Below are 576,716 nucleotides of genomic sequence, written 5' to 3'. Positions count from 1 at the left end.
TTTAAGCATCAGTTGTCAGAGCACCTTACCGATCACTGCACCTGTACACAGCCCATCTGAAATTAGCCCACCCAACTACCTCATCCCTATATTGTTATTTATTTTGCTCTTTTGCACCCCAGTATCTCTATTTGCACATAATCTCTTGCACATCTAGCATTCCAGTGTTAATACTATTGTAATTATTCTGCACTATAGCCTATTTATTGCCTTACCTCCATAACTTGCTACATTTGCACACACTGTATATATATTTTCTGTTGTATTTCTGACTTTATGTTTTTTTACCCCATATGTAACTCTGTGTTGTTTTGATTGCACTACTTTGCTTTATCTTGGCCAGGTCGCAGTTGTAAATGAGAACCTGTTCTCAACTGGCTTACCTGGTTAAATAAAGGTGAAAGTGCGGGTATGTGTGTTTCGTACAGAGGGAGAGAGTTTAGTGAAAAGTAGCAGTAAACCTGTCTGTTTATTGTGATGGAGGTGACAGGTGTGGGAAAGGGACACTAAACAGCTGCAATATCCAGACTCAGTTCCTTCCAGCAGGCCCTCCCTTATACACAGACACACACATGCACACACACACACACACACACACACACACACAAGCATTATATAAACAAAATCATGGGAAACTGAAGGCTTGACCTGCTGGACAGCATTGAAACACACACACACACACAGAGACAGACAGGAACAACACACTGGCCAAACACATTCCTATCTGCACAATAGCTAGTAGCACCAAACATCTGCAGCCTTATTCAAGTCAGCTGAAATCAAAACCAATAGTGTTTTCTAGGAGGACAGCAAGAAGGGGGCACATACACACAGGTCCAAAAGATAGTAAATATACCACTGACTACTTCCAGACAAACTAACTAATACATAGGAATGTAACGATTCACCGATACGATTCGGTCCCCGATTCAAATGTTTAAGATACTACTGCGTCGTTCCAAGGACCCCAAACTGATCCAAATGTAGCAAGCATCGGTCAGAAAATCGATTCAACCGTTACGAATCGCAAATTCATGATTTTTTGTTGTTGCTCATATTACTTTATTTCTACTTTCCGAAAATACCTCATATTTTGTGACAACTGATGCGTCCTCTCCTTCAGTGTCAAACTAAGCATTTAACTGTGTTGACAGTCATTGATCTACAAGCGTGGCGGAGGTGTTACTGGCCTCCGCCCAATACCCTGCCCTGAACCTTAGTCACTGTTACTAGTCAACTATCACCCGGTACTCTACCCTGCACCTTAGAGACTGCTGCCCTATGTACATAGTCATTGAACACTGGTCACTTTAATCATGTTTACATATTGTTTTACCCACTTCACATGTATATACTGTATTCTTTTCAAGGCTCATCCTATATAACTACTGCTGTACATACCTTTCCTATTCATATACTGTCCATACTGTCTATATACACCATTATATACACCATTATATTCAATATACACAGAGTGTACAAAACATTAATAAATACCATGGTTGAACATGCCCAATGGCATAACTACCTGGGACCAAAAATCAGTGTCTCTGGTGGATTTGGTCTGGCAGTGAACGCACTAAAAGAAAAGGGTTGCAAAGCATTTTACTCCATAAAAAGACAATTCTCAAAAATAAATATTACTATCCAAATCTGGTGCAAAATATTCAATTTAAAAAAAGCAAAAAACAAATTGGCTTTCTACCCAAACACAGAACAACAGAACACATACACACATTACACATACTAATAAACCAGCATGCTCATCAGAAAAGCAAAGAAAAAGTATTTACATGTTTTGTTGATTTTAAGAATGCTTTTGATTCCACATGGCATGATGGATTATATTACAAAACCCTCCAAAGCGGCGTTGCGGGTAAAGTAAAACATCATAAAATCTATTTACTCGAACAACACATGTAGTATTAAACAGAACAATAAAATAACAGAGTTTTTTGCACAAGGGCGGGGGGTGAGACAAGGGTGCAGTTTAAGTCCAACCCTGCTCAAAGTCTACATCAATGAACTAGCAGTGTTGTTGGACCGATCTGCAGCCTCTGGACTCACCCTCAAAGATGAGGAGGTCAGATTCCTGCTCTACGCAGATGACCTTGTCCTACTGTCACCAACAGAGCAAGGTCTACAGGAACAACTTAACATTCTTTGTGAATACAGCATTAACTGGGCAATCAAAATAAACTTTCAGAAAACCAAAGTCTTGATTTTCCAGAAAAAAGCCAGGAATCAGCAGCAGACACTCCTTAAAATGAGGAAATACCATGGTTGAACATGCTCAATGGTACAACTACCTGGGACCAAAAAATCTGTGTCTCTGGTGGATTTGTTCTGGCAGTGAATGCACTAAAAGAAAAAGCCTGGAAAGAATTTTGCTCCATAAAAATAAACATCTTAAAAATCAATATTCCTATCCAAATCCGGTGCAAAATATTAAATAGTGTAATTTTACCAATTGCACTGTATGGAAGAGAGGTTTGGGGTCCAATCTGTAATTACGATTATAACCATTGGGAGAAAAACCCAATAGAAAATCTACATACAGAATTCTGTAGATATATCCTAAATATCCAAAAGAAAGTACCAAATAATGCATGCAGAGCGGAACTCGGAAGATTCCCTTTAATTGTAAATAGAAAGAAAAGGATACTAAAATTTTGGCACCATTTGAAATTAAGCCCCAAAACATCCTTACAATTCAAAGCACTGGAAACCAAAGAGCTGAACCCTGAAAAGAGTCCCCAATGTCAGCTGTTAAAAACACTAAACAACCCTATTATCCAAACACACAGGGAAATCAATCAAATTGTTGCAGAAATGAAAACCTCCTATATTAAAATTTTTGAAAATGAAACAAAAACAAAGAATAAACTAAATTGCTATTTGGCCCTCAAAAGAGAATATAAATTGGCAGAATTTCTCTACTCCGTCAGAGATACAAAACGGAGACAGATCCTGACTAAATACAGGCTCAGCGACCAGCAATTGGCTATAGAAAAAGGGAGACACAAAAATACATGGCTACCCAAAGAGGAGCGTCTATGTAGTCATTGCATGACATGGGAGGTAGAAACAGAGATGTACTTTTTCCTCTACTTTGAGAAATACTACCAAATAAGAGAATATTCTTTCAAGAAAATATCTAAATCAATTCCCAACTTCTGGGCATTTACTAATGACATAAAACTGGGAATTATTCTGGGTGAGGGAGAACCCGCAAATATTACTGCCAGATATGTATATGATTGCCAGAGCCTGAGGGAAATCCCATGACCATTAATTCCCTGAAGTATTTACATTGTATGTAACTTACAAGTAACCATCATCCGTATACATTTTGTTGTTTATTTATTAGCCATTCTTTATTTTTATTTTTATAATCATATTTTTATTTAATTAAATGTATCGACTGAAGATTAGACAATACAACTGAATTAGGAAGGTGTTCTTAATGTTTTGTACACTCAGTGTATATAGGCTATATTGGTTCTGATATTTCTTAATTTTATTTTTTGGGATTTGTGTGTATTGTTAGGTATTACTGCACTGTTGGAGCGAGAAACATAAGCACTTCGCTGCACCTGCGATAACATCTGCAAAATACTGTATGTGTATGCGACCAATAACAGGTATACGGCCTGTTACTGTACGTTTCGACCAGAAGTGGTGCCTCCTTCTCTTCGCTCTGCAATTCCATGCCATTGAGCTTATGATTTTGTCTCTGTATTCTACCAAAGCAAAATCATATAGAATTGGAAAACCAGACACAGCGATGATTGGCTTTCCTCCATCTTTTTTGGTTGTGCTTGCCTGGATCTAATGACAGGCAGAACTATAGTATGTTCTCACCTGATTAGTTAACGGCAGCGGTGGCCTCGTGCAATTTGCATAAAGTGCTCTACTCTAGAGCTGAACTTTTTCTATTGCTCCCCTAGCAGGGTTCGCGCCGCTCACCTTCCCACAATCCCCTGCGCATTGCTCCGCATGCTCCCGTTGAAAATTGATGGGGGCGAAACTTCGTCTGGTGAATTCGGAAGTGGTGGAAATCCTACGTTACTGATCTTGCACATCTGCGCGGCTTGTGTGATATTAGGCTTTATTAGTTGAATGACAACCTATGTAATTTGCTAGGTTATTCTTATCTACAGTGGGGAGAACAAGTATTTGATACACTGCCAATTTTGCAGGTTTTCTTATTTACAAAGCATGTAGAGGTCTGTAATTTTTTATCATAGGTACACTTCAACTGTGAGAGACGGAATCTAAAACAGAAATCCAGAAAATCACATTGTATGATTTTTAAGTCATTAATTTGCATTTTATTGCATGACATAAGTATTTGATACATCAGAAAAGCAGAACTTAATATTTGGTACAGAAACCTTTGTTTGCAATTACAAAGATCATACGTTTCCTGTAGGTCTTGACCAGGTTTGCACACACTGCAGCAGGGATTTTGGCCCACTCCTCCATACAGAACTTCTCCAGATCCTTCCGGTTTCGGGGCTGTCGCTGGGCAATACGGACATTCAGCTCCCTCCAAAGATGTTCTATTGGGTTCAGGTCTGGAGACTGGCTAGGCCACTCCAGGACCTTGAGATGCTTCTTACGGAGCCACTCCTTAGTTGCCCTGGCTGTGTGTTTCGGGTCATTGTCATGCTGGAAGACCCAGCCACGACCCATCTTCAATGCTCTTACTGAGGGAAGGAGGTTGTTGGCCAAGATCTCGCGATACATGGCCCCATCCATCCTCCCCTCAATACGGTACAGTCGTCCTGTCCCCTTTGCAGAAAAGCATCCCCAAAGAATGATGTTTCCACCTCCATGCTTCACGGTTGGGATGGTGTTCTTGGGGTTGTACTCATCCTTCTTCTTCCTCCAAACACGGCGAGTGGAGTTTAGACCAAGAAGCTCTATTTTTGTCTCATTAGACCACATGACCTTCTCCCATTCCTCCTCTGGATCATCCAGATGGTCATTGGCAAACTTCAGACGGGCCTGGACATGCGCTGGCTTGAGCAGGGGAACCTTGCGTGCGCTGCAGGATTTTAATCCATGACGGCGTAGTGTGTTACTAATGGTTTTCTTTGAGACTGTGGTCCCAGCTCTCTTCAGGTCATTGACCAGGTCCTGCCGTGTAGTTCTGGGCTGATCCCTCACCTTCCTCATGATCATTGATGCCCCACGAGGTGAGATCTTGCATGGAGCCCCAGACCGAGGGTGATTGACCGTCATCTTGAACTTCTTCCATTTTCTAATAATTGCGCCAACAGTTGTTGCCTTCTCACCAAGCTGCTTGCCTATTGTCATGTAGCCCATCCCAGCCTTGTGCAGGTCTACAATTGTATCCCTGATGTCCTTATACAGCTCTCTGGTCTTGGCCATTGTGGAGAGGTTGGAGTCTGTTTGATTGAGTGTGTGGACAGGTGTCTTTTATACAGTTAACGAGTTCAAACAGGTGCAGTTAATACAGGTAATGAGTGGAGAGCAGGAGGGCTTCTTAAAGAAAAACTAACAGGTCTGTGAGAGCCGGAATTCTTACTGGTTGGTAGGTGATCAAATACTTATGTCATGCAATAAAATGCAAATTAATTACTTAAAAATCATACAATGTGATTTTCTGGATTTTTGTTTTAGATTCCGTCTCTCACAGTTGAAGTGTACCTATGATAAAAATTACAGACCTCTACATGCTTTGTAAGTAGGAAAACCTGTAAAATCGGCAGTGTATCAAATACTTGTTCTCCCCACTGTATGTGCTGTTGAAAATTGTGCTTTAGGGTTACCGGAATAAAAGTAAGCTTTCAGACACAACTCTCATCTGGCTATACCTGCTGAATGGGGCTTACAATAGATGTTATTTTGATGTTTTAGGTTCACCATCAGCAATAGTTTTGGTAGTTAGGCTTTAAACAATCAGTGTATATGGTCATTTTTAGATATACAGGGTAAAGTTCATAATTTCACAACGAGGAATCCCTTTTTCTAGGCACACCGCATGGCCTTAGTGGGAGGAAAAAAGAAGCTCACGGTCATAACCATTTGATTTTGAGATGGGGTGAAATCCAAAGTTGTGCTATTTAGTCATTATTTACGTCATACCTAATTTGTAAATGGTAAATATTGATACATTACTAGCTCAAGCAAAAATGACAAGTTAATTAGTGGGTGATGGTGATTTCAGAACCAAAGTGGGGGGACAAAAAACATATGCTAATCTGATAGTGATAGTGGGGTGGTAGATGCCTAGTCTCCTTTATGGCTCAGATCAGGTGCCTACATAGCATGCGCCATAGACATACATCATTTACACACACACATAATACATACACCATAGACATACATCATTTACACACACTCATGAGCTCCATCAGATTGAAAAATGAATATGTTTATGCAACAAATGTTAGTTAGTGCATTGAATCGTATCGCATCAAACCGAATCGATTCGTTCTCTAATCAAACCGAATCGCACCAACTTGTTTCAAACTATGATGCATCGTTTCTGTATCATATCGCAGCCCATGTATCGAATCGCCTAGAAAAGGAAAGATGCAGATCCCTACTAATACACGACAGCAACAAATAGATTTACAGCAAATCCTGTTTCTGTCTGAGATTTACAACGCAACACAGGCTGTATATCTAGACGTAGTCAGAGGATATATTGAGACTATAACCCAGAGATTCAGGAGGTGACTGATGACGTTTTAGCCAACATAAAATCTATTTTGAGGCCTTCTGAGGTAAGGCATGACTCCCCATACAGTGGGTTTGGGGTTTACAGTGGTGTGATCTGCGGTCTGCAGTAGACAGTAGAGTTCCCTTTTATCTTAACCACAGGCTAAATGGGAGAGCTCTTAAATAAGATAAGATAGAACTTTACTAATCCCCCAAAGGGGACGTTTTATTGCATTTTGGGTCATATTCAATGAAGAGGTGTACATAGGTCCTATGAATGACTCAATCCATATCTAAATCATACACATTCACCTCAACATTGAAAGATGAATACCACAAAGTACTAGACTAGCAAGTCTTAAGTAAACAAAAAGAGGACGGAAGGTAATGCACTTACTTTCCCTTGGTTCCAACTACATTCAAACTCAGCATGTGATTGATATTGTGGCGCAACACCACAATAGTGAAGTCCACCTGTCCTGAAAAAAATAAAATAATTCAGGGTTTTGAAGCCAAGGAAGGAAAAAAGTCTTATTAATCCCGGGAGGCCAGTAGTCTGTTCAGTGGTGAGGAGGCTGGAGGTGGTACAGGTGTGACAGGGTTAGGGTTAGGGTCCACACCTTCCCAAAGGAGGAGCAGGATTCAGCCTCATCCACGATAGAGAAGATAGCTTCAGCAGCCGACAAATATAGAACGGTGCTTTCCAGAGCACTCTGGAGAAAGCTGGGCCAAATAAATCAGTCCAGGAATGAGATACAGCAGAGAAAAGACGAGAGGGGAAGAGAGGGGTACGGAGAGGTGGGCAGGAAATGGGGTTAGGGAGGGAGTGAAAGAGGAGGAGAGGGGAGACAAAAAATAAACAGGGGTAGTAAAAAAGAAGCAATAGTCCACAGGTGGTTCTTCTTCAAACTATTCCAAAAGTTCTCAATTCTAACTTCCTTCAAATCTACTGTAAAATAGTCCAACATTCCATCAACCGGTCCGCTGTCACTGCCTGCCGGATTTTCAAAATGTCCATCCTAACAACTAACATTAGGCCTCTGACAGTCTCACGCTAAGAAGCAGTGAGATGCCGGCCTTGCACGTTTCCGCGACTGTGCTGAGGAGGACTGTGTGCCAAAAGCGTCGTGGTGGTAACTTCATACAGGAGCAACCATGTATGGGCTGAAGAGAGGAGCTTTGATAGCGGGGAATCTGCCATAAATAGCCAGGGAGACGGCTAGCTCGGAGGGAGAGAGGGATCGAATCAGCTGTTGGAACAACAATCTAGTCTACCCCTGCAGCTCCAGCAGTTCACACAAACAGGGCTCCACTTTCACCATGCTGGGAAGAGCAGGGCTAACTAACGCCATAGATCTATAACACAAAGGAGGGCAGCATAGCAGACACATAAGGTGTTTCTCGACCAGGGTTGGGGTCAATTTGAATTGAATGCAGTCAATTCAGGAAGTAAACTCAATAATTCAATAATTGAAAAAATGATATGTATTTTCAATTACTTAATAATAAAAATGTATTTTCAATTACTCAATAAACTGAAAAGAAGAAGGTTTTAAAGTTTTTTAATTCAAATCTCTTCTTAAATTGACTCCCTTCAATTCGAATTGACCCCAACTCTGTTCTCGACAGAACAATACAAAGCATGAGCTGACTCACACCCCTTAATAGATACAGAGGTGCTGACTAACGGAAAGGTAAACTTATAACACTTTGTAGAGTTGCACCCTCTATACAGGTAACTGCCAAAATAAAGGAAACACTAGAATAAATGAGGGATACAAAGTATAATGAAAGCAGGTGCTCCACACAGGTGTGGTTCCTGAGTTAATTAAGCAATTAACATCCCATAATGCTTTAAACATGTGCATGTATTTATCTTCTGACAAAACAAAAGCTGATTCAAAGGGGGTGTGGCGGATTTCAAAACTCTTCCATGGTTGGATACACATGAGTGTCCTCGACGAAAGGTGGCTATCGAGGAGGGGAGGACACTCTTCCTTTTGCCTACTAATGAATTGACACACTCCTCGACCACTCAACCACTTATTGGTTTCCGGGTCACGGAAGAGAGAGGACTGAGGAGAGAGGACAGAGGGCAGACTTTTGCCTAAACGAGAAAACCCTTTTGATGCTCATGTGTATCCTACCGTGGAATTGTTTTGAAATCTGCCACACCCCCTTTGTTGGCTAATCACCACTGTCCTGAAGCTAACCCCAGTTAGCCTTGAGCTAGCCTCGAGCCAAGCCCATCTCCCGGCTATCTACCTCTCTGTCAACTGGACAGGACCTCCTGGTGTTGACACGGAGCCCCGCCGATCCATCACGACTGGTCTGCCGACGTAATCGTCTGATGTGGTTTCAACAGGCTTCCCGTTGCGACGACCATGAAGATCCATCTGCTAGCCCTGGCCCGCTAGCACACGCAATCAACAGCCGTGCCTCCAGCTCGCCTGTAGCATAGCAGCCACTGAACTGCTCCCGGACTTACTTATTGCTGTTCACAGGACCTTATGATCACTCAGCTACACAGCTGATGCCTGCTGGACTGTTCCTTTTCTACGGTACCCCATCCTGTTTAGCCTCAGCTCAAACTTTCGTTGCCATTACCAGCTGTTGTCTTAGCTCTCTCGAATAGCACCTGTGACTGCTTTATGCCTCTCTCCCATGTCAATATGCCTTGCCTATTGCTGTTTCGGTTAGTTCTAACTGTACTTTTTCAATGTAGAGCCCCCAGTCCTGCTCAACCTGTCTCAGATAGCTCCTTTGTCCCACCCCCCATACACGTGGAGACCGGCTCAATTGGTGCCTCCAGTGATGCTATCTCTTTCATCTTTACCCAACGCTTAGGTTTACCTCCACTGTACTCATATCCTTCCATATCCTTGTCTGTACATAATGCCCTGTATCTATTCTACAACGCCCGGAAATCTGCCCCTTTTTTTCTCTGTACCCAACACACTAGAAGACCAGTTCTTAAAGCCTTTAGCTGTATCCTTATTCTACTCCTCCTCTGTTCCTCTGGTGATGTAGAGGTTAACCCAGGCCCTGTAGCCCCCAGTATCACTCCTGCTCCCCAGGCGCTATCATTTGTTGACTTCTGTAACCGCAAAAGCCTTGGTTTCTTGCATGTTAACATCAGAAGCCTCCTCCCTAAGTTTGGTGGCTTAGGAAGGCCACCAAAGATTCTGAAATGTCCATTCCCAACTACATTTTCCGTCTAGATAGAACTGCCAAAGGGGGCGGGGTTGCAATCTACTGTAGAGATAGCCTGCAGAGCTCTATCATACTATCCAGGTCTATGCCCAAACAGCTTGAGCTTCTACTTCTAAAAATCCACCTTTCCAGAAATAAGTCGCTCACTGTTGCCACTTGCTACAGACACCCCTCAGCCCCCAGCTGTGCCCTGAACACCATATGTGAATTGATTGCTCCCCATCTATCCTCAGAGTTCGTATTGCTTGGTGACCTAAACTAGATGCCCTCAATCTCACACAAATTATCAAGGAACCTACCAGGTACAACCCTAAATCCGTTAACATGGGCACCCTCATAGATATCATCCTGACTGATTTACCCTCTAAATACACCTCCGCTGTCTTCAACCAGGATCTCAGCGATCACTGCCTCATTGCCTGCGTCCGTAATGGGTCCGCGGTCAAATGACCACCCCTCATCACTGTCAAACGCTCCCTAACACTTCAGCGAGCAGGCCTTTCTAACTGACCCGGCCCGGGTATCCTGGATGGATATTGACCTCATTCCGTCAGTAGAGGATGCCTGGTTGTTCTTAAAAAGTGCTTTCCTATCCATCTTAAATAAGCATGCCCCATTCAAAAAATGCAGAACTAAGAACAGATATAGCCCCTGGTTCACCCCAGACTTGACTGCCCTTGACCAGCACAAAATCATCCTGTGGCGTACTGCATTAGCTTCGAACAGCCCCCACGATATGCAATTTTTCAGGGAAGTCAGGAACCAATATACACAATCAGTTAGGAAAGCAAAGGCTAACTTTTTCAAACAGAAATTTGCATCCTGTAGCACTAACTCCAAAAAGTTTTGGGACACTGTAAATCCATGGAGAATAAGAGCACCTCCTCCCAGCTGCCCACTGCACTGAGGCTAGGAAACACTGTCACTACCGATAAATCTACAATAATCTAAAATTTCAACATGCATTTTGCTACGGCTGGCCATGCTTTCCACCTGGCTACCCCTACCCCGGCCACCAGCTCTGCACCCTCCGCTGCAACTTGCCCATGGGTGTACCTCAGCCACGCTCAAGGTCCTAAACGATATAATAACCACGATCGATAAAAGACAGTACTGTGCAGCCGTCTTCATTGACCTGGCCAAGGCTTTTGACTCTGTCAATCACCGCATTCTTATTGGCAGACTAAATAGCCTTGGTTTCTCAAATGACTGCCTCGCCTGGTTCACCAACTACTTCTCAGATAGAGTTCAATGTGTCAAATCGGAGGGCTTGTTGTCTGGACCTCTGGCAGTCTCTATGGGGGGTGCCACAGGGTTCAATTCTCGGGCCGACTCTATTCTCTGTGTATATCAATGATGTCGCTCTTGCTGCTGGTGACTCTCAGATCCACCTCTACGCAGACGACACCATTTTGTATACATCTGCCCCTTCATTGGACACTGTGTTAACAAACCTCCAAACGAGTTTCAATGCCATACAACACTCCTTCCGTGGCCCCCAACTGCTCTTAAACGCTAGTAAAACTAAATGCATGCTCTTCAATCGAACACTGCTTGCACCCGCCTGCCCGACTAGAATCACTACTCTCGGCGGGTCTGACGTAGAATATGTGGACAACTACAAATACCTAGGTGTCTGGTTAGACCGTAAACTCTCCTTCCAGACTCACATTAAGCATCTCCATTCCAAAGTTAAATCTAGAATTGGCTTCCTATTTCGCAACAAAGCCTCCTTCACTCATGCTGCTAAACATGCCCTCGTAAAACTGACTATCCTACCGATCCTTGACTTCGGCGATGTCATTTACAAAATAGCTTCCAACACTCTACTCAGCAAATTGGATGTAGTCTATCACAGTGCCATCCGTTTTGTCACCAAAGCCCCATATACTACCCACCTTTGTGACCTGTACGCTCTCGTTGGCTGGTCCTCACTACATATTCGTCGCCAAACCCACTGGCTCCATGTCATCTATAAATCACTTCTAGGCAAATCCCTGCCTTATCTTAGCTCATTGGTTACCATAGCAACACCCACCCGTAGTATGCGTTCCAGCAGGTATATGTCACTGGTCATCCCCAAAGCCAACACCTCCATTGGTCGCCATTCCTTCCAGTTCTCTGCTGCAAATGACTGGAACGAACTGCAAAAATCTCTGAAGCTGGAGACACTTATCTCCCTCACTATCTTTAAGCATCAGTTGTCAGAGCAGCTTACCGATCACTGCACCTGTACACAGCCCATCTGTAATTAGCCCACACAACTACCTCATCCCCATATTGTTATTTACATTGTTATTTATTTTGCTCATTTGCATCATCTTCTGCACATCTATCACTCCAGTGTTAATATTAAATTATAACTGTAATTATTTTGCACTATGGCCTATTTATTGCCTTACCTCCATAACTTACTACATTTGCACACACTGTATATAGATTTTATATTGTGTTATTGACTGTACGTTTTGTTTATTCTATATGTAACTCTGTGTTGTTGTTGTTTTTACCGCACTGCTTTGCTTTATCTTGGCCAGGTCGCCGTTGTAAATGAGAACTTGTTCTCAACTGGCTTACCTGGTTAAATAAAGGTTAAATAAAAAATAAATAAATACAAAAATCAGCTTTTGTTTTGTCAGAGGAGAAAAACATGCACAAGTTTAAAAACAATATGCTATGTTTTATCTATGAAATGTCTTGCACAACTAACTTAATTTGTTTTGAGCACTTCACACATTTATTTTGGGATCCACCCCTGTAAACATAATTTGCCTAATGACATGCAAGTGGAGAAGGACCGTCTCATTTCAAGCAAGTGCATTTCCACCCACGTTTACTCTCCTTGCCGACTCTCCTCGATTAACTTTGACCTTTTTCAAAAGAGGCGAGAGGACGGAGGAGAGAAGACGCAGCAGGTGAGCAAATCTACAGTGCCTTCAAAAAGTATTCACACCCCTTGACTTTTTCCACATTTTGTTGTGTCACAGCCTGAATTTAAAATTGATTAGATATATTTTAAAAAATTGTCACTGGCTTACACACAATACCCCATAATGTCAAAGTGGAATTAAGTTTTTAGAAATGTTTACAAATTAATTAAAAATGAAAAGCTGAAATGTCTTCAGTCAATAAGTATTCAACCCCTTTGTCATGACTTGCCCTCATGGGTTGAGGATCAAACATTCCTGCTAGGCAAAGGTTTGAACACCCCCATTCCTGGGGGCCAGTTTTATGACTTAACAGCCGGTCATAAATAGTTTGCAGAAAATGACTCCTTTTGGTCTCTAGTATGGGAAAAAATAATTTCCCTGTGAGACAAAGGAAGTCTTCCCGCCAAGACTCCAACATCCAAAAGTGGATAGTGAAACAATATTCCTACTTAAAAGAATGTGGGAAATGGTCAGTGGGGATCTAAAGAATAATCATGTCATATTGTTTATTATTTTGTGATGTCATTAAGGATGGTATCAATTAATAACTGTAACTCGGAAAGTGTACATATTCTATCTACAGTGAGGGAAAAAAGTATTTGATCCCCTGCTGATTTTGTACGTTTGCCCACTGACAAAGACATGATCAGTCTATAATTTTAATGGTAGGTTTATTTGAACAGTGAGAGACAGAATAACAACAAAAAAATCCAGAAAAACGCATGTCAAAAATGTTATTCATTGATTTGCATTTTAATGAGGGAAATAAGTATTTGACCCCTCTGCAAAACATGACTTAGTACTTGGTGGCAAAACCCTTGTTGGCAATCACAGAGGTCAGACATTTCTTGTAGTTGGCCACCAGGTTTGCACACATCTCAGGAGGGATTTTGTTCCACTCCTCTTTGCAGATCTTCTCCAAGTTAATAAGGTTTCCAGGCTGACGTTTGGCAACTCGAACCTTCAGCTCCCTCCACAGATTTTCTATGGGATTAAGGTCTGGAGACTGGCTAGGCCACTCCAGGACCTTAATGTGCTTCTTCTTGAGCCACTCCTTTGTTGCCTTGGCCGTGTGTTTTGGGTCATTGTCATGCTGGAATACCCATCCACGACCCATTTTCAATGCCCTGGCTGAGGGATCTCACCCAAAATGTGATGGTACATGGCCCCGTCCATCGTCCCTTTGATGCGGTGAAGTTGTCCTGTCCCCTTAGCAGAAAAACACCCCCAAAGAATAATGTTTCCACCTCCATGTTTGACGGTGGGGATGGTGTTCTTGGGGTCATAGGCAGCATTCCTCCTCCTCCAAACACGGTGAGTTGAGTTGATGCCAAAGAGCTCGATTTTGGTCTCATCTGACCACAACACTTTCACCCAGTTCTCCTCTGAATCATTCAGATGTTCATTGGCAAACTTCAGACGGCCAGGTATATGTGCTTTCTTGAGCAGGGGGACCTTGCGGGCGCTGCAGGATTTCAGTCCTTCACGGCGTAGTGTGTTACCAATTGTTTTCTTGGTGGCTATGGTCCCAGCTGCCTTGAGATCATTGACAAGATCCTCCCGTGTAGTTCTGGGCTGATTCCTCACCGTTCTCATGATCATTGCAACTCCACGAGGTGAGATCTTGCATGCAGCCCCAGGCCGAGGGAGATTGACAGTTATTTTGTGTTTCTTCCATTTGCGAATAATCACACCAACTGTTGTCACCTTCTCACCAAGCTGCTTGGCGATGGTCTTGTAGCCCATTCCAGCCCTGTGTAGGTCTACAATCTTGTCCCTTGACATCCTTGGAGAGCTCTTTGGTCTTGGCCATGGTGGAGAGTTTGGAATCTGATTGATTGATTGCTTGTGTGGACAGGTATCTTTTATACAGGTAACAAACTGAGATTAGGAGCACTCCCTTTAAGAGTGTGCTCCTAATCTCAGCTCGTTACCTGTATAAAAGACACCTGGGAGCCAGAAATCTTTCTGATTGAGAGGGGGTCAAATACTTATTTCCCTCATTAAAATGCAAATACATTTATATCATTTTTGACATGCGTTTTTCAGGATTTTTTTGTTGTTATTCTGTCTCTCACTGTTCAAATAAACCTACCATTAAAATTATAGACTGATCATTTCTTTGTCAGTGGGCAAACGTACAAAATCAGCAGGGGATCAAATACTTTTTTCCCTCACTGTATCAAGTTTACATCTAAATGTTGTATAAAATATATGATTAAGTATGAGAGTATTTTGGTGAAGATATGAATGTGATTTTAGTCTTCTAATGAGATAATAGTTTTTCATATAAACTATGCACAGCGACTAGCCATGCCCCGAGTGACATCAGAGATCGTGTAAACATGATGGAACGCCCCTTTTACCCCGAGTGCATAAAAAGCCTTGAAAAGCAAATCAAACTTTAGACCAGCAGACGTGAAGCGTGAGCTAAAAGTTGCAAAATGGTTTAAAACTACAACTCCATTACCAAAGGAAGACCAGCAGACGTGAAGCCTGAGCTAAACGTTACAAAATGGTTTAAAACTACAACTCCATTACCAAAGGAAGACAAGCAGACGTGAAGCGTGAGCTAAACGTTGCAAATGGTTGAATTTCTACCAGACCAGCAAGACCAGAAAACGTGAGACGTTAGTCCACACGTTTGAAATGGAGAAACTCTGAAACTCTCAACCTCTACACGAGGTGAAGAAGAAGACAATGCACTAGACCTTATCATTTCAGTCTGCAGCTGACATGTATAGTCGTCTAGAGAACTTTCACTCAAGACACAAGATAGAGGACAATCCCTCTCAGACAACCGCTGGTACATCTGATGTATCCATTCTAACCACTACTACGACCAGAAACTCTACCAAGGACATTGGCATCTCCGGTGGGCAAACCAGAGTCCTACATCATCAACTCAACTCTCGAGGACAGCTACACGTAAATACATGTTGCATTTCTAATCCGAATGAGCGTTATTAGGGTGCATAAGTATTATGATTACTGTGAGCATAGTCTCCAAAGTAACTACGATAGTTTGAATCTCTGTCTCTCCCTTCCATTCTGACCCCTCCACTACTCAAGCTTTCATGCTAATGTTAGTCCAGTCCACTAGGGACCAGTTTTCGTTGTATTATATTAGTAATCAATAACCTATGTGTGTTTGTATTGTTATTATTTAGTTAGTTAGTAAATAAATAATTAAGCCAATTTGTGTATTGCTGATTCATCAATAAGGTTAGGGTTCTTGCAGGTTCAAGGATTATGCGACGTTCAGAATGAGACTGATAAGAGGTAATTATTTAATAAGTGACTGTTATCGATGTATATAACATACAGTTGAAGTCGGAAGTTTACATACACCTTAGCCAAATACATTTAAACTCAGTTTTTCACAATTCCTGACATTTAATCCTAGTAAAAATTCCCTGTTTTAGGTCAGTTAGGATCACCACTTTATTTTAAGAATGTGAAATGTCAGAATAATAGTAGAGAGAATGATTTATTTAAGATTTTATTTCTTTCATCACATTCCCAGTGTGTCAGAAGTTTACATACACTCAATTAGTATTTGGTATCATTGCCTTTAAATTGTTTAACTTGGGTCAAACGTTTCGGGAAGCCTTCCACAAACTTCCCACAATAAGTTGGGTGAATTTTGGCCCATTCCTCCTGACAGAGCGGGTGTAACTGAGTCAGGTTTGTAGGCCTCCTTGCTCGGACACGCTTTTTCAGTTCTGCCCACACATTTCCTATAGGATTGAGGTCAGGGCTTTGTGATGGCCACTCCAATACCTTGACTTTGTTGTCCTAAGCCATTTTGCCACAACTTTGGAAGTATGCTTGGGGTCATTGTCCATTTGGAAGACCCATTTGCGACCAAGCTTTAACTTCCTGACTGATGTCTTGAGATGTTGCTTCAATATATCCACATAATTTTCCTTCCTCATGATGCCATCTATTTTGTGAAGTGCACCAGTCCCTCCTGCAGCAAAGCACCCCCACAGCATGATGCTGCCACCCCCGTGCTTCACGGTTGGGATGGTGTTCTTCGGCTTGCAAGGTACCCCCTTTTTCCTCCAAACATAACGATGGTCATTATGGCCAAACAGATCTATTTTTGTTTCATCAGACCAGAGGACATTTCTCCAAAAAGTACGATCTTTGTCCCCATTTGCAGTTGCAAACCGTAGTCTGGCTTTTTTATGGCGGTTTTGGAGCAGTGGCTTCTTCCTTGCTGAGCGGCCTTTCAGGTTATGTCGATATTGGACTGGTTTTACTGTGAATATAGATACTTTTGTACCTGTTTTCTCCAGCATCTTCACAAGGTCCTTTGCTTTTGTTCTGGGATTGATTTGCACTTTTCGCATCAAAGTACGTTCATCTCTAGGAGACAGAACGCATCTCCTTCCTGAGCGGTATGACGGCTGCGTGGTCCCATGGTGTTTATACTTGAGTACTATTGTTTGTACAGATGAATTTGGTACCTTCAGGCGTTTGGAAATTGCCCCCAAGGATGAACCAGACTTGTGGAGGTCTACTATTTTTTTCTGAGGTCTTGGCTGATTTATTTTGATTTTCCCATGATGTCAAGCAAAGAGGCACTGAGTTTGAAGGTAGGCCTTGAAATACATCCACAGGTACACCTCCAATTGACTCAAATGATGTCAATTAGCCTATCAGAAGCTTCTGAAGCCATGACATCATTTTCTGGAATTTTCCAAGCTGTTTAAAGGCACAGTCAACTTAGTGTATGTAAACTTCTGACCCACTGGAATTGTGATACAGTGAATTATAAGTGAAATAATCTGTCAGTAAACAATTGTTGGAAAAATTACTTGTGTCATGCACAAAGTAGATGTCCTTACCGACTTGCCAAAACTATAGTTTGTTAACAAGACATTTGTGGAGTGGTTGAAAAACAAGTTTTAATGACTCCAACCTAAGTGTATGTAAACTTCCGACTTCAACTGTATATCTTCTAATAGTTTAATTCGGGAGATGGTAACTCATTAAACAACTTCTTCCGTGGTGCCCCAAATTCCTAATGAGTTAATTGTTACATTATTAATTTAATTGAGTGACAATTAAACATAGTTAGGTGATTCGATAAATAACAGTCATACATTAATGTAAGTCACGTCACGACACCTTTGTAATGGCAAGCCTAAATAAGCTCAGGAGTAAAAATGTCCTTAACAAGTCACATAAAAAGTTGCACGGACTCTCTGTGTGCAATAATATTGTTTAATATTATTTTTGAATGACTACCTCATCTCTGTACCCCACACATACAATTATCTGTAAGGTCCCTCAGTCGAGCAGTGAATTTCAAACACAGATTCAACCACAAAGACCAGTGAGGTTTTCCAATGCCTCACAAAGAAGGGTACCTATTGGTAGATGGGTAAAAGTAAAAAAAAAAGCAGACATTGAATATCCCTTTGAGCATGGTGAAGTTATTCATTACACTTTGGATGGTGTATCAATACACCCAGTCACTACAAAGATACAGGCGTCCTTCCTAACAGTTCCTGGAGAGGAAGGAAACCACTCAGGGAATTCACCATGAGGCCAATGGTGACTTTAAAACAGTTACAGAGTTTAATGGCTGTGATTGAAGAAAACTGAGAATGGATCAACAACATTGCAGTTACTCCACAATACTAACCTAATTGACAGTGTGAAAAGAAGGAAGCTTGTACAGAATACAAATATTCAAAAACATGCACTAAAGTAATACTGCAAAAACTGTGGAAAAGCAATTAACATTTTGTCCTGTGTCAAGAGTAGTAGGCTAAAGCCCAGTTTTCTGTGACATTTTAGTGACAGAGGTCATGGGTAAGAAGGCCCCACTTGCATACACCCACACACATATGGAGCACAAAGAAGAAGGAACATTGAGAGAGAATTGACATTGATTAAAGAGAAGAAGAAAAATAATACGAAATTAATTCGGACTGGAATTTATTAAAATAATAATTAAAGGTTAAATATGTTAAATGTTAAAGGTAGAAATCATAGGGAAATATACAGTGGGAGACATTAAAGGATGATTAAAGTAATTTCAGTAAAATGGTTAAGAATGTTATAATGTTGTTTGCTTTAAGGTATGATGCATATAGACTATGTTTGTTAGGCTTCGAGGACAAGGCCTTAGGGCCTGTAGGAGGTTGATAATGAGATGTTATAGTGATGAAATGTTATAATGTTGAAGTGTTTAAAATGTTGGATGTTTAGGATGTAATGGGAGTAATAAATTAGGTTGGAGTGAGATTAGAATTGAGTGGAGTAAGAAAGGTTAATGTTTAAAAATAAATGTTTTAAAAGTTAATAATAACTTTTGGGGCGGCAGGTAGCTTAGTGGATAAGAGCGTTGTGCCAGTAACTGAAAGGTCGCTGGTTCTAATCTCCGAGCTGACTAGGTGAAAAATCTGTCGATGTGCCCTTAAGCAAGGCACTTAACCCTAATTGCTCCTGTAAGTCACTCTGGATAAGAGCGTCTGCTAAATGACTAAAATGTTAATGTAATAATGGAGTGTACTAAGGGTGCTAGCTTGCCCTAGAAATCCCCAGCTCAGAGCGGCTAGGAGGAGGCATCCTGTCGAGGCAAACGTCCTGCCTAGGCGAGAAAAGGTGGGTGCTAGTGAGTGCTGAAAAAGCACCTTTTGAGAAATGGTGTCAACCACTGAATACGTCATCGGGGCAGGTGTTAGCCACAATGAGTTAGCAGAAGATGAGGATTAGGGTATAAAAGAGGCAGGAATTTTGGGAGAGGTGGGACTCTCTTTGAGTTTGCTGGAAGAACCTGTCGTCTGCTGAAGGAAGATTGATTTGTGACTGATTGATCTGGGATTTTTTTATGCCTGTTTCTGGAATTGTTCTGAAAACCTGTGTCATCAAAGAGTCATGCAACCAATGTTCCCTCTAAGCTGCACGGGTGCGCGCGTGCAGTAGCCCCGAGACTGTGGCGTAGCTCCCCCTGGACTGCCACACAGAAATATCAGCCCACAGAGCACGAGTTTGAACTTCACTCAACTTTCTAGAGCAGTGGTCACCAACCAATTCAGCTGCACTGTGCCGGGTAGAACTGTTGCCATTTTGAACCATTTCATGTGTCTGAAGGTACAACCTCTGCCTTCCCAGTGGGCCCAGAGAGCAAATCAAGTGCACTATAGGCCTACCGCTGGCCAATCGGATGGCTCAGATGACCGTGTCTGCTGTAACATAGCAGGCATAAAAGAAAAGCTACAGCAAAGTTGATACTGTGAGATTTCAAAACATTTAAATCCATGACTAGAGAGAGACTGTCAACGAATACAGCAAAGAGATGCTTACTCAGCACTGTCGACACTTTGTATTCATAAAATGCGTGTTCTTCCTGTTTTCACTCAGCGCTACAACAAGCACTGCAGCAGTAATGAATGAGTAGGAAAGTGTATCTATAGGCTCGCGTTGTTGTTAATATTAGCGGCTTGGGTCTTTTTTAATATTGAGGAATATTTCACTTTCTCTGTTCATAGGAGTAACAACATGAATTTGTGCAGAAATAATGCGCTGTGACTCGAGTTTTGCCATCAGCTGGAAGATGCTGTCCCTTTTTGGTAATTGTCAGCGGAGGAAAGGGAGAGCAGAGGGATGTTGAGAGGCGGACCCTCAGTCTGCTGCTCTCTCCCTCCGCTGAGACTGACCATCAGATGAAGCCACCATCAGCACAGTAAAACAAAAATAAAAAAGCATATTATTTAAATGTATGCTCACTCAGCTGTGCTTCATAAGTAATACAAAAACAGATCTATTACCGGTGTGATCATATAGCCTACCTCAGATAAAAATGGCCCGAACAACAATGCATTGGCAGGGCAAATCAAGCAAAGCCAATATGCAGTGATAATGTATTGAGCCTATAGCTTACTGCACAAACCTCATTGCTACAGTACTGTTTTTAATTGGTTAATGTTGCATAGGTTTACGTTTTTTTTATAATGTTTCAATATGAGGGGTTAGATCTCTGACCACTGCTCTAGAGTCTTCCCTGTTAACACTATCAACGTTTCCCTTTACTGTGGCAATTGTGATCGAATCAACGCAATATTAGCAACTTTCAATGCAACATACCGAAACAAAACGAACTATGCAAGAGATTTTGTTGTAGGCAGAACGCATCAGAGTAGGATTATAATGCATTGACACACTACTCAGCCCGTACTCTACACAGACCGGTGTGGCATAAACAATCAGAGCTGCAGTAGGCCTATATGCAAATAGACCATTGCCATATATGGATCTGTGCCATTTACTTTAAACTGGACTGTGTCAACAGCATGAGCGGTTGTGAGTAGATGCGCTTGTTTTGAGATCAAAGCGAGAGCTGCATGTAGCCACGTGTGCACATTTTGTTCATATCCTTTGCTAGTTAGTGCGTTATTAGCCCAGTTATTGATCATTTGTAGTCAGCAATAGGGGAGTGATTGCTTCCTACAAGAGCACAACATGTGTACATTTCTAGACATCTTTGAAAAGCGAGTCAGGTAAAGAGCTTTTTTTTTGTATTAAAGCGGCAGTGTTGTATTTTGAGACAGGCTTGAATAAGCTAAGTAGCCAATAGGCAGACGGTAGCATCATTTGTCTGATTCTCTGTAATAATGGTATGGGAACAATAATGCATTTTATTTTGTAAAGTGGTTTCTTGCATCAAGCAACACAACAACATTTTCAGTCACCTTGTCTGAAGGACAAGTGGATAAACAGGTTAATGTTAAGCCCTGCATGTATATTTTCAAAAGTCTCTTGGAATGTAGGCCTACATTGAACACCACACATTGGCTTCTACTGTAGGCTGACTGATAGAACAGCTATTTCCATGTTAAAATGTTATGGGATGTATTTCCTCCATTGTTTTTTATGGTAGGCCACTCTGGTAGGCCTACATTATGATCAAATAGCCACAGTAGCCTACTTGACCACTGTCTGAAACTGTAACTTAAAGCGGGTACAGCCTCAGTGTTCACAGTAAACACGCACTGGAAGTTGCACAGAATTTTCACAACTGTTGAAGTTTGGCCCCCAGCAGACCTGAAATTTGCTCAGTGCCTAATTTTTTTTACAGAGAACATTGCATACAATTGCATGTCGTTTTACTCTAGGTGTCTGAAATTGACTTGATTAATTTAGGATTTTTTAACATCTGGTTAATTAGTCTATCGGGAACCCGAGTTGCTGATATAATGGAACCTGAGACCCGACTATAGGTACTGAGTGCGTTGGTAGGAGTCGTTGTGAGAGGCGTCTCTGGGCTAAGCCAACCCAGAGGAGTGCAGCCCACTCATGGTGTTCTACGGTTGAAGCTCTGGTCTGCACGATCCTGAGAAGGCAGCGGGTTTATAGAGGTGAGGGAGCATAGGCACTAGACTCCGGGGATAGACCACTTTACTGTAAGGCCCTTACTGTTGAGTTTGACGAACAGTCCCTTGCTGTATACTAGCTCAGTGGTAAGGCAGAGCGGCATTCATCAGACCTGTAGGGATTAGGGACAAGGAATAACTGAACTGCCATTGGGTAGGCAGGGCCTAGTTGAGTTGTTAATCTTGCAGGGGTGGTATTTTAGCTTTGACACCTGAATACAAAGTGTTTTGTTTTGGGCAAATCCAATAAAACACATTACTGAGTACCACTCTCCATATTTTCAAGCATAGTGGTGGCTGCATCATGTCATGGGTATGCTTGTAATTGTTAAGGACTGGGGAGTTTTTCAGGATAAAAAAGAAACAGAATGGAGCTAAGCACAGACAAAATCTTAGAGGAAAACCTGGTCCAGTCTGCTTTCCATCAGACACTTGGAGATTAATTCACCTTTCAGCAGGGTAATAACCTAAAACACAAGGCCAAATCTACACTGGAGTTGCTTACCAAGAAGACAGTGAATGTTCCTGAGTGGCCGAGTTACAGTTTTGACTTAAATCTATTTGAAAATCTGTGGCAAGACCCCCCCCCCATTTAATCAATTTTGAATTCAAGCTGTTACACAACAAAATCTGGAATAAGTCATAGGGTATGAATACTCTGAAGGCACTGTAATTGATAAAAGGCCTCTGCCTTCCTCTACAGAACACTGGTCAGTGTACTAACACAAGGTAATCTCTCCTTAAACCATCAATACGCGCTAATATCACCCGCACAGCTGATCTCAATTGCAACCATCACTGGCCACAGATTTACCCCTCCTTAAAGCGGATGTCGATGTTATCTTTAAGTCCTGATTGCTGCCAACATTTTTCAATAATATTTTACCCTCTGGTGGGTATTATCATTTCAACAAATTGATCCTGCTTTTTTAGTAGACTAAGGGTGATTTATATATTGGACAATCATTCCTTACAACTGAAATAAAGTATTTCCTCGCTTACCACGGCAAATCTACTGTGGCAATTTACCCGACATCTTGTATGAATGGAAACGACTGTTGGTTTAGGAGCCTATTCTTATAATTTTTTCATTTCCAATTTATGTAATCCATTAATTACAACTTGTCTTTAAACGCCCACACCAGTAGAAATGCCCTTTGTCTTTTCCTATGATGTGACATCATAATTATTTTCAGCCTATGTTTCGTTTCAGGGTTGGGTTTTATTTGAACGTTACCACTAACCAGCCTGGCGTTGTTTTTCAATCAGAAACAACTGCAAAAATATTCCTCTTCGTGACTGAGATGAGCCAAACAGCCTTGTCTCAACTTGGCCACCTGAGCCATGGAACAAAAAAAAATAAGGGGTGCAAACTTATGTTTTTGCACATCCACTTTTTTTACCATAAAATTGTCATAATCCATTGGATAATTTGTACATTTCCACTTATTTTATATATATATATATATATACAGTACCAGTCAAAAGTTTGGACACAACTCATTCCAGGACTTTTCTATATTTGTACTATTTTCTACATTGTAGAATAATAGTGAAGACATCAAAACTATGAAATAACACCTATGGAATCATGTAGTAACCAAAAAGGGTTTAAACGAATCAAAATATATTTGAGATTTGAGATTCTTCAAATAACCACCCTTTGCTTTGATGACAGCTTTGCACACTCTTGGCATTCTCTCAACCAGCTTCATGAGGTAGTCACCTGGAATGCATTTAAATTAACAGGCGTGCCTTGTTCAAAGTTAATTTGTGGAATTTCTTTCCTTCTTAATGCTTTTGAGCCAATCAGTTGTGTTGTGACAAGGTAGGGGGGTATACAGAAGATAGCCCTATTTGGTAAAATACCAAGTCCATATTATGGCAAGAATAGCTCAAATAAGCAAACAGAAACGACAGTCCATCATTACTTTAAGACATGAAGGTCAGTCAATCCGGAACATTTCAAGAACTTTGAAAGTTTCTTCAAGTGCAGTCGCAAAAACCATCAAGTGCTATGATGAAACTGGCTCTCTTTTTTTTTTTTTTTTTTTTTGGTCATTTAGCAGACGCTCTTATCCAGAGCGACTTACAGGAGCAATTAGGGTTAAGTGCCTTGCTCAAGGGCACATCGACAGATTTTTCACCTAGTCGGCTCGGGGATTAGAACCAGCGACCTTTCGGTTACTGGCACAACGCTCTTACCCACTAAGCTACCTGCCGCCCTTTCCTGAGGACTGCCACAGGAAAGGAAGACCCAGAGTTACCTCTGCTGCTGTTTTTCAACAGGACAATAACCCAACACACCTCCAGGCTGTGTAAGGGCTATTTTACCAAGAAGGAGAGTGATGGAGTGCTGCATCAGATGACCTGGCCTCCACAATCCCCCGACCTCAACCAAATTGAGATGGTTTGGAATGAGTCGGACCGCAGAGTGAAGGAAAAGCAGCCAACAAGTGCTAAGCATATGTGGGAACTCCTTCAAGACAGTTGGAAAGGCATTCCAGGTGAAGCTGGTTGAGAGAATGCCAAGAATGTGCAAAGCTGTCATCAAGGCAAAGGGTGGCTATATTTTGATTTGTTTAACACTTTTTTGGTTACTACATGATTCCATATGTGTTATTTCATAGTTTTGATGTCTTCACTATTATTCTATAATGTAGAAAATAGTAAAGATAAAGAAAAACCCTTGAATGAGTAGGTGTTCTAAAACTTTTGACCAGTAATGTATATATATATATACCTTGTTTTGCATGAAAATGTGTGTTCGCTCTCTCATGAGGCAGGCAACGTTGCAGGTAGGTAGGAGAGGAGGGTTTACACTAGATATCACAACCACAAAGTCAGATTCCACAGACCGGAGAGGAGCGTCAGCGAAGAAAGAAACCAAGCACAGAGTGCAGAGTCAAACAATGAGGTGCTGGTGCAAGTTGTTGAGAGGCGTGGTTGATAAGGCTCTGTAGGTTGTAGCTAGGAGACCACTGTGACTGACAGGTGAATCCACCTGTCGCAGTAAGCGTGAAATCCCAGGGACAGGGTTGTATTCCTTAAACAAAACAGAGGCAAACGGGCTGAAATTGGGGGAAGTACTATATGGAGCAGTGGAGGCTGCTGAGGGGAGGACGGCTCATAATAATAGCTGGAACGGCGTTATTGGAATGGCATCAAACACATAGAAACCATGGAAACCATGTGTTTGATACCATTCCACCTATTTCGCTCCAGCCATTACCACAAGCCCGTCCTCCCCAATTAAGGTGCCACCAACCTCCTGTGATATGGACGTACTATCTCAACTTGTCCAATAAGAAACGCCTGCTTTTTCTTTTCCGTTGCAAAGGTTTTTCTATGATGTGAAATAATGAATATGTCTGGTAAACGCGTTCGGTGCTGCTGCTTTGAAAGTGGTGTGGCACCTCCACACCAGATTGAAAAGTACTGGGGAAAATGCTGTCTCGCCACACGTTTTCCCGGCGGCTCTGGACTATGAATAGTGAGTTATACTGAAAAATTGTGAAGTTCACTTAACTATCTTCTATTAGTCAAAGTAAATTTGGTGTAAGTTAAGACATCTTGACATGTTAAGTTGACAGAGCTTGAAAAAGGCCATGCAACGGGAAATAATACGTTGAAACAACAAATAATCTTGACAGTGCAGTAATGAGGATCATGTGGATAACTGGCATGAAATAAAGTATTATACACTGACTACATGAATATTGTTGACTTTGCACGGGAGCCCATCTGAGACATGTTTGCCTTCCTTAGACATTGTGTGTGTACACAGCTGAGGTTTGAACACAGAGCAGTAGTTGGCACCTGGCCAACTTACCGACTGGAAGCCTGCAGATTTCTTGAACCCACACAGGGAATACCACAGTGGTGATGACACTCTCCTATGGCCATGGATGTCCTGCGGAGGATGTTGTTTGGAAATCCTTCTGTGAAGACTAGACTACAATAGATAAGGTGTGTGTGTGTGTGTGTGTGTGTGTGTGTGTGTGTGTGTGTGTGTGTGTGTGTGTGTGTGTGTGTGTGTGTGTGTGTGTGTGTGTGTGTGTGTCAGAGAGAATGGTGTTTGTCAGTGTGCATGGAGACTTATAATACATATGTAGCCTATTGACTGCATACTAGTAAGTAGTACACTCTCAGAAAAAAAGGGTTTAGATTTGTTCCTAAAATAGTATAAACCCTGGGGTGGTACCCTGTAAGGTACGTCCTTTGTAACTTTAGTTATATTGGTACATAATTGTACCCCAGTTCATACCTCAGATAGTACCTTTCTTACATAGTATATATAATTTCCCAGTGTACCTTGCCTTTTCGAGTGAATTGTAGAGTTACCACCCATTTCTGTATTTATTAGTGACAGAGACATGGTTGTCCAATTCGTTCGTTTTCAGTCCTGTGACCTTCACCAAGGGAGTTCCTAGGCGATTGTTATCATTAAAATGTAACTCTTTAAGACAATACATTACATATCTCGAGCCCTAATTTTATCAGAATACAGTGGCCTGAACCTCATGGTTTACAGGCCACATCAGGCCTGCAAGTAGGGTTGCAAAATTCCAGTAACTTTCCCCAAATTCCCAGAAATCCTGGTTGAAAGATTCCAGATTTCCTGCTTATTCCCTCCTGTTTCCAGGAATCTTCCAACCGGGATTTCTGGAAACCCTGGGGATTTTGGGAAAGTTACATCGAGGCCTGATATAGCCTGTATACCTGGGAGAGTTACTAGAATTTTGCAAACCTAATTGCAAATCACATTTTGCTGGCTTGCAAAGTGACATGTAATTCCTATCAGAATCCAGCCAGAGTTAGGATATCCAACAGTTGGAATTTGTATTCACCCGCAACCTGCATTCAGAATGACAGCCAGGGTTAGGAACATTGTGAGGAAAATACCTAAGCTATTTAAAGTGGAACAACCATTTCAGTAACGGGTACAAAAAATCGAACTGGATTAGTTTAGAAAAATGAATGTTATTTATGACATGATACCCCTAACAGGGATTTTTCTACCTGTATGTGGGTGTCATGTGCACAGTGCTATTGCATTGCTATTGTAGTTCCCGTTTGGAATGGGTGTCAAGAGTGTCTGAGTGGGCTCAGGGGGCAGGTCAGAGCTCACTAAGCTATCCCCAATATTGCGACCACGCTTATAGACCACATGTTGGGGTTCCTTGAAGAGGTGTTCAATTTTTTTGTCTGATTGCAGAATATGCCAGTGCTTTTTCAGGATTGCTTTCATTTTCTCCGAACACTTTTCTCCGAACACGTTGTTTTTCTTCTTTGGTTTAGTTTTTAGCAATTCCTCTCTTGGCTTTTGGGATATTTTCATCATTGCAGCATCAATACTTTTATCCTTGTAGCCTCTCATTTTGAATTTATCTGTCATTTACTTAGCATTGCTGTCAAAATCTGACTGGCCACAGATGCGTTTAACCCTTCATAACTGGCTATATGGTAGACCATTCTTGAGGGGAAGGGGATGCATACTATCCGCACGTAGCAGGGTATTGTGGTCTGTGGGCTTTGTGCATAAGTCTGTGTGTAATGCATCATTCTCTTTGTTGATCCATAAATCCTGGTAGTTTATTTTTCTTTCATCAGTCTGCATGGTGAATCTGAGATATTCAGAGCTCTCGTTTAGCAGAGTTAGGAATTAATTTAGTTCCTGCTGACTTCCTTCCCAGAGCACAAATACATCATCTATGTATCTCTTCCATAGGAGGATTTTTGAAAGTAGGGGGTGTGTCTCTGTTTTGTAAATGAGTGCTTCCTCAAATTGTCCCACATACAGGTTCGCATAGTTGGGGGCAAAGGGGGAGCCCATGGCTACACCCCGAATTTAAAGGAAAAAGTCTGACTCAAAGACACAGTAGTTATTGGATAAAACCAGTTTAGTGAGTTGTAAGATGCAATCATTGGATGCTGAAGGAAGTGTTGCAACTCCTACAGTATGCGACATTGGTCCCTAATTGACAGTCCTAGTCGTTACACTATCTGACATAAGACAATCTTTAAATCTCTTCGACTAGCTCAGCTGCTTAAATTCCATCACTGCAGCCTGTCCAGGGCTGCAGTCAGTAAGAAAACACAACACTACCTGATTATTGTACAGCACATCTGTTAATCCCCTCTTGATGCTGGGGAATTAAAGAATCTTGTCAGTCAGACAGACAGACAGTTGCCCCTAGCTCTCCGTTCAGAGACAGGGGCTTGGAATGTGCCACACCCCATACTCATCCCTTTTCTCTACATAATGCACTACAGGACTCTATAGGCCCTGGTCAAAAGTAGTGTACTATATGGGGAATAGGGTGCAATTTGGGATGCAGACTCAGACCCCATTCCAATTCACTGACGTGTCATCCACAGTCCCTGATCAGGGCTTGTGTCCTCAAAGGCTCTCAGAGTAGGAGTGCTGATCTAGAATCAGTTTAGCCTTTTAGATCATAATGAAGAAGAGTATGACATCACGGTACAGTATCTGAACTAACACTCTAGAACAAAAATGTCTGATTGATCACAAAGACAACCTTCATGCAAGGAGTTTATTTATGAATCAGACAGCAGTGTCATACAACAGTAGCACAATCATATGACTATGTATTATGCTTATATTCATCAATACAAAGGTAAAGGTATGTCTTCAAATAAAATAAAATAAACAAATGATTTTCCTTTTGATTTTACTCAAAAAATAGCATTTAAATACTAGTTTCGTAAATAAAATTATGAAAGGTAATGGTTGCCCATTGGTTCGTTTGACTACTGGAGAGTACCAAATGCAAATATACTGTATGCAACAACAAAAAAATCCTCCTCTCTCTTGCATTTCATGTAAGAAAGAAAAAAACATGTCAGTGAGTACAAAAAGCACTTAATTAAATCTCATATGAAAATACAAAATATTACAAGTGTGCATAATTATTCATGTTGCACATAACCTGCAGTACAAAACGTCAAATGACACTAAGTTCCAGCTTCATCTGGCATGCCAATTCATTGGGCCTAGCTATGCTCTGTAATGGACATTTTAGTGGCGTGTTCGAGGGGCAGTTTACTTCTTAAGACTGAGGCCAGCAACAACTGTGGGTAATCTATCCACCTGGTTGCTTTTCATGTGATATTGATCAATTATATTTATCAATGGACTCAATAGATCAACAAACTACTGAATTTTCTTGCTCTGCCTATAGTTGTTTTGTTTGAGAGTTTGTGCATTTTAGGAAGTCTGTATTATGTTGGACTAACTGCACTGTTCTCCTGATTTTTGAATGACCCAGGCAGAGAAAAGAAAGTGAAGGCCAGTCACTATGTAAGTATGCAGTCAACATTGCTACATTTCAGGCATAAGAAGTGGCAGAACCAGAATAAGTTGTTTGTAAAACCTAAAATGATGAAACAGTGTGCAATTAGTAATTATTTGGCATTGCCTTAAGTATAACGTAATGCACACAATTGCCTTAGATGACATGATTATTCAAAAAATGTAAATATGTTGGTCAGAAACATTAAGCGTAGCTAAGACAAAGTTCTAAGTCAATTAAATACTACAACCGCAATAATGCTACATTACAGTATACGTTATAAAACTATGTGATTGAACAGTAGATGTATTCACCTTCGACAAATAGGAAAACAACATTAATGTGTGCCTTTAGCAATGCATTATACACCCTTCCCTAACCTTGTATCATTGACAGCTGTCTAAAACTCAAAAGTCGCTCAATGTAGAAAGAAAGAAATGTTAAGTTGCATGAATAAAATAATGGATTTTTTATTTTTAAACGTGTTGCTATGAATCAGCAACAAAACAACAGTACGTGATTTGGCTTGGAAGACATACAAAGACCAAAATAAGACAGGTCAGCAGGGTTGGGGTCAATTCCGGAAGTGAACTGAAACTACGATTGTAATTCCACATTTTTCCTATACAGCAGCATTGAGCATTAGGTTCCTGGATTAAAATGGAATTGACCACAACACCGCATGTCACAGCTGCCATAAACATAAGAACACAGCTGAGATGGATCGATGTATTAAATATAATAAAGAGCGCCCAACATCAAATGTTCAACTTTTTTTCTGACAGCATGTGAAAATGCATTACAAATAGGAACTCATGGCACAATCAGAATTCCCCATCAAGTCAAGACTCAGAAAGAAGATAAATCCTCCTCTTGTCACTAAACAGAACAACCGTGTGATCAAGGCACACTGCAGACCGCTTTGTTTGTAAGGTCATCCTTTATGTCAATCTTTTTGTCTTATTTTTTTTGCACTAGAAAATTATATACTATCATTATGGTACTGTACAGACATTATGATACTTTCAACTTGTGATCAAAGTATGCAGAAATAAAATATATTGGTTAAATACAAAATATCTCTTAAAATATTTAAAATATACTTTATTTTGTACATTATGCAAACTGATTAACAATTCAATGATAACAAAAATAAATATTCAGTGAAATGTAGGCTGCGTCTAAAATGGCACCATATTCCGTATATTTTGCACTACTTTTGACCAGAGCCCTATAGGCCCTGGTCAAAAGTAGTGCACTATATAGTGAATAGAGTGCCATTTCAGATAGGGTCGTAGTCTCTTCATATGATACACAAGTATGGCCACTGATATTTTCTATGAAATAAGCACCCGCCCACACCCAGTATACTCTGACACATTTCCATTTAGAAGATTCAAATGATAACTTGTTAAAATGTGACATCCCAAATGGCACCCCATTGACTATTTTGTGCACTACTTTTGACCAGGGCCCATGGGGCTCTGGTCAAAAGTATTGCACTATATAGGGAATAGGGTGCCATTTTGGACGTATACAATGAGATTCCTGACAATGGTTCCCAGCTCCACTGACTAAACCACAGCTGTTTGTATGACAATATTGCTCTATCTTGTCCATATAATTCTTGTTAACAACTCAAACTGGCACACTCCATGCCATTATTGCTTCCTGAAATTACCTGGGAAATAGAGCTATACACCAGAATTTTTACATTTAAGTTAACTACCCAGAATGGTCTTATATATCCTGATCCAGCCTATACATCTAAATACAGACGGCAACTCCTAGCCTGCTCCTAGATTTGATTGTGCTCTTGACAACTCCAATGCTCATTGTCAATCCAACAGGGTTGGGGTCAATTCTATTTCAATTCCAGTCAAATCAGGAAGTACACTGAAATTATTTTCAATTAGGAAAACTTGGAATTGGAATTTGGTTTACTTTCTGAATAGACTGGAATTGAAATGGAATTGACCCCAACCCTGCAACCCAATGAGTGACAAGGAGTTGACATGATAGCACAAACAGACTGACACTCAGGCTAGGCAACTCCCTTCCCCCCATAATGTAGAACCAATGCCTCAGAATACATATCACTGATTTACCATTATGCCACATAGGTAGGTATAGAGTGACTCTTCATAGAAGAGCTTTATGGGTTATGATTTCAGTGTGCGGGAAAGCGACGAGACGGACAGGCCACAGTGTATCAAAATAATAATAGACTGATTGATTGATCTATTAATCTGAAAATGAAAACAGTTCTCGAGCCAAAGACATTGATGTCCAATATAATATATTTATTCTCAACTCTCCATAATAACAATAAAATGTAACTATTTTGGTGTAATCGACTCTGATTGTAACAGAACAGCTTTGATGATGCAAATATTCTCCCTATGTTGTTGCTACTTGTTGTGTAAAACATAAGTACTTACATTTATATCTAAACAACTCGCCCATAAACAAACAGAATCATACAGCGTGTGAACAGAGTCTACTAACTGTATTCACTATCGACATTATTTTTGCATAATGTCTACCAATGAAAAGCATCTGGGAACGTAGAATAAGAAAGGAGAAAGGACAAGCCGCTACAAGAAAACTAGGAATTCAGTCCGAAATGGCACCCTATTCCCTATGTAGTGCACTACTTTCTGGGCTCTGGTCAAAAAGGGCCCTGGTCAAAAGTCGTGCACTACATAGGAAGTAGGGTGGCATTTGGGCCGCATCCAAGTAGAGGATGGGTTGAGGAGAGGTGAAGGGGAGGAGGGGGGTTAGTTGGAAGCTGCCCCTAGGTGGGGGAACACCTCCCTTTTGGCAGTGGAACACTTGGTACTCTTAGTACTCAGCGATGCCGAGGGTGAGGGGGTACACAATGCTCTTGTCGGAGAAGAAGGCCATTTCTGTGTTGGGATGAGATGAAGGCATTCTAGTGGGCAGCCAGGTCACAGTGTTGGAGGGAGCTAAACCTCTGATGGAGAAAGATGACGGGCGTCTCAGTCTCTCTACACTTTCTCCACTCGGCTTGGGTCGTAGGCCTCTGGTATAATACAAAGAAAGAAGGGATACATTTAATCATTTATAGTAATGTATAGTGCACTACATTTGACCAAAGCCCTCTGGGCCCTGGTCAAAGGTAGTACACAACATAGTGAATTGGGTGCCATTTGGGATGCACCCTATATTATGGGCAGTGGCATGGCCAGAACATTTAGAATGGGGTGGCCAACGTGGGGCACAGACCAAGTTTAGGGGGGCCATAAAATGTTGAACCTTAATCGATGCAAGGTGGATTTTTTCAATATAATTATGATTATCAATGCATTAAATGCTTCAGCTTAGGTTTCCCTGTTAAAATAAATCAATTACAAAAATAATGTTACAGTGTTTGCATTCAAGGTCCGAATTATACCGTGACATTCAGGGGTCTCTGTTTATTTGTTAAATATTTTTTTTGTTACCCCTTTTTCTCCCCAATTGGTAGTTACAGTCTTGTCCCATCGCGGCAACTCCCGTGCGGACTCGGGAAAGGCATGCATCCTCCGAAACACGACCCCGCCAAGCCGCACTGCTTCTTGAACACTGCTCGCTTAACCCAGAAGCCAGCTGCACCAATGTGTTGGAGGAAACACATGCATGCGCCCGGCCGCCACAAGGAGTCGCTAGAGCGTGATGTGACAAGGACATCCCAGCCGGCCAAACCCTCCCCTAACCCGGACGATGCTGGGCCAACTGTGCGCCGCCTCATGCGTCTCACGGTCACGGCCGGCTGCGACATAGCCCGGGATCAGTAATGACGCCTCTAGCACTGATCAGTGCCTTAGACCGCTGCGTCACTCTGGAGGCACCGGGTCTCCATTTTTTTTATGGGACCTCCTATGTGTGCACGCGAGTTTTAGTAAAGACATGTAATTTAACTATAAAAATGTATTACCATTTAATGTGTCATGAACACAACCAGTCATTATGTTTTAATCTGATTGCCAAACAAATCATTTCAAAAGTAGGTTAAGTAGGTTCCCTGCGCACGTTCAGAATTTTGTTTCAATTCGCAAGAGGCTGAATCTATTTCACCGGAGAAAGCATCCGAGCGAGGCAAACAGCGCCCCTCTGTGTTAGTATCTGTAGCCCATGATATGACACTGTCTGGCCAAAAAGATATGACATGTCATACTGTTTTTGGCCAGACAGCATCAGATACATGGGCTACACATACTAAGACAGAGGGGTGCTGTTTCGCTCGTGTGGATGATTTTTCCGGTGAGATTGATCAGTCTTGGTCAAAATTAGCAATATATTCAGAGACGACCTATCAGATCTCAGAATTTCTGTGGGGGGCCACTGGGGTGGCCAATCAAATTTCAGGGTGGGCCGTGGCCACCCTGGACACGCCACTGATCATGTGACAGTCATCATAACATATTCAAAATATATTTCACACACATAAAAATGTATTGAAAATGAATTAAAATAATTGTATATCAGTTGTGTGTGGTGGTAGGTTTGAAGTAGAGTCCTGCATCGGGTTGGATACCCATGGTTACGCGCGGTTGACCCTAAAAAAAATCAGCTGGCGGGTGGAATGAAAACATTATTTCAACCCAAGGGTCGGCTCGTGTTTCAGAACAATTATATTGTGGGTCGGAAACATTTTAAATAAAGATCAGTGGGGAACCATCAGGGCCTTCTAGGCCATCAGAGAATGCCTAAGGATTTATAAAAATGTATAAATCCCTTTAAAAAAAAATCTAATTACGTTTTAATTGCTATTTCATCTTTACAATAATTGTAATAATTTTCTGATTTCATCTCTTCAGTTTGTGTTGGAAAGAGAAGGGTTAATACAGAATATAAAAAATTATCCAATCAGAAAAACCTCTGCCATTCAACTGTATTAGAGCAGAATTTTAGAGTGACAGTGGAATGAACCAATCACATTTTGACTTGAGTGGGACCGTATTTTTTTCTCCAAGGCCTAGACACCTCACTAGTCAGAGCGCAAGAGGTAATGAATTCATAATACAGAATAGCAGGCTGATAAACAGCCAATACAGTAGGTGGCGGCAATACACTAATAGGTTGTAGTCTACCATAAAACCTGAGTGCATACAATAATGTATGCACTCACTACTGCAAGTCACTCTGTATAAGAGCGTCTGCTAAATTACAAAATTGTAAAATGTAAGAATGTAAGAGCGTGCAAGAGAACATGATCAGTGTCACAAGCAGTAGTTTTCCCACGCTAACATGCTGACTACACCGGGCACGCATGCTGATTTTGTCCTTCCACACCAGACGCGATCCGGGACACGCAGGTTGAAATATCAAAACGAATTCTGAACCAACTATATTAATTTGGTGACAGGTCGAAACACATATGAAACATTCATGGACATTCAGCTAGCTAGCTTGCTGTTGCTAGCTAATTTGTCCTGGGATATAAACATTTTGTTGTTATTTTACCTTGAAATCTACAAGGTACTATTTTCTGGGAGAATATCGACCCATTTTGAGTCACACAAAATAATGTGTTCTCTACTCCGACAATTAATCCACAGATTAATGGGGAAACGTATTTAGTTTCTGGTCTTCTTCTTCTTCTGTGGACTTTATATGGAGGTTGGCAACCAACTTTAAGCTACATTACCACCAACAACTGGACTGGAGTGTGGACCTCAGTTCATCTTTCAATCACCCATGTGGGTATATGCTCCTAAAAACCAAGATGGGAGAGGTGGGACTTGCAGCGCATCAATGGTAATAAATAGAACCAAGTTCTATTTTAGCGCCAGGCTACGCAGGCGCTCATTGATGCGTGAGAGCAGTTTGGCTGTAATTATTGAATAACATTTATGTGTACATTTATTTTGCAGCGCAAGCAACGTGGCCAGTGTGGTCAGCATGTAACACTAGTAACGTTAACTAGCTTGTGTTGTAGTAGTGAGACAATGGCGATGGCGGCTGCAGCAGCTGTTATCAACTTCAAGGTGGATGTTGTTGCTAAGTTGTTAGCATCACCTATTTCAAGACTAACTTTCAAACTTTTTTTTGACAAATTATCATAATCTGGTGAGTGGCACTGTTTTTTGTTGCAGATTACTTGCTGTTAGCTATCTCTTTGAAAATAATGACTGTGAAACATTGTTGCAATTCAACTTTAGATCATGGGCTAGTGTGATGAACGTGATAAAATATATTTGCAATGGGAAGTAATAGCTGGTTTGTTAATTAAATGCTTTTGTATTGGTATGATTTCATGGGGCCTACTGGAGTGAATGGGATGCTTAATCTTTAACATTATTTGATGCTGTTGTAACAGATGTTAATCGTACTCTCCTTGCGTTGTGTTTAGTTTAAAGAAATCACCCCAGTCAGTGGTCCCAGTTGATCGTTATTTATTATCTGTGATTAAATAGGAAACGGCATGTTAGTTGTGCAGGGCTTAATGATGTTGATGGCTGTCGATGGTAGAATCCCTTGCATCACATTTTCATACTGGGGAGACCTAACGTTTGCGATCTCCCTATCTGCAAGCGCGGCCAATAACAACACGCCTTATTTTCATCGGAATTGAACCAACCAATAAAAGTGCTTGAACATTAAATACACATTTCTTTAGAGGCAAGTGGAAACATAACCAACCCTGTTACATTCTCCCCTGCTGAATTCCACTTGAATACTATAAAGAAATAATAAAAACAAAATGAGGTATGCAATACCTTGCAATATATATGTCACCAAATATTCCAGTGCAAAGACTATTCTCTAAAGAGAATTAGGGGAATTTAAAGACCCCGTAGGAAAACATGCCTGTTACATGTTCAGTACACTCTGTGACAATAAGAACCTCAGACAGAAAAACCTTGGCCTACTTGACCTCTGACCCATTACCTCCATAGGGCCTCTTGAAAGTAAAACAAAAAATGGGCTAAAGACCTTGATATCTACAGGCCAACTTGGATTCTAATCCTACACCCGTGCAGGTATTCTAATGAACTCTGTATGAAAAACCCTCTGTGTCTGCATAGTCTCTATGAGTCTCACTGGGTGTTTCACGACCAGCCCCTGACCTGACAGGCCTATCTGAGTTATCATTACGGTTAACCTGTTCAACTACAACCACCATTGGTGGGTCACTGCCCACAGTCGGCGGATAGTCAAGGTCAAGGGTTCTGTAACTGTTGCTGGAGCTTGTGCTACCAGCGGCATCTTCAGAATGTGATGAGTTCTGAGGGTCCCTCGCCAGTGACCCATCTTCCAGCACATCTGGGGCATCTTCTTCAGAGGGCTCTGACTGTGTTCCACCAGAGGTCTGTTCTGATACCCACACACTAGTCATCTCACCCATGTCCATTTCTGGTATATCGTTCATGGATGAGGCCTCCATCTCCTCCCTCTGATCCTCACTGTCTCCCGTATTAGGTGTCTCCAAGGCAGTGTCCGGGAGAGGCAAGAAGTTTACAGGCATCATCAGATTACAGTGGACTGTTTTCTCCTGGCTGGTCGACATGTTCTGTATCTTGACGATGTGGATGTCACTATTCTTCTCCGTAACAATATAGAGGTTTGTTCTCCCAATGATCAGCCAGCTTCCTCTTTCCACGTTCACCCTTATTCGCCAGCAGCACCCAATCACTGACCTCCACAGGAGCTCCTCTGATCTTCCTGTTGTAGAGACCTGCATGCCTCTTCAGCTGTTTGGTTTCTGACACCTGTACCGTCTCCATGGCCTCCCTCAGGTCTCTCGTCAGGGACTTGATGTACCCGTCATAGTCTACAACCTCTGAGTCTTACAGCACGGTACCAAACATCATGTCAACAGGCAGACGTGGGGTTCTCCCAAACATCAACTGGAAAGGGGCGTGGCCCGTGGTTTCATGGACTGTACAGTTATAGGCGAAGGTCAACGACTTCAGCTTCTGGGGCCACCTGTGCTTCGCTCTCGTAGGTAAGGCCCTGATCATGTTTCCCCGCGGTCTGTTGAACCTTTCGACTCCCCCGCTCCACATCGGATGGTAAGGAGTCATGTGCGACTTCTGGACTCCTGCAGCACAAAACAACTCAGCAATCAATTTACTTTCAAAGTTGGCCCCTTGGTCGGAATGGATACGACGAGGAAAACCATACACACAGAAGATGTTGTTCCACAGCTGAAGGGCCACTGCTTTAGCTGAATGGTTCGGACACAAGAAGGCATGGGCCATCTTAGTAAAATGGTCAGTGACGACCAGAACATCCAAGGACTTGTTGTTGGAGTCTTCAGCAGACCAGAAGTCCACACACACCAACTCGAGGGGCTCAGTCGTGATGATGTTCTCTAATGGAGCTCTGGACTCTGGCTCGGAGCCTTACTGAACACACACCCCTTGCAGCTCTTGACGTACTCTCTCAAATCAGACTCCAGACCTTGCCAGAAGAACCTCTGTCTCGTCAGGTACAACGTCCGCTGTTGCCCCTGATGACCGGCGTCATCGTGGACACCCTTCAAGACTGTCGCCCTCATGGAGGTGGGTACTACATACTGGTACGTCTTCTTCTTTGACAGTGAACTTTTGGTAACACGATATAGTACACCCATTTTCAGAGTGAGCTTCTCCCAGGTCTTCAGAATCCGCAGAGCCTCGATTGGTTCCTCCTAGAAGGTCTCCGGCCCCTGTCGACGTAGTGCGTCATCCTGACGCTGCTTTGATATCAGGTCATCACGGGATGGCACTCTCACATCTGACATCTCAGATGGCACCAGTGACTGAGTGATCTGAGGCAGTAGCAGCGCACAGTTCTGTAGACCAGCCTCCCCTTGTGACTTCAGGACTGCTGACACCACTTCCTTTGACAGAGAACCAGGAGAGGGATAGGAGGTAGTTTGACAGTTCATGGCAATTTCACAGGCATCTGCCTTAATTGACGGTGAGCAGTGGTTCGACCAGCGGAACACACCTTGCACCTTCTCAGCATGTACTCCCGCAGCTTCTTCCAGCAACGCCTTGTATGGAAACCTTGTGATGCGGTGGAGAGCGCTCGGCTGCACAAATGGCAGTCTACTGAGTGCATCAGCAATGACATTCTTGGGACCGGGGATGTACTTGATGTCAAACTCGAATGGAACGAGCTTAGCAACCCATCTCTGTTCACAGGCGTCCAATTTGGGCTTGGACAGGATGTACGTTAATGGGTTGTTGTCTGTCCATACAGTAAAAGGCTTGCCCCTTAGCCATTGACTAAACTTCTCACAGACAGCCCAGCGTAAAGCAAAAAACTATAACCTATGGGCAGGATACTTTGACTGTGCATAAGTAAGTGATTTGCTAGCGAATGCTACGGGTCTGGCCGCGGACCCATCCTCTGGCACCTGGGAGAGGAGAGCACCTAAGCCATTACTAGATGCATCTACAGACAGCAAGAAAGGTCTACTAAAATCAGGGTGGGCTAGCATGACCTGATCGATGAGAGCTTGTTTCAACTGACTGAAGGCCTGTTTGCACTCACCAGTCCAGTTTGCTGCTGTGAGTTTCCTATGTATTCCTTGTCTCTTCTTGCCCTTTTACATGGCGTGGTGCCTTCGTCCCAGTTGTCAGCCCATGCAGCGGCTTAGCGATGGTGGAGCACCCCTCAATGAACTGCTGGTAATAGACTATCATTCCGAGAAAGGACCGAATCTTCTCCTGGGAGGGCACTTCCGTGTTATCCTCCATGAGATCCTCCTCTGTCATCACTGCAATAGCCTTCACTTTTTCTGGGTCTGTGGCGACACCTCCTTCACTGATGACATGCCCCAAGAACCGCACTGACCTCTTCATGAAATGGCATTTCTTTGGAGCCAATTTCAGATTATGGGCTTTGAGACGCTCAAAAATGGATCCAAGTTCTTCAGTCGGGGCAAAAACTAGCACATCGTCCAGGTAACAGAGAAGGCTAGAAAGATTTGGATCCCCAAAAACGCTCAACATCATCCTCATGAATGTGGCTGGACTATGTTGCAAAGCCCTTGTGGAAGATGGTTATATTCATATAAACCAAAAGGAGAAGTGAAGGCTGTAAACTTCTTGTCGTCTTCATGCACCTCCACATTGTAGTAGCCTGAGGTCAAATCCATAGTAGAGAAGGCATTGCCACCCAGGGCCGCCAGAGCATCAGCTTGGTGAGGTAGAGGTTGAGCATCCTTTACGGTGCGAGCATCGAGCCATCGGAAGTCTGTACACAGTCTCAGATCACCAGACTTCTTCCAGACCAGCACGAGCGGGGAGGCACACTCACTGCTGGATTCCCTGATTTATCTCTCGCTCTTCCATCTCATCCGAGGCCTGCCTGAGCTTGTCATAATGGTTAGGGGAGAGCCTACTGTAAGGTAGCCTAGAAAGCTTGGTGTCACTGAGTCTGATGCGATGGACAGTAGCCTTCCCGAAATCTAGTTTTGTGCTGGGAGAAGATACTCGTAGCGGGCTATAAGCTGAACTAGCTTGGCCTTACACTGTTGCGACATCTGAGTGGACTCAATGTCACCTAGCCCTAACTCGTGCAAACACTTCACTTGTCACTCTGTGCGGTTTGACGTCACTGTCAATGGTTAAGCTATCTGCACTACCATTGTCAAAGTCTGGATTGTCATCTATTTTGTGTACCTGCTGCACCAGGGAGACTGGCGGCACAGTGGGCCCATCTATATAGTCAGTGTCAAAGTCCTCTAATGCCATGCAAGGAAAAACGTCCGCTATCTTGGCATTGCGTATCACTGTTACTGGCTTTGGTGAGGGATTGATAACTTTGACAGGGACCCAGCCATCGCTCCACAATGTCGCTACTGTTCTCCCCACTAGAATGTTTTTCGGTCTTGAGCGTGCCCTCGTAGGCTCAATAACAACAGCACTGCCCGCGGATACATTGAGGGTACACAGCCGGCCCCAGACCAAATGCTCCTGCATAGGCTCCAATGTGACTGCCCGCTTCAGCCTTACCGTGCCCACTCTTTCTGGCACTTCGGTTCCTTTCCATCTCTCTACATTAGCCAGCAGAGCAGACAGAACAGTTTGTCATCTCCCTTGTGTTCAGATGATGACATCTTCTCCCAGAAGTCACCAGTCGTCTTCAGCTCCCTGATGAGGTGTTTTATCACGCTGCTGCCTAGGATGAGCTCATCACGTTGACCATCCACTACTAGAACAGGGACAGAGACACTGCTGCCATACACAGACAGATTCAATTCGCACACACCTACAGGGTTGGTCTTCAACCCCTGCAGCCAACCAACACCACTTCGGTCGGACTGAGGGAGCCACTCTTAAGCACACCTGCTTTCTCAAGGCGTGGCACCACCGTTGAGCTCAATGTGCATACCATAGACCCGCTTTCAATCATAGCGCTCACCTCTATAACATCCCCCAGTAACACACTAGTATAGAAAAGTTCATTGTTGTGGACCACTCTCTGTGTATTCTGCATAATTACTTTTTAGTTTGACTTAATTTCATCACAAATCTACACCACTATCTGATTGGGGCACCTCACAAGGCCCAGCACTTCCCCCCACCCCGTGCGGGCCAGCTAGTTTTTCTGCCACTGAGCCGTGTTGCTGTTTGATGGAGCGAAGGGAGTTACCGATGAAGCGCATGGACATTCTTGACGTGTGTGCCCAGCTGCATAACAGAGGAAGCAGAGGTGGTGTGAATAACAATGATCTATTGTGCTGTGATTTGCGTCCCCACACACTTTGCATTGCAAAAATGAGTTCTCCCTTCTCCTGGGCCTCCTCTGGAAACGGTTATCATAGCCGCCTACAGGTTGCTGTGGCCTAGACCCGTTCAAGCATGGCAATCACACGATCCAATGCCTCGGATGAGCCATTTGTGGGCTGTGGCAAGGGGTCCAGGCAGTTTACAACAGCCGACACTGGCCTACTCACTTCCTGCGTCAGTGTGGTGACCAGTGGGGGCAGCCGCAAGGGACGTGGAGCCTAGCACTTCCTCTGGTACTCCTCCAGCCTGCCTTGGACCTCCGCAGCCGTCCACTCATGCAATGGTTTGCACATGAATATGAATGACAGCTCTGGGTTCGGACAGTGCTTGATGAACATGACAGTCAGAACACGTGACGGATTGTCTAGCTCCTTGTTCTGGCTCTTCAAACAGTCCTCTGCCACCTCTATGGCCCTGTTCAGTCTAATCCAGTAGTCAAATGGGGTCTCCCCTTCCATTGGCAACATAGAATAAACATCAGCTAGGGGCATGTCAGAGTTGATTGTGTCGCTAAAGTGATGCTTCAAAATGTCAAAAACCGGTCTAGGGCCCTGGTTTAAGTCAACTGGGTTACTGCGTAGGCTTACTCTGACCACATCCTGTGCCCGACCAGTCAGCTTGCCCAAAACTTCATCTGACCTCTCCTGCCCACTATAGCCCTTCTTCTGCATGTAGGCTAACATGAACTCCTCCTACTCATACACTGTGCATTTCTCTGAACCATCCCCCCTAAAACACACTGGTTCCCTGACATCATTTTTTACCACTACATCTAGACTACAAGCTGTCCCCAACCTTGGTACCACCAACATTATCATCCTTCTGAAGTCCCACCCCATTTCCCATAACCTTTGATTCTAAACAAGAGGCAATAGGTCACTCCATAGGTGAAAATATCTGCTTAACAATGCCCGCCAGGAAATCCATAGGACTAGGTGAAACTGGCTCGAATGCACTGAGTTGAGGTAGCTCTAAATCATGTGGAAGGCGCACACTTGCCTGTGCAGTTGACCTGGCCAGAGGTGTGGAAGTGAGTGGAGAAATCGCTGCCCTCCTACCCACTGACAGTGAAGGGTTAAACATGAGAACTCCTCTCCCAAAACCAAAACTCTCCATGTATTTTTATTTTTTTGGGGGGGGGAAATTAAGAAAATAAAAATCAATATCAATATCAACACACTTTTAAAATCAGCTTGAATATAATGCACTCAAAATAAAAGTTCAGTGGTAGTTGCACCAGTCTCTAACAAGACTAAGAATCGACACAGAATCGAGTGGCGCAGCGGTCTAAGGCACTGCATCTCAGTGCTTGAGGCGTCACTACAGACACCCTGGGTCGATTCCAGGCTGTATCACACCCGGCCGTGATTGGGAGTCCCATAGGGCGGCGCACAATTGGCCCAGCGTCGTCCGGGTTTGGCTGGTGTAGGCCGTCATTGTAAATAAGAATTTGTTCTTAACTGACTTGCCTAGTTAAATAAAAATGTTAAAACACAGAAAAGTAACAAAATGCTCTCATAAATAGCCCTGTCGCCACCGTGTGGCGAAAAGTGGCATCGCACTCACGTTAATTGGCGTCGTTAAGTATATTATATTTCCCCCAGTCACTTATGCTACCAGGAGCTTCCTGAGAATTCCGCTCGTGCGGAACGCGAAACAGTTCATATGCACACGCTAGGCCTCCGGTGTGCATTAGCAGCCATGGTACTTCTTGAAGCCGGCTCGCGGATCCCTCCACGCGACATCCAGCGAAGACAAGACGACGAGTCTCTGCACCAGTGTAACAGATGTTAATCGTACTCTCCTTGTGTTATGTTTAGTTTAATGAATTCACCCCAGTCAGTTGATCGTTATTTATTATCTGTGATTAAACAGCACGTTAGTTCTGCAGGGCTTAATGATATTGATGGTAAAATCCCTTGCGTCACATTTTCATACTGAGGAGCCTAACGTTCGCGATCTCCCCTATCTGCAAGCGGGGCCAATAACAACACGCCTTATTGTCATCGGAATTGAACAAACCAATAAGAGTGCTTGAACATTAAATACACATTTCTTTAGAGGCAAGTGGAAACATAACCAACCCTGTTACACTGTGTGTGACTGCTGTCCCCTGTGTGTCAGCCATGTCTATGTGTTTGACCAAAATTGTCTATCCTTCAGCGCCATGGAGTGCACAAGTATTACGGTGGCTGGCCTTTCAGCACCATGAGCCTGTCACCTTTGATGTGTTTGATTCATTCATAATGTTTTATTCATTAATTCACCAGAACTAGAATGGTCCGACTACAGAAGATATCATGTCTGGCGCATTAAGTGATACTATGTTTTCTGTTATTTACTAGATTATAAAAAAAATTATACAACAGAAGATTTTTGGTCCCTCTGAAGACCTAGGTTTGCCACTGATCAAAATAATATTACTTTTTTTACAAACCCAGGAGCTTGTTGTGTTGGATTGTATTGTGAATTCCATTAGGCTATGTGATTACTAAGTGTCATTCCAGTTTAAAGATGCACTATGTAGAAATCGCTCTGCCATTTCCTGGTTGCTAAAATTCTAATAGTTTGCCTAATTTCATGTTATGTACAAAATAAGCAAGTATAGTGTAGAGAATCATTGTACCATCTAAACTGCTGTGAAATATATTTTCAATAACCAAAAATATTGTATTTTCAGCTGTTTGAAGCTGGTGTACAAAACCAAAAGACGCAAAGGAATTGTGCACATAGAACAGATGTACCGCTTCTTAGACTTGCTTTCAATGAGAATGACAGATCTATAACACACATTTCTATGTTATTTTGGTCAGGTCGCCCAAAAAGTAACATATTGCAGCTAAGTGTTCTGTTGTGTGAAAGTTTGATGCCGATTAAAAAAAAATAAAAAAACCTTGTACAATGATGAAGTCTTTAAAAATACCTAAATAAGTGCATGAGAAACAGAAGTTTCTCTTGAAAAAATATATGTATGATAGTAAAAACTGATACAATGTATCACATTAACCAAGTACCTTAAAGGCTTGAAAAGTATGCAATTTATGCATTGAATTGTAATTAATAAATTATAAATAAATACATTCCTATTAAATAGAAAAAGTGCATTGGCCCAATGTTGGCAGCCTACATGGGGCCAATAATGTGGATATGTTTACTGGGAGCCTATTTGTGTGGTGCTGTCCACGTGCAGAGCTTATGTTCCCTTCCGCCACGCGACAATAAGTAGCCAAGTTTATTTTACCTGACTCCTTGCTTATGCGAAAATGGCTAACGTAACAGGATAAATAAAAATAAAGATTATAAACAGGTCGTGGAAACAGGTGCTGTCCGAGTGAAATCCCCGGTTTGGAAGGATTTTGGAGTCATTGTGGACAAGGAGGAGATTCAAAGATGTCTGCAGAAAGAATGGTGTGTCAACTATGACATGACACCTTAAGTTTGAAAAATATTTGGATTATTGAACTACAGTAGGTGTGAAGTGGATTTACATCCGGTAACGGAATTACGGTAACGGAATTACATCATGGTTCTCTGATCTGTACTATACAGAAATGCATAATTATGGATATGAATATCATTCTATTCATATAGATGTATCCTGAATAGGCACACAAAGGTAGAAATATGCAATATCCTTTTTTAGCATATGTGGGCATTATTCTACACACTGTGTAGAGAATTCCCCCTGCTGAGGGCGCTGCAGAACACTTTAATTTACTGTTTTTTTTGTGCACAATTGTTTATGTTTGGCTCTGCTGAGTCTGGCTCTCATGTGAGGAGATATCTTCAGAGCACAGCCCACAATCAGCTGGTGCCCACTTGCCCCACACTCCATACATGAGCTGATCATGCAACCTCTGATAGGCAAAGGACATTAGCTGTTCCTGCACTGGCTAATCAGGCCCGACGCATGCTCTTTCATCCCAATAAATGGACCCAGTCGGATGGTCCTGCCTTCAGCACAGATAAGAGGTGGATTTACAGCAGTGTGTTCATGGAGTGCGTGGATAGAAGTGAGTAGTGTTTATTGTTGTTATGGCTGAGATTTCTGTGTGTTTACTATTACTGTTAGTAGCCGTTGCTATTATATATTCCCTGTAATGTTATTACTGAGTTATTTATGTTGCATGTTCAGGTAACATGTTTATGTTTCCATTTATACAGTCCTTTGTTCTATTTATCGTTATCACTACTTGAGCTATTGTGGTCATTACTCTAGTCATTACTTTGCACTGTTGCACTGCTTATATCCATGTTATTACATGTATAGTATTCATTATTTATCTTTCTCTGTACTTTCAGACCATTTCCATGTCCATACCCCTGTTCGGCAATAAAGTTCCCTGTGTGTGTGTGTGTGTGTTAACTCTCTGTGAGGTTGCCTTATTCCTCTGACTGGGAAAGGATTTACGTGGGCCACAGACCATTCAAACAGGAGGGGAGTCCCTCACACACTGGCTATTATTCTAATGAGGTCCGCCACCAGAAAATACCACATTTGGTTGGTCCGGACCGGACCATATCTGAACCAATCATAGACGTCTATGTTTCACAAGTTTGGACATCACAGTACAGCACGGTTGAGTAGAGTTCAGTACAGTAAGTGTTCAGTACAGTACATTATACTGTACTCTACTGTACTGTGCTCTACTGTACTGTGCTGTCCAAACTTGTGAAACATAGACATCTTTGATTTGTTCAGATTTGGTCCGGCCAGGGCAGACTGACCAAATTTCAACTACTTTATAACATCCATGGAAGTCCTGTCTCGGAGTATGCTTGTTACAGTAAATGGAAAGAGGGTAGGTGGTACAGTGAGGGAAAAAAGTATTTGATCCCTTGCTGATTTTGTACGTTTGCCCACTGACAAAGACATGATCAGTCTATAATTTTAATGGTAGGTTTATTTGAACAGTGAGAGACAGAATAACAACAAAAAAATCCAGAAAAACGCATGTCAAAAATGTTATAAATTGATTTGCATTTTAATGAGGGAAATAAGTATTTGACCCCTCTGCAAAACATGACTTAGTACTTGGTGGCAAAACCCTTGTTGGCAATCACAGAGGTCAGACGTTTCTTGTAGTTGGCCACCAGGTTTGCACACATCACAGGAGGGATTTTGTCCCACACCTATTTGCAGATCTTCTCCAAGTCATTAAGGTTTCGAGCCTGACGTTTGGCAACTCGAACCTTCAGCTCCCTCCACAGATTTTCTATGGGATTAAGGTCTGGAGACTGGCTAGGCCACTCCAGGACCTTAATGTGCTTCTACTTGAGCCACTCCTTTGTTGCCTTGGCCGTGTGTTTTGGGTCATTGTCATGCTGGAATACCCATCCACGACCCATTTTCAATGCCCTGGCTGAGGGAAATCACCCAAGATTTGACGGTACATGGCCCCATCCATCGTCCCTTTGATGCGGTGAAATTGTCCTGTCCCCTTAGCAGAAAAACACCCCCAAAGCATAATGTTTCCACCTCCATGTTTGATGGTGGGGATGGATGGTGTTCTTGGGGTCATAGGCAGCATTCCTCCTCCTCCAAACACGGCAAGTTGAGTTGATGCCAAAGAGCTCGATTTTGGTCTCATCTGACCACAACACTTTCACCCAGTTCTCCTCCATCATTCAGATGTTCATTGGCAAACTTCATACGGCCCTGTATATGTGCTTTCTTGAGCAGGGGGACCTTGCGGGCGCTGCAGGATTTCAGTCCTTCACGGCGTAGTGTTTTACCAATTGTTTTCTTGGTGACTATGGTCCCAGCTGCCTTGAGATCATTGACAAGATCCTCCCGTGTAGTTCTGGGCTGATTCCTCACCGTTCTCATGATCATTGCAACTCCACGAGGTGAGATCTTGCATGGAGCCCCAGGCCGAGGGAGATTGATAGTTATTTTGTGTTTCTTCCATTTACGAATAATCGCACCAGCTGTTGTCACCTTCTCACTAAGCTGCTTGGCGATGGTCTTGTAGCCCATTCCAGCCTTGTGTAGGTCTACAATCTTGTCCCTGACATCCTTGGAGAGCTCTTTGGTCTTGGCCATGGTGGAGAGTTTGGAATCTGATTGATTGATTGCTTCTGTGGACAGGTGTCTTTTATACAGGTAACAAACTGAGATTAGGAGCACTCCCTTTAAGAGTGTGCTCCTAATCTCAGCTCGTTACCTGTATAAAAGACACCTGGGAGCCAGAAATCTTTCTGATTGAGAGGGGGTCAATTACTTATTTCCCTCATTAAAATGCATTTTTGACATGCGTTTTTCTGGATTTTTTTGTTGTTATTCTGTCTCTCACTGTTCAAATAAACCTACCATTAAAATTATAGACTGATCATTTCTTTGTCAGTGGGCAAACGTACAAAATCAGCAGGGGATCAAATAATTTTTTCCCCTCACTGTAGGTGTCAGGGTAGGTGTCAGTAAGAGCTGGGAAAGGTGGAGAGAGAGAGAGAGAGAGAGAGAGAGAGAGAGAGAGAGAGAGAGAGAGAGAGAGAGAGAGAGAGAGAGAGAGAGAGAGAGAGAGAGAGAGAGAGAGAGAGAGAGAGAGAGAGAGAGAGAGAGAGAGAGAGAGAGAGAGAGAGAGAGAGAGAGAGAGAGAGAGAGAGAGAGAGAGAGAGAGAGAGAGTTTTCACAGTCTTGCTTTGACCACCAGATGACAGAAAGAGAAAGAAAACAGTTATGAGCTGAACATAACAGTATGCGAGTGGAAGGGAGAACCATAGCAGGTGACCAAACTGTGGTTTGTGACTACATTTTAGTCATTTAGCAGACGCTCTTATCCAGAGCGACTTACAGTTAGTGAGTGCATACATTTTTCATACTGGCCCCCCGTGGGAAACGAACCCACAACCCTGGCGTTGCAAGCTCCATGCTCTACCAACTGAGCTATGGGGGACCATGACTACTATGATTTCCCATTGTATCTAAATCAATTGCAGTAATTCTGTTACAGATTTTTCTGTAACCGATTTGGTAACAGAATTACGAGTTTTAATCACTCAATAACTCATAAGCAAACTTGATATAACATCTTTAGGATGGAAATTTATATATGCCTTAATTTAAAAAAAAAATATAGACTCTTAGCTTTTATTTGACATGCTCCTATGAACTTCATATGTTGGTGCTCATGGGTCCTTTTAGATGCAAATGCCCCTATTAAATACATCTAGGCTATCTGCAGCCTATAGCCTATTAGATTCTGGGAATTGTTTAATTAAGTTAACTATTTGAGTTAACTATTTGATTATCTAAACAATATTGAATATAAAGGTATTGTTATGTTCTGTCAGTTATAGGCTTTCATTAGGTAAGAAGAGGGCTAATTAGAAGGCTTTTTTTCAAAAATAAGAAAGATAATATAAGAAAATAGGCTTATGGTTCTTAATTCATGGCATGGTTTCCTTTTATCCAAATGTTGAATTGACATGCAGACAAATTAATTCATGAAGGGAATGGGAATAGCCTTAAATCCTACTACTCTGTTGTCATAAAATCAATAAAATAAATGTATGTTATTTGGCGGATCACGGATCGGCTCTCAGAACAATACTATTTGGGTGGATCGGATTGCAGAGAAAAATCTGTCCTGATGTCAGATGGGCCTCGGAATTGATGTGGCCGGCACAGGGTGGAGGCGGCTCTAAAAAACTGACCCCTGCAGGACTCTAGTTTGAAGTGTTATATCTAGGTACAATAGTCCTCTCTTGTGGAAAGACTCCATAGTAACAGCCACAGTTTCACTGCTTGAAATGCTTGCCTCATAAAATAACACTAGATAATACTAAACACAAAAATAACAATAACAAAACATTAGGTCAGAGCCAAACCATGTTTGCGTTGCTATACACTATATATGCAAATATATGTGGACACCCCTTCAAATTAGTGGATTCGGCTATTTCAGCCACACCCGTTGCTGACAGGTGTATAAAATCGAGCACACAATCATTCAATCACCATAGACAAACATTGGCAGTAGAATGGCCTTACTGAAGAGCTCAGTGACTTTCAACATGGCACCGTCATAGGATGCCACCTTTCCAACAAGTCAGTTTGTCAAATTTCTGCCCTGCTAGAGCTGCCCCAGTCAACTATAAGTGCTGTTATTGTGAAGTGGAAACATCTAGGAGCAACAACGGCTCAGCCGCAAAGTGGTAGGCCACACAAGCTCACAGAGCGGGACCGGCGAGTGCTGAAGCGCGTAGCACGTAAAAATAATCTGTCCTCGGTTGCTATACTCACTACAGAGTTCCAAACTGCCTCTGGAAGCAACATCAGCACAATAACTGTTTGTCAGGAGCTAAATGAAATGGGATTCCATGGACGAGCAGCCACACACAAGCCTAAGATTACCATGCGCAATGCCAAGCGTTGGCCAGTGGTGTCAAGCTCGCCGCCATGGGACTCTGGAGCAGTGGAAACGCGTTCTCTGGAGTGATGAATCACGCTTCACCATCTGGCAGTCCGACGGACAAATCTGGGTTTGGCAGATGCCAGGAGAACACTACCTGCCCGAATGCATAGTGCCAACTGTAAAGATTGGTGGAGGAGGAATAATGGTCTGAGGCTGTTTTTCATGGTTCAGGCTCCTTAGTTCCAGTGAAGGGAAATCTTAACGCTACAGCAAACAATGACATTCTAGACGATTCTGTGCTTCCAACTTTGTGGCAACAGTTTGGGGAAGGCCCTTTCCTGTTTCAGCATGACAATGCCCCCGTGCACACAGCGAGGTCCATACAGAAATGGTTTGTCGAGATCGGTGTGGAAGAACTTGAATGACCTGCACAGAGCCCTGACCTCAACCCCATCGAACACCTTTGGGATGAATTGGAACGCCGACTGCGAGCCAGGCCTAATCACCCAACATTAGTGCCCAACCTCACTAATGCTCTTGTGACTAAATGGAAGCAAGTCCCCGCAGAAATGTTCCAACATCTAGTGGAAAGCCTTCCCAGAAGAGTGGAGGCTGTTATAGCAGCAAAGGGGGGACCAACTCCATATTAATGCCAATGATTTTGGAATTAGATGTTCGACAAGCAGGTGTCCACATACTTTTGGTCATGTACTGTATTTGGCAGTGAAAATGATGCACAAATGTGTAACAAAACATTACATTATTAACCCCTGGTGAAACACTCTTATATTCAGAATAAAATGTAACACAGTTCAACATAAAAATAATTGAATAAATTGAACAAAACACAAATGTATGAAGTAGCTACCTGAGAGAGATGACACCTCATCTTGCAACACTGTATCTTCAGAGGCCTCTCTATCTTCCACTGTATCACTCTGGTAGGAAGCAGGTAGGGTGAGCACGTCCACTTGCCCACCGCCACGCTTGGCCTCCGTCTCTGCCTCCCCCTCCCCAGAGTCTGTGCTCCTGATGCTGAGGCATCTCATGCGCGACACTGAGTCCACCTCCTTCATCCGTGCCAGGCACTCTACCGCCACCCGGTGGCTGGGTGAGGCAGCCAGCTTGTCCTGCAGGGCCTCTATGCGCTGTGAGGGTCCTCTGCACCTCCTTTCTCCCTCCAGACTGTGGGACAGCTTAAGGTCAGGGTTGATGGGGACCGAAAGCGGTAGTCTGTCTGGTGGAAACTCCTGCATACCTGGAGTTTCTCGACCCAGATGGGTCCATTTCACACTCCTGATGTGCTCTGGGTTATCCTGTGGTGGCTCCTTTTCTTTTGCCTCCTTTTCTTTTGCCTCCTGCCCATCAGGAGGAACTGTAGATACCGTTCCAGAGTCCAGTTCCTCAGAATCTGGATCTCTCACATGCTTTTGTACTGTCTGTTCGTTTGCACTCCTGCTTTCTGGATCTTCTCTAGCAGCGGGATTACTCTCTGTAAATTCAATCTCCTCTGTTGCCGTCTCGCTAACCCTCTGCTCCCCTGTGACTAAAGACTCTGCAGGTATATCAATCCCTAATATCCTGGCTGCCCTCTCCTCTATGGACTCGTTCTCTGGAATGCCCTCAGCACATTTAAGTTTGAATAGATTGCCAAGGTCCTCTGCCGCTGCCAGAGCTTGGTTGGTCTTCTCAGCAGCGACACTCCCCTGCACGTTCTTATCTATGAGTGACAGCTGCTTCCTCCAATCGCAACATATAGTCTGAGCCTCTGAACGATTTGAGCCAGAGTCAGAGGAAACCTTTGTGTCTCCTTCGCCTTCAGCTGGTTCTTCAGATGTTTCAGCTCCTTGTGGACTGTCACTGTCGCCAACAATCGTCGCACTACTTTGATCGGATAAATCTGGGCTTGACTCCTCATGGAGCGGAGACATTGGACTTGGTCTGGAAATCTGGCTCTCGCTCTCTTTTTTACAAATGGGGCATTCCTCTACAGAGTCTAAACAGGCACCCCCTGGAGGCTCTGTATCGCAGCTACCACCACCAGGTTTAGATATGGCAGTCAACGTTTTGTTAACCTCTGAGTCTCGGGTCTTTTGTAAAGACTGACATATGTCCTCATAGTCAGGGGGACTCGTAAGTGTAGAGGCGTCCTGCATCGGCTGCCTATCTGCCCAGGGGACTTCGGCTGCAGTATACGTTGTTGGCGTCATTGGGCTGAAGTCTCTGGTCTCGCTGGGATCACTAGGAGAGTCAGTAAAGTCACTAGGGCCAGTGAAGTCACATGGTGGTGGTGTCTCCGAAGGCGAAGGGAGGTCTAGCTTCACTGTCCTGCCACTGCAGCTACTTCTCCTCTGCGACAAGTTCGAAACAACCCTGTATTCTCTGAATCCTGTAGGCTTGCGTGGTGGGACAGGGAGCTCTTCTCTTAGCTGCTTGCTGAAAGTCACAGATTTTCTTTCAGCGGGTCTGGAGAAGGCGCTCTTAACCTCCCTGTACTCCGGGTCGACAGACACAGACCAGCTCTCGATACTGTGCCTAAGGCTGCTGGGCTTGCTGAGCCCCGCCTCCCCTGCCAGCCTTATCTTGATCCGCTCAGGGATCTGCACAGCGCCGCTATTGTTGGAAATGTTATTGCTGGCAGTGCCTAGCTCTAGGATGTCTTTGTAGGCCTCGTTGAGGTCCTTAATGCACTGGTCAACACTGGGTCTCTTGCTGCTCTGCTGCTGATCCTGGAACTCTTTGTTGATAGTCTCCAGCTCCTCGATGGCGTCCCATGGCCGCCTGCTGACGGGCTTCAGAAGGAACTGACCGAAGGCTTCCTTCCCACTGCAGGTCGCTGCTGGTTTGGCCTCCTCCGTCGTGTTTCCTGAGGGTGGTGGTGGTGCTGCTGCTGCTGGTGGCTGAGCTGTGCTCTTGTTCAGCTGGCTGGAAATTGAGAAAGTAGCCATCCTGGAAAAGGCGCTGTTGCTGGATGGTTTCAGGCTCTTCACCCCTTTTATAGGATAGCTGAATGCAGTACTGCCCACACCGCTGGGATCTGGGGTGATGATGTCAGAGGAGCCTGGGGCAGGGACTTGAGGGTCTTGTGCTTCCTTGTTTTCAGGGCCTGGAAGAAGGGGAGGCTGAGGTTTTCGGGCTTCTGGGCTAGTTTGGGTCTCCTGGTCCCGGTATTGGTTCCCAGGCCAGGCACCCGAGAGTTTCAGCTCCTTGTGATGGTTTATTTTGGGGGGCTTAATAGGGAGTTTTCTCACTATTTTGCTGCTTGATCTGCTGCTCGCTATGCTACCGGTTAGTGCTTGCAGCTCAGCCTCTGCTGAAGATGTGCTTTGGAGACTTTGGTTTGTTAAGTGGCCCGTTTTGTTCTCACTCAGACTGTCCACTGGGCTTGATGGCCGGACTGGGCTTGGTGGCTTCTCGTCGTTGTTGTTGTTTTGATCACGGGACGTACCACCCGGCGTTGGAGGGATGGGAACAGACACCAAACAGAATATGGTCTCACTAAGTTTCTTTTTTACACTCTTTTTCTCTGTTTTTTCTGTTTTCTCTGAGTCAGTCTTTCTTGGTTTCTCTTTCTCTGTGGAGTCAGGCTCATTGACTGACTTTTTCACTTGAGTCACAGTTTCTGACACACCTTGACCTTGGTCCACATGCCTGATCAGCTGCTGAGGCGGTCTAATCTGAAAAGCTATTGGATAGTTACCACAGCTCTGATCAGGAGCTACATGGTCTACACTTCCTTTGTTTATTAAACCCCTGTTGCACCATCTAGTACTACTACTGTCGTTGTTATTGAGAGATGTCTTGCGGCAGTCTGTATTGAGAGATAGCCCCTGTGGAGGGGGAAAGGCACTATCATGTGTAGATTGTCCTAAAACCTTAGCGCAGAGAGTCTCTTTGTTCATGTTTCGGATCAACTTGTCAGTGTCAGTGAGAGAATTTCCGCCAGACCCTCCTGAGATATGTCTCACTCGCAGATCATCAAAGGGTAAATGGTGAACATGCCCCAGATGTTCCTTGGTGTGTCCAGGGTTAAGGTTCGGGTTAGCGTTAACCTGTTTTCTGTAGGGTATACCTCGATCCCCGTAGTGTTCCAGCCACGACCCTCCAGTCTGTCCGGAAAACCACTTTCCCGCCTCTGAGCTCATAGGCATGTGCATCTGTATCTGCATCTCCCCACTCCACTTATAGTTTGCCACTTCATTGCGGTTGATTGGTCCTCCCCTGATTGGGGGCAGGGCTCTCTTATAAGACGGGGGCGGGATATAACCGGGGGGCTCCATACCAAAGATAGCAGAGTGTTGTGCGAAATAGTCTTGTCTTTGCAATTCTCCACCCCTTGGGTAATAGATAGGCCTGTTGTCTTTCTGTTGTTTGGAACCTCCCTGCTGGTCTAGTACAGCTACAGCGAGCATCTCTTGGCTACCCCTAGTCTGCTGGTGTATTTCGTATGATGGAGGCTTGACAGGCCTGCTGAACCTGGGCTTTGGTAAAAGTGCAACATGTCCGACGCTTTGCCAACTGTTCCTGGCCCACCGGTCCCTGCCGACTGCGGCACTGTGGTAATACCGACTATAAGGCCCGGAAAAGACGGTGCTGTTCACGCGCTGTCTATCAACCTGGCCTGGTCGAAGCTGGATACTGACCAAACTGGACTGTGTGTTTGTGTGTTCAGTAGTTCCATCAGGCGACAGCACTCTGGGGAGGGACTGGGACATCCCTCTGGTTCTGGGGAGGATAGAACCAGCGCTCTCTGGAGTCCTCAGGCGGTGCTGCTGCTCCTGAGCCCACCTCTCGCCCTCACCATCCGACAGCTGCCTCCCCAGCCCCACCGCAGGCTTCCACTCCTCTGTGCCCAGGCTCTGGCACTTCCGCTCCCCAGTCACCCCAGTCATTACCCTCAACTGTCCAGGAGCCGCATCGGCCTCTCTTAGCCAGGAGATGGAGGTGTCTTCCCATAGCTGCTTCTGCTGCTTCTGCGTCTTCTCCCTCTCTCCCCAATGGTCCTCTGCGATCAGGGCCTGAGGTCGCCATGCCCCCTCAGAGGCCTTCAGAAATCCAGTGGACGCTCTCAGCTCCCGGCCGTCTGTGTAATCCAGGAGGAAGCTGAAGTCCTGACCTCTCCTCCTCCAGTAGGACACATCCCTCTCCTCCAGCTGCTCTCTTCTCTCGATCTGCTCAGAATAGGTTAAGCTGGGCACGTCGTAGAACCTGGAAAGAGAAGAAAGCACAATTGAGTGGTAGGGTACTGAAGTTATTAATTCATTAATATAAAACATTTAATATTTACAATAAAATCTAAACATATTATAACCTGTAAACATGTAACACTAAAAACCTGGATGTACAGTGAGGGAAAAAAGTATTTGATCCCCTGCTGATTTTGTACGTTTGCCCACTGACAAAGACATGATCAGTCTATAATTTTAATGGTAGGTTTATTTGAACCGTGAGAGACAGAATAACAACAAAAAAATCCAGAGAAACGCATGTCAAAAATGTTATAAATTTATTCGCATTTTAATAAGGGAAATAAGTATTTGACCCCTCTGCAAAACATTATTTAGTACTTGGTGGCAAAACCCTTATTGGCAATCACAGAGGTCAGACGTTTCTTGTAGTTGGCCACCAGGTTTGCACATATCACAGGAGGGATTTTGTCCCACTCCTCTTTGCAGATCTTCTCCAAGTCATTAAGGTTTCGAGCCTGACGTTTGGCAACTCGAACCTTCAGCTCCCTCCACAGATTTTCTATGGGATTAAGGTCTGGAGACTGGCTAGGCCACTCCAGGACCTTAATGTGCTTCTTCTTGAGCCACTCCTTTGTTGCCTTGGCCGTGTGTTTTGGGTCATTGTCATGCTGGAATACCCATCCATGACCCATTTTCAATGCCCTGGCTGAGGGAAGGAGGTTCTCACCCAAGATTTGACGGTACATGGCGCCGTCCATCGTCTCTTTGATACGGTGAAGTTGTCCTGTCCCCTTAGCAGAAAAACACCCCCAAAGCATAATGTTTCCACCTCCATGTTTGACGGTGGGGATGGTTGTTCTTGGGGTCATAGGCAGCATTCCTCCTCCTCCAAAGACGGCGAGTTGAGTTGATGCCAAAGAGCTCGATTTTGGTCTCATCTGACCACAACACTTTCACCCAGTTCTCCTCTGAATCATTCAGATGTTCATTGGCAAACTTCAGACGGGCCTGTATATGTGCTTTCTTGAGCAGGGGGACCTTGCGGGCGCTGCAGGATTTCAATCCTTCACGGCGTAGTGTGTTACCAATTGTTTTCTTGGTGACTATGGTCCCAGCTGCCTTGAGATCATTGACAAGATCCTCCCGTGTAGTTCTGGGCTGTTTCCTCACCGTTCTCATGATCATTGCAACTCCACAAGGTGAGATCTTGCATGGAGCCCCAGGCCGAGGGAGATTGACAGTTATTTTGTGTTTCTTCCATTTGCGAATAATCGCACCAACTGTTGTCATCTTCTCACCAAGCTGCTTGGCGATGGTCTTGTAGCCCATTCCAGCATGGTGTAGGTCTACAATCTTGTCCCTGATATCCTTGGAGAGCTCTTTGGTCTTGGCCATGGTGGTGAGTTTGGAATCTGATTGATGAATTGCTTCTGTGGACAGGTGTCTTTCATACAGGTAACAAGCTGAGATTAGGAGCACTCCCTTTAAGAGTGTGCTCCTAATCTCAGCTCGTTACCTGTATAAAAGACACCTGGGAGCCAGAAATCTTTCTGATTGAGAGGGGGTAAAATACTTATTTCCCTCATTAAAATGCAAATCAATTTATAACATTTTTGACATGCGTTTTTCTGGATTTTTTTGTTGTTATTCTGTCTCTCACTGTTCAAATAAACCTACCATTACAATTATAGACTGATCATTTCTTTGTCAGTGGGCAAACGTACAAAATCAGCAGGGGATCAAATACTTTTTTCCCTCACTGTAGATCTATAGTAGCCTATCTGAACAACCATACTGTAGGTACTAAAGACTGGGAAGAGGCCATTGATGACAACTAAATCCATTGGAGGATAACACTGTATACAGTATCATCCATCATGGTGTCATTACAAATGGCACCCTACATCAGTGGTCACCAACCGGTCAAGGCATTCCTAGTCGATTACCAAACATTTCTGTAGAAAAGCCAATGATAAAGGCTTGCACTCCTTTTTGTGTGTGTGTGTGTGTGCGTGTGTGTGTGTGTGTGTGTTTTGCACTGTTAGCGATAGGTGCACTTCATTCAGAAGCCCTGCGCTCCGGGTAGGCAAAGTGTTCCTATTTTGAACCATTTAAATTGTCTGAAAAGACAAACGGGAGATCTGTGGCTAAATCGAGTGCCCCTACTGCCTACTGCGCTCAAATCATTGTGCCTACAGCTTCCACGACACCGGCCACAGCAAAGTTTGATACTAGCCTATGTGAGATTTCATAACTTTTAAAACCAGAGAGAGACTGTCAAAGAATACTGCAAAGAGCTGCTGTTTTTAGGAATGAGTTCATGTCTACGTTTTTATTCAGCACTGTCAACACTGTTTTTATTCAACACTATTACAAAACATAAAACGAGCTTCTCCCTACTTCCACTTGCGCTGCAGCTGCAATGAATGAGTAGCCAAGTGTATCGATAGCCCTGTGTTTTTATTTCTCTGGTCATAGGAACAACATGAATTTGAGCATGAGGTAGATGCGGTGCGACTCGAGTTTTGCCATCAGGTGGAAGACGATTTCCCCTCTCTCTGGTCAGTCTCACCGGAGGAAAGGAAGGAGAGAGCAGGTACCATGAGAGACAGACCCTCTGCTGCTCTCCCCCTCCCTCCGCTGAGACTAATGCTGTGTTCAAAACAAATGGAAATCTCCAACTTCAGTGCGTTCAAGACAACTGGGAACTCTGGGGAAAAAAACGAGATCTGACTGGGAAAAATAGTTTTGAACGATCATCCAACTCGGAAATTGAAGTCGGAAAATCTGGCATCTTTCTAGAGCGCCGACAGTTCCAACCTGATGATTTGACCTCGTTTTTTTTTCAAGTTCCCAGTGTCTTGAAAGCACCATGACCATCAGATGCAGGTACCATCAGTCCAGTGAAATAAACAAGCAAATCATTTGCAAATTATTTCAATTTCTGCTCAGCTGTGCCTCGCAAGTGCTACACCAAAATATCTATTTTGTTATCAAAGCTCGATTTTTGAAATATAATATGGTATGAGAAGAACAATATTGGCTGGACAGGCATACAGCCTATATGCTGTGATAATGTATTAGGCCTACTGCACAAACCTCATTCCTAGTTTTTAGTAGGTTAATGTAAAACATTTTAAGTAATGTTTTTTTTATTTTTTTTATCTGAGTGGTAGATCTCGGCTTGCTTTTTGACTGTGAAAGTGATATTGACTCAAAAAAAATGTTGTTGACCACTGCCCTATATAGTGCACTTATTTTGACCAAATGGCACCCTATTCCCTATATAGTGCATTACTTTTGACCAGAGCCCATTTCAATGGAAAGTGCTCTCTTTAAGCATCGATTCACATCGCAACGTAAACAACCCAACAGTGCAGAAGAAGAAACCTTTACATGATAAGAATTCCTCATCATATCACTGCATAAGGCACCCTATTCCCTATATAGTGCACTACTTTTACCCAGGGCCCATTGGGCTTTGGTCGAAAATAGTGCACTATATAGGGAATAGTGTGCCATTTGGAGCACAAACCTCATCGTATCGCAGCATCTGGCAAGACAAGGCAGTGGTGCAGCAGCCTCAGTGTTCGTTCTGCAGCTCTAGAAGGAAGGAAACGAGGAGAAAAAGAAAAAAACCACCCTCCTGCGCAGTGCAGACAGGGTGGCTCGGCTTTGCATGCAATGCCGAAGGGCCCGGCAAAAAAAAAAGGGAGGGAAGGTATTGTGGGGATCTCAAAAGAGAGAAAAATATATTTTTTTAACTCACCCGCTATCCGTGGCGAGAGAATCGCCCAGGGGCTGTGCTAGGCTGTCACCTAGGTTACCGCTGCCAGCTTCTTTTCGCCTTTGGTTCCTTTCCCCGCAGCTCTCATTGTCGCAGCTGCCGGGGTAGCCCTTCGCCAGTAGTGCCTGCCTGCTGCTGCTGAAGATGCAAGCCCCCCTGTCTCCCGCCTGTTCATACCCGTTCAGTGATCCACCACGACCAGACCTCTGGTTCTCTGCTGCTGGGATTTCACGGTGGCAAGCGACGACGGCGTGGCGCTGCTTCTCGTAAGGCGCGGTGATGGATGAAGTTGAAGAGGGGCAGGGGATGCTTGTCTTGGGCAGATTGTATCCGTGAGAAATGAGGAGGTCCTCCACACTGTACATTGTGGTGTGTGTCTCTCTGTCTTGGCAGCAGTGTTTATTTTGTTCCTTATGCGCAGTGCTGCTGGTAGAAACTGGAGCACAACTTCTCAGCAGAGGCCATCCCTATGGGGAGAAGAAAGGTAACATTTAGCTAGCTTCAAAAGCGTAACTACCAATTATTTATATATACACTAGATGACTAACAGGGGGCACTGTTTTGAAGCCACCCCGCTTCCATATTGGCACTCCCCCACCATTATAAAAAATATTTTGGAAGCTATAGAAATGTATTAATGTCTACATTTGTTTTTGCCACGTTTATTCTATTACAGACACCTTAATGCATACTTTTAAATTATATGTGAGCTAAACATAAAAATGAAATGACTTTTTTGAAAGTACTAATGTTACTGTCCACACTACAACAAAAACATATTTAAATACCTGTTATTTTGTTCTTGAAACATTTAATAACCCTATAGAGCAGGGTTTCCCAAACTCGGTCCTGGAGCCCACCCTGGGTGCACGTTTTCAACCAACACATCATCAAGCTTTGATTATTTTCATCAGCTGTGTAGTGTTAGGGCAAAAACCAAAACGTGCACCCAGGTTTGGGAAACCCTGCTGTGGAGGACTGCTCCTTCTGGGGAGTGCCAATATGGCCTTATGGTAGCTTCAGGGCCTCTCATTGGCCAATACATAGCATCAGCAATACATTTTAAATTTTAGTCATTTAGCAGACGCTCTTATCCAGAGCGACTTACAGTTAGTGAGTGCATACATTTTCATACTGGCACCCCGTGGGAAACGAACCCACAAACCTGGTGTTGCAAGCGCCGTGCTCTACCAACTGAGCTACAGGGGACTGTAATACATGGTTATATACACTACCGTTCAAAAGTTTGTGGTCACTTAGAAATGTCCTTAGAAATGTTCTTTTTTTGTCCATTAAAATAACATCAAATTGATCAGAAATACAGTGTAGACATTGTTAATGTTGTAAATGGCTATTGTAGCTGGAAACGGCTGATTTTTAATGGAATATCTACATAGGCGTACAGAGGCCCATTATCAGCAACCATCAGTCCTGTCTTTCAATGGCACGTTGTATTTGCTAATCCAAGTTTATCGTTTCAAAAGGCTAATTGATCATTAGAAAACCCTTTTGCAATTATGTTAGCACAGCTGAAAACTGTTGTGCTGATTAAAGAAGCAATAAAACTGGCCTTCTTGAGACTAGTTGAGTATCAGCAATTGTGGGTTCAATTACAGGCTCAAAATGGCCAGACACAAATAACTTTCTTCTGAAACTCGTCAGTCTATTCTTGTTCTGAGAAATGAAAGCTATTCCATGCGAGAAACTGCCAATAAACTGAAGATCTCGTACAACGGTGTGTACTACTCCCTTCACAGAACAGCACAAACTGGCTCTAACCAGAATAGAAAGAGGAGTGGGAGGCCCCGGTGCACAACTGAGCAAGAGGACAAATACATTAGAGTGTCTAGTTTGAGAAACAGATGCCTCACAGGTCCCCAACTGGCAGCTTCATTAAATAGTACCCGCAAAACACCAGTCTCAACGTCAACAGTGAAGAGGCGACTCCGGGATGCTGACCTTCTAGGCAGAGTTGCAAAGAAAAAGCCATATCTCAGACTGGCCAATAAAAATAAAATATTAAGATGGGCAAAAGAACACAGAAACTGGACAGAGGAAGATTGGAAAAAAGTGTTATGGACAGACGATTCTAAGTTTGAGGTGTTCGGATCACAAAGAAGAACATTTGTGAGACGCAGACCAAATTAAAAGATGCTGGAGGAGTGCTTGATGCCATCTGTCAAGCATGGTGGAGTCAATGTGATGGTCTGAGGGTGCTTTGGTGGTAGTAAAGTGGGAGATTTGTACAGGGTAAAAGGGATCTTGAAGACGGAAGGCTATCACTCCATTTTGCAACGCCATGCCATACCCTGTGGACGGCGCTTGATTGGAGTCAATTTCCTCCTACAACAGGACAATGACCCAAAGCACAGCTCCAAACTATGCAAGAACTATTTAGGGAAGAAGCAGTCAGCTGGCATTCTGTCTATAATGGAGTGGCCAGCACAGTCACCGGATCTCAACCCTATTGAGCTGTTGTGGGAGCAGCTTGACCATATGGTACGTAAGAAGTGCCCATCAAGCCAATCCAACTTGTGGGAGGTGCTTCAGGAAGCATGGGGTTACCTCAACAAATTGACAACTAGAATGCCAAAGGTCTGCAAGGCTGTAATTGCTGCAAATTGAGGATTCTTTGACGAAAGCAGCGTTTGAAGGACACAATTATTATTTCAATTCAAAATCATTATTTCTAACCTTGTCAATGACTACATTTCCTATGCATTTTGCTATATTTCCTATTCAAACTCATTTCATGTATATTTTCATGGAAAACAAGGACATTTCTAAGTGACCCCAAACTTTTGAACGGTAGTGTACATCATTGATAGTTACCTACTGATTGTGTGGAGTGGAACACTAATGTATGTACACTACAGTGCATTCGGAAAGTATTCAGACCCCTTGACTTTTTCCACATTTTGTTATGTTAGTCTTATTCTAAAATTGATTAAATTGTTTTTTTCCCCCCTCATCAATCTATACACAATACCCCATAATGACAAAGCAAAAACAGTTTTTTTGACATTTTTGTACATTTATTAAAAAGAAAGTAATATCAGATTTACATAAGTATTCAGACCCTTTACTCAGTACTTTGTTGAAGCACCTTTGGCAGCGATTACAGCCTTGAGTCTTCTAGGGTATGACAGTACAAGCTTGGCACACCTGTATTTGAGGAGTTTCCCATTCTTCTCTGTCGGGTTGGATGGGGAGCATCGCTACACAGCTATTTTCAGGTCTCTCCAGAGATGTTTGATCGGGTTCAAGTCCGGGCTCTGGCTGGGCCACTCAAGGACATTCAGAGACTTGTCCCAAAGCAACTCCTGCATTATCTTGGCTGTGTGCTTAGGGTCGTTGTCCTGTTGGAAGGTGAACCTTCGCCCCAGTCTGAGGTCCTGAGCGCTCTGGAGCAGGTTTTCATCAATGATCTCTCTGTACTTTTCTCCGTTCATCTTTGCCTCAATCCTGACTAGTCTCCCAGTCCCTGCCGCTGAAAAACATCCCCACAGCATGATGCTGCCACCACCAGGCTTCACCGTAGGGATGGCATTGGCCAGGTGATGAGCGGTGCCTGGTTTCCTCCAGACATGATGCTTGGCATTCAGGCCAAAGAGTTCAATCTTGGTTTCATTAGACCAGAGAATCTTGTTTCTCATGGTCTGAGAGTCCTTTAGGTGCCTTTTGGCAAACTCCAAGCGGGCTGTCATGTGCCTTTTACTGAGGAGTGGCTTCCGTCTGTCCATTCTACCATAAAGGCCTGATTGGTGGAGTGCTGCAGAGATGGTTGTCCTTCTGGAAAGTTCTCCCATCTCCATAAAGGGACTGGAGCTCTGTCATAGTGACCATCGGGTTCTTGGTCACCTCCCTGACCAATGCCCTTCTCCCCCGCTTGCTCAGTTTGGCCAGGCGGCCAGCTCTAGGAAGAGTCTTGGTGGTTCCAAACTTCCATTTAAGAATGATTGAGGCCACTGTGTTCTTGGGGACCTTCAATGCTGCAGAAATGTTTTAGTACCCTTCCCCTGATCTGTGCCTCGACACAATCCTGTCTCGGAACTCTACGGACAATTCCTACGACCTCATGGCTTGGTTTTTGCTCTGACATGCACTGTGAACTGTGGGACCTTATATAGACAGGTGTGTGTCTTTCCAAATCATGTCCAATCAATTGAATGTACCACAGGTGGACTCCAATCAAGTTGTAGAAACATCTCAAGGATGATAAATATAAACAGGATGCACCTGAGCTCAATTTCGAGTCTCTTCGCAAAGAGTCTGAATACTTATGTAAATAAGGTATTTCTGTTTTATTTTTCATAAATTTGCAAAAATGTATAAAACCCTGTTTTCACTTTGTGATTATGGGGTATTGTGTGTAGATTAAGAAAAACATTAATTTAATCAATTTTAGAATAAGGCTGTAACCTAACAAAATATGGAAAACGTGAAGGGGTCTGAATACTTTCCGAATGCACTGTATATGTAGGGGAGAACCAACAGGGGGAGAGTGAAACAGGAAAAAGGTAACATTCTGTCAAGACTGTCCCAAATGGTACAACCTTTCGGTTACTGTCCCAACACTCTAACCGCTAGGCTACCTGCCGCCCACTTCTTAGGGAATAGGGTGCCATTTGGTTAGGCTATAGGGTGCCATTTGGGACACACACAGTTAGTTTCAGAGCTTGTTGTATCTGATTAGGTCACTGGAGGGTGGACATTAGACTATTTGTATTTTGTACATGTTCCTGTTAAGGCCCAGTTACACCAGGCACTACCTCTAGTGATCAAACTACCGGAGGTCAATAATTTTATAGAACTTAGAGGTAATTCTTGGTTAGTCTCTTCTAAAAAAAATAATAATAAATAGAATTAAGTATATTACGTGCAAATGTATTTCCTATAATAGATTGAACCCTGAATAGTTTAGTATGTTTTCAGTGGGTGCATGGGTTTTGTCCCAAATGGCACCCTATTCTCTACATACTGCACTACTTTTAACCAGAGACTATGGGCCCTCGTCAAAAGTAGTGCACTAAATATGGAATAGGGTGCCATTTGAGACGCAAACCTATAACACATTCCTTTCAGTATTTACTGAATGGCTGTGTATTTTTTCTCTGTCTTTGACTGACTCAGACAAAATCAATCTGTTTCCAGATTAGCACAGCAGGGGGGTTGCTATAAACAGATGCTGTTGAAGAACAAAGTTAAAAATATATATTTTATGATTTGAATACTTGTTGCTCTTTTTTCTGACAATAATTGCAGTGCCAATCATTTTAGAAACAGAAAAAAAATTGCCAGCTAAAAAAACGCATCAATGCCTCATTACTAAACATTTACATTACATTTTACATTTTAGTCATTTAGCAGACGCTCTTATCCAGAGCGACTTACAGTTAGTGAATACATATTTAATTTTTTTATACTGGCCCCCCGTGGGAAACGAACCCACAACCCTGGCGTTGCAAACGCCATGCTCTATCAACTGAGCTACATCCCTGCCGGCCGTTCCCTCCCCTACCCTGGACGACGCTGGGCCAATTGTGCGCCGCCCATGAGTCTCCCGGTCGCGGCCGGCTGCGACAGAGCAATTATATTGATAATGATTGATGTTTGACATGAAAGAAACATATAAACTGAAAAGTGGTATTGTACAGTAAGAAAACTTTTGAATTACAACCCAAAACATTGTGTTTGTTCAGGTTGAGTGACTTGATACATTGTTCAGGAGCAGTGTTGGGGAAGCTACGCTGAAAATATAGTTTACAAAGCTACCAATTATAGTTAAGCTACACTAAAGCTCCCCTTAAGAAAAATATAGTTAACTAAAGTAACTTTAAAAAAGTAGATCACTACATCCAAACTACTTCATGAAATATTATCATATCTAAATATGAAATGTCATAGACTACAAATTGCAAGAAAAGAGTCAGATTTTAACAGAATGTGTAATATAGCCTTGTATTTTACCCCAAATTTCAATCTTGTCTAATCGCTGCAACTCCCCAACGGGCTCAAGTCATGCGTCCTCCGAAACATGACCCACCAAACCACCCTTCTGCTTAACCCGGAAGCCAGCCGCACCAATGTGCTGTTCGTTCACCTGACGTCAGCCTGCAGGCGCCCGGCCCGCCACAAGGAGTCGCTAGAGCACGATGAGCTAAGTAAAACCTCCCGGCCAAACCCTCACGACGCTGGGCCAATTGTGCGCCACCCCTATGGGACTCCTGATCATGGCCGGTTGTGATAGAGCCCGGGATCGAACCCGGGTCTGTAGTGACACCTCTAGTACTGCGATGCATGCAGTGTCTTAGACCGCTGCGCCACACGGGAGGCCCCAAAAACAATGCTTCAAGTGAGAATTCGGCAGGTCTGATGCTGAAAAAGAAAGGAAATTCTTGCCTACCCATATTTTATTTTTGCAAAAGAAGTTGTGTGTGGACAAACCCGTTTTGGTGATTTCTGGTATATCATCAAAATAAATAAATCATGGCATGTTTTTTGACTCATTTAGGTACAATACCGTTGGAAATTAATGTTGAAAGTTCAATTTATATTCCTAAAACTTAAGTTTAAAATAATACTGTCACTGCTTCCTGTTGACAAAACATATTGATAAATAGCCCAATGTCAAGACACAGTTTTAAAGTGTCCAAATCAATAACCAATATGCAGAAACAGTTTGTGATATATTGAAAAAATCTAATGTACCATCTACACATACATGTGCAACAATAGTAATCATATTGTTTGTATTTTTTTTTACGATCACCTTATAAACTGCACATGCACCCAAAAGCCTGTCGTTTTGTCAAGTGGCAATAAATCACTCATCGAAAATGATAGCTGCGTTCTAAGTCCTGTGACCCCCAGTGCGTATGACAAAATCAACAGTACAAAACCAAAGATATTGATCTGTTTTAAGCAATTGATCTTGTGTCATCGTGTTGACTGTAAAGCTAGCCCACCCAGACTAGCCCACCCAACTACCTCATCCCCATATTGTTATTTATTTTGCTCATTTGCACATTTGCTCATGATCCCAGTATCTCTATTTGCACATCATCTCTTGCACATCTATCATTCCAGTGTTAATACTAATTGTAATTATTTTGCACTATGGCCTATTTATTGCCTTACCTCCATAACTTGCTACATTTGTACACACTGTATATATACATATTTTCTGTTGTATTTTTGACTTTATGTTTTGTTTTACCCCATATGTAACTCTGTGTTGTTGTTTTTATCGCACTGCTTTGCTTTATCTTGGCCAGGTCGCAGTTGTAAATGAGAACTTGTTCTCAACTGGCTTACCTGGTTAAATAAAGGAGAAAAAAAAAATGTATACTAACATCACCAATCTGAGGTAAAAAGGATGTGTAATTCTCCCCAATTCGATATGGTCAAAACTTCAGCTTGTGTAATGTAGTAACACATACTGTCCACATCATGGAAAGTAGCGTAATATACACTGCTCAAAAAAATAAAGGGAACACTTAAACAACACAATGTAACTCCAAGTCAATCACACTTCTGTGAAATCAAACTGTCCACTTAGGAAGCAACACTGATTGACAATACATTTCACATGCTGTTGTGCAAATGGAATAGACAACAGGTGGAAATTATAGGCAATTAGCAAGACACCCCCCAATAAAGGACTGGTTTTGCAGGTGGTGACCACAGACCACTTCTCAGTTCCTATGCTTCCTGGCTGATGTTTTGGTCACTTTTCGGTGCTTTCACTCTAGTGGTAGCATGAGACGAAGTCTACAACCCACACAAGTGGCTCAGGTAGTGCAGCTCATCCAGGATGGCACATCAATGCGAGCTGTGGCAAGAAGGTTTGCTGTGTCTGTCAGCGTAGTGTCCAGAGCATGGAGGCGCTACCAGGAGACAGGCCAGTACATCAGGAGACGTGGAGGAGGCCGTAGGAGGGCAACAACCCAGCAGCAGGACTGCTACCTCCACCTTTGTGCAAGGAGGAGCAGGAGGAGCACTGCCAGAGCCCTGCAAAATGACCTTCAGCAGGCCACAAATGTGCATGTGTCTGCTCAAACGGTCAGAAACAGACTCCATGAGGGTGGTATGAGGGCCGACGTCCACAGGTGGGGGTTGTGATTACAGCCCAACACCGTGCAGGACGTTTGGCATTTGCCAGAGAACACCAAGATTGGCAAATTCGCCACTGGCGCCCTGTGCTCTTCACAGATGAAAGCAGGTTCACACTGAGCACATGTGACAGACGTGACAGAGTCTGGAGACGCCGTGGAGAACGTTCTGCTGCCTGCAACATCCTCCAGCATGACCGGTTTGGCAGTGGGTCAGTCATGGTGTGGGGTGGCATTTCTTTGGGGGGCCGCACAGCCCTCCATGTGCTCGCCAGAGGTAGCCTGACTGCCATTAGGTACCGAGATGAGATCCTCAGACCCCTTGTGAGACCATATGCTGGTGCGGTTGGCCCTGGGTTCCTCCTAATGCAAGACAATGCTAGACCTCATGTGGCTGGAGTGTGTCAGCAGTTCCTGCAAGAGGAAGGCATTGATGCTATGGACTGGGCAGTCCGTTCCCCAGACCTGAATCCAATTGAGCACATCTGGGACATCATGTCTCGCTCCATCCACCAACGCCACGTTGCACCACAGACTGTCCAGGAGTTGGCGGATGCTTTAGTCCAGGTCTGGGAGGAGATCCCTCAGGAGACCATCCGCCACCTCATCAGGAGCATGCCCAGGCTTTGTAGGGAGGTCATACAGGCACGTGGAGGCCACACACACTACTGAGCCTCATTTTGACTTGTTTTAAGGACATTACATCAAAGTTGGATCAGCCTGTAGTGTGGTTTTCCACTTTAATTTTGAGGGTGACTCCAAATCCAGACCTCCATGGGTTGATACATTTGATTTCCATTGATCATTTTTGTGTGATTTTCACATTCAACTATGTAAAGAAAAAAGTATTTAATAAGATTATTTCATTCATTCAGATCTAGGATGTGTTATTTTAGTGTTCCCTTTATTTTTTTGAGCAGTGTACATTAATTAGATATGGCAAAATAATTAAATATACAAATTAAGCAAACTCACAGATTTTTTTAATAATCACATATTTCGAACTAGTTAACTAACCATTTAGACATCAAAAAATGCTCCTGAGCACAATTTAACCAGGCGCTCTAGACTAGACCATCCATAGGGTCTGTGCAGCAGGTTGAACGTTTGACGTCCCTATAAAGAGCCTAGCTTGTCTGATGAATTATTTAGTGCCTATTGCAGACTCAGCCAGCCTGGAGATGTCAGTGGCATGGCTTATGAAGCAAAAATGCTGTGATCAAAGGCTTTGCACACATTAGCATTCTGATAATCAGGGTTGGACGTAAATGGTGGCTTGCCATTCAGTTTTCATAAAAATGTTGGTATTCAAGGGACAAATTTCGAGTCAAAAGCAATATGAGTGCTTGGACAGACCAATAATTACAATCCACTTTGAATCTAGCACATAGGGCTCTGGTTCGAAAGTAGTGCACTAAATAGAGAATAGGGTGCACTTTGGGATGCAGCCTAGGTAAACTCTTTCCACTGACTCTCCAGGCTGATAGAATAGTTTCTAGGTACCCAGAAGATGTACAAAAACAAGTTACTCTGTGCGCTGTGATTACTACTAACAACACTGATGCTAAATGTTGTTACTGGTGTAATTACATTGTTGCTACACAGGTATAAGTGCAACATAAAGGGGTAGTTCACCCAAATTACAAAATGACACGTTGGTTTAAGTTAGCCTTTGGAGACAGTCTCCAGGTAAACCAAACCAAAGCATGGATTGCTGTCTTACCTTGTCCGTAGACTGCTTACAGGAAAACATGTTATTTTTTAGTTTGGGTGACCAAAATGTGGATAATTAAGTTGAACTATCCCTTTAACAGGACTACACACCCTTTTTCAATAACAAAAATATGAAATGATATTTTAACCAGTCCTACATGGCAACAGGTTACTGAACCTTATTCTGTGTTCCTCAATTCATTCCCTCCAAGGGTTAGCACATTTACTAACTAACACACCTGATTCAACTAATAAGGGTTTGGTGATTACCACAATCAGGTGTGTTAGTGCAGGGCTGGAACAAAAATGTGCACACCCTGTGGGTCCTACAGGAATGGATTGAGAAACACTGTTCTAACAAGATCAACACTGCAAAGCACTCAGGGATTCAAACAAAAACAAAGTGAACACCCTGCCACTTATTTGGTTAACAGATAAGGGATGGCACTGGAGAAATGTAGCAATGTAGCAATTCCAGATTGCTCGTTTAAGCTGCTTGTTCTAAACAGATGGCTTAGGCCAAAAACAAATGCACACAATTTCAAATCCAAAGCAGTACAGAAGTCAGCAACAGATGTCCATGGAGCACTTTTGGTAGGACATCAAAACAACTCAAAGCCTGCGTCCCAAATGGCACCCTAGTCCCTATATACTACACTACTTTTGATCAGAGCCCTATGTGCCCTTCCCCCGGTCAAAAGTAGTGCACTATATAAGGAAAAGGGTGCCATTTGGGACACAGATAAAGTCTAGTTGCTCGTTATAAACAAGACTCCAAGTAGGTGGCATAGTTTGTGGGGCAAAAGGTAGCAAGGTGTGTGTTTAGTATTTAATAATATAGTCATAGAATGGAGAAACATTTAACCTTCAAACTGTGTGGTTAGCGGGGAAGATTCATATCTACATTTTCCTGATAGAAGTTATTACAGTTATTATTGTGCAGGAATAATTCTGTGCATACATCCCAAATGGCACCCTTTTCCCCATATAGTACACTACTTTTGACAAGACCCCTATGGGCCCTGGTCAAAAGTAGTGCACTATAAAGGGAATAGGATGCCATTTGTGAAGAATGCTTTCACTTTAACTTCAACTTGAACCAGGGGGACCACTAAAGGACATGGGTAATATCACTGTACATTATGTACATCCACATAATGTCACACTTGCCATGTACTATTTACATTAAGTTGTTATTTATTTTTCTCAGTTTCAGCCTACTTATATTCCAGCAAATTCTCATGACCTCAAATTGACCTTGGCATGTTCATAATTTAAAAACCTTGTATATGTCCCAAATGGCACCTCATTCCCTACCCTTTAAGGAAAAAAACACATGCATTCACGCGATCACATGTGATCTTATGTGACGTTAATGTAATAATGTGACAACATGTAAAGCAACATGTGATAACCTGAAACTACATGTGAAAACGTTCCAAAAACACGTTTTGCACATTTTCCACATGTGAAATCATGTATTTTCTTCTGTAAGGCAGTGGTCACCAACCGGTCGTTTGTGATCGACTGGTCGATCTTCTAGGCATTCCTAGTCAGTCACCAAACATTTCTGCAGAAAAGACAACGATAAAGGCTTGCGCTTTTGGCGGAAGGTGCACATGATTCAGAAACCCTGCGCAAGGGGTAGGCAAAGTGTTCCCATTGTGAACCATTTCACTTGTCTGAAGGGACAAACCCTGCCTACCCGGTGGACCAGGAGAGCTGTGGCTAGATCAAGTGCGCCTACTGCGCTGGCCAATCTGATAGCTCAAATCACCGTGCCTAGTACAGCTTCCACGACCCCACAGCAAAGTTTGATACCAGGCTACGTGAGATTTCTCTGGTCATAGGAACAACATGAATTTGTGCATGAGGCAGAAATAATGCGGTGGGACTCGAGTTTCGCCATCAGTGGGAGGACGGTGTCCCCTCTGGTCAGTCTCACCGGAGGAAAGGACAGAGCAGGGACAGTGAGAGGCGGACCCTCTGCTGCTCTCTCCCTCCCTCCGCTGAGACAGACCAACAGATGGCAGCTACCGTACCATTAGTCCAGTAAAATAAAAAAGCAAATTATTTCAATTTATGTTCAGCTATGCCTCACAAGTGATACAACAACTGATCTATTTTGCTATCAAAGCTTGAGTTTTGAAATATAATATGGTCTGAGAAGAACAATATTTGCAGGCCAAGCTTATAGCCAATATGCTGTGATAATGTATTAGCCCTACTGTACAAACTTCATTCCTAGACTGTTTTTATGAATGTTGCATAGGCTTACATTTTTCATGTTGTTCTTTTTTATCTGAGCGGTAGAGCTCGGCTTGCTTTTTGACTGCGAAAGTGATCTTGACTCAGAAAAGGTTGGTGGCCACTGCTGTAAGGGTATTTAGTGCACATAGGGCTCTGGTCAAAAGTAGTGCACTATACAGGAAATATGGTGCCATTTGGGACCAGTCTATGAGTCTCTAGTAAACACCCAAAGGTGGCACTTGAGGTAGAACTTTGAGTAAATAACCTCTTCAAATCATCTCTAACATCTAGAATAGCCTACATGCCCTTTGATGACGCCAGGCTCCTTGTGTGTGGTGTCAAAACAGTTGAAGCACCTGCTGCCTGCCTGCTTCTCTACAATAACACACTAAATATCTCAAGGGTTTCCATTGGAAACCAGCACACACACCAGGCACAATGTAGAAGAGTAAATATGGCAAGTCTAAATTGACACAGTGGAAAGTAGATGCTCAATTACTCTCTTTCTGCTGCCATGGACAAACAAACCAGCAGACCAAACAAAGTGTAGCCTACAGACAGAAACTCATTTTGAGGAGCTGAAGGAGAGATGTGGCTATTGAAACCATTCAGTACCTGCATCCCAAATGGCACCCTATTCCTTATATAGTGCACTACTTTTAACCAGGCCCTTGGGCTCTGGTCAAAAATAGTGCACTAAGAGGCCTCCCGAGTGGCGCAGTGGTCTTAGGCACTGCATCGCAGTGCTAGCTGTGCCACTAGAGATCCTGGTTCGAGCCGGCAGGGATGTTCTTGTTCCATCGCGCACTAGCGACTCCTGTGGCGGGCTGGGTGCAGTGTCGGTGTTTCCTCCGATACATTGGTGCGGCTGGCTTCCGGGTTAAGCAGGCATTGTGTCAAGAAGCAGTGCGGCTCGGTTGGGTTGTGTTTCGGAGGACGCACGGCTCTCGACCTTCGCCTCTCCCGAGTTGCAGCGATGGGACAACTCCATGCGGGAGTTGCAGCGATGGGAAAAGACTGTAACTACTAATTGGATACCACGAAATTGGGGCGAACAGTGCCTCATTGAGCAAGAACTCAATGTATACTCCAGCAGAAAACGCAATGACATACAGTAAAGGCTGATACCCTGACTGATTCAATGCATGCAGGGTAAAATGGCAATGTTGTTGGCTCACACTGAAGCTAGTTGAGAGAATGTGCAAAGCTGTCATCAAGGCAAAGGGTGGCTATTTGAAGAATCTCAAATATATTTTGATTTGTTAATTTCATAGTTTGGTGTCTTCACAATTATTCTACAATGTAGAATAAACTTTTGACTGGTAATGTATGTTCTGTATACCGGACCTATGGCTTAGGCTAGTTTATGAACTTTGCTATCTAAGTTGAACCATAAGTTGAATACTAGTATTTATGTTTGGACCTTTTCCTAGATCTTTTTATTAAACATTTTTACATATGCATTATGCTTATTTCCATATATGATTCAACCTGCCTCTATGCAGGCATAATCATTTGAAACAGATAGGCCTACTATATGCCACCACTGCCTTTCAATAACAGATTATTCCTGCTACTATGTAGACTAGATAGATACAGTACGCTATGGTTATGGTATGACCTACTGTATCTATAGAGCCTTGCTATACTGCAGTGTTAGCTGATACAGCCTACACATAAAATTGACTGTTAAGAATGATTTCTCAAGTCAGCTTTGCACTCCATACAAAACACATTGCTTTACGCAGTAGGCTATAGGTTACTGCAGGTAGGCTATATAGGCTACTAGCGCCTATGAAAAAAATATCTATACTTGCACACACTAAGTTGGAAATGTTGTGAGGTCGTACATTGACGAACAGTCGTTAGCCAAATCATAACCCCATTACAATTTTACATGCTCCCCCGAAATACACCCGTCATAAAATACACATTCACATCTCGCCATCAACCGTTGATAAACGTTGATCAATCAAAGGGTGAACATTTTCCGTGAGTGCAAGTTTAAAGCGCCGTTAATTTGTGTGTGTGTTTACCAAGACTCAAACAGCCACCCTGCGATACCGTGTACGTGAAGCCAAAATAGACAGCCCCTCCCCTGAAAAATTATACCTGCATGGTAAAGAATATTCCTAGTATACAAAAACGCATACATATTTGCGAGGACGTTATAAACGCGTAATGACATAGATACGCATCCTACCTGGAAGATGCTTGGCGCGGCGGTTGCAGTTTCCCTGCGCCCAGCTTCAGTCGCTGAGGGCACTGCACAGCCCTTCTGCTGAGCATGCCTATTACGATAGGGGAGGAAAGACGCGCTGCCTGGGTGGAGTGGGTTCTTCTCAGCGGCTAAACCAGCCTGATACAATGTGCGTTCGTTGTTCGTTAAAAATGGATTTCAAAATGGTTTCTTCCAAACTGTGTAATAACTTCTTTTTTTCTTGCCAGAGGCAGCAATAAATGTTTTCCATATAATTGTTTGTGTATGTTGAAACATGTATCCATACATTCAGAGCCATATAAAGTAGTGGACTATATGAGGAATAGGGTTCCATTTGAGATGCACCCTTTGTTTCTATCTCCCTTCAGAGCTTGTGCTTCACAGTAACACTTTGTTTGTCTGTAATAAAACAAATATCTCCGAGAGCGGTGAGGTGGTCACGGCACATACGGGTTCCCTCTGAGCGCAGTGTATCACAGTTGGCAGAGGAAGGAAGGCCTGAACAGAGTGCATTTAATTAACCAAGCTGTCTTGGCATTGGACGGGAGAGGGGACACTCACTGACGAGTCATCACCATCCGCCATGAACCACCAAGGGCATGTTTCAGCTCTCTGACTGCCATACAGTTAAAACTTAACACTGAGGGAACATGCTGCTGTGCTGTCTGTGGGAAACTGGGCTCTGATAGTACAGTGCCTTGCAAAAGTATTCATCCCCCTTGGCGTTTTTCCTATTTTGTTGCATTACAACCTGTAATTTAAATGGATTTTTTATTTGGATTTCATGTAATGGACATACACAAAATAGTCAAAATTGGTGAAGTGAAATGAAAAAAATAACTTGTTAAAAAAAATTCTAAAAAATAAATAACGGAAAAGTGGTGCTTGCATATGTATTCACCCCCTTTGCTATGAAGCAACTAAATAAGATCTGGTGCAACCAATTACCTTCAGAAGTCACATAATTAGTTAAATAAAGTCCACCAGTGTGCAATCTAAGTGTCACATGATCTGTCACATGATCTCAGTATATATACACACCTGTTCTGAAAGGCCCCAGAGTCTGCAACACCACTAAGCAAGGGTCACCACCATGCAAGAAGCACCATGAAGACCAAGGAGCTCTCCAAACAGGTCAGGGACAAAGTTGTGGAGAAGTACAGATCAGGGTTGGGATATAAAAAAATATCCGAAACTTTGAACATCCCACGGAGCACCATTAAATCCATTATTTAAAAATGGAAAGAATATGGCACCACAACAAACCTGCCAAGAGAGGGCCGCCCACCAAAACTCACGGATCAGGCAAGGAGGGCATTAATCAGAGAGGCAACAAAGAGACCAAAGATAATCCTGAAGGAGCTGCAAAACTCCACAGCGGAGATTGGAGTATCTGTCCATAGGACCACTTTAAGCCGTACACTCCACAGAGCTGGGCTTTATGGAAGAGTGGCCATTGCTTTATGGAAGAGTGGCCATTGCTTGAAGGAAAAAATAAGCAAACATGTTTGGTGTTCCCCAAACATATGGAAGAAGGTACTCTGGTCAGATGAGATTAAATTTGAGCTTTTTGGCCATCAAGGAAAACGCTATGCCTGGCGCAAACCCAACACCTCTCATCACCCCGAGAACACCATTGTGGTGTGGAAGCATTGTGGTGGCAGCATCATGCTGTGGGGATGTTTTTCATCGGCAGGGACTGGGAAACTGGTCAGAATTGAAGGAATGATGGATGGCACTAAATACAGGGAAATTATTGAGGGAAACTTGTTTCAGTCTTCCAGAGATTTGAAACTGGGACAGAGGTTCACCTTCCAACAGGACAATGACCCTAAGCATACTGCTAAAGCAACACTCGAGTGGTTTAAGGGGAAACATTTAAATGTCTTGGAATGGCCTAATCAAAGCCCAGACCTCAACCCAATTGAGAATCTGTGGTATGACTTAAAGATTGCTGTACATCAGCGGAACCCATCCAACTTGAAGGAGCTGGAGCAGTTTTGCCTTGAAGAATGTGCAAAAATCCCAGTGGCTAGATGTGCCAAGCTTATAGAGACATACCCCAAGAGACTTGTAGCTGTAATTGCTGCAAAAGGTGGCTCTACAAAGTATCGACTTTGGGGGGGGGGGGGGTGAATAGTTATGCACGCTCAAGTTCTTGTTTGTTGCACAAGAAAAAATATTTTGCATCTTCAAAGTCATAGGCATGTTGTGTAAATCAAATGATACAACCCCCCCAAAATCCATTTTAATTCCAGGTTGTAAGGCAACAAAATAGGAAAAATGCCCAACGGGGTGAATACTTTTGCAAGCCACTGTACATGGTGATTTTTTAATGAATGTTGTCAGTAATAGTACAGTGACAGTCAGTAGTACCGTACCAGTACTGTTCTCAGAGGAGAGGAAGAGAATGTACTGTAGAGCGTATATTAGTCTCTTCTCTTGCTGTAGAGCGCGTCTAGTAGTCTCTTTTTTTACCGTAGAGAGGGTATATTAGTCTTTCATTTTTATATTTGGACTAATTTACTCCATGATGAAAGATGTGGACTAATTTATTCCCTATATCATGCACTACTTTTAACCAGCGCCCTATGGTTCCTGGTCAAAAGTAGTGCACTACAAAGGAAATAGAGTGCCATCATCTCTTCCAGCACTTTCAAATACTTTGAGTTTTTGATTTTTGGTTTTTGGGGGGTTTGTATCATTTGATTTACACAATATTCCTACCACTTTGAAGATGCAACATACTTTTTATTGTGCAACAAACAAGAACTTGAGCGTGCATAACTATTCACCTCCCCAAAGCCAATACTTTGTAGAGCCACCTTTTGCACCAATTACAGCTGAAAGTCTCTTGGGGTATGTCTCTATAAGCTTGGCACATCTAGTCACTGGGATTTTTGCACATTCTTCAAGGCAAAACTGCTCCAGCTCCTTCAAGTTGGATGGGTTCCGCTGGTGTACAGCAATCTTTAAGTCATACCACAGATTCTCAATTGGATTGAGGTATGGCCTTTGACTAGGCCATTCCAAGATATTTAAATGTTTCCCCTTAAACCACTCAAGTGTTGCTTTAGCAGTATGCTTAGGGTCATTGTCCTGCTGGAAGGTGAACCTCCGTCCCAGTCTCAAATCTCTGGAAGACTGAAACAGGTTTATTTCAAGAATTTCCCTGTATTTAGCGCCATCCATCATTCCTTCAATTCTAACCCGTTTCCAGCCGATGAAAAACATCCCCACAGCATGATGCTGCCACCACCATGCTTCACTGTGGGGATGGTGTTCTCGGGGTGATGAGAGGTGTTGGGTTTGCGCCAGACATAGCGTTTTCCTTGATGGCCAAAAAGCTCAATTTTTGTCTCATCTGACCAGAGTACCTTCTTCCATATGTTTGGGGAGTTTCCCACATGCCTTTTGGCAAACACCAAACGTGTTTGCTTATTTTTTTCTTTAAGCAATGGCTTTTTTCTGGCCACTCTTCTATAAAGCCCAGCTCTGTGGAGTGTACGGCTTGAAGTGGTCCTATGGACAGATACTCCAATCTCCGCTGTGGAGCTTCAGGGTTATCTTTGGTCTCTTTGTTGCCTCTCTGATTAATGCCCTCCTTGCCTGGTCCGTGAGTTTTGGTGGGCGGCCCTCTCTTAGCAGGTTTGTTGTGGTGCCATATTCTTTCCATTTTTTAATAATGGATTTACTGGTGCTCCGTGCGATGTTCAAAGTTTCGGATATTTCTTTATAACCCTACCCTGATCTGTACTTCTTTACAACTTTGTCCATGACCTGTTTGGAGAGCTCCTTGGTCTTCATGGTGCCGCTTGCTTGGTGGTGCCCCCTTGCTTAGTGGTGTTGCAGACTCTGGGGCCTTTCAGAACAGGTGTATATATACACTGAGATCATGTGACACTTAGATTGCACACAGGTGGACTTTAACTAATTATGTGACTTCTGAAGGTAATTGGTTGCACCAGATCTTTATTTTAGGGGCATAGCAAAGGGGGTGAATACATACGCACGCACCACTTTACCGTTATTTATTTTTTATACTTTCTTTCCATTTTCAAAGTCTATTTAAATTACAGGTTGTAATGCAACAAAATAGGAAAAAGACCAAGGGGGATGAATACCTTTGCAAGGCACTGTAGGTGCCATTTGGGTCAGGACACAGTCAGTGATTGAGGTTGAAGTGTCAGTGAAAACATGAATTCATCCATTTCCCCAGAAGAGATACATTTGCACTCACAACTGGCACAACTAAAATAAAGCAAAGGGAGCAACAGCGACAATCTCAGATTCAAACAGACTTTCATTACTTCATTCCACAAACAGAAGCATACATTTCCATTGCTCTTATAACTTTGGCTTGGCAGGGTTTACACACAATGGCCTCTCATTATAAAATGTAATTAGTGCCTGTGAATGCCAAATATGTGGTTCAACTGTGGAGCACACATGGGGAAAAACACTAGAAACTAGACTACTGGCACTTTGGCTTTATTTTCTAAATGGAATTGGGCTGAGAGCTCTTTTTATTGTGGCATTATCTAAAGAGCAGGAAGACTAAATATCGTACATGATGGGTCCTCACACTTGTGTGATGCTTCACCAACCCTGATAGAGGGCAAATTGCAAAGACCCAGAGTTAGGCCTACTGTAGGTAATATTTACTTTAGACCTGTGATAAAGTTTACCAAAGTTAAGCTTTTTTGTGGGTTTCATGAGTATGTGCTCAAGGCTCACTGAGACAGTAACTGAAGGATCCCAAATTGCACCCTTTTCCCTTTATAGTGCACTACTTTTTACAAGGGCCCATAGGGTGCCTTTTAGGACACACAGTATGTATGCACACTGGTCGCTATGACCAAACGAATGAGTTTAAAGCGGTATGAAGACACATGGCCCTGGTGTTCTTGTGTTAGTCCAATTCCCTTTCAAAGCTCCACAAAAGGACAGTCTCCATGGAGAAATGCAGAAGTCCTTTAGTTGTTACTTACTGTCCATAACTATGCGATTCTACTACTGCTGACTACCCAGACACTCTATCCCCTTCAAGCTCCCACTAAGGATACATTCCAAATGGCACCCTATTTCCTACAGCCATAGGGCTCTGGTCAACAGTAATGCACTATATAGGGAATAGGCTTGCCTTTTTGGACGCTCTCAAACTTAGTGAACCCCACTTCCTCAGATCATAATATTGTACTCAATTTTTTATTAGATAATGATTTGGCGGATGCCTTTCATGGTACTCAAGGACATAAGAGGCTCAAAGTAGTTTGTTACAGTATATAATTATATTAGTCTCTTTACAACACAGCTGCATTTATCCCACTAGGATGAGAATGTCAACGCTTGTTAAATGTACTCCTGTTGCCCCTCGATACTAACTCAATTCATGGTAATGATGGGGAAAGGACTGAACTGTTTGTGTACTTCAGCAAACTATTTTAGATTCAAAGAAATGAATGCATGCATGAACTAGGTTTCATTGATGTTGATCTCAGACATAGGGAGAAATCTTACTTAAAAAGGAGGGTCTTTTGACAAATATGGTGTACATAAAAACAGATAGAAGATACAAAAGTTAACTATTATATTAAAATATGTGCATCCCAAATAGTTATTGGGAATTCAGCAGACCCCTCTTTGACCCTCGTAATTCATTGATCTTCTCCTCTGCCATATTCTGTCCTCTCCCTGGCCATGACCCCTGTTGCCTAGGAAACAGCGTGGACCCCTCACCATGCAAGGCAACAGTACTGAGCTCTTTAATGCCACCCTGTGGACAAGATACATTTCATCCTAGGGACCGGTGAAGTGGCAACTAATCCGCATACAGTATGAGCCATATTTGTATTTCTTGTGACAACACCCATAGGAGGAAATATAATTATCTCAAGCAAAGGTATCTGACCTTTTGCCTATATTTACTATTTTTACAGAAATTAAAAAATTATGCTACTACTAGTCATGTATTATCCTATTCAGGACATTGTGGAATCTGTAAATAGTTGGAAAATATTACTTCAGTTATAAAAGCAACCATAGCAATTAGGTACTGTTATAACACCTTTATTAATTTGAGCTTAAGAATATAGACCCAAAAATTAAATACCACTCCAAAAAAAATTCAGAAATAAACAACCCAAATCCCTCAATGCTCAGAGTACCACAATTTTTTCATTCAGGGCGATCTGTGCTTGAGTCAGATTCGATAGATAGGTCACCATCAACAGGTCCTGCAAATAGGAAACAGTATACATTTACACAAATGTCATGAGGGCAAGGGACAAATACAGTATGTACTATAGCTGTTCAACTGAATCAATTCTACAGTTCAGGGGCTGTATCGAGTGTCTCAGAGTAGGAGTGCCGATTTAGGATCAGCTCCCCGCAGTGCATGTAATCGTATTCATTCATTGTGATCTAAAAGGCTAAACTGATGCTAAAATCAGCAATCCTACTCTGAGACACTTGATAAATACGGGCCCAAATTCAAAGGAGGCATACTCACATTGATGTTGGAGTTGAGCATGGTCTCAAAGTCCTCTGCTGAGATCTTAGGAACCTTGTTGACAAGATCCATCAGGTAACGTCCAACACTGTTATCCGCTGTCTGCTTACCAGACTGAGACATCCACAGAGAGAAAAGTATTTAAGAAAACTAAGCTATGTAATCTTCTCGCTGTAAACACTACCCAGAGCTGTTTATAACATATCATGCAGCTGGCATCTACACACAGATCACTCCAATAGCAACGCAAACAGAGACTACTGACTGAGAACCCGAGCCCTATGGGACCCTGGTCAAAAGTAGTGCACTACATAGGGAGCCATGTGGCAAGCAGCCATTTATAGGCTCTGTGTATGTACTCACCAACACATCCTCGATGTAGGTCAGTACCGTGGCCAGCATGTCCTGAACCCGGCCAGCAGCCCCGCCCACCTGGCAGAGGTCAGAGGTCAGCCCGTTGGTGGTGTTAGGAGCATCTCTCGTCCTCTGGAGAAGGTCAACTGGAATATTAAAAAATGACATTATTTTACCATTTTTATCAAGGAGTCCCCCCCAAAGTAACATATGACGTACAGTGGGGAAAAAAAGTATCTAGTCAGCCACCAATTGTGCAAGTTCTCCCACTTAAAAAGATGAGAGAGGTCTGTAATTTTCATCATAGGTACACGTCAACTATGACAGACAAAATGAGAAAAAAAATCCAGAAAATCACATTGTAGGATTTTTTATGAATTTATTTGCAAATTATGGTGGAAAATAAGTATTTGGTCAATAACAAAAGTTTCTCAATACTTTGTTATATACCCTTTGTTGGCAATGACACAGGTCAAACGTTTTCTGTAAGTCTTCACAAGGTTTTCACACACTGTTGCTGGTATTTTGGCCCATTCCTCCATGCAGATCTCCTCTAGAGCAGTGATGTTTTGGGGCTGTCGCTGGGCAACACGGACTTTCAACTCCCTCCAAATATTTTCTATAGGGTTGAGATCGGGAGACTGGCTAGGCTACTCCAGGACCTTGAAATGCTTCTTACGAAGCCACTCCTTCGTTGCCCGGGCGGTGTGTTTGGGATCATTGTCATGCTGAAAGACCCAGCCACGTTTCATCTTCAATGCCCTTGCTGATGGAAGGAGGTTTTCACTCAAAATCTCACGATAGATGGCCCCATTCATTCTTTCCTTTACACGGATCAGTCGTCCTGGTCCCTTTGCAGAAAAACAGCCCCAAAGCATGATGTTTCCACCCCCATGCTTCACAGTAGGTATGGTGTTCTTTGGATGCAACTCAGCATTCTTTGTCCTCCAAACACGACGAGTTGAGTTTTTACCAAAAAGTTATATTTTGGTTTCATCTGACCATATGACATTCTCCCAATCCTCTTCTGGATCATCCAAATGCACTCTAGCAAACTTCAGACGGGCCTGGACATGTACTGGTTTAAGCAGGGGGACACATCTGGCACTGCAGTATTTGAGCCCCTGGCGGCGTAGTGTGTTACTGATGGTAGGCTTTGTTACTTTGGTCCCAGCTCTCTGCAGGTCATTCACTAGGTCCCCCCCGTGTGGTTCTGGGATTTTTGCTCACCATTCTTGTGATCATTTTGACCCCACAGGGTGAGATCTTGCGTGGAGCCCCAGATCGAGGGAGATTATCAGTGGTCTTGTATGTCTTCCATTTCCTAATAATTGCTCCCACAGTTGATTTCTTCAAACCAAGCTACTTACCTATTGCAGATTCAGTCTTCCCAGCCTGGTGCAGGTCTACAATTTTTTTTCTGGTGTCCTTTGACAGCTCTTTGGTCTTGGCCACAGTGGAGTTTGGAGTGTGACTGTTTGAGGTTGTGGACCGGTGTCTTTTATACTGATAACAAGTTCAAACAGGTGCCATTAATACAGGTAACGAGGACAGAGGAGCCTCTTAAAGAAGAAGTTACAGGTCTGTGAGAGCCAGAAATCTTGCTTGTTTATAGGTGACCAAATACTTATTTTCCACCATAATTTGCAAATAAATTCATAAAAAATCCTACAATGTGATTGTCTGGAAAAAAAAATCTCAATTTGTCTGTCATAGTTGACGTGTACCTATGATGAAAATTACAGGCCTCTCTCATCTTTTTAAGTGGGAGAACTTGCACAATTGGTGGCTGACTAAATACTTTTTTTCCCCACTGTAACAAATAAACAACATCCAAGAAAGGCACAAATTGGGACATATATATTTTTTTTAATCGATAGAAAACGTGGCAAAGAAAGAGAAGAACGTTCTTACCGCCTATCCTCTCTGTGTCATAATACTTGTATTTCACACTCAGAGGGGTGAACATCACACCGACTGTCTTTCCCGGCACACCCATCTGGGCACTGTCAGAGGAAACAATAATTAATAATTAATTTAACGTATAAAGCAGGTGTTCTCAAACTTTTTGGGGCCAGGGAGCCCTTTTGTGATAGCAAATTCATCAGGGACCCCCTCAATCAGAACACAACTCAAGAGATAAAAAAAATATTGCATACAAGGAGTTTTACTATGACTTATTTCCTGTACTGTGGATACCAATATCCTTGTGAGCCTCCCAGGCCCATGTTGCCCAGGGTTAAGAGCATAAAGTATTACATACACTACTGTTCAAAAGTTTGGGGTCACTTAGAATTGTCCTTGTTTTCGAAAAGAAAAGCAATTTTTTTGTCCATTAAAACAACATCAAATTGATCAGAAATACAGTGTAGACATCGTTAATGTTGTAAATGGCTATCGTAGCTGGAAACGGCTGATTTTTGTTCTGTGAAGGGAGTAGTACACAGCGTTGTACGAGATCTTCAGTTTCTTGGCAATTTCTCGCATGGAATAGCCTTCATTTCTCAGAACAAGAATAGACTGACGAGTTTCAGAAGAAAGTTATTTGTTTCTGGCCATTTTGAGCCTGTAATCAAACCCACAATTGCTGATGCTCCAGATACTCAACTAGTCTCAAGGACAGTTTTATTGCTTCTTTAAAATCAGCACAACAGTTTTCAGCTGTGCTAACATAATTGCAAAAGGGTTTTCTAATGATCAATTAGCCTTTTAAAATGATAAACTTGATTTAGCAAACACAACGTGCCATTGGAAGACAGGACTGATGGTTACTGATAATGGGCCTCTGTACACCTATGTAGATATTCCTTTTTTTTTTTTTTTTATCAGCCATTTCCAGCTACAATAGCCATTTACAACATTAACAATGTCTACACTGTATTTCTGATCAATTTGATGTTATTTTAAAATGGACAAAAAAAATTGCTTTTCTTTAGAAAACAAGGACAATTCTAAGTGACCCCAAACTTTTGGACGGTAGTGTATGTTAAGAATGCATTGTATTTTATTACACCCTCTAAACCTATTCCAGAGATCCTTGGCCAAAATTCATTTTATATCTGTCGTGGACCTCCTGCGGACCCACAATGAGAACTCCTGTTATAGAGCAGGAAGTCACAGAGAGTTGAAGCAATTCTTTCCGTCAACAATAGCTTTTCAGTGGACAAACAAGTAATGAGACAGAAGAGAGACTGGTTGAAGTGAAAGGTTGTGAGGGAAGTCACTGACCTCACGTAGGCGCGGATGTTCATCTTGCCACTCTGCAGGGCGGTGTCCATGGTCAGGTGAATGGGGTTTGTGGCCTCTCGGCTGTAATACTCATGGATTAGCACAGAGTGTTCCGTGATCTCAAAGCCTGTGGCATACCTGTTGAAGGAGAAGGGTTTAACTTCAGAGCAGTGTGCTAACTCCAACATAGGCTTTTGGACACAACATTTTATTTTAGGGAATGTACCTATTCTATTCAATTGAATACACTGGGTCATTAATTGTTAGTACTGCCGTGGGACAAAAGCTTAAATGGATGGGAGTAGGAAACTACTACTCACCATCCGATGATGACCTCGCTGGGTGACACCCTCTTATGGAGCTCATACATGTTCTTGGCAAACTCCATGTCCACAGCAACCTGTCACCATCACAAAGACTAGTGTCACATGTACAAACTTTGCTCATTTCTACATTACAGAGATCGATAGATACAGTTGAAGTCGTAAGTTTACATACACTTAGGTTGGAGTCATTAAAACTTGTTTTTCAACCACTCCACAAATGTCTTGTTAACAAACTATAGTTTTGGCAAGTCGGTTAGGACATCTACTTTGTGCATGACACAAGTAATTTTTCCAACAATTGTTTACTGACAGATTATTTCACTTATAATTCACTGTATCACAATTCCAGTGGGTCAGAAGTTTACATACACTAAGTTGACTGTGCCTTTAAACAGCTTGGAAAATTCCAGAAAAGGATGTCATGGCTTTAGAAGCTTCTGATAGGCTAATTGACATCATTTGAGTCAATTGGAGGTGTGGATGTATTTCAAGGCCTACCTTCAAACTCAGTGCCTCTTTGCTTGACATCATGGGAAAATCAAAAGAAGTCAGCCAAGACATCAGAAAACAAATAGTAGACTTCCACAAGTCTGGTTCATCCTTGGGAGCAATTTCCAAACGCCTGAAAGTACCATGTTCATCTGTACAAACAATAGTACGCAAGTATAAACACCATGGGACCACGCAGCCGTCATACCACTCCGGAAGGAGACGCGTTCTGTCTCCTAGAGATGAACGTACTTTGGTGCGAAAAGTGCAAATCAATCCCAGAACAACAGCAAAGGACCTTGTGAAGATGCTGGAGGAAACCGGTACAAAAGTATCTATATCCACAGTAAAACGAGTACTATATCGACATAACCTGAACGACAGCTCAGCAAGGAAGAAGCCACCGCTCCAAAACCGCCATAACAAAGCCAGACTACGGTTTGCAACTGCACATGGGGACAAAGATCGTACTTTTTGGAGAAATGTCCCCTGGTCTGATTAAACAAAAATATAACTGTTTGGCCATAATGACCATCGTTATGTTTGGAGGAAAAAGGGGACACCTTGCAAGCCAAAGAACACCATCTCAACTGTGAAGCACGGGGGTGGCAGCATCATGCTGTGGGGGTGCTTTGCTGCAGGAGGGACTGGTGCACTTCACAAAATAGATGGCATCATGAGGAAGGAAAATTGTGGATATATTGAAGCAACATCTCAAGACATCAGTCAGGAAGTTAAAGCTTGGTTGCAAATAGGCCTTCCAAATGGACAATGACCCCAAGCATACTTCCAAAGTTGTGGCAAAATGGCTTAAGGACAACAAAGTAAAGGTATTGGAGTGGCCATCATAAAGCCCTGACCTCAATCCTATAGAAAGTTTGTGGGCCGAACAGAAAAGCATGTGCGAGCAAGGAGGCCTACAAACCTGACTCCATTACACCAGCTCTGTCAGGAGGAATGGGCCAAAATTCACAGAACTTATTGTGGAAGGCTACCCAAACCGTTTGACCCAAGTTAAACAATTTAAAGGCAATGCTACCAAATACTAATTGAGTGTATGTAAACGTCTGACCCACTGGGAATGTGATTAAAGAAATAAAAGCTGAAATAAATAATTATCTACTATTATTGACATTTCACATTCTTAAAATAGTGGTGATCCTAACTGACCGAAGACAGGGAATTTTTACTAGTATTAAATGTCAGGAATTGTGAAAAACTGAGTTTAAATGTATTTGGCTAAGGTGTATGTAAACTTCCGACTTCAACTGTAGCATCAGTTTCTACTCACCTCATCTTCAGACTCATTATGGGGGACAGAGAAACAGTTGGTGACCTCAACAGAGTGCTTGTCAATGGTACCTGAGGAACACAAGAATGCAACAAGTTATCATAATATTGTGTTTATGGGGACAATAAGTTCAACTACTCTATATGGAACCTCTATTACTCACTAACTAGCTAACAACCTTTAAACTAAAAACCACTCGTAGCCTAGAGAAGCTAATACGTTAGAATACTTGGTAAAATCGTAAGTTAAATTAGAGCTTTCTTTGGTAGCTAGCTAAGCGGCTATGATTTTCAAGATGTGAGAGACTGACAGGCACCCAACGAAGTGATGCTAGCTAGCAACTAGCTAGCGAGACATGCCGAACTCCCTGCGCTTCGAAAACATTTTCTTCACAGCTACGTTTCGGAGTAAATTTAAATTACCAAGCAAAGTTCCGATCACACGACTCGCTCCCTCATTTCTCCGTTCGTATGAGTCACCGATGGAGGCGAGAACGACAGGGTGAATTTTCACCACGGGTCCGTACACCGACATCTTGAGAAATAAAATAATGTATTACGCGTACAGTCGTTTTTTATGCAAGTGACAAGTACAGAAAGGTGCGTCACCTGCTGCATTGGAGTTGGTATTGCACACAGAGGCGACTTTATATTAAGCACTTATAATAAAAGTAGTAGACTATAATACATGTGATTAACCATTAAATGCATCAGAAGACCAATTCATTTAGAAAAATATTATCCATTAGTTTATTTTAAATGCTGTTAGGCAATTTGGCTGTACAGGAGAAAAACATTGGTTGTTTCACATTAAATGGATATGAATTCATTTATTTCCAAAACGTCATCCTCCACAGCACGAATACCATTATGACCTACTGCAAGCCTATTGAAGAATAGTGGTGGTGATGACGACAGCATCCCCTCGACGGTGACGTCATGATCTAACACCTGCACAGCTGAAGTAATTCATACAACTCTATCTGACGCGGATCGGTGGTGCTGCTCGCACTGTCTGTACCCAATGATCTGTACGGACGAACTTCCACCATCTTAAACTCTTTGAAAACAAACTAGGAAAATACAAGAATATGCTATTTGTCAACACTACATTTTATATAATTAGCCCGCTTTCCATTGAGGATAACATCTAAAAAACAGTCGTTTGGTTGGGGTTGCCTTTGTTTCCTGGTGAGAGAGGAGAGACTGAACTGATGCTTCGTCGAACACCCACCTGATCATCAGAGCCGATGGTAAACATAAAAAATGAGTAGGATTGAACCTGAGCCGACGATCGTCGAGGCTCACTATTGGACCATCGACTCATCTATCTGTAAGGTCCTTATAAATAAAGCCACGGGATAACATATTAGGATAACCATGAAGGTAGCGTTTTAGGCATCCCGACTCCATTTTAATATGAAACACGATTATTATTCATATTAGAATGAAATTAGCCTGATTGCTGTTTTGTGTTCTTATAGGCTATGTATTACAGAATACATTAAAAGTGGCATTGTACATTTTCTGAGTAAGAATAGCCTTCTTACTCGGTAAAAATATTCCTGTAATTCATTGGGCCCCATAACAGACAGACAGACAGACATCTATGACACACACATACACACTCCCCTCCCCCCATTCTATTCTTACCTATTCCATAAATATAGATTATTAGACTAAAAGTAATTGGGTGGTTTGAGCAGAGAAGGTTCAGTCAAGGACAGACATCCCAGTAAGCAAAATGAAGTTGAAAATACGTATTTTCCAGACGTTGAAGTTAGGTTCATTTTAGGTTGAATGAAAGGTGAAAATACGTTTTTTTCGGAAGTTTAAAATACATATTTTCCGGACCTTGAACATACATGTTTTCTGGACGTTGAAAATACGTATTTTCCGGACATTGAAAATACCTATTTTCCGGATATTGAAGTTAGGTTAATTTTAGGTTCTGAATGAAAGGTTAAAATACACATTTTCCAGATGTTGAAAATACGTATTTTCTGGACGTTGAAATCAGATACATTTTTGCTTCTGAATTAAACTTGAAAAGACTTCATTTACAGACGTTGAAAATACTTATTTTTTGGTCATTGAATCTATGGCCAAATTTCAACAGCACACACATTCTCAATGAAGTAAGCATTATAGCCCAATAATAATTTTTAAATCCATGACGAAAGTGGAGCCAATTGAAGATTGTAACATAGAATAATCCTTATTGCTCCCATTTGTCACATGCACTCACATGCACTTATGTTAGCTTTTTCAAAAGCTTTAAAACTTGCCGAGATGATGTTCAAAGGAGTCTAACCTACAGAATAAACCAACAGACCACGGACTAACAACATTCTCAGTAACAGTTTAAAAAAGATATTGCTATGACTGTGATATGTTGTTAGTTGAATGCACTGACTGTAAGTCGCTCTGGATAAGAGTGTCTGCTGAATGACCAAAATGTAAATGTGAAAACAGAAAAAATCTGAACGAATCATAAACATCTAGGCTATGTTTCACAAGTTTGAACAGTATAGTACGGCACAGTTCAGTACAGTAGAGCACAGTAGAGTAAAGTGCGGTTCAGGAAAGTAGAGTTTTATCCTGTAGAGTAGAGTATAGTACAGTTTAATTCAGTACAGTACAGCAAGCAGTACAGTAGAGTTTAATTCAGTACAGTACAGTAGTGTTTAATTCAGTAGAGTATAGTACAGTACAGTTTAGTTCAATAGAGTACATTCGACTAAAGTAGTGTACAATACAGCACATTATACCGTACTATACTCTACTATGCTCTACTGTACTGAACTATACTGTACTGTACTGAGCACAGTAAAGTAGAAGTCTATGATTGGTTCATAATTAGTCCGGTCCGGATCAAATATCTATGTCCATGGACATTGAAATCAAGGCCAGTACGGATCACACCAAAAAAACATTTAAAAGAAGATGGCCGGTCTGGACAGGACCAAAAAAAGATGTCCAAAAGACATCGCTGTTTGTCCGTGCTTATGGGATTGGTATTGAGGACAATTTAGTGAGGGACAGATTCTGCTTCCCAAATGGCATCCTAGTTACTATAGTGTGCACTACTTTTGACCAGGGCTCATAGGGAATAGGCTGCCATTTGGGATACAGTTATTCAGTATAGTGAAGGGCATCAGTTCTGCTCAACACTAGCCCTACAGTCCCTGTAGAAAATATGTACTGAAAGCAGAGCACTTTAACTACGCCACTCTTCTATGATCTCACAATAATAATTTGGATCAATTTCCTTGTTTTGTATCCCAGGACCTTGATGGACAGAACTGGATTAAACGGTCAATAACCATTGGACAGAGTCTGCCATAGGAATAAATTGAGGACCCAGGTACACGAACACACACACACCATCATTCCTGATGGCGCTTGACAACTCTGCTTTCACCTCGAGGCCAGAGTCCCTCTCTCTCCCCGTGGTGGAGAAAGGGGAGGTGCTGGTGGAAGAGGCTACCGAGGTGGCGGCGTCCACCGGAGTGTTTCATGTGTCCGAGGAACTGGGCCATGTGGTTACCACAGATACCGCCCAGCCCTCCGCTAACAGATCGTGGAAGTCCAAGCTGGCAGAGAGGCAGGCAAATGCAGCATCTGATGAGTACGTTAAGAAGCTGCCTCGGGTGGTGGAGAAGGAGAGGGGCAGATTTGGCTGGGGTGAGTAGTAGTGCTGTTAACTTTAACTGTGTCCCAAATGGCACCCTATTGGCATCCCATAGGGCTCTGGTCAAAAGTAGTGCTCTTTATAGGGAATAAGGTGCCATTTGGGGGACACACTTTCTCTCCCGGGACTATTCTTCTTTTCTGCCCTGAGAGATTGTTGGTGCCACGAGAGTGAATCTATCTAAAAGGAGAGGTTACTAAGCAACCGTCTGACAGTGTTCTGTGACCAATGTAAGAGAGAAAAGGTTTTGTGTTTGGCTTTGAATGATTTACACTGACAGACTGTCTGCATCACAAACGGCACCCTATTCTCTATATAGTGCCCTGCCCCTGGTCAAAAGTAGTGCACTATATAGGGAATAGGGTGCCACAGTGCAGTCTGCAGATAGGGGGTTATTGACTATGCACTCTAAATATTATTTTCTCTCCCTCCACACTCATTGACCGAACATGTGTACTTCCTCCCTCCTTATTCTCCTCCTCCAGCATCTCCTCCTCCTCCTCCTCCTCCTCCTCCTCCTCCTCCTCCTCCAGCATCTCCTCCTCCTACTCCTGTGCAAAATGTCTGTTCCTTTGGTTTCTCCCTCAGTGATTTGGATATTCTCACAACAACCCCTCTGTCTTCCTATTACTAAGTGCCTTTAGTTCTACTGTCGATACGTCACCTAGTGACTCAACTCCCCTCGATGGCTGCTGGCTCTCACTCACTGTACCCCTCCTCTCTCTCTCTCTCTCTCTCCCTCTCTCTCCCCTCTCTCTCTCGCCTGGCTCCCTGCCTGCAGCTAAGAGACGTAAGAGGCAGCGCTATGTAGAGAAGAATGGCAGATGTAACGTGTCACATGGCAACATGAGGGAGACGTACCGTTATCTGACAGATATCTTCACTACCCTGGTGGACCTCAACTGGCGCTGCTCTCTTTTCGTCTTCGTTATGGCCTACGCCATCACCTGGCTCTTCTTCGGAGCCATCTGGTACCTGATAGCTTACCTCAGGTGAGAGAGACAGAAAGCAGGCCAGGACAGCACTCCCACAAAGCATGCCAGGGGACACTTGGGATGCGTCCCAAATGACACCCTATTCCCTATTATCCGCTCAGTCCCACAGCACTACTTTTATGAATATAGTCACACTTTTTAGAATGCGTCCCAAATGGCACCCTATTCTCTATACACCCTATTCCCCTATGGGCCCTGGTCAAAAGTAGTGCCCTAGGGAAGAGGGTGCCATTTCAGACACATCCATGGTATCACTGTCTTGAGAGAATCACTCTAGATCAGGGGTCCCCAATTACATTCAGCTGTGGGCCGATTTTTCTTCTAATGGACGGTCTGGAGCCCGGAACATAGTTATAAATAATTTGTACACTGCAAATTGACTGCAAGAATCCCAAACAGATATATTATTTGACAAAAACAGTATAATTTCAAACCTTGATTACATTGGGATACGATCACATATGCCTTTATGCGTAGGAATACTTGGGAACAGATTTCCTAAATTAAAATCACTTTGAGACGATTTACTGGTGATTTTACAGTCTTTTATGTCCATCAACAAAAATAATGAAAAATAAATAAATACATTTTGCTCAGAAAATTTGGGGGCCAAATACAATCACTGCCTATTGGGGAACCCAGCTCTAGATGATGCAATGTATTCTCTGTAGAGCAAGTGGAAGTATATTAGTCAATGGATAGTTTTTTTCACATCCTACATTTTTGTCACCTCTTTGCTTCTCTCCTTCTCTCCCCTTCACTTTCCCTCCCGCCTCCCACCCAGAGGGGATCTAGATCATCTGGAAGATGAGACATGGACACCGTGCGTCAACAACGTGAACGGATTCATCTCGGCCTTCCTCTTCTCTATCGAGACAGAGACCACCATTGGTTACGGCTACCGTGTCATCACTGACCAGTGTCCAGTGGGCACCATGCTGCTCCTGCTCCAGGCCATACTGGGATCTATGGTCAATGCCTTCATGGTGAGACACATGGTCTGCATCTCAAATGGCACCCTATTCCCTCTACTTTTGATCAGAGCCCTATATAGTACAATACTTTTGACCAGAGCCCTATGTAGTGTACTATTTTTGACCAGAGCCCTATGTAGTGTACTATTTTTGACCAGAGCCCTATGTAGTGTACTATTTTTGACCAGATCCTTCTATTGCAGTGGCATGTATTCTTGGATGTCAAGGGAAGCCAGGCTTCCCCCCCAAAAATATCAGTGTTTCATGATTTTCCTTCAATTTGCAAGAGGCTGAATGTATCTCACCGGAGAAAGCATCCAAGCGAGGGAAACAGTGCCCCTCTGTCTCTGTATGTGTAGCCCATCTATCTGAAGCTGTCTGGTCAAAAAGAGTAGGACATTGTTGCTGCCCATAACATTGAATGCAAGGGAAGCCAGCAAGCATTTGGCCTCCCTTGGCGTTTCTGTACAAGTACAGTGAGTCAACATGTTTTTCTACTTGCACGAACACACACACAGAAATCAGAACCATTGACAGTCACATCATGCTTACGTTGATTAGACTCAATTGTTTTTGGTATCTTTTAGTTGTCACTGTATTAGACTAAGCATAGGTGATTTGATGATGTTGAAATGGTGCTGGAATAGTGGAGGCAGCTCCAGTTTTCTTTGCGACTTGATGGAATTCTCCATGTTTCTAAATCAATAGTTGTTTAGTAGTCCGAAAATGTCGGAAACATTAACTTGCTTGACCATGCTGTAGGTCATGTAACTGTTAATTACATGCAACATGCTTTGTGGACTTCACCGGACAGAGGTTGCTCTCCGGTTTTGTGATGAAACAAAGGTGTTGTTGAATTCCTTCTACGACTGTGTCTTCTTATTGTCTCAGCCTTAGGCCTATATATCACGGTGGCAAGGCATATGAACTAACAGGTTATAGAGCAAACAACACAATTATCACAACACATAGGTTATAATATGACTTTTTTTTCTGGCTTCCCCAGTGATTTTACCCAAGCACCGCTACTGCTAAATAGTGCACTTATTTTGACTAGAATCCTATAGTCAAAAGTAGTAGTATATTGAACTTGGACTTTACTACTATAGCCCATAGATACGCATTGAATAACACATTCATAAATGGCAAAAAAAGACAGTCAAAAAATAAATAATAAGGAATAAGGTTTTGAAATGTCTGTCCTATATCTAGGAGATATAAGCAAGCTCAGGAAATATTGTAGTTTTTTTGGACACATATTTAACCCCTTATTTTTGGTGGTACAAAACTACCTCCATACTTCCATTTGTTTGCATGGGTTTCCTTCAAAACGGAGAACGCCATCGTGAGAGTCTCCCCTTTCCACAGTGGGGTCATATTAGTTTGTAGCTCAAACGGTTCAGACACTACAGACAGAAGTTGGCACATCAGCCTTACCTACTTCAGACGAGTCCCGTGACACTTGTGGGGGTCGTAGAGCAAAACGGAGAACACCATCATGTTCGTGAGAGTCTTCCCTTATTAGAGTGGTCATAATACACAGACATTTTTGTGAGAAGACCGATTTTCGGGATGTCCCATTGTCTGTCAAACACAGCTGTAGCTCGGCCACCTTCCACTGCAGATGCGGAAGGCCGACATAGGCGGATGCTGTGGATTGAGACGCAGCCCATGCAAAAAACCTGTTACAGTATCTCTAGCTTCAACTGACGGATTTTGATGGTTAATTTTTTATTATGTTACATAGATTGACGCACGGGTGCGTTAATAGACTCTTAAGGTTACATTTCAAATAATTTCTGAGTAACAATTAAGTACCTTACTGTGATTGTTTTAAATAAAAATGGTCAAAAAGAAACCAAAATAGCTTCTTAGCAAAGAGCAATTTCTCAAGCAAAAATGTTGCTAGGACTGTCTGGGAGTGGTCTTATTGGGGAGGGGAAAAAATGAAAACTAGCTGTTATTGGCAGAGAGGTTTGGAACTCTCTTTTTATTCGTCTATTAACTAATTTACCGCTTGGTGATGTCACCATTCAGACCAAAACTCCATCTCACCAAAACAGGCTGACATTTCAGTCGGTCTTTTCAAACAGCTCTTACACTAAAAGAGCGTCATCATAATGTTCACAATTTCATAGTATTATTCCAACCTCATAGTCAGTGGTGTAGTGGAGGGTATACCCACTTCTTCTGGTGGGCATTATGTATGCTCATTTCTTAATCCCCACAATGCGTATCTAAGTAGTGTAATGGAGGTATACGCAGCATCAATGAATAAGGCTGATGGAACAGATCAGAATGTTTTGCTTAAAATGTTGATAAACTATTATTTCTTCACATGTTAAGCACAGCAATGTGCACATGGAGGTAGGCCTATGCACATGTGTTCAAAAATGCAATCTGCAGGAACATTTGCAGTTTCATGGACAGAGATGGAAATATCATTAGACATTTTGAAAGAGGTGAGATCTAAAGATGCAACAACTATCATGGGCTGCTAATATGACTAGGATAATTCCTTTGGATGCTAGACAAGGAAAGAAAGTTGATTTGAAAACCAATAGAACAAGAGAGCACATATGAGGAAGTATTTATAAAATAATTGCCTCCATGTTTCAATGGTTGAATTTTGTCTATAGGCTACTTTGAAACAAGAAGTAAGACATGCCTCATAATAGGAGGTAAAACGGCCAGGTTTCAAACAACTAAGGAACAGGAAAAATATATCGCTGCTAATGATAGGCCTAACCGTCTTCTGGTAAATGGAAAGGCTTTCCCAAAAACCTTCTCAATTAAATGTTAAAGAGAAACGTTTTTTTTTTTGTAAAAAAGATCAAGGACGATAAGTGTTTCCAATGAGATCATCAACCAATTAGTAGACAGTTAGGAGGCAATTAGTAGGCAATGCCTACTTATAATTGGTTAAAATCACACGACTCACACCGATGATGTCATTGGAAACACTTATCTTCCTCTATCTTTTTTACTACAAAACATAGAAACGTGCAATTTTCACATACATTATGTTGATGTTGGGGTGGTGCTGGCAGAATGATATTGTGATTATTTGCATCAATCCAGTGGCAATTTATTTTGCAAACTCCATCTCATGGAACACCGCAAACCAAACAACAGTGCTAGGTGCCTGCACAGTTGAATTAAAGGGTAGGCCTAACTACAATCAAAAATGTCAATTTCATAGATTTTTCCCAGACCTCAAAAGTGGTCTCCTAATGTGGTTTAAGCATTGCTGTGGACGTAGAACATCCAATTTAGTTGTTTTTCTATTTTAAAAAGTGTGACTTTTTAAAATAGGAGCGAAATCCTTGAAAAATTGAAAACCTGTGAATATCTGACTCAGTTGACAGCCTCATTTATCTATCAATAGTAGGCCGCTATTAGCCTACAAAATCGGTGATGGCTGCTGAGGGGAGGACGGCTCATAATAATGGCTGGAACGGCGCAAATGGAATGGTATCAAACACATGGAAACCACAGGACAATCACATATTTGACTGCACTGGGCCTTTAAGGAATCTTTTTCTTCATCTTTTGATCAGGTGGGCTGTATGTTTGTGAAGATCTCTCAGCCCAATAAGCGTGCGGAGACCCTGGTTTTTTCTAAGAATGCAGTGATCTCTCTGAGAGACGACAAACTGTGTCTGATGTTCCGGGTGGGGGACCTGCGCAGCTCCCACATTGTAGGGGCCAACATGAGGGCCAAACTCATCAAGTCTAAACAGACTCAGGAAGGTGAGGCTAATATACCATCCATCGCCATTCAAGGGGATGCATCCCAAATGGCACCCTATTCCCTATATAGTGCACGACTTTTGGTTTAAAAAATAGTGCACTATATGGGGAATAGGGTACCATTTGGGATGCGGGAATAGGGTACCATTTGGGATGCAGAATACACATATACTCTATTTCTGTCTACTATGGAAGCATTCAGAAAATATTCAGACCCCTTCCCTTTTTCTACTTTTTGTTACGTTACAGCCTTATTCTAAAATTGATTAAATAATTGTTTTCCCTCATCAATCTATACACAATACACCATAATGACAAAGCGAAAACAGGTTTTTAGAAATGTTTGAACATTTATTAAAATGAAAAAAACGATGCCTTATTTACGTAAGTATTCAGACACTTTGCTATGAGACTCGAAATTGAGCTCAGGTGCATTCTGTTTCCATTGATCATCCTTGAGATGTTTCTACAACTTGATTAGAGTCCACCTGTGGTAAATTCAATTGATTGGATATGATTTGGAAAGGCACACACCTGTCTATATAAGGTCCCACAGTTAACAGTGCATGTCAGAGCAAAAACCAAACCATGAGGTCGAAGGAATTGTCCGTAGAGCTCCGAGACAGGATTGTGTCGAGGCACAGATCTGGGGAAGGGTACCAAAACATTTCTGCAGCATTGAAGGTCCCCAAGAACACAGTGGCCTCCATAATTTTTAAATGGAATAAGTCAATTTAGTCTATTCCTAGAGCTGGCCGCCCGGCCAAACTGAGCAATTGAGGGAGAAGGGCCTTGGTCAGGGAGGTGACCAAGCACCCGATGGTCACTCTGACAGAGCTCCAGAGTTCCTCTGTGGAGATGGGAGAACCTTCCAGAAGGACAACCATCTCTGCAGCACTCCACCAATCAGGCCGTATTGGTAGAGTGGCCATACGGAAGCCACTCCTCAGTAAAAGATACATGACTTCCCGCTTGGAATTTGCCAAAAGGCACCTAAAGGACTCTCAGACCATGAGAAACAAGATTCTCTGGTCTGATGAAACCAAGATTGAACTCTTTGGCTTGAATGCCAAGCGTCACATCTGGAGGAAACCTGGCACCATCCCTACGGTGAACCATGTTGGTGGCAGCATCATGCTGTGAAGATGTTTTTCAGCGGCAGGGACTAGGAGACTAGTCAGGATCGAGGGAAAGATGAAAGGAGCAGAACAGAGACATCCTTGATGAGAACCTGCTCCAGAGCACTCAGGACCTCAGACTGGGGCGAAGGTTAACCTTCCAACAGGACATCAACCCCAAGCACACAGCCAAGACAACGCAGGAGTGGCTTCGGGACAAGTCTCTGAATGTCCTTCAGTGGCCCAGCCAGAGCCAGGACTTGAACCTGATCTAACATCTCTGGAGAGACCTGAAAATAGCTGTGCAGCGATGCTCCACATCCAATCTGAAGAGAAGAATGGGAGAAACTCCCCAAATACAGGTGTGTCAAGCTTGTTGCATCATACTCAAGAAGACTCGAGGCTGTAATCGCTGCCAAAGGTGTTTCAACAAAGTATTGAGTAAAGGGTCTGAATACTTATGTAAATGTGATATTTCCGTTTTTCATTTTTAACAAATTAGCAAAATTTCTAAAAACCTATTTTTGCTTTGTCATTATGGGGTATTGTGTGTAGATTAATGAGGTGGGGGGGACAATTTAATCAATTTTAGAATAACGCTGTAATGTAACAAAATGTGGAAAAAGTAAAGGGGTCAGAATACTTTCCAAATGCACTGTGTGTGTGTGTGTGTGTGTGTGTGTGTGTGTGTGTGTGTGTGTGTGTGTGTATATATATACAGTACCAGTCAAAAGTTTGGACACACCTTCTCATTCCAGGGTTTTTCTTTATTTTTACTATTTTCTACAATGTAGAATAATAGTGAAGACATCAAAACTATGAAATAACACATTTGGAATCATGTAGTAACCAAAAAAGTGTTAACCAAATCAAAAATATATTTTAGATTCTTCAAAGTAGCCACCCTTTGCCTTGATGACAGCTTTGTACACTCTTGGCATTCTCTCAACCGGCTTCACATGGAATGCTTTTCCAACAGTCTTGAAGGAGTTCCCACATCCTGAGCACTTGTTGGCTACTTTTCCTAAACTCTGCGGTCCAACTCATCCCAAACCATCTCAATTGGGTTGAGGTCGGGTGATTGTGGAGGCCAGGTCATCTGATGCAGCACTCCATCACTCTCCTTCTTAGTCAAATAGCCCTTACACAGCATGGAGGTGTGTTGGGTCATTGTCCTGTTGAAAAACAAATGATAGTCCCACTAAGCGCAAACCAGATGGGATGGCGTATCGCAGCAGAATGCTGTGGTAGCCATGCTGGTTAAGTGTGCCTTGAATTCTAAATAAATCACAGACAGTGTCACCAGCAAAGCAACCCCACACCATAACACCTCCTCCTCCATGCTTTACGGTGGGAAATACACATGCGGAGATCATCCGTTCACACACACCGCGTCTCACAAAGACACAGCAGTTGGAACCAAAAATCTCAAATTTGGATTCCAGACCAAAGGACAAATTTCCATCGGTCTAATATCCATTGCTCGTGTTTCTTGGCCCAAGCAAGTCTCTTCTTCTTATTGGTGTCCTTTAGTAGTGGTTTCTTTGCAGCAATCGACCATGAAGGCCTGATTCACACAGTCTCCTCTGAACAGTTGATGTTGAGATGTGTCTGTTACTTGAACTCTGTGAAGCATTTATTTGGGCTGCAATTTCTGAGGCTGGTAACTCTAATGAACTTATCCTCTGCAGCAGAAGTACCTCTGGGTCTTTCATTCCTGTGGCAGTCCTCATGGGAGCCAGTTTCATCATAGCGCTTGATGGTTTTTATGACTGCACTTAAAGAAACTTTCAAAGTTCTTGAAATGTTCCGGATTGACTGACCTTCATGTCTTAAAGTAATGATGGACTGTCGTTTCTCTTTGCTTATTTGAGCTGTTCTTGCCATAATATGGACTTGGTCTTTTACCAAATAGGGCTATCTTCTGTATACCCACCCCCTACCTTGTCACAACACAACTGATTGGCTCAAACGCATTAAGAAGGAAAGAAATTCCACAAATTAACTTTGAAGAAGGCACACCTGTTAATTGAAATGCATTCCAGGTGACTACCTCATGAAGCTGGTTGAGAGAATGCCAAGAGTGTGCAAAGCTGTCATCAAGGCAAAGGGTGGTTACTTTGAAGAATCTCAAATATAAAAATGTGTTTAACACTTTTTTGGTTACTACATGATTCCATATGTGTTATTTCATAGTTTTGATGTCTTAACTATTATTCTACAATGTAGAAAATAGCAAAAATAAAGAAAAACCCAGGAATGAGTAGGTGTGTCCAAACTTTATATATATATATATATATATGCTCACTAAGGGCATATTTCCTGGACACAGATTAAGCCTAGTCCTGGACTGAACCTAGCCCTGAAGGTCTCATAACTCACTTCTCACCTGCTCTCTCATGCTCCCCCTCTCCTCATCTCGCCCTGCCTCTCCATCTCTCCTCCTATCCATCTCACCCCCTCTCGCCCTCTCCTCCTCTCCCCCTCTCCAGGTGAGTTTATCCCTCTGGACCAGACAGACATCAGTGTGGGTTTTGAGACAGGGGACGACCGCCTGTTCCTGGTGTCTCCGCTGGTCATCTCCCACGAGATCGACTCCCACTCGCCCTTCTGGGACATGTCTCAAGGCCAGCTGGAGAAAGACGATTTCGAAATGGTCGTCATCCTGGAGGGAATGGTGGAGGCCACAGGTTAGTCCATGGTTGCGTCTCAAATGGCGCCCTATTCAATATATAGTGCACAACTTTTGACAAGGGCCCAAAGGCAATAGGGTTGTCATCCTGGAAAGAATGGTGGAGGCCACTGGTTAGTCCATTTCCTGAATCCCAAATGGCAACCTATTAAAAAACAAGTGTAAAACCGCACACTAGAAAAGACAGGCAACCGACTTAATTTCTTTTTCATTTGCAGTGAATCAACGGACAACGCATTTCGTTACAGATCTTCAGGTTCACATACGCACACCATATTTATTCACAGTTTGTATACTATTTGAACTATGCCTCTGCCTGTTCTCATGATCTGTTATGAGACTGTTGTACAGTGTGGTGCACCCACAGAGATCCTACACACACACACACAAAACAGTGAATTCTATGATATCTATGGGTGCACCATGCTTTGAAAGTGGAAGTGCCTTCACTGCCCACTGAGAAAAGATTTGCTTAGTCATCATAGTAGCTGAAGGGGAGCTGCCAGGGGAGGTTAATACAGTATGTGTTCTCACTATGGGTGGGTGTGTGTTTGTTGGCACCCCCAGGTATGACGTGCCAGGCGCGGAGCTCTTACCTGGCAGATGAGGTCCAGTGGGGTCACAGGTTCAGCCCTATGATGTCACTGGCCGAAGGGTTCTTTGACATCGACTATGGCTCCTTCCATCAAACCTTTGCGGTAAGAACACACACACAACACTCCAGAAAGCAGCAAGGGCCGCGGTGTGCTAGCGATCACCTGCTGGATGTCGACGAGTGGTGGCGATTCAACATCTGGAAATAAACAGCTGCTTTTAATTATGTACCTGGCTATGTGCATCACTGCCACTAGAACAGAACAGAACAAAACAACACAGTTAACCGTTTGTCCCTCTGGTATGTTTTCTCTTTTACTCTTGTCATGTCACCAAAATGATTTTTAACGTCTTCTTTCAAGTTGTGTCTGATAACTGCAGCTCATAACTATTTTTCCCTTAGGTGGACACTCCCTCCTGCTCAGCGCACGAACTCTCATTGGCTGCGGCCCGATTGGAGGCTCATCTGTATTGGTCGATCTCCAGTAAGTTGGATGAAGAGAAATGGGAGGGATCTTCTCTAACCAACCAATCAGGGAAGCAGCTAGACAATGGGAAAGGAGGGGTCGTTGGCCCCACATTTATTGTCGGAGAGATCACTGGAATACAAGAGCAGTCAGGACCAGGAGAGTTGAATGGTTGTGTCACCACTGACCAGTCAGAATCAGAGGCCTAAAGTAGATCTGGTGGAGTTCCAAAATGGCACCCTATTCCCTATATAGTGCACTACCTTTGACCAAAGCCCTGGTCAAAAGTTGGGCACTAAATGGGGAATGGGGTGCCATTTTGGGACATACTCTCCATGACATGACAGGAGGACCCACAACTACAGTACTGAAATTACTTTTAGCTAATGAATAGTATACAGCCATAGAACATTTGTTCCCAAGGGAGAGATGGGTGGTTTAAAAAGTCTCATTGCTACTTCATTGCTTTGTTTAATAACACTGACTAGAAATGACAAATTATATTAATTACATTTTGTCTTTAATTTCTTGGGTGATATTTAATTCTTACCATGAGTGTCTGTGCTATACTAGAATTATATTTTCTCTTCTGTTATTGCTCCGATCATCTCTGCCAACATACATTATATTAATTAATACACTGTTATTTCAAATAATTAAGTATTGACAATTCTTAGTCAGGAAAGAGGATGTTCAGCCAGGTAAGATACTGGAATGTTCAGAGACATAGAAAGAGAAGCATGTTTTGGAACATTCTGGAACATTCAGAGAAATAGAAGCATGTCATGTTTTGGCTGAATGGGGGAGTCAATGTATAAAAAGGAAAGATGTATTACAGATAATGTGATAGAGTGTGATAGAAGAGAACATGTATGTTTTTCACTTTAACATGTATAAAGGAATAGATTGAAATTGTATCCCTAAATCTCTGTATCTAAAAAAACAAAATAAGGATTGTTTTAAAATATATATAGAAGTCTACGTTAAGAATGGATGACATTAAAACAACTGCCGTTTTGTGATTCATTTAGCTGTACAATCATTACTGTGTTCAATTAAATGTTCACATCACAAGTACTGTAGCTTATCACTGACCCCATCCCAATAGGGTGAGTAGTGGAAGTATTAATCCAACAAGCTTTGAGAAAAAACCAAGCATTTGCTCTCTTGGGAATGTTTCAATGCGCTTTCACATAGAATGTAAGTAGCACAATTAAATATTTTCTTTCGATAGCCTCATAGGATTTAAGCACAACAGTGTCCTGCTCAGCTCAGCTCAGCCCAGCCTCCTGCTTCTGCTGCGGTGTACATATGTGAGCGTTTTTAATATAGAAAAATTACATCTATAAGAATTAATAAACTATATTCCACACCAACTTTCTTCATCTTTGCCCCTCACTTTTATCAATGTGGTCATTATTGCACTTTGCACTGTTAATCCTTGGGGGTACACTGTTTCACTGAACAATTTCACTTCTATCTCTCAATCCATTTGTCCAACAATTTGTTTTGTGTGAGACAATCTGGGTTAGATAGAGTCTATTGGCAATACTTGACAAATCAGAAGTTGCCAGTTCACTCAATGTAGCACAGCATCTGTGAGAAGAGACTAGTGTACCAGTTCACCAATCCCTAGGATGAAATCCCTATCTTGTCCTCACGATGGCACTGAAGAGCTCAGGCCTGTTGGCTGGACAGTGAGGGGTCCCCGCTGTTTCCTAGGCAACAGGTCATGCTCAGGGAGATGGTAATCACTAGTTACCTTAGCAACAAAGGCATTATGTTAAAACCCAACCTATTCTACAATTTATATTCTTAAAATATGATTTTAAACCTAACCCTAACCACACTGCTAACCTTATGCCTCATCCTCGTCCACGCAAGACGAGGATGATGAAGATGATTGTAAGGTAAGGCATTGCTAACATTCATCATTGAGATAAGCTGCACTTCTTTTGTGTAAACACACTTGCTAATAAAACTTTTTTGGCAAACAAACATAACGTTACAACTTCTCCAGTTGAGTTAGCTAGATAGCTAAAACCATAGAGATCCTATTCAATTACTAGAGGGGCTATGTCATAAACCCTCAGTTCCAGAATGCGGTGAAAATAGCAGCCATTTGGAGAAATCCAAAACCAGTCTAATTGGATGAATGGCAGGAGAGGCATAGGTGATGCATTTCCTGATTTCACTTATGCAGGAAAATGAAAGTAAGTGTCACGAATTCAGCCGAGGCTGCCCCTCCTCCTTGCTCGGGCATGCTTCGGCGTTCGGCGTCACCGGAGTACTAGCTGCTACCGATCCATGTTTCTATGTTCTACTTGTTTTGTCTGTATCGGTCTCACCTGTTTCCCATCATGTAGTGATGTCTTCCCTATTTAACCCTCTGGCTCACACTGTGTGTTGTGCGTGTTTGTCCATGTTTTTGGTTGTCGTATGTGAGCGGGTTTGTGCCTCGCTGCGTGGAGGTATGTTCATTAAGATACCTACGAGAAAACCTACGAGTAAAGTACGTTTTTCGATTAGCTCTGTGTCCTGCGCCTGACTTCGTCCTACCGCATTACACTGACGCCTTGAAAGTAAGGCATGTGATATCAGAAATTGTGTAATAGAAATATTGTCAATCTAATAAAAAGACAAACATAATATTGTCATATCCTTATACAGTTTATATAGGTTTTATGCCAATTTGCTGTATAAATAGCCTCTAGACTAGAATATATGTAAACAGACCATAAATGCCTAAATTCTTGTTGTGAGTGTTATTAGGCTGTGAGTGTTACATGAGACAATATCACTACCTGTTGCATTTACAACTTGTCTAAGTCCTATCACTGATTTCAGCCAGTGTATGGCTGTGGATTGACGGCATTGTTTGAATGGAATGTTGGTATATTGGCAGTTAATTTGAAAAATGTATGGAATGGCTGGCTAGCTAGCTAACAAACATACAGTGCATATACATTCTTCAAATTCATTGTTTTACACAGTATCTTATCACAGCACTCGCAAACAACGGTTGACCAACTCCCTTACCAAAATGGCTTAGCTGAGTCAGGACAAAAAGTCCCTTCATATCAGGGCAATAACAACCTTTTAAGTGACAAAAAGGCACCCTATTCCCTATAGGGCACTACTTTTGACCGGAACCCATAGGGCTCTGATCAAAGTAGTGCACTACATAGGGACCAGGGTGCCATTTGGGACGCAAACATTCATAACAAGCAGTGTATGCTGTAGGTATAACAGCCTATGCAAAGAAGGACAGTAAAGCCATCTGGAGTGAGGCTTAGGGGTTAAGGTTACAATTATGGTAAGAATTAGGGTGAGGGAAAATATCATTTTGAATGGAAATCAATTTTAGGTCCCCACAAGGATAGTAAAACACATATTGTGTGTGTGTGTGTGCATGCATGCCATGCGTGTTGATATGAGTGATAATGTGCTATAATGATTATTACTGAGTCAGATTGTTTGTGTTGTTGTTCAGGTATGACATAGTGTTGAAGCAGAGTGTTGGGACAGAGGACATGTTTCTTGGGATGACCAGAAAGTAGCTACTATAGCGGCCAACTCTAATGCAATTTATCTTCTTGAATCTATTACTTGACTTACTTGACTTACTCATAAGGAACATAAGCAATTGACGAATGGAATGTCCTCCATCACGGTTCAGGGAAAAAATGTATTACACCCATCTGAAATTCTAGTGCAGAAATATATTAACTTTTTCCCTGCCAGACACCAAAGCAACAGATATAGTCCTGGATGGATGTGAAGGAGAAATTCCTTGATCTGCGAACACCAAACTTCTAAGTTGCTTGCCTGTCATCCTTCTGCAAAGAGTTCCAGGTTATCAATCCACTGCCAGAAAACGCTTTGCCACGATTTGCTGACCTCCTCTCGTGTTTTATCTCTATCTAAAAGTGTTTTATCTCTATCTAAAACATCTGTCATCTCAGCCATGACTGAAAATCCCCTCTTTATCTCTCCCTTTCTCTGTCTGTCTGTCGGTCTCTGTCTGACTGTCTGTTTGACACACACACAATTTCTCTGTCTCGCTCTTTTTTCCCCTCTCATTAAATCCTTACTTATCTCTTGACAGTAAACTGGGCCTACACCTTCCGCACCCAGTACACAGTCAGGAGGAAAAAGCCCAGTTCTACAATGAAAGACAGGAGCTGGAGGTCACGCTACCCATGAACAGCTTCATGGACCAAAGCAACCTGCAATGAATGACAGTTAGGATGAAATAGCCAATATTATACAAACTGCACTACAACACTTTTTCTGCAATTCCACCAAAGGACATTGCACCAGTGCTTGGCCTAAAGACGCAGGCTTTTGTTACCAATGCATGTAACAGGCTTGAGTTGAGAGGGGTAGGTAGGAATGTGCACAGGTGAGTGCAGAGCCTCCATCTTCTGTTATGAAGCAGAAAAGATGGGTATTGTCATTACTGACACTATGGATTAGAGTTCCATCGGTTTCATTATAAAGTCTGAACATTGACTCTGTTTATGGAATATACGCTCAAAAAAATAAAGGGAACACTAAAATAACACATCCTAGATCTGAATGAATGAAATAATCTTATTAAATACTTTTTTCTTTACATAGTTGAATGTGCTGACAACAAAATCACACAAAAATTATCAATGGAAATCAAATGTGTCAACCCATGGAGGTCTGGATTTGGAGTCACCCTCAAAATTAAAGTTGAAAACCACACTACAGGCTGATCCAACTTTGATGTAATGTCCTTAAAACAAGTCAAAATGAGGCTCAGTAGTGTGTGTGGCCTCCACGTGCCTGTATGACCTCCCTACAACACCTGGGCATGCTCCTGATGAGGTGGCGGATGGTCTCCTGAGGGATCTCCTCCCAGACCTGGACTAAAGCATCCGCCAACTCCTGGACAGTCTGTGGTGCAACGTGGCGTTGGTAGATGGAGCGAGACATGATGTCCCAGATGTGCTCAATTGGATTCAGGTCTGGGGAACGGGCGGGCTAGTCCATAGCATCAATGCCTTCCTCTTGCAGGAACTGCTGACACACTCCAGCCACATGAGGTCTAGCATTGTCTTGCATTAGGAGGAACCCAGGGCCAACCGCACCAGCATATGATCTCACAAGGGGTCTGAGGATCTCATCTCGGTACCTAATGGCAGTCAGGCTACCTCTGGCGAGCACATGGAGGGCTGTGCGGCCCCCCAAAGAAATGCCACCCCACACCATGACTGACCCACCGCCAAACCGGTCATGCTGGAGGATGTTGCAGGCAGCAGAACGTTCTCCACGGCGTCTCCAGACTCTGTCACGTCTGTCACGTGCTCAGTGTGAACCTGCTTTCATCTGTGAAGAGCACAGGGCGCCAGTGGCGAATTTGCCAATCTTGGTGTTCTCTGGCAAATGCCAAACGTCCTGCACGGTGTTGGGCTGTAAGTACAACCCCCACCTGTTGACGTCGGGCCCTCATACCACCCTCATGGAGTCTGTTTCTGACCGTTTGAGCAGACACATGCACATTTGTGGCCTGCTGGAGGTCATTTTGCAGGGCTCTGGCAGTGCTCCTCCTGCTCCTCCTTGCACAAAGGCGGAGGTAGCAGTCCTGCTGCTGGGTTGTTGCCCTCCTATGGCCTCCTCCACGTCTCCTGATGTACTGGCCTGTCTCCTGGTAGCGCCTCCATGCTCTGGACACTACGCTGACAGACACAGCAAACCTTCTTGCCACAGCTCGCATTGATGTGCCATCCTGGATGAGCTGCACTACCTGAGCCACTTGTGTGGGTTGTAGACTCCGTCTCATGCTACCACTAGAGTGAAAGCACCGCCAGCATTCAAAAGTGACCAAAACATCAGCCAGGAAGCATAGGAACTGAGAAGTGGTCTGTGGTCACCACCTGCAAAACCAGTCCTTTATTGGGGGTGTCTTGCTAATTGCCTATAATTTCCACCTGTTGTCTATTCCATTTGCACAACAGCATGTGACATTTATTGTCAATCAGTGTTGCTTCCTAAGTGGACAGTTTGATTTCACAGAAGTGTGATTGACTTGGAGTTACATTGTGTTGTTTAAGTGTTCCCTTTATTTTTTTGAGCAGTGTATTTGTTCTGTTACATGGACTATTGGTTGCATTTCAAGAAATACAATTATTCAACCTGTGTTACACTCATGTATTTGGGGTTTATTCTCCTCATTGTGCTACATTTACCAACACCCTCTTTGCTATAGCTTACCATTATTTTTGATATTATGCAATATTGTTTTATTATAGGTAGTTGTGGCCGTGGGCTGTGTTGACCAATTATTATGAGGGAGTGTATGGTCCGACAGAGTCGCAGTAGTGAACGCATGATCATGTGACGCATACGTTACTTTTCCGGCACAATCCCGGGCGCAACGGCTCCAGATCATTGCTTTACACGGTCCTACTCCCCCCACGCCTCGCTTTCGGTATGGCGGACGGCGAGAGGTCCCCGCTACTAGCAGATCTCGGAGATGGTGTTCTTGGGGGTGGTAACGGCGGAGTGTCACCTGGCTCCGCTCCCTATGGTTTACCAAATAAGCCACAAAGTGAGTATACATGGATGTTCTCCCACCTAGCCAAGGCAATCAGCTAGCTAGCTAGCTAGCTGACAAAACATCGGTTCCTATGATTTCCAGATAGCCAAGAGCACAATTTGCCGTCTAGGTAGGAACATGGACAGCGCGTATTCCGTAAAACATAGTAACGACGATTGTGTCTGCACTGATTCTCTGGGGAATAAGTCGTGGTTGCTAGCCAGCTAGCTGTTGATGCATGCATGCCGGTTAGTTAACTTAGTTGCCTGGCAATATTTCTCTATAACCTTTAGGCATTTTCTGCATTTGTCGTTTAGGCATCATAGTTAAACGGATGTAACTAACAAAACAGAAACACTCATTTATTGTGTTGATTTTGTGCATGGAGCTAGCTAACTAGTCTGCAGCAAGATTGCTAACTAACTAGCCTAGCTATAATCAATTTCTCAGTACAGTGAATGCAAGCTACTATATCCTGATGATCCACGTGTTATGAAATTGCTAATTCTGTGATGTGATAGTGGCCTACAGAAATAAACATTTCAGTGTAGTATTTGTACCACCATTTGAAGATCTACAGCCTGTATGTTCACTCTAGCTAACTAACGTGCTAATCTCGTTTGTGGCGTGCACACGAAGCACCTGATATGATTGGCACCGCTCTGGGCCATTCAGGAAGCTTATAATTACTGCAAGATAAGACGTCGACCAATTACGGTCTCCTGGGGAGGGGCTACTACTGTAACTACGGAAATATCAGAACAGTGACATGAGTTGGGGGGTAACACAGGTGATTGTTCACGTCATAATAACTTACATTCTTGTGTCTTTGAAATTATACAGTGGTAATTGCATATTTCCGTGATTAATACAGATAAGCCCCTGCAGTCCTTTTATAAAGCTCCTTTTCTGTTGGAACTCAAATCTCATTCTTGTTAATCCTCATTTAAAATGTAAAAAAACTGAACAGTACTTTCTGTGTTTAACCCTTTCTTGGTTCAGTGCACTACTTACTCTCTGTATATTAGTCTGTCAGTCAGTCAATCTGCAAATCTGTGGCTAAAACCCCCCAGATATATGCAATAACTCAATGTTATCAAAAGCAAAAGAGCTGATAAAAAAACAGCAATTAAAAATAACTAAATAAACACAGCAAAAAAAGAAACGTCCTCTCACTGTCAACTGCGTTTATTTTCAGCAAACTTAACATGTGTAAATATTTGTAGGAACAATCAGTATCTGGTGTGGCCACCAGCTGCATGAAGTACTGCAGTGCATCTCCTCCTCATGGACTGCACCAGATTTGCCAGTTCTTGCTGTGAGATGTTACCCCACTCTTCCACCAAGGCACCTGCAAGTTCCCGGACATTTCTGGGGGGAATGGCCCTAGCCCTCACCCTCCGAACCAACAGGTCCCAGACGTGCTCAATGGGATTGAGATCCGGGCTCTTCGCTGGCCATGGCAGAACTGACATTCCTGTCTTGCAGGAAATCACGCACAGAACGAGCAGTATGGCTGGTGGCATTGTCATGCTGGAGGGTCATGTCAGGATGAGCCTGCAGGAAGGGTACCACATGAGGGAGGAGGATATATTCCCAGTAATGCACAGCGTTGAGATTGCCTGCAATGACAACAAGCTCAGTCCGATGATGCTGTGACACACCGCCCCAGACCATGACGGACCCTCCACCTACAAATCGATCCCGCTCCAGAGTACATGCCTCGGTGTCACGCTCATTCTTTCGACGATAAACGTGAATCCAACCATCACCTCTGGTGAGACAAAACCGCAACTCGTTAGTGAAGAGCACTTTTTGCCAGTCCTGTCTGGTCCAGCGACGGTGGGTTTGTGCCCATAGGCGACGTTGTTGCCGGTGATGTCTGGTGAGGACCTGCCTTACAACAGGCCTACAAGCCCTCAGTCCAGCCTCTCTCAGCCTATTGCGGACAGTCTGAGCACTGATGGAGGGATTGTGCGTTCCTGGTGTAACTCAGGCAGTTGTTGTTGCCATCCTGTACCTGTCCTGCAGGTGTGAGGATCGGATGTACCGATCCTGTGCAGGTGTTGTTACACGTGGTCTGCCACTGCGAGGACGATCAGCTGTCCGTCCTGTCTCCCTGTAGCGCTGTCTTAGGCATCTCACAGTACGGACATTGCAATTTATTGCCCTGGCCACATCTGCAGTCCTCATGCCTCCTTGCAGCATGCCTAAGGCACGTTCACGCAGATGAGCAGGGACCCTGGGCAACTTTCTTTTGGTGTTTTTTGGAGTCAGTAGAAAGGCCTCTTGTTTGTCCTATTGCCTACTGTCTGTAAGCTGTTAGTGTCTTAACGACCGTTCCACAGGTGCATGTTCATTAATTGTTTATGGTTCATTGAACAAGCATGGGAAACGGTGTTTAAACCCTTTACAATGAAGATCTGTGAAGTTATTTGGATTTTTACGAATTATCTTTGAAAGACAGGGTCCTGAAAAAGGGACGTTTCTTTTTTTGCTGATTTGATGTACAAATGTATAGGAGCTCTGTACTTAGGCTGCTACTAGGGCGCCATGGCAAGTAATAGCACTGACTTCGCTGATAGTTGCTTAATTGAATAACTTTCTATGATATGTGGTCTCTTTCCTACCTTAGTTGAATACACTGATTGTAAATCACTCTGAATAAGAGTGTCTGCTAAATGACCAAAATGTTAATGTTCCCTCCTCCCCCCCCCAATCCACTCTCTGTATTTCAGGCTTTCCTCCCTTCCCCAGCCCCACCCAGCCCTCAGTGCTTATGGGGGAGGACCCTCCTCCGTACTCCCCCCTCACCTCCCCAGAGAGCGGCAGCGCGCCAGGCATCAGCTGTAGGGTGTGTCAGAGCCTCATCAGCGTGGAGGGGAAGATCCACCAGCATGTGGTCAAGTGTGGGATCTGCAACGAGGCTACGGTGGGTGACACACACACATCTATCTGTAGTGTCGTCACATCTATAGACATAGTCATATCATTTGTATACAGTGGGCACGCTGGGTGGGTGACCTACTATTCACATAAACCTGCATGTTGGGGTTAATTCCATTTCAATTCAGGAAGTAATCTGACATTCGAATATACCTCATTGCTTCTCTATGTTAATTTTTGGATTTGGAATTTCAGTTTACTTCCTGAATTGACCCTAGGTTGAAGAAAAAAAGGTTAGGACAAGTTATAATTCCATGTGGAAGCTTTTTCGAAAATAAATACATTCATGGGACCAGCACCGTTGCTAACTAGCATTTTCACGGTTGATTTAATTGGAATGGAATTGACCCCGAACCTTCTTGTTCAACGTGTTCACCCTTCTGTGTCCCTCTCCTTCTCCTCTTGTCTCTGTCTCCCTCTGTAGCCCATCAAGAATGCGCCAGCAGGGAAGAAGTATGTCCGCTGCCCCTGTAACTGTCTGCTCATCTGCAAAGTCACCTCCCAGAGGATCGCCTGTCCCCGGCCCTACTGGTAAGAGAGAGAGGGGGCCGAGAGAAGGAGTGTGTGAAAGAGAGACTGGATGCATCCCAATTGGCACCATATTTACAATTTAGAGCACTACGTTTGACCAGATGGGCCTTGGTCGTAGTGCACTAGATGGGGAATTAAGTAATACACTATAGGGAAATAGGCTGCCATTTGGGATGTAGCCACATCATCAAAGCAGGAGGGAGGCAGACAACAAGGGTTATAGGATAAATTAATTCCCTCCCTTCATAAAACAATATTACATGGCAGAAGCAGTGTCTCAGGGCATACATATACAAGTGTGATTACTGTGAACTAGGACAATGTAGGACATTAATTACAACAGGCCCCCCAATGTGTTTTCCTGTGTAACTAAGTTTTCAAGATATATAACTTTCAAACTACAGAAAAACTGCCTGTATGATGCATTTTGTTATGCTGCGTTTTGCATCATATGATGCAAAATGCCTCATACCGGCTGTATTTCTGTATTTTGAAAGTTATGTATCTTGAAAACTTGATTGCTGACATGCAAAGCATTTTGGGACTATATCAACAATGGACTATTTTATTAAACAAATACCAAAAGATAGTTACTGGGTGGAGTTTTCCTTTAAGGGCTGCATTAGGCTAACCCAGTGCATAGATAAGGTAGTTGACTTGTATGGAACTTACGCTTGGTTGCATTTAAACCTAGCTAAGAATACTGACTTGTAGACTGAACAGTGAGTTATGTGGTTGCTGTTTTGTCTTCCTGGCACTGATTCTGCTGATAGCAGCTATTTTGAATAAGGGTCTACTTGCGGTGACTGTGATGTGAGGTTGTTTTCCCTTCTAAACATGAATGCACTAACTGTAAGTAACTCTGGAAAAGAGCGTCTGCTAAAATAACTTAAACATTTTTTTAAATGTAGTTGACCGGAATGGTTACACTCTGTTACAATTCAATCTAGGATACTGACTTGTAGACTGACCAGTGAGTTCTGTGGTTGTGTTCCCCCAGTATACTGACTTGTAGACTGACCAGTGAGTTCTGTGGTTGTGTTCCCCCAGTATACTGACTTGTAGACTGACCAGTGAGTTCTGTGGTTGTGTTCCCCCAGTATACTGACTTGTAGACTGACCAGTGAGTTCTGTGGTTGTGTTCCCCCAGTATACTTACTTGTAGACTGACCAGTGAGTTCTGTGGTTGTGTCCCCCCAGTAAGAGGATAATAAACCTGGGTCCAGTCCACCCTGGTCCAGCCAGCCCTGACCCCCAGCCGTCCGGAGCTCGGGTCTCCTGTGGACACTGCAGCAACACTTTCCTGGTACAACCCTTCCTGCACCTCTCTCAAAGCCATTATATACAGTAGGCTGCATCCCAAGTGGCATCTTATTCCTGCCAAAGGGCACCAGGGCCCAAATGTTTGATTGTGTCTATAGGTAAATGAGGTGTGTGGTTAAGATTTGGAAACATAGTCCAGTGTCCAAAGGCTTATTGGGTTAATAGGTAATCAAATTAGTGTAACAATTTTCCAGATTCCCGTTAAAATAAGTAAGGGTTGCAAAAATAACCCTATTAATCAACAAAACAAAAATGCAAGTTCTCCAAGAATCAATCATTTAGTGTTATTTACACGAGTGCAACATACTATTTGCTTAGTATTAATTACTCTTACATGAACAACAACATACACCGGCCAGTTTATTTGCCTCCAGAACAGCCTGAATTCTTTGGGCATGGATTCTACAAGTCGTGAAACATTCCACAGGGATGTTGGTCTATGCTGACGTGATGGCATCACGCAGTTGCTGCAGATTGGACAGCGGTACACCACCGCCACCAGCCTGTACCGTTGACACCAGGCAGGATGGTACCATGAACTCATGCTGCTTACACCAAATCCTGACTGCCATCAGCATGACGCAACAGGAACCGGGATTCGTCGGACCAGTCAATGTTTTTCCACTCTTCAACTGTCCAGTGTTGGTGATCGCGTGCCCACTGGAGCCGCTTCTTGTTGTTTTTAGCTGATAGGAGTGGAACCCGGTGTGGTCGTCTGCTGCAATAGCCCATCCGTGACAAGGATCGACGAGTTGTGCGTTCCGAGATGCCGTTCTGCACACCACTGTTGTACTGCACTGTTATTTGTTTGTTTGTGGCCCGCCTGTTAGCTTGAACGGTTCTTGCCATTCTACTTCGACCTCTCAACAAGCTATTTTCACCCACAGGACTGCCGCTGACTGGATGTTTTTTGTTTGTCGGACAATTCTCAGGAACCCATAGACACTGTCGTGAGTGAAAAGCCCAGGAGGGCGGCAGTTTCTGAGATACTGGATCCGGCGTGCCTGGCACCGACGATCATATCACGCTCAAAGGAGTTTATGTCACTAGTTTTGCCCATTCTAACGTTCAATCAAACAGTAACTGAATGCCTCTGTCTGCCTGCTTAATATGGCAAGCCACAGCCATGTGACTCACTGTCTGTGGGAGCGATCCATTTTCGTGAACGGGGTGGTGTACCTAATAAACTGGCCGGTTAGTGTATGTACAATTAATTAAACAGAAACTATTACCACATTCAGAACCACAGACAAGTTAATGTTATATGTTTGAATATGCAGGTAGTGTGTATGTATTCTCTTCACTGACTGTTTCCTCTCACCCTGACAGCATCCAAATGGTACCCTACTCCCTATTTAGTGCACTACTTTTGAGTAGAGCCCATATACAGCTCTGGTCAAAAGTAGTGCACTATTTAAAAAGAATGCACTATTTAGGGAATAAGGTGCCATTTGGGACGCATACTCTATCATATTGACATAAGTGTCTTGTAATATGTTTCAGTGGACAGAGTTTACTGACAGGACACTCGCCAGGTGCCCACACTGCAGGAAAGTGTGAGTATCTATCTGTCCACACGGTTCCCAGTCAATACAGAGGAGTCCATTAAAAGGGATTAAACAATATGCTCAAAATATTGTCCTCCAGTGGTGGCTGGTGGCACTTTATATCGGAGGACATGCTCATAGTTGTGGCTGGATGACTGTATCAAAGACACATGGTTTCCATACCATTCATTCCACATCAGCCATTGCTATAAGCTGTCCTCCACTCGCCAGCCTCCACTGATGTCCTTCATAGTATTCTTTTCTGAAATATGTGTCCCCTTGTGAACTGTAGGCAGTTGCTTGAACTATGTAGTGGGTCAGATTCCTATACCGTTAGCCTGTAGCATTAGTCTTCAGGATAAGCTCTTTACTGACTTGTTGTGTGCAATCTCTCAAGTCTGAGCTCAGTTACTCTTACACAACCTTTTGTTAGTATGACTTGCTTCAGCAACTAACAATTTAAACAATTTAACAATTCAAGTTCTTTTGGACAGCCGAAGCAAGTCAGACAATTCTTCTCCAGGAAAATGACCCTTTCGATTTAATGTTTACATTCCATTTCTCCCCTCTCCTTTGCCACACTCTTCGACATGCAGCTCCTCTATTGGGCAGAGGTACCCTCGAAGGCGGAGCTTGTGGTGTTTTCTACTATGCTTGCTTTTCAGCCTCTCCGCTGCTGGGCTGGTAGTGAGTACACACTCCATACTGTCCACTCTACATGACATTACTTGACAAACTAATATCGCAGATGTATCACAAACACTGCAATCTGCCACCGCCTAAGCCCCTTTATGAGCCAGGAAAAACCCTGTCGTGTGTCATCTCGTTAAGTGTTCTCTCTCCCTCTTCTATGTCTGTAGGACCCATTTCTCACCACTAACACATTGCAACCAAAAAAAAAAAAACGTGTTACATGCGCCATTTCTTTCTCTCTGTGTGTTTTGTAGGCTGGTACGTGGGTGAAGGCCCAGGACTACGGGGGTATCTATGCCTCCTGGGCCGTGCTGATCCTGTTGGTACTCCTGACCCTGGGCCGGGCTCTATACTGGGCCTGCATGCGTGTTAGTGAGCCCCTACAGAACTTCACATAGACACACACACACAGGTGTAGGTTGAAGTTGCCCCTAGATGGTGATCTTGGGTCAGTTTTGCATTTCCCCCTCTAATGGCTAAGGTTAGGATTGGGGGAAGGGAAGCTGATCCTAGATGCGTACCTAGGGGAAACTTTACCCCAAAGCCACACACACAGGGGAGAGGAGACCCATGGGGGGAGGCTTTAAAAAAATATTTATTTAACTGGAAATCAAAACAAGAAGTTCTCCTTCCCTTTAGTCTGTTCAATGTGTTTCCAAACTGGATGATGAAGAACATTTACTTGCTCCCGAAGGAGCAGTAGCTTGACTGCTACATTACTAATTAATGATGAATTTATGATATTATATATATTATAATCCTATGGCCAGTAAGGGGTTAAGTTAGTTTTAACATGTTCAACTACTGTCCCTTCCCTGTTTTAATCGTCACTCAGGCCATATCATGGCATCATGGCTCAGTTGAAGAAAGTCTTAAATTATGACGTAGCCCTCGGATAAGACGGCTACTTCGCAACACTGATTTTATGTTCTGTTTTTGGGCATTTGACATGATTGAGTTATTTGTTTTGGTAAACCCTTGAAGCATTATAGAAAGGCAAATTAAGCTCAAATGAGGCCAGTGCAAGGTGAACACCACCCAAGTTACCCTCCTTTGCCCGTCATGGTGCATAATCTGTGGGACTGTCAGTCTTTGATCCAAAGTAGCTTGGAAGCCTTAAAAGCAGTTGGAGAGAAAGATTGAACAGCCTCATCTCAATCTGACTGGACACACACAGCCCTGCTCTCGATCTCTTACACACACAGCTAATAGCTTAGATGTAAGGCTAACAGTAAGCTGTCAGTGTAACCCATAGATATGTACACTGTACTATAGTGCTTCAAAATGATGAAAGCCCTCAATGGTGCTGCCCGTGTTAAAACAGGCTTTGGGCCAAGTGTGCCCACTATCCAACTCGATGGTTGAACTACAGTACATATTTGCCTGGCTACCCATCTAACGTTTCTTCTCCACAATGAGTCTGGATTTGCTTTCCTCCCTGACCCTTTGAAAAATGCGGAAACATTTTGACCGTTCTGATTGGTCCTAGAAACCGATGGGTTGGGCCAGAGCCGGCTGATATGAATCACGTCATTTTGACATCCGCACAAATGACTTCTAGGATGGCAGGTTCAGACTGATGTATGGAGCGATCAATAGAGCAGCGGAATTAAATTGGGGATGAGTTGTCAGGCAAAATCTACCCTCCATGATCAAAATGAGTCCTTGATGACAGAGGCAGGCTGTGGTTGTTGTAGACCCTGTGCTTCAGTGGCTGTCCTTCAGGTTGGGATGGCATCCCAAATGGAACCCTATTCCCTATATAGCGGACTCCTTTTGTCCAGAGCCCGTATATGGCTCTGGTCAAAAGTAGTGCACTAAATAGGGAATAGGGTTCCATTTGGGACGCTGTCAGGGTGAGAGGAAATGGTCAGTGAAGAGACTATATACACACTACCTGCATATTCAAACGCACTCAAACTAACCATATCATATTAACTTGTCTGTGGTTCTGAATGTGGTAGTTTCTTTTATTTATTACAGATGCGTTGGTTTCTGTTTAATTAATTGTACATATTTGTTGTTCATGTGAGAGTAATTATTACTAAGCAGATTATGTTGCACTCGTGTGCATAACACTAAATGATTGATTCTTGGATAACTGTTATTTTTGTTTTGTTGATTAATAGGATTATTTTTGCAACTCTTACTTATTTGAATGGAATCTGGAAAGTTGTTACACTGATTTGATTACCAACTAACCCATTAAGCCTCTGGAACCAGGACTATGTGTCCAAATCTTAAATCACACACACTCCATTTACATAGACACAATAAACATTTTTAACCACAAACCACATTTTCCACGTTAATGGCATAATTTTACACACACACACACAGCTCTTGGAGATGGTTACCCTGCTTGACAGAACTGTTACAGTAGCAGTGAGTTATTTGAAAATATGTTATTATAATTATCATGTTTTAATCATGATATTATGTACAATATTGATCATGTTAATGATACCAATGATCAAGAACCTGGCTGATGATGCTCTTTTCAGAGTTTGTTTACACACAATAAAGACATGTATGAAAATATCAGAATGCTTTTTAGGCTGTTTTGTGTTTATTTGTTATTGCTTTTAAGACAGTTTACAACATCTCAATAACAATACAATAATCAAAACCAAACATAACAAGACAAAACAAGTAGTTCAGATACTCAGACACATTCACAGGTTGTTATACTTGGTGTCAGTTGGGTCATTTCATGAAAAGAGTGCCTTTTGAATCCCGTTTATATTTTAAGTAGAAATTGTGCACCAATATTTCATTTTAATAGCCTGTTATATTAATAATAATAATAATATGCCATTTAGCAGACACTTTTATCCAAAGCGACTTACAGTCATGCGTGCATACATTTTTTTTGTGTATGGGTGGTCCCGGGGATCGAACCCACTACCTTGGCGTTACAAGCGCCGTGCTCTACCAGCTGAGCTACATGCCCTGGAACATTGGTGTCTACTAAGTACTTTTTTTAACTTCTAGCTTTGGGCTGGATGTGTCAATGTGTAGTTCATTTAAGCAATAGGGCCTATGGGGTTGTGGTATATGGTGAACATACCACGGCTAAGGGCTGCTCTTAGGCACGACGCAACGCGATTATAAACTGGTTACCAATGTAATTAGAGCAGTAAAAATACATGTTTTGTCACACCCGTGGTATACCACGGCTGTCAGCCAATCAGCATTCAGGGCTCGAACCACCCAGTTTATAAACATACATAATCTATGAGCAGAATTACTGTTTTACCTCAATTAGCCACAAAATCCCTAGCTTGAAAGCAACTGTTTTTCTGGAAACTGTGCTGTACCAATTTCCCTACATTTTCCCCCATGTGGGCCAGCCCCCTAGCAATTCGAGTTCAACCAATGAGCTTCAGCCCCTTGCCATATGAGTGACAGCTAGCATGATGCACACACAGCAGAGCGAGAGAGGAATGACGTGGTGCACATATGTGATGTAGTACGCAATTTTCATGGACCACTTTTGGCTTGTGAGCGTTGCTTTCAGAACTACTGGCTAAAAAGTAAGAGAGAATCCCTTTAAATTAAGTGCCCTTTACTATAAACAACATGGAGAATTTAATCAATCAGATTTTTTATATGAAAAAGGCTTGCTTGCTAAAGTGCAAAAATTCAGCATTTTGTCCCTCTGTCAACACTGTCACTTCTAGGAAGATTTTAACCCACTTAATCCCAAAATTTATCCAAGTTTCACCATCATTGTAAAGCGCTCGCTATTCTGTTGCTTTGACAAAGTGATTTCTGAAGATTATTAATTTCATGTGATTAGTGATTCATTTACGTTTGTCCCTCATTTTAAGGTCAACCCTGTTACGTGAACGGAACTCTTTTTTTTAATATGGTGAAACTATTCCTTTTGAAATATTATTTTCAAACAAACATTGAAAATCTAATAGTCAAATCATAGAGTAAAAGCAGGTGAGCTGGTTCTACTCTTTTTAGGCATTTTGTGGTGGAAAACTGAGCAGGTCGAGCATAACACGTCGTCAACCCTGTTACCCATAGATAGGCTAGAAATGTTTAAACAATTAAAATGTTTTGTGAAGCATGCATAACATGTCTACTCTCTGTTGCACACAACCTTGCTTCCAATCACCCTGTCACAAGGGGATTTATGGCTGATTTAAGAAGAAATCGTCAACCCTGTTACAGTCAACACTGCTACTTTATTTGGCACTGACTATAGTTATTTCTTTTTAGATGGGAAAACGTTGTTTATGAAGATGGAACGTGCCTTTTATGACAATGTTAAAATTAGGTGAAATCCTTTTTTTTTTTTTACCAAGTTACATTTCTCAAATGGCACCAAATTGGAGGAACAAACCAGTTACATTCTATCCAAATTAAAAGTTGTTGAGAGGTTCCATTATGCCTTGTGATGTACACCAGTGAACCAAAGGTGCACACATTTTTAATGACCTCACACACACACAGTCACACACACCTAACCTAGCTCCCTTTGGGCTCTTCTTGAGTTTCATGCGGATATATTTTTTCCTCGACACAAAGAGATGGAAGGATTAGAAACATTGAGAAACCTTTCAAAAACCACAAGCTCCCTGGAGAGAGAGATGAAGAGGGAGGGGTGAGAGAAGAGTCAGCAGGAAAAAAGAAAGACAAGTGTTTTTTGGGGAGAAAAGCGTGCATCCCAAATGGCACCCTATACCCTATATAGTGCACTACTTTTGACCAGGGCCCTATGGGGCCTGCACTATACAGGGAATAAGGTGCCATTTGGGACACATTTAAAGAAAGAGGGAGGAAAAGACTATTGGTCCTGTAACCTTCTGGGTTTAAGTGGCTTTAGCTCAGAGGGCATTAGCAAAAAAGAGTGGGGCGGTAATCTGGGTCCTGTTAAACACACACACACATATACACAGGCTTTGTCACAAATGGCACCCTATTCCCTATATAGTGCACTACTTTTGACCAGGGAGGGCTCTGCATAGGGAACAGAGTACCATTTGGGATAAAGCAACAAACACAAACTTACACTTTCCATCCTCACATACACACATGAGGAGAACTGATGTTCCCACTAAACTCATTGCCATGACTGAATACTGGGCCCTGAAAAAACACTAAAACCTTCATCCCTCTTACTCCTAATAGGATTTGACCCTAAGACGCGCAGCATGACCCTCATCCCACACAATACCATCATCCTGTCTCACATACAGGCTGCAGCATCCCAAAATACACCCTGTACCCTTTGTAGTGCACTACTTTTGACCAGGGCCCATAGAAAATAGGTTGCCATTTGGGGCGCCACCACACTTTCCTCTCTCATACATACTATGGGACCATCAACCTGTATCATAAACAGTTCTCTCACCATATCCCTTCACCCTTACGCACAAAGCTATCTCTCAGTGAAAGGAAAAAAGAGAAGGAAAAAAGGACGACAAATGGGGTGAGGAAAGGATTGAAAGGGACGGCTTGATGGGAGAGAGAGGAGGAGAGGATGGAGGCATGAAGAGTCGGGGAAAGAGATTGAACAGAGGCTAAGCTAAGTAGCAGATTAAGGTTCTGGGTCATCAGCTGTAAAACAAACAGTAGTCCTTTTAGAAGAACTTAATCCTTATTTAGCCCCCCATCCCATCCCATTCATGCACATACATACAAACACTATGATAAGTTTAGTCACAGTGGACATATTCAGCATCTCAAATGGCCCCCTATTCCTTTTATAGTGCACTACTTTTGACCAGGGCCCATAAGGCTCTGGTCATACGTAGTGCACTATGTAGGGAATAGGGTGCCATTTGGAATGTATACAGTACATACTATTGAAAGAGGAGAGGAAGCTCAGAGCAAGTTGTTGTCAAACCAAATTCCTGTGTGCCAGTTGTGTTTCGATGACCATTGCAATGTTGACGACTGACTGGTCCAATAGCATGCAAAGTCAGACTGGAAAAAACAAGGAATTTTACACCCCAACCTAAAACATATTTTGGACACCCCCACTGACAACTTCTATGCCTCTTGTATCTGTAACTCTGTGTGATCTACAGTGAGGGAAAAAAAGTATTTGATCCCCTGCTGATTTTGTACGTTTGCCCACTGACAAAGACATGATCAGTCTATAATTTTAATGGTAGGTTTATTTTAACAGTGAGAGACAGAATAACAAACAAAAAATCCAGAAAAACGCATGTCAAAAAGTTTATAAATTGATTTGCATTTTAATGAGGGAAATAAGTATATGACCCCTCTGCAGAACATGACTTGGTGGCAAAACCCTTGTTGGCCATCACAGAGGTCAGACATTTCTTGTAGTTGGCCACCAGGTTTGCATACATCTCAGGAGGGATTTTGTGCCACTCCTCTTTGCAGATCTTCTCCAAGTCATTAAGGTTTCGAGGCTGACGTTTGGCAACTCGAACCTTCAGCTCCCTCCACAGATTTTCTATGGGATTAAGGTCTGGAGACTGGCTAGGCCACTCCAGGACCTTAAGGTGCTTCTTCTTGAGCCACTCCTTTGTTGCCTTGGCCGTGTGTTTTGGGTCATTGTCAAGCTGGAATACCCATCCACGACCCATTTTCAATGCCCTGGCTGAGGGAAGGAGGTTCTCACCCAAGATTTGACGGTACATGGCCCCGTCCATTGTCCCTTTGATGCGGTGAAGTTGTCCTGTCCCCTTAGCAGAAAAACACCCCCAAAGCATAATGTTTCCACCTCCATGTTTGACGGTGGGGATGGTGTTCTTGGGGTCATAGGCAGCATTCCTCCTCCTCCAAACACGGCGAGTTGAGTTGATGCCAAAGAGCTTGATTTTGGACTCATCTGACCACAACACTTTCACCCAGTTCTCCTCTGAATCATTCAGATGTTCATTGGCAAACTTCAGACGGCCCTGTATATGTGCTATCTTGAGCAGGGGGACCTTGCGGGCACTGCAGGATTTCAGTCCTTCACGGCGTAGTGTGTTACCAATTGTTTTCTTGGTGACTATGGTCCCAGCTGCCTTGAGATCAATGACAAGATCCTCTCGTGTAGTTCTGGGCTGATTCCTCACTGTTCTCATGATCATTGCAACGCCACGAGGTGAGATCTTGCATGGAGCCCCAGGCCAAGGGAGATTGACAGTTCTTTTGTGTTTCTTCCATTTGCGAATAATCACACCAACTGTTGTCACCTTCTCACCTAGCTGCTTGGCGATGGTCTTGTAGCCCATTCCAGCCTTGTGTAGGTCTACAATCTTGTCCCTGACATCCTTGGAGAGCTCTTTGGTCTTGGCCATGGTGGAGAGTTTGGAATCTGATTGATTGATTGCTTCTGTGGACAGGTGTCTTTTATACTCCCTTTAAGAGTGTGCTCTAATCTCAGCTCGTTACCTGTATAAAAGACACCTGGGAGCCAGAAATCTTTCTGATTGAGAGGGGGTCAAATACTTATTTCCCTCATTAAAATGCAAATCAATTTATAACATTTTTGACATTTGTTTTTCTGGATTTTTTTGTTGTTATTCTGTCTCTCACTGTTCAAATAAACCTACCATTAAAATTATAGACTGATCATTTCTTTGTCAGTGGGCAAATGTACAAAATCAGCAGGGGATCAAATACTTTTTTCCCTCACTGTATGTCCACCGTAGGCTGTGTCATCAGTGTATCCCTTTGGGCTGCCAAGGGCTCTGTATGTGTGTGTGTGTGTGTGTCTGGTTACAGGCGATCCACCCGCATGTGACCCGTGGTCCCAAGACTGCTAAAAGCACAACATTCAACTCAATTAGCAGCATGCATAATTGATGTCTGTCTGGAAGAGTATTTGTATTTACACTGGAATTAAAAGCCTCCGGTGTCAGCTATCGTATCTGAGGGGACAGAGGGCGGCAGGGTGAGAGAGAGAGAGGGAGAAAGAGAGGGAGAAGGATGCACTGATTGTACACCTTTTTCAAACCATTGCTACATTGAGAATGAAGTGCCTTTCAGCAACCATTGCTGTGTTAGAAGTGTTATTGTAATTGTATTTTATTTTTAACACTTGAAAAGAGCAGAGAGGCCCGGACACGGTATGCTCCTAATCACCTTTAACGACGTTTCGATCCATAGTCAAGCACAGTGAAACACTCATGTATCCTGTGAATTTGATAGGCTCCGATGATACTGGCTATAACTGGGTATCTCCCCCTTACTTTACTTGCATACTCATACTGGCTGCTTTGATTCCCTATATAGTGTACTACTTTTGACCAGAGCCCATAGGACCCATATGGATTACTTTGACTATTTGCTTTTATTACGTTCCGACATTTAAACTCTGATGTAATATTATCATTATATTGTCTATTGTTGTATATTAGGACTTTTTTTTATATATAGATATTGTAATAGTGTGTTATATTGTAGCATTGTATTGATGTTGATAGTGTTCTGCCCAGGGACTACAGATGAAAATGAGCTATCTAGCTAAATCTGGTGCAATGGCATGATGTACATGGTCCCTGACAAATGAATGAATAAATAAATACGTACATTTTGACATAAATTTGAATGTCACCACACTGGCAATCATAGCGATCGCTTTAGTTTAACTCTAGTTCATGGGATGATAGGAAAGAAGAAGAGTGGAAGGTGTGGAGAGAGAGAGAGGAAGGAGGAGGGTAGGAGAGAAAGGTAGATGGGATGGGGGTATAAGCTTGATTCTGACAGACTGCAGTCCCTCAATCTGTCTAGACTTCATTCAAGGGGACTAACAGACAAACTGCTCTTCTCTGCTCATCTGGAGAAGCATCAGCCTACATTTCTGCAACACTGACCACAGAGGTAACAATAGCACCTTCATTCTTATATCACATTTTCTTCTCTGTTTGTGTTTGTTTCTTTTTTAACCACTCCAAAAAAGAAGTTCACTCAAAAAGAAAGTTATTCTATTCAATTCTATTCTGTTCCTGTAATTGGAGGAATCTTTTTTTTTTCTTCATTTTTTAAAACTAAAAACATCCTCAGTTCAGCTGTGTGCTGTGATGGGCGATTCTGTTTTTATGCTGTAATTGTTTGTTGGTTCTTATAACTGTACTGTATATCTATTTGCTAAGAAGTTGTAATGAAACTCCAAATTACATGAAATTGTCTGATTTCCTTTCCAAATGTGAACATTTTACAAACAAACAAAGTAATTTTAAGAGACAGTATGTTTTATTTGTCCCAAGATTGAATTCACGTTTTAGTCTAGTTTGGAGGTATGGCATTTTTGGAGGCCATCAACAATAATGATACAATCATATTGCTTCAGTGTGAAGATGTATCAGCTGCTTAGGATGACTTTGGATTTGTATAATAACATCTAAACATGCACTACCAGTCAAAAGTTTGGACACACCTACTCATTCAAGGGGTTTTCTTTATTTTTACTATACTTACATTGTAGAATAATAGTGAAGACATCAAAACTATGAAATAACACATATGGAATCATGTAGTAACCAAAAAAGTGTTAAACAAATAAAAATATATTTTATATTTGAGATTCTTCAAATAGCCACCCTTTGCCTTGATGACAGCTTTGCACACTCTTGGCATTCTCTCAACCAGCTTCTTGGGGTAGTCACCTGGAATGCATTTCAATTAACAGGTGTGCCTTCTTCAAAGTTAATTTGTGGAATTTATTTCCTTCTTAATGCGTTTCAGCCAATCAGTTGTGATGTGACAAGGTAGGGGGGTATACAGAAGATAGCCCTATTTGGTAAAAGTCCAAGTCCATATTATGGCAAGAACAGCTCAAATAGGCAAAGAGAAACGACAGTCCATCATTACTTTAAGACATGAAGGTCAGTCAATCCGGAAAATTTCAAGAACTTTGAAAGTTTCTTTAAGTGCAGTCGCAAAAACCATCAAGCGCTATGATGAAACTGGCTCCCAGACTGCCACAGGAATGGAAGACCCATAGTTACTTCTGCTGCAGAGGATAAGTTCATTAGAGTTACCAGCCTCAGAAATACATATATATATACACAACCGTTCAAAAGTTTGGGGTCACTTAGAAATGTCCTTGTTTTCAAAAGAAAATCAATTTTCTTGTCCATTAAAATAACATCAAATTGATCAGAAATACAGTGTAGACATTGTTAATGTTGTAAATGGCTATTGTAGCTGGAAACGGCTGATTTTTAATGGAATATCTACATAGGCGTACAGAGGCCCATTATCAGCAACCATCAGTCCTTTGTTCCAATGGCACGTTGTGTTTGCTAATCCAAGTTTATCATTTTAAAAGAATAATTGATCATTAGAAAACCCTTTTGCAATTATGTTAGCACAGCTGAAAACTGTTGTGCTGATTAAAGAAGCAATAAAACTGGCCTTCTTGAGACTAGTTGAGTACCTGGAGCATCAGCAATTGTGGGTTCGATTACAGGCTCAAAATGGCCAGAAACAAAGAACTTTCTTCTGAAACTCGTCAGTCTATTCTTGTTCTGAGAAATGAAGGCTATTCCTTGCGAGAAACTGCCAAGAAACTGAAAATCTCGTACAACGCTGTGTACTACTCCCTTCACAGAACAGCGCAAACTGGCTCTAACCAGAATAGAAAGAGGAGTGGGAGGCCCCGGTGCACAACTGAGCAAGAGGACAAATACATCAGAGTGTCTAGTTTGAGAAACAGGCACCTCACAGGTCCTCAACTGGCAGCTTCATTAAATAGTACCCGCAAAACACCAGTCTCAACGTCAACAGTGAAGAGGTGACTCTGGAATGCTGACCTTCTAGGCAGAGTTGCAAAGAAAAAGCGAATATCAGACTGCCCATCTTAATATTTTCTTTTTATTGGCCAGTCTGAGATATGGCTTTTTCTTTGCAACTCTGCCTGGAAGGTCAGCATCCCAGAGTAGCCTCTTCACTGTTGACTTTGAGACTGGTGTTTTGCGGGTACTATTTAATGAAGCTGCCTAACATAATTGCAAAAGGGTTTTCTAATGATCAATTATTCTTTTAAAATGATAAACTTGGATTAGCAAACACAACGTGCCATTGGAACACAGGACTGATGGTTGCTGATAATGGGCCTCTGTGCGCCTATGTAGATATTCCATTAAAAATCAGCCGTTTCCAGCTACAATAGCCATTTACAACATTAACAATGTCTACACTGTATTTCTGATCAATTCTATGTTATTTTATTGGACAAAAAAATTGCTTTTCTTTTGAAAACAAGGAAATGTCTAAGTGACCCCAAACTTTTGAACAGTAGTGTATATATATATTTATATATATATATATATATATATATATATATATATATATATATATATATTTGCGAGAAAAAAAATACATATGGGGGATTGGAAGTGATGCAGACAGTTACATTGATGGAAGTTACAATCTATCTGTAATATTAAAGCTAATCTACCCCCCAAAAAATACAAAATAATAATAAGAAACCACTACTAAAGGACACCAATAAGAAGAAGAGACCTGCTTGGGCCAAGAAACACGAGCAATGGACATTAGACCGGTAGAAATTTGTCCTTTGGTCTGGAGTCCAAATCGGAGATTTCTGATTCCAACCGCTGTGTCTTTGTGAGACGTGGTGTGAGTGAACAGATGATCTCCGCATGTGTAGTTCCCACCATAAAGCATGGAGGAGGAGGTGTTATGATGTGGGGGTGCTTTGCTGGTCACACTGTCTGTAATTTATTTAGAATTCAAAGCACACTTAACCAGCATGGCTACCACAGCATTCTGCAGCGATACGCCATCCCATCTGGTTTGGGCTTAGTGGGACTATCATTTGTTTTTCAACAGGACAATAACCCAACACACCTCCAGGCTGTGTAAGGGCTATTTTACCAAGGAGGAGAGTGATGGAGTGCTGCATCAGATGACCTGGTCTCCACAATCCCCCGACATCAACCCAATTGAGATGGTTTGGGATGAGTCAGAAGGCAGAGTGAAGGAAAAGCAGCCAACAAGCGCTCAGCATATGTGGGAACTCCTTCAAGACTGTAGGAAAAGCATTCCAGGTGAAGCTGGTTGAGAGAATGGCAAGAGTGTGCAAAGCTGTCATCAAGGCAAAGGGTGGCTATTTGAAGAATCTCAAATATAAAATATATTTTTATTTGTTTAACACTTTTTTGGTTACTACATGATTCCAGATGTGTTATTTCATAGTTTTGATGTCTTCACTATTATTCTACAATGTAGAAAATAGTAAAAATAAAGAAAACCCTTGAATGAGTAGGTGACTGGTACAGTAAATATTTTAAATGTACAGAAAAATATCTTTACACCTTTGAAGTCACTAATATTATTATTAACTGCATTTCTGCTGTCACTGTCACTGTCATTTGTTATCCACTTCATGAAGAAAGATGAAATAAAGAAAGTGATTTATATCAATTATCAATACCTTATTGTGGTAATGAAGTTCTTGGTTGATAATAAACAACTTTACAGATGTTCTTGAATATATGACTTCATTGTGGTGGTGGTGATGATGATGATAATGGTGATAATGGTATTTTACAGATGCAGTGTAACTGTAACTCTATAGGATCCCTTCCCTCACCATATTGGAGCAGAAGTAAGGGTCCCACTTTATATTGTGTACCTAAAACATTTTAGTATTTGCATAGGAAGTAATTACATCGTTTAGGCACTGGGCAGGTACAGTGTGTGTACACATTTTACAATGTATTTGCTATCATTGCAAATTGAGGTTTGTGTGGTCTATGTAGGTGTCTGTGTCTATGTATTTCTCTCTGCAAGTGAATCTCAATTTTATTTTCTTGATTCCTCACATCCTCTCTCCTCCTGTCCTTCTCAAAACTTCTTGGAGACGAAGGTCTGAAGGAAAGGACCTCTGACCTTCTCCTACAATACGGTTGAGAAAGAGGTGAGGAGAGAGGATGCAAGGAATGGAAGAAAAACTAACTGATAAAGAGCCTCTGTGTTTACTCTGACGATTCCTCCTGTCTCTTCCTGTTAGCAGTGCTATTCCCTGATTGGGCATACAAGCCTGCGTGGTCGCCTGGCTCCAGACAGGTGCAGCTGTGGCATTTCCTGTTGGAACTCCTGGGGCGGGGTGAGGGCGGGGCGATCGGATGGGGGGGAGAGTGGGGGGAGTTTGTCATCAGAGACCCTGAGAGGTTGGCGAGAATGTGGGGAGAGAGGAAAGGCAAACCCCACATGAACTATGACAAGCTGAGCAGAGCACTGAGGTGAGATAACACACTCACTGTACACACATGGTGATGATAATGGGGATGTTTTACAGATGCAGTGTAACTATAATTCCACAAACACACTAGCACACACAAGTCATGCACACAGGCACACACACATACATATAGACTCTTACGCTAAGCTCACATACAGTAGCCTCGTTCGATCATCCTGATCACACGACCTTAATGAAGTGAAGCTAAATGAGAGTGCAGCAGTCAGGATGGTGGATCAGGCTACACATCACAGGAGGTTGGTGGCACCTTAATTGGGGAGGACGGGCTCGTGGTAATGGCTGGAGCGGAATCAGTGGAATGGTAACGAATACATCAAACACATGGTTTGACGCCATTCCATTCACTCCGTTCCAGCCATTATTATGAGCCGTCCTCCCCTCAGCAGCCTCCACTGCTACACATACAGTGTCAATACTACTGTTGCTCCTTCCTTGTTACCAACAGGTACTACTACAATAAGAGGATTCTTTATAAGACCAAAGGGAAGAGATTCACCTACAAGTTTAACTTCAGTAAACTGATCCTGGTCAACTACCCAGGGTATCCACCTTGCCACCAGGTCAGTATATCCCCTGTTTATCTCAAGGGGTACGTCCCAAATAGCACCCTGTTCCCTATAAAGAGCTATGGGCCCTGGTCAAAAGTAGTGCACTACACAGGGAATAGGGTGCCATTTGGGACTCAGACAAATTACACATATCCTACCATCTTACAATCAGACCAACATCATCTCATATAAGGATGTAATGTTATGAAAACACCTTCTCTTTTTGACTATCTTCCTCATCTCCATACCATCCTCCTTGTCCCTCCCAGCTGGTACCTAGTGTCCCTCTTCCGTTCTCCCTCCCCCGCCCTGAGGGTGGGGTAACTGGGGCCCCACTGTGTGGAGGAGGGGGAGGTGCCATGATGGACAGAGGTAAGAACCCAACCCTCCCTCCCATAAAACCTTATGACAACACACTCCATCATATAATTATTGATCACATCATTCCACCTCAATTTATTTGACATTACTCAGTGCTCATTTCAGGCTCCAAGATTTCAGGGGCTGTACAGTCGTGGTCAAAAGTTTTGAGAATGACACAAGTATTGGTCTTCACAAAGTTTGCTGCTTCAGTGTTATGAGATATTTTTGTCAGATGTTACTATGGTATACTGAAGTATAATTACAAGCGTTCCATAAGTGTCAAAGGCTTTTATTGACAATTACATTAAGTTTATGCAAAGAGTCAATATTTGCAGTGTTGACCCTTCTTTTTCAAGACCTCTGCAGTCCGCCCTGGCATGCTGTCAATTAACTTCTGGGCCACATCCTGACTGATGGCAGCCCATTCTTGCATAATCAATGCTTGGAGTTTGTCAGAATTTGTGGGTTTTTGTTTGTCCACCCGCCTCTTGAGGATCGACCACAAGTTCTCAATGGGATTAAGGTCTGGGGAGTTTCCTGGCCATGGACCCAAAATGTTGATGTTTTGTTCCCCAAGCCACTTAGTTATCACTTTTGCCTTATGGCAAGGTGCTCCATCATGCTGGAAAAGGCATTGGTCATCACCAAACTGTTCTTGGATGGTTGGGAGAAGTTGCTCTCGGAGGATGTGTTGGTACCATTCTTTATTCATGGCTGTGTTCTTAGGCAAAATTGTGAGTGAGCCCACTCCCTTGGCTAAGAAGCAACCCCACACATGAATGGTCTCAGGATGCTTTACTGTTGGCATGACACAGGACTGATGGTAGCGCTCACCTTGTCTTCTCCGGACAAGCTTTTTTCCGGATGCCCCAAACAATCGGAAAGGGGATTCATCAGAGAAAATGACTTTACCCCAGTCCTCAGCAGTCCAATCCCTGTACCTTTTGCAGAATATCAGTCTGTCCCTGATGTTTTTCCTGGAGAGAAGTGGCTTCTTTGCTGCCCTTCTTGACACTAGGCCATCCTACAAAAGTCTTTGCCTCACTGTGCGTGCAGATGCACTCACACCTGCCTGCTGCCATTCCTGAGCAAGCTCTGCACTGGTGGTGCCCCGATCCCGCAGCTGAATCAACTTTAGGAGACGGTCCTGGCGCTTGCTGGACTTTCTTGGGCGCCCTGACGCCTTCTTCACAACAATTGAACCTCTCTCCTTGAAGTTCTTGATGATCCGATAAATTGATGATTTAGGTGCAATCTTACTAGCAGCAATATCCTTGCCTATGAAGCCCTTTTTGTGCAACACAATGATGACGGCACGTGTTTCCTTGCAGGTAACCATGGTTAACAGAGGAAGAACAATGATTACAAGCACCACACTCCTTTTAAAGCTTCCAGTCTGTTATTCTAACTCAATCAGCATGACAGAGTGATCTCCAGCCTTGTCCTCGTCAACACTCTCACCTGTGTTAACAAGAGAATCACTGACATGATAGCAGCTGGTCCTTTTGTGGCAGGGCTGAAATGCAGTGGAAATGTTTTTGGGGGATTAAGTTCATTTCATGGTAAAGAGGGACTTTGCAATTCATCTGATCACTCTTCATGACATTCTGGAGTATATGCAAATTGCCATCATCAAAACTGAGGCAGCAGACTTGTGAAAATTACTCTTGTCATTCTCAAAACTCTTGACCACGTCTGAGATGCTTGATACATACGGCCACTACATACAGCCCCTTGTGCTCAAAATATTTGTGACATCTTTTGATGTAAATCAGTGTGTACGTGACTGACTGTCTGTGTGTGTGTCTATTTGTGTGTCTCTTGATTGACAGCCCTCCAGTGTGTCACACACCCTCTCCTGCTGCCGTACTGCCTCCCGAAGCCCATCCCGTTTCCACAGTCCCACTCTCTTCAGGGACACTTACCCTTCCTCTCTGTGCCCCCTCCTCCTGGGAGCTCTAACCCTAACCCGAGTGAACTCTCAGCAGCCCTTCCACCTTCCACCACTGCTGCTTTACACCTCCACCCCAATAGCTGGCCAACCAAGAATGGCTCAGAGTGGGGTTTGAACAATATGAACAGGACCACCAGCCTTTGTGTGGGACTGGGAGCGAAAGAGAGTGGGAGCAAAGGAGGAGAGAGTATTGTGGGAAATGTTAATGGAGAGTAGAGTCAGAGGAAGAGGAGGAGAAATGCAGAGGAGAGAATTTCCTCTTTTGACATTATAATAGGTCTTTGTCTGTAGTTTTTTGTTGTTGAAAAGGCTGTTATTGGGTCCTCCCGAGTGGGGCAGCGGTCTAAGGCTTGACACATACAGTGGGGAGAACAAGTATTTGATACACTGCCGATTTTGCAGGTTTTCCTACTTACAAAGCATGTAGAGGTCTGTAATTTTTATCATAGGTACACTTCAACTGTGAGAGACGGAATCTAAAACAAAAATCCAGAAAATCACATTGTATGATTTTTAAGTAATTAATTTGCATTTTATTGCATGACATAAGTATTTGATCACCTACCAACCATTAAGAATTCCAGCTCTCACAGACCTGTTAGTTTTTCTTTAAGAAGCCCTCCTGTTCTCCACTCATTACCTGTATTTACTGCACCTGTTTGAACTCGTTACCTGTATAAAAGACACCTGTCCACACACTCAATCAAACAGACTCCAACCTCTCCACAATGGCCAAGACCAGAGAGCTGTGTAAGGACATTAGGGATAAAAGTGTAGACCTGCACAGGGCTGGGATGGGCTACAGGACAATAGGCAAGCAGCTTGGTGAGAAGGCAACAACTGTTGGCGCAATTATTAGAAAATGGAAGAAGTTCAAGATGACGGTCAATCACCCTCGGTCTGGGGCTCCATGCAAGATCTCACCTCGTGGGGCATCAATGATCATGAGGAAGGTGAGGGATCAGCCCAGAACTACACGGCAGGACCTGGTCAATGACCTGAAGAGAGCTGGGACGACAGTCTCAAAGAAAACCATTAGTAACACACTACGCCGTCATGGATTAAAATCCTGCAGCGCACGCAAGGTCCCCCTGCTCAAGCCAGTGCATGTCCAGGCTTGTCTGAAGTTTGCCAATGACCATCTGGATGATCCAGAGGAGGAATGGGAGAAGGTCATGTGGTCTGATGAGACAAAAATAGAGCTTTTTGGTCTAAACTCCACTCGCCGTGTTTGGAGGAAAAAGAAGGATGAGTACAACCCCAAAAACACCACCCCGACCGTGAAGCATGGTGGAAACATCATTCTTTGGGGATGCTTTTCTGCAAAGGGGACAGGACGACTGCACCGTATTGAGGGGAGGATGGATGGGGCCATGTATCGCGAGATCTTGGCCAACAACCTCCTCCCCTCAGTAAGAGCATTGAAGATGGGTCGTGGCTGGGTCTTCCAGCATGACAACGACCCGAAACACACAGCCAGGGCAACTAAGGAGTGGCTCAGTAAGAAGCATCTCAAGATCCTGGAGTGGCCTAGCCAGTCTCCAGACCTGAATCCAATAGAAAATCTTTGGAGGGAGCTGAAAGTCCGTATTGCCCAGCGACAGCCCCGAAACCTGAAGGATCTGGAGACGGTCTGTATGGAGGAGTGGGCCAAAATCCCTGCTGCAGTGTGTGCAAACCTGGTCATGACCTACATGAAACGTATGATCTCTGTAATTGCAAACAAAGGTTTCTGTACCAAATATTAAGTTCTGCTTTTCTGATGTATCAAATACTTATGTCATGCAATAAAATGCAAATTAATTACTTAAATATCATACAATGTGATTTTCTGGATTTTTGTTTTAGATTCCGTCTCTCACAGATGAAGTGTACCTATGATAAAAATTTGACCTCTACATGCTTTGTAGGTAGGAAAACATGCAAAATCGGCAGTGTATCAAATACTTGTTCTCCCCACTGTATGTCACTACTGGCCATGACCGGGAGTCCCATAGGGCGGCACACAATTGGCCAGTGTTGTCCGGGTTAAGGGAGGGTTTGGCCGGGTGGGCTTTACTTGGCTCATCGCACTCTAGCAACTCCTTGTGGCGGGCCGGGCGCCTGCAAGCTGACTTCGGTCGTCAGTTGAACAGTGTTTCCGCCGACACATTGGTGCAGCTGACTTCCGGGTTAAGTGGACGGGTGCTAAGGAGTGCGGTTTGGCGGGTCATGTTTCGGAGGATGCATGACTCGACCTTCGCCTCTCCCGAGCCCGTTGTGGAGTTGCAGCGATGAGACAAAATTGAAATTGGGAGAAAAAGAAGCCTGTTATTGAAATTAGAATTGTATAATATTATTGTTCCTCTTGAGGTTGTTTTATAATATTTTTGTGTACAAAGCACTTCATGTATAGAGCAGATAAATTGCAATTGTATGATGAATTGTATGAACAGTGCACTTACTTTCTCAACAATCTTCTCCAGAGATGTAGTTGTGTATTATAAAATATTTCAGTTGTCAAATTGTTGTGCTGTACTTTTTGAATATAAAAAAAACTATTTGGTCTACCTAAAGACTCATAAGACATCCCCATCATCGTCACTAACCTACTGTAGCGTCAGTATCGCAGCTGCCGGTGGCTCAACACAACACTAACAACAAATATTTTGTCCCCGGGAGAAACGTCTGCCGATCTACTCTGACTCCAGTGCAGCACTGATGAGCTAAAATTAATGTGTCTCAGAGCAGACAGGATGTATTGTATGAGGTTTTGCAGTGTTTGTATAGGTTGAAACATATGGGGTATTTGTGATGTTCCTCTGGGTACCAGATCATGTGGGAGTAGAGGGGAATGAGGAAGTGGATATCATTGCCAAGCAGGCTCTTAAACGTCCTAATGTTGAGATGGAATTGTCAATCAGTAAAACAGAAGGCAAGGGATTAATAAGAACAGTGGTTAAAAAATAAGTGGCAAGAGTTGTGGAACGGGGAGAGTAAAGGAAGACACCTGTATAAGATCCAGGAAAAGGTGGGGGCAGGGAGGTCCTCAGGCCGAGAGAGAAGGGAGGAAAGTGTAGTCAAAAGGCTGAGAATGGGACACACAGGGGAAACATCCGACTTGGAGGTGTGATCATATGTGAGAGAAAGGGAGCGATTGTTATTAGATTTGAGGAATAACGGGGTTGAAGAGCCAGGATTAAGTGAACTGCTGGGGAAATCTTCAGGGGATGTAGTATTTAATTATGTATTTCGTTTCCTTAGGGAGACAAGATTATTGGGTAGAATTTAGACCAGGACTGCCCAACCCTGTTCCTGGAGCGCTACCGTCCTGTAGGCTCTGTCGTGGCCGGCCGCGACCGGGAGACCCATGGGGCGGCGCACAATTGGCCCAGCGTCGTCCAGGGTAGGGGAGGGAATGGCCGGCAGGGATGTAGCTCAGTTGGTAGAGCATGGCGTTTGTAACGCCAGGGTTGTGGGTTCGATTCACACGGGGGACCCGTATGAAAAATATAAAAAATTATCGACTTACAGTTAGGGTTGGGCAGTCTGGATAAGAGCGTCTGCTAAATGACTAAAATGTAAATGTTTTTGCTCAAACCCTAATCTAGCACACCTGATTCTAATAATTAGCTGGTTGATAAGATGAATCAGGTTAGTAACACCTGGGGTTGGAGCGAAAACCTACAGGAGGGTAGCTCACTAGGAACAGGATTGGGCAACGCTGATTTAGACCTTCACCGTCTCTGGTCCACACTCCAGTCTAATTGGTGGCGGTAATGCACCTTAAAGTTGGTTGCCAACCCCCATATAAAATCCACAGAAGAAGACGAAACGTCTGACGTCACTTTGGCGCGGAACATTTCAATCGCGGTTACTGTCTGTGTGTTGTTGTTAGCCACCAAGTTTATAGCAAGGCATTTGCATTTAAATACAATTTACCACGACGGAAAACTGCAAGACAGCATGCAGCGAAGCATAGCGTAAGTAACTTTAACGTTTTAGAACAGTCAGTCACTTCGACATTATTAGCCAAGTAACTTCAAGCTTGCATGTTGTGCGAAACTGGCTAGCTAGCTAGCTAACCAGTTAGCTAGACAGCCAGGTAGGTACACTGTCAAATTAGTTCCTTGCCATCTAACTTGCTTAGGAAATAGGAACAATTAACTATCCAAGTTAGATAACTGGCTTCTGTATGGTTGCAAAGATGTGAACAACGCACGACAGGTCATGCTCCATTGGCACATTTGTGTTGATCATATAACTAGGGTGTTACTGGGGTAAAATAAACAGCTTTTAGAGCTGAACTGAGTGTACCAAATGATACATTTTACATTTACATTTTAGTCATTTAGCAGACACTCTTATCCAGAGCGACTTACAGTTGTAAAAAAAATTCATACTGGCCCCCGTGGGAATCGAACCCACAACCCTGGCGTTGCACTACCAACTGAGCTACATCCCTGCCGGCCATTCCCTCCCCTACCCTGGACGACGCTGGGCCAATCGTGCGCTGCCCCATGGGTCTCCCGGTCGCGGCCGGCTACGACAGAGCCTGGATTTGAACCAGGATCTCTAGTGGCACAGCTAGCACTGCGATGCAGTGCCTTAGACCACTGCGCGACTCAGGAGATACAATCGACTCCCAGAAGTACAGTGCACTTTGTTTCATGTCTGTAGGCCTTACCAGGTATTGGTGAAATATTACAATTTGTGTGTCCGAATTCCGGGTCAAAAGGTCGCGGGAGATAATGCACAGGTCAATGGCAAAGCCTTTTCCAAAAATGGCACCAACATGACACAGGTGGACTCCGATGAACAAACAAACTCGTATCAAGATCGGAATGAACTATTAACATGACATTTTCACCGGTTATACAATAAACGATATCGACCTACTCGCAGTAAATCTATGGTAGCTTCAACAATTCCGCATGCAATCTTGATAGGGGCAAGCAAACTGTTCCAAAGAATCTGAGCTGTGTAATGCCCCGTGTACACTAGCACGCTGTGAAACACCGCTTCCCATTCATTTTCAATGGAAGGAAAGTGGAGAGGGTGGCGTGGGAGGCGGTGAAGTTAAACTTTTACCAACTTTTCTTGCTTATTGTGCAGTAGAGGATAAAAAATACATTTTTGCCTATGGATGTGTAGCTAGCTATGTAGCCAATCTGTGTATGGACCCTAAAACCTTCTGAACTAATATTTATACCAAACTATGATCCTCAGCTATCATAGCCGGTTGTATCAACTTCAAAACAGTCTGAATGACATTAATGAACCATATGGATTGAGTAGAATATAATATAACTTTGTGCCAGGGATGCAAGTCCTATATACATGTAGTTATGACCATGCATGAGATCCCCACATTGTAGCCTGTACATTTAATATATTCACTGATCATGTACTCTACCTTGGCAAATAAAGGTGCAGTTCAGGTATGAATGTCTGTGAGACATTCTTTTTCAGTCATATCCAATACCAGGAGTATCAAACTCCAGTCTTTTAACACTTTGTCTGCATGTATGTATTACAATTATACACTTCAACAGTGTTTACCAATCCTGGTCCTGGGACATCAATGGTTACACATTGTAACTATGCAATAGACTACAAACTTGATATAACTAGACATATCAGTATGGATGACGGATCACCACCTCAAGCTGAACCCTGGCAAGACGGAGCTGCTCTTCTTCCCGGGGAAGGACTGCCCGTTCCATGATCTCGCCATCACGGTTGACAACTCCGTTGTGTCCTCCTCCCAGAGTGCGAAGAGCCTTGGCGTGACCCTGGACAACACCCTGTCGTTCTCCGCTAACATCAAGGCGGTGACCCGATCCTGCAGGTTCATGCTCTACAACATTCGGAGAGTACGACCCTGCCTTACACAGGAAGCGGCACAGGTCCTAATCCAGGCACTTGTCATCTCCCGTCTGGATTACTGCAACTCGCTGTTGGCTGGCCTCCCTGCCTGTGCCATTAAACCCCTACAACTCATCCAGAATGCCGCAGCCCGTCTGGTGTTCAACCTTCCCAAGTTCTCTCACGTCACCCCCCTCCTCCGCACACTCCACTGGCTTCCAGTTGAAGCTCGCATCCGTTACAAGACCATGGTGCTTGCCTATGGAGCAGTGAGGGGAACGGCACCTCCGTACCTTCAGCCTCTGATCAGTCCCTACACCCAAACGAGGGCATTGCGTTCATCCACCTCTGGCCTGCTGGCTCCCCTTCCTCTGCGGAAGCATAGTTCCCGCTCAGCCCAGTCAAAACTGTTCGCTGCTCTGGCACCCCAATGGTGGAACAAGCTCCCTCACGACACCAGGACAGCGGAGTCACTCACCACCTTCCGGAGACATTTGAAACCCCACCTCTTTAAGGAATACCTGGGATAGGATAAAGTAATCCTTCTACCCCCCCCCCATCCCCCCCATCCCCCCCCCCCAAAAAAAAATAAATACAAAAAAAAAAAAAATAATAATTGTAAAGTGGTTATCCCACTGGCTATAGGGTGAATGCACCAATTTGTAAGTCGCTCTGGATAAGAGCGTCTGCTAAATGACGTAAATGTGCCCTTGAGCAAGGCACTTAACCCTAATTGCTCCTGTAAGTCGCTCTGGATAAGAGCGTCTGCTAAATGACTAAAATGTAAATGTAAAGGCTGATTTGTAATTCATATATACAGAAACAGAATTTTAAACAGTACACTACACTTCCTATGCATCATGTAAATACTCTAAAACCGGTTCATCTCACTATCTAATTTCCTTCATCTGCATTGATCTGAAGACACAGGATAGGTGTAGTATTTCATCAAATGAGAGACTTAATTTCAACCAGAAGAGAATGTGAAACGCTTTATTGAAAGAAGTTAATTATCCAAGTGTTGCAAATACATAATACATGTATTATAGATATTATAATTGTAATATCATATTCTAAATACAAGTTCAATCTGTACTTCAATGCACATCTGGTGAGCATTATAAAAACAGAGGAAGAAAGAGGAGGTGGGTATAGAGGTGAAAGGGAAAGAGGTAAGAACACAAGAGCAGGGAAGACAGCGTATAATTAATGAATTACAGTGCTAACCTAATATTCTCTCAGTTAATCACAATTACATAAGTGTCTCTAGCGGTGTCTCCTAACAGCCTTGGGCTCCCAGTTGGCCCATAGGTTATCTTAAGATCGGGTGAGATGGTGACGACGGGACTGGGGGTTGGCATCCTCTGTTTACTTCAAAATATACCTGCAGACGAGAGACAGATGGAGAGAGAGCATGATTAAGCCTTCTGTTTTTTTATTCTAACACTGTCAGTAATCATCAGGAGGTGTATCATTAACTCTGGGACTACTACATCTCTCTGTATTTCAATGTAAAGCATCTCTTTAATATGACTTCCTGTTGACCCAACCAAGTGACCTCTCACCTCTGATCATGCTGTGCCCTCTGTGTCAGCCAGTTCAGATGCGCGAGGGGTTCACCGACACAGCTGATATAACCTAGAGGATTTAAGGAGAAGGGGGGAGAGGGATGAAGTGAAGGAGAGAGACTGTTATTGAGAAAATAAGGTAGTTAAAGAGAATGTTCAACGGGAATCTGTGTGTGGTCTCACCTGGTGTCCACACTAAGTGGCTGCAGAGTACTTTATACTGAAAAACATGCACAGACACATGAGGACAAACCAATATAGCGTAGTTATAGAAATAATGAAGTGTCTTACTATTCTCCATGGTTGGTCCTCTCGCCTATTCTTTGAAGGTGGAAGGAGCCACAGTTATACACCTGAGCTTGCTTACTGCACAACACAATCCATCAATCAGATTGATACACGTGTGTAGGTGTGGGCTATAGGGTGTCTAATTGTTCTAAATGTTGTCAATATGGGTGACTCTTAAGAGCCTGTTTTGTTTTTGTACAGACATCACCCTTACCTGAACAGCACCCTCACCTGAGAAGTAGAAATCAAAGGGAGAGAAACTGGGAATGTAATAACTGCAGTTGACATAGCTAAGTAAATAGAAGAATACTCGTATTGCCATGTGGATGGCTCTTAAAAGAGCATTTGGTTGTGCGTAGGGTAGTCTGTGGTGTTGCCAGGGAACAGCACCCTCTTCAAAGAAGTAGGAGGTGAAGATCTCCCGCACATGGATTGCCTCCCGTACTGCGTTGTTGGCCCCCATCCTTGAAACATCCTGCAGGGCAGTAGACCTCTCATCGGGCACACAGCGGCAAGCTGCAGATCCCCTCCTGGTCCTCGTGTCCATCCTCATGCAGTTATGCAGGACACAGGTAGCCTTCACACGCCTGAATTCCCCCAGGAGACAGTCCCAGATGGCTCTGGTCACCCAACCTTGCAGTGCCCTACACGGTAACTGTAGGCAATCATTTTGAAGGAATCTCCAATTACAAGGTATCTGTAGGAATTTGGAAGAATGTCATTATTCTACTTTTACATCACCAGGTCATTGTGGATTACTAAAGTATAATATCCCTTATAACAATTAATGATAACATTGGATAGATAGATGCATGTGCACACGCGTGCATGTGTAGCATGTGACAATAGCAGGATCATATCAAGGATAGCATCACAAATGAATACATAAATACCACTTGAAGCTTGATGATGACTTGATCATTTGAATTAGCTTTGTAGTGCTAAGGCAAAAACAAAAATGTGCACCCCTTTGAGTCCCCAGGACCAGGACTGAGAACCACTGCTCTTCATTGGGACCTCTTCAACTGCAGACAGGCTTTCACAGCTCTCTGTATCTGAGGACAGAAAACATCACAAGAAACAGACTTCATTACACTCAAATTAGACCGCACTGAATATTATGTTACTATTATCTCCGTCCTCACTTCTAGGGACTGGAACTACACAAAAGGACCTACCCTATCCAGAATAGCCTACTCTCTCACTTTGACAGATGGGGCTGCTATCCTTTCACCCTCCTCCATGGCTGTTAGCTAGCTACATACAAATGCAATTGGAGTTTTTCTTTTCTTCCAATGATAAATACATCAAGATAGCTACCTAACTTCAAATTAGCTAGCTGGTCAAACTGAATTCACTTAGCTAGCTATCTATACAGTATGTAAAGTTGGCTAGATGGCTGGCTAGGTACGTTAGCAGCTCATTTGAGTTAGCATGCACTGTAGCTAGTTAGCTAATAATACATAGTTTTTTTTACATTTTCAAAATGTATTTACTTACGATTGGAAACAGGGCAGCAAAGTTTGGTTGTTACCAGAGCGGTTTAGAACATATTACTATTTACCTGTAAATAACCAGACCTTCATACAAACTTGCTATGTGGAATTCTTGATGCACAATCGAATGTGCTGCCAGCACGCCCACAAGCGAGCCACACTGGGCGGCTGACGCGGCACACAGCAATTTACCGCGTGCTAATCTACACGGGGCATAACGCGTTACCTGGCGATATATGTTTTTGCGTCAAATGCATATGGTCAATGTAGATGAAAGCTTGCCTACCTTATCACTCTGGCGATTTTTGAGCTTGCTCCACAAAACTCCTTCCAGACGTCAGTCAACTTGTATACTTCGAGTTGGTAGGCAAATTGTTTATGATTGGACAAGATAACACCTCCCGAAATGGACGAAGCATCAAACCGCTCTGGCCCCACTGATTTGAGGGAGCTCCCAGATAGAGAAATTCTCGCAAACGGTTTATCAGACAACATTAACATACCTTATTCACAACATATTAAGGAAGATATTTATGCAAAAATATTTCAATTTAATTCAGTTGATCAAAATATCATGATTTATAAAGTGAGCACCATCGTCAAACAGAATTCTCGCTCAGCGTCCAGGTTTTGTCACTAGACCTAACACCCCAATACTGACTGTTTCAAAATTCAAGTTGACACCTACCTAAATATATATCTAGCTATTACATTTACATTTAAGTCATTTAGCAGACGCTCTTATCCAGAGCGACTTACAAATGGGTGCATTCAACTTAGAATAGCCAGTGGGACAACCACTCCTTTTTCCCCCTTTTTTTTTAAATGGGGGGGGGGGGGGGGGTAGAAGGATTACTGGTTTCAAGTGTCTCCGGAAGGTGGTCAGTGACTCCGCTGTCCTGGCGTCGTGGGGGAGCTTGTTCCACCATTGGGGTGCCAGAGCAGTGAATAGCTTTGACTGGGCTGAGCGGGAACTGTGCTTCCATAGAGGTAGGGGGGCTAGCAGGCCAGAGGTGGATGAATGTAGTACCCTCGTTTGGGTATAGGGTCTGATCAGAGCCTGAAGGTAAGGAGGTGCCGTTCCCCTCAGCTCCGTAGGCAAGCACCATGGTTTTGTAGTAGATGTGAGCTTCAACTGGAAGCCAGTGGAGTGTGCGGAGGAGCGGGGTGACATTAGAGAACTTGGGAAGGTTGAACACCAGATGGGCTGCAGCGTTCTGGATAAATTGTAGGGGTTTAACGGCACAGGCAGGGAGTCCAGCCAACAGTGAGTTGCAGTAATCCAGACGGGAGATGACAAGTGCCTGGATTAGGACCTGTGCCTCTTTCTGTGTAAGGTAGGGTCGTACTCTGCGAATGTTGTAGAGCATGAACCTACAAAACTGGTTTGGATCAAGAAGGTCATTCTGAGAGAGATAGCAGGAGAGTTGGCTAGAGACGTCACGCTCAAGAGTTTTGGAGAGAAAAGAAAGAAGGGATACTGGTCTGTAGTTGTTGACATCGGAGGGATCGATTGTAGGTTTTTTGAGGAGGGGTGCAACTCTCGCTCTCTTGAAGACTGAAGGGACATAGCCAGCGGTCAAGGATGAGTTGATGAGCGAGGTGAGGTCTCCGGAAATGGTCTGGAGAGGAGGGGATAGGGTCAAGCGGGCAGGTTGTTGGGAGGGAGGCCGGCCGGCCGTCACAAGTCGCAAGATTTCATCTGGAGAGAGAGGGGAGAAAGAAGTCAAAGCATAGGGTAGGGCAGTGTGAGCAGGACCAGCGGTGTCATTTGACTTAATAAATGAGGATTGGATGTCGTCAACCTTCTTTTCAAAATGGTTGAAGAAGTCATCCACAGAGGGGGAGGAGGATTCAGTAGGGAGGAGAAGGTGGCAAAGAGCTTCCTAGGGTTAGAGGCAGAGGCTTGAAATTTAGAGTGGTAGAAAGTGGCTTTAGCAGCAGAAACAGAGGAAGAAAATGTAGAGAGGAGGGAGTAAAAAGATGACAGGTCCGAAGGGAGTCTAGTTTTCCTCCATTTCCGCTCGGCTGCCCGGAGCCCTGTTCTGTGAGCTCGCAATGAGTCGTCAAACCACAGAGCAGGAGGGAAGGACCGAGCCGGCCGGGAGGATAGGGGACATAGAGAGTCAAAAGATGCAGAAAGGGAGGAGAGGAGGGTTGAGGAGGCAGAATCAGGAGATCAGAGGGAGAAGGATTTAGCAGAGGGAAGAGATGATAGGATGGAAGAGGAGAGAGTAGCGGGAGAGAGAGCGAGCGAAGGTTGCGACGGCACATTACCATCTGAGTAGGGGCAGAGTGAGTAGTGTTGGAGGAGAGCGAGAGAGAAAAGGATACAAAGTAGTGGTCGGAGACTTGGAGGGGAGTTCCAATGAGATTAGTAGAAAAACAGCATCTAGTAAAGATGAGGTCAAGCGTATTGCCTGCCTTGTGAGTAGGGGGGGACGGTGAGAGGGTGAGGTCAAAAGAGGAGAGGAGTGGAAAGGAGGAGGCAGAGAGAAATGAGTCAAAGTTAGACGTAGGGAGGTTAAAGTCACCCAGAACTGTGAGGGGTGAGCCATCCTCAGGAAAGGAACTTATCAAGGTGTCAAGCTCATTGATGAACTCTCCAAGGGAACCTGGAGGGCGATAAATGACAAGAATGTTAAGCTTGAATGGGCTAGTGACTGTGACAGCATGGAATTCAAATGAGGAGATAGACAGATGGGTCAGGGGGAAAAGAGAGAATGTCCACTTGGGAGAGATGAGGATTCCTGTGCCACCGCCGCGCTGACCAGATGCTCTCGGGGTATGCGAGAACGCATGATCAGACCAGGAAAGAGCAGTAGGAGTAGCAGTGTTTTCTGTGGTAATCCATGTTTCCGTCAGCGCCAAGAAGTCGAGGGACTGGAGGGTAGCATAGGCTGAGATTAACTCTGCCTTGTTGGCCGTAGAACGGCAGTTCCAGAGGCTGCCGGAGACCTGGAACGCCACGTGGATCGTGCGTGCAGGTGTGAAGCGTTTGTATGGCCTGTGCAGAGAGGAGAGAACAGGGATAGACAGACACATAGTTGACAGGCTACAGAAAAGGCTACAATAATGCAAAAGAGATCGGAATAAAATTAACCGAACATCTGGGGAAGCGAGAGAGCGGGGCCTCCCTCACTTACGTTTCACTGAAGCACTCAAATATAACTCTCCCAACTTCCACTTTAAAATTATAATTGTTGTAAACTACAGCGGTTCAATGTTTTCTAGGAATAGACTAACTTAGTTTATTCAGCTAGCTAACTTGGTACAGTATTCTTCAGTGAAAACCGCCCAGGGCACCGTATCCTATGATGCCATAGCTAACTAGCATGCTAGCTTCCAATAACACACGGTTTAGCACCAATATCCGGTTACAACAAACTACCAATAGTGTGTTAACACACTAAACAGATCATTCGTATCCGTGTCTAACGTTATGTAAAGTTTTGGGTTAGTTTTGACAGTTTGAGTGAGTACGTCGTCAACTTATTCAGCCAGTTAGCTAGCTAGAATAGTTAGCATATTAGCTAGCCATCGCTCTCTGTCAACGAACCAACCCCTCCTCCCATGGTATGAAACACACAGAGAAAGCCAAGCTAACGTTAACTAGTCACCCATGTCTTGAATTCCTTTTAAACGACTCTGGTTACCAGTATGTAAATAAAAAAATAAGTGTAGGTTATAAACTTACCCTTAGTAGCTACTGTTAGGCAGTTAAGTGTAAAGCTAGCTACTGAATCAATTTAGCTAGTTCGCGTCTGTCCCAACGGAGAGAAAGTGTCTCCAAACGCAGAAGCCCGGTTATTAGACTCCGTATGGATACCTTTGCCTTTTTACAGTCCATATTTGTTGTTTGACTTCTCTTCAATTTTCTCTTGCCCTAAAGCGCTTTCTTCCTGCCCAAAACTGGCAAAGAAAAGGAAAGCAAAAAGAGTGATGGACCAGTGAAAGAGAAACCAGAGTAAGTGTTTAAAGCTAGAATCCTTAGGTTCTACATACATTTTTGGACTTATAAATTAAAGATTTACATACACATTGATTCTTTAAGGATATAACTTGGAAATGCCTCATGAGCTTAAACTGTCGTACCCCATCAGAACTCAAAATATACGCTTTTTTGCGTCAATGTTTGTAAAGAACTTAAATGTAAACAAACACTGTATAGCCTCAACATGGTTACAACTATAATTTTGATATGTCATTGCATCCATAGCTGTCTATGAATGAGTGGTTACAATTCTCCAGGCCCATCCCTCAGCTTTATACCTAAACAGGCAGGGTGACCACTTTATTATTGTTTCAACTGCAGATTCTAGCTTTAAGGCCGGAGGTGAAGATTGCAGGGTTTTCACCGGGTGTAACTATCTATACAGGAAACTGATAACCTGTTTGTGGTAGAGTACTCTGCGTCCCAAATGGCACCCTATTATCTACATACTGCACTACTTTTGACCACAACTCTATGGGCCCTGGTCAAAAGTAGAGCACTATAAAGGGAATAGGGTTCCACTTGGGACATATCCGTGGCTTGGATGACAAAGCAGTTAGCTATGGCGAAAGCAAACAGACTGGTCTAGGATGATATGATTACAATTTGTTGCAGTGTCTGTCTTATATATATATATTTTCTTATCCTTGCTAGACCTGTCAAAAGTCCTCTCAAAGTGCAGAATGGAGTCCACAATGAGCCTGATTCGCCAGTAAAACAGTTCAGGAAACACAGTCGTCAGATCCTGCACAGTGACGATGATGAGGCTCCAGCTGTGAAAGAACAGGCAGTCAAACAGGAACAAGACGACAAGGCTGTCCTGCCCAAGAAGGAAAAGGTAGCTATTACATTTCCCATCACATTTCCTTCTCTATGTAAACCATCTCTAATCAGGAGATTATTTGCACACCCTGCACTGGGCCTGTATTCACAAAGCGCCTCAAAGTAGGATCAGGTCCCCTCCTGGCCATGTAATCTTATTCTTTAGAATCTAAAAGGCAAAACGGATCCTAGATCAGCACTCCTACTTTAAGACCATGATACAAATGGCACCTGGTCTATGCAATTAAAGACGAGGCAAAGTATGTGTGTGTGCGTGTGTACAGTGCATTCGGAAAGTATTCAGACCCCTTTACTTTTTCCAATTTGTTACATTTTAGAATAAGGCTGTAATGTATTACATTGTTTTTTTCCCTCAATCTACACACAATACTGTAATGTTAAAATTAAAAAACTGATATCACATTTACGTAAGTATTCAGACCGTTTACTCAGTACTTTGTTGAAGCACCTTTGGCAGCGATTACAGCCTCAAGTCTTCTTGGGTATGATGCTACAAGCTTGGCACACCTGTATTTGGGGAGTTTCTCCCATTATTCTCTGCAGATCCTCTCAAGCTCTGTCAGGTTGGATGGGGAGCGTCAATGCACAGCTATTTTCAGGTCTCTCCAGAGATGTTAGATCGGGTTCAAGTCTGGGCTCTGGCTGGGCCACTCAAGGACATTGAGACTTGTCTCAAAGCCACTCCTGCATTGTCTTGGCTATGTGCTTAGGGTCATTGTCCTGTTGGAAGGTGAACCTTCGCCACAATCTGAGGTCTTGAGCGCTCTGGAGCATGTTTTCATCAAGGATCTCTCTGTACTTTGCTCCGTTCATCTTTCCCTCGATCCTGACTAGTCTCCCAGTCCCTGCTGCTGAAGAACATCCCCACAGCATGATGCTGCCACCAACATGCTTCACTGTAGGGATGGTGCCAGGTTTCCTCCAGAAGTGACAATTGGCATACAGGCCAAAGAGTTCAATATTGGTTTCATCAGACCAGAGAACCTTGTTTCTCATGGTCAGTCCTTTAGGTGCCCTTTGGCAGACTCCAAGCGGGCTGTCATGTGCCTTTTACTGAGGTGTGGCTTCCGTCTGGCCACTCTACCATAAAGGCCTGATTGTTGGAGTGCTGCAGAGATGGTTGTCCTTCTTGAAGGCTCTCCCATCTCCATGGAGGAACTCTGGAGCTCTGCTGGAGTGACCATTGGGTTCTTGGTCACCTCTCTGACCAAGGCCCTTCTCCACCGATTGCTCAGTTTGGCCGGGGGGCCAGCTCTAGGAAGAGTCTTGGTGGTTCCAAACTTCTTCCATTTAAGAATGATGGAGGCCACTGTGTTCTTGGGACCTTCAATGCTGGCATGAAAATGTTGGTACCCTTCCCCAGATCTGTGCCTTGACACAATCCTGTCTCGGAGCTCTACGGACAATTCCTTCGACCTCATGGCTTGGTTTTTGCGCTGACATGCACTGTCAACTGTGGGACCTTATATAGACAGGTGTGTGCCTTACCAAATAATGTCCAATCAATTGAATTTACCACAGGTTGACTCCAATCAAGTTGTAGAAACATCTGAAGGATGATCAATGGAAACAGGATGCACCTGAGATAAATTTAGAGTCTCATAGCAAAAGGTCTGAATACTTAGTGAGGGGAAAAAAGTATTTCATCCCCTGCTGATTTTGTACGTTTGCCCACAGACAAATAAATTATCAGTCTATAATTTTAATGGTAGGTTTATTTGAACAGTGAGAGACAGAATTACAACAAAAAAATCCAGAAAAACGCATGTCAAAAATGTTATAAATTGATTTGCATTTTAATGAGGGAAATAAGTATTTGACCCCTCTGCTAAACATGACTTAGTACTTGGTGGCAAAACCCTTGTTGGCAATCACAGAGGTCAGTCATTTCTTGTAGGAGGAATTTTGTCCCAGTCCTCTTTGCAGATCTTCTCCAAGTCATTAAGGTTTCGAGGCTGCCGTTTGGCAACTCGAACCTTCAGCTCCCTCCACACATTTTCTATGGGATTAAGGTCTGGAGACTGGCTAGGCCACTCCAGGACCTTAATGTGCCTCTTCTTGAGCCACTCCTTTGTTGCCTTGGCTGTGTGTTTTGGGTCATTGTCATGCTGGAATACCCATCCACGACCCATTTTCAATGCCCTGGCTGAGGGAAGGAGGTTCTCAACCAAGATTTGACGGTACATGGCCCCGTCCATCATCCCTTTGATGCGGTGAAGTTGTCCTGTCCCCTTAGCAGAAAAACACCCCCAAAGCATAATGTTTCCACCTCCATGTTTGACGGTGGGGATGGTGTTCTAGGTGTCATAGGCAGCATTCCTCCTCCTCCAAACACAGCGAGTTGAGTTGATGCCAAAGAGCTCGATTTTGGTCTCATCTGACCACAACACTTTCACCCAGTTCTTCTCTGAATCATTCAGATGTTCATTGGCAAACTTCAGATGGGCATGTATATGTGCTTTCTTGAGCAGGGGGACCTTGCGGGCGCTGCAGGATTTCAGTCCTTCACGACAGAGTGTGTTACCAATTGTTTTCTTGGTGACTATGGTCCCAGCTGCCTTGAGATCATTGACAAGATCCTCCCGTGTAGTTCTGGGCTGATTCCTCACCATTCTCATGATCATTGCAACTCCACGAGGTGAGATCTTGCATGGAGCCCCAGGCCGAGGGAGATTGACAGTCTTTTGTGTTTCTTCCATTTGCGAATAATCACACCCATTCCAGCCTTGTGTAGGTCTACAATCTTGTCCCTGACATCCTTGGAGAGCTCTTTGGTCTTGGCCATGGTGGTGAGTTTGGAATCTGATTGATTGATTGCTTCTGTGGACAGGTGTCTTTTATACAGGTAACAAACTGAGATTAGATGCACTCCCTTTAAGAGTGTGCTCCTAATCTCAGCTCGTTACCTGTATAAAAGACACCTGGGAGCCAGAAATCTTTCTGATTGAGAGGGGGTCATACTTATTTCCCTCATTAAAATGCAAATCTATTTATAACATTTGATATGTGTTTTTCTGGATTTTATTGTTGTTATTCTGTCTCTCACTGTTCAAATAAACCTACCATAAAAATTATACACTGATCATTTCTTTGTCAGTGGGCAAACGTACAAAATCAGCAGGGGATCAAATACTTTGTGTGTGTGTGTGTGTGTGTGTGTATATATATATATATATATATATATATACACTTAGTTGGAGTCATTAAAACTCGTTTTTCAACCACTCCACAAATGTCTTGTTAACAAACTATAGTTTTGGCAAGTCAGTTAGGACATCTACTTTGTGCATGACACAAGTAATTTTTCCAACAATTGTTTACAGACAGATTATTTCACTTATAATTCACTGTATCACAATTCCAGCGGGTCAGAAGTTTACATACACTAAGTTGACTGTGCCTTTAAACGGCTACAAAATCAGCAGGGGATCAAATAGTTTTTTCCCTCACTGTATGTAAATAAGGTTTATTTTTAATTTTTAATAAAGTAACAAAATTGTCCAAAAACCTGTTTTAGCTTTGTCATTATGGGGTATTGTGTATAGATTGATGAGGAAAAACATTTTATTTAATAAATTTTTGAAAAAGGCTGTAACGTAACAAAATGTGGAAAAAGTGAAGGTCTGAATACTTTCCGAATGCACTGTATATATAGATCTGAGTAAGCATTGTCTTTTCCCCCACAGAATGAAGTATTCAAGGCAGTCCCCACCCCCTTGTCCCCCGCTGCTGCCCCCGTCACTCTTGCTACACCAGTGACCCCAGCTGCCACCCCTGACAGTCCCACGTCCACCTCACCCTCAGGAATACTCAAGAGCCGGACCGGTCAGTCTCTAGCTAAAATAAAATAAATAATATGCCATTTAGCAGACGCTTTTATCCAAAGCGACTTACAGTCATGCGTGAATACATTTTTGTGTATGGGTTGTCCCGGGGTTCGAACCCACTACCTTGGCGTTACAAGCGCCGTGCTCTACCAGCTGAGCTACAGAGGACCACAAGTTAAACAAGTCCATCAGCCTCTACTAACACGCTGTTAACTATCTTATCTAATGCAGCTTGCAATTTCAAAGTTGTTATATGAAATATGAAAAACACTGTCATATCTGGTCTTACTTGTTGCAGGTGCGTGGGAATTATTACTAAAAGAAAAGAAGCTCGCACACAAGTTGTTTGAAAAAAACACCACCGTTTTTGGTTGCATAATTGCACTAATTTCACATAAGTGTTCAGTAGTAATGCATCTCTAACTGTTTGTCTTTCTGTGTCATCTCTGTAGCAAGGAAGCAGTTCCCAAAGAGAAAACTGGACAGCAGGAGTGGCAGTGAGGAGGAGGAGGTGAAGGAGGAACAAGGACTGCAGAATAAAAGAGCTAGGGTTGACAAAACACAGGACAGCACAGGTAAGGTTTTCTATCCTCCATTACAAGTGTGTTCATTCCTACCCCTTCTTTCATGGATTGCATCACTCCATTTCTATCATTCTCTGTAGAGAATGAAGAGGAAGCAATGCAGGTGGGAGGAGAGGAAAAAAGTGTGGATAAGCCTAAGATAGCGGCGGAAAAAACGGAGCAGAATGAGACGGATGAAGAGAAGACTAAAGACGACGAAAAGGAGAAAGAAATTGATGTGAAAGAGACCACGACCGAGAAGGCAGAGGACGATGGAAAGAAGTTGAAAGAGGAAAAAGAGAAAGGAAAAAGTCCTAAAACTCAAAAGAAGGCGGTAAAGGATGAGAAAGAAATTGAGGACAAAGTGTCACAAAGGCCCCAAGCCAAGAAAGCCCCCATCAGCAGTTTCTTTGGTGAGATTTTTCCCCCACTTACATCTCTATGAATGAGTTTGCTCTCTGCAGTTTGTTTAGAAGAAACCTGAAGGAGTGTAAGTGTGTCTCAAATGGCATCCTATTCCCTTTATAGTGCACTACTTTTGACCAGAGCCGTATGGGCCTTGTCAAATGTAGTGCACTATATAGGGAATAGGGTGCCATTCGGGCCTCAACCTCAATTTGCTTTGGGAAGTTTAGAAGAAATCTGAAGTGGTGTAAGAGGCTTATAAGCTGCAGAGATGGCAGTGGAACAAGTACATGTAACATGCTTTGTACTTCTCTGTTCTCTAGCTCCCAGGAAAGCAGCTGTGAAGATGGAAAAACCAGAGGAGAAAAGCGTGGAAGGGAGAAGGCTGAGCGGGGAGAAGAAGGAGGAAGAGGAAAAGGTGGCCAGTATCACTGAGGTTGTTAAAGACAAGAAAGGGTAAGCGAGCGACAACTGCCGATAATGCAAATTTATTTACTTTACACCAGTGGTCACCGATCTCCAAGCCATTCCTTATTTATGTTTTATTTTTTGGGTACTTTTACCCCTTTTTCTCCCCAATTTTGTGATATCCAATTGGTAGTTAGTCTTGTCCCATCGCTGCAACTCCCCTACGGACTCGGGAGAGGCAAAGTTCGAGAGCCATGCGTCCTCCGAAACACGACCCTGCCAAGGCGCACTGCTTCTTGACACACTGCTCCCTTAACCCGGAAGCCAGCCGCACCAATGAGTCGGAGGAAACACCGTTCAGCTGGCGACCGGAGTCAGCTTGCAGGCGCCCGACTCGCCACAAGGAGTCGCTAGAGCGCGATGGGACAAGGAAATCCCAGCCGGCCAAACCCTCCCCTAACCCGGACGACGCTGGGCCAATTGTGCGCCGGCTCACAGGTTTCCCGGTCACGGCCGGCTGTAACGCAGCCTGGGATCGAACCTGGGACTGTAGTGATGCCTCAAGCAGTGCGATGCAGTGCCTTTGACTGCTGTGCCACTCGGGAGGCCCTCCAAGCCATTTCTAGTTGATCACCAAACATTTCTGTAAAAAACAACAACGCTGCTGGCAGTATGTGCACTTGATTCAGCAGCGCTAACGCCGGGCATGCAAAGTGTTCCCATTTTGAACCATTTCATGTGTCTGAAGGTAGAACTCCGCCGACCCAGCAGGCCCAGAGAGCAAATCAAGTGCACCTACAGTGAAGGAAGAAAGTATTTGATCCCCTGCTGATTTTGTACGTTTGCCCACTGACAAAGACATGATCAGTCTATAATTTTAATGGTACGTTTATTTGAACAGTGAGAGACAGAATAACAACAACAAAATCCAGAAAAACGCATGTCAAAAATGTTATCAATTGATTTGCATTTTAATGAGGGAAATAAGTATTTGACCCCCTCTCAATCAGAGAGATTTCTGGCTCCCAGGTGTCTTTTTTATACAGGTAACGAGCTGAGATTAGGAGCACACTCTTAAAGGGAGTGCTCCTAATCTCAGCTTCTTTCCTGTATAAAAGACACCTGTCCACAGAAGCAATCAATCAATCAGATTCCAAACTCTCCACCATGGCCAAGACCAAAGAGCTCTCCAAGGATGTCAGGGACAAGATAGACCTACACAAGGCTGGAATGGGCTACAAGACCATCGCCAAGCAGCTTGGTGAGAAGGTGACAACAGTTGGTGCGATTATTCGCAAATGGAAGAAACACAAAAGACTATCAATCTCCCTCGGCCTGGGCTCCATGCAAGTCTCACCTCGTGGAGTTGCAATGATTATGAGAATGGTGAGGAATCAGCCCAGAACTACATGGGAGGATCTTGTCAATGAGCTCAAGGCAGCTGGGGCCATAGTCACCAAGAACAATTGGTAACACACTACGCCGTGAAGGACTGAAATCCTGCAGCGCCCGCAAGGTCCCCCTGCTCAAGAAAGCACATTAACATGCCCATCTGAAGTTTGCCAATGAACATCTGAAGGATTCAGAGGAGAACTGGGTGAAAGTGTTGTGGTCAGATGAGACCAAAATGGAGCTCTTTGGCATCAACTCAACTCGCCGTGTTTGGAGGAGGAGGAATGCTGCCTATGACCCCAAGAACACCATCAAGGGATGATGGACGGGGCCATGTACCATCAAATCTTTGGTGAGAACCTCAGAATGGGTAGTGGATGGGTATTCCAGCATGACAATGACCTAAAACACACGGCCAAGGCAACAAAGGAGTGGCTCAAGAAGAAGCACATTAAGGTCCTGGAGTGGCCTAGCCAGTCTCCAGACCTTAATCCCATAGAAAATCTGTGGAGGGAGCTGAAGGTTCGAGTTGCCAAATGTCAGCCTCGAAACCTTAATGACTTGGAGAAGATCTGCAAAGAGGAGTGGGACAAAATCCCTCCTGAGATGTGTGCAAACCTGGTGGCCAACTACAAGAAACATCTGACCTCTGTGATTGCCAACAAGGGTTTTGCCACCAAGTACTAAGTCATGTTTTGCAGAGGGGTCAAATACTTATTTCCCTCATTAAAATGCAAATCAATTTATAACGTTTTTGACATGCGTTTTTCTGGATTTTATTGTTGTTATTCTGTTTCTCACTGTTCAAATAAACCTACCATTAAAATTATAGAATTATCATTTATTTGTCAGTGGGCAAACATACAAAATCAGCAGGGGATCAAATAATTTTTTCCCTCACTGTATAGGCCTAACGCTGGCTGGCCAATCAGATAGCTCATATCACCGTGTCTGCACAGTTTCTTTGCTCCATAGACTCATGTAAAAAGAAGCCTAGAACGCACGGCAAAGTTGATAATGTGAGAGAGAGACTGAACGAATACATCAAAGAGCTGCTTTTTTTATGAGTAAGTTGTTATTCAGCACTGTCAGTTGGTTTAACAGTTTTATAAGCCATAAAATGCGAATTCTCCCTACTTCCACTCAAGCTACAACCAGCACTGCAGCTTCAATTAATTAACCAGTATAGCAAATTGTTTCAATAAGCTTGCGTTATTATTTGCGGCTTGTTTCTTTTTTAATAGAGGAATATTTCACTTTCTCTGGTCATAGGAGTAACAACATGAATTGGTGCATGAGGCAGAAATAAATGTCACCATCAGCTGGAAGACTGTCCCCTTTTCTCAGCAGAGGGAAGGTTGGTGAGTCGGGTGAGAGGCAGCCTCACCGTTGCTCCCTCCCTCCCCTCAGACTGACAATTAGATGCAGGCCATCAGTCCAGTAAAAAAAAAAATATATATATAATGCTCACTCAGCTGTGCCTCACAAGTAGTACTTCAAATGGTCAATTACAAGTGTGATTATATACCAAAAATGTTGAAATATGGTCTGAGAAGAACAACATTGGCAGGGCAATTGAAGTGTAGTCAATATGCAGTGATAATGTATTTGGCCTATAGCCTACTGCAAACTTCATTGCTACAGAACTGTTTTTAATTGGTTAATGTTGCATAGGCTTACGTTTAAGTCATGTTTAAAATTAAATTAAATCTGAGCGGTAGGTCTCTGCTTGCATTTTGACTCAGTGATCTTGACTCAAAGGTCCCGTGTGGCTCAGTTGCTAGAGCATGGCACTTGCAACGCCAGGGTTGTGTGTTCGATTCCCACGGGAGACCAATACGAACAAATATGAAAATGTATGCACTCACTACTGTAAGTCGTTCTGGATAAGAGCGTCTGCTAAATGACTTAAATGTAAAGGTTTTTGTGACCACTGGTTTACACCATGTCTTTGAAGGAGTAGGTATTAGGGATGTGAATCTTTCCTTTCAAGCACAATTCGATACGCATCTAGATACAGTACCAGTCAAAAGTTTGGACATACCTACTCATTCCAGGGTTTGTCTTTATTTTTACTATTTTCTACATTATAGAATAATAATGAAGACATCAAAACTATTAAATAACACATACGGAATCATGTAATAACCAAAAAAGTGTTAACCAAATCAAAATATATTTGAGATTCTTCAAAGTAGCCACCCTTTGCCTTGATGACAGCTTTGCACACTCTTGGTATATGGTGTGTGTAGGTACCTGAGCTGAGATGTAGGGCTGACTGAGTATCTACCACTATCAGATTAGGGGGGGGTCGACAATTTATGCTTTTTATACCCCCCACTTTTTTATCTGAAATCAGAACAAATCAGTTGGATGGGCATTTGATTTCCATAGGGGGGCACGTTTTTAGTTTGTGTTTTTATATCGGTGTTATAGTAAAGACCATTGGCGGCGCATGAGTTTCAAATTTGGGGAAACATACAATTTACCCTACCATTTCTACCGATCTGCATGCCAGTTATGATTTTCATATGCGCATTTTCGTGGAACAATTATTTCAATAATAACATAGTTATTAGGCCTATAATAGGGTTGGGCGGTATCCAGGTTTTCATATCATCATACTGTCCTTCTCTCATACCGGGATATATACGGGATTACCAGTTTAGTACACAAGGGGTGCCAAGAAATACCCATTGGGCGTCTTACCAGAATGCTAACAAAAGTCATAGTGAATTGAGGTTGCTAGCTAAATATGCTAACAAGCGCAAACGGAAAATAAATTAATTTCAAAGACCGGCAATCCAGCTCATAAAATTATAAATTTTTGGTGAGTTTGGACATTTACAAACGAATGTGAATGAGAGACATTGTGCAAATGAACAACGTTTTGACGCATGCTTGTCTGAAGGAAGAACAGTACTGGATCTGAAGTAGCATGTGTAGGCTACATGTACATGTCTTTGTGGAGTCTGGAGGAGGGCTGTAGCGGTCATTACATTTTGTCATTCAAATAACTGCCGGTCTCACGGTAATTGACGTTAATTAACAAACACATTTAGCATCTCAGGCTTCCACGCATAGCCTACAAGCCACTGATGAGGACTTTTGGAACATCTACATTTTATAAATGTCTGAAATCAATTTTAATATAGCCTACACCAGGGTTCTTCAATTCCGGTCCTGGAGGGCCGAAACACCTCTGTTTTTCATCCTCTCCTTCTAATCAGGGGCTAATTCAGACCTGGGACACCAGGTGAGTGCAATTAACTACCAGGTAGAAATAAAAAAAACAGAAGTGTTTCGGCCCTCCAGGACCGGCATTGAAGAACCCTGGCCTACACCATCACAATAAATCCATTATTTTAGGCAGGTCTAAAGAAACATTATAATATTAAGAAAATGTAGCCTATTTCAGAAGAACAGCATATTCTGAGTCCTTATGTTAGGCCTTGATGTGGCTATGCCATATGGCTGTGGGCTATGCTAGTTCATTTAGCAAGCATGATTTGCTTATAATTCCCGTGGCATTATTTTATAGTAACAACAATAGAATTGAACATAGCTGAATAAAATAGAAAGGATATTTTCCCCCAAATGATTTGAGGTAGTGCACACACATGCAGCTATGCTGTGTTGAGCAATTACCAAAGAAACAGGTCCTCTTATATGCTTAATTTAGTTATTTATGCAACTTTAGTTGATAGAAACGTTAAGCTGTATGTTTTGATTTCTAATACATTCTAAGGCTGCATGATGAGATTAATGACGATTTGAAAAAAGTCTCATGAAAGGGAAGCGCTCTGTTTCTTGTGCAGGCTGCACACACTTAATCAGTCTCTCATTCACAATTTGACAAGCACTTGATCATATTCTCAAGCAGTATTCTCAATTTGAAATGGTCTTTACATACAGATGAAGTCGGATGTTTACATACAGTTTTTCACAATTCCTGACATTTAATCCTAGTAAAAAGTCCCTGTCTTCGGTCAGTTAGGATCACCACTTTATTTTAAGAATGTGAAATGTCAGAATAATAGTAGAGAATGGTTTATTTCAGCTTTTATTTATTTCATCACATTCTCAGTGGGTCAGAAGTTTACATACACTCAATTAGTATTTGGTAGCATTGCCTTTAAATTGTTTAACTTGGGTCAAACGTTTCGGGTAGCCTTCCACAAGCTTCCCACATAAGTTGTGTGAATTTTGGCCCATTCCTCCTGACAGAGCTGGTGTAACTGAGTCAGATTTGTAGGCCTCCTTGCTCGCACACGCCTTTTCAGTTCTGCCCACAAATGTTCTATAGGATTGAGGTCAGGGCTTTGTGATGGCCACTCAAATACCTTGACATTGTTGTCCTTAAGCCATTTTGCCACAACTTTGGAAGTATGTTTGGGGTCATTGTCCATTTGGAAGACCCATTTGCGACCAAGCTTTAACTTCCTGACTGATGTCTTGAGATGTTGCTTCAATATATCCACATAATTTTCCTTCCTTATGATGCCATCTATTTTGTGAAGTGCACCAGTCCCTCCTGCAGCAAAGCATCCCCACAGCATGATGCTGCCACCCCCGTGCTTCACGGTTGGGATGGTGTTCTATGGCTTGCAAGCCACCCCCTTTTTCCTCCAAACATAACGATGGTCATTATGGCCAAACAGTTCCATTTTTGTTTCATCAGACCAGAGGACATTTCTCCAAAAAGTATGATTTCTGTCCCCATGTGCAGTTGCAAACCGTAGTCTGGCTTTTTTATGGCGGTTTTGGAGCAGTGGCTTCTTCATTGCTGAGAGGCCTTTCAGGTTATGTCGATATAGGACTTATTTTACTGTGGATATTGATACTTTTGTACCTGTTTCCTCCAGCATCTTCACAAGGTCCTTTGCTGTTGTTCTGGGATTGATTTGCACTTTTCGCACCAAAGTATGTTACTCTCTAGGAAACAGAACGCGTCTCCTTCCTGAGCGGTATGACGGCTGCGTGGTCCCATGGTGTATATACTTGCGTACTATTGTTTGTACAGATGAACGTGGTACCTTCAGTCATTTGGAAATTGCTCTCAAGGATGAACCAGACTTGTGGAGGTCTACAATTTTTATTCGGAGGTCTTGGCTGATTTATTTTGATTTTCCCATGATGTCAAGCAAAGGGGCACTGAGTTTGAAGGTAGGCCTTGAAATACATCCACAGGTACACCTCCAATTGACTCAAATTATGTCAATTAGCCTATCAGAAGCTTCTAAAGCCATGACATCATTTTCTGGAATTTTCCAAGCTGTTTAAAGGCACAGTCAACTTAGTGTATGTAAACTTATGACCCACTGGAATTGTGATACAGTGAAATAATCTGTCTGTAAACAATTGTTGGAAAAATTACTTGTGTCATGCACAAAGTAGATGTCCAAATCGACTTGCCAAAGCTAGAGTTTGTTAACAAGACATTTTTGGAGTGGTTGAAAAACAAGATTTAATGACTCCAACCTAAGCATATGTAAACTTCCGACTTCAACTGTATAGCCTACTAATACAGTGGGGAGAACAAGTATTTGATACACTGCCGATTTTGCAGGTTTTCCTACTTACAAAGCATGTAGAGGTCTGTAATTTTTTATCATAGGTACACTTCAACTGTGAGAGACGGAATCTAAAACAAAAATCCAGAAAATCACATTGTATGATTTTTAAGTAATTAATTTGCATTTTATTGCATGACATAAGTATTTGATACATCAGAAAAGCAGAACTTAATATTTGGTACAGAAACCTTTGTTTGCAATTACAGAGATCTTACGTTTCCTGTTGGTCTTGACCAGGTTTGCACACACAGCAGGGATTTTGGCCCACTCCTCCATAAAGACCTTCTCCAGATCCTTCAGGTTTCGGGGCTGTCGCTGGGCAGTACGGACTTTCAGCTCCCTCCAAAGATTTTCTATTGGATTCAGGTCTGGAGACTGGCTAGGCCACTCCAGGACCTTGAGATGCTTCTTACGGAGCCACTCCTTAGTTGCCCTGGCTGTGTGTTTCGGGTCGTTGTCATGCTGGAAGACCCAGCCACGACCCATCTTCAATGCTCTTACTGAGGGAAGGAGGTTGTTGGCCAAGATCTCGCGATACATGGCCCCATCCATCCTCCCCTCAATACGGTGCAGTCGTCCTGTCCCCTTTGCAGAAAAGCATCCCCAAAGAATGATGTTTCCACCTCCATGCTTCACGGTTGGGATGGTGTTCTTGGGGTTGTACTCATCCTTCTTCTTCCTCCAAACACGGCGAGTGGAGTTTAGACCAAAAAGCTCTATTTTTGTCTCATCAGACCACATGACCTTCTCCCATTCCTCCTCTGGATCATCCAGATGGTCATTGGCAAACTTCAGACGGGCCTGGACATGCGCTGGCTTGAGCAGGGGGACCTTGCGTGCGCTGCAGGATTTTAATCCATGACGGCATAGTGTGTTACTAATGGTTTTCTTTGAGACTGTGGTCCCAGCTCTCTTCAGGTCATTGACCAGGTCCTGCCGTGTAGTTCTGGGCTGATCCCTCACCTTCCTTATGATCATTGATGCCCCACGAGGTGAGATCTTGCATAGAGCCCCAGACCGAGGGTGATTGACCGTCATCTTGAACTTCTTCCATTTTCTAATAATTGCGCCAACAGTTGTTGCCTTCTCACCAAGATGCTTGCCTATTGTCCTGTAGCCCATCCCAGCCTTGTGCAGGTCTACAATTTTATCCCTGATGTCCTTACACAGCTCTCTGGTCTTGGCCATTGTGGAGAGGTTGGAGTCTGTTTGATTGAGTGTGTGGACAGGTGTCTTTTATACAGGTAACGAGTTCAAACAGGTGCAGTTAATACAGGTAATGAGTGGAGAACAGGAGGGCTTCTTAAAGAAAAACTAACAGGTCTGTGAGAGCCGGAATTCTTACTGGTTGGTATGTGATCAAATACTTATGTCATGCAATAAAATGCAAATTAATTACTTAAAAATCATACAATGTGATTTTCTGGATTTTTGTTTTAGATTCCGTCTCTCACAGTTGAAGTGTACCTATGATAAAAATTACAGACCTCTACATGCTTTGCAAGTAGGAAAACCTGCAAAATCGGCAGTGTATCAAATACTTGTTCTCCCCACTGTATATGTGTGGAATTATTTTTGATTTAGAATGGCCCACAACAACAAAAATTGTCCGTAGCCTGCACTCAAATAACGAATGGAAGTTATGTGAAGTTACTTTTTTAATATGCCAGGTAGGCTACACCGTTTTGTGATACAAACCTTAGCAAAACATATAGGCCTATGGGCTAGGCTACATGATGCATGCGACTGATTTTGAAAAAGTTGCTAAAAAAAGGCATGTGCTGTGCATCATTCACAAGTGATAATATTCTCACCATTCAGACTATTCTCAATTTTATCTTGTTTTTACATATACTAAATAAAGTGTGGGGAAAAAAATGATTTCGAATGGGCCATTATTATGCACCTGACTGAACAGGGGCAGGGTAAAAAAAAGACCATCAGGATGCACTTGCATAGAAAATGGAGGATGCTTTTCCCGTGGTTAATTTTCATGCCAGCCAGGTAGGCTACTCCAGTTGTAAAGCAAAGCAATGTGCTTAATCTATGGAAAGTTAAGAAATAAATATAGGAGGCCTAGCCTATAGAAAGCTGATGGGATCCTCTTTTTAATAGAGGCCATCAACACTTTTCTCACGCAATTGCATAGCATAGCCTATAGAAATGTTGCGCAACAAACACTTATTTAATTCCATGCATCAACCAGCTATGAGGAGCTGGCTCTCGCTGCGCAACAGGTGATCCTAGTCCACTCAAACTCTGAAAACCAGGGCTCTCATTAAGTGTTTGATTTGATTTTCGATTTGATTTGTATTGATGTCTGAGTGATTAGAAGGACAATAGAGTGCTGAGTACCGGCCATTAGCGACTGGCTGTTAGCAAGTTTGGTAGGCTACTAACGACCATCAGAGGCAGAGCACAGTTTTGGAGAAGCCTAGTTACTGTGACTCAATGGTCATGTGGCATTTCACTGCGGTCATGACTCCTGACTGCAGGTGTAGTGGTAATACAGTCACCTTAACAGCCCTAGTCTGGAGTCGCTATAGGGCAATGGACCTGCCTGCTCTGAGAGTAGAAAAATCACAAGGAAATCAAGATAGTGGCAGCTGTACAAATAACTCATCCAAAGGGCTTTGACTTCTCAAACATGGCAGAAAACTAACACAATATGATGCCCCGTCACCTTATTAATTCAGCCACTTAATTAGATTAACTAGCAAGTTAAACTTAGGGGTTACATTAATGCAGAATACTGCGTTTATCACGCAGGGAAAAAAAGAACGCATAATAAATATTTTTGTAAAAACAGATGTAAAATGCTTCTTATTGTAATTTCTGCTCGGCATCAGACTAATTTCGTGCTTCAGTTGCACTTCTCCACTCAGATGAGAATTCACAAATGGAGCATTCTATCAGCAGACAGCGCTCTGACTGTGTAGCTACTTTTCTCCGGTACGGTTCTCGGGGTAGCCTGCCTACTTCTCTCTGGTAAAACGCAAGTGTACCTTTTAAGAAAAACATTAGGAAATGTAGCTGGCTACATTATTTTATGATAAACATCAGACATGATGGCCATTTAATTTTTTTTTCAATAAAATACATTTTTCATTGTAAGCTCATTTACGTGTGGCTGCCAGCCAAATAGCATTGCACTTCTTTTGTCATCTGATGAAAATGAAGCTATTTTCTGCCGAATGTGTTGCACGAATGTATTTTCTGTGAAGGAAAACTATAGTTGCACATCCCATTGAAGCAAAAAAAACGTGACTTTAATATGAAACGCGACTCCTGTCAATACAGAGCTGGACTCACCTGCTCCCGCTTTCTCCCATTGTGCCATTTACAAACACATGACTGGTTCAACTGTTCTGGGGAACTACGGTAAGCTTCATAATGTAAAATAATGTGACAGGTGAAATGAGGAACTATCTGCTTTATCTCCTAAAGTATTGCACAAGTTGACTGCGGGTATTTACTTAAAGTAGCTACGAATATTAAAATGTATTGAACAACTTAAAATAAATAGTTAACGTTATTGAAAAATAATTATGTGGCTATTCAATTTCCAAATACCCTGATATACGGTATACCATCCAAGCCTAACTTCAATCGTCAGCTAAGTAAAATACATGGTCCTAAAGCCGACAAATAAAAACGGTAGAAAATGTCCTGATGAAAATTAAGTTTCTTTCAATCGCATTCATCTCTACTCCGCCTGTCTGCCTCCCTTTCTATCGGTCATGACTTGAGCTAGGGACGTGCAACATTGTGTCAAATCAATCAACTGGGTCCTACCCGAAGCTGTAACATTGTATCAACTAGCCTATTCCGGGCCAGCAGTTTCCTGCACCAGTGAGCTCGGGACAAACAGCTGTTTTTGCGAAAGGGAAAAGTGTTCAGGTATTTTATGACGTTTCCACTGGATATGGGATCAATAGATCATGATATTTTGCACTTTCACACCGAGGCTTGGTTATTATCGAGGCCGGGAGAGTGTTGGAAAGATTTTTCAAATACTGTGAGGAACTATTACAGTCATTCACAATGGATATAAAAAATACTTTGTTGACTTACTAGTGTGAGGTCAGGAAAAAATGACTGAAAAGAAGCTCAGCTCATTAGTATTGGTGCGGAAAGACAATCAGAAATCATACAATCCCAGCAGCGTTAAAGTTCTTGACACACTCAAACCGGTGCGCCTAGCACCTACTACCATACCCAGTTCAAAGGCACTTAAATATTTTGTTGCCCATTTACCCTCTGAATGGCACATATGCACAATCAATGTCTCACTTGTCTCAAGGCTTAAAAATCCTTCTTTGACCTGTCTCCTCCCCTACATTGATTTGAAGTGGATGATTTAACAGGCGACGTCAATAAGGGATCATAGTTTTCACTTGGATTCACCTGGTCAGTCTGTCATGGAAAGAGCAGGTTTTCCTAATGTTTTGTATACTTCCATAATTTTTTTTTTGCTGGTATTGGGCTACCTTCAGACGAGTCCTGTGAGGCTTGTGGGTGTCCTAGAGAAAAACACCTTTCCATTGAGGGGTCATATTAGTGTGTAGGCCAAACCGTTAAGGCGCTACGGGCGTTTTTGTGAGAAGACCGATTTTTGGGATGTCTCATGGTCTGACAAACACTACTGTAGCTCGGCCACCTTCCACGGCAGATGTGGAAGGCCACCATTGGCGGATGCGGTGGACTGAGACGCATCCCATGCAAAATACCAGATCTCTAGTTTAAACAGACACATTTTGATGGGGATTTTTTATATTATGCTAATTAAAAACAAAAAAGTATTGCTTTTCGCCATGATAGAACTGATTCTGTTACAAAAAGGCTTTCTGGTGAGTGTTTTTCTGGATAACCGTTCCCATCCCTAGTTTGGGCTCCAGCGGACTGGGGCACTGGTATTTTAAACATTTGAATCCAATACCGATCTGTATCAGTGAATAGTTACATCTCTAGTAGGTGTGTATGTAGGGTTGGGCGGTATACCGTATTTTACGATACACCGGTATTGATGCACGGACCGGTTTGGGTTTTTACTTTACGGTATTTGAATGTTTATGTTAAATGTGATACGCCGTGTGTAACGTCCATTTTTTTATCGTTTACTTTCGCTACTTCAGTCATCTCTCTCAGCTCTCTCTATGCCGCTTTCCATACAGACCCTGCCCCACCCCCTGTCACCCAAGGAGCGCATTTGTTGTTCCTCGACCACGAGACACTTGCGTTGTCTGCATGGTCAATGCAGCGGATGCAACAATGTTGATAACAACGATGCTGTTTTCACTTTGGTTCTTAATATAAATCCAATAGCGTTCTATAATTACACTATTAGTTTGTGTTTCTTAAATCTGCAAACAGCTAGTTAGTCTTTTCTTAGCAAGTTGGGCCTAAATCTTGTTAGCTGCTAATTGTACGCCGCTAATGCTAATCGCTAGCTAGCTAATAAATGTACTGAGTCAGAGCAAACGTAATTTTAGCTATACAGCCTGATAATAGCAGTTATTTGTGTAGACCTAAATCAGCATGTTATTTGTGCAACAGTATCTTCTAAATCAAAGAGGCATGCACAAAACAGGAACATGTTAGCTACATGAAGTAGCTAAGAGAACGTTCAATTTAGCCAAAGATCATAGGGTCCCATAGGAAACACTTGTCAACACTTTGGTTCCTACCCTGTCACAATAACTCCTCCTTGGCATTTTCATTCGTTGTCATGTCAAACAACACTGTGTTCAAAGTGCCCACTATTATATTCTAACTGTAGAATTAGAATAATCATTCTATTTCCATGATTCCAACAGTTCACCCAAATGTGTTGCTCTAAATTTCAAGTCAAATTGCAATTGCAACATTTGGTTAAAAATAGGGCCAAGATTGTTTGCCCATATCTTGCAGCCCTACGTGGCTGTGTGGAAATTCTCAAATGAGTGCAGGAAATGCAGAAATTGATAAGTGCTGAAATGTATTTTGGGTTGAATTGAACAGTATAAAACAATCAGAATGGAGAAAGAGCCATTGAAATCACTTGTATGTGTTGCCACCCTAGGGTCACACACTACTCAAAAAGCAAATGTAGAACTTGTATTATTCAAAAACATAAAATACCGTCCAATTTTTTTTTTTTTATACCGTGATATTATATTTTGGCCATATATTTTGGCCTATATGCATGTACATTTCTCAGGGAGCTTCCCTAATGGCAACCTACTCCCTAAAAAGTGCACTACTTTTTACCAGAGCCCTATGGACCCTGGACAAAAGTAGTGCCCTATATACAGAAAAGGGTGCCATTTGGAACTGAACCTGAATGTTTTCTTCATTGAGTTGAATAGTGCGGTGTATACTGTATTAATGTCAGTGGTTTCTCCCCCCAGAGAGAAGACGGACCAGGCCCAGTACGACCCGTCCAGACCCAACTACCACCCGGTGGACCACGCCTGCTGGGGGTGGGGACAGAGGTACGTCTAACCCCCTTGTCACAAGGCCACACCCCTCTGTTATATACCTCAACCTGGGTCATGTTCACTAGGCACCAAACGGGACGAATCGGAGAGGGACTACCTGAACTTGTCCAACAAATGCTTGTAACAGTGTGCTCTTATAAATATTAAACGTTGAACAACCTGCACAAGACTTATATACTGTTAATCAGTCTCTCAATGGAGTTGTTTTGACTAATTTTCTCTTTCACAGGGTCCCTTATTTAGCTGTTGCACGTACCTTTGAGAAGATTGAGGAAGACTCTGGCAGGTAAGAGATTTCAATATACCTCCGAAGTTGTGACTTTGTTTATTCTTGGGTAATTTTTTCTTTCACATCATCTTACGTACTAATTGCATTCCTTTTTTTGCCAGATTGAGGAACATTGAAACATTATCAAATCTTCTACGCTCTGTGATCATCCTCTCTCCAGGTGAAATAGTTTTTTGTTTTTTCCCCTAATGTTTGTGTATGTGGAGCTGGCAGCAACTACATTAGCTATTGGCCCAGTTGCAGGATGTAACCTAACGTATTGAGATGAGTCAGATGGTCTACGTCCCAATTGGCATCGTATTTACTGCATAGTGCACTTCTTTTGACCAGAGCCCTGGTCAAAAGTAGTGCATTATATAAGGAAGAGGGTGCTAATAGGCTCTGGTCAAAAGTAGTGCACTATAGGGAGTCATTTGGGATGCTGCCAGAGTGTAGATGAGTCCGATGGATGTGTGTGCTGAGAGTTTTCTATCTTTCTGTTCTTCCTCAGAGGACCTGCTGTGCTGTGTTTACCTGTGTCTCAATCAGTTGGGTCCTGCTTACCTGGGACTGGAGCTGGGAGTGGGAGAAACTGTACTGATGAAAGCTGTTGCCCAAGCAACTGGTAAGGGACATACGTATGACACCCACTCACACACAGCTTTGTTATTAATTCTCTTACTTTGCTTTCGGGCTTGGAACTCTTGTCACATCTTACTGTTTTTATTATTCTTGTTGCCAGGGCGACAGTTGGACAAAATCAAGGCGGAGGCTGCAGAGAAGGGCGACTTGGGGTTGGTGGCTGAGAGTTCCCGTAGCAACCAGAGAATGATGTTCCAGCCAGCCAATCTGACGGCAGGGGGCGTGTTCAACAAACTGAAAGACATCGGGAACATGAGTGGGAACTCTGTGAGTTGCCTGTCTTTGTGTGTGATTTTTACATTAACATTCTCAATGTTTTGATACATTTACTGATTAAAAACCACAGTCTTCCACTGTCCAGGGAATAGAATGATGAGTTGATTTGTAATCAGTTTAGAATTGGATGAAAAGGCATGAATTCCTTTACGTTTTTCATCAGTTAGATACTAATATCTAGTGTGCATCCCTATATAGTTCACTACTTTTGACCTGAGCCTTATGTGCCCTGGTCAAAAGTAGTGCACTATATACAGTGCCTTCAGAAAGTATTCATACCCCTTGACTTATTCCAAATGTTGTTGTGTTACAGCCTGAATTCAGTTTTTTGCTCACCCGTCAACACACAATACCCCATAATGACAAAGTGAAAATGTTTTTATAAATGTTAGCAACTTTATTGAAAATGAAATGCAGAAATATATCATTTACATAAGTATTAAAACCCCTTTGCTATGGTACTCCAAATTGAGCTCAGGTGCATCCAATTTTCTTTGATCATCCTTCATGTCACTACAACATTAAATAGAAAGACACACACCTGTCTATATAAGGTCCCATAGTTGACAGTGCATGTCAGAGCAGAAACTATACCATGAAGTCCAAGAAACTGTCCGTAGATCTCAGAGAGATATGCCTCATCACAGTTCTATCTGGGGAAAGGTATAAAACTATTTCTAGAGTGTTGGAAGTTTCCAAGAGAACACTGGTCTCCATAATTGGGAAATTGAAAAAATATGGAACTACCCAGACTCTGTCGAGAGCTGGCCGTCCGACCAAACTGAACAACCGGGCAAGAAGGACCTTGGTTAGGGAGGTGACCAAGAACCCAATGACCACTCTGATAGAACTACAGAGTTATTTGGCTGCAATGGGAGAACCTGCTAGAAGGACAACAGTCTCTACAGCACTTCACCAATCTGGGCTTTATGGGAGAGTGACCAGACGGAAGCCACTCCTTAGAAAAAGGCACATGCTGGCACGCCCAGAGTTTATAAAAAGGCACGTGAAAGACCATTTCTTTTTTTTAACTATTTTGCCCGAATCAAAGCTCTATGTCTGGAGAAAACCAGGCACAGATCATCACCCATCTAACACCATCCCTACCATGAAGCATGGTGGTGGCAGCATCATGCTATGGGGATGCTTTTCACCGGCAGGGACTGGGAGAATGGTAAGGCTAGAGGGAACAACGAATGGAGCCAAATACAGGCAAATCCTCGATGAGAACCAGCTTCAGAGTGCAAACGACCTTAGACTGTGTTGAAGATTTATGTTCCAACAGGACAATGACCTCAAGATATACAGCCAAAGCAACGCTGGAATGGCTTCAGAACAAGAATGTGAAAGTCTTCGAGTGGCCCAGCCAAAGCCAAGACTTAAATCCCATTGAAAATCTGTGGAAGATTGCTGTAAACCGCTCCCCATATAACTTAAGAGTGTGAAGAAGAAGCCGACGCGGCGGATCGAACAGTGAGACAGACAGGATGTTCTGGTGCTCACCTCTCTTAGAGGCTTTTTACAATATTAACAGGTGCAGGATGAATTGGCCAATAAACTTTGTACAGAAAATAACAAACAGGACGTTGACAGACTTTAATAAATCAGATATTCTCAGTATAAACTATTCCGGCAACAACTCTTTGCCTATAACACATTTCAGGTATGGCTCTACTCTAACCAACCTGTTACCTGCCCATCCTGCTGTCCCCCAGGAAAAGGCCAACTGAGCACCTAAATATTATTTCCAGGAACTCCCTTCCGCTAGGAATGTTCTATCATGATAGCCCCAAAACACAGTTCTACTATAAATGCGTTATTTGCCATGGACCTATAACATCCTAAACAACAGTTTTACATAAACACACACTTCAAGAACTTGTGCCATAACCACACAATACACATTCATGAAGTAATTCACACCCGGGATAATTCATCACTTTGTTTATTCCCATCAACCAATAAATGTTCCTCGACGACTCAGACTAATTTGTGTCATGCGTAATACACACCGGCACTTCAGCGTGGAGCTTCAAACAAACACATTAGGTAGGTAATATTTTATGATTCTTTTCTAGTAACACTTCGATCGTTATTGTAATAATATATTTACATTGCTAGAGCATGTACGTTTTAAATGGGCAGCTTTATACACGGTAGAAACATGGTTAACAAGTTACATTGTTTTAGTAACTGGCGTGCACAACTAACACTTGACTTTGGCACCTTATGTCAAAGTATTGTTGGCAAACGGAATATGCAACTCTAACCAACTTATTCTCTTGTTTCAGGTTTCTTGGCTATACCTTGAAGAGATAAAATATAGAGTCTTTCTCCAACCAATAATTTGTTTCATTGTCTATAAGTCACGGACATGCACTACATGACACAGAGCTTAAGAAAATCTGCAAGGAAGAATGGGAGAAAATCCCCAAATCCCAGATATGCAAAGCTGATAGACATACCCAAGACGACGCAAAGCTATAGTCGCCGCCAAAGATGCTTTTGCAAAGTATTGACTCGGGTGTGAATACTTATGTAAATGAGATTTCTGTATTTCATTTTCAACAGTTGCAAAATTTTCAAAAAACGTGTTTTACATTTTCCCTTATGGTATATTGTGTGTAGATGGGTGAGGAAAAAAATCTAAATTTAATCAATTTTGAATTCAGGCTGTAACACAACAAAATGTGGAATAAGTCAAGAGGTATGAATACTTTCTGAAGGCGCTATAGGTAATCGGGTGACATTTGGGACACAAGCCCTAGTCCTGTAGTAGTTCTTTGCTCCTTTTCTCTGTATCCTCTTTCCTTTCGTATCCTCTCCTTTTCCAAGCTACCTCTGAATCTCTCAGCCCTTTCTCTCGCTCTCTCTCTGCAGGCCATGAATAAGAAGATTGACACCATCAAAGGTCTCTTTGTAGCCTGCCGCTTCTCTGAGGCCAGATACATTGTCAGGTAATGTGACTTCACTGCCTTCACTTTACTACTGGTCAACCTGATGATGTCTCCCAAATGGCTCCCTATATAGTGCACTACTTTTGACCAGAGCCCTATTGGCCAAAAGCAGTGCACTACAAAGGGAATAGGGTGCCATTTGGGATGAACTTAACACCTGTCGGTCTGTACTCATTGAGTACAGGCCTTTGATAAAATGTTTGCGATCCTTTTAATGGTTTAGACAAGAGGATTTAGAGTGGAGCATGTTTTCTTCCTTCACTAGTCAATCTGAACCTTGTATTACACCTGTCTGTCCATTCACAAGCAGCTGGTCGTCACAGTAACAGATTAAGATGGTACTTAGCTTTTTTACCAGCTAATACACAGTACATACACCAAAAAGGACACCGTCAAAGCAGCACAACATCAATAAATGTTAAAAACAAAGTCTAATTTCAGATTGTCATGTCTGTATTGGTTGATTGATTGATTGATTGATTGACAGGTCTCTGGTAGGGAAGCTGAGGATAGGCTTGGCTGAGCAGAGTGTACTGGCTGCCCTGAGTCAGGCTGTGTGTCTGACTCCTCCAGGACAAGGTGAGCCAGCTAACGTTTTTACAATGTTCACACAACATGACCCCCACAACATCATCACAATGTTTACACAACATTACCTCCAACTTTATGACCTTTTCACAATGTTACTTCAAAATTATAACGATTTCACAATATCACAATGTTTTCGCCACATTTTCACAATACTACCACAACATTACCACTCAACATTGCCCCAACATTATTACAATATAACCCCTACATATGATAAATGTCTTCCTTTATTGTGACTGAGACATTGGTTCATGTGTAATTCTAGACTTCCCTCCAGCGGTGATCGATGCAGGGAAAGGAATGAGTGCAGAAAAACAGAAAGCCTGGATAGAGGAGAAGAGCCTTATCCTTAAACAGACCTACTGGTACTGTACACATCTAAACCCACTGTATATACTCACTCACAGTACATTCCCTAAATACCACCAGAACTACACCCTGACTCTGGCTGCGTCCCAAATGAACACCCTTTTACCTAGATCAGTGGTTGTCAACCTTTTTTGGGTACTGTACAAACCATGTGAATTTAGCTCTGCCTGGAGTACTAGTACCCCTGGTTGAGAACCACTGCACAATAGTGCACTACTTTTGACCAGGGCCCCATAGTGTACCATTTGGGACACACTGATTCACTCTATTGACTGACTCTTACTGGTGATGTTTTCTTATTTGTCCACTCCAGTGAGATGCCCAACTATGATGTCATCATCCCAGTACTGATGAAGGAGGGCATAGATGAACTGCCCAAACACTGCAAACTCACCCCAGGTACAGTACTGAATGTCAGGGTTGTGTGTGTGTGTGTGCTGATTTCTGACACCCTCCTCTCCCCCTCCTCAGGTGTGCCATTGAGGCCCATGCTGGCTCACCCCACCAAAGGTGTAGGAGAGGTGATGAAGAGGTTCGATGAAGCCGCCTTCACCTGCGAGTACAAGTATGATGGAGAAAGAGCACAGGTGTGTGTGTCTTCTCACATGCTCACTTACTGTGTGTGTGTGTATACAGTGAGGGGAAAAAAGTATTTGATCCCCTGCTGATTTTGTTCGTTTGCCCACTGACAAAGACATGATAAGTCTATAATTTTAATGGTAGATTTATTTGAATAGTGAGAGACAGAATAACAACAAAAAAATCCAGAAAAACATGACTTAGTACTTGTTCAGACGTTTCTTGTAGTTGGCCACCAGGTTTGCACACATCTCAGGAGGGATTTTGTCCCACTCCTCTTTGCAGATCTTCTCCAAGTCATTAAGGTTTCGAGGCTGATGTTTGGCAACTCGAACCTTCAGCTCCCTCTACAGATTTTCCTTGGATTAAGGTCTGGAGACTGGCTAGGCCACTCCAGGAGCTTAATGTGCTTCTTCTTGAGCCACTCCTTTGTTGCCTTGGCCGTGTGTTTTGGGTCATTGTCATGCTGGAATACCCATCCATGACCCATTTTCAATGCCCTGGCTGAGGGAAGTAGGTTCTCACCCAAGATTTGACGGTACATGGCCCCGTCCATCGTCCCTTTGATGCGGTGAAGTTGTCCTGTCCCCTTAGCAGAAAAACACCCCCAAAGCATAATGTTTCCACCTCCATGTTTGATGGTGGGGATGGTGTTCTTGGGGTCATAGGCAGCATTCCTCCTCCTCCAAACACGGCGAGTTGAGTTGATGCCAAAGAGCTCGATTTTGGTCTCATCTGACCACAACACTTTCACCCAGTTCTCCTCTGAATCATTCAGATGTTCATTGGCAAACTTCAGACGGGCCTGTATATGTGCTTTCTTGAGCAGGGGGACCTTGCGGGCGCTGCAGGATTTCAGTCCTTCACGGCGTAATGTGTTACTAATTGTTTTCTTGGTGACTATGGTCCCAGCTGCCTTGAGATCATTGACAAGATCCTCCTGTGTAGTTCTGGGCTGATTCCTCACCGTTCTCATGATCATTGCAACTCTACAAGGTGAGATCTTGCATGGAGCCCCAGGCCAAGGGAGATTGACAGTTATTTTGTGTTCCTTCCATTTGCGAATAATCGCACCAACTGTTGTCACCTTCTCACCAAGCTGCTTGGCGATGGTCTTGTAGCCCATTCCAGCCTTGTGTAGGTCTACAATCTTGTCCCTGACATCCTTGGAGAGCTCTTTGGTCTTGGCCATGGTGAAGAGTTTGGAATCTGATTGATTGATTGCTTCTGTGGACAGGTGTCTTTTATACAGGTAACAAACTGAGATTAGATGCACTCCCTTTAAGAGTGTGCTCCTAATCTCAGCTCGTTACCTGTATAAAAGACACCTGGGAGCCAGAAATCTTTCTGATTGAGAGGGGGTCATACTTATTTCCCTCATTAAAATGCAAATCAATTTATAACATTTGACATGTGTTTTTCTGGATTTTATTGTTGTTATTCTGTCTCTCACTGTTCAAATAAACCTACCATAAAAATTATACACTGATCATTTCTTTGTCAGTGGGCAAACGTACAAAATCAGCAGGGGATCAAATACTTTGTGTGTGTGTGTATATATATATATATATATATATATATATATATATATATATATATATATATATATATATATATATATATATATATATATATATATATATATATATATATATATATATATACACACACACACGTACAGTTGAAGTCGGAAGTTTACATACACTTAGTTGGAGTCATTAAAACTCGTTTTTCAACCACTCCACAAATTTCTTGTTAACAAACTATAGTTTTGGCAAGTCAGTTAGGACATCCACTTTGTGCATGACACAAGTAATTTTTCCAACAATTGTTTACAGACAGATTATTTCACTTATAATTCACTGTATCACAATTCCAGCGGGTCAGAAGTTTACACACACTATGTTGACTGTGCCTTTAAACAGCTTGGAAAATTCCAGAAAATGATGTCATGGCTTTAGAAGCTTCTGATAGGCTAATTGACATAATTTGAGTCAATTCGAGGTGTACCTGTGGATTTATTTCAAGGCCTATCTTCAAACTCAGTGCCTCTTTGCTTGACATCATGGGAAAATCAAAGGAAATCAGTCAAGACCTCAGAAAAATGTTTTGTAGACCTCCACAAGTCTGGTTCATCCTTGGGAGCAATTTCCAAACGCCTGAAGGTACCACGTCCATCTGTACAAACAATAGTATGCAAGTATAAACACCATGGGACCACGCAGCCGTCATACCGCTCAGGAAGGAGACGTGTTCTGTCTCCTAGAGATGAACGTACTTTGGTGCGAAAAGTGCAAATCAATCCCAGAACAACAGCAAAGGACCTTGTGAATCGGAAGTTTACATACACCTTAGCCAAATACATTTAAACTCAGTTTTTCACAATTCCTGACATTTTAATCCTAGTAAAAATTCCCTGTCTTAGGTCAGTTAGGATCACCACTTTTTTTAAAGAATGTGACATTTCAGAATAATAGTAGAGAGAATGGTTTATTTTAGCTTTTGTTTCTTTCATCACATTCCCAGTGGGTCAAAAGTTTACATACGCTCAATTAGTATTTGGTAGCATTGCCTTTAAATTGTTTAACTTGGGTCAAACGTTTCGGTTAGCCTTCCACAAGCTTCCCACAATAAGTTGGCTGAGCTGGTGTAACTGAGTCAGGTTTGTAGGCCTCCTTGCTCGCACACACTTTTTCAGTTCTGCCCACACATTTTGTGTAGGATTGAGATCAGGGCTTTGTGATGGCCACCCCATTACCTTGACTTTGTTGTCCTTACACCATTTTGCCACAACTTTGGAAATATGCTTGGGGTCATTGTCCATTTGGAAGACCCATTTGCGACCAAGCTTTAACTTCCTGACTGATGTCTTGAGATGTTGCTTCAATATATCCACATAATTTTCCTTCCTCATAATGCCATCTATTTTGTGAAGTGCACCAGTCCCTCCTGCAACAAGCACCCCCACAGCATGATGCTGCCACCACCGTGCTTCACGGTTGGGATGGTGTTCTTCGGCTTGCAATTACTCCCTTTTTCCTCCAAACATAAAGATGGTCATTATGGCCAAACAGTTCTATTTTTGTTTCATCAGACCAGAGGACATTTCTCCAAAAAGTACAATCTTTGTCCCCATGTGCAGTTGCAAACCGTAGTCTGGCTTTTTTATGGCTGTTTTGGAGCAGTGGCTTCTTCCCTGCTGAGTGGCCTTTCAGGTTATGTCAATATTGGACTCGTTTTACTGTGGATATAGATACTTTTGTACATTTTTCCTCCAGCATCTTCACAAGGTCCTTTGCTGTTTTTCTGGGATTGATTTGCACTTTTCGCACCAGCGTACGTTCATCTCTAGGAGACAGAACGCGTCTCCTTCCTGAGCGTTATGATGGCTGCGTGGTCCCATGGTGTTTATACTTGCGTACTATTGTTTGTACAGATGAACGTGGTACCTTCAGGCGTTTGGAAATTGCTCCCAAGGATGAACCAGACTTGTGGAGGTCTACAATTTTTTTTATTTGGATTTTCCCATGATGTCAAGCAAATAGGCACTGAGTCTGAAGGTAGGCCTTGAAATCATCCACAGTTACACATCCAATTGACTCAAATGATGTCAATTAGCCTATCAGAAGCTTCTAAAGCCATGACATCATTTTCTCAAAATTTCCAAGCTGTTTAAAGGCACAGTCAACTTAGTGTATGTAAACTTCTGACCCACTGGAATTGTGATACAGTGAATTATAAGTGAAATAATCTGTCTGTAAACAATTGTTGGAAAAATTACTTGTGTCATGCACAAAGTAGATGTCCTAACTGACTTGCCAAAACTATAGTTTGTTAACAAGAAATTTGTGGAGTGGTTGAAAAACGAGTTTTAATGACTCCAACCTAAGTGTATGTAAACTTCCGACTTCCAACTGTATATACACTGTATGTGTGTGTGTATATTTATATGTATGTGTGTGTATGTTTGTCAACTGTTTCCCCTATTAGAAAACAGACATGATGCTGTTGTCTCAGGCTGTTGGCTGTGTGAGCCCCTCCCAGTAGAGGCATTGGAGAGAGCAGTGTGATGTCTCTTCTCATTCTCTATTTATCCTTCCTCAATTTCTCGTAACCTCTCTGCTCACCTTCTCAAAGCACATTGGAGCAGAAGATCTGTCTTCCTCCCCTAGAACCTTCTTCTCCAATGCGTTTTGAGGAGGAGGCCGAGAAGAGAGAGGCCAGGAGTCAGGAAAATACAATAGAAATTCACTTGAGATTCACTCAGGGAGCAGTGCGACACCTCTTATTCTCTGTGCCTTTAAACTGTGGTGTGAGTCCTGAAACGGCCACCAGATGGAACTCTAAGATGCTGGCATCTGGAGCTTCTGTCTACTCAAATAGTTGGGCTCTATCTCAATTGGTCTTTCTGTGATTCCTCAGATCCTATCTCCTCAAATTCTTCTCAACCATATTGGAGGAGAAGAGCCAAGGCCCCTCCCCTCTGACCTTCTTCTCCAGTGGGTTTTTTGAAGGGGGCTAGAAGAGCGGATGCGAGGAATCGAGGAAGAATCAATTGAGGAAAAAGCCTTGGACACTGCCTGTCTCTCTACTCTCTAGATACGATAGGAAACTCACTCACTGTTATTGGTTGAATGCTAACTATTGTTTATTGTATTTGGTAGATCCATATTCTGGAGAACGGGGACGTGCATATTTTCAGTCGCAACCAGGAAGACAATACAAGCAAATATCCCGATATCATCTCTCACATTTCCATGGTAATAGTAACCCTCTAAAATACTAGCACACTCCAGATGCATCCCAAATGGCACCCTATTCCCTATATAGTGCACTACTTTTGACAAGGGCCAATAGGGCTCTGGTCAAAAGTAGTGCACTACATAGGGAATAGGGTGCCATTTGGGATGCACCCTCAGGCAGCATCTTAGCCCCTTCATGGTCATAAGCGCACTGCATGAATAATACCAATGCCTCTCTTTCTCGCGCCTCTATTTCGCTCTCTCTTTCTCTCCCCTTCACCTCCCTCTCTGCCTTCCCCTCCCCCCTTTCTCTCTCACACCCCTCCTCCCTCTCTCCCTCCCTCCCTCCCTTCTCAGGTAAAGAAGGAGTCTGTGGTGTCCTGTGTGCTTGACTCTGAGGCTGTGGCTTGGGACAGAGAGAAGCAACAGATCCAGCCATTCCAGGTGCTCACCACACGGAAGAGAAAGGTGAGAGGAAAGAGAAATAAGGGGGGAAACATACTCAGTATCCATGGTTTTGGTTTCTGTAATCATTTTCATAACAGCTGGATGGGTGATTACCCAGGCAGCTGTTTTCACAAGTTGTCCACAGTGGTAGTCCTCTGTAGCTCAGCTGGTAGAGCACGGCGCTTGTAACGCCAAGGTAGTGGGTTCGATCCCCGGGACCACCCATACACAAAAAATGTATGCACGCATGACTGTAAGTCGCTTTGGATAAAAGCGTCTGCTAAATGGCATATTATTATTATTATTACTTTCCTACCATGCGCTATGATCATCAGGTGGACTGCTTTGTTTGACCCCTCATCCTCAAGCTGTTAGGTTAGACCTGCCGGGAGTTACCTCTGAGGTGGCCGTTGAGGTACACAAGCCCCCTGACTGCGACAATATACTGAGTACAGGGACCAAAAGATATAGGTTTTGAATGCTCTTTTTAGTGTGTAGGTAGGTAGGTGTGTGTGTATGGTCATGTTTAGTTATGTTGGTGTTAAATTACTTGTTGAATTCTTTTACAGAACGTGGATGCAGCTGATATCAAGGTCCAAGTGTGTGTGTACGCCTTTGACCTGCTGTATCTCAACGGAGAGGTGAGTTGGATGAGGATGGGAGTTATGGAGTCTGGTAGACATTAGTAAGTACAGAGTAAGTAAACCTTGTTCCAGCCAGAACGGCCCATAGGGCAGGAGCCTACCCCTTTTCTGTAGCATGAGGCAGCTTGATGTTTAAGTACACCAGTGTTAATATTGCCACTCTTTTTTTAGATTGTCTAGTCTTAGTCATTTTGACTGAAATATCATTAAGTCAAATTTTTTGGTCATTTGAATAATGATTTAATCTAGTTATTGTCAAAATGACAAAAATTGACCATTTCACTCAGCTTTTATTTTTAATGCCTCATTAACTTATAGTAAACACAATTCACTGACTTCCATGTGCACAAACATGCATAGTCGTGTCCTACCAACATATTTTTCTGCATAACAAACTATTGCATGATTTTCTTCCCAACAGCCAAATTTACATTTAAGTCATTTCAGTCATTCGGGCTCTGATCAGTCCCTACACCCAAACGAGGGCATTGCGTTCATCCACCTCTGGCCTGCTGGCTCCCCTTCCTCTGCGGAAGCATAGTTCCCGCTCAGCCCAGTCAAAACTGTTCGCTGCACTGGCACCCCAATGGTGGAACAAGCTCCCTCACGACGCCAGGACAGCGGAGTCACTCACCACCTTCCGGAGACATTTGAAACCCCACCTCTTTAAGGAATACCTGGGATAGGATAAAGTAATCCTTCTACCCCCCCCAAAAAAAAAAAAAAAGAAAAAAAAAAAAAAAAGTGTAAAGTGGTTTTCCCACTGGCTATAGGGTGAATGCACCAATTTGTAAGTCGCTCTGGATAAGAGCGTCTGCTAAATGACGTAAATGTGCCCTTGAGCAAGGCACTTAACCCTAATTGCTCCTGTAAGTCGCTCTGGATAAGAGCGTCTGCTAAATGACTAAAATGTAAATGTAAAATTTAGCAGACGCCCTTATCCAGAGCGACTTACAGTTAGTGAGTGCATAATTTTTTTTTCATACTGGCCCCCCGTGGGAAACGAACCCACAACCCTGGCGTTGCAAACGCCATGCTCTACCAACTGAGCTACATCCCTGCCGGCCATTCCCTCCCCTACCCTGGACGACGCTGGGCCAATTGTGCGCCGCCCCATGGGTCTCCCGGTCACGGCCGGCTACGACAGAGCCTGGATTCGAACCAGGATCTCTAGTGGCACAGCTAACACAATGCAGTGCCTTAGACCACTGCGCCACTCGGGAGACAAATTGCCAGAAGAACGCATTCATCTGCAGCAGATAAAAAAATCACACCCCTTGTCAGTGCTCCAGACTACCATTTCCCCTAACTTTTTCAGTTGGTGGCACCAGCCCATCATTCGCACCAATTTTCAATAGAAATGTTTTGTAATCGCCTTATAAAGTCATTCACAGTGCTTTAGACTGTGTAATAGACTACTGAGATGGTAGGCTATTCAATAAATAAGTTGTTTCATCTAACGTCCAAGCAGGAATGCATGATTCAAGATATGTTGATTTGCTACCTAATCCAAGGATTGTCATTAATTGTGGGTTGACAATAGGGCGTTATATTTTACTGTTAAAATAGGGCTCCAGGATGTTTGGAATTTTGTTTGATCTTTATGTGCGCTAATATCGTAGGCTAATTTATTTTGGGGCTAATTCACCACAGGAAGTGAACTCAAAACACATTAGCTAGATTGCTAACCCTAAGTATAATACCCACTGCTAGTGTCCTGTGTGGCTCACTAGGTAGAGCATGGCACTTGCAACACCAGGGTTGTGGGTTTGATTCCCATTAGGGGACCAGTATGAAAATGTATGCTCTGGACATTAAATGTAATGTCCTAAAAAAAAAACGTTGTAGCTTGCGACCCTATGCACTCGCAATTGCACGCTTCGCATCTTAAAGCCATACCAAATATCTTGGTTGTAAAATAGTTGCTTTTCAGCTCAATATTAAGAGATGAAAAATAAAAATTATACCCACAGAAAGCTGAGAACAGTAGTTGCTTCCAAAGCTATGTATTTCCCAAATTGGATTTTGAAATGTTAGACAATCAGAAGCCTTTTTTTCTTTCTCCCGGAGCGCACATCAAGTGGCTCGCTCATCACAGCAGCAGGCCCCAGTGAAACAGGCCCAGGTGCTGGGCAGACAATTTCATTAGTGGAATCATGAGGATAATGCACTTTACTGTTTGACCAAATCATGGTTTTAGTTGCCAAAAAATAAGACGTTTAAGACGTTTTAAGACCATGTAATGAATGTTCAGCTCGCACTGATGCGACCAATACATTTTTTTAAACTCGCACAGCCAGGTCAAAGGGTCGCAAAATGAGACTAAATAGTCACAGTCTGGAGCCCTGCCTCTTGACATACTGTAGATATATTGTAATCAAAGTTCTGTCATAAGAAGTGGTCTGATAGGTTGCAGCAAACTAACTAGCTAGCATTATCAATTACCTGAGCGTGTATATTGGGATGAATCACTTTCAGTCTTGAGGTTGGTATTATATTTTTCCCCGTCAACGTGTTGGTGAAAAATGCTGTCTTCTGTGGAAATGTTACATTGGGTCTTGTTTGAATGGAAACGATAAGGAAAGTGGCTCCAGAGGTCGGCCCTTTTTCTAGCGGCAGCTTGTACCACCGCGAGAGTAGCCATGGCGTGTGTCTTATTTGCATCAATGATTTGTTGCCGCCAGATTGGAGAACGGTTGCCGGGCAGAGAGGTGACTCGTGAATGACCTGGGCATGGTATTTATTTTACAACAATAACAGCATTGCAACATTGCAATGAGAGAGCCTTACAATTCTACTGATTTCACCAAACTAATGACACTAAAAAGCTCTCGTTCTCTCCAAAATCTCTTGTTCAGTCCACTTACTAGTCAGATTTTAATCACAGAGATAATTTAGTCTAATCTTGTTTTTGTCAACTGAAATGAAAAACCATTTAGTTATATTTTATTCTGGCTATATTTGGTCAGCTTTTTACTAATATCTTCGTCACTTTTCATTGACGAAATGAACACTGAAGTACACCCCCTGGACAGGATGCTAGTGTTAGATATTAGACATTGAATCATTAGACATTGATTGTAATGTTTGTCATTTCAGTGGTGGTAATGGTGTGTGTGTGTGTGTCTCAGTCTCTGGTAAAGCAGCCCCTGTCCCGTCGCAGGGCTCTTCTGAAGGATAGCTTCGAGGAGAAGGAGGGAGAGTTTGTGTTCGCCCGCGCTATTGACTCAGACAACACAGACACCATCGCCGAGTTCCTGGAGCAGTCTGTTCGAGGTGTGTGTGTCAGTGTGGGAGCAGTCTATTCACTGTGTGTGTGAGAGAGACAGGAGCCAACCATGTGTTTGTGTGGGAGGTCAATCCTGTCTTCTGATCTCCTTCTCTCCTGAAGTTGTTTATTAATTAATGTATTGGGCCCTGGTCAAAAGTATTGCACTATATAGGGAATGGGGTGCCATTTGGGATGCATACTTAATTGTATGTTCTTCTGTGTGATTTTGGTTGAATCCGCAGACTCCTGTGAGGGACTAATGGTGAAGACTCTGGAGAAAGATGCCACTTATGAAATCGCCAAGCGCTCTCACAACTGGCTCAAGGTACACACACACACACACATGCACGCACACATACACAAACCACACATGCATATACACATGCACGCACACGTATGCACCAGGTGTTCCCAATCATTTTTGACCCACAACCCCATTTTGATATCTGAAAATTCTCACACCCCAACCATGTGAACCAAATTATGTAATTAACAGACAATGTTTACTTTTTTATTTGGTGCTATGGCAGTCAATTGAAAAACATTCTAACAGTATTTCTGATTGTCTTCTCAACTCCCCATCACATACTTTTAATGTGGGGCTATGACAATCATTTGCAAATTAGTCTGACATAATGTATCTTATGTCACCACCACTAATGATGGGTGTGCTTGATGCATGTCGTGTCGGCGCTTCTCAAAGTCAGGGGGCGTGGTTTACAGTGCGCACCTCATCTCTGGTTTTAATGCAGACAAGAGCACTGAATCCAGCTTCACACAGATATGAGCTGGCGAATGGTACCATGAGTTTTATGGTGCTTTCAAGACAACTGGGAACTCTGAAAAATACGAGGTCAAATCATGACGTCCGTGATCTTCAGGTCGGAAATCTGGAAAGAGGCCTGAGTTCCCGAGTTGGAAGTCCGAGTTGGATGACCGTTCAAAACTATTTTCCCAGTCGGTGCCCGTTTCTTTACGATGTCCCAGTTGTCTTGAATGCACTGAAGTCTGAGATTGCCGAGTTTCCAGTTGCCAGTTGTTTTGAAGCGGCATTAATGCTCAGAGGGAGACTGCAGGGTATCCCTTTTTGAGTCAAGAACCAAAACTCCTCTGTAGTGACCCCTGAATGCATTTGGTCACATGACCGCTCAATCAGCTGTTCGATTTCACTTACCGGCATGTCAACTGAGCCAGTGTCAGTCAAACAGATTGGGAAGTTGGTCCCAAAGTGCTCTTCCAAGCATTGGAGGTGAGCAGTCATCACTCGTGTGGGACACCTTATTGATGCTGTTTCCTGTTAGAAACATGCACAGCCGAGGGAAGGGGGCATGGTTTGCTTTTGAAAGACTCTTTCTCCAATAAGAATTATTTCCTATGAATCGACTGATTCGGTCACTCATTTGTAGAATGTTTTTCTATTTCCCCTCCATGCTTTCGTTCAGTTTCCCAAATATGTCTGTTACATAGGCAAGGAGACACATTTTCTTTTCACTCCACAGAAAGTCAACCAAGTCAGTTTTTTTTTACAACCATTGTGAATGAAGACAGTTCCTCTCTCAATGCGAAAAATCTTTCCAACACTCCCCCTCGATAACCACCAAGCCTCTGTATGAAATAGAACATCGTCATGCTCTGAACCCATATCTCCACATAGTTTTGCGAACAGGCATGCACGCAGTGGATGTGGTTTGATGTAGTTTACAATCGAAGTTACCTGCTACAGTATATCTCAGAGTTCTGTACTCAGCTCTTTTGCCACCAGTTGCTCTCGGTGTATCATACAATGCGTCCATATGGCAGAGGGAGACACATTCATAACTAGAGCGCAGAGGCCTGCCCGCTGTTCCGCCATAAATGGAGCCCCATCTGTGCAAAAGCCCACCATTCGATCCCATATGGAATCTGTTTTTTGTCAATATAGCCACGCAGCACACTGAACATCCCATATGCAGTTTCATGCTCGGGAATCGTGAGACAGAACGATATGTCCTTGTGAATAGCATCCCCCGATATGTATCGTAAACAAAGGCAAAGCATAGGCATCTCAGCCCTCACAGCTAACGTCCGTTTGGAGTTTGAGTCGTTCAGTCAGTTTCCTCTTGATTGCTAGCAATAGCATAAATTATTTAACAGTGTTATCTGACAAAGGTATTGATATGAGTTTCTGTGACTCTGCCTCCCCACACATTGTTTTCACCGTATCAATTGTGGCCGGTAATATCGAAGTCTCTGCAATAGTGTATGGTTTCATAGCGTAGTCGGCCTAGCCATTCACCGTGGGAATGATTCAAGTGCAACGGTCAAGTGCAGCCTTTTCCCATTATCTAAGGGCGCTCTGGTTGAATTTGATCTTTTAGATTTTAATAATTTTCATATCGATTTCTAAGATGAACCACATTACAATGATTTTGAGAAATGAAGATGATATAATATTTTTTATATATTTTTTAGTATGGGGGGTTGGAAATTCTCCTGCTAACCCCATTTTCATATCTGGCGACCCCACATGGAGTTGCGACCCCTAGTTTGGGAACCGCTGGTGTATACACTCACACTCGCTCTCATAATAACTACTCACATGAATACCTACCATTCATCCCTGTCTCTCTGTCTAGCTGAAGAAGGACTATCTGGATGGGGTGGGGGACACGGTGGATCTGTGTGTGATTGGAGCGTATCTGGGGAAGGGCAAGAGAACCGGGACCTATGGAGGCTTCCTGCTCGCCTGCTACGATGAGGACAATGAAGAGTTCCAGTCAGTCTGCAAGGTCTGTGTGTGTACCTCCTTGCCTAGGAGGTGACTTTTTGTCTGTCTCTGTTGGTTTGTGTCTCTGAAAGGTGATACAGCGCCTCAGGCCAAATAGGATAAAGGCATTTTGCACAGGGATTTCTTTCACAATTCTTTGTTATTCGGCTCTGCTAAATGTCTCATCTGGCTTACCACGGGAATATGTTTTTCCGGTTCTTTTGTCTTTGCAGATCGGGACAGGTTTCAAGGATGAAGATTTGGAGCAACATTACAAATTCTTAACGGTACAGTACAGAGACGTTTCTGTGTTCTATGCTCGCTTGTGTAGCGAATCTGCCAAAAGTCTTTAGACCCAATTAACTATGAACACATTGTATTTTCCAGGAGCACATTTTGCCCAAGCCCCGCCCCTATTATCGTGTGGACCAATCAACAGAGCCCGATGTGTGGCTCGGTGCCGTGCAAGTATGGGAAGTAAAGTGTGCCGACCTATCGCTGTCGCCGATCTACAAGGCTGGCATGGGATTGGTTAGTAGAACTCGTCCTTGTACACTGGCTCATCAGTACTAATGATATTTTGATTTTAGGCCAGTTTAAAGTAATTTGGGAAGTGAATAATTTGATTCAATGCAATTTCATTTTTGAGGGCCGACAGTGACGCGACCACAACAGAATCTTTAACTCAATAATCCCTTCTGCAAATCTAAAATGTGTTAATTCTCACCATATGTTTTGGTGTCAGGATGCTGCTAAATCTCTCCGCAACATTAAAAAATATATATATTTCCAAAATCTCGTGAGGATCATGCCACTTTTTGCTTCCCCTTCAAAATTATATTATTTAATAGACCTACCATGAAGCCACCATGTTACCCATAGCTTAAAAACATACTCGTATAGGCCTAAGTAAAATGTTTAGGCAAAATCTCAGGACCGTCTCAGAGTAGCAGTGCTGTCCTAACATCCTATTCAGTACTCTTACTCCAAAGCTCTTTGTGGATATGGGTCATAATCTGTGCTTCGCATTAGTACTCAACCAAGCTGTGATATCATGGTACTATGTTAGATTAAATAAAGAGTTGCCATCCTCGAATCAGTAGTTCATAATCTTAAAACTCTGGGTGCAGGGTTTAAAAGGCATATTAACTGTGAAAGGTAAAACCCACACTCACTGAGTTGTAATGTCTTTGGCAGCAGCAGAAGTTCAACAGACAAGTTTAGGTGAAAATATGATTCATAGCTTTTCTTTGGCCCTCTCTGGTCTTCTCCCAGTGTGACCCAGAGAAGAGCTTCAACCGCTTGCTCAGGTTAGGGTAAGGGCTAGGCTTAATGGATAGTTGGTTGAAATGTTGTTGACAAACCATCTATTTGGAACTATCCAAATAAAGTGTTACTGATGATTCATGCCTTTGATTCTCTCTCCCAGTGTGACCCAGAGAAGGGCATCTCTCTTCGGTTCCCACGCTTCCTGAGGATCCGAGATGATAAAAAGCCAGAGGACGCAACTTCAGGAGGACAGGTACATGAAGACACTGCCGTGACGGACTGGAGTGATGTATCTCGTAGTACAACGTTTCTCTGGTTCCATCCCAAATGTATTTCTATGTAGGGTGTCCAATCAAAAACGCATATTTTCACCAATGGGTAAAATCAATGGTCCAAACCTCATGTCCATATCATAATCCATTCAAAAGTTATTGGAGTTTTTACCGTTGTAGGATGGCCAAAATTAGGGTGACTAAATCAAAAAGAAAATGAAATAAGGAAAAGTGGACAGCATCTGCTAGGCTAGATGCTATGCGAGAATAAAGGCTACTTGACAGGATCACTTTCCCGTTGAACTCATCTTCTCGAATCCGCAGGACATAAAACAATGTAAGATGTATATCGGTTTTGAGACATAAGATGTATATCGGTTTAGAGACATGATATGTAGTATTTTCATATTTTAGGATACCCTTTTCATATTCATGCGAAATTCCTGTTATTTTTTGAAGATTTCTCACAAAAACAAGCGTATCTATGAAATGTCAACAGAGCACTGAGTGTACAGCAAGCTTTTGATTTTCAACGCCTTTTACATTTAATTCAGCTCGTGTCATGCTAATTTAGCTTTTTGCGACCTGCGGAAACAACTTTGAAGACGAGAACGACAACATGTAAAATCCTCAAGTTGCTGCGAGAAAGCTGCATGCTCTTTCAACAGAGCTCGCTAATTGTAATCGGATGTATTAGGTTATGAATTCTGCCTTTTTGGATATACTGTTAATGAAATGTTAGAGACAGACCCCACTAATGATTCAGAACTTTTCTAATCATAATTGTCTTGGTAGAATGTATTTTATAAAATAAGGAAGGGAAATTTCATCACCAAAGCGCGTTTTCACCCACTGGGCGGAGTTGGTGGACACCCTGTTCTATAGAAGAAACCTGCCGTCAGAGACAGAAGGCACCTTATTCCAAGTCAAAGGTAGTGCTCTAAATAGGGAATAGGGTGCCTTTTGGACACACCCTCTGTCTGACTGCAGTTTTCTTTCATAGAAATACATCATTTTATATCTATGCTTTCCTCACTCTCTATTTGAAGGATCCCCTCTCCCCCCTCCCCTCTGTATTTCAGCTTCTCCCACATTACACACAGTCCATATTATTCCACCACTTTGGTATTCTGTGTTTATCCCCCTGTAATTTGATATAAATTGGCCCTCATACCATCATGGCCACCTTATTATCCTCAGTTTCCAAATTGGTTCATTCATCCCCCCCTCTCTTCCCCAGGTTGTTTCTGTAAAATATATGTTCTCAGTTACCCTAATTTTACCAGATAAGTTATGAAATCACTGATTTCTTTGTTCTGTTCTATTCAGATTGCTGATTTGTACAGGAAGCAGCAGGTTGTTCAAAACCAGGGAGACAAAGCTGACCTTGAGGACTACTACTGACCTCATCAATGGACCATCCAGTCGCCAATGACTCGGGTGAAATCTCAATTTGTACATTCGTTCTTTTAAAATGGTGAACAAGGCACTGTCGACGGAAAAAAGAAATACCCTCTGTACAGCGGTGTCTAGATCCAGGTACTGGTTTAGCCTCTGCCAATGTCATGATATTCAACATTTTTGTTGGTGTTGAGCCTAAGGCTTGTTTTTGTAAATGTATACTTAACAGTATAAATAAAGGATGTGTTCCAGAGTTTTCAATTACACAAAGAAATCACAGTAATGACAATGTGAATAAAGGCTTTGCCAATTTTATAATATCAAACATAATGGGTGTTGATTTTAACCTGTTGAGCCTAAGCTTCATTTTATCAATTGATAGTGTTGGTTTCCCGAACACAGATTAAGCCTAGTCCTGGACTAAAAACCACTCTCATGCTTTTTAGTCCAGTTCTAAATTGAATCTGTGTCCAGGAAACCGTCCGATACACTATAAAGAACACCAAGACATTGAAGACTTGCATCTTTGAGATTCAGTTGTAATGCATATCTCAGTAACACTACCTGAAACCTGCAGGTATGCTTTATAACTTGTTCTAAGCATGTATGAGCCTTTGTTTTAAGGTTCATCATTCATGCAGTGAGTGAAATGGAGATCCCTTTGTTGGTGTCCTATGAGCCAGCTGGTGCAATAATGATGAAGAGTTGAATAACACTTGCATAATCCTAGCAGTACACAGAGACTTGAATACAGTCAAGAAGTAAACAAAAAGCTTTAACTGCCCCTTATGCACCTCTCATTCCTACAGCTTCAGTTCAGTATGGGGTGCGTCCCAAACGGCAGCCTATTTCCTTCATAGTGCACTACTTTTGACCAGGGCCCATATGGGCATGGTCAACTCTTAACATTGCTGCTCACATTGATTGTGCCCTTGGAACTGAAGAGGTTATTTTTATTCTACCCAATAGGCCTTACAAAAATATCACGACTCTAGGTTACAAATATTGACAGTACACTACACTGTAACAATGTGTAACAGTACACTGTGACATCTCAACAGTTCACCAGCGAGTCAAATTAACGCTCCCACACAAAACAAGTTTCCCTGTAGAAACGTTGCAAAACACTGCATGCGATTCCCTTAAGACATGTTATTATGCAGAATATCGGTGTAACACAATTTCTAAATGTACTGTGTATATGCAGAAGAACAAGGACGAGCGCCTGGTATATTATAAAATGCAAACGTGTTGACAGCTCAAGTAGCAGTACAAAACGCATTTCCCAGCCTGCATTAGACGATGAAAATACAAAAGTCAGTAGAAGGAATCGGGAATCAATCCACTACAAGAAAACTCAGGTCAGAGAAGACAGTCAAGGACACATGGTCATTATAGGAAGGAAAGCGGATTGTAGAGTTCTGTGAAGCTAGTGAGATGCCATACATGGTGGTTGTGTTTGTATGTGTCTGAAATGCCACCCTACTCCCTATATAGTGCACTACTTTTGACCAGAGCCCATCTGGTCATAAGTAGTGCACCATGTAGGGAATAGGGTGGCATTTGGGACACCCACCCAGAGAGTGTTGTGGCGTGCATGTGGAAGTGAGTGGGCTGTGATGTGACCTGTGCTGGAGCTTCAGTGTCTGCTTCTGCAAGGGAGGAGGGGGAGGAGAAGGGCTCCATTGTGCCAGCCTGGGATTGGGAAATTTAGATTTTCTTGCCCTTTCCCATCTGGTTATGTCTTTGTGTTTTCTCTCTCTGCCTCTACTCATCTCCACAACTTTCCCTTTTTCTCTCCTCTTTCTTTCTCTCCTCTTTCTTTCTCTGCATGTCTCACCATGTGGCTTTCCTTTCCTAGCTAGCTCTATCACGAAGAAATGGCAGAAGCAAGGAAGAAGCAGCTAATGTTTGCACGGTAGAATATTAGTTATTTATACACGTCTCTGCCCCTGTTGTATGTCGCTTCTGGTAATTACAAAAGAATACCTGAAACTAGGAAGATGAAATAGCTAACGTTTGCACAGTAGAATATGAGCTGTAGACTTCTCTGCTCCTGTGTTGTTTCAAGGCAGCAGCAGTGTGTTGTTGTGGTGTTGCAGACCGAGGGGAGGAGTTGGAGCTGGTGTTTAGTGTTTACCGAGGGGCAGCTGGCTCCGATCATGTGCCTGCAGGGCAGAGTAGCGCTCTGCTGTGGCCTCAATCTCTACAGAGGCCTGGGTGGATGTCTCAAATGGCACCCTATTCCCTTTTATAGTGCCCTACCTTTCAAAAGTATTTAGCTACATAGGGAATAGGGTGCCATTTGGGACGCTGCCCTGGTTTCCACTTATAGCATCTGCCTGATGTTGGTTCAGATTAACTAACCTGCTCCACTGAGTCCCCCGCACCTAGGAGCTGCTGAACCGAACCCAGTATGTGTCCCAAATGACACCCTATTCCCTTTACGGTGCACTACTTTTGACCAACAAAGCTTAAAAGTAGTGCACTATATAGGGAATAGGGTGTCGTTTGGGAATCATCCTGCCTCTCACTGCTGTTTATTATGGTCTGTTGATACACATGATGGAGTAGCTACATGCCTACATCCCTGACGTAAAGGAAAAGCAACTGACACATCAAATCGCATCACTGCTCAGTTCTGCTCACAGGCATAAAATTAAATGGAAATGTTGTTTCAGTAGCTTGTATTCCCCATGGTTCAGAGAAAGAAATAGCGGTAAGGCCGGGTAGTAATATATCGGCTGAGATATCGGCTGAAATGCAGAACCTCCTGAACACTGTTATGGATTACCCCAAATGGTTTAGTTTTTTTTGGTGCTTGACAAATAACGGTTTTCACCTCTCTGTCCTTTTGTCTCCTCCCTTTCTCCCACCCAGCTATCTGTCTTGCACACAATACCCCTTTTCTCAACCTTGAATAATGTGTTTGTTCTCCTCCATCGCGCCCTCTCTTTTCATCCCTGTCTACCCCTCCATCCCTTGTTTGGTGCTCTCTGTGACATCTCGGCCATGCAAGGACACGAGGGAGAGAGGGAGGGACAGGACCGGCCATTGTCCTCAACTGAACCCACGGAATATCAATTGTGTTTTTCTTGAGCCACAGGACCACCGAGCGTTGGCCAGTAACCTTTGGATAATGGATTTGATGATGTCAGGCCAGTTTTATCACCCTGGCTAAGTAGCAAATGGCACCCTATTCCCAACATAGTGCAGTACTTTTGACTGGAGCCCTACGGCTCTCAAAACACTCCCCAGATCCCTCCAACCCGGCAAGTGCACTATATAGCGAATAGATTGCCATTTGGGATGAGCACAGCCCCTGACATGTTTCACTGGCACTTTTTCTGTAATTATACCAAGACCATATTAAGCCACTTCCTATTCATATTGTACACTTATTCAAATACTTGGGCTTTAAGCCTGACTTGCAGTCTCTTGTCTGGGGGACATTCTGGAGTTGCCTACTGTTTGTTTGTCATGGCAGGTTTGGCTGGTTGTGGCCTCCCCCTTTAGCTGCAGTTTTGGAGCAGAATCTGGGCCTCTTCATAAAGCGTCTCAGAATAGGAGTAAGGATCTACTATCAGGTCCACCCTGTCCATCTAAAAGGCTAAACTGATCCTAGATCAGCACTCCTACTCTGAGACGTTTTGTTAATATGGGCCCTGGGTGTTTATGGCGTTTGTGTTGTGATTGGTCTACAGCAGTGGTTGTTTTCCGCAGTGCTGGTTGGCTTAGGCCCACACTGCTGCTCCTCTCTTCTCCCTAAGGGACTGTCTGCTCTGCTGTGCTCCATTGGATCACTTCTCTGGCCATTAGCTTCATGACCTAATGAGTGCTGTGTCTCTCTGGCCTCTGTCTCCCCCTCTGTCCTCATGGCCAGAGAGTATTGTCTACGTCCCAAGTGGAACCCTATTCCCTATGTAGTGCACTACCACCGACCAGGGCCCTGGTCAAAAGTAGTACACTGCATTGGTAATAGGATGTCATTTGAGGCTCAGCCTCCCGCCCGCCACCACCCACCAGCCCCCTCAAGACGCTCCCCAGATCCCTCCACCCCGGCCAGTCCAAGACATTCCACTGGTGCTCATCTGCCAACATGCCTGGTAATTATCCTTCTGTCTGGCTCTGTTACACACAGACACCGTAGATGGCGGGCCTATTGAGCTGATTTTATTCACACAGCGGTAGAACCCAGGAGGGTACTGCTCCCGTAATCCACTCTTCTCTTCTATCTGGGCTGAGGCCTAAAAATGGGTCCCAAATGGCACACTAGGACCCTGGTCAAATAAACAATAGGGTGCCATTTGTGATGCAGACTAAGAGTTAGCCCTACCTCTTCTCTCTTGTGTTATTTAGCGGTTGATGGTCTCTCTTTACCACAAGTGGTTTTATAACTGCCAGCTGAGAGGGGCTTTTCTCTCTCAATACAGCAGTTGTTTGCCAAGGCAATCTCTGTCCTGCCACTGCTGAAGACTTTGGAAGTTTGCCACGCGCTCCCTCCACCTGCCAGGTTTATAAAATATATCCTGTTTCCTTTGCCTTATGGCAAGCCTTAATCATTTAGGAGATACACAGAGATAGTGTCTGCCAACAACAGTTTGGCAGATGGTCTATCGTAGTTAAATTGATCCGTCAGCATGGTGTTCGGGTTTTTAAGCTTAGCCTACAAAGAGTAGCCTTGTAATGTGTAACTGAGTTTAGACTGCATGCTGCCGATCTTCTACAGAAGCTGCGTCCCAAATGGAACCCTATTCCATATATAGGGCACTGCTTTTGACCAGAGCCTTCTATCTGCTGGTACACTAGGTCGCTCTCCTCTCCCTATGGGCCCTTGTCAAAAGTATTGCACTATATAGGGAATAGAGTTCAATTTGGGACGCAACCCTGGTCTGATGGAAAGACCAAATGTTCTGATATGGAGAGGAGAGCTAGTGGCCCAGCGGATAACAGGAGTGTAACATTAAGCAATAATCTCAGCATAGATTCAATCGACCCACCATAGATAAACAAATGCATATTTTTGTCATATGACAGGTTGATGGATTGTGGGTCCTCCTGGAGTGGAAGGCTTGATCTCATACGTAGAAACCCCTTCTCTGGTGTTCTGTCTCGCCCTCTCTCCCTTTCTGTCTCTCCCGCTCCCTCTATTGCCGTTTGCGCTCATGTCTGTGTCTTAATGTCCTCATGTCAACCTATCTGTGTGTGTGTGTGAGTGTGTATGTATGTGTGTGTGTGTGTGTGTGTATATATATATATATATATATATATATATATATATATATATATATATATATATATATATATATATATATATATATATATGTGTGTGTGTGTGTGTGTGTATATGTATGTCTGATTTTTAAGTAATTCATTTGCATTTTATTGCATGACATAAGCATTTGATACATCAGAAAAGCAGAACTTAATATTTGGTACAGAAACCTTTGTTTGCAATTACAGAGATCAAACGTTTCCTGTAGGTCTTGACCAGGTTTGCACACACTGCAGCAGGGATTTTGGCCCACTCCTCCATACAGACCTTCTCCAGATCCTTCAGGTTTCGGGGCTGTCGCTGGGCAATACGGACTTTCAGCTCCCTCCAAAGATTTTCTATTGGGTTCAGGTCTGGAGACTGGCTAGGCCACTCCACGACCTTGAGATGCTTCTTACGGAGCCACTCCTTAGTTGCCCTGGCTGTGTGTTTCGGGTCGTTGTCATGTTGGAAGACCCAGCCACGACCCATCTTCAATGCTCTTACTGAGGGAAGGAGGTTGTTGGCCAAGATCTCGCGATACATGGCGCCATCCATCCTCCCCTCAATACGGTGCAGTCATCCTGTCCCCTTTGCAGAAAAGCATCCCCAAAGAATGATGTTTCCACCTCCATGCTTCACGGTTGGGATGGTGTTCTTGGGGTTGTACTCATCCTCCTTCTTCCTCCAAACACGGCGAGTGGAGTTTAGACCAAAAAGCTCTATTTTTGTATTATCAGACCACATGACCTTCTCCCATTCCTCCTCTGGATCATCCAGATGGTCATTGGCAAACTTCAGACGGGCCTGGACATGCGCTAGCTTGAGCAGGTGGACCTTGTGTGCGCTGCAGGATTTTAATCCATGACGGCGTAGTGTGTTTCTAATGGTTTTCTTTGAGACTGTGGTCCCAACTCTCTTCAGGTAATTGACCAGGTCCTGCCGTGTAGTTCTGGGCTGATCCCTCACCTTCCTCATGATCATTGATGCCCCACGAGGTGAGATCTTGCATGGAGCCCCAGACCGAGGGTGATTGACTGTCGTCTTGAACTTCTTCCATTTTCTAATAATTGCGCCAACAGTTGTTGCCTTCTCACCAAGCTGCTTGCCTATTGTCCTGTAGCCCATCCCAGCCTTGTGCAGGTCTACAATGTTATCCCTGATGTCCTTACACAGCTCTCTGGTCTTGGCCATTGTGGAGAGGTTGGAGTCTGTTTGAGTGTGTGGACAGGTGTCTTTTATACAGGTAACGAGTTCAAACAGGTGCAGTTAATACAGGTAATGAGTGGAGAACAGGAGGGCTTCTTAAAGAAAAACTAACAGGTCTGTGAGAGCCTGAATTCTTACAGGTTGGTAGGTGATCAAATACTTATGTCATGCAATAAAATGCAAATTAATTACTTAAAAATCATACAATGTAATTTTCTGGATTTTTTTTTAGATTCCGTCTCTCACAGTTGAAGTGTACCTATGATAAAAATTACAGACCTCTACATGCTTTGTAAGTAGGAAAACCTGCAAAATCGGCAGTGTATCAAATACTTGTTCTCCCCACTGTATATATATGTATATGTATGTGTATGTATGTGTAGCTGGTCTCTCCCCACTCTCTCTCTCTGTGTCGGTTTTACAGGAATAAGCCAAGTAGGCACTCGGCAGAGGGAGGTGGGAGGAGAATACAGAGCTTTGTCTGGATGGAGAGAGAGAGAGAGAGAGAGAGAGAGAGAGGGAGGAGGTTGGAGAGGAAGAAAGCACCATTGACAGACAGAGACACGCCAGTCACCCCCTGTGCCCCTGTCCCTCTCTCCCTCCATTGTTTGACTGCTAGACGTCAGCAAACAGGCAGGAATCCGGAGAGAGGGAGGAGAGAGAAAGGGAGAGAGGGAAGACTTGGGCCTTTGTTTTCCATCCTTCTCCATCCCGGTGAAAGTGCAGGGAAAGGAGAGACGGGGATGACGGGAGGAGAGGACAAGACAGGACCCCCCCCCACACACACACACACACACACACACACACACACGTTTCCATCCATGTGTATTCACACATCACATCTTAGACATCACATCAGCCCTTTAGAAATACAGTCTGTATAATGTGCATACATCCTATGCTATCACACACAAGTCATGAACATTTTGGTCATTCAGCAAGTCTGTGCATTCAACTAAGGTAGGTAAGACAACCACATATCAGTCATTGCAAGGAAAAAACGTTCCACAATGAAGCAGCTATCAGCAAAATCAGTGCTAGTAAGAAAATAAAGTAATGATATTCAGGAATATACAAGATGGTGTCATCTACTAGTGCAGATTTGTGTAAATTTGACTCAAGCTTTGACTGCTACTTCAGTGAATTTGGTCAGTGTCTTTATACAGTATGTTGCTTTTCACTGCATCTTAATATCACTCTTGAATGTAAAAGTTGTTTATTTTGGTCTTCAAAGGGGTTGATTGTTTGATTTGTTTCAATGAGATTGGAGAGAAAGAAAGAGGTGGAGAGAGGGAGGAATGGGCCGGGCCGTGGAGAGCGAGGGGTGTGGTTGGTTATAAACCCTGGGACACTGTTGTCCTGTTGTGAAGCCCTCTGTCCTGGAACCCTGCACCCCTCTGTCCTTCTAACTCGCCATCACTTCATAGTGGGACTCTTCTGCAGCATCCAGTGAGGTCTGCAACATCACTTGAGGAACCCAAAGAGTCAGGAACCATGCTGACCATTTTGGCGCTAGCGTCGGTCGTACTCCTGGGAATAGGTAAAAAGTATTTAATTTTTCTTAATATATCCCTAACCTTAGTCCTAACCCTAAGTACCATGGTTCATTACAATACTTGCTACACTGTAATTATAGTAATAACCACACAGTAATAAGTCCGCTGTAATGTAAATTGTAACCGCATATAATTGTTTTGATTTATGGTTAAAAATATACTTCTAATATGTTAATTATATGATTAAACCTTCTGATCTGCTTTAAAGTTGCATGTGAAAAATGTTGCCTTATCTTTATCATCATCTTGAGTTAAAGGTTAAAGTTCACATAGTGTCGGTGATACAATTTGAATTAATAACATTTATGATGAATGATCTCGTATGCTTTCTTTTCTTTTCTTTTCTTATAAAAAGCATTATATACATGCTTGGTATTTCATTCACAGCTGTACATTAAACTAATCCCGTGGGTCACTGAATCTTGTTCACTCTGGGTTCTGCGTTATTGGTGCATTACTTAATTAATTAATTAATTAATTAATTAAAGGGAGAGGAAGTAAAAGAACCTGGGCAGATGATTAGTCTTGTAATACGTTGTTATACGGATGTTATATTGTTGTGACTATTATTGTTATAACTACAGAAACATCTTGTTCTTCATCCGTGTTTCTCTTATACAGAGTTCATTCCGTAAGGCTCACAAAGTTAACATGAGGGCATCAATTTTGGGACTCACTCAGACAGTGTATTGACAGCATTTCTACACTTGAGCAGAGATCATCTTCTTTCCTTTCACGATTGTTGCAGCTTTGTCAAAATGTAATTAAAAACGTCAAGTCTTAATCCATTGACAAGTTCTATGTTGGCTGACATCATTTATTCAAGGACGCTGGAGTTTTGGTTTCTACATGTGAAAATGTGAAATGTGCATCTTTAGATATTTGAATGTGATTTGTGTGTGAGTCAGTATCTTGGGTCAAAATCTTGAATCAAACGGAATACCAAATACCCCAAAATACTAGTGATAATAATTGATGATAGCAATGTTTGTAGATGCCATTACATCATTGGTGGTGGTTGTTGTACTGCAGTACTAATTGCATTTACGATGGAAGTGATATATTGATTTTATGGCAAATATAGAATTTAACTTCATATTTCAAGGACATAACATAAGCTATTTATAATCTGTGGGTAGTTATGTTGTACTTTTTAGATATTATCAGCGCCAATCCTTGCTGCATGCCATCATTGCACATGTTCATAGCTCATTTGAACCTTGGATAAATAGTGGTTGTGTGTGTGGGAATGGATTTTGAAGTGTATTCAAAAGGGATCGAATGAAAGACTTAAGGCTTTGCAACTGAAAGACATTGAAATGAACTTGAACGTGTTGTCCTCTTGACTGTCTTTTCATAGTAAATTAAATGGTACATCGACAGAATAATAGTTTTGAAGGTTGTGTTTAATGATAGACTCCACAATAGTCTACTGGAACCATAGTCTGGAAGAAACCCTTGCAACTGAAAATGAAAACCCTTGTCTCTGTCTTACATCCCAGGGGCACATTTTTTAAGTGTGTAATGCATATGTTTCTTATTTAACCATGTGTGCCCAAGTACACTCTATCCTCTTGTCTGTTTTCATAGTACGTAAATCCTTTATATCCCCAGAATAGTTTTGAAACATGCAGTGATGATCTTTCGTGTTTATATATTTTTATTGAAACCACCATAAACATTTACAATGGTAGAAACGTACATATAGGCAATGATACAATGGTATTTTGGAGGTAACAAATGGTAATGGTTCAAACAAGGAAGTGTGAAGTAGGTAATGATGGACCACATGGGTGCTGATCTTTCCTATTTAACCCTGTGTATTAACCCCTGTAGTGCCCCAGCAGTCCGAGGCCATCGTCATCTACACGGGTTGGGAGCGGCACGCCCTGGTGGGTTCCGACATCCGTCTGTCCTGCTCCTTCTTCTCCTGGCGCTGGACCTCCGATGACGTCACCTTCTCTTGGAGCTACCGGGCCGACGGTGCCAGGGACGCCATCTCTGTACATATATACTCTCCTCTATCATTATCCTCCTCTAGCCTCCTCTATGGATGCGTCCCAAATGGCACCCTATTCCCTACATAGTGCATTTTTAAAAACATTTTAATCATTTAGAAGACGCTCTTATCCAGAGCGACTTACAGTTAGTGAGTGCATACATTTTTCATTGTTAGTGAGTGCATACATAGTGCATTGCTTTTAACCAGAGCCCTATGAGCCTGTTCCTTATATATAATGCACCCTATGGGTCCTGGTCAAAAGTAGTGCACTACATAGGGTATAGGGTGCCATTTGGGATGCTAACCTATCACTTCTTTTTCATTTCCTTCTCATTCCCCTCATCTCACCTGGTGCCAGCTCTCTCTCTTCTCGCTGTGCCTTGCCCTCCTTGGCCCCCAATCTCACCCTCCCATATCCCCCTTGTCCCTCTCTCCTACTTTCATTATCTCACTCTCCTTCTCTCCTCCGCCTTCATCCACCTCTTGCCTCTCTCCCTCTGAAACGATATCACCCCCTTCCTTCCTTCTCCCTCCTGTCCCTTTCTCTCTAACACAGTTGTTTATTTTAGCACATTTCATCTGTACCGTATCTAACAATTCATGTCATCTTTAGCCTAGATGTAGTCTGGTCTCAGATCTGTTTCTGCTCTCTTGTCAACAACATTTTGGCATGACAGTTCCATAAGGAGTTGGCAAGAGAGCAGAAACAGACTGGCATCCAGGCTAGCCTAGATATAAAAGCAGACAAGAAACTGAATCCCTTTTCCGGTCTTCCGTACTACAGATCTTCCATTACACCGGTGGAGCTCCCTACGTAGACAACAAGGGACCCTTCAGAGACAGGCTGGAGTTTGTGGGGAACCCTGGTCGCCGGGACGGATCCATCCTGCTCAAGAACCTAGACTTCGGAGACAACGGCACCTTCACCTGCGACGCCAAGAACCCACCTGACATAGTGGGACGCGCCTCCAGTGTCAGACTGCTGGTCTTTGAGAAGGGTGAGAGCATTGAATTACTAGCCTGGGTATCGGTCTGTTTGGGCCATCATGCCATTTTCCATGCCCCTCCTTGCCACTCCTTGTCATGCATGCGCTCCTTGTCATGCCAAGCATGTTTGGCATGACAAGGAGTGGCATGATGGCACAAACTGATCAGGGACCAGGCTATATAATTACATATAGAATCCCTAGAATGGCAAGTAGACTGTCCTTGTCTTGCTTTCTCTTTGTTTGTAGTTTTCCTCTTCATTCCTCTGCTTTTTCCTCCTGATCTTTCTCTTTCTCCCCTCTCCCTCATTCTCTCTCTCTCTCTCCCTCCCTTCCCTTCTCTCTCTCAGTTCCCATCCAGGCCGGAGTGATCACGGGGTCCATCATCGGTGCAGTGCTGGGTCTGCTGTTGCTCATCGTTGTCATTTATTATCTCATGAGGTTCCTGGTGGCCCGCAGAGTCTTCAACCTCAGTGTCAGGTCAGTGCCCCTGTGCCTGGGTCTGTGGCCAAAGCCTGAGCCCATCCCCGGCCTGGACACCTGTATGGTTTAGCTGGCACTAGGTGGCACAAAGTTTTTTTTTTTTGTTAGTAAATATATTGTTTTAATTTTTCAGATTTTATTGAACTGATAGAGAGAGAGAGGATGACAGTGGGGAAAGTGGTTGTGTCAAACATGTGCCGGAGGCTGCGGCATTACCGCTACACTACCCAGGCCACAGGTGGCACTAAGTTGACCACTAATCAAGTTTTACAGTCAGTCTATGATCATATAAATAGAACAGACTTGGAACCTCTGACCATGGCAATTTGACTGGTACTCATGGGGACACTCACTATGGCTAGCCTGGTACGGCAATGCATCATTTCCATGATAATTTAGTTCCATTCTACTTCTGTATCTATGACGTTGTCTCCTAACCTACCTGGAGAGTCAGTGCTGTTCGGTTATCTGTGATGAAATTAAAAAGCAGTAGTATACTGTAACAGAAGCAGTATATCGCTTTGGCCACTAGAGGGAGAGGTGTGACATCCACTTGACACTGTTCTCTTTTGTTTCCTCCAGCAAACATGGAAAGAAAGGGAAGGGTAAAGAGGGATCACAGCAGAGACAGGCAAGTCCTCTCGTCGTCGGCTCACTCACAACCACACAACGACAACAGCAGCTCACAACTACAGCACACAAGTACCGTACAACACAAGTCATGTAAGAGTACAACGCCTATATGACAGCTCATACCATAGCAACTTGGTTAGACACAGCCACTGAGCCACACTGCAGACCAGTATTGTTAGTAAGACTGCCACAGAGCAAAAACTATTCAATCCAGAATCAACATAAGAGGAATGCATTATTGCGCCACCAAAGCAAACACATTTAATAGTCCTCTCCTGCTATTAAACGAAACAGTCATCAGTGTTGGAACGCTTTTAAACCACAGCCAGTCGCCCAAAAGCTTAAGAGCTAAATTACCGCCCCTCCCCTCCTCAAGGGCTAAACAAACACAATACAATGGGTAAATAGTCGGGAAGTTTACCCATTTTTAACTGGCCTTATTTTCACTTTTCTGTGTTTGTACTTTATTCCCCATACAGTCTTTTTTAAATATTTTGTTTAATTACAGAGAAAATTGGTGTGAAAGGCCCCGTGTAGCTCAGCATGGCGGTTGCAACGCCAGGGTTGTGGGTTCGTTTCCCACGGGGGGCCAGTATGAAAAAAAAAATTATGCACTCACTAACTGTAAGTCGCTCTGGATAAGAGCGTCTGCTAAATGACTAAAATGTAAATGTAACATTTTTTTTAATGTTGCTGAGTCACCACTTGCTATATTGATTTATAATGCAATATGCAAATATGTCTAAACATATTATAAAACATTCTAAAACACTCCACACCAACTCATAATACATCAGAATCCCATTCTGAATAATGTCTCTGCGCAACATTTTTGAGAAAAATAAATCCATTGTGCCATAAATCCATGTTTGAATGATGCTGTTTACAACAACAAAAAGATGCAACTATGGATTTATGGGACAGTGATGTTTTTTTATTTTTTATTTTGGGGGGGGGGGGGGGCGTAATTTAGTGCAGAGACAGCATTCAGAATGGAATGATTTGGACACATTTTCACAATGCATTGTAGTCAATGGCAAGTGATCTCAGCAAAATGTGTCTACTAATTTTCTCTGTAACGAAACAAAATATTAAACAGTTTGGGGAATCAACTACAAGAAACAGAAAGAGTGAAAAGGCCACATGTAAAAATGGGTGAACTTCCCCTAACACCAGCCACACTTGTGAAATGGCTGCAGCAAGGTCGTGTTGTACAGTAATTCAATTCCCTGTGAATGGAACTGAGTTGCTCTCAGTGGGAGAGAAAGTAGAGAAAGAGGGAGACCTACTGATTCTACTTCCTGTGAGTCAAATGAAAATCACTGGCCCTATTATTGGCTCACAGATATCCCAAATTACACTGAGTCACACAGTCACACTGGGGATAAGTGCAAGGCAAGGGGGTGGATGCATCCCAAATGGCACCCTATTCCCTATATAGTGTGTTACATTTGACTAGTGTAGTGCACTATATGGAATTGGGTGCCATTTGGGATGCGGCCTTAGTATTTGATTAATATAACACTCAAATAGAATGATGATGTATGCTGGTAAATGACATCCTAAGGTATTGATCAATTCACTAAGACATCTTAATGGAAGTAGCCAAGGGTCTAGGATTGCTAAATCCTGGTAACTTTCCCAAGTTTTCCAGAACCAGGATTTCTGGAAAACCTGAACATTTTGGGAAAGTTTACGGAATTTTGCAACACTACAAGGGACAGTTTGGTGTGTAGTTTGTTCACTCACAGTATTGTTCAGGAATCAATCAGGTATGCAGCTACTGTATCACTGGGTCAGTGGCGTGTGGCTGGGGGTCTGTACAGTGTCAGAGGTCAGGGATTAGAGTCAGGGTTTACTACAGCATTAGAGTGCACTCTCATTCTCCTCTCCCCACAGCTCTCACTGACTGTGTCCAAAATGGAACACTATTCCCTATATAGTCCACTACTACTTTTTACCAGAGCCCTGGTCAAAAGTAGTGTAATGTCTGCATCCCAAATGGCAAGGGTCCTGGTCAAAGGTAGTGCACTATATAGGGTGCTATTTGGGATTCACACGTTGTCACATGACTGATTGTCAGGTTGCACTTGAGTTGCAGTCAGTTGCACAAATTGCATGGAGCTTGGGTGCATAAATTAATAATATAGCTCACAGTCAAAAGGACTGTTGCTGAAATTCTGACGGAGTTGCCATATACACATATTCACCATGAGCAATTAATTTCATGGTGCGAAAAAAAAATAATCTAAACAGCCTTCTCCTCATTATGGCTCCTCTCTTTTAAACTATACAGTGTGTAAACGTGTTTACAGGGTTTTCATATATAGGGTTGACTTACATTTGTAAGATGTGCTGTTTTATCAAACAGGCCTTATCTTCTTCCCAAATTGCACCCTATTCCCTACATAGTGCACTACTTATGACCAGAGCCTTATGGGCCCTGGTCAAAAGTAGTCCTAAGGAATAGGGTGCCATTTGGGACATAAACAGGGTTTTCATATATAGGGTTTACTTGCACTTGTAAAACATGCCGTTTGATCGAACAGGCCTTATTTAGTGCTACGCTGACTCCACACAATCTGTATCAGCCACTGTATCTGGGTTATTTTTATTTGCTGGGCTTGCACAACAAAGCTGCGAGAATCTCATTGCATGCATCCCAAATGGCACCCTATTCCCTATGGGCTCTGGTCAAAAGTAGTGCACTATATAGGGAATAGGGTGCTATTTAGAATGAAACCACCATCGTGTGGCATCTTCGTTCACCATTACTCCATTAGGGGAGGGAGGCAGAGTGGGAGAGAGAGTATTGGTAGCTGACTGGAGCCTGAAGCAGCACACAGCACACAACAGGCTGTACTGGAATGATAATAGAGTGCACTCAATATTGATCCCAGCTAACAAACCATCCCCACCCATTCTCTCCATTCCTCCCTCTCACTCACTCACTAGCTCACTCACATTCCCTTCATCTAGTCCCGGTCTCCCCCTTTCTTTTCAGTCTCATCCTCTTTCTTGTCCTCCCTCCTTCTTCTCTTGTCTGTCTATCCTTCCTCTTCTCCATCCGGGTGGCCGTGAGAAGCCCCTCTTTCTTTCTTTCTTCCTTTCTTTCTGTCTTTTCTTGTTCTGTCTCTCTCTCCACAGGTGAACAGCCAGTTGTTAGTTTTTGGATCTGTTTCTGTTTAACTGATCCATCCTCTAATCAATCTCTACCTCTACCGGTCTCTATCTCTATTTAGTAAGGAACTTAGCTTAGCTCCTAACCCCCTTTTCTGTCTGCGTCCCAAATGGCAACCTATTCCCTATGAAGTACACTACTTTTGACTAAGTAGTGCACTATATAGGGAATAGGGTGCCATTTTGGACGTAACATCTGTCCATAGGCACTGTAGCTAGAGCCATGTACTTGACCGTTTACCCTTTCCATAGCAGCCCAGTGCCTCTTTATGTTAGCACTTGCTTTTCAGTGAAGTAATTACATTAGATTGCTCTGACCTTTCCTTTTCACTAACTCAGAGGCCACTTTCCTCTTGCAGGTGGCCTCTCTACTGAGCCCTTTACCTTCCCAGTCCACTCCCTTGCTCCCACGTCCTTAGCTCCAGTAAGATGAGGGTTTGCAGAAAGATGTTATTGGTTGTAATTGTCATGGTCCATTCGGTAGATGAATGTGTTTGAGTGAACTGATGGCAATGCATGTGTGAACTGATGCATCTGTGATTGGTGCATGTCTGGGTGTTGATTGGTAAAAGTGACTCAAAGCTGCATTTTAAGAGGGCCTGCTATGTTGGAAATAGATGTGTAGCAGTCCTGTGTCAGATGTTAGATCTGACTGTAGTAGTCCTGTCACTCTGTCCCTAACTCATCAATGCCTGTTTTGTCACCCCTTGCAGCCCTGGAGACCGCCACCCGTCACTTGCCTCCCCCTTACCTCCTAAATATGACTCTTTCTCTCTTTTTCTCCTAAATGTACCTCTCTCTCTCTGCTCTAATGTAAATACCTCCCTCCCTCCTTCAATCCTAATCCATCTATTGCATCATTGTTAACATGCCCATCGATCTCCCCCATCTCCCCCGTGCTAACACTACTTCTCTCCCCCTCCCTCTCCCCTTCTCTCCTTTCTCACCCTCCTCCTTTCCTCCTGAAGTGACTCCTCTCCTCCCCTGTTCCCTCCTCCTCTCCACAGGGCCCAACTCTCTCCATCGGAGACCCGTCCAAGCTGAAGGCCGCCGCCTCAGAAAAGAAGAAGCAGGAGTCGCGCAAGGATAAGAAATAGGATACGGGGAGCAGAGAGCTAGAGTCCCAACACACAGCCCTGCCCAAAGTATTGAGACAGCCAGAGAGAGCAGGAACAGGGGGAGGGGACTCACCCAAGGGGGAAGGGCCTGGGAGGGTGCTGATGACCATCGAGCTGGAGCTCTCTAAGTGGGAAAAAGAGGGGGAGGGGAAAGGGGGTGGGTCCGCCTCGGCCAAATCAACCAGTTTCCTATCCCTGTCCCAGCTCTCCAAAAAACTGACCCTGAAATAAGTGAATGAGGATCATACTGGAGAGGGAGGCAGCGGAGGACCTTAAAGAGGCAGTCTCTAAGAACTGTAAGGTTGTGTCCCAAATAGCACCATATTCCCTACATAGTGCACTACTTTTGACCAGAGCCCTATGGGCCCTGGTCAAAAGTAGTGCAGTGCACTAAATAGGGAATAGGGTGCTATTTCGGAGGCAGCCTTAGTCTGTCTATAACAGTATATTCTTTCCCACAAGATCTAAGCCTTTACAACTCCAAAGTATATTCATCATGATCTCAATGCCACACTGGGGTGAACATTGACACAATAGTGATTAAAAAAAAATGATAACTCAATCAATGGAAGTAAAGCACTCCAATTACTACTGTCAGGTCATGAAACATGCCATTTGAACCAAATCAAATGGCATCTGACTGCTGGTTTGATGACAAAATCTTAAAAGCTATTCACAAGTTTGCCCGTTCATTCTGACATCTTAGATGTGATGCAAGGCAGTATTTCTCTACTACGCCTGTCCGACACACATCAGAGAGTCCTGGCTACAGGGACCACCCTGTGTCCCAAATGGCACCCTATTCTATACATAGTGCACTACTTTGACCTGAGCCCTATGATCTGTCAAACTTTGACTTGCCCTCACACTGACTTCTCTCTTCTTTCTCCTCTTTCACTGGGAGCACGTTTAATGCTAACTCTTTCTAATCCTCTCTTTCCTATCTCTCTCATAGATTTTCTGAATCTTATTTCTCAAAGACTTGACTTCCTCCCACTCGACTGCTTCAGCTTCCATAAGTCACACCCCTTTAGACCACACCCCTTTCCTTCTGCCCCACCTCTTGATGCACTTCTCCTATCTCATTATCTCATTAAGTCCTGCCTATAAAAGAGTAGTCCTACCAAGTTCAGTGTTTTGTATGATGAGGCAGAACATACTCATAACCCCTTCAGCTAGCATCAAGCAGAGCAGACCCAGCATAGACATGCAGTGTAACATACGGATCCACCAGGCTAATGTATAGAGCATAGATAGTTCCTGAAACTTCTGTTAATGCTTCCTGCTTCTGGTTGCTGGTCAGTGCTCAATCAGATCAAATGTGAGTGGTGTGAAGAGTTTGAGTGCACCCTGCACTGGACGAATCATAGTGAGTGAGAGAAATATGATTCCTAGCTCTTAGCTTGTGTAGATGGGTTCAAATCGAAGTTCATATCACCGGGTAATTCATTCCCTTCATATTTCAGCTAATGGAGACCGCTGTGCTGTGCTGCCTTTCTGTCACTGCATTTCTGTCACTGCAAGCTGGAGGTTAGGTTATTCCTGTCTATAAGGGTGTAGTAGATACAGGCTTACTGTAACAGCTGCAATTTAAAGCAGAGTAGGAAAATACTTGTTTGTTTGTGTCTGAGAGTACATCCCAAATGGCCCACTATTTCCTATATAGTGCACTACTTTTCACCAGGGCCCATAGGGCTATGGTCAAAAGTAGTGCACTATTTAGGGTATAGGGTGCCATTTTGGACGCAGACTGCTTTGACTTCTGTGACTGAGTCCTTGACATGACGTCACGTTGACAGCCAGTGGACATTCTCAGGCCCTGACAACAAAGGGATACTCCTCCTTTCTACTCCTCCGTGTTATTTTGGTCCCGTTAATCCCTTCTGCACATTTCTCCCCCCTATTTTAGCACTTGCTGGTAACTGGATCTCTCTCTCTCTCGATCTCTCTCTCACGCACACACACTGTCTTTCTCTCCCTCCAGCCCCCTCTCTCTCATTCTCTCTCTCTCTCTCTCTCTCTCTCTCTCTCTCTCTCTCTCTCTCTCTCTCTCTCTCTCTCTCTCTCTCTCTCTCTCTCTCTCTCTCTCTCTCTCTCTCTCTCTCTCTCTCTCTCTCTCTCTCTCTCTCTCTCTCTCTCTCTCTCTCTGTGTCCTTTAGTGACGCTAAGCTATGTTCCCTCATAGACTACCCAATCCACTCTATACTTAAGCCTCTTCTATCTAGCTCTATCAGACAAAGCCAGACCCCATCTCAAACAAACTCAGCAATTCTTTATTTCTTTTCTTTCCTCCTCCTCCTCCTCCCTCTTTTTCAAACTCAGTGATGGACACATCTCTCCTCCACCCCCCTGATCACCAACGTCCCTCTCACTCACCCACCAAAGCCACCACACCCCTGCACGTTCGTTCACCCACCTTTTCTGCTGGTTGGAATGCCACGTCGCTCTCTTCTGCCCCCTATTGGCCAGGGATGGAAACTGGGCAGAATCATCCATGTTAATAGTTCTCATTGAAGACTTTAATCTAGCTATAGCTCTCTGCCGGTTGCAAAGGTGCGTGTTTTGTGTGTGTCTGTGTGTCTAGTCAGACTGTTATGTCAAACAAAAGATGATAAACACTGTACATGTATGTCACTCTAAAGTAAAGCAAATAATTAGACATTTTACTGAAGAAGTGCACAAAAACACATGGGAGGCAGATATGTGATAGTATCTTCTTATGACATTTTATCACATAGATGCCCTTGTATATGGAGGGGGATCTGTGTGGCTGTTTCTTTTGGTGCATATTTTCCAGGGGCGGAAAATAAATATTTTTTCATTTAAGTTGCGAGCTGCATGGGGCTACAGGAGGCACTCGCACAGTGAGGGAGATGATGATGAGGAGGATAAGGGAGGTTAACTCCAGATGTTGCTGGTGGTAATGTGATTGGAAAAAATAACAGGTTGTTGCTGGGATGAAGATACTTTGGAGAGAGAGAGACTTGACTTGTGTGTTAAGCCAAGCCAAAGTCTATATGTATCGCTAAAGATATGGCTCATATCTCCCTAAAGCTCTCTCTTTCAAGGTCCTTACCCTGAGCTTCTGATCTGAATGCTTGACAGGCTATGCGAGGTGGTTAGTGTAGTGTTTAGTGTTGAATGTGTTTTTGTTCTTTTAACTGTGGTCATATGGAGTGTGTTAAAACCACACCATGGTTAACTAAGCCAATAGAAAATAGATAGTTCTGTTCACCCCATCGCTGTTTAACCAACTATCCATCATCAGATGTGATCAGTTTGAATGTTTCTTTCATTCCTTTCTCAGTACAGCCACATGGACTCCTGACATAAAACAAACTGCTTTAAAATGTCTTTACAATGTTTTCTTGTCTGCATTGTGTACTGGATGTATTATGTTGGTTGTTAGATAACATTCCTTTCTTTGAAATGTCAAGCTCTTAAATTTTTACATTTGTTTTAATGCTTATACTTATACTAATCATACACATTTGATTGTTATGTAAAATGTGTTGTAAAGGGAAGGTAAATAAAAATTAAAGCATCAAACACATCTTGGTTGTAAAAGGAGAATAAAATAAATCCATATGAAAATGACTAGTGTTCTCCATGTCTGTTCGATTCAAATATATTTTGAAAAGTAATTGAAGTAATCTACTTCTTGATGAAAGTCATATTTTCTATGCTCAGTGCCCGGTTCATTAAGTCCTAAATGATCACTGTAAAATAGGGTTCTTCATTAATGGTACATGTGAGGTTAATATAGTTTGTTTCTTATTGTTTGCAGTGGTAGTAGAGGGGCTAGCCCTTAACAGTGCTCTTCGGGGTTGTTCCTCACAGAGGGGGCAGCAGGTGCAGGTACCACAACAGAGCCCCCTCTGTGTATCCAGGTGCTAGTGCTGGGGAGATTCAGGTTACCCTGACAGAGACAAGAGGGGCGGAGTGGGGGGTGGGTGTCAGTCCCAGTCACTAAAAAAGTAATCAGTGTCTTTTCCACGTGTTAGAGATCAGTCACCTGTCTGTCAGGACGAACGGTCTGCCCTTCACATTTCAAATTAGAGTTGAAACGCCGAAAGCATGGGGAAAGGGGTAAGTTCTCTTCACTTATTTATTCATGCATATAGAGGGGTATTTTTCTATCCTTCATAACAGGGTTGGGGTCAATTCCATTTCAATTCAGAAAGTAAACTGAAATTTAAATGTTTCTCTCACAGTGAAGCATTGAGGAGAATTTGAGTTTAAGTTTTCTTCCTGAATTGACTGAATTGAAAAGGAATTGACCTCAACTCTGCTTTATACACACATACACAGTCTGTCATATGAATATACTGTACGTATGGTTGAGTTGGGGTTAATTCCTGTAACTTTCAAAAAAGTTCGGGATTTCCTGCTTATTCCATTCCTGTATGATTACAGGAATCTTTCAACCAGGAAATCTAGAAAACCTGGGCATTTTGGGAAAATTAACCGAATTTTGCAACCCTAGACATGTCACATACAGCCACAGACATCATGGAAAATCTAAGCTGGTTTTCGAACAGTGTCTGCAGTGACGTCGGTGCCGGTTCTATATGCCGCAGTGTTGAGGCATTTTGTGACCACATTGAAAAGTAGGATTAGAGCATAGATAACTAATATCATCAATATCTTATCAAAAGCTCTATTCACACATATTACAGAATTCCAGTTGTATAACTTGTTCAATTCCAGCTGACTTTAGTTTTTAGCAGGTGTTGGCGATTATCTGTTATATCATACAGTAGCAATTTCCTCTAAATCGGGCACATTTCCTGCACTACACCAGCTCTCTACTCTCAAACTCTTTTCGACTGATTTTTCAATGTGTCGCTCTCCCACACACTCATTCTTTCCCTCTCTCTGTCGCTCTTTCACTCGTTCACACGTTCTGCTGGGAAAGAAAGAGTGACAGCAGCAGATGACTTCCATGATGCTGCATTCTTCAACAGTGACTGTTCCAATCTGAACTACACACACACACACACACTAATGTGAAGTGAACTCAGACTTTCCATCGCCATATTTGAACAAAGTAGCCAACACACAGAATAACGATATCCTACTGTTACAAGTGATACATTAGTGAAATGTTTATTTTTGATGAACATGAATATATAATATAAACATGGATATACTTCCCTAGGGATCCTATAATTCATTCTATTTATGATTTCTATAGCATGCTATATGTAATTATATGTATACTTCTCCCTCTGTATGTGGGAGGTTTGAGTTAAGGGTTTATGTTTGATGTGATAATCTCCTCATTCCTCAGAGTGGTGCCGAAAATGGAGGAGGAAAGAAGAGGAAGAAGGAGAGGGACTTGGATGAGCTCAAGAAGGAGGTGTCCATGGTAAGTGTAACTGGCGGTCTGGGGTTGCGTCCCAGATAACACCCTATTACCTATGTAGTGCACAACTTTTGACCAGGACCCATAGGGCACTTGTCAATAATAGTGCGCCAAATTAGCCTGGGTACCAGGGGTGCCATTTGGGACGTAGTCAGGCTGTCACGTGTAAATAACTCAGTGCAGTACGTTTTTATATTGAATAATGACCTTCTGGTTGTGGTTTATTTGAGTTAGTCAGATCATTCTGTTCTTTCACAGGATGATCACAAGATATCATTAGACGATCTGGAAAGACGCTACACAGTCGACTTGGCTCGGGTAACACACACATGCACATACATACAGCTGCCTTCCCTTCTGCTCTGCCCAGTCACTTTAATCTCCCAGCCTTGATCTAATCTCTATTTAACTACTGCTTTCTGTCCATGCTACACACACATAAACTCCCCCCCAACTGTTACTTTGGTCCATGTTTGTCCAAGTTGAGTCCATAGGGTTCTCATCCCTGTCCCACATGGGAGCCCCACATGCTATCTCTATTACTGGTGTTCAATGGTATTACAGTGAATATCCGTGAAGTAATATAGGTCCCATATGGAGAGATGTCTATCTATCTCATCTTTAATCCTACTGACTTTCTCTCAGACAGAACTAAAATGTTGTTTTGCTGTCATATTGGGAATGGCCACCAGGGGGTGATGGACAAAATCTGCAATGGTACTATACTGGCACTATAATACTTCTTTTACATTTTAGTCATTTAGCAGACGCTCTTACCCAGAGCGATTTACAGGAGGAATTAGGGTTAAGTGCCTTGCTCAAGGACACGTCGACAGATTTTTCACCTAGTCGGCTCGGGGATTCGCTCTTAACCGCTAGGCTGTCTGCCGCCCTTCTTCAGGCATGCCCTAGATATGTGTGAAATGTGGTGCTTCTATCACAAAAGGCAGAATCCCATGCTTTAGCTGCCCCACTACACATGACAACCCAAATGGCCATAGAAACGGAAAACATGATTTTGTTGTTGTGACTGTCTCCGTAGTGATGGTCTGTTTGCTGGCTGACGGACAGTGATTGTATCAGTGACTGTGATACATGTTGTATGAAGTGTTGTATGTCTTGCAATGTATTATTTGTATGCCAGGAATGACTGTAATGTTGCCAAGCAAATTTCCCTACGGGACATTAAAGTATTCATTCATTGTCTTCCAGGGTTTGACCAATGCCAAGGCTCTGGAGGTGCTGGCCAGGGATGGGCCCAACGTCCTTACACCCCCTCCCACCACGCCAGAGTGGGTGAAGTTCTGCCGTCAGCTGTTCGGGGGCTTCTCCTTGCTCCTCTGGATCGGTGCCATCCTCTGCTTCCTGGCCTACAGTATCCAAGTGGCCACTGAGGACGAGCCAGCCAATGACAATGTGAGAACCGCCTCAAGGCTAGGCTGTATAACATCTGTCGTGTTAACTACACAATGACCAACCTGGTCCCAGATCTGTGTGTGCTGATTTATTTTAATTTTATTAGGATCTCGTTTGACCCACCAAGGGTTAGTCTTCCAAGAGTTCTTAAGAAATGTAAAAAACATACAGAAATTCAGAAAAACAACAAAAGCAAACACAGACACAGATCCACATTCCTATTAGCTTTACATATTACGAGTTACACCCGCCAAGCCTCTGCCCCCCATCCACCCACATACCTCATGTGCACATATTAATTTAAATTTAAATACAACATCACATACCATAATAACCTCTTAGACCCATTCTAGTTGTTCAATAATGTGCTTTGTGAATTATTCTTTTAAAATAACTATTTGACAAGTTTCTGGAACTTTCTGGCAAAGAGTTCCAGGATTTCACTGTCCTGAAACTAAAAGCAATTTTGCCCAGCTCTAAATTGGGAATTGGTGGTCAATACGTGGCCTTGGTTCTGCTCTGTGTGTTACGAGAGTGTTTGTCTATGACCATATCCAGTTTATCATATATAGTGGTTGGTCTTTCAGAGTGGTGAATTTTATTAAAAAGGGTTAGTTAGTATATTGTTTTCTATCATTTCCTTGACAGTCAGCCATTTGAGTGCAGTATGCAATTCTATGGAGGGCCTCTCGTAACCACATTGCAGAACCATTCTGGCTGCCTTGTTTTGCGCTATTTGCAGGCTCTTTAGGTAACCAACACATGCATTACCCCAGACGACAGAGCAGTAGTTAATTTGACTATGGATGAGAGCTTGTGAGAGTTGTTTTAGAATTTGCCCTGGCGTATATTTCGCAATCCTTCTGAGCATACGGGAATGCCAATGATTTTGTTGCAGAGGTGAAATGTGTGATAACCAAGAGAGAATGTCTGGCGGTACACCTAACAGCCTCTGAAACCTCTACAATGGTGTCCCGCCAAATGTCAGCTGGAAGGAGGGTTGTTTCTTACTTCTCTCCTTTGTACATATTAGCATTGCCTTGGTTTTCTTTGTTTTTTAGCACTTATTTATTTTGGGTTATCCCATTTGACATTGGTTAATAGCCTCTTTAAGCTGCCCTGCAGAATTGCCTGGTCCATAAACAGTTGTGTCTTCAGCAAACATGGTTGCATAGAGTTGCCCTGGCCTTAATTGGCAATGAGTGACAAGGTGTTGGCATGTTATAGCACAGACAGACTGCCACCCAGGCTATACAGTTACAGTCCAGTTATTAGCTAACACTGTCTATCATCATCATCATTGGCAACCTGGTTGCAAACATACTACATACAACCACAGATAAAACAATCATCATCATCATCAACATCACCTTCACACACAATTATGTTGATATACTGTATGCCATATACTGTAGTGCAACACCAATAACCTTCATCTAGTCATCTTGTTCTATCTCTCTCTCTCTCTCTCTCTCTCTCTCTCTCTCTCTCTCTCTCTCTCTCTCTCTCTCTCTCTCTCTCTCTCTCTCTCTCTCTCTCTCTCTCTCTCTCTCTCTCTACAGCCCTCTTCCTCTCTCTACCCCATCTCTCTCTTTCTCTACCTCCCTCTCTCTCCCTCTTTCTCTCCCTCCCTCTTTCTCTCTACCCCCTCTCTCTTTCTTTACCTCCCTCTCTCAATTCAATTCAATTTTTCAATTTAAGGGCTTTATTGGCATGGGAAACATATGTTAACATTGCCAAAGCAAGTGAAGTAGATAGTAAACAAAAGTGAAATAAACAATAAATATTAACAGTAAACATTACACTCAGAAGTTCCAAAAGAATAAAGACATTTCAAATGTCATATTATGTCTATATACAGTGTTGTAACAATGTGCAAATAGTTAAAGTACATATGGGAAAATAAATAAACATAAATATGGGTTGTATTTACAATGGTGTTTGTTCTTCACTGGTTGCCCTTTTCTTGTGGCAACAGGTCACAAATCTTGCAGCTGTGACGGCACACTGTGGTTTTTCACCTAGTAGATAAGGGAGTTTATCCAAATTGTTGTCTTTGTGGATCACTGTAATCTGAAGGAAATATGTGTCTCTAATATGGTCATACATTTGGCAGGAGGTTAGGAAGTGCAGCTCAGTTTCCACCTCATTTTGTGGGCAGTGTGCACATAGCCTGTCTTCTCTTGAGAGCCAGGCAGTGGCGGCTTCTGAAAAAATTCTCAGGGGGGGCAATTTTTCTGATGATTTAGGTGACCTACACACATTTTAAAAAAGATATGTCCAGCAACAACATGAAGACAGGGGCAGCATATAAGTCAATGCCAGAAGCATTTATTGACTGATCTCAAAAGTGTTGGCTTACAAAAGCAAAATAAGTTATCACAGTAAAAATAATCAAGGGTGTTCTTTCACATTCCTCAACACTGCATAAACAATATGCATTTCCATAAACAAATGAAATATCAGCTGAAAATACAGCATCTTGGTATTTGTTCAGATTGCAGGATCAACAAGAGCTTTTACCACATTTTTTACCTCATGGTTGAATTGGAAATATGTGCACCTGAGCATAATTCACAACAAGCAAGCAGGAGCTTTTGATAGAGGCTACTGAAAACATTGATGCAAGTTATTGGTAATAAGAAATTTTTATAGACTTCCATATTCTGCCCTCTTGTATAGATTTGTGAAAATGAACAGTGATATACATTTTGCCTGAAAACAGAATTTGAAAATAATTTCTAGAAAAGGTAAACACAGCTATCTGTATGGCTTTGTAAAAATGAACAACCATATTCTGGCCAATTGTATAGATTTGTAAATATGAACAACCATATTCTGGCCAATTGTATAGATTTGTAAATATGAACAACCATATTCTGGCCAATTGTATAGATTTGTAAATATGAACAACCATATTCTGGCCAATTGTATAGATTTGTAAAAATGAACATGAACAGATTATTTTATTTTTTTTACTTTTTTTTAAATGAAAAATAACTATTTTAAACAACATCAACTGTGAACTGATTTGGGCGTGTGTGTGTTAAAGAGACAGACAGGGAGGGACAAAGAGAGAGAGAGGCTACATTACTTGTACTGAAACTGTTCTCTTCTCTCTTTCAATGCAGCAAAGCGGTCAATGACTTTCTCATTGAAATCAGGCATGCTGAGGACTAGTTCCCTCTCCATGGAAAGCATGGCCAGTGCATTCAGACGTTCCTGGCCCATTGAATTTCGCAGGAATGTCTTAACTCGTGTCAAAGTTGAGAAACATCTCTCAGCTTCAGCTGTTGTCATGGGAGTAGTTATGAGGATGTTCAACAGAGTCACAGTCTCAGATAACGTCTCCTGGAGGTTGTAGCTCATGAGAACCTGGTACAGTGCCAGTGCACCACAGTTTGACTTTCTCGTCCTCGGCAAAAAGACCGTTCAGTCTCTCCAAAAGCACACTGGCGATTGAGACTGAGGTTGATTCCGAGATGGGAAGGAACTCAAAAAAGCGCTCCTGCACTTTTGTGGTTGCTATCTATGTACCTCAGCACAAGCATCAGCTGTCTCTGTGTAGAAACGTCCGTGGTCTCGTCAGCTTGGATAGCTACGAAGTTCGCCGACTTCACCTCCTCCACAATATGTTCCCTCATGACCGCTAGCATACACTTCAGTAGCTCGTTTTGAATGGTCTTTGATGTGAACTTCTTTTAAAGAGACAATCGAGTTGCACTGAACGCTAGCCATCTTTGATAGTAGTACGTGAATTGATTGACGCTGCTACCCGCTCTTTTCTTAGTTACGTTCATGGTTATGTTACGTATGACGAAAGCGCGTAAGTGCAAGCCCTCAGAAACCCATAGAGATAGTATTGAAAGCTCTGATATTTGAAAAAATTAGATTTAACATGAGAGTCTATGAGATACTTCTGGGGCGATTTTCAACCTGACTGAAATCGCCCAAAAACGGGCGGGGCCATTTGAAGCACGACTTTAGCCTGATTGGACATTTAGTGGCAGATCAGACGTCTAGATTAGAACACTGATAACTACTGTTGCCGTGATATAATTGATTAGAAAAAAAATCCCTTCCTTTTCCCGTTTGGCAGTGCGTCGCCCATATCGCCCTAATGAACACACCGCCCCTGGAGCCAGGTCTGCCTACAGCGGCCTTTCTCAATAGCAAGGCTATGCTCACTGAGTCTGTACATAGTCAAAGCTTTCCTTAAGTTTGGGTCAGTCACAGTGGTCAGGTATTCTGCCACTGTGTACTCTCTGTTTAGGGCCAAATAGCATTCTAGTTTGCTCTGTGTTTTTGTTTGTTCTTTCCAATGTGTCAAGTAATTCTCTTTTTGTTTTCTCATGATTTGGTTGGGTCTACTTGTGTTGTTGTTGTTGTTGTCCTGGGGCTCTGTGGGGTCTGTTTGTGTTTGAACAGAGCCCCAGGACCAGCTTACTTAGGGGACTCTTCTCCAAGTTCATCTCTCTGTAGGTGATGGCTTTGTTATGGAAGGTTTGGGAATCGCTTCCTTTTAAGTGGTTATAGAATTTAACGGCTCTTTTCTGGATTTTGATAATTAGCGGTTATTGGCCTAATTCTGCTCTACCTGCCTCTCCCTCCCTCTCTCTCTTTCCCTCCCTCCCTCCCTCCCTCTCCCATAACAGTTGTACCTGGGAGTGGTTCTGTCAGCTGTGGTCATCATCACTGGCTGTTTCTCTTACTACCAAGAGGCCAAGAGCTCAAAAATCATGGACTCCTTCAAGAACATGGTTCCTCAGGTGAGCTGAGCTGAGACAGCACAGTATACTGCTTTGTGAGCGTCCCAAATGGCACCCTATGAGATGGGCCCTATTCCCTTTATAGTGCACTTTTGACCAGGGTCCTATTCACTTTAAAGTGCACTACTTTTGACCAAGCCCAGGGCCCTGGTAAAGGTAATGCATTATATAGGGATTAGGGTGCCATTTGGGACACAAGCAATGGCTTGGTCATCGCAACAGTGTGTAAAGGCTATAATAGGCTTAAATCGCTTAGATATTCTTCGATTTCAAGTTATTTCATTTCCTTTGAGTGCCTCAAGTGGGTTTACACTGACTTGAGAAGCATAATAAGCTTACCCAACATAACACAACTAATAATTTGAGCCAACTTTGGATTTGCCAATGAATGTTTGTCTAAAATAGTTTCATCCTCCCCTTTGTCTCTCTCTCTTTCATCTCTCCTCTCTGTTATCCATCCCTCCATCCCTGGCAGCAAGCCCTGGTGATCAGGGAAGGAGAGAAGATGACAATCAATGCAGAGCTATTGGTGAGGGGAGACCTGGTGGAGATCAAAGGAGGAGACCGGATCCCTGCCGACCTCCGAGTTGTCTCCGCTGCGGGCTGCAAGGTGAGGAGAGGAGACGAGAGGGAGTCCAAGGGTCACTTTCTTACTATCTGTCCAGGTTGATTACTTAGTTGCTGTCTCTCTTTATCTCTCTCTCTCTCTGTCTCTGTCTTTCTATGTCTGTCTGTCTGTCTTTCTTTCTGTCCAACTGGATAACTTTCCTCTGTCTGTGTGTGAAGGTGGATAACTCCTCTCTGACTGGGGAGTCAGAGCCTCAGACACGTACCACAGAGTTCACCCATGAAAACCCCCTGGAGACTCGAAACATCGCCTTCTTCTCAACCAACTGTGTGGAGGGTCAGTAGCACAAATCCTTTCCTCTTTTTATTCATTTATTTTAATTTAACTTATTTATCGAGAGAGTCTCATTGAGGTCAGAAGACCTCTTTAGAAGGGGGACCTGACCTATTTCTTAAATTAAAGAATTGCTTCCCCTCCCTCCCTCCCTCCCTCCCTCCCTCCCTCCCTCCCTCAGGCACAGCCCACGGTGTAGTAGTAGGTACCGGTGACCATACAGTGATGGGTCGTATTGCCACCCTGGCCTCTGGGCTGGAGACGGGCCAGACTCCCATCAACATGGAGATCGAGCACTTCATCCAGCTGATCACGGGCGTGGCTGTGTTCCTGGGGGTGTCCTTCTTCATCCTGGCCATCATCCTGGGGTACAGCTGGTTGGAGGCTGTCATCTTCCTCATCGGCATCATCGTGGCCAATGTCCCAGAGGGCCTGCTGGCCACCGTCACTGTGAGTAAGCCTTGAATGTCCCAGTCAGAATGGCCCATAGCCTAGGGCAGTAGTCTATCTCCTGTTTCTGTTAAGTGAGGCAGCTTGATGTGCTTGATGTTGAAGTACACCCCCTGGACAGGACGCAGGGACCGCCACTGTGAGTCCGACTACTATTGTAGTTGGTGAGTGAAAGAGCAGTGGGCCGGATTCAAACCCATGCTGGCAGTGGTACATTTATGTGTGCTAGAGGCAGCGACCTAGACCGTTAGACCACCCCAGGCCACGGACTGGTATTGTGGATATGGGCCAAATTATAATTCTAAATCTCCATGCAAATCTCTTGCTAAATCTCATAATTTACACCAAAGTCTATGAAAGTTGTGCTCTGTAGTAGGATTTTGCATCTATATGTCCATCTTTGACCATTACTCTGTCATTACTCAAGTTTCAAGTTCTATTGTCACGTGTGCAGAAATGCCTTTCTTGCAAGCTCTTTCACAACAATGCAGTAATTAATACCAGTAGTACTATAAAATAAGGTAAAGTAGAACAAAAACTCATGAGAAATAGAAATAAGAAGAACATGAGAAAGTAATTGAGCTATATACAGGGTCAGTTCCAGGGTCAATATGTAGGGATCCTGGAGTGGTAGGGGTAGATATGTATAGGGGTAAGGTGACTCGGTAATGTCCTTCAGTCTGTCTCCATCTGCGTCCATTTCCTCTCCTCTACCTCCCACCTCTCTCTTTCTTTCTCTTTCTCTCTCCTTCCCTCCCTCCATCCCACTCTCCCTCCCTCCTTCCCTCCCTCCGTCTCTCAGGTGTGTCTCACCCTCACTGCCAAGCGTATGGCAAAGAAGAACTGCCTGGTCAAGAATCTGGAAGCTGTGGAGACCCTGGGTTCTACCTCTACCATCTGTTCAGACAAAACAGGGACCCTGACCCAGAACCGCATGACCGTGGCCCACATGTGGTTTGACAACATGATCCATGAGGCCGACACTACGGAGGACCAGTCTGGTGAGACCACCAACAGACATCATCTGTCCCTTCTACACTCAACCAGACCCGTTGAATTAGTGGGCTCCTCTGCTCTGTTAAATGAGCTTTGATATAATAATTTAGAATAGAGATACTAGAAAGGAATAGAGATACTATACTGTGTGCTATACAATATCCTGAAGAAAGATACAAATTCAGCTCTGTCACATTATCTATGGTTGCAAAATTCTGGTATTTTTTCCAATATTCCCAGGTTTTCCAGAAATCCCAGGTTTTCCAGAAATCCGGTTGAATTATCCCGGAATCAGGATGGAATATACAGGAAATCTGGGAATCTTCCAACTAGGATTTCTGGGAATTTTGGAAAAGATTAATCATCCCTCTGTAAGTCTAATGCATCTCCTGTTTTCCTTCAGGTGCCACCTTTGACAAGAGCTCAGCTACATGGCACACACTGTCTTGCGTGGCTGGGCTCTGCAACCGCGCTGAGTTTAAAGCTGGGCAGGAAAAGTTCCCCATCCTCAAGGTAGGGGATGGCCACTATACACCCATACCAGCGGTGGCTGATGAGGAGAGGATGGCTTATAGTAATGACTGGAATGGAATGATTGATACAGTATGAGTCTGTCGTCCGATTTAAAGGGGCCCCAATGACCATTAACCATGCGACTAAGTGTAATTTAGACACACCTGGCCACATTGAATCTAACAACACAAAACCCATTCCTCCTAACTGTTACAATAGCAATACCCACATGAAATAATACTACAGTTTACTATAGAATACTACAGTACTTACTATATAGTTCTATAGTATACGGTAGAATAGTATACGACACACTGTAGTATCCCTCCAATCATGTGCAGTACTTACTATAGAATGTTGTAGTATACTGTAGAATACTATAGTAAATACTACAGTAATGTCTGCAAAAACACTACACTTTTTTGACTATAGTAAATACTACAGTATTTAATTTGCATATACCCTGCCCTCCCCCATATCATAATTTGTGCCAGACATAATTGAGAAACCTAGATGGCAATTATAGGCCATATTGTGTTCCCTACACGTTATAGAAAAGAGCAGAAGCTCTGAACTATCCGTTCAGACCCCAGTCCTACCTACTTACAAGTTATGGAAAATGTGCCCTTTTAGTATTTCTCCAGTAGGTGTTCTGAAGGAGAAGCCTCCACTTCTATGTCAAAGATAATTAAGCAAAAATATTATAGTAAATACCAAAGTAATGCCCACAAAAACACTACAGTAAATAATACAGTATACTACAATCTGCAAAAACACTACATTAATTACTATAGGATATACTACAGTTTTCTTTTACTACAGTTTTTATACTATAGTTAACTGTAAATACTACAGTGAATACTATAGTATTTATACCATTGTATGCTATAGTATTTTTTCATGTGGGTAGTCACATACTAAACCAATTGTCAGTCAGCAATCCATTCTGACAACGTGAATAGACTGTCTCCTGCTGACTGTTTGATGTTGTGTTGTTTTGTAGAGGGACACTGCTGGCGACGCGTCAGAGTCTGCTCTGTTGAAATGTATCGAGCTCTCCTGTGGGTGTGTCCGCTCTATGAGAGACAGAAACCCCAAGGTGGGAGAGATTCCCTTCAACTCTACCAACAAGTACCAGGTATACAATTACCCCCTATAACGTGGCCATTTACAACACCAAACATACAGCAACTGCATAAACAAAACAAAATTAATTGTTGTACAAACAGACCTACAGAACAATCTACAATTCAGAAGTATTTTGAACCACAAGAACCACTAAATATTTAATGACTGCAATGATAAAAGAGTAAAACGTGTATATATATATACTCTTATCTTCTAACTTCCTTCTGAAAGCTTTCCATTCATGAACATGAAGACAATGAAAATGGCCACCTACTCGTTATGAAGGGAGCACCTGAGAGAATATTGGACAGGTATTTATTTACATCAAAACTGTGTGTCCCTCAATAGGTAAATACCATAGTCACAGAAGCCATTATGCCAAAGATGCATAGATGTGCCCTCTATCCAACTCTGTGGCAAATACAGTGCATTCGGAAAGTATTTAGACCCCTTGTTACGTTACAGCCTTATTCTAAAATGGATTAAATTGTTTTTTTCCCTTCAACAATCTACACACAATACCCCATAATGACAAAGTAAAAAGAGGTTTATAGAAATTCTTGCAAATTTCTTAAAAATAAAAAACTGAAATAACATATTTACATAAGTATTCAGACCCTTTACTCAGTACTTTGTTGAAGCACCTTTGGCAGTGATTACAGCCTCAAGTCTTCTTGGGTATGACGCTACAAGCTTGGCACACCTGTATTTGGGGAGTTTCTCCAATTCTTCTCTGCAGATCCTCTCAAGCTCTGTCAGGTTGGATGGGGAACGTCGCTATACAGCTATTTCAGGTGTCTCCAGAGATGTTCGATCGGGTTCAAGTCCGGGCTCTGGCTGGGCCACTCAAGGACATTCAGAGACTTCTCCCGAAGCCACTCCTGCGTTGTCTTGGCTGTGTGCTTAGGGTCGTTGTCCTGTTGGAAGGTGAACCTTCGCCCCAGTCTGAGGTCCTGAGCGCTCTGGAGAAGGTTTTCATCAAGGATCTCTCTGCACTTTGCTCTGTTCATCTTTCCCTCGATCCTGACTAGTCTCCCAGTTCCTGCCGCTGAAAAACATCCCCATAGCATGATGCTGCCACCACCATGCTTCACCGTAGGGATGGTACCAGGTTTCCGCCAGACGTGACGCTTGGCATTCAGGCCAAAGAGTTCAATCTTGGTTTCACCAGACCAGAGAATCTTGTTTCTTATGGTCTGAGAGTCCTTTAGGTGCCTTTTGGCAAATTCCAAGTGGGCTGTCATGTGCCTTTTACTGAGGAGTGGCTTCTGTCTGGCCACTCTACCATAAAGGCCTGATTGGTGGAGTGCTGCAGAGATGGTTGTCCTTCTGGAAGGTTCTCCCATCTCCATAGAGGAACTATGGAGCTCCATCAGAGTGACCATCGGGTTCTTGGTAACCTCCTTGACCAACGCCCTTCTCCCCCGATTGCTCAGTTTGGCCGGGCGGCCAGCTCTAGGAAGAGTCTTGGTTGTTCCAAACTTCTTCCATTTAAGAATGATGGAGGCCACTGTGTTCTTGGGGACCTTCAATGCTGCAGACATTTTTTGGTACCCTTCCCCAGATCTGTGCCTCGACACAATCCTGTCTCGGAGCTCTACGGACAATTCCTTCAACCTCATGGCTTGGTCAGCTGTGAGACCTTATATAGACAGGTGTGTGCCTTTCCAAATCATGTCCAATCAATTGAATTTACCACAGGTGGACTCCAATCAAGTTGTACAAACATCTCAAGGATGATCAATGGAAACAGGATGCACCTGAGCTCAATTTCAAGTCTCATAGCAAAGGGTCTGAATACTTATGTAAATAAAGTATTTATGTGTTTTAGGTTTTATAAATTTGCAAAAAATTATAAAAACCAGTTTTCTCTTTGTCATTATGGGGTATTGTTTGTAGATTGATGAGGATATATATATATAATTTTAATCCAGTTTAAAATAAGGCTGTAATGTAACAATGTGGAAAAAGGGAAGGGGTCTGAATACTTTCCGAATGCACTGTACATATCTCACTGATTGACAACAACAGGTGAATAACTCCTATGTTTGTGCATCTCTTAGGTGTAGTACCATCATGATCCACGGTCAGGAGGTTCCAATGGATGCCAACTGGAACGAAGCTTTCCAGAGTGCCTACATGGAGCTGGGAGGGCTGGGAGAGAGAGTTCTAGGTACGTACAGTACAGTATAAAGAGTGCCATTTGGGACTCAACTATGTTTTATATCTCCAGACCACACATGCCCCCTGGTCGTTGTCTGTGCCCTTCCTTTATGTGTCCCCTCTCAATCTGTATCTCCCTATCTGTTCCTTACATCTTTCCTGTCATAGAAACTCAATCAAATACAAAAGCAGATTTGAACCTTGATATCTAAAAAATGTCTCTGTCTGTTGTCTCTCTCTCCCTCAGGGTTCTGTCACTTGCCACTGTCTCCGGCCCAGTTCCCTCGGGGGTTCACCTTCGACTGTGAGGAGGTCAACTTCCCTACGGAGGGGCTGTGTTTCGTGGGCCTCATGTCCATGATTGACCCTCCCCGCGCTGCCGTGCCCGACGCTGTGGGGAAGTGCCGCTCCGCCGGGATTAAGGTGAGTCATCAACCAAGAAAGGTCGCAAAATTCCCTGTAACTTTAGCAAAATTCTCAGGTTTTCCAGAAATCACGGAAGAGTCCCGGAATAAGCGTGAAATCTAGGAATCCTCATACCGTGATTTCTGGAAAACCTGGGAATTTGGGGAAAGTTACTGGAATTTTGCAACCCTACAACCAATTAACCAATCAGCCAACACATCCAAACATGTCTCATTGGGTCCAATCAGAAGAGCGATAATGTTAGGCTAACACATACATGTTCATGATAAATGAGAAAAACAGAAAGCAAAAAAGATGGCAATGTGTATAAGTTAGCACAGGCACGAATGTCATAAATGAGCAAAACAGAGAAAAAAACAACAACAGATTGTTGTATGTGGTGACAGGTAACGATGATATATGTTGTGCTTATAGTTGTGATGATGTGCTATTAATGGTCCTCTATGCCGCCAGGTTATTATGGTGACAGGCGACCATCCAATCACTGCTAAAGCCATCGCTAAAGGCGTGGGCATCATCTCCGAGGGCAACGAGACTGTGGAGGACATCGCTGAAAGGCTGAATATTCCACTGAGCCAAGTCAACCCCAGGTGTGTGCGTGTGCGTGCGTGCCTGTGTGTGTGTGCGCCTGTGTGCGAGCGCTCATGTGTGATTTTGCACACGCTCGTGTGTGTATTTGTGTTGTTTCTCACTATCGGCTTGTATCTGTGTCTCTCCCCCAGGGATGCCAAGGCCTGTGTGGTGCACGGGGGGGACCTGAAGGACATGAGCGCAGAATACTTGGATGACCTGCTCAGGAACCACACTGAGATAGTGTTCGCCCGCACCTCACCTCAGCAGAAACTCATAATTGTAGAGGGCTGCCAGAGAACGGTGAAAGGACGTCTGTGTGCGTGTGTGCATGTGTGAATGCGAGTGTGTGTGTGTGTGTGTGTGTATGTGTGTGTGTTTGAGTCACTCTATAATTAAAGCATGGTTTGGAGTTAGGAATTTTGAATCTATTCTCCTGTTCAGAGTTTGATATTGTGGGGCTATTATTCTATAGAAAAGTATTTGATGGGAAAATGGCTCCAAAATTGACAGAGACAAACACTGCATTTATCTCCCATTCACAGCAGTGAACTAAAATATTTCTTATTTCCTGACCCTTTGTTCTCTTGTTCTAGGGGGCAATCGTTGCGGTTACTGGGGATGGAGTGAATGACTCACCTGCCCTGAAGAAGGCTGATATTGGGGTTGCCATGGGGATCGCTGGGTCTGATGTCTCCAAGCAGGCTGCTGACATGATCCTCCTGGACGACAACTTTGCCTCTATCGTCACAGGAGTGGAGGAAGGTAAGGAAGGAAGGAAGAGAGAGAGAGAGAAAGAAAGTGAAAAAAAGTGAAATACTGTAATTCAATCAACTTATCTGTTCTTATTCAATCCCAAACAGGCCGTCTGATCTTTGATAACTTGAAAAAGTCCATTGCCTACACCCTGACCAGTAACATTCCAGAGATCAGCCCTTTCCTCCTCTTCATCATCGCCAGCATTCCCCTGCCCCTGGGCACTGTCACCATCCTCTGTATCGACCTGGGAACTGACATGGTGAGGACCTGCCATGCTGACTGGAAAAGGAAAACCCGCACTGAAATAGTCTTGGGGCGGTTTCCCGGACACAGATTAATCCTTATTCCTGGACTAAAAACCATGTTGAATCTCAATTGAAAGTAATTTTTAGTCCAGGATTAGTCTTACAGCTGGTTGTGACTGTGAGTGTCAAGGAGTAGAGATATGATGAGTCAACATGGCCAGTCATAGAATCAAGAATTTGCATGCTCGACTCAATAGTTCATAATCAAAAGTATTTGGGTGCAGGGTTTAAAAGGCAGATCAACTGTGAAAGTAAAACCCACACTCACTGAAATAGTTGTAATATTCTTTAGCAGTCAGTTTATTTGATCTCTTCTGCTGCTGCTAAAGAACATTAAAACTATTTCAGTGAGTGTGAGTTTTACTTTCACAGTTTTATATGCCTTTTAAACCCTGCACCCAAAGACTTTTGATTATGAACTATTGAGTCGAGCATGCGAATTCTTGATTCTATGACTGGCATCATATCTCTACTCCTTGACACTCACAGTCACGACCAGCCGTTCTCTTAGATTGATCATACACTACCTTACAATCTATTAGTCCCAACTGCCCTGCCCTGGGTCAGGGTGAGAGCTGCTAAATCCACTAAAGCAAACTGGTTTTGTATCCACTCTGCTGTGTGGATTCTGATCTCACAAGTCCATTTCCCACCTTAACGCACACACATTGCCCTGTTGTTGCCTCACTGGTAATACCTTCAACCAATAGTCAGGGCTTTTTTATTACGGAACCTACCCAGCAAACATGACCCCATTGGCCTCGTGGATATTCAGTGGACAAGGTGGGCATGGGCTATCCCACACTAAGCCCACACCAGCCCAACATGGGCTAGCCTACACCAGCCCAACACAGGCTAGCCCACACCGGTCCAAGACGGGCCAGCCCATACCAAGCCCAACACGGGCTAGCCTACATCAAGCCCACACCAGCCCAACACAGGCTAGCCTACAACAACCCAACACAGGCTAGCCCACACCTGCCCAACACGGGCAAGCCCAGCACGGGCTAGTCCACACCAAGCCCAGCACGGGCTAGCCCACACCAAGCCCAGCACGGGCTAGCCCACACCAAGCCCAGCACGGGCTAGCCCACACCAAGCCCAGCACAGGCTAGCCCATACCAAGCCCAGCTAGAGGCTAGCCCACACCAAGCCCAGCACAGGTTAACCCACACCAAGCCCAGCACAGGCTAACCCACACCAAGCCCAGCACGCGCTAACCCACACCAAGCCCAGCACGGGCTAGTCCACACCAAGCCCAGCACGGGCTAGTCCACACCAAGCCCAGCACGGGCTAGCCCACACCAAGCCCAGCACGGGCTAGCCCACACCAAGCCCAGCACGGGCTAGCCCATACCAAGCCCAGCTAGAGGCTAGCCCACACCAAGCCCAGCACAGGCTAACCCACACCAAGCCCAGCACAGGCTAACCCACACCAAGCCCAGCACGGGCTAACCCACACCAAGCCCAGCACGGGCTAGCCCACACCAAGCCCAGCACGGGCTAACCCACACCAAGCCCAGCACGGGCTAGCCCACACCAAGCCCAGCACGGGCTAGCCCACACCAAGCCCAGCACGGGCTAGCCCACACCAAGCCCAGCACGGGCTAGCCCACACCAAGCCCAGCACGGGCTAGCACACACCAAGCCCAGCACGGGCTAGCACACACCAAGCCCAGCACGGGCTAGCCCACACCAAGCCCAGCACGGGCTAGCCCACACCAAGCCCAGCACGGGCTAGCCCACACCAAGCCCAGCACGGGCTAACCCACACCAAGCCCAGCACGGGCTAACCCACACCAAGCCCAGCACGCGCTAACCCACACCAAGCCCAGCACGGGCTAGCCCACACCAAGCCCAGCACGGGCTAGCCCACACCAAGCCCAGCACGGGCTAGCCCACACCAAGCCCAGCACGGGCTAGCCCACACCAAACCCAGCTAGAGGCGGGGGCTCATTAGAATATTTGGGGCCGTGATTTGCACATAGTTCTTTTTGTGCAACTGTTACTGAGTGTCTTTCCAGTTTAAGGGTTATGTTATGTGATGCCCACATTTTGGTGATCTTGTACAATGACAATGATGACGTCTTTAAAAATACTTGTGACATATGAGAAACTTAGCAGTTTCCCTTGTATGAAAAAATATATGTATGATAGTAACAACTTGGTTGTCTTTCTGATGCAATGTATCACTTTCCCTAAATACCTTTAAGGCTAATAAATTATGCACTTTAAGCATTGAATTGAAAGTGTCACAAATAAATTATAAATAATTTCTTATTAAATAGAAAAAGTGCATTGGCCCAATGTTGGCAGCCTACATGGGGCCAATATTTTAGCCCGCATTGGGCCCACATCGTGCCAATGTGGGCATGTTTGCTGCGTATAGCTTTATCACATTGTTCTGTCTGTCATACATTCTCTCACACTCCTCTCTCTCCTTCTCTCGCTCCCTTGCTCTCTCTCTCTCCGTCTCTTTCTCTCTCTCTCCTCTCCCCCCTCTCTCTCCCTCCCCCCTCTCTGTCTGGGTCCAGGTTCCTGCTATCTCATTGGCCTACGAGACGGCTGAGAGTGACATCATGAAGCGTCAGCCCCGGTGCCCAAAGACGGACAAGCTGGTGAACGACAGACTGATCAGCATGGCCTACGGACAGATAGGTCAGAATACCTCCTCCCCTTGCAGGCTCATCCATGGGTCTGTGTCCTAAATGGCACCCTATCATGGGCCCTGGTCAAAAGTAGTGCACTATATAGGGAATAGGTTTCCACCCTTGTGTCTGTCCACCATACGATATCCTATAAAATGAACTAAAACACACACATCAATGGTGGAACTCAAATCTACACAAATACTATGATGTAGTGTAACAAATGATTTTGTATGCATCCTAAATGGCCCCCTATCATGGGATCTGGTCAAAAGTGGTGCACAAAATAGTGAATGGGGTGCCATTTCAGACGCACAGATTGCCTTTTTACCCTCTGTTATTCATGCCAGTTATTGAAAGTTACACTGAGTGTAGAAGACATTAGGAACACCTTCCTAATATTGAGTTGCTTCCCCTTTTGCCCTGAGAACAGCCTCAATTCGTCAGGGCATGGACTCTACAAGATGTCGAAAGCGTTACACAGGGATGCTGGCCCATGTTGACTCCAATGCTTCCCACAGTTGTGTCAAGTTGGCTGGATGTCCTTTGGGTGGTGGACCATTCTTGATACACACTGGAAACTATTGAGCGTGAATACACTCAAACCGGTGCGCCTGGCACCTACTACCATACCCCGTTCAAAGGCACTTAAATATTTTGTCTTGCCCATTCAACCTCTGAATGGCACACATACACAATCCATGTCTCAGTTGTCTCAATGCTTAAAAATCCTTCTTAAATCTATCTCCTCCCCTTCATCTACACTGATTGAAGTGGATTTAACAAGTGGCATCAATAAGGGATCATAGCTTTCACTTGATTCACCTGGTCAGTCTATGTCATGTTTGTTCACTCGGTGTATATTGTGCTGATGGACTTGTCTCTTTCTCTCCAGGTATGATCCAGGCCGTAGCAGGTTTCTTCACCTACTTTGTGATCCTGGCTGAGAATGGCTTCTGGCCAGGGACCCTCCTTGGCATCCGTCTGAACTGGGATGATCGTGCTAACAACGAGGTGGAGGACAGCTATGGACAGCAGTGGGTGAGAATGAGAGGGTTTAACATACATAGCACTTACGGATTGGAGCGAAAGGTTAAAGGTCCATGCAGTCAGTAGCTATATTTTAAGCAGAGCCACACCAAGTTACTACAACAGTTTTTATTTTTTAAGTAAACTTGCACACCTTGACGTACTACCAGGTGCATGGAGAAAAAATGGTGGTCATGGTGGTCAATAAAAAGAAAAATTCCAGCACACTCGTAATTTTGATGCTTCCAACAATTGAATGGATCTAAATGGTTGGATGCATCAAAATTACCTGTGTGCTGGAGTTTTTCTTTTTATTGACTACAACAGGTGTAAGATGTGTTTCCTTTTGCAGACCTATGAGCAGCGAAAGATCATTGAGTTCACCTGTCATACCTCGTTCTTTGCGAGCATCGTGGTAGTGCAGTGGGCTGATCTGGTTATCTGCAAGACCAGGAGGAACTCTGTCTTCCAGCAGGGCATGAAGTAAGTGGAAAAGGATGCGTCTCAAATGGCACCCGATCCCCCATATAATGCACTACTTTTGACCATGGCCCATAGGGCTCTGGTCAAAAGTAGTGTACTATATAGGGAATAGGGTGCCATTTGGGACACACACACAATGTAAGAGATGATTTTTGACTTTGTATAAGTAGTAGGCTTATGGTTATTTATTAAAAATTGTGCCCTTTTCTTGCTGAACTATTTCCTGTATTCACCTCTTCCATCCCCATTTCCTTAACAGGAATCGTATCCTGATCTTTGGCCTGTTTGCTGAGACTGCTCTGGCTGCCTTCCTGTCCTACTGCCCAGGAATGGACATCGCCCTCCGCATGTACCCCCTGAAGTCAGTAATAGACAACACACTCTCCACCCTACCCTAAAAGCAATGACATCCTATCCCCAACACCCCCGTTTTTCATTCTACCCCAAAACTACTAAGTCCCTCACGTGCCTTTCTCATATCACACTTTCTCATATACATGGATTTTACAATGAACTACCCCTGAAGTCACTCAAAAATCCCCAGCCTCAACACCTCCAAAACATGTCCCACAAATGATTTCCTCACACCCTCATCACATCCTCGTATCACCCCAATGATTCTGAGGGTGAATCTGCATGGATTATCAATATGTTACGAATTGCAATTTGTACAATATGTTACGAATTCCAATCAAATCAAATTGTATTTGCCACATGCGCCGAATACAACAGATGTAGACCTTGCAGTGAAATGCTTACTTAGAAGCCTTTAACCAACAATGCAGTTTTTAAAGAAAAAAATTGATAAGTAAAAAATAGAAAATAGAAAATAATTAAAGAGCAGCAGTAAAATAAAATAACAGTAGGGAGGCTATATATAGAGGGTACCGGTACAGAGTCAATGTGCGGGGGCACCGGTTAGTCGAGGTAATTGGATAGCTAACCAAACAATAGCTGGAACGACCTAGCTTTAATATTTGGAGACGCTTTCTCTCCGTTGGGACAGACACGAACTGGCTGAATCGATTCAGTGGCTAGCTTTGCACTTAACTGCCTAACAGTAGCTACTAATGGTAAGTTATAACCTACATTTATTTTTGTTTTGTTTTTACATACTGGTAACAAGAGTCGTTCAAGGGAATTCGGGACATGGGTGACTAGTTAACGTTAGCATGGCTCTCTGTGTGTTCGTGCCATGGGAGGAGGGGTTCGTTCGTTGGCAGAGAGCAATGGCTAGCTAGTATGCTAACTATTCTAGCTAACTAACTGGCTGAATAAGTTGACGACGTACTCACTCAAACTGTCAAAACGAACCCAAAACTTTACACAACACGGACACGAATGATCTGCTTTGTGTGTTAACACACTGGTGGTTTGTTGTAACCAAGTATTGGTGCTAAACCTTGTTATTGGAGGCTGGCATGCTAGTTGGCTTTGGCGTCATAGGATTCGGTGCCCTAGACGGTTTTCACAGAAGAATACTGTACCAAGTTAGCTAGCTGAATAAACTAGTTAGATTCCTAGAAAACATTAAACCGCTGTAGTTTACAACAATTATAATTTCTAAAGTGGAAGTTGGGAGATATATTTGAGAGTTTCAGTGAAACGTAAGTGAGGGAGGCCCCGCTCTCGCTTTCCCAGATGTTTAGTTAATTTCATTCCGATCTCCTTTGCATTATTGTAGCCTTTTTCTGTAGCCTGTCAAAGATGTGTCTGTCTATCCCTGTTCTCTCCTCTCTGCACAGGCCATACAAAGGCTTCACACCACGTGGCTGTTGCCACTCTAATCTGGTGGTCCCTGCGCGCACGACCCACGTGGAGTTCCAGGTCTCTGGCAGCCTATGGAACTGCCGTTCTGTGGCCAACAAGGCAGAGTTCATCTCAGCCTATGCTACCCTCCAGTCCCTCGACTTCTTGGAGCTGACGGAAACATGGATTACCACAGAAAACACTGCTACTCCTACTGCTCTTTCCTTGTCTAACCATGTGTTCTCGCATACCCCGAGAGCATCTGGTCAGCGCGGCGGTGGCACAGTAATCCTCATCTCTCCCAAGTGGACATTCTCTCTTTATTCCCTGACCCATCATGCTGTCACAGTCACTAGCCCATTCAAGCTTAACATCCTTGTCATTTATCGCCCTCCAGGTTCCCTTGGAGAGTTCATCAATGAGCTTGACGCCTTGATAAGTTCCTTTCCTGAGGATGGCTCACTCCTCCCAGTTCTGGGTGACTTTAACCTCCCTACGTCTGCCTTTGACTCATTTCTCTCTGCCTCCTTCTTTCCACTCCTCTCCTCTTTTGACCTCACCCGCTGATCGTCCCCCCCCCCTACTCACAAGGCAGGCAATACGCTTGACCTCATCTTTACTAGATGCTGGTCTTCTACTAATCTCACTGCAACTCCCCTCCAAGTCTCCGACCACTACTTTGTATCCTTTTCTCTCTTGCTCTCCTCCAACACTACTCACTCTGCCCCTACTCAGATGGTAATGTGCCGTCGCAACCTTTGCTCTCTCTCTCCCGCTACTCTCTCCTCTTCCATCCTATCATCTCTTCCCTCTGCTAAATCCTTCTCCCTCCGATCTCCTGATTCTGCCTCCTCAACCCTCCTCTCCTCCCTTTCTGCATATTTTGACTCTCTATGTCCCCTATCCTTCCGGCCGGCTCGGTCCTCCCCTCCTGCGCCGTGGCTTGACGACTCATTGCAAGCTCACAGAAGAGGGCTCCGGGCAGCCGAGTGGAAATGGAGGAAAACTAAACTCCCTGCGGACCTGTCATCTTTTCACTCCCTCCTCTCTACATTCTCTTCCTCTGTTTCCGCTGCTAAAGCCACTTTCTACCACACTAAATGTCAAGCCTCTGCCTCTAACCCTAGGAAGCTCTTTGCCACCTTCTCCTCCCTGCTGAATCCCCCTCCTCCTGCCCCTCCCTCCTCCCTCTCTATGGATGACTTCGTCAACCATTTTGAAAAGAAGGTTGACGACATCCGATCCTCATTTATCAAGTCAAATGACACCTCTGGTCCTGCTCACACTGCCCTACGCTATGCTTTGACTTCTTTCTCCCCTCTCTCTCCAGATGAAATATTGCGACTTGTGACGGCCGGCTGCCCAACAACCTGCCCGCTTGACCCTATCCCCTTCTCTCTTCTCCAGTCCATTTCCGGAGACCTTCTCCCTTACCTCACCTCGCTCATCAACTCATCCTTGACCGCTGGCCATGTCCCTTCCATCTTCAAGAGAGTGAGAGTTGCACCCCTCCTCCAGACCAGTATCCCTTCTTTATTTTCTCTCCAAAACTCTTGAGCTTGCCGACTCTAGCCAACTCTCCTGCTATCTCTCTCAGAATGACCTTCTTGATCCAAACCAGTCAGGTTTCAAGACTGGTCATTCAACTGAGACTGCTCTTCTCTGTGTCACAGAGGCTCTCCGCACTGCTAAAGCTAACTCTCTCTCCTCTGCTCTTATCCTTCTAGACCTATCCGCTGCCTTTGATACTGTAAACCATCAGATCCTCCTCTCCACCCTCTCCGAGTTGGGCATCTCCGGCGCTGCTCACTCTTGGATTGCGTCCTACCTGACAGGTCGCTCCTACCAGGTGGCGTGGCGAGAATCTGTCTCCGCACCACGTGCTCTCACCACTGGTGTCCCCCAGGGCTCAGTTCTAAGCCCTCTCCTATTCTCTCTATACACCAAGTCACTTGGCTCTGTCATATCCTCATATGGTCTCTCCTATCATTGCTACGCAGACGACACACAATTAATTTTCTCCTTTCCCCCTTCTGATAACCAGGTGGCGAATCGCATCTCTGCATGTCTGGCAGACATATCAGTGTGGAAGTCGGATCACCACCTCAAGCTGAACCTCGGCAAGACGGAGCTGCTCTTCCTCCCGGGGAAGGACTGCCCGCTCCATGATCTCGCCATCACGGTTGACAACTCCATTGTGTCCTCCTCCCAGAGTGCAAAGAACCTTGGCGTGACCCTGGACAACACCCTGTCATTCTCCGCTAACATCAAAGCGGTGACCCGATCCTACAGGTTCATGCTCTACAACATTTGCAGAGTACGACCCTACCTTACACAGAAAGCGGCACAGGTCCTAATCCAGGCACTTGTCATCTCCCGTCTGGATTACTGCAACTCGCTGTTGGCTGGGCTCCCTGCCTGTGCCATTAAACCCCTACAACTTATCCAGAACGCCGCAGCCCGTCTGGTGTTCAACCTTCCCAAGTTCTCTCATGTCACCCCGCTCCTCCGCTCACTCCACTGGCTTCCAGTTGAGGCTCGCATCTACTACAAGACCATGGTGCTTGCCTACCGAGCTGTGAGGGGAATGGCACCTCCTTACCTTCAGGCTCTGATCAGACCCTACACCCAAACGAGGGCACTACGTTCATCCACCTCTGGCCTGCTAGCTCCCCTATCTCTACAGAAGTACAGTTCTCGCTCAGCCCAGTCAAAGCTATTCGCTGCTCTGGCACCCCAATGGTGGAACAAGCTCCCCCACGACGCCAGGACAGTGGAGTCACTGACCACCTTCCGGAGACACTTGAAACCCTACCTCTTTAAGGAATACCTGGAATAGTATAAAGTAATTATTCTACCCCCCCCCCCCCCCAACCCCCCATATAAAAAATATAAAAAATAAATAAAGTGGTTGTCCCACTGGCTATCATAAGTTGAATGCATCAATTTGTAAGTCACTCTGGACAAGAGCGTCTGCTAAATGATGTAAATGTAAATGTAATTGAGGTAATATATACATGTGGGTTGAGTTAAAGTGACTATGCATAAATAATAAACAGAGTAGCAGCAGCGTAAAAGAGGGGGTTGGGGTGGGGTGGGGGGAAATGCAAATAGTCTGTGTAGCTTTGATTAGCTGTTCAGGAGTCTTATGGCTTGGGTGTAGAAGCTGTTAAGAAGCCTTTTGGACCTAGACTTGGCGCTCCGGTACTGCTTGCCGTGCGGTAGCAGAGAGAACAGTCTATGACTAGGGTGGCTGGAGACTTTGACCATTTTTAGGGCCTTCCTCTGACACCGCCTGGTATAGAGGTCCTTGATGGCAGGAACCTTGGCCCCAGTGATGTACTGGGCCGTACGCACTACCCTCTGTAGTGCCTTGCGGTCGGAGGCCGAGCAGTTGCCACACCAGGCGGTGATGCAACCAGTCAGGCTGCTCTCGATGGTGCAGCTGTAGAACTTTTTGAGGATCTGAGGACCCATGCCAAATCTTTTCAGTCTCCTGAGGGGGAATAGGCTTTGTCGTGCCCTCTTCACAACTGTCTTGATGTGTTTGGACCATGATAGTTTGTTGGTGATGTGGACACCAAGGAACTGGAAGCTCTAAACTTGTTCCACTACAGCCCTGTCGATGAGAATGGGGACGTGCTCAGTCCTCTTTTTGTTCCTGTAGTCCACAATCATCTCCTTTGTCTTGATCATGTTGAGGGAGAGGTTGTTATCCTGGCACCACACGGCCAGGTCTCTGACCTCCTCCCTATAGGCTGTCTCATCGTTGTCTGTGATCAGGCCTACCACTGTTGTGTCGTCTGCAAACTTAATGATGGTGTTGGAGTCGTGCCTGGCCATGCAGTCATGGGTGAACAGGGAGTACAGGAGGGGACTGAGCACGCACCCCTGAGGGGCCCCCGTCAGGAAGTCCAGGATCCAGTTGCAGAGGGAGGTGTTTAGTCCCAGGGTCCTTAGCGTAGTGATGAGCTTTGAGGGCACTATGGTGTTGAACGCTGAGCTGTACTCAATGAATAGCATTCTCACGTAGGTGTTCCTCTTGTCCAGATGGGAAAGGGCAGTGTGGAGTGCAATAGAGATTGCATCATCATTGGATCTGTTGGGGCGGTATGCAAATTAGAGTGGGTCTAGGGTTTCTGGGATAATGGTGTTGATGTGAGCCATGACCAGCCTTTCAAAGCACTTCATGGCTACAGACGTGAGTGCTACGGGTCGGTAGTCATTTAGGCAGGTTACCTTAGTGCTCTTGGGCACAGTGACTATGGTGGTGTGCTTGAAACATGTTGGTATTACAGACTCAGTCAGGGACATGTTGAAAATGTCAGTGAAGACACTTGCCAGTTGGTCAGCACATGCTCGGAGTACACGTCCTGGTACTCCGTCTGGCCCTGCGGCCTTGTGAATGTTGACCTGCTTAAAAGTCTTACTCACATCGGCTTTGGAGAGCGTGATCACATAGTCATCAGGAACAGCTGGATGCTCTCCTGCATGCAGTGTTGCTTTCCTCGAAACGAGCATAGAAGTGATTTAGCTCGTCTGGTAGGCTTGTGTCACTGGGCAGCTCGCGTCTGTGCTTCCCTTTTGTAGTCTGTAATAGTTTTCAAGCCCTGCCAATTTGTTGTGGCTAACGTTAGCTAGGTGGCTAACGCTAACGTTAGCTATGTGGCTACGTTAGCTAGGTGTTAGGGTTAGGGGTTAAGGTTAGCGTTAAGGTTAGGAGTTAGGTTAAAGATTTAAGGTTAGGGTTATGGGAAGGGTTAGCTAACATGCTAAGTAATTGCAAAGTAGCTAAAAAGTAGTAAGTAGTTGCAAAGTTGCTAAAATGCTAAAATTGTCCCAGATTTGCTTTTACTATGTTATGTCTAGTCTATGAGACCAGGCTGGGATTTTACAATGAATACACCACCCACCTTTCCCTTGTCGCTGACTCTCTCTCTCTTTCTCATTCAGGGTCTCCTGGTGGTTCTGTGCCCTCCCCTACAGTGTCCTCATCTTCATCTATGACGAGATCCGCAAGCTCATCATCAGGAGGTGTCCTGGAGGTGGGTGACATAGAGTAACATAGTGACACATAGGTGATAAAAAAAAGCAGTGGTGTAAAGTAAAAATACTTTAAAGTACTACTTAAGTAGTTTTTGGGGTGTATCTGTACTTTACTATTTATATTTCGGACAGCTTTTACTTCACTACATTCCTATAGAAATTAAAGTACATTTTACTCCATACATTTTCCCTGACACCCAGAAGTACTCGTTACATTTTGAATGCTTAGCAGGACAGGAAAATGGTCAAATTCATACTCTTATCAAGAGAAACTCCCTGGTCATCCCTACTGCTGCTGATCTGGCGGACTTACTAAACACACATGCTTTGTTTGTAAATGATGTCTGAGTGAGACCCTGGCTATCCGTAAATACATAAAAATAAAAAAAATGGTGCCTTCTGGTTTGCTTAATATAAGGAATTTGAAATGATTTATACTTTTACTTTTGATACTTACGTATATTTTACCGATTACATTTATTTTTTATACTTAAGTATATTTAAAACCAAATACTTTGAGACTTCTACTCAATTAGTATTTTACTGGGTGACTTTCACTTTTGCTTGAGTCATTTTTTATTAAGGTATCTTTTACTCAAGAATGACAATTGGGTACTTTTTCCACCACTGATAAAAAGTGACTTAGCGTGACATAGAATATGTGCCATAGAGGGACACAGAGACACAGAAGATGCCGGTTGTCTGTCACTGAGACAAAAATATTCAAAAAAGTTAATTTATCATGACAGTTAATCGCTCATGTTGATTAGTCATGTTAATAATCAGATTGATGTGCTGGGGATCAGAGAGTCACTGAGTTAAAAGGGACTTTTCATATTGAAACACATAGATGAAGAGATAATGGGATATAATGACGTTGTCTAATAGGTTATCTTAGTGTTCTTGGGCACAGGGACTATGGTGGTCTGCTTGAAACATGTTGGTATTACATACTCAGTCAGGGACATGTTGAAAATGTCAGTGAAGACACCTGCCAGTTGGTCAGCGCATGCTCGGAGTACACGTCCTGGTAATCCGTCTGGCACTGCGGCCTTGTGAATGTTGACCTGCTTAAAAGTCTTACTCACATCGGCTACAGAGAGCGTGATCACATAGTCATCAGGAATAGCTGATGCTCTCATGCATGCTTCAGTGTTGCTTGCCTCGAAACGAGCATAGAAGTGATTCAGCTCGTCTGGTAGGCTTGTGTCACTGGGCAGCTCGCGGCTGTGCTTCCCTTTGTAGTCTGTAATAGTTTTCAAGCCCTGCCAATTTGTTGTGGCTAACGTTGGCTAGGTGGCTAACGCTAACGTTAGCTAGGTGGCTAACGTTAGCTAGGTGTTAGGGTTAGGGGTTAAGGTTAGCTTTAAGATTAGGAGTTAGGTTAAAGGGTTAAGGTTAGGGTTATGATTTTAAAAAGTTCATTTATCATGACAGTTAATTGCTCATGGTAATTAGTCATGTTAATAATCAGATTGATGTGCTGGGGATCAGAGAGTCACTGAGTTAAAAGGGCCTTTTCATATTGAAACGCTTGGATGAAGAGATAATGGGATATAATGACATTGTCTAATAGAGTCGTATTCGTGTCTGACTATTCTTTTTCTTTCTCTTTTATAGGTTGGGTGGAACAGGAGACTTATTATTAACATTCAGAAAATTATTATTGTGAGTTTGAATTTCTGTGAGTGTGTGTGAATGAGTGAGTATATGTGTGTATGCAAGGTCTAGCTAAGCAAAGAACATAGCTTGTGTATGCACAACAAAAATACCTTACAAATTGAATTTTGTCTTTGAAAAGGATTAACAATGGGTGGCGGTCTGCAGTATTTAAAAATAAGCCTACAGTACCACTGTAAATCCTGCTAGTGTGTGTGTGTTTGTGTGTTTGTTTGTCTGCCAGGCAATTTGTGTATTATTGCAAGGATCAGTTTATCAGTACACAATTCAGGTTATTGTAGAGAATACTGCTGCAAATAAGCTTGTAATTGTGATTGATATTGCTGAGTTTTCCAAATGACAATTATTGTACTAGAAGGATTTTTCAAACCCAAATGTTGCAAAATGCCTGTAGCATACTAATGCACCCTGAATATTTTTTTCTTCAACAAAAAACATTAAAAACAAAATGCAAATCATGTCAATTTGCATGAATTTAATTGCAGAAATTATCAGGACTGAAGGCTATCCATCCCTAATGGCACCCTATCCTCTACATAGTGCAGTTATTTTGACCAGAGCCATATGAGCCCTGATCAAAAGTTGTGCATTAGGGAATAGGGTGCCATTTGGGTCTGAATCTTGTTGTGTGAAAATAAATTGCTCTGAAAATCTCTATATGAAATAAAGTTAATCTGAACAAAGCAGTTGTTGTTTGCTCCTTTGTTACCCATTACGCGTGATTCATGATGATGACTGCTTGTCTAGCTTGCCAGCTAAGATTTTGAAAGTGTGATATTGACACGATTAGTCCAAATTAAGCTACGGTAGATATAACGTGATTTGACGTCATTTTATCTGTGGCAAATGGCCTTGAGCCTTCTTGGATGGGCACTTCTAATGTAACTCTACGGCAGCACCCATGGGGCTTTTTTTTTGCTGAACAGGTGGGGCTCAAAACACCTGCCCTGAATGACGGGTCGGCACTGAGCCTACACCGCATACCAAACAAGCAAGACACAGAAAGGCAGTCAATAGCGATTTAATGTAATTTTTTCATCATCATTGCAAACATTGGCTAAACGGGAGCCACGACTGCTGGCTATATGGCAGCATAACTATAATGATCACATCATCACACAAAACGCTAATTGTTTTGCCCAAATGCAATGTATAGACTGTCTTGCTTGTGCTACGGCAATATCCGTTACAACAGACAGATAAGGTTGTAGCCTAAATATATATTTTTGGAACGTTCGTTCAAATCGCAGATGTTCAGAAATATGAGACGGAGAGAGAGTCTAAATCCTCATATCGATCAAATTGGTTGAGGGTTCAGAAGATGGTGAGTAAAGCGAGAAACGTAGGCCTAAACGTGTGTGCAGAAGTGATTCGGATCAGATTTGAGAAATACGTCTCAAGAGGGGCGGGGCGGGGGCGAACACTCCGTATTTGTAGCCTCTGCCTTTAAATGTATGATATATAGGCATCCCATTGATTCTTGAAGAATATAACTTATTATATATTGGTCCTCTGTAGCTCAATTGGTAGAGCATGGCGCTTGTAACCCCAGGGTAGTGGTTTCGATCCCCGGGACCACCCATACGTAAAAATGTATGCACACATGACTGTAAGTAGCTTTGGATAAAAGCGTCTGCTACATTTACATTTTCGTCATTTAGCAGACGCTCTTATCCAGAGCGACTCACAAATCGGTGCATTCACCTTATGATAGCCAGTGGGACAACCACTTTACAATATTATTATTTTTTTTAAAAATGTTTTGGGGGTGGGGTAAGGGGGGGGTAGAAGGATTACTTTATCCTATCCCAGGAATTCCTTAAAGAGGTGGGGCATAAATGGCTTATTATTATTATTATTATTATTATTATTATAATGCCTCATGAGCTTAGTTCAACTGTCGTAACCCATCAGAACCCAACATATAAGATTGTTTTACTCCAATGTTTGTGCACAATGTAAATGTAAACACACTGTATAGCCTCAAAACATGGTTAAAACTATCATTTTGATATCATGGATGGTCAGTCCTTGCAACTGTCTATGAATTTGAGAGTGGTTACATTTCAACAGGCCCATTCCTCAGCTTTTTTTTCTCCAAAACTGAGGTGGGCTGACCACTTTGTTATTGTGTCAATTATAGATTCTAGCTTTTATGCAGTTTTACTGTAAATATTTGTTACATTAGGCCTACCCTTCAAAATGACTTTCTCAAAATGGCAGTACAGGCCCGCCCTGGGGACACACTTTTCACGCCACTTCAATACAGCTACGACCGGAAGTGATTTTCGTTGCAGGTTAGGAGAGCATTTTCCCTAACACTAACCCTTTTCCGAACCATAACCTCAGTCTCCTAACCTGCTACATGAATTATCCTAATCACTGTGTAAATCTGGCCCTAATACCATTATGGCCACCTAATCATCCCCAGCTTCCAATGGTCTCATTCATTCCCCCTCCTCCCATGTAAATGAGGTCATATTATGACGTCAGTGGTCTTCAGGTCGGAAAGTCGTAGCTCTAGAAAGAAGCCCGAATTTCCGAGTAGGAATTCCGAATTGCATGACCGTTCAAAACGATTTTTCCGAGTCGGAGCTCGTTTTTATCCGATGTTCCAGTCGGAGATTTCCGAGTTCCCAGTCGTTTAGAACGCGGCATAACATCTAGAAACGCCATATCCTGTTCCAGCTGTCAAATAAAAAATGGCGTTGCTTCTAAGGTCAGTAACTAGCTAACTGTACCTTATCTAACTTTGAAACGGTTTATTTGGGGGTTCCTTTCGTTTGTTGGTTAGACGTGTAATACTCATTTAGATTAATTTGACGTTCAAGTAGATCGTTTAGCTAGAAAGCTCGCTTCACACCACTAACGTCATAACATTGTTGCTTGCTGCACATGCTAAGTTAGCTAGATAGCTCTTCCTGTGACGACAGGTTTGAGATGTGCATGTTATTTTGATAGCTAATAAACGCTACAATGAGCTCTACATTCGTATGGAGGCCATGCGTCCAAGTTCCATGGATGTAACGTTAGCCTGCTTGTGAAGTATCGTAACTAACTAAATTAACTTGTCCCAACCTTTGGATGTGAGGTTAGCTAGGGACTCCTCATGTGTGGCCCAAATAGAAGTTGAACCCTTTTACTACTAGCTACTTAGCTAGCTAGGTTACTAGTATTTCTCCCTCATATACAGTGAGGGAAAAAAGTATTTGATCCCCTGCTGATTTTGTACGTTTGCCCACTGACAAAGACATGATCAGTCTATAATTTTAATGGTAGGTTTATTTGTACAGTGAGAGACAGAATAACAACAAAATAATCCAGAAAAACGCATGTCAAAAATGTTATAAATTGATTTCCATTTTAATGAGGGAAATAAGTATTTGACCCCTCTGCAAACATGACTTAGTACTTGATGGCAAAACCATTTTTAGTATTCAGAGGTCAGACGTTTCTTGTAGTTGGCCACCAGGTTTGCACACATCTCAGGAGGGATTTTTTGTCCCACTCCTCTTTGCAGATCTTCTCCAAGACATTAAGGTTTCGAGGCTGACGTTTGGCAACTCGAACCTTCAGCTCCCTCCACAGATTTTCTACAGGATTAAGGTCTGGAGACTGGCTAGGCCACTCCAGGACCTTAATGTGCTTCTTCTTGAGCCACTCCTTTGTTGCCTTGGCCGTGTATTTTGGGTCATTGTCATGCTGGAATACCCATCCACGACCCATTTTCAATGCCCTGGCTGAGGGAAGGAGGTTCTCACCCAAGATTTGACGGTACATGGCCCCGTCCATCGTCCCTTTGATGCGGTGAAGTTGTCCTGTCCCCTTGGCAGAAAAACACCCCCAAAGCATAATGTTTCCACCTCCATGTTTGACGGTGGGGATGGTGTTCTTGGGGTCATAGGCAGCATTCCTCCTCCTCCAAACACGGCGAGTTGAGTTGATGCCAAAGAGCTCGATTTTGGTCTCATCTGACCACAACACTTTCACCCAGTTCTCCTCTGAATCATTCAGATGTTCATTGGCAAACTTCAGACGGGCCTGTATATGTGCTTTCTTGAGCAGGGGGACCTTGCGGGCGCTGCAGGATTTCAGTCCTTCACGGCGTAGTGTGTTACCAATTGTTTTCTTGGTGACTATGGTCCCAGCTGCCTTGAGATCATTGACAAGATCCTCCCGTGTAGTTCTGGGCTGATTCCTCACCGTTCTCATGATCATTGCAACTCCACGAGGTGAGATCTTGCATGGAGCTCCAGGCCGAGGGAGATTGACAGGTCTTTTGTGTTTCTTCCATTTGCGAATAATCACACCAACTGTTGTCACCTTCTCACCAAGCTGCTTGGCGATGGTCTTGTAGCCCATTCCAGCCTTGTGTAGGTCTACAATCTTGTCCCTGACATCCTTGGAGAGCTCTTTGGTTTTGGCCATGGTGGAGAGTTTGGAATCTGATTGATTGATTGCTTCTGTGGACAGGTGTCTTTTATACAGGTAACAAGCTGAGATTAGGAGCACTCCCTTTAAGAGTGTGCTCCTAATTTCAGCTCGTTACCTGTATAAAAGACACCTGGGAGCCAGAAATCTTTCTGATTGAGATGGGGTCAAATACTTATTTCCCTCATTAAAATGCAAATCAATTCATAACATTTTTGACATGCGTTTTTCTCGATTTTTTTGTTGTTATTCTGTCTCTTACTGTTCAAATAAACCTACCATTAAAATCATAGACTGATCATTTCTTTTTCATTGGTCAAACATACAAAATCAGCAGGGGATCAAATACTTTTTTCCCTCACTGTAGAAAGGTCTTTGAACATTAACTTCCTTGAAATGTTGAACTTTGACCACACAGTTTATGATTGCTTGTGTATTGTTAATTGAGCCATTGCGCAACTTTCGCACCAATGTCAAACAAGCCATAATGAATTAAGAAGGAACCTGCTCAGTGAAACAAATCTTGTCATTAAACCTTGTTATTACTAACATTACTATATGTGTTTTGCTTCATCTCTCTCAGGACATTAGCCCGACAGGGCACTTGCTTGTCCCGCCCTCAGTTTGGCATTCTATACAGACAGTGAGTAGATGTGCCGAGTGTGTCTGTGTACACTTGTGTCTGTTGTTTTAATATGTAGTTAAATGCTATGTTGTGTGTGTATGTGTCCTATAGCCTTCATGTGTTCTAAATTCAGTTTTTCTCTCTGGCTCTAAGTGCTGTTCCAATGGGAACCACAGCAAATGATGAAATGAACAAGTTTTGGGCCAAAAACAACAAATTGAACCGACCCATGTCGCCACATCTGACCATCTATAAGTAAGTAGGCTATGTGTGATAATGAATAAATAAACTCACACTGCACCTCAGCAATAGCTGTCTGTGTCGAATTTCAGTTGTGAATGGTGCCGAGTTGCTTGAATTGTCTGAGTTGCTTGATTCTGTTTGTACACTCCATTGAGTCTCCAGGCCATCACAGATATTCATCCCATGGAAAGACCATAGACACAGCTTTGATTCAGTGCATTGTGACATTGTTTATGGATCAGGGGAGCACAACTACCTGTAAAGCACAAAACAACCATTCCTCACAAGATAATTTACTCATTTATGTATGTAATGATCCTTTATCACTTTTGCTAGACCAGCTAGGCCACAGATGTGTATTAGATTAAACGTCAGGTGACATGGCCGGGAAAAACTCAGGCCCCCAATTTTAACTTGATAGGTTTTATATCCAGTGTGAACTACAAATGCTGTGTTTGTATACTGTATGTGTGATGGCCATGTTGTCATTGTACCCTGTGTCTTGCAGGTGGTCAATGCCTATGATGATGTCCATCACACACAGAGGCACAGGAGTGGGGCTCAGTGGAGGTAATGTAATAAACCAACCTTGTACAGTATGTAGAAAGGCCCACATGATCACAGACCTCCAAACATATATTTATTGTTTTCTCTCTCTCGTTCTCTCTCTCATTCTTTTATTCTCTCTCATTATTTTATTCTCTTTCTCTCTCTCTCTCTCTCGCAGGTATCTCAGCATTTGCTCTATTAGCATTGGTGTTGCCAGGTAACTACCCATACTACCTTGACCTGATCCACTCCCTGTCCATTGGCCCTGCTCTGCTCAGCCTTGCCAAGTTCGGCATTGCCTTCCCTGTGTCCTACCACACCTTGAACGGAATCCGCCATCTGGTAAGATCTGTGTCCACAGCGCACAACAACACTAGTCAACACTATCTGTCAGTCCTTGTTTTTGTCTTTCCTTAATATCCACCTTTTCTTTCTCTCTCTGTTAGTTCTGGGATAGCGGTAAGGGATTTAAGATTCCCGAGGTGTATCGCTCGGGCTACGTGGTCATTGTGCTGTCAATACTGACCTCCATTGCTGCCATTGCATACATGTGAGCAGCATGATGAGAGCAGAGAAAAGGAGGACAGGAAGAGAGAGAGGGGGCGGAGACAATATGGACACGAGGGATGAAGGATACGTTAAAAAACGAATTGATGGATAAATAAATAAATATGTCTAACCAAAATTTTTTTTGTGTTTTATCATGGAAAGGCATAGCCTGGTCAGACTAACCGCTGCGCTCACGTTTTGTTTCACTTAGGTAAGTAAAACAGAATATGAGCTATTGCGAGATCAGTCAGGTTTCACAAGGCTAGAAAAGGATATTGTTGTGTGATGGGGAAATGAAACTGAAATAATGGAAATATGACCATAATAGCACCCTGTTTGTTATCTAACTGAACAATAATGTCACCATCTCAAATGGCTCACTATGAAATCCACTACTTTTGACAAAGGGCTCTGGTCAAAAGTAGTGCACTATATAGTAAACAGGTTGCCTCTTCACAAGGTAATGTCCTACATTTGTCTCCTATTATCTCTTCCATTTATCTTTAATAGATCCACATTTACATCACTCAGAGCTTCAAATCACCATTAATTCCACTTGCAAGTCAGAGCTTAAGCTTGTGTGGTGTTTTAACTGGAATCTGTTCTATTTATTCAAGCCCCAAGTTTTGTCTAGATCTGAGTCAGTATCCTCTTTCAGCCACTGTATCTCCCCCACAGCGGGAGTGGAGCGTGTGGCGCACCCTCAGCCTAGTAATGGACTCTGTCTCTCTCACATTGTTTTGTGTGTCCACGTCACACCTCACCATTAATAGCAGTTTGTAGCCAGGGTCGAAGGTTGATATGAAAGCTGACTTGAGATGGTTTTCGGAGATATATATGAATCCCCGCACACTGCTGAATGTTCCCGCGATTTGGTGTTTGAAACGTATTAAACTGTGGGAGCATTAATCAGTGTGCATGCGTGTATCTATCTTTATTTCATGAGCACCTGCGAGTTATTGGATGTGCGTACACTACGTCTGAAACTAGTTATGATTTCTGAACTAACTACAATGTGCCTGAGGCTACACCTCTCACAGCCACACAGGAGCTGTGCTCTCACTCGCTCTCTGCACCTGATCCTGTTTGGTTTTGTTGCAGTCTAAAGAGAATACCAGGCTGTGATATAAAGGTGGGTCTCAACATGCTGTTTATTAATGTGTGTCTGCGTTTCAAATGGTACCCTATTTCCTGAATAGTGGCTACCCAAATCAAAAACCGCGGACAGATGGTAGCATTCGCGCAAAACTAAAAGAACGAACCACTGCATTTAACCACGGCATGGTGACTGGGAATATGGTTGAATACAAACAGTGCAGTTATGCCCTCCGTAAGGCAATCAAACAGGCAAAACGTCAGTACAGAGACAAAGTGGAGTCGCAATTCAACGGCTCAGACACGAGACGTATGTGGCATCATATTACCTCCGCCTTACCTGACACCCTAGACCCACTTCAGTTTGCATACCGCCCCAATAGATAGTACCCTCCAAGCTCATCATTAAGCTTGGGGCAAAGGGTCTTAACTCCGACCTGTGAAACTGGGTCCTGGACTTCCTGACGGGCCGCCCCAGATGGTGAAGGTGGGAAACAACACCTCTACACTGATCCTCAACACAGGGGCCCCACAAGGGTGCGTGCTCAGCCCCCTCCTGTACTCCCTGTTCACCCATGACTGCGTGGCCATGCACGCCTCCAACTCAATCATCAAGTTGCAGACGACACAACAGTTTTAGGCCTGATTACCAACAATGACGAGACAGCTTACAGGGAGGTGAGGGCCCTGGCGGAGTGGTGCCAGGATCATAACCTCTCCCTCAACGTCAACAAAATGAAGGAGCTGATCATGGACTTCAGGAGACAGCAAAGGGAGCACGCCCCCATCCACATCGACGTGTGGCAGTGGAGAAGGTGAAAAGCTTCTAGTTCCTCGGCGTACACATCACTGACAATCTGATATGGTCCACCCACACAGACAGTGTGGTGAAGAAGGCGCAACAGCGCCTCTTCAACCTCAGGAGGCTGAAGAAATTCGTCTTGGCCCCTAAGACCCTCACAAACTTTTACAGATGCACTATTGAGAGCATCCTGTCTGGCTGTATCACCGGCAACAGCACCGCCCGCAACTGCAGGGCTCTCCAGAGGGTGGTGCGGGCTGCCCAACGCATCACCGGGGGTACACTGCCTGCCCTCCAGGACACCTACAGCACACGATGTCACAGGAAGGCCAAAAAGATCAAGGACATCAACCACCCGAGCCACGGCCTGTTCACCCCGCTATCATCCAGAAGGTGAGGTCAGTACAGGTGCATCAAAGCTGGGACAGAGAGACTGAAAAACAGCTTCCATCTCAAGGCCATCAGACTGTAAAATAGCCATTACTGGCCGGCCTCCACCCAGTACCCTGCCCTGAACTTAGTCACTGTCACTAGCCGGCTACCACCTGGTTACTCAACCCGGCACCTTAGAGGCTGCTGCCCTATGTACATAGACATGGAATCACTGGTCACTTTAATAATGTTTACATACTGTTTTACTCATTTCATATGTATATACTGTGTTCTAGTCAATGCCATCCTATTCAACTATTGCTGTATACAGTGCCTTCGGAAGTATTCAGACCCCTTGACTTTTTCCACATTTTGTTACGTTACAGCCTTATTCTAAAATTAATTAAATTGTTATTTTCCCCTCATCAATCTACACACAATACCCCATAATGACAAAGCAAAAACAGGTTTTTATAACATTTACATAAGTATTCAGACCCTTTACTCAGTACTTTGTTGAAGCACCTTTGGCAGCGATTACAGCATTGATTATTCTTGGGTATGACACTACAAGCTTGGCACACCTGTATTTGGCAAATTTCTCCCATTTTTCTATGCAGATCCTCTCAAGCTCTGTCAGGTTGGATGGGGAGCGTTGTTGGACAGCTATTTTCAGGTCTCTCTAGAGATGTTCGATCGGGTTCAAGTCCGGGCTCTGGCTGGGCCACTCAAGGACATTCAGAGACTTGTCCCGAAGCCACTCCTGCGTTGTCTTGGCTGTGTGCTTAGGGTTGTTGTCCTGTTGGAAGGTGAACCTTCAACCCAGTAAGAGGACCTGAGCGCTCTGGAACAGCTTTTCATCAAGGATCTCGCTGTACTTTGCTCTGTTCATCTTTGCCTCGATCCTGACTAGTCTCCCTGCCGCTGAAAAACATCCCAACAGCATGATGCTGCCACCACCATGCTTCACCGTAGGGATGGTGCCAGGTTTCCTCCAGACGTGACGCTTGGCATTCAGGCCAAAGAGTTTAATCTTGGTTTCTTCAGACCAGAGAAACTTGTGAGAGTCTTTTAGGTGCCTTTTGGCGAACTCCAAGCCAGCTGTCGTGCCTTTTACTGAGGAGTGGCTTCCGTCTGGCCACTCTACCATAAAGGCCTGATTGGTGGAGTGCTGCAGAGATGGTTGCCCTTCTGGAAGGTTCTCCCATCTCCACAGAGGAACTATGGAGCTCTCAGAGTGACCATCGGGCCCTTCTCCCCTGGTTGCTCAGTTTGGCTGGGCGGGCAGCTCTAGGAAGAGTCTTGGTGGTTCCAAGCTTCTTCCATTTCAGAATTGATGGAGGCCACTGTGTTCTTGGGGACCTTCAATGCTGCTGAACTTTTTTGGTACTCTTCCCCAGATCTGTGCCTCGACGCAATCCAGTCTCGGAGCTCTACGGACAATTCCTTCGACCTCATGGCTTGGTGTTTGCTCTGACATGCACTCTGGGACCTTATAGGCAGGTGTGTGCCTTTCCAAATCATGTTTAATCAATTGAAATTACCACAGGTGGTTTCCAATCAAGTTGTAGAAACATCTCAAGGATGATCAATGGAAACAGGATGCAACTGAGCTTAGCAAAGGGCCTGAATACTTATGTAAATAAGGTATTTCTTTTTTATTTGTATTTTAATTGCAAAAATGTCTAAACCTGTTTTCACTTTGTCATTATGGGATATTGTGTGTAGATTGATGAGGAATTTTTTTTTATTTAATCAATTTTAGAATAAGTCTGTATTGTAAAATATTTTGGAAGAAGTGAAAGGGTCTGAATTCTTTCCGAATGCACTGTACATACTCCGGGCTCCTACATTGCTCATCCTAATATTGATATATTTCTTAATTCCATTCTTTTACTTTTAGATTTGTGTTTATTGTTGTGAATTGTTAGATATTACTGCACTGTTGGAGTGAGGAAGACAAGCATTTCGCTACACCCGCAATAACATCTGCTAAATATGTGTATGCGACCAATACATTTAGGTCAAAAGTAGTGCACTACATAGTGAATATGGTGCTATTTGAGATGCATGCTCAGGTGCTAAATGTTCTAAATGTAATTTCCAATACTGCAGGCATTTTCAAATCTGGGCCTTGAAGACAGTTCCACTGCTGATTTCCATTCTTACCCTCTAATAAATGACTGGGAGGACTCTAGGTGCGTGCGATACTGTATTATAAAAGATGCTGGAACACTGTAATTGTATTCCTTCATTTTCTTTTTATCCATTCAAGCGTGGCCAATTGTAAGATTGTAAGAGCTGACATTTGTTCAGCCTTGGGCTATTTATAGGCCTAGATTGTCATGTTTTTGTATGAGAATGTATAGTTTCTTATTTTTCAATAGAAGCAAGAGTAGGCTACCTGACGCTCTTTAGATCTCAGAGAGCGCATGGTATAGAGAAAAACAGGTGACGTAAGGAAAGAGTAATGTATTCTATTCACCAAGCGAGATCGGGGTAAATCTCCATGATGACAGCATAATTTTATTGGATGCTTTTATCTGCTATTTACAAGTTATATTAATTGTTACAAATGCACTTAATATTATGTATTTTTTCAAATAATTACTCAGCGTAATTATGCATGAAATCAAAGATGTTCGCCTATCCCTCAGATGAAACGCACAGGGACTGATATCGCCATCTTGCGCTGCATAGTGATTCGGTTAGCGCGACCTCTACGGGTCTGTTCGTGAACAGCAGCCAAGTGGTCCTGATGCTGCGTGATGCTGCTGCAAGGATGCTTGATACGGTAGGGGTAAATATAAACCCCGTTTTCATTAGTTGATGTGACGCAGTCTCTGTGGCGCAATGGAATAGCGCGCTGGACTTCTAATCCAGAGGCTCCGGGTTCGAGTCCCGGCAGAGATGAGCTATATCAGGTGCCAGGCGGCTTTTTAGAAACATCAACCTAGCGAATGTATAAATTAGCAAAAAGCATACCTTTTATTTCACTACAACATTGTGTCCATACGAATGTGTATGTTGTCTCTCAATGTGGAGATAGGCAAAATAATATACTTTTTCTATAAAACGAAACATGCCATTCCCAGAACAGATGCGCTTTGTTTTCTCTAAGCCATTTATTATCAGTTATCATCGCAGCACCGCGATATCCTTTAGCAGTACTCGGGAATGTGTGCACAATGCATGGGACTCTCGGTACCGAGTGACTCCTCTCATCAGACACTTTCCCTTGGAAGACACTCAGACACCCGTCAGTCTTTCCATTCCCCCCCCCCCCTTATCCTTTCTTTCATGTGATCTGAATTCATTCACACATCTATCCATAAGTCATTCATGAGGAATATAGAATAGGCTATACCCTCTCTGACTGCCAGTAAGTGGAAAATTAAGATAATTTTAATTTATAGCAATAATGAGTGTCACATTATGCAACTACTTTTAATTATATAAGCCATATATTTTTTTTTTACCCCATCAAAAACACAAATTGAACGTTGGACTCATTGCACGTGCCTGTGTGCACATTTGTTTCAATTACACAAATTAAATATTCTAGTCCTAGGCCTACATTATCATCACAAAATAGCTCAAATGACATGTTGATACTGTATGTTGATTATGCAACTGGCGCTCATATAGGAATGCGCGCAATGTCAACTCTTAGCCTCATGCTTCTATTTTCAGCACCTGGAGCTTTCCTGCACTCACATGCCCCATCAGTGACTTTTTAGAGACACTATTATTTCAGTCCTCTCTAACAACTAATTAAAACGCCACATTTGAATTATAACGGGTGCATAAAATGCTGCAATGAGTAGGCATATGTGTCTCTATGTGTTGAATTTTAAGAGACATTACATTTGTAAAAACAATCCTGCTGCTACTACAGTTGTCCGTTTTGTGATCCCCTGCCTATCCCCCAGTTTGACATTGATTTCTTCCTGCCTCCTGTTTGTCGCCTATGGTAGTGATTTGGCTTTTTATGCCGCCATCCACCATGTTTTAACCCCATGCCTCCCCACACACACGAACTAATCCGCGTGCAAAACTAATCCTTAATCCCTTCGCGAGTTGAACCGCCCCCCTCCACTGAACACCCACCAGTAGTCTGCTGGGCCTGGCGCGTGGTGATTCAACTCAGACAGACCACGCCCAGCGCTGTCAGCCAAAAAGGCCCCCAACTCCAGTTCAAAAAGCAGAGTAAAACATTGATTCTTAAGTGTTAGGTCTAGGCCTACATCAGTTATCTATGGGGACTATGCCTACTACCACTTCTACCTATAGACTATTATGACTAAACTTTTATAATAAAAATAACTATAATAATAAGATAAAATATAAATTAAGAAATAACAATTCACATTTTTCTATAATAGGCTAAGAACAATAATATGAGATGACTGGGCATGCAGTCTATATGAATAGCCTATGAAATCTCAGTGTCTCTCTTTCTCTCCAAATATATCTCAATCTGTCTCTTATCTCCCAGGCAGTATGCGCTGGCCCTGTTATCCGAATGGTACGGGCCAAATCGTATTAAAATCCCCTCCCCCCTCACTCGCCACCCCTCCTCCCTCCTGTCTTTCAGACAGACTGTTTTTGCTGCAGTGAACGGTAACCGTGGAGAGAGGGAAAACGCAAGAAAAACAAGAAGCCGAAGAAGGAAGGAAAAAAGTCAATATAGACATATTCAGAGAGACCTCAGATCCAGCGCCAGCTATCCTGCATTACAAGGACCACTTCCAGACCAGAACCAACGGCGACAAATAGTGCAGGATCCGGACTCCAGAGGCGCATATCGGTGTGTATGCTGCTATGTCTGTCCCTAGGAATATTATTGTTGTTGGCTGTGTCCGGGCTGTAAACGAACGGGAGACACCTGTCACTGTTGTAAATACGATGCGTTCTTGTCCTGGAATGTTTCTGCTTGCGCCTCGCTCAGTAGCCTAGGTTACTGGCAGGTGGTGGAGGTAAACCGTTATCTTGACCCGGGAATAAAACGCTAGACGTGCTGTATAATTTAGTGCGAATATGCTTTTTGTTATTGGACTGTAGCTACGTTATGCCCCGCCGTCTCTCCCCTCCCTTTTCCGCACGGCTTTTAACACTGGTCGTGTGGCTACAACAGCGCGCTGTTTTCACCTTTATTTCCACGTTTATAGGCTACTAGGTGTCCCTCTGATTTCCTCCACACGTAGGCTAATTTTGTTTATTGGGAGAAAGGTGTCTCCTACCGGGGCTCCTTTCTAGATTCTACGCCGCATCCAGCATCATTGCAGGTGCCTTGTAGGCTATACCTATCTTTAGATTGGATTTATCCAACCCCTTATAGAGGGCTATTATTAGTGGTGATCCGCAATAATGTTATTACAGCCTACCGATCAGTTCTGTGGTTTTCTTGACACACTCCTCGAATGGTTCCAACAACAATAAACATCCAACCCCTCACCCCCCCCCATCCTATCCCCGCCCTATATTCGCCCGCCCGTCCCGCAGGCAACCTCTCTCTCGCCATGGCTCGCGCTGCCGCTGAACCGAACCGTGACAATGAAGGAGCATTTCGAGGATAGATCCTAGCCTTGCCTCGGCTGCCATGTAAGGCTATTTAAGAGTGTGCGTGTGAGAGCCTGAGGGTATGTATTATAGTGACACAATGTGCGCTACATCTGTGTCACGTGAAGCACAGACAGGCAATTCTCAGCGGGCGACAGGTGCAAGCATCTTGCTGCTCACTACTGCGTTTTGCTTGGCCAACAGGGGGATTTTATTTGGTTAATTTGTGTTATTTGTAGTTAACAATAGTTGTTTTGGTCGCAGAAAACATCCCACCTATACTGGGCAGTTTCTAGCATTTTGAGGGATGAAAGCGAGATTTGGTTGCCATGAGACTTACCTAGCAATCTAGAAAATGTTAGCTGACATGGGCTAATTGAGTGACTGTCAGTGACTGACACAACAAGAGACAAACTGCTGATGCACTACTAATTTTTGAAATTTCACGTTGTGTATTCTTCTATCCTAATTAACAGTAAGTTGAGACGCCGACTGACATTCAAAAAAATGCTGCTTATAAATGGTTCTCAAACTTTTTGGGGCCGGGGATCCCTTTTGTAATAGCAAATTCATCAGGGTCACCCTCATAATCAGAACATAACATAAGTGCGATAAAAATAGCCTAAAAGGAGTTCTCGGGCTCGGGGAAAGAACATTAAAAAGGCTCGCCTCTTGGCATTGTAGAGAAAATTTAGCAGTTTTCAAGCTAATTTCCTGCAATTCTACACATTTTGTCAAGGGGAAGAGAGGTTTTTTATTGTTGCAGCTTTAAAGCTAATATCCTGAAATTCAACACATTTTTCCATGTGGCAGAGAGAACACTTTGCTATTTTTATAGCTTAAATTACAGTGCATTTATGTAAAAAACACTGTGGAGTACTGTGGATACCAATATCCCTGTGAGACCAGGGGTAAGAACATAAATAGTAGATTCATAATATTACATATAATGTATTGTATTGTATTACACTTTAAACTTATTCTACGGATCCCTTGGCCAAAAGTCGTTTAAACGGTTTTTAGTCATATTTAAAAAAAATAGATCTGGCCGCGGACCCCTTGCAGTACCTCCGGACCCCACTTTGAGAACCCCTGATTTAGGGTAATGATAGCAGACACTGATTTTCCGCCTTTATTGATTTAGACAGTTGCCTTTTACGGCAGTAGGCTATAGGCTCGATCACTGCGTCACCACCCGGTACTTTATGACATAGGCAGATTGATAAAACCCATGGAGCAGTGCGTGAATAGCGATGTCCAAACGTTTATTCAGCACTGGCCAACCAATCAGAAAGCAAGCAATGAATCAAGAATGGCCTGGTCTTGTTTTATCTCCACTGCTGTAGGTAACACTCCGGTAACACTCCAGTTCTCCTCTGCCTACCCTCGTGAGGATTCAGTGAGACGAACAAACGGATCTGTGTGTCCAACCGACCATGGCATTCCCTTCTTACCCAGTCCCTGGTCTATGGACTCTGAGCTTATTGACACTACTGGGAGCCTCTGTTCAGAGCAACTTCATCGTTTTTGGTAAGCATCTCTCTCACCCCCCTCTACTCTCACCCTTCCTCCCACACTCCCCCTTCTTCCTCTCCACTATCTGATGCTCTTCCTGTTGACGTTTTATTTGTTACCGTGTGATTACAAGGGAGTCACTAAGCCATTAATAATAAGTGCATGGGGCACTTCCCCCCTCCCCCTGAACTCCAACTGAATTTCTGCTGTTGTTTTTGAAGAATGTGTGTGACTTACATGTGCACAAGCAGGCCTGTGCTATGCCTCTCTCTGTATCACACCCATATGTGCACATGCATAGGCTACACACACACATTATTATGTGGGGCCAATATGCTCATGATCATTAGAGACATTGAAAATTGATCATTGGGAGAGCCCTCAATGGATACAGTAGGCTACACACACACACACACACACACACACACACTGGTCTCAGTGGACACACAGACGCCTATCAATCATTAACTGTCTCTCAATGAAACAGCCTAAGATTTGGCAGAAAATCACCTTTTAAGTATTGATTTGTTCTAGCAATAATTGTTGACCGATGGGGGTCAAGACACAAGCAAGTAGTAATGTTATAGACTATATAACAGAGAGTAACTATCCCAGACTTACTATCAGACTCTATAAAACAAAACACTAGCCTATATTCTCTCATGCCCATGCGCTCACTCTTGCAGAACCCCACAAATTTGAACGCATGCAAACACTCGCACTAACTTTAACTATGTCAGCTGTTTTTGCTGTTTGTTGAATTATGCATAATTGTATTTTCTGTGCTTCTGCATATGAAATATGTGTGGAAGGGTTGTCAATGTGAGTCAATGGTCAGTGAGAAGCAGTAGCCTACTGCTGGGGGTAGGGATGATAAACAATCTTCTCCTGCTACTGAGATAAGGGGCCAGTCCCAAATGGCACCCTATTCCCTATATAGTACACTGCTTTTTACTAGGCCCCATAGGGATGCATCTGAGGTCAGTGTTGAGCACATGCTAATAAAATCATATCAAGGCCCGGTAAATAGAAATAAGGGTTGCAATTATCGAAAATAATCATCAAATTCAAGCATGTATGAGATGAGATAAAGTCCTGATTTCTGAAATTGAGAGGGTATAGACCTGATAATGATTGTGGTTCTTCATATGGAGCTTATTTAGTCAATCCAACACCGAGATTGCAATTTGCACCTGCAGTGCAAAGAGGACTTCTCGCATTCAGAAATATGTCACATTCGATTAGGGTTTGTATTGGTGGAGAATTGACCATGCAAGAACAACCAATGGAATCACTGAGCTTTGTTGTTTGTAGCTAAAAGCTGTTTTACAGTATTGTCGATCAACTGGGAGCCATTCAATCTAGGTTATCTGATCAGGTTTTTAAAGGAGCAATCTGCAATTGGTACATACATTTTTGGGACTTAAATTATTGATATACAACAACACATGGCTTAATGTTGTGTGTCCGACCTAGGCTATGACACAGCTGTGCAGCCTGGTAAGTGGTAGTCTGCGTTCCACATTGCCCATAGGGCCCTCGTCAAAAGTAGTGCACTATATAGGGGATAGGGTGCCATTTGGGACAGAGACCTAGATAGATGGATGGAGGGGGAGATGAAGGGGAGGGGGGTCAAATAATGGGTGATAATGGCCAGTGAATGGGGAGTTCATTTTAAAAGGCCCTGAACAGAAGGGCCAACTTAGCGTAAATAATGCAATGTTATGTATCAGAGAGGAAAAGTGATTATCTAGACAGATCAATGCACTGCAGATAAACCATCAGATGCACCAAGCCTGTCTGTCACTACAACATGCCTCAAAATCTATACTGCTGTTTTCAAGCTTTCAAAGCCGCCATGTTATGTCTGTCTCTTGCTTTCTTCCGCCCAGAAACAAAATGCACATTAATGATGTGTATTAGCAAAACAATACAGGAGAGAGCGTGCATATTGTATGTCAGCGCTCATTGAAACATTTGATGTGGAATGAAGAAACCCCCATATGAGCAGTATGTCAAAGCTAGGGAAAGGACAGCACTAACTGTTTGTCTGTGCTGTGCCCCCATACAGGGAGCCTCTAATTGCATACAATTTGACATATCCATTTTCCAAAGCTGGATGTGCAGTGGAGCAGCTCAGATGGAGTATCTCTCTGAAGGGTACATATTAGATCACTGTGATTGGGCAAGAATGAGTACCAAATGGCATCCCCTATGTAGTGCACTACTTTTGACCAGAACCCTATGGGTTTCCTTAAGGGCTCTGGTCAAAAGTAGTGCACCATATAGGGAATAGGGTGCCATTTGGGTTGCAGGCCCCTGGTTCTGTATGGCTAACCCAGTTACCTTAGGCCAGTGTGTCGTGTCCACACACACACACATTGTGGCCGCTGGGCCTCTAGCCTCTCGTCACTGACTGTGCCCCTTCTCTGCAGAGGCCAAATTACAGACCTCAGGGAATATTGTTTGCGTCCCAAATGGCACATTATTCCCTATGTAGGGCACTACTTTTGTCCAGGGCCCATAGGACCATCTGGGATCAGAGCCCATAGAGCAATATGTAGGGAACAGGGTGCCATTTGGGATGCAACCATTGTGTGGTCTCATAGAGAAGACCACAACACAACGTGGTTAATAGTTTATTTACCTCAGTGCATTCTATCTCGTGCGGCTCGGCAGTGGACCGCTGGATTGAGTGAGGCAGAGAGAGGCTGCACTCCAGCTGTGACCAATAATGAATAAAGATTAAAGGACGGCGTGGCGGGTGTAGACCAATCATTAATTTGGGTGAGATTTACAGACAGGAGAGAGGGAGGGAGAGAGGGATGGTCTCTGTGCTGTGCCAGCAGTTCACTTTAGTCTGCTCAGGTAATGAGGGATTGGGGCACTGGCAGCATAGAGGCCTGCTGAAAGAACCACTCACACTACCGATTTCCTGTGGGCTGTTTATTGTTGACTGGCTGACTGGCGCTGTCCCAAATGGCACCCTATTCCCTATATAGTGCACTACTTTTGACCAGGACAGATATAGGAAATAGGCTGCCATTTCAGATGCAGAACCTGGCTGACTGGTGTCCTGTGTGCTGTTTGTTCTTGACTGACTGACTGTTTTTGACTGACTGACTGGTTGCGTCCCAAATGGCACCATATTCTTTACATAGTGGGCCTTTGTCAAAAGTAGTGTACTATAAAGGGAATAGGGTGCCATTTGGGACTGTTACCTCGACAGTCATGAGTGGCTCAAGGGAGGATGGGAGGGAGGCTCTTGCCTGTTAACAATGCTGACTGATAAGCACAGACTCATTAACAAGCTGGAGTACAAGAAGCCTGAAGGAATTACTGGCTAGTGACTGTGACATTATTAAGAGGCCTAAGCTTCTACATTGCCCTCTAACTCTCTCTCTCTACTCTGGATGGGCCAGCCCAGGCCACTGGTTTAAAAACCTGGGACCGTATGTATCAAGCGTCTCAGAGTAGGAGTGCTGATCTAGGATCAGTTTTGCCCTTTTAGATCACAATGAATATGGTTATATAGGCAGGAAAGATCCAAAGTTGTTCTGCGTCCAGATTCTCCACCCGTCTCCCAAAGTGTGCACTTCCACACTATGCGTCATGGATTTAAAAGCATTGGATTGGCGTAATCATTGGCTAGAGGCAGTTTCCACCATTGTTGAATCCCATGACAGGAAGTAGTGTGCAAGTGCACACTTTCAGAGAACGGTGGAGAAAAGGGATGCAGTCCTACTGGATGGAGAGCTGCGGAGAGACAGAGAGGAAGAGAGGAATGAGAGAGAGGGAGACGAACAGACAGAGAGGGAGGGAGGGAGGGAGAGAGAGGTGGGGAGAGAGGGGGAGGGAGAGACGAACAAAGAGGAGGGAGAGAGAGAGAGAGACGGGGTGGGAGAGAGAGAGAGAAAGAGAGAGAGAGAGAGAGAGAGAGAGAGAGCGATACAGAGGCAGAGAGAACGAGAGCGGCTGGCTGGGCTGATTTTCCATTTGTTTCACCAGCTGATTAACTGACCTGTTACAGTTACAACACCTGTCTGTCTGTTCCCCTGATCAAATGGCACCCTCTATCCTATATAGTGCACTACCTTTGGCAAAAGTAGTGCACTATATAGGATAGAGGGTGCCATTTCGGACGCACACTTTGATTAGCACTCCTCTCTATTTGCACCAGATTCTTAGGCAACTGAAATACCCTAATTATCACTCATATCTCATTATCACGATGGCTAATTAATTACATGATGATGATTGATTAAGCTCCACGGAACACAACGACAATCAACAGACAGACGTATAGATAGTGAATCATTTCCATTGAGCCATACATAAGTATTCAGACTCTTTGCTATGAGACTTGAAATTGAGCTCAGGTGCGTCCTGTTTCCATTGATCATCCTTGAGATATTTCTACAACTTGATTGGAGACCACCTGTGCTAAATTCAATTGATTGGACATGATTTGGAAAGGCACACACCTGTTTATATAAGGTCCCACAGTTGCCAGTGCATGTCAGAGCAAAAACCAAGCCATGAGGTCGAAGGAATTGTCCGTAGAGCTTCGAGACAGGATTGTGTCGGGCACAGATCTGTGGAAGGGTACCAAAACATTTCTGCAGCATTGAAGGTCCCCAAGAACACAGTGGCCTCCATCATTCTTAAACAGAAGAGGTTTGGAACCACCGAGACTCTTCCTAGAGCTGGCCGCACGGCCAAACTGAGCAATCAGGGGAGAAGGGCGTTGGTCAGGTAGGTGACCAAGAACCCGATGGTCACTCTGACAGAGTTCCTCTGTGGACCTTCCAGAAGGACAAGCATCTCTGCAGCACTCCACCAATCAGGCCTTTATGGTAGAGTGGCCAGACGAAAGCCACTCTTCAGTAAAAGGCACATGATAGCCTGCTTGGAGTTTGCCAAAAGGCACCTAAAGGACTCTCAGACCATGAGAAACAAGATTCTCTGGTCTGATGAAACCAAGAAGATGAGAGAGGCCTGTAAAAAGATGAGAGAGGCCTGTAATTTTCATCATAGGTACACGTCAACTATGACAGACAAATTGAGAAAAAAAATTCCAGAAAATCACATTGTAGGATTTTTAATGAATTTATTTGCAAATTATGGTGGAAAATAAGTATTTGGTCACCTACAAACAAGCAAGATTTCTGGCTCTCACAGACCTGTAACTTCTTCTTTAAGATGCTCCTCTGTCCTCCACTCGTTACCTGTATTAATGGCACCTGTTTGAACTTGTTATCAGTATAAAAGACACCTGTCCACAACCTCAAACAGTCACACTCCAAACTCCACTATGGCCAAGACCAAAGAGCTGTCAAAGGACACCAGAAACAAAATTGTAGACCTGCACCAGGCTGGAAAGACTGAATCTGCAATAGGTAAGCAGCTTGGTTTGAAGAAATCAACTGTGGGAGCAATTATTAGGAAATGGAAGACATACAAGACCACTGATAATCTCCCTCGATCTGGGGCTCCACGCAAGATCTCACCCCGTGGGGTCAAAATGATCACAAGAACGGTGAGCAAAAATCCCAGAACCACACGGGGGGACCTAGTGAATGACCTGCAGAGAGCTGGGACCAAAGTAACAAAGCCTACCATCAGTAACACACTACGCCGCCAGGGACTCAAATCCTGCAGTGCCAGACGTGTCCCCCTGCTTAAGCCAGTACATGTCCAGGCCCGTCTGAAGTTTGCTAGAGTGCATTTGGATGATCCAGAAGAGGATTGGGAGAATGTCAGATGAAACCAAAATATAATAATATGCCATTTAGCAGACGCTTTTATCCAAAGCGACTTACAGTCATGCGTGCATACATTTTTGTGTATGGGTGGTCCCGGGGATCGAACCCACTACCTTGGCGTTACAAGCGCCGTGCTCTACCAGCTGAGCTACAGAGGACAAAAACTCAACTCGTCGTGTTTGGAGGACAAAGAATGCTGAGTTGCATCCAAAGAACACCATACCTACTGTGAAGCATGGGGGTGGAAACATCATGCTTTGGGGCTGTTTTTCTGCAAAGGGACCAGGACGACTGATCCGTGTAAAGGAAAGAATGAATGGGGCCATGTATCGTGAGATTTTGAGTGAAAACCTCCTTCCATCAGCAAGGGCATTGAAGATGAAACGTGGCTGGGTCTTTCAGCATGACAATGATCCCAAACACACCGCCCGGGCAACGAAGGAGTGGCTTCGTAAGAAGCATTTCAAGGTCCTGGAGTGGCCTAGCCAGTCTCCAGATCTCAACCCCATAGAAAATCATTGGAGGGAGTTGAAAGTCCGTGTTGCCCAGCGACAGCCCCAAAACATCACTGCTCTAGAGGAGATCTGCATGGAGGAATGGGCCAAAATACCAGCAACAGTGTGTGAAAACCTCGTGAAGACTTACAGAAAACGTTTGACCTGTGTCATTGCCAACAAAGGGTATATAACAAAGTATTGAGAAACTTTTGTTATTGACCAAATACTTATTTTCCACCATAATTTGCAAATAAATTCATTAAAAATCCTACAATGTGATTTTCTGGAAAAAAAATTCTAATTTTGTCTGTCATAGTTGACGTGTACCTATGATGAAAATTACAGGCCTCTCTCAACTTTTTAAGTGGGAGAACTTGCACAATTGGTGGCTGACTAAATACTTTTTTTCCCCACTGTAGTGCCTATAGGGTCCTAGTGAAACGTAGTGCACAATGTAGGGAATAGGGTGCCATTTGCGACGCATCCAGAGTATTATCATCTCCATATCTGCATCCCAAATGTCACCCTAATTCCTATATAGTGCACTACTTTTGACCAGATCCCTATTGGCCTTTTCAAAAGTAGTGCACTATGTAGGGAATAGGGTGTCATTTGGGATGCGGGATGCAACCAGAGTGTTATCATCATCTCCATATTTCCAGCTCTGACTCTGACTTGTTAGTATCTGACACATACGCAAGTCAACCTGGTAGGTGAGACTCACAACCATGCACAGCACTGGGGCCTGGTGTGATAATAGTTAAACGGTGATAAGATGAACCCAAATGACATGCACTTGCTTCAATAACATCTGATCTGAGAGGCATCAGTAGTTCTCAGTTCTAAACAAGAAGATCCCATTAGACCTCATCAATCCAAGTCAGATCCCATCAATCCAGACCAACTCAGTCTATCACTGTGTCGTGACGTGACTTACTTTAATGTATGACTATTATTTATGGAATCACCTAACTTTGTTTAATTGTCACTCGATTAAATTAATAATGTAACAGTTAACTCATTAGGAATTTGGGGCACCATGGAAGAAGTTGTTTAACGAGTTACCATCTCCCGAGTTAAACTCTTAGAAGATATACATGTTATATATATCGATAACAGTCACTTATTAAATGATTACCTTTTATCAGTCTCATTCTGAACGTCGCATAATCCTTGAACCTGCAAGAACCCTAACCTTATTGATGAATCAGCAATACACAAATTGGCTTAATTATTTATATAGTAACTTACTAAATAATAACACAATACAAACACACATAGGTTATTGATTACTAACATAATACAATGAAAACAGGTCCCTAGTTGACTAACGATAGCATGCATGCTTGGGTAGTGGAGGGGTCAGAATGGAAGGGAGAGACAGAGATTCAAACTATCGTAGTTACTTTGGAGACTATGCTCACAGTAATCATAATACTTATGCACCCTAATAACGCTCATTAGGATTAGAAATGCACATGTATTTACGTGTTGCTGTCCTCGATAGTTGAGTTGATGATGTAGGACTCTGGTTTGCCCACCAGAGATCTCAATGTCCTTGGTAGAGTTTCTGGTCGTAGTAGTGGTTAAACTACATACTTCAGATGTACCAGCGGTTGTCTGGGAGGGATTGTCCCCTCCTCTCGTGTCTTTAGTGAAAGTTCTCTCGACGACTATACATGTCAGCTGCACACTGAAATGATAAGGTCTAGTGCATTGTCTTCTTCTTCACCTCGTGTAGAGGTTGAGAGTTTCAGAGTTTCTCCATTTCAAATGTGTGGACTAACGTCTCACGTTTTCTGGGCTTCCTGGTCTGGTAGAAATTCAACCATTTGCAACTTTTAGCTCACGCTTCACGCCTGCTGATCTAAAGGTTGATTTGTTTTTCAAGGCTTTTTATGCACTCGGGGTAAAAGGGGCGTTCCATCATGTTTGTGCTCATCTGGGCGTGGCCACTGACTGAGAACAAATCAGTATGGAAAACAATCATCTCATCTAGAATGCTAAAATCACATTGTTATCTTCACAAAAATATTATTATACTTAATCATTCGTTTCATACAACAAATAGATGCAAACCTCATAACTGGGAAGTGTACACCCCCAGAGATACAGTTATGTTGTTCCACCGTCTTTAATGACATCACAACATAGTAACGAATTTGACATGATTGTTCTTTAAGTCCCCACCAACCATTTCCCACATACTTTTAAGTAGGAATGTTGTTTCATTATCCACTTTTGGATGATGGAGTTTTAGCGGGAAGACTTCCTTTGTTAACAAAGGGGTCCTTTCTCCCAATACTTCATGGCAAGGAAGAGATAGTCTCTGCAAGGAATTTACAACCGGTCATAAAACTGGCCCCCAGGAAAGGGGGTGTTCAAACCTTTGCCTAGCAGGAATCTTTGATCCTCAGCCAATGAGGGCAAGACATGACAACTGATTACATCACAATAAATCAATCTTACTACAACATCACAATAACAAGAACGAGCAATAACGTTGAGCACTCTCAGAATTTCTTCTCAGGTGTGAGGGAGGGAGGGCCATGGCCTTTTCTCAGTTAGATTTGCTCAACTCCGGCGTCCTCTCTCCTCTGTCCTCTCTCTATCACTTTTCAGGAGAAGACCCAGATGTAGACAGTGTCGAAGTAACAAAAGTTTATTACAAAAACAGGGGTCAGGCAAACGACAGGTCAAGGGCAGGCAGAGGTCAGTAATCCAGATCAGAGTCTAAAAGGTACAGAACGGCAGGCAGTCTCAGGGTCAGGGCAGGCAGAATTGTCAAAACCGGGAAAACTAGAAAACAGGAACTTGAAAAAGACAGGAGCAAGGGGAAAACCACTGGTAGGCTTGACGAAACAAAACGAACTGGCAACAGACAAACAGAGAACACAGGTACACTGGGGAAAATGGGCGACACCTGCAGGGGGGTGTAGAGAATCACAAAGACAGGTGAAACAAATCAGGGTGTGACACACTCGCCTCCTTTTGAAAAAGGTCAAAGATAATCGAGGAGAGGCGGCGAGGAGAGTGAATGTGGACAAAAATGTGCTTGGATGAAATGAGAACCTCCTTCTCCACTCGTTCGTTGTTTACAAGGGTGGATCCTGAAATAAATGTGTAAAGTGATCAAAACAAATTAAGTTCGTTGCGCAATACATTTTATAGATACAGTTGAAGTCGGAAGTTTACATACACCTTAGCCAAATACATTTAAACTCAGTTTTTCACAATTCCTGACATTTAATCCTAGTAACAATTCCCTGTTTTAGGTCAGTTAGGATCACCACTTTATTTTAAGGATGTGAAATGTCAGAATAATAGTAGAGAGAATGATTTATTTCAGCTTTTATTTATTTCATCACATTCCCAGTGGGTCAGAAGTTTACATACACTCAATTAGTATTTGGCAGCATTGCCTTGAAATTGTTTAACTTGGGTCAAACGTTTCGGGTAGCCTTCCACAAGCTTCCCACAATAAGTTTGGTGAATTTTGGCCCATTCCTCCTGACAGAGCTGGTGTAACTGAGTCAGGTTTGTAGGCCTCCTTGCTCGCACACGCTTTTTCAGTTCTGCCCACAAATTTTCTATAGGATTGAGGACAGGGCTTTGTGATGGCCACTCCAATACCTTGACTTTGTTGTCCTTAAGCCATTTTGCCACAACTTTGGAAGTATGCTTGGGGTCATTGTCCATTTGGAAGACCCATTTGCGACCAAGCTTTAACTTCCTGACTGATGTCTTGAGATGTTGCTTCATCATGATGCCATCTATTTTGTGAAGTGCACCAGTCCCTCCTGCAGCAAAGCACCACCACAGCATGATGCTGCCACCCCTATGCTTCACGGTTGGGATGGTGTTCTTCGGCTTGCAAGCATCCCCCTTCCTCCTCCAAACATAACGATGGTCATTATGGCCAAAAAGTTCTATTTTTGTTTCATCAGTCCAGAGGACATTTCTCCAAAAAGTACGATCTTTGTCCCCATGTGCAGTTGCAAACTGTAGTCTGGCTTTTCTATGGAGCAGTGGCTTCTTCCTTGCTGAGCGGCCTTTCAGGTTATGTCGATATAGGACTTGTTTTACTTTGGATATAGAGACTTTTGTACCTGTTTCCTCCAGCATCTTCACAAGGTCCTTTGCTGTTGTTCCGGGACTGATTTTCACTTTTCGCACCAAAGTACGTTCATCTCTAGGAGACAGAACGCGTCTCCTTCCTTAGCGGTATGACGGCTGCGTGGTCCCATGGTGTTTATACTTGCGTACTATTGTTTGTACAGATGAACGTGGTACCTTCAGGCGGTTGGAAATTGCTCCCAAGGATGAACCAGACTTGTGGAGGTCTCCAATTATTTTTCTGAGGTCTTGGCTGATTTCTTTTGATTTTCCCATGATGTCAAGCAAAGAGGCACTGAGTTTGAAGGTAGGCCTTGAAATACATCCACAGTTACACCTCCAATTGACTCAAATGATGTCAATTAGCCTATCAGAAGCTTCTAAAGCCATGACATCATTTTCTGGAATTTTCCAAGCTGTTTAAAGGCACAGTCAACTTAGTGTATATACACTTCTGACCCACTGGAATTGTGATACAGTGAATTATAAGTGAAATAATCTGTCTGTAAACAATTGTTGGAAAAATTACTTGTGTCATGCCAAAAGTATAGTTTGTTAACAAGAAAGTTGTGGAGTGGTTGAAAAACGAGTTTTAATGACTCCAACCTAAGTGTATGTAAACTTCCGACTTCAACTGTAAAAGGATAAGTAGCATATAGTTTTTAAATGTTTGCATGATTTTCTCCTCCGACAATGCAACAGCTGATTCAAAGGGGGTGTGGCAGATATCAAACCTCTTCCGCGGTAGAATACACTTGTGCTTCCTCGCCAAAAGGAGGCTATCGTGAAAGGGAGGACCGTCTTCCACTTGCCTACTAATGGGTTGACACACCTCTAGACCACTTATCAGTTTCTGGGTCACGGAGGACAGAGGATGGACTTTTGCCCAAATGAGAAAAGGCCCATTCCAATCTTTGGGAGGGAGAAAATCGAGCCGAGTTAGCAGAACTGTCAGCTGTGAGCTGGCTGACCGTTCAGTAAGGCATTTTGATGAAGGAAACACTGGGGCTGGGAATTAATCAGTGGCTCTTTTGGAACACCAGCGTCATTGTGCAGCAGGCTGGATGCTATGCTGCAATGTTTCCTTTGATTGTGCCATTGCGGTGCAGAGGAATTCTCTTATGGCTTTTTAAAATTGATTGCTCTGGGGCTTAAATCACCAACGTGTCCTGTCGTTGAAGCATGGCTGGAAGGAACCAGGAAGGAACTCCAGAGATGTGTCTTTTAAACCCATCACTGTAGGTGCGGCTGACTCTGAAATGGTCAACAGTAGTGCACTATATAGGGAATAGGGTGCCATATGGGATACATACTTCATCTGAACCAATCATGGTGTGTGGTTCCATGTCTTTAGATGGCTGTATTGTGGACCACAACACAGTGTTTATATTGATTAAAGCATTTCTCTGTTAGTGCAGGGTTCCCCTGAGTGTGTCCTCTGTCCAATGAATGATTGGCTGTGTTGTTGTTTACCACGGTTTGTTGTGCTGTTCTGATGAAAGCATCGTTGTATGGGGTAACTCACTCATGAATGTGCTTTTCTGATGAGGATATCAATGTGTGGTTTAACTTGTCAATATGCCTTTTTAAACTCTAAAAGTCTAGGGGGGGGGGGGGGGGTTGTTTTAAGATGGTCATACCATGGATCATTAACCTATTTGATTTAGAATTTTAGGATCCCTGTATGTATATAAAAAAACAAACATATATATTGAATTTGGCCTTTACTACTATAGTCCATAGAAACACATTGAATAACAAATTCATAAATGGCAAAAAAATACAGTGAAAATGTTTTATCATAAGGAATAAGGTTTTAAAGTGTCTGTCCTATATCTAGGAGATACAAGAAAGTTCAGGAAATATTTTAGTTTTTTGGACACATATTTAACCCCTTTTTTTTGTTGGCACAAATCAAATCTTATTTGTCACATACACGTGTTTAGCAGATGTTATTGCGGGTGTAGCGAAATGCTTGTGCTTCTAGCTCTGACAGTGCAGTAATATCTAACAGGTAATATCTAACAATTTCACAACATATGCCCAATACACACAAATCTAAGTAAGGAATGGAATTAAGAATATATACATATATGGACAAGCAATGACAGAGCGGCATGGACTAAGATACAGTAGAATATTATAGAATACAGTATATACATTTGAGATGAGTAGGATATGTAAACATTATTACAGTGACTAGGGTTCCATTTCTTAAAGTGGCCAGTGATTTCAATAGGCAGCAGCAGCCTCTAATGTGCTAGTGATGGCTATTTAACAGTCGAATGGCCTTGAGATAGAAGCTGTTTTTCAGTCTCTCGGTTCAGCTTTGATGCACCTGTACTGACCTCGCCTTCTGGATGATAGTGGGGTGAACAGGCAGTGGCTCAGGTGGTTGATGTCCTTGATGATCTTTTTGGCCTTCCTGTGACATTGGGTGCTGTAGGTGTCCTGGAGGGCGGGTAGTTTGCCCCCAGTAATGCGTTCGGCAGCCTGCACCACCCTCTGGAGAGCTCTACGGTTGCGGGTGGTGCAGTTGCCGTACTAGGCGGTGATACAGCCCGACAGGATGCTCTCAATTGTGCATCTGTAAAGGTTTGTGAGGGTTTTAGGTGCCAAGCCAAATTTCTTCAGCCTCCTGAGGTTGAAGAGGCTCTGTTGCGCCTTCTTCACCACATTGTCTGTGTGGGTGGACCATTTAAGTTTGTCAGTGATGTGTACGCCAAGGAACTTGAAGCTTTCCACCTTCTCCACTGCGGTCCCGTCGATGTGGATAGGGGGGTGCACCCTCTGCTGTTTTTTGAAGTCCACGATCATCTCCTTTGTTTTGTTGATGTTGAGTGAGAGGTTATTTTCCTGGCAGGGTACTATGGTGTTGAATGCTGAGCTATAGCCAATGAACATCATTCTTACATAGGTATTCCTCTTGTCCAGATGGGATAGGGCAGTGTGCAGTGTGATGGCGATTGCGTTGTCTGTGGATCTATTGGGGCGGTAAGCAAATTGAAGTGGGTCTAGGGTGACAGGTAAGGTAGAGGTGATATGATCCTTGGCTAGTCCCTCAAAGCACTTCATGATGACAGAGATGAGTGCTACGGGGCGATAGTCATTTAGTTCAGTTACCTTTGCTTTCTTGGGTAAAGGAACAATGGTGACCATTTTGAAGCATGTGGGGACAGCAGACTGGGATAGGGAGAGATTGAATATGTCCTTAAACACACCAGCCAGCTGGTCTGCGCATGCTCTGAGGACGCGGCGAGGAATGCCGTCTGGGCCGGCAGCCTTGCGGGGGTTAACATGCTTAAATGTCTTACTCACGTCGGCCACAGAGAAGGAGAGCCCACAGTCCTTGGTAGTGGGCCGCGTCGGTGGCACTGTGTTATCCTCAAAGCAGGCGAAGAATGTGTTTAGCTTGTCTGGAAGCGAGACGTCAGTGTTTTCCTTTTGTAGTCCGTGATTGTCTGTAGACCCTGCCACATATGTCTCGTGTCTGAGCCGTTGAATTGCAACTCCACTTTGTCTCTATACTGATGTTTTGCCAGTTTAATTGCCTTGTGGAGTGAGTAGCTACACTGTTTGTATTCTGCCATATTCCCAGTCACCTTGCCATTGTTAAATGCAGTGGTTCGACCTTTTAGTTTTGCGCGAATGCTGCCATCTATCCACGGGTTCTGGTTAGGGTAGGTTTTAATGGTCACAGTGGGCACAACATCTCCTATACACTTTCCGATAAACTCAGTCACCGTTTCAGTGTATTCGTCTAAATTATTTTCGCAAGCTACCCGGAACATATCCCAGTCCGCGTGATCAAAACAGTCTTAAAGCGTTGCTTCCGATTGGTCAGACCAGCGTTGAATAGTCTTTACCACGGGTACTTCCTGTTTGAGTTTCTGCCTATAGGAAGGGAGGAGCAAAATGGAGTCGTGGTCAGATTTGCCGAAAGGAGGGCGGGGGAGGGCCTTATAACCATCCCGCAAGTTCGTATAGCAATGGTCGAGGATTTTAGCAGCCTGTGTACAACAGTCGATATGTTGATAGAACTACGGCAGCCTAGTCCTCAAATTTGCTTTGTTAAAATCCCTGGCTACAATAAATGCAGCCTCAGGATATGTGGTTTTCAGTTTGCATAAAGTCCAGTGAAGTTCTTTGAGGGCCGTCGTGGTATCGGCTTGAGGGGGGATATACACGGCCATGACTATAACTGAAGAAAATTATCTTGGGAGATAATACGGTCGGCATTTGATTGTGAGGTATTCTAGGTCGGGTAAACAAAAGGACTTGAGTTCCTGTATGTTACTGCAATTACACCATGAGATGTTAATCATGAAACACACACCTCCGCCCTTCTGCTTTATTTATTTCTGTCTGCGTGATGAACTGAAAACCCATCTGGCTGGACCGATTTCAACAGAATATCCCCAGAGAGCCATGTTTCCGTGAAACAAAGTATGTTACAGGCCCTGATGTCTCTCTGGAAAGAAATCCTTGCCCTGAGCTCGTCGACTTTGTTATCCATAGACTGAACATTAGCGAGTAGTATACTTGGAAGCGGTGGGTGGTGTGTGCGCTTCCTAAATCGAAAGATAATACATTACAAAACAAAATACCGCAAAGTTTCCTAAGAGCTAGTCGCGAGGCCGCCATCTTCGTCGGCACCAAGTCGATGCTCTAGTCAAATTACCTCCATACCATTCATTTGTACGGGTTACCTTCAGACGAGTCCTGTGACACGTGTGGGCGTCGTGAGAATCTAATCTTTCCATAGAGTGGTCATATTAGTTAGTAGGCCAAACCGTTTGGATGCTACAGACATTTTCGTGAGAATACCGATTTTCGGGATGTCTCTTGTTCTGACAAACAGCGCTGTAGCTCTGTCACTTTCCACTGCAGATGCAGAAGGCCGACATAGGCGGATGCGGTGGATTGAGACGCAAATTATATAAACTGAGGGATTTTGATGGGGATTTTTTTATTACGTTAACTAGATTGACGCACAGGTGCGTCAATAGACTCTTAAGGATATTTTTAAAGCCAATGCTTTGTGCTGTAACTCACCAATGTGCCTTTTCAATGAAAGCGTCACTTTTTGGATAAACTCACCAAATATGTCTTTCTGATTAGGACGGTGATATGTGGTGAAACTCATCAATATGTTTTTAATATTCAATTTAATATTTAATTTAATTTTAATTTAATTTAATGTTTTTCTGATGAAAGCAATGCTTTGTGGTGAAACTCATCAATGTATCAACTTTTTTTTATGAAAGCATCACTGTATGGTGTAACTCACCAGTATGTCTTTCCGATGAGCGCATCAATGTGTAGTTTAAATTACCAATGATAGTTTCTGATGAGAGTCTTGATGACTGTATGGTGTAACTCATCAATGAGAACATCGATGTGTAGTTTACATCACTATTGTACATCTCTGATGAGAGTCTTGATGGCGTGTTTACACTATGTTGTAACCCAGTGAGGTGCATGTTGATGAATACAGCCGTACAGCCAGCGCTGTGTGGTGTAACTCAGCGTTGTCTCTCAGCTGCTAAAGACAAAAGAGCCAAATAGGCGTTTCTAATCTCTGTGCTGAATGAACCTGAAACAAAAGAGGAGAGGATAAGCTGATTACCCAGACAGAGGGGGAGGGGAGGGGAGGGGAAGAGAGAGAGGTGGAAAGAGAGAGAGCGAGATGAAAGAAGAAAGAATAGTCTTAGAGAGAGAGTGTGAGTATGAGAGACTGGAGAGAATATGTGTTGAATACAGTGCATTCGGAAAGTATTCAGACCCCTTCACTTTTTCCACATTTTGTCACGTTACAGCCTTTTTCTAAAATTGATTAAATTAATGTTTTCCTCATCAATCTACACACAATACCCCGTAATTACAAAGCGAAAACAGGTTTTTAGAAATTTTTGCAAATGTATTACAAATTAAAAACAGAAATACCATATTTACATACGTTTTCAGACCTTTTGCTATGAGACTCAAAATTGAGCTCAGGTGCATCTTGTTTCCATTGATCATCCTTGAGATGTTTCAACAACTTGATTGGAGTCCACCTGTGGTACATTCAATTGATTGGACATGATTTGGAAAGGCACACACCTGTCTATATAAGGTCCCAAAGTTGACAGTGCATGTCAGAGCAAAAACCAAGCCATGAGGTCTAAGGAATTGTCTGTTGAGCTCCGAGACAGGATTGTGTCAAGGCACAGATCTGAGGAAGGGTACTAAAACATTTCAGCAGCATTGAAGGTCCCAAGAACACAGTGGCCTCCATCATTCTGAAATGGAAGAAGTTTGGAACCACCAAGACTCTTCCTAGAGCTGGCCGCCCGGCCAAACTGAGCAATCGGTGGAGAAGGGCCTTGGACAGAGAGGTGACGAAGAACCCGATGGTCTAAGAACCCGATGGTCACTCTGACAGAGCTCCAGAGTTCCTCTGTGGAGATGGGAGAACCTTCCAGAAAGACAACCATCTCTGCAGCACTCCACCAATCAGGCCTTTTATGGTAGAGTGGCCAGACGGAAGCCACTCCTCAGTAAAAGGCACAGGACAGCCTGCTTGGAGCTTGCTAAAAGGAACCTAAAGGTCTGATGAAACCAATATTGAACTCTTTGGCCTGAATGCCAAGCGTCATGTCTGGAGGAAACCTGGCACCATCCCTACGGTGAAGCATGTTGGTGGAAGCATCATGCAGTGGGGATGTTTTTCAGCGGCAGGGACTGGGAGACTAGTCAGGATCGAGGGAAACATGAACGGAGCAAATTACAGAGAGATCCTTGATAAAAACCTGCTCCAGAGTGCTCAAGACCTCAGACTGGGGCGAAGGTTCACCTTCCAACAGAACACCGACCCTAAGCACACAGCCAAGACAATGCAGGAGTGTCTTCGGGACAAGTCTCTGAATGTCCTTGAGTGGCAGAGCCAGAGCCCGGACTTGAACCTGATCGAACATCTCTGGAGTGACCTGAAAATAGCTTGGCACACCTGACAGAGCTTGAGAGGATCTGCAGAGAATAATGGGAGAAACTCCCCAAATACAGGTGTGCCAAGCTTGTAGCATCATACTCAAGAAGACTCAAGGCTGTAATCGCTGCCAAAGGTGCTTCAACAAAGTACTGAGTAAACGGTCTGAATGCTTATGTAAATGTGATATTTGAAATATATATATATATATTTTTTAATTTTTTAATACATTTGCAAACATTCCAAAAAAACTGTTTTTGCTTTGCCATTATGGGGTATCGTGTGTAGATTGATGAGGGGGAAAAAACAATTGAATCCATTTTAGAATAAGGCTGTAATGTAACTAAATGTGGAAAAAGTCAATGGGTCTGAATACTTTTCTGAATGCACTGTATGTGTTGTTCCTATGATCTTCTTCTGGAGTATGACACCATCTAAAAAGGGACATTGTGTGAAAATCACCCTCCAGTCGTCTTACCTGATCTACCTACTATATACACAAAGTACAAGGCATTACATCCATCCCAGGTGTACACACTAAATATACAGCTATTTAAAATGAAGGAGATTAACTTAGAAAGAATATGCTCCTTCCGTAAGCCTCATACCCCTGCGTGAGAATCTACTACAGACATGCAAGCACTCACTCATACGCAGGCATGCATGCAGGCACGCACGCACGTCTTTTTTATTCACTCGCACAGCCTACTAGGCACACTATTATAAATCCTCTCTTCGCTCGCACACAAAGACAAGGACTGAGTCTCTCTATCTTGTTCCATCTGAATCCCTCTCTTGCTCACCCTCCCTCTCCCTCTCTTTCCTTCTCTCTCTCTTGCTGTATCAATGGCTTAAACATGCTCATTATTCCATAAATGTGTGTGCCCTATACAGACACAAACAGAGACACTCAGACTCACACACACACACACACACTTGTTCTCACACACTTTCCTATTTGAAGCGGGCCCTCTAGTTTTTTGTTGTTGTTGTTCAAACAGAATTCCTCATGTGATTCCAGCTGCTTTTCTGTTGGCTGGAAGGAGTAAGCAAGGCAGCCATCTCTCTGTCTGTGTGCATAATACTGGAACATTTGATATGTAACATTTACTGAAGTGCTTGCTTGTCCGTTTTTTTATGAACTGATGTCCTAGGACGTTCCATTTCCTACAGACTGAGTCTTTGTCCCAAATGGCGCCCTATTCCCTATATAGTGCATGGGCCCTAGTTAAAAGTATTGCACTTATTTTAATAGGAACTAGGATGTCATTTGGGATGCAACGCGACGTGCATTGTAATTAAAAAGCTCTTCAGACTCTCTGTCGGATGAGGAAAACCCGGTCAAAGAAAATTACACAGTGAGAATTCATCAAATACTTTATTAACAGTCATGCAGGACGGGTCCTCATTGGAATGTGACCAACTCTTCTTCTCACATGTTCATTTTTCAACTCAGATGCACTCCTTGAATAGACGAGTCAATATGACATTTACTCTCCCGTAAGATTGACTAGCGTGAGATGAGGTGCAGCCTCCAATCATTGAGAGGACCATTTGAGCATGTCAAGTGTAATTTGATTGTTCTTCTTAATAACAGGAGAGGTTCTAAACTATGGATACTAGGTTTCCAAATCCTAACCCTTAATTACAGTGTCAATTGGTCTCTGTGTAGTTACTATCTCTCTTTGTGAATAACAAAATATTCAACTCACTCACTCAAATGGCACCCTATTCCCTAGGGAGTGCACTACTGTTGACACTCACTCACTTACTTAATCACTCACTCACTCACTCTACGTCTGTCATTTAATTTGATCATCTTGAACTGGCTTGAGTATCCTTAGCTAGTTTCAGTATTATATTCTGTACTCTTTGTTATCTAAATAACAGAAAGTCAACCATGATACAACCATACCATTCTTCCTTTAGGCAGATGTTTTTGATGAAAGGAAGGCAGACAGTTTATCTGTGTTGGATTTTTTTCTTCCTATTTTTTAAAATTGTGATTTATTCATGTTTCACTTTTCAATCTCCAAAAAGCTATTTTCATGTTGTTATGATCAGTCTGTGGGTGCTTGGTTGTTCTATAGTCTAACCCATGTGATGTTGTCTTCTGTCTGCTCAGGGCCTAGCTAGCTGACAGCCCTAACTCTGGCTGTGTTGTTTGCTGCTACGATGTGCTGCTGCCGATGTTGTTTTGAAATGTTTTGACATTTCAGTCTTTATTACCTGACTTCACTTTTCTCTGGATTCTCATCCGGGTCTGTGATAGCTGTGATAGCTTTATCGATTTAACTCAGGATCTACATTTTGGAGTTTGACGTTTATGGTCAGGGTTTGCTTTGCTTTACTGGGTTGTGGCCTCTGGTTGTGGGCTGATCTAGGATCAGTTTTGCCTTTTAGATCATGATGAACAAGATTATGTATAGGGGGAAGATGTATAGGGGGAACCTGATCCTAGATCAGCACTCCTGGTATGATTTAAATCAATATGGGCTCTTTTCTTACTCTCGTTGGGTTGTTTAGGTGAACAGTATGTTTTTATTGTGTACTAGTACTATTATACTAGTATGGGTTTTATGTACTAGGCAAGTATTCTGCTGTAATCTAGGTTTGATGCTGTCGACTGGAAATGATGTGTATAGAACTGATTCTCTACTGGGTGAGCTGCGTGCTCTGTTCTGGGTGCGCTGTACTGTGTTGGACTGGTTTGTTCTGGTTGTGCTTTGCTGATTGCCGTGGCCAGGGTCTGCTCTTTCTGTTGGTTTGCTTCTGTTTTAGCATACTCTGCAGGGAGCGCTCCTGCGATGCCAATTATATTGACTGGAGAAAGGAGGGGAGGAGGGGGTTTAGAAGACCTAGTGAAAGGGAGAGAAAAGGGAGGCAGTGAAAAGAAGAAGGGGGGAAGAAAATGAATGAGAGAAGAGACAATGAAAGGGGGGAAAAAGAGAGAGGGAGGAACCGAGAGGAGAGAAGGAGACTGTTGAGGGTGAGTGGATGAAAGGAGGGAAGAAGAGAATAGAGAGCAGGGAGAGACTGAGAAATTGGAGGAGAGAGATTCTGTCTGTGAGTGTAATAGTCTCCTGCTGTCAGACTCTGGGGAATGCTCTCACTGCAGAGGAAAGAGAGGGAGTGAGACAGAGAGAGCAGCGAGAGCAGAGAAAGAGATAGATGAGGGAGAGAGAGTGAGAAAGAAAGATGACTTCAGCCTTTTTATAAGGAAGCGGCGGTTCAGCCCCCCTCCTTTCCTCTTAAGCAATTGTGGTTCCCAATATAACATTTGATTCTGTGGTGAGATGAGTAAGTGTGTGAATGAATGGGAGTGTGTGTTACTGTATCTACATGTATAGAGAGCAGCGACTATGTGTTTTCATCCCAACTGGGTCACCAGATGGCACATGTAGAGTTAACCCGGCTATTCAGGCCACGGCCATGATGTCGGTTAAGAACATGTGGACTGATACACTGATTAGGAACTTAGCCAAGGAGGAGGTTGTTCGTTAACAATGTAACGATGACCCACGGTCCGACCGAGGCATTTACTTTGTTTTTATCATACACATTCCAGCAAAACCTCAGAAAGAGAGAAAGACACTGTCCATCTTCTATTGTTCTACTGTCCCTGTCCATTTCCATTGTTGCGCTGGGTGCCCCTCATGTTCCACCAATTGATCTCCACTCAGTTGATTGGCTCTGACAGACAGTGGGGAACATGAAGGTTGGGTTTGTTAGAGGTACATCTCTGTGAAACATGGAGGTCATTACATGCGCGCACATACACACACACACACACACACACACACACACACACACACACACACACACACACACACACAGAGTATGGAGACACATGCATTCACATACACACACACACAGCAACATGTAGTCTGGAAACACACAAAGACACACTCACCCATTCACGCGCACGCACACATTCCGATACACACATTCAGAGCCTCTTTGGACTCTCCGGTCCCTTTGTGTGTCATGTATCTGAATAGTCAGACCCAGGGATTCTCAGAGGACTCCAGCTGGAGAACACCAACCTGCATTGTCACTGGAACATTAAAAACACAATTCAACAAACGCGTGCAATGTACATGACATGGCTTACGTGCAATGTATGTATTGTTTTTATTTGTGTAGAGCATTATTTTGTCTAAGAACATTTTCCTCTGGGGGACATTACGGTTTGCCCTATCCTAAAAAGGCATCAGAAAAAGGTATTCCTTCGCTTTTTATATATGAGTGCAATAACTCATGGGCCATGGTGAGGCATTCTTTCTGTGGTCTCGTCCCTATAATCTGGATGCTAATGTTTGTAACGTGTTCCATGTCTGTCTACGTATGTCTATTCAAGCTGACATACATGAGGCAAAAATAATTACGGATACAGTAGTCATCATCAACGTTGACATTGTTTCATGTTCTTTGTAAATAAATACCTTAATTGCCTCTAGATATCTACTATGTTACACATTCATTCGTAACACATGTTGCTATTCATTGAACCATGTTAATGAGCAAACAACAGCATGTAACCATATGATTAAGCCTACATATATAACTCTTATAGAAATAGTGATTGATAAGATCTCTATGAATGTACACACTGGATTTTAACCATGTTGTTTTGACCATTTAGTTCGGAAGTTACAGACTAGTCCGAGCCGGACCCAGTTTATATTGGTGTGAATTGGTCTAATTGACAGGGAGGGGTCAAGCTTTAGGTCACCGTGGTTGCCCTGGTAACCCTGTTCTGGCTGGTTGCCTGGCAACAATTCCCTTTTGTTCCAAATTATTTTATTTGCAGCGGATCTTCCCCTTTACCCTTGCCTCTTCTGCTAACTTCTTCCCGTCATCCCCTTTCTCTGTCCTTACTCCATCTCTCCCCCTTCACTATATGTATATATGGTCTATTTCCCGTCTCTCCTTCACTATGGGTATAGGGTCTGTTTCTCCCTCTAGTCTGCATCTATCCTTCCTCAGACGTCTATAGGGCCATCCCTCTTGTCATTGGTGCATCCTCAAATCAGTGTGATGTTTCAGAGAGAGAGAGAGAGAGAGAGAGAGAGAGGAGAGAGAGAGAGAGAGAGGAGAGAGAGAGGAGAGAGAGAGTGAGAGAAGGAGAGGAGAGAGAGAGAGAGAGAGAGAGAGAGAGAGAGAGAGAGAGGAGAGAGAGGAGAGAGAGAGAGAGAGAGAGAGAGAGAGAGAGAGAGAGAGAGAGAGAGAGAGAGAGAGAGAGAGAGAGAGAGAGAGAGAGAGAACTATAGTTTTGTGATTTGGTCTTTTGAGGAGCCCTATGGCCTTTGACTGATATAGTGATCTCATAACTCCAGCCTCAGTAATTGACTTCTTATTTCTGTAAGTGGTTTATTGGCAGGAGCAGTAAGTATATTTGCCAAGGCATTAAGATCTCTCTCTCTCTCTCTCTCCTCTCTCTCTCTCTCTCTCCCCTCTCCTCTCTCTCTCTCTCTCTCTCTCTCTCTCTCTCTCTCTCTCTCTCTTCCCCTCTCTCTCCGCCTCCATCTCGCCCTCCTCTCCTATATTTTGCCCGCCTTACTCACAGTTGTGCTAGTTGCTGGGTGGGGTGGCTTGGCGCATAATGCTTGAGACTCGGGGGGCAGGGCTGTGAGCTAATGATGTTTGACAGGCATAGAGGGCGAGGGGCGAGGGGTGGGGGGGGGGGGGGGGGGGGGGGTCGCGGCTACAGAAACAGCCAACCACAGGGGTTGGAGGATTGAAAAAGGTGGGATTGAGAGATATACAGAGAATCAGTTTGTTTGTGATAGGAGTCAGGGTGGGGCCCACATACAGTAGAGCAGTGTTTCCCAATCCTGGTCCTGGGGTCCCCAAGGGGTGCACATTTTGGTTTTTGCCCCTAGTGACAACAAGTAATTCAGTCCCCAGGATCAGGATTGGGAAAAACTGCAGTACAGTATTTTGGTCCAAACCAAATTCAATGAAAAACTCTTAAAGGGGCAATCTGTTCATTTTTGGTACATCCAATGAATGATATATAGCCATTGACTCTTGAAGAATATAACTTATAAATACCAGGGTCAGATAGAGTATCCAAATGGATTGACTTCAAAGACCAACCCCAAAATGTTTTATTTGAAACCCTAAATCTCTTTTATACAGTAAATCAACAAGATGAATTAAGTCTATTTTATACTACAGATGGACCTTGTCTTGACTTGGGCATTCTTTCAACTATTTGGTAGAAATGAAAAATGGTGACAGAGCAGCAGAAAAATAAAGGGGAAGTATGGAAGGAATGGAGGAGTGCACCATAGCACGAGAAAAAGGGTTGTAAAGGGCAGAGGGTGGACAGAAGGGCATATGGGCACCCAGGGGATGGGGGGAGGGGGGTGGACAGAGAAGTGTGGCTGCTATTGTTGCTATATGCTGGATCAAATATGACGAGGTTGTCACAGCCACACTGTTTAGCTGTATTTCCGACCCAAATCTAAGCATCAGCACAAGCATGAAAGAACAACTTTGTCATGGATGGTATCATTTAGACTGTAGCAGGTCTACTGTGTCTTATCATACTCTTCAATGTGCTGTGATCATTTACTGCATGAGGATTCGCCTTTGAGTGTTTTCCATATGGTGGATATTATTCCTAGAGAGATGAGGCAAAGGTGATACGGAAGGAGAGACGGACAGTCGGTTTTAAAACTGACGAGGGGGCTGGGGCTGGTCGAAAAGATTGGGAGGAAAGGTTGACAGAAGGGTGGAGAGGTGAAAGAGGACTGGAGGGAAAATATGAGAAGAGAAAGACAGATGGAGGAAGGTGAAGAAAATATGGAAAGAGACAGATGGATGGAGAGAAGATGGGTGAAAATGAAAATGGAGAAATGAAAGGGAGGTCGCCACAGACTAGTACATGTCCCTGGGCTTGGAAATGACTGAATACCCCCTCTAGGATGTAGAAGTTGTCTTCATTAAAGTATGGGGATCTAGTGCGGGATTACAGTGCATTCAGAAAGTATTCAGACCCCTTCACTTTTTCCACATTTTGTTACCTTACATACAGCCTTATTCTAAAATTTATTAAATTGTTTTTTAGAAGCAAAAACTGTTTTTTTTTTCACTGTCTGGTCTTGGGACAGTGTCTATTAAGTTTATCTCTTTTATATCTGAGCCTGAAGCCCTCTCACCTCACCCCTTCTCTCCTCTCTCCTCTCTCTCTCTCTTCTCTCTCTCTCTCTCTCTCTCTCTCTCTCTCTCTCTCTCTCTCTGCCCCTCTCTCTACCTCCTGGTTCTCACTTCGTTCACGCTGCTTTGAGAAAGTGTAAATTGTGTTTCTTTAAATACCCATGTCTTCCTCAAGCTCACAGCTGTGTGGGTTTGTGGGGCGGAGAGAAGAGAGGAAAGCAACAGCATTTAACTCCTGTCTACCAAGGATAAATCTCTCTTCTTTCATGTCATTGCAACACTAACATTGGTCAGTACAGCTCCTGGAGAGACACAGGTTAGGTTTCTGTTCAGGAATACATATATAATATATTCTGTATTTAGATACAGCTGTTCCATTCTTCAACAATAGAAACAGCCATTGTGGTTGGCTTGATAACTGAGGCGACGGAACAGACAGACTATTTACCAAAGCATTTATGCTGAGCAGAAGAAGATCTCACAATCAGCCACAAGAATTAGAATTAGCCCTAGACGTTATTAGAGACAACACTAATCCAGGGGGAGTGAGCCAAGCACTCAACCACAAACTCTGGCTGCATCTCAAATGGCACCCTATTCCCCCTGGTCAAAAGTATTGCACTACATAGGGACTAGGGTGCCATTTGGTATGCCAAGAGTGCTTGTGAAACAGGCCAACCTCAATGGCAGCCAGGTTTAAAGAACCTAGTCTACGAGAGAGAGAGAGAGAGAGAGAGAGAGAGAGAGAGAGAGAGAGAGAGAGAGAGAGAGAGAGAGAGAGAGAGAGAGAGAGAGAGAGAGAGAGAGAGAGAGAGATCCTTAAAGTACGTTTGCCCAGAGCGTTGTACTAGGCTAGGGTGTGCATGTGTTGTGTTTGAAAGCCCTGTAAAAAGTCAGGTTGCACATGTTTGTGTTTTCTTAAAGTCATTTAGCAGACACTCTTATCCAGAGCAACTTACAGGAGCAATTAGGGTTAAATGCCTTGCTCAAGGGCACATCAACAGATTTTTCACCTAGTCAGCTCAGGGATTAGAACCAGCAACCTTTCAGTTACTGGCACAACGCTCTTAACCACTAAGCTACCTGCCTGTCATGCGTGTGTGTTGTTTGCTCAGTGTTGAAGTAGACTTTGATCAGCAGGATTGCCCATAAAGCCTAGCTCAAACCTTTCACTCAGATAAGACAATGAGTTTACATTCACACATTGCACAGTACTAATTTTATATTAAGCTGAATATGGCAGTAGGTAGACTATGCAATAGTCATGTAAACACCTTACTCTGCTTATCGTAATCGGCGTAAGGTCAAAATCGAAGTAAGCCTACGCCGATTAAAACACCTGGTTTTCTGAGCAATCTTTCGAATTATTAGGACATGTAAACACCTTAAATGGCGTTCCAGCTGTATATTTGATCTGCATGTGCTAGCACCAGCCGAGCGAGCCTCCCTCTATAGCTCGAGTGAAGTGAGTTCGGAACAACTGAATGTTTGCGTCTTAGAAGTAGTTTTCACATACAAACTTTTATGTGCAAAGTCAGAATCAAATACGCTTACACTATAGTTTTGTGATTGGGTCTTTTGAGGAGCCCTATAGCCTTTGACTAATATAGTGATCTCATAACTTCGGGAAGGGTACCAAAACATTTCTGCAGCATTGAAGGTCCCCAAGAACACAATGGCCTCCATCATTCTTAAATGGAAGAAGTTTGGAACCACCAAGACTCATCCTAGAGCTGGCCACCCAGCCAAACTGAGCGGGAGAAGGGCCTTGGTCAGGGAGGTGACCAAGATCCAGATGGTCAGTCTGACAGAGCTCCAGAGTTCCTCTGTGGAGATGGGAGAACCTTCCAGAAGGACAACCATCTCTGCAGCACTCCACCAATCAGGCCTTTATGGTAGAGTGACCAGACGCCACTCCTCAGTAAATGGCACATGAGAGCCCACTTGCAGTTTGCCGAAAGGCACCTAAAGGACTCTCAGAGAAACAAGATTCTCTGGTCTGATGAAACCAAGATTGAAGTCTTTGGCCTGAATGCCAAGCGTCACGTCTGTAGGAAACCTGCCACCATCCCTACGGTGAAGCATGGTGGTGGCAGCATCATGCTGTGGGGATGTTTTTCAGCGGCAGGGACTGGGAGACTAGTCCGGATCGAGGGAAAGATTAACGGAGTAAAGTACAAAGAGATCCTTGATGAGAACCTGCTCCAGAGCGTTCAGGACCTCAGACTGGGGCAACAGTTAACCTTCCAACAGGACAATGACCCTAAGCACACAGCGAAGACAATGCAGGAGTGGCTTCGGGACAAGTCTCTGAATGTCCTTGAGTGGCCCAGCCAGAGCCCGGACTTGAACCCGATCGAACATCTCTGGAGAGACTTGAAAATAGCTGTGCATTGACGCTCCCCATCCAACCTGACAGAGCTTGAGTGGATCTGCAGAGAAGAATAGGAGATAGTCCCCAAATACAGGTGTGCCAAGCTTGTAGCGTCATACCCAAGAAGACTCGAGGCTGTAATCACTGCCAAAGGTGCTTCAACAAAGTACTGAGTAAAGGGTCTGAATACTTATGTAAATGTGATATTTCAGGGTTTTTTCTCGTAATAAATGTGCAAAATGTTCTAAAAAACAGTTTTTAATTTGCTTCCCAAGACCAGACAGTGAAAAAAAAAACAGTTTTTGCTTCTAAAAAACAATTTAATAAATTTTAGAAAAGGCTGTAAGGTAACAAAATGTGGAAAAAGTGAAGGGGTCTGAATACTTTCTGAATGCACTGTATATCCCGCACTAGAATCCCCATACTTTAATGAAGACAACTTCTACATCCTAGAGGGGGAAATCAGTCATTTCCAAGCCCAGGGACATGTACTAGCCTGTGGCGACCTAAATGCCAGAACTGGACAAGTACCTGACACCCTCAGCACAAAGGGGGACAAACACCTACCTGGAGGTGACAGCATTCCCTCCCCCATATGGCCCCCTACACACAACTACGCTCTGTCACACGCTGGGGATGTACACACGCTGTCACGTTCGTTTACAGACGGGTCAGACCAAGGCGCAGCGTGATATGCATACATGTTTATTTGGAACGAATAAACAAGCGACAAAACAACAAACTAAACGAAACGTGAAGTCCACGGTACACAAACAACATACCTCACACGGAAAAAGATCCCACAACTCAATAGTGCCCATAGGCTGCCTAAGTATGGTCCCCAATCAGAGACAACGAGCGACAGCTGCCTCTGATTGGGAACCACACCGGCCAACATAGAAATACACATACTAGAAAACCAACATAGAAATACACAACATAGAACATACACACCCTGACTCAACATATACGAGTCCCCTGAGTCAGGGCGTGACACCTACGGTAGGTACACCTATAGCTAATCTCTTGGCAGTAGTACTGTAGACTACTTTATCACTGACCTCAACCCAGAGTCTCTCAGAGCGTTCACAGTCAGCCCACTGACACCCCTATCAAGATCACAGCAAAATCACAGTCTACTTGAACAGAGCAATACTCAATCATGAGGCATCAAAGCCAAAGGAACTGAATAATATTAAGAAATTCTATAGATGGAAGGAAAGTAGTGTGGAAACCTACCAAAACACAATTAGGAAACAACTAATTAAATCCCTTTTAGACAAATTCCTGGACAAAATGTTTCACTGTAATAGTGAAGGTGTAAACTTGGCAGTAGAAAACCTAAACAGTATATTTGACCTCTCAGCTTCCCTATCAAATCTAAACATCAAGCAGACAACCTAAGAAACTTGACAACAATGACAAATGGTTTGATGAAGAATGCAAAAACCTAAGAAAGAAATTGAGAAACCTATCCAAACAAAAACATAGAGACCCAGAAAACCTGAGCCTACGCCTTCACTATGGAGAATCACTAAAACAATACAGAAATACACTACGGAAAAAGAAGGAACAACACGTCAGAAGTCAGCTCAATGTAATTGAAGAATCCATATAATCTAACGACTTCTGGGAAAATTGGAACACACTAAACAAACAACAACAAGAGTTATCTATCCAAAACAGAGATGTATGGATAAACCACTTCTCCAATCTTTTTACATTTTACATTTTAGTAATTTAGCAGACGCTCTTATCCAGAGCGACTTACAGTTAGTGAGTGCATTTATTTATTGATTTGGCCCTATAACAAAGAACAAACAGCAAAAACATATACATGACAAAATACAAATCTTAGAATCAACTATTAAAGACTACCAGAACCCACTGGATTCTCCATAACTACAGGACAAAATACAAACCCTGGGTGTTGATGGTATCCTAAATGAAATGATAAAATATAAAGACCATCAATTCCAATTGGCTATACTTAAACTCTTTAACATCATCCTCAGCTCTGGTATCTTTCCCAATATTTGGAACCAAGGACCAATCACCCCAATCCACAAAAGTGGAGACAAAGTTGACCCCAATAACTACAGTGGGATATGCGTCAACTGCAACCTTGGGAAAATCCTCTGCATTATCATTAACAGCAGTACATTTCCTCAGTGAAAACAATGCACTGAGCAAATGTCAAATTGGGTTTTTACTAAATTACCGTACGACAGACCACGTACTCACCCTGCACACCCTAATTGACAAATTAACAAAACAAAACAAAGGCAAAGTCTTCTCATGCTTTGTTGATTTAAAAAAAAGCTTTTGACTCAATTTGGCATGAGGGTCTGCTATACAAATTGATGGAAAGTGGTGTTGGGGGAAAGACATACGACAAATCCATGTACACAAACAACAAGTGTGCGTTTAAAATGGGCAAAAAACACATACATTTCTTTCAACAGAGCCGTGGGGTGAGACAGGGATGCAGCTTAAGCCCCACCCTCTTCAACATATATATCAACGAATTGGCGAGGGCACTAGAACAGTCTGCAGCACCCGGCCTCACCCTACTAGAATCTGAATTCAAATGTCTACTGTTTGCTGATGATCTGGTGCTTCTGTCCCCAACCAAGGAGGGCCTACAGCAGCACCTAGAACTTCTGCACAGATTCTGTCAGACCTGGGTCCTGACAGTAAATCTCAGTAAGACAAAAATAATGGTGTTCCAAAAAAGGTCCAGTTGCCAGGATCACAAATACAAATTCCATCTAGACGCCGTTGACCTAGAGCACACAAAAAACGATGCATACCTCGGCCTAAACATCAGCGCCACAGGTAACTTCCACAAAGCTGTGAACAATCTGAGAGACAAGGCAAGAAGGGCCTTCTATGCCATCAAAAGGAACATAAAATTCGACATACCAATTAGGATCTGGCAAAAAATACTTGAATCAGTTATAGAACCCATTGCCCTTCATGGTTGTGAGATCTAGGGTCCACTCACCAACCAATAATTCACAAAATGGGACAAACACCAAATTGAGACTCTGCATGCGGAATTCTGCAAAAATATCCTCAGTGTACAACGTAAAACACCAAATAATGCATGCATAGCAGAATTAGGCTGATACCCACTATTGATCAAAATCCAGAAAAGAGCTGTTCAATTCTACAACCACCGAAAAGGAAGCGATTCCCAAACCTTCCATAACAAAGCCATCACATACAGAGAGCTGAACCTGGAGAAGAGTCCCCTAAGAAAGCTGGTCCTGGGGCTCTGCTCACAAACACAAACAGACCCCACAGAGCCCCAGGACAGCAACACAATTAGACCTAACCAAATCATGAGAAAACAAAAAGATAATTACTTGACACATTGGAAAGAATTAACGAAAAAACAGCGCAAACTAGAATGCTAAACAGAGATTACACAGTGGCAGAATACCTGACCACAGTGACTGACCCAAAATTAAGGAACGCTTTGACTATGTACAGACTCAGTGAGCATAGCCTTGCTATTGAGAAAGGCAGCCGTAGGCAGACCTGGCTCTCAAGAGAAGACAGGCTATGTGCTCACAGCCCACAAAATGAGGTGGAAACTGAGCTGCACTTCCTAACCTCCTGCCAAATGTATGACCATATTAGAGACACAGATTTTCTTCAGATTACACAGACCAACAAAGAATTCGAAAACAAATCCAATTTTGATCAACTCCCATATCTAATGGGTGAAATACCACAGTGTGCAATCACAGCAGCAAGATGTGTGACCTGTTGCAACAAGAAAAGGGCAACCATGGAAGAACAAACACCATTGTAAATACAACCCATATTTATGTTGATTTATTTTCCCTTTTGAACTTTAAATATTTGCACATCATTACAACACTGTATAAAGACATTATGACATTTGTGAGTGTAATTTCTATTGTTAATTTTCTATTGTTTATTTCACTTTTTTAAGTTATCTATTTCACTTCCTTTGGTAATGTAAACATATGTTTCCCATGCCAATAAAGCCCCTTACATTTGAAGGAGCATAAAGTCTCTCCACAGACCAAAACCCAGGAGAAGGTGACCCCTCCAAGCCTTGACAGCAGCCCGGTCTCTCCAAGACTCTCCTCCAACATGAAATTGCTTAGACACAGTCTGTCTGTGTTAGAGACATCGCTGAGTTCAAAGAGGAATCCTTGACCTGCCTACAGGAGAGCAGAGGCAGCCAGCAGCCAACGGAGGAGGAGACCAGTCTCGTAACTCAGGTCAAACAGCAGTGGAGTGAGATTCAGGAGCTACGGTCAGCCATGCGAGAACTGGAGGAGGACAACCAGCCCCTCAGAATGGAAGTACGTCACCTGAGAGAGATGCTGGCCCCCACTGTCGACCACAGCCACCTGGACAGCTACAGAAAGACCTACAGGAGCTGAAGGAAGAGGTCATAAGTCACCAGCCCGACCAAACTGCCACCCCCTCCCTCTCCCCCTCCCATCACACACACCACACCTTCTCCCCTCACACTGACACACATCTTGACCCAGCCAGCACCGACCCAGGGAACAGAAAGAGGAACAACCCAGATATTGCACTCGAGTGATTCCAACGGGAAGTTCATTGACCTGAAGCATCTCTTCTCACCAGACTAGACGTACCCCAGCGAATCATCGTCACCATCAACACAGAGGTATCACAGGCCTGTTCCCCTCTGACAAAGCTGCACCTGGTGCATCACTGGGACATTCAGCCTAACCACTTCTATGACCACGTGCACCTCAGCAATAATGGAGTCAGGTTCTATGAAAAAGCCCTGAAAGACACTGCTCTGGACCGGACCCTCTCTAATACCCACACCAAGCCCAGCACTACAAGAGTCCCAGGGCCCCTCTTCAACGTCCAAGGAGTCCCAAGCTACAGAGAGCCCACATCCCCACTGGCCCCAGTCACCATGCCGCTCCTGGTCCTCACCCCCCCCACACGAGTCATCCCTGGCAGAGCACCCTGCCAGCCGCAACAGGTAGTACAGGAGAACAGCTACGCAGCAGTGACTGCAACAGGGTCCCTAGCACAGGACCACCTGGCACAGAGACAGATTAGAGACCTGTTGCCTCTAATCTGCTCTAAGATACTGAACTAGAAACATCCATGCACTACAGATGACATCCATGGTAAACCACCAATGTATGCATATGTAACCTAAATAATGACGCTAGAGAAATGATCTTCTATATATTTGATAACATAACTACTATTATTAATGCATATTTATATACTGTTTATTTGTTTTATCTCCATAACATGATGCACGATAACACAAGGATAACATATTGGTTCACAGATCAAGCAAATGGTTAAACACATCCTAAATGAACATTTCAAACATAGCATCCTTAGGTATTAGCAGCTATAACAGTCAGGGTTCGTGCTCATCAACCTTTGCGGTGAAAAGCACAGACCCAGACTTTGTAAATACTGTACATAGTTCAGATCCTGTTATACTTCTAGAGACATGGAGCTGAGGAGATTGACAAACATCCTCTCTAATGAATTACAGGGAGTTTGCTGTACCTTCAGTGAAACATCCTCATGTAAAATGTGGCAGAGAGTCGGGAGGGATTATAATCTGATTTAAAGAAGATCTTTCAAATTATATATAAGCAGAGAGGAAGGGTAAAACATACATGTGTGTTAAGATACAAAAAAGAAATGGTCAACTCAGATCGAGACATCTAGATGTGTGCAATGTATATGCCCACATCTGACTCGCCATATTTTAATGAAGATTGTTTTCAGACTCTATTCTGATATAATTCATTTTCAGTTAATAGGCAAAGTTCTGTTAATGGGGTATCTAAATGCTAGAACTGGTAAAGAAGCAGACTACATAGATTTAGAGGGAAACACCCATGAGCATGGTAAAACATCTGTGTATGAATCACAGCTGACTACACAGAGACAGAACTATGACAGTATAGTTAACAAAAATGGGAAGCAAGTGCTCCAGCTCTGTAAAAGCCTGGGTCTGTACATTGTTAATGGCAGGACGAAGGGGGATTCTCTGGGTAGGTTTACTTAAGGCTCTGCACTAGGAAACAGTGTAGTCGACTATGCCATAACAGATATGGCGCAAGACAAAATTAATGCCTTTATGGTCATACCACAACTGTCCTTCTCAGACCACTGCCAAATTTGAATTTATCTGAAATAATCAGATGAACCTTCCCAAAATGTTAAACCAGAGCCTAAACACCTCCCAACCACATACAAGTGGGAAAAAACTAGCCATATTGAATATGAGGCAGCATTAAAAAGCATTGAAATTGAAAACTTGATTTACAGTTTTTTTATTTTTTTATTTTATTTAACAAGATAAAGATGGCATTAATTTAGCCACTGATAAATTGATTGACATATTCATCAAACTGGCTAGAAAATCTAATTAAAAAAAGGTGAAAAATGGAACATCAAAAAAGAAAAAACTTCCAAAGGAAATATGGTTTGACAATGAATGTTCAATTGCAAGACAACAACTAAGACTTTTCTAGGCTACTTTCCTGAGATCTGGAGCCAAGGCTTTATCACACCTACAGTTGAAGTCGGAAGTTTACATACACCTAAGCTAAATACATTTAAACTCAGTTTTTCACAATTCCTGACATTTAATCCTAGTAAAAATTCCCTGTTTTAGGTCAGTTAGGATCACCACTTTATTTTAAGAATGTGAAATGTCAGAATAATAGTAGAGAGAATTATTTATTTCAGCTTTTATTTATTTCATCACATTCCCAATGGGTCAGAAGTTTACATACACTCAATTAGTATTTGGTAGCATTGCCTTTAAATTGTTTAACTTGGGTCAAACGTTTCGGGTAGCCTTCCACAAGCTTCCCACAATAAGTTGGGTGAATTTTGTCCCATTCCTCCTGACAGAGCTGGTGTAACTGAGTCAGGTTTGTAGGCCTCCTTGCTTGCACACGCTTTTTCAGTTATGCCCACACATTTTCTATAGGATTGAGGTCAGGGCTTTGTGATGGCCACTCCAATACCTTGACTTTGTTGTCCTTAAGCCATTTTGCCACAACTTTGGAAGTATGCTTAGGGTCATTGTCCATTTGGAAGACCCATTTGCGACCAAGCTTTAACTTCCTGACTGATGTCTTGAGATGTTGCTTCAATATATCCACATAATTTTCCTTCCTCATGATGCCATCTATTTTGTGAAGTGCACCAGTCCCTCCTGCAGCAAAGCACCCCCACAGCATGATGCTGCCACCCCTGTGCTTCACGTTTGGGATGGTGTTCTTCGGCTTGCAAGCATCCTCTTTTTTCCTCCAAACATAACAATGGTCATTATGGCCAAACAGTTATATTTTTGTTTCATCAGACCAGAGGACATTTCTCCAAAAAGTATGATCTTTGTCCCTATGTGCAGTTGCAAACTGTAGTCTGGTTTTTCTATGGCGGTTTTGGAGCAGTGGCTTCTTCCTTGCTGAGCGGCCTTTCAGGTTATGTCGATATAGGACTCGTTTTACTGTGGATATAGAGACTTTTGTACCTGTTTCCTCCAGCATCTTCACAAGGTCCTTTGCTGTTGTTCTGGGATTGATTTGCACTTTTCGCACCGAAGTACGTTCATCTCTAGGAGACAGAACGCGTCTCCTTCCTGAGCGGTATGATGGCTGCGTGGTCCCATGGTGTTTATACTTGCGTACTATTGTTTGTACAGATGAACGTGGTACCTTCAGGTGTTTGGACATTTCTCCCAAGGAAGAACCAGACTTGTGGAGGTCTACCATTTTTTTCTGAGGTCTTGGCTGATTTCTTTTGATTTTCCCATGATGTCAAGCAAATAGGCACTGAGTCTGAAGGTAGGCCTTGAAATACATCCACAGTTACACCTCCAATTGACTCAAATGATGTCAATCTAAAGCCATGACATCGTTTTCTAAAATTTTCCAAGCTGTTTAAAGGCAGAGTCAACTTAGTGTATGTAAACTTCTGACCCACTGGAATTGTGATACAGTGAATTATAAGTGAAATAATCTGTCTGTAAACAATTGTTGGAAAAATTACTTGTGTCATGCACAAAGTAGATGTCCTAACCCACTTGCCAAAACTATAGTTTGTTAACAAGAAATGTGTGGAGTGGTTGAAAAACGAGTTTTAATGACCTAAGTGTATGTAAACTTCCGACTTCAACTGTATATTCAAAAATTTGACCCTAATAACTATCGAGGCATCTCTGTTAGTAGTAATTTAGGAAAAGTTTTCTGTAGCATAATGAATGCCAGAATTCATGCCTTCCTAAGTGAACACAACATTTTAATTAAAAGTCAAATTGGATTCCTCCCCAAACACTGAACAACAGATCACATATATACTCTCCACACCTTGATAAAGAAGCATGTCCACTAAACTCACAAAGGAAAAATATTTGCCTGTTTTATAGACTTTCAAAAAGCCTTTGGCATGAAGGTACAGTGGGGAAAAAAAGTATTTAGTCAGCCACCAATTGTGCATGTTCTCCCACTTAAAAAGATGAGAGAGGCCTGTAATTTTCATCATAGGTACACGTCAACTATGACAGACAAAATTAGAAGAAAAAAAATCCAGAAAATGACATTGTAGGATTTTTTATGAATTTATTTGCAAATTATGGTGGAAAATAAGTATTTGGTCAATAACAAAAGTTTCTCAATACTTTGTTATACACCCTTTGTTGGCAATGACACAGGTCAAACGTTTTCTGTAAGTCTTCACAAGGTTTTCTACACTGTTGCTGGTATTTTGGCCCATTCCTCCATGCAGATCTCCTCTAGAGCAGTGATGTTTTGGGGCTGTCGCTGGGCAACACGGACTTTCAACCCTCCAAAGATTTTCTATGGGGTTGAGATCTGGAGACTGGCTAGGCCACTCCAGGACCTTGAAATGCTTCTTACGAAGCCACTCCTTCGTTGCCCGGGCGGTGTGTTTGGGATCATTGTCATGCTGAAAGACCCAGCCACGTTTCATCTTCAATGCCCTTGCTGATGGAATGAGGTTTTCACTCAAAATCTCACGATACATGGCCCCATTCATTCTTTCCTTTACACGGATCAGTCGTCCTGGTCCCTTTGCAGAAAAACAGCCCCAAAGCATGATGTTTCCACCCCCATGCTTCACAGTAGGTATGGTGTTCTTTGGATGCAACTCAGCATTCTTTGTCCTCCAAACACGACGAGTTGAGTTTTTACCAAAAAGTTCTATTTTGGTTTCATCTGACCATATGACATTCTCCCAATCCTCTTCTGGATCATCCAAATGCACTCTAGCAAACTTCAGATGGGCCTGGACATGTACTGGCTTAAGCAGGGGGACACGTCTGGCACTGCAGGATTTGAGTCCCTGGCGGCGTAGTGTGTTACTGATGGTAGGCTTTGTTACTTTGGTCCCAGCTCTCTGCAGGTCATTCACTAGGTCCCCCCTGTGTGGTTCTGGGATTTTTGCTCACCGTTCTTGTGATCATTTTGACCCCACGGGGTGAGATCTTGCGTGGAGCCCCAGATCGAGGGAGATTATCAGTGGTCTTGTCTATCTTCCATTTCCTAATAATTGCTCCCACAGTTGATTTCTTCAAACCAAGCTGCTTACCTATTGCAGATTCAGTCTTCCCAGCTTGGTGCAGGTCTACAATTTTGTTTCTGGTGTCCTTTGACAGCTCTTTGGTCTTGGTCATAGTGGAGTTTGGAGTGTAACTGTTTGAGGTTGTGGACAGGTGTCTTTTCTACTGATAAGTTCAAACAGGTGCCATTAATACAGGTAACGAGTGGAGGACAGAGGAGCCTCTTAAAGAAGTTGTTACAGGTCTGTGAGAGCCAGAAATCTTGCTTGTTTGTAGGTGACCAAATACTTATTTTCCACCACAATTTGCAAATAAATTCATAAAAAATCCTACAATGTGATTTTCTGGAGGAAAAAAATCTCTATTTGTCTGTCATAGTTGACGTGTACCTATGATGAAAATTACAGGCCTCTCTCATCTTTTTAAGTGGGAGAACTTGCACAATTGGTGGCTGACTAAATACTTTTTTCCCCCACTGTATGTTCTTAAAACCCTTTCAAAGTTGTGTAGGAGGTAAGGTGTATGATATTATTAATGTGATTTATAAGGAAAATGAATGTTGTGTAAAAGTAAATAAATGAATAAAGATCTTTAGTCAGTACAGAGGAGTGAGACAAGGTTGTAATACCGACCTTATTCAATATTTATATAAATGAATTTGCTACCATATTCGAACAATCTACATCTCCGGGACTCACCCTAGAAGACAAAGAAATAATGTTTATTTTATATGCCAATCTTGTCACCAAGTAATGATCTTTCAGAAAAAGTCCAGATCTCTGGAAAGTAGATACCATGTCACCCTAGGAGAAACAACCCTGAAATACACCACCAGCTACTGTGCCTTCAGAAAGTATTCAGACCCCTTGACTTTTTCCACATTTTGTTACGTTACAGCCTTATTCTAAAATGAATTAAATAAACAAAAATCCTCAGCAATCTACACACAATATCCCATCATGACAAAGCAAAAACAGGTTTTTAGACATTTTCGCAAATGTATTAGTACATTAGAGGCAGCAAAAAAACTCAAAATCGAATTACCTTATTTACATAAGTATTCAGACCCTTTGCTATGCGACTCGAAATTGAGGTCAGGTGCATCCTGTTTCCATTTATCATCCTTGAGATGTTTCTACAACTTGATTGGAGTCCACCTGTGGTAAATTCAATTGATTGGACATGATTTGGAAAGGCACACACCGGTCTATATGAGGTCCAACAGTTGACAGTGCATGTCGAGCAAAAACCAAGCCATGAGGTCGATTGGAATTGTCCATAGAGCTCCGAGGCAGGATTGTGTCGAGGCACAGATCTGGGGAAGGGTACCAAAACATTTATTCAGCGTTGAAGGTCCCCAAGAACACATTGGCCTCCATCATTCTTAAATGGAAGAAGTTTGGAACCACCAAGAATCTTCCTAGAACCCCGGCAGCATCATGCTGTTGGGATGTTTTTCAGCGGCAGGGACTGGGAGACTAGTCAGGATCGAGCAAAAGATTAACGGAGCAAAGTACAGAGAGATCCTTGATGAAAACCTTCTCCAGAGCACTCAGGACCTCAGACTGGGGCGAAGGTTCACCTTCCAACAGGACAACGACCCTAAGCACACAGCCAAGACATTGCAGGAGTGGCTTCTGGACAAGTCTCTGAATGTTCTTGAGTGGCCCAGCCAGAGCCCGGACTTGAACCCGATCGAACATCTGGAGAGACCTGAAAATAGCTGTGCAGCGACACTCCCCATCCAACCTGACAGAGTTTGAGAGGATCTGCAGGGAAGAATGGGAAAAACTCTCCAAATACAGGTGTCTGAATACTTATAAAGGGCCTGAATATTTACGTAAATGTGATATATTTTTTATTTTAATAAATTTGCAAAAATTCCCCCCAAAAATGTTTTTGCTTTGTCATTATGGGGTATTGTGTGTACATTGATGAGTGAAAAAAAAACAGTTTAATCAATTTTAGAATAAGGCTGTAACGGAACAAAATGTGGAAAAAGTCAAGGGGTCTGAATACTTTCCGAATGCACTGTATACTTACCTTGGTATAAGTTCATCTGGGCGGTTTGACATGGCCATAAAGTCTCTGACAGATAAAGCACCCAGAGCATATTTTGCAATTACAAAAACATTGTACAAATTTAACTCTACAATTAGAATTTGGCTAAAATTATAACCAATCTTTTTATATGGCAGCAAAACTTGGGGCGCCCTTTAACATTTTAACTACACATCATGGGATAAAAGCCCCACTGAAATTGTACACCTGGAATTTTGCTAAAATAAATGCCCCAAACCTAGCCTGTAAGCGAGAACTTGGGAGATTCCCAAAAGCACTCCCCCTAGCACACTGTAATCCAGAATATTATCATCACATTTTTTTCTTATACAAACACCGCAACCCAGAGAGTGACCCTTTAGAGGATTGGCCCAAAAGCACCAGCTAAATTCAACAATTCGACCATCAATAACTAAATTCTAACAAATAGAAATCTCTTTACAAAATTCATACACTAATTATTGGCAAAACGAATTTCATTTTAATCACAAACTTGAATGTTACCAAATTCTAAACAGAGATATCAAATAAGCACAACACCCCGTCAAAATCAAATATTTCAAAGAGCGAGGGGCAGAGCGAGAGTGGAGCAGAGTGAGAGAGGGGCAGAGTGAGAGAGGGGCAGAGAGAGAGAGAGGGGCAGAGAGAGAGAGAGAGAGAGAGGGGCAGAGAGAGAGAGAGGGGGACAGAGAGAGAGAGAGAGAGAGAGAGGGGCAAAGAGAGAGAGGAGCAGAGCGAGAGAGGGGCAGAGAGAGAGGGGGGCAGAGAGAGAGAGAGAGAGGGGCAGAGAGAGAGGGGCAGAGAGAGAGAGAGAGAGAGGAGCAGAGAGAGAGAGGGGCAGAGAGAGAGAGAGAGGGGCAGAGAGAGAGAGAGAGAGGGGCAGAGAGAGAGAGAGAGGTGCAGAGAGAGAGAGAGAGAGAGAGAGAGAGAGAGAGAGAGAGAGAGAGAGAGAGAGAGAGAGAGAGAGAGAGAGAGAGAGAGAGAGAGAGCGAGAGAGGAGCAGAGCGAGAGAGGAGCAGAGCGAGAGAGAGGGGCAGAGAGAGAGAGAGAGGGGCAGAGAGAGAGAGGGGCAGAGGGGCAGAGAGAGAGAGGAGCAGAGAGAGAGAGGGGCAGAGAGAGAGGGGGGGGCAGAGAGAGAGAGAGAGGGGCAGAGAGAGCGAGAGAGAGGGACAAAGAGAGAGAGAGAGGAGCAGAGCGAGAGAGAGGGGCAGAGAGAGACAGGCAGAGAGAGAGACAGGCAGAGAGAGAGAGGGACAGAGAGAGGGGCAGAGAGAGAGAGGGGCAAAGAGCGTGAGCAGGGCCTCAATGGAAGCCATGGATAGAAAGCCGTGTGTGTGTCCCAATATTCTCAGCACCATCACTCTCCTTCTTGGTCAAATAGCCCTTACACAGCCTGGAGGTGTGTTTTGGGTCATTGTCCTGTTGAAAAACAAATGATAGTCCCACTAAGCGCAAACCAGATGGGATGGTGTTTCGCTGCAGAATGCTGTGGTAGCCATGCTGGTTAAGTGTGCCACCGACAGTGTCACCAGCAAAGCACCATTACACCTCCTCCTCCATGATTCATGGTGGGAGGTCAACCGTTCACCTACTCTGCGTCTCACAAGGACACGACGGTTGGAACCAAAAATCTCAATTTTGGACTCATCAGACCAAAGGACAGATTTCCATCGTTCTAATGTCCATTGCTCGTGTTAGAAAATAGTAAAAATAAAGAAAAACCCTGGAATGATTAGGTGTGTCCAAACCTTTGACTGGTACTGTACACCAGTAATTTCCTTTCTAATCAATCAAGGGAAGTGAACAAGTGCATACTTTGGGAGATATAAAGGAGAGATTATTGGGACACAACCCCGTAGTCTACTCACGAGGAAATAATAGCAATTGAAAAAAGAACGTCTTTCTTCCAGGGTAGGGGGGAAGTGGGAGTTTTCGACAGCAATACTAAAGGAGTTCTTAAAAGTGTGTAATGTTGTTTCAGTGTAGTATCATTTCAGGTTAGTTTGAGTTATGTTGTCGTGCCGATATTCTTCCTGCCACATCCTGCATGCATTTCCTTTTTCATGTCCTGATCGGAGTTCCGCTACGGAACACTTAGAACACACAGATGTGAGAAAAAAAAGGAATATCACCGCTGGTGCAAGGATGTGATAGCGCTACACTGTGAATTTAAAACTGTCTACCACTGACAATTTCTGTTCCAATTAGACTATTTATAAATGCCATATTTACAGAGGTGAGGAGCTTGCTTTGAGGCATGTCTGGTACTATATATGGCATGTGTCCCAAATGGCACCCTATTCCCTACATAGTGCACTACTTTTGACGAAAGCCCTACTCAAAATGTGTGCACTATAAAGGGAATAGGGTGCCATTTGGGATGTAGAACATACATTTTTTGTCTAGTTAAGCCTTCTCTGTAATTCATGTCTCCTGTTTGTTGATGTTCCTGGACATAAAATACCCCTTAAAGAGAGTGAACATTTGGTTAGACAGATGTACAACACATCAACGGTATTAGAATAACTTATCATAAGTAGATACATTTTCCAGTTACATTTCTGTGTATTTGCGTAATCACATACAGTAGATCAGCAAAGGTCACTGTTGTGTATGGGATGCGTCCTAAAATGGCCCAATATTCCCTACATAGCACTTGACCAAGGGGTCCCTGGTCAAAAGTAGTGCACTATATAGGGTATACTATAGGGTGCCATTTGGGACATCAAATTAGGATAACACTGTTTGAGTTGTACTGTAACACCATGCCAGATCAAGTTCAGTTAAGGTTTTTAGTATCAAAATTCAGTGCCAAACCCGTAATTATTGCTGGCCACATTCATTCTCACATCCTGACCCTCATTTCCATAATATTTGTCTCATTTGAGTTTGTTCAAACCTGAAATACATATGCATGCCTACAAATGACACCGCTATAAACACTGTGGGGTCACACAGTAACATTAACTCTGTGTAACATCTCTCCATTGCCACTTTGACCTTTTCATTTCTCTCTCTCTCTCTCTCTCTCTCTCTCTCTCTCTCTCTCTCTCTCTCTCTCTCTCTCTCTCTCTCTCGCTCTCTCTCTTACACACACACCCCACACACACACACACACACACAGCATATTGTGCTTCTCAACACGCCTCTCCTTCATTGGATGCGTCCCAAATGGCACCCTATTCCCTATATAGGGCCCTGGTCAAAAGTAGTGCACTATATAGGGAACCAGCCAGTGAATGTTCCGGCTGGTTATAGACTCATCAGTCTTACATAGATACTTCCATGGCTGCTGCCAGACCATTTATCTTCTTTTCTGTTTTCCCTCTCTAACTGTCCAGGCTCTGTCTGCATCCCAAATGGCACCCTGTTCCCTATTTAGTGCACTACTTTTAGTGCACTATATAGGGAATAGGGTGCCATTTGGGACACACACCTGTCCAGGACTCTGACAGAAAGTACCTGAAATGACCATCTCCATCTGACCTCCTTCTTCTCTGTGTTGCCTAGACGATGACCCCTTGCAGCCGGTGACCCAGGACGAGACGGTGTCGGTGGGTGGCACGGTGACCCTGACCTGCCGGGTGGCAGAGAGCGACAACTCCTCCCTGCAGTGGTCCAACACGGCCCAGCAGACCCTGTACTTCGGAGAGAAGAGAGGTGAGAGAGAGGAAGGGAGGGAGTGATTGAGGGATTGAGCGAGAGAGAGGGAGGGAGAAGGAGGGAGAGAGGGAGAGGGAGGGACGGAGGGAAAAGAGGAAGGAAGGAAGGAAGGAAGCAAGGAAGGAAGGAAGGAAGGAAGGGTTGTGTGTTTGTGAGAGAGAGAGAGAGAGATGTGTATGTTTGTGTATGTGTGTGAAAGAGAAGAAGTGAGAGAGAGAGGGAGAGAGAGATCAAGAGCCCAAAATAACTGGTGTGGCTGGCTAGTGCTAGTAGTACCCTCTGAGGGTATCTTGTCTCAACCAGGGCCGCAGAGCAGAACCAGATCCTGACCCAGCACTCTGACTCTCAGACCACAGTCTATCCCCATCACACGCATACATGTGCACATACACACACACATGCACACACACACTCGGGTTGCATGGCTTAATGGACCAATAGAATAATCCCAAAACTGCAAACCCCGCCTATCTGGCAGTCCAGGCGCTCAAAGTATTGGAAGGATTTCAAATAGTACTTGAAGGCAGGTCTGGTAATCTATTGCCCTACTATCTGTGAACCTAATGGCGTATTGACATGTTGATGTCTTTTTTTGCCAGGGGTGCGTGCATGCATGTACCTTTAGCGTATGTTATTTTCAGATCTAGATCAATAACACTACTCTGTAAGTAGAAATAGCATTGTTTCTGAAATACAATATTTTGCTAATTGTATTCATCCCAATAAAGCTTCCCCCAGTTAACAATATCTTGGAAAGGAGGGGTAAATGGAGGATAAATGAAGAGAGATAGATGATGGGGGGGTTGAGAAAGGGAGAGAGAGAGAAAGAGTGATAAAGAGAGCAAGATAGAGGACTCAAGAAAGAGAGAGAGAGGGAGAAAGAAAAAAAAAAAGAATGCGAAAAGGGGAAGGAAAAGTGAATTTAAGGAGACAGATAGTTTTCAAGGGGTCCATGGGACTCAGGGGAGCACACACAGGAGCTACATCAAGACAAATGGACTGACCTTGGTTACTGATAAACCATGAAGACAAAGCACTGGCAGAGACACAGACACAGGCAGAGTTAGGCATGCAAAGCACTGGCAGAGACACAGACACAGGCAGAGTTAGGCATGCTAAGCACTGGCAGAGACAGACAGAGAAGGAGTCGGGCAGACAGAAAGGGAGGCAGACAGATAGAGAGCGACAGACAGACAGACTGAGCCAGACAGACACACACAGACAGAAAGAGAAGCGGGAGTCATCCAGACAGATAAGGACAGAGACACACATGTACAAACACTTGTCTGCACCTTACACAGATACACAAAGACAGACAGAGAGACATATTGTATATGGAGACAGTCCTGCACTATACCCCAGTAGCCACAGACAGAGATCATGACTGTCTGTAGACAGATAAACAGGCCCAAGGACTGACTGTGTGTGAATGTGTGTTCTGCTGCCTTCATGTTACAATGGGCCCTGGTCAAAAGCAGTGCACTATGTAGGGAATAGGGGTTATATGTGTCTGTTTGCTTGTGTGTGTGTGTGTCCCAAGAGCCCAGACAGAGTCAGATCAGAATACATATAGAGGTCAAAGATATCACGTAGATAGGACGTGTGTTTCCTACCATTTCATCATTCTCCCATAACCTACACTAAACGCTGTGTGTGTGTGTGTGTGCGCCTCCCTGCCAGCTGCCGCGATGATGACAAAGCGTTTATATCTCTTCTTCTTCTTTTGCCCCCTCCTATTTCCCTCCCTCCCTCCCTGTCTGTCTGTCTGTCCCCTCCCCTCTCCTTCCCCTTCCCACTCTCCCTAATTTTCTATCTCTATTTCTCCCCCCCTTCCCCTGATTCTCTCCCTCCCTCCCCCTCTCCTCCCTCTCTCTCTATCCCTCCTTCCCTCCCCCTCGCCACCACCTCTCTCTCCCCCCATCCACTCTTCCTCTCCCTCCCATCCCTCTCTCTCACCCAGCTCTGAGAGATAACCGTATCCAGCTCCACCGGTCGACAGGCACAGAGCTGTCCATCACAATCGGAGACATCCAGCTGTCAGACGAGGGGGAGTACACCTGCTCCATCTTCACCATGCCCGTCCGCACAGCCCGCGCCACCGTCACTGTGCTAGGTGTGTGTGGGGTGTGTGTGTGTGTGTGTGCGTGCGTGCTTTATTCTGTATTAAGTATTAACATTCAGTATTATGTATTAACTTATTCAATTAGAAAACTTCATGCAGTCTGTGTGCTAGATACAGTAGTGGAGTACTGTATGTAGATGTCTTTGTCTGAGTGTCGGCAGTGGTGGAAAGAGTACCCAATTGTCATACTTGAGTAAAAGTAAAGATACCTTAGTAAAAGTCTAAAAGTATTTGGTTTTAAATATACCTAAGTATCAAAAGTAATGTAATTGCTAAAATATACTTAAGTATTGAAAGGAAAAGGAAAAGTATCAATCATTTCAAATTCACAATTTTCTTGTTTTTTTATTTACGGAGAGATAGGGGCACACTCCAACACTCAGACATAATTTACAAACTAAGCATTTGGGTTTAGTGAGTTTGCCAGATCAGAGGCAGTAGGGATGACCAGGGATGTTCTCTTGATAAGTTCATGAATTGGACCATTTTCCTGTCCTGCTAAGCATTCAAAATGTAACGAGTACTTTTGGGTGTCAGGGAAAATGTATGGGGTAAAAAGTACATTATTTTCTTTAGGAATGTAGTGAAGTAAAAGTAAAAGTTGTCAAAAATATAAATAGTAAAGTAAAGTACAGATACCCCCAAAAACTACTTAAGTAGTACTTTAAAGTATATATACTTAAATACTTTACACCACAGAGTGTCGGTAGCATGCAGTATGTGGATGTGTATGCAATCTGCATTGCATTAGGCTGTATTGCAGAATATTGCTTTCTGTCTGTTGTTTGTATAATGTTCTGTTTGTATGTCCGCTGGCTGTATTACATTCTCTCTGTACTGTATACATGTCTGCAATAAGTCTGTGGCAGTGTCCCAAATGGCACCCTATTCCCTATATAGTGCACTACTTTTGACCAGAGACCATAGTGCACTACAGTATATAGGGAATAGGTGTCGTTTTGGGATGCACATCGTGTCTGTGTGTTAAATGTGCTCTCTTCTCTCTCTGTCTCTCTCTCTCTCTCTCTCTCTCTCTCTCTCTCTCTCTCTCTCTCTCTCTCTCTCTCTCTCTCTCTCTCTCTCTCTCTCTCTCTCTCTCTCTCTCTCTCTCTCTCTCTCTCTCTCTCTCTCTCTCTCTCTCTCTCTCTCTCTGTCTCTGTCAGGTGTCCCTGGTAAGCCCCAGATCTCTGGCTATGAGGACGCCGTGCAGGAGGGGGGCAAAGTCACCCTCACCTGCACCAGCTCCGGAAGCAAGCCCCCCGCCAAACTACGCTGGTACAGGGACCAGGAGGAACTCACAGGTAAAGGTGGGAGGGAGAGAGGAGGGGAAGGGAGGGAAGGGAGAGAGGATGGGAAAGAGAGAGAAGGGGAGGGAGAGAGGATGGGAGGGAGAGAGGAGGGGAAGGGAGGGAAGGGAGAGAGGATGGGAGGGAGAGAGGAGGGGAAGGGAGAGAGGATGGGAGGGAGAGAGGAGGGGAAGGGAGGGAAGGGAGAGAGGATGGGAAAGAGAGAGAAGGGGAGGGAGAGAGGGGAGAGAGGATGGGAGGGAGAGAGGAGGGGAAGGGAGGGAAGGGAGAGAGGATGGGAGGGAGAGAGGAGGGGAAGGGAGGGAAGGGAGAGAGGATGGGAGGGAGAGAGAAGGGGAGGGAGAGAGGGGAGAGAGGATGGGAGGGAGAGAGGAGGGGAGGGAGAGAGAAGGGGAGGGAAAGAGGATGGGAGGGAGAGGGAGAGAGAAGGGGAGTGTGATAGTTCATGAGAGACAAAAAAAGAGAAAGGTGTGTATGTATGTGTGAGAGAAGGGGAGGGAGATGGAGAGAATGTGAATGAGCAAGAGAAGAAAATAAATGGAGGTTAAAGAAAGAAGAAGAGAGAGAGGATAATAGGGAAATTTGCAAGCTAGAGAAACTAGAGGGGAGGTGATGAGGCAGAACATAGCAGAACACTAAACAGAGAGAGAGAGGGGGGGGTGGTTGGGAGGGAGAGAGAGAGAGAGGAGAGGGAAGAGAGAAGAGAGAGGGGGGGTAGATGGGAGGGAGGGAGAGGAGAGGGAAGATGGGAGAGAGAGGGTGTGTAGACGGGATTCAGAGAGAGGGAGGGAGGGAGGGAGAGAGAAATAGAAAGATTAAAAGTAAATAAGATAGAAAGGATCGAGGGGATAAATGGTAAAGCTAGGAGCTGAAAGCGGGGACACGGGGGGATGAGACAGAACACAGAGGAAGCTGTAAACGAGCGAGAGAGGGTCTGCGTCCCAAATGGAACCCTATACCCTATACCAAAAGCGTCCCTATAACCTATACCAAAAGGGTGCCATTTGGGATGCATCCAGGATGTTCTATTAGGATAGATTGAGCGACCTTGGTTCCTGATGAACCATGAGAAGACTGAGAGAGAGCCGCAGATAGTGAGTGGAGAGCATCCCAGTCGCGTTGGAGACTCAACCCTGTGTGACATATAGTGTGTGTTACTATCCTTGTGGGGACCAAACAATTGATTCCCATTCAAAATCCTATTTACCTCAACCCTAACCCTTAACCTAACCCTAACCTTAACCCCCAACCCTAAACCTAACCCTAACCTTAACCCCCAACCCTAAACCTAACTCCTAACGCTAATTGTAACCCTAACCCTAAACCTAACCCCTAAGCCTAAAATAGCCTTTTTCCTTGTGGGGACCGGCGAAAACTTGTTTTACTATCCTTGTGAGGACTTCTCATAAAGATAGTAAAACCAAAAACCCACACTCTCACAGACACACACACTCTCTCTCTCTCTCTCTCTCTCTCTCTCTCTCTCTCTCTCTCTCTCTCTCTCTCTCTCTCTCTCTCTCTCTCTCTCTCTCTCTCTCTCTCTCTCTCTCTCTCTCTCTCTCTCTCTCTCTCTCTCTCTCTCTCTCTCTCTCACACACACACACACTCATTCTGGGCTCTTCAGTCAGTATTATGGCTGAAGAAAGAGAGCGAGGAGAGGCCGAGGAGAGGAGCATCATGGGTCAAAGTGTTATTATGACACCCTCTCATACAGAGTTTGTGTTCCAATTAGCACCCTTTTCCCCATGTAGTGCACTACCATTGACCCTAGCCTATAGGGTGGCATAGAGCGCTGTGCTGTAAGTAGCTAGCTGAGAGAGATGAGCACATAGCCCGCTACTCACTTCTGCTGCTTTGATGGGCTTACAGAGGTTAGAGAGGCTCAACAGGGATGGAGGGAGGAAGAAGGGGGAGAGAGAGAGGGGCAGGGCTATACTAGGAGAGAGTCATGAGAGGAAATATGAAGGAGAAGAGATAAAAAGAAAATGTCTGCATCCCAAATGGCATCCTATTCCCTTCATAGTGTGCTACTTTTGTCCAGGACCATAGACCAGGGAATAGGGTGATGGTCCCTGGTCAAAAGTAATGCACTATACAGTATAGGGAATAGGGTGCCATATGGAATGCATTTTGGATGCTGAGAGAGAGAAAATGGGATATTAGGGAAGGGTCAGTGGAGGAAAAGGATGAAGGATGATGAAATGGTTGGGAGATGTAGAAAGAGTGTAGTTGAAGAGGGTTTAATTGAGAAGAATGGCTGGCTAAGTGCTGTGAAGAGGCTTTAAATATGAATGTTCTTGTACACTACAGTATGTACACTACCAGTCAAAAGTTTTAGAACACATACTCATTCAAGGGTTTTTCTTTATTTTCTACTATTTTCTACATTGTAGAATATTAGTGAAGATATCAAAACTATGAAATAACACATATGGAATCATGTAGTAACCAAAAAAGTGTTAAACAAATCCAACTATATTTTATATTTGTGATTATTCAAATTGCCACCCTTTGCCTTGATGACAGCTTTGCACACTCTTGGCATTCTCTCAACCAGCTTCATGAGGTAGTCACCTGGAATGCATTTCAATTAACAGGTCTGCCTTCTTAAAAGTTAATTTGTGGAATTTCTTTCCTTCTAAATGCGTTTGAGCCAATCAGTTGTGTTGTGACAAGGTAGGGGGGTATACAGAAGATAGTCCTATTTGGTAAAAGACCAAGTCCATATTATGGCAATAACAGCTGAAATAAGCAAAGAGAATTGACAGTCCATCATTACTTTAAGACATGAAGGTCAGTCAATACGGAACATTTCAAGAACTTTGAAAGTTTCTTTAAGTGCAGTCTCAAAACCGATCAAGCGCTATGATTAAACAGGCTCTCATGAGGACCGCCACAGGAATGGAAGACCCAGAGTTACCTCTGCTGCAGAGGATAAGTTCATTAGAGTTACCAGCCTCAGAAATTGCAGCCCAAATAAATGCTTCACAGAGTTGAAGTAACAGAAATCTCAACATCAACTGTTCAGAAGAGACGGCGTGAATCAGGCCTTCATGGTCAAATTGCTGCAAAGAAACCACTACTAAAGGACACCAATAAGAAGAAGAGATTTGCTTGGGCCAAGAAACACGAGCAATGGACTTTAGACCGGTGGAAATATGTCCTTTAGTCTGGAGTCCAAATTTGAGATTTTTGGTTCCAACCGCCGTGTCTTTGTGAGACACGGTGTGGGTGAACGGATGATCTCTGCATGTGTATTTCCCACCGTAAAGAATGGAGGAGGAGGTGTTATGCTGTGGGGGTCCTTTGCTGGTGACACTGTCTGTGATTTATTTAGAATTCAATGCACACTTAATCAGCATGGCTACCACAGCATTCTGCAGCGATACGCCATCCCATCTGGTTTGGGCTTAGTGGGACTATCATTTGTTTTTCAACAGGACAATGACCCAACACACCTCCAGGCTTTGTAAGGGCTATTTGACCAAGAAGGAGAGTGATGGAGTGCTGCATCAGATGAGCTGGCCTCCACAATCCCCCGACCTCAACCCAATTGAGATGGTTTGGGATGAGTCAGAAGGCAGAGTGAAGGAAAAGCAGCCAACAAGTGCTCAGCATATGTGGGAACTCTTTCAAAACTGTTGGAAAAACATTCCAGGTGAAGCTGGTTGAGAGAATGCCAAGAGTGTGCAAAGCTGTCATGAAGGCAATGGGTGGCTGCTTTGAAGAATCTCAAATGTAAAATATATTTTGATTAGTTTAACACTTTTTTGGTTACTACATGATTCCATATGTGTTATTTCATAGTTTTGATGTCTTCACTATTATTCTACAATGTAGAAAATAGTAAAAATAAAGAAAAACCCTTGAATGAGTAGGTGTTCTAAAACTTTTGACCGGTAGTGTAAGTGTAAGGGCTATTGATCAGCTGATGGGATCAATTTGTCTGCATTGAATTGGATGTAGCCCTGGTCAAAAGTAGCGCACTATATAGGGAATAGGGTGCCATTTGGGATGCAGACATAATCTACATGTATGTACTCCTGAGTGGCGCAGTGGTCTAAGGCACTGCATCGCAGTGCTAACTGTGCCACTAGAGATCCTGGTTCGAATCCAGGCTCTGTCGCCGCCGGCCGCGACCGGGAGACTCATGGGCGGCGCACAATTGGCCCAGGGTAGGGGAGGGAATGGCCGGCAGGGATGTAGCTCAGTTGATAGAGCATGGCGTTTGCAACGCCAGGGTTTTGGGTTCGATTCCCACGGGGGGCCAGTATAAAAAAAAAATGTATTCGCTAACTGTAAGTCGCTCTGGATAAGAGCGTCCGCTAAATGACTAAAATGTAATGTATCATTATGGTGGATCCACAGATTCTAAATGTTCCCTGCGTGGGTGAATGAGAAAGAGATAAAGAGAAATATTCTCCATATTACAGAAATATTACTCAGTCAGCCAGTGATATTTACTGTATCTCGAATGTAAACTCATTGCTTTTCATACAGTGGTAGTAAGTAGTACATCATTATTATATGCAATGACAGTTAAAACGAGTACCCATGGTGACAATATGTGTGTGTCTGCATCGTGTGTGTGTGTGTGCATCTCTCTATCTGTGTGTGTCTGTCCTCATTTGTGTGCATCTGCGTCCCTACGTGTGTGTGGTGTGTGTGTGCATCTCTCTATCTGTGTGTGTCTGTCCTCATTTGTGTGCATCTGCGTCTCTACGTGTGTGTGGTGTGTGTGTGCATCTCTCTATCTGTGTGTGCCTGCGTATGTGCATCCAGGTCGCCCTGATGTGGTGGAGTCTAACCCTGATGAGCCGACCTACACAGTGATCAGTGAGCTGACTCTGACGGTGGGCCGAAGCGACGACAATGCTCTGATTGCCTGTGCTGTAGACCACCCTTCTCTGGCCCCTGGGGACAAGAGGAGCGAGCAACCCATTAGAGTCCTGTGTAAGTGCTGCCCCCACTCGCCAAGGCCTGCCACTGCAACCACATGTACTTTCAGGTCCATAATTATTGGCACCCTTGATAAAGATGAGCAAAAAAGACTGTAAATAATACATCATATAAACACTGAGCTACATAGTTTGCTAAATAAAAGTGGGAAATTATATTATTTTATAATTATACAATTACTCAGAGAAAGAGATTTTAACAAATAACAGAAACAAATCTCTAAAAGATTGGGGTCAAAATTATTGCCACCCCTGTTTTTAACACGCTAGCACCCTTCCCTTGCGAGCATAACGACACTGAGACTTTTTCTAGAACATTGGAAGGGATCTTAGACTATTCCTCCGTACAGAATCTTTCCAGATCCTTGATATCCTTCGTCTGCTCTTATGGACTGCCCTCTTCAAATCAAACCACAAGTTTTCAATGGGGTTCAAGTCCGGTGACTGAGATGGCCATTGCAAAATGTTGATTTTCTGGTCAATTAACTATTTCTTTGTGGATTTTGATTAGTGCTTGGGGTTGTCGTCTTGCTGGAAGATTCACTTGCGGTCAAGGTTTTGGGCTAAAATGTCCTGGTAAAGATGCCGTTGACCTTAACCCTAGTCCTGAGATCCCAGCAAAAATCTGCTTTTCATTTATCTGACTTTCATTTATCTGCATGTCCAGTTCTTATATTTAGACTCACAACCAAGTGTTTTACCATTTTATTTTCAGGACAACCAGGGCTACAACTAGATCACAAATTAGACATAAACAGTTGCATTCATGAGTTTTATTGACAAATGTCCCAAAGAAAAGAATTTATATGAATGCAGTAAGTACAGAAATGGTTTGCTCACTGGGAAATTAATATCCAATTAGTCAGTGACAACTGTGTGGAGTTTGGAGTTTGTGACAGCAACTATGTGAGCTTATTACAGTATTATAGACACTATGTCCTGGGATTTCCTATGATCTTCTATGATCTTCTATGTAGAAGAACTCCTTACCTTCTAACAACTCTTGTGTAGCTTGTAAGAGTCTCAGCTTTTCATAGATAGATTGTAATAGTTTATAGCTCAAACCATTCTGACTCTACAGACATTTTTGTAAAAAGACCCGGCCCCGGGCTCCTTTGGGATCCGCCCTTGTCTCACAAACACTGCTCTAGCTCAGCCCCCGTTAATCACACAGACTAATGAATGTAGCTCAAACACACAATGTTTAAAAGAGGTTAGAAACCCAAATGAGCCTGCGTTACGGTGGGACTCATTGGATTAGCAAGGTCCCCAGGACCAGTGGAAGCAAAATAGCCCCATAACATCAAAGATCTACAACCATATTTTACCGTTGGTATGAGATAACTTTCTGCATATGCTTCTGTTTTATTTGTATAAAATGTTTTTGTGGTATTTTACCCCCTTTTTCTCCCCAATTTTGTGATATCCAATTGCGATCCAGTCTCATCGCTGCAACTCCCCAATGGGCTCGGGAGAGGCGAAGGTTGAGTCATGCGTCCTCCGAAACATGACCCGCCAAACCGCGCTTCTTAACACCCGCCCGCTTAACCCAGAAGCCAGCTGCACCAATTTGTCGGAGAAAACACTGCCCAACTGACGACCGAAGTCATCCTGCAGGCGCCTGGCCCACCACAAGGAGTCGCTATAGCGCGATGAGCCAAGTAAAGCCCCCCTGGCCAAACCCTCCCCTAACTCGGACGACGCTGGGCCAATTGTGTGCCGCCCTATGGGATTCCCGGTCACGGCCGGTTGTGACACAGCCTGTGATCGAACCTGGGTCCGTAGTGACGCCTCAAGCGCTGTGATGCAGTGCCTTAGACCGCTGCGCAACTCGGGAGGCTATGCTTCTGTTTTTCAATGCCAAACCCACCACTGGTGTGCGTAGCCAACGAGCTCTGTCGTCTGAACATAGCACCGCCAGGAGTTGATAAACGGCATTGTCACTTGGATTGGAACCAGTGCTATGGTCAGATTACATGAAAATAGAGCTCTTTGACCATGCACACCAGGAGTTGGATATCAAGAAGGATATCAAGGATCTGGAAATGGAGGAATGGTCTAATATCCCTCCCAACATGTTCTCCAATCTTATAAAACATTTTAGAAAAAGGCTCAGTGTCGTTATCCTCGCAAGGGGAGGGTGCTGTAATATTGAAAACAGGGTTGCCAATAATTTTGACCCCTGTCTTTTTTAGATATTTATTATTACTTAAACAACATAAAAAAAATTCTGAGCAATGATACATGATAACATACGCACGATACACACACGTACACATGGATTTTGTGTTGTAGATATGTGGTAGTAGAGTAGTGGACTGAGGGTACACACTTAATGTGTTGTGAAATCTGCTGGACCCCAGGAAGAGTAGCTTCTGCCTTGGCAACCCTACCCATATGCCTTTCCTACTGCTGGTCATACCTATACTGCCACCTGCAGGGGACATACAGTACCAGTCAAAAGTTTTAGAACACCTACTCATTCAAGGGTTTTTCTTTATTTTCACTATTTTCTACATTGTAGAATAATAGTGAAGACATCAAAACTATAAAATAACACATATGGAATCATGTAGTAACCAAAAAAGTGTTAAACAAATCAGAATATATTTTATATTTGAGATTCAAATTGCCACCCTTTGCCTTGATGACAGCTTTGCACACTTTTGGCATTCTCTCAACCAGCTTCACCTGGAATGCTTTTCCGACAGTCTTGAAGGAGTTCCCACATATGCTGAGCACTTGTTGGCTGCATTTCCTTCACTCTGCTGTCCGACTCATCCCAAACCATCTCAATTGACTTGAGGTCGGGGGATTGTGGAGGCCAGGTCATCTGATGCAGCACTCCATCACTCTCATTCTTTGTAAAATAGCCCTTACACAGCCTGGAGGTGTGTTGGGTCATTGTCCTGTTGAAAAACAAATTATTCTCCCACTAAGCCCAAACCAGATGGGATGGCGTATCGCTGCAGAATGCTGTGGTAGCCATGCTGGTTAAGTGTGCCTTGAATTCTAAATAAATCACAGACAGTCTCACCAGCAAAGCACCCCCACACCATAACACCTCCTCCATGATACAGTGGGAAATACACATGCGGAGATCATCCGTTCACCCACACCGCGTCTCACAAAGACACAGCGGTTGGAACCAAAAATCTCCAATTTGGACTCCAGACCAAAGGACATATTTCCACTGGTCTAATGTCCATTGCTCGTGTTTCTTGATCCAAGCAAGTCTCTTCTTCTTATTGGTGTCCTTTAGTAGTGGTTTCTTTGCAGCAATTCGACCATGAAGGCCTGATTCACACAGTCTCCTCTGAACAGTAGATGTTGAGATGTGTCTGTTACTTGAACTCTGTGAAGCATTTATTTGGGCTGCAATTTCTGAGGCTGGTAACTCTAATTAACTTATCCTCTGCAGCAGAGGTAACTCTGGGTCTTCCATTCCTATGATGGTCCTCATGAGAGCCAGTTTCATCATAGCGCTTGATGGTTTTTGCGATTGCACTTGAAGAAACGTTCAAAGTTCTTGAAATGTTCTGTATTGACTGACCTTCATGTCTTAAAGTAATGATGGACTGTCGTTTCTATTTGCTTATTTGAGCTGTTCTTGCCATAATATGGACTTGGTATTTTACCAAATAGGGCTATCTTCTGTATACCACCCCTACCTTGTCACAACTCAACTGATTGGCTCAAACGCATTAAGAAGGAAAGAAATTCCACAAATTAACTTTTGAGAAGGCACACCTGTTAATTGAAATGCATTCCAGGTCACTAAATCATGAAGCTAGTTGAGAGAATGCCAAGAGTGTGCAAAGCTGTCATCAAGGCAAAGGGTGGCTATTTGAAGAATCTCAAGTATAACATAATTTGATTTGTTTAACACCTTTTTGGTTACTACATGATTCCATGTGTTATTTCATCGTTTTGATGCCTTCACTATTATTCTACAATGTAAAAAATAGTACAAATAAAGAAAAACCCTTAAATGAGTAGGTGTGTCCAAACTTTTGACTGGTAGTGTATGTGACAGTGATGTATTATTGTTTTTCCAGTCACCCCAGATGTCACTATCCAGCCTGAGAGTGATCTGCCCAGAGAGGGAGGGAAGTTCCACCTGCAGTGCATTGCCACCGGAAACCCTGAGTAAGACACACACACACACACACAAGCAAACACCCCTACACATACTCTCATGAACAACACATACACAAACATACACTGCAGGTTCTGTGCTGCATTATAGATGAACCTGCCTTGGACCAGTCAGTCTATTGATCGGCTCCTCTCCTCTCGTCCTCCTGTCTACCCCTTTCTCCCCCTCTCATTCTCTGTCTCCCCCCTGCATCCCAAATGGCACCCTATTCCCCATAAGGCTCTGGTCAGAAGTAGTACACTATCTAGAGAATAGGGTGCCATTTGGGATGCACCCTACAGTGCATTCGGAAAGTATTCAGACCCCTTTACTTTTTCCACATTCAAATGGATTTTAAAAAAAAAATCCCTCATCAATCTACACACAATACCCCATATAAAAAAGCAAAAACAGGTTTTTAGAAATGTTTGTCAATTTATAAAAAATAAAAAAAGTACTCAGTACCTTGTTGAAGAATCTTTGGCAGCGATTACAGCCTTGAGTCTTCTTGGGTATGACGCTACAAGCTTGGCACACCTTTTTTGGGGGAGTTTCTCCCATTCTTCTCTGCAGATCCTCTCAAGCTCTGTCAGGTTGGATGGGGAGCGTTGTTTTCAGGTCTCTCCAGAGATGCTTGATCGGGATCAAGTCCGGGCTCTGGCTGGACCACTCAAGGGAATTCAGAGACTTGTCCCGAAGCCACTCCTGTGTTGTCTTGGCTGTGTGCTTAGGGTCGTTGTCCTGTTGGAAGGTGAACCTTCGCCCCAGTTTGAGGTCCAGTGCGCTCTGGAGCAGGTTTTCATCAAGGATCTTTCTATACTTTGCTCCGTTCATCTTTCCCTCGATCCTGACTAGTCTCCCAGTCCCTGCCACTGAAAAACATCCCCAAAGCATGATGCTGACACCACCATGCTTCACCGTAGGGATGGTGCCAGGTTTCCTCCAGACGTGACACTTGGCATTCAGGCCAAAGAGTTCAATCTTGGTTTCATCAGACCAGAGAATCCTGTTTCTCATGGTCTGAGAGTCTTTAGATCCCTTTTGGTAAACTCCAAGCGGGCTGTCATGTGCCTTTTACTGAGGAGTGGCTTCCGTCTGGCCACTCTACCATAAAGGCCTGACCAAGGCCTGACCAAGGCCCTTCTCCCCCGATTGCTCAGTTTGGCAAGAATGATGGAGGCCACTGTGTTCTTGGGAACCTTCAATGCTGCATACATGTTTTGGTACCCTTCACCAGATCTGTGCCTCGACTCAAACCTGTCTCTGAGCTCTACAGACAATGTCTTCGACCTAATGGCTTGGTTTTTGCTCTGACATGCACTGGCAACTGTGGGACCTTAAATAGACAGGTGTGTGCCTTTCCAAATCATGTCCAATCAATTTAATTTACCACAGATAGACTCCAATGAAGTTGTAGAAACATCTCAAGGATGATCAATGGAAACAGGATGCACCTGAGCTCAATTTTCGAGTCTCATAGCAAAGGGTCTGAATACTTATGTAAATAAGGTATTTTCTGTTTCTAAAAACCTGTTTTCACTTTGACATTATGGGGTATTGTGTGTAGATTGATGAGGAAAATTTTTAATGTAATCAATTTTAGAATAAGGCTGTAACGTAACAAAATGTGGAAAAAGTGAAGGGGTCTGAATACTTTCCAAATGCACTGTATGTCTCCCTCTATCTCCCCATCACTGATCTCTCTCTCACCCTGTCACTCACACTCACTCAACTCAATGTCTTTTCTGTCACAGCCTTGTCGAATCTTCCCGTCTTCCTTCTCGTCCTCACCAATAATTCTCTTCTATCTTGCTTTGCACCTTTTCCGCCCCCATCCTCCCCCATCCCTCCTCTCTTTGCTCTCCTTTAAGGTTATGCGTCAGCCTGTCACAGCCTCTCCAGTCACAGAATGCGTCCCAAATGGCAACCCATTCCCTATAAAATGCACTACACTTGACCAGGGTCCATAGGGCTCTGGTCAAAAGTAGTGCACTATTTAGGGAATAGGGTGCCATTTAGGATGCACCCAGAGTACTTCGGATAGTCTGTCTGAATAGACAGCCGGTGTGTGAGTGGCAGGGGAACAGATAGAGAGAGGGGAGAAGAGCTCAGCACATGCATATCCCTAAGAGGCCGCACAACATCAGAATATCTAACAGGCCGGCATAGAAGGCAGGGATAGAGGGATGGGGGAGGGGAAAATAGTATTTCTCTTTTGAAACTTTTGTTTGTTTAATGTTAACTGTACATTTGTGATTGTTTATTTCACTTGCTTTGGCAATGTTAATGTATGTTTCCCATGCCAATAAATCCCTTTTGAATTGGAGAGGGAGAGGGAGAGGTAGAGGTAGAGGAAGAGGGAACATGCACAGCTCCTTGGCCGAAGGACTAATGACCAGTCAGATACAGTCTGGGTCTCAGCTGTCAATCAAATACAATCACCATGGCAACATATCTGCTGCTCTAAATCTGACCCACCGTTTCTCGCAGACAAACTGACGCTGATGAAGTTTCACATTTAACTGCATAATATAATCAGAAAACGTTTTATTACAACGATACGGCTTGTTTCTGAGAATGTCTTGACGTGATGAACAAGAGCTATTTCAAGACGCTCTAATTAAATAAAATGGAATGTACCCCCTCTCTACTGGAGGACTATCGCGCTGAATTCCATTCCATTCAATTACATTACATAACATTCCGTTCCAGTCCTATCTATTTGATCAGCAGACCCTGAAGTGCTTGCAATTGCATACCATTTCCGTATTAGTAGTCAGTTATAAATCTCAGTCCATTCTGTAACACAGTCATACCCAGATGATAGCTTTACATGCTGAAGCCTTAGCACATTATTGCACACTTGGCACTCAATCCATATACACACATGAAACATAACCATACACACTATTCACTCTATGTAATGAACAAGGACAAACAGTGCCTAAGGGAAAGTATTCATACCCCTTGACTTATTCCACACTTTGTTGTGTTACAGCCTGAATTCAAAAATTGCTATTTTTTCTCACCCATCTGCACAAAGTGAAAACATGTTTTAGAAATGAAATACAGAAATATCTCATTTACATAAGTATTCACACCCCTGAGTCAATACATGTTAAAATCACCTTTGGCAACAATTACAGCTGTGAGTCTTTCTGGATAAGTCTCTAAGAGCTTTGCACACCTGTATTGTACAATATTTGCACGTTATTCTTGAAAAAATAAACGCTCTGTCAAGTTAGTTGTTGATCATTGCTAGACAGCTATTTTCAAGTCTTGTCATAGATTTTCAAGCTGATTTAAGTCAAAACTGTAACTAGGCCACTCAGGAACATTCAGTATCATCTTGGTAAGCAACTCATGTGCATATTTGGCCTTGTGTTTTAGGTTATTGTCCTGCTGAAAGGTGAATTTGTCTCCCAGTGACTGTTGGAAAGCAGACTGAACCAGGTTAAACTCTAGGATTTTGCCTGTGCTTAGATCTATTCCGTTTATTTTTATCCCCAAAAAACTCCCTAGTTTATTAAAAAAATACCTTATTTACATAAGTATTCAGACCCTTTGCTATGAGACTCGAAATTGAGCTCAGGTGCATCCTGTTTCCATTGATCATCCTTGAGATGTTTCTACAACTTGATTGGAGTCCACCTGTGGTAAATTCAATTGATTGGACATGATTTGGAGGGGCACAAACCTGTCTACATTTACATAAGTATTCAGACCCTTTACTCAGTACTTTGTTGAAGCACCTTTGGCAGCGATTAAGGCCTCGAGCCTTCTTGGTTATGACACTACAAGCTTGGCACACCTGTATTTGGGGAGTTTCTCCCATTTTTCTCTGCAGATCCTCTCAAGCTCTGTCAGGTTGGATGGGAAGCGTCGCTGCACAGCTATTTTCAGGTCTCTGTAGCTCAGCTGGTAGAGCATGGCGCTTGTAACGCCAAGGTAGTGGGTTCGATCCTCGCGTCTGCTAAATGGCATATTATATTATTATTATATTATAGATGTTTGATCGTGTTCAAGTCCGGGCTCTGGCTGGGCCACTCAAGGACATTCAGAGACTTGTCCCGAAGCCACTCCTGCGTTGTCCTGAAGCCAGGATCGTTGTCCTGTTGGAAGGTGAACCTTCAACCCAGTCTGAGGTCCTGAGTGCTCTGGAGCAGGATTTCATCAAGGATCTCTCTGTACTTTGCTCCATTCATCTTTCCCTCGATCCTGACTAGTCTCCCAGTCCCTGCCGCTGAAAGACATCCCCTCAGCAAGACGCTGCCACCACCATGCTTCACTGTAGGGATGGTGCCATCCCACGGGGGGCCAGTATGAAAAAAATTATATATATATATATATATATATATATATATATATATATATATATATATATATATATATATATATATATTCACTAACTGTAAGTCACTCTGGATAAGAGCGTCTGCTAAATGACTAAAATGTAAATGTAAATGTAAATGTACCAGGGTTCCTCTTGACGTAACGCTTGGCATTCAGGGCATAGAGTTCAATCTTGGTTTCATCATCCTTTAGGTGCCCTTTGGCAAACTCCAAGTGGGCTGTCATGTGCCTTTTACTGAGTAGTGGATAAGAAATGGATTGAATACTTATTGACTCAAAAGATTTCAGCTTTTAATTTTTTATTTGTTTGTAAAAAATTATAGAAACATAATTCCACTTTGACATTATGGGGTATTGTGTGTAGGCCAATGACACAAAATCTAAATTTAATCAATTTTAAATTCAGGCTGTAACACAACAAAATGTGGAAAAAGTCAAGGGGTGTGAATATTTTCTAAAGGCACTGTATGTACCAACATATACAGGTGTGGAATCATAATTTGACCAGTTTCTTCACAGTTGTAAAATAATCCTGCAGCAGGAGGATTTGATTATTCAAAAAAAAAAGTGATACTTTTTAAACAGGAAATGTGTTTTGATAGGCTACGGTAGGCTATAGTTTAGGTGTTCCCTACGGGTGCATTTCGGATACACTTGTATGTCGTAGGGGAGACCAATATATTTTGTTATTAAGCTATATAAAATAACGGTTGTTGATGTGTATGGCTGCATTTCAGATAAATTCTGGTACATTTCAATGTCACAGTAGTAGGACCTACAGTAGAAGGACATTTATTATGTCTGGTGCTTTAGCATTTGAGCGAGAGAGAAAGAGAACTGCGGGTTTTCAATGAATTTATGTAAATCATGAGGCTCATTTGAATTTCCTGCGGTGCAGGAAAATTCTCAGCAACAACAGAGTGATCAAATTAAGATACCACATCTGTAAGTATAAGGGAAAGATGAACTCTGTAGATATTCATATGCCCCTAAAATGGATTCATCACATCAACAAATCCAGTAATACAATACTCATATTACATAATTGATTCCTGTATCACACTAGTTCTGACTGGTAAACAGTCTGCTGCATGTATGTTGCCCACAGTCCATTTTTTAAATTCTAATCTCTTTTCTCTTTGTCCACTCTCGTTCTGTCTGTCGTGTCTGTCTGTCTCTTTCTCTCTCTCTCTCTCTATCTCTCTCTCTCTATCTCGCCCTCTCTCTCTCTCAGGCCTATCTTGTACGTGTGGCAGAAGAAGGATGGAGAGCTCCCTCCGCTGGCCAAGGTGGATGGTAGTGTCCTGCGCTTTGAGATGCTCAACAAATCAGACAACGGCGTGTACCTTTGTCAGGCCGACAATGGCATCGGGAATGTGCAGGGACAGTACACACTGTTGGTGCAAGGTACTGACCATAGAAAGAGAGGAGGAGGGAGAGAAAAAGGGAGAGAGAGAGGGTGATGGTAGAGAAGCAGCTTGTCCAGGGCAGAATGTTATATTTCTTCTTCCTTCATCATTTTTTATTTATTTCTGTTGCTGTGTGGTTTCTACTACTACTTTTACTTTCACGTTTCTTTTCTGATTTTATTTACATTTATTTTCTGTTTATTTCTCTTTATCCACCACACCATCCACCTCGCGCTTCACTCCTTCGCTTTTTTGCTACACATCCATCCTGTACACCGTGCCAATGTCTCGCCTTTCTTTCTCTCTATCTACTCCTCCGCTCTAACTACCTCTCCATATTCCCTTCATGTCTTCTCCTTTATCCAAGACCTGACAGATGATTCAAACTACCTCTTCCCTACCTCTTTCTATCTACCCTCATCTTCTCCGACCTCTGACTCCCCCCCTCCCTCTCTTTTTCACGATTCTTTCTCTCAATCCCCATCTCTTATGCCAACAATGTCTGGCTCTGGGTCTGGGTTGTCTGACTCTGTGTCCCTACCTGCCACTTCTCCTCCTGCTATCTTCTCCTTCTCTATCCCTTACCCATCTGACCTCACTATCACCCCTTCTTCCCCTTCTTCCTCCTCTTCATCCCCCTCTACCTCTTCTCCCTCTCCTTCTCTCTCTCCCTCTCTCTCTCCCTCTCCTCCTCCTGTCAATGTTCCATCTACCTCTCTTTCCAACTCTCTCTTCCCTGATCTTCCACTGTCTCAGGAACCCCTTCCCCCCACATCCTCCTCCTCCTCCTCCCCCTCTTCTTCTTCCTCCTCTTCTTCCCCTCATCCTACCAGCATTACTCCCTCTGTCGCTCCCCCCTCCTCGGTCTCCCTCACTCCCTCCTCAGTTCCCATACAGCTGAATGGAGTTTACAGTTTCACAGGTAAATTATCTCAGTTACACACTCAGACAGTATGTATACACACACACACACACACTGGCATTAACAGTTGTACCGTCACGAACAAACACATTCATAGACTCTCAGAGATCCTAATAGTATCCTAATTGCACTGTGGGTAAACAAGAAATGCAGTTTGTAGAGTCTACATCAACATTGACCAGGTACACTTTACTGAGGAAGGTGTAGACATTGCATGTGACCAGGACTTCTCATCAAAGGGCATTTGGGAGTAGGGTGAAGTTCCCCCTAGACACTGATCTTGGGTCAGTTTTGCATTTCCCCCTCTAATGGCTAAGGTTAGGATTGGGAAGGGAAAGCTGATCCTAGATCTGTACCTAGGGGAAACTTTACCCCGGAGCAGGCATTTCATTTTCAACAACACTCACCCCTTCACTGTTTTCATATTTTCTATTTTTTCATTTTTCTCCTGTTTTTGTCCTCCTTCATTCTGACCCCCTTACACTCGCGTGTCCATGTCTCACTCGTCTAACCATCCATCCATCCATCCATCCATCCATCCATCCACCTCCATCTATTGAGGAGATGGTCCAGACAACATTGCAGGTATTTTTTTTCACAGTCACCTGTCTGTCTGTCTGTCTCTGTCTCAATTTGTCTGTCTGTCTGTCTGTCTCTGTCTGTCTGTCTGTCTGTCTGTCTGTCTGTCTGTCTGTCTGTCTGTCTGTCTGTCCATTTTCCTCTGCCTCAAATAAAGAAAGTAGTAGTGTGGGGACAGTGTGAACTGAACTCTCTAATAAATGCTTTCATACTCTTCTTCCCCCACATACAATGCATTCGGAAAGTATTCAGACCCCTTGACTTTTTCCACATTTTGTTACTTATTCTAAAATTGATTAAATAAAACATTTTCCTCTTCAATGTGCACACAATACCCCATAATGACAAAGCGAAAACAGGTTTTAAGAAAAGAAAAAATATATATATATTTACATAAAGATTCAGACCCTTTGCTATGAGACTCGAAATTGAGCTCAGGTGAATCCTGTTTCCATTGATCATCATTGAGATGTTTCTACAAGTTGATTGGAGTCCACCTGTGGTATATTCAATTGATTGGACATGATTTGTAAAGGCACACACCTGTCTATATAAGGTCCCACAGTTGACAGTGCATGTCAGAGCTAAAACCAAGCCATGAGGTCAAAGGAATTGTCCGTAGAGCTCTGAGACAGGATTGTGTCAAGGCACAGAACTGGGGAAGGGTACCAAAAAATGCCTGCAGCATTGAAGGTCCCCAAGAACACAGTGGCCTCCATCATTCTTAAATGGAAGAAGTTTGGAACTTCCAAGAATCTTCCTAGAGCTGGCCGCCCGGCCAAACTGAGCAATCGGGGTAGAAGGACCTTGGTCAGGGAGGTGACCAAGAACCGGATGGTCACTCTGACAGAGCTCTAGAGTTCCTCTGTGGAGATGGGAGAATCTTCCAGAAAGACAACCATCTCTGCAGCACTCCACCAATCAGGCCTTTATGGTAGAGTGGCCAGACGGAAGCCACTCCTCAGTAAAAGGCACATGACAGCCCGCTTGGAGTTTGCTAAAAGGGACCTAAAGACTCTCAGACCATGAGAAACAAGATTCTCTGGTCTGATGAAACCAAGATTGAACTCTTTGGCCTGAATGCCAAGCATCACATCTGGAGGAAACCTGGCACCATCCCTACGGTGAAGCATGGTGGTGGCAGCAGGGACTGGGAGACTAGTCAGGATCGAGGGAAAGATGAACTGCGCAAAGTACAGAGAGTCCTTGAGTGGCCCAGCCAGAGCCCTGACTTGAACCTGATCGAACATCTCTGGAGAGACCTGAAAATAGCTGTGCAGCGACGCTCCCCATCCAACCTGACGGAGCTTGAGAGGATCTTCAGAGAAGAATGGGAGAAACACCCCAAATTCAAAAAGTCAATGCGTCTGAATACTTTCCGAATGAACTGTACATATTGTTTTCTTTCTCTGACCTGCTCTCCAGCTCTCTCTCACACACACACACACACACACACCCCTCTATAGTACCCCGTACATACATAAACATGCACCTTTAAGTGGTCTGAGTCTGTAACACTGTGTGTGTGTGTAATATGCAAGGGCCAGGCTCAGAGGTTGCTGTCTTGTCTCATGGTTCCTGTCTGCGTTCCAAATGGCACCCTATTTCCTATATACGTGCACTACTTGTGACCAGATGCCTATGGGTTTCCCTATGGGCCCTTCTCAAAAGTAGTGCATTATGTAGGATATATGGTTCCATTTGGGACACCGTCCCTGTCTCATTTCCCTGGTGGTGCTGACAGCAGGATTTATGTGTTAATTCACAATACTGCCTCCTCAGCAAGGACTCTCTCTCTCTTTCACCTCCTCACTGGTCTCCCCCCTGCCGTGCTTCTCTCTCTTCTCTCTGACGGACGCTACCAGTCAGGGGCCTCCCTCTCTCCTCTCTCTCCTCCTCTCCTCCCATGTGTTTGGCTCTTGGTTGGCTGTGGCTGCGTCCCAAATGTCATCCTATTGCCTGTGTAGTGCACTACTTTGGACCAGAGCCCATAAGGATCACCATAGGGCTCTGGTCAAAAGCAGTGCACTACATAGGGAATAGGATGACATTTGTGACACAGACTGTTGGCTGTGTCCCTCTTATCTCTCTCCCTTGGTTTCTTATCAAGGCATCGTGTGGTGGTGCCACTCAATTTACTAGAATCCTCTGTATCGTCCTTTTGTATCTCAGTCTCTCTGTGCTTTATGTGTTATAGTCTTTGGTCTTACAGTTCTATAGCTACATCTGGGTGACTGTCTGTCAACGTGACAGTGGGTTTGATAGAGGGTTTGAACCAAAGCCATGCAAAGTTAAAGAGGTGTTTAGTGAGCTACCAGATACAATTAATATCATATTTTCTGTGGAAGAGAGAGTGGTGTAGTTTGATGATAAGCCCCTAACATACGCTAAGCACTCCGCCTGGTAGATTATGGGATCGTCCCAAATGGCACCGAATTCCCTATGTAGTGGGCCCTGGTCAAAAGTAGTGCACTATGTTGGGAATAGGGTGCCATTTAAGACACAGCCTACATTACACATCACCCACATGAGGAAAACTTCTAGCAAAGGTCCCCATGGATGCATAAAGGAATGTGCTTTATACTTTTAATGACTTTTTTATGTTCCATTCGGTTTAATGCATCTGGTGTATTCATGCGTTTTTTTATTTTGCATGGCTTTCTCATCCCTTTCTTTGGGTTTAGTTTAGTTTGTAATGTTTCCGTTTTTAGACTAATGCTGTGTCTTTCCCTCTTATCTCTCCTCTCTCTCCCTTTCTCTCTGCCTTTCTCTCTGCCTTTCTCTCTGCCTTTCTCTCTCCTTTTCTCTCTCCCTTTCTCTCTCCCTTTCTCTCTCCCTTTCTCTCTGCCTTTCTCTCTGCCTTTCTCTCTCCCTTTCTCTCTCCCTTTCTCTCTCCCCTTCTCTCTCCCCTTCTCTCTCCTTTTCTCTCTCCCTTTCTCTCTCCCTTTCTCTCTGCCTTTCTCTCTCCCTTTCTCTCTCCCTTTCTCTCTGCCTTTCTCTCTCCCTTTCTCTCTCCCTTTCTCTCTCCCTTTCTCTCTCCCTTTCTCTCTCTTCTGTCCCTCTCCCTTTCTCTCTCTCTGTCTCACTCTCTCTATATATATCTGTCTCTCTCCCTTCTGTCCCTCTCTTTCCTCTCTCGTCCCCTCTCTCTCTCTTGCTCTCTCCCTATTCTGTCTCTCTCGTTCTCTCTCTCTCTCTCTCTCTCCCCCTCTTGTCTTTCTCCCTCTCTCTCGCTCTCTCTCGCTCAGACCCCACTGCCATGTCTACCTCTTCAGGAGTGGACCATGCTGTGATTGGAGGAGTGGTGGCGGTCATCGTCTTCATCCTGCTCTGTCTTCTCATCGTCTTGGGCAGATACCTCATCAGACACAAAGGTGACCCTTGACCCTTACCTTAACATATACCCCCACTCAAGAGGAGGCTCTTGGGAGGAGCTATAGGAGGACGGGCTCATTGTAATGGCTGGAATTGAATCAATGCAACAGTATCAAACATATGGAAACCACATTTGACTTCGTTCCATTTATTCCATTCCAGCCATTATAATGAGCCCATCCTCCTATAGCTTCTGCCACCAGCCTCCACTGCCCCACTCATAATCACTTCTCATTCCCCTCCAAGACCATTGCTTTTCTAATTCAAGTGTAGTCATTGTAGTTATTTCACTATTTCTCCATAGTTCAATTTCCTCTCCACTGCTACTCTAGGATGGGCACCAGTCTGTTTGTGCTAACATTCTGCTCCTTGCCACTCCATGTCATGGCAAACATGTTTGCCATGTATGTTTGGCATATGACACATAGTACAAAGAGTGGAATGTTAGCAGAAAACTGGTCTGTATTTCAGGCTACTGCTACTCTACTTCCATTGATTCCAAACCCAGTGTTATCATTACAGAGATTCTATATGTAATTCTGTGGTTGTTATCACTCCACTCCAAGCCCATTGTGATACGCTACATCTCTCCACTCCTACATCACTTATTCTGTAACCTCTGACCCTAGGGTCTGTCTGTGTCTGTATCCACAGGGACATATCTTACCCATGGCGCACCCACAAACACACACGCACGGACACCCGCAGGCACGCACACGCACACACCTCTGACCCACGGTCTGTCTGTGTCCACAGGGACATATCTTACCCATGAGGCAAAGGGCTCCGACGATGCTCCCGATGCCGACACGGCTATCATCAATGCCGAGGGCGGCCATTCCGGAGCGGAGGACAAGAAAGAGTACTTCATCTAGGGAGGGGTTGGGGAGGGGGGAGAGGAGCGCCTCCATTTGTCTTCACAAGCTTCAGTTCTTCACAGCAGCCAGAGGGGGAGGAGTAGGGGACAGACAGACAGACAGACAGACAGGGCAATGGGGAAATGGAAGGAAATATAAGATTCAGAAGTACTGAGACTGACAAGAAAAACAGAAAAGCTTCACCTGGTAGGCCTGTATTGAAAACAGGGAAGTGCGATTATTTGCATTTATATACATGACCTCATGTCCACTGACACACACACACACACTACGCGTTACGTTTCACTGACACACTGTTACGAGACACACGTCCTATTCATGCACACATGAACATCCAAACCTACACATGTAACATGATCATAGTAATGCATAGTAATGTTCGATTTCTTGATTGAAGAGGAAAAACATTTTTTTTATACATACAGTACATATACATGTTTCATTAACATTCAACTGTCAGTGACACAAATGCAAAATTGTGCTCCACATATTATTGCAAAATTGTAATTGACATTCAAGCATGTCATGCTGAAATACAGTTTCAGATCCCCAAACACTGTCCCCCATCCATTTATCCATACCACTCCTCCCACTCATCTGTCTTTCATTTTCCCTTTTTCGTTCTCTCTATTCTATCACTCCCCACATAGACTCCTACAGACCAGGACACACACTATACGACATTCTTCTATTCAGAATTCAGAAATCTGTCTAAAATCAATCAACAACTGCTGTACATAACCTCTCTCTCTTTCCCGTCTCTCTCTGTCACATATATACACACACACACACACACACACTACCCAAACACACACACTACCACACACACACACACACACACACACACAAACAAACAAACAAACAAACAAACAAGCAAGCAGACAAATACAAGCCCTATTCCCTACATAGTGCATTACTTTTGACCAGGGCCCATTATAACATGAGGGCAACAGAATCTAAACACATCACAATACAATGCAACAGGGGTTCTCAAAGTATGAATATTACTAACAACAACAGATTAAACTAATTTTGGCCAAGGGATCCGTGGAATAAGTTTAGAGGGTGTAATACAATACAATGTAATATTATGAATCTACAATTCATGAATCTACAAAAATAGTTATTGTATTCCCCCAATGTTTTTTCTTTTTTTTTTTTTACATAAATGCACTGTAATTTAAGCTGTAAAACTGCTAAGTTCTCTCTGCCTCATGTCAACATTTGTAGAATTGCAGGATATTACATTTAAAGCTGCAACAGAAAGAACTCTCTCTGCCCCATGATGAAATGTGTAGAATTGCAGGAAATGAGCATGAAAACTGCTATGTTTTCTCTCCGATGCCAAGAGGCGGGCCTTTAAAATGTTGCTTTCCAGGGCCTGAGACATGATTCGTCCAGTCATGCACTGCCGAAGTCATAGTAAAACTAATTGTATGCTAAATTTATCTAACTCGAGTTGTGTTCTGATTATGAATTTGCTATCACAAAAGGGGTCCCTGGATACAATACAATACAACCCCTACACAGTACCACACAACACACCCCATGCAAAAACAGCATCCCTGTACGGTCACAGTGCGGGATTCCGATATAAATATATAAATATATATATATATATAATTATATAGCATTCTTTTTACTCAGAAAACAAAAAAAGGTTTGGTGTTCTGTAAATACACTATAATTTCCTCTCTCTCTCTTTCTCACCCCTCCTCTCTCTCTTTCTCTCTCGCTCTATCTCCTCCCCCTCCTACCCTACATGTCCCTCCGTCTGTTACTAACTGCAGTACAGTATATAATCTAAAGCCTGCCTGTTTTTACTAATACTGAGTGAAAAATATCAATATCTCAGAAAATTTATGTTGCAATGAAAACTTAAAAGTACTACAAATATTTGGATGAATTCTGTTTTGATCCTTCTGTTTTGATTATTTTGTTCTGGTGTTTACTTACTGTCAGTGTTAACTGTTTTCAGTGTCTGTTGGTCAGTCCAGGAGTTCATATTGTTATGATTTAATTATGATTATGACTATCTTCTGCTATCTGTTTTCTTTATTTCGGTTGTTATCACTGAGTGGTAATGTAGTAGCTCTAATGAATATAATTATACCACATCGCTTCTATCCTGCTGCTGCATTCTGGAATGCTCTCTCTGGCCAACCACCAGCTAGTAAACTCATGCTGTAATGACATCACTTAATGTAAGAGGCTAATACAGTCACTGCACCTTTTAAAATGACATCATTCCCTGCAATCTAATTAAAGAGGCCAGCCAGGTTTGCAGGCAGCAGTTAACCAGGGTACAGTTCAGTGGGCAGGGCACTCTCTGCTTCAGGCATACATACTGACACTGAACTTCATCTCTCTCTCTCTCTCTCTCTCTCTCTCTCTCTCTCTCTCTCTCTCTCTCTCTCTCTCTCTCTCTCTCTCTCTCTCTCTCTCTCTCTCTCTCTCTCTCTCTCTCTCTCTCTCTCTCTCTCTCTCTCTCTCTCTCTCTCTCTCTCTCTCTCTCTCTCTCTCTCTCTCTCTCTCTCTCTCTCTCTCTCTGAGCTTTCTCATAATTTTATTTACCAGTCTCCCACACACACTCATTTAAATAATGTCATAACTAGCTAGAGCATTACTAGATTTGCTCGCTCAGTGAGCTATTGTCCAATGCGGCCTGCCAACGCGCTAGCCTGACGTCTGGCTGGACACCAGGGGTCCGTTCTGTTGCTGTTGTTATAGAATTGTCATACCAGTAGACAGTTAATTCCATCTGTGGTCGTTTTGTACACCTAGGGAATGATCAGGGATTGCTTCCATCTCATCCCCCATTGCCATTTTGCCACTGGGCTGTTGTGAATGGGAATAGCCATAGAGATAATAGAGCCACATCCTATCTATACCATGGCCTCTTCTGTGACAGCATGGGCAGCACCATTGAGCCCTCTATCCATTTCTATGCGATCTCTATGGGAATAGCTGGTCTAGTGAGTCTTTTGTCATAATAAACTACAGTATACAGCCTCTGGGGAGAGAAAGAGATGTCTGCAGACCGAAATGGGGGCATTGTGTCAGTCACTCACAATGCGTTTATTTGGCTCGCTCACTTTTTCCATTTGATGAGTTGCATTTTCTAGGTAATCCCAATTTTACGTAACCTTTGACCTTTTAACTGATGACGAGGTGGAACCAGGAATGTCTGAACGAAGGATAATAGTAGGCCTACTTACTGTATGTTTCGAACTGGACCTGTATTTGCTCATATCTAGCGTCCTGTCCTAGCTGTATAAGTTATGTGATCGCATGAAAAGGCTGCATGAGAAATGGTGGAGCATACTATAGCTTTGACCAACCATGAGAACCGTTGTTGACAAGCCCCTATATGAGACGACCAACCGACTGATGGAGGTGTTTGATGGCTTGTCCATAGAATTAGAATCATAGTCATATGGGCTTTCCCTACTCCCCAGTCTGCAGACATCTATTATATTCTAGAACACTCCACAACTGCATATGTGTGCAGTTACAGCTTTCTGCCACCAGGTGTCAGTGACAAGCATCTGTTTTTCTTGCTTTGGACCACGCTGTCTTACCCCTATTTACATTTTAGTCATTTAGCAGACGCTCTTATCCATGTTTTTTTATTTTTCATAAGTGGGAATTGAACCCACAACCCTGGCATTGCAAACACCATGCTCTACCAACTGAGCTACATCCCTGCTGGCCATTCCCTCCCCTACCCTGGACGACGCTGTTGTGCACCGCCCCATGGGTCTCCCGGTCGCGGCCGGCTACGACAGAGCCTGGATTCGAACCAGGATCTCTAGTGGCACAGCTAGCACTGCGATGCAGTGCCTTAGACCACTGCGCCACTCAGGAGGTATCTATCACCTGTCCACCTTTCTGATCTCTTTCCTGTACCAGTGGTGGGGGAAATCTCTTTCTCCACTGCTCTCTCTCTTCTTATTTTGTAGTATGTTATCTTCAAGAATAGATTTAAAAATTATGTTTATTTTTTAAAGAAAGGTGTGCATACTTTTAAATGTATTACTTTCAATTCAATTGATAATCATTTTTTTCTTTTTTTATGAATAGATGTTCAATATTTGAAGGTTAGAGAGTAGTTTGGCGTATCTTATTGTTTCGACATCCGCCATTTCTATATAATTTCATGTATATAGTGTTGCCTTTACTAGTTATTTTTACAAGCACACTGATACACGCACACACATATGCATGGGGTACATGTGGTCTGTGACTACAGTGTGTTGGTGCGTGCCTGTGTGTGTGTGTGTGTTTGTGTATGAGTGTGAGGTGTGTATAATGATTGACCCAAACAGACTTCGGAGACACTGGATGCGTCCCAAATGGCACCCTATTCCCTATGTACTGCACTACTTTTGACCAGGCCTCATAGCCCTTCCCATAGGACTCTGGTAAAAAGTAGTGCACTATATAGAAAATAGGGTGCCATTTGGGGACGTAGACACTATCTGTGTTATTTTCCACAAAATGTTATTATTTCAATGACGAGTCTACTTTGTTAGCGTTCTTTTTGGATGATAAGTCTTCCTTTTGAATAACTATCCATATCACATGGGAATAGTGCTGTCATGGATGTTACCTAATTTGTACTATGGCTAATGATGTCATCAAGGCAGGACTGCACTAGGGTGATGATGTCATAATGCTGAGTTCTGTCTCCGTTGGCTGTTCTAATCTGTTCATACAGTATTAGCATTTTTGTTACTATACCGATTCAGTTGTTGACTTCAAATAAACATGCATTTGGGTTAACTTCATTTTGTCATTATAATTATTATCTATCCTCCTATCACACTTGTTGTGTAACCAATGGCTGTGTCTGTCAGTCACAATCCTCACAATTGATGTTGCATTATGTACATTCTGTGTGTCCCAAATGACACCCTATTCCCTATATAGTGCACTACTTCTGACCAGAGCCTATTGGGCTCTCTCCAAATGTAGTGCACTCACTATAAGGTGTCATTTGGGACAGGCCCCTCTGTCTCCTTTGTTTCACAATGAATATTCACCTGAACAACATCTATTTATAGACTGATTTCCTGTGACGATTGGTAGTGCAGAGGATGACTGACAAACAGGGCTTACCTAACTACACATTCCAATGTATTGTATTTATGGGCTGCTCAACCACACATGCCAATGTCTTGTATGGATGGTTTGACCTACACACACCTACACGGATGGCAGTTAGCCTAGCGGTTAAGAGCGTTGGGCCAGTAACTAAAAGGTTCCTGGTTTGAATCCCTGAGCCGACTAGGGGAAAAATCTGTCGACGAGCCCTTCAGCAAAGCACTTAACCCTATGTCGCTCTGGATAAGAGTGTCTGCTAAATGATGTAAACATGCAATTGTACATGTTGGCCTACCTACCTACACATGCCCTTGAATGAATGGGCCATTTAGATAGATAGAGGACTCATCTTTGTATCTGTGCCGTTATAGCGTCTGTGACAGCATGGGCAGCGCAAATTGAGGCTACAGCCCATAAGAATCCCCACCCAGTTGACTACTTTAAAATGGTGGAAGCCCTCCATGGCTCTGCCCATGTTAAAATGGCCTTTTGACCACTAGAGGCCTCTATCATTCTCTATGGTATGGGCCTACCTATAGTACATATGCCAATATATTGTATGTATGGAATGTAGGAAAGAAACCAACAGAGGGCAGTATTGTTCATTAAAGCACCCACCGAGTGATTCACTCTCCCTCTACCCCTCTCAATCTTTCTCTCTCTGTCCCTCCGTCTCTCAAAATGTTGATGCATGCCAGCAAAGCCACTACACAACACAACACTAAACAATACATTAATTGCACTATAATGTTGACAAACGGTGCCCACACTCTGTTAGGGCCTACATAAAGGAGTCCCAACAGCAGAGCTCTCTTTTCAGCACCATGGAGTGAATCCTTACCACCGCTACACCTGACTATCAGCAGAGCCTTGTCTGGCAGTGAAACAGTGCATTCAGCCTCATTTACTGCCTTTAAAAACATAGCTGATATGGCTGACTTGCTTAAACAAATGTGGTTTCTACTGACAACTGAGATGTACAAACTATGGCATAAGGGGACGATGAGCGTATAAAAGAGGCAATCCGTAATTTCGATTAAGACAATGAGCGAGCTAGGACAGACGTAGTCAATATAACGATTTATTCAGCACTTTTGAAATGTACAGCGAAATAATTCAAAACATGCGTCGTTCTTACAGTATTCTCCTTGTACACCAAGTCAGAACCGTTGGATAAATAAAGGGGGCATACAGTGGGGAGAACAAGTATTTGATACACTGCCGATTTTACAGGTTTTCCTACTTACAAAGCATGTAGAGGTCTGTAATTTTTATCATAGGTACACTTCAACTGTGAGAGACGGAATCAAACAAAAATCCAGAAAATCACATTGTATGATTTTTAAGTAATTAATTTGCATTTTATTGCATGACATAAGTATTTGATCACCTACCAACCAGTAAGAATTCCGGCTCTCACAGACCTGTTAGTTTTTCTTTAAGAAGCCCTCCTGTTCTCCCCTCATTACCTGTATTAACTGGACCTGTTTGAACTCGTTACCTGTTTAAAAGACACCTGTCCACACACTCAATCAAACAGACTCCAACCTCTCCACAATGGCCAAGACCAGAGAGCTGTGTAAGGACATCAGGGATAAAATTGTAGACCTGCACAAGGCTGGGATGGGCTACAGGACAATAGGCAAGCAGCTTGGTGAGAAGGCAACAACTGTTGGTGCAATTATTAGAAAATGGAAGAAGTTCAAGATGACGGTTAATCACCCTCGGTCTGGGGCTCCATGCAAGATCTCACCTCGTGGGGCATCAATGATCATGAGGAAGGTGAGGGATCAGCCCAGAACTACACGGCAGGACCTGGTCAATGACCTGAAGAGAGCTGGGACCACAGTCTCAAAGAAAACCATTAGTAACACACTACGCCGTCATGGATTAAAATCCTGCAGCGCACGCAAGGTCCCCCTGCTCAAGCCAGCGCATGTCCAGGCCTGTCTGAAGTTTGCCAATGACCATCTGGATGATCCAGAGGAGGAATGGGAGAAGGTCATGTGGTCTGATGAGACAAAAATAGAGCTTTTTGGTCTAAACTCCACTCGCCATGTTTGGAGGAAGAAGAAGGATGAGTACAACCCCAAGAACACCATCCCAACCGTGAAGCATGGAGGTGGAAACATCATTCTTTGGGGATGCTTTTCTGCAAAGGGGACAGGACGACTGCACCGTATTGAGGGGAGGATGGATGGGGCCATGTATTGCGAGATCTTGGCCAACAACCTCCTTCCCTCAGTAAGAGCATTGATGATGGGTCGTGGCTGGGTCTTCCAGCATGACAACGACCCGAAACACAAAGCCAGGGCAACTAATGAGTGGCTCCGTAAGAAGCATTTTAAGGTCTTGGAGTGGCCTAGCCAGTCTCCAGACCTGAACCCAATAGAAAATATTTGGAGGGAGCTGAAAGTCCGTATTGCCCAGCGACAGCCCCGAAACCTGAAGGATCTGGAGAAGGTCTGTATGGAGGAGTGGGCCAAAATCCCTTCTGCAGTGTGTGCAAACCTGGTCAAGACCTACAGGAAACGTATGATCTCTGTAATTGCAAACAAAGGTTTCTGTATCAAATATTAAGTTCTGCTTTTCTGATGTATCAAAAACTTATGTCATGCAATAAAATGCAAATTAATTACTTAAAAATCATACAATATGATTTTCTGGATTTTTGTTTTAGATTCCGTCTCTCACAGTTGAAGTGTACCTATGATAAAAATTACAGACCTCTACATGCTTTGTAAGTAGGAAAACCTGCAAAATAGGCAGTGTATCAAATACTTGTTCTCCCCACTGTATAAGCAGACAATGAAAGCTCTTACAATATTCGATGATTACATTTCTCTAAAACAGGCTATATAGGCTACATGTGCACCACCAAGTCAGAACAGTAGGCTAAGTTATGAGGGGGAAAGGGGACCAAATTATTAGGGTCAGGCACATGGGCTACTAACAGCTTACTACACAACATACACTTAGTATTACTTTCTTAGCTACAGTATACATATCTCCCTGGCATATTACATCATTTATGCAGAAGCATACAAAACATTTTTGGACTCACCTTGTTGTGCTGTGCTCACTTGAACAGGAAGGTGGCGCGGCGGTCCTTGTGGGCAAATTTTGTCATCAAACTTTGTCATCAAAGTCTGGCATTCTCTGGATTTATGGTTCATTCAAGACAACTGGGAAGTCTGAAAAAAACAAGTTTGAATCATGACATCAGTGATCTTCAGGTCAGAGCTCTAGAAAGAGGCCAGAGTTCCCGACTTAGAATTCTGAGTTGGATGACTGTTCAAAACGTATTTTCCCAGTTGGAGTTCGTTTTTTTCAGAGTTCCCTGTTGTCTTGAACTCACTGAAGTCTGAGATTTCCCAGTTCCAAGTTTCCAGTTGTTTTGAATGTGGCAGAAGTCATGATGGATGGACAGCATGGCCAATGTATTCAACCTTTTCTGGCCCATGGTGTTGAATGTTTATCCTTTTAAGCGTGGAAAAGTGACCTTTAAACCCAGACTTGGACCACAGACCCACTCCACTGAATAGCAGACCACTCATTGTTGAATTTGCGATTTCCAACTTCTTGTGTAATGTTTATGTCCAATGGCCGATGAGAACCGATATGTTTTATCTATAATTTCTCTTCATATGACAAGGATTGAGAAGGATTTTGCCATGATGATGACTGCTTGTCTAGCTTGCTAGCTAAGATTTTGAAAGTATGATGTTGACATGATCAGTCCAATCAATGCGATCGTAGATATAACGTGATTTGATGTCATTTTATCTGTGGCCAATGACCTTGAGCCTTCTTGGATGGGCACTTCTATGGCAGCACCCAAGGGGCTTGAATTTTCCAGCTCTCCCTGTAGATTTTGCGGTGACGTAGTGTCTCCATGAGTGACAGAACACTGAGCCAATCACGGCACAACTAGAGAACGTTACCAACCCCTACGCTCGGTATTTTCCGCTGGCTGCCCCACCACCACAGAAAGCACTGAGCTAGGCTGAAACACCTGCATTTTGGAGCTGCCTTATTCAAGAAAGCCAAAAAGAGACCATGTTTGTATGCGGCTCAGTTATTATTTATTTTTTACATTGTTTGCAAACTGATAGGTGACACATATTAATGCCAAAATAACATGCAAAACAGGCAACAACAACAAACAAACAAACAAACAAAATATATACATATATAATTTATTTGGCTAAACAGGTGGGGCTCAAAACAGGTAGGGCTCTGCCCCACCTGCCCTGAATGACGGGTCGCCACTGCACGTATCACTGATGACAAAAAGACAATAATAATAAACTGGTTGAGGGGCATGTGGCAGTAAAGGACATTCGTGAAAGAGGATAACCGAGTCTGATGACCAGGCTACAGTGTGCAATTCCCAAAGTCGCCTCTTACAAAAGTGCGCTTCCCCGCTTGCGGAGTAAAAAACTGTGATTTTTGGAGTAGGGGGTTCGTTCTCTGTTGATTCTGTGTAGAGAGGTAGCAAGAAGAAAAACCAATAGAGGAATTCGCTCTTTTTTAAATGAGAATACGGAGCGGCACTGTACACGCAGCCAGAGTAAAGAGGCTGAGAACGAAGGGAAGAAATAAGAAATAAGTGGGGATAGCACAAAACAAGGAAAAGCGAAGGGGGGACGCCGACCAGAGACGAAGCAAAACCGCTGCAATTGACGATCAACGGATTACAAAATTATTCCCGTTGTTGGCGAGTAAACTCTTTTCTAGTGGGAATTGATGGTGTCTTTACAGAGCAGAACGGACTTTGCGGAGGGGATTTTGAATGCACTCGGCTGAATCATGCTGAGGTTGTGGATAATAACTTTGGCTATCAGTTTTAACAAAGGTGAGGAAAACTGAAGCCCACCGGTCAGCTGCTTGCATTTTTACGCATTCTGGTTATATCCAATGGAAGCAGAAGGAAAATAGTAAAAGTTTTTTTAATGTATCAATATCTATTCATCCGTCTTTCCATAGCCTACCTCTGTGGCCACTGAATACTGTGTGTGTTTCACATTCCATGTTTTAGCTGTTCAGCCTTTTATCCTGTCCTTTGTAGCTCAGTTGTTAGAGCGAGCATGGCGCTTGTAAAGCCAGGGTAGTGATGGGTTCGATTCCTGGGATCACCCATATGTAAAATGTATGCACGCATGACTGTAAATCCCTTTTGCTAAAAGCGTCTGCTAAATGGCATATATAATATTATACTGGAATAGCTTTATGAGTTTATGATGGGAACGGAGGCATTATTCGTGGTCTCCCTGAAAACATGGTGTGAGAAACGGAGAATTCAGAATAGTGACATTAGGTTCATTATTTCCACAATTACGCGTTCATGCAGCCTTTACCAGCCGCTCAGAGAGTGAGAGAGATCAGCTGAGCTGTATGTAGGCTATTGGTTTGATATGACCTTTGTATTGCATGAATCAAAATTATTCACACAACTAAATGTCTATGGCCCAACAATATGTTTTAGCCCCATATCACGGGAGAAATGTAAAACACTCATATTATTAGGCTACTCAATGCACATGGTGTGCCAAAGAGAGATTGATTGAACCAATAGTGTGCAACTGCAGCCCGCAATTCGGGGGCGTCCCTGCATGTCGGGGCGTTCCTGTATGTCGGGGCGTTCCTGCATGTCGGCATTCGTGCACCCCCCCCCCCCCCCCCCACACACCCCCCACGAGCATCCCATTGGTTCCTTCATGAACACCCGCCCCCTCGATCACCCCATTGGTTCCTGCATGAATGCATCTTTATGCTTGTGTGACACTTTTGAATGTGAGTCAAAAGCAGGGGTGAAATCGGATTAAATTTCTTACTGGTATGGGACACAAAAGGTGCCCCCATGCATTTTTTTTTACGCTACAAAAATTACAGGGTAGTTTACTCTGCTGACACTGAAAAACATATCAATAATAACGATGTTGTCTGATCCATATAATTGGCCTACGAAAAGGGGAGACACAAATACAATATGATGTCCATCTAACTTGGAAGAGGAAATTATTGTCCAAAAACAAACAAAAGTGACACTGACGCAATGACATAGACAGTGAATATGCACATTCACCGGGGATATGGCAGATTGTTCTCTGCTGGTGCCAATAAGATATGCTACTGTTCGCTCAATTAAGTTAAGAATTTTAATAACTGAAAGACAGATTGGAGTCTCTTCATTGTCATCTCTTTACAGCAATAGCCATTTGCTTTCCAAACACATTTTCCGCAATTGTATCTTTAATTATTGCGAAACGCCTGGCTGTGTCTCTCTGCTTTTCACTGACAGTCGCAACTCAACAATCATCTATTTGGTATTTTCAGCGCGCAATGCCCAAATTGTGGGCCCTTCCAACTGTAGGCTATGAGACTTAAAAGCTTTTTTTGGGGGAGAAGCTAATGATCCTCTGTGGCCAAATCATGCTTTCTGGTGTAGTAGCCTATTTTGAATGATATTATTTATTTATGTATAGACAGGAGTAAGCTAATTAGGCTATATCATTTGGCCAATGTAATTCATTTTACTTTAGGGAAAGCTTAGCTTCCCTTAGCCTTATGGACACGCCGCCTATGCCTTTTAATGTGGCATAAACACAACTAGTCATGATGTTTTCATCTGATTGTCAAACGATTACTTAACAAAGCGCTCCTGTATGCTACCCGCGCACATTCGTCCACTCACAAAATAATTTCAGCATCCAAACCCCAACAGTTCACTATGCACCCGCAATTTTATGTATGGAAAGAGACATCTGTTACAAAACACCTACGTGTATTGTAATGATATTCTAAGATTGTCATTAGCCCTACACTTGTAGCCTGAATTGATGCATCCACTTTTGTCAACGCGCACCTCGGTCTCGGCCACTGATCTCAGCCTTGTCTGCGAGCTCTCGGCCACCCTCAAACCACAACGCAATTTGGAGCGTATACCACCCGGTTTCCAGGTAATTCGCTATTTTTTCATGCAGCTGACATGCAGTAATGTTAAATAATGGTGTAATAATAATAATGGTGTAATAGCCTATCGTTTTTTGGGCATGTTGTATTAATTGTGATAGGCTCACGTTTTACCGCCACGGCGCACCCCCACTATATATTTTGCCGGGACGCCATAACGGACCGCCTTACTTTCACCCCTTGTCAAAAGGGAGATCAAAGTATTATCTGAGTTTTTTTCGTACCAGTGTCCCAGAGTCCTCCTTGCTAGCTAGTGGGAGCAACACCGGTAGACAGTGTCATTCGCTCCCGCCTGCCCTCACCATTGTTAACAGAACTGCGGGAAACAGTGCCAGACAGGTGGGGGCGAAGGACACTGTCTACCGGTCACCCCCGCCTCCCGCTAGCACAGCAGGAAAGCCCACATGCAGGAACGCACCGAATTGCGGGCCAGAATTGCACCTTCTCGAATGAACATGAGCAATTAGAACTGGAAAACTCTAGCCCGATTAGAATGAAAAATGAGTCACCAGATATCTCTGTGTGTGGTACCGACTGGTGCCTAGCCTATAGTCATGTCTCCCCCTCTCAGCATGTAGTCTCTCAAGACATGATTTGCCTCTGGCAATGTAACATTGTTGCTAATAGGCCTATGTTGCTCCAAGGTCGGGGATATCCGAGACTACTCAGCATGCAGGCAGTCTCTCCTGCACTTGCCTAGAGACAGATGATGCGCAAATTAATGAAATATTTTACCTTTAGGTGAAAATACATTTCTCAATGAGGATTACTGAATGATATGCCTCATATGTTACCACAGCACTGCGATTGATCAATTATTCCTGTCCAACGTGTCCAGCACCGTTTCTGTAGATATGAAAATGTCAATCGAAACTTCATGGCGCTCTATAGCAGCTCCAAAGACTGCTTTGATTAATTTTGGCGTTAGGGTCGGTTCTGTGAGCGGGAGGAGGGGGATCTGTTTGATTATGGCCTTTCATTCTCTCCTGTCTGTGCGGTTGGATCTGCTAATCACCGGTTGTTGAGTAGAGCTCCCTCTTGCGCGCGCAGCATACCTGCCTAGTCAGCACATGAGAGTACACCACTTGCTGGTCCTGTTCCATATTGATACAAATACCAAATACCGTACAACACATCAATTGCATCAGCCATTCATGCAGCTTTATTCAGTTATGATTACATTATCAATAGCCTACCCATAACAAACAACATGGCAAAGGCTCCCCATCCCTGTCTCTTCCTCTCTCTGTCTCCCCATCCCTGTCTCTTCCTCTCTTTTTCTCTCCATCCTGCTACATCTCGGTCTGTCTCTTTCCATCTACCACTCCTCCCTCTCTTAGTGACAGCAGGAGGAAAGGAAAAGAGGCAGATTCTAAACTGAGAAAGATAGAGGGAGAATGGACATGTCCTCCTCGCACTGCAGTTTTGGTCACTGCTCTATGAAGTAGTATGAAGTAGCTCAGGATCACCAGAATAGTATGGTGAATTTCATCACTAATTTAAATCACTAGGGCCGCCCCAAATAGCACCCTATTCCCTACATAGTGCATTACTTTTGATCAGAGCCCTATGGTTCTTCTGTGCCATGAGCACCTGTATAACTACACTGTTATCTAAATCTAATCACAAATACACAGAACAGTCATAAATAATGCTAACAACATTAACAACCATTGAATTTAAGATACCTTGATATGATACACAACGTTTTTCCAGAACAACAGTGTCAATTTCCACTGCCTTTGTCCCAAATGGCACCCTATCCCCTATATAGTGCACTACTTTTGACCAGAGCCCTATGGGACCTGGTCAAAAGTAGTGCACCATATAGGCTGCCATTTGGGATGCAACTCATGTGCGTGGGGATGTTTTTTTTGAGCCAGTGTAGGACTGAAAAGTGAGGATGTTTGTATATTTGACAGTGTCTGTCACAGTGGATTATGAGTGACACACATCAATCTCCCCATTCTGGAGAGACACTGGGAGGGAGGGAGGGAGGGAGAGAGTCAAATTCTTTCAAAGGGATTCAGACATCAAAACCGAAACAGAATAAAAGTAGGTCTATCTTTTTTGAGGAAAAAACTAAGACCTAGGCAAAAACGTCAGAATTAATTACAGATTTATTGAGTTACAGTGCCTTGCAAAAGTATTCATCCCCCTTGGCGTTTTTCCTATTTTGTTGCATTACAACCTGTAATTTAAATGGATTTTTATTTGGATTTCTTGTAATGGACATACACAAAATAGTCCAAATTGGTGAAGTGAAATGAAAATAATAACTTGTTTAAAAAAATTCTAAAAAATAAATAACGGAAAAGTGGTGCGTGCATATGTATTCACCCCCTTTGCTATGAAGCCCCTAAATAAGATCTGGTGCAACCAATTACCTTCAGTTGTCACCTGTGTGCAATGTAAGTGTCACATGATCTGTCACATGATCTCAGTGTATAAATACAACTGTTTTGAAAGGCCCAAGAGTCTGCAACACCGCTAAGCAAGGGGAACCACCAAGCAAGCGGCACCATGAAGACCAAGGAGCTCTCCAAACAGGTCAGGGACAAAGTTGTGGAGAAGTACAGATCAGGGTTGGGTTATACAAAAATATCCTAAACTTTGAACATCCCACGGAGCACCATTAAATCCATTATTAAAAAATGGAAAGAATATGGCACCACAACAAACCTGCCGAGAGAGGGCCGCCCACCAAAACCCACGGACTAGGCAAGGAGGGCATTAATCAGAGAGGCAACAAAGAGACCAAAGATAACCCTGAAGGAGCTGCAAAGCTCCACAGCGGAGATTGGACTATCTGTCCATAGGACCATTTTAAGCCGTACACTCCACAAAGCTGGGCTTTACAGAAGAGTGTCAGAAGAAAAGCCATTGCTTAATGAAAAAAATAAGTAAACACGTTTGGTGTTCGCCAAAAGGCATGTGGGAGACTCCCCAAACATATGGAAGAAGGTACTCTGGTCAGATGAGACTAAAATTGCTTTTTGGCCATCAAGGAAAATGCTATGTCTGGTGCAAACCCAACACCTCTCATCACCCCGAGAACACCATCCCCACAGTGAAGCATGGTGGTGGCAGCATCATGCTGTGGGGATGTTTTTCATCGGCAGGGACTGGAAAACTGGTCAGAATTGAAGGAATGATTGATGGCGCTAAATACAGGGAAATTCTTGAGGGAAACCTGTTTCAGTCTTCCAGAGATTTAAGACTGGGACGGAGGTTCACCTTCCAGCAGGACAATGACCCTAAGCATACTGCTAAAGCAACACTCGAGTGGTTTAAGGGGAAACATTTAAATGTCTTGGAATGGCCTAGTCAAAGCCCAGACCCCAATCCAATTGAGAATCTGTGGTATGACTTAAAGATTGCTGTACACCAGCGGAACTCATCCAACTTGAAGGACCTGGAGCAGTTTTGCCTTGAAGAATGGGCAAAAATCCCAGTGGCTAGATGTGCCAAGCTTATAGAGACATACCCCAAGAGACTTGCAGCTGTAATTGCTGCAAAAGGTGGCTCTACAAAGTATTGACTTTGGGGGGGTGAATAGTTACAGTTGGGGAAAAAAGTATTTAGTCAGCCACCAATTGTGCAAGTTCTCCCACTTAAAAAGATGAGAGAGGCCTGACAAAATGAGAGAAAAAAATCCTGAAAATCAAATTGTAGGATTTTTAATGAATTTATTTGCAAATTATGGTGGAAAATAAGTATTTGGTCAATAACAAAAGTTTCTCAATACTTTGTTATATACCCTTTGTTCGCAATGACACAGGTCAAACGTTTTCTGTAAGTCTTCACAAGGTTTTCACACACTGTTGCTGGTATTTTGGCCCATTCCTCCATGCAGATCTCCTCTACAGCAGTGATGTTTTGGGGCTCTCGCTGGGCAACACGGACTTTCAACTCCCTCCAAAGATTTTCTATGGGGTTGAGATCTGGAGACTGGCTAGGCCACTCCAGGACCTTGAAATGCTTCTTACGAAGCCACTCCTTCGTTGCCCGGGCGGTGCGATTTCTTCAAACCAAGCTGCTTACCTATTGCAGATTCAGTCTTCCCAGCTTGGTGCAGGTCTACAATTTTGTTTCTGGTGTCCTTTGACAGCTCTTTGGTCTTGGCCATAGTGGAGTTTGGAGTGTGACTGTTTGAGGTTGTGGACAATGTGATTTTCTGGATTTTTTTTCTTCTCAATTTTTCTGTCATAGTTGACGTGTACCTATGATGAAAATTACAGGCCTCTCTCATCTTTTTAAGTGTGAGAACTTGCACAATTGGTGGCTGACTAAATACTTTTTTTCCCCACTGTATGCACGCTCAAGTTCTCTTGTTTGTTTCACAATAAAAAATATTTTGCATCTTCAAAGTGGTAGGCATGTTGTGTAAATCAAATGATACAAACCCCCCAAAAATCAATTTTAATTCCAGGCTGTAAGGCAACAAAATAGGAAAAATGCCAAGGGGGGTGAATACTTTCGCAAGCCACTGTATCTTAGATTAACCCTGACTATTTTGAGGAAGTGTATTCTGGCTACCGCGTCTCAAGAGGGACCAACAGCACTATTGCCATTTTTTTCTAATTAAAAAAATTTGTAAAAAATAAAGAAAAACCCTTGAATGAGTAGGTGTGTCCAAACTTTTGACTGGTACTGTATATAATGGTGGTTTATAAGTGTACTGTCAAATGAGTAAATGATTCCAGCTGCATCAGAAAAGTGTTGACTTCAACTTCTGGATCAATTCATTGTGATATTCATTAAATGTATTTGGGTAAACTAGCTTCAGTCTTACTGCTAAAAAAAACGATACCGGGAGTTGGAGTGTCATTTAAACTTTAATTTGTTGGCAAGTAAACATGTTTCAATAAAACAGTAGATTCGTCTGTCAATAGTCCGTAGATTGACAGTAGATTAGTCTGCTAAATGACAAAAAAATAAATATATATAGTAAAATAAGTAGACATGGCTTGTATTCAAGACAAAGTTTATTTGCTCTGGAGACCGAGGTGAGTGTACACAGCAGTATGCAGGAACAGTTATGGCAATGTATATACAGTAGAATAAAAATATACTACTGACGTTATAATAAATACTACAGTTCTACCAAGGGAATACTTGCATGTGGTGTGTTTGGGTGGTGCGGTGAGGTCCTCCCGAGTGGTGCAGTGGTCTAAGGCACTGCATCACAGTGCTAGCTGTGCCACTAGAGATCCTGGTTCGAATCCAGGCTCTGTCGTAGCCGGCCGCGACCGGGAGACCCATGGGGCGGCGCACAATTGGCCCAGGGTAGCGGAGGGAATGGCCGGCAGGGATGTAGCTCAGTTGGTAGAGCATGGTGTTTGCAACGCCAGGGTTGTGGGTTTGATTCCCACGGGGGGCCAGTATGAAAAAAAATAATAATAATGTATACACTCACTGTAAGTTGCTCTGGAGTCACTTTGATACAAGGGGAGATTGTTGTTATGGGACTTTTCACATCTCTTGATAGTCATCAACTTCTTTGTATCCAAGCGGTATTGTCTATGAGAGAAAGACGAAAACGCTATTACACATTCATGGGCAATCAATGTGTACTGTCTGTATTTCTACTGTAGCAGCATGGTGTAGAATATGAGACATCTCACAGACACGTTAGCTAGCTAGCTACAACACACAGGTATAGTTACTCCAATACTAATATGGAGTCATAAAGCCAAAGTCATTATTTGACTCTCCACTATCATCATCAAAACATTTATCCAGTTTTGCTCCTAATGAGAATCACTGAGGCTAGTTACCTAGCTATAACGTTACACTACAGTACATTTTAGGTATAGCAAATACACAGCTATTTAGCTAAACTTGGCTAGCTTGCCGTGTAGTAGTAGTACTAGCAAGCCCCATTATGGCCGAATCGATCACCAAATTTGACTGTACTGAACAACCCTACCTCGTGTAAAAAGAGCGCTTATATTGCTAGCTAGCTACCGTCAATTGCTGTTCTGAATTCTGGTCCAGCTGGTCTAGGCTGCTTCCGCCGCTTTTGCTGGTCTCGCAAAAATGTGTCTTGCTGTCTCCGCTCCTTTTCAGTGTATTCCAGCTCAAATAAATAGGGCTGTATGTTCCTATGTTAATGAACATCAAATAATGTTTCGTTATCCAGCTCTTCTTGGAAAGAGGAATCATCAGAAGAACCAATTGTAGCTAACTATTTAGCAATCTCGGATAGACAGGGCACTGTAACATAGCTCCTGTGAACCTGTAAACTAGTACCGCCCCCGTTTTGAAAAGCCTACCTTTGAAGGTGGGAACAGTCCTTACAAAGCCAGGGAAAATGAGTCAACGTAGATATCCTGCAATGTCCTGGCAGATAGGAACATAGTTGAGGCAAGTCCAATGGCTATAGTGAACAAGCGTGATCGTGCAATCGGCAAAACACAAAGGCCACAATAATTGTTACAAAACATGACTCCATTCATTTTTAGATCATACAGCAGGCACAATCAACCAATGACATCATGTCTGAAACACCCGCTCGTCATTCATAATTCTATAGGGAGACTGGAAAAACACCCCAAATAGTGTCTAGCGGTGAAGTTTCCCTTTAACGGGGCACCACTTGCTCTAAATCAGCAAGAAACTATGAAATAGTTACAATTATATACGGTTAACTTATAATATATGAAGGCAATTAAGTTCTTAAAATGACAAGAAATGCATTTCTCAGAGGCCAGTATACTTTATAAAACAGGATAAAGCAATGAATGTACAGGATGAGTTAAGAATGGAGATTGTGATGGCAAAATTATGTACTAATGTGATAGGCTACAGAATCACAAACGGAATGGGGGTTGGAGGGCCTAAAATCAAGCAAACAGTTATTCTTGATATTTCAGAACGAAACAAGTTAGGGATTATAGGAGAAATATAGAAAGTAGTAATAAAAGTAACAGATTACACGCCCACATTCAAATCAGTGAAAAGAAGACGAGGTCGAGCTGGACAACTCTCTTACGTATATCTGTCTGGAACCAATGGTCTTCAGAGAACTCTTTATGCACGCAGAGTCCAAAACAAAGGATTTCAGAAGTCTAAGTAGAATGGTCGCCAGTCAGAACACAAGTAGTGGTGTTCACACATTCAGTTTATAGTCTTGGACAGGAAGAGGTGAGGCCTCCCATCAGGAGAGATGTGATTGGCACAGGTGAGGGAATAGTTCCTGGGGCTGGGTCAGCCCCCATTTATCGCCTGCAGGGCATTATAATTTTTTTTATTTCACCTTTATTGAACCAGGTAAGCCAGTTGAGAACAAGTTCTCATTTACAACTGCGACCTGGCCAAGATAAAGCAAAGCAGTGCGATAAAAACAACAACACAGAGTTACATATGGGGTAAAACAAAACATAAAGTCAAAAATACAACAGAAAATATATATACAGTGTGTGCAAATGTAGCAAGTTATGGAGGTAAGGCAATAAATATGCCATAGTGCAAAATAATTACAATTAGTATTAACACTGGAATGATAGATGTGCAAGAGATGAGTGCAATCTCCCGAGTGGCGCAGTGGTCTAAGGCACTGCATCGCTGTGCCACTAGAGATCCTGGTTTGAATCCAGGCTCTGTCATAGCCGGCAGTGACCGGGAGACCCATGGGGAGGCGCACAATTGGCCCAGCGTCGTCCAGGGTAGGGGAGGGAATGGCCGGCAGGGATGTAGCTCAGTTGGTAGAGCATGGCGTTTGCAACGCCAGGGTTGTGGGTTTGATTCCCACGGGGGGCCAGTATGTTAAAAATAATATATGCACTCACTAACTGTAAGTCGCTCTGGATAAGAGCGTCTGCTAAATGACTAAAATGTAAATGTAGATGATGTGCAAATAGAGATACTGGGGTGCAAATGAGCAAAATAAATAACAATATGGGGATGAGGTAGTTGGGTGGGCTAATTTCAGATGGGCTATGTACAGGTTCAGTGATCGGTAAGGTGCGCTGACAACTGATGCTTAAAGTTAGTGAGGGAGATAAGAGTTAAGCAATTGTTCACATGGAGGATACTTTTTATAATAATAATAATATGCCATTTAGCAGACGCTTTTATCCAAAGCGACTTACAGTCATGCGTGCATACATTTTTCTTTTTGTGTGTATGGGTGGTCCCGGGGATCGAACCCACTACCTTGGCGTTACAAGCGCCGTGCTCTACCAGCTGAGCTACAGAGGACCACTCTCATAATGTCTTCCACCGCCTATGTGAAGACTGTGTGATCACACAGATACTAAACAGTATACCTTTCCGTTGACGAATAAGGGTAATACCTACTAATTGTCAGAAAATCAAATCACACACATTCTAAAATGCAATATTATTACACACACGTCTCAACACTTTTAACCATGTCATTGTCAGTCAGTTTACGCTGTTTGCTTGAGGTAATAAGAGAGTTTGAGGCACTTTTGCATGCAGTGTATTGCTCTCTAATGGAGAAGTTTCTTGGCTGAGTAGGCTGAGTCGTAGTCATAGTCACTCTTCGTCAGAAACCTGCTGTGTCCGTGTCGCCGGCAGGCCGTCTTAGCACCATTCAGTTAAACAAGCCGCCCTTGAGCTGATAGGAGGAGCTTTGATGTAGACTAGAGGTGTGAGATGAGCAAAAGAGGGGAAGGACGACTCCTACTGGGAGCTTGCTGTGAGTGGCAGCCCCCTTCCTTTGTTCTCTGGCCAGTGAAGAGGTGCTTGTGTATTCTCATTGTGGTTGATGTCTGGTGTGGATGTGTTAATTCTACGCTCCTCTACACCCCATTTGATTGATCCACAATCCATAGGTGAGGGTGTACAGTACAAAATGAATGTCAATATGTACAACAGGCTGACTGGGGAGGTGATTTCCCACAGTCAAAGTCCCGCAATAATATAATATATAATAATATATAATATATTAATAATAATATAATAAAGAGCTACGACGCTAATATTTGTGTAAACTCTTCACAGTTGTGTTTTGTGGGTGTCACTGAGTAGACTTATCCTCCATGTTATTGATCCACAATCCATAGGTAAGGTTGTACAGTGCAATATGAATCTCCAATACACATAGTAGGTTGACTGGTAAGCTTAATGTGGCTAATTTCACAGTGGTTTCAGAGACCCGCAATATGAGCTTAGATGCTAATATTTGTGTAAACTCACAGTTGTGTTCTGTGGGTGTCACTGAGTAGACTGATTGATGAACAATCCATAGATAAGGTTGTACAGTGAAATATAAGTATGCCCCCAATGCAATTCTGAATTCTAATACATCCACACTGCGATTTCAACAGATTTAACAAATTATTGTATTTTCTTGAATTTATATAACAACATTCCAACCTTGTTTAGCATGATCTTGTCCAAATATGGCATGATTCCACTATTTGTATTCATTTGAGTCACTTTCAATGATGGACTTTTATTTTGAAGGTGAACCGCAAATTCCACTATTGTGGCTAATCCTTATTGTGGCTAGCTTCACATAGGTAGCAGGTGGGCAGGCAGGCACGCAATGAGATGCTGAGCGCGTTTGAGTGGTAAGGCGAAAGCAACCGACTGTAGACGAAATTCGAGGAGTGAAATTGGGGAAGGTGCATTTGCGACAACCGAAAGTCGGACACTACTGTGGTCTTCCGACAGCAAGGCTCATATCAACATGGCATTGTTGTCATTGTTTATAAAAGTATATCTTTATAATGTAGAAATAAATATGGCTCCAACACCCATATCACACACTCGCAAACTGAAATCATATACACTACCGGTCAAACGTTTTAGAGCACCTACTCATTCAAGACATCAAAACTATGAAATAACACATATGGAATCATGTAGTAACCAAAAAAGTGTTAAACCAATAAAAATATATTTTATAGTTGAGATTCTTCAAATAGCCACCCTTTGCCTTGATGACAGCTTTGCACACTCTTGGCATTCCCTCAACCAGCTTCATGAGGTAGTCACCTGGAATGGATTTCAATTAACAGGTATGCCTTCTTAAAAGTTGTTAATGTGTTTGAGCCAATCAGTTGTGTTGTGTCAAGGTAGGGGGCGTATACAGAAGAAGGCCCTATTTGGTAAAAGACCAAGTCCATATTATGGCAAGAACAGCTCAAATAAGCAAAGAGAAACAACAGCCCATCATTACTTTAAGACATGAAGGTCAGTCAATCCGGAAAATGTCAAGAAGTTTATTCAAGTGCAGTTGCAAAAACCATCAAGCACTATGATGAAACTGGATCTCATGAGGACCGCCACAGGAATGGAAGACCCAGAGTTACCTCTGCTGCAGAGGATAAGTTCATTAGAGTTACCAGCCTCATAAATTGCAGCCCAAATAAATGCTTCACAGAGTTGAAGTAACAGACACATCTCAACATCAACTGTTCAGAGGAGACTGTGTGAATCAGGCCTTCATAGTCGAATTGCTGCAAAGAAACCACTACTAAAGTACACCAATAAGAAGAAGGTACTTGTTTGGGCCAAGAAACACGAGCAATGGACATTAGACCAGTGGAAATCTGTCCTTTGGTCTGGAGTCCAAATTTGAGATTTTTGGTTCCAACCGGCGTGTCTTTGTGAGACGCAGTGTGGGTGAATGGATGATCTCTGCATGTGTATTTCCCACCGTAAAGCATGGAGGAGGAGGTGTTATGGTGTGGGGGTGCTTTGCTGGTGACACTGTCTGTGATTTAATTCGAATTCAAGGTACACTTAACCAGCATGGCTACAACAGCATTCTGCAGTGATACACCATCCCATCTGGTTTGGGCTTAGTGGGACTATCATTTGTTTTTCAACAGGACAATGTCCATTTAAGAATGATGGAGGCCACTGTGTTCTTGGGGACCTTCAGTGCTGCAGAAGTTGTTTGGTACCCTTCCCCAGATCTGTGCCTCGACAATTCCTTTGACCTCATGGCTTGGTTTTTGCTCTGACATGCACTGTCAACTGTGGGACCTTATATAGACAGGTGTGTACCTTTCCAAATCATGTCCAATTAATTGATTTTACCACAGGTGGGCTTCAATCAAGTTGTAGAAACATCTCAAGGATGATCAATGGAAACAGTATCCACCTGAGTCTCATAGCAAAGGGTCTGAATACTTATGTAAATAAGGTATTTCAGTTTTTTATTTTTAATACATTTGCAAAAATGTCTAAAAACCTGTTTTCGCTTTGTCATTATGGGGTATTGTGTGTAGATTGAAGAGGAAATCCATGCTTTATTCCTACTGTGAAGCACGGTGGTGGCAGCATCATGCTGTGGGGATGTTTTTCAGAGGCAGGGAGACTAGTGAGGATTGAGGGAAAGATAAACGGAGCAAAGTACAGAGAGATCCTTGATGACAACCTGCTCCAGAGCGCTCAGGACCTCAGACTGGGCTGAAGGTTCACCTTCCAACAGGACAATGACCCTAAGCACACAGTGGCTTCGGGACAAGTCTCTGAATGTCCTTGAGTGGCCCAGCCAGAGCCCGGATTTGAACCTGATCGAACATCTCTGGAGAGACCTGAAAATAGCTGTGCAGCGACGCTCCCATCCAATCTGACACAGCTTGAGAGGATCTGCAGAGAAGAATGGGCGAAACTCCCCAAATACAGGTGTGCCAAGGTTGTAGATTCATACCCAAGAAGACTCGAGGCTGTAATCGCTTCCAAAGGTGCTTCAACAAAGTACTGAATAAAGGGTCTGAATAGTTTTGTAAATGTGATATTTCAATGTTTTATTTTTAATAAATTTGTAAAAATGTCTAAAAACCTGTTTTTACTTTGTCATTATGGGGTATTGTGTGTAGATTGATGAGGGGGAAAAAAACAATTTAATCAATTTTAGAATAAGGCTGTAACGTAGCAAAATGTGGAGGAAGTCAAGGGGTCTGAATACTTTCGAATGCACTGTATAATATATGTGTACAATGTATACATGAATCATGCCAAAGTTCTGTATGAAAAATGTATGCACTCACTAATTGTAAGTCGCTCTGGATAAGAGTGTCTGCTAAATGACTAAAATGTAAAATGTAAATTATTTCCTGTTTCAGTCATGTCTTTGTTTACGTTTGCTTGGGTCAAAAAAACTATAACTAATGATTGGTTGACGATAGAGCCTACCACAATGCAGGCGATGGCTACAGGATGAATTTGGTGAAGAGCAACTACAGAAACATGTCACTTCATGATTTTTGTAAAGTTCATGCGGTCGACACGCAGGTGCAAGTCAGACAATTTTCTACCTCATAATCCAACACACTTTGAAAACAGGGATTCGCTGTCTGCATTCCAAATGGCACCCCATTGCTTATATAGCGCACTGACTGATGAGGATCAGTGAATAATACTGTAAGACTGAACAGTGGGGGGTAGCGAAGTGTGTTATGGGTTATCAGTGTTTGTGACAGTAGAGATGACATCTCTGTAGAGGAGAAAGAGATAAGACTGAGACACCGTTGATCGTACAGGGGATAGTGATGTCATTATTTTAGGCTGCATCCCAAATAGCAACCTCTTCCCTGTATAGTCCTTATGTGTCTTTGTCAAAAGTAGTGCACTATAAAGGGAATAGGGTGCCATTTGGGATGCAGCCTTGGTAAATGAAGTTATTATATAAACATTTGGGAGAGGCAGAGATGATGTCACCACAGTAGGAGATGTGGGTGTCATTATTCTGGCAGAGGGGATTACAATGTAATTGTTTCATGTAAGGAGGACTTTACATCTCCTCGGGCAGTGTGTTTTTTAGTGTGTGTTTTTTTTTTTTAACATGGCAGGGGGGAGAGCCAAATAGAAATAAAAGAGCATGTTCTGATGATAGAGGCAGAGATGTGGGGTAGAAAGAAAGAGAGAGCAAAGAGAGAGATACATATCATTTTCTCCAGAGGCTGGAGGGAGGGAGGGAGAGATAGAGAGAGTGAGAAGGGGGAAAGTGGGGGTGCAGCGCTGGAGAGATGGTTTCTGTAGCAACGCACAGAGGGAGAAAAGGACTTACAGAAACTTAGGAGAAAATACATACAGTGAGGGAAAAAAGTATTTGATCCCCTGCTGATTTTGTACGTTTGCCCACTGACAAAGACATGATCAGTCTATCATTTTAATGGAAGGTTTATTTGAACAGTGAGAGACAGAATAACAACAACAAAATCCAGAAAAACGCATGTCAAAAATGGTATACATTGATTTGCATTTTAATGAGGGAAATAAGTATTTGACCCCTCTGAAAAACATGACTTAGTACTTGGTGGCAAAACTCTTGATGGCAATCACAGAAGTCAGACGTTTCTTGTAGTTGGCCACCAGGTTTGCACACATCTCAGGAGGGATGTTGTCCCACTCCTCTTTTGCAGATCTTCTCCAAGTCATTGAGGTTTCGAGCCTGACGTTTGGCAACTCAAACCTTCATCTCCCTCCACAGATTTTCTATGGGATTAAGGTCTGGAGACTGGCTAGGCCACTCCAAGACCTTAAGGTGCTTCTTCTTGAGCCACTCCTTTGTTGCCTTGGCCGTGTGTTTTGGGTCATTGTCATGCTGGAATACCCATCCACGACCCATTTTCAATGCCCTGGCTGAGGGAATTCGGTTCTCACCCAAGATTTGACGGTACATGGCCCTGTCCATCGTCCCTTTGATGCGGTGAAGTTGTCTTGTCCCCTTAGCAGAAAAACACCCCCAAAGCATAATGTTTCCACCTCTATGTTTGACGGTGGGGATGGTGTTCTTGGGGTCATAGGCAGCATTCCTCCTCCTCCAAACACGGCGAGTTGAGTTGATGCCAAAGAGCTCGATTTTGGTCTCATCTGACCACAACACTTTCACCCAGTTCTCCTCTGAATCATTCAGATGTTCATTGGTAAACTTCAGACGGCCCTGTATATGTGCTTTCTTGAGCAGGGGGACCTTGCGGGCGGTGCACAATTTCAGTCCTTCACGGCGTAGTGTGTTACCAATTGTTTTCTTGGTGACTATGGTCCCAGCTGCCTTGAGATCATTGATAAGATCCTCCCGTGTAGTTCTGGGCTGATTCCTCACTGTTCTCATGATCATTGCAACTCCACGAGGTGAGATCTTGCATGGAGCCCCAGGCCGAGGGAGATTGACAGTTATTTTGTGTTTCTTCCATTTGCGAATAATCGCACCAACTGTTGTCACCTTCTCACCAAGCTGCTTGGCGATGGTCTTGTAGCCCATTCCAGCCTTGTGTAGGTCTACAATCTTGTCCCTGAGAGAGGTCTACAATCAATCCTTGGAGAGCTCTTTGGTCTTGGCCATGGTGGAGAGTTTGGAATCTGATTGATTGATTGCTTCTGTGGACAGGTGTCTTCTATACAGGTAACAAGCTGAGATTGTGCTCCTAATCTCAGCTCGTTACCTGTATAAAAGACACCTGGGAGCCAGAAATTTTTCTGATTGAGAGGGGGTCAAATACTTATTTCCCTCATTAAAATGCAAATCAATTTATAACATTTTTGACATGCGTTTTTCTGGATTTTGTTGTTGTTATTCTGTCTCTCACTGTTCAAATAAACCTATCATTAAAATTATAGACTGATAATTTCTTTGTCAGTGGGCAAACGTACAAAATCAGCAGGGGATCAAATACTTTTTTCCCTCACTGTATATACAGTAGATACATGTAAAAAGGCAACATAGGCAAGTGTTGGTGTTTGAGAGAGGAGGGAAAAGAAGAATGGGTTGTGTTGTATGTAGAATCTACAGTACAGGGCAAAGGAGAAACAGACCGATGGAGGAATGGAAAGACATTCATGAAATGGATTATGCTGCACTGCACATGGTAGAGGAGAAGAGGCTAAGGTCTGCTAGTCCAGCTTCAGCTCTGACCAGAGGTGACCCCACCACAGAGGGGAGGGGGGAGGGAGAGAGGAGAGAGAAGAGATAATTGATAGGGGGCTCAGAGTTAATAGATTTCTGTCCACGAATGTCACGGTCTGTCTCCCCAAGTCACAGTGGTACTCAAGATCTGTCTCAATTCTGAGTATGTGTCTCATACCTTAAATACTGTAGATATCATAGCAAGCACATTTACTATAATATATTGAAATCGCCATGGGCTATTTAGAATGTAATAAACTGTATATATTCATTATATTCAAGTCAATTTTGTCAATTTCACATTTACATTTAAGTCATTTAGCAGACGCTCTTATCCAGTGCGACTTACACATTTTATATCAGTACTGCACAATAGCATACATTATACGTGGTGTGATCGTATTATTCCCAACAGAATTTTTGCAGAGAATGTCCTGAACTTCTTCATTTAAAACAGCAATTCCAAAGTTGCTGTTTTAACCCATTTTCGACTTGGGTCGATTGACTTGGGTGATTATAATGAGGTTTTAAAACAAAGGTTTTGGGAAATATATTTTCAGACTATTCACCACACTATTACTTAATCCGGTGTAATTAGTGTCCGTATTTAAAAATACATTTTAATTATCCCTCTTGATCACCCTTTGGTCCAAAGATGATAGTCAAAAGCTTTGGTAGGAAACATTATCAATACATAAAAAATAGATAATCCCTCTCACCCCTGTTCCAAAAGATGATAGTCAAAAGCTTTGATAGGAAACATCATCTATTCTGTACATTTGTATAAGACCTTTGAAGACTAGTTTGTCGTCAAGTATAGCCTATTCTTGAATTTAATAAATTATCTTTTAACTGTAAAGATGAACTGAAACTAGGGCGATATAGCAAGTCAATCTAACATGCACTGACTGCAAGTGATTTTTTTTTTTTACTATGCAACTTACATTATACGCACGGTAATGGACGACAGGGTTGGGGTCAATTCTGAATTGAGTTGCGAATTGGTCTTTAATTCCAATTCAATTTTTGAATTTTTAATTGGATTTCAATTGGACACACCCCATAGGAAGCATAATTTGCATTGAATTTGAATAAAAGGAAGTAGAATTTAATTCAATGAAATTAATTGAAATTCTAATGGATCATTTATTCCGTACATTTTGACATCATGTATGGTTACCAATACTATGATTAACATATTATTTAAACATTTCATTTTTAAAACTGTAAATAATTAGTGGTCTGGAAATATTCTAAGATCATTTTGTAGGTTGTCTATAATAATTCATAAATCACCTACATGTTATTAAATATATCAAACAAAAAATAATAATCCCAGAATGCATTACATCACACTCCAGAATGGAAGGGAACAACCTAACATCTAATGACAAAAATACAAACAAAATACTGTTTGACATCTTTGAGTTATCAAACTAATATTTAAAATGGTATCTGTTTTCTTTATTAAGAGGTGGCAGATGCTTTTGGCAAAATATTTGTCAAAGGAATGAGACTCATATGTTTCATGTCTCAGTCGAATAGCTTTCAATTGGTTTGAATTAAATTCTACTTCCTTTAATTCAAATTAAATTTAAAGACTGCTTCCTGTGGCGTGTGGCCAATTAAAATGTGAATTTACAGTGGGGGAAAAAAGTATTTAGTCAGCCACCAATTGTGCAAGTTCTCCCACTTAAAAAGATGAGAGAGGCCTGTAATTTTCATCATAGGTACACGTCAACTATGACAGACAAATTGAGAATTTTTTTTCCAGAAAATCACATTGTAGGATTTTTTATGAATTTATTTGCAAATTATGGTGGAAAATAAGTATTTGGTCAACTACAAACAAGCAAGATTTCTGTCTCTCACAGACCTGTAACTTCTTCTTTAAGAGGCTCCTCTGTCCTCCACTCGTTACCTTAATTAATGGCACCTGTTTGATCTTGTTATCAGTATAAAAGACACCTGTCCACAACCTCAAACAGTCACACTCCAAACTCCACTATGGCCAAGACCAAAGAGCTGTCAAAGGACACCAGAAACAAAATTGTAGACCTGCACCAGGCTGGGAAGACTGAATCTGCAATAGGTAAGCAGCTTGGTTTGCAGAAATCAACTGTGGGAGCAATTATTAGGAAATGGAAGACATACAAGACCACTGATAATCTCCCTCGATCTGGGGCTCCACGCAATATCTCACCCCGTGGGGTCAAAATGATCACAAGAACGGTGAGCAAAAATCCCAGAACCACACGGGGGGACCTAGTGAATGACCTGCAGAGAGCTGGGACCAAAGTAACAAAGCCTACCATCAGTAACACACTACGCCGCCAGGGACTCAAATCCTGCAGTGCCAGACGTGTCCCCCTGCTTAAGCCAGTACATGTCCAGGCCCGTCTGAAGTTTGCTAGAGTGCATTTGGATGATCCAGAAGAGGATTGGGAGAATGTCATATGGTCAGATGAAACCAAAATAGAACTTTTTGGTAAAAACTCAACTCGTCGTGTTTGGAGGACAAAGAATGCTGAGTTGCATCCAAAGAACACCATACCTACTGTGAAGCATGGGGGTGGAAACATCATGCTTTGGGGCTGTTTTTCTGCAAAGGGACCAGGATGACTGATCCGTGTAAAGGAAAGAATGAATGGGGCCATGTATCGTGAGATTTTGAGTGAAAACCTCCTTCCATCAGCAAGGGCATTGAAGATGAAATGTGGCTGGGTCTTTCAGCATGACAATGATCCTAAACACACCGCCCGGGCAACGAAGGAGTGGCTTCGTAAGAAGCATTTCAAGGTCCTGGAGTGGCCTAGCCAGTCTCCAGATCTCAACCCCATAGAAAATCTTTGGAGGGAGTTGAAAGTCCGTGTTGCCCAGCGACAGCCCCAAAACATCACTGCTCTAGAGGAGATCTGCATGGAGGAATGTGCCAAAATACCAGCAACAGTGTGTGAAAACCTTGTGAAGACTTACAGAAAACGTTTGACCTGTGTCATTGCCAACAAAGGGTATATAACAAAGTATTGAGAAACTTTTGTTATTGACCAAATACTTATTTTCCACCATAATTTGCAAATAAATTCATTAAAAATCCTACAATGTGATTTTCTGGATTTATTTTCTCATTTTGTCTGTCATAGTTGACGTGTACCTATGATGAAAATTACAGGCCTCTCTCATCTTTTTAAGTGGGAGAACTTGCACAATTGGTGGCTGACTAAATACTTTTTTTCCCCACTGTAAATTCATGGGTTGAATTTAATTCAATTCTGAATTGACCCAAACTCTGATGGACGAATTCAACAGCGTTTACTCTGTCAAACTGATTTGGATTTCAATGTAAGGGGGTTCTATATGGAACACAAAAAGGGTTTTACCTGGAACCCAAAAGGGTTCTTCAAAGGGTTCTCCCACAGGGACAGCCGAATAACCTTTTTGGAACCTCTTTTTCTAAGAGTAGGTTTTTTTGTATGATTGAAAGAATATGGCTGCTCAATCTTATCTGCATTACAAATCTGTACTACTTACTTTAACTGTTCAGTTATTCTATCCATTATGTAAATTCATTCGATATTTTCTATTTGTATGTGGTGATTCTAATTTATTCAACTCTCAAAGACATTGTTAATGGGTTTGAGTTAGTCATCAATGTACTATACTGTAGGACAGCTTCTTTTTATGAAATAATTGTCTCTGTGTTCTCCCTTCTGAGATGATTTAATGGTGAATACAAAACATATATTTTTCCAGTTTTGTATTCCAGATATTTATTCCAATATCTTATATCAGATATTTATTTCAGTTTGTTATTCCAGATATTTATTCCAGGTACCATTTTTTTTACTTGCCAGGTCCATTTTGCTGTTATCTAAACCAGCTGGCTAATGGCAATGTATCTTTAGCTCCTATTGTGCTCCTATTGCCGTGTGCTGTGCTGTCAATGACAATGATGTCATTAAGTCCAGGCTGTTACCTCTCATCTTGTAGATCCGCAGGTTATTTATTTGTTGGCTCCTTGATGATTGTCTGTGTGTCCCAAATGGCACCCTATTCTCTTTATAGTGCACTATAGGGCTCTGATTAAAAGTAGTGCACTATATAGGGAATATGGTGCCATTTGGGATGCAGGTTCTGTTTGTCTGCCACCATGCCTCCCTGAGCTCAGCACATTTAGACAGGTCAAGATGCTTTACTCATTTAATCTCTCTGACTACGTCCCAAATGGCACCCTATTCCCTTTATATTGCGCTTGACCAGGGCCCATGGTCAAATGTAGTGCACTATGAAGGGAATAGGGTGTCATTTGGGATTCAGTATCTGTGTCTGTCTGCTGCTGGGTGCTGTCGTCCAAAACACACCCACATTACCTTCGCAGTGCTCTATCATTTGGGATGTAATGGCATGAAATGTGCATAGAGTATATAGAATTCAGTGCATTCGGAAAGTATTCAGACCCCTTGACTTTTCCCACATTTTGTTATGTTACGGCCTTAATCTAAAATGGATTGAATTAATAATTTTACTCATCAATATACACACAATACCCCATAATGACAAAGTGAAAACGGGTTTTTAGAAATGTTTGCAAATTTATAAAAAAACTAAAAAAAACTGAAATATCCCATTTACAGAAGTATTCAGACCCTTTGCTATGAGACTCGAAATTGAGCTCAGGTGCATCCTGTTTCCATTGATCATCCTTGAGATGTTTCTACAACTTGATTGGAGTCCACCTGTGGTAAATTCAGTTGATTGGACATGATTTGGAAAGGCACACACCTGTCTATATAAGGTCCCACAGTTGACAGTGTATGTCAGAGCAAAAACAAGCCATTAGGTCGAAGGAATTGTCCGTTGAGCTCCGAGACAGGATTCTGTCGAGGCACAGATCTGGGGAAGGGTAAAACAATAAAAACTGCAGCATTGAAGGTCCCCAAGAACACAGTGGCCTCCATCATTCTTAAATGGAAGAAGTTTGAAACCACCAAGACTCTACCTAGAGCTGTCCGCCCGACCAAACTGAGCAATCGGGAGAGAATGGCCTTGGTCGGGGAGGTGACCAAGAACCCGATGGTCATTCTGACAGAGCTCCAGAGTTCCTCTGTGAAGATGGGAGAACCTTCCAGAAGGACAACCATCTCTGCAGCACTCCATCAATCAGGGCTTTATGGTAGAGTGGCCAGACAGAAGCCACTCCTCAGTAAAAGGCACATGACAGCCAGCTTGGAGTTTGCCAAAAGGCACCTAAAGGACTCTCAGACCATGAGAAACAAGATTCTCTGGTCTGATGAAACCAAGATTGAACTCTTTGGCCTGAATGCCAAGCATCACGTCTGGAGGAAACCTGGCACCATCCCTACGGTGGAGCATGGTGGTGGCAGCATCATGCTGTGGGGATGTTTTTCAGCGGCAGGGACTGGGAGACTAGTCAGGATCGAGGGAAAGCTGAACGGAGCAAAGTACAGAGAAATCCTTGATGAAAAGCTGTTCCAGAGCGCTCATGACCTCAGAGTGTGGCAAAGGTTCACCTTCCAACAGGACAATGACCCTAGGCACACAGCCAAGACAACACAGGAGTGGCTTCGGGACAAGTCTCTGAATATCCTTGAGTGGCCCAGCCAGAGCTCGGACTTGAACCCGATCGAACATCTCTGGAGAGACCTGAAAATAGCTGTGCAGCGACGCTCCCCATTCAACCTGACAGAGCTTGAGAGGATCTGCAGAGAAGAATGGGAGAAACTCTCCAAATACAGGTGTGCCAAGCTTGTTGCGTCATACCGAAGAAGACTCGAGGCTGTAATCACTGTCAAAGGTGCTTCAACAAAGTACTGAGTAAAGGGTCTGAATACTTATGTCAATTTTATATTTCTGTTTTTTAGTTGTAATACATTTGACAAAAATGTCTAAAAACCTGTTTTTGCTTTGTCATTATGGGGTATGTGCTTATATGGCATTGTTGAATACTTGTTTCTGATTGGCTTGAAGGGCATTCTAGAGCATGCATTATGTAAGGCATAAACGCCAACGTTCTGTACATTACGAGGTGGAGCCGAGTCCGTTTGCGGAGTTCATTTCTCCAAGGTAATGTACAGAACGGAGACGTTTATCCAACTTACACCACAGTTACCAAAGACAACAATATGAAAGCACACATTTACCAGTAGAAATACTTATTTTTTTGCAGATTTTTTTCATTTTTATAAGCAAATTCATACTTTCTCATTACATTTACATTTTAGTCATTTAGCAGACGCTCTTAACCAGAGCGACTTACAGGAGCAATTAGGGTTAAGTGCCTTGCTCAAGGGCACATTAACGTCATTTAGCAGACGCTCTTAGCCAGAGCGACTCACAAATTGGTGCGTTCACCCTATAGCCAGTGGGATAACCACTTTACAATTTGGGGGGGGGGGGGGGGGGTTAGAAGGAATACTTTATCCTATCCCAGGTATTCCTTAAAGAGGTGGGGTTTCAAATGTCTCCGGAAGGTGGTGAGTGACTCCGCTGTCCTGGCGTCGTGAGGGAGCTTGTTCCACCATTGGGGTGCCAGAGCAGCGAACAGTTTTGACTGGGCTGAGCGGGAGCTGTGCTTCCGCAGAGGAAGGGGAGCCAGCAGGCCAGAGGTGGATGAACGCAATGTCCTCGTTTGGGTGTAGGGACTGATCAGACCCTGAAGGTACAGAGGTGCCGTTCCCCTCACTGCTCCATAGGCAAGCACCATGGTCTTGTAGCGGATGCGAGCTTCAACTGGAAGCCAGTGGAGTGTGCGGAGGAGGGGGGTGACGTGAGAGAACTTGGGAAGGTTGAACACCAGACGGGCTGCGGCATTCTGGATGAGTTGTAGGGGTTTAATGGCACAGGCAGGGAGCCCAGCCAACAGCGAGTTGCAGTAGTCCAGACGGGAGATGACAAGTGCCTGGACCAGGACCTGCGCCGCTTCCTGTGTAAGGCAGGGTCGCACTCTCCGAATGTTGTAGAGCATGAACCTGCAGGAGCGGGTCACCGCCTTGATGTTGGCGGAGAACGACAGGGTGTTGTCCAGGGTCACGCCTAGGCTCTTCGCACTCTGGGAGGAGGACACAGCGGAGTTGTCAACCGTGATGGCGAGATCATGGAACGGGCAGTCCTTCCCCGGGAGGAAGAGCAGCTCCGTCTTGCCAGGGTTCAGCTTGAGGTGGTGATCCGTCATCCATACTGATATGTCTGCCAGACATGCAGAGATGCGATTCGCCACCTGGTTATCAGAAGGGGGAAAGGAGAAGATTAGTTGTGTATCGTCAGCGTAGCAATGATAGGAGAGACCATGTGAGGATATGACAGAGCCAAGTGACTTGGTGTATAGGGAGAAAAGGAGAGGGCCCAGAACCGATCCCTGGGGGACACCAGTGGTGAGAGCACGTGGTGCGGAGACAGCTTCCCGCCACGCCACTTGGTAGGAGCGACCGGTCAGGTAGGACGCAATCCAGGAGTGAGCCGCGCCGGAGATGCCCATCTCGGAGAGGGTGGAGAGGAGGATCTGATGGTTCACAGTATCAAAGGCAGCAGACAGGTCTAGAAGGACAAGAGCAGAGGAGAGAGAGTTAGCTTTAGCAGTGCGGAGAGTCTCCGTGACACAGAGAAGAGCAGTCTCAGTTGAATGACCAGTCCTGAAACCTGATTGGTTTGGATCAAGAAGGTCATTCTGAGAGAGATAGCAAGAGAGTTGGCTAAAGACGGCACGCTCAATAGTTTTGGAAAGAAAAGAAAGAAGGGATACTGGTCTGTAGTTGTTGACATCAGTGGGGTCGAGTGTTGGTTTTTTGAGGAGGGGAGCAACTCTCGCTCTCTTGAAGACGGAAGGGACATGGCCAGCGGTCAAGGATGAGTTGATCAGCGAGGTGAGGTAGGGGAGAAGGTCACCGGAGATGGTCTGGAGAAGGGAGGAGGGGATGGGGTCAAGCGGGCAGGTTGTTGGGCGGCCTGCAGTCACAAGTCGCAGGATTTTATCTGGAGAGAGAGGGGAGAAAGAAGTCAAAGCATAGGGTAGGGCAGTGTGAGCAGGACCAGCAGTGTTATTAGACTTAACAAACGAGGATCGGATGTCGTCAACCTTCTTTTCAAAGTGGTTGACGAAGTCATCCACAGAGAGAGAGGAGGTGGGGGGGGGGGGAGGAGGATTCAGGAGGGAGGAAAATGTGGCAAAGAGCTTCCTAGGGTTAGAGGCAGATGCTTGGAATTTAGAGTGGTAGAAGGTGGCCTTAGCAGCAGAAACAGATGAAGAAAATGTAGAGAGGAGGGAGTGAAAAGATGCCAGGTCGGTAGGGAGTTTAGTTTTCTTCCATTTCCTCTCCGCTGCATTTCCTCTTCTCATCTTTTAGTTGCTAGAGATTGGACGCAGTCATTCGTTCGATTAGTTTGATATTTGCAGACGCGACCCAGTTGTTCGTTCTTTATGTTCTGTTGCCATGCTCAGTGGCAACATTCTTATCCCTCGCTTGCTGCTAGCTAGCCAACTTGCAATGGCTACACAGTCACTACCTCTGCAGTCAGAATAACAGCAAAGTTTATTCTGTTGCGTTTGTTTAAGCTGTTTATCCCGCTTATACCACAGTTGGCAAAGAATACAATACTAAGCACACATTTACCGGTAGAAATAAAACATTTTTGTTGATATTTTCATTTATATAAGCAAATTCATACTTTCTCATCTTTTGTTTGCTAGAGACGCAACCCAGTCGTTCGTTCGATTAGTTTGATATTTATCGACACGACCCAGTCGTTCGTTCTTTATGTTCCATTGACATGCTCGCTGGCAACGTTCCTATCCCTTGCTTGCTAGCTGGCCAGCTAGCTACGGCTAACACAGTCACTACCTCTGCAGCCAGAATAACAGCAAAGTAGCTGTTTTCTATTGACATTCATTTGGATACAGCCATAATAATGAGCTGATAATTCCAGATTTTTCCTGGCATAGCTAGAAAAGTTTGCCTTCTTGTCAGGACACTTGTCAACACTGACTGTTAATTACGAGGAGGTCGCATTGCATATCAAGCACTAGGCTAGATGCTAGCTAAATAGTTTGTTGCTAGCAAACCTGCCAATATCGCAACAGAATTCAAAAATATCAGTTGCTGAAAACAGCTGGTCATACTAGAAATGTGGGAGGATTTGACAGCTTTAGTGGCGGAGGGACAGGAGAAATTCATGTTCACCAAAAATGTACCTGACTTTAGAGCCTACTCCAGAGTCTATTAAGCTTAAGCTTAGCTAAATGGCGTATTGGCAAATGTAGGATTTCTGCTCTGGAAAGATAAGGACCCTGCATGTGAAATTTGGCGAAAAGGCTTATAACGGCTTCCTTCCCATTTCCCATATTCTCAATTCTATGATTTGGCAAATGTAATTAATTTGTTGTTGCTCTATCTTTTTTTATGTTTTATATATCTTTTCCACGGTAACAACATCCTCTGTAGAGAGATTTGAGTGACCTCACAGGAGAATCTCACAATGAGTATATCACAAACAGAATATCAGTTAAGAGGATCATTTTGAACACACACACACACACACTCACACACACATACACACAGGGCCCTGTCCCCTCAGTCACATTGACACTGAGAGATGGGGGCTTTACAAACAGAGCGAGTGTTGGTTGGGTAAAAAGGGTTGTGAGACAATGAGGGGAGGGGAGGGGGGGGGGGGGGGGGGGGGGGGGAGGGGGGATGGATGATAATGAGAGATTTCTTTTGTGTTTTTAGTCTCTCTCTCGCTCAGGATCCCTCCTTTTCAGTTACCATGGGGACTGCATGCATGCTTCCTCTTCTCCCTCTTACCTCTGCTCTCACTAGTTTCAGTGTTACAATTTCTCTCTCTCTCTCTCTCTCTCTCTCTCTCTCTCTCTCTCTCTCTCTCTATTAAATTCCATTCCATTTCAATTTCAATTTAAGGGCTTTATTGGCATGGGAAATGTATGTTCTTTGTGGGTCTGTGTAATCTGAGGGAAATATGTGTCTCTAATATGGTCATACATTTGGCAGGAAGTTAAGAAGTGCAGCTCAGTTTCCACCTCATTTTGTGGGCAGTGTGCACATAGCCTGTCTTCTCTTGAGAGCCTTCGGTGGCCTTTCTCAATAGCAAGGCTATGCTCACTGAGTCTGTACATAGTCAAATATTTCCTTAATTTTGTGTCAGTCACAGTGGTCAGGTAATCTGCCACTGTGTACTCTCTGTTTTTTTGTAAATTATATTCTTTCCAATGTGTCAAGTAATTATATTTTTGTTTTCTCATGATTTGGTTGGGTCTAATTGTTTTACTGTCCTGGGGCTCTGAGGGGTCTGTTTGTGTTTGTGAACAGAGTCCCAGGATATGGTGATATACAGTAACTCTCTCTCTCTCTCTCTCTCTCTCTCTCTCTCTCTCTCTCTCTCTCTCTCTCTCTCTCTCTCTCTCTCTCTCTCTCTCTCTCTCCTGCATACCTGCTTCACATCCTTCCCGCTCTGTCCCATTGTGTTTCACCACAACACGTCTGTCTATTTGTTTGTTTGTCCCTCTTGCTTCCTGTTTGTCTTTCTTCCTCTCTGTTTGTCTGTTTATCTCTCTGCCTGTCTGTTTGTCTGTCTACCCCTCTGCCTGTCTGTCTGTTTCTCTGGCTGCCTGTCTGTCTGTCTACCTCTCTGCCTGTCCCTCTTGCTGCCTGTCTGTCTGTCCCTATGACTGTCTGTTTGTCTGTCCTTCTGTCTGGCTGCCTGTCCCAGTCTCGCTTTGTTACCCAGGTCTTTGTCTGTCTGTCTCTCCGTCTCTATCCATTTACGTCTGTCCATGTGCATGTGTGCCCATCTAGCTATGGCTCTCTCTTTCTCTGTCTTTCTGTTTCCCTGTTTCTCTCTGGTTGACTGTCTGGCTAGCAGCCGCTTCACCTCTAATCCCCCTTTTTCTCTTCTCCTCTTTCTGCTCTATCGCTCACTCTGTCTGCTTGTCCCTCTCCTTGCATCTCCCTTTCTGCTTTTTCAGAAACATTTGTTTGTACTCCTCTATCAAAACAGTATCAATTGAATATCATTGGGAATTTTTGCAGAAGGCAGCTCTTGCTATGGTGATATAGCTTTTGGATTTGCTTGAGTGAGGGATGAATAGAGGGATAGATGGAAAGACAGCTAAATGTATAGGGATGGAGAGAGAGAGAGGGAGATAGTCGAAAAGATCTAGTAAGGAAAAATATATACGTCTCTATTCTCTTCTTAAACTCCATTGTTATACGTTGTTGCCAAAGCAAATGTCATATGCTGTTAATGCAGGCAGCAGTCGCTCTCCTCTTGATTCCAATAGGGATATTTGAAGACACATATTACATGGGGAACAGGGTTGGGGTCAATTCGAATTTAAGTCAGTCAATTCAGGAATTAAACTGAAATTCCAATTCAATAATTGAAAAAAAGGCAGCTATTTTCAATGACCTCTCAAAAAAACGGAAAAGTAGAAGATATTTATTTCAAAAGTGAAATGTTTAAATTTTAAATTTAAATCACTTCCTGAATTGACTGCCTTCAATTCGAATTTACCCCAACCCTGATGGGAGTTAGGGTCAAAGAGAGATGGAAGAGAGATGGAAGGCAATATGTAAATCTGTGGAATTACTTGCAACGATGCTGGGAAAAGGGATGTGAGGATAGAGAAAAAGAGGGCAAGATATAGGAAGTATGAAGTAAGATGAAAGACCTTATCAATAAATACAGAGGATATAGTCAGAGAGAATGAGAGTGAGGAGGGGAGATGGGGAGATGGGGGGGAGAGAGAGAGAGAGAGAGAGAGAGAGAGAGAGAGAGAGAGAGAGAGAGAGAGAGAGAGAGAGAGAGAGAGAGAGAGAGAGAGAGAGAGAGAGAGAGAGAGAGAGAGAGAGAGAGAGAGAGAGAGAGACGGAAGGAGAGAAGAGGTACAGAGAGGGAGAGAGAGGATAGGGTGAAGGGTCAGTGGGGAGGCGTAGATTGGTTGTTTGCTTAATTAACATACTCAACAAGCTGGTACGCTATAATAACTTGTAGCTCCTATAGCCCAACGAAAGAAATGTTGATGGGAGTACACATTTTACAAATGTCAAAGTTTACGTTTCATTACTGAGAGGCAGTGGGCTCAAGTGAGGGAGGATAGAAAGAGCGAAAGATTGAGAGAGTGGGTGGAGAGAGAGAGGGGGGAGGAAAGGAGGAAATGCCATGCATTCCATTAGTGGTCAAAGAGAGCCACAGAGAGAGGGAGGGGAGAGAAAATGGAGTTGGTATGAAGCGCGAAAGAAACAGAGGGGGGGGGGGACAAAATGAAAGAGAAATAAAGAAAAAAGGGTACTGTACGCATATAGAAAGAGAGGGGAGGATGAGCGGAGGGGGATGAGAGCAGTAGGCTATACACTTAATTTAAAGATGGAGAAAAGGATATGACAAAAGTGAGATGTTACTTCAAGATTAACTTCACGTAGAAGGCGTAAAAGAAATGCCTGAAACTAGATTCCCTACATACTGGTCTTGTCGAGGAGAGTCTCTTCTGCACTGTTCAACCAATCCAGTAAATGTGGAAGAGGAGTTAAGATGGAGTGTCGCCTTGTTAAAGCGTCCAAAAGCGGAAGTCATGTCACAGGCTCTCTTTCCATTTCCCCTGAAAACGGGAACATCCGGTTGTTGGGGACTCGGCAGAGGCTACTTCCAGATGTACATGGTTTACTTCAAGATGTACACTACTATGACCTCTGGGAATTCAAACTGTTAACTTTCAGCAGTCTACCATCTTTATGAGATTGGTAAGGAGTCTGAAGATGTTACAATGGTCGCGTTCCCGGTAGTGGTGTGCGGGGTAGCTGTTTGGTCACCCGCAGCCGCCTGCAATTGCTAATAAGCCATCCGCAACCGCCCGACTAAATGGGCTAAAGTGAAAATATGAGGCTCGCCCGCACCTGACTCTAACCCGCTAATATAGAAAATGCTTATTTTGCGGAGGAAAGACATTTAGGGACCAGGGAGAAAATGCAATAACAAAAAAAACAAAAAAAACAATGAAAGATTTTCTATGCAAAATGTCCAAATGACATCAGTTTGATCGGTTGTAAGGAAATGGAAGGCTGTGAAAGATTTCAGTTCGGCTTGGATGCAAATGTTATGTGCTTGAAATAGGCAACTATCAGCTTTTATGTTGCTGATAAAGATAGCATCTCTACAGACGGTGTTCGCTTTCTCTCAAGATGCTGAAAGAAAGAAATCATATTTCTCCACTCTTTTTCCTGAGTAAAAATGTAGCCTACATTTGGTGTACCGCAAGAAATGCTTAATTCTGCAGGAGTTAATATTAAGGCTATGTTAATATTAAGGCTGAATCAGTGTCCAGATTTCAGTTTCCATTTAACCCATCTGAACAGTAGGTTACAGTTCCCTTGACATGCGATAGGCCTATTTAAAGTCCTATCTTGTGACCGTCGAATTTGTATAGCGCCTCACAATAATCACACATAACATAGCTGGCACTGCTATCATCCTCGTTTACCACTTCACTAAATCTTTCCCAAACATGACTTTTCTGGCCCTCCCTTCTCTTTATTTCCAACTTTCCATTTCACAGCTTTTCTCTTATTTAATTCAACTCCTATAGTGTCCTTTTTGCCTCATTGGATTGACATTAACTTTTTCTGCCCATTCCCAAAAGCTTTTGGCAATTGGTGTGTAGGCTATTTGGCACGCGTAGAGTTAGGCCCTAAAGTTTAGGCTTACGCACTCATGCCAGACAGCCTAAAATAATGTAAGAAAAACCTCAATGTAGCCTATCGATATAAATTGCACAAGAATGTTACATTTATGGATTTTTTTAAGGTATCGCGTTCTCATTATTCAACCCGCCCGCCACCCACTCGCCCTTCATACACACAATATTTAATGACCCTATACCCGCCCGCCCCGCGGATATAACCGCGAGGACTGCAGGTTATGAGTCAACCCGTGCATCACTAGTTCCCTGTGCTCAAACGTTGCATGCATCAACCAATGGTTGCGTGCCACGTCATCGCCTGTGCAGTCGGGCACCAGATTTGATGTGGTTAGCTGATACATAAAATACCTATTGTAAGAGCTGGCAGGAGTCATCAACTTCTGAGCAGAGGAAAGCGCCCATTGTCTGCGTCTCAAATGGCACCCTATAGGCCCTGGTCAAAACTAGTGCACTAGGGAATAGGGTGCCATTTGAGATGCAACCAAGGATACAGGAGTGGCAAGATGAGACTCTTTCTCAGTGAGTCAGAAGTTACTATTATTCAGGTACAGATAAATAGACATAAGAAAATAAGTCAAGCTTTATCATTGATCCCGGTGGATTTGAAGGTAGTTGGTTTTTCAACCTGTCTTTTCTTCTCTGAATGTGTTTCTGATTGAAGTTGGATGCTTATTCAGGTTCGAGGCAAAGTGTTTGTGATTCATATCAGTGTGTTTGATTTCCGTGAGTGTGTTTGTGTGTTTGTGCTTTGGAGATTTTGGATTCAACACTGTAACATGTTTCTGTTAGGGACAAACAGGTCTGTTGAGGGTTCTACTGCTGCGCCACACATGTCTTACTCAAGCACTGTGGCACTGCCCCAAATGGCACCCTATTCCCTATGTAGTGCGCTACCTTTGACCAGGGCCCATATCTCAAATGGCACCCTATTCCCGTTATAGTGCGCTACTTTTGACCAGGGCGTCAGGGCCCATACTTTGTCCCAAATGGCAACCTATTTCCAATATAGTGCACTACTTTTGAAAGTATACAGTATCAGTCAAAAGTTTGGACACACCTACTCAATCCAGGGCACAATTCTTTATTTTTACTATTTTCTACATTGTAGAATAATAGTGAAGACATCAAAACTATGAAATAACCCATATGGAATCATGTAGTAACCAAAAAAGTGTTAAACAAATCAAAATATATGTTATATTTGAGATACTTCAAAGTAGCCACCCTTTGCCTTGTTGACAGCTTTGCACACGCTTGGTATTCTCTCAACCAGCTTCATGAGGTAGTACCCTGGAATGCATTTCAATTAACAGGTGTGCCTTGTTAAAAGTTAATTTGTGGAATTTCTTTCCTTCTTAATGCGTTTGAGCCAATCAGTTTTGTTATGACAAGGTAGGGGTGGTATACAGAAGATAGCCCTATTTGGTAAATACCAAGTCCATATTATGGCAAGAACAGCTCAAATAAGCAAAGAGAAACGACAGTCCATCATTACTTTAAGACATGAAGGTCAGTCAATCCGGAAATTTTCAAGAACTTTGAAAGTTTCTTCAAGTGCAGTCGCAAAAACCATCATGCGCTATGATGAAACTGGCTCTCATGAGGACCGCCACAGGAAAAGAAGACCCAGAGATTTTTAGTTCCAACCGCTGTGTCTTTGTGAGACGCAGAGTAGGTGAACGGATGATCTCCACATGTGTGGTTCCCACCGTGAAGCAATGAGGAGAAGGCATGATGGTGTGGGGGTGCTTTGCTGGTGACACTGTCTGTGATTTATTTAGAATTCAAGGCACACTTAACCAGCATGGCTTCCACAGCATTCTGCAGTGATACGCCATCCCATCTGGTTTGCGCTTTGTGGGACTATCATTTGTTTTTCCACAGGACAATGACCCAAAACACACCTCCAGGCTGTGTAAGGGCTATTTGACAAAGAAGGAGTGTGATGGAGTGCTGCATCAGATGACCTGGCCTCCACAATCACCCGACCTCAACCCAATTGAGATTGTTTGGGATGAGTTGGACCGCAGAGTGAAGGAAAAGCAGCCAACAAGTGCTCAGCATATGTGGGAACTCCTTAAAAACTGTTGGAAAAGCATTCCTCATGAAGCTGGTTGAGAAAATGCCAAGAGTGTGCAAAGCTGTCATCAAGGCAAAGGGTGAAGAATCTAAAATCTAAGGTATATTTTGACTGGTATAGTGTAGAAAGTATAGTGTAGAAAATCATTTCCCCATCTAAACCACTGTGAAATATATTTTCCTTAACCAAAAACATTGTATTTTCAGCTGTTTGAAGCTGGTGTACAAAACGAAAGTAAACGATGCAAAAACAAAACTTAAGAACGGGAAACATAGAACAAATCTACCACTTCTTAGACTTGCTTTCAATGAGAATGACATATCTATAACCCACATTTTTATGTGGTCGGGTCGTCAACAATGTTACATATTGCAGCTTTAAGTAGTGCACCATAAAGGGAAAATGGTGGCATTTGGGACGCAGACACTTTGTTTCCCAAGTCCTGTGGGAGTTGTTGTCTTGACGACACCCCTGGCTGCATGCGGCTGAAAGTGCGGATGGTTGCTGATAGTCCTGCGACTGCTATCAGCTGTCCTCCTCTCTCATACCACATCTACAGTAATAAACATCATACTCTCTCCCCTTATCCTGGAGCTGTGCTACTCTGCACACATACAAACACACACACTCGCATGCACGTGCACGCAAGCACACACACACACAAACACACACTCTCTCTCGCCGCTCCACGCTGGTTCCATATCTTGAGGTAAAAATGCCTCTAAAATAAATAAATCATCAGAGGAGCTCCTCTGTAATTCCAGTGGGATCTAAAATCTCTTTCATTCTTCTTTCTACCTTAGAGAAACCCTAGATTGAAGTGCAACCAAATTATTTCCTCCTGATGATTTTAGTGTAAACCCAAAATGAAAAAATGCATGAAATTAAATAAAAAGGCCTAGATTTCTTCGGAGACAAAATGCAGAATTGAAACATATTTTCTGTGTCACTGCTAAGTGCAATTATATGGTTAGAATTAGAGAGCGAGAGAGAAAGAAAGAAAGAAAAGAAGAGAGCGGGAATGAGAGAGCGAGAGAGGGAATGAGAGAGCGAGTGAAGGAATGAGAGAGCGAGTGAAGGAATGAGAGAGCGAGTGAAGGAATGAGAGAGCGAGTGAAGGAATGAGAGAGAGAGAGTCATGAGATAAACACGCAGAGAGAGGAGTGGAGACAAGTGAACCCGTAAACCGGGATGTGTGAACTTGTGAATGTGTGAATGTCTCAGGAGAGAGGGGGGCAGAAAGAGAGGAGAGAGACATGGAAAATATTGTTTATTCTTTCATTTTAATCAGAGAGAGAGAGAGAGCGAGAGAGAGAGAGAGAGAGAGAGAGAGAGAGAGAGAGAGAGAGAGAGAGAGAGAGAGAGAGAGAGAGAGAGAGAGAGAGAGAGAGAGAGCAATCGAGGGGAGTCGAGTCACTAGGGGAAAGAAGAGTGAAAAGCCTAGATTGATGTTTGATCTGTTCGTTTCCCTCCTCTGTCCCACTTCCATTTCCCCATGGAGGAAGACAAGAGAGGGACATTTAGGAGGAGTGGGGGAACATGCTCTGCTGCTCAGTCATCTAATGCTAAATGAAGGAGACAGATCTGAGTCAGTTTCATCAATAGACACCAAGACTGACTGACTGACTGAGGGAGGGAAATGGACAGAGAGAGAGAGAACATACAACATTATAAAATCCATGTACACAAACAACAAGTTTCTTTCCACAGGGCTGTGGGGTGAGACAGGGATGCAGCTTAAGCCCCACCCTCTTCAACATATATATCAACGAATTGACAAGGGCACTAGAACAGTCTGCAGCACCCGGCCTCACCCTACTAGAATCTGAAGTCAAATGTCTACTCTTTGCTGATGATCTGGTGCTTCTGTCCCCAACCAAGGAGGGCCTACAGCAGCACCTAGATCTTCTGCACAGATTCTGTCAGACCTGGGCCATGACAGTAAATCTCAGTAAGAGAAAAATAATGGTGTTCCAAAAAAGGTCCAGTTGCCAGGACCACAATTACAAATTCCATCTAGACACCGTTGCCCTAGAGCACACAAAATAACTATACATACCTCTTCCTAAACATCAGCGCCACAGGTAACTTCCACAAAGCTGTGAACGATCTGAGAGACAAGGCAAGAAGGGCCTTCTATGCCATCAAAAGGAACATATAATTCGACATACCAATTAGGTTCTGGCTAAAAATACTTGAATCAGTTATAGAACCCATTGCCCTTCATGGTTGTGAGGTCTGGTGTCCGCTCACCAACCTATAATTCACAAAAAGGGACAAACACCAAATTGAGACTCTGCATGCAGAATTCTGCAAAAATATCCAAAGTGTACAACGAAAAACACAAAATAATGCATGTAGAGCAGAATTAGGCAGATACATGCTAATTATCAAAATCCAGAAAGAGAAGTTAAATTCTATAACCGCTTAAAAGGAAGCGATTCCCAAACCTTCCATAACAAAGCCATCACCTACAGAGAGATGAACCTGGAGAAGAGTCCCCTAAGTAAGCTGGTCCTGGGGCTGTGTTCACAAACACAAACAGACCCCACAGAGCCCCAGGACAACAACACAATTAGATCCAACCAAATCATGAGAAAACAAAAAGATAATTACTTGACACATTGGAAAGAATTAACAACAAAAAAACAGAGCAAACTAGAAAGCTATTTGGCCCTAAACAGAGAGTACACAGTGGCAGAATACCTGACCACTGTGACTGATCCAAAGTTAAGGAAAGCTTTGACTATGTACAGACTCAGTGAGCATAGCCTTGCTATTGAGAAAGGCCACCGTAGGCAGACTTGGCTCTCAAGAGAAGACAGGCTATGTGCACACTGCCCACAAAATGCGGTGGAAACTGAGCTGCACTTCCTAACCTCCTGCCAAATGTATGACCATATTAGAGACACATATTTCCCTCAGATCACACATATCCTCAAAGAATTCAAAAACAAACCCAATTTTGATTAACTCCCTTATCTACTGGGTGAAATACCAGTGTGCCATCACAGCAGCAAGATTTATGACCTGTTGCCACAAGAAAATGGCAAGCAGTGAAGAACAAACACCATTGTAAATACAACCCATACGTTTATTTTTTTCTCCCATTTGGACTTTAACTATTTGCACATTGTTACAACACTGTATATACATTTACATTTTCGTCATTTAGCAGACGCTCTTATCCAGAGTGACTTACAAATTGGTGCATTCACCTTATGATAGCCAGTGGGACAAGCACTTTACAATATGTTTTTTTATTTTATTTTACAGGTTTTTTTCTTTGGGGTGTGGTAAGGGGGGGTAGAAGGATTACTTTATCCTATCACAGGTGTTCCTTGAAATGTCTTTATTCTTTTGGAACTTCTGAGTGTAATGTTTATTGTTTTTTTTTCACTTTTGTTTACTATCTACTTCACTTGCTTTGGCAATGTTAACATACGTTTCCCATTTCACTAAAGCCCTTGAATTGAATTGAACTGAGAGAGAGAAAGAGGAAGAAAGGGTAAACAGACAGACAGAATGTGTGTAAATGCCCTCCGACATTCCAGGTGTGAGAGTAAGATATAATTAGTCATTTAGCAGACACTCTTATCCAGAGCAACTTACAGGAGCAATTAGGGTTAAGTGCCTTGCTCAAGGGAACATCAACAGATTTTTCACCTAGTCGGCTCGGGGATTAGAACCAGCGACCTTTCGGTTACTGGCACAACGCTCTTAACCACTAAGCTACCTGCCACCACTTTCTTTACTACAACCTCTACTGAGCCTAAACCCTCAACGTCTTACAGTGTTAATCAAATGACCATCATTAAATTACGTTGTTATTTTGATAATGGCTGAACCCCAAATGGCACCCTATTTCCTATCAAATCTAATTTATTTGTCATTTGTTTATAGTACACTACTTTTGACCAGGGCCCACTACAAAAGTAGTGCAGTATATGGGGAATAGGGTGCCATTTGGGACATGGCCAATGACTCACAACTATTACTATTGCATGATAAGTGCTGCTGCTTTATATAGTTGTCAATTCAACCAAAATGTAGAGGATGTGGATAATGATGGTAACGTGTGTAGGAATGCAAAAACACATTCACACACACACACACACACACACACACACACACACACACACACACACACACACACACACACACACACACACACACACACACACACACACACACACACACACACACAACACACACACACACAGTACCCCCCCTCTTTCCCCCTATCTCACACACTTTCACACCTTGCTCATTCAGTGATGCTTATGCTAGCGGACATGTACAGTGTGCTTTACAGAGGATGGGGGGAGGGAGTTACCAAGCCTCTCAGAGTAGGAGTGCTGATCTTGGATCAGTTTAGCCTTTTAGATCACAATAAAAAAAAGGTTAAAGGGATACTTTGGGATTTTATCTACTTCCCCAGAGTCAGATGAACTCGTGAATACCAAGCAACAAGACGTTTTGCTGTTAGGCCATCATCAGTGTACTGTATGTGTTGTTGAGACAAACACTGATGATGGCATAGCAACCAAAACATTATTTTTGCTCTTGTTGCATACAATCCGTATACACAATCTGACACACAGTGGCTTAGTTGGTGAAATTGGAACAAGCAGTAGCCTGAAGGTGGTGTGATATGAATATGAGGACAGTGTCAGTCGGCATGGGGGTTGGGGTTTGGGCAGCAGGGTTTAAGGTTAACACAGCATTAGTTCCTTTACATACTGGAGGAATAGGAATGAGAATTCATTAGTGTGTGTGTCTGTGTCTCTGTGTGTGTGTGTTTATGTATGTATAGTACTTATGATCTTAATTAATGTATAATGAGAATATGGAGATGTGGTACAGTACCAGTCAAAAGTTTGGACACACCTACTTATTCAACAGTTTTTCTTTATGTTTACTATTTTCTATATTGTAGAATAATAGTGAAGACATCAAAACTATGAAATAACAAATATGGAATCATGTAGTAACCAAAAAAGTGTTAAACAAATAAAAATATATTTTATATTTGAGATTCTTCAAAGTAGCCACCCTGTCACGTTCGTTGAAGGACGGGTCAGACCAAGGCGCAGCGTGATATGCGTACATGTTTATTTAAACTGTTAAACACACGACAAAACAACAAAGGAAACGAAACGTGAAGTCCAAGGTAGCACACACAACATACCTTAACCGGAACAAGATCCCACAACTAGACAGTGCCAATAGGCTGCCTAAGTATGGTCCCCAATCAGAGACAACGAGCGACAGCTGCCTCTGATTGGGAACCACACCGGCCAACATAGATCCACACATACTAGATAGACAACAAAGACAAAGCACAACAAGGAATATACACACCCTGACTCAACATATAAGCGTCCCCTGAGTCAGGGCGTGACAGTACCCCCCCCCCCCCCCCCCCAAAGGTGCGGACTCCGACCGCACAACATAAACATAACAGGGTAGGGGCCAGGTGGGCATTCCGCCTCGGAGGCGGATCCGGCTCAGGGCGTGACGACCTCTCACTCTCCGCCTCCCTGTTGCGCCCCTGGTCTGGTCTGGACCTTGGCGCGCTGCTTCCCCTCTCCTTCCTCCCACGATACGCCAGGCCCTGTCTGGACCCTGGTGTGGGAGACCCCGAACCTGGAGAGGGGCTGACGTCATGGTCTGGACTGGAGCCGCTGACCGGAGCTGGACTCGGCACCGGTGGAGCGGACTGCTCTGGCTCCGGAGTGGAGCCGCTGACCGGAGCTGGATCAGGCACCGGTGGAGCGGACTGCTCTGGCTCTGGAGTGGAGCAGCTGACCGGAGCTGGATCAGGCACCGGTGGAGCGGACTACTCTGGCTCCGGAGTGGAGCAGCTGACCGGAGCTGGATCAGGCACCGGTGGAGCGAACTGCTCTGGCTCCGGAGTGGAACAGCTGACCGGTGCCGGATCAGGCACTGGTGGAACGGGCACGGGCCGTGCCGGACTGGACAAACGCACCACTGGTCTGGTGCGAGGAGCAGGCACGGGCCGGACCGGACTAGGAACACGTACCACTGGCTTGGTGCGAGGGGCAGGAACGGGCCGGGCAGGACTGGCGACGCGCTTGGTGCGAGGAGCAGGAACGGGCCGGGCCGGACTGGCGACGCGCACCACTGGCTTGGTACGAGGAGCAGGAACGGGCCGGGCCGTACTGGGAACACGCACCACTGGTTTGGTGCGGGGAGCAGGAACGGGCCGGACTGGACTGGCGACACGCACCACTTTCTTGGTGCGAGGAGCAGGACTGGGTTCCTTTATTAACCCCCGCTCCTTCTGCTGCCTAGCCAGCTCCTCTCGCCGTGCCTCTACTCTTTCCTTCTCCCTTTTAGCCTCCTGTAGCGCCTCCCTCTGACCGAATAACTCCTGCTCCCTCTGAACCAATAGCCCCCGTAACATGGTGGCCTCCTCTCCTAACCTGCAGATCCGCCCTTTCACGGCCTCCTGCTGCCTCGTCGTCCACACCGTGTGCCCCCCCAATTTTTTTTATTGGGGTTGCCTCTCGGGTCTCCGTTTCACCTCTCCTGCCTGGGCTTCCTCCTTCGCCCAGGGTCCGCTATCGGCTAATCTCACCTCCTTCTCCCTCATCCCTTTCAGGGCCTCCATATGCTTGGCCAGATCCTCTCTTATCTCCTCCCAAGTCCATGATCTCTGCTCCACTACCTGTGTCCAGGGCGTCTGCTGCTCCTGGGCACGCTGCTTGGTCGCCACTCCCGAGTGGCGCAGTGGTCTAAGGCACTGCATCGCAGTGCTAGCTGTGCCACTAGAGATCCTGGTTCAAATCCAGGCTCTGTCGTAGCCGGCCGCGACCGGGAGACCCATGGGGCGGCGCACAATTGGCCCAGCGTCGTCCAGGGTAGGGGAGGGAATGGCCGGCAGGGATGTAGCTCAGTTGGTAGTGCATGGCGTTTGCAATGCCAGGGTTGTGGGTTTGATTCCCATTAACTGTAAGTCGCTCTGGATAAGAGCGTCTGCTAAATGACTAAAATGTAAATGTAAATGTAAATGTCTTTGGTGGGATCTTCTGTCACGTTCGTCTAATGACGGGACAGACCAAGGCGCAGCTTGATATACGTACATGTTTATTCAACTAAATAAACTCACGACAAAACAATAAACGAAACGAAACGTGAAGTCCTAAGGTAGATACAACAAACCTTAACCGGAACAAGATCCCACAACTAGACTGTGCCAATAGGCTGCTTAAGTATGGTCCCCAATCAGAGACAACGAGTGACAGCTGCCTCTGATTGGGAACCACACCGGCCAACATAGATCCACACATGCTAGATATACAACAAAGAATAACTACAAACAAAGAATACACACACCCTGACTCAACATATAAGAGTCCCCTGAGTCAGGGCGTGACACACCCTTTGCCTTGATGACAGCTTTACACACTCTTGGCATTCTCTCAACCAGCTTCATTAGGTAGTCACCTGGAATACTTTTCCAACAGTCTGGAAGGAGTTCCCACATATGCTGAGCACTTGTTGGCTGCTTTTCCTTCACTCTGGGGTCCAACTCATCCCAAACCATCTCAATTGGGTTGAGGTCGGGGGATTGTGGAGGCCAGGTCATCTGATGCAGAACTCCATCACTCTCCTTCGTGGTCAAATAGCCTTATACAGCCTGGAGGTGTGTTGGGTCATTGTCCTGTTGAAAAACAAATGATAGTCCCACTAAGCGCTAACCAGATGGGATGGCATATCGCTGCAGAATGTTGTTGTAGCCATGCTGGTTAAATGTGCCTGGAATTCTAAATAAATCACTGACAGTGGCACCAGCAAAGCACCCCCACACCATCACACCTCCTCCTCATTGCTTCACGGTGGGAACCACACATGCGGAGATCATCCGTTCACCTACTCTGCGTCTCACAAAGACACAGCGGTTGGAACCAAAAATCTCATATTTGGACTCATCAGACCAAAGGACAGATTTCCACCGGTCTAATGTCCATTGCTCGTGTTTCTTGGCCCAAGCAAGTCTCTTCTTATTATTGGTGTCCTTTAGTAGTGGTTTCTTTTCAGCAATTCGACCATGAAGGCCTGATTCACACAGTCTCTTTTGAACAGTTGATGTTGAGATGTGTCTGTTACTTGAACTCTGTGAAGCATTTATTTGGGCTGCAATCTGAGGTGCAGTTAATCTGATGAATTTATCCTCTGCAGCAGAGGTAACACTGGGTCTTCCTTTCCTGTGGCGGTCCTCATGAGAGCCAGTTTCATCGTAGCACTTGATGGTTTTTGCGACTGCACTTGAAGAAACTTTCAAAGTTCTTGAAATGTTCCGTATTGACTGACCTTCATGTCTTAAAGTAATGATGGAATGTCATTTCTCTTTGCTTATTTGAGCTGTTCTTGCCATAATATGGACTTGGTCTTTTACCAAAAAGGGCTATCTTCTGTATACCAACCCTACCTTGTCACAACACAACTGATTGGCTCAAACGCATTAAGAAGGAAAGAAATTCCACAAATTAACTTTTAAGAAGGCACACCTGTTAATTGAAATGCATTCCAGGTGACTACCTCATGAAGCTGGTTGAGAGAATGCCAAGAGTGTGCAAAGCTGTTATCAAGGCAAAGGGTGGCTACTTTGAAGAATCTCAAATATAAAATATATTTTTATTTGTTTAACACTTTTTTGGTTACTACATGATTCCATATGTGTTATTTCATAGTTTTGATGTCTTCACTATTAATATGCAATGTAGAAAATAGTAAAAATAAAGAAAAACCCTGGATGAATAGGTGTGTCCAAACTTTTGACTGGTACTGTATATGTACCTTCCCACACAAACCATCTGCATTTTTTTTTTACTGTGTTTACATGTTTGACATTCTGAGAGAATAATAATCATATTTTCAACATTCAAGATACACAGTTGGTCTGAGCAGACGGACAGATATTTTTACTGTTTATTTAAGGGAAAGAGGGAAATATCAGTGAACGTACTATAGTTCACCCAAATCTCTACCACTGTGTTATTACCCAATAATAGAAAGAGAGGACAGGGAAGGAGGGAGAGGCGGAGAGTAAAGGGAAAAGGGCATAGAGCAGACCAACCAACGCTACCTACTACTTTCCCAAAGCCATGGAAGCACAGAGGGAGGGAGAGATGGAGAGATAGAGAGACAGGGAGAGAAAGAGAGGGATCCCCCAGGGTTAATTAAATCTCTGTTCTCTATCAGTGTGGTTCTCTCCTTCTCTCTCTGAGTCTCAGCTACAGTCTGACAGCCCCCCTTTTGCTCTCTCTCTCTCTCTCTCTCTCTCTCTCTCTCTCTCTCTCTCTCTCTCTCTCTCTCTCTCTCTCTCTCTCTCTCTCTCTCTCTCTCTCTCTCTCTCTCTCTCTCTCTCTCTCTCTCAATTCAATTCAATTCAATTCAATTCAAAGGGCTTTATTGGCATGGAAAACATATGTTTACATTGCCAAAGCAAGTTAAATAGATAATAAACAAAATTGAAATAAACAATCAAAAATGAAGAGTAAACATTACACTCATAAAAGTTTCAAAGGAATAGAGACATTTAAAATGTCATATTATGGCTATGTACAGTGTTATAATGATGTGCAAATAGTTAAAGTACACAATGGTGTTTGTTCTTCCCTGGTTGCCCTTTTCTTGTGGCAACAGGTCACAAATCTTGCTGCTATGATGACACACTGTGGTATTTCACCCAATAGATATGGGAGTTTATCAAAATTGGATTTGTTTTCGAATTCTTTGTGGGTCTGTGTAATCGGAGGGAAATATGTGTCTCTAATATGGTCATACATTTGGCAGGAAGTTAAGAAGTGCAGATCAGTTTCCACCTCATTTTGTGGCCTCTCTCAATAGCAAGGCTATGCTCACTGAGTCTGTACATAGTCAAAGCTTTCCTTAATTTTGGGTCAGTCACAGTGGTCAGGTATTCTGCCACTGTGTACTCTCTATTAAGGGCCAAATAGCATTCCAGTGTGCTCTGTTTTTTTGTAAATTCTTTCCAATGTGTCATGTAATTATAGTTTTGTTTTCTCATGATTTGTTTGGGTCTAATTGTGTTCCTGTCCTGGGGCTCTGTGGGATCTGTTTTGTGTTTGTGAACAGAGCCCCAGGACCAGCTTGCTTAGGGGACTCTTCTCTAGGTTAATCTCTCTGTAAGTGATGGCTTTGTTAAGGAAGGTTTGGGAATCGCTTCCTTTTAGATGGTTGTAGAATTTAACGGCTCTTTTCTGGATTTTGATAATTAGCGGGTATCGGCCTAATTCTGCTCTACATGTATTATTTGGTGTTTTACATTGTACACAGAGGATGTTATTGCATAATTCTACATGCAGAGTCTCAATTTGGTGTTTGTCCCATTTTGTAAATTCTTAGTTGGTGAGCGGAACCCAGACCTCACAACCATAAAGGGCAATGGGTTCTATAACTGATTCAAGTATTTTTAGCCAGATCCTAATTGGGATGTTGAATTTTATGGCGTAGAAGGCCCTTCTTGCCTTATCTCTCAGGTCATTCACAGCTTTGTGGAATTGACCTGTGGTGCTGATGTTTAGTCCGAGGTATGTATAATTTTTTGTGTGCTCTAGGGCAACGGTGTCTAGATGGAATTTGTATTTGTGGTCCTGGCAACTGGACCTTTTTTGGAACACCATTATTTTTGTCTTACTGAGATTTACTGTCATGGCCCAGGTCTGACAGAATCTGTGCAGAAGATCTAGGTGCTGCTGCAGGCCCTCCTTGGTTGGGGACAGAAGCACCAGTAGACATTTTACCTCTGTCTCTCTCTCTCTTAGTCTCCCTTTCTCTCCTTTTCTCTCTCTCCCTCTCCCTCTCTCACTTTTTCAGCAGTGCATTATGGGAAAGAGAGTTCATAAACATAGAGGGTCACACAGAATTTCTAAATATTTCCAACTGCCCCAAATGTTTACTTTATTGGGCCGGGATTCAATGCAAGGTGCGTTATAGTGCAGAGCACTATACAGCCGACTATGCACCTTTTTAAGGCCGTTTTCCATACATTTGCGGAGATTGTGTTCATGGTAAACGCTGCGCATGTCGGCTCAACCATAAATTACCTTTAAAAGTGTAAGTGTGTGTCACGAATGTCGGTGGAATGCGGTAGGCCAGAGTCAAGCGCAGGACACAGAATGAGATGAAGAACCACTTTACTGAGTAGTAAAGAAATACAAGGAAAATCCTCCAAAACAACAAAAGAGGAGCAAAACCCGCTCACAATAATGACATTCGTACATACAATAAACACGCACACCAAACAGTGGACGTGAACAGGTTAAATACGCAGACAAACTAACATAATGGGGAACAGGTGTGCGACAACAGACAACAATCAAGTGAACATAGAAACATATAACATAGAGCGGCAGCAGCTAGTACTCCGGTGACGACGAACGCCGAAGCCTGCCCGAGCCAGAAGGAAGGGCAGTCTCGGCAGAATCCGTGACAGTGTGGTAATACTGTTCTGTGCAGGACTGTCATCGTCATTACTGTTATCATCATTACCACCATCATCATCACCACCATCATCATCACCGCCATTGTCATCACCGTCATCACCATTGCTGTCATCACTGTCGCTGTCAACGTCAACATCATCACCATCATTACCATTGATGTTTAACACTGTTGAAGCATCACAGTGTGTAGCAGTGTCAGCTCCTTTGTAAGGAGCCCTCAACACAAACAACATGACAGTAACAGCGGCTACGTCCCAAATTGCACCCTATTCCCATTATAGTACACTATGGGCTCTGGTCAAAAGAAGTGCATTATATAGGGAATAGGCTGCCATTTAGGACGTAGACAGAGTGTTGAATCTGGAGTCCTCTCCTTACTCTTGTTTCTTCCTTTTTGATGCAATCCCCAGAGGTCTTCCTTAAATAAATCGTAACGATTTTTTGCCTTAATTAATTAGCTAATAGGATTGTTTTAAACATGATCCAAGAAAAGAGAGCGAGAGTGTCATTTGAGATACGTTTTTCCTTATATCAGTTTTAATTAATGAACCCACTGCAATAATGTCACTGAAATATGAAATATTTCTACCTGATGATGCAAACGTGAAAACATCATCACACATACAGAAACTGTCTGTATGGTTGCGTGTGTTTGTGTGAACATGTTTGATCTTGTGTACTGTAGCTATATGTTTATGTGTTTACACATTTGTAGAAACAAAACAAAACAAAGTGTATTTGATGCTTTCTCTCAAATAAGCACCACATACATGCACACCTCCAGTATACCCTCTCCCTGACAGTGTGTTTGTCTCTGTGGCAGTATGGACAGCGAGGTTCTCACAGGAGCCAGCGGACCAGTCTGTTGTTCTGGGAGAGAGGGTAGTATTGACCTGTGTCGTCTACAACTACACCGGAATCGTACAGTGGACCAAGGATGGACTGGCACTGGGCATCGGAGAGGGCCTCAGGGGTGAGAGCATACACGCATACATACAAAAGGAGGCACACACACCCATACACACACGCTTAACCCAAAGGTAATGATCTGAAATGTGGTGTGCGTGTTCAACTCAGTTTGATTCACAGGTTCAACAAAGCTCAGTAGCCATTGCTTCTACAGTTTCCTCAAACTTTCTCTCTCTCTCTCTCTCTCTCTCTCTCTCTCTCTCTCTCTCTCTCTCTCTCTGTCTCTCTCTCTCTCCATCTCTCTCTCTCTCTCTCTCTCTCTCTCTCTCTCTCTCTCAAAATGGAGCATAGCAGTCCAGTATCATACACAGACACACATGATGAAGATGAAAGTGTACATACAGTATACGCGTTTATGCGCACATGCACACTCAAGCACACACACACACACACACACACACACACACACACACACTGATCCTCTCATTCATGCACACCTGCGCTGCTTCATTGTGCTCCTTAGTGTTCACCTCTCTGATGGTTGCTATGCTGCTGGTTCAGCTGGTTGCTATGCTGCTGGAAGGTGGAGGCAGGCAAAGATGATGTAATCTGGACCAATACTTTTGTCCCTTTCAGAATCCAAATCGATGATGTCATAATTCGGGGGAGCTTCTAGACTCCTGATCTGCCCCCCAGTGGATGGAATACACCATGCATGGTGTGATGAGATATTGGCCTTTTCTCAATTAGATTTCATCGACTCCTTTCCTCCCGCCCTCTCCTCCTTTTGAAAACATCAGAGGGAAGCGAGGGGAGGAGGCAGGGAGGAGGCGAGGAGAGAACGGCTTTTTAAGTAATTGAGAAAAGTCCATTGAGGCAGTTTTGCATTGTGTTTGTCTGTCTACGTGTTCGAATTCCAAATGTGTGTTCATTCTCTCAGATTCATGGTATGGCGCAATTTTCATAGGTCTACATTGAAATATATTTATATTCTACAGTATGTAAATGTATGTACGACTGGTACATGTGTCTGACTCTCTCTCTCTCTCTCTCTCGCGCGCTCTCTCTCTCTCTGTGTGTGTGTGTGTACATCTATCTGACTTTCTGTCTCACTCTGTGTCTCAGCCTGGCCAAGGTACTGTTTGCTACGGTAAATGTCTCTCTCTCTCTCTCTCTCTCTCTCTCTCTCTCTCTCTCTCTCTCTCTCTCTCTCTCTCTCTCTCTCTCTCTCTCTCTCTCTCTCTCTCTCTCTTCCAGCCGGTCCTAGGTACTGTGTGCTATGGGTGTATGTATGTGTACATCCCAGCAAACTTGGCCCCATGTGGGTATTTTGTGGGCAAGGTGGGCAGGGGCTAGCCCACACAGGATAGCCCACGCCAGCCCACACCAAGCCCAACTTGGGTTAGCCCACACAAAGCCCAGCACGGGCTAGCCCACACCACGCCCAACACAGGCTATCCCACATCAATCCGTAGCCGATATGAGTAAGACCTTTAAACAGGTCAACGTTCACAAGGTCGCAGGGCCAGATGTATTACCAGGACGTGTACTCCGAGCATGCGCTGACCAACTGGCAAGTGTCTTCACTGACATTTTCAACCAGTCCCTGACTGAGTCTGTAATACCAACATGTTTCAAGCAGACCACCATAGTCCCTGTGCCCAAGAACACCAATGTAACCTGCCTAAATGACTAACGACCCGTAGCACCCACGTCTGTAGCCATGAAGTGCTTTGAAAGGCTGGTCATGGCTCACATCAACACCATTATCCCAGAAACTCTAGACCCACTCCAATTTGCATACCGCCCCAACAGATCCACAGATGATGCAAACTCTATTGCACTCCACACTGCCCTTTCCCACCTGGACAAAAGGAACACCTACGTGAGAATGCTATTTATTGACTACAGCTCAGCGATCAACCCCATAGTGCCCTCAAAGCTCATCACTAAGCTAAGGACCCTGGGACTAAACACCTCCCTCTGCAACTGGATCCTGGACTTCCTGACAGGCCACCCCCAGGTGGTATGGGTAGGTAACAACACATCTGCCACGCTGATCCTCAACACGGGGGCCCCTCGGGGGTGCGTGCTCAGTCCCATCCTGTATTCCCTGTTCACCCATGACTGCATGGCCAGGCACGACTCCAACACCATCATTAAGTTTGCCGACGACACAACGATGAGACAGCCTATAGGGAGGAGGTCAGAGACCTGGCCGTGTGGTGCCAGGATAACAACATCTCCCTCAACGTGATCAAGAAAAAGGAGATGATTATGGACTACAGGAAAAGGAGGACCGAGCACTCCCCCATTCTCATTGACGGGGCTGTAGTGGAGCAGGTTGAGAGCTTCAAGTTCCTTGGTGTCCACATCACCAACAAACGATCATGTCCAAACACACCAAGACAGTCGTGAAGAGGGCACGACAAAGCCTATTCCCCCTCAAGAGACTGAAAAGATTTGGCATGGGTCCTCAGATCCTCAAAAGGTTATACAGCTGCAACATCGAAAGCATCCTGACTGGTTGCATCACCACCTGGTATGGCAACTGCTCGGTCTCCGACCGCAAGGCACTACAGAGGGTAGTGCGTACGGCCCAGTACATCACTGGGGCCAAGCTTCCTGCCATCCAGGACCTCTATAAATGTACATATTACCTAAATTACCTCGAATAACCTGTGCCCCCGCACATTGACTCTGTACCGGTACCCCTGTATATAGCCTCACTACTGTTATTTTATTGTTGCTCTTTAATTATTTGTTTTCTTTTCTATTTTTTTCTTATTTTATTCTTTTTTACTTATCAATTTTTTACTTCAGTTTATTTTAGTAAATACTTTCTTAACACTTATTTTTCTTAAAAACTGCGTTGTTGGTTAAGGGCTTGTAAGTAAGCATTTCACTGTAAGGTCTGCACCTGTTGTAGTCGGCGCATGTGACAAATACAATTTGATTTGATTTGATAATGTAGAGGCCGGGGCTCATTAGAATATTTGCGGGCGTGGTTTGAAAATACCCCAATTCATGTTGTTAAGTTACTGAGAGTGTCGTTCCAGTTTAAGTGTTCTGTTGTGTGATGTCAACAAAACATTTATATTGTATACTGCCAATGATGAAGTCTGTAAAAAGACTTAGATAAGTGCATTTGATATAAGAGAAACGTTTAAGTTTCTCTGGTAAAAATATGTATATGATAGTAACAACGTTGTTGTCTTTCTGATACAATGTAATGGGCAGCCGATCTAAAATGGAGGGCTTATTTCAGGCGAAGTGAGGGCTGCCCTTGGGGCCAATGTGGAGCCGATGAGCAAAGGCACATTGGCCCAATTTGGGCAGCCTATGTGGGGCCAATACTTTTGCCGGGATTGGGCCCACATCATGCCATTGTGGACACGTTTGCAGGGATGTGTCTGACTCTCTCTCTCTCTCTCTCTCTCTCTCTCTCTCTCTCTCTCTCTCTCTCTCTCTCTCAGCCTGGCCGAGGTACCGTGTGCTGCGGGTGATAGACGTGGGCCAGTATAGCCTGGAGATCTCTGCGGCAGAGCTGTCCGATGACTCCCTGTACGAGTGCCAGGCCACAGAGGCTGCCCTGCGCTCCCGGAGAGCCAAACTCACCGTCCTCAGTGAGTATCTATCTGTCTGTCAGGAGTGTGTGTGTCCAGTGCAGAGTGTGTGTGTCCAGAGCAGTGTGTGACTGTGTGTGTGTCCAGTGCAGTGTGTATACAGCAGAGATTGTTTGCGGAGCTGGAGCGGAGCGAGGAGCTGAGCGTGCCCAATTTGACTGGAGCGCGGAGCGAGATTCCCAAAGGCTGGAGCGTCGGCTTTCTCGCCCGCTCCAATTTCGCTCCAGTAGCGCTCACTTCACAAGCTCAGGGCATGCCCGGCCCAGCATGCATTTGTAGTCTACTTGCTTTAGCTACTGTCATGGAGTTTGCTAAATATTTTCATAAAGAAACTGATAAAACACACAGGTGCAAAATCAAGGTGACTTACAAAGATGAGGACCAAGAGCAAGAGAGGGAGTGCGGTGATGTAATGTCCACAACTAAAGAATCATTGTGGAATCTGAAAAGACACATATCCTGAAAGCATGATGGTGTAGCCTACTTACTATGTGCACATGCTGAAAGAAAGGAACGAGGTGAGTGGCCAATTAAGTCTGTCATTGTAGCAAAGTATTTATAAACAAAAAAATTGATCTCTTAAAGTGTTCCTTCATTTTGTTCTATTATCTATACAATAGGCCATAGTTGATTTTGGCCCAATAGACCTGGCATCTTCCAACTTTCAACCTTTCCCTTTTGATTGGGCTATTTTGCGTAAAAACCTTTAGGCCTACCTATAGAAAAAAAACTCTGCATCCCTGCCCAGCCTGGCAAGAGTGGCCAAAAGGGCGTTTAGCATCCCCAGTGGCTCTGCAAACGTGAAGAGAATATTCTCTCCAGGCACCATCGCATAAGCCTGAAGCCACAGACTCTGGTCAAACTGGTGTTTCTAAAAATGAATTCAAAGGCACTGTAGACTAAGCCTAATAAATCATTTTTTGTTTAATTTGTATTTAATTCTAAGTAAGTCGCAGCCTATATGCGCAATTTATAGACTTTAATGATTTAATACAACAAAATGTTGTTTAAATGCTGAGTGCTTTATGTTCCTACCAGCCTATTGTGTTACACTCGCAAATGCTTCACAATGTATTTCTTTGTAGGCTATAGCCTTGAAATAATTGAAATAATATAGCCAAAATAATTCATTTTCGTTCCTCTCTTAGGCTCCATGTCTGGCTCCTGACATATTTAGAGTGTTTATATGCTGTTTAATATGACATGTAGCCTATTTGAAATTATGAGCTATTCTTACATTGACTTTTTCATGTTTATTCAAATACTTTTCATTAAAATCATAGGGTTTGGTTTCAATAATTCAAAACCAAATGGTAGGTCCAAGAGCAGCAGCTCAACTCCGCTCACATACTCTGGTATACAGAGTGTGTGTCCAGTGCAGTGTGTATATGAAGAGTGTGTGTCCAGTACACTGCGTGTGTTGTCCTACAGTCCCTCCCGATGACCCAGTGATCGAGGGCTTTCCAGAGATCCTGCTGAGAGCCAATGTCTCCTATAACCTGAGCTGTGTGTCCCACGGGGCCAAGCCACTGGCCATCATCGAGTGGAAACGGGACGGGGTGGCCCTGGAGGGAGCCTTCAGCACCACCGTGAGTCACACACAGACACAGCGGCATGAACACCGATGCATGTTGACATATTGTATCACTAAATACACCTTTTGTTGGCTCCACCCCGTCCTCCTCTTTCTTTTCTTTTCTTTTGGTTATTTTTATTTTTATTTTGTTGCTCTCTCTCTCTCTCGCTCTCTCTCTCTCAATTCAATTTCAATTGAAGGGGCTTTATTGGCATGGGAAATATATGTTTACATTGACAAAGCAAGTTAAATAGATAATAAACAAAATTGAAATAAACAATAAAAAATGAACAGTAAACATTACACTCACAAAAGTTCCAAAAGAATAAAGACATTTCAAATGTCATATTATGTCTATATACAGTGTTGTAACAATGTGCAAATAGTTAAAGTAAAAAAGGGAAAATAAATAAACATAGATATGTGTTGTATTTACAATGGTGTTTGTTCTTCACTGGTTGCCCTTTTCTTGTGGCAACAGGTCACACATATTGCTGCTGTGATTGCACACTGTGGTATTTCACCCAATAGATATGGGAGTTTATCAAAATTGATTTGTTTTCGAATTCTTTGTGGGTCTGTGTATTCTGAGGGAAATACGTGTCTCTAATTATGGTCATTCATTTGGCAGGAGGTTAGTAAGTGCAGCTCAGTTTCCACCTCATTTTGTGGGCAGTGTGCACATAGCCTGTCTTCTCTTGAGAGCCAGGTCTGCCTACGGTGACCTTTCTCAATAGCAAGGCTATGCTCACTGAGTCTGTACATAGTCCTTAATTTTGTGTCAGTCACAGTGGTCAGGTATTCTGCCACTGTGTACTCTCTGTTAAGGGCCAAATAGCATTCTAGTTTGCTGTTTTTTTGTCAATTCTTTCCAATGTGTCAAGTAATTATAGTTTTCTCATGATTTGGTTGGGTCTAATTGTGTTGCTGTACTGGGGCTCTGTGGGGTCTGTTTGTGTTTTTGAACAGAGCCCCAGGACCAGCTTGCTTAGGGGACTCTTCTCCAAGTTCATCTCTCTGTAGGTGATGGCTTTGTTATGGAAGGTTTGGGAATCGCTTCCCTTTAGGTGGTTGTAGAATTTAACAGCTCTTTTCTGGATTTTGATAATTAGCGAGTATCGGCCTAATGCAAATAGTCCGGGTGGCCATTTGATAAATTTTTCAGCAGTCTTAATTTTTTGTGTGCTCTAGGGCAAGTGTTTCTAGATGGAATTTGTATTTGTGGTCCTGGCAACTGGACATTTTTTGGAACACCATTATCTTTGTCTTACTGAGATTTACTCAGGGCTCAGGTCTGACAGAATCTGTGCTGATGATCTAGGTGCTGTTGTAGGCCCTCCTTGATTGGGTACAGAAGCACCAGGTCATCAGCAAACAGTAGACATTTGACTTCAGATTCTAGTAGGGTGAGGCCTGGTGGTGCAGACTGTTCTAGTGCCCTCGCCAATTCGTTGATATATATGTTGAAGAGGGTGGGGCTTAAGCTGCATCCCTGTCTCACCCCACGTCCCTGTGGAAAGAAATGTGTGTGTTTTGGATTTCAAAATGTTGTATGTTTTTCCCCCAACACCGCTTTCCATCAATTCGTATAGCAGATCCTCATTCCAAATTCAGTCAAAAGCTTTGTTGAAATCAACAAAGCATGAGTAGACTTTGCCTTTGTTTGTTTGTTTGTCAATTAGGGTGTGCAGGGTACATACGTGGTCTGTCATACGGTAATTTGATAAAAAGCCAATTTGACATTTGCTCAGTACATTGATTTCACTGAGGAAATGTATGAGTCTGCTGTTAATGATAATGCAGAGGATTGCTGTTGACACATATCCCACAGTAGTTATTGGTGTCAAATTTGTCTCCACTTTTGTGGATTGGGGTGATCAGTCCTTGGTTCCAAATATTGGGGAAGATGCCAGAGCTTAGGATAGTGTTAAAGAGTTTAAGTATAGCCAATTGGAATTTGTGGTCTGTATATTTTATCATTTCATTTAGGATACTATCAACACCACAGGCCTTTTTGAGTTGGAGGGTTTGTAGTTTGTCCTGTAGTTCATTCAATGTAATTGGAGAATCCAGTGGATTCTGGTAGTCTTTAATAGTTGATTCTAAGATTTGCATTTGATCATGTATATGTTTTTGCTGTTTGTTCTTTGTTATAGAGCCAAAAAGATTGGAGATGTGGTTTATCCATACATCTCCATTTTGGATAGATAGCTGTTCGTGTTGTTGTTTGTTTAGTGTGTTCCAATTTTCCCAGAAGTGGTTAGATTCTAAGGATTCTTCAATTACATTGAGCTGATTTCTGATGTGCTGTCCCTTCTTTTTCCGTAGTGTATTTATGTATTGTTTTTTTGGTAGGTTTCTACACTACTTTCCTTCAATCTATAGCATTTCTTAATATTGTGCAGTTCCTTTGGCTTTGATGCCTTATGATTGAGTATTGCTCTGTTCAGGTAGACTGTGATCTGATAGGGGTGTTAGTGGGCTGACTGTGAACTCTCTGAGAAACTCTGGGTTGAGGTCAGTGATAAAGTAATCTATAGTACTCCTGCCAAGGGATGAGCTGTAGGTGTACCTACCGTAGGAGTCTCCTCGAAGCCTACCATTGACTATGTACAGACCCAGCGTGTGACAGAGCTGCAGGAGTTGTGACCCATTTTTGTTGGTTGTTTTGTCATAGTTGTGTTTGGGGGGCACATTTGGGAGGGAAAACTGTCACCTCCAGGTAGGTGTTTGTCCCCCTGTGTGCTGAGAGTATCAGGTTCTTGTTTAGTTCTGGCATTTAGGTTGCCACAGACTAGTACATGTCCTTGGGCCTGGAAATGATTGATCTCCCCCTCTAGGATGGAGAAGCTGTCATCGTTAAAGTATGGGGATTCTATTGGGGTGATATAGGTAGCACACACGAGGAAATTTTTCTCTGTTGAGATCATTTCCTTATTAATTTCTAGCCAAATGTAAAATGTTCCTGTTTTGACTCTCTCTCTCTCGCCCTCTTTTTCTCTCTCTCTCTCTCTCTCTCTCTCTCTCTCTCTCTCTCTCTCTCTCTCTCTCTCTCTCTCTCTCTCTCTCTCTCTCTCTCTCTCTCTCTCTCTCTCTCTCTCTCTCTCTCTCTCTCTCTCTCTCTCTCTCTCTCTCTCTCCACCACGCCCCCCCCTCTCTCCCTTCATCCAACCACCCCCCCAAGGAGGTTCTCCCAGACAGAAAGAGGGTGACGACAAGGAGCTTCCTGCCCATCATCCCAGAGGACAAAGACACGGGATGCAACTTCACCTGTGTGGCCAGCAACAAGGCTGTCCCCATGGGAAAACGCACCACCATCACCCTCAACGTGCACCGTAAGTGTGTTTGTGTGTGTGTATGTCTGTGTGTGTGTGAATGTGTTTCAGGCTTATTGAATCTTTGTCTCTCCCTCCCTCCCCCTCCCTCCCTCCCTCCCTCCCTCCATCCTGCAGACCCCCCCAAGGTGAACCTATCCATAGAGCCTCGGTCTGTCCTGGAGGGAGAGAGAGTCACCTTCACCTGCCAGGCCACCGCCAACCCCCCCATCATGGGTATTCGGTCAGTGGTAGTCTGATGTGTGCGTGCCCCCCCCCCCCCCCCCCCTCCACTGCCACCCCCCCCCCCCCCCCCCAGTCTGATGTGTGGGTGTGTGGGCCTTCGGTCAGTGGGAGTCTGTTGGATATGTGTGTTTACTGGGTTGTATTCGGTAGTGCACACTGTAGGGGAGAGTGGGGTGTGTTGAACCATGTTTTACATTCAGCATCACTACGTCAAGGGAAATGTAGTATTCTTTCTAATAAAGATATCTAAATCAAATCAAATTGTATTTGTCACATACACGTGTTTAGCATATGTTATAGCGGGTGTAGCGAAATGCTACACATACACTACCAGTCAAAAGTTTGGACACACCTACTCATTCAAGGGTTTTTCTTAATTTTTTAAAAGCTGTCATCAAGGCAAAGGGTGGCTATTTGAAGAATCTCAAATATAACATGTATTTTGATTTGTTGAACACTTTTTTGGTTACTTCATGATTCCATATGTGTTATTTCATAGTTTTGATGTCTTCACTATTATTCTACAATGTAGAAAATAGTAAAAAATAAAGAAAAACCCTTGAATGAGTAGGTGTGTCCAAACTTGATACTGGTACTGTATATATATATATTTTGTGGCAAAGAAGGGGGCCGAGTGATAAATGGCAGATATGTGAGGGCAGAACTAATAAATGGGCTCTGCCCTCTCACTAAAATGGCCACCCCGACAAGAACTGCAGATCACAAAATGTCTGACTACCAAAAACTACAATTCCCAGAAGCAAGGGGTACGCTCGCAAGGTGGGGCCGACCCACGTATAAGGGGTCAAGCCACACCAGGAAGGAGGAGAGAGAGCAAGGGGCTGTTGATCTGTGAACCATGGAGAAAGAGGAAAGTGACAATATATATATTGGCTGGATTTATCGTGTAGGACCTGGACTGTTTGGACTTACCTGTTGGCTGTTGGACCTGGACCTACTGAGAACCCGATTTGTGTACCGAACCCTGTTATCCTCGACCATGCCTGCGGCCTGGGCGGACCAGGACGGAGAAACCAACATACAGGTATTTTCTTGTTCGAAATAACTCTCTCTGGGGTGATTTTGGTGACGGTCTCCCGCTTCATTTGTGTAGAAACGCTCCTAACCTTGAAGAGGATTGTCACACGTGGTGGAGAATGCGGGCACATTGTCGTGTGAACCGGATAAACGGACTAGCCATACTTCTGGTTAGGTAAAAAAATAATATTAATAAATACAAAAAAAAATACCCCCCAAAAAAACAAAGTTCAGTTAGCACTCCAAAGTGAGTCAGGTTTTTTTTGTGGCTCAACAAATTGCTCATCAGGATGCGATGTGAATGCATCAGGACACGCTGCAGGTCCAGCACCGCATCAACCAGCTGCTCAGAGAGGAGCAAGAGAGAAATACCCGGGAGTTAAGAGAAGGCCTGCAGGGGCTAGCGGCCCAAATTGGAGCTCATCAACCAGCTACAAATACCCAGAGGTCGGCCAATAATTTTCTTCAAAAAATGACAAAGCAGGATGATGTGGAAGCATACCTCACCACCTTTGAAAGGACGGCAGAGAGAGAGAAGTGGCCGAAAGAAGAATAACCACTGTACTTGAAAGACCAAGAAACGAACGTATGTACATGGTGAAGGTTGAAGGGAAAGAGGTGGCAGCCCTGCTTGATTCTGGCAGTATGTTAACCTTGGTTGTAGCAAACCGACTCATAAACTGGATAAAAATCAGGATGTCAGTATTACGTGCATTCATGATGATACCCGCCCGTACCCCACAACCTTAGTGAGCATACAAACTGAGGACGGCTTGTTGGATTATGAGGTCGCCGTGGTCCCGAAGATGCCGTATGATGTAATACTGGTTAGATACTTTCCTAAATTTGCGAGGTTAGGCCAAAATAATGGCGTATTTGAGAAGCCAACACCCCTGACCAAGCAAGCAGTAGCATCTAGCCCTCAACCAAAGCCAAGAAAAGAGATGGTCTCCCAGGGGCCAACCTCACAGGTGCTAGTAGGGGAGGATGAGGAAGAAGGGGCAGACCCCTTCGATAATGAGCAGCCCAGTACTAGTGGGGCCGAGGTTGATCTGGAGACAGAGGGCTCAGAGGAGGACTATCTAGAACCAATAGACATGGCAGGGTCCCTGACTAACTTCGGGACGGCCCAGACCCAGGATCCAACCCTGCAGCAAGCCAGAGCAGATGTGCAGGTCGTAGATGGTAACCCCATAAATGACGGGACGATGCCTAATAGTCTCCCCCACTTCATCATGAAAAAGGGTTTGGTGTACAGAGTGGCAAAACTAGGGATTGATGTGGTGGAACAGTTGTTGGTCCCCACCCGGTACCGGAGAACAGTACTGGACCTAGCTCATGGGCACATTCTGGGGGGACACCTTGGTATCGATAAAACCCAAGACCGGATTGTGAGGAGGTTTTACTGGCCAGGAATTCAGGCTGAGGTGGCTCGACATTGTGGGGAGTGCCCTGAGTGCCAGTTAACAGCTCCCCGACCAGCGGTTAGGAGTCGTTAGTGCCACTCCCCATAATCGAAACGCCATTTGAGAGGATAGCGAGGGATATAGTGGGCCCGCTACCCAAATCCGCCAGAAGGTACCAATACATTCTGGTCATCCTAGACTATGCCACTTGCTACCCAGAAGCCATTCCCCTTCGGATGATGGCTTCCAAAAAATATCGCCAAGGAATTAGTGCTCCTGTTCACCAGGGTAAGGATTCCAAAGGAGATTCTTACTGACCTCCCTTTATGTCCCGCCTTATGGTGGACCTTTATAAGTTGTGGCAGGTGAAACAGTTGAGGACATCGGTTTACCATCCTCAGACGGATGGCCTGGTTGAGAGATTCAATCGCACCATGAAGTCAATGCTCAGGAAGGTAATCCATAAGGATGGGAAAAACTGGGATTTCATGTTGCCGTATCTGATGTTTAGAGAGGTTAGAGAGGTTCCCCAAGCCTCGCTGGGGTTTTCACCCTTTGAGCTGGTATATGGGAGGCACCCCTGGGGAATCTTAGACATCACCCGGGAAACCTGGGAGCACCAGTCCACCCTTTATACTAGTGTAATAGAGCACGTCACGGCCATGCAAGACAGGATAGCCACAGTCACGCCCATCTTAAGAGAGCACATGAGGCAAGTACTAGAGCACCAGCGGCACACTTATAACCGGCAGGCTACCCTGAGAGAATTTCAACCGGGAGATAAGGTGTTAGTGCTGGTCCCCACGCTAGAATGTAAACTGCTAGCCACATGGAAAGGACCGTATGAAGTGCTGGAGAAAATATAAGTTAATTATCAGATCCGACAGCCAGATCGTCGGCCCCCGGAACAGATCTATCACATAAACCTGTTAAAAGCATGGATAGAGAGAGAAACACTAATTGTCACTTACCCCACACCCACTCAGGATGCAGCCGAAGTGCATGTTTCACCTACTCTGTCCACAGCACAAGTAAAGGAAGTAAAGAGAACAGAGATGTATTTTCAGGTATACCAGGATGAACTGAGGTTACGGGTCATGATATTGTTTCCCTACCAGGGAGAAAAGTGAGCATGAGGCCATATAGGGTACCCGAGGCTCGCTGAGCCACGATCAGAGCAGAGGTGAAGAAAATGTTGGCGGCTGGAGTAATCAAACGGTCACATAGTGAGTGGTCTAGCCCAATTATGATGGTCTCCAAGCCCGATGGGTCCTGGAGGTTTTGTAAGGATTTTCGGAAGGTAAATGAAATCTCCAAGTTTGATGCCTACCCCATGCCCCGAGTGGATAAACTATTGGAGAAAATTGGTAATGCTCTGTACATTACGACCCTTTCAACGGCTAATGAACCAGGTCCTAAAACCGCACAGAGCTTACGCCGCAGCCTATTTAGATGACGTGGGGATCTACAGCCCAGATTGGGAATCCCACTTGCCCCGGGTACAGGCAGTGCTAAACCCCCTTAGGAAGGCAGGGCTCACGGCAAACCCTCTCAAGTGTTACGTAGGGTTAGAGGAAACCGAGTGTCTGGGATACACCTAGGACCATGACTCAGGACTACCTGGCCTGATGACTCCTTGCTATCCCCAGTCCACCTGGTCGTACTGCTGCTCCAGTTTCCACTCTTCTGCCTGCGGCTATGGAACCCTGACCTGTTCACTGGACGTGCTACCTTGTCCCAGACCTGCTGTTTTCAACTCTCTCTCTCTACCGCACCTGCTATTTCAACCTCTAAATGCCCGGCTATGAAAAGCCAAGTGACATTTACTCCTGATGTACTGACCTGTTGCAACGTCTACAACCACTGTGATTATTATTTGACCCTGCTGGTCATCTATGAACGTTTCAACATCTTGGGAGAAAAATCTGGCCTTAATGGCCATGTACTGTTATAATCTCCACCCGGCACAGCCAGAAGGGGACTGGCCACCCCTCAGAGCCTGGTTCCTCTCTAGGTTTCTTCCTGGGTTTCTGCCTTTCTAGGGAGTTTATCCTAGCCACCATGCTTCTACATATGCATTGCTTGCTGTTTGGGGTTTTAGGCTGGGTTTCTGTATAGCACTTTGTGACATCTGCTGATGTAAAAAGGGATTTCTAAATACAATTTGATTGATTGATTGATTAATCAAACCCCACGTAAGAAGGTCGAGGCAATTAGAGGATGGCCGAGACCAGTAAATAAGAAGCAGGTTCGAGCCTTCCTAGGGTTGACAGGTTACTGCCGGCGATTAATCCCAAATTATGTCACAGTGGCCGCCCAACTCACCGACATGACTAGAGCCAGGGGGCCAACCATGTTAAAACGGGATGAAAATGCCACAAAAGCATTTGGAACATTACAGGAGGCTCTCTGCTGTAATCCAGTGTTGCTGGTACCAGACTTTGAGCGTGCATTCGTTGTTCAGACGCATTCCTCAGAGGTTGGGTTGGAGCCGAGCTCTCCCAAGAGGTAGAAGGGGTGGAACACCCCTTCCTGTTTTTAAGCAGGAAACTGGAACCACGGGAGGCCAACTACTCAGTGGTTGAGAAAGAGGCACTGGCAGTAAAGTGGGCTCTAGAAAGCCTAAAATATTACCTGCTAGGGCGCCACTTCACCCTCATCAGTGACCATGCCCCGCTCACCTGGATGCATAGGGCTAAAGAGAAGAACGCTCGGATGATGCGGTGGTTTTTGAGTCTCCAACCCTTTCACTTTGACTTAAAACACAGACCAGGGAAAGAAATGGGTAATGTGGATGGGTTATCCCGCATGCATGCTTATTTTGCTGCGGTAGTCCGACCTAGGGGGTTGAAGCTAGGGGGGAGATGTGTGGCAAAGAAGGGGGCCGAGTGATAAATGGCAGATCTGTGAGGGCAGAACTAATAAACGGGCTCTGCCCTCTCACTAAAATGGCCACCACGACAAGAAATACAGATCACAAAATGTCAAACAATTCCCAGAAGCAAGGGAAACGCTTGCAGGGAGGGGCCTACCCACGTATCAGGGGTCAAGCCACACCAGGAAGGAGGAGAGAGAGCAAGGGGCTGTAGATCTGTGAACCACGGAGAAAAAGAAAAGTGACAATATATATCGGCTGGATTTATCGTGTATGACCTGGACTGTTTGGGCTTACCTGTTGGCTATCTTAAAAAAATATATTTTCCTTTATTATTTTCCACTAACCCTACCACCCCTCCCCTAATTGGAGGAAACTAATGAACAACAACACTTAGGCTTCTACTTCCAGCTGATACATACTATATACATTTTACAGATCTATTTTACAATAGTGTCACGATCGTTCAAGGAAGTGACGGACCAAGGCGCAGCGTGGTAAGCGTACATTTTATTTAATTAACGTACTTAACACACACGAACAAAAACAACAAACCAAACGATACGTGAAGTCCTAGGTTAACACCAAAACAAACCATACAGAACAAGATCCCACAATGACTAGTGCCAAACATGCTGCCTAAGTATGGTCCCCAATCAGAGACAACGAGAAACAGCTGCCTCTGATTGGGAACCACCCTGGCCAACATAGATCTACACGATCTAGATCAACAACATAGAAAATACAACATAGACACTACACACCCTGGCTCAACATTTAAGAGTCCCCAGAGCCAGGGCGTGACAGTACCCCCCCCAAAGGCGCGGACTGCGACCGCGCCACACAAACACAAGAGGGTAGGGGCCGGGTGGGCATTCCGCCTCGGAGGCGGATCCGGCTCCGGGCGTGACCACCACCTTTTCTCCACCTCCCCGTTGCGCCCCTGGTCTGGTCTGGCCCCGCTGACTGGAGCTGGACTGGACACCGGTGGAGCGGATTGCTCAGGCTCCGGAGTGGAGCAGGCACGGGCCATGCCGGACTGGACACACGCACCACTGGCTTGGTGCGGGGAGCAGGAACGGGCCGGACCGGGCTGACGACGCGCACCACTGGCCTGGTGCGGGGAGCAGGAACGGGCCGGACCGGGCTGACGACGCGCACCACTGGTTTGGTGCGGGGAGCAGGAACGGGCCGGACCGGGCTGACGACGCGCATCACTGGCTTAGTGCGAGGGACAGGAACAGGCCGGACCGGGCTGGCGACGCACACCACTGGCTTGGTGCGGGGAGCAGGAACGGGCCGGACCGGGCTGGCGACGCGCACCACTGGCTTGGTGCGAGGGACAGGAACAGGCCGGACCGGGCCGACGACGCGCACCCCTGGCTTGGTGCGGGGAGCAGGAACAGGCCGGACCGGGCTGACGACGCGCACCACTAGCTTGGTGCGGGGAGCAGGTACAGGCCGGATCGGGCTGACGACGCGCACCACTGGCTTGGTGCGGGGAGCAGGAACAGGCCGGACCGGGCTGGCGACGCGCACCACTGGCTTGGTGCGGGGAGCAGGAACAGGCCGGGCTGGACTGGGAACACGCACCATTGGCTTGGTGCGGGGAACAGGCCGGGCTGGACTGGGAACACGCACCATTGGCTTGGTGCGGGGAGCAGGAACAGGTCGGGCTGGACTGGGAACACGCACCATTGGCTTGGTGTGGGGAGCCGGAACGGACCGGGCCGGACTGTGGATACGCACCACTGGCTTGGTGCGGGGAGCAGGAACAGGCCGGGCTGGACTGGGAACACGCACCATTGGCTTGGTGCGGGGAGCCGGAACGGGCCGGGCCGGACTGTGGATACGCACCACTGGCTTGGTGCGGGGAGCAGGAACGGGCCGGGCCGGACTGGGAACACGCACCACTGGCCTTGTGCGGGAAGCAGGAATGGGTCGAGCCATACTGGGAACACGCACCACTGGCTTAGTGCGGGGATCAGGAACGGGCCGGACCGGACTGGTGACACACACCACTTGCTTGGTGCGAGGAGCGGGACTGGGTTTCCTTATAAACCTCTGCTGCCTAACCAGCTCCTCTCGCCGTGCCTCTACACTCTCCTTCTCCCTTAACGCCTCCTGTAGCTCCTCTCTCTGACCAATTAACTCCTGCTCCCTCTGGACCAATAGCCCCCGTAACCTGGTGGCCTCCTCTCCTAGTCTGCAGATACGCCCTGTCGCTGCCTCCTGCTGCCCCATCGTCCACGGCGTGTGCCCCCCCAAAAAATTTTTTCTTGGGGTTGCCTCTCGGGTGTCCGTCGTCGGCACGGTTGGCGCCGTTTCTCCTCTCCTGCCTGGGCATTTTCATTCATCGCCCTCCGGTAACGGACGGCCTCCTCCTCCGTGATTCTCCCCCAACCGAGGAGGACATCTACTAACGTAACCTCCAGCGTTTGCTCCTGGACACGCTGCTTGGTCCTCTTTTGTTGGGATCTTCTGTCACGATCGTCGTTAGATGAAGCGGACCAAGGCGCAGCGTGGTAAGCGTACATTTTATTTAATTAACGTACTTAACACACACGAACAAAAACAACAAACCAAACGATACGTGAAGTCCTAGGTTAACACAAAAACAAACCATACGGAACAAGATCCCACAATGACTAGTGCCAAACATGCTGCCTAAGTATGGTCCCCAATCAGAGACAACGAGAAACAGCTGCCTCTGATTGGGAACCACCCTGGCCAACATAGATCTACACGATCTAGATCAACAACATAGAAAATACAACATAGACACTACACACCCTGGCTCAACATTTAAGAGTCCCCAGAGCCAGGGCGTGACAAATAGTTATCTTTTGTTTGTTTTTACTCCTATCCTATTGTATTGTATATCTTAAATAATATGTATGCCTACATTCAGATATACAGTGGGGGAAAAAAGTATTTAGTCAGCCACCAATTGTGCAAGTTCTCCCACTTAAAAAGTTGAGAGAGGCCTATAATTTTCATCATAGGTACACGTCAACTATGACAGAGAAATTGAGAAAAAAAATCCAGAAAATCACATTGTAGGATTTTTTATGAATTTATTTGCAAATTATGGTGGAAAATAAGTATTTGGTTACCTACAAACAAGCAAGATTTCTGGCTCTCACAGACCTGTAACTTCTTCTTTAAGAGGCTCCTCTGTCCTCCACTCGTTACCTGTATTAATGGCACCTGTTTGAACTTGTTATCATTATAAAAGACACCTGTCCACAACCTCAAACAGTCATACTCCAAACTCCACTATGGCCAAGACCAAAGAGCTGTCAAAGGACACCAGAAACAAAATTGTAGACCTGCACCAGGCTGGGAAGACTGAATCTGCAATAGGTAAGCAGCTTGGTTTGAAGAAATCAACTGTGGGAGCAATTATTAGGAAATGGAAGACATACAAGACCACTGATAATCTCCCTCGATCTGGGGCTCCACGCAAGATCTCACCCCTTGGGGTCAAAATGATCACAAGAACGGTGAGCAAAAATCCCAGAACCACACGGGGGGACCCAGTGAATGACCTGCAGAGAGCTGGGACCAAAGTAACAAAGCCTACCATCAGTAACACACTACGCCGCCAGGGACTCAAATCCTGCAGTGCCAGACGTGTCCCCCTGCTTAAGCCAGTACATGTCCAGGCCCGTCTGAAGTTTGCTAGAGTGCATTTTGATGATCCAGAAGAGGATTATGAGAATGTCATATGGTCAGATGAAACCAAAATAGAACTTTTTGGTAAAAACTCAACTCGTCGTGTTTGGAGGACAAAGAATGCTGAGTTGCATCCAAAGAACACCATACCTACTGTGAAGCATGGGGGTGGAAACATCATGCTTTGGGGCTGTTTTTCTGCAAAGGGACCAGGACGACTGATCCGTGTAAAGGAAAGAATGAATGGGGCCATGTATCGTGAGATTTTGAGTGAAAACCTCCTTCCATCAGCAAGGGCATTGAAGATTAAACATGGCTGGGTCTTTCAGCATGACAATGATCCCAAACACACCGCCCGGGCAACGAAGGAGTGGCTTCGTAAGAAGCATTTCAAGGTCCTGGAGTGGCCTAGCCAGTCTCCAGATCTCAACCCCATAGAAAATCTTTGGAGGGAGTTGAAAGTCTGTGTTGCCCAGCGACAGCCCCAAAACATCACTGCTCTAGAGGAGATCTGCATGGAGGAATGGACCAAAATACCAGCAACAGTGTGTGAAAACCTTGTGAAGACTTACAGAAAACGTTTGACCTGTGTCATTGCCAACAAAGGGTATATAACAAAGTATTGAGAAACTTTTGTTATTGACCAAATACTTATTTTCCACCATAATTTGCAAATAAATTCATTAAAAATCCTACAATATGATTTTCTGGATTTCTTTTTCTCATTTTGTCTGTCATAGTTGACGTGTACCTATGATGAAAATTACAGGCCTCTCTCATCTTTTTAAGTGGGAGAACTTGCACAATTGGTGGCTGACTAAATACTTTTTTCCCCCACTGTAGATCTCTTTGTTCAATATCACTTACCCTTCCATTTCGTGACCAGTTGTCTGGGACAGGGATGTTGTTTCGATGTGCCAATTTGTAGGCAAATTCTCTACATTTGAGGCTACTAAGCCCATAAAACTGGTCCGCAAGATTCTCGATATGTTTAGCAAGCACAGACTCCATTTCATCTTTCGTACAGGTACATGTTTGTTTTCTTTTTTGTCATTGTAACTCTTCAGTGTCATTCAGTCAATTTATTTCATAAATTGTTGCTGCTCAAATGGACTTCTTTCCTTCGCTCACGTCCTTGGCTGAAATGATGATCTTTCCTAAATATTTGGTTAAATTATAAATTTTGGCTCAACTAACCCTTTGGCTTAACTTACCCCACTCTCCCCTATCGGAAAACCAAAAAAAAAAGCATTTCCTATTGGACAAGTTCAGGTAGTCCCTCCCTGTTTCAGTCTGTTTTTTTTCTCTCCATTTGGTGTCTAGTGAATACGACCTGTGAGAGTGTATCTGTTTTGTGTGTGTCTGTGCTATGTGAACATGTACTGTAGTGAAGATCAGTGTGGCTATGTGACACCTGTGTCTCTCTCAGGTGGGCGAAGGGTGGTGTTCTCCTGGAGGGGGCAAGGGAGAGTGTGTTTGTGACCACAGCAGACCACTCCTTCCACACCGAGCCGGTCTCCTGCTCAGTGTTCAACGCTGTGGGACACACCAACCTCAGCATCGTGGTCGATGTACACTGTGAGTCTGACTATTAGATAGATTTTATTGTCCTCCGAAGAGGAAATTCATTTCCACAGCTCATACATTTACATATCAAGACCAACAAACACATCACCTAGATTTGTCATTTACAGTTCGATACCTCCATACACTTAAGACAGCAGATAAACAGACAGAAGACTGAGACCGCACATTAGTCTGTTGTTTGTTTATCTGCTTTCTTATCTAGTGTATCTGTCTGTCCGTCCGTCCATCCCAGAGGATGCAGTCTTGAAGGAGTTCCCACATATGCTGAGCACTTGTTGGCTGCTTTTCCTTCACTCTGCTGTCCGACTCATCCCAAACCATCTCAATTGGGTTGAAGTCGGGAGATTGTGGAGGCCAGGTCATCTGATGCAGCACTCATCACTCTCCTTCTTGGTAAAATAGCCCTTATACAGCCTGGAGGTGTTTTGTGTGATTGTCCTGTTGAAAAACAAATGATAGTCCCACTAAGCGCAAACCAGATTGGATGGCATATTGCTGCAGAATGCTGTGGGAGCCATGCTGGTTAAGTGTGCCTTGAATAAATCACTGATTGTGTCACCAGCAAAGCACCCCCTCACCATCACACCTCCTCCTCCATGCTTCACGGTGGGAACCACACGTGCAGAGATCATCCGTTCACCTACTCTGCGTCTCACAAAGACACGTTTTTGGAACCAAAAATCTCAAAGTTGGACTCATCAGACCAAAGGACAGATTTCCACCGGTCTAATGTCCATTGCTCGTGTTTCTTGGCCCAAGCAAGTCTCTTCTTATTATTGGTGTCCTTTAGTAGTGGTTTCTTTGCAGCAATTCGACCATGAAGGCCTGATTCACACAGTCTCCTCTGAACAGTTGTTGAGATGTGTCTGTTACTTGAACTCTGTGAAGCATTTATTTGGGCTGCAATTTCTGAGGCTGATAACTCTAATGAACTTATCCTCTGCAGCAGAGGTAACTCTGGGTCTTCCATTCCTGTGGCGGTCCTCATGAGAGCCAGTTTCATCATAGCTCTTGATGGTTTTTGTGACTGCACTTGAAGAAACTTTAAAAGTTCTTGAAATGTTCCACATTGACTGACCTTCATGTCTTAAAGTAATGATGGACTGTCGTTTCTCTTTGCATATTTGAGCTGTTCTTGCCATAATATGGACTTGGTATTTACCAAATAGGGCTATCTTCTGTATACCACCCCTACCTTGTCATAACAAAACTGATTGGCTCAAACGCATTAAGAAGGAAAGAAATTCCACAAATTAACTTTTAACAAGGCACACCTGTTAATTGAAATGCATTCCAGGGTACTACCTCATGAAGCTGGTTGAGAGAATACCAAGCGTGTGCAAAGCTGTCAACAAGGCAAAGGGTGGCTACTTTGAAGTATCTCAAATATAACATATATTTTGATTTGTTTATCACTTTTTTGGTTACTACATGATTCCATATGTGTTATTCATAGTATTGATTATTCTACAATGTAGAAAATAGTAAAAATAAAGAAAAACCCTGGATTGAGTAGGAGTGTCCAAACTTTTGACCAGTACTGTATGTCTGTCTTTATACGTTTCTAACTACTGTATCTGTCTGTCTGTCAGATGGTCCTATCCTGAAGGGGGCGCCCACACCAATTACAGTGGACATTGACTCTGACGCCAAACTCAACTGCAAGTGGGCCGGGAACCCTCCACTCACACTCACCTGGACCAAGAAGGGATCTAGCATGGTGAGAATTGAGAAGCTATCCTCTACTGTAATTCCTGGGTTGGGGTCAATTCCATTTAAATTATTTCAATTCAGGAAGTGATTCTAATTCACATTTTTCTCAATGCTTGTCTATGAGAAAAAATGGGGAATTGGAATTTCAGTTGACTTCCTCAATTGACTGAACTAAAATGGAATTGACCCCAAAGCTACTGCTATCCTGGACCCTGAAACCCCATATCATGGACTCCATATCCATGCTACCAGTGCTTGACTCGGACTGAAATAGGTGCCAGATGTAACTCATTTTGGATGCCGGTACTCTTTATATTTAGTTCCTGGTAATCATTATATTTTTATGTCAATTTTGCCATTACTCAGCACCGGTGTGTAGCCCACCGGCCCAATTTAAACACTGCATGCTACCAATACCCTAAACCCATAAAAGCAGCACTACATTGAACCTTGTCCCGCCTGAACTTCTTACTCTCCCCAAACCTAAATATAACACCCCCTAACACAACTAATGTTGAACTCCTAACCTATGCCCTAAATATTGTATTAATGCTTTATAACTAATTAAGAAACACTTCAGGAAATGTATTGTAGCCTGCTGCTGAGAAAATCAACATGTTTTATGAATTAAATATCTCCCTCCCTCCCTTTACAACTCGGTTCCATCTAACCTCCCTCCCGTACGTGTGTGTGTGCGTGCGTGTGTGTGTGTGTGCCCTTTTCAGGTGCTTAGTAACAACGAGGAGCTTGTCCTGAAGTCAGTGAGCCAGGCAGACGCGGGCCAGTATATGTGTAAGGCTATCGTCCCCAGGATCGGAGTGCGAGAGACTGAGGTCAATCTTATAGTCAACGGTCAGTTACAGTACAGCCGTGTATAGTGTACACACACAGACACACACACACATACAGTGTTACTTTTAACATTACTACCCTTTTGATTCTGCTGTTACTACTTCTGGGCCCATATTCATAAAGTATCTCCGAGTAGGAGTGCTGAAATAGGATCAGGTCCCCCCTGTCCATTCAGTTACCACTTCCACCACTAATGTCCCATCATAATCACTCATTTTGTCATGAGTGGAGTCTAAATTGCTGTATTTGTCTGTTTCCCCCAGGCCCTCCCATCATCTCCAGCGAACCAGTGCAGTACGCAGTGAGAGGGGAGAGAGGGGAGGTCAAGTGCTATATCGCTAGCACCCCTCCACCAGATAAGATTGTGAGTGAAGTGAACTCCTGTGATATCCTGTGAAATATCTGTAACACTTTATAATAACTTTCATGTGTATGCATATATAAATGCTTATAAATGCTTTGTAAATGGTATAATTTCTTATTAATTGTAAGGCTTTGTGAAAAGAGAGAGTGAATGAATGAATAAGAGCTCTACTGACGACATGGGGTTGACAGATAGAGTGTGAGAGGGGGATGATGTGAGAGTGAAGGGGAGAGTAACATTTTGTACCTTTCACTATCGATTATCCACTACACCAGCAGAGACATGACAGAAATCTGTGCTTTATTAAAAAAGTATCCACTCCCGCCTTTAGTGGCTGCATCCCAAATGTCACCATATTCCCTTTATAGTGCACTACTTTTGAACAGAGCTCGGTCAAAAGTAGTGCACTATAAAGGGAATAGTGTGCCATTTGTGACACAGCCAGTGGGTGCTTGGCACATATAATGTGATACGACATTATAGTTTTAGCTTAATGCAGAGAAAGAGGACCTATGAAATATGAAGTATGGCGCTGTGTGAGAAAGGGGACTGGGGAATGGGAGGGAGGGGAGAGGATGAGTTCAAATCTTTTGTTTCTTTTTCCGCCTCCTCCAGTCGCTTTACCTTTTTCATTTTTTGGGGTTAAAAGGTACATTAGCACAACATGTGGGACTTTGCATATTTTATGTATTCATGTTCCATATTTAATAGTTTAACTACTTCAGCAGATTTTAAGTAGAAAAACCTGCTAGACTCTTTATTGCTCATGTACACCTGCCTCGACCGGGTGTGTGTCTGCATGCATGCGTGTGTGTCTCTATGTGTCCTTGGGTGTGTTTGTGTAAAAGGCACGGAACCCAATGTATTGTGTGTGTGTGTGTGTGTGTGGGGGGGGGGGGGGGTGTATGGTTATATGAGTACTTATATGTTGTGTTTGAATATACAGTAGGGCTGTATAGATATAGATTTTCTATTCTCCATTGACTCACAGTTTTTATTGTTGTGCGTGTGTGTGCGTGCCTGCGTGCGTGTGTGTGTGTTTGTCTCCTTACAGGTGTGGGCGTGGAAGGAGAACGTGTGGGAGAAGGAGAAGGGGACTCTGCTGGAGAGGTACACGGTGGAGCGGAGTAAACCTCACTCCCAGAGAGGGGCTGTCCTCTCCACCCTCACCATCAACAACGTCATGCAGTCTGACTTCCACTCGCCATACAACTGTACCGCCTGGAACGCCTTCGGACCCGGGACTATGATCATCACCCTGGAGGAGAAAGGTACACCTTGAAGCTGGCTGGAGTCTGGTCTAGCTGTAGTCCATCCGACTCCCCCAGAGGCAATCCCCGGGTCCACCACTTGCCCCTTTCCTATCTGTTTCCCACACTAATCTCCCCCTCTCATTCATGTATGTATCTATCAAAATCTAAATAAAATACATACAGAGGGTGGAATTCCACTCCACTTCAACACCTTAAAAAGTAAGTCACTTTGGATAAAAGGCATACATTAGCATTAAATGTTGGTATAACCATGTGTCTCTGTCTCTCTTGTCTACAGAGATAGTTCCAGTGGGGATTATAGCTGGTGGAACAGTTGGATCCTCCATCCTGCTCTTGCTCTTTCTGCTGGCTCTGGCCTTCTTCCTCTACCGCCAACGAAAAGGCAGTGAGTACTGTACCAACCAGCTACCACGCCCTCTGCATGCAACATTTGTGTGTGTGTGTGTGTGTGTGTGTGTGTGTGTGTGTGTGTGTGTGTGTGTGTGTGTCTATCATTCATATAGGACGTATCCCAAAAAGCACCTGATTCCCTATATAGTGTACTATTTTTGTTCAGTGTGCCATTTGATACAGCCCAGATGTCTGTCATTGCATAGGTGTGTGTGTGTGTGTGTGTGTGTGTGTGTGCGTGTTTGACAGCAGCCTCTGTCTTGTTTGGGTTCCAGGTCGACGTGGGGTCACTCTGGGGAAGCCAGACATCAAGGTGGAGACGGTCAACAAGGAGACACACAGTCTGGAGGAGTCAGGGAGCGTTTCCACAGCAACACGCATGGTCAAGACCATGTACTCCGTGAGTACCCCACAACACCCACCGCTATAACTCAAATCAAACTTTATTTAAAGTGCAATTGTTTTGACAATGGAGCGCCTCGAAAAAAACGCACCAGCTATACCATCTTGTAGTGAACCAAAGTGCAGTCCTGAACCTTTCTTTACTGTTGCAGTTTATTTCAAGTGCATTTAAAATATAGCAACATACTTTACAGTAAAACAATAAAATTAAGGATAAGGGGGACATGGATAGAGGGTTTATGTTATATTTTACCTGAAGACTTCTCACAGGCTGAGGATGTGTCCCAAATAGCACCCTATTTCCTATGGGCCCTGGTCATAAGCAGTACACTATAAAGGGAATAGGATGCTATTTGAGATACACCCTTAGACTTCTCACAGACTGAAAAACATCTGAAATAGGCTACACATTGAGAGTACTCTATAAGATTGGATCAATGCCATTGGGTTGCAATTTGAAATACTGCTTTACAACTGTTATTAAAACTTATTTATAGGTGCACTATGCAGAAATCGCTCTGCCATTTCCCGGTTGCAAAAATTCTAATAGTTTGCCTAATTTCAGTTTATGTGACAAAACAAGCAAGTATAGTGTAAAGAATCATTGTGCCATCTTAACCGCTGTGAAATATATTTTCCATAAACAAAAATATTGTATTTTCTGCTGTTTGAAACTGGTGTACAAAACCGAAAGTAAAAGATGCAAAAACGAAACTTTAGAACGGGAAGCATAGAAATAGTGCACATAGAACAGATCTACAGCTTCTTATGCTTGCGTGCAATGATAATGACAGATCTATAACTCACATTTCTATGTGAATTTGGTCGGGTCGCCCAAAAAGTTACCTATTGCAGCTTTAAGACAGAAAGTGTTATAGAAGCTATAAGGTGCTGAAGCATTTAATTTTTGTTTGAGAACAAACCACTGACTGAATTCCCCTTTATGTGCTACATGGCCCTGGCTATAACATTTTCAACTGTAGTCAACAAACATTTATCAAATAACATTTTCTTCTGTTTTCATCATATGAAAAACCTGATATTCTGTTTTCCTCTTCCTTCCCTCCTTCTTTCTTTCTCTCCCTCTCTCTCTCTGTGTGTGTGTTTTGTTGTTTGACGGTTTAGTTTCTGCCCTCTGTCTCCCTCTCTTCCTCCACCCAGCCATTCAAAGACGATATGGATCTGAAGCAGGACCTGCGCAGTGAGCTCGATACCCGCGAGGAGTATGAAATGAAGGTGAGCAACTCTCTCTCTCTCTGCTACTCACTTCATACAACCTACCTCAAAACAACAAACATCTCATACATACAGTGCCTTCAGAAAGTATTCACACCCTTTGAGGTTTTCCACATTTTGTTGTGTTACAGCCTGAACTTAAAATTGATTACGTTTAGATTTTGTGTTAGTGGCCTACACACAATACCTCATAATGTCAAAGTTGTGGAATGATGTTTTTAGAAATGTTTACAAATTAATTAAAAATGAAAGCTAAAATGTCTTGAGTCAATAAGTATGATTCATCCCCTTTGTTATGGCAAGCCTAAATAAAAATTTGCTTAACAAGTCACATAATAAGTTGCATGGATTCACTCTGTGTACAATAATAGTGTTTAACATGATTTTTGAATGACTACCTCATCTCCCCACACATACAATTATCTGTAAGGTCCCTCAGTCGAGCAGTGAATTTCAAACACAGATTACGGTAAATCACAAAGACCAGGGAGGTTTTCCAATGCCTCGCAAAGAAGGGTACATATTGGTAGATGGGTAAAAATAAAATAAGCAGACATTGAATATCCCTTTGAGCATGGTGGTTATTAATTACACTTTGGATGGTATATCAATACACGCAGTCAATACATACACTACCGGTCAAAAGTTTTAGAACACATTTAACATTTTTACATTTAAGTCATTTAGCAGACGCAACTTACAAATTGGTGCATTCAACTTAGGATAGCCAGTGGGACAACCACATCTTAGCCAGTGGGACAACCACATCTTGATCACAGTAAGTACACTTCTTCAAACAAGCAGCTGTGAGCAAAGTCAGTGCAATCAGGGACAACTACATCTCGATCACAATATGTACATTTCTTTAAACAAGTCAGTGCTAGCAGGTGAAATAAGTCAGGTGTTAGTTTAGACAAAAGACAGTGGTAGTAAATGGGGGGTAGAAGGATTACTATTATACTATTCCAGGTATTCCTTAAAGAGGTAGGGTTTCAAGTGGTCCTCTGTAGCTCAGCTGGTAGAGCACGGCGCTTGTAACGCCAAGGTAGTGGGTTCGATCCCCGGGACCACCCATACACAAAAATGTATGCACGCATGACTGTAAGTCGCTTTGGATAAAAGCGTCTGCTAAATGGCATATTATTATTTATTATTAAGTGTCTCCGGAAGGTGGTCAGTGACTCCGCTGTCCTGGTGTCGTGGGGGAGCTTGTTCCACCATTGGGGTGCCAGAGCAGCGAATAGCTTTGACTGGGCTGAGCATGAACTGTGCTTCCGTAGAGGTAGGGGGGCTAGCAGGCCAGAGGTGGATGAACGTAGTGCCCTTGTTTGGGTGTAGGGTCTGATCAGAGCCTGAAGGTAAGGAGGTGCCGTTCCCCTCATAGCTCCTTAGGCAAGCACCATGGTCTTGTAGTAGATGCGAGCTTCAACTGGAAGCCAGTGGAGTGTGTGGAGGAGCGGGGTGACGTGAGAGACCTACACCTACTCATTCAAGGGTTTTTCTTTATTTGGACTATTTTCTACATTGTAGAATAATAGTGAAGACATCAAAACTATGAGATAACACATATGGAATCATGTAGTAACCAAACAAGTGTTAAACAAATCAAGATATATTTTAGATTTGAGATTCTTTAAATAGCCACCCTTTGCCTTGATGACAGCTTTGCACACTCTTGGCATTCTCTCAACCAGCTTCAACTGGAATGCTTTTCCAACAGTCTTGAAGGAGTTCCCACATATGCTGAGCACTTGTTGGCTGCTTTTCCTTCACTCTGCGGTCCGACTCATCCCAAACCATTTCAATTTGGTTGAGGTCGGGGGATTGTGGAGGCCAGGTCATCTGATGCAGCACTCCAACACTCTCCTTCTTGGTAAAATAGCCCTTACACAGCCTGGAGGTGTATTGGGTCATTGTCCTGTTGAAAAACAAATGATGGTCCCACTAAGCCCAAACCAGATGGGATGGCGTATCGCTGCAGAATGCTGTGGTAGCCATGCTGGATAAGTGTGCCTTAAATTCTAAATAAATCACAGACAGTGTCACCAGCAAAGCAGCCCCACACCATAACACCTCCTCCTCCATGCTTTACGGTGGGAAATACACATGCAGAGATCATCCGTTCACCCACACCGCGTCTCACAAAGACACGGCGGTTGGAACCAAAGATCTCCAATTTGGACTCCAGACCAAAGGACAAATTTCCACCGGTCTAATGTCCATTGCTCATGTTTCTTGGCCCAAGCAAGTCTCTTCTTCTTATTGGTGTCCTTTAGTAGTGGTTTCTTTGCAGCAATTCAACCATGAAGGCCTGATTCACGCAGTTTACTCTGAACAGTTGATGTTGAAATGTGTCTGTTACTTGAACTCTGTGAAGCATTTATTTGGGCTGTAATTTATGAGGCTGGTAACTCTAATGAATTTATCCTCTGCAGCAGAGGTAACTCTGGTCTTCCATTCCTGTGGCGGTCCTCATGAGAGCCAGTTTCATCATAGCGCTTGATGGTTTTTGCGACTGCACTTGAAGAAACTTTCAAAGTTCTTGAAATGTTCCGTATTGACTGACCTTCATGTCTTAAAGTAATGATGGGCTGTCGTTTCTCTTTGCTTATTTGAGCTGTTCTTGCCATACTATGGACTTGGTGGTATTTTACCAAATAGGGCTATCTTCTGTATACCCCCCCTACCTTGACACAACACAACTGATTGGCTCAAACGCATTAAGAAGGAAATAAATTCCACAAATTAACTTTTAAGAAGGCACACCTGTTAATTGAAATGCATTCCAGGTGACTACCCCATGAAGCTGGTTGAGATAATGCCAAGAGTGTGCAAAGCTGTCATCAAGGCAAAGGGTGGCTATTTGAAAAATCTCAAATCTCAAATATATTTAGATTTGTTTAACACTTTTTTTGGTTACTACATGATTCCATATGTGTTATTTCATAGTTTTGATGTCTTCACTATTATTCTACAATGTAGAAAATAGTAAAAATAAAGAAAAACCCTTGAATGAGTAGATGTTCTAAAACTTTTGACCAGTAGTGTATATACAGGCGTCCTTCCTAACTCAGTTGCCAGAGAGGAAGGACACCACTCAGGGATTTTACCATGAGGCCAATTCTGACTTTAAAACAGTTACAGAGTTTAATGACTGTTATAAGAGAAAACTGAGGATGGATCAACAACATTGTAGTTACTTCACAATACTAACCTAATTGACATAGTGAAAAGAAGGAAGCCTGTACAGAATAAAAATGTTGCAAAACATGCATCCTGTTTGAAAGTAAAACTGCTAAAAATGTGGCAAAGAAATTAACTTAATGTCCTGAATACAAAATGTTATGTTTGGGGAAAATCCAACACATCACTAAGTACCACTCTTCATATTTTCAAGCATGGTGTTGGCTGCATCATGTTATGGGTATGCTTGTCATTGGCAAGGACTAGGGAGTTTTTTAGGATAAAAAGAAATGGAATAGAGTTAATCACAGGAAAAATCTTAAAGGAAAACCTGGTTCAGTCTGCTTTCCAACAGACACTGGGAGACAAATTCACCTTTCAGCAGGACAATAACCTAAAACACAAGGCCAACTATACGCTTGAGTTGCTTACCAAGACGACAATGACTGTTCCTGAGTGGCCTAGTTACAGTTTTGACTTAAATTGGCTTGAAAGTCTATGGCAAGACTTGAAAATGTCTAGCAATGATCAACAACCAACCTGACAGAGCTTGAATAATTTTAATAATGTGCAACTATTGTGCAATCCAGGTGTGCAAAGTTCTTAGAGATTTACCAAGAAAGACTCACAGCTGTAATCTCTGCCAAAGGTGATTCTAACATGTATTGAAAATTAGATATTTCTGTATTTCATTTTCAATAAATTTGCCAACATTTCTAAAAACAAGTTTTCACTTTGTCATTATGGGGTATTGTGTGTAGATGAGTGACTGTATACAACACAATACACATAAACACATCACACAAAAATATCACATTGACTACCTTACACCTCAAATATGCTGACACCTCAAATTTAAACACTCATGTAAGCTTGTAAAAAGCTCACAATAGCCTCACCTCTATCCTTAGGACAATACAACGCACAACTTACACACAACATATCACACAAAATATCACATTGACTACCTCACACCTCAAATATGCTCACATCTCAAATGTAATCACTCATGTAAGCTTGTAAAAAGCTCACAATAGCCTCACCTCTATCCTTAGGACAATACAACGCACAACTTACACACAACATATCACACAACATGACTACCTCACACCTCAAAAAATGCTCAAACCTCAAATTTTATCCCATGTGAAAAAATCTCACTATTTCCTCATCTCTATTCTTAGGATCCAACGAACGGCTACTACAATGTCCGTGCGACCACCCACGACGATGCCAGGCCGTCGTCCCGCTCTATGCTGTACCAGGGAGAGTTCCGGACCTCCAACCCTACGGGGGGAGCTACAGGAGCTACCGCCAATGGACCAGCAGGGGGCCCCGGTGGGGCGGTGGTGGCAGGAGGGGTCCTGGGGAAACCGGGGTCACGGGCAGTGTGCTACGACCCCCGACCTCCGTCCAGGATGTCTCATACTAGCTATGCCCAGTTTAACACCTTCACTAGGGCGGGGCAGAGCCAAGCCCCGCCCAACATCACCCATCCCTCCCATCCCGCCTCACAGACCAGCGAATTCCCCGGAGACTGCGGCCTATTGGACAGCAACACTCAGCTGACCTATGACAACTACGGCTACCCCGCCCAGTATCCCACCTATCGGATGGGCTTTGCCCCGTCCCCGGAAGGAGGACCAGCCTATGAGATGTACCCGACTGGACAAGGGGTGGGACCAGGACCAGTCCAAGGACCAATCCAAGGCCTAGGACTAGGTCCTGGTCCAGAAACTGTGCTTGGGAAGTATGGAACCTCCACCCGCTTCTCCCACGCCTCTCCTCCTGGTACGGACTACAACCAGAGACACACGCAGAGGATGCAGACACACGTGTGAGAGAGAGACGTATTGTGTAGTACACAGTGGTTTTCATACACACATATACGTACATACAGTGCATTCGGAAAGTATTCAGACCTTTACTTTTTCCACATTTTGTTACGTTACAGCCTTGTTCTAAAATGGATGAAATCGTTTTTTCCCCTCATCAATCTACACACAATACCCCATAAAACAGATTTTTTGAAACTTTTGCACATTTATAAAAAATAAAAAACGTAAATATTAAATTTACATAAGTATTCAGACCCTTTACTCAGTACTTTGTTGAAGCACCTTTGGCAGCGATTACAGCCTTGAGTCTTCTTGGGTATGAGGCTACAAGCTTGGCACACCTGTATTTGGGGAGTTTCTCCCATTCTTCTCTGCAGATCCTCTCAGGTTGGATGGGGAGTGTCGCTGCACAGCTATTTTTAGGTCTCTCCAGAGATGTTCAATCGGGTTCAAGTCCGGGCTCTAGCTGGGCCATTCAAGGACATTCAGAAACTTGTCCCGAACCCACTCCTGCGTTGTCTTGGCTGTGTGCTTAGGGTCGTTGTCCTTCGCCCAAGGCTGTGGTCCTGAGCGCTCTGAAGCAGGTTTTCATCAAGGATCTCTTTGTACCTAGTCCCCTGTAGCTCAGTTGGTAGAGCATGGCGCTTGCAACGCCAGGGTTGTGGGTTCGTTTCCCACGGGGGGCCAGTATGAAAAATGTATGCACTCACTAACTGTAAGTCGCTCTGGATAAGAGTGTCTGCTAAATGACTAAAATGTAAATGTACTTTGCTCCGTTCATCTTTCCCTCGATCCTGACTAGTCTCCCTGCCACTGAAAAACATCCCCAAAGCATGATGCTGACACCACCATGCTTCACCGTAGGGATGGTGCCAGGTTTCCTCCCGACGTGACGCTTGGCATTAAAGCCAAAGAGTTCAATCTTGGTTTCATCAGACCAGAGAATCTTGTTTCTCATGGTCTGAGAGTCCTTTAGGTGCCTTTTGGCAAACTCCAAGCAGGCTGTCATGTGCCTTTTACTGAGGAGTGGCTTCCGTCTGGCCACTCTACCATAAAGGCCTGATTGGTGGAGTGCTGCATAGATAATAATAATAATAATAATAATAATAATAATAATATGCCATTTAGCAGACGCTTTTATCCAAAGCGACTTACAGTCATGTGCGCATACATTTCTACGTATGGGTGGTCCCGGGGATCGAACCCACTACCCTGGCGTTACAAGAGCCATGCTATACCAATTGAGCTACAGAGATGGTTGTCCTTCTGGAAGGTTCTCCCATCTCCACAGAGGAACTCTGGAGCTATATTAGAGTGACCATCGGGTTCTTGGTCACCTCGCTGACCAAGGCCCTTCTCCCCCGATTGCTCAGTTTGGCCGGGCGAACAGCTATAGGAAGTCTTGGTGGTTTCGAACTTCTTCCATTTATGAATGATGGAGGCCACTGTGTTCTTGGGGACCTTCAATGCTGCAGACATTTTTTGGTACAATTCCCCAGATCTGTGCCTTGACACAATCATGTCTCGGAACTCTACGGACAATTCCTTCAACCTTTTTGCTCTGACATGCACTGTCAACTGTGGGACCCTATATAGACAGGTGTGTGACTTTCCAAATCATGTCCAATCAATTCAATTTACCACAGGTGGATTCCAATCAAGTTGTAGATACATCTCAAGGATGATCAATGGAAACAGGATGCACCTGAGCTCAGTTTCGAGTCTCATAGCAAAGTGTCTGAATACTTATGTAAATAAGGTATTTCTGTTTTTTATTTGTAATACATTTGCAAACATTTATAGAAACCTGTTTTCGCTATGTCATTATGGGGAATTGTGCGTAAATTGATGAGGAAAAAAACAATTTAATCCATTTTAGAATAAGGCTGTAACGTAATAAACAATGTGGAAAAAGTGAAGGGGTCTGAATACTTTCCGAATGTTCTGTATACACTTAAAAAAACACATACTTGTCAGAGTGAAACAGAAAGATATACTTGTTGATATACTCAACCGGGGATAACGACTGCTCCCTCGTATTGAGGATTTCAAGTTGAAGGTCGACGCAGTACTGCAGGCATTGTTTCCAGAAAACAGGATCCCGCATTATAGTGAATGGGGAAATGGCGATCTTCATGGTCAATATTCGTGTATATATATAGTTTTTGAAACACATTCATGCTACCAATAATTTATTATATTTCACCAGATGTATGTCCTTGAACCGACTACATTAAATCACACTTGCTAATGTCAGCCTGCAGTACCCCAGTCGGCCTTTAACTTGAAAAACTCCATGAGAGGGGGCAGCACTGAGCTAGCCTGCAACATCATTTCCTAGAATAGCTTAAACTGCCCATGCAATGTTTCCAAAAACTCTTCCATGTAGCAAGATTGCGACACGCTGAAATGACACTTCCTGATCATCAAATGCGCCACTGAGCATTCTCATAGGAAACTATGGGGTGACGTCATTGATGGCTTTGTCCATATTGTTTTTACAGTCTATGCACTCAACACATTTCTGCTCTATCCCATATACACAAACACAAACAATCTTACACAGTTTCTCTCAAACGTTCTATTGTGTGCAATCTTATGCTCCAAGAGCTGATAAAGCGAACGCCACAATCAAGAGAAGGAAGACATGAAATGATAAGAGAAAGAGAGGCTGGGAGTGCTTTTCTTAAACGAGGAGAGGAGGAGGGGATTCAGAGTGTGATTACTTACATGCTGATAGAAAGCATCCATAGATCCATCTCTTCGCCTTCACACCTTTATTTTTTTATTTTAAATGTTTACCTTTATTTAACCAGGTAAGCCAGTTGAGAACAAGTTCTCATTTACAACTGCGACCTGGCCAAGATAAAGCAAAGCAGTGCAATAAAAACAACAACACAGAGTTACATATGGGATAAATAAAACGTACAGTCAAAAACACAATAGAAAATCTATATACAGTGTGTGCAAATGGAGGTAAGGCAATAAATAGGCCACAGTGCAAAATAATTACAATTACAAATAATTACACCTCCTCTCTGTTCGACTCTGTCTCTCTTTCCTCTCACCCTCTCTCTGTATATAATCTCATTGGGGTAAAGATATGAAGATTATATTATTTTAACGTTAATATGACTTGTATAAACATACTGTATACAGGTACACTACCGGTCAAAAGATTTAGAACACCTACTCATTCAATGTTTTTTCTTTACTTTTACTATTTTCTACATTGTAGAATAATAGTGAAGACATCAAAACTATGACATAACACATATGGAATCATGTAGTAACCCAAAAAGTGTTAAACAAATCAAAACACATTTTATATTTGAGATTCTTCAAATAGCCACCCTTTGCCTTGATGACAGCTTTGCACACTCTTGGCATTCTCTCAACCAGCTTCACCTGGAATGCTTTTCCAACAGTCTTGAAGGAGTTCCTACATATGCTGAGCACTTGTTGGCTGCTTTTCCTTCACTCTGCTGTCCGACTCATCCCAAACCATCTCAATTTGGTTGAGGTCGGGGGATTGTTGAGGCCAGGTCATCTGATGCAGCACTCCATCACTCTCCTTCTTGGTAAAATAGCCCTTACACAGCGTAGGTGTGTTGGGTCATTGTTCTGTTGAAAAACAAATGATAGTCCCACTAAGCCCAAACCAGATGGGATGGCGTATCACTGCAGAATGCTGTGGTAGCCATGCTGATTAAGTGTGCCTTGAATTCTAAATAAATCACAGACAGTGTCACCAGCAAAGCACCCCCACACCATAATACCTCCTCCTCCATGCTTAATGGTGGGAAATACACATGCAGAGATAATCCGTTCACCCACACCGCGTCTCACAAAGACACAGCGGTTAGAACCAAAAATCTCAAATTTGGACTCCAGACCAAAGGACAAATTTCCACCGGTCTAATGTCCATTGCTCGTGTTTCTTGGCCCAAGCATGTCTCTTCTTGTTATTGGTGTCCTTTAGTAGTGGTTTCTTTGCAGCAATTCGACAATGAAGGCCTGATTCACACAGACTCCTCTGAACAGTTGATGTTGAGATGTGTCTGTTACTTGAACTCTGTGAAGCATTTATTTGGGCTGCAATTTCTGAGGCTGATAACTCTAATGAACTTATCCTCTGCGGCAGAGGTAACTCTGGGTCTTCCATTCCTGTGGCAGTCCTCATGAGAGCCAGTTTCATCATAGCGCTTGATGGTTTTTCCGACTGCACTTGAAGAAACGTTCAAAGTTCTTGAAATGTTCCGTATTGACTGACCTTCATGTCTTAAAGTAATGATGGACTTTCGTTTCTCTTTGCTTATTTGAGCTGTTCTTGCCATAATATTACACAAATTAACTTATAAGAAGGCACACCTGTTAATTGAAATGCATTCCAGGTGACTACCTCATGAAGCTGGTTGAGAGAATGCCAAGAGTATGCAAAAGCTGTCATCAAGGCAACGGGTGACTATTTGAAGAATCTCAAATATAAAATATATTTGATTTGTTTAACACTTTTTTGGTTACTACATGATTCCATATGTGTTATTTCATAGTTTTGATGTCTTCACTATTATTCTACAATGTAGAAAATAGTAAAAATAAAGAAAAACTCTTGAATGAGTAGGTGTTCTAAAACTTTTGACCAGTGGTGTACATCTATGGAACTACTCTCAATATTGTGCACACACTCCTTTACACTCACAGATATTAACACACACACGCACGCGCACACACACACTCTTACACGTTCAAGGAGATGGTCTTGCGTCCCTGCTGTGATCAGGCAAGGCGACAGCTTGTACTCCATATATGGATCTCTTTTTAACCTGCTTCTTCTCAACTGACATGGCCAAAGGGCTCCTCCAAGAAGTGAAGGAAAGTTAAACATGGAGTGCGGCCCAAATGGCACCCTAATCTCCATAGGGCTCTTGTCAAAAGTAGTGCACTATATAGGGAATAGGGTGCCATTTGGGACACATCCAAGGCATCATGGTATAACAGCCTTCACACCAATATGGTGATTTTACCTCTGACAAGAAAGAGAACAACTGGTGGGCCAAAGACCTCGTGCTGCACACCTTTAAGGTACTGTGGAGTACGACTCTCCATGGTACGGTTTGATATGACTCTCCATGGTATGGTGGAGTACGACTCTCCATGGTACGGTGGAGTACGACTCTCCATGCTACGCTGGGGTACGACTCTCCATGGTATGGTGGAGTATGACTCTCCATGGTATGGTGGAGTATGACTCTCCATGGTATGGTGGAGTACGACTCTCCATGGTATGGTGGAGTATGACTCTCCATGCTACGGTGGAGTGCGACTCTCCATGGTATGGTGGAGTACGACTCTCCATGGTATGGTGGAGTACGACTCTCCATGGTACGGTGGAGTATGACTCTCCATGCTACGGTGGAGTGCGACTCTCCATGGTATGGTGGAGTATGACGCTCCATGGTACGGTGGAGTACGACTCTCCATGGTATGGTGGAGTGCGACTCTCCATGGTACGGTGGAGTACGACTCTCCATGGTATGGTGGAGTGCGACTCTCCATGGTACGGTGGAGTATGACTCTCCATGGTACGCTGGGGTACGACTCTCCATGGTACAGTGGAGTACGACTCTCCATGGTACGCTGGGGTACGACTCTCCATGGTACGGTGGAGTACGACTCTCCATGGTACGCTGGGGTACGACTCTCCATGGTATGATGAGGTACGACTCTCCATGGTACGGTGGGGTATGACTCTCCATGGTATGGTGAAGTGCGACTCTCCGTACCCAGAAGAGGGGTACAGTGCCTTGCAAAAGTATTCATCCCCCTTGGCGTTTTTCCTATTTTGTTGCATTACAACCTGTAATATAAATGGAATTTTATTTGGATTTCATGTAATGGACATACACAAAATAGTCCAAATTGGTGAAGTGAAATGAAAAAAATAACTTGTTTCAAAAAAATTCCACAAAATAAATTACGGAAAAGTGGTGCGTGCATATGTATTCATCCCCTTTGCTATGAAGCCCCTAAATAAGATCTGGTGCAACCAATTACCTTCAGAAGTCACATAATTAGTTAAATAAAGTGTGTGCAATCTAAGTGCCACATGATCTCAGTATATATACACCTGTTCTGAAAGGCCCCAGAGTCTGCAACACCACTAAGCAAGGGGCAACACCAAGCAAGCGGCACCATGAAGACCAAGGAGCTCTCCAAACAGGTCAGGGACAGAGTTGTGGAGAAGTACAGATCAGGGTTGGTTATAAAAGAATATCAGAAACATGGACATCCCACGGAGCACCATTAAATCCATTATAAAAAAATTGAAAGAATATGGCACCACAACAAACCTGCCAAGAGAGGGCCGCCCACCAAAACTCATGGACCAGGCAAGGAGGGCATTAATCAGAGAGGCAACAAAGAGACCAAAGATAACCCTGAAGGAGCTGCAAAGCTCCACAGCGGAGATTGGAGTATCTCCCCATCATAGGACCACTTTAAGCCGTACACTCCACAGAGCTGGGCATTACAGAAGAGTGGCCAGAATAAAGCCATTGCTTACAGAAAAAAATTAGCAAACACGTTTGGTGTTTGCCAAAAGGCATGTGGGAGACTCCCCAAACATATGGAAGAAGGTACTCTGGTCAGATGAGAGTAAAATTGAGCTTTTTGGCCATCAAGGAAAACGCAAACCCAACACCTCTCATCACCTCGAGAACACCATCTCCACAGTGAAGCATGGTGGTGGTAGCGTCATGCTGTGGGGATGTATTTCATCGGTAGGGACTGGGAAACTGGTCAGAATTGAAGGAATGACGGATGGCGCTAAATACAGGGAAATTCTTGAGGGAAACCTGTTTCAGTCTTCCAGAGATTTGAGACTGGGACGGAGTTTCACCTTCCAGCAGGACAATGACCCTAAGCATACTGCTAAAGCAACACTCGAGTGGTTTAAGGGGAAACATTTAAATTTCTTGGAATGGCCTAGTCAAAGCCCAGACCTCAATCCAATTGATAATCTGTGGTATGACTTAAAGATTGCTGTACACCAGCGGAACTCATCCAACTTGAAGGAGCTGGAGCAGTTTTGCCTTGAAGAATGGGCAAAAGTCCCAGTGGCTAGATGTGCCAAGCTTATAGAGACATACCCCAAGAGACTTGCAGCTGTAATTGCTGCAAAAGGTGGCTCTACAAAGTGTTGACTTTGGGGGGGGTGAATAGTTATGCACGCTCCAGTTTTCTTGTTTGTTTCAGAATAAAAAATATTTTGCATCTTCAAAGTGGTAGGCATGTTGTGTAAATCAAATGATACAAACCCCACCAAAATCCATTTAAATTCCAGGTTGTAAGGCAACAAAATAGGAAAAATGCCAAGGGGGGTGAATACTTTCGCAAGCCAATGTATGTGTGGACGATTTAATGAAATACAGTTTTGTGTACACTATGCCACTTATTTACATTTTAGTCATTTAGCAGACGCTCTTATCCAGAGCAACTTACAGTTAGGCAGGTAGCTTAGTGGTTAAGAGCGTTGTGCCAGTAACCGAAAGGTCGCTGGTTCTAATCCCCGAGCCGACTAGGTGAAAAATCTGTCGATGTGCCCTTGAGCAAGGCACTTAACCCTAATTGCTCCTGTAAGTCGCTCTGGATAAGAGCGTCTGCTAAATGACCAATTATTTATTTATTATTATTATTAGTTAGTGAGTGCATACATTTTCATACTGGCCCCCCGTGGGAAACGAACCCACAACCCTGGCGTTGCAAGCGCCATGCTCTACCAACTGAGCTACACGGGGCCTTATATAAGGTAACCTAATGGGGAAAGGATGGAGCTGTAGCAAGCTTCTTCAAATGCTCCTTCCTCCTCCTCTGTCATTTTCTATCTCATCTCATTACAGATCTACGACTACCCCACATTTCACCCACCTGAGGTCAATGCTGTGTGTTTGGGAAGCGGGTGAAAGAGCTTTTGTATTTAAATGAATCTCTACAATTTGTACAAAATGCCCCCAATACCCCATCCTCAAATATTACTATGTTGGTTTCTCTCACTTGCACAGTAGAATATATATTTTTTCCATATTTATACCAAAATAGAAGAAGAAAAAATGGCATTTAGAAACATTTTATAGTATTTTTATATGGAGTTGTGGACCAAAGGTTGAGAGTTTTGGGTGACATTCACTTTTACAATTCAATGTTCTGAGGCTTCTGTGTCCAGGTTCAACTATTGTTGAGTTGTGTTGAGTTTTGATCTAGCAGGCTGTTGTCGTAGACTAGGACTGCGTCCTAAATGGCACCCTATCCACTATATAGTGCACTACTTTTGACCAGAGTCTTATGGGCTTATAGGGAATAGGGTGCCATTTGGGAGGTAGTCATGATGTGCTCTGGGGTGGTCGAGAGGAGGATATGGTTTACTCTAAAGTTTCACGAGCTCTTGGGGGGAACGGCATACATTTATCAAGAGATGCAGATCGAGGAGGATGTTGGCCAATATGGTACTCTACTTTGTAGTGTGATGATGGTTAGTGTACTCTTCAGTTTGATGCTAGCTATGGTACAGTTTTGATGTTGGTAGTGAGTGACCAATGGTGGTGCTGTCCAGTCGCCTGTAGGTATAATATAGTATTTGTTACTTTGCTTTACCCCATTTTGTATTGGGTACAGTGGTCTGTAGTGGTGGATGTGTAGGCCTACACACAGTGGCTAACCTGTGGCTGTAGGTAAACTCTGGTCATGTCATCCACCCTCATTATTTCACTTAAGACGTTGACAATCATTGTTGATCGAACATAAAATATAATAACAATAATATATGCCATTTAGCAGACGCTTTTAGCCAAAGTAATTTACAGTCATGCGTGCATACATTTTATGTATGGGTGGTCCCGGGAATCGAACCCACTATGGAGGAGAGTGGAGGGCCAGATGTTCCATCCCAAATTGCACCCTATTCCCTATATAGTGCCCTACTTTTAACCAGAGCCCTATGGGTCCTGATCAAAAGTAGTGAACTACATAGGGAATAGGGTGCCATTTGGGATGCATACAGGAGGACAAGTTACTCATGCTGGAGGAAGGAGGTGGCAAAGTCCATCTGTAGGGGCCGTGTTTCAATACTCTACTGTGACTTTTGTGCATCCCAAATGGCACCCTTTAGAATTACATATAGAACCCATATATTACATACAGGATCTCAGAGCCCTATTCCCTATATAGTACACTACTTTTGCTCAGATCCTTATGGGCCCTGGTCAAAAGTATTGCACTACATAAGGAATAGGGTGCCATTTGGGATGTTATAATGTTGCTGCCAGCCACGGATCAGAAGAGTGAGAAACGTCCTTCTTAGATCTCTGTTTCTACTAGAGTCCTCTTGCCTTTCTTCTATATAACTTCTTCCAGCTCTTACCTTTCCTTCCAAATGAAAACATAGGAGTAGATTAGAGAATATTGCTGTAAATAAACATGTGTTTGATGGGGCGGGGTTGGTAGGACGGGAGGGATGGGGATAGGGGCCCTCTGTTCAAAAGATATAGCTTCATTCATAAACTTGTTACAGTCTTTTTACTTCCTCATCCATTTTATTTTCAAAATAAATGCCTTCCCTGTATGAAATCTGTTTTTTAATCAGCATATTATATTCATGGTATTATTATGTCACCAACGAAGGGATGATTGAGGTTATACTAGAGTATTTAAACTTTTATACACATACTGTATCCTTTACTTCGTTTTTTATTTATGTGTGTATGTAACGGGGGTTATTATCATAGAAAGACCATGGAAATCTATTCCCTATATAGTGCACTGCTTTACACCAGGGCCCAAAGGACTCTGGTCAGTACTAGTGCACTATGAATGGAATAAGTTGCCATTTGGTACGTAGGGAGTGGTGATACATGTATGTGGCCAAAATGACTGCACAACCAGGCCACACCAGGCGGGATAGATGTCTATCCTACCCAGGCTGAACCCAGGCCAGGCCCTGGTCTCTGGTCCTTGGTCCCAGTGGACAGCACTAAGGTGCTCTGAACTGTTTTGTGCTATCCCTGATCAGCACTGACTGATGTACATGGTTTGGTAGCAGTCTTGTGTTTGGAATCTCTAATCTAATGGGTGCCAAAAGACTGTGCAAAAAAACTAAAATGAACAAATCAGACAAATAAATGCAGCAGCCATTTGTGTGTGTGTGTGTGTGTATGACCTGTAACCCTAATGTTTTGATCTGTTTGTGTGTGTGTAGAAAGGAGATGTTGGGCTGTGAAGAAAATGTAGGAAAGGGACAGATGACAGACGGAGAGACAGAGGGGTGGGCTTCATCCCAAATGGTACCCTATTGCCAACATAGTGCACTACTTTTGACCAGAGCCCATAGGTGCCATTTGGGATGCAGGCATGGAGCCATCATGTGGCCTTAGGACATGTTGAGTGTGTTTATGCTCCAAGAACGTCCATGATTGAGATTTGGTATACGTCCCAAATGGCACCCTATTCCCTGTATAGTGCACTACTTTTGACTAGAGCCTTGTGGGCCCTGGTAAAAAGAAGTGCACTATATAGGGAATAGGGTGCCATTTGGGTTGGCATGAGTGTATTTCTTCCATATCATACGTTCACAATTATTTTATATTATTTCATTGCTCCGATAGGACTGTATACCCTGTATTATTGTTTTTATGATTTAACATTAAGTAATGCTCCTCTGTATAATGGTGCTTCTTGATTATGTTATTTTACAAAAACAAAGAAATTATCAAAATGTGCTTTTATTTAAATTTTTGTTTGTTTTATTTAATATTTGTTTAAATTGTATGTAATTATTTTTCCACAGTATTGCAGAAAATAAAATGACACAGCCTTCATAAGAACAAGAATAAACTGCCTTATTTCACATTTAAATACAATTAAATGCTCACCAAGAATCACACAACAAACACACAATGTGTATCTGAAATGGTACCCTATTCCCTATGTAGTGAACTACTTTTGACATGTGTCCTAAATGGCATCCTATTCCCTATATATTGCACTACTATTGACCAGAGCCCGCTCTATTACCCATGATTGGCACCATATTCCCTATATAGTGTACTACTTTTGACCTGGGCCCATAGGGTAGTGCCCCATATAGGGAATAGGATGCCATTTGGGACATATTCATAGACACAAGGACAGATTCCCACACACTCTTAGACAAAAAGGGTTCGAAAAGGGTTCTTCGGCTGTCCCAATAGGAGAACCCTTTTTGGTTCCAGGTAGAACCCTTTTTGATTCCAGTTAGAACTCTTTAAGGTTCTGTGATGGAAAATGTTATATTTGTGCTTTTCTATTAACCAATTTCTGTGTTCTATGTTTGTGCTTTTCTAATAACCAATTTCTGTGATCATGCAAGTGATTGATTGAATGAATCCTCACTATCAGTATCTGCAATTTGCCAGTACGCCCAGACCCTTGTTTTGAGAACGAAAGATATTTAAGTTTTAAGGTCTCAGCTTAGAGAGAAGAAGCCTCATGAGGTACTGGTCTGTCACATGCATGACCCAGTATTGGTCGGTCACATGAATGATGAATTAATTATGAATGATGAATAAGCTAAATCATGCAAATATAACTTGTCTGCAGTATATAAGAGAACTAACGGGACTGCCCCGGTAGAGCTCCTGATTGACATGTGTACTTGGTGCATTGAGTTGGTTGGAACCTCTCCAGCGTGCTGATAATAAAGAATTATTCATTTAAGATCGATATGGAGTGTCCCTGTGTAGAATTTCCACAACAGTTCCATGTAGAACCCTTTGTGGAAAGGGTTTTACATGGAACCCAAAAAGAAACCAAAAAAGGTTTTTCAAAGGGTTCTCCTTTTGAAGAACCGTTTTAGGTTCTATATACACTATACAGTATATAAAAAGTATGTGGACACCCCTTCAAATTAGCGGATTTGTCTATTTCAGCCACACCCGTTACTGACAGGTTTATAAAATCGAGCACACAGCCATGCAATCTCCATAGACATACATTGCCAGTAGAATGGCCTTACTGTCATAGGATGCCACCTTCCATCAAGTCAATTCATAACATTTCTGCCCTGCTAGAGCTGCCCTGTCAACTGTAAGTGCTGTTATTCTGAAGTGGAAACGTCTAGGCCACACAAGCTCACAGAACGGGACCGCCGAGTGCTGAAGTGCGTAGCGTGTAAAAATTGTCTGTCCTCGGTTACGACACTAACTGCCGACTTCCAAATTGCCTCTGGAAGCAACGTCAGCACAAGAACTGTTCATCAGGAGCTTCATGATATGAGTTTCCATGGCCGAGCAGCCGCACACAGGCCTAAGATCACCATGCGCAATGGCAAGCATCGGCTGGAGTGGTGTATAGCTCGTTGCCATTGGACTCTGGAGTAGTGGAAACGCGTTCTCTGGAGTGATGAATCACGCCGACAGATGAATCTGGGTTTGGCGGATGCCAGGAGAACGCTACCTGCCCGAATGCATAGTGCCAACTGTAAAGTTTGGTGGAGGAGGAATAATGGTCTGGGGCTGTTTTTCATGGTTTGGGCTATGCCCCTTAGTTCCAGTGAAGGGACATCTTAATGCTACAGCAAACAATGACATTTTAGATGATTCTGTGCTTCCAACTTTGTAGCAACAGTTTGGGGAAGGCCCTTTCCTGTTTCAGCATGCCAATGCCCCCGTGTACAAAACGAGGTCCATACAGAAATGGTTTGTCGAGTTCAGTGTGGAAGAACTTGACTGGCCTGCACAGAGCCCTGACCTCAACCCCATCAACCACCTTTGGGATGAATTGGAACGCCGACTGCGAAGCAGGCCTAATCGCCCAACATCAGTGCCCGACTTCACCTATGCTCTTGTGGCTGAATGGAACCAAGTCCCCACAGCAATGTTCCAACATCTAGTGGAATGCCTTTCCAGAATAGTGTAGGCTGTTATAGCAGCAAATGGGGGGCCAATTCCATATTAATTGGGGGCCGAGTGGTGAAGCGGTCTAAGGCACTGCATCGCAGTTCTAGACGCGTAACTACAGACCTGGGTCCGATCCCGGGCTGTATCACAACCGCCCGTGATCGGGAGCCCCATAGGGCGGCGCACAATTTGGCCCAGCGTCATCCGGGTTTGGACAGGGTAGGCCATCATTGTAAATAAGAATTTGTTCTTAACTGACTTGCCTACTTAAATAAAGGTAAAATAAAAAATGCCCATGATTTTGGAATGAGATGTTCCAGCAGGTGTCCACATACTTTTGGTCATGTAGTGTAGCACCTTTTTTTCTAAGAGTGCAGTAAATAGTGTTCATAGCATTTCTGTAAGCAGTACATTCAGAAAAGTCTTTGCAGATAACCACAGCCCCCTTCTCCGACACCAACAGGAGAGGGGGGGGGGGGGGGGGGGGGCAGAGAGAGAGAGAGAGAGAGAGAGAGAGAGAGAGAGAGAGAGAGAGAGAGAGCAGGGGAGCAAGACTCATAGGGAGAGAGAGAGAGAGAGAGAGAGAGAGAGAGAGAGAGAGAGAGAGAGAGAGAGAGAGAGAGAGAGAGCAATAGAAAGGGGGACAGACAGAGATGGAGGGAGGGAGCGAGAGGGAGGGATAGAGAGAGAGAAAGAAAGAGTTCGCAGGGAAGCAAGAGAAAGGGATAGAGACAGACAGAGAGATAGCAGGAGAGATAGAGAGAGCAAGAGGTGGAGAGGAGGGGTGACTCATCCTGGGTGGTGTAGCTGTCATTATGCTAAAGCCCTGAGCTTCCCTCTCCTCAGTCTCCCTCTCCTCTTCTCAGTCCCCCTCTCCTCTCCTTCCCTCTCCTCCAGCCCAGTGAGGAATAGTGACTGGAATAACCTTCAGCATTTCACTCTCGTTCAGATGCGGATATTGTGAATCATACGGACTGTCACCATTTTCATATGTTGCACCGTTCAGCTGTGGTGTGGAAATATTTCAAAGTGATGTAATGCATTCCAAGACATTTGTCCTTTGCACCTCCTCTGTCCCTCTAAAGATTATGTCCCAGTCTCAGGGAGGGAGGTAGGCAGGGTTGCTGGCTGGTCCTTCTCTAATATGCAGTGTGCTTCTACCATCTAGTGGTGTAACAAATGTAATGACCGAAAGAGGACAGGAGAGAATTGACTCCACAGAACTTGGTGGCACCTTAATTGGGGAGGACGGGCTCGTGGTAATGGCTGGAGCGGAATAGGTGGAATGGTATCAAATACATCAAACACATGGTTTCCATATGTTTGATGCTATTCTATTTATTCTATTAAATTCACGTTAAATAAAGTTTGATTTGATTTAGTCCTATTCGATTTTTGGTTGAGATGGAGATGTGAATCCAAAATATAAATTATTAATTTGTAGACAAACTGGAATTGAAGCCAGACTAAGTCCTGTGTGGCTCAGTTGGTAGAGCATGGTGCTTGCGACTCCAGGGTTGTGCGTTCAATTCCCATGGGGGACCAGTAGGGGAAAATGTTTGTTTTTTAAATCCACTTACTACTGTAAGTCGCTCTGGATAAGAGCATCTGCTAAATGACTAAAATGTAAATATTTTGAGGGAGCGTGCAATTGGCATGCTGACTGCAGCAATGTCCACCAGAGCTGTTGCCAGAGAATTTTATTTTAATTTCTCTACCATAAGCTGCCGCCAACGTCGTTTTAGAGAATTTGGCAGTATGTCCAACCGGCCTTACAACGGCAGACCACGTGTATAGTATTGTGTAGGCGAGCGGTTTGCTGATGTCAACTTTGTGAACAGAGTGCCCCATGGTGGAGGTGGGGTTATGGTATGGGCAGACATAAGCTACGGACAACGAACACAATAGAATTTTATCGATGGCAATTTGAATGTACAGAGATACGGTGACAAGATCCTGAGGCTCATTGTTGTGCCATTAATCTGTCGCCATCACCTCATGTTCCAGCATGATAATTCACGGCCCCATGTCGCAAGGATCTGTAGCCATATCGAGGAAAACCAAAGTTCCAAAGGCTGGGCCTAATAAAGTGTATAAGAGGTCATACAATACGTTTTGTAGTGATTCCTATGTTGTTGATGTAAATAATATTTGTTGGTCTGTGGTGTGTAATGAGAAGCAACCAGACGCTGCACTTGACACAATTATGAAATTGCTTATTTTACACGGATCCCCGTGGATTGATGAGGAATTGAAAAACTGTATGGTTGAGAGGGAAGTGGCAAAAGAAATGGCAAATAAGTCTGGCTGTACAACCGATTGTCAATGTACTGCAAATTGAGAAATCATGTGACTAAACTGAATAGAAAGAAGAAGAAACTACACTATGAAACAAAGATAAATGACATTCATTAATTTAATCAGATGGCTCATTCATCACAAAGCCCACTGATATTGCCAACTACTTTAATTATTTTTTCATTGACAAGAATAGTAAACTTAGGCACGACATGCCAGCAACAAACGCTGACACTACACATCCAAGTATATCTGACCAAATTATGAAAGACAAGCATTGTAATTTTGAATTCCGTAAAGTGAGTGTGGAAAAGGTGAAAAAAGGATAGTTGTCTATCAACAATGACAAGCCACTGGAGTCTGACAACTAGGATGGAAAATTACTGAGGATAATAGCGGACGATATCTTTAACCTCTACGGGATCGGTGTCCCATATACGGGACAGTTGAGCTAACGTGCGCTAATGTGATTAGCATGACTGTTGTAAGTAACAGCAAACTTTCCAGGACATAGACATGTCTTTTGTGGGCAGAAAGCTTACATTCTTGTTAATCTAACTGTCCAATTTACAGTAGCTATTACAGTGAAAAAATACCATGCTATTGTTTGAGGAGAGTGCACAACAACAGATAACTTAGCACGGCAACTGGTTTGATACATTCACCTCTGAAGGTAAATAATGTACTTACATTCAGTAATCTTGCTCTGATTTGTCATCCTGAGATCCAGAGATAAAATGTAGCATAGTTTTGTTTGATAAAATCTATTTTTATATTCAAATGTAGGAACTAGGCTCTACAGTTTGAACCCTTGCTGTCTCTGGCTCCACACCCACCCCTCCCGGCCATCTAGATGTGTGAAAGTTGTTGTATCAGCTAATGATCCATCATGTATGACATTCCTGGGAGTGTGTAAACTTACATTTTGTATTACCATATCATTTTTGTATGTTCTCTATATTTATGTACTTGAAAATGTATCAAAATGTAATTGATACAATAGGGCGGCAGGTAGCTTAGTGGGTAAGAGCGTTGTGCCAGTAACCGAAAGGTTGCTGGTTTTAATCCCTGAGCTGACTAGGTGAAAAATCCGTCGATGTGTCCTTAAGCAAGGCACTTAACCCTAATTGCTCCTGTAAGTCGCTCTGGATAAGAGCGTCTGCTAAATGACAAAAAATATTATAATAATAATAATAATTCGGCACATTTGGGCAGACTTGATACAAAATAGTCCAGTATTGCAATGCTTCACTGGATCAATCTGAAACTTTGCACACACACTTAACAAAGAGCTGCAGTTAGTTTCAGAATGGGTGGCAAGGAATGAGTTAGTTCCTAAATATTTCAAAAACTAAAAGCATTGTATTTGGGACAAATCATTCACTAAACCCTAAACCTCAACCAAATCTTGTAATGAATAATGTGGAGTAGGCCTAACGAACAGCAAAAGCACTAGCCTATGTCAATCTACTATCCCCCATAGTACAAAAGTTGACCTATTCAAATAAATATTCCAAACACAGTCTGGGACAGTTGTGGGATGGGATAGATCCCACATTTATACAACCACTAGCATCTAAAAAACGTTGTTAAGCAATGAGGCTGACAAAATAGATCAGAATGTTTAGCTTAAAATGTTGATAAACTATTAGGCTATTTCTTCACATTATAAGCGCAGCATATGCTAGTTAGGCTCTAAACCTGTTGTAAAGCTGATGAATGTGCTTTATTTTAAGAAGTTATTTGGCCACTTTAGTTGTGATACAAACCTTATAAAAAACATATAGGCCTATGGGCTAGGCTATATGAGGTGTCAGACTATGATTTGAAAAAGTCGCAAAAAAAAGGCATGCATTTTTTGCCTTACTATACACAAGCTGGGCCTCATTCACAAGTGATAATATATCATTCACAAGTGATAGGCTAATATTGTCACCAATCAGACTATTCTTGATTTAATCATGTCTTTACATATACTAAATAATATATGTGTGAAATTAGTTTTGATTTAGAATGGACCATTCATGCACCTTTCGGAATAGGGGCAGGGGGAAAAAATACATGTAATCTATGCACTTAAATAGCGAATGGAGGACGCTTTCCCCTAGTTCATTTTCATGCCAGCCAGGTAGGCTACACTCATGTCTCCTGAGTGGCGCAGTGGTCTAAGGCGCCGCATCGCAGTGCTAACTGTGCCACTAGAGATCCTGGTTTGAATCCAGGCTCTGTCGCAGCTGGCCGTGACCGGGAGACTCATGGGCGGCGCACAATTCGTCCAGGGTAGGGGAGGGAATGGCCGGCAGGGAGGTAGCTCAGTTGGTAGAGCATGGTGTTTGCAACGCCAGGGTTGTGGGTTCGATTCCCATGGGGTATGAAAATTAAAAAAGAATAATGTATGCACTAACTGTAAGTCGCTCTGGATAAGAGCGTCTGCTAAATGATGTAAATGTAATGTTGTAAAGAGAAGAAATGTGCTCAATATTTGAAAGTTGAGAAATAAATATAGTAGGCCTAGCCTATAGAAAGCTGATGGGATCTGCTTTTTAATAGAGGTTATCACTCTGTTTTCTCACATAATTGCATAGCCTATGGAAATGTCGCGCAACATGAGCTCATGGGCTCTCATGAAGTGTTTGATTAGATTTTCGATTACATTTGCATTGATGTCAGGGTGATTAGAGGGACAATAGAGTGCTGAGTACCAGGCAGTTAGCAAGTTAACAAGTTTTGTAGACTACTAATGAACTTCAGCAGCATCAGCGCTTGGAAAAGCCTAATTACCGTGACTAAACGGTCACGTGGAATTTGACTGCCATCATGACTCGTGACCGTTGGTGTGGAGGTAATACGATCACCGTAACAGCCCTAGTCACAATACGTTAACAAATTACTTTGAAACAATGTTTCAGTGGGATGCGTCAAGTAGTTGATGTATAAGTCAATACATTGCATTCAATGCAAAAAAGATGGTGATAAAGCTGCAATGGGTAAATTGGTGAGAGACTCAGACAGACACAGACAACATAAAGTGGATATTAGAGAACATCCTTACTGTTTAACCTCACTTCTTGGACAGACCAGAGCCATTTTAGAAACTGTTCTTCGTCCTGTAAGCATTACATGGCAACACAGGAATTTTCATAGTGCACAGGGCTGTGGGCCACAGACCAATGTGGACAAGAGTAGGGGTAGAAACATCTCCTTTATAGTGAAAGCATTGCATGAATCTATCATCATATTTGTAGGTCTGAGAAAAATATAATTTTATTAACATTTCATGCAATTCTACGTCATTTTACATATTAGCTGAATCTTTTTTAATACCACACAAATTACCGAAATTACAGGCTAAGAATGGACAGAGAGATAGGCCTATGTGCATTTCATCATATTTCCCCAATGCCAAATCAGTGTGTCTTGTTTGCAACTAAACTGTCCCTGTTTGCAAATAATTAAATCAGAGACATCCTTAGCAATCTCAGCATGGTATTTTCAAAAGTTAGGCCTACCTTTCCATCCCAGACAGTAGGCCTACCGACACAGAAAGTTGCAAGCTTTAACTGCTGGCTACTTTTGTCCGTTGCTTAAACCAACGAGAGAAGGTCAAAAGTGTTTCCCTAACAGCTGTCTGGGTTTTAAAATCTTATATTGTACAGAAAGCTGTAGCTTAATCAATTGATAGTGACATAATTAGATTACTTCCGAAGCAAAGTACATTTTTTGTCGTCTCGGCTATAGAAGGTTGTAGCTCAGCCTCTGAATGTCCAAGAAACAAAACAATCCCATATGCATTGGAGTCATGAATTTCCCGGGAATTTTACAGCTTGTTTCTATTTTCTTCAAAATCTTAAACTAACAGTGGGTAGGCCTGTGCTTTTTGCCATTTACTTTAATTAAAGGTAGGCCTAAGGCATACTGTCTCATTCTCCTTCAATTCGGGTCCTGGTTTTAACTTAACAGCTCTTCACTGACACAGAGGTAGGCTATTTGAAGAGTGCATGGTGGGTGGAAGAATTGGCAGACAAATGTACAGTTGAAGCCGGAAGTTTACATACACTTAGGTTGGAGTCATTAAAACTCGTTTTTCAACCACTCCACAAATTTCTTGTTAACAAACTATAGTTTTGGCAAGTCGGTTAGGACATCTACTTTGTGCATGACACAAGTAATTTTTCCAACAATTGTTTACAGACAGATTATTTCACTTATAATTCACTGTATCACAATTTCAGTGGGTCAGAAGTTTACATACACTAAGTTGACTGTAACTTTAAACATCTTGGAAAATTCCAGAAAATGATGTCATGGCTTTAGAAGCTTGATAGGCTAATTGACATAATTTGAGTCAATTGGAAATGTACGTGTGGATGAATTTCAAGGCCTACCTTCAAACACAGTGCCTCTTTGCTTGTCATCATGGGAAAATGAAAATAAATTAGCCAAGACCTCAGAAAAAAAATGGTATACCTCCACAAGTCTGGTTCATCCTTGGGAGCAATTTCCAAATGCCTGAAAGTACCACGTTCATCTGTACAAAAAATAGTATGCAAGTATAAACACCATGGGACCACGCAGCCGTCATACCGCTCAGGAAGGAGATGCGTTCTGTGTCCTAGAGATGAACGTACTTTGGTGCGAAAAGTGCAAATCAATACTAGAACAACAGCAAAGGACCTTGTGAAGATGCTGGAGGAAACAGGTACAAAATTATCTATATCCACAGTAAAACAAGTCCTATATCAACATAACCTGAAAGGCCGCTCAGCAAGGAAGAAGCCACTGCTCCAAAAACGCCATAAAAAAGCCAGACTACGGTTTGCAACTGCACATGGGGACAAAGATCGTACTTTTTGGAGAAATGTCCTCAGGTCTGATGAAACAAAAATATAACTGTTTGGCCATAATGACCATCGTTATGTTTGGAGGGAAAAGGGGGTGCCTTGCAAGCCGAAGAACACCATCCCAACCGTGAAGCACAGGGGTGGCAGCATCATGCTGTGGGGGTGCTTTGCTGCAGGAGGGACTGGTGCACTTCACAAAATAGATGGCATCATGAGGAAGGAAAATGATGTGGATATATTGGAGCAACATCTCAAGACCTCAGTCAGGAAGTTAAAGCTTGGTCGCAAATGGGTCTTCCAAATGGACAATGACCCCAAGCATACTTCCAAAGTTGTGGCAAAATGGCTTCAGGACAACAAAGTCAAGGTATTGGAGTGGCCATCACAAAGCCCTGACCTCAATCCTATAGAAAATGTGTGGGCAGAACTGAAAAAGCGTGTGCAGGCAAGTAGGCCTACAAACCTGACTCAGTTACACCAGCTCTGTCAGGAGGAATGTTCCAAAATTCACCCAACTTATTGTGGGAAGCTTGTGGAAGGCTACCCAAAACATTTGACCCAAGTTAACAATGTAAAGGCAATGCTACCAAATACTAATTAAGTGTATGTAAACTTCTGACCCACTGGGAATGTGATGAAAGAAATAAAAGCTTAAATAAATAATTCTCTCTACTATTATTCTGACATTTCACATTCTTAAAATAAAGTGGTGATCCTAACTGACCTAAGACAGGGAATTTATACTAGGATTAAATGTCAGGAATTGTGAAAAACTGAGTTTAAATGTATTTGGTTAAGGTGTATGTAAACTTCCGACTTCAACTTTAGAAGCCTAAAGCCTAATTTTGTCTGTCAAACAGGTAGGCCTACCTCTTATTTCTTGAAGTGGAACTGACAGCGTTTTAACTTCTTTGCAGATATGAAACAAACAGACAATCATAATATCACTACAAAATATTTACAATTTCCAGTTTATGGATCAAAACCAACTTTATAAGAGGTTTTAAAAATAAGTTATATTTGACTCAGAATTCCATGAGTAAGGCATTATTGGCAGAATAGATGGAGTTCAATAGTCCAGCACAGTGGACGTGTCATAATACCCATAAAACCTAGCGGTCAAACACGGAAATAGTTCCAATAGTTTTTCCACCATTCATTTTTCACATAGTGAATTTTACAACACTTCAAATTAAGTATGTGTTTGGTGTTGGCTTACCTTGGCGTGACGTATTGATAACCATGTAATTCTCTCTCGGACAAGGTGAGTTTTATAAATATATTCGCCTCAATTTACTCTCAAAAATTTGAAATGCTAATTAGCAACAGAGAAGACCTCAGCAAGACTACAAATTCCTGCTGGAGGCTCCTGTATGTCATCTCTAGCTGACACTGTCAGCTTCCGTTCATCAGCGCGATCAGAGACCTGCGCCCAATCCATGATGAATCCATGTGCTGTATTGAAATTAATTGAATAAAGTGTTAAACTTCTTCCGTCCCCTTTCTCTGTCTTAGCTAGCTACTGACTACACTTTAACTGGCTAGTTAGCAAAGCAACTAGATCAAAAAATGATTTTGTATTATTTAGCCTAGATAATTGTTTGTACAATATGTAAACTTTGGTGTCTATTTCATACCTTATGGCATTTTTCAAGGATGCGCATAACTGTATTAAAAGGGGAGAAGACCACTAAAAGTCTGGTCATATGGAGAAGTGCAGCTATAGTGAGAGACAACTGACCGGTTTGGTCAGCGCAAGCATGAGGGATAAAGTTAATCCTGTGTCGGTGAGTGTAGCTATTAAGTTAAGTTTGAGCATCTTACCAATACAATGTGTTCTATACAGCAGTCAACATTCTACAAGAAAAGAGCCACTTAATCAATTATATAATCATTAACCAGATTACCCTGGATTCCAGATTCGATGAATGATAACTCAGTTCTAGAATGTTGTCATTGATGAGAATGTATAAAAAAATATATTGCCATTTAGAATTGACTTTGTTTAGACATCCAGCCTGTATTGTAGTTTCATGACCAGAGACAAATCTTCAAAAGCACAGTATTTATTTATTAGGAGTGGTACATGCATTCACACAGTCTTGATTTATAGGACCCTTCCCACTATATGATTGATATGTCAAGTGATAAAAGTGATCAATTAAAAGTTTATGTTAAAACTGCACTTGTCCTCATGTGAAAATTACAGTTCATTAAATATTCTACAGCTGTAATGTCATCATCAAATCAAACTTGATTTATATAGCACATTTCTTACAACAAATGCATTTCAAGGTGTTCAAAATCATGCATTGAAAGGCATGTGGCACTTAACATCCTTCCACTTGGCAGTTATCTAGAGGTGACCAGTATTTGGTTTTAAATAATAGGGGTTAACATGATTTTTGAATGACTACCTCATCTCTGTACAGTGAAGGAAAAAAGTATTTGATCCCCTGCTGATTTTGTACGTTTGCCCACTGACAAAGAAATGATCATTCTATAATTTTAATAGTAGGTTTATTTGAACAGTGAGAGACAGAATAACAACAAAAAATCCAGAAAAACGCATGTCAAAAATGTTATAAATTGATTTGCATTTTAATGAGGGAAATAAGTATTTGACCCCCTCTCAATCAGAAAGATTTCTGGCTCCCAGGTGTCTTTTATACAGGTAACGAGCTGAGATTAGGAGCACACCCTTAAAGGGAGTGCTCCTAATCTCAGCTTGTTACCTGTATAAAAGACACCTGTCCACAGAAGCAATCAATCAATCAGATTCCAAACTCTCTACCATGGCCAAGACCAAAGAGCTCTCCAAGGATGTCAGGGACAAGATTGTAGACCTACACAAGGCTGGAATGGGTTACAAGACCATCGCCAAGCAGCTTGATGAGAAGGTGACAACAGTTGGTGCGATTATTCGCAAATGGAAGAAACACAAAATAACTGTCAATCTCCCTCGGCCTGGGGCTCCATGCAAGATCTCACCTCGTGGAGTTGCAATGATCATGAGAACGGTGAGGAATCAGCCCAGAACTACACGGGAGGATCTTGTCAATGATCTCAAGGCAGCTGGGACCATAGTCACCAAGAAAACAATTGGTAACACATTACGCCGTGAAGGACTGAAGTCCTGCAGCGCCAGCAAGGTCCCCATGCTCAAGAAAGCACATATACAGGGCCGTCTGAAGTTTGCCAATGAACATCTGAATGATTCAGAGGAGAACTGGGTGAAAGTGTTGTGGTCAGATGAGACCAAAATCAAGCTCTTTGGCATCAACTCAACTCGCCGTGTTTGGAGGAGGAGGAATGCTGCCTATGACCCCAAGAACACCATCCCCACCGTCAAACATGGAGGTGGAAACATTATGCTTTGGGGGTGTTTTTCTGCTAAGGGGACAGGACAACTTCACCGCATCAAAGGGACGATGGACGGGGCCATGTACCGTCAAATCTTGGGTGAGAACCTCCTTCCCTCAGCCAGGGCATTGAAAATGGGTCGTGGATGGGTATTCCATTATGACAATGACCCAAAACACACGGCCAAGGCAACAAAGGAGTGGCTCAAGAAGAAGCACATTAAGGTCCTGGAGTGGCCTAGCCATTCTCCAGACCTTAATCCCATAGCAAATCTGTGGAGGGAGCTGAAGGTTCGAGTTGCCAAACATCAGCCTCAAAACCTTAATGACGAAGAAGATCTGCAAAGAGGAGTGGAACAAAATCCCTCCTGAGATGTGTGCAAACCTGGTGGCAAACTACAAGAAACATCTGACCTCTGTGATTGCCAACAAGGGTTTTGCCACAAAGTACGAAGTCATGTTTTGCAGAGGGGTCAAATACTTATTTCCCTCATTAAAATGCAAATCAATTTATAACATTTTTGACATGCGTTTTTCACGAATTTTTTTTGTTATTCTGTCTCTCACTGTTCAAATAAACCTACCATTAAAGACTGATCATGTCTTTGTCAGTGGGCAAACGTACAAAATCAGCAGGGGATCAAATACTTTTTTCCTTCACTGTACTTAAGTATCGAAAGTAAATGTAATTGCTAAAATATACTTAAGTATCAAAAGTACAAGTAAAAGTATAAATCAAATGTATGGAGAAAAAGTACATTATTTTCATTAGGAATGTAATGGAGTAAAAGTAAAAGTTGTCCAAAATATCAATAGTAAAGTAAAGTACAGATACCCCAAAAAATTACTTAAGTAGTACTTTAAAGTATTTTTACTTAAGTACTTTCCGCCACTGACCAGGGGTGTAGCCATGCAGCCTATTTTGGCGGTTTACAATATCGTCTGTACGAATGTGGAATGCGAGTGGAGGAAGCCAACCATGCCCAACCAGGTGCAGTCAGTGGAGGACCTGTACTGGCCGAAGACTACAACCCTCTGTCCCGAGAGTCCACAGAGGAAGCTCTTCAGTGCCTAAGGAACCCTCTCCGGGTTCAGTGGAATGGCATGTCTCCTTGAACCTGAGCCAGAACAACCACTACCCCCCCTGTCATCCCTGTCTGTACCAGACATTTTTTTTAAACAAGGGCACCTGGGGCATCCTGGCTGGCATAGTGCAGTTGGTGAAGCAGCAGGAGGCTGTACGGCAGGCAACAGTTGGACAACGCATCAACCCCAACTGGCACACTATGAGGAGAGGGAGAATGACGGCTTAGGTTAGGGCCAAGCGCGTTACTCTGTTGTTGCTAAAAAGGGTCCTCAGATCACAGTCGTTGGATGGGGTGTTTTCTGTCAAATGGGGCACCGATAATGAAGAGGAGAGCATCAAGGCATTCAACATGGCTACAGGGATGGATGTGCAGGAGTCAGGGCTTTGGGTCATGGGTCTGGGTCTGGGATCCTGGGTGCCTCACCGGATTGTCTGGTGGGCACCACAGCAGTGGTGGAGGTCAAGTGTCCCTATAGTGCAAGGGACCTTACCATTGAAGAGGCAGTGAAGTCGAAGTACAGTGCCTTTAGAAAGTATTCAGACCCCTTGACTTTTTCCACATTTTGTTGCATTACAGCCTTATTCTAAAATGGATTACATAATTCTTTTTTTTTTGCAATCTACACACAATAACCCATAATGGCAAAGCGAAAACAGGTTTTACATTTTCTTAGCAAATGTAAAAAACATAAATACCTTAATTTGCCACTTAAGTATTCAGACCCTTTGCTATGAGACTCGAAATAGAGCTCAGGTGCATCCTGTGGTAAATTCAATTGATTGGACATGATTTGGAAAGACACAGTTGACAGTGCATGTCAGAGCAGAAACCAAGCCATGAGGTCGAAGGAATTGTCTGTAGAGCTCCGAGACAGGATTGTGTCGAGGCACAGATCTGGGGAAGGGTACCAAAAAAATTCTGCAGCATTGAAGGTCCCCAAGAACACAGTGGCCTCCATCATCGTTAAATGGAAGAAGTTTGGAACCACCAAGACTCTTCCTAGAGCTGGCCGCAATCGTGGGAGAAGGGCCTTGGTCGGGGAGGTGACCAAGAACCCGATGGTCACTCTGACAGAGCTCCAGAGTTCCTCTGTGGAGATGTAAGAATCTTCCAGAAGGATAACCATCTCTGCAACACTCCAACAATCAGCCCTTTATGGTAGAGTGGCCAGACGGAAGACACTCCTCAGTAAAAGGAACATGACAGCCCGCTTGGTGTTTACCAAAAGGTACCTAAAGACTCTCAGACCTCGAGAAACAAGATTCTCTGGTCTGATTAAACCAAGATTGAACTCTTTGGCCTGAAGGCCAAGCGTCACTTCTGGAGGAAACCTGGCACCATCCCCACGGTGAAGGATGCTGGTGGCAGCATCATGCTGTGGGGATGTTTTTCAGCTGCAGGGACTGGGAGACTAGTCAGGGCCGAGGCAAAGATGAGAGATCCTTGATGAAAACCTACTCCAGAGCGCTCATGTTAGATTTTAAGAATAATGACATTTTAAAAAAGCATTTAAATCCAAACTGCAAGGAAAAGGTCAGTAATTTTTATTCATGGATTTTGGTGAAATGATTTGAACTTGTATGAGAATAGGAATTCTTGTAGGGGGCAGAGAATAGTTACCAAAATCTCAAAGGAGGTAATAATTATTACGACTGGGGAGGGTCCGAAAATGACCCTAAGTAAATAGCTATTACAAAAATAAACTAGTCCGAAATGACATGGGGTGAATGGCCATCACCAATGTAAACTAGTTAATATTGTCATTCTACGAGATGCAGTGTAACAGTATAAACAGGGAGATAATTATCATCGTGTGAGATAGATGAGTCGGGAGTAGCGTATACGACTGGGGATTTGCTAGAACTTTGCAAATAAGTTTAGCAAAAGATTGTATGTGTGAGACTTAATCCATCGGAATACGTGATAATTGTTTCAAGGAAGGAGCTAAAAATAAGTCGCGTGAGAAAAAATGGTTAACTGACTCTTTTCATGAAACCGGAGTTTTAAATAAAAACTCTGGGTTAGGGGTTAAATAATTTTAAATGGTTAATTACAAAAGCAGATCATACATTGGCTCAAGAGGCGCACTAAAATATTAGCTCCTACGAAAATAATTCGGGATTGAATTATTACAAAAAGGGGGGGGGATTTCTTATTTTTCCACCATGGGAAATAAATCTTCTAAAGAGGTCCGAGAATTAACGGGGGATGAAAGATATATGTTAGGAAGAGATCGAAGAAATATGTTTTATGGATCCATTTGGGAGAAGAGGTATGAATTTATTGGGCATCTCGAAGTAAAAAAGTTAGAAGTTATATGATTAGGCAGATGCATATAAAATGAATTAAAAAAAACAGCGAAAGGAGGGGCTAGAGACAGCGAGTGTTTTTTTAAGCGCGAAAGTGCTTTAACGGTAACAAAGGAATATTTAACCATCGTGACTGCAGGGGTAAAGAAAAGGAATAGGACAGTCAATTTTTTGGTTCAACGGGTAAAATGTTTGAAAAAATGATTCGTGTCAATTAAGAATTGGCTAAAAACACCACAAAGCGATTATTTGAGAGGTACCTATAAAATTCCAACGATGCATATGTATGAACTTTCGCACTCAAACGTAGACGTACGTCATGAGTGAGAAAGTAGAGAATATTTACATTTGCATTTTTGGTCATTTGGCAGACGCTCTGGTCCGGAGCGACTTGCAGAACCAATAGAGGGTTGCATTGAACTATTATGTTGTGTTGGGCATTTGAATGGCATAAGGTGAAATATGTGTGTATGAGGGAATTCAACGGCGGGTATGAATGATAACCGGATACTACTTAGTATTTGGTTGGTTAAATGCTGAATAAGAGATTTGAGGCGTGGTTATGGGGTAACTAGGAAGATGCACTTATTCAATGGGGAATGGGTGTAGGGAGAGAGAGTTTTTACGTGTATTAAAAGTTGCATTAGATAGCTTTAGTAATATTCTAGATAGGTCTATGAAAATATGTTACAAGTACGAATGACATTATTTCCTAAGAAGGAAGATTGTAGGGAAGTTTCCCGCGCCTCCCCCATAATGTAGGAAGGAGCAGGAGAGGGGGAGGAGGTGAGAGACAGTACATAGTTCAAATGGTAGGAATGTCATTAAGTGTATGCTGATCAACGATATCAATCATTTGTTTTATTGATTGGGGCCGAATCAGAGAGAACTGTTAAAGAGATTGAATAGCGAACTGAAATGGGTTAGCGGGAAAATACAAATAGTTGGAAAATTTTAAAACAATAATTTATTTTCGTTACAGGGAAGCAAGTGGCATTGGCTGTTGTGCTGGGGGAATAGCGCCAGCCTGTGGTGGGTTCTGGATTGGTTATAAATACATTTATATTTTAAACTAAAGTGATGGAATAGACTACAATTATAACATCAGAAAAAGGACACAATATAATTCGTAATAGTTATTATAATTATTATTGATAGTTATTGCAGTTATTAGCTCCTGAGTGGCGCAGTGGTCTAAGGCACTGCATCGCAGTGCTAACTGTGCCACTAGAGATCCTGGTTCGAATCCAGGCTCTGTCGCAGCCGGCCGCGACCGGGAGACTCATGGGCGGCGCACAATTGGCCACAACCATGCTCAGTTGATAGAGCATGGTGTTTGCAACGCCAGGGTTGTGGGTTCGATTCCCACGGGGGGCCAGTATAAAAAATATATATATATGTATTCACTAACTGTAGGTCGCTCTAGATAGGAGCGTCTGCTAGGTGACTAGAATGTAAATGTATTATCATTGATTCAGTAATGATAGAAGGGTAGAGAGGAAATAGGCAGGTTAAGGGTAGAGTTAGATAGAGAGAAAGAGGCAGGAAGAGCTAGAGAAAGTAAACACAGAGAGTTTAAACACAGGGAGTTGAGGAGATGTAGTAAGAGCTATAGAGGGTGTAGTGCACCCTAAGACAGGAACAGAGGGGTTCAGTAGGGATTTGGAGAGTCTAGCAGCAAGCTTTAAGCTAAACACAGGGGAAATTGAGAGGGCAGTCAGAACCCTAGTTGGGAAAGATTGGGCAGCTGTTCGGGGGCAGTGGGTTTCAGGGGATGCCAATGGAGCAGTCCTACCATGGGCAAATGATGGGCAATATGTTGGGAAAATAACTGAGTTGTGTAATAATTTAAGGGAACATTACCATCGACATGCTGACTTCTCCAAAGTACATGAATGTAAACAGGAAGACAGTGAGACCATCAGCCAAGTGGCATACCTGAGCCTCCCCAGGGACAGGGAAATGATACTCCGTACCATCAGCAGCTAAAAAATAGCATTCCTTAGTGGAATGAGACCAGAAATAAGCAGGAATATTTAGAGGACTTTAGTGGGATGGGGAACTACTTCGTTAGCCGAGGTCAAGAGATGCAATCCATCATGAGCGGAATAGTAGACAGGATAGAGTAAGAAAAATAACAGCAGATTTAGAGTAATCAATTAAATAATCATTGTATACTCGAGGAATTTTGAGTGATTTTATGGATTAGTTATAAGGAATTAGATTGATACAAACATTATTCATGGGTTAGGACTGGGGATATCTGTATCATGTTTTGTGTGTACTACCATCTTTAGATTACTGATGGTAATTGAAGGTTAACAAAATGTATAACCAGGAGAAAGAGATTAGCTTATCTCATTGGAATGTTGCTAAGGGGAAGCAGTAGTGAAGTTAGGTCATAAAAGGGAGCTACAAAATTAAATTGAGCCTGGCTATCTTTGATTGTTGTTTTTCAATTGGGTTTTTCAAATTAAAAAAAACACACCCAGCATGATGTTTATAAAGGGTTGTTATGTTGAATTTAGGGGATTTTCAGCAGTTCATGGGTGGTGTTTACTATGCTGTAGGATGGAACGGTTGGTTGGGGGATATTTGAACCTAAATTAATGGAATAAGCTGCAGTAATCAGAGGAATGTACAATCTAAGGCGAGACAACTATTGCCTAGATCATTGATTTAGCAATAGGATCAGGTAGATAGGGACTAGAGAAAATTTTTTTTGATGAAGAATGATGAGCTTTTTGGTAAGGATAGACTGCTGTAAAGCTTGGGTACTCCATTATGTACTGCATACGGGTAAATTAAGTGATCTTATCTATGGGAAGGCAATGGCGGCCCATGGTAAAATCATTTGGAACTCTAAGGAGGCATACATATATCAGGGATGTTACCCAAATGGTAGAGAGTAAAGAGGGATATGACATTGGTCGTGATTTAAAGATGATGTTTTTTTTTTGGTGGGCTATTAGAGATAACTGGGTTAATCACGAACATAGAGGTTTTTATTCTTTGTTGCTAGGCAGAAGACTTAGGTGACCTAAATATGGACTTGTCATGTCCAACAATCAGTCTTCAGGTCAAGCCCGGGAGAGCCGGGGTAGAACAGAGGTTGAACTAAACATAAGTGTGTTTACAAGATAAGAGATTGATTGATTGGATTACTAATTGATTCTGAACTGAATGAAAGTCGAATTTAGCCGCCATAAAGACAAAGGAAGTGGGAGGAGCAATAAAGAAGCAAAAGACAATCTCAAAAATGAAAGGCATGGCAATTGGTTGATAAATTACCTAAGGGAATGTTTAGGTAGGTGGTAAATATTGACACATGAGCAAAACTATGTGTCAAGAGGGGGGAAGAGGCTAATTGTAGGATTAAATAATATACGAAGGAGAGGACAAAAATACTTTTAAAAAAAAACATTTTTTTAGATACAGTCTAAAAAGAGAATGCAGTCAGAAATTGTTAGATTAATCTGAACATGTGTGAAGATAGTTTATTAACCACACCCGTATGTCAGAGGTTTTGTGCCCCACAGGTGAACTAAAGGAGAAGGTGACCCACTATCTAACCAGGTGACTGGTGAGCATCCAGTCACGAGAAGGAAAACTGGAAGCAGGCCTGTTGGGAAGGGCCCTATCAGGTTATGTTGGTCACCACCTTGGCCATTAGAATAGCAGAGAGAGGAACCTGGGTCCATGTTACCCACTGCAAGAAGGTAAGACCACATACAAGCACCACTTAGCACACGCAGAGTTGGCGAGCAGAACTGGGCCACAGGGTCCGGGGGTCACCTCTGTCAACGAAGATCTCCTACCCAGACCTATCATCACTGTAGTGTGTTCCTAGGGTGTGAGTATGGGGTGGTACCGAGGACTCAAGACAGGAGAGGGTTGGCGGTTTTTGGGAATATGGGTGACCCTGAGCTGCATCATAGTCTCGACAATAGTCGTGGTATGTCAAGATCCACCACCACCTCGCACCAATTACGCTATGGCCTTCCCATTATTAAGAAATAAAAGGGAAGCGACCCGACATACTGACCGTCAAGGGCGAGTGATCTACAAAATAGGAGTCAGAGAAGGGTGGGGAGTAAGATTAAACTTACTGGGCTTGCGCGGACAAATACGGATGGGATACTTGTCTAAGATTACATTTGATGGAGTCAAAAGATATGGAAAGCACAGGTACTGTCATTAATCCACTAACAGCAATAGACCGAGTAGATCAGTCAAGGGATGACGGAGTCAATTCGACTAACCCGTCCACTATTAAAGATTTTCTCCTCCAAGAATGGAACCAAGGGGAAGTGGAGGGGGTCCCTGATGAGAATCTCTGGTTAAAGTGGATGAAATACACCGCTAGGGCCTTGGGGGAGACCAATTGTTATGCATGCTCCATTGGGCGACCGACAATGTTGACCGCCCCAATGCCAAAGGCAATGTTTCCCTGTGTATTAGAACTGGGGTCCAATCAAAAAGAGCCAAATTGCACAGGGATTGGGCTGGCAAAATTGACATACTGGGCCAGCCCACCTAGATTCACTTTAACTCCTGGCGAATACCAGTGTTACAGACATAGAAATGGCACCCGTAACTTGGGTGATTTTGATGGCTGTAAGGAGATAATTAATGTGACTGATTTAGATAAGGAAGGAAGGGAAAAAAAATAGGAACCTAACCATCCCTCTGACTGATGTGTGGTGGGCATGCACTAACAAAGGGAGCATTCGACAGACATTACCAGAGGGATGGGTGGGTACTTGTGCACCAGTATTGTTGGTCCAGCCTGTAAGAATTAGTCATCAAAGACCAGTGACAGGAAGAATAATCAGAAGGAAAAGAAATATAGGTCAGGAAGGAAATAGCCCAATTTGGATAGATGGTATAGGCATCCCCAGGGGTGTTCCAGATGAATACAAAGCTATGAATCAAATATGGGAGGGTTTACCACAAAATTTTTCTGGTGGGTGACAATAAACAAAAATGTGGATTGGATTAATTATATCTATTACAACCAACAACGATTTATTGACCAGACTAGAGATGCAGTAAAGGGGATCTCCGAGCAATTATCCGCCACCTCACTTATGACTTGGGAAAATCGGTTAGCTCTGGATATGTTGCTGGCAGAAAGGGGTGGAGTCTGTAAAATGGTGGGGGGCCATTGTTGCACATTTGTCCCTAACAACACCGCACCGGAGGGGACGGTCACCAGAGCTCTTGCAGGATTAACTGCGCTAAGTGAAGAATGGGCTGAAAATTCAGGAGTTAGTACATCTTGGACAGAATGGTTTGATACCATGTTTGGTAAATGGAAAACCATAGCAGTAACCATCTTAGGAGCGGTCAGTGTTTGTATGGGTATTCTTGTATTATGTGGTTGTTGTCTTGTTCCCTGTGTCCGAGGATTGGTGAGTCAGGCGTTGGTGAAATGCAGTATCTAAACAATGATGAGAGATGGACTGACTCCGGACTCTGACCAGGGGAATGGGAAATACGATCCTCCAGGCTTGTGGGATAATGACGAGGATTTGGACCCTGAAAGACCGCAATTGGATGAAATGTTTATTAGTTCTGATGTGATCTCTGAGATTAATCATGCTTGTAAAATACATTTATCCTGAATGTGGGAATATTTAGTCAAAGGGGTGGATTGTTAGATTAATTTGGATTTTAAGAACAATGACTAAAGGATTTCACCCCAAATACAGTATAAATGTTAGAATTATCATGTAGTGTCAACCCACTAACAGAGGGGGCGGTACTAAACATTCAAGGGTGAAGGGGAAGGCGGAAACTGTTTAGAAAAGCCACCTAAAGGTGGGAGGAGTCAAGTTCAGGAGGTATAAAACCGTATGTTTGTGTTTTTGGCGTCAGAGCTCTCCATGAATAAAAATACAAAAAATCCTTCTTCGTGGTTATGGACCTTGAATCATTTATGATTAAAACCAGAGCCTTACAACCTCTGGTAATGATTCAAGCTTAGGTTGAATTAGAGATAGAAATTCACATGACAGCTCAGGACCTCAGACTGGGGCAATGGTTCACCTTCCAACAGGACAATGACCCTAAGCACACAGCCAAGACAACGCAGGAGTGGCTTCGGGACAAGTCTATGAATGTCCATGAGCCGCCCAGCCAGAGCCTGGACTTGAACCCGATCTAACATCTCTGGAGAGACCTGAAAATAGCTGTGCAGCGACGCTCCCCATCCAACCTGACAGAGCTTGAGAGGATCTGCAGAGAAGAATGGGAGAAACTCCCCAAATACAGATGTGCCGAGCTTGTAGCGTCATACCCAAGAAGACTTGAGGCTGTAATCGCTGCCAAAGGTGCTTCAACAAAGTACTGAGTAAAGGGTCTGAATACTTATGTAAATGTCATATTTCAGATATATATATTTTTTATACATTTTCAAACATTTCTAAAAACCCATTTTAGAATAAGGCTGTAACTAGCGTATCTATTTATGTCGCTATCTATTTATTTAGCAAGCTAAAAACACGGAGCCTAATGTTAGCTAGCTACTGGGAGGATGTCATGTCATTGGAGGAGTGGGTGAGTGACCAACTTTTTCCCCTCATGTCATTTTTTTCAGTGGCTACAGCTAGAGATGAAGGTGTAATTTGGTTAGCTAGCTAGTTAGCTCTGCTGAATTTGAACGACTGTTAGTCACAATTAGCAAATCTCTTAGTTGTCAATCAAATGTATTTGGCAACGATCAAATGGGCGAGATCAAACGGGCGGGCAGGCAGGCAGGCACGTTCCCATTCAGTTGTGAAAACGTGGGTTGGTACAAGCATGCTTTTGTAGGCAAGCTGCAGGACGAGCACAGTGGAGGCTGCTGAGGGGAGAACGGCTCATAATAATGGCCGGATACCATTCCACTGATTCCGCTCCAGTCATTACCATGAGCCCGTTCTCCCCAATTAAGGTGCCACAAACCTCCTGTGGACGAGCAGGCTACTATTACCCATCGTTTATCAGTGCAATTTTGATGGCCAACTAACTGAAAAGGTTTGAGAGGGTTTATCTACTGTTCCGATTTTAGCTCATCTCGCTCTGGCTAGCATTAGTTGTTGATCTTGTTGTTGTTGACGTGCATACGCAACTGAGGGAGATCGAGAGCCTACCTTTTCATGGTTGTTTGATCAATAGGACTGTATGTATGCACATGTAGCTAGCTAGCCATTTGAACAGTAACATAGTCTATTGCGTGTGTATGTGTGCATGATTTATGGCAGAAGACAAAGTGAGACTTATGAGAATATAATCATTCTCATAAAATAGACATTTCCTCTGACTTTCAGAGCCCCCGCCCAGACAGAGCTCCCGACCGACTTGTACTATGGTGCATTAAGTCTGTTGGAACCTCTCCAGCTTGCTGATAATAAAGAATGATTCATTTAAGATTGACTTCAGGTGTCGCTGGTGGTAATTTTCACGACAATTTGGCGTCACAAAGTTTTATTGATTCTGCCTGCGGAGCTTTCCAGTGAGGGTCTGCGAGGAAAACCAGTGGCACATTTTATGAAGCGTGAGGGAAATTCCTTGTTTGACCAAAAGACGACAAGGACCCGCCCAGACCCTTACTGTGAGCTGCCCAGGAGGAGACACATCATCCACAAACAATTGAGGGATACGGCGACTGAATTTCAGTAAGTCAATTTAAATGAATTTGTATAAAAATAACAATAAATAATCAAACCAATAACACTAAACATAAAAAATTAAGGAGGGTACCACTAGTCTTAAGTAATAGCATGAGGTGTTATTCTATATGTATGGGAGGCAGCAACACTATAGATGGAAGTTACAATCTATCTGCAATATTAAAGCTGATCTACCCACCAAAAAAAAAAAGACTATAGAGTCTATAGAGACTATAGTATTTATGATTATATAAACTATTGATACTATAGATGCCAAGGGACTATAGATGCTGTAGGGACTGTAGATGCTATAGGGTGAGCCTATAGGGACTATGGATGCTATAGGGACTATAGATGCTGTAGGGACTGTAGATGCTATAGAGTGAGCCTATAGGGACTATGGATGCTATAGGGACTATAGATGCTCAGGGACTATAGATGCTCAGGGACTATAGATACAGTAGAGACTATGGCGACTGTAGAGACTATAGAGGAACCGTTGAAGACACATATGACAGAAGAAGAAGGCTAGAGCTGGTCTTATAGAGAAGCCACTGATAATAGCACAAGGTGTTATTTTATATGTATAGGAAGTAGCGGCAAAGGAATTGTTGAAGATACATATGGTGCACAGGAAGTAACGACAAGAGAATCGTTGAAGATGTACATGGCGTAATAATGGAGATTACTGAGTGTGTTTGGGAACAGTACTAAGTGAATGTTGATGTGAGAGTTGTATGAGTGTGGAAAGGAAATGTGGATATTAAGAGGATAATATGAGTGGATGTGAGAGTTGTGTGAGCATGGAAAGGACGTGTTAAGCTGATTGAAATTTGGATAATACAAATATTGAACTTTGGATATGAAGCTGATTGAAATTTGGATGCTAAGCCCAGTTATAGTGAAAGTTGATCCCAGAAAGACTCTAGTCTCAAGAGCTACCTTAAAAAAGGAAGCTCCCTCCAAAGTGTACATTTTGTACGTTACATGTTAATCTTAAAATAATAGACATGTAATAAGTGTGAAGCAGAAAGTGAATATCCAACAGAAATTGGTAATAAATATTAAGAGTAACATTGTTAGGGTAGACTAAAATGAACAATGCCTTCCAATAAGGAGAAAGTTATCATGTTTGATTTGTTTTTAAACCTTACAATAGGGGTAAAAGCAGAACATTGTTTGAGAGTGATCCGTGTGTATTAGCAGTAGTGATTGGGAGGGTCTTGAGAGTCCTGATTGAAGGAAACAGATAGGGAGACTAGTGAAAGTAACAAAGTGAATGGTAATATTAGTGGCTTTCAGGTAGCACTACAATAATGAAATATCTTAGTAATTTGAAGAAGTAAATGTTTCAAGACAAGGTCAGATGACGAACAGAGGGATTGAGCCTTGGGACATTATATTAGAGACTGCCATCTGGTGTTTGGGTTAGAGATAAGCTTCCTGTGGACAAATAGATAATCCGCCAGGGAAAATAAGTGCTACTCACTGAACTCAAACAGGCTGTAAAGGACAGTGGGACATTTGGGACAGAGGTATGAATAATTGAATAAGAGACATTTTTGACAATATCCAATTATTATTACTCAATTCTATAGTTTGGGTAACCCCAGTGATTTTAGTAATGACAATTTCCAATTATTATTGCTCAATTCTATAGTTTGGGTAACACCAGTGATTTAAGTAAGAAGGTAATGTCATCTAAAACAATTACGTGGAACTGTGTCCAAAACTGAAGTATATCCAAGTAAATGTTTTTATTACCAAATATTGAGCTGATAATCCAGCACCAACTTTTGGAAGGACCTAGCAGATTTGTTAAACAACAGGTTTCATATTTTGACTAGTTGATGTCACAGGGACAGTCAGTACAGGACATACATATGACTTTGAGGTTTGTCACTTCCGTTTTGAGAACGTCACTTGTCTCCGTGCTATGCTGTTTGTTGCTGCTTGGCTACCTGCCAAACTTGACTTGTACTTTTTTTTTTACCGTTTAATCTATCTTCATTTAACACATTTTACCAACATCTTAGTTATTTTATATTTTTTACTCGCTCTACTTTTTTGATTCAACTTTTTCACCCTGGACGCTTTATCTGGACATGGTTCTACAGGACCTCCACTAGCCAAAGCTAAGTAGTAACATTAACACTATGCCATCTAATAGCAGTTGCTGTACTCATAATATACAGGAGAACTATCGCCTTATGGTGAGGATAGCCGTGCTGCAAGCACAGCTTCAGACGCAATCATTAGGCAGGGGCAATGTAAGTGTAGGAAAGGATGAAACAGCGTCTGTGCCACTAGTAAATACAGATAGTAGTATAAATCCCCTCGCACAGTCCCCGCAGCCGGACAATTTTCAGCCGACAGAAAGTTTCAACCTGTTCTCCCCATTAAGCAACGAGTCAGAGTCAGAGGCCGAGCCTTCTCAGGTCTCTCCTCCAACCGTTACGGGGTCTGAGCCACCGAATCCTCCCACCATTAGCTCTGACAAATTGAAAACCCTAGTCATTGGCGACTCCATTACCCGCAATATTAGACTTAAAAATAATCTACCAGGGGGCAGGGCTACCAACGTAAAGACTAATCTGAAGATGGTGCTGGCTAAGGCAAAGACTGACGAGTGTAGAGAGTAATTGTCTCTGGCTCCCTCCCAGTTAGGGCGAGTGATGAGCTCTACAGAAGAGTCTCACAACTCAATCGCTGGTTGAAAACTATTTTCTGCCCCTCCCAAAAGATAGAATTTGTAGATAATTGGCCCTCTTTCTGGGACTCACCTACAAACAGGACCAAGCCTGGCCTGCTGAGGAGTGACAGACTCCATCCTAGCTGGAGGGGTGCTCTCATCTTATCTACCAACATAGACAGGGCTCTAATTCCTCTAGCTCCACAATGAGACAGGGTGCAGGCCAGGCAGCAGGCTTTTAGCCAGCCTGCCAGCTTAGTGGAGTCTGCCACTAGCACAGTCAGTGTAGTCAGCTCAACTATCCCCATTGAGACCATGTCTGTGCCTCGATCTAGGTTGAGCAAAACTAAACATGGTTGTGTTTGCCTTAGCAATCTCACTAGAATAAAGACCTCCTCCATTCCTGTCATTATTGAAAGAGATTGTGATATCTCACATCTCAAAATAGGGCTACTTAATGTTAGATCCCTCACTTCCAAGGCAGTTATGGTCAATGAACTAATCACTGATCATAATCTTGATGTGATTGGCCTGACTGAAACATGGATTAAGCATGATGAATTTACTATGTTAAATGAGGCCTCTCCTCCTGGTTACACTAGTGACCATATCCCCCACGCATCCCGCAAAGGCGGAGGTGTTGCTAACATTTACGATAGCAAATGTCAGTTTACCCCCCCCCCCCCCCCCCCCCCCCCAAAGAATGACTGCGTTTTCGTCTTTTGAGCTTCTAGTCATGAAACCTATGCAGCCTACTCAATTATACGTGTCACGATCGTCTGAGGAAGCGGACCAATACGCAGCGCGTGGAGTGAACATGATGACTTTATTTAAATAAAAGCAACCACGAAAACAACAAACAAATGACGATAGTGAAGTCCTACAGTGACTATGACTGAACCTGGAACAAAAACCCACAATTCCCACAGGAAAACAATCAGATTAAATATGGCTCCCAATCAGAGATAACGAGCCGACAGCTGACACTCGTTACCTCCGATTGGGAGTCATTGACCAAACCTAGACATAAACCCCACAGAACTGCAAACATAGAAATACACCCAAAACCCAACATAACCAAACCAAAACCCAACAAAACAAATACACCCTGGCTCAAATATAAAAGTCCCGGAGCCAGAGTGTCACAGTACCCCCCCCTAAAGGTGCGAACTCCGGGCGCACCAGCATACAGTCTATGGGAGGGTCTGGGTGGGCGTCTGTCCACGGTGGCGGCTCTGGCCCTGGTCGTGGTCCCCACCCCACCTTAGTCACTATCCGCTTCCGTAGCCTCCTCCATATGACCACCCCCCAACTAAACCCCACTGGATTAAGGGGCGGCACCGGACTAACGGGCAGCACCGGACTAAGGGGCAGCACCGGACTAAGGGGCAGTACCGGACTAAGGGGCAGCACCAGGATAAGGGGCAGCACCGGGCTAAGGGACAGCACCGGACTCAATGGCGGATCCTGGCTGGCTGGCTCTGGCGGATCCTGGCTGGACGGCTCTGGCGGATCCTGGCCGGACGGCTCATGGCTGGCTGAAGGATCTGGCTGCTCATGGCTGGCTGACGGATCTGGCTGCTCATGGCTGGCTGACGGATCTGGCTGCTCATGGCTGGCCGACGGATCTGGCTGCTCATGGCTGGCCGACGGATCTGGCTGCTCATGGCTGGCCGACGGATCTGGCTGCTCATGGCTGGCTGACGGATCTGGCTGCTCATGGCTGGCTGACGGATCTGGCTGCTCATGGCTGGCCGACGGATCTGGCTGCTCATGGCTGGCCGACGGATCTGGCTGCTCATGGCTGGCCGACGGATCTGGCTGCTCATGGCTGGCTGAAGGCTCTGGCTGATCCTGTCTGGCGGAAGGCTCTGGCTGATCCTGTCTGGCGGAAGGCTCTGGCTGATCCTGTCTGGCGGAAGGCTCTGGCTGATCCTGTCTGGCGGAAGGCTCTGGCCGATCCTGTCTGGCGGAAGGCTCTGGCTGATCCTGTCTGGCGGAAGGCTCTGGCTGATCCTGTCTGGCGGAAGGCTCTGGCTGATCCTGTCTGGCGGAAGGCTTTAGCGGCTCCGGTCTGGCGGACGGCTCTGAAGGCTCATGGCAGACGGGCGGCTTATGCAGCGCTTGGCAGACGGACAGTTCAGACGGCGTTGGGCAGACAGGCAGTTCAGGCGCCATTGGGCAGACGGGCAGTTCAAGCGCCGTTGGGCAGACGGGCAGTTCAGGCGCCGTTGGGCAGACGGGCAGTTCAGGCGCCGTTGGGCAGACGGCAGACTCTGGCCGGCCGAGACGCACTATAGGCCTGGTGCGTGGTGCCGGAACTGGTGGTCCCGGGCTGAGGACACGCATCTCAGGGCTAGTGCGGGGAGAAGGAACAGGGCATGCTGGACCCTGGGGACGCACATAAGGCCTAGTGCGTGGTGCCGGAACTGGTGGTCCCGGGCTGAGGACACGCATCTCAGGGCTAGTGCGGGGAGTAGCAACAGGGCATGCTGGACCCTGGGGACGCACATAAGGCCTAGTGCGTGGTGCCGGAACTGGTGGTCCCGGGCTGAGGACACGCATCTCAGGGCTAGTGCGGGGAGCAGCAACAGGACGCACAGGACTCTGGGGACACACAGGAGGCTTGGTGCGTGGTGTAGGCACTGGTGGTACTGGGCTGGAGCGGGGAGGTGGCGCCGGAAATACCGGACCGTGCAGGCGTACTGGCTCCCTTGAGCACTGAGCCTGCCCAACCTTACCTGGTTGTATACTCCCCGTCGCCCGACCAGTACGGGAAGGAGGAATAACCCGCACCGGGCTATGTGGGCGAACCGGGGACACCATGCGTAAGGCTGGTGCCATGTAAGCCGGCCCGAGGAGACGCACTGGTGGCCTGATGCGTTGGGCTGGCTTCATGACATCCGGCTCAATGCTCAATCTAGCCCGGCCGATACGTGGAGCTGGAATGTACCGAACCGGGCTATGCCTGCGTACAGGAGACACCATGCGCTCTACTGCGTAACACGGTGTCTGCCCGTACTCTCGCTCTCCACGGTCAGTCCAGGGAGTAGGCGCAGGTCTCCTACCTGACTTCGCCACACTCCCTTTTAGCCCCCCCCCCAAGAAATGTTTGGGTAGTACCCACGGGCTTCCAGCCTCGACTCCGTGCTGCCTCCTCATACCACCTCCTCTCGGCTTTAGCTGCCTCCAGCTCTTCACGAGGGCGGCGATATTCTCCCGGTTGTGCCCAAGGACCCTTTCCAGCCCGTATCTCCTCCCATGTCCATGAATCCTTTGGAGGCGTCCATAAATCCTGTGTAGGTAGGTCCTGTTGCCGCTTGACACGCTGCTTGGTCCTTTTACGGTGGGTTTTTCTGTCACGATCGTCTGAGGAAGCGGACCAATACGCAGCGCGTGGAGTGAACATGATGACTTTATTTAAATAAAAGCAACCACGAAAACAACAAACAAATGACGATAGTGAAGTCCTACAGTGACTATGACTGAACCTGGAACAAAAACCCACAATTCCCACAGGAAAACAATCAGATTAAATATGGCTCCCAATCAGAGATAACGAGCCGACAGCTGACACTCGTTACCTCCGATTGGGAGTCATTGACCAAACCTAGACATAAACCCCACAGAACTGCAAACATAGAAATACACCCAAAACCCAACATAACCAAACCAAAACCCAACAAAACAAATACACCCTGGCTCAAATATAAAAGTCCCGGAGCCAGAGTGTCACAATACGGCCTCCTGGGCCGTATACAGTGTTCCTCACTGAGTTCCCTGAATTCCTATCAGACCTTGTAGTCATGCCAGATAATATTCACATTTTTGGTGACTTTAATATTCCCATAGAAAAGTCCACAGACCCACTCCAAAAGGCTTTCGGAGCAATCATCGACTCAGTGGGTTTTGTCCAACATGTCTCCGGACCTACTCATTGCCACAGTCATACCCTGGATCTAGTTTTGTCCCGTGGAATAAATATTGTGGATCTAAATGTTTTTCCTCATAACCCTGGACTATCGGACCACCATCTTATTATGTTTGCAATCGCAACAAATAATCTGCTCAGACCCCAACCAAGGACCATCAAAAGCTGTGCTATACATTCTCGGACAACCCAAAGATTCCTAGAGGCCCTTCCAGACTCCCTCCACCTACTCAAGGACGTCGGAGTACAAAAATCAGTTAATTACCTAACTGAGGATCTAAATTGAACCTTGCATAATATCCTAGATGCAGTCGCACCCCTAAAAACAAAAAACATTTGTCATAAGAAACTAGCTCCCTGGTGTACAGAAAATACCCGAGCCCTGAAGCAAGCCTCCAGAAAATTGGAACAGAAATGGCGCTCCACCAAACTGGAAGTCTTCCTACTAGCTTGGAAAGAAAGTACAGAGCAATATCAAAGAGCCCTCAATGCTGCTCGATCATCCTATTTTTCCAACCTAATTGAGGAGAATAAGAACAATCTAAAAAGCAGCATTCCCCAAGAGAGGATGCCTTTCACTTTAGCAGTGATGAATTCATGAACTTCTTCAACGAAAAGATCATGATCATTAGAAAGCAAATTACGGACTCCTCTTTGAATCTGCGTATTTCTCCAAAGCTCAGCTGTCCTGAGTCTGCACAAAACTGCCAGGACCTAGGATCAATGGAGACACTCAAGTTTTTTCATCCTATATCTCTTGACACATTCATGAAAATTGTCATGGCCTCTAAACCTTCAAGCTGCATACTGGACCCTATTCCAACTAAACTACTGAAAGGGCTACTTCCTGTGCTGGGCCCTCCTATGTTGAACATAATAAATGTCTCCCTATCCACTGGATGTGTACCAAACTCACTAAAAGTGGCAGTAATAAAGCCTCTCTTGAAAAAGCCAAACCTTGACCCAGAGAATGTAAAAAACGATTGTCTTATATCGAATCTCCCATTCCTCTCAACATTATTAGAAAAAGCTAATAATGTTGAAAAAACTTCAATTAGTGCTAAACACGGCTGCTAGAATCTTGACTAGAACCAACAAATTTGATCATATTACTCCAGTGCTAGCCTCTCTGCACTGGCTTCCTGTTAAGGCTAGGGCTGATTTCAAGGTTTTACTGCTAAGCTACAAAGCATTACATGGGCTTGCTCCTACCTATCTCTCCGATTTGGTCCTGCCGTACGCTACGGTCACAAGACGCAGGCCTCCTCATTGTCCCTAGAATTTCTAAGTAAACAGCTGGAGGCTGGGCTTTCTCCTATAGAGCTCCTTTTTTATGGAATGGTCTGCCTATCCATGTGAGAGACGCAGACTCGGTCTCGACCTTAAAGTCTTTACTGAAGACTCATCTCTTCAGTAGGTCCAATAATTGAGTGTAGTCTGGCCCAGGGGTGCGAAGGTGAACGGAAAGGCACTGGAGCGACAAACCGCCCTTGCTGTCTCTGCCTGGCCGGTTCCTGTCTCTCCATTGGGATTCTCTGCCTCTGACCCTATTACGGGGGCTGAGTCACTGGCTTACTGGTGCTTTCCATGCCGTCCCTAGGTGGGGTGCATAACTTGAGTGGGTTGAGTCACTGACGTGATTTTCCTGTCCAGTTTCTTGCTCCCTTGGGCTCGTGCAGTGGAGGACATTGTTGTGGGCTATACTCAGCCTTGTCTCAGGGTAGTAGGTTGGTGGTCTGTTGATATCCCTGTGGTGGTGTATCTATGCTGCAATAGTCTATGTGCCAGTCTGTTATAACTGGTGTTATTCTCCTCTCTTATCCGGTGTCCTGTGTGAATTTAAGGATGCTCCATCTAATTCTCTCTCTCTCCCTCTCTCCCTCCCATCCCGGAGGCCCTGAGCCCTAGGTCCATGCCTCAGGACTACCTGGCCTGATGACTCCTTGCTGTCCCCAGTCCACCTGGTCGTGCTGCTGCTCCAGTTTCCACTCTTCTGCCTGCGGCTATGGAACCCTGACCTGTTCACCGGACGTGCTACCTTGTCCCAGACCTGCTGTTTTCAACTCTCTCTCTCTACCACCTGCTATTTCAAACTCTAAATGCCCGGCTATGAAAAACCAAGTGACATTTACTCCTGATGTACTGACCTGTTGCAACCTCTACAACCACTGAGATTATTATTTGACCCTGCTGGTCATCTATGATGTTTGAACATCTTGGAGAAAAATCTTGCCTTAATGGCCATGTACTGTTATAATCTCCTCCCGGCACAGCTAGAAGGGGACCCCTCAGTGCCTGGTTCCTCTCTAGGTTTCTTCCTGGGTTTCTGCCTTTCTAGGGAGTTTGTCCTAGCCACCGTGCTTCTACATCTGCATTGCTTGCTGTTTGGGGTTTTAGGCTGGGTTTCTGTGATTTACATCTGCTGATGTAAAAATGGCTTTATAAATACAATTTAATTGATTGATTGATTGATGTGAATGCAACAAGTCAAATGATACGATTACAAGAAAGAGGCTCTGGGATTGTTTACTTTAGAAGGTGCCTATTCTGCTTAACGGGACACTGTATCATCTGATGTGTCTGAAGTATGAATCTGTATATACATGGTTTTATCAAGACTTCCTGCCCAAGATGCAGTAAGCTCGATTAACATTAATAATTTTTAGGACTAAGATGTAGCATAGTGAAAATTAAGTACGTATTTATTGAATTATTTTGATTGATGAATATCCACTACCAAGTTTACCAATGATTCTGTATCTCTCCCTTTGAAAAGCTTTATGAGGCAGGTGCGTTAGGAGAGCAGATATTGAGACTGTGTACTATACAGTATAAAGGTACCCGGATCCGGCTGTTAAGGGAGCTCCCAAATTAAGTAAGGCCATTGTGTTTGTTTTTGCCCTACGTTTTACCACACACGCCAGCATCCACACACCTGTTATGAATGTTTGTTAGTGGTGTTAATACTGTGTTTGATTTATTGTGTGGGGTCTTTTTATTTTGGTTTTAGTGGGTTTTTCACAGAAAGGATGCACATTAAAGGGCACACAAATGACATTTTCTGAAGTATCTATTGTCTGAGTTTTGGTTACACATGTAAATTCTCTTGATAAGAAATGTACTGAAAATCCCAATGTAAACCTGATACATAAAATGTTTGAAACGTTTGAATTGTCTTTAAATAATGTCTGAGGTACAGGGAAAGAAAAGGGAAAGAAACACTCACTTAATGGGGTTGAATGCCCTCTGACCTCTGTTCTGACTTTCTGGTGAGGCCTGATCAACCTCACTAGGAAGGCTAGAGACATTGGGTGAGATTTAAATGTAATATGTGACCAACCGGCTCGATTCGGTCTTATGTAGCAAAATTTGAATTAAAAAAAAATCACACAATACAGTTGAGGAACAATTGGAAAGTAATTCTGCTTTGAAAGTAGATCACTTGTAACCTCACTTTTGAGAAAATGGCCTTTGAATGTTTTGGTACACCCACTGGAGAGCTCTTCTATGTCTACACCCATTCAGCATTGTTCACACCCTCTTAAGCTATAGCCAAGCACGTAAACTCAGAGCGTTGTCAGATTGTCTGTTCGTAAATTCAGAGCGTTTCACTCTCGGAGCATTCAGAGTGCACACTGGACGCTCTGGCCGAGGAGTAGGGTTGATCCGAGCGTTCTGACCTAACAACAGCACCCAAGCTAACTGGCTAACGTTGGCTAGCTTGCTACCTACTTCCAGACACAAATGAGAGAACAGCTCACTCTGACCATTTTACTCGCCCTAGTAGAGCTGGTTAGGCTGTTTTTGTTATCCAGAGCGTTGGTGACTGCAACTGTGCTGCTAGCAACAACTTTTTTGCCAACGTTTACTGACACCGGCCATATTCAACGGGTGTTGAGCGTTCGTAAATTCGTAAATGATTCTGCACTCTGTCACACTCAGACGAGAGTGCTCTGAAATAGGAGTAGATAGCCAGAGCGGATTTACCAGCTACGTCTATCAACAGTTGTCGCATTGACATCATGAATATTCTATTGAAATGGTTACTTGCATAGTGGAGTCTGTTGTTAAGACATGTAGCTAGCTATCGTACACGTAACGTTAGCTAGCGAACCAGCCAGCTAATGTTAGCTAGCTAGCTAACAGTACACTTTAACTTGAAATGAAAATGACTTGCTGACAAAATTAGAAACGTGTAATATCTGAAAATGTAGCTAGCTAGACTATCTTACCTGTATACATGGAAGGATGCTTCTCCCTCTCTGTCACGGATGCCATGGTTGCCCTTAGTTTGAAGATGTAATCTGTTTTCTCCATCTCCTTAGCTATCATACTCTAATTCCACTGATTTCAAAACTCAATCTCTCGGCATGTCCAGCCCACTCATTATCTCAGCCAATCATGGCTAGAGGGAAGGTTGCTGTCTTTTTCTGTGGCTAAACCAACTAAGCTCGTCATTTAACAATTTTATTTGTATTTACAGATGGCATACAAGTGTGTTATTAAGGCACATGAAAGTTCACATGTTCCAGAAGGCATTTCTGCCAAAAAAAATGCATGTAGATTTCTTTTTAAAGTTTACGTTCAAATGGCTCTCCTGTGAAGTAGTGACACGCGACACACGCCTAGTTTCCTGAAACGAGTCACATAAGTAAACACTGATAATTAGGAAGAAGTTATAATTTATCAATTGTCCTATGTCCTATGTGTGATTCGGACCACGAGAAGGAGAGAGAGAGAGCGCTGGCCCTGAATGAGGGAATCCTGTCTCTAGTCTATTTGACTATTCCTTGAATTACCTTATGAGATACAATTATTTGAAGATGGAGTTATCAAGGGTTGTAATTTTTTTTGTTATTTTCATTTAACCGGCAGTGTTGTTGTTTTTTTGGGACGCATAAATCACGGTGTGAGTCGTGTCAAAAGGGAAGAAGTGTATAGTTTGGGTAACCCCAGTGATTTTAGTAATGACAATTTCCAATTATTATTGCTCAATTCTATAGTTTGGGTAACACCAGTGATTTAAGTAAGAAGGTAATGTCATCTAAAACAATTACGTGGAACTGTGTCCAAAACTGAAGTATATCCAAGTAAATGTTTTTATTACCAAATATTGAGCTGATAATCCAGCACCAACTTTTGGAAGGACCTAGCAGATTTGTTAAACAACAGGTTTCATATTTTGACTAGTTGATGTCACAGGGACAGTCAGTACAGGACATACATATGACTGTTTTTGGGACGCATGAATCACGGTGTGAGTCGTGTCTAAAGGGAAGAAGTGTGTTGTTGTTGTTTTGTTTGTTTTGTGTGTATTGTTGTTCATGTTTTGTTTGTTTTGTTTTTGTCTTGCTTCAATACAAATCTCACCAGATTGGGTCTGCTGGATGGTTGGCATTTCTCCCTAAGGATTACCCCTCTAACTCCCTGACCCTGTAACTCTGCGGTGAGATCACCAAGATGATAGGAGAGTATAAGCCAATTTGCAAAAATGGTTTCAATTGTGTGTTGTTATTCTCTATGACATTTGTCTTAAACATTTGTCTTAAGAATATTGGTAGAAGTAATAATTTGTCATATAGTGAATAGTTCGTCTGGATTTCCTAAATCAGAAATGCTCTAAACTAAACTGTTATTCTGGCCTGTCCTGTCTCGAGGTTATGGTGAAGGTGACCACAGATTGTATCTAGATGCATGGAAGATAATTCGACCGAGAACAGTGTGAGCCTCACTCCCTCTAACCGGCTGAAGTAATGGCGACAATGGCATTCACTATGGCCCTATCCTTCACCACTTCTGCCTGAAACCTGAGTCTGAGCCAGCAAACTGTGCACAGCTTCCAGTCGAAGCTACCAACTGCCTTTTCTCTCATGCCTTTTCTCTCAGGAGTGTGACATGAGTCCACATGGAGTGTGCATTGAGAGAGATCCCATCCAAACTTCTCTCATGCTGCTGGTGTACTGGTCGGAAAATGGACAAGACATAATAGACCGTAAAGGATGGTGGTGGTGGCTCAGATGAGAGATTCGTCAGATTATTCCCCAGATATTGAAATTGTGACATTATCAAGGGCCATCCACTTTGAACATGTGCCGAACTGAAACACTATCTGAAGAAGAAAATGAAGAAACTCCAGAAGAATGAGTGCCTGGAGGGAGGGGGGTGGTCAACAGTACCCGTAATTGATTTAGGCTTGTTTGTTTATTTTGTTTGTTTTATTGTTTATTTGGGGTATCAGGTTGATTGTGGAGGTCTGCACACTGCGAAATGTATAGTAATTTAGACTAAAAATGTATTAAAATACCGATCAGTCATTAACATGCCACTTGCGACAAAATCTCCAGCTGAAATGTCCTTAACGGAATCCATAAATGAAATTGTGTAGTGAAGCATATGTGTAACTGTATGACGTGAAGGTCTTAAGTTAAAACATTCAACTGCAATGGTTTTATAGGTAAGAGCTACGGAAACAATCTGAGTCTACAGATCTCTTGTGTGTATTTTAGATTGTACAACCCAGAGTGAAGGGTTTAAAAGGATCAATCAGTTGTATGTGTTGATTTCACTTACTTTAATAGAATAACCTCCTTTTGATAGAAGCTATAATCTAATGATTACCTTAACATTTAATGATATTTATCACCGAGTGATAAGAGGAGGGAATGTTACGGAAAATGTTATGTTTGTGCTTTTCTAATAACCATTTCGACCAGGTTAATGCAAGTGACTGATTGATTGTGCGTGGGAGGAATCCTCACTATTGTCCTCACTATTGTTTTGAGAACCGAAAGGGGTGTCTCAGTTTCAAGGTCTCAGCTGGGGGAGAAGAAGCCTTGTGAGGTATTGGTCGGTCACATACATTAACCAAACGTTAATGATGAATTAATTATGAATAATGAATAATGTAAATCATGCAAATATAACGTGTCTGAGTAAGCAGTATATAAGAGAACTAACGGGACTGCCCCAACGGAGCTCCCGACCAACGTGTACTATGGTGCATTAAGTTTGTTGGAACCTCTCTAGCTTGCTGATAATATAGAATGATTCATTTAAGATTGACTTCAGGTGTCCCTGGTGGTAATTTCCATGACAACATTGAAATTTGTAGCTTCACTTTGCATGTTGTCCATGATGAAAATATGTGTAATCCAAAGATCTATCCTTATTCAAATATCCACTGTAACACAGGACGTGTTATTTTACAGAAGCCCCTCTCTCGTTCTAGGACGATATATTCAAATAAAAGATGAACGGTCATTGGTCTATTCAAATCAGACCACCGGGTGAAGTTATGTGACAAGCCAAAACCTCAACCAACCAAAACAAGCTGAAATTCCAGGCATTTTTTTTTCAAACAGCTCTTATGCTAAAAGGGCATTATCATAATTTTCACAATTTCACAGTGTTATTTCAACCTCATAGTGTGGAAATACCATATAAAAGACAGAATATACAGAATATAGACAAAATACTTTACACATAATCTACATACAGTATATACAACACAGATACAGTGAGGGAAAAAAGTATTTGATCCCCTGCTGATTTTGTACGTTTGCCCACTGACAAAGAAATGATCAGTCTATAATTTTAATGGTAGGTTTATTTGAACAGTGAGAGACAGAATAACAACAAAAAAATCCAGAAAAACCCATTTCAAAAATGTTATAAATTGAATTGCATTTTAATGAGGGAAATAAGTATTTGACCCCCTCTCAATCAGAAAGATTTCTGGCTCCCAGGTGTCTTTTATACAGGTAACGAGCTGAGATTAGGAGCACACTCTAAAAGGGAGTGCTCCTAATCTCAGTTTGATACCTGAATAAAAGACACCTGTCCACAGAAGCAATCAATCAATCAGATTCCAAACTCTCCACCATGGCCAAGACCAAAGAGCTCTCCAAGGATGTCAGGAACAAGATTGTAGACCTACACAAGGCTGGAATGGGCTATAAGACCATCGCCAAGCAGTTTGGTGAGAAGGTGACAACAGTTGGTGCGATTATTCGCAAATGGAAGAAACACAAAATAACTGTCAATCTCCCTCAGCCTGGGGCTCCATGCAAGATCTCACCTCGTGGAGTTGCAATGATCATGAGAACGGTGAGGAATCAGCCCAGAACTATACGGGAGGATCTTGTCAATGATCTCAAGGCAGCTGGGACCATAGTCACCAAGACAACAATTGGTAACACACTACGCCGTGAAGGACTGAAATCCTGCAGTGCCCGCAAGGTCCCCCTGCTCAAGAAAGCACATATACAGGCCCGTCTGAAGTTTGCCAATGAACATCTGAATGATTCAGAGGAGAACTGGGTGAAAGTGTTGTGGTCAGATGAGACCAAAATCGAGCTCTTTGGCATCAACTCAACTCGCCGTGTTTGGAGGAGGAGGAATGCTGCCTATGACCCCAAGAACACCATCCTCACCGTCAAACATGGAGGTGGAAACATTATGCTTGGGGGGTGTTTTTCTGCTAAGGGGACAGGAAAAATTCACTGCATCAAAGGGATGATGGACGGGGCAATGTACCATCAAATCTTGGGTGAGAACCTCCTTCCCTCAGCCAGGGCATTGAAAATGGGTCGTGGATGGGTATTCCAGCATGACAATGACCCAAAACACACGGCCAAGGCAACAAAGGAGTGGCTCAAGAAGAAGCACATTAAGGTCCTGGAGTGGCCTAGCCAGTCTCCAGACCTTAATCCCATAGAAAATATGTGGAGGGAGCTGAAGGTTCAAGTTGCCAAACATCAGCCTCGAAACCTTAATGACTTGGAGAAGATCTGCAAAGAGGAGTGGGACAAAATCCCTCCTGAGATGTGTGCAAACCTGGTGGCCAACTACAAGAAACGTCTGACCTCTGTGATTGCCAACAAGGGTTTTGCCACCAAGTACTAAGTCATGTTTTGCAGAGGGGTCAAATACTTATTTCCCTCACTGTATAGTATGAACAATTACACATAATAAAAAGTATATACATTTTTTTTTTCAAATATCAAGAATATACAAGGAAAGTATTCACACCCCTTTACTTTTTCCACATTTGGTTGTGTTACAACCTGAATTTAAAATTGATTAAAATGAGATTTTGTGTCACTGATCTACAAACAATACCCCATAATGTGAAAGTGGAATTTTGTTTGTACAAACTTTTTTAAATTAATAAAAAATGTAAAGCTGAAATATCTTAAGTCAAGAAGTATTCAACCCCTTTGTTATGGCAAGCCTAAATAAGTTCAGGAGTAAAAATGTTCTTAACAAATCGTATAATAAGTTGCATGGACTCATTCCGGGTTCAATAATAGTGGTTAACATGATTTTTCAAATCAAATAACATTTTATTTATCACATGCACCGAATACAACTGGTGTAGACTTTACAGTGAAATGCTTGCTTACAAATCAAATCAAATTGTATTGGTCACATACACGTGTTTAGCAGATGTTATTGCGGGTGTAGAGAAATGCTTTTGCTTCTAGCTCCAACAGTGCAGTAATACAGTGGGGAGAACAAGTATTTGATACACTGCCGATTTTGCAGGTTTTCCTACTTACAAAGCATTCCTACTTACAAATCTGTAATTTTTATCATAGGTACACTTCAACTGTGAGAGACGGAATCTAAAACAAAAATCCAGAAAATCACATTCTATGATTTTTAAGTAATTAATTTGCATTTTATTGCATGACATAAGTATTTGATCACCTACCAACCAGTAAGAATTCCGGCTCTCACAGACCTGTTAGTTTTTCTTTAAGAAGCCCACCTGTTCTCCACTCATTACCTGTATTAACTGCACCTGTTTGAACTCGTTACCTGTATAAAAGACACCTGTCCACACACTCAATCAAACAGACTGCAACCTGTCCACAATGGCCAAGACCAGAGAGCTGTGTAAGGACATCAGGGATACAATTCTAGACCTGCACAAGGCTGGGATGGGCTACAGGACAATAGGCAAGCAGTTTGGTGAGAAGGCAACAACTGTTGGCGCAATTATTAGAAAATGGAAGAAGTTCAAGATGAGGGTCAATCACCCTCGGTCTGGGGCTCCATGCAAGATCTCACCTCGTGGGGCATCAATGATCATGAGGAAGGTGAGGGATCAGCCCAGAACTACATGGCAGGACCTGGTCAATGACCTGAAGAGAGCTGGGACCAAAGTCTCAAAGAAAACCATTAGTAACACACTACGCCGTCATGGATTAAAATCCTGCAGCGCACGCAAGGTCCCCCTGCTCAAGCCAGCGCATGTCCAGGCCCGTCTGAAGTTTGCCAATGACCATCTGGATGATCCAGAGGAGGAATGGGAGAAGGTGATGTGGTCTGATGAGACAAAAATAGAGCTTTTTGGTCTAAACTCCACTCGCCATCCCAACCGTGAAGCATGGAGGTGGAAACATCATTATTTGGGGATGCTTTTCTGCAAAGGGGACAGGATGACTGCACCGTATTGAGGGGAGGATGGATGGGGCCATGTATCGCGAGATCTTGGCCAACAACAACCTTCCCTCAGTAAGAGCATTGAAGATGGGTCGTGGCTGGGTCTTCCTGCATGACAACGACCCGAAACACACAGCCAGGGCAACTAAGGAGTGGCTCCGTAAGAAGCATCTCAAGGTCCTGGAGTGGCCTAGCCAGTCTCCAGACCTGAACCCAATAGAAAATCTTTGGAGGGAGCTGATAGTCCGTATTGCCCAGCGACAGCCACGAAACCTGAAGGATCTGGAGAAGGTCTGTATGGAGGAGTGGGCCAAAATCCCTGCTGCAGTGTGTGCAAACTTGGTCAAGACCTACAGGAAACATATGATCTCTGTAATTGCAAACAAACGGTTTCTGTACCAAATATTAAGTTCTGCTTTTCTGATGTATCAAATACTTATGTCATGCAATAAAATGCAAATTAATTACTTAAAAATCATACAATGTGATTTTCAGGATTTTTGTTTTAGATTCCGTCTCTCACAGACCTCTACATGCTTTGTCAGTAGGAAAACCTGCAAAATCGGCAGTGTATCAAATACTTGTTCTCCCCACTGTATCTAACAAGTAATATCTAACCATTTCACAACATATACCCAATACACACAAATCTAAGTAAGGAATGAATTAAGAATATATACATATATGGACGAGCGATGTCAAAGCGGCATGGACTAAGATACAGAAGAAGAGTATAGAACACTGTATATACATATGAGACGAGTAATGCAAGATATGTAAACATTATTAAAGTGGCTAGTGTTCCATTTCTTAAAGTGGCCAGTGATTTCTAATCTGTGTCTATAGGCAGCAGCCTCTAATGTACTAGTGATGGCTGTTTAACAGTCTGATGACCTTCAGATAGAAGCTGTTTTTCAGTCTCTTGATCCCAGCTTTGATGCACATGTACTGACCTCGCCTTCTGGATGATAGCGGGGTGAACAAGCACTTACAAACCTTTTCCAACGATGCAGAGTTGAAAAATAAAAAATTTAATAGTAACTAACATGAGGAATAAAATAAAATACACAAGAATGGAGCTATATACAGGGAGTCCCAGGACCAGATCAATGTGCAGAGGTTTGAGGTACTTGAGGGTGATACAGTGCATTCGGAAAGTATTCAGACCCCTTTACTTTTTCCACATTTTGTTACGTTACAACTTTATTCAAAAATGGATTAAAAAATAATAATAATCTAATCAGTCTACACACAATACCCCATAATTACAAAGCGAAAACAGGTTTTTAGACATTTTTGCCAAAAACAAACAATTAACAACAGAAATATCTTATTTACATAAGTACTCAGACCCTTTGCTATGAGACTCAAAATTGAGCTCAGGTGCATCCTGTTGTCATTGATCATCCTTGAGATGTTTCTACAACTTGATTGGAGTCCACCTGTGTTAAATTCAATTGATTTGGAAATGATTTGGAAAGGCACACACGTCTATATAAGGTCCCACAGTTGATAGTGCATGTCAGAGCAAAAACCAAGCCATGAGGTCGAAGGAATTGTCCGTAGAGCTCCGAGACAGGATTGTGTCGAGGCACAGATCTGGGGAAGGGTACCAAAAAATGTCTGCAGCATTGAAGGTCCCCAAGAACCCAATGGCCTCCATCATTGATAAATGGATGAAGTTTGGAACCACCAAGACTCTTCCTAGAGCTGGCCGCCCGGCCAAACTGAGCAATCGGGGTAGAAGGGCCTTGGTCAGGGAGGTGACTAAGAACCCGATGGCTCTAGAGTTCCTCTGTGGAGATGGGAGAACCTTCCAGAAGGACAACCATCTCTGCAGCACTCCACCAATCAGGCCTTTATGGTGGAGTGGCCAGACAGAAGCCACTCCTCAGCAAAAGGCACATGATGACAGCAAGCTTGGAGTTTGCCGAAGGTCACCTAAAGGACTCTCAGACCATGAGAAACAAGATTCTCTGGTCTGATGAAACCAAGATTGAACTCTTTGGCCTGAATGCCAAGCGTCATGTCTGGAGGAAACCTGGCACCATCCCTACGGTGAAGCATGGTGGTGGCAGCATCATGCTGTGGGGTTGTTCTTCAGCATCAGGGACTGGGAGGCTAGTCTGGATCGAGGGAAAGATGAACGAAGCAAAGTACAGAGGGATCCTTGATGAAAACCTTCTCCAGAGTGCTCAGGACCTCAGACTGGGGCGAAGGTTCACCTTCCAACAGGACAACGACCCTAAGCACACAGCCAAGACAATGGGGGAGTAGCTTCGGTACAAGTCTCTGAATGTCCTTGAGTGGCCCAGCCAGCGTTTGGACTTGAACCCGGTCGAACATCTCTGGAGAGACCTGAAAATTGCTGTGCAGCGACTCTCCCAATCCAACGTGACAGAGCTTGAGAGGATCTGCAGAGAAGAATGGGAGAAACTCCCCATATACAGGTGTGCCAAGCTTGTAGCGTCATACCCAAGAAGACACGAGGCTGTTATCGCTGCCAAAGGTGCTTCAAGAAAGTACTGATTAAAGGGTCTGAATACTTATATAAATGTCATATTTCAGTTTTTATTTTTTTATAGATTTGCAAAGATTTGTAGAAACCTGTTTTTGCTTTGTCATTATAGGGTATTTTGTGTACATTGATGAGGAAAAAAAACAATTTAATAAATTTTAGAATAAGGCTGTAACGTAACAAAATGTGGAGAAAGTCAAGGGGTCTGAATACTTTCGGAATGCACTCGATATGCAGGCTTATTCTGTTAATCTATGGGGTCTATTTCTCTCTTTATCAGGTGATACATTTTTTCATGGCTTACTGGTTATACCGTTAGACATAGCCTTCAGCTATAGACTATTTGTAGGTTTTGATTATCAGGTCACTCTCACTGTGCATGTTGCAGCTGCAATTTCAGTAGGACATTAGGCTATTTAGATAAGGTGGGTACGTAACTAACGTTTAGTTGCGGTTTTGGTGGTTTGTTAGTAATACTGTATGTTTTATGCTATGTGATGGTATGTCATGGCTGACCTGTGCCGCTCTGCAGCAGTCTAATGTATGGTCTTCTCTCTGGACAATGTCTTCTGTTATATAACCATGTATGCTTTTTTTCTATTCAAAATTCAGTCAGGCATATCAAAGAGTATCTCTCAGTAACACAAGTTTGAGTTCACGTTAAGGCAATGGTGTTGGGTTTACATTACGCTTTTCCAGGGGCGGTCCGTATGATTGCTTTAGGTGTTCTTCAGTCTGAATACACTAAATGTTCCTTCCCTTTAATTTTGCATTATCTCTTAAGTTCTGTTTGCATGATGAATTCTCACATGTGGAACATTGTCGTCATCACCAGAACTAACACTGCTTTCTCCTCTCTTTCATGTTATGCTGTCTGCATGCTGAGCACGGGCAGCACCTCTGTTCAACATTGATGCTTGCAACCAATGACAAGATACTGGAAAATCATTACGGCTCTGGTTCTTTCGTCAGCGCTGAGGGCTAGCTCTGAGCTATGGGCACCCAATTCTGCATCAGCGCTGCTACTGCATAACGATTCATCCCGGCTTCACTCTGATCCTCTGCTACTACGACGTTACATTTGATTGATTCTGAGATCGTGGAACCTACACGAGTTCCTGCAGTAATGCTATATGATCTATGATCATTATTCTGTCAGCCCGGGGTCCAGTACAGTAAAATATCCTCATACACCAGATGACGGCTCCTTCTGCCTCAATGGGCTTCAAAAAGAGCAATCTTAAGGCAATGACAAAAGATTACCTATCACCCTCACTCTATTGCAAAAACCTGGGTTCACGTTAAGTAAAGGGTGTTTCGGCTCATAAAAGATCCCAGACATTTTCCATGTGCAAAATACGTTTATTTCTCTCAAATTTTGTGCACAAATTAGTTTACATCCCTGTTAGTGGGCATTTCTCCTTTGCCAAGATAATCCATCCACCTGACAGGTGTGGCATATCAAGAAGCTGATTAAACAGAATGATCATTACACAGGTGTACCTTGTGCTGGGGACAATAAAAGGCCACTCTAAAATGTGCAGTTTTGTCACACAACACAATGGAACAGATGTCTCAAGTTTTGAGGGAGCGTGAAATTGGCATGCTGACTGCAGGAATGTCCACCAGAGCTGTTGCCAGAGAATTTAATGTTCATTTCTTTACCATAAGCCACCTCCAACGTCTTTTTAGAGAATCTGGCAGTATATCCTGCCGGCCTCACATCCGCAGACCACGTGTAACCACGCCAGCCCAGCATCTCCACATCCGACTTCTTCACCTGCGGGATCGTCTGAGACCAGCCACCTGGACAGCTGAAACTGTGGGTTTGCACAACCGAATAATTTCTGCCAAACTGTCAGAAACCATCTCCGGCAAGCTCATTTGCGTGCTCGTCATCCTAACCAGGGTCTTGACCTGACTGCAGTTAAGCATCTTAACCGACTTCAGTGGGAAAATGCTCACCTTCAATGGCCATTGGCACACTGGAGAAGTGTGCGTTTCACATATGAATCCCGGTTTCAACAGTATGGCGTCATTTGCTGTTGTGAACAGAGTTCCCCATAGTGACGATGGGGTTATGGTATGGGCAGGCATAAGCTACGGACACAATTGCAGTCAGGTCTCAGACGATCCCACTGGTGAAGAAGCCGGATATGGAGGTCCTCTGCTGTCGTGGTTACACGTGGTCTGCGGTTGTGAGGCCGGTTGGAGGTACTGCCAAATTCTCTAAAACGACGTTGGAGGGGACTTATTCTCTGGCAACAGCTCAGGTGGACATTCCTGCAGTCAGCATTCCAAGTGCACGCTCCTTCAAAACTTGAGACATCTGTGGCATTGTGTCGTGTGACAAAACTGCACATTTTAGAGTGGCCTTTTATTGACCCCAGTACAAGAGGCACCTGTGTAATGATCATGCTGTTTAATCAGCTTCTTGATATACACACTTGTCAGGTGGATGGATGATCTTGGCAAAGGAGAAATGCTCACTAACAGGGATGTAAACAAATTAGTACACAACATTTGAGGGAAATAAGCTTTTTTACGTATGGACAATTTATCTGATATTTTATTTCAGCTCATGAAACTAGGGACAAACACTATACATGTTGCGTTTATATTTTTTAAAATGTTCACTTCTCTACCATAAGCCGCCTCCAATGTTGTTTTAGAGAATTTGGCAGTACGTCCAACCGGCCTCACAACCGGTGTATGATGTTGTGTGGGCGAGCGATTTGCTGATGTTAGCGTTGTGAACAGAATGCCCCATGGTGGCAGTGGGGTTATGGTATGGGCAGGCATAAGCTACAAACAAAATTGCATTTTATCAATGGCAATTTGAATGCACAGAGATACCGTGACGAGATCCTAAGGCCCATTGTCTTGCCATTAATCTGCTGCCATCACCTCATGTTTCAGCATGATAATGTAAGGCCCCATGTCGAAAGGATCTGTATACAATTCCTGGAAGTGGAAAATGTCCCAGATCTTCCATGGCCTGCATACTCACCAGACATGTCACCCATTGAGCATGTTTGGAATGCTCTGGATCGACGTGTACAACAGTGTGTTCCAGTTCCCGCCAATATCCAGCAACTTCGCACAGCCATTGAAGAGGAGTGGGACAACATTACACAGGCCACAATCAACAGCCTGATCAACTCTATGCGAAGGAGATGTGTCGCTCTGCATGAGACAAATGGTGGACACACCAGATACTGACTGGTTTTCTGATCCACGCCCTTACCTTTTTTAAAGTTATCTGTGACCAACAGATGCATATCTGCATTCCCAGTCATGTGCAATCCATAGATTAGGGCCTAATGAATATATTTAAATTGACAGATCTCCTTATATGAACTGTAATTCAGTAAAATCTTTGAAATTATTGCATGTTGCGTTTATATTTTTGTTCAGTACAGTTCACCCTGTGTTCAGGGTTGTCGGTTAGCGTTTGTTTTTGCAGTTCTTGCTCCAAGTGCCACTCCTCATGCTCCTGGTGATAGAGGCTTCACAAGGTATCTGTAATGATTATTGATATGATACACTACATTACCAAAAGTATGTGGACACCTTCTCATTGAACATCTCATTCCAAAATCATGGACATTAATATGGAGTTGGTCCCCCCTTTGCTGCTATAATAGCCTCCAGTATTCTGGGAAGGCTTTCCACTAGATGTTGGAACATTGCTGCGGGGACTTGCTTACATTCAGTCAGAAGAGCATTAGTGAGGTCGGGCACTGATCTTGGGCGATTAGGCCTGGCTCGCAGTCGACGTTCCAATTCATCCCAAAGGTGTTTGATGGGGTTGAGGGCAGGGTTCTGTGCAGGAGAGTCAAGTTCTTCCACACCAATCTACACAAACCATTTCTCCATGGACCTCGCTTTATGCACGGAGCCATTGTCATGCTGAAACAGGAAAGGGCCTTCTCCAAACTGTTGCCACAAAGTTGGAAGCACAGAATCGTATAGAATGTAATTGTATGCTGTACAGAGGATGTGAGTGGAGTGGAGCTGGAGCGGCGCGAGGAGCAGAGCTGGAGCAATTTGACTGGATCCTTGAGCGAGATTCCCAAAGGCTGGAGCGTCAGCCTTCTCGCCCGCTCCAATTTCGCTCCAGTAGCGCTCACTTCACGAGCTCAGGGCATGCCCGACCCAGCATGCATTTGTAGTCTACTTGTGTGCTGCTATAGCCCCTTGCTTTAGCTACTGTCATGGAGTTTGCTAAATATTTTCATTGAAAAAAACTGATAAAACACACAGGTGCTAAATCAAGTTGACTTACAAAGATGAGGACCAAGAGCAAGAGAGGGAGTGCGGTGATGTAGTGTCCACAACTAAAGAATCATTGTGGAATCTGAAAATACATATATCCCGAAAGCATGATGGTGTACTTATTATGTGCACATGCTAAAAGAAAGGAACGAGGTGGGTAGATAACTAAGTGTGTCATTGTAGCAAAGTATTTACAGTTGAAGTCGGAAGTTTACATACACTTAGGTTGGAGTCATTAAAACTTGTTTTTCAACCACTCCACAAATTTCTTGGTAACAAACTATAGTTTTGGCAAGTCGGTTAGGACATCTACTTTGTGCATGACACAAGTAATTTTTCAAACAATTGTTTACAGACAGATTATTTCCAGTGGGTCAGAAGTTTACATACACTAAGTTGACTGTGCCTTTAAGCAGCTTGGAAAATTCCAGAAAATGATGTCATGGCTTTAGAAGATTCTGATAGGCTAATTGACATCATTTGAGTTAATTGGAGGTGTACCTGTGGATGTATTTCAAGGCCTACCTTCAAACCCAGTGCCTCTTTGCTTGACATCATGGGAAAATCAAAAGAAATCAGCCAAGACCTCAGGAAAAAATGTGTATACCTCCACAAGTCTGGTTCATCCTTGGGAGCAATTTCCAAACGCCTGAAGGTACCACGTTCATCTGTACAAACAATAGTATGCAAGTATAAACACCATGGGACCACGTAGCCGTCATACCGCTAAGGAAGGAGACGCGTTCTGTCTCAAAGAGATGAACGTACTTTTGTGCGAAAAGTGAAAATCAATCCCAGAACAACGTCAAAGGACCTTGTGAAGATGCTGGAGGAAACCGGTACAAAAGTATCTATATCCACAGTAAAACAAGTCCTATATCGACATAACCTGAAAGGCCGCTCAGCAAGGAAGAAGCCACTGCTTCAAAACCGCCATAAAAAAGCCAGACTACGGTTTGCAACGGCACATGGGGACAAAGATCGTACCTTTTGGAGAAATGTCCTCAGGTCTGATGAAACAAAAATAGAACTGTTTGGCCATAATGACCATCGTTATGTTTGGAGGAAAAAGGGTGTAGCTTGCAAGCCGAAGAACACCATACCAACCGTGAAGCACGGGGGTGGTAGCATTATGCTGTGGGGGTGCTTTGCTGCAGGAGGGACTGGTGCACTTCACAAAATAGATGGCATCATGAGGAAGGAAAATGATGTGGATATATTGAAGCAACATCTCAAGACATCAGTCAGGAAGTTAAAGCTTGGTCGCAAATGGGTCTTCCAATTGGACAATGACCCCAAGCATACTTCCAAAGTTGTGGCAAAATGGCTTAAGGACAACAAAGTCAAGGTATTGGAGTGGCCATCACAAAGACCTGACCTCAATCCTATAGACAATTTGTGGGCAGAACTGAAAAAAGTGTGCGAACAAGGAGGCCTACAAACCTGACTCAGTTACACCAGCTCTGTCAGGAGGAATGGGCCAAAGTTCACCTAACTTATTGTGGGAAGCTTATGGAAGGCTACCCGAAACGTTTGACCCAAGTTAAACAATGTAAAGGCAATGCTACCAAATACTAATTGAGTGTATGTAAACTTCTGACCCACTGGGAATGTGATGAAAGAAATAAAAGCTGAAATAAATAATTATCTTCACTATTATTCTGACATTTCACATTCTTAAAATAAAGTGGTGATCCTAACTGACCTAAGACAGGGAATTTTTACTAGGATTAAATGTCAGGAATTGTGAAAAACTGAGTTTAAATGTATTTGGCTAAGGTGTATGTAAACTTCCGACTTCAACTGAATAAACTAAAAATCAGATCTCTTAAACGTTTCGTTCATTTTTGTTCTATTATCTGCCACGTTCAAGGAGCTTTCCATTTTGATAGGGTTATTTTGCCTAAAAAGCTTTAGGCCTACCTATAGAAAAATAAAAAATTAACAACTCTGCATCTCTGCCCAGCCTGGCAAGGAAAGGATGTTTAGCATCCCCAGTGGCTCTGCAAGATAATATTCTCCGCTGCTGGGCTGCTCTCCAGGCACCATCGCATGAGCCTGAAGCCATAGACTGGCCAAACACGTGTTTCTAAAAATGAATTCTAAAAATGAATTGAAAGGCACTAATAAGTCATTTTTCGTTTAATTTGTTTTTAATTCTAAGTAAATCACAGCCTACATGTGCAATTTATAGACTATAATGATTTAATACAACGAAATGTTATTTAAATGCTGAGTGCTTTATATGTTCCTACCAGCCTATTGTGTCACACTCGCAAATGCTTCACAATGTATTTCTTTGTAGGCTATAACCTTGAAATAATTGAAGCAATATAGCCAAAATAATTCATTTCCGTTCCTTCTTAGGCTCTATGTCTGGCTCCTGACCTATTTAGAGTGTTTATATGCTGTTTAATATGACATGTAGCCTATTTGAAATGATGTGCGCTTCTTACATTCAAGACTTTTCATTCAAATCCATATGGTTTAGTTTCAATACTTCAAAACCAAATGGAAGGTCCAGGCAGTGTCGTGTATTCATCGATGCCAAGGGAAGCCAGGCTTCCCCCAAAAATGGACCCCCCAAAAAATATATACATATTGCGCATGGTGATCTTAGGCTTGTGTGCTGCTGCTCGGCCATGGAAACCCATTTGATCAAGCTCCCGACTAACAGTTATTGTGCTGACGTTGCTTCCAGAGGCAGTTTGGAACTCGGTTGTGAGTGTTGCAACCAAGGACAGATTATTTTCACGCGCTTCAACACGCGCTGGTCCCGTTCTGTGAGCTTGTGTGGCCTACCACTTCGCGGCTGAGTCGTTGTTGCTCCTAGACGTTTGCACTTCACAATAACAGCACTTATAGTTGACCGGGGCAGCTCTAGCAGGGCAGAAATTTGATGAACTGACTTGGAAAGGTGGCATCCTATGACGGTGCCACATTGAAGATCACTGAGCTCTTCAGCAAGGCCATTCTACTGTCAATGTTTGTCTATGGAGATCGCATGACTGTGTGCTCGATTTTATACACCTGTCAGCAATGGGTGTTGCTGAAATAGCCGAATCCCCTAATTTGAAGGGGTGTCCACATACTTTTGTATATATAGTGTGTATGCAACTCAATATTAGGAAGGTGTTCCTAATGTTTGGTATACTCAGTGTATTTTTGACAACGTGATTGTCTGTTCCCATTGCATTGCTGATGACCCAATTTAATAGGTGGCCTGTCACAAATCTGTGTGTCTTATGTAAGGTTGAGGTGTCCCCTTCATTAAACAGGAACTGGCGTAGTGTGGTAGTTGTGCCATTTTAGGTAACCCTAGTTGTGTCAGGAGCTGATGTGGATGTGGTGTAGGAGTCAGGCGCAGGACACAGAGGCTTAGTCCAACAGACTTTACTTGTCATAAAGTGACAAAATACAAAATACGGGCCTCGAACAAACAGAGGCGAGCGATTACGCAAACTGTGCGTAAAAACACCAAAACAAATAAACAGAGCAGAAACTCGCAGCTCCTACGGACAGGCGGACAATAACACACAACACAAGACTAACCAAACGAGAAACTTATAGGAGACATAATCAACCAAACTGGAAACAGGTGTACACAATCAGACAAAACCAAACAGACATCGAAAACATCAAACGGTGATAGCTAGTACTCCGGGGACGACGACCGCCGAAGCTTGCCCGAACAAGGAGGAGGAGCAGCCTCGGCCGAAACCGTGACAGTAGCGCCCCCTTGACGCGCGGCCCCAGCTGGACGCGGCGACCAGGAGGACGCGGAGCAGGGCACGTAGGGTGTCCACGGTGGAACTCCGTCAGGAGAGACGGGTCTAGGATGTCTCTCCTCGGCACCCAGCACCGTTCCTCCGGACCGTACCCCTCCCACTCCACGAGGTATTGGAGACCCCCCATCCGACGTCTCGAATCCAAGATGGACCGAACTGTGTACGCCGGAGCCCCTTCGATGTCCAGTGGGGGCGGAGGAGTCTCTCTTATCTCATCGTCCTGGAGTGGACCAGCTACCACCGGCCTGAGAAGAGACACATGGAACGAGGGGTTAATATTCTTATAATCAATAGGCAGTTGTAACCTGTAACACACCTCGTTCAATCTTCTCAGGACTTTAAAAGGCCCCACAAACCGCCGACCCAGTTTCCGGCAGGGCAGGCGGAGGGGTAGGTTTCTGGTAGAGAGCCAGACTCGATCACCAGGTGCGTACACCGGCCCCTCACTGCGGTGGAGATCGGCGCTCGCTTTCTGACGACGGATGGCCCGCTGCAAGTGGACGTGTGCAGCGTTCCACGTCTCCTCCGAGCGCCGCACCCACTCATCCACCGCAGGAGCCTCGATCTGGCTCTGCTGCCACGGTGCCAGAACCAGCTGGTAACCTAACACACATTGGAAAGGGGTTAGATTTGTTGAGGAGTGGCGGAGAGAGTTCTGGGCCATCTCTGCCCAGGGGACATACCTCGCCCACTCCTCCGGCCGGCCCTGGCAATACGATCTAAGAAACCTACCCACGTCCTGGTTCACACGTTCCACCTGCCCATTACTCTCCGGGTGGTAACCCGAGGTCAGGCTCACCGAGACCCCCAAACTCTCCATAAACGCCCTCCAGACTCTGGAGGTAAACTGGGGACCTCGATCAGACACTATATCCTCGGGTACCCCGTAGTGCCGGAAAATGTTGGTGAATAGTGCTTCGGCGGTCTGTAGGGCAGTAGGAAGACCCGGCATTGGGAGCAGACGACAGGCCTTAGAGAACCGATCCACAACGACCAGTATAGTAGTACTCCCCTGTGAGGGGGGAAGGTCTGTGACGAAATCCACCGAGAGGTGAGACCATGGTCGTTGTGGAACGGGCAGGGGTTGTAACTTTCCCCTGGGCAGGTGTCTAGGCGCCTTACACTGGGCGCACACCGAGCAGGAGGAGACATAAACCCTCACATCCCTGGCTAACGTTGGCCACCAGTACTTAGCGCTAAGGCAGTGCACAGTCCGGCCAATACCAGGATGTCCAGAGGAGGTTGACGTGTGAGCCCAATATATCAGTCGATCCCGAACCTCGAGCAGAACGTACGTCCGACCCACCGGGCACTGTGGAGAACTAGGGTCGGTACGCAACGCCCGCTCGATTTCAGCATCGACCTCCCACACTACCGGTGCCACCAGACAAGACTCCGGCAGTATGGGTGTGGGCTCAACGGACCACTCCTCCGTGTCATACCGCCGAGACAGTACGTCTGCCTTACCGTTCTGGGATCCAGGGATGTACGTGATCTTAAATACGAACCGGGCTAAAAACATGTTCCACCGCGCCTGGCGAGGGTTCAATCTCCTAGCTGCCCGGATGTACTCCAGGTTACGGTGGTCAGTCAAAATGAGAAAAGGGTGTTGAGCCCCCTCAAGCCAATGCCTCCACACCTTTAGGGCCTGTACCACGGCTAACAGCTCCCTGTCCCCTACGTCATAATTTCGCTCTGCCGGGCTGAGCTTTTTGGAGTAAAAAGCACAGGGGCGGAGTTTAGGTGGCGTGCCGGACCGTTGCGAAAGTACGGCCCCAATACCGGCCTCTGACGCGTCAACCTCTACCTGAAATGGTAAAGCGGGATCCGGATGCGCCAGCACTGGAGCCGAAGTGAACAGGTCCTTCAGTCTCCCAAAAGCCCTGTCCGCCTCGGCTGACCACTGCAAACGCACCGGACCCCCCTTCAAAAGGGACGTTATGGGAGCTGCCACCTGTCCAAAACCCCGGATAAACCTCCGGTAGTAATTTGCAAACTCCAAAAACTGCTGCACCTCTTTAACCGTGGTTGGGGTTTGCCAATTACGCACGGCTGACACACGGTCCACCTCGATCTTCACCCCAGACGCGGACAACCGATAACCCAAAAAGGAGACTGACTCCTGGAAAAACAGACATCTCTCTGCCTTGACATACAGGTCGTGCTCCAACAGCCTCCTCAACACTCGGCGCACCAGGGCTACATGCTCGGCTCGGGTAGAAGAGTGCACAAGAATGTCATCAATGTACACAACCACACCCTGCCCCTGCATGTCCCTGAAGATCTCATCTACGAAGGATTGGAAGACTGAAGGAGCGTTCATCAACCCGTATGGCATGACGAGATACTCGTAATGACCTGAGGTGGTACTAAATGCTGTCTTCCATTCATCGCCCCTTCTAATGCGCACCAAGTTGTATGCGCTCCTGAGATCTAGTTTTGTGAAGAAACGCGCCCCGTGCAATGACTCCGTCATAGTCGCAATCAGCGGGAGTGGATAACTGTATTTCACCGTGATCTGATTGAGACTACGGTAATCAATGCACGGGCGCAAACCTCCATCCTTCTTCTTCACAAAAAAGAAGCTCGAGGACGCAGGGGAAGTGGATGGCCGTATGTATCCTTGTCTCAGAGATTCGGCTATGTAAGTCTCCATAGCTCTCTTCTCCTCTTGAGACAGAGGATACACATGGCTCCGTGGAAGCGCTGCTCCTGCCTGGAGGTCTATCGCACAATCTCCCTGCCTATGAGGAGGCAACTGCGTCGCCCTCGATTTACTGAACACGATTGCCAAATCCTCATACTCAGGGGGAATGTGCAGTGTGGGCACCTGGTTTGGACTCTCCACCGAGGTCGCCCCCAAGGAAACACCTAGACATCGCCCCACACACTGGGCAGACCACTCCTTAACAGCCCTCTGTTGCCACGAAATAGAAGGATTATGGGTAATCAACCAGGGAAGCCCCAACACCACCGGATACGCAGGAGAGTCAATCAGATATAGCTGAATAGTTTCCTCATGACCCCCCTGCGTCCTCATCCTAAGTGGCGCTGTGACCTCCCTAATCAACCCCGATCCCAAGGGACGGCTGTCTAAAGCATGGACAGGAAATGGGGCGTCGACTGGAAGAAGGGGAATTCCTAGTTTTAAACAAAAATGTCGATCAACAAAATTCCCAGCTGCGCCTGAATCTACTAGCACCTTATGCTGGGAATGAGGTGCAACCTGTGGAAAATGTACAGGTAAACAGACGTGCACAACAGAGAGCTCTGGGTAAGTGGGACGCCTACTCACCTGGAATGACTCCCCAGTGCGTGGCCTGTCATCCTCTCCCCTAGGAGACCCTCCCCAGCACCTGGCCGCAGTGTGCCCTCCACGGCCACAGTTGGTGCAGGGGACAGCCCCCCTCGGGCTCCTCCTCCTCCTCTCTCTAGCGCCAGCACCTCCGAGCTCCATAGGGCTCGGCTCGGAGGTGCTGGAGGGTGGAATGGACGACCCCCACTCGGAACGTAGGGTTGCCAGCAGGGTGTCAAGCCGGATGGACATGTCCACCAGCTGGTCGAAGGTGAGGTGGGCATCCCTGCAGGCCAACTCTCGACGGACGTCCTCCCGTAGACTACATCGGTAGTGGTCGATGAGGGCCCGCTCATTCCACCCTGCATCCGCCGCTAGAGTCCGGAACTCCAGGGCGAACTCCTGTGCACTCCTCCTCCCCTGTCGGAGATGGAACAGACGCTCCCCCGCCGCCTTCCCCTCAGGTGGATGGTCGAACACTGCCCTGAAGCGGCGGGAGAACTCCGCGTAGGTGATGGTGGCGGCGTCTATTCCCCTCCATTCGGCGTTGGCCCACTCCAACGCCTTGCCGGTGAGACAGGAGATGAGGGCGGAGACACTCTCGTATCCCGAGGGCGCCGGGTGTATGGTGGCCAGGTAGAGTTCCACCTGCAGGAGGAACCCCTGACACCTGGCTGCGGTACCATCATATGCCCTCGGGAGCGAGAGCCGAATACCACTGGGTTCCGGTGCTGGAAGAGGAGGACTGGCCGATGGTGATGGTAAGGTGTGCGGAGGTGTGGGCACCTCTCTGGTGACCAAACGGCGCAGAGTGTTAGACACCTCGTTCATGGCGGCCCCAAGTTGCCGGATCATGGTGTCCTGATCGCTGATCCGTTCCTCCAGCGACTTGGGTGCCGCCGCTGCTCCTGCTGACTCCATGGGGGTGTGTTATTCTGTCAGGAGCTGATGTGGATGTGGTGTAGGAGTCAGGCGCAGGACACAGAGGCTTAGTCCAACAGACTTTACTTGTCATAAAGTGACAAAATACAAAATACGGGCCTCGAACAAACTTTTAATTTTGTTCCATTGAACATGCCATAACAATAAAGACATTTTAATTATATGAAGAGTGCCTTGGTCCTTGTTTTTTTTATGACTAATTAACCCCTTCTACAAATATCGACTATTTTGTATGCTAGTGTAGCAGCGCTTCCCTTCCTACATCTTTCCACAAGATATTAAGACTAGTTCACTCACTTCAAGTTGAGATCCCAGCAGAAATCTGTTTTTTTGGGGACTCTCTGTGGCCCACAAATGCACAATGTCAGCCCATTTTCTTTTGTCCCAGTTTGCTACAGGAGGCACAAAATTGGTGGACGTACCCTACCGGAAATTTCATTTGCAATTCTAACATGTTCCAACCTGTTTCCAAAACATTTAAACTGTACAAAAAGCTTGACATCCACTAAAATGCAGTCCAAACTAGCTTTTCGGGGTGTTTGTAAATAAAATATAGGGTGGAAGTCATTTTTAACATGTAAAATGTGTTATTGTGTATTTGTTGTACATCCAATACATTTTTAACATGTACATTTCAAGAAGGGTACTCATCCCTAAACAAAGTTGAAGGTGCTGTGTCAAAATGAAGTTTCCTGATTTTTATGTGTGTAGTGTTTTGGACCCAATTCTTGTAAGGGTTGGTGTGAGGTGTGACCCAGGTGTGGTGCAGGATATACAGTAGGCAGTAGGCAGAGATGGTGAAACAAGGATCTTTACTGGTGGTCCCGAAGCCAGAATACAAAATAACGGACTTATCACGATAAAAGAAAGGCGGAGCAAATAAGTCTCCAAAAACCGTCTGACAGCCAAAATACGAAATACTACCTATGACTGAAACATATGTACATATGTCTCTGACCAGACACTGAGTAGTACTGCTGGACATAGAGAAACTAACAGAGAAAACTGAGCAAGGTAACACAGGGAAGTGAGGGCATAAATACACAGGTGAACAGGTAGACACAGGTGACACCAATAGGATCAAGATTAGTCCAGACTGTGAGTGAGGAGGTGCCTAAGGTTGTCGGAGGATGACACCTAGTGGGTCGCTCCGGAACTGCGACCCCCTCCTGTAACTGGTCTATTACTGTTGACAGGCAGGGCCGGTGGCGTCATTAGAACTGGGCTTCCGGTCCTTCAGCCCCGGATGTTTTTGGTTCAGCCCCAAACCTTTTGATGGTAAAATATAATAATATTCTCTCTGATATGAGTTTCCATAACCACACATCATTGTGCTATGCAGTATTTTTTCAAAATGTTTTATTGAGACATTTTATTGACAAAAATAAACAATACAATATACTACGCTAGGCAGTAGCAGGCACTGCAAGAAGCCCATGGAGTGATGCGGTGCCTGCTGTGATTGGTCAAGATTTCACAACGCAGTGGACCGTTCACGTCCCTTGACCCCTCCCCCACCCCAACCACACAGGTTAGATTTCAAGGTCATCAATCAGCAAAATGCCTGTCACTCAGTCAGTCTGCAGCATAGCAAAGAGCAAATATGGATATTCTGAACTTCTTCCAAAATAGGCAAAAAACATTTGGTGGAGAGGGCAGAACAGCCAGAAAGTCAAAGTGCAGCAGCAGTTAGCCACAGGGTTGTTCAGGGTTGGCGGTAGCTAACTAGCTAGTCTCCCTCAGCATAAGGGTTGGCTAATGCTAATAAACTAGCAATTAGTAGCATTAGCTAATAAACTAGCATTAGCGCTCAGCATCCTTAAGCTATTGGTTGTCAGTCAGAGTTTTTTAACAATATATTTAGTGAATGGGAAAGCTAAGGATGCTGATATAAGTCATGATATTAGGAAAAGTGTTTATTTCCAGCGAGTGTATTTGATGGGTTTCGTTTTTGTAGCTAACTTGGCTGGCTAGCCACTTCGGTAGCTACTGGCTGGCTAGCTAGCTGAGACCAAAGAGATGAGAAAAAAATTCTGACTGAAACACATATCTGCTGACAGTCACAGAGAGCCCCCCATGTGGACTGAAGCTGAACTTTACTACAATGTTATATTTAACTCTGTATAAATTATCAATGTTGAGGTGGTAGAACTGACAAAATGAAATTAATTGTAGAGGCCTTATAACCTATTCCATTCCATGCTCATGTCTGTAATTTCGATGTAAAAAAATATATAATAAAAAGCCTGTGAAATTATTTAATTGAGCTTTTATTTTTATTATTATTTTTATTCACTTCGGTACTTACTTTTTCTATTGTTGTTGCATTTTCAAGAGGTTAACCTACAAGTAAGCACTTCATTGCATGGCTAAGCTGGTAGAGCATGGCGCTTGCAACGCCAGGATTGTGTGTTCGATTCCCGGGGCCACCCATATGTAAAATGTATGCACGCATGACTGTAAGTCGCTTTGGATAAAATAGTCTGCTAAATGGCATATATTATCATGTGTATATGACAAATAAACAAACTTAAAAGGTAAAGGCAAGGGCAGCCAGAAAGAGAGGGGAAAAAATGGCCAGCTTTGTGGTTAGATTGTAGGTGAACAAAACATTGAAAATACATAGGCCCTTAAATTATGTGTCCTCAAATGTTATGTAATCTAATCTCACATTCGCTGGTAGAACTGATTAAATGAAAATAATCATAGATGTCTTATTACTTATTCCATTCAACAGGTCCATTTTTTGTCTCATGTCTCTTTATATTCATATAGCCTAAGGGCTATGTAGCTTCTAATCTGTCATGTTTGGAGTTGTGTTGCATCGTTATGCGGACCCTTGAAGTTTTCTTTACAGTTGAGTTGCCCTGGTCGTGTCAGTATATAGTAACTTTAAAGAGCAACTGCCCCTAAAAACCAACTTCTCATTTGAGTCAGAGACATTTATTCTACTGTCAAAATTGACAACAAAGTGTAAATAGGATAATTTTGGTCATTTACATTTTAGTCATTTAGCATACGCTCTTATCCAGAGCGACTTACAGTTAGTGAGTGCATACATTTTTTTTCATACTGGCCCCCCGTGGGAATCGAACACACAACCCTGGCGTTGCAAGCACCATGCTCTACCAACTGAGCTACACTCGTCCAAAACTGAGTTTGTGAGAATTTTTGTTTCAATCCTGCCCACATGTCCACAGCTGGCAGCACACAATTCGGAGTGCAGTTGCACGCGACCCAGTCGTAATGCCTGTGGTAAATTTGGGTTGACTTTGGATATCCCTATGGGGCTAGTTAGGGACCATCGGTAAATTACACAGTGTAGATGGGACAATATGTTAAAATTCCAATAGCTCAAAATTTCAATGACTTAAAAACCTCAAACCAAAAATAGATTGTAGAAATTCATATACAAATATTGAAAGAATTAATGAGAAAACTAAAAGGTGTGCAACGTGAAAATATTATCTAATTTACATTGTGTAATTCATTGACGGTCCCTAACTAGCCCCAGAGATAGGCTATCAAAAGTCAGGTCGCACACCAGCAAGCTGACGCTAATTGGCAAAATAATTTGACTAACTCTTCCCACCTGCGAACACACACACGAGACATCCACATCAAACCACACCCCCAAACCAACCCATGTTTGAATTCAGTCAAATCAGGAAGTGCAGTCGCCCTTTAAAACTAATCAATGACATATTGCACCTCTATCTTGCTACCTTTCAGATGAGCAGAGGAGGACAGATGCAAACAGCAGGCCAGTGGAGCACTTAGAATAGCAGCAGCCAGGGGGCAACTGGTAGGGAAGAGGATGATTTAGGTGACCCAGACAGGCTCAAAACAAGTTAAACTACCCCAGTATCCCCTTGACCGTTTTGGATTGCAAAACTAAACAGACACCCCAGACAAGACACAGAGACAACAACTGAAGAGTAGATGATGGAGAGAGACACCAGACAAGACACAGGGACAGCAACAGAAGAGTAGGATATGATGGAGAGAGACACCAGAAGAACAGAACAGGCCATAACAGAAGAGGATAGACAAAGGAGACAGTAACAAACAAGAACCTGATAAAGCAACAGACAAGAAACAGACAGCAACAGACAAGACACAGAAAAAGTGACAGAAGAGGGCAGATGGAGAGAGAACAGAGGTGGGTTGAGCACACAGTAGACTGTATAACCTCAAGCTGCTCTAGATTTATTTGCACAAATTATAAAATAAGTGAAATACAGAAATTGAAGGAGTAAAATATGGTTTACAAAGAATTTGCAGGTGAGGTGAAAAGGCCTTTGAAATTACTATTAAATCAATTGTTTATTTTGACACTTTTTACAACCAGGACAGAACGAGAGAGGGTAGACAAGAGACGGCAACATAGAATACTAAGAGACAGTAACAGAAGAGGGCAGACGAGAGAGACAGCAACAGACGACAAAGAACAAGCGATGGAGAGAGGCAGAGGAGGGGTGAGCACACAGTGGACTGTATCACTTAAAGCTGCTCTTTGGATTCTAATTACTGCGCTGTGTGTGTGTGTGTGTGTGTGTGTGTGTGTGTGAGAGGGTGTGTGTGTGAGAGGGTGTGTGTGTGAGAGGGTGTTTGTGTACTGAGGGATTCTTTAATCAGTTTGGCTTATTGGACAGGTCAGAGCCTATGTTTAAAGTTGTTGAGTGGTTTTTGGTAATACACTGTAGATGTATGTGTTCCAGTGTAGAGAGTAGAGAGTGTTCCAGAGTAGAGAGTACCCACATTAGCAACTGTAATTGAGTACTAGCAGTGTCTGCTGTGGCAGGTGGGAAGGTGCAAGTTACCTGAAAAATATCTAATCTCTCAATGTCCTAATCTCTTAATGTTCATCTCAAAGTGCACCAAATTCATGCATTTAGCCGTTTGTTTTTTGGCTTGGGAGAATGCCGCTGGACCCCCCTAATGGCTTTGGGCTAAACCCGAAATGTCTTCATATCCTAGAAACGCCCCTGGGCAGGGCTTGCTCTACCTTTACAGTTGACATTCCTGTTAACCTTGTTCAATAATTATGGAAAAAAGGTTAGGAGATCTCAATCATAGACAGACTGATTAGACACAAGGAAAACCTGCCTATAATGTGACAATAAGAGAACCGTCCTCCTCACTGAAGTTCACAACATTTTGTAATGGTGTAACACCATATTGGGATTGGTAAAAATTGTTCAATCAATTTGTAATAAAACCGATACACAAGTGTTACACTGGAAAGTGAGTAAAGTGCTGTTTATTTTATTTATTTTAAGACATTCACTACAAAGTATTATGTAGCCTACTTAAGTAATGGCCTGCTTTCCAAAGACAAACAAAATAGAGAGTGCATTTATATATTAATGTTCTAATGACTCTATTGATATGGACATTTGAAAATATAAGACAGTTGAATGTCTCCCATAATGGATTAATCAAACACAGGTTACACACTTACACATTATGTATCAAAGATGTAACTGCAGATGTGGTGATTGTACGGGTCATCTCAGAGGTAGCCAGGTTAACACACACAACCAGCAAATTAAACATTTGATATTTACATTCATGTCCTTTTTAAAGCATAATACTTAGCAATATAATGTAATCTAACAAATTGGACCAACACCTCTGCCTATAACTTTGGTTAATAACTTTAGTCAAAAATGTTTTAATAACTTTGGACCCAATACATTTTATAAAAAGAAGGACAAATGGCATTGCTGTTCAATCTATGGAAAGTCACGTGTATCATTCACTGTGCATTCACACATTTTCTGCCAGACATTTCAAAAGTCTAATGCTGTTCCTTGAATTTCAGACTTGAGGTTTAGTGGGTTCATTGGAGCGCTATGGCTGCGTTTACACAGGCAGCCCAATTCTGATATTTTTTCTACTAATTGTCCTTTTGACCAATCAGATCAGCTCTGAAAAAGATCTGATGTAAAAGGTCTGATGTGATTGGTCAAAAGACCAATTAGTGGAAGATCAGAATTGGTCTGCCTGTGTAAATGCAGCCATTGTGACGAACATATTTGATCCAGCATGACCCAAGATGGCAGCCGTAGCCTAGTTATTTATTAAAGTCCCAGTGCAGTCAAAAATGTGATTTTCCTGTGTTTTATATATATTTCCATGCTATGAGGTTGGAATAATACTGTGAAATTGTGAAAATGATGATAATGCTGTTTGAAAAGACCGCCTGAAATGTCAGCCTTTTTTGGTGGGATGGAGTTTTGGCCTGCCTGGTGACATGGACAGGCATTAAATTAGTTAATAGACCAATAAGAACCTCTCAGCTTGTGGTCCTCTGTAGCTCAGCTGGTAGAGCACGGCGCTTGTAACGCTAAGGTAGTGGTGTTCGATCCCCGGGATCACCCATACACAAAAAAAAAATGTATGCACGCATGACTGTAAGTCGCTTTGGATAAAAGCGTCTGCTAAATGGCATATTATTATTATTTCCAGTTGTATCCTCCCCACCCAGGAAGTCCTAGCAAAATTCTTGCTTGAGAAATTGCTCTTTGCTAAGAAGCTATTTTATTTTAAGTTTTGGCCATTTTTATTTAAAGCAATCACGTTAAGGTACTTAATTGTTACCCAGAAATTATTTGATATTGAGATTTTTTTAAATGGCTGAATTTGACCTTTAAAGGACACCCCAGGAGAAGGTGCCGTCACTATTTCGACCTAATTTCCTGTCCTAGAGAGGAAATACACGTTTAGGTTCCACCTCCGAAGAATGACAAAGGCTACTTATACATATTCACGAATTGGGTAGGGGAATTTCCACGTGGAGTTGATAAACATCAACAAATAGGGCTAGCTAGCATGCTAACCCAATCTAGCTAGCTAATGTTATCTGTTGCTGCTGGGTTTTTTAAACTACACCGTATTCAAAAGATGGCTACTAGTTCTGGAGCTGGATTTGTCATAAACATTGATTTAAATTGCGGCCGCAAATCCGCCATTGAAATAGTTTGAAAGAATAACATGAAGCTTTGGTACTATGGATAACTATTGAAAGATATCTGATATGCGTTGGTAGGTAGGCTGTTGGCAGGCTTAGACTGCAGTACAGCAAAGCTAAGTCAGTCCGTGCTCATGATTCTCACAAGGGAAGTGAAATGATAGGCTACAATGACTTTGCTCGTGATCATGCACGCCGCAAATGACATGTAACTATAAGTTCCTTGAATTTTCTTTCACAGGTGCTTTATCATTATCTGGATAGACACTTGTGGTTTCTAGCTAATGTTACTACAATCAAAGCAGTGGAGAGTGTAGAGAAGCAAAACTTTAGTGGTCTAAACCATTCATCTTGGGGCGACAGGGGGAGCGGTTTTGCAAAATGCTATCATATCATGCAATTATACCTTATATTAAATTGTCAGATATATACTGAACAAAAAAATTTACGGAAAATGCAACAATTTAAAAGATTTTACTGACTTACAATTCATTTAAGGAATTCAGTCAATTGAAATAAATAAATTAAGCCCTAATCTATGGAGGTGCAAAAACATAAGTTTGCACCACCTATTTTAATTTGCTCCATGGCTCAGCCAAGTGGACACAACATTTACATTTTAGTCATTTAGCAGATGCTCTTATCCAGAGCGACTTACAGTTAGTGAATACATATTTTTTTATACTGGCCCCCCGTGGGAATCGAACCCACAACACTGGCGTTGCAAACGCCATGCTCTATCAACTGAGCTACACCCCTGCCGGCCATTCCCTCCCCTACCCTGGACAACGCTGGGCCAATTGTGCGCCGCCCGTGAGTCTCCCGGTCGCGGCCGGCTGCGACAGAGCCTGGATTCGAACCAGGATCTCTAGTGGCACAGTTAGCACTGCGATGCAGTGCCTTAGACCACTGCGCCACTCAGGAGTACAAGCCTGTTTGGCTCATCTCAGTCGCAAAGAGAAATAACTTTGCAGCTGTTTCTGGTTAATAAACAGTGCCATGCCGGTGGGTGGTAACATTAAATTAAAACCCAGCACTGAAACGAAATATAGGCTGAATAGAATGTGTCTGTCATATCACAGGAAAATACATCGCATTCACATGGATTTGCACGAATTGGGCCGTTCGGATTTGTCCCTTCAAGACCAAATATATAATACTTTGACTAAAATTATGACATATTGACTTAAATCACTGTTCAAAATCATGGGTAAGCTCTGGCCATCTTCTTTCAGCTAGAAAAAGTGGATTTCTACTGGTGTGGGCATTTAAGGCTCTCCTTGGTTGTGCAAATCTGCCCTCTTGTGGATGAGAGTATGTGTTTTATGCACATACTGTATGTCTTCTAACTTGAATATTTTATTTATTTCCATAGAGAAGATGAATTGTGTAGATGACTGAACTGAGGTGTCTGTCTATAGCTTAGCCAATTTGTACTTGTCCATGGAGTCCCCAGGCAAAGGGAGGGGTAAAGGGGGTTTCCTTCCTCCTGATATACTGTAGACCACTCCGTCCTTCAAGTACTCTGGCAGGTATGGGTACTTATACACTTCCTGAAACTCATGCACGTGCAGCAACTTGGAACGAGAAGGAACACAGACACACACAGAGAGATTTACTACGAGAGCATTGCAAATCTGGGTTAAAATACTATATATTTATATACTATAATACTATACTATATATTTATTAAATTACTTTCAAATACATTTCGAAATAATTATCTAGACTATGTTTATTTGAAAATACATGTAGTTGAATATTGGAATGTAATTGGGAAATATATTTTGAAAGAGCAATACAACATAGAATTCTGATTAAGGTAATAATTATAGCACTAATAACCATGACAACCATACCTCGATTGAAGCATATTTTATTTTCAGTGGTGTAGCAGTCTTGAAGCCTGTTGATTTGGAGAGAATATGAAACCATGTCTTTAATTAATTATTTTAACAACACACATTTTTCAGATGGCCAAAATAATATTTAGGAAATAAGAACAAGGGGTAAATTAATTGTGAAAATGTGTATGGTTCAATGATGCAGTAATGGTGAGATGTTTCATACAGGGCCTTGAGAGGGGTGAAACATGGGCCGGTGTGTTAGAAATGCACAGGCTGATTTCTGGTCCCAGACTCTAGCTGTGAAACATGTAAAGCGTACCTCCAGTGTGCTTGGGTCGTATGAGGAGGAAGTACAAGATCAGACTTATGAGGAAAAGAGGTGTGATGATGTCTAACACGATCAGGGTGGGTCCCAAGAGTGACATCTTTGTATAGACCAGCACCTCTGTGCCTGAGAGGAGAGGAGAGGAAACACAAGGTCAAGTCGTTATTGTAAAAGAGAATATGTTCTCAATTACTTACCTGGTTAAATAAAGACAAAATAAATACTCTTCAAGAAATGACTGTAATTTCAACACTTAAAACAATGTAAACACACACTTTGTCTTTGCTCACAGGAACACAGTCTATGCATTTATGGATGATCTACTGTATCTATGGATGCCTGGACACCCTTACTCATGCCATCCATTTAAAAGGAGATACATCTATGTACTGTAGAAAATACATGGAAGTGTGCACTCTATTTAGTGATCGTTCGTCGAATCTATCCATGTCTAACAGAATTATCAACCTAGTCTCGGTGTGAGCTGGTGCGGGAGGATGTGCACAGTAACGCCCTTAACACATACTTACACACGTCCCCCATGCGTCCCCACTGGCTCTTCTTGCTGACCAGGTTGCTGGCATTGCACATGATGGTTCCATCGCTCCCGGTAACAGTCATAACCAGGTGGGGCTTGTAGAGAACCACCTGTGTGATTATAACAAGGACCATAATGAAAATGATTTTGTGTTTTTAATCCTCAATGATTTTTAATGTATGTGTTGTTGTACTCCAATGGCTGCGACAACTCTATGGGCCGGTTTTTAAGCCTAGTCCTGCACAAAAAATCATTATCAATAGAGATCTTCTGGGAAATTGGTCCTATATGTATTTTAAGTATGTCAAATATAATGAATTACTTAATTATATGTATACATTAATTTGTTCACCTCGTCCTCGGTGCAGCCGGACAGGTCACAGGTGTAGGAGGCGTAGCTGTCGTGGGCCGAGCAGGTCACAGAGACGTTACAGAATCCCTCGGAGGAGTTCAAGTAGAGCAGCAGCATCCTCAACTCCACATCCGGTACAGCCTCTGAGAACACAAGGACAGGATGGATGAGAAGGCCGGCCATAGAAATATAATTACTAGAATGACAGAGCCATGTATTTAGAGAGTTGGGACATTGAGGTTTCTGCATTATTATGATGCATGTACATTACACTACAACATTCTATGGCAGCGGTGGCAGCGCCCCATTAACATTACATGGGGAATATTTAAACAATGCTATGTAACTGAATGTCTAGAATTAGAACTATATTTGAAATTCTAAAAGTTGTCCCAAACTCTCCAAATATATGGCTCTGGGCACCCCTATTCTAGCCAATGATTCCATTTCTATGAGGCAGACATTACAGGCATCATCACAACTTTAGAATCTCTCTGTGTGAGAAGATGAGAAGATGCATGAGAAGATGTGGTTGTTTTTACCCATACTAGACTTAGTTGAATGCACTGACTGTTAGTCACTCTGGATAAGAGTATATGCTAAATGACTTACATGTAAATGTAAGCCAGACATACAGTAACAGGCATCATCAGACCTTTCTTTATAATCCCTCAGTGTGCCTATACTTGGGTACAGAGACCTCACACATCTCATACTAGCTTTGTCCCAGATCTGTTTGTGCATTTCTTGGCAACTCTCTATGCTAATTGTCACACCAAAATCAACATGAACATTTCCAGCACACTGAGTAATCTCGATTCTTCCAAAATGTAATGGATCTAATAAAGTTTTTCTTTTTATTGAGTAAATTTTTTTCTTAATGCACCTGATAGCACAGCCTGGTCTCATAGACTAGACCTAACATAGTAAATGTATATCAGGGACACTGAAATGAGTATGATATGTAACGTTTGGTATGGTTACATAAGACAGATGGATACTTAAGACAAAAATGTAAGTAAGTTGGTTGGTCGGGTGGATGGGTAGGTAGGTGTATAATGTGAACGTTTAGCAACTCAAAGGTTGCGAATTCAAATCTCATCACAGACTAACTCATCTCAACTTCAGCTAATTAGCAACATTTCAACAACTTGCTACTTTGCAACTACTTAGCATGTTAGCTAACTACTTAGCATGTTAGCTAACCTTAACCATTTTAGCTAACTCTTCCCCGAACCCTAACCTTAACCCTTTCAGCTAACACTTTCCCTAACCTTTATCCTTACTCCTAAACTTAACCCTAACCTTAACCCTAGCCCTAACCCCTAGCCTAGCTAACGTTAGCCAGCTAGATAACGTTAGCCACCTAGCTAGAATTACATAATATATCATAAGTTTAACAAATTTGTAACATATAGTACATTTTTCAAATTCGTAACATATTGTATGTTTGGCAAATTCGTAACATATAATACGAATTGTAATTCGTAACATATACGAAATGGGTCATGGACATCCACAAATGAATACATACCATACGAAATGTAACATATCATATTAAACGGAGTGTCTTGGTTTACGTACAGAATAATACAAAATGCTCTGAGACCAGGTTGGGTAGCACGTTAAGGTGTGCGAGTTTACTTTCTAAATCGACTCACCATGAACAGCCAGCACATGTCTGGCCACGTCCTTCTCGTACCCTCGGTGGTCTGTGATCTTGGCACTGTAGATCCCATTGTCTGTCTCCTGCAGGTTCTTCAGCTCCAGGGTGTAGGATCTGGGATCCATGCCCACACGGTTCTCGTAGTCTTGGTAGGCTTTCATGGGGTTCTTGGACTCGTTGCTGTAGCGTACCACACTGTGTGTCAGGTTGTACCTCCAGAAGATGTACTCTATGTCCATGCCCTCCAGGGATGTCTGGACGTCCAGCTGGACCGAGCCTCCCTTCACTGCCAGGACTACCGGGTCGTCTTCACCAGAGCCTGTGTGAGAGGGGGAGCATTAGTGGTGTACCGTAGTTTGTCATGGAACAAAGAGAAAAATGTGCAGCTAATTATAGCTAATCTCATACTATTCTACACATTTTGCCATGAGTCTGGGAGTATTTTGTTTCTTAAAGCTAATTTCCGGATATTCTACACATTTTGCCATGAGAGGAAATGTTGCAGTTTTACAGTTAATTTCCTGTAATTCCAATCCAGAGCCCTTGCGGGGGCTGCGGGGGTGTGTGGTACGCCAGTGGGGAGCATAGAGATCTGTTAGTCTCTGTATGTTCCTACAGTAGGTCTCACCCATAGAGATCCTATAATTCAATAGAGTGGATGATTTCATAGACCTGCCCTAGAATGTGCCCTCCGTGCCATCTTGGTCAGGAATACATTTGATTGGAATTTATGGCAAGAAAGGCATAGGATATGCATTTTCTCCTTTAATGGCGAAGAATACTGGGTCATCTGCACCAGAGACCGTGGGAGAGGGGGAATGATAGAGATATGTTAGTCTCACCCATATAAATACATAGAACACTAGAATGGATGGACATTGGCATTTTAGGAACATGACTTAAAAATATCTGCCATCTTGGTCAGGAAAACTTTAATTGTAGAAAGTGATCAAATATGGTAAAACATTTTATAAAACTGTGTGTTTGTAGATGTCTATCATCCACTCTATTATTAGATCGTAATGATAAAGGAGATTAATACAGTTGATCTCTAGAGATGGATGTGGTGTGATTGGTTGAATTGTGGTAATGTGGTTAGAGTGTATTTAACTAAACATACATCGGTATTTTGGTGGAAATGGCATTCAGGGTTGGGGTCAATTCCATTTCAATTCCAGTCAATTCAGAAAGTACACTTAAATTCCGATTCTCTTCAATGCTTTTTAGTAATAGAAATTATGAATTGGAATTGGAATTTTGAATTTATTTACTTTCTGAATTGACTGGAATTTAAATGTAATTGACCCCAACCCTGGTGTCATTTCTATCTCAGCAGTGTTTTCTGTTAAGCGCAACACCACACAACACCACCCTACACAATCAACACCACCCTACACAATCATGTTGCACAACTGCCCCTACACAATCAAGTTGTACAACGCTTTTGGTTGTGACGCAACAGAGAGTTTCCATGCACAAAAACAATGACACCAAACAATTGTTGTTAAAACATTTTTGTGTAGACTAACTCTCCGTTGTAACACAAAAATAGCTGTTGTGTCACAACCATTGTGTCAAATGCGTTGTACATTAGTTGTACAATCCGAGTGAGCCTGTCCTACCTGCTTGCTGAGTCATCCATCCATCTACTCTACTCTCTCTGGTGTCACTCCCCGTCAGAGTTACATCTGGTTACATAAGCGTCAATGTTATGTTCTGTAAAGCAACCTGTCCCAAATGAACATGCCACTTATCGGCCCATCTTTGTGATCAGGACGGTGTGTGCAGGCCAGGCAGGGGTTCTGAGAACCATGAGACGTAGCCCATGTGTAAAAGGTTATGGCTATTTTTAGCTGTGCTCCATTGGTAGAGTACATGGGTGTGGCAGGGACAGGAGTGTGTGCTGAGATAACAGATACACATCTGGAAACATAAGACGAGGCTGGTGGGGGGAGATAAAAAAAAAAGGACGTAATCGTTGTAATGGCTGGAATTAAATAATATATGCCATTTAGCTGACACTTTTATCCAAAGCAACTTGAAGTCATGCATAAAAAATAATAATATGGGTGGCCCCAGCAGGAATCAAACCCATAACTCTGGAATTGCAAGTACCATGCTCTACCAACCGAGCCACAGAGGACCACAATAAAAGGAAAGGCATCAAACACATCAAATCCATGGTTGGTTTCTATGTCTTTGATATCGTTGCATTTATTCAATTTCAGCCATTATAATAAGCCCATCCTCTGATATTTCCGACCACCAGCTACCACTGACACACATGTTGGAGACTGATGGACTTCATTGATTTGAATGACGTAAAGGGCTAGCTAGTTTTGCATTTGAGATATTATCAATATCAAGTCATACCAAAACCATCACCTAATGCCAAATGAAATGTCACCATATATTTTGACCCACCTTCTGTATAACATATTATATTGACAGACAGATGTAACAAATTCCACTAAACAAAAACACAGAAACACTGATTGAAAAGAGCACTGCAGTCAAACGCAGAGCAGAAGATCATAAAACGCAACATCAAAAGTAATATTACACATAAATGTACTTGAGTAAATAATGTTACCAAAGGGATTGAAGCAAACAGTTTTCAAAGAATACTTCAGTCACACTGCTGATATATATATATTATTTACTATAAGAGCGAACTACAGGTTTCATGTTGTAACACAATCTAAGAAGATATAAAATGTGATACTACTGTAAGAAAATAAATTACATTTGAATTGTTACTGTACCTGGTTCCAGGATGACAGCCAGTGAGGCAGCACAGAAAATCAGAAGAAAATGTTTCATTTCTGAAGATGGAAGTGGTGGAGAACCCATTCGGCCAAGCACGGCAGTCAACTGTTAGTTACTGTTAAGCTGTTTATCTGTTGACAGTAGCTAGTTAGTTGCTGGATTGAGAGTGAAAGACACAGTAGCTTCTTCTCCTAGTACCAAGTTTCACCTAGGTACAGATCTAGGATCAGCTTCCCATCCCCAAATCCTAACCTTAACCGTTAGTGGGGGAAATGCACAACTGACCCAAGATCAGTGTCCAAGGAAAACATCACCCTACACTGGCCCCTTGAGAGGAGGGAGGGACATCACAGACCATGTGATGCACTGTGGACCCTTTGACACAATACTTCTACATAGGAGCAGTTCATATCCTTACAGTGTCAAATACTTTTTTCCCTCACTGTAGTAACCAAAAAGTGTTAAACAAATAAAAATATATTTTATATTTGAGATTCTTCAAATAGCTACCCTTTGCCTTGATGACAGCTTTGCACACTCTTGGCATTCTCTCAACCAGCTTAATGAGGTAGTCACCTGGAATGCATTTCAATTAACAGGTGTGCCTTCTTAAAAGTTAATTTGTGGAATTTATTTCCTTCTTAATGCGTTTGAGCCAATCAGTTGTGTTGTTATACGGTATGGGGGTATACAGAAGATAGCTCTATTTGGTCCATATTATGACAAGAACAGCTCAAATAAGCAAAGAGAATCGACAGTCCATCATTACTTTAAGACATGAAGGTCAGTGAATACAGACATTTTAAGAACTTTTAAAGTTTCTTCAAGTGCAGTCGAATAAACCATCAAGCGCTATGATGAAACTGGCTCTCATGAGGACCGCCACAGGAATGGAAGACCCAGAGTTACCTCTGCTGCAGAGGATAAGGTCATTAGAGTTACCAGCCTCAGAAATTGCAGCCCAAATAAATGCTTCACAGAGTTTAAGTAACAGACACATCTCAACATCAACTGTTCAGAGGAGGTCGTGTGAATCAGGCCTTCATGGTCGAATTGATGCAAAGAAACCACTACTAAAGGACACCAATAATAAGAAGAGACTTGCTTGGGCCAAGAAACATGGACATTAGACCAGTGGAAATATGTCCTTTGGTCTGGAGTCCAAATTTGCAATTTCTGATTCCAACCATCGTGTCTTTGTGAGATGCGGTGTGGGTGAACGGATGATCTCCGCATATGTATATCCCACCGTAAAGTATGGAGGAGGAGGTGTTATGGTGTGGGGGTGCTTTGCTGGTGACACTGTCTGTGATTTATTTACACTTAACCAACCAAAGCATTCTGCAGCGACACGCCATCCCATCTGGTTTGGGCTTACTGGGACTATAATTTGTTTTTCAACAGGACAATGACCCAACACACCTCCAGGCTGTGTAAGGGCTATTTTACCAAGAAGGAGAGTGATGGAGTGCTGCATCAGATGACCTGGCCTCCACAATCCCCCGACCTCAACCAAATTGAGATGGTTTGCGATGAGTCGGACCGCAGAGTGAAGGAAAAGCAGTCAACAAGTGCTCAGCATATGTGGGAACTCCTTCAAGACTGTTGGAAAAGCATTCCAGGTGAAGCTGGTTGAGAGAATGCCAAGTGTGCAAAGCTGTCATCAAGGCAAAGGGTGGCTATTTGAAGAATCTCAAATATAAAATATATTTTGATTTGTTTAACCTCTTAAGGATCGGACACTTTTTTTCAATTTTCGCCTAAAATGACACACCCAAATCTAACTGCCTGTAGCTCAGGACCTGAAGCAAGGATATGCATATTCTTGATACCATTTGAAGTTTGTGGAAATGTGAAATTAATGTAGGAGAATATAACACATTAGATCTGGTAAAAGATAATACAAACAAAAAATATAATGTTTTTTGTTCCATCATCTTTGAAATGAAGAGAAAGGCCACAATATAATATTGCAGTTTAGGCGCAATTTAGAATTTGGCCACAAGATGTGTGTGCAAAGTTTTAGATTAATCCAGTGAAGCGTTGCAATACTGGACTATTTTGTATCAAGTCTGCCCAAATGTGCCGAATTGGTCAATTGATACATTTTCAAGTACATAACTATAGAGAACATACAAAAATGATATGATAATACAAAATGTAAGTTTACACACTCCCAGGACTGTCATACATGATGGATCATTAGCTTATACACTAACTTTCACACATTTAGATGGCCGGGCAGGGTGGGTGTGGAGCCAGAGACAGCAGGGGTTTAAACTGTAGAACCCAGTTCCTATATTTGAATATAAAAATGGATTTTATCAAACAAAACTATGCTACATTTTATCTCTGGGACCCTTAGGATGACAAATCAGAGCAAGATTACTGAATGTAAGTACATTGTTTACCTTCAGAGGTGAATGTATCAAACCAGTTGATGTGCTAAGTTTTTTGTTGTTGTGCACTCTCCTCAAACAATAGCATGGTATTTTATTACTGTAATAGCTACTGTAAATTGGACAGTGCAGTTATATTAACAATAATTTAAGCTTTCTGCCCACATAAGACATGTCTATGTCCTGGAAAGTTTGCTGTTACTTACAACATATACGGGACACCGATCCCGTAGAGGTTGACACTTGTTTGGTTACTACATGATTCCATATGTGTTATTTCATATTTTTGATGTCTTCACTATTATTCTGCAATGTAGAAAATTGTAAAAATAAATAAAAACCCTTGAAGGAGTAGGTATGTCCAAACTTTTGACTGGTAGTGTATATATACAGTTGAAGTCGGAAGTTAACATACACTTAGGTGGAGTCATTAAAACGTGTTTTTCAACCACTCCACAAATTTCTTGTTAACAAACTATCGTTTTGGCAAGTCAGTTAGGACATCTACTTTGTGCATGACACAAGTAATTTTTCCAACAATTGTTTACAGACAGATTATTTCACTTATAATTCACTGTATCACAATTCCAGTGGGTCAGAAGTTTACATACACTAAGTTGACTGTGCCTTTTAAATAGCTTGGAAAATTCCAGAAAATGATGTCATGACTTTAGAAGCTTCTGATAGGCTAATTGACATCATTTGAGGCAATTGGAGGTGTACCTGTGGATGTATTTCAAGGCCTACCTTCAAACTCAGTGCCTCTTTGCTTGACATCATGGGAAAATCAAAAGAAATCAGCCAAGACATCAGAAAAAAAATGTAGACCTCCACAAGTCTGGTTCATCCTTGGGAGCAATTTCCAAACGCCAAGGTACCGCGTTCATCTGTACGCAAGTATAAACACCATGGGACCACACAGCCGTCATACCGCTCAGGAAGGAGACGCGTTCTGTCTCCTAGAGATGAACGTACTTTCCTGCGAAAAGTGCAAATCAATTCCAGAACAACAGCAAAGGACCTTGTGAAGATGCTGGAGGAAACAGGTACAAAAGTATCTATATCCACAGTAAAACAAGTCCTATATCGACATAACCTGAAAGGCCGCTCTGCAAGGAAGAACCCACTGCTCCAAAACCGCCATAAAAAAGCCAGACTACGGTTTGCAACTGCACATGGGGACAAAGATCGTACTTTTTGGATAAATGTCCTCTGGTCTGATGAAACAAAAATATAACTGTTTGCCCATAATGACCATCGTTATGTTTGGAGGAAAAAGGGGGTGGCTTGCAAGCCGAAGAACACCATCCCAACCGTGAAGCATGGGGGTGGCAGCATCATGCTGTGGGGGTGCTTTGCTGCAGGAGGGACTGGTGCACTTCACAAAATAGATGGCATCATGATGAAGGAAAATTATGTGGATATATTGAAGCAACATCTCAAGACATCAGTCAGGAAGTTAAAGCTTGGTCGCAAATGGGTCTTCCAAATGGACAATGACCCCAAGCATACTTCCAAAGTTGTGCCAAAATGGCTTAAGGACAACAAAGTCAAGGTATTGGAGTGGCCATCACAAAGCCCTTACCTCAATCCTAAAGAAACGTTGTGGGCAGAACTGAAAAAGCGTGTGCAAGCACGCCTACAAACCTGATTCAGTTAGACCAGCTCTGTCAGGAGGAATGGGCCAAAATTCACCCAACTTATTGTGGGAAGCTTGTGGAAATCTACCCGAAACGTTTGACCCAAGTTAAACAATTTAAAGGCAATGCTACCAAATACTAATTGAGTGTATGTAAACTTCTGACCCACTGGGAATGTGATGAAAGAAATAAAAGCTGAAATAAATCATTCTCTCTACTATTATTCTGACATTTCACATTCTTAAAATAAAGTGGTGATCCTAATTGAACTTAATACAGGGAATTTTTACTCAGATTAAATGTCAGGAATTGTGAAAAACTGAGTTTAAATGTATTTGTTTAAGGTGTATGTAAACATCTGACTTCAACTGCATACATACATATTTTACAAGGTATATTGACTGAGAACACATTCTCATTTATAGCAATGACCTGGGGAATAGTTACAGGTGAGAACTTGTTTTTGTATTATTTCAACATTGTATTATTACAATGAGTTTGAGAAGATTTTACAAAGATCTCATCAAAGCTCATTTTGTATGTTTTACTACCACCACATGTTCTCGTGTGTGAGAGGTTCAAGGGGATTTTAGTTTTTATTTTCTTTACCACATTTCGCCAGTTTCCATCAATTTTTTAAAAATCTAAAATCTTTTTAAAATCAAATGAAAAGCTGGTGAATGTGAATATCAATATCAGAGTCAGGTGGCAGTGAAAGCTAATGATAATAAATGCAAAGTTATGTACTGTAAATACTAAATATGAATACATTGTCTTAGAAAAGATGAATACCAAAATCTATATCATATTACAAATACCAAGACTGTACAAATTGTACCTATATGGAGATCATTATACGTTATTAATCACATCATCCAGTTTGTTTACCTGTAATTGAAGAAAATCATATATAGCATGTTCATATTGATAAATAGCAATTCAACCTAAATCTTTCTGTAGAATGCAATTTATAGACTTTCAGAGGCTTTCACAGGCACAGTTTTTTATTTATATTTACTTTCAGAGAACAGTATACACACAAACAGGACAAGTGTATACACACTCGGCAAAAGAAAATGAAGCTTTCAATAATCAAATTACTGGAGACAGAGACATGCTAAAACGTACAATGCACAGACAAGACACAGCCGTGTCACTCTACATAACCCAGACTGGGTAGTCTAACACATACTGGAATAAGATTATACTATTTCAGCCTGAGGAGCAAGTATCTAAACTACCAAGTATCTAAACCATAAACCAACTAACTTGGTATCTAACACATCCCCCGTGCTTAAGACTATTCAACGCTGGTCGGACCAATTGGAATCCACGCTTCAAGATTGTTTTGATCACGCGGACTGGGATGTTCCGGGTAGCCTCTGAGAATAATATAGATGTATATGCTGATTAGGTGAGTGGGTTTATAAGGAAGTGTATAGGAGATGTTGTACCCACTGTGACTATTAAAACCTACCCTAACCAGAAACCGTGGATAGATGGCGGCATTCGCGAAAAATTGAAAGCATGAACCATGGCAAGTTGATGGGAAATATGGCAGAATCCAAACAGAGTGGTCTTTCCCTCCGCAAGGCAATCAAACAGGCAAAACGTCAATATCGAGACAAAGTGGAGTCGTAATTCAATGGCTCAGACACGAGACGTATGTGGCAGGGTTTACAGACAATCACGGACTACAATAAGAAAACCATTCACGTTGCGGACACTGACATCTTGCTGCCAGACAAGATAAACAAGTTATTTGCCTGCTTTGAGGTTAACACAGTGCCAACGACGCGGCCAGCTACCAAGGACTGTGGGCTCTCCTTCTCCGTGGCCGACGTGAGTAAGACATTTAAACGCGTTAACCCTCGCAAGGCTGCTGGCCCAGATGGCTTTCCTAATTGAGTCCTCAGAGCATGCGCAGACCAGCTGGCTGGTGTGTTTACTGACATATTCAATCTCGCCCTATCCCAGTCTGCTGTCCCCACATGCTTCAAGATGGCCACCATTGTTCCTGTACCCAAGAATGCAAAGGTAACTGAACTAAATTACTATCGCCCCGTAGCACTCACTTCTGTCATCATGAAGTGCTTTGAGAGACTAGTCAAGGATCATATGACCTCCACCTTACCTGTCACCCTAGACCCACTTCAATTTGCATACCGCCCGAATAGGTCCACAGACGATGCAATCGCCATCACACTGCACACTGCCCTATCCCATCTGGACAAGAGGAATACCTATGTAAGAATGCTGTTCATTGACTATAGCTCAACATTCAACACCATAGTACCCTCCAAGCTCATCATCAAGCTTGAGGCCCTGGGTCTCAACCCCTCCCTGTGCAATTGGGTTCTGGACTTCCTGACGGGCCGCCCCCTGGTGGTGAAGGTAGGAAACAACATCTCCACTTCGCTGATCCTCAACACTGGGGCTCCACAAGGGTGTGTGCTCAGCCCCCTCCTGTACTCCCTGTTCACCCATGACTGCGTAGCCATGCTTGCCTCCAGCTCAATCATCAAGTTTGCAGACGACACAACATTAGTAGGCTTGATTACCAACAACGATGAGACAGCCAACAGCGAGGAGGTGATGGCTCTCGGAGTGTGGTGTCAGGAAATAATCTCTCACTCAACGTAAAAAAAACAAAGGAGATTATCGTGGACTTCAGGAAACAGCAGAGGGAGTACCCCCCTATCCACATTGACGGGACAGCAGTGGAGAAGGTGGAAAGTTTTAAGTTCCTCAGCGTACATATCACTGACAAACTGAAATGGTCCACCCACATAGACAGTGTGGTGAAGAAGTCGCAACAGCGTCTCTTCAACCTCAGGAGGCTGAAGAAATTTGGCCTGTCACCTAAAACGCTCAAAAACTTTTACAGATGCACAATTGAGAGCATCCTGTCGGGCTGTATCACCGCCTGGTATGGCAACTGCACCGCCCACAACCGCAGGGCTCTCCAGAGGGTGGTGCGGTCTGCCGAACGCATCACCTGGGGCAAACTGTCACAGGAAGGCCAAAAAGATAATCAAGGACAACTACCACCCGGGTCACTGCCTGTTCACCCCGCTATCATCCAGAAGGCGAGGTCAGTACAGGTGCATCAAAGCTGGGACCGAGAGACTGAAAAACAGCTTCTATCTCATGGCCATCAGACTGTTAAACAGCCATCACTAGCACAGAGAGGCTGCTGCCTACATACAGCCTTGAAAATCACTGGCCACTTTAATAAATGGAACACTAGTCACTTTAATAATGCCACTTTAATAATGTTTACATATCTTGCATTACCCATCTCATATGTATATACTGTATTCTATACTATCTATTGCATCTTAGCCTATGCCACTCTGATAATGACATTGCTCATCCATATATTTATATATTCTTATTCCATTCCTTTACTTAGATTTGTGTGTATTAGGTTTTTGTTGTGGAACTGTTAGATATTACTTGTATCTCTCCCACTATTGATAAGGCAGATTACGTACACTTACATTGTAAAATCAAGCTATAGTAGCACAACACTACCCAATATGTCACAGTAATAGTAGTAGTAGTATCAAGTATACTGTATGTATAAGTACCTTCTTGACAAGAGTATGTAACTGTTCTGTAACTCTTCTGTAACTGAAGAATAACCAAAGAAGATTGAACCAAGTTTGCTCAACCAAGTGGTCTGAGGAATCACAGTATCTTATTTCCTTGTTTTTGTATCTCATTCGATCCAGAATCTCCTCACAAGTCCAAAGGGTTTGAACAAACAGTTTTGTAGAAACTCCCATGAAGACCTGCCTTGTTTTGTAAGATCTACTCTCACACACTATCCCCACGGTGCCTAAGTGCTATTCCTCCCCCCAAGACCATAGGGCCTGGGTATGGGCCTGTTTGGCCCCACACACTGTCTTTAGACACACACCCCCACACACCTGTCGTGTACGTACACATGTTTTTTGGGACAAACACCAATTCTACGAATTGTACACATGTACGCACATACGCACATACATTACCAGTCAAAAGTTTGGACACACCTACTCATTCAAGGGTTTTTCTTTATTTTTACTATTTTCTACATTGTAGAATAATACTGAAGACATCAAAACTATGAAATAACACATATGGAATCAGAGATTCTTCAAATAGCCACCCTTTGCCTTGATGACAGTTTTGCACACTCTTGGCAGAGAGAGAGATGGGAGAATTAGAGGGAGCATACTTAAGTTCACACAGGACACCAGATAAGACAGGAGAATTTCACCAGATAGGACAAACTGACCCTAGACCCCCAGCACATAGACTATTGCAGCATAGATACTGGAGGCTGAAACAGGGAGGGTCGGGTGACACTGTGGTTCTGTCCGACGATACCCCCGGACAGGGCCAACCAGGCAGGATATAACCCCACCCGCTTTGCCAAAGCACAGCCCCCACACCACTAGAGGGATATCAACAGACCACCAACTTACTAGCCTGAGACAAGGCTGAGTATAGCATACGAAGATCTCCTCCACCGCACGAGCCGAGTCTGTGTCTCTCACATGGATAGGCAGACCATTCCATAAAAATTTAGCTCTATAGGAGAAAGCCCTGCCTAGCTGTTTGCTTAGAAATTCTAGGGACAAGGAGGCCTGGGTCTTGTGACCTAATGTACGTGTAGTTATGTACGGCAGGACCAAATCGGAGAGATAGGTAGGAGCAAGTCCATCTAATGCTTTGTAGGTTAGCAGCAAAATCTTGAAATCAGCCCTTAACAGGAAGCCAGTAGAGAGGCTAGCACTGGAGTAATATGATCACATTTTTTGGTTCTAGTCAAGATTCTAGCAGCCGTATTTAGCACTAACTGAAGCATATTTAGTGCTTTATCCGGATAGCCACCTTACCTTGATACTTAAAACCTAAATCGATACTGTCATTAATGTGGTTCTTCAATAATTATGCATAATAGTTATTGGATGCGCATTTGGTGTGGAGCAGTTTAATTACTCCATGATATTTTCACACATCATCATCTGATCCAGGATGGAATTTTCCAAATGACAGCCAAGTGACAAACAGCTGTTCTGATAGCGCATGCAATGCAACAACAGCCCAAGTGCTGGGAAAAGGGTGTTTGTGAGCAATGTCCAGAATATTTTGGTACCTTATGCCGGTGAAGACAGTTGTGCGTGGATCCACATTGGATCTAATATCACTAGCGAATTGAGGTTGATCATCTGTTGTTGTCTGCTTAATTTACAGCAAGGTCTCATTAGATTTAACAGAGAAAGCATCAAGGTAATGAGTTCATGTTGTCATATGTTTTTGTGCCTTGGATTGGACACCGAGTCTACTGTGCGCAATTGTGTAGGATAGACTATTGCGCAACACCCAACGCTCTTCCTATTAATTATTCTGGACATAATGACAACAAATTACATAAACTATGTAAGCTACTGGGCGTATTCACAATATGATCAGGTAATGAAATAACATGACAAATACATTTTGTTGTCCATGTTACACCTGCAATTTTAAACAATACAAGGGGCTTGAAACAGCCTACTTGAACTTGAATTTGGAGCTCAGAAATTCAAGTAACCTACTAGAATAGGCCTACCTAGAGCATTTCCTCAATTTGGTGCTTAAAAAGTCCTTGTAATTATTATAGCCAATTTATACGTTCTCCTGCTCCCTTATAATTATCTGTGATTTCATTTTTGAGAATTTTTTTCGTGAGAGATTTGTTTTGTTTCCTGCCGCTTCAATTGAAGTGCCCCTTACACTACGTCTGAATTGGTGACCTGCTAGGTGACCTAAACTGGGACATGCTTAAACCACCTGACCAAGTCCTAAAGCAATGGGATTCCCTAAATCATTCACAGATTATTACCAATCCCACAAGGTATGACACCAAACACCCAGAAAAGGCTACTCTCCTTGATGTTATCCTCACAAATAATCCTGATAGGTATCAGTCTGGTGTTTTCTGTAATGACCTTAGTGATCACTGTTTTACAGCCTGTGTTCGTAATGGCTGCTCAGTTAAACGACCTGTCCGGATTTGTCATAGACGCTTGCTAAAAAACTTTAATGAGCAAGCCTTCCTTCATGACCTGGCCTCTGTAAATTGGTATAGAATCAGCTTGATCCCCTCTGTCGAAGACGCTCAGTGTTATTGTTAACAAACATGCCCCCATAAAGAAAATGAGAATTAAAAACAGGTTCAGCCCCTGGTTCGACCGTGATCTGGCAGAGTTACTCCACCTCAAGAATTCCATTTGGCGAAAGGCTTGGCACACGCATACTCAGGCTGACTGGCTCTCGTTCAGGCAAATGAGAAATAAGTGCACTCAGGCTATCCGGAAGGCTAAAGTTTGTTACTTTAAGGAGCAGTTCTCACTCAGTGGGTCTAACCCCAAGAAGTTCTGGAAAACTGTGAAAGACCTGGAGAATAAACCCTCCTCCTCACAGCTGCCCATGTCCCTTAATATTGATGATGTGGTTTTTACTGACAAGAAGCACATGGCTGAGCTCTTTAATCACCACTTCATTAAGTCAGGATTCCTATTTGACTCAGCCATGCCTCCTTGCCCGTCCAACATTTCCTCATCTCCCACCCCTTCTAATGCAACTAGCCCCGCTGCTCCTCCCTCTTTTTCCCCTGCCCCGCTACATAGTTTCTCCCTGCAGGCAGTCACTGAGTTTGAGGTGCTAAAGGAGCTCCTTAAACCCTTCCTTCTTTAAGGTTGCTCTCCCTATCATCGCCAAGCCTATCTCTGACCTTTTTAACCTGTCTCTCCTCTCTGGGGAGGTTCCCATTGATTGGAAGGCAGCCAATGTGCATCCTTTATTGAAAGGGGGAGATCAAGCTGATCCTAACTGTTATAGGCCAATTTCTATTTTGCCCTGTTTATCAAAAGTGTTGGAAAAACTTGTCAATAATCAACTGCCTGGCTTTCTTGATGTCTATAGTATTCTCTCTGGTATGCAATCTGGTTTCCGCTCAGGTTATGGATGTGTCACCGCAACCTTAAAGGTCCTAAATTATGTCACCATTGCCCTTGATTCTAAGCAATGTTGTGCTGCTATTTTTATTGACTTGGCCAAAGCTTTTGATACGGTAGACCATTCCATTATTGTGGGCCAGCTAAGGAGTATTGGTGTCTCTGAGGGGTCTTTGGCCTGGTTTGCTAACTACCTCTCTCAAAGAGTGCAATGTGTAAAGTCAGAATATCTGCTGTCTCAGGCACTGGCTGTCACCAAGGGAGTACCCCAAGGCTCGATCCTAGGCCCCACACACTTCTTAATTTACATCAACAACATAGCTCAGTCAGTAAGAAGCTCTCTCATCCATTTATATGCAGATGATACAGTCTTACAAGTACTTGGGAGTATAGCTAGACTGTACACTGTCCTTCTCTCAGCACATATCCAAGCTGCAGGCTAAGGTTAAATCTAGACTTGGTTTCCTCTATCGTAATCGCTCCTCTTTCACACCAGCAGCCAAACGATTCTTAAAGTGGAAATGGCCTACTTTTTACTTTACACTTTTTGCATGTTTTTTGGGGGGAGGGGGGTTCTATATTAGGCCCTATACATAAATTATACAATTGTATAAAATTGAGGTCCGTGAACAATTAAGTGCTTGAAAAAGTCCCTGAAAGTCCTTGAATTTGACTTGCCAATGCCTGTATGAACCCTGCATAAATGATGTATAGTCCTAGACCTATGTTGTTGTATAGGTGGAGTTATGGACCAATTTGCATACACTACCGGTCAAAGGTTTTAGAACACCTACTCATTCAAGGGTTTTTCTTTATTTTTACTATTTTCTACATTGTAGAATAATTGTGAAGACATCAAAACTATGAAATAACACATATGGAATCATGTAGTAACCAAAAAAGTGTTAAACAAATCAATCAGATTCTTCAAATAGCCACCCTTTGCCTTGTTGAAAGCTTTGCACATTCTTGGCATTCTCTCAAACAGCTTCACCTGGAATGCTTTTCCAACAGTCTTGAAGGAGTTCCCACATATGATGAGCACTCGTTGGCTGCTTTTCCTTCACTCTGCGGTCCGACTCATCCCAAACCATCTCAATTTGGTTGTGGTCGGGGGATTGTGGAGGCCAGGTCATCTGATGCAGCACTCCATCACTCTCCTTCTTGGTAAAATAGCCCTTACACAGCGTGGAGGTGTGTTGTGTCATTGTCCTGTTGAAAAACAAATGATAGTCCCACTACACCCAAACCACATGGGATGGCGTATTGCTGCAGAATGCTGTGATAGCCATGCTGATTAAGTGTGCCTTGAATTCTAAATAAATCACAGACAGTGTCACCAGCAAAGCACCCCCACACCATATCACCTCCTCCTCCATGCTTTACGGTGGGAAATACACATGTGGAGATCATCTGGTCACCCACACTGCGTCTCACAAAGACACGGCGGTTGGAACCAAAACTCTCCAATTTGGACTCCAGACTAAAGGACAGCAATTCGACCATGAAGGCCTGATTCACACAGTCTCCTCTGAACAGTTGATGCTGAGATGTGTCTGTTACTTGAACTTGGCTATTTGAAGAATCTCAAATATGAAATATATTTAGATTTGTTTAACACTTTTTTGGTTTCTACATGATTTCATATGTGTTATTTCATAGTTTTGATGTCTTCACTATTATTCTATAATGTAGAAAATAGTAAAAATATAGAAAAACCCTTGAATGAGTATGTGTTCTAAAACTTTTGACCGGTAGTGAATATTCACTTTTATTCCTCTAAGTACACTGTATAAAAATCTATTTAATTTTGGTTTCAAACCATTTTGAAATGTTTGCAATTCTAAAATGTTCCATGGCATATGAACTTACTTGATAACCTGTTTCCAATACATTTTAAATGTATTTAGGAACGGAAAATGCACTCCAAACTCGGGTGTTTGTGAAAGCAAAGACGGGGTAGAATGCATTTTCATGTTACAAGTCAATTTGTGCTACAATAAGATTTATTGTTGTGTAATTATAGTATTTTCAACATGTACATTTCCAGTAGGGCAGCCCATACCAAATGACTGACACCCAAATAGGGGATTCAGTGTTATAATTTAAAGAATGTACAAAAATAAAATAATACTACTCTATTCTTCGATCATTTTTATTTGAAATTAGCTTACATTGTTAAACATCTGGAAGACAACATTCAAGTTTTCCAGTGAAAACCTAGACAAGTTGAAGACAAAATATCAAACCTCTCTCACACTTAATAGTTCATATCAACAAAGCACTCAGGCTTCAAGGCCTCTGAGAGATCCTAATGGCAAAATCATGATCAGACCTGGCTTCAAATACTATTTAAAATCTTACTTTTAGGACCGGTTTCCCAGACACAGATTAAGCCTTGACATGGACTAAGAAGCACTTTCAATGGAGAATCTCTCCATTTAAAATGGTTTTTAGTCATAAGACTAGGCTTCATCTTTGTCTGGGAAACCTGCCCCTTATTCGATTGGTTCCTTTGCGCCAGGCAAGCTCAATCAAGGCCAGCAATTTTTTTTTTTATGACTCCAATCGCATTTGAACCCAAGTCTAATCATGGACACCACACAATAATCACATTTGCTTCCTCTCAAAACATCTCAGCAATAACAACAGTCCATATACGTTCTCTCCTGTAAACCAAATTAAGGCATGGATTAATATATTCTAATCTAAAGCCATGATTAGGTCTTGACACACCTCTCTCAACTTAAATTACCCCACCCGAATTTCCCCAAAACTTACTTTACACATAAAACAATGATTACCACCAGAGGAAGAAATAGAAGTTTGTACTCATGTGAGTCACTGGGTGTGCATCCCAAATGGCACCCTATTCCCTATATAGTGCACTACTTTTGACCAGAGCCCTATGGGCCTTGGTCAAAGGTCAAAAGTAGTGCACTATAGGGAATGGAGTGTTTTTTGAGTCTATTAAAAGGCTCCCTGGTGTCTAGAATAGGCCTGGAACGCATCCTCCTGCTAGTGTTGAACCTTCTAAATGGCTGTTTGTGATTATTTACAAAAATGTTATTTTCTATCAATGTGCTTCTAGCCACAGAAACAACACATGGCAAACATGAATAAAGAGAGGAAAATCGACAAAACCGTCATTGTTAAATCACAATCATAAAATATGAATAGAAAGCATAATTAAAACCTTTCATTCAGTGTTAAAGTGCTTTAAGTCAGGTTAAAAGCACAAATCTATATACATTCCAGTAATAATAAGTGCTACAAATGTTCCTAAGGTGCAAAGGTACTTAATAAAGTGCTAACTGCATTCCTCTGTATCAACAATAACAGATACAGTGGGGAGAACAAGTATTTGATACACTGACGATTTTGCAGGTTTTCCTACTTACAAAGCATGTAGAGGTCTGTAATTTTTATCATAGGTACACTTCAACTGTGAGAGACTGAATCTAATCCAGAAAATCACATTGTATGATTTTTAAGTAATTAATTTGCAAGTAAGAGCATTGAAGATGGGTCGTGGCTGGGTCTTCCAGCATGACAACGACCCGAAACACACAGCCAGGGCAACTAAGGAGTGGCTCCGTAAGAAGCATCTCAAGGTCCTGGAGTGGCCTAGCCAGTCTCTAGACCTGAACCCAATAGAAAATCTTTGGAGGGAGCTGAAAGTCCGTATTGCCCAACGACAGCCCCGAAACCTGAAGGATCTGGAGAAGGTCTGTATGGAGGAGTGGGCCAAAATCCCTGCTGCAGTGTGTGCAAACCTAGTCAAGACCTACAGGAAACGTATGATCTCTGTAATTGCAAACAAAGGTTTCTGTACCAAATATTAAGTTCTGCTTTTCTGATGTATCAAATACTTATGTCATGTAATAAAATGCAAATTAATTACTTAAAAATCATACAATGTGATTTTCTGGATTTTTGTTTTAGATTCCTCTCACAGTTGAAGTGTACCTATGATAAAAATTACAGACCTCTACATGCTTTGTAATTAGGAAAACCTGCAAAATCGGCAGTGTATCAAATACTTGTTCTCCCCACTGTATATCTGTGCAGACAATGCATACTGACAACTATACACAGCACCTTATAATCATCTTCTCTTTGTCTTCTTCATATCCAGTCAAAGTCCACAACAGGTCTACATTCTTTTTGTATTGATACAGTAGTGTTATCATTTCACCAAAGTGCTTGAAGCTAGCATATTCTATAGTACATTGGCACGTACCAATAACAAAATCATAAAACATTCTACAGTGTTACATATTTGTATGTTTTTACAGTGTATTTATGGACGAAATGTCCAGTTCGTTGACAGAGAAGCATCAGTAAAAATCTGCATCCCAAATGGCACCCTATTCCCTATATAGTGCACTACTTTTGACCAGGGCCATAGGGGATATAAAGGGAATAGGGTGCCATTTGCGATCCCACCTAAACATTCAACGCCTTTCCAGGGGCTTCCCCCTCCCCCAGCCCTTACACATTTTGCTCCTCTATATTTCTCTATACATACCAATTTCATGTAAATGAACAACAAGCAATGAATTAATCATTTGAATATTTGTAGTAAAACTGTAACAGACCCTGCTTAGAATCCAGTGTATGCCAGACCCTGGGTTCAAATACTATTTTATATCTATTTGAGTTTGTTTAGTCTTACTGACGTGCCAGATGGGCGGGGTTTTGCGAGTTTCCGGACTATTCTATTGGTTCCATTAAGCCAGGCAAGATCAATCAAGCATGGATAAAGTATTTGAAATTATTTCAATAGTATTTGAACCCAGGTCTGGTGTATGCGTCTCAGTGTGTAGGCTCTCAGACATTGCTGATGCGGACACTGAGAGGGCTACTGTCTCTGACCCTCCCTCTCCCTTCCTCTCCTCTCTCCCTGTAAGCTCTGCTCCAAATCGGATCTTCTCCGGGTCAGTCCCCTCCACCACCCACCCCTCCTCCTCCTCCCGTTGCCATGGTAGACTCTGTGGGCGGGATGTTTTGAAGAGGGGCGTGGTCTTGGTCTTGGCACTTTTGTCGAAGAAGGCGAAGTCGGCCACGTACTTCCCTGAGGGGGAGAGGGGAGACCACAGGGGGGAACTCATACCCCCACAGAATCTCGTCAGGCAGGTAGGTAGGAGGTAGCGCACCTGGCAGGTGGCCGAGGTGGGCTCTACCGTTGCACTCATGATAACCAGCAGCTCAAAGTCCGCCAGCTCAGGATCTGTCCATCCCCCGCCTGAGGAGAGACAGAGAGAGACAGAGAGAGACAGAGAGAGAGAGAGAGAGAGAGAGAGAGAGAGAGAGAGAGAGAGAGAGGAGAGGAGAGAGAGAGAGGAGAGAGAGAGAGAGAGAGAGAGAGAGAGAGAGAGAGAGAGAGAGAGAGAGAGAGAGAGAACACAAAGATAAAATTAAAGGCCCTGACAAACACACACAGATCCATTCCCGCACTTCTAGGCTTGTCCCAAATGGCACTCTATTTCCTATACAGTGCACTGGTCAATAGGGCCCTGGTCAAAAGTAGTGCACTATATAGGGTATAGGGTGCCATTTGGGATGCACACACAGATCCATTCCCACAGTAATAACCAGGCGTACCCTTGGCAGCCCAGGCCCTAAGCGGGCTGCTGTCGTCTATGATGTGGTAAAAGGTGAGGGGGAGGATGAGGAAGGGGCTGTCGCTGGACGTGTCCACCTGGAAGGGAACGTTCCTCTGGTCCAGACGCACCGTCTCCCCCTCCTTGGTATGAGACGTCTGCAGCAGCTTCCCCGTCACCTGGGGGGCGCACACAATCCCTAGGGCAGGTGTTTTCAAACTGAGGTCCACGGACCCCCGGGGTTCCACAAGGGGATGCCAGGGGGTTCGTGGAAAATGTTTATAAATAAACAAAAAGCAATTATTTTTTTTCACTTAATTAAATATTGGTATTATAATACCTACAGAACATGTGTTTGGTAAAATCTTGATCAATCTTCATGTCTTTCCTATCCACCCCCAATGGCAATCATATTTTTCCATCAGTATACAAATAGCCTTTGCATTTCCCTGTCTCACTCTGCCCTGGGGCCCTGACCTCCAGGGGGCCCCCAACTAATATTATTATTATTTCCGGAGGCGGGTGGGGAGGCCCCCAAACAAAACTTACTTAGGGGCCCAAAAGGCTGTAGCAGGCCCTGGTCAGATAGCATATATGTTTAGAATAGCAGGTAATTTGCTTTAAAACTGCACAATTTTCTCTCAGCCTCATGGCAAAGTGTTTCTTTGTTGTTGTAGGGGTCCTCACCCAGGGGCTCATAATATTTGTGGGTCCTTGACATTAAAAAGTTAGAAAACCCCTGCCCTAGGGGGTCACGTTTGGTTTTAGAGGGGTTCCACTCTCCATTATTCAGACAGGTTGTGAAAGAGACAACAAATTGGGATGGATCCTTTGCCAAGATAATCCATCCACCTGACAGGTGTGGCATAGCAAGAAGCTGATTAAACAGCATGATCATTACACAGGTGCACCTTGTGCTGGGGACAATAAAAGGCCACTCTAAAATGTGCAGTTTTACGGGTACGACAGCGTGTTCCAGTTCCTGGCAGTATCCAGCAACGTCGCACAGCCATTGAAGAGGACGGACAACATTCCACAGGCCACAATCAACAGCTTAATCAACTCTATGGGAAGGAGATGTGTCGTGCCGCATGAGGCAAATGGTGGTTACGAGATACTGACTGGTTTTCTGATCCACGCCCCTACCTTTTCTTTAAGGTATCTGTGACCAACAGATGCATATCTGTATTCCCAGTCATGTGAAATCCATTGATTAGGGCCAAATGAATTTATTTCAATTGACTGATTTCCTTATATGAACTGTAACTCAGTAACATTAAAAAAATTATTGCATGTTGCATTAATATTTTTGTTCAGTGTACTTTACACTTGCTGTTGAACACACACACACACACACAGTTGAGCATTTACCTGGCACCCCAGCAGCAGGCTCTTCCGCATGTTGGCCACTCGGATCATGAGGCAGGGTCGGCCTTCGTGACTGGACACCACGGCGTGCTGGCTAAACTTCACCGTCTCACCTCGCTTCTTTGGCCGAGCCACCTGAGGAAAGCAGTAAAGGAGACTCTTAAGTCAGATACTGTATCTTGAGTTCAGGTTTGGCATCAACTTTTCATTCAATAGAATAAAATAAGAAGAGTATTATACAAAAATAACGGGTATTAGAATAAAAACGTCTATAACAATAATGTAAACGACATCAACAATAACAAAAAGTTCATTTGAGTATGATTTGCCCTCAAAAATAAATAAGTAAACATGCTTATGCTATTTTTCAATCTTTTTTATAGTATATATTTTTGAGGGCAACATTTTTATTGATTTATCTGTCTGTGTTCAGGTTTGGCATCAATTCCATTTCAATTCAGTCAATTCAGGAAACATTCAACAATTGAAGTACACATAGAAGATAATGAGCAATTCAACTGACCGCAACAATGTGTGTATCAGAGATTTCATATAGTGATGATGACCCAAGTGATGTAAGAAGGTATGACGGACAAAACATACCATGCCAACGAACGGCTGAAAGCAGCGGGTGGCCACAAAATCACATGTTGGGTGTCCATGAATGGTGGCAATTCAAAATGTAGAGTAGTCGGGAAAAGAACAGAGCATGACGGCAATGTTCTGTTCAGAGGCGACAGGACGGCCACCTGCTGCTTTCAACCGTTCATCGGCACGGTGTGATTTGTCCTCAAGTGCAGTGCTCAGTGAGCCATACTGTACCTTGGCGAGGAAGGTTCCGGTGATGAAGATCTCCAGTACCATGGTGATGACGAGTTGCAGGATCAGGAGGATGATGGCAGCCGGACATTCCTCTGTGATGCAACGGAAGCCGTAGCCAATGGTGGTCTGGGACTCCAGCGAGAACAGGAATGCCCCAGTCAGCGTCTGCATCTGCAGCACACATGGGGTGTGGTTCGACGGCGGGTCGAACTCTGAGAGGGCACAGGAGCGTGAGGGAGACAGAGAGAGGAGAGAAAGTGAGAAAGAGAGAGGAGAGAGAGGGGGAGAGAGAGATAAGGAGAGGGAGAGAGAGGAGAGAGGGGAGAAGACAGAGAAAGAGAGGAGAGGGAAAGAGTGAGGGAGACGAGAGAGCGAGCAAAGGGAGATTGAGAGGAAGAAAGAGAGAGAGGACAGAGGCCTTTTCTGAATTAGATTTGTTCAACTCCTGCATCCTCTCTCCGTCCTCTCTGGCCTCCTTTTGAAAAAGGTCAAAGGTAATCGAAGAGGAGAGAGGCGGAGAGTGAACGTGGCCGAAAATGCGCTTGTATGAAATGAGAAGCTCCTTCTCCACTCTCGCGTCGTTTACAAGTGTGGATCCCAAAATACATGTGTAAAGTGATAAAAACAAATTACGTTAGTTGTGCAAGACATTTTGTAAATATAAGGATAAGTAGCATATCGTTTTTAAATGTGTGCATGCTTTTCTCCTTCGACAATACAAGAGCTGATTCAAAGGGGGTGTGCTTCCTCGCCACTTAGGAGGCTATCGAGGACGGGAGGACCATCTTCACTTTGCCTACTAACAAATTGACACACTCCTCGAGCACTTATTGGTTTCCGGGTCATAGAGGAGAGAAGACAGAGGATGGACTTTTGCCCAAACGAGAAAAGGCCAGAGAGTGAGAGGAGAGATTGGGAAAGGGGCTCTGGTTAGAAGTCGTGCACTAACCAAATAGGGAGTAAGGTGCCAATGCACGTTACACAAAACCTAGTTGGTGGTTTTGTTTAGTTGTACTGATCTAAAACAACAGTGGGACAGCGAATTGTACTGTATTATTCTCTATTCTCTCCACTCTCTCACCCAGCAGATCTCCATGCACTAATGCCACCAGGTACCACAGAACCCCGAACAGGAACCACGTCCCTGTGAAGGTAAGGGTGAAGAGAAAGAACTTCCATCGCCACTGCATATCCAGGAATGTCGTCCAGAGGTCACGCATGTACAGGGCCGACCGCCCGCTGATGTGCTCGATGCGTACGTTACTCCGCCCATCCTTAGACAGAACACGCCTCCGCCTCCTCAAGGTCCCGCCCCCGCCGGAGCCCCCGCCGCCCAATAGGGGCTTTAGAACGTCTGTCTGCGTCTGAGAGTGACACACCTTCTGAGAGGAGCAGCTTCGGGAGGAAGGGGGTGTGGCAGATGTCATCTGTCAATGCAACAGGAAGGAATTAGAGATGGATTAGGTGACGTCGTTGTCACAGTAACAGGGCATGAAATAATAACTGTGGATAAAGTTTTGGCATACTGTAGTACAGATGTTAACCAGTTAACCAGTGCTATTAAAATTATATTATATTCTCAAACCACACAAGAGCAACAAAAGAGCATTGCAATTAATTAACATTTAGAAAGTTACTCGAGCTTTGATGGACAAACATCAAAACCGGTTGTGAGAGTTGAGTCTCAAAATGGCACCCTATTCCCTATATAGCGCATTACTGGTCGAAAGTACTTCACTATAGCCTATAGGGAATAGGTTGCCATTTGAGATGCAACTCACGTTTCTGTGTTGAGTTTTTAAAAAATATGCATATTTTGCTGGAAGATTGCAAAACAGACAAAGACACTTACAAACACAACACGAAGAGGGACTAAACAAGCACATGCTGTATGAACGCAGATTCCACACGTAATGTCCCAAATGGTACAGTATTCCCTCACTAATTTTGACCAGGGCCCTATGAGCTCTTGTCAAAAGTAGTACACTATATAGGGAATATAGTGTCATTTGGGACAAAAACAGTCCTACACATTAACAACGTTTCCATCCACAGTTTTTATGCGAGTAAAGTCATACCATATTTTTTTTTTACTCACGACAGTTTCCGTACAATTTTATAAAATGCCAACATAATTAGTTAGACATGGTGGGATCTTTTTGTGTCGGTAAAATTAATTGTTCGAGAAATGGTGGTGGAAATGGTTTTATGCGCATATATTTATATAATAACCATCATCATATCGAAGTAAACTTTGAGTCACGCGATGATATGGTGTGTGGTCCTCCCACTACAACTCGGGAATAAATTATTGATGATGAACTTCACAGGGTGGTGAAAGTGCAAGGTGATGAGCTTGATACTCCTTTCCAATAAATATCGAGGGTCTTATTCTGGTGACATGATAATCAATGCTTAGCTGCCGTTTGACAAATAAACATATTCTTGCACTTTTGTCCATAATAATCTCATCATGTAGGCTATATTCATACTGTATCTGCGAGCTGTTAGCTAGAGTGCATGAACCAATACCAAAGTGGGCACATTTGCTATATAACACAAATTGGTTTGTGACAAAACCATTCAATATGCGATGGAAACCCATTTAACTTGTATGTTTTATTATTATGCATTTTTAATTCACGGGAATTTAACTGCAAAAGTTATTTTTATGTGCGCTATTTCATCACGCACAGACTTTTATTCACAACAAGTCAATTTGATGGAAACACATCTCTGGTGGGACAATTTGCATATTTTATTTATGCATATTTTAGAATATTCGCATGAAAATCTGTCACCAATTGGATGGAAACCAAGCTAATGACATTCTCTCACTTACTTCCACAAAGCACGTAGACCAAAGTTGAACATGGCAAAGAGAAGTGGGAGAGACAGAGATGAGAGATAAAAGAATTTGATAAGGGAAAGGGGAATGAGAATGAGAAGAAGGAGGTGTAGAATTAGGATGACCAGATTTACATTACTGCATCTAAACAGACAATAGATACAGGCACTCACTTTGTGAGCCGGACGAAAAGGGAAACTGGACCGATTTAATTAAGGCCAATTCTCTGTTAAAAACACTGAGTTTATCTAGATTAAGTTAAAAAAAAGACGGGACTGTACTGTTGATTCCAACTAGAGGGACCTTTAGTGGACAAAGAGTGAACTTCTGTCTAGAAACAGGATATGGTGATAAGAGTTAGCAAGGAAAAAGGCCAACATTCCCTTTCTGGTTGCCCTACACCTTTCAAGCTGTCCCTTCTTGAATTAAAAGGGGAATTCACCAACTCCTAGAGGACAGTGGATGATATAAATGCTTCTTTATTGTTAAAACCATTACCATTTGGCCCGTAGCGTAGCCTTCATCAGGGTTTTACAGATGTTAAATTGAAGGAGGCTTTTATAGCCCTTCCCTTCTTCACTCATGCTGGTCTTTCACACACACACACACACACACACACACACACACACACACACAGTATTCCCCCAAACGTATGTCATTGATGTAACCAGGCAGGGACTGTAGTCTACGGCAGGAGTATAGTAATGAGACCTTTGACAATCACATTGACACACAAGACACAACACACAAACGAAATTCCAACTAAGTGACGTAAAAAGTAAACACCGAAATAGCTCCTCTACAATGCAGAGTTTTACGTAAGTAATTACTGTTCATTACACATCTCTGGTTATGCAACTCTTTCATAATTACAATGACAGTATTGAAAACGTTCACCGTGTCCCCCTTCTTCACTCTCTCCCTCTCTCCCACACACGCTCTTTCTTTCTCATCCTCCCTTTTTTTCTGAATGTGCAGCCTCTAGGCCTACAACTTGTACACAAACCAAGAAGATAACATCTTATTAATAAAAACTTTAGCGAAAGAAGAAGCGTAAACGTAACCAACCAATACCTTTCCAATAGGATGTATTCCATCTCCATGACAACACATCTACTTTTGTACAATGGTATTTTTACTGTAATATCAGAATGATCAACTGAATCAAAACTTCTCCCTCTAAACTACAAAGGCGTGTTGCATGTTTTCCCGATCTCCCTCTCCTTTCCCTCTCCTGCTCCGTCTCTCTCCCTCTAGCTCTCTCTCTCTCCCTCTCGCTCTCTCTCCCTTTCTCTCGCTCTCGCTCTCTCCCTTGCTATCTCTCCTCTCTTTCCTGTGTACACAGGAATGCTTTGTTTGGGTCAGAGATGAAAGGAACAAAAGACACCATTGACAAAAAACGACAGTGTGTGTGTGTGTGTGTGTGCCTGTGTGTGTTTGTTTGTGTGTGCCTGGTGTGTGAAAGGAAAAGAGAGAAAGAGATCTGTGACAAAAGGCCCTCGTTAATATTCCGGAGTGTAGAGTAATCCCCCACAAGTAGATACTGAAACACACTATTACCCCCACTGTTGCGCCCATTCTCGTTCTCCCTTTTAACCCCTATCTCTCTCTTTCCCTCTCTTCCTCTCCCCTGCTCTCGTTCTTTATCGCTCACTCTGTCTCCCTCCCTCTCTATCTCTCTCTCACACACACACCAAACGTGGTTCATTGTGTACTGAAGTTGTTGCATGGCATAGAAAGATCATTACTTCCAGATCCATACGGAATAGTTCCATACAGCTCTAACTTACAGCTGCTCCTCTCATCGCTAGCTACTGTTATTATTGACTAACACTATTTTCTCCAGACCACACTAAAGCTGCTTTTCGACTGTGACACAGGTCTTACACTGGTGAATTCACCCTGAAGTTATGCTAGGGAAATTGTGTTTCCATAGCTAGGGCTGACACTGAGGACTTGTGAAGAGCAGAATCAACAACCTCTGCATAATGAAAATAATTGCTAAGTAGACCAAACTGATGGCCAAACCATTGAGCTCCACAACCCCTCAGGTTCCACTCTCTGCTCCAGGACCACAATGGAAATAAATACACTGTACCCACACTTTTGGTTGAATTGAAGTTGATATTGTCCAATAAATCAAATCAAATGTAAAAAATATATTTTGAAAAATCCATGTGCCTACCACTACCACTGACCACAGTTCACCACCTCTGAATCTACAGTGACTGTCCTCAGTTCCCCTATTGCTCTCCCCTGATCTTACTACCAGCTACTTCCTATATACCAATACTGGAATAAAATATTGGTTATAGAGGGTAGCGACATGTTCAGTCTAATTGTGAGATGTGGAACTCTGAGAGACAAAATATTTCAGAGTTAATTAGTTGTTTTGGTTAACTCAGGGATCATTGAAAATAGATGCATTTTCACAAAAACTTAAATTCAGTTTACTTCTTGATCTGCTAAATGACGTAAATGTAAATGTAAATTTGATTTGAACTGAGCCCAACCCATGCAGTTGACATGTAACATGGTGCAGGAATCCCCGAACCTGTGGTGAACATTTGATTCCCTTATTAGCCTACTCTTTGGTAAACTATCTGGCACACACCAATTGTCATGTATCACCTCCAAATAAGAGTACTTTAGTCTGTGGGTTATTTTGTTAATGATAGGCATTAGGTTGATGTGTATTTGACCATTAACAAACATCTGAAATAAACACCTTTTAGGATGTTATAGGGTCATGACCTTTGATCAACAGTCATATGTCACTCATCAACTGCAAAACCCTCCCACTGACGCCTCACGAAAACAGACAAATTAGAAGTTATTAATACATAAAGGGGAGATGAAAAGGTAGTCAATGAAAACTAGAGAAATTGATTATGTAAATGATATATATTCTCTTCATATTTATTGAGGTATTAATGTAGGCTACTCTGATCTAAGTCCTTATGCAACCTTGAACAATTAACTAATAAATATAATTTTCATCTGATAGCATTGTTTTTGCCCGCACTAAAGACAGCTATATTCAGGACTAGTAAAGGCCCGATGCACTACTTTTGTGAATATTTTTTTATTAACATATATATTTTCCTTTTTTTATTTGTAAGGGTTGCACCCCTACTTCCCACGGCTATGGGTCTTATTCTGGTGACATGATGATCGATGCTTGACTGCCGTTTGACTTGGCTCTTTTGTCCATAATAATCTCATCTTGTTGGTAGGCACCCGCACTGTATCTGCGTGCTGTTTGGCCAGTGCAAAGACAAACACAAACAGCACTTTTTTTGTGACAAAACGATCAGTAGAGTTGAAAATGCGATGGAAACCCATTTTCTTGTATTTTTTATTCGGTACATGGGAATTTAACCGCAAAAGTTATTTTTAATTTTTTATGTGTCCCACGTCATCAAGCACAGCTAGTAATACTGAAATTGATTATAAATTATTATTTCCCAATCTTTATTTGGAGAGTAGGCCTAATTGAAAGGCCAATCTGCAAAATACATTTATATCTTTATCTGAATTGATACTTATTTGCCCCCAAAAAGTATAACTTACCTTAACTTGATGTGTCTTGCAAGCTGTGTTTAAAAACTAATTGAAACGTGCAGCAGAAGAAGGCAAAGTTCTTCTAGTATTAAACCATAAGACTCCTTGACATTTGTCTTGTGCACATGTCGGCATTGTTATCATACGCATGCTCATGCTACCCAGTCATTGCAATCCAACTTGGACGGTGTATTGGAATAAACTACAGTAAGATTGTCAACTAGAAATAGATATCCTACACCTTCTTTAAAATATACAACATACAAAACTATCATTGATAGGTCAGGCTCTTCTCTTGAACCAAGCCTTAGATTTGTGACAAGATTTGTGTTGGGTTTATAAGTGGTCAGTTGATCTCTCTCTCTCTCTCTCTCTCGCTCTCTCTCGCTCTCACGACTGTCCATGTAATTGTTGTAATTGGCAGCACTTTGTCAATAGGCCTATCCTACCGAGCATGTCCGATGCTGGCTCTGGTCCAGGGTGTTACGTGCGTATTGCTGATGCTTAAGACTCATCGGCAAGCCGCACGTAACGCACTGGACCAGAGCTAGTCCGAATCTTGCTGTGGTGGTTTGAAGTGTTGCAGCTTGGTCGTTTACCTGTCTTTGCAGACGCATTATCTGCAGTGCCAATGTGCTTATTAACCCCTTGGTCATCTTTAACAAATAGGAATACATTAATTCTATACTGAATTGTTTCCAATCGTTTTGGAAGGGGGCAAGTTTTCTAGTTGTCAATTGCACTAAATCATGTATGCTATATCAATTGCTTTCAAGATGGCCACCTGTTCTTTTGGGCATCTTGCTGTTAATCCCCCTCTCTTTTTGTTTGCATCCCAAATGACACCCCTATTTCATATGAAGTGTACTATTTTTGTGTGGGCCATGGTCAAGAGTAGTGCACTATATAGGGAATAGGGTGTCATTTGCAAAATACCCCTTAGCATGCCCTCAATGCCTCTGTATTCGCTGCCCGCATTGCATGTGGCCAAGAGCGTCTGTACACAGTGTCCTGTTGGAGGGAAACACATAAAGAGAAACATCCGTGAGGAGAATACTGCTTTTCTCTACAAATGGCACCCTATTCCCTATATAATAGTGCATTACTTCTGGCCAGGGTAGTGCACTATATAGGGAATAGTGTGCCATTTGGGACTCACACCTGGCTTATGAATAAGAGGGTGACCAAGCATTTCTCTAATGAAAGAAAGAGAATGAATAAGATTTCAGGGGAAGTGTTAACACACACTAAAAGTGGACAACGAAGGGCCAAAATAAAGTAGCAAATAATCAATGAAAGTTCAAATATACCTCTATTTTACCACGGAAGCCTAATAATTGACCCCCCCCCCCCCATCCCCCAGGTTAAAAAGCTGGTCAAAAAAACACTTTCAGTGCAATGCAGAATTTCAAGTATTGTGATCCCATACGGGGAAAAAATTAAATATAGTTTACGAAAGTTCAGTCAGTAAGGCTGGTCTGAATGGGTGTCACTTGTATATTTATTCAGTAAGCATAATATGGGTTCACTAGTGCTCTTCCAAATGATGGTCAGTGCTTTCCGTGTCGGAAGTTATGTCAGATGGCGAAATCTCCCCTGAGGGAGAGGATACGTCCTTTGTTCCAACGATCAATCTACACCCACGCCCAGGCAATCCAGGTGATTCCTCTACAACCAGGATTTTCCCGAGAAGGAGTGAGAGAAACGCCAACTTCTGGGAATTCTGTCCGATAAGGGTATCACAGTGGGAGAAGGCATGTCCAGCCATGAGCTCCTCCAACTGGCTACGAATGTGCTCGGCTCTTCTCTGCAACTCCCAGATGATGGCATCCCTTTCTCAGGAGAAGAGATTGGTTCACCCAGAGGCAACAAAAGACTCCAGAATTTGGCTTCATCAGCGAAGGGGAAAATTCCAAGATATGAGGGCAGAAGTGCTGGTCCTTTTTCCGCCGCTCCCCACCCCGCCGCTGAGGCTACCTTCAACAGGGCCCCTCTTGCTGCCACCGTAAACAACGACCCAGTGCCCTCGGCACCATGGACTCTATTGAGGCATGACTCGAAGTGATCGAAGGAGGTAGCTCCGCTTCCGGTATCGGTTCCAGCCTCACTGCACTGCCCCAGAAGCAGTTGGGGTTCCTGCGGCCATTTCTGAGATGTCCTACCCTGGAGTGCCCATGTTTACCCTGGCCTTGGCTACAACGGCGGCACGCAATGGTAGACCCTATGTGTCCTCCGCAGCCTATGTGTCTCCCCGGCTGAGGAACACCATGCTCCAAGGGAAAGACGTCAACCTCGTCAGCCTCCTGCTGCCCTCCCCAGAGTGTGACCTGAGGGTTGTGGCTTGCGGAGATGTCACAGCTGTCTTTAAGATGTCTGATCCCAGGCTACAGCATAACCTCTCCATCTCAAAGTTCGTGGTAGCATTTAGCATTTGCTGCGATATTATCTGCTCCATGTTTCTCCTCAGGTGCAGGGAGCTACATAGTTACATCTCTTAGATTTGCGACCTTAGCATTAAGTATGGGGGCATTTTTTTCTATAGGTACCACTGTGCTTTCTCCGCTAAAGCTGCCCTTCATCTAGCTACATTCAACAAGGTTATCGACTGGTCTGACCTCGACACGGAGTTAGTGGTGCTGCATGCTAGGGCCCTAACCTGCTCAGATTGTGGCCAGCAGGCCCCCGAGATGTGCCCAAAATCTGCTTTCAGAGTTAAGCCTGCAGAGGTTTCATTGTCAAGTCTGAGCAAGCAAAATCCTCCCCTGCCCCCTTCACTGACCGCCAGGGACGCCAGGTGAAGTTTCTGAAGGCCACCTGGAAGGGGAATGGTTCAAAGAAATTCTAAAGAAACATCCACTCCAGTCAACATCCAAGCCCTGGCCCACAACTGTCGTACCATCCTGGCACCCACTTTGTAGATTACTTGGTCACGGGTCTTTCCCAGGGCTTTAAGGTGGGGGTTCTCAACCCTCTGACAGATTGTCACAAAGTTCAGAATCTCCAGTCCGCTCTCAATGAGCCAGCGGTAGTGCAGCAATTGTTGGATAAGGAGATCAATTCCTTAATTGGCCCCTTTGTTTCCCCTCCTTTCTTTACGTTCAGAACCAATCCAATAGGCGTGGCCACGTGTCGATAATCGGGGAGGAAACATTAGCGCCCTGCTCCGGTCCGATAGCCAGCGTTAATGAGAGCTTTTTCTCTGTATTATGCTACTGTGGATCATGCTATTAAGCTCATAATGCTGGCAGGCACGGGCTCCCAGTTATCCAAAGCAGACATCACAGATGCTTTCAGAATCATGCCACTCCACCCCTCACAATGGCCAATGTTTCGTGTCACGTGGGAATCGCAGTATTATTTAGCTGTCAGGCTCTCCTTCGGGTGCAGGAGTAGCCCCCATATTTTAAATTCTCTGTCAGAAGCCTTGTGTTGGATCTTGTTAAATAACTGCCATTTGCCTTTTGGGTTGCATCTTCTAAACGATTTTCTTGTTATCAATTTCCCTCCCGACAATTCAGGCCATGCTATCTCAGTACAAATTCAAAGCTCCAGGCATCCCTCTGTCAGAGGAGAAAACTGTCGGCCCCCTAACCTCTCTCGAGTTCCTAGGCATAATTCTAGACAGCATCAAGATGTGCACGTCCCTCCCCCTAGATAAACTGTTACGGACCTGAGAATCAGTGTAGTCCTTCACTGATGGGCAACCCATCACTAAATGCAACTTATTGTCTCTACTGGACACCTTATCTTTGCGATGCGGCTCATCCCTCAAGGGCGGGCCTTTATATCATGGCTCCTAACGCTAGCTTCCTCAGCCCAGGTTCTCTCAGACCCAGTAATCTTGGATGAGGGCTGCAGTTCAGACCTCCGGTTTTGGTCTATTTTGCTTATTAGCTGGAACGGCATCTCGAATGCCCTCGTTCTTCATGGACAGTGCCCTATCTGTGGGGTTTGGGGGGTATTTTCATGGTCAGTGGTTTGCAGGTAGATAGCCACGCAAGCTTTCAGAATTAGATCACAAAGAATCAAAGTCTACCCCATCGTTGCAGCTTGGGCTATGTGGGGCCATGTATGGCAAGGGAAACGTATAACTGTTCACTGTGATAATGAAGCCGCAGTTGATATAATTAATAAAGGACGCTCATCAGCCAATGTAATCATGCCCCTTCTTAGGCGCTTACATGGCAATCTGTCATTCATAATCTTTTCCGTTTCCAGGAGTTCCCTCGCCTCTGCCCAGCAACCAGCAAGGTTCCGGTGCCACCGCCTACGCACTCGGAAATGCTGCTGTTCTAAACAATCCAATGATAGCGGCACTATGGGGGTCCGCTAAACAGTGGTCATTCTCCGCCTACACGTCATACGTCAGGCCAAATAAATCGGCCATCCTCGCAGCCCAATGATCCCTCAAATCTAGCTACCCATAGCTACAGTACCTCAATCTTGCGAGTACCCATTCTCAAACACGCTTCCAGTCGTTTTCATGGTTATTTCATAATCATACATTTCATACGTTACAGTACTAGCACACAGCAGGCTAGCATTGGGCTGGGACTTTTTGCAAGTACCCCTATTCCCGTATTTCGGCATGCACTATTGGGTTCAACGCTCAGCAAGCGTTTCATGTTAATCATACTTTTCGCATTGTGGAATACGTTGTTGGGTAGATGTACTTGCAGATGTTTTATTTCAACTAAATACATAATACGCTGTTTTTAATCCTGCGCTCAGCGCCCCTTGCATGAGTAAACATTTCATACTTTCCATGACAGCAGAATTGCACTTCTGTTCTATACTTTGCATGCATATCTTTGATATCTAATTACCTTGTCTTCAATCTTTAGAGCCAACCTTTGCTCTGCTGTATCCCTACTTCCTGGTGAATAATTCATTTATTTTAGCTGGTTTTCGATTCCAGCTGCCACGCTAAGGGGTTATCTGTCATCCACATCTAGCTCAAAGGAGCATTTCCTCAGGGACGAGGCCTACAACCAATCTATTTCAATACAAATTCCATATTGCATTCTGTCTTTGTTGTCCATTGAGTTAAGCCTGTACTCGATTGAAATGTAGTTTATGAAAGTTCAATCATTAAGGCTGGTCTGAATGGGTGTCACTTTATCTATTCAGTAAGCATAATATGTTCACATCGCTTCCTATTTCACGGGCATAGTGGGTATTCACATGGTAGTGTTTACAATGTTACCTTGACAGTATAGCCAAAGACAGTACAGTATGAAAATAGGTTAAAACTGCTTCTCCGACAGAAATCCCCAATCACACTTGTAGGCAATGTCATGGTGGCTATCTAAGCTCATGCATAGAAACACGTTTTCGGGTCTAACAGTCGTCTCACGCCGAACTGCGCGCCTGCGCAGGCCGTCAAATCCAAGGCACTCCTTCGATATAAAGTTGTTTTTGACTAAAATAAAAAACTCACTTTCACAAGGTTGGAGTAAAAACATGTTCATTTACTTAAGACATTGGTTGTGCCTTTAGATTTAAGAACAAATTAACAACAAAGGATTTCTTTTTTTTTCTCTCATTGACTTCTCAACCCAGCCTGCTCTGTTTGGTCTGTTTCGCAAGCGTTCCCGGAAGTGGATGCCCTCCCAGGCCCACCCATGGCTGCACCCCTGCCCAGTCGTGAAATCCGTAGATTAGGGCCTAATGAATTTATTTCAATTGACAAATGTCCTTATATGAACTGTAATTCAGTAAAATCTTTGAACTTGTTACATGTTAGATGTTATTCTTTGTTCAGTATATATACAGTTGAAGTCGGAAGTTTACATACACTTAGGTTGGAGTCATTAAAACTTGTTTTTCAACCACTCCACAAATTTCTTGTTAACAAACTATAGTTTTGTCAAGTGCATGACACAAATAATTTTTCCAACAATTGTTTACAGACAGATTATTTCACTAATAATTCACTGTATCACAATTCCAGTGGGTCAGAAGTTTACATACACTAAGGTGACTGTGCCTTTAAACAGCTTGGAAAATTCTAGAAAATGATGTCATGGCATTAGAAGCCTCTGATAGGCTAATTGACATCGTTTGAGTCAATTAGAGGTGTACCTGTGGATGTACCTGGTTCATCCTTGGGAGCAATTTCCAACCGCCTGAAGGTACCACGTTCATCTGTACAAATAATAGTACGCAAGTATAAACACCATGGGACCACGCAGCCATCATACTGCTCAGAAAGGAGACGCGTTCTGTCTCCTAGAGATGAACGTACTTTGGTGCGAAAAGTACAAATCAATCCCAGAACAACAGCAAAGGACCTTGTGAAGATGCTGGAGGAAACAGGTACAAAAGTATCTTATCCACAGTAAAACGAGTCCTATATCGACATAACCTGAAAGGCCGCTCAGCAAGGAAGAAGCCACTGCTCCAAAACCGCCATAAAAAAGCCAGACTACGGTTTGCAACTGCACATGGGGACAAAGATCGTGCTTTTTGGAGAAATGTCCTCTGGTCTGATTAAACAAAAATTTAACTTTTTGGCAATAATGACCATCGTTATGTTTGGAGGAAAAAGGGTGTTGCTTGCAAGCCGAAGAACACCATCCCAACCGTGAAGCACGGGGGTGGCAGCATCATGCTGTGGGGGTGCTTTGCTGCAGGAGGGACTGGTGCACTTCACAAAATAGATGGCATCATGAGGAAGGACAATTATGTGAATATATTGAAGCAACATCTCAAGACATCAGTCAGGAAGTTAAAGCTTGGTCACAAATGGGTCTTCCAAATGGACAATGACCCCAAGCATACTTCCAAAGTTGTGGCAAAATGGCTTCAGGACAACAAAGTCAAGGTATTGGAGTGGCCATCACAAAGCCCTGACCTCAATCCTATAGAAAATGTGTGGGCAGAACTGAAAAAGCGTGTGCGAGCAAGGAGGCCTACAAACCTGACTCAGTTACACCAGCTCTGTCAGGAGGAATGGGCCAAAATTCACCCAACTTATTGTGGGAAGCTTGTGGAAGGCTACCTGAAACGGTTGACCCAAGTTAAACAATTTAAAGGCAATGTTACCAAATACTAATTGAGTGTATGTAAACTTCTGATCCACTGGGAATGTGATGAAATAAATAAAAGCTGAAATAAATGATTCTCTCTACTATTATTCTGACATTTCACATTCTTAAAATATAGTGGTGATCCTAACTGACCTAAGACAGGGAATTGTTACTAGGATTAAATGTCAGGAATTGTGAAAAACTAAGTTTAAATGTATTTGGCTAAGGTGTATGTAAACTTCCGACTTCAACTGTATATATATAAAGAAAAATCCATATCGTTTTCACCTCATGTGAATTTCAGATTGTGACATTTCAGATGTGAAAAACAATAACTTCAAAAATCAGACTTTCACATGTGGAATTGCAAGTTCACATGTGGGGTTGAAATAATGTTATTCTCCTCATGTGAAAAGGGAATCTTAAGAAGTTGCAGTAGCAATGTTTCCACATGTGGAATTGCAAATTCTTAATGCCATTCTGTAAAAAGGTAGCTTAGCCTGTCCCTGGAACTTTCCCAGGGAACATTCCCTACTCTTTTGCGTTAAAATGTATTATTTCTTATTTCTGAGCCATCCACTGTATTATTATTGTAGTTCTCCATAGTGTTGCATTACATAAATACTTAGTGCTACCACTAGGGGGAGGCATTTGCAGTGTTACTGCTGTTGCGCGCCTCTCTCTTCTTCACATTTGTCTGTGGCCATTGGAATAAAAGCTAGAAATACTCAGAGAAGCTAGCTAGCTCTCTGTGTCTCCTTATTTATACTATTTTCAGGTAGTTATATATGGTTTCGTTTTCAAAATCAACTAAACAGTGATGAGTTGTCTGGTCATTTTGATGTATAATTTAAGTGTTTTGACTGAGTGGGTTTTTCCTATTCATGAGTGTAGCCAAGAAAAGTAGATAGCTAGCTAGATAGCTCACATTTGTCTGCAAGTCAAAGAAAACAAGATGGCGTCGAGGGAATTTTATTTCTGTTATACACGTTTTGGCTCTTAAATAGTTTGATTTTTTACAAACGATTGCTCGTATAAGGTGTTCTTACATCAAATTGTACAATGGGTGTAGACTTTACCCTGAAATGCTTGCTTACGAGCCCTTCCCAATGATGCAGAGTTGAAAAATAATAATACAAATTAAAAAAGAATAGAAGAGGAATATACAGGGTGTACCTGTACAAGATCAGGTATCTGTATATGAAGGCAGGGTAAAGTGACTAGGCATCAGGATAGATAATAATAAGAGTAAAATAAAGAACTGAGTAGCAGCAGCATGTGTCTGTGTGTGTGTGTGTGTGTGCCTGTGTGTGTGTGTGTGTTGTGTGCGTGTGTGTGCGTGCGTACATGTGTTTGCGTGTGTTTGTGTCAGAATGTGTGTGTGTGCGTATGTAGTGTATGTGAATGTTTGTGGGTTTTGTGTGAGAGTGTCAGTGTAGTGTGTTTGAGTGAGTGTGTATACAGTGTGTATATTATAGTCTTGTGAGTCTTGTGGTTCTTGTCCATATGAACCGCGCTAATTAAATGTATTTTAGAAGGTTACTTTTTTATGAAATTTGTATAACAGTCACATGCTAATTGCTAACCGCTAGCTATCTTAGAGCTAGGTACCCTGCAATTTTGCCTTAGCTTTGTTTAGCTTCTGTTGTTGTTTGCTCTCCATTGGTTTTTGTTACATTTAATTCACAGGTCTAAAAGGGTAATAATGTATTTGAGAATTTGTTTTGTTTCCATAGCCTGCATGGAGAGAATATGCTGTGCAGACCCGAAGACGTGCAAAGAGCAGAGATGAACAAGCCTTGGAATTGTGTGGGTCAATGCTAGGTAAGAATTTTGACCAAGGGAATAGACAAAATGCGTCAGAATAATGTTAAACTGTAAATCTTCAGAACCATGTAAAACCATGCAGCTACTTTTAATTCTAAATTGCTGATCTGCAATGAATACACCCCCCTAATTACTAATTAACCTGTCCAATGGCCACAGACAAATGTGAAGAAGAGAGAGGCGCGCAACAGCAGTAACACTGCGAATGCCTCCCCCTAATTAACCGCAGAGTGAAGGAAAAGCAGCCAACAAGTGCTCAGCATATGTGGGAACTCCTTCAAGACTGTTGGTAAAGTATTCCAGGCGACTACCTCATGAAACTGGTTGAGAGAATGCCAAGAGTGTGCAAAGCTGTCATCAAGGCAAAGGGTGGCTACTTTGAAGAATCTCAAATTTAAAATATATTTTGAGTTGTTTAACACTTTTTTCATTACTACATGATTCCATATGTGTTATTTCATAGTTTTGATGTCTTCACTATTATTCTACAAAGTAGAAAATAGTACAAATAAAGAAAAACCCTTGAATGAGTAGGTGTGTCCAAACTTTTGACTGGTACTGTATGTCACTTTAAATTCAAAATTGCTGATCTGCAATGAATACCTATCCCTAATTACTCATTCCCCTGTCCACAGCAACATCGATAGTTCAAACTGAGGATGCCTGCCTGATGGCTTAAAGGCTCAGTGTCATTATTGAAGGTAAGATTGAACTTTAGTTGAATATGTTTTCAATAAACGCTCAAGCAATCTAAATTTTTTCCCCAATTTGATTCAACATTTGTTTTGTCTTTACAGATATGAAATTAGATCAAACACCCCACTAGAGGCAATCAACAGCAGATTCAGTTGCAGAATTATTTTAAATAAAAAAATTACATATTAAGGGGTAATGCAGTGTTTATTTTATGTTACATTTACTTGATATGCATGTAAAATATATTTTTGGATGCATTTCCAGAATGTATGTGAAATATTTAAAATGTTATTTGTGTTACATTTCAATTTCAGGTGCATTTGAAATACATGTTCCATTATATGTCAAAATGCATCCCCCCAAAATATTTTAAATGCCTTTTTTTCCCCATATGGGATGATGGTGGTCAGTCAGAGTTGTACACTGCACAACTAAGAAGCGTCTCCTGAAAGCATTTATTTTCTGGCCTCTCTCACTTCACCTTTGGCAGTTTTGAAGTTGCTCTAGAAACTTATAGTTTTTGGTATGCTGAAGATGTTTCACATTAAACCAAACCACTTCCTCACTGTAAGAACAGGTTCAGAGAGGGGTTAACGGATAGACAGAGGAAGAGGAAGGACAGAGTGGAAAAAGAGAGGAGGAGAAAGTAGAGGGTATTGTACATGGCGGGGTCAGTGTTCTTGGCTCATTGCTACCGATAATGTTACCTCCGCTTTACACACACACACACACACACACAGTGCCGTTTCTAGGCATAAGTGACATAAGTGGCCGTTAGTGGGCCCACAAACCAGGAAGTCAGTCGGTGTCTCAACTCGCTGTTAGTTAGGAAAGTAGAATGCATAACGTGCAATTTTGAAATTACATTTAATAATAATAATAATAATATGCCATTTAGCAGACGCTTTTATCCAATGCGATTTACAGTTATGCGTGCATACATTTTTACGTATGTGTGGTCCCGGGGATCGAACCCACTATCCTGGCGTTACAAGCGCCATGCTCTACCAATTGCATCAGCAGTTTCCCTCTTGTTATGTCAGTCACTGACAGTCACTGAATTAACCCATGTCAGCTAACATTTTATAGATTGATAGGTAAATTAATCTAGCCAGCTATCTTAACCTTGTAGTAATCATGGCTGAACAACTGACTGGGTACTCAAGGCATGTGCCTAGGGGCCCTGACCTCTAGGGGCCCTCATGGATTTTGTTAGTCACATTCACTCATATCATATGAACATGGCATAAGTCATGGGAAAATGTGTAAAATTACAGGACATTTGCTTTAAAACTGCTACATTTTCTCTACATCCCATGGCAAAAATGTATAGACCTGAAGAAAATCAGCTTTAAAATGTCAAATTTTTCTTTCAACCGCATGGTAAAATGTGTACAATTGCAGGAAATGTGTTTTAAAACTGCAAAATGTTCTCTCTGCCCTATGGATTTTTTGGTTATTGAATTGCAGGACATTAACTTAACGACAAAATGTTTCTCTCCGTCGCCAAGAGTTGGGGGGGGCAACCAAATCTCTCTTAGGGCCCCCAAAAAGCTAGAAACAGACTTGCACACACACACACACACATACACACACACACACACACACACATATCGGAGTGTAGAGTGTTACCTCCGCTTTATTCATCTGTTGGCTCTCTCTACAGCCTTTTGATGCAGTTTCCTATTATGTCATCTGCATTAGCATTCACTTCCTTTGCACAATCTGTCTTCATCCCAAATGGCACCCTATTCCCATTTTTTACCAGAGGGGTCAAAAGTAGTGCACATTATAAGGAAAAGGGTGCCATTTGGGACGTACACTGTCCTCTGCTCCTTTCGGTTTTTGTTTGTAGCTTGTAGCTCAGTTCTTCTTCAGCTCCAAGCTTCGTGAAACCAGACCATTGCGCTCACGATCGTTTCACTTCACTTGATACGTGCAGTGAAAAAGAATGTGAGCTTGTGAGATCAGGCTGGCTTAACAAGCCAATAAAGCTCTTTCCTCTGCATAATCACAATTTAGCTCTACATTTCCTTCCCATATTTCAATCCCCAAAACTAATAATATGATCATAACAATCTTCATTATAATGCATGATTCAACAGTAGAATACAAAACAAAAAGTAATCGCAAAGGACCTTTAAAGCATCACATTTTATTAAACATTATATTATAATTATGTTAATACATTCCTTTCTCACTCTGGCCACTCAGGACTGGGTCTGCCACTGAGAGGCTACACAATGAGACTCACCAGAGTTGCGTTCATTAGTGCACACCCTAGCAAAACATTTTGCAACAGAAACAGTGTTTCTTATTGGACAAATTCAGATAGTCCCTCCCTGTTTCAGTCCGTTTTCTTCCGTTTGGTTACAAATGAACATGACCCAGAACGAAGTACCAGTATGTGACAGTGTAACTAATGAGCTACGGTGCAACTCACAGTTTACCGTTTGGCCAGTAGAAGGAGCCAGATAGCTATTCTTCTTCTTACATCTTCTCAGGCATTGGTTGATATGCAAGGATTTAGGTTGATGTAAGGATACACAACCAGCTGGTGTGATACCTCTCCTGGAGCATTCCAGTCAAACTATTAGGCTTCTGCAGTTTAACTCAGTCTTCATACCTGAAAGTGCAGCTATACAAGTTAAATCCCAAATGGCACCCCATTCCCTATCAAGTGCACTACTTTAGACCAGAGCCAATAAGTAGTGCACTATGTAGAGAATATGGTGCCATTTGGGATGCAAGCAAAAGTTTCCAAACAGTACCATTTTAGTGATTAATTAAAGATGCACTCTCAAACTTTTTGAAAAGTAGTTTTGAAAGTGGTGCTCACGAACGTCATCCAATTGTGTACTATGTCATCCATTTCGTATGATATGTTACATCCTGCAAAACATTTCAAATTTAAATGAATAATCGTACAATATGTTACAAATTTGTTGTGCTTAACATCACGGATTGCATCTTTAAGTGGTTTATTAAGTGATTGAAAAATGTTTGGTTTTTTCATTGTTGGACAAAAAAGACTGTACAATCACCAGGAAATCAACTCAAAGTAATTTGTATTTAGGTAATCTGTTCCCAAGTATTCCTACGCATAAATAAAGATACATATGTAATGATATCCCAATGTAATTAATTATTGTGTTTTCTGTTTTGGCTTCTTGCGGTCAATTTGCAGTGTACAAATTATTTATAATTATGTTCCGGCCCCCTGACCAGAAAAAATTGGCCCACGGCTGAATGTAGTTGGGGACCCCTGGTCTACATTCAGAGTATTTGCACAATTGATCATCATCTCATGAAATAACCAGATTTCTCTTGGATCCGTTACATCGGTCTAGTGAAGACTGTTATGTTAAGGGTGTGTCATTCAAATGACCATTTCCTATTTTAATGGCCACAGTCTGCTTGGTGGCTGGGTGTAGTACACCTATAATTGCACAATCAAAGAATGAGAGTTGGGAATGCCTTCCCTGGAACATGACAGTAAAGATGACATTTTAGCAGTGATGCCATTTCATCAAGAAGATGCAGCACGTGCCCAAAGATGCTGGGGAGCAGTTGGGTGGGCAAAGTTGGAGAGGGAACTGTCTGGTCTGCAGCATAAACTGAGGCAGATGCTGGCTAAGCAAGGAAGTAATCCGAAAGTAATCAGATTACGTTACTCATTTAGAGTAATCTTCAGTTCAACATCTAGTTTTGATTTATATTTGGTTGAGTTGTCAACTAACTTGAATTCAATGTGAAATCAACCAAAACATTCACCATATCATTGGATTTAAGTTAGACAAAATTCCCTTACATTGATGACTTTTTTCAAATCCAATCAGTTTTCCACATTGATTCAACGTCATCACATTGAATTTTTTGTTTGAAATGGCGTGGAAACAACGGTGATTCAACCGGTTTTTACCCAGGGGGTAATTACTTTTATTGTCATGTAATCTGTAACTGATTACTTTTTAAAAGTAGTCTGCCCAACCCTGCACACACACACACACACGCACAGACACAGACACACACACACACACCCTCCCACTTGGATTGAAGTCAGACAGCTTGGAACTGGGACAGACTCCCAGCATGTCACATTTCCTTTTGGATGGGAGAGTCAATTCTCTAGAATTCCTCACCTCTTTTTGGGTAGAATATAGCATGGCATTCCAACATGTGAGGACATATTGTTTCAAGACATTCAATAGATTAAACCTGTTGGACAAACAGTTCTTGGACCAACTTCCTCAATCCTCAGTGTAAATGTGTACAGCTACAGTTACAGTAACAATGATGAATATAGCGCCTCCTCCTACCTCAGAAATTGTGTTTTTTTCCAAAGTCATTTCAGGCCAAGTAAAGGCGTAAAGGCGACAAACTCTGTTTAGAAAGATTTACATGCATAACCAGGGACGTGCTGGGTTCAGAAATTGGCCCGAGCATTTCTAACACACTGACCCATGTATTTAATTGAGGTCCTCACACTGGACCACATATCCATCCCCCCCCCCAAAGGTTTGTGTGTGTGTGTGTGTGTGTGTGTAATATATTGAATATTATTAAAACAATGTTCCACAACACCTGGGTCTAACCCTTTTCCCTTACTGTGCTACAGCCACCTACAGCACCAGCTGTTCCGGACGACTGTGTGATCACGCTCGCAGTAGCCGATGTGAGCAAGACCTTTAAACAGGTCAACATTCACAAGGCCGCAGGGCAGACGTGTACTCAGAGAATGCGCTGACCAACTGGCAAGTGTCTTCAATGACATGTCCCTGGCCGAGTCTGTAATACCAACATGTTTCAAGCAGACCACCATAGTTCCTGTGCCCAAGAACACCAAGGTAACCTTCCTAAATCGGTAGCCATGAAGTGCTTTGAAAGGCTGGTCATGGCTCACATCAACACCATCATCCCAGAAAACCTAGACCCACTCCAATTTGCATAGCACCCCAACAGATTCACAGATGACGCAATCTCTATTACACTCAACACTGCCCTTTCCCACCTGGACAAAAGGAACACTTACATGAGAATGCTGTTCATTGACAATAGCTCAGTGTTCAACACCATAGTGCCCTCAAAACTCATCACTAAGCTAAGGACCCTGGGACTAAACACTTCCCTCTGCAACTGGATCCTGGACTTCCTGACAGGCTGCCCCCAGGTGGTAAGGTTAGGCAACAACACATCTGCCATGCTGATCCTCAACACGGGGGGCCCCTCAGGGGTGCTTGCTTAGTCCCCTCCTGTACTCCCTTTTCACCCATGACTGCGTTGCCAGGCACAATTCCAACACCATCATTAAGTTTGCCGACGACACAACGTTGGTAGGCCTAATCACAGACAACGATGAGACAGCCTATAGGGAGGAGGTCAGAGACCTGCAAGTGTGGTGCCAGGACAACAACCTCTCTCTCAACGTGATCAAGACAAAGGAGATGATCGTGGACTACAGGAAAAGGAGGGCCGAGCACGCCCCCATTCTCATTGACGGGGCTGTAGTGGAGCAGGTTGAGAGCTTCAATTTCCTTGGTGTCCACATCACCAACAAACTATCATGGTCCAAACACACCAAGACAGTCGTGAAGAGGGCACAACAACGCCTATTCCCCCTCAGGAGACTGAAAAGATTTGGCATGGGTCCTCAGATCCTCAAAAAGTTATACAGCTGCACTATCGAGAGGATCCTGACTGGCTGCATCACCGCCTGGTATGGTAACTGCTCGGCCTCCGACTGCAAGGAGCTACAGAGGGTAGTGCGTACGGCCCAGTACATCACTGGGGCCAAGCTTCCTGCCATCCAGGCCCTCTATACCAGACGGTGTCAGAGGAAGGCCCTAAAAATTGCCAAAGACTCCAGCCACGCTAGTCATAGACTGTTCCTGAGCGCCAAGTCTAGGTCCAAAAGGCTTCTTAACAGCTTCTACCCCCAAGCCATAAGACTGCTGAACAGCTAATCAAATAGCTACCCGGACTATTTGCATTGAACCCCCCCCCCCCCCCCCCCCCCCCTCCCCTTTTTCTTACGCTGCTGCTACTCGCTGTTTATGATCTATTATCTATGCATAGTCACTTTACCCCTACCTACATGTACATATTACCTCAATTACCTCGACTAACCTGTACCCCCACACATTGACTCGGTACCGGTAGCCCCTGTATATAGCCTCGTTATTGTTATTATATTGTGGCTCTTTTATTTTTTACTTTAGTTTATTTAGTAAATATTTTTCTCAACTCTTATTTTTCTTACAAATGCATTGTTGGTAAAGGGCTTGTAAGTAAGCATTTCACGGTATTCGGCGCATGTGACAATTTTATTTTATTTGATAAGATCTGATGTCTTACCCTGAGGCTCACAAGCCACTTGTTATACAGATAAACAGGAAGCTATGGTGTTCTCATTATTCAAAACAGTTGTTCCTTCACCACAACGTTTGCAGTGGGTTTGTAGAAAACTAGACACTGTAACTGATTCAATTATCACAACACTTGAAAAACAAAACATTTCAAATGTCAGACTTGTAGTCAGTTCTACTAATTTTGACAATGGTTTTTGTTTGCATACTGTACATTGTAAGATCCTTCCACATAACCCCATCCAGACATGCCACAATGACATTCACCCAAGCTGTGGTTACAGCAGTAGCTCCCACATGTAATTTGCTCTGATCAAGTCTTGTGCTACGCGCTTCAGCACGCGCTGGTCCCGTTCTGTGAGCTTGTGTGGCCTACCACTTCGCGACTGAGCCGTTGTTGCTCCTAGACGTTTGCACTTCACAATAACAGCACTTACAGTTGACCGGGGCAGCTCTAGCAGGGCAGAAATTTGATGAACTGACTTGGAAAGGTGGCATCCTATGACGGTGCCACATTGAAGATCACTGAGCTCTTCAGTAAGGCCATTCTACTGTCAATGTTTGTCTATGGAGATTGCATGGCTGTGTGCTCGATTTTATCCACCTGTCAGCAACAGGTGTGGCTGAAATAGCCGAATCCACTCATTTGAAGGGGTGTCCACATACTTTTGTATATATAGTGTAGTAATATGTATTCTAAAAATGTGGGTGTGTTCTCCTGCCCAGGCATTGCTGACACATGCCAGATCTTACAACGTCTGGATAGGTATTTTACGTATCAGCTAACCACATCATATGTAATAGCAATCTGGTGCCCGACAGCAAAGTCGATGACGTGGCACACAACCATTGGTTGATGCATGCAATGTCTGAACAGGGGAACGCGACCATAGGCTACGTGATCTTTGCTGGGAAGTGAGCAATCACAGCCTCAACGCATCTGAGCAACGCCGGCACGACTGTCCAATAGGATCGCGAGCTGTCAGCGTATGCAAAGATTATCTATTATATTGACAAGATAGCAGAGTGACCGCTCTAACAATGAAAATACATGTCCTCAATGAGCGAAGGCAAGTGAGGTCAGGTGGGACCATTCTAGCCAATGAGAGGGCAGATACGCGTGTGAACAACAGGCACAACTAAGTAGTTTTTAGGGTTTTTTGCCAGAATGACACGTCCATCCACTTATATATCCGTAAATTTGAATAGCCTAAATATTACAAAACTTATATTCGATCAAATAAGCCTTACGTAGTTCGGCACTCTCTTATAGACCTCCATACAAAAAAGGGCTTATCTCAAGCGGACAGATTTTGGGCAGAGTAAATCCTCTCGCTTTGCCTCTTTGCCATATGTAAGGTCTGTAGAATCTATATATAGTGTCATTTCATGGGGCACTGAATAATACAGACAGTTGCTGGCCTTTTACTCCGCCCATTACATTGGCCACAATGCAAATCACCATATCTGAAATACATATAGGCTTAGAGTGAAAAACTATTATTTGTGCCGATGTAAAAGTGGGGTTTCTGTGTCATACGAGCATGTAAAAGTAATTTAAAGTGACAAGCTGGTGAACTCTGTAGAAAAGTGTACAGTAAGAAGGAATACCGAAAATCTTAAATCTCACCTGAGATTTAAAGAGATTTTCATCAACCTATTCAACAGTACTGTTAAACAAGAAAAGCACAGCTATCAGTGAGGTAAACTTAAAAAATGCAAAACATTTATATTTAGGTGATAGAAAAAAACGGGTTGATGAATTTATTGTTAAAATGCATACTTTGTACATAGCCTACCAAAATGCTATCAAAAAAAAGAGGAAAAGACCACAAATTTAACCACAGCCTGCATACAGTATAAGCCAATACAAAAAGCATATACAGTGATTTGCATTGGGGCCTATGGAATGGGTGCAGTAAAAGGCCAGCAACACTCTGTATTATTCAGCCCCATGAAATGACACCATTTATAGATTCTACAGACCCTACTGAGTACTCCCAACCCCACCTTTACATTGGCACAAAGAATAGTTGTTTCACCATAAGCCCAATATTGTCAACACCCACCACAATATTTTTATCATCAACTTCTCTCAGCCAATCATCAGTCATTTGTGTAAGTGCTGTGCTTGTTGAATGTCCTTCCCTATAAGCGTGCTGAAAGTCTGTTGTCAATTTGTTTACTGTAAAATAGCATTGTATCTGGACAAACCAATTTTTTTCCAAAAGTTTACTAAGTGTTGGTAACAGGCTGACTGGTCAGCTATTTGAGCCAGTAAAGGGGGCTTTAACTATTCTTAGGCAGTGGAATGACTTTTGCTTCCCTCCAGGCCTGAGGGCACACACTTTGGCTTAAATTGAAGATATGGCAAATAGGAGTGGCAATATCGTCCGCTATTATCCTCAGTAATTTTCCATCCAAGTTGTCAGACCCCGGTGGCTTGTCATTGTTGATAGACAACAATAATTTTTCACCTCTTCCACACTCACTTTACGGATTTCAAAAGTACTATGCTTGTCTTTCATAATTTGGTCAGATATGCTTGGATGTGTAGTGTCAGCGTTTGTTGCTGGTATGTCGTGCCTAAGTTTGCTAATCTTGGCAATGAAAAAATAATTAAAGTAGTTGGCAATATCAGTGGATTTTGTGATGAATGAGCCATCTGATTCAATGAATGAAGGAGCCGAGTTTGCCTTTTTGCCCAAAATGTAATTTAATGCGCTCCAAAGCTTTTTACTATCATTCTTTATATCATTTATTTTTGTTTCATAGTATAGTTTCTTCTTATTTTTATTCAGTTTAGTCACTTGATTTCTCAATTTGCAGTACGTTTGCCAATTGGTTGTGCTGCCAGACTTATTTGCCATACCTTTTGCCTCATCCCTCTCAACCATGAAATGTTTCAATTCCTCATCAATCCAAGTGGATTTATCAGTTTTTACAGTCATTTTCTTAATGGGTGCATGCTTATTAGTAACTGGAATAAGCAATTTCATAAATATGTCAAGTGAAGTGTCTGGTTGATCCTCATTACACACCACAGACCAACAAATATTCTTTACATCATCAATATAAGAATCACTACAAAACTTATTGTATGACCTCTTATACACTATACTGTATTAGGCCCAGCCTTTGGAACTTTTTCTAGAGTTGGCAGCTTGATGAAAGCCAGTCTATTGAAATCACCCAGAAAATATACCTCTCTGATGATATCACGTAGATTATCAAGCATATTATCCAGATACTGACTGTTAGCACTTGGTGGTCTATAGCAGCTTCCCACAAGAATGGGCTTAAGTTGAGGCGGATGAACCTGTAGCCATATTACTTCAACAGTATTTAACATGAGATCCTCTCTAAGCTTTACAGGAATGTGGTTCTGAATATAGACTGCAACACCACCCCCATTGGAGTTTCTGTCTTTTCGGTAGATGTTATAACCATGTATTGCTACCACTGTATCATCAAAGGTATTATCTAAGTGAGTTTCAGAGATAGTCAGAATATGAATGTCATCTGTTACTAGCAAGTTATTGACTTCATGAACCTTGTTTCTTAGGCTACATATGTTAATATGGGGCATTTTTAGCACTTTTCTGGGATGCTTGATTGTTTTTAATGCTTTACTGGGAAGCTTATCAGAAGTTGACTTGCTCATGTTATTTATATTGGAGCTGATAGTGCAGGGTGAGCTGCACACTGTGGACTTCCTACTAGGGCACACCGCCTCAGTGCTAACAGTATAACTCTGGTTCATAGGCACATGATTACTGCATACAATAGCTGTAGGATCAACAGAGGTATTCAGGGCAGTTAGGGGGACATAAATTAAGTTACTTACATTGTGTCTGCCAACGCCCCTGGGATAATGTACATTTGATGCAGCATTATGACAACTCAGCGACACAATGGTAGGGATTAACTGAGCTGGTCTTGGGTCATTGATACAGTGGGGGAAAAAAGTATTTAGTCAGCCACCAATTGTGCAAGTTCTCCCACTTAAAAAGATGAGAGAGGCCTGTAATTTTCATCATAGGTACACGTCAACTATGACAGACAAATTGAGGGAAAAAAATCCAGAAAATCACATTGTAGGATTTTTTATGAATTTATTTGCAAATTATGGTGGAAAATAAGTATTTGGTCACCTACAAACAAGCAAGATTTCTGGCTCTCACAGACCTGTAACTTCTTCTTTAAGAGGCTCCTCTGTCCTCCACTCGTTACCTGTATTAATGGCACCTGTTTGAACTTGTTATCAGTATAAAAGACACCTGTCCACAACCTCAAACAGTCACACTCCAAACTCCACTATGGCCAAGACCAAAGAGCTGTCAAAGGACACCAGAAACAAAATTGTAGACCTGCACCAGGCTGGGAAGACTGAATCTGCAATAGGTAAGCAGCTTGGTTTGAAGAAATCAACTGTGGGAGCAATTATTAGGAAATGGAAGACATACAAGACCACTGATAATCTCCCTCGATCTGGGGCTCCACGCAAGATCTCACCCCGTGGGGTCAAAATGATCACAAGAACGGTGAGCAAAAATCCCAGAACCACACGGGGAGACCTAGTGAATGACCTGCAGAGAGCTGGGACCAAAGTAACAAAGCCTACCATCAGTAACACACTACGCCGCCAGGGACTCAAATCCTGCAGTGCCAGACGTGTCCCCCTGCTTAAGCCAGTACATGTCCAGGCCCGTCTGAAGTTTGCTAGAGTGCATTTGGAGGATCCAGAAGAGGATTGGGAGAATGTCATATGGTCAGATGAAACCAAAATAGAACTTTTTGGTAAAAACTCAACTCGTCGTGTTTGGAGGACAAAGAATGCTGAGTTGCATCCAAAGAAAACCATACCTACTGTGAAGCATGGGGGTGGAAACATCATGCTTTGGGGCTGTTTTTCTGCAAAGGGACCAGGACGACTGATCCGTGTAAAGGAAAGAATGAATGGGGCCATGTATCGTGAGATTTTGAGTGAAAACCTCCTTCCATCAGCAAGGGCATTGAAGATGAAACGTGGCTGGGTCTTTCAGCATGACAATGATCCCAAACACACCGCCCGGGCAACGAAGGAGTGGCTTCGTAAGAAGCATTTCAAGGTCCTGGAGTGGCCTAGCCAGTCTCCAGATCTCAACCCCATAGAAAATCTTTGGAGGGAGTTGAAAGTCTGTGTTGCCCAGCGACAGCCCCAAAACATCACTGCTCTAGAGGAGATCTGCATGGAGGAATGGGCCAAAATATCAGCAACAGTGTGTGAAAACCTTGTGAAGACTTACAGAAAACGTTTGACCTGTGTCATTGCCAACAAAGGGTATATAACAAAGTATTGAGAAACTTTTGTTATTGACCAAATACTTATTTTCCACCATAATTTGCTAATAAATTCATTAAAAATCCTACAATGTGATTTTCTGGAAAAAAATGTCTCATTCTGTCTGTCATAGTTGACGTGTACCTATGATGAAAATTACAGGCCTCTCTCATCTTTTTAAGTGGGAGAACTTGCACAATTGGTGGCTGACTAAATACTTTTTTCCCCACTGTAAATCATTATCTCAACGCAGCCTTGAAATGCGTGGACAGAGTCCAGGAGCCAAGATGATTTGGATGGACTCCGTCATTCCTGTAGAGCATCTTCTGTTTCCAGAAGGTGTCAAAGTTATCTATAAAAGTGATTCCAACAGAGCTACAGTAATCTTTTAGCCAGGTGTGTAATGCCAGTAGCTTGCTGAATCTTTCACACCCACAGCCCAACGATGGTACCGGAACTGAAATGATTGGCCGCTTTTTGGAATCTTTCAGTGCTAGAATCAGTTCTTTAAAATCAATTTTCAGAAGTTCCGAGCTAGCCCTCCTGATGTCGTTTGACCCCACATGGACTACGACAGTGTCAGCTCCCGGCATCTGTCGTAGAACGGTCAAAAGCAGCCTTGTAATGTCCTGCACACGTGCTCCAGGATAGCACAGGGTTTTTGCCCCGGGAACCAAGATGTTTCTTACAATAGAGCTGCCGATGACGACAGTTGGTGCAATGGCTGAGGACGTCCGGACGTTCTAAGTAAACTCCAGAAACATTTTGAAAGCATCCCTACTGAATTGAGTAGGCTATTATTTAAATAGCCATATTTATTTATTTACAAAGTTTCACACATTTAGTCTTAGTTAGGCTATCGAAACTTGTCAGGTTAGTCTGTCCATAAATTATACATTTTTTTGGCAACTTGCAGGAGTATCATCATGTTTCCAGAAACTGCGACGGGGTAAGTGTTTTCCTACAATATTCAGTGTTTATTATAGCCGCAGATTCAGATAAGCTATCATAAGCATGCTTCGGAAAGCCGTACGTTCTCTTGCGCTAGCTTAGCCTACTATACTTAGTTTTGTCATTATTTTTGGTCCATTCCTAGGCTAATTTGTCAAGAGAGTTTTTTTGGGGAGAGCAGTTTTACCTGATGATGACAGGCGCTAAATTGAACATCTGGCTATAGTTGTATGTGTTGCTTTACTGTGTCATTAATTCTAAAACCTACAATTGTATCATGTTAGTTGGCTAATATATAATCGGACTAGGCTCCATTGCAGATTTTTTGGAACATGTAGGCCACATGCCATGGCTATAACGACACAGGATGAGACACAGATGCAGACACAGGAGGCAGATTGTTCGAGTCTCTGATATTTATTCAAATAGGCAGGCAAGAGGCAGGTCGAGGACAGACAGAAGTTCGTAAACCAGGTCTGAGTCCGAAAGGTACAAGGTGGCAGGCAGGTTCGAGGTCAGGGCAGTCTGAATGATATGGCAGGCGGGAAGGACTAGAAAACAGGGACTAGGAAAAAACAGGAGTACGGAACAACACGCTGCTAGGCTTGACGAGACAAGACAAACTGGCAACAGGCAGACAGAAAACACAGGTATAAATACACAGGGGATAATGGGAACAAATGGGAGACACCTGGTGTGGGGTGGAGACAAGCAGCAGACAGGTGACACAGATCAGGGTGTGACAATGTCAATATTGTGAATGCTTCTTGTGCCTGGTACTGTGAAATCTGCTGCAAATAATTTACAATAGGAGTGTGTGTGTGTGTGTGTGTGATAGCCAGAGGGAGGTTTGGGGAGTGCAGTGCTACAGCTGAATGGCTCCTCTCCCAGACAGAGATCCATCCCCTGGTGGCTATAGTGTGCGGCTCAGACCTAGGAGGCCTGGCAGAAATGCTCAAAGACCAGACGGCATTTAAATACAGCGACATTCCTAACTTCCCCTAGAGCACAGGTGTGTACTTTTGTATGTGTGTTATGTATATATACTTATCCTAATACACAGTGCACGTATACACAGTGTGTGTATACACAGTGTGTGTATGCACAGTGTGTATCCCACTGGGCACACACTAGTTGAATCAATGTTGTTTCCACTTAATTTAAATGAAATGACCTTGAACCAACGTGGAATAGATGTTGAATTGACGTCTGTGCCCAGTGGGATGTGTGTGTGTGTGTGTGTGTGTGTGTGTGTGTGTGTGTGTGTGTGTGTGTGTGTGTGTGTGTGAAGGAAGGAAGTTATCGGTAACGTGATAATTGATTTTTTTCTTTTTTTATGATTTTTTTATGATATCAGAAGTTGACTAGGGCACAAGCAGACCTGTCTACTAGGCATGACAAAGAAACATGCGATGTCCATGTTTCATGTGACATTTTGAATTACATGTACAGTACCAGTCAAAAGTTAGGACACACTTACTCATTCTAGGGTTTTTCTTTATTTTTACTATTTTCTACATTGTAGAATAATAGGGAAGAGATCAAAACTATGAAACAACACATATGGAATCATGAGTAACCAGAAAAGTGTTCAACAAATGAAAATATATTTGAGAATTGAGATTCACAAATAGCCACCCTTTGCCTTGATGACAGCTTTGTACACTCTTGGCATTCTCTCAACCAGCTTCATGAGGTAGTACACCTGGAATGCATTTCAACGAACAGGTGTGCCTTCTTAAAAGTTAATTTGTGGAATTTATTTCCTTCTTAATGTGTTTGAGCAAATCAGTTGTGTTGTGTGTGAGAGCAAAATTACAAGATTGTTATAATACTGTTATTGCATCAAATGGTTGTTTTCTGCAATAGAAAATGGTTCTTAGAAACTCTCATGTGTCTGTGTTAACACTGAAAGTAGATTTACGATGCCTTAGGTGATAAACCTAACAAGCCACATTCCATTCATGTGAGGAAGATGGCTCTGGTCTGACTGAGCATGCATTCCATAGAATGAATTGGTGTTTATGTATTATGAGGTACCAGTGAGAGATGGCTCGGGTATGGATAATGATGAGAGGAAGCTTGTTCTGGGTGCCAAACTCTGGTTTCCATACAGTAAGAACAGTCTTCATAGCAAATGCTATCTGGCTGGGGGATACTCCTTTCTCATATATCAAGTCTCACCTTGTGATCCATTCCATGCATCTGTTATTTGTCATGTAGACTAAGAGGGTGTATCTTTGCTATAAAAGATCTGTGTATTCTTTGTGTCTGGGCTCTCAGCCCAACAGTCACAGGATCAATCATCAATCAGTCAAGACTGTTGGGCGGACCAGCCTCGCTTATTACCTTATAAATAAGTTTTGAATAAAGTCATATCCTGATTGCTGATTGACCCTGTCTCTCCTCATTATTAATTAGAATTTCCACTAAATTGTGACAAGGTAGGGGGTGTATACAGAAGATAGCCGTATTTGGTAAAAGACCAAGTCCATATTATGGCAAGAACAGCTCAAATAAGCAAAGAGAAACGACAGTCCATCATTACTTTAAGACATGAAGGTCAGTTAATCTGGAACATTTCAAGAACTTTGAAAGTCTCTTCAAGTGCAGTCACAAAAACCATCAAGCGCTATGATGAAACTGGCTCTCATGAGGACCACCACAGGATTGGAAGACACAGAGTTACCTCTGCTGCAGAGGATGAGTTCATTAGAGTTACCAGCCTCAAAGAATTGTAGCCCAAATAAATGTTTCACAGAGTTCAAGTCACAGACACATCTCAACTGTTCAGAGGGGACTGTGTGAATCAGGCCTTCATGGTCAAATTGCTGCAAAGAAACCACTACTAAAGGACACCAATAAGAAGAAGAGACCTCCTTAGGCCAAGAAACATGAGCAATGGACATTAGACCGGTGAAAATGTGTCCTTTGGTCTGGAGTCCAAATTGGAGATTGTTGTTTCCAACCGCTGTGTCTTTTTGAGACGCGGTGTGGGTGAACGGATGATCTCCGCATGTGTATTTCCCACCATAAAGCATGGAGGAGGAGGTGTTATGGTGTGGGGTGCTTTGCTGGTGACACTGTCTGTGATTTATTTAGAATTCAAGGCACACTTCACCAGCATGGCTACCACAGCATTCTACAGTGATACGCCATCCATCTGGTTTGGGCTTAGTGGGACTATCATTTGTTTTTCAACAGGACAATGACCCAACACACCTCCAGGCTGTGTAAGGGCTATTTTACCAAGAAGGAGAGTGATGGAGTGCTGCATCAGATTATCTGGTCTCCACAATCCCCTGACCTCAACCCAATTGAGATGGTTTGGGATGAGTCGGACTGCAGAGTGAAGGAAAAGCAGCCAACAAGTGCTCAGCATATGTGGGAACTGAAGCTGGTTGAGAGAATGCCAAGAGTGTGCAAAGCTGTCATCAAGGCAAAGGGTGGCTATCTGAAGAATCTCAAATATAAAATATATTTTGATTTGTTTAACACTTTTTTGTTTACTACATGATTCCATGTGTTATTTCATAGTTTTGATGTCTTCACTATTTTTCTACAATGTAAAAAATTGTAAAAATAAAGAAAACCCCTTGAATGAGTAGGTGTGTCCAAACTTTTGACTGGTAGTGTAGATGTTTTGTTGTTTCTATGTGGAGTCATTGTGCCCATCTAGACTTTTATTCTTGTAACTATACGTGAGAAAATCTGCAAGAAAATCATATTTAAATGTATATCAAATAATTTAGAAATGTTGACCCTGATGTCACACATTGGCCACTTTATTTATAGAAAGACCCATATATGGAACGGATAGGGACTTGTAGTGATTGCGAAATACATTTTTTTAAAGGTTGCTGGTGCCCCAAAATAAAAGTTTTTACTAGCTTAGTAATTACATGTATTAATTAAATAAATATAATTACTAACCCAGTAAAAACTTGTATTTTTAGGCGTGTGCACACTTTTCCCATTATTAATGCTGAGCGATTAGTGCTTTTTGAGATCGGTTCGGTTTTGGTTAGATTATTAAAAAATAATCAAGGTTTTTGGTTTTGATATTTTTGGGGGGCATTAAATGCACTATGCATTATTTGGGTTGAATGCTGTAACAACACAGAATAAAACAATTAATAAAAGTCCCATGATGAAGGTGACTGTCCATTACTGCTTATCACTTATTAACCATAATTTATTAACATTACTTTATTTTAATAAAATATTTAAGTTGTTGTGTTTATACATTTGTTTTATTTGTTGACTTTATTATTTCATTCCAAGTCATCATCTCATCTCTATAAAGTTGCTGCATGTGGTGTCTGACAAAATCACTATTTTAGTAGTTCTTCAAAGTAAATATAGGATACTTTTATGACTGCTGAATACCAACTATCAATCACTTATGTCATGTATTTTCAGGTAGAGATACCTCACGAAGCAACTGCTTTCTATCCCTCTCGATCGTGCGTTATCTCTTCTCTCTGTGTCTGCTCCACACAGACCAGACAAGTTTGTGGGCGCGCAATGGATTATGGTCATTGTAGTTATTACCAAGTTTCCTGCGCTAAACTATGTAGAATATTGGCCTGTTGGAAACTACAACTCCCTACTACATCGCACAGTTAGGGCTTGATCTGATTCATCTCTAGACAAACTTCACATCGAACTCACACAAAATAAATAACAAAATGGAATTCAAATAATTGAAATGATGTCGGTCAATTAGTTGTTTAAAAAAACGGTTGAGTTAAAGGCCCAGTTCAGTCAAAAATATGATTTTCCTGTGTTTTATATATATTTACACAATATGATGTTGGAATAATACTGTGAAATTGTGAAAATTATGATAATGCCCTTTTAGTGTAAGAGCTGTTCGAAAAGACCACCTGAAATTTCAGCCTGTTTTGGTGGGATGGAGTTTTGGCCTGCCTGGTGACATCACCAGGCGGTAAATTAGTTAATAGACCAATAAGAAAGAGAGTTCTAACCTCTCTGCCAATAACAGTTCGTTTTCAGGTCACATATCCTTCCCATTAGGCTTGTCCAATTAAGCCCCACACACAGACCACTCCCAGACAGTCTTATTTACAATTTTAATTGAAAGAAATAACAGTAAGGCACTAATTGTTATCAACAAATGATTTGATATTGAGATAAAAATGGCTGCATTGGGCCTCTCATGTGTGTTATGAAAACCTGCCAATTTTGAGTAAGGTAGCCTGAGTGTACAAAACATTAAGAACACCGGCTCTTTACATGACATAGGCTGACCAGGTGAATCCAGCTGAAGGCTATGATCCCTTATTGATGTCACTTGTTAAATCCACTTCAATCAGTGTAGATGAAGGGGAGGAGACAGGTTAAATAAGGACTATTTCTACAGTATGAACAGCATGACGTGAAATGTAACTGTTAAATTATATGCAATGTCTAAATCTGTCTTCATATGTCCTTCTCTGATCTGCTATCTTTATTATCAATAATCAATGCTCATGTAGCCTACCGTATTTACTTACACAAAGTCTCCATCAATTCAAAGCTCACGCGTTGTTTATGCTGAAACTATACACACAACTTTGAAATGCAGTTAATAGGTAACAAAATTGGCTCCAGCTTTTGAGCAACTGGTGTGCCTATCTGCTTTTACTAATTCAAAAATGTTTCTCTGTGTGGCAAAGCTTTATTCAAATTAATGCCAACAAGGCCTTATGCAAAACCGACCTGTCTAAAGAATTCTGCCTGATTTAAGCAACAAGAAACAGGTCAAAATACATGCAGCACCTGTTTGAGGCTCTCGCCAAGATCCAGGCCACCTCTGTGGAGGTCAAGAGAGTCTTCTCAGTCTGTAACCAATTTGTGATGAAGATCAGAAACCGCCTGAGTCCGGGAAGCATTGATGCACTGTGCTTTTTGAGAGCCCACTTCAGCAGAATAAAAAAAGTTAAACAGATACGGCCTACAGCCTAAGCAAATTACTTTGTTTGTTTGCTACAGGGTAGGCCTACCAGGTTATTTGATGTAGCCTATAACCTTATTTTGTGTGTAGAATGTTATTCTACATGTGTTTGGCTGGGTCTTGAGAATAAGTCAGCTACAATTACAGTTTGGCCTACCTACAATTATAGTTATTGTTTCTGACCTAGTCTGTTTTTCATGTTAATGCAAAAAATTATGTATTTGAATGAACTCGAATGTTTTATGAAAATGTTTGTTTTTCTGTCTTGAATTAATGTAATAATGGACAATAATAATGTCTTGACTTGTTTATTTAATTAGATTAGGCCAAGGAATCAGTAACATTCAGTGTCTTCACAGCAAACCTGTGTCAAACACACACACTGAGTGTACAAAACAGTAGGAACACCGTCCTAATATTGAGTTGCACACCCTTTTACCCTCAGAACAGCCTCAATTTGTAGGGGCATGGACTCTACAAGGTGTCGAAAGCGTTCCACAGGGATGCTGGCCCATGTTGACTCCAATGCTTCCCACAGTTGTGTCAAGTTGGCTGGATGTCCTTTGGGTGATGGACCATTCTTGATACACACAGGAAACTGTTGAGCATAAAAAACCCAGCAACGTTGCAGTTCTTGACACACTCAAACCGGTGCACCTGGCACTTACTACCATACCCCATTCAAAGGCACTTAAATATTTTGTCTTGCTCATTCACCCTCTGAATGGCAAACATACACAATCCATGTCTCAATTGTCTCAAGGCTTAAAAATCCTTGTTATCCCTGTCTTCTCCCCTTCATCTACACTAATTGAAGTGGATTTAACAGGTGACATCAATAAGGGATCATATAACTTTCACCTGGATTCACCTGGTCAGTCTATGTCATGGAAAGAGCAGGTGTTCCTAATGTTTTGTACACTCAGTGTATAGTCCATGTTTGTGTAGCCAGAAGGCTCACGCTCACGCTACATCAACGAAATACTGTAGTGACTTTGAGAGAACTTTGAGTTGATTAAATTGCAACAAATACAACAACAAACCGTTAGATTCATGTGTATATTTCTCAATTTACAGTGGATATTACGTCAGTTTTTATACTGAACAAAAATATAAACGCAACATGCAACAAATAAAAAGATTTTACTGAGTTACAGTTCAAATAAGGAATCAGTCAATTTAATTAAAGTCATTAGGCCCTAATCTATGGATTTCACATGACTGGGGATACAGATATGCATCTGTTGGTCACAGATACAGTGCCTTCGGAAAGTATTCATACCCCTTCACTTTTTCCACATTTTGTTACGTTACAGCCTTATTCTAAAATGTATTTAAAAAATAAGAATCCTCATAATTCTACACACAATACCCCATAATGACAAAGCGAAAACAGGTTTTTAGAAATGTTAGCACATTTATGAAAATTTAAACAGAAATACGTTATTTACATAAGTATTCAGACCCTTTGCTATGAGACTCGAAATTGAGCTCTGGTGCATCCTGTTTGATCATCCTTGAGATGTTTCTACAACTTGATTGGATTCCACCTGTGGTAAATTCAATTGATTGGACATGATATGGAAAGGCACACACCTGTCTATATAAGATCCCACAGTTGACAGTGCATTTCAGAGCAAAAACCAAGCCATGAGGTTGAAGGAATTTTCCATAGAGCCACCAAGACTCTTCCTAGAGCTGGCCGCCCGGCCAAACTGAGCAATCGGGGGAGAAGGGCCTTGGGCAGGATGGTGACCAAGAACCCGATGGTCACTCTGACAGAGCTCTAGAGTTCCTCTGTGGAGATTGGAGAACCTTCCAGAAGGACAACCATCTCTGCAGCACTCCACCATTCAGGCCTTTATGGTAGAGTGACCAGACGGAAGCCACTCCTCAGTAAAAGGCACATGACAGCCCGCTTGGAGTTTGCCAAAAGGCACCTAAAGACTCTCAGACCATGAGAAACAAGATTCTCTGGTCTGATGAAACCAAGATTGAACTCTTTGGCCTGAATGCCAAGCGTCACGTCTGGAGGAAACCTGGCACCATCCCTACGGGGAAGCATGGTGGTGGCAGCAGGGACTGGGAGACTAGTCAGGATCGAGGCAAAGATGAATGGCACAAAGTACAGCGAGATCCTTGATGAAAACCTGCTCCAGAGAGCTCAGGACCTCAGACTGGGGCAAAGGTTCACCATCCAACAAGACAACGACCCTAAGCACACAGCCAAGACAACGCAGGAGTGGCTTTGGGACAAGTCTCTGAATATCCTTGAGTGGCCCAGCCAGAGCCCGGACTTGAACCCGATCGAACATCTCTGGATACACCTGAAAAAACGCTCCCCATCCAACCTGACAGAGCTTGAGAGGATCTGCAGAGAATAATTGGAGAAACTCGCCAAATACAGGTGTGCCAAGCTTGTCGCGTCATACCCAAAAAGACTCCATGCTGTAATCACTGCCAAGGGTGCTTCAACAAAGTACTGAGCAAAGGGTCTGAATACTTATGTAAATGTGATATCAGTTTTTATTTGGTATAAATTAGCAAAAAGTTCTGCAAACCTGTTTTTGCTTTGTCAATATGGAGTATTGTGTGTAGATTGATGAGGGGAAAAAACTATTTAATAAATTTTAGAATAAGGCCGTAACGTAATAAAATGTTGAAAAAGTAAAGGGGTCTGAATGCTTTCTGAAGGCACTGTAGGGGCATGGATCAGAAAACCAGTCAGTATCTGGTGTGACCACCATTTGCCTCATGCAGCGCGACACATCTCCTTCACATAGAGTTGATCAGGCTGTTGATTGTGGCCTGTGGAATGTTGTGGCCTGTGGAACTTCTCTTCAATGGCTGTGAGAAGTTGCTGGATATTGGCTGGAACTGGAACACACTGTCTACACGTCGATCCAGAGCATCCCAATCATGCTCAGCTTATGATAGAGAAATGAACTTTCCATTTTCTGACAACAGCTCTGGTGGACATTCCTGCAGTCAGCATGCCAATTGCACGCTCCCTAAAAACTTGAGACATCTGTGGCATTGTGTTGTGTGACAAAACTGCACATATTAGAGTGGCCTTTTATTGTCCCCAGTACAAGGTGCACCTGTGTAATGATCATGCTGTTTAATCAGCTTCTTGATGTGCCACACCTGTCAGGTGGATTGATTATCTTGTCAAAGGAGAAAGGCTCACTAACAGTGATGTAAACAAATTTGTGCACAACATTTGAGAGAAATATGCTTTTTGTGTATATGGAACATTTCTGGGATCTTTTATTTCAGCTCATGAAACATGGGACCAAGACTTTACATGTTGCGTTTGTATTTTTGTTCAGTGTATATTATTTGCTTTTAAATAGCACTTCCGGTTTGAACGGGAATAGCCAAGTATTGGTAGCTGCAGCCCAATATGGCGACCGAAGTATAGGTGAGTGGGTGTGTCGGAAGGAGTGGGTGTATGGAAAGCGAATCAGCTAATTGTGCAGATTTGTTGCCACTCAAGAACATTTAGTGGGAGAAATGTAAAACTGACCCAAGGTCAGCGTCTAGGGGCAACTTCACCCTACTCCGGTTGAAGCAGGAACTGTAGATCAGAAAGTGACGTCAGTGTTTATAAGTTGTGAGGAATACTAAGACCATTATTTCCTCTGTAAAGTGCATTTATATCTGCAATGTTTGTACCAAAGTTTCCGCCCCTCACACACACCACCACACCTTGACGTTGAATCATGAAGTAGCCTGGGTACCAGTCTGTTTAGCTAACATTCCACTCCATTGGAGTACAAGGAGTCGAATGTTAGCTAAGCAGACGGGTACCCAGGCTAGTCATGAAGCTCTTAACTGTTGAAAAGTTACACTCTATCCTGCTTAAACAGCAGCGTAGGTCATACTGTAACTTTTCAAATGCATTACTGTGGTAGGTAGCACAACGGCTAAGGGGTTGGACATGTAGCCAAAAGGTAGCCGGTTTGAATCCCAGGCCAGGTGCTGGAAAAATGTGCAGATCTGGCAACTAGAGGGTTGCTGGTTTCACATCCTCAAGAAATTCCCATACCGTTGGGCCCTTGAGCAAGGCCCTTAACCCCACAACATGCTCTCCATTCAGGGGTGCTGCACTGCAGCTTGACCCTGTGCTCGTCTCAACTGTATGTGTGCTGTCTGGGGGGGGGTTGAGAATGGAGCAGGAGACAGTTTTCTGTTGTTCGCTGTAACTAATAGAAAATACATTTGTTTTGTATTGAAAAGCATCATAGCTTTCTCAATATTTCTGGCATATGACAACCCCTCCAGAGTGTATATTCTCTTTGACCCCTCTCCGCTAAGATCAAAACACAAGTGGTTCCCCATTACAGTAAAGTACAACTTTAATGTTGGGTTAGTTCTTGTTCCTGTAGCAACACATTTACATTACATTTTAGTCATTTAGCAGACGCTCTTATCCAGAGCGACTTACAGTTAGTAACCACACTAGAGTTGCTGTGACCATTTGCTATTTTTTGAATGATGGGTTACACTGCCCTCTGGTGTACACAATTATTTACAGTTTCAGATCCAAAACAAAAGTCAGGACTCTGGTCAAAAGTAGTGCAAGAAATAGGGAATATAGGGAGCCATTTGGGATGCACCCATGGTTATTTGTCAAATAATTAGTTAGACATCATACTGGTGTATGATGTTAATAGGCAATAAGTACAAGAAATGTTACTAGAAGACTCTGTCAACTTGATTATGGAGAGGGATACCAAGTTTATTAAAAGGCCTGATGCAAAGTATTCACTGTATTTTTTATTATTCAATGTTTCAGTAGTGTTGAAAATAGCATAAAACAATCAAATAAAAGTGTTCTCATTTTTTCAAATATATTTACTTTAATTAATTAAGAAAATTAATAACTTACATTTTGAGGACCATATTTAGCTCCAAAATGAGACATGCCCCATGGGAATAAGCTCCAAGTCCCCCTCACCTGTCTCGTGGGCTGGGCCATCCTTCCAAAATCTTGTCTCGTACCCTAAGCTACACTATCAGTCAAAAGTTTGGACACACCTACTCATGACTTAAATGTAAATGTAGAATAATAGTGAAGACATAAAAACTATTAAATAACACATATGGAATCATGAAGTAACCAAAAAAAGTGTTAAACAAATCAAAATATATTTGAGATTTGAGATTCTTCAAATAGCCACCCTTTGGCTTGATGCTAGCTTTGCACACTCTTGGCATTCTCTCAACAAGCTTCATGAGGTAGTCACCTGGAATGCATTTCAATTAACAGGTGTGCATTCTTCAAAGTTAATTTGTGGAATTTCTTTCCTTCTTAATGCGTTTGAGCTAATCAGTTGTGTTCTGACAAGGTAGGGGGGTATACAGAAGATAGCCCTAAGCCCCAAGTCCATATTATGACAAGAACAGCTCAAATAAGCAAAGAGAAACGACAGTCCATCATTACTTTAAGACATGAAGGTCAGTCAATAGAGAACATTTCAAGAACTTTGAAAGTTTCTTCAAGTGCAGTCTCAAAAACCATCAAGCGCTATGATGAAACTGGCTCTCATGAGGACCGCCACAGGAATGGAAGACCCAGAGTTACCTCTGCTGCAGAGGATACGTTCATTAGAATTACCAGCCTCAGAAATTGCAGCCCAAATAAATGCTTCACAGAGTTCAAGTCACAGACACATCTCAACATCAACTGTTCAGAGGGGACTGTGTGAATCAGGCCTTCATGGTCGAATTCCTGCAAAGAAACCACTACTAAAGGACACCAATAATAAGAAGAGACCTGCTTCGGCCAAGAAACACGAGCAATGGACATTAGACCGGTGGAAATGTGTCCTTTGGTCTGGAGTCCAAATTGGAGATTTTTGGTTCCAACCGCTGTGTCTTTGTGAGACACGGTGTGGGTAAACGGATGATCAAATAATAATAATAACAACAATAATAATAGGTCAAATAATAATCACAGTGGTTGAAGAGTGTGCAACAGGTCAGTACCTCAGGAGTAAATATCAGTTGGCTTTTCATAGCCAAGCATTCAGAGGTTGAGACAGCAGGTGCAGGGGAGAGAGAGAGAGAGAGAGAGAGAGAGAGAGAGTCGAAAACAGCAGGTCCGGGACAAGGTAGCATGTCCGGTGAACAGGTCAGGGTTCCATAGCTGCAGGCAGAACAGTTGAAACTGGAGTCTGGAGTCCTTGATTATCTTTTTGGCCTTCCTGTGACATCAGGTGCTGTAGGTGTCCTGGAGGGCAGGCAGTGTGCCCCCGGTGATGTGTTGGGCCCACCCTCTGGAGAGCCCTGCGGTTGAAATTGAAGCTTTCCACCTTCTCCACTGCGGTCCCGTCGATGTGGATAGGGGCGTGCTCCCTCTGCTGTTTCTTGAAGTCCACGATCAGGAACAATGGTGGACATCTTGAAGCAAGTGGGGGCAGCAGACTGGGATAGGTCTGTGCTTGCTCTGAGGACGCGGCTAGGGATGCCATCTGGGCCGGCAGCCTTGCGAGGGTTAACATGCTTAAATGTCTAACTCACGTCGGCCACGGAGAACGAGAGCCCACAGTCCTTGGGAACAGGCCGCATCGGTGGTGCTGTGTTATCCTCAAAGCGGGCGAAGAAGGTGTTTAGCTTGTCTGGGAGCAAGACGTCGCTGGTTTTCCCTTTGCAATCCGTGATAGTCTGTAGACCCTGCCACATACGTCTCGTGTCTGAGCCGTTGCATTGCGACTCCACTTTGTCTCTGTACTGACGTTTTGCCTGTTTGATTGCCTTACGGAGGGAATAACTACACTGTTTGTATTTGACCATATTCCCAGTCACCTTGCCATGGTTAAATGCGCTGGTTCACGCTTTCAGTTATGCATGAATGATGCCATCTATCCACGGTTTCTGGTTTGGGTAGGTTTTAATAGTCACTGTGGGAACAACATCCCTATTCAATTCCTGATGAACTCAGTCACCGTGTCCGTATAAGTGTCAATGTTGTTCTCAGAGGCTACCTGGAACATATCCCAGTACGCGTGATCAAAACAATCTTGAAGCGTGGATTCCGATTGGTCAGACCAGTGTTGAATAGACCTTAGCACGGGTACTTCCTGTTTGAGTTTCTGCCTATAGGAGGGGAGGAGAAAAATGGAGCCGTGATCTGAGTTGCCGAAGGGAGGGCGGGGGAGGGCATTGTAGGCATCTCGAAAAGGCAGGTAGCAGTGATCTAGTGTTTTCCCTAAGCGAGTACTACAGTCAATGTGTTGATAGAACTTTGGTAGCATTTTCCTCAAATTTGCTTTGTTAAAATTGCCAGCTACAATAAATGCGGCCTCAGGATATGTGGTTTCCAGTTTGCATAAAGTCCAGTGTAGTTCCTTGAGGGCCGTCGTGGTATTGGCTTGAGGGGGAGTATACACGGCTGTGACTATAACCGAAGATAATTATCTTAGGAGGTAATACGGTCTGCATTTGATTGTGAGGTATTCTAGGTCGGGTGAACAAAAGGACTTGAGGTTTCTGTATGTTATCACAATCACACCATGAGTACTTAATCATGAAGCATACACCCCCGCCTTTCTTTTTCCCGGAGAGTTCTTTATTCCTGTTTGCGCGATGAACTGAGAACCCAGCTGGCTCTATGGACGGGGACAGTATATCCCGAGAGAGCCATGATTCCGTGAAACAGGGTATATTACAGTCCCTGATGTCTCTCTGGAAGTAGGTCCTCGCCCTGAGCTCATCTACTTTATTGTCCACAGACTGAACATTAGTGAGTAATATACTTGGAAAGGTGGATGGTGTGCCCGCCTCCTGAGTCGGACTAGAAGTCCAATTCGAATACCTCTTCTCAGCCGGCAGCGACTTGGAGCAGCCTCTGGGGGCGGCAGGTGGCTTAGTGGGTAAGAGCGTTGTGCCAGTAACCGAAAGGTCGCTGGTTCTAATCCCCGAGCCGACTAGGTTGAAAAAATCTGTCGATGTGCCCTTAAGCAAGGCACTTAACCCTAATTGCTCATGTAAGTCGCTCTGGATAAGAGCGTCTGCTAAATGACTAAAAAAACAAAACAAAAAAAAATAATAAGTTCAATTGCCCTGGGGGGTAAAACAAAGGATCCAATTCTGGAAAGTCATATTCGTGGTCGTAATGCTGGTGAGTTACCGCCGCTCTGATATCCAAAAGTTGTTTCCGGCTGTATGTAATAACACAATAAACGTTCTGGGCTAATAATGTGAGAAATAACACCCAAAAAAGTTGCTTAGGAGCTAGAAGCAGAGCTGCCATGTCTGGTGGCGCCATTTACAATTTCTCTTAAACCTAGCCTTAACCACACTACTTAAATTATGCTTAACTTTAAATTAAGACCAAAAAGCAAAAAACTATCCAGTCAATTTTTATGATAACTTTGTGGCAGTGTTATCTATTGGACACTTCACTATAGGTGGCACACAGGACCAGGTCGTCATTAGTTACCACAGCCCCGCCTATTTCTACAATTGATCTTCTTAAAATGTGATTTTAAACCTAAACCTAAACCCTTAACCCTAACCTTAAATGAAGACCAAAAACCATATTTTTGTTATCATTAATTTTTATGATATAGACAATTTTGACTTTGAGGTAACTTTGTGGAAACCGCAGGACCCCCCCTACCCGTGAACGATGAACTCAAAACTAAAGAGTCATGATTCTGCTAGCCTCTCGTTCACCATAGGGGGCTTATTGGAGCTGTCATTTGTTACTGAGACTGGTAAAGTGTGCTTTAAGCAATGTACATATATTGATACATTTGAAACGAGGTGTAGTTCACAACTCTTGGCGGAATGCATTTGCATGACACTATCGTTCGCAAACTGCAGCGTTCTCGAGTTCAGGTTTGTTGAGCAGAGGCATGTATGTTTTGGTTCTATAAAGCTGTGTCCATCATAAGAAGGGCTGGTTCCAGGCATAAGCAGTCGCCTAGGGCCCCCAACTCAGTCTGAGTCTCAATTTTTGGTTGTGCATCAGCAGTTTCTCTCTTATGTCAGTCACTAAGCAGATTTCCATCCAACCTTTTTATGCGAGTAAAGTAGCCTACATATCAGATAAAAAAAGGTATTGGCAGGCCTGATGGAAACAACATTTTCCAGTAAACTTTCCAAATGTTGACAACAAAATACATGGGATCTTTTTGTGTAGGTAAAAGGAATTATGCGACAAATGTCGGTGGAAACGCTTTTATGTGCAAATATTGATATAATAACCATCATATGGAAGTAAACTTTGAGTCACGCAATGACATGTTGTGTGGTCCTCCCACGGCCAGTTTATTAGGCCGTCTCAGCCTCCAGTATCTATGCTGCAATAGTCTATGTGCCGGGTGGCTAGGGTCAGTCTGTTATATCTGAATTGAGTGAATATTGCATTCAGTTTTAAAATTCTATTTCAATGTAATTTAATATTCAAATTTAATATTTCTATATTCAGTTTCAATATGGTAGATATTGCATTTATTGTCTGTATATCAAGTTTACAAACTATCATTTTAAGTTGATCAAAGTTTCATATATTCAACTTCTCAGATGCATCCAGATTATTCAAATTCAGTTCTCTAATTTCAGATTCAAAACCAGAGACAACATCCTGGTACTTTGCCATACAGGAAAATTAGAAATTTGGCTCTAGCATTTGAACTGTTTTGGCTATAAACTATTATGACCCCATTCCTGAAAGCTAAGACTCTCTGGAATATGGATGTGCCTTCCATTCCCCTCTCCGATGATCACAAGCCGTGTTAGAAGGGAGTGTCAGAAAGTAAATACATTTGGACCAATAAGAATAAAGTTGAATAGCCCTGTCATATTCCTTCTAAGGATAGCCTTTCCACTCTTCTTTAATCTTGCTCTTGTGACTGACTTTGTTCGAACCAGGTCTCCTTCATGTCACAAGACTGTGTTAGCCCACTTAGCTAAACCCCGTAGGGATGAGTTCAGGAAGCTAACACAAGTCTTCAAGTCTCCAGCAAGGTTATTCATAAAAAGAGTATGGTTCATCGAACCACCTCAGTTACATTTCACCCGCCTTTGACCTCATACTCAGAGATCACGGCACCAATATAACTGACTGGGTTCGAAATCAGGCCTCCTGCACAACGACAACACTTTCTGTGGCAAACAGAAGCAGAAGGATCTGTGCACCCCATTTAATGAGTGCAACAGAGGTGGTTTGGTGATCCATGCATGTGATGAGCAACCTTGCCAGAGACCTGAAGACACGTGTTAGTTTGACTGATGGGGTTCTAACCTAGGTATCCTGTGTGCCAGACAATGCAACTTTTCAGGTTTCAGACAGGCTTCAACTTTTCAGGTCACAGAACCACCTGTGTTACACTTCACCCCACTTTGACCTCCTCCTTGCAGAGACCCATTCAAGTCACAGAACCAATGCCTAGGCTTTAGCTCAACAGGCTAACACAGTCAACCCAGTCAGACACATGTTAACCTTATAATGACTACCCTTGCCTGCCGGAGACTTGAAACTAACACAAACGAACACATGTCAAACTAACACGTCTTCAGGTCTCAGGCAAGGTTCTCATCACATAAGCATGGATCACCAAACCAAGCTCTTTTGATGAGTAACTTTGCTGGATCTTGAAGACTTGTATAAGTGTTTTGCAGATGGGGATCTGTGAAACTCACTCCTCAGCCTGAAGTGTTGCCTCTTGCGCAATTAAAGAAGGCCTTTTTTAATAGCACGTGGGTTGGAATGCTTCAGGAAGGCGGTCACGTGTGTTTGCGAGGCAGAGGTCATGAGATCGATTCTTGTATGAGCTGAATCAGGGAGAAGCGGTACTCGTTAAGCAAGCAATGTGTCATCCTTTACCTGAACTTCCTGAACTTATCCCTATAGGCTTTAGCTAAGTGGGCTAACACAGAGCAGGGAGATATGGACAAAAATCCATATCGCGATAAATTGCCTGAGTTGATGCGATAACGATAAATAGGACAATATGTTTATAACCGTTTTTTTTTTTATTATCCTTTAAAATGCTACTACTAGTTTGATGGTTGTAGCCATCAATTTTCCCATTAACAATTAGCAAATGTATTTCATTTCAAACGTCACATTTCTCTAGTATAGGCTACTTATCGTGATAAACCATATCAGCAAAATGTCTGCTATAAGTGATCGATATGGTCGGTGTCGATAATTGGCACTGAAATCACTCCATATATAATTACAGTGAACTCCAAAAGTATTGGGACAGTGACACATATTTTTTTGGGGGGGGCTCTGTACTCCTGCAGATGTACAAATATCATACCCCCCAAAAAATGCTAACCTCCCCTGTTATTGTAATGGTGAGAGGTTAGCATTTCTTGGGGGTATGATATTTGTGAGTCTAACTTTCTCACTCATCATTATTCACAATTAATTCAGGACTATCCGTAATCATGGTAGCATCCACATTTATGTAGAAGTGTTAAGAAACATTATCTATTCTTATTTACAATAAAGGTGACTCCAAAATGACACAATAAACTATTTACCATTAATTTCTATTGTGCACAAAATAATCTGAAACACAACCAAAACAAACACCAAATGCATCCAACAAGTTTGTAGAGTCACAAGCTTAATGTAATCATTGCGTGCTAGGAATATGGGCCCAAATACTAAACTTTTGACTACTTTAATACACATAAGTGAATTTGTCCCAATACTTTTGGTCCCCTAAAATGGGTGGACTATGTACAAAAAGTGCTGTAATTTCTAAACGGTAGTCCCGATTTGGATGAAAATACCCTCAAATTAAAGCTGTCTGCACTTTAACCTCATAGTCATTGTATCATTTCAAATCCAAAGTGCTGGAGTACAGAGCCAAAACAACAACTAAAATGTGTCACTGTCCCAATACTTTTGGAGCTCACTGTAAAGACATCAAAGTAATGTATTATAATGTATATAAATGTGACAGATTACAGAAAAGGGGGAGGAGTGGCCATATATGTTAAATCAAATTTTATGGCGTCCCAATCTTTAGATATTTCTGTTCCCAAGAAGTTTGAGCTCCTGGTTGTAGATAAACTGGTCTGGTCTCCGAGTGGCGCAGTGGTCTAAGGCACTGCATTGCAGTGCTAGCTGTGCCACTAGAGATCCTGGTTCGAATCCAGGCTCTGTTGTAGATGGCTGCGACCGGGAGACCCATGGGGCGGCACACAATTCGTCCAGGGGAGGGAATGGCCGGCAGGGATGTAGCTCAGTTGGTAGAGCATGGCGTTTGCAACGCCAGGGTTGTGGGTTCGATTCCCACGGGGGGCCAGTATGAAAAAATTAATAATGTATGCACTCACTAACTGGAAGTCGCTCTGGATAAGAGCGTCTGCTAAATGACTTAAATGTAAAATAAACCAGAATACACATTTATTTGTTGCTGGGATTTACCGACCCCTGCTGAAATGGCGGATGCTATTAGTGCTATATCTGAGTGTTTAACACCTTTTCTGTCCTTGGAGTTGGTCATTTTAGGGGATTTGAATCTGGATAAACTATCCCCAGCCTCAGATCAATTTAAGAGTATATGCATTGATTTTAATCAGACTCAATTGATCTCAAAACCCACACGGCTAAATGTGAAAACCATGTTAACTCTTCATTGATTGATTTTAATTCTTACTAATAACCCCCATAAATATATGTCTAGTGGAGTATTTGCATATGATCTCAGTGATCGTTGTCCCATAGTATTTATTAGAGATAAGAAACAGCAATTATGAAGATACATTTTTAAACGTATTCTGCTCAGGGGTTTTTTACATGACATGTTCTACTCTGATTTAGCAAAAAGAAATTGAGAAAACAGAAAAATATGCACATCCAACTAATCAGGTGAAGGACAGAAGAATGTATCAAAGAAAAAGTATGCAACTCTGGTATGCTCCCATGGTGATTTAAGCAGACGCACAACAAGGACAACGTTTCGATCTGAGCTGTATCTTCGTCAGGTCATCCCTACTCAGGCTCTACTCTGATTTAGCCACTGTCTCCTGTATTCCTGACCCTGAGTTGGCTCTAGAAAATGTCTCCTCCATATTTATTCCTCTGGCAGATAAGCACACCCCTTTTAAACAATTCAGAGTTCGATCAAACCCTTGGTTTTCTTCAGAATTATCTGAGCTCATTCAAAGGAGAAATCAGGCCTGGGCCAAAGCAAGGAAAACTGACTGTAGTGGACTGGCAATCTTTCAGAAAATTGAGAAACAGATGTACTATATAGATTAAGAAAGCTAAATCAAGCTACCTTTTAAGCTCTACTGTATCTCTGACTCTGCTGGTGATCCTTTTTGTTTTATGCACTGATGCGTACAAATTCCTCTTCTTCCCTGCCTAAGCAAGTTCTGTCTGACTCTGGCATCATAACTGAGAAGAATGGGATAAGTGATGCTTTTGATCATTACTTTATCTCGGCAGGCTGTTTATTTGAGAGAAACTTTGGTGTAATTGACCCTGGTCAGTCAATCGACTGCTCTTCCCTCTGCCAGCCTCTAGCTGACTCGACGGTTAACCTGTCAACTTCTAGTGAATCTTTGTTTTCATTTCAACAATAAACTATCTGTGATGTGCTAGATGCTTTGCTTAAGATTGATGTAAAACAAAATCCACTGGAGCTGATAAGCTTGATCCATTTTTGCTGCAGCTCTCTGCCCCCGATTGCTGAATCCTTAACCCATATTTTTTACCTAACGATTTTATCTGGTACAAGGTTTGGAAGGTGGTCCCTGTCCTCCCCCTTCACAAAGGTGGTGAGCCTTGTGACCTAAATAATTAGCAGCCTATTTCTAAACTTCCTTGCCTAGCTAAAATATTAGAATCCTTGATTAATTCTCAGCTAAGATCTTTCTTATCTTTGAAATGTATTCTAAATGTACATCAGTCAGGGTTTAGACCAGGTCATAGCATTATCTCTGCTGCATCCTTAGTTATAAACGATGTGGTTAACTGTATGGATAAAAGGCAACATTGTGCTGCCCTCTTCATTTACCTGTCAAAGGCTTTCAATACTGTTGATCACTCACTGCTAATTCAGTGGCTTTCCTCAATTGGCCTAGACCAGGCTGCATGTAACGGTTGACCAGGGCATCAGTGGCATGTATTCATGGATGCCAAGGGAAGCCAGGCTTCCCCCCAAAAAACTGACCAATATATATATATATTTTTTTTTAAATAAAATAATGTATCTTTCGTCTCTCTGTGTTTCATCATTTTCCTTCAATTCGCAAGACGCTTAATGTATCTCACAGGAGAAAGCATCCAAGCGAGCGAAACAGCGCCCCTCTGTCTCTCTACGTATAGGCCATCGATCCGATGATGTCTGGTCCAAACGAGTATGACATTGTTGCCACCCGTAGCATTGAAGGCAAGGGAAGCCAGCGAGCATCTGGCCTCCCTTGACAAAGAAAGTATTAAAAAAATTGCCAATCAGCCCCTGGCCTGAGAGGACGGAAGTTCAATATGTAGCTAGATGTAGAAGGCTAATGTTAACTAGCTAACGTTGCCCATGAATGGAAGTTAGACTAGCGAGCAAGCATTTTAGCCAGGTAGCCTAGGACAACAAAAAATAAAAGCGTGTACTGTATGACAGAGTGATAGACCATTTCATCAACAAGAAAGAGAGGAGGATGGCATTGGCGTTTCTCTACAAGTAGGGTGAGTCAACATGTTTTTCTACTTGCACGAACGCGCACGCACACACACGCACACAGAAGTCAGAACCATGGACAGCCACATCATATTTAGCTTACGTTGATTGGACTAAATTGTTTTTGGTATCTTTTAGTTTTAGTCACTGTTGAAATGTTGAAGTTGAAATGGTGCTGTAATAGTGGCGGCAGCTCCTGTTTTCTTTGCGACTTGCAGTAACTCTCTGTGGTTCTAAATCAATAGTTGTTTAGGTGGTCCGAAATTGTAACTTGCTTGACCATGCTGTAGGTAGGTAATGTAACTGGTACTGTACATGCAATATGCTTTGTGGACTTCATTGGACAGAGGTTGCTATCCGGTTTTGTGATAAAACAAAGGTGTGGTTGAATTTATTCTGCCACTGTGTCTTCTAATTGTCTCGGGCTTTAAGCCTATATATCACGGTCGCAAGGCATCTGAATTAACAGGATAAATTATAGAGCAAACAACGCAATTATCACAACACATAGGTTGTAGTATGGCTTTTTTGGGTGGGGGGGCTTGGGTTCCCCAGTGATTTTACCCACGCACCGCTACTGCTGGGCATCTGGATAGATGAAAAGCATTATTTTAAAAAACATATTGTTAAGTTAAGAAGCTGAGAATAAAAATGACCTTCTTCTATAGCAATAGGTCTTGCCTCTCGCTAAATAGTAGAAAGAAGATTAAACAGTCGACGTTCCTATAGGTCCTAGACAGGGTTGGGTAGGTTACTTTCTAAATGTAATCCGTTACAGTTACTATTTACCTGTCCAAAATTGTAAATCAGTAATGTAACTTTTGGATTACCCAAACTCAGTATCGTAATCTGATTACATTCAGTTACTTTTAGATTACTTTACCCTTAGGCATTAGCAGAAGACAAAAATGTATGTTACCAATTGAACGACATCTATTGCAGGATAAATCAATGTTAAAATGTACATAACTGGCCATATATGGATGTTACATTTTACTTTATGGGTTGGTTATGTAGGCTTCTTCTAACCCATCGCTTTCTACTACATTTAATAATACGATTAAATTATATCTTTACAAAAATTGATGTAGCAACTACAGATTGACCCTTTAAGTCTATCAAACGTGTGGGAGTTTGAGCACGTCTCCATTAGGCCTATGGATTATGTTTTTTTATCAGCATGAATTAGATTGAGCAATAAAAGCCCCACTTTTATTCCATAGGCTTGGATCCGCATGCAGCAGCTGTTGCAAGAGTGTATTCTTCAGTGGCTGTCCACTGGTTTCAAAAACAATGATTGATAGGCAGCTTAAACTTCTTGAATTCAACCATTATTGGGTTCAAATACACATTTATATTTGTGAACAGCCATCCACAACAACCACAATCCGTAAGGCGCAAATAGCTAGATGAGAGAGCAGCAGTGTGATTCACATCAATGCGCTATGTACAGTCGTGGTGAAAAGTTGAGAATGACACAAGTATTGGTCTTCACAAAGTTTGCTGCTTCAGTGTTTTTAGATATTTTTGTCAGATGTTACTATGGTATACTGAAGTATAATTACAAGCATTCCATAAGTGTCAAAGGCTTTTATTGACAATTACATTAAGTTTATGCAAAGAGTCAATATTTGCAGTGTTGACCCTTCTTTTTCAAGACCTCTGCAATCTGCCCTGGCATGCTGTCAATTAACCTCTGGGCAACATCCTGACTGATGGCAGCCCATGTCAGAATTTGTGGGTTTTTGTTTGTCCACCCGCCTCTTGAGGATTGACCACAAATTCAATGGGATTAAGGTCTGGGGAGTTTCCTGGGCATGGACCCAAAATGTCGATGTTTTGTTCCCCGAGCCACTTAGTTATCACTTTTGCCTTATGGCAAGGTGCTCCATCATGCTGGAAAAGGCATTGTTCATCACCAAACTGTTCTTGGATGGTTGGGAGAAGTTGCTCTCGGAGGATGTGTTACCATTCTTTATTCATGGCTGTGTTCTTCGGCAAAATTGTGAGTGAGCCCACTCCCTTGGCTGAGAAGCAACCCCACACATGAATGGTCTCAGGTTGCTTTACTGTTGGCATGACACAGGACTGATGGTAGCGCTCACCTTGTCTTCTCTGGACAAGCTTTTTTCCGGATGCCTCAAACAATCGGAAAGGGGATTCATCAGAGAAAATGACTTTACCCCAGTCCTCAGCAGTCCAATCCCTGTACCTTTTGCAGAATATCAGTCTGTCCCTGATGTTTTTCCTGGAGAGAAGTGGCTTCTTTGCTGCCCTTCTTGACACTAGGCCATCCTACAAAGGTCTTTGCCTCACTGTGCGTGCAGATGCACTCACACCTGCCTGCTGCCATTCCTGAGCAAGCTCTGCACTGGTGGTGCCCCAATCCCGCAGCTGAATCAACTTTAGGAGACAGTCCTGGCGCTTGCTGGACTTTCTTGGGCACCCTGAAGCCTTCTTCACAACAATTGAACCTCTCTCCTTGAAGTTATTGATGATCCGATAAATGGTTGATTTAGGTGCAATCTTACTAGCAGCAATATCCTTGCCTGTGAAGCCCTTTTTGTGCAAAGCAATGATGACGGCATGTGTTTCCTTGCAGGTAACCATGGTTAACAGAGGAAGAACAATGATTTCAAGAACCACCCTCCTTTTAAAGCTTCCAGTCTGTTATTCTAACTCAATCAGCATGACAGAGTGCTCTCCAGCCTTGTCCTCGACAACACTCTCACCTGTGTTAACGAGAGAATCGCTGACATGATGTCAGCTGGTCCTTTTGTGGCAGGGCTGAAATGTAGTGGAAATGTTTTTGGGGGATTAAGTTCATTTTCATGGCAAAGAGAGACTTTGCAATTAATTGCAATTCATCTGATCACTCTTCATAACATTCTGGAGTATATGCAAATTGCCATCATAAAAACTGAGGCAGCAGACTTTGTGAAAATTAATATTTGTGTCATTTTCAAAACTTTTGACCACGACTGTAGATATCAATAATAAGTGATATCCGTATCGCCGTAGACTAAACCACTCCTGTCATCCTTACCTCCAAGCGTTTAATCAAATTGGATAATCTTTGGATGCTGACAGTAGTCGCACCATTGGAAGACATAGCTTGGACTGTAGCCTACAAAAGCCTATTCCTGCTCTTTTCCCGCGATCCATCAAACACATTTTGTGTGTCATCATAGTGGTCTCTGATTTGTGGTAAGACTTGCTCAAGTGGAACAAACTTAAAATGTGCGGCTTTTTTCATATGCTGATTTCAACGTAATTGAAAAAAAACAGAGAAGTGTCAAAGATTATTTTTTCGCAAACATCCTGAATTTAAAAGTAATCCTCAAAGTAATCATCATTTTTTTCAAAAGTATCTGTAATCAGATTACAATATTTTAGATGGTAACGGATTAGTTACCCGTTTTTTGTAATCCCTTACATTTAACGGATTACATGTAATCCGTTACTCCCCAACCCTGGCGACAATCTAAAGAGGACCCAAACTAATTAAAATAATTTAACGTATTGTAGGAAGGCCATGACTGATCTCACACTCCAGTACAGTAGATGGCAGTGTACGCACCTTAAAAGTTGGATGCGATCCGCAAACCTCAAAGAATAAGAAACTAGCAGCGAAACAGAACTACACGGGCTACATTTTAGCTAGCATTTTTAAACTAAATTATTAGCCCACCAGTAGCATATTAACGTTACTTAGATAGAAAGTTCCAATATTTTGTAGGAGTACGACAGAGCTCTGTTTAGATTTCTTAAACATTTGAAAATGTTGAGCAGTGTTTCTCTACGGGAACAGATCGCTTCCATCATAGAGGTACTTTCTAAAGCTGCCGTTGCAGAAATTAGCAAAGTAGTCGACGATGACATAGTTGTGTTACGTGTGGAAATGTGTCAACGGGAAAATGAAATAAACGTCCTGAAAAAGAATTTACAACAACTTGACAGCGAGCTTCGAAGAGCTCGAGCTCGTGGGATTCAAGCTCGAAGACGCATCCATAATGGTCGATCAGTCGCTGCTGAGAATCTTGGGAGAGAAGGTGGGTACGCTTACGTAGTAGTAGCAACTATTATCAAAAAATAGTTAGCAATCGTTAACTATGCATGTAACATTGGTCAACTAGCAATATCACAATTTTGCAGGTAAACAATGTAGGCTTATTTAATCAGCCTACTCACGTTCACATTGAACCAGAATCTGGGTTTACAGGAGACGTTGAATACGTTGATTCTCCTTAAGCCCAGGACGCAGCCATTCACTAGCTTTTCAAGATTCAAAATTTAAAAATAGGTACGGAACTTACTAAAGAATGTAGTTTAATTTCGTTACGGCCGGTATGTACTTCCAAAAAAGCTCTAAATAAAAAGTTACATGCAACCGAAAAAATGTATTGTCTGGAAATAATTTAAGTATTGTTTTTGACCAAGTGCGCATGCACCTCTTCTGAACCTCCTGCAATATTTGTAATGTAATTAAAATACACTAAATAAAGCCTATCTAGAAATGTACAATCACTGTAAAAACGTACACTATTGTCTACTTACATTAAATATTATTGCGTGTAGCGCCGGTGAAACAGATTGATATCATGTTCATACACTGTTGTAGGGGATAAAACAGAGATCTGTATATAGTGACGAGATGCTCATGTCTCCGGCCTAACAATGGGGGGAGTCGTCCCAAAGGCGGGAAGGCAAGCGATAAGCTTAGGTCAAAATAACACCATGGAAACGAATTGGGCTTATTTTGGACAGGTTTTGGCGAGAGTGAAACCTCATGTTTTAGCACCTCTTCTCTAGCCGCCTCCTCTCTGAATAAAATCTATTACCTCTCCTCCTGCAAAATCAGCGGATCTGTGCGTGGCAGTAATGTGTGATAGGGGTGGCAGGTAGCCAAGTGAGCGTTGGACCAGTTATCGAAATGTTGCTGGTTCGAATCTCTGAGCTGACTGTCGATCAAATCAAACACATGCACCTAATACAACAGGTATTCACCTTACAGTGAAATACTTACTTACAAGCCCTTAACCAACAATGCAGTTTTTAAGAAAAGGGAAAAAAAGTGTTAAGTAAAAAATAGATAAAAAAATAGCAAATAATTAAAGAGCAGCAGTAAAATAACAGTAGGGAGGCTATATACAGGGGGTACTGGTACAGAGTCAATGTGCGGGGGTACAGGTTAGTCGAGGTAAAAGAGGTAATATGTACATGCAGGTAGGGGAAATGTGACTATGCATAGATTATAAACAACGAGTAGCAACAGTGTTAAAAAAAGAAATGGGGGGGAGGGGGGTGAATGAAAATAATCTGGGTAGCCATTTGATTAATTGTTCAGCAGTCTTATGGCTTGGGGGTAGAAGCTTTTAAGGAGCGGTGATGCAACCGGTCAGGATGCTCTCGATGGTGCAGCTGTATAACTTTTTGAGGATCTGGAGACCCATGTCAAATCTTTTCAGTCTCCTGAGAGGGAATAGGCGTATTCGTGCCGTCTTTATGACTGTCTTGGTGTGTTTGGACCATGATAGTTTGTTGGTGATGTGGACACCAAGGAATTTGAAGCTCTCGACCCGCTCCACTACAGCCCCGTCGATGTGAATGGGGGCGTGTTCAGCCCTCCTTTTCCTGTAGTCCATGATCAGCTCCTTTGTCTTGGTCACGTTGAGGAAGAGGTTGTTGTCCTGGCACCACACTGCCAGGTCTCAGACCTCATCCCTATAGGCTGTCTCATCGTTGTCGGTGATCAGGCCTACCACCGTTGTGTCGTCAGCAAACTTAATGATGGTGTTGGAATCGTGCTTGGCCACGCAGTCGTGGGAGAACAGGGAATACAGGAGGGGACTAAGCACGTACCCCTGAGGGGCCCCTATGTTGAGGATCAGCGTGGCGGATGTGTTGTTGCCTACCCTTACCACCTGGGGGGTGGCCCGTCATGAAGTCCAGGATCCAGTTGCAGAGAGAGGTGTTTAGTCCCAGTGTCCTTAGATTAGTGATGAGCTTTGTGGGCGCTATGGTGTTGAACGCTAAGCTGTAATCAATGAACAGCATTCTCACGTAGGTGTTCCTTTTGTCCAGGTGGGAAAGGGCAGTGTGGAATCAAATCAAATATTATTTGTCAACTGCGGCCTTATGAACGTTGACCTGCTTACTCACATCGGCTACGGAGAGCGTGATTACACAGTCGTCCGGAACAGCTAGTGCTCTCATGCATGCTTCAATGTTGCTTGCCTCGAATGCGAGCATAAAAAGCATTTAGCCTGTCTAGTAGGCTCACGTCACTGGGCAGGTCGCGGCTGGGTTTCCCTTTGTAGCCCTTAATAGTTTGCAAGCCCTGCCAGATCCGACGAGCGTCAGAGCCGGTGTAGCAGGATTCAATCTTAGTCCTGTATTGACTCTTTGCCTGTTTGATGGTTCGTCGGAGGGCATAGCAGGATTTCTTTTAAGCGTTCGTGTTAGTGTCCCGCTCCTTGAAAGCGGCAGCTCTCGCCTTTAGCTCGCTGCGGATGTTGCCTGTAATCCATGATTTCTGGTTGGGATATGTACGTACGGTCACTGTGGGGACAGTCTTTGATGCACTGATTGATGAAGCTGGTGACTGAGGTGGTATACTCCTCAATGCCATCAGATGAATCCCGGAACATATTCCAGTCTGTGCTAGCAAAACAGTCCTGTCATTAGCATCCACGTCATCTGACCACTTCTAAATGAATAAACTAAGCCTTGTTTTTTTCACCATACTAACATTATTTAATGAGAATGCAACTAATATCGTAAATTGATAAACAGAAAAATTGCACGGCGCAAAACTATTATATTGGATATCGCGATATTTGTAGTAACATATCATAGAAGCGGTCTCCCCATCGCCCAACCCTAACAGACACTGATCCATTTTGATTATCATAAAAAAAAACAATGAAGGATTTTGATGACATGCAATACTTATTCATTTCCACAGGGCCAGGTAAAAGCGGTACCACTTGTGTAGGGAGGACCTCGCTTGAGAAACTGCAGACTGGGGAAGATGGTAATGAAAAAGATGACGAAGACATTCGACGTGCAGATGAGACTCGGGTGAAGGCTGAGCCAGGAGTGGAGCTGGAACAGGCAGAGCAAACTACAGGGAGAAAAGACAAAGGTCGTCTGGATGCTGAACTGTCAATGTATGACAGAGACAGCCAGCAGTGGATGTCCAGTTCACAAGAAGAAAATGATATGGAGATGAGCAATTCAGAATATTGTAATAGTTCAGGGCAAAACTCCCAGTGTCTCCCTGATCACTCTCCTGTACCTTCTGGAAATTCCGGAAAGGCGGAAGCATCATGCAGCAGTGTTTCGTTTCCAGGGAAACCATATGTTGATGTAAGAGAGGATATGATTTCACAGCTCAGACAGCCACAACATTATTGGCAGTCAGACATACTCAGGAGAACAAGCGACGGCACAGTACAGTCAAACCCAGACCCTAGAAGTGTATTGGGTTTTGGCTCAAATTATAATGCTGCAAGGAGAGCGAGGACCAAGAGATTTTGCCAGGTTAAGAAACACTTCTTTTGCACACTGTGTGGAAAGAGTTTTGAACGTTACGGTCATCTTGAAAGGCATCTGCGAATTCATACGGGTGAGAAACCATACGGCTGTGACATATGCGGAAGATGTTTCAACCAGAAGAGTAGCCTCAAAGGGCATCTGAAGACTCACAGAGGTAAGAGAATAGAATCCCTATGTAAACAGTACATTGGTTATAGATCATAGACGATTCCATGTCTGTGTACCAAATGACACCCTATTCCCTATGTAGAGCTATGGGCTCTGGTTAAAAGTAGTGCTTTATATAGGTAATTGGGTACAATTTGGAACACTCACTAGATAACACCAATATATTGGTTATTATAGGACATAAACTATTCCATGCCTCATTATTTTATTAATTAAATGTAATATTTCCACACAGTATCGATGGACGTACAAGCTAACAACGAGGAGAAGCCTCCCCTGGATAGACGTCAGTCTGAGGAAGAGCAATTCAACACAAAGAATGAAGTGGTCCAAACTGCTCCTGAGATACCTGTGAAGTCGGAGCCAGGGGAGGAGAAGGATGCATCCCAGACACTGAATCATAAAGGAGAAGAACAGACTGCAGGAAGAGCAGAAGAACTGGCTGCTGACTTGTCATTGTGTGAGAGAGAGAGCCAGTCGTGGATGTCCGGCTCACAAGCAGACAATGATATTGAGACAAGCAATTCAGAATATTTCAGCAGTTCAGGTCACAAGTCACAGTGTCTCCCTGACCACTCACCTTTACATGCTGTCCCAGGAATGGTGGAAGCGTCATGCAGCAGTGCTTCATTTCCAGGAAAACCTTATGTTGATGTCAGAGAGGATATGATTTTGCAGCTCAGACAGCAACATTATGGACCTTCAGACACACTCTTGATAGCAAGTGATGGCACAGTACAGTCAAACTCACAGGGCATGGAAGGGGATACACTGAACCATAGGCCTATCTTCTCTAGTTTTCCAAGGAAAGTGAGAACCTTCCAAGAAGTCACCAAGGACAAGAAGTGCTTCATCTGTTCATTCTGTGGGAAAGTTTTTGAGCGGATTGGTCATCTGCAAAGGCACCAGCGAATTCATACGGGTGAGAAACCGTACAGATGTGAAATATGCGGAAGGTGTTTCAACCAGAAGAGCAGCCTCAAAGGGCATCAGAAGACTCACAGAGGTAAGAGACAAAAATAATATTGATGTTTGTCATACTTTTAATACATGAAAAATGTTAACTCTTAAGTGCATAAATCTGTTAATTATTCTATAATGAACTAAGGGTGCATCCTAAATGGCACCCTATTCCCTTTTATAGTGTACTACTTTTGACCATGGCCCATAGGGCTCTGATCAAAGTAGTGCACTACATACAGAATAGGGTGTCATTTGGGACAGATACTAAATGTTTTCCTGGTCTCTTTCAGTGGTTTAGGATGAAGTTTAACAGCTAATGTTGGATTGCCATATTGATGTTATAATCAATGCTAAAATATTTGGGACTCTTGTTTTGTCAAGCAGATGGTGTTGAAATGCTAACGGAACAACCTCAACTTGATGATAAGAAGCCTGATGTCCATCCTAGACCCCCAGAGGAAGAGAGGGCTCAGCCCTCACCTGCTGAAGCACAGCCTAGCTCTGGGGACAGTGAAGACAAGGAGGGGGGAAGTGGGCAGGGGTTAGTAGTGAAAGCAGAGCGAGAGAAGGAGTTTAAAGCCCATACAATCAATCTGTCTGGAGATCAACACCAACAAAGCACAGAGCGACCAGGTTATCAGGACGACCCAGAGTATGTCATGGATGAGAGGGAGAGTCAGCTGTGTAGATCTTTTACAGCAGAGAGGCACAATGATAGCGAGTCTGGATCTGTACATCCAGGTTGCTCCTTCGATGGTACAAAGCAGCAGAATTCCCATCCAGTTTCACCCAGTGTCAAATACAATCACAGTCATTTTGATGAAATGCACCACCACGGGTTCTATACGTCAGCATCTAGAGAGGTGGAACTTGAACAATTGTCTTTTCAGGATGAGAAAGACAAGTTGGAAATGATTGAGAAAGAGCAGTATGCAGGAATGGCTCTACATGCAAGGAACAGCAAGGATGGCAATGGGACAATACTACCCAGGTTTCAGGACCAGGTACCACTACCCGTAGAGGAGGAAACGGCAATGAGAGAGTACATCACAGAACCAAACAGTCAAGAAGGCATTTTATTTGCCCTTGGTATAGACGGTTTTGACAGCACAGACAACACAAGAAATAGATGTTTCATATGCTCCATTTGTGGGAAGAGTTTTGATCGCCATAGTCATTTTGAAAGACACCAGCGCACTCATACTGGTGAGAAGCCCTACAGCTGTGAGATATGTGGAAAGAGTTTCACTCAGAAGAGCAGCCTGAAAGCTCATCAGAGACTTCATACAGGGTAGTTAATCAAAGTCCAGATGGGCCTCATCAAAATGCAATCAATACCAGTGTTGTAAAATTAGTATAGGACATATGGCTGCTATTGGTAACAACTTGGTGTTGTTGCAACAATTTAGAAGTCCAACTAAATTGTGTTAAGACTTCATATGTTTGTTTTAAATGGTTGTTTCCATTACACTTGATTAAAAGGAATATTTGAGTAGTGCTTAGTTTATAACGTTGTCATTATCAGGCGTCTCTCCAGTAATGTATAAAAAGTGTTAAAGAAAACCTTTGAATAATGACATGTTTTTATTTATTTTTTTCTGCATCAAACATATGGATCATTTATCCAAGTTAACCTGTTACATAACCTTTTTTTTTCTGAGAAGACCTTGATGTTAGTTGGGTTGCCTACTACAAATTCAAATTATGGAGTTTTTTTAGTCAAGCTACCAAAAAACACAGGAAAATCGGCCTAGTATGAGTTAAATGTGCTTTCTTTCGGGGGGGGGGTTCTGCTTGTACAGTTGAAGTCGGAAGTTTACATACAGTGTGGGAAAAAAGTATTTGATCCCCTGCTGATTTTGTACGTTTGCCCACTGACAAAGACATGATCAGTCTATAATTTTTATGGTAGGTTTATTTGAACAGTTAGACGGAATAACAACAAAGAAATCCAGAAAAACGCATGTCAAAAATGTGCATTTTAATGAGGGAAATAAGTATTTGACCCCCCTCTCAATCAGAAGGATTTCTGGCTCCCAGGTGTCTTTTATAAAGGTAACGAGCTGAGATTAGGAGCACACTCTTAAAGGGAGTGCTCCTAATCTCTGTTTGTTACCTGTATAAAAGACACCTGTCCACAGAAGCAATCAATCAATCCGATTCCAAACTCTCCACCATGGCCAAGACCAAAGAGCTCTCCAAGGATGTCAGGGACAAGATTGTAGACCTACACAAGGCTGGAATGGGCTACAAGACCATCGCCAAGCAGCTTGGTGAGAAGGTGACAACAGTTGGTGTGATTATTCGCAAATGGAAGAAACACAAAAGAACTGTCAATCTCCTCGGCCTGGGGCTCCATGCAAGATCTCACCTCATGGAGTTGCAATGATCATGAGAACGGTGAGGAATCAGCCCAGAACTACACGGGAGGATCTTGTCAATGATCTCAAGGCAGCTGGGACCATAGTCACCAAGAAAACAATTGGTAACATACTACGCCGTGAAGGACTGAAATCCTGCAGTGCCCGCAAGGTCCCCCTGCTCAAGAAAGCAGATATACAGGGCCGTCTGAAGTTTGCCAATGAACATCTGAATGATTCAGAGGAGAACTGGGTGAAAGTGTTGTGGTCAGATGAGACCAAAATTGAGCTCTTTGGCATCAACTCAACTCGCCGTGTTTGGAGGAGGAGGAATGCTGCCTATGACCCCAAGAACACCATCCCCACCGTCAAACATGGAGGTGGAAACATTATGCTTTGGGGGTGTTTTTCTGCTAAGGGGACAGGACAATTTTACCGCATCAAAGGGACAATGGACGGGGCCATGTACCGTCAAATCTTGGGTGAGAACCTCCTTCCCTCAGCCAGGGCATTGAAAATGGGTCGTGGATGGGTATTCCAGCATGACAATGACCCAAAACACACGGCCAAGGCAACAAAGGAGTGGCTCAAGAAGAAGCACATTAAGGTCCTGGAGTGGCCTAGCCAGTCTCCAGACCTTAATCCCATAGAAAATCTGTGAAATGAGCTGAAGGTTCGAGTTGCCAAATGTCAGCCTCGAAACCTTAATGACTTGGAGAAGATCTGCAAAGAGGAGTGGGACAAAATCCCTCTTGAAATGTGTGCAAACCTGGTGGCCAACTACAAGAAACGTCTGACCTCTGTGATTGCCAACAAGGGTTTTGCCACCAAGTACTAAGTCATGTTTTGCAGAGGGGTCAAATACTTATTTCCCTCATTAAAATGCAAATCAATTTAAAACATTTTTGACATGTGTTTTTCTGGATTCTTCTGCTGTTATTCTGTCTCTCACTGTTCAAATAAACCTACCATTAAAATTATAGACTGATCATGTCTTTGTCAGTGGGCAAACGTACAAAATCAGCAGGGGATCAAATACTTAATTCCCTCACTGTACACCAAATACATTTAAACTCTGTTTTTCACAGTTCCTGACATTTAATCCTAGTAAGAAATCCCTTTCTTAGGTCAGTTCGGATCACCACTTCAATTTAAGAATGTGAAATGTCAAAATAATAGTAGAGTGATTTATTTCAGCTTTTATTTCTTAAATCACATTCCCAGTGGGTCAGAAGTTTACATACACTCAATTTGTATTTTGTACCATTGCCTTTAACGTGTCGGGTAGCCTTCCACAAGCTTCCCACAATAAGTTGGTTTAATTTTGGCCCATTCTTCCTGACAGAGCTGGTGTAACTGAGTCAGGTTTGTAGGCCTCCTTGCTCGCACACGCTTTTTCAGTTCTGCGCACACATTTTCTGTAGGATTGAGGTCAGGGCGTTGTGATGGCCACTCCAATACCTTGACTTTGTTGTCCTTAAGCCATTTTGCCACAACTTTGGAAGTATGCTTGGGGTCATTGTCCATTTGGAAGACCCATTTGCGACCAAGCTTTAACTTCCTGACTGATGTCTTGAGATGTTGCTTCAATATATCCACATAATTTTCCTTCCTCATGATGCCATCTATTTTGTGAAGTGCACCAGTCCCTCCTGCAGCAAAGCACCCCCACAGCATGATGCTGCCACCCCCATGCTTCACGGTTGGGAAGTGTTCTTCGGCTTGCAAGCCACCCCCTTTTTTCCTACAAACATAACGATGGTCATTATGGCCAAACAATTCTATTTTTGTTTCATCAGACCAGAGGACATTTCTCCAAAAAGTATGATCTTTGTCCTCATGTGCCGTTGCAATCCATAGTCTGGCTTTTTATGGTGGTTTTGGAGCAGTGGCTTCTTCCTTGCTGAGCGGCCTTTGAGGTTATGTCAATATAGGACTTGTTTTACTGTGGATATAGATACTTTTGTACCTGTTTCCTCCAGCATCTTCACAAGGTCCTTTGCTGTTGTTCTGGGAGTGATTTGCACTTTTCGCACCAAGGTACGTTTGTCTCTAGGAGACAGAACGCGTCTCCTTCCTGCGTGGTCCCATGGTGTTTATACTTGCGTACTATTGTTTGTACAGATGAACGTGGTAGCTTCAGGCATTTGGAAATTGCTCCCAAGGATGAACCAGACTTTGGATGTCTACAATTTTTTTCTGAGGTCTTGGCAGATTTCTTTGGATTTTCCCATGATGTCAAGCAAAGAGGCACTGAGTTTGAAGGTAGGCCTTGAAATAGATCCCCAAAAAAATGTGTGGAGTGGTTAAAAAACGAGTTTTAATGACTCCAACCTAAGTGTATGTAATCTTCCGACTTCAACTGTATATCTTTTTTTTAATACATGTAAAATTGTGAATGTCTCAATCTTGTGGGATCACTGTCAGTAAAATAAAATGTTTTATAAGAGGATTCCTATTTGGTGTTCACTTTTCTAGTACTTATCTAGTATTTTCACTAACAAAAATTTGACGCGGAAGTAGTTTATTTTGCAGACAGATTTCAATTTTGGTTGATGGGTCCATGGTTGATGTAGCTAGCTTTTAGAATAAAATTCACATTCATAGACTTTTAACATTGACTCGTTTTTTTAACGACCCTCAATGTCGACCTGCATCACCCTTCAGACACAACTAACCTCGATCATGGAGGTTTTAGCCAAAGCAGCAGTGGCAGAACTTATCGCTGACAACTATATTACATTTAGAAATATCTCGGAACCAAAATGAAATGCTGAGGAGAAAATTGCTACTGGTGGAGAATGAACTGAAGATTGGGAGGATTCCATGACAAACTGGTGATACCATATCAAATATTGTGCGCATAACGTTAGCTCCAAAGCGCACAGGTAGCTAGGCCTATTGTTCTTTGTAGATAAGGCTATTCTAAATAATACCTAAGTATTTGTGTTCATGTGTATTAACATATGATATAGAAATATACACTGAACAAAAATATAAATGCAACATGCAACAATTTCAAAGATTTTACTGAGTTACAGTTCATTTAAGGAAATCAGTCAATTGAAATAAATTCATTAGGCCGTAATCTGGATTTCACATGACTGGGAATACAGATATGCATTTGTTGGTCACAGATACCGTAAAAAAAGGTAGGGGCATGGATCAGAAAACCAGTCAGTATCTGGTGTGACCACCATTTGCCTCATGCAGTGCGACACATTTTACATTTACATTTTAGTCATTTAGCAGACGCTCTTATCCAGAGCGACTTACATCTCCTTCGCATAAAAATAAATAATAATCTCCTTCGCATAGAGTTAATCAGGCTGTTGATTGTGGAACATCCCACTCTTCAATGGCTGTGCGAAGTTGCTGGATATTGGCGGGAACAGGAACACGCTGTCGTACACGTCGATCCAGAGCATCCCAAACATGCTTAATGGGTAACATGTCTGAGTATGCAGACCATGGAAGAACTGGGATATTTTCAGCTTCCAGGAATTGTGTACAGATCCTTGCAACATGGGGCCATGCATTATCATGCTGAAACATGAGGTGTCATTGTTCTCTCTGCTCTGCACGTAGTAACCAGAAAAGTGTTAAACAAATCAAAATGTATTTTTATATTTTAGATTATTCAAATAGCCTTGATGACAGCTTTGCTCACTCTTGGCATTCAACCAGCTTCACCTGGAATGCTTTTCCAACGGTCTTGAATGAGTTCCCACATATGCTGAGCACTTGTTGGCTGCTTTTTCTTCACTCTGACTCATCCCAAACCATCTCAATTTGGTTGAGGTCAGGGGATTGTGGAGGCCAGGTCATCTGATGCAGCACTCCATCACTCTCCTTCTTGGTAAAATAGCCCTTACACAGCCTGGAGGTGTGTTGGGTCATTGTCCTGTTGAAAAACAAATGATAGTCCCACTAAGCCCAAACCAGATGGGATGGCGTGTCGCTGCAGAATGCTTTGGTAGCCATGCTGGTTAAGTGTAAATAAATCACAGACCGTGTCACCAGCAAAGCACCCCCACACCATAACACCTCCTCCTCCATGCTTTACGGTGGGAAATACACATGCGGAGATCATCCGTTCACCAACACCGCGTCTCACAAAGACACAGCGGTTGGAACCAAAAATCTCAAATTTGGACTCCAGACCAATGGACAAATGTCTACCGGTCTAATGTCCATTGTTCATGTTTCTTGGCCCAAGCAAGTCTCTTCTTCTTATTGGTGTCCTTTAGTAGTAGTTTCTTTGTAGCAATTTGACCATGAAGGCCTGATTCACACAGTCTCCTCTGAACAGTTGATGTTGAGTTGTGTCTGTTACTTGAACATTTATTTGGGCTGCAATTTCATTAGAGGTTCATTAGAGGATGGTAACTCTAATGAACCTTTGCAGCAGAGGTAACTCTGGGTCTTCCGTTCCTGTGGCAGTCCTCATGAGAGCCAGTTTCATCATAGCGCTTGATGGTTTCTGCGACTGCACTTGAAGATACTTTGACAGTTCTTGAAATGTTCTGTATTGACTGACCTTCATGTCTTAAAGTAATGATAGACTGTAGTTTCTCTTTGCTTATCTGAGCTGTTCTTGCCATAATATGGACTTGGTATTTTGCCAAATAGGGCTATCTTCTGTATACCACCCCTACCTTGTCACAACACAACTGATTGGCTCAAACGCATTAAGAAGGAAATCAATTCCACAAATTAACTTTTAAGAAGGCACACCTGTTAATTGAACTGCATTCCAGATGACTACCTCGTGAAGCTGGTTGAGAGAATGCCAAGAGTGTGCAAAGCTGTCATCAAGGCAAAGGGTGGCTATTTGAAGAATCTCAAATATAACATATATTTTGATTTGTTTAACACTTTTGGTTACTACATGATTCCATATGTGTTATTTCATAGTTTTGATGTCTTCACTATTATGCTACAACGTAGAAAATAGTAAAAATAAAGAAAAACCCTTGAATGACTAGGTGTTCTAAAACTTTTGACCGGTAGTGTATATAAATCAATTATTTGATCAATGTTTTTTTGGCCTTAGTGCTATTAGCCTATACAAACGCATTGAATAACAGATTCCCCCCCAAAACATTTTTAAAGGATGTTGGTTCTGAATTGTCTGTCTGATATCAGAGATTTAAGAAAGATTGGGAAATTATGCTTTTTTTAAAACATTTCTTTAACCCCTTATTTTTGCCACTAAACAGTGTCCATATAGACTACCATTAATTTTTTCAACTGGTACTGTGGACCTTCAGATGAGTCTTGTAGGTGTTCGTGAGAGTCTCACCTTTCCACAGAGTGGTCATTAGTGTGTAGCCCAAACTGTTCGGACGCTACAGAAGTTGGCAGATCGGCTGTACCGATTTGAAGTCACAAGACGCTTGTGGGGGTCATAGAGCAAAACCGAAAACACCATCGTGTTTGTGAGAGTCATTTTTATGATGGCTGCGTGGTCCCATGGTGTTTATACTTGCGTACTATTGTTTGTACAGATGAACGTGGTACCTTCAGGCGTTTGGAAATTGCTCCCAAGGATGAACCAGACTTGTGGAGGTCTACAAAAATCTTTCTGAGGTCTTGGCTGATTTCTTTTGATTTTCCCATGATGTCAAGCAAAGAGACACTGGGTTTGAAGGTAAGCCTTGAAATACATACACAGGTACACCTCCAATTGACTCAAATGATGTCAATTAGCCTATCAGAAGCTTCTAAAGCCATGACATCATTTTCTGGAATTTTTCAATCTGTTTAAAAGCACAGTCAACTTACTGTATGTAAACTTCTGACCCACTGGAATTGTGATACAGTGAATTATAAGTTAAATAATTTGTCTGTAAACAATTGCTGGAAAACATTACTTGTGTCATGCACAAAGTAGATATCCTAACCGACTTGCCAAAACTATAGTTTGTTAACAAGACATTTGTGGAGTGGTTGAAAAACAAGTTTTAATGACTCCAACCTAAGTGTATGTACATTTCCGACTTCAACTGTAAATAGGGTGTCACGACTTCCTCCGAAGCTGCCTCCTCTCCTTTTTCGGGCATGCTTCGGTGTTCGTCGTCACCGGCCTTCTAGCCACTGCCGCTCCTCATCTCATCATTCCATTTGTTTTGTCTTGTTTATTACACACACCTGGTTCATTTCCCCTCATCAGCACCTGTGTAAGTGTGCCCTCTGCCCCCTTGTCTTTGAGTGTGATTGTTTATTGTGGAGGTTAGAGAAGCTTGGTGGAGCTCCTTGTATTTTGTATCGCTGGGTTAATTCCCTGTGTGCCTTGTTGTTTCCAGTGCGCCTGTTTTGTGCACTGGAGTGTTTTGACGAATTATTGCGTAACTCTGTGTTTCGGAATAAATCCTGTTATTCTGTGATATACCCTCCTGCGCCTGACTCCTTTGAAATCACTCATCACAGAATCACACACCAAGACATGGAGTCAGCAGGAGAGGAGCACATGCCTGGAATCGTGGCGCGGGTCCGGGAGCATTCTATGATGCTAGCCAGCTTGGGAGAAGCGATGGATCAGGTTCTTCAGGTCGTCCAATGCCTGGAGAGGACCCGATCTTTCGGGACCAGCTGAGCGACAGGATCCGGCCACCCACACCCCAGCACCCAGAGGGATTCATATATCCCGACCAAGGAATTTTGACGGGACAGCTGCCCGCTGCCAGGGATTCCTCCTGCAACTGGATCTATACTTCTCGAACATCAGCCCGGCTCCATCGGAGCCCTTGTCTCCTGCCTCTTGGGGAAAGCCCTGGAGTGGGCCAACACGGTCTGGAGTGAAGGAGGAGCCGCGTTGGACAACTAAGGGGAGTTCGCTCTTCCGGGCCGTCTTCGATCAACTGCCCGAAGGTAGAGAGGCTGGCGAGCGGCTGGTCCACCTGAGGCAGGGGACGAGGACCGCGCAGGACTTTGCCTTGGAGTTTTGAACTCTAGCGGCTGGGTCCGGGTGGAACGAGCGGCCCCTCATCGACCACTTCCGGTGCCACCTGCGAGAGGACGTCTGAAGGGAGCTAGCCTGCCAGGACACCACATTGTCCTTCAATCAACTGGTGGACATGGCCATCTGGTTGGACAAACTGCTGGCTTCTAGAGGACGTCCTGGAAGGGGCCAGCCTGTTATTATTGAGTCTCCTGATTTCCCTGTTGTGTTGGGTCTTCCCTGGTTAGCACTACACAACCCCACCTTTTCATGGCCGCAGAGTGTTTCCACAGGGTGGTCGCGAGAGTGTCAGCGTAAGTGTCTAGCTGTTTCCGTTGGTGCAACCACGGTGGAAAGTCCAGACACTACCTGCACTGTGCGAATTCCCCCCGAATACCTCGATTTGGCGCACGCGTTTTCGAAAATGCATTCGACCAAATTACCACCTCATTGGGCGGGGGATTGTGCGATAAACCTCCGGGTAGACGCTGTGCCTCCCAGGAGTCATGTGTATCCGCTCTTGCAGGCTGAAATGGAGGCTATGGAGACATACGTCTCTGAGTCCCTGCGCCAGGGGTTCATACGTCCCTCCACTTCGCCCACCTCCTCAAGTTTCTTTTTTGTGAAGAAGAAAGAGGTCTGCGCCCTTGCATTGATTACCGAGCACTGAACAAGGGGACAATACGTTATAGTTATCCTCTACCCCTCATTCCATCTGTAATCGAGTCAATGCATGGTGCACGCTTCTTCACAAAACTAGATCTCCGGAGTGCGTACAACCTGGTGTGTGTCCGAGAGGGGGACGAGTGGAAGACAGCATTCAGCACAACCACGGGGCATTACGAATACCTGGTGATGCCGTACGGTTTGATGAATGCTCCATCCGTCTTCCAGTCCTTTGTGAACGAGGTGTTTCGGGACATGCTTGGTCGCGGTGTAGTGGTCTACATCGATGACATTCTGGTGTATTCCGCTACGTGCGCTGAGCATGTGTCCCTGGTTTGAAAGTGCTGGGCCAACTGTTGGAACATGACCTTAATGCCATGGCAGAAAAGTGTCTGTTTTTCCAACATTCCGTCTCCTTCCTCGGATACCACATTACCACCTCAGATGTGGAGATGGAGGGAGATCGTATTTCAGCCGTGCGTAATTGGCCGACTCCAACCACGGTAAAGGAGGTGCAGCGCTTTATTGGCTTTGCCAACTACTATCGGAGGTTTATCCGGGGCTTTGGGAAGATCGCAGCTCCCATCACCTCTCTGTTGAAGGGTGGGCTGTCCCGGCTCCGCTGGTCTGCTGATGCTGACAGGGCCTTCAGTAACCTGAGGGTTCTGTTCACCTCAGCCCCGGTACTGGCCCATCCCGATCCATCACTACCGTTCGTAGTGGAGGTGGATGCGTCAACGCTCGGGCACACCACCCAAGCTCCGCCCCTGTGCCTTCTTCTCCAAGAAGCTCAGCCCAGCGGAGCAGAACTACTACGTTGGTGATCGGGAGCTGTTGGTTGTTGTCCGAGCCTTGAACGTGTGGAGGCACTGGCTCGAGGGTCGAAACACCCTTTCCTCGTCTGGACGGACCACCGTAACCTGGAGTACATCCGTAGGGCAGCGAGGAGGCTGAACCCTCGCCAGGCCAGGTGGGCCCTATTCTTCACCCGGTTTGATTTTACATTGTCTTACATCTCGGGTACGAAGAACGTGAAGGCAGATGCACTGTCACGGCTGTATGACACAGAGGAGAGGCCCATAGACAACACCCCCATACTCCCGGCCTCCTGCATTGTGGCACCGGTAGTGTGGGCGATGGACGCGGACATAGAGCGGGCGTTACGCACAGAACCATCTCCACCTCAGTACCCAGCTTGGCTGCAGTACGTACCGTCTCTTTTCCGTGACCGCCTGATCTATTGGGCACACACGTCCCCCTCCTCTGGTCACCCAGGTATCGACCGTACAGTGCGCTGTCTGACCGGAAAGTACTGGTGGCCTACCTTGGCTAAGGATGTGAGGGTGTATGTCTCCTCCTGCTCGGTGTGCGCCCAGAGTTAGGCACCTACAGTGAGGGAAAAAAGTATTTGATCCCCTGCTGATTTTGTAAGTTTGCCCACTGACAAAGAAATGATCAGTCTAATTTATATGGTAGGTTTATTTGAACAGTGAGAGACAGAATAACAACAAAAAAATCCAGAAAACGCATGTCAAAAATGTTATAAATTGATTTGCATTTTCATGAGGGAAATAAGTATTTGACCCCCTCTCAATCAGAAAGATTTCTGGCTCCCAGGTGTCTTTTATACAAGTAACGAGCTGAGATTAGGAGCACACTCTTAAAGGGAGTGCTCCTAATCTCAGTTTGTTACCTGTATAAAAGACACCTGTCCACAGAAGCAATCAATCAATCAGATTCCAAACTCTCCACCATGGCCAAGACCAAAGAGCTCTCCAAGGATGTCAGGGACACGATTATAGACCTACACAAGGCTGGAATGGGCTACAAGACCATCGCCAAGCATCTTGGTGAGAAGGTGACAACAGTTGGTGCGATTATTCGCAAATGGAAGAAACACAAAATAACTGTCAATCTCCCTCGGCCTGGGGCTCCATGCAAGATCTCACCTCGTGGAGTTGCAATGATCATGAGAACGGTGAGGAATCAGCCCAGAACTACACGGAAGGATCTTGTCAATGATCTCAAGGCAGCTGGGACCATAGTCACCAAGAAAACAATTGGTAACACACTACGCCATGAAGGACTGAAATCCTGCAGCGCCCGCAAGGTCCCCCTGCTCAAGAAAGCACATATACAGGGCCGTCTGAAGTTTGCCAATGAACATCTGAATGATTCAGAGGAGAACTGGGTGAAAGTGTTGTGTTCAGATGAGACCAAAATCGAGCTCTTTGGCATCAACTCAACTCGCCGTGTTTGGAGGAGGAGGAATGCTGCCTATGACCCCAAGAACACCATCCCCACCGTCAAACATGGAGGTGGAAACATCATGCTTTGGGGGTGTTTTTCTGCTAAGGGGACAGGACAACATCACCGCATCAAAGGGACGATGGACGGGGCCATGTACCGTCAAATCTTGGGTGAGAACCTCCTTCCCTCAGCCAGGGCATTGAAAATGGGTCGTGGATGGGTATTCCAGCATGACAATGACCCAAAACACACGGCCAAGGCAACAAAGGAGTGGCTCAAGAAGAAGCACATTAAGGTCCTGGAGTGGCCTAGCCAGTCTCCAGACCTTAATCTCATAGAAAATCTGTGGAGGGAGCTGAAGGTTCGAGTTGCCAAACGTTAGCCTCGAAACCATAATGACTTGGAGAAGATCTGCAAAGAGGAGTGGGATAAAATCCCTCCTGAGATGTGTGCAAACCTGGTGGCCAACTACAAGAAACGTCTGACCTCTGTGATTGCCAACAAGGGTTTTGCCACCAAGTACTAAGTCATGTTTTGCAGAGGGGTCAAATACTTATTTCCCTCATGAAAATGCATATCAATTTATAACATTTTTGACATGCGTTTTCCTGGATTTTTTTGTTGTTATTCTGTCTCTCACTGTTCAAATAAACATACCATTAAAATTATAGACTGATCATTTCTTTGTCAGTGGGCAAACGTACAAAATCAGCAGGGGATCAAATACTTTTTTCCCTCACTGTATCAGCGAGTAAGTTACAGCCCTTACCAGTTCCACAACGGCCATGGTCCCACCTGTGTATTGACTTTCTCACTGATCTTCCCCTCTCTCAGGGTAACACCACCATCCTGGTCGTTGTGGACCGTTTTTCAAAAGCCTGCCGCCTCCTTCCTCTGCCCGGTCACCCCACGGCCCTGCAGACTGCGGAGGCCCTGTTTACTAATGTCTTCCGGCACTACGGGGTGCCAGAGGACATAGTGTCTGACCGGGGTCCCCAGTTTACATCCAGGGTCTGGAAGGCGTTCATGGAACGTCTGGGGGTCTCTGTCAGCATGACCTCTGGGTTTCACCCCGAGAGTAATGGGAAGGTGGAATGGGTGGCTATGTGGGTAGCTTCCTGCGGTCCTACTGCCATGACCGGCTGGGGGAGTGGTCGGTGTTCTTGCCATGGGCAGAATATACACAGAACTCTCTCCGCCACTCCTCCACTAACCTATCGCCATTTCAATGTGTTTTAGGTTATCAGCCGGTTCTGGCACCGTGGCATCAGAGCCAGACCGAAGCTCCTGCGGTGGATCACTGGTTTCGGCGCGCATAGGAGACGTGGAATGCTGCTCACGTCCACCTCCAGCACGCTGTGCGTCGCCAGAAGGCCAACGCTGACCGCCACCGCAGTGAGGCCCCGGTTTTGGTACCAGGTGATCGGGTCTGGCTCTAGACCCGGAATCTGCCCCTCCGCCTGCCCTGCCGGAAGCTGAGCCCTCTGTTTGTGGGGCCTTTCAAAGTCCTGAGGAGGATAAACGAGGTTACATATAGGTTATTACTCCCTCCAGATTACCGTATTAACCCCTCGTTCCATGTGTCTCTCCTCAGGTGGGTGGTGGCTGGTCCGCTCCAGGAGTCTGAGGTGCGGGAGCATCCTCCACCCCCTCTGGAAATCGAGGGGGCCCCAGCGTACTCCGTCCGTTCCATCCTGGATTCGAGGTGTCGGGTGGGGGGCCTTCAGTACCTCGTGGAGTGGGAGGGGTACGGTCCGGAGGAGCGGTGCTGGGTTCTGGTGAGGGATATCCTCGATCCCTCCCTATCGCAGGATTTCCACCATCGCCATCCGGCTCGCCCTGCTCCGCGTGTCTGGATTTGATTAGAGCTTTGATCGAAAATTCAAGCCTGATGCTCCCTGAGCCTGATGAGCTATACATTTTTTTTTATTACGAGCCCTACATTAGACATTTAATGGCCCAAGCCCCAAAAAGTCAAAATGATTGTGCCATTATCCAATACATATATGATATAGGCTACTGCACATTACGCACAACAGAAAAACATAAAAGCCCATAGATGTAGCTAGCTATATGCTCTCTTTGGTAAATAAATGAAACTAGCTCCAGTAAGCTAATCTGTGAAGTGTATTGTATTGTATTATACTGTATTATATGTGTGGTCCTCTGTAGCTCAGCTGGTAGAGCACGGCGCTTGTAACGCCAAGGTAGTGGGTTCGAACCCCGGGACCACCCATACACAAAAAAATTTATGCACGCATGACTGTAAGTCGCTTTGGATAAAAGCGTCTGCTAAATGGCATATTATTATTATTATTATTATTATTATTATATGGACTGGAATTACACACATCGTTCAAACCATGATACATGCAATTGTGTTGCATCACATGCGCCCTACAAAGTAACAAGTATAGGCTAGCGAATTTGATTTTAATTTTGGAATATAATAGGGCCTATTTGTATAATTATTAGACTGATGCATATATACCTTTCATAATATTTTCCCTAATGTTATTAGCTGTCACGATCGTTCATGAACGGGTCAGACCAAGGCGCAGCGTGATATGCATACATGTTTATTTAAAGGAATAAACAACCGACAAAACAAAACGTGAAGTCCAAGGCAGCACAACACAACATACCTTAACTGGAACAAGATCCCACAACCCACTAGTGCCAATAGGCTGCCTAAGTATGGTCCCCAATCAGAGACAACGAGCGACAGCTGCCTCTGATTGGGAACCACACCGGCCAACATAGATCTATACATAAGAGAACACCAAACATAGAAATACACAACATAGAACATACACACCCTGACTCAACATATAAGCGTCCTCTGAGTCAGGGCGTGACAGTACCCCCCCCCAAGGGTGCGGACTCCGACCGCACCACATACACATAACAGGGTAGGGGCCGGGTGGGCATTCCGCCTCGGAGGCGGATCCGGCTCAGGGCGTGACGACCTCTCACTCTTCGCCTCCCTGTTGCGCCTCTGGTCTGGTCTAGACCTCAGCGCGTTGCTTCCCCTCTCCTTCCTGCCACTATACTCCAAGCCCTGTCTGGACCCTGGTGTGGGAGACCCCGAACCTGGAGAGGGGCTGACATCTGGGTCGGGACCTGAGCCGCTGACCGGAGCTGGACCGGGCACCGGTGGAGCGGACTGCTCAGGCTCCGGACTGGAGCCGCTGACCGGAGCTGGACTAAGCACCGGTGGAGCGGACTGCTCTGGCTCCGGAGTGGAGCCGCTGACCGGATCTGGATTGGACCCCGGTGGAGCGGACTGCTCTGGCTCTGGAGTGGAGCAGCTGACCGGAGCTGGATCAGGCACCGGTGGAGCGGACTGCTCTGGCTCCGGAGTGGAGCTGCTGACCGGAGCTGGACTGGACCCCGGTGAAGCGGATTGCTCTGGCTCCGGAGTGGAGCAGCTGACCGGAGATGAACTGGGCACCGGTGGAGCGGACTGCTCTGGCTCCGGAGTAGAGCAGCTGACCGGTGCCGAACCAGGCACCGGTGGAACAGGCACGGGCCGGACCGGACTGGACACATGCACCACTGGCTTGGTGCGAGGAGCAGGAACAGGCCGGACCGGGCTGGCGACGCGCACCACTGGCTTGGTGCGAGGGGCAGGAACAGGCCGGGCCGGGCTGGCGACGCGCATCACTGGCTTGGTGCGAGGGGCAGGAACAGGCCGGGCTGGCGACGCGCACCACTGGCTTGGTGCGAGGGGCAGGAACAGGCCGGGCCGGGCTGGCGACGCGCACCACTGGCGACGCGCAACCCCCGCTCCTTCTGCTGCCTAACCAGCTCCTCTCGCCGTGCCTCTACACTTTCCTTCTCCCTTTTAGCCTCCTGTATTCTCGTCACCCACCCCGTGTGCCCCCCCAAAATGTTTTATTGGGGTTGCCTCTCGGGTCTCCGTCGTCGGCACGGTTGGCGCCATTTCACCTCTCCTGCCTGGGCATCTACCTTCGCCCATGGCCCTTTTCCCGCAAATATCTTCTCCCATGACCACCATTTGCCCACCTGTGACATGGCTATTCGCTCTTCCTGGGCACGCTGCTTGGTCCTCGTTTGGTGGGATCTTCTGTCACGCTCGTTTACAGACGGGTCAGACCAAGGCGCAGCGTGATATGCATACATATTTATTTAAAGGAATAAACAACCAACGAAACGTGAAGTCCAAGGCAGCACAACACAACATACCTTAACTGGAACAAGATCCCACAACCCACTAGTGCCAATAGGTTGCCTAAGTATGGTCCCCAATCAGAGACAACGAGCGACAGCTGCCTCTGATTGGGAACCACACCGGCCAACATAGATCTATACATAAGAGAACACCAAACATAGAAATACACAACATAGAACATACACACCCTGACTCAACATATAAGCGTCCTCTGAGTCAGGGCGTGACATTAGCCTACCTCCTCTTTCTCTATTGTTGCTTCATTCCTTTCTCGCTTTCCACAATTAAATGAAATACGTTTCGTTGTCCTTCATCATTCTAATGACATCCTTGAATAATACAGGACTAGAATTATATGCAGAAGGCTTTCACTTCTCTTCAGGAAGATTGGATGGTTATGGGTCTGAATAAATTACTGCTGTAGTCTACCGGCATCACGCGTTCACTCTTCTTTCAAACTACCTGTGAGTTCTATTGGCTGTATTTAACATTCAGCAAACAAGAGCTTGCGTCCCTCTTCGAATAGTCTATTGGTATAAGAAATGCTAAAAATAATAATGTCCAGCAAGCTATTCTAGTCTAGCTTTTCCTGCATGGGACTCCAAGAGCTAAGGATTGTTTTTTAAGGAGAGAGGCCAGCGGAGCACTGGTGTGAGCATATTGCGCAAGAGACAGAGGCTATAAATTATATGCTTATTATGCATAACCCAATTTTAATTAGCTAAATATAAGGCTAATACTGCATTGAATTTATTACCTGAAAGAGGTAGGCTAGGACATCTATATATAGGGCTATATATCAATCTAGAACAGGATTATCTATTTTGTATGCAATTTGAATGGAGTTGATGGGGAGAGAGAGAGTGCTCGAGCATGCACTGATTTAAAGCGATGATATTTGAGTGAGACTGTTTTAAAACTCTGTAGCTGCAATTAGATTTTTAAAACTTTACAATAAAGGTGATCCCCGGAAGCCAGATGGAGATGGGTAAATTAGACGCACATTCGGTCTTTACATTACTGTAGCATAGTCTATGCTGCCGCAAATGCAAGCCTACCTGTCACAAGAAAAAAGGTTACTATGATGAGATGATAGGTCTACATGCATTGTGAACTGCGCCTCCATACTGAGATGGGCTGTCTGTCCCCACCTTGAGCATTGATGATTCATCATTCAGAGGCCGTAGAGAAGCCAGATTTAGACATCACATATAATTTAACAGTTCCATTTCACGCCATGCTGTTCATATAAATAATGTATTATAATTTACTGGTTTCTCGCAGTTATTTATCCCGGGAAAAGGGACTGGTTTTGGGCAGTAGATCCCGGTAAATCTTGGTTACCGGGTTCCCGCCATTTAACCCTAGTGTTGAGGGTGCTGCAGCACCCCCTGAAAAATTGTAATTCAAAAAATATATTAATTCTCACCCCCCCCCCCCCCCCGTAGCTATGGCTCAACGCGCCGTTTCAGATAGCTACTACTAGCCTAGCTAAATAAGATGACTAGTTCAATGGGGAGCACAGAGATAACATTATATGGTTGGCTGCTACTGCCTGAGCAGAGATGATATTACTTTAAGTAATTAAAATAATAAAGTCATCAAATAAAAACAAAGTAATATACACAACTGAAATATTTTCTAAAAGTAAAGCAAGTAATGTGAATAAATGATGGTTAATAAGTTATAAGCTCTAATGGGCATTCACTACCATCATGGGGCTCTAATTGTTTTTTTTATTCTGTGTTGTTACAGCATTCAACCTACTGTCAGTGTGTCAGGAAAAGGGCAGGTGATGGCTGAGGGAAGTTCTAAAATCATATTAATGTAATAATCGAACTGAAATCGAACAGACCTCAAAAAGCACTAATTGCTCAGCACTAGTTAGCAGCTTACTACCCTATCCTTTCTATTATTTTCTTTGGTTTGTGTGTCTCTCTCACTCACATAATTCCCCTGACTCTCCCATTGCTTCTGTCATTTCTCTTTTCTTTCTACCCCTCTCTCACAGTTCTTCAGTAATTTATATCTCTCTCCCTCTATCTCTTTCTCCCTATGTACAGTGGGGAAAAAAGTATTTAGTCAGCCACCAATTGTGCAAGTTCTCCCACTTAAAAAGATGAGAGAGGCCTGTAATTTTCATCATAGGTACACGTCAACTATGACAGACAAATTGAGGAAAGAAAATCCAGAAAATCACATTGTAGGATTTTTTATGAATTTATTTGCAAATTATGGTGGAAAATAAGTATTTGGTCACCTACAAACAAGCAAGATTTCTGGCTCTCACAGACCTGTAACTTCTTCTTTAAGAGTCTCCTCTGTCCTCCACTCGTTACCTGTATTAATGGCACCTGTTTGAACTTGTTATCAGTATAAAAGACACCTGTCCACAACCTGGTGTCCACAGTCACACTCCAAACTCCACTATGGCCAAGACCAAAGAGCTGTCAAAGGACACCAGAAACAAAATGGTAGACCTGCACCAGGCTGGGAAGACTGAATCTGCAATAGGTAAGCAGCTTGGTTTGAAGAAATCAACTGTGGGAGCAATTATTAGGAAATGGAAGACATACAAGACCACAGATAATCTCCCTCGATCTGGGGCTCCACGCAAGATCTCACCCTGTGGGGTCAAAATGATCACAAGAACGGTGAGCAAAAATCCCAGAACCACACGGGGGGACCTAGTGAATGACCTGCAGAGAGCTGGGACCAAAGTAACAAAGCCTACCATCAGTAACACACTATGCCGCCAGGGACTCAAATCCTGCAGTGCCAGATGTGTCCCCCTGCTTAAGCCAGTACATGTCCAGGCCCGTCTGAAGTTTGCTAGAGTGCATTTGGATGATCCAGAAGAGGATTGGGAGAATGTCATATGGTCAGATGAAACCAAAATAGAACTTTTTGGTAAAAACTCAACTCGTCGTGTTTGGAGGACAAAGAATGCTGAGTACCTACTGTGAAGCATGGGGGTGGAAACATCATGCTTTGGGGCTGTTTTTCTGCAAAGGGACCAAGACGACTGATCCGTAGGTACTTTCAGCATGACAATGATCCCAAACACACCGCCCGGGCAACGAAGGAGTGGCTTCGTAAGAAGCATTTCAAGGTCCTGGAGTGGCCTAGCCAGTCTCCAGATCTCAACCCCATAGAAAATCTTTGGAGGGATTTGAAAGTCTGTGTTGCCCAGCGACAGCCCCAAAACATCACTGCTCTAGAGGAGATCTGCATGGAGGAATGGGCCAAAATACCAGCAACAGTGTGTGAAAACCTTGCGAAGACTTACAGAAAATGTTTGACCTGTGTCATTGCCAACAAAGGGTATATAACAAAGTATTGAGAAACTTTTGTCATTGACCAAATACTTATTTTCCACCATAATTTGCAAATAAATTCATAAAAAATCCTACAATGTGATTTTCTGGATTTTCTTTTCTAATTTTGTCTGTCATAGTTATGTGTACCTATGATGAAAATTACAGGCCTCTCTCATCTTTTTAAGTGGGAGAACTTGCACAATTGGTGGCTGACTAAATACTTTTTCCCCCCACTGTAAAACAGTGGCAGCATGGCAGCATGACCTGCCTTCTCCTCTCAGCCAAGCAGTGTTTCCTCTACCATTGATTATGTGGGGTGTGTCCCCTCTCAGGAAAACAGTATTTCCTATACCACTGATAATGTGGGGTGGGTCCCTTCTCAGCCAAGAGGAGGAGGCCTGGAAGAGGCAGCAGGGGGGTTATGTAGGCTTGGGCGATACCCCGGTATACGGTAAAAATGTTATATTTCGAAGTACCGACGGTATGATTTTCAATACCGTTTAAAGGAAATATACAGTGACTTCAGAAAGTATTCATACCCCTTCTTATTCCACATTTTGTTGTGTTAGTCTGAATTCAGAATCAATTAAATATGTATTTTTTCTCACCCA

The 576,716-nt window shown here is 43.3% G+C and overlaps 13 protein-coding genes and 1 pseudogene across 17 annotated transcripts; 11 read left to right on the top strand and 3 right to left on the bottom strand.

Annotated features, from left to right (window-relative positions):
* Window positions 1–32,558: 32,558 nt before the first annotated feature.
* On the bottom strand, window positions 32,559–58,980 carry LOC311146544 (junctional cadherin 5-associated protein-like; the record flags this gene model as incomplete). The annotated part of the gene is made up of 3 exons (XM_084183060.1): window positions 32,559–32,593; window positions 50,508–54,847; window positions 58,598–58,980. 3 exons carry the CDS (start codon window positions 58,978–58,980, stop codon window positions 32,559–32,561), a joined length of 4,758 nt encoding a protein of 1,585 aa, XP_084039186.1.
* Window positions 58,981–78,966: 19,986 nt separating this feature from the next.
* On the bottom strand, window positions 78,967–85,692 carry LOC311146612 (eukaryotic translation initiation factor 3 subunit F-like). The gene is made up of 8 exons (XM_084183142.1): window positions 85,535–85,692; window positions 85,113–85,183; window positions 83,327–83,406; window positions 83,007–83,144; window positions 81,693–81,784; window positions 79,788–79,924; window positions 79,425–79,538; window positions 78,967–79,149 (listed from the first exon to the last, which is right to left on the bottom strand). The coding sequence occupies exons 1-8, from the start codon at window positions 85,644–85,646 to the stop codon at window positions 79,072–79,074; spliced, it is 822 nt and encodes a 273-aa protein (XP_084039268.1). The 5' UTR covers window positions 85,647–85,692; the 3' UTR covers window positions 78,967–79,071.
* Window positions 85,693–88,509: 2,817 nt separating this feature from the next.
* Window positions 88,510–99,607, top strand: LOC311147188 (G protein-activated inward rectifier potassium channel 3-like; the record flags this gene model as incomplete). Its single annotated transcript, XM_084183825.1, has 7 exons — window positions 88,510–88,798; window positions 89,587–89,797; window positions 90,585–90,786; window positions 94,335–94,527; window positions 98,138–98,335; window positions 98,905–99,035; window positions 99,335–99,607. The coding sequence occupies 7 exons, from the start codon at window positions 88,510–88,512 to the stop codon at window positions 99,605–99,607; spliced, it is 1,497 nt and encodes a 498-aa protein (XP_084039951.1).
* A 1,453-nt stretch (window positions 99,608–101,060) lies between these two features.
* LOC311146926 (dynein axonemal assembly factor 6-like) lies at window positions 101,061–103,636 on the top strand (the record flags this gene model as incomplete). The annotated part of the gene is made up of 4 exons (XM_084183546.1): window positions 101,061–101,095; window positions 102,892–102,954; window positions 103,163–103,213; window positions 103,507–103,636. 4 exons carry the CDS (start codon window positions 101,061–101,063, stop codon window positions 103,634–103,636), a joined length of 279 nt encoding a protein of 92 aa, XP_084039672.1.
* Window positions 103,637–105,820: 2,184 nt separating this feature from the next.
* Window positions 105,821–115,547, top strand: pip4p1a (phosphatidylinositol-4,5-bisphosphate 4-phosphatase 1a). Its single transcript, XM_084183872.1, has 7 exons — window positions 105,821–105,978; window positions 108,705–108,898; window positions 109,337–109,443; window positions 110,644–110,749; window positions 112,270–112,322; window positions 112,910–113,000; window positions 113,261–115,547. Exons 1-7 carry the CDS (start codon window positions 105,861–105,863, stop codon window positions 113,402–113,404), a joined length of 813 nt encoding a protein of 270 aa, XP_084039998.1. The 5' UTR covers window positions 105,821–105,860; the 3' UTR covers window positions 113,405–115,547.
* A 9,960-nt stretch (window positions 115,548–125,507) lies between these two features.
* Window positions 125,508–127,091, top strand: LOC311146925 (ETS domain-containing transcription factor ERF-like; the record flags this gene model as incomplete). The annotated part of the gene is made up of 4 exons (XM_084183545.1): window positions 125,508–125,562; window positions 125,968–126,199; window positions 126,665–126,808; window positions 127,037–127,091. The coding sequence occupies 4 exons, from the start codon at window positions 125,508–125,510 to the stop codon at window positions 127,089–127,091; spliced, it is 486 nt and encodes a 161-aa protein (XP_084039671.1).
* Window positions 127,092–137,346: 10,255 nt separating this feature from the next.
* On the top strand, window positions 137,347–182,558 carry lig1 (ligase I, DNA, ATP-dependent; the record flags this gene model as incomplete). Its single annotated transcript, XM_084183544.1, has 27 exons — window positions 137,347–137,438; window positions 142,176–142,250; window positions 142,932–143,115; window positions 146,807–146,945; window positions 147,400–147,522; window positions 147,612–147,923; window positions 148,239–148,371; window positions 161,681–161,764; window positions 162,000–162,056; window positions 162,161–162,219; window positions 162,550–162,663; window positions 162,781–162,947; window positions 165,837–165,913; window positions 166,401–166,492; window positions 166,770–166,869; window positions 167,187–167,272; window positions 167,345–167,460; window positions 172,117–172,212; window positions 172,552–172,662; window positions 173,211–173,282; window positions 176,417–176,561; window positions 176,799–176,881; window positions 179,172–179,324; window positions 179,536–179,589; window positions 179,690–179,833; window positions 180,732–180,824; window positions 182,173–182,558. 27 exons carry the CDS (start codon window positions 137,347–137,349, stop codon window positions 182,245–182,247), a joined length of 3,036 nt encoding a protein of 1,011 aa, XP_084039670.1. The 3' UTR covers window positions 182,248–182,558.
* Window positions 182,559–190,079: 7,521 nt separating this feature from the next.
* mpz (myelin protein zero) lies at window positions 190,080–202,255 on the top strand. Its single transcript, XM_084183084.1, has 6 exons — window positions 190,080–190,247; window positions 192,100–192,266; window positions 193,050–193,263; window positions 193,602–193,731; window positions 194,317–194,365; window positions 200,988–202,255. The coding sequence occupies exons 1-6, from the start codon at window positions 190,202–190,204 to the stop codon at window positions 200,988–200,990; spliced, it is 609 nt and encodes a 202-aa protein (XP_084039210.1). The 5' UTR covers window positions 190,080–190,201; the 3' UTR covers window positions 200,991–202,255.
* A 487-nt stretch (window positions 202,256–202,742) lies between these two features.
* On the top strand, window positions 202,743–231,033 carry atp1a2a (ATPase Na+/K+ transporting subunit alpha 2a; the record flags this gene model as incomplete). Its single annotated transcript, XM_084183059.1, has 24 exons — window positions 202,743–202,754; window positions 203,959–204,036; window positions 204,292–204,351; window positions 205,246–205,449; window positions 210,105–210,218; window positions 210,694–210,828; window positions 211,005–211,122; window positions 211,301–211,569; window positions 212,372–212,570; window positions 212,969–213,078; window positions 214,082–214,216; window positions 214,438–214,517; window positions 216,270–216,379; window positions 216,617–216,792; window positions 217,249–217,385; window positions 217,518–217,668; window positions 217,962–218,130; window positions 218,229–218,383; window positions 220,964–221,087; window positions 221,973–222,118; window positions 222,459–222,589; window positions 222,849–222,950; window positions 229,292–229,383; window positions 231,005–231,033. The coding sequence occupies 24 exons, from the start codon at window positions 202,743–202,745 to the stop codon at window positions 231,031–231,033; spliced, it is 3,036 nt and encodes a 1,011-aa protein (XP_084039185.1).
* Window positions 231,034–233,693: 2,660 nt separating this feature from the next.
* Window positions 233,694–238,376, top strand: sdhc (succinate dehydrogenase complex, subunit C, integral membrane protein). Its single transcript, XM_084183046.1, has 6 exons — window positions 233,694–233,783; window positions 236,079–236,138; window positions 236,274–236,375; window positions 236,872–236,933; window positions 237,091–237,254; window positions 237,359–238,376. Exons 1-6 carry the CDS (start codon window positions 233,767–233,769, stop codon window positions 237,464–237,466), a joined length of 513 nt encoding a protein of 170 aa, XP_084039172.1. The 5' UTR covers window positions 233,694–233,766; the 3' UTR covers window positions 237,467–238,376.
* A 5,953-nt stretch (window positions 238,377–244,329) lies between these two features.
* On the top strand, window positions 244,330–315,182 carry cadm3 (cell adhesion molecule 3). 3 transcript variants are annotated; one of them, XM_084182871.1, is made up of 11 exons: window positions 244,330–244,540; window positions 246,639–246,822; window positions 288,863–289,012; window positions 290,976–291,128; window positions 292,301–292,438; window positions 297,227–297,397; window positions 301,461–301,551; window positions 307,128–307,300; window positions 308,789–308,809; window positions 312,052–312,177; window positions 312,935–315,182. In XM_084182871.1, the coding sequence occupies exons 2-11, from the start codon at window positions 246,729–246,731 to the stop codon at window positions 313,051–313,053; spliced, it is 1,236 nt and encodes a 411-aa protein (XP_084038997.1). In that variant the 5' UTR covers window positions 244,330–244,540; window positions 246,639–246,728; the 3' UTR covers window positions 313,054–315,182. The 3 variants fall into 3 exon arrangements, with proteins under 3 accessions (XP_084038997.1, XP_084038996.1, XP_084038998.1); XM_084182870.1 differs by having other exon boundaries at window positions 308,786–308,809; XM_084182872.1 differs by lacking the exon at window positions 308,789–308,809.
* Window positions 315,183–322,974: 7,792 nt separating this feature from the next.
* LOC311146720 (kin of IRRE-like protein 1) lies at window positions 322,975–398,787 on the top strand (the record flags this gene model as incomplete). 2 transcript variants are annotated; one of them, XM_084183279.1, is made up of 15 exons in its annotated part: window positions 322,975–323,020; window positions 368,101–368,250; window positions 371,663–371,812; window positions 373,244–373,401; window positions 376,573–376,723; window positions 376,841–376,946; window positions 387,375–387,523; window positions 389,125–389,252; window positions 389,971–390,097; window positions 390,361–390,461; window positions 391,516–391,732; window positions 392,013–392,120; window positions 392,401–392,525; window positions 393,689–393,763; window positions 398,131–398,787. In XM_084183279.1, the coding sequence occupies 15 exons, from the start codon at window positions 322,975–322,977 to the stop codon at window positions 398,785–398,787; spliced, it is 2,448 nt and encodes an 815-aa protein (XP_084039405.1). The 2 variants fall into 2 exon arrangements, with proteins under 2 accessions (XP_084039405.1, XP_084039404.1); XM_084183278.1 differs by having other exon boundaries at window positions 393,653–393,763.
* A 96,709-nt stretch (window positions 398,788–495,496) lies between these two features.
* LOC311146565 (ATP-sensitive inward rectifier potassium channel 10-like) lies at window positions 495,497–502,420 on the bottom strand (annotated as a pseudogene). Its single transcript has 6 exons — window positions 502,382–502,420; window positions 499,541–499,886; window positions 498,460–498,671; window positions 497,641–497,772; window positions 496,271–496,448; window positions 495,497–495,911 (listed from the first exon to the last, which is right to left on the bottom strand). The product of its transcript is annotated as an ATP-sensitive inward rectifier potassium channel 10-like (transcript).
* A 49,041-nt stretch (window positions 502,421–551,461) lies between these two features.
* On the top strand, window positions 551,462–557,666 carry LOC311146632 (uncharacterized protein; the record flags this gene model as incomplete). The annotated part of the gene is made up of 4 exons (XM_084183162.1): window positions 551,462–551,732; window positions 554,648–555,394; window positions 555,644–556,414; window positions 556,753–557,666. 4 exons carry the CDS (start codon window positions 551,462–551,464, stop codon window positions 557,664–557,666), a joined length of 2,703 nt encoding a protein of 900 aa, XP_084039288.1.
* Between the last annotated feature and the right edge of the window lie 19,050 nt (window positions 557,667–576,716).

Source organism: Coregonus lavaretus (genome assembly GCF_964263955.1).
Source record: "Coregonus lavaretus genome assembly, chromosome: 19".
In the NCBI taxonomy this organism is placed as follows: Eukaryota; Metazoa; Chordata; class Actinopteri; order Salmoniformes; family Salmonidae; genus Coregonus; species Coregonus lavaretus.
This window is presented reverse-complemented; position numbering and strand designations above follow the sequence as displayed.

Coding starts and splice junctions, on each gene's coding strand:
- LOC311146612 (XM_084183142.1), bottom strand. CDS start 85,646: ATGTCGGTGTACGGACCCGTGGTGAAAATTCACCCTGTCGTTCTCGCC. Junction 83,145..83,326: donor AGCGAGGTCATCATCGGATG/GTGAGTAGTAGT, acceptor CTCCTTCAACAG/GTATGCCACAGGCTTTGAGA. Junction 81,785..83,006: donor AACATCCGCGCCTACGTGAG/GTCAGTGACTTC, acceptor TTCCTCTGACAG/TGCCCAGATGGGTGTGCCGG.
- pip4p1a (XM_084183872.1), top strand. CDS start 105,861: ATGGCGGACGGCGAGAGGTCCCCGCTACTAGCAGATCTCGGAGATGGT. Junction 110,750..112,269: donor ACTGCAGCAACACTTTCCTG/GTACAACCCTTC, acceptor AATATGTTTCAG/TGGACAGAGTTTACTGACAG. Junction 112,323..112,909: donor TGCCCACACTGCAGGAAAGT/GTGAGTATCTAT, acceptor TTCGACATGCAG/CTCCTCTATTGGGCAGAGGT.
- mpz (XM_084183084.1), top strand. CDS start 190,202: ATGCTGACCATTTTGGCGCTAGCGTCGGTCGTACTCCTGGGAATAG. Junction 190,248..192,099: donor GGTCGTACTCCTGGGAATAG/GTAAAAAGTATT, acceptor TAACCCCTGTAG/TGCCCCAGCAGTCCGAGGCC. Junction 192,267..193,049: donor GTGCCAGGGACGCCATCTCT/GTACATATATAC, acceptor TCCGTACTACAG/ATCTTCCATTACACCGGTGG.
- sdhc (XM_084183046.1), top strand. Junction 236,934..237,090: donor AGGAGTGGGGCTCAGTGGAG/GTAATGTAATAA, acceptor TCTCTCTCGCAG/GTATCTCAGCATTTGCTCTA. Junction 237,255..237,358: donor TGAACGGAATCCGCCATCTG/GTAAGATCTGTG, acceptor TCTCTCTGTTAG/TTCTGGGATAGCGGTAAGGG.
- cadm3 (XM_084182870.1), top strand. CDS start 246,729: ATGGCATTCCCTTCTTACCCAGTCCCTGGTCTATGGACTCTGAGCTTA. Junction 291,129..292,300: donor CGCCACCGTCACTGTGCTAG/GTGTGTGTGGGG, acceptor TGTCTCTGTCAG/GTGTCCCTGGTAAGCCCCAG. Junction 301,552..307,127: donor ATTGCCACCGGAAACCCTGA/GTAAGACACACA, acceptor TCTCTCTCTCAG/GCCTATCTTGTACGTGTGGC.